The sequence below is a fragment of the Mastigoproctus giganteus genome, chromosome 9 (assembly GCF_048544385.1).
Source record: "Mastigoproctus giganteus isolate SK-2022 chromosome 9, ASM4854438v1, whole genome shotgun sequence".
NCBI lineage: Eukaryota > Metazoa > Arthropoda > Arachnida > Uropygi > Thelyphonidae > Mastigoproctus > Mastigoproctus giganteus.
In genome coordinates this window covers 177137057-177713772 of record NC_143583.1, presented here as the reverse complement: position 1 = coordinate 177713772, position 576716 = coordinate 177137057, and the positions used below count along the sequence as shown (strand labels likewise).

The window sequence follows — 576716 nt, the reverse complement described above, 5'->3', positions numbered from 1 at the left end:
CTCTTCTCAGTGATGAGGGTCTTTCATCTGTAAAAATCAATGCGAAGTACATTTTAATTTTATCAGCAAAATTAGCCAGATTATCTAAGACTTTCGCTCACTCATTACGCGAAGGTCTAATCTGATTCGTTCTCTTCTTTTTATTCACATACGTGAAAAAATTCTTGTCCCCTTTCCTTGCCTCCTTAGCCAACGATTTCTCTTCATCTGTCTTTGCCAACCTGACCTTTTCGATGGTAATATTGCAGATTAGTCTGTAGCTGTTATAGGCTGCAGTACTCTTTTTGCTCTGTAACTTTGCAGCTTTCAGATGAAATGAACGGAAATGCAAGCAAATTAGCAGGTGGATGAGTTCGCGTCGAGGTATATAAATTATTAAAATGTGGGATCGATCGAGCGAAGTTTTGGCTGATATAAAACGAAAGTGGAGATCGTGGAGTTCAAAGCAACAGGAGTGTGACGAACTTAGTAGGCTTTTATCTCGCACGAACCGACCCCGGTGTGCAAGGAGCTTGTAGAGAATGCTGAGACTTCATGTTCGACACCGATATCAGCAACTCAGCGACTGCGACAGAGGGCGGAATATCGGCCAACCAGAAGCTGGATGCTCCCTTTTCTTACTGCGATGTCAGACTCCATTTTTCAGCAGAACAACGCCCGAACACATACTGCAGCAGTTTCTCGGAGTGTCTTCGTGGATGGACATGCTGTCTTGGCTAGCCAGGACAGTATGTCCATCTGATTTCTACCTCCATCTAGCACGTATGAACAATGAATGGATTCCATCTACAGAGCCATTCGCACTCGCAGCCACCAAGTTAACAATAACTTACATTACTTTATATATACTGTACTAACAAACATTTACTAACACAAACGCTATCATTGCATTCTCTCCTGGCGTGCACCACAACTGAAGAATAACAGCTGTGGTGCCCTGAGAGTGCAGTGCAGAAAGTAAGAGTCGAACAAGTGAAATGAAAGTGCAAGTGTGTGAGAAAAGAACACAAACCATAAATGCTACAGTTAAGTACACACTGATCCTAGTTTTAATCTTTTATATTCTTACTTATTTAGTTTAATTACAGTATTTAAATTTACACTACACACCATTGCATCCCCTGGTGTGTGCGGAAAAAGAAAAGAAAATGATGAGTGAGTGAGGGAAAAAAAAATATATATAACCTAACAGAAAAAAATACTATAAAATGTAGGGGGGAAGTATAAAAATAGAATGCGAGTGAGAATGCGAATTAGGAATGAAGTAAATGTCTCTCCCACCTCCCCTACCTTGACATCATTCAGCTCTGCTGCCAGCGGCCATCTGGCGATCTGTATCACGCTCCCTTGCGTGGTACCGTTATTCTCCTTCCCCTAGTGGGGGGAGGATACGAGTTTGTCTCCTCCTCGCCACCCCCTATTTCCCCTGGTGGGGCTTATCCCCACTTATATTTCTTTGGCCGCCTTCCCTATCGTCCCTATACTTCTATCTCTTCCCTTCAGTCTTCTTCCCTACTCTAACTTACCCAACCATCGCGCTTGCTCTTAATATAAATTAAACTTAACTTTGAGTCTAAATTCAACTCTACCCGAACTGTAAACTCCAATTCGGCCTTAACCTAATATACAGCGTTTAATTTTTTTTATATAGGCCCTAGCCACTGAAATCTTAGGAAACTAGGTGGCAGGACCTGGCAGAATATTATTAAAAATGTACTGGGTGCCTGACTTGCCTCTCCGTGACAAAGTGTGGACAACGTTGGGTCCCACTAGGGGCCCAACGGCTAAATGGTCAGAGACACAACAGTACATAGCACTACATAACATTTCACTCCCCATACACCTTTAAATCTCTGGCCTTCACAGAGTTCTGTGTCACAGTGCAAAGAATGCAACACGGAAATGGGGGGGGACCCCTGGTGCCGTCAGACAACTAACACACTTTACTTTACTCGCAGCTAGCACACACTAGAGATGTTCTGCAGAACCAGGTGCAAGAGACTTGGCGGAAAATACCTATTTGACATCTGTACGATTCAATGCCGAGACGCTTAGCTCAAATGTATCCTCAACCGTGATGAATTTTTACATCATATTGACCTGTCCATTGTAATCATCATTTTGTAATTATTGTAATTTTAGTAATTGTTGACGAAACAGCAATTGGTCGATGGCCGAGATGGTTAATTCTGCAAGCTTTTTTAGGAATCAGCGTAATCCTGAAAGTTTTCCACTGTTTTGGACAATCTAATAATAAAACCAGAGATTCCGTCAGGACCTTCACTACTATCAGGGCGTAATTGGTTAACTGCACGCTGAACTGTGTTCTTGTTCACAAGTTGGTTAATTAGCAAGGCTTGACCCGGAGGCACATCATGTTGTCTCCTTGTTCATAAGAATTAAATGCTATAAATCTGTTTTGTATACCTTCAGTGCAAGTGTCAGAATTGTTTGTTTCCGTATTGCATCTTATCCATTCAAACACTAGATCATGCTATAAGGTAGCTGTTGTTTTTGTAGAAAGTGCTCTTTAATTGTGGTTTAGCGTGGACATAACATAATTTTTGTAACCCTGAATTTTCTTGAGTCGAAACAAAGCTCTGCTCTTTTTATATTTGTGTGTGCTGATGAAGTGCCGTATTTCTTCCACTGTCTGTGGTATTTTTGCTTACTTTTAAAGTAAGGTTTCAGGTGGGATTTGAACCAAGGTTTGGAGTGAGAAGACATTCTAACAAGTTTGGATGCCGACTCTATTTTCAGTTGATTTAGCCATTTTATAAGAAGAAAGGTGACGTCCTGTATAGGAATATTTTTGAGAGAGTCCCATGGGTAGTATTTTAAGAGCTGCAAAAACGTTTCTTTCTGAAGGAATTTAATTGATGATATTCTTTTAGTGATTTCCAGAGGGGAGCGAGGAAAGTAGGAAAGCATCCTGTAGAGATTCCTGCATCCACGTTTCAACTAAACATATGATGTCATGAGATTCTTCAACCATTAATGAAATAAGCGTAGACAGTTTATTTTTTATACTTCTTACATTTTGAAGAAAAATGCTGAGATGGACATATGTGTTGGAAGGATGTTTTCAAATTGATGTATTAGGTGGCTGGTTAAATGATGGATTAGGATAATCCATCATTTAACCAGCTCTAATAGTAGCTGGCTGGTCCATCTGCTGGGAGGTAGTATTGGGGTCCAGCCTGCTAACAAAAATGTTACTACTTCTAAGCGTCGAATTATTTCTGTTTCTAATTTTAATACAAGATTGCATATTTCTTGTTCCTGTTATGCTTGCATATCTGTTGTTTCTGCGGGGAAACTTAAAACCTGGGGAGTTTGTAGGCAAGCCATTATGGGAAGGCACTTCAGGATAATGTTCAGAGCGATCATTTTGATAAGTGCACATACAGATTGCTCGGTTTCTGTTGATTGCTAATAGTGGTGAGTATCAGTTGTCTGCCTGTGTTAACACGTTGCGAGGAAGCACGATTGTGTTCTCGGAGAGAAAGAGAGATAGAGCTCGATTTTTGGGATGGCGCAGCTGTTTTTTTGAAACAAATTCTTCAGAACCTGGACTGAGGTCTGGAACTGCAGAAGCCTGACGAACAGAAGAGCGAGGCATCGGAGGACTTTCGACCATAGCCTTTAGTTCGAGAAGCAAGTGATATAATTTACATTGCTGATCTTCTATTCGAAAAAGATGCTGTTTAATATCTTCATTTTCTCTAAATTGCTTCCTCAGCATTTGTTTCAGGGAAACAAATGAGCAATCATTGTTTGGGGCCAACGAAAGCAGACTCCATCCTTCACCAGTTACAAGCTCATCTTGTGAAGCTCAAAAGCAAAAGAAGGCAAGTAAATTTCTGTTGGGTCCCAGGACATGCAGGCATTGATAGCAATGAAAGCGCTGATCGAGCAGCAAAAAATCCTAAAAATATAAATCTAAGGCTTTACGAAGTTCCACATTCCGATTACAGACCTATCATCAGACAACACTCAGTTGTCACAAATCTAGCAAAATCAAACAATAAACCTTTTCAAATAAAACATGAACTTCAGACGTCGAATTCAGGTCTCTGTAAGAATCGGCACGAAGAAGTTGTTCTAACAAGACTAGACATACACATCTCGCACACTTACACTTACGAAAGCTAATCCTCCAGAATGTCCCACTGTTCTTGTCAACTCACTGAGAAACATTTCCTTGTAGAATGTCCACAATACCACATGGCGCAATAAACAGCCTTCCATTTCCCTTTCGAATAATACTCCGGTGAGGTTTGCTGAGCATTACTCGAATCTTTCAACTATATCTTCGAAGGTCTTAACCAGCAATCGAGTTTATGATATTAAATAGAATTTAATGATGTCAATTAAGTCATTTTCTCAAAACGTTTGAGAAAATGACTTAACTGACATCATAAGGTTGTATGCTTCTATTTTTCCAAGAGGCAAATAAAAATGTTAGAGATTCGGATTTTTCATCCTTCTAAACAGCAAAACTGACCACCGAAAACAAGCAGTTCCAAGGTTCGATGTACTGACGCCTCATGATCCTTTGTTGCATTTCTAAAACAGCTGAGTTTAACTTTAATAGCATTTGAAGTGCTGAATTTAATAACCACTCATTTTGGTTAATACATTTCGTAATAATAATAAAAGAAGAAGGTCTCCTGGCCTTTAGCAGAATTCGGTCCTGCTTCTTTTTTATTGAGTAAATACATTGCTCCAGCAGAACTGATATTACGCAGCAACTGCAGGGCACAGAAATTGCTCAGATGAAAAACTGTGTCCGACGTTCATTGGATTATCCGACATTACGTTCCACCCAGAAAATAATATTCCACGTTGAACGTCAAATTTTCTAAGTGGTTTACTCATAATGGATCACATGGAAGGTATTATTATGAATATTGTGTCAGAGCTCCAGAAATTCAACGCCAAATAGCTCTCTCTCTCTCTCTCTCTCTCTCTCTCTCTCTCTCTCTCTCTCTCTCTCTCTCTCTCTCTCTCTCTCTCTTGCACAGACGGTTCTCTTCCAGAGAGCATTCAATAACATTTATTGATATGATGTCTGCTCTGTTATAACCATTTTGTTTTGGCCCGTTTCCTTTTATTAATTCCTCTCTTGTTTCAAAAGGTCGCATTAATCTCAACACAAATTATATTACATTTTTGGACTGTTCATCTTGAAAGAAAAGTGGAATCCACTCATCTTAGACTATTCGTTTTGGGAAATTTAATAACGTCCGAGATCTTGGCTGTTGATACGCGAGGTCAGAAAAGAGACAGAGGCATTTTATAAAGGGGAGAGTTATTCACTATAAAAAAATAAGGAAGTCTGTGTGTGCATTCGAAATATTTCTCTTGGGATGGATTCCGTCTTTTGGGTAATTTGCTTGCGAGCAAATTCTAAGGAGCGTTATGAATTTTATGCTAGAGAACGAAGAAACGTAAAAGAGAGTGGATTTAATTCCGCAGCGTCTCTTGGACATTTCCACTGAAGTGCGCACTTCGCCATCGCGTTCCTGATTTCGCGTGGACACCGGAGGAAAGCGTCGATTTCCTTCCGGTCTTTAAGTCTTAGTAACAATCCTTCTGGAACTGTGTTTAACTTTCTCTCTATCTGAGATTCTCGTGTTAAGTGTGCTGCTGTTTACAATGTATCCTCATAAAACCCATCTGCATGGACGTAAAATGGTTCCAGCAGCGTTAAGGCGCACATCGATATCCGAGGAAGGCATCTTTTATGGGTTTCCGATGCTGACTTCCGTTTATGTCCTTCAGGTCTTGTATTCGTTTTATTTTCGCCAATAGTGAGGATTTTTTGTTTCCTCCTTTTTTTTTACGAGGGAAATATTGATTTCATGCCCCTGTCAAATGCACAGAGTGCGTTTTTAGTGGTGAATTTATCGATTTACAGTCTTCTGTTGATGTCAAAGTTTCCTGTGACATTTCTGAATGTTGATCGGACGAAAGTTTTTGCGTTGTTTATTTTGACAGTACAATAACTGGGTTTATCTTTTTTTGCTGTTTTAACGGTCAGCCTTCATCACACACGTTTAAGCTCCGCGGCTCACGTTTTTAAAAGTTTGATAAATCAAAAAAAGAAAACCGCCCATTCCTATACTTTAAATTTTTCTCACTAAAGCAAGAGGGACAGGAGAATGATCACACGACAGCGCAGTTTTTTGTTACCCAATGGCTGACTTATGAAGAGTTGGACGTATGAGGAAATGCAGTTTGTTTTTCATGCAAAAGGAACTGTACTGCCTGAAATTCACTGGTAAAGTTTGAGGTTTATGGAGAAGCTGCGATCCAGCAATGATATGAAAATTGATGTGTGGTCCGTCATTTAAATTTAATATTGAAATCTCTTGGGTATGACAGAAATTTTAACATTGGACTTATTAAAAGATTTTCCAGATGATAAAATTTATCGTTAAGGAGAACGATAATGGATCATAAATCTTATTGATGAAAAGAAACATGGATTGCCAGAGTTACTCTCAACTCCAAGAGAAACCCAACGATATCAACTCAGGAATGATTCATAAATATTAAAAAAAAAAAAAAAACTATTGGTAGCACTATGGCAGACAGAAAGGATTCTGCTGCCATGGTGATAGACATCATGGCAAACTGCAAAAGTGTGAATGCTGATTGCTGTTTGATTTCTCCTCGACGTTGGTACCTGATTAGCATCACTGGGATTCAACGCCCACAGTCTTAGTCCCAAGCTAACATCGTAGGAATCTGACGTGCGCTACGATCCCTGGAAATTCATAAAGGGAAATTCTGGTGGTTGAGGGGGCCCAGCTTCAACACACCAATTTGGCCTCTGCTTCGACAAGACGCGTGGTCCTAGATGGCTTGGCCAGGATCAATCGACTAGTGGGTTCATCTGCAATGGTCAACCGTATCAGTGCCATTCCCTTACCTTCATGGTGCGGGTAAGGTGTTTGGGTAGCTCTGGCATCCCATTCCCAAGCGCACTTAATGCTTGCCGGGTAGTGGATGTCCCATTTAGACTCCGGTGGTGGGTGCGGAGCCCGGAAAGTGTCGATTTCCTTCCAGTCTTTTTAAGTCTTACTAACAATCCTTCTGGAACTGCGTTTAACGTTCTCTCTATCTGAAATTCTTGTATTAAGTGTGCTGCTGTTTACAATGTATCCTCATAAAACCCATCTGCATGGACATGCTTAATCATGTATTCAAAAACTAAGAAACCTATTGGGAAAATATCCCATTTTTCATACAGAAGGGTTGAGAAGGTCCCCGAAATTAGTTAAGAGGCTTCGTTCTGAGGACTTCTTAATCAAAACCAGAAACGCCAGTCACTCTGAGCAGTTACTCCGAGCAATATCAATCGGAGGAATACCGATTACTGTGACACTACACAGAACGTTAAATTCATCGCGAGGTGTCATCTCTGAGTGGGACATCCTCCACAGTCAACTAAAGTCACAGGGAATGATAAAAGGAGGCGAGAAAAGAATTTCCGTACGCAGGGATGGGAAGTTAGTTCCATTTAGAAACATCATCCTTACGTTTAATACTCCAATATCTAATTCAATAACAGCCGGGTGCATAAAGTGCACTGTAAGGCCATACAGATCAAACCTACTGGGATGTTTCAAATGCGAGAAATATGGACATTTGCAGATGGCCTGCGCTCGGTGCGGTGCAATAGACTACGAAAGTAATTCATGTACTTCCACCAAACCCACTTATGTCAATTGTGAAGGCGAGCACCCTGCTACTCATGGGCATGCCAGGAATGGAAACAAGAAAAGCAAATACAGCTACAGAAAGAGCTGAATATCCCATATCAGGAGGCCAAAAAATTGGTAATGCCAATAAGTAGCAATAAGCCCATATATTCTCAGAAGAAACAGATATGACAGTCTTACCAAGAGAATATTTTATTCCCATTTCATGATGCTACTTAGGGAATACTCAAAACACTCAATCAGCTGCCGCTCCCATATCGATACCACTTACTGCTCGGCCTAGAAATAAACAAAATAACATGGAGGAGAAAACTAAAAAAATCCTGAATCACTGTCCACAACAAATGAAAACATGCAAATAGAGGAAAAGGAAACAAATGAAGACACGCTCTTGGAACTTTTATGTGAGCGAAGATACGGGCACTGGACAAATTCATACTTCCCTAAAAAGGATAAATCTAAGATTGAGAAAGCCAAGCCCTCAGCACTTCGGAAGCCTTCTGACGGACCCACAAAGCCCAAATAATGGCCAAATTCGTACAATGGAATTGCCATGGATTCCGACGGAACGTTTATGACATCAAGGTCCTCCTTTATAGGCATAAACCAGTGTGTCTCTGTTTGCAGGAGACATATCTAAAGGCAAATGAAGACCCTACCTCACCTAATGGCAGCATAATACGTAGAGTCGAAGTAGTTGACTGTATTGGATCACTGGTGATCTGGGAAATCCGTCGATTGTCCTATCACGGTCCGGTTGAGATTCATCTAGAGAATGGATTGTGCAGAAACACTAAAGTACCGTCCCTGTGACAGAAATTAACTGATCGAAACTTGGAAGGAATTCAAAAAAGACCCGTTAAAGAAGACAGCGTATGTCCTTCCATTAAATTCAGCCCTGGCACCCACTTTTGAGAAATAAACGCGCTAGAAGTATTGTATATTATATTATAAAAATGCTCTGTATTATTTTTAATTACCTGGACAAGGTTTATTATCAAAGAGAAGTGATGCATGTCTGTGTTTAAAAATTTTCCACATTCTCTGCGCTTTCTTTCCTTCATATTTCTCTTTCTCCGATAAAGTCTCGTTTCCTTCTTTGAACCACCGTGCCTTTTGTGTTATATCGCATGTTGACCTAGCCTACTTTCCGCCGTACATTGTTCAATGTGTTCCGCCTCTCCAGTAGACAGATAGCAATCGCCTTTAGAAATGTCACCATTGAATGAAAGTGTCTGACGATGTCAGATAAATCTAGTTTACGCTCCCAGTACAGAATCTTTCAGGATGTCTATAGTGGGGCGATTTGTTCAGCCTCACATCCTGAAAATGATCGGAGATATCTTTCCAAAGAGCAACTAAGAATGCAAATATCATGACGCAATGCAGATATTACCCTTTGGAAGCTGCTCTTAAATATTCCCCTCCCCCTAGATGCCAATGAACGAAACATACATTTTAAAATGAATTCTTTTAAAATCTTTGGAATGTTTTGATTTCAATTTGATGCAAAATATACGAATATCATTTCAATTTAGGCGGTGTGTTTTCAATCGAGGAGCTTCGGAGTGAGAGGGAGGCATTAATTATTGGAAGTTTCCTCAAGCATTCTGCAAAGCTACCAAGCACACGCAACACAGTAATTAGTCAGTTAGGTGGAAGTATCAGAAGGCTCCGTCAACAGAAATCACAAGAGGGAGTCAGATTTGCTGGTACGCTCCTGTAAGATAGACGAGCAATAAACTGAGAAGTAATGACATCCCACAATCCCTAGAGCTGGACTGCGAGGATTGAGCGCCAACTATAATATCGCGGCCACCAGTTTGGTAATCAGAGCGGTAGACGTCAACGGTAATCTATGTGATGACATCGGAACGGATGATGGACAACAGTGACAAGTCGTTTATTACTAAAGCCAAAGTGGACGAAGAACCTGAAGGAGACAAACGAGACATTGCAGTGTGGGTAAACAAATGACAACAACAAAATCACTCGAAAAATGTTTCATAAAACCAAAACGAGCATTTGAATTAACTGAGTTCAATTCAAATTCAGTCGTTTGGTAATTATGTTTGGTAATTATCTAGTTTACTCGTAGGGCACGCCACCTGGAGACGATGACAAGAGACAACCACCCACCGACTGGAAACCAGGCGTTCCTTAATTGCCGCTAACAAATATTGACTTCATTATTTTTGCAACTTAACACGCAGTCGCCACCTGGTAAGCAGCAAGCGAACTACAGGGCAATGTAAAATGAACAAACACTGTTATACTGCGATGTTAGAGTTAATAAGATCGCCATCATTTCTACTAATAATTGCCATGGCGATCTTATTAACGCTAATAACATCGCCTCTGTAATTATTATAGCGATGACCTCGCGAGAGGGCTATGTACGTGCATGGCTACCTTGTTATTCATCACGCGTATTGTAGGAAACTCCGAAGCGAGTGGTGGCTTGTGCTAAATTAGATTTTGGTGGGGAGTTCACTTTGACAAGTATCCCTTTCGTATACTTATCAAATTCCAATTAAACTTAGCCCCCGAATATAAAGTTTAGATTGCTTCCATAACTACATTTTGCCGGCTGATGCAGTCAGTGGCTTGTCACGACACGTACCGGGTTTTATATTGCATATGCGCAAGGATGCGCGCGATCATTTATTATCTACTGACCTCGTGACAAAGAATTGATCAATCGTTTGGATTTCGCTGTAATGTTTGTTGAATTATCTGGATGAAAAGCGCAGCAGTTATGTGGAATCATATTGGTATTTATTTGTGTGATTCTTTCTTAATTCATGGGTAGAATTTTGGGAGTTTGTGTCTTTATCCTTTCATTTGATAAAGAAAGGTCATAAACAAAACTTAATTTTCTTTCGCGCGCACTTATTCCACATCCAACGATGAGGGGAGGGGGAGAGGCAATGAATAGCGAGTGCACTACATTTATGTGAGGGGTATGAAAATGAGTCTGAGTAGAGAAGGGAAGAAAGGTTAAGAGTTAGTGACAGAGCATTTTAATTTCATCAATGATTCATTTGCAACCCCGGCGCATACCAAATCAGGCGTGCTATCTTTTGTTTCACTTTACTAGACGGTTGAATTAAAACATTCATAATTAGCTTTCTTGAAGGAACTCGTTTACCAAAGGAAAGAGGTTTTTACAGACGCGCGTGCAACTGACATGTTTATTAGTTTACTTTTTTTTTTAAGTTAGTATTTTTTTACTTCCTGTTGGACACGAAATTAAAAATCTAGCGTGTTGGGGAGGAAGGTAGAAACACCAGTCTCGGGTGGTTGATGGAAGGGGAAGCAGCCTCGCGTTGTATCCTCTGAATTCATCTTCGCATTACTAATTTATACTCGGTTCAATCTAATGCTCTGCGCGCCAGCGGGCTTGAAGTTCATTCGAATGTCAGAAAGTCTCCGATCAAAGTCGCAACGATCTCTTTTAGCGTCACCTATGCTATCTGATACTTTGCCCTCCTATGCGCAAAGTTCCAAGGTTGTTCCCGATATAGTATCACCCTCTTCCCACCCCCCCCGTACTACTTATGCTCTTTTGCTCCTCGCACTCTGAACGGAAGCTGTTTCCCTGACAACAAAGCTACGTCATGAACCCTTGAGGAAGACTTGCCGGAGGTCAGGATATCAATCTGTCATTCCGCTGGCCGCAAGTAGAATCCTGTCATCTTTGGTTGAGGAGCATCCCACAGAGACTGAGAAGTCATTTCCTTGTGTGCCTCCATCTTGTCGCCTAGAGATCTTAGGAAATGTGTGGCGTTTCTTTCCTGACCTCGAGATACGACCGACGGAGGGCGATCAGTTTCCCTTTCTCTTCCGTAGGAAATATTATTCCGATATTGGCATCTCTTGGCAAAAGAGCAACTCGCGGGCATTACTTCACCAGAGTGAAAGGTTTGCTTAAGTGTCTGTTATGCTAATTCCGCCTGTCTGGAGTCAGAAGAATGAATTTCCATTGTAAAAAGTTTTTCGTTCTCAAAGATGGGATGCCGAGGAGAGGAAAGGAAATGCATCAAAAGTAGTACACTATACAAAGATGGCATAAAAAATAAACTTCAGATATTAGAAAAGGTAGTGGTAGTTAGAATATGCAGGAGATATGTAAAGGCAAAATTCTTCTTGCGTTGAAAATGGACTTCATATATATCTTTCTGTGCAAATAAAAAAGACGGTTATCCTAAAAATCATTTTATTCTAGACTTGTCAAAGGCCACTACATAATCAAAGTGCTTAACTTCAGCTGGCTGCAGATGGAAAACTTAATGGTATATTGATGAAATTTGTAATGGACACCGTGTGACATATGCGTAAATCAAAAGGGCAAATATATATTAATTTCAAAAATTGAAAGTAATATATAGGGGAAGGAATTAACGCTTTGTCCCCCAGAATCACAGCCGCCGGCGCTTGTGAGATTTACAAACAGGGATGGGGAATGCAGTCAACGCATCTTGAAATCGGATCATTTCACTCGGATCATTCACCAATTACTTTTGACATCACAGTGACTTCTCATAACTTCAAATGCAGCTCCCGTACTCCTCGATTCAATTTCAGAAAGGCTGACTGGCCTCTGCTCAACCTAGCTCTAAGAAATGTAGACAAGCAGCTCACTGACGCTATGGATGACATCGATGTGCTCACCAACAACCTGATTAACTGTGTCCATTCAATTATATCTGACATTGTTCCTCAATCCCATCTTACCGCACGCTCTACCTACCCGCATTGATATAACAGTGAACTAATACGTAAAATTAAATCCAAAGAATTCTACAGAAACAAATATAAGCAAACAGGTGACAGTCAATACTATGAAATATTCAGCCAACTCCGCAAAGAAGTGAAAACTCTCATATTAAACTCCTACAACATGTATACAGAGTCAGTTCAGGATAGTCTGCTTACTCACAGAGATATCAAACCATTCTGGAATTTCATGAAGCATAAGAACATAACCAGTAGAAAGTTACAACTCCGTAACGCAGATGGAATTCTCTTATCTGACGAATTCAGTATTGCTCAAGAGTTTGCCAAACACTTTTCCAGAATTCAAACAAATGATACATTGAGACCTGCCTCATTTCCTGACTTCACACCTGTTAAAGATGATATCCTCATTAATCTCTTTATCACTGATGAAGATTTAAATTCGGCATTAAAAAGCATGAGAAATGACTATACTAGAGGCCCAGATGACATTCCAGGCTTATTTTGGAAAAGGACTGTCACTACATTGAAACCCCTCATACTGCGGATCTTCAACCTGTCTCTCAGGCTGGGGAAGTATCCTAAGCACTTTAAGCAGGTCAATATAGTTCCTATTTTCAAAAAAGGTGATAAAAATGACGTATGCGATTACAGACCCATAACCTTGCAAAACAGCCTGGCTAAACTCTTCGACACAGCAGTGCACAAACATCTCTTCGAATTCTTCAAGCCTTTTATTGATCAGAATCAACATGGTTTCTGCAGTGGCAAGTCAGTAGTCACAAATTTACTTCCTTTCTGGCAATACACCTCGGAAGCTCTTGATAACCACCTACAAGTTGATGCAGTCTACACAGACATATCCAAGGCATTTGATAAAGTCCCGCACGAACAACTTCTGGAAAAACTTAAGCTATATGGTATCCGTGACCCTTTGCTCTCATGGCTACGCAGCTATATTACGCATCGTTCCTTGAGCGTTATCATAGATCAAGTGAACTCAGACTGTTTTATACCACTAAGCGGAGTACCACAAGGCTCTCCATTAGGTCTTCTTCTCTTCATTGTTTTCGTAAATGATCTTCCTTCTTTCATGTACACCTCCAATGTTCAAGTTGCTCTCTATGCAGATGATCTTAAGATCTACTCAGCAGTGAAGGAGACTACCGATTCTCAACAGCTTCAATGTGCTCTCAATAAATTCTCTCTGTGGCTATCTCTGAATGGCTTGTCTGCTAACCCCTCGAAGTGCAAAGTAATCTCTTTCTCATCTTGCAGATCTCCACAACTAATGAATACGGAGTACACTGTTAACTCTGTGATCATCGAAAGGTGTGACCAAGTTAACGACTTAGGGATTCTCTTTTCCAGCAGTGCTAAATTCGATGCCATGTCCTTAAAATCACCAGCAAAGCATTCAAAACACTGGGATTCATCAAACGGAACACATACAAGTTCAAAAGCTACAGATATGCGGTTATCCTCTATAAAACTATTGTTCTGCCAATCCTTGAATTCAGTTCACCCATCTGGAATCCTCACACAAAGACTTTAACTAACAAAATTGAAGCAGTCCAAAAAAACTTTATCCGTTACCTTACGTACCGCAATCCTCTATTCTATCACTCAGTGTATTATGAATCGTTGTGTGATTACTTTCATCTGAGGCCTCTGTGCACTAGAAGAGTTACTGCTGACATCGCCCTTCTAGCCAAAGTAATCACTGGAATTTACGAAGCATCTGATATCCTGAGTAAAATAAACTTCAATGCTCCTTGTAGACAAGTCAGGAACCTTACACCGTTTCGCCTTGACTCTGCCAACACGGACTTAATGAAGTTCAGTCCACTGAACAGAATCAGCAAATCAGCAAATGACTCTCGCATTGACTTCTTTGACAACTCCCAATCACTGATGAACTCCATCCACAAGTTTGCCTCTTCACTTAAACTGCAAAGTGACTAGCTCACACCTAATTATTGTAGCTTTTTATTTGTTATATTATTTTTCTATTCTCTAACGGATTAATTATTACTTGTTTTACCGGTAACTTAACTTAATACAATCCTCTTTTGTACATATGCTTTTATTGTTTGAATCTATATCAATGTTTATCGTCCTGTTGGATTTCATATCATTGTTATTATGTTTATTGATCTGATCTCAGATACACTGTTAATGGTTACCTGTTGTGTATCTTGTTATTAATAAAATAAAATAAAATAAAATAAAAATGGTACTCCAAATGAAGAATTGTGTTTTGTTAGTAAAGTTGTTTTACCAGAAGAACAGGGACCTCATTTCCGCGTTTAGGGAATACCGATTTGAAAGGGTTAAGAAGAGGAGCCACTCTATTTATTTATTTATTTACTTACAGCTCATAGCAGAGAACGCACCCTATTCACGGCAGCTGTTGTCGAAAAGATTTCTGGCAAAATCAGTGTTGTGCAACGCGAGATGAACCGCATCAATATACGACTTTGTTATGGTTTATGGGTGGAGGACGTTAACATGTGGCCAGGGAACATTTTGTGGACCGAAGAAGTTCATTTCGAGTTAAGTGGAATGTAAACACTCGTGCATTTCAGAAGTATGGATCGTTACCAAGGCTTGGTGTGGGTTTACAGCAAATTTCAGAAATAGGCAATTTTTCTTCGAGAAAGTTGGAGTTCATGAAGAAAGACGCGTACTGAGATATTCTCTGCATCGTGTGAAGAACATGTCAATACGTTTGTTTATGAACATCGTCTTTCCTGCTCTTCAGGAGAAACGACGGTTCGGAAACTGCTTTTTATGCAGGATGGCGCTCCTCCGCACATTGATAGGCTAATAACTCAGAACATTGTAACACATTCCATGATGACCACATCATTTACCTTCACTTTAGGAATGTTTGGCCACCTCGATCTGTGGACTTCAGTCGTATTTTATATTCTCTCTTATGTATGGTTTGTTTGTTTGTTTATTTGGTTTTTAGGAGCATTAGCAACTAAGGCCATATTGCTCCGGGGATATGCGGTGGTCATTCCCTGACCTTTCCGCATCCTCCGTATTTGGTGGTCACGGGCTCGAACCCCGGTCTAATTAAGAAGCGTGTGCTACGCACTCTTATGTATGGTATATTGATGAAATTAGTAGTCACTCGGGTTTGAACCATTGTCCACTCAAAGTGCTTCTGCACTCTCACAGTGACCGCTCGGCTAACCCGAGTTTATTTGCCTAATAACCCGATTAACGAGCGTCATCTGGTAACAACAAAATATTAGTTTATGAACAATTTAGATCAGAACGACCACAAATGTGTGCGATATTATGTTTGTGCAGTGTTTATGTTGTTGTTAATATTTTGTTGTTTAGTTGTTCCTGACCCATTTGCCACCAGGGAGGCGATCGTCTGGAAAGGGTGCTCAGTGCCCACCTACACCACGAGGAAATGGGCCATAAATGAGTATGAATCGAGGCGGGCTTCGACATCTCGTGTTGAATAATCCCAAAATAATCTTGGATCATTAAAAAGAAAGCAATTAACCTCACATCCGCTGGTGGAGTGAAATACCAGTGGGTTCCAACAATCTCGTACCCAGGGATCCAACAATCTCGTACCTAGGGCGCCAGCAAAATCCAGACTCTATCACAAATCTAGAGGCTAGCAAAAAAGGGGGTAGGAAAGGGAAAGGAGAAAAGAGCATAGCAATAGTATGTACCGAATACTGGTCCCGGTCAGCGTGGTCCAAAGAAATACCTATCACTGAAATCTGAGACCGACAAGTTCAGGAAGTCACATCTAGCACTAATGTGTTATTGTTAATGGCGGCTCCTAGAACGTCAGTTCAAATCCGCCATACATCAAGCACTTATGTGCAGTGCAATCTCTAATTGATTTGAAGAAAAGTCGCAAAGTATGCCAATAAACATTTCCGGTGATTTGCTTCGGGCAACAGCTCACCACGTCATATTGCGCTTCCAGCATAGAGTGGACAAGTGGCCACTACATTGAACATCTCGATTTGCATCACTAGCAGATCATCCGAATAATATTTAACCAGTTACATACAGCGCATAATTGTCCACTGCTAGAGGATTTTGGAGCTATTTTATTTATTTATTTTTTGCATTTTTAATTTCCGCATTCATTGGATAACGTACATTTTAAATTTAATCCTCCTACCATTAACAGTTTTCCACCTACAGTCAGCTAAAGTGACAAACTTCGTTATAACCATCCTGTATAATAACTTAGAATAATCTTACATTGACAATGCCACAGACTTCCTTATAAAATCCATGTTTTATGCTTTTTTCTGCAAGCCCAAATCAACATTATCAACTCGGTATATGGAGATTAGCTTAAAATATCTAGAATTAATTTAGAAAAAATCGTATAACGAATACGTTTCCTTCCAATCTATTATACATTATCATAACCGTTCTTGAATATAAGTTTGTTCACGATATTGACCTCTAGTTTTATGTCTATAACGATAATAGTTGAAACAGTAGTATCATGGATAAAAGTTCAAGAGTGTGTTTTTATTACTTCGTGAACTACCAGATTTTGAGTCAGCCGGGAAACCCGAATATTGTAATCGGAATTGTAGAGATAACAGAAAGACTCTGCCAAGGCAAAGGTTAAAGTTCCCATGGTTAATACCATACGAAATTTTTATCAGAATGTGAAGATGCACCCTCGGAATATTACTCATCCTTCAAAATGTTAGGAGCATCGCAAAGAAAAGCTTAGATCAACGCCTGTTCTCATAAGTTTTTAATTTGAATTGGTTAATTTAGATATGGCTCAATGAATCATGTAAACTTCGTCTATGGTGTAGCGGCTGGCGATTATATTGTTCTGAACACCCGAGACGATAGAAGAGTGAAGTGTCGGACACAGGTCTACAAATCCTTGCACAGATGGTGGCCATAAATATTTCACTTGTCATTAATATCAAGTAGAATCTTCAAAACTTCCACTGGATGTAGCAGTCATTTATGCATCTCCAAGCTCCGACCTGTTATTATTTACTTACCAACCGGCTTATTCAAGAGCTCATCTTTCTGCTGATCATATTTTCTTATTTTCAAACTAGAGGTAAGTCGGATTCTCAGAAGAAGATAATTGTTTAACAACCTTCTTTTGGGACTTCGAATCGCCTCTGGCTCTCCGATAAGAGGAAATAATTACCTTAAATCTGATAACATGTCATGTGAGCAGATTTTGACAATGTGATTCGTGCCTTTCTTCAGCCCAATCAAGGAAATTATAACATCACGGCCAATTTTAAAATTTTTAATATCTCAACTTGATATCTATACGAAAACTGTCCTGAAATAGTGCTAAGGATTAATGCTGGAGTATCATGAGGGGTCGTCCTTTTTGGTGCCCTTTTCACAGTCATTATAACCACCCTGCAAACAATAGAACTGATATTATCTAATATGTCGATGACTTAAAGTTGCGAAATAAGATTTAATCGACTGGAACCCTCAGAAAATAACGAATATCCAGCAAAATATGAAAATTCTGGCCTTTTCAATCTAACAATATTTCAACCTGTGCTTGATAGAGTTCCTATCTCTAGTAAGCAAAGTAAACCTTGGGGTTATCTTTTATATCACACCTCAGTTCCATTATCATCTTGAGGAGTTGAACTTAAACTCAGTTGGAAGCGATGGATTCAAAAGTAGCACTTACTGTACATCTGGATTGAAAATACCACGGAAATAAGTATCCTGTCGATGATCGTTTAAAGATATTCTGTACAGTATTGAACTCTGGGGTTTCACAAGCCAGAACACTGAATTGGATTTTCCTTTCAAGCAATACTTGGACACCATTAACCTCTCATCTATTTCTGTGTACCAACAAATTATAGTACAAGTACTTATTCTTTGGACTACAACAAAATTTAATATACCACATTTTAAGTATAAGGAGGAACCTTATTCGAAACAAATTTTATTCTCCAAGCATTCTCCCAGACGGACATAAGCAATTGTCTTTAATTCTTAATACATTAAAATATTGTTATTAAATATTAGCCTTAGTTAAAATGAAGATAAATAAATAATCTTTGCGAAAGGATGGAAATAAATTGTTTCTGAAAGGTGTCCCTGCTTTATTAGTTAATAATAAGCGTAATCGAGTTTTATTTTTAAGTGGTCATTGAATAATAAAATACTTTTTTTTTACATCAGAGACTGGATCGCGAATCTCCTCATTACTGTAAATAATGGTAATTGCGTTTGTTTCTTCTCACAGATAATTTTATTCATCTTACTTCTTTGTTCTTCTTAGTAAAGCAATGATAAAGAAAGTTGACAGTTAATTTCCTGAATACATTCGCAGTAACAAAATTTTTACTTGGAGAATGTAAACTAGAAATTTCCAAAAGGAATCTCATTTATAGATGATTCATTCGATTAGTTACAGCCACAGAATCGCATGACTTGGGAAGCTTACAAGGAGAAAATTTTATTATAATCATTTCTAAGGAAAACCTTCACGAAATGCTGGAGACAATGAAGTATCGCTCGCATAGCACGCAAGGGTGCTTAGGTGCACGTAAATACTAGATGGTGGAACGAACAAAGCGAATAGAGGATCATGAAATGAAGTAGTGCATTCCAATAAAATCTAATCTTCGATAGAAATCGACTGTTTGTTTAATTTTGTTGTCGCAAACTTTCTGTATTCTGTATATCGCTAAATAAATAAGGTAATCGTGCACAACGTGGCCCAAAGTGTCTTAAGACTACATTCACTGCGAATATGTATTCATTTGGGAGAATTTCAATGAATTCTGGAGACCGAACCATTGTACTAAGCCAGGTCATGATCATCGTTGTTAATCTTGTTATCTACTACAGTAAGGCAATGTCCACACATGGTGGCACTGGGGTTCATTTTGGACAGAAGATATCGCTAGTTTAGGTTTAATGAATTTTGAGTTTTTCAATTCATTTAGTTATTCAAATTGCAGATTGAAGTATGCACCACTTTCCTGGTAAACGATGCTCACTTCAATCGAAGTCTGAACTCGCAGTTTGCATTTGCTGTTTCGTTTTCTCTACCTCGGAGGAGCCACTGTCCTTCCTTCCTTAACTTTGAAGCTTTTATATATCTGGAATCAAATTGTTGCCGTTTTTCTATAATGGCGTGTTAAACGGAGAAGCGATTTTCTTTTGAATGCTAAAAGAGGCTGTTCAAATGAACAGCACTGTGCGCGTGTTAAACTCTAACATTCAGTGTCATGATATTAATCCATCATTTAATACTTTGCTGGATTCTTTCCCAGGCACGTTTTCAAGAGAGCTATCTTAGGAGTCATTTCTTTAATGTGAACTTTTAAGAGATTCTTTAAGAAAAAAAATTAATTAGTTGCCGGATGTCTTCTGGCATTGTAAAGAATTTTCCATTAATGTAACCGAGTTAATCTTTTCCCCTCCTTCTTCTCCTGGTTGATGCTGGCAGCACTTTTTATGTAAGAAAAGATTAAGATATCACAACCACCGGGCTAATGTGTAAGTGAACCGTTAAAAACGAATATTTTTAATCTGAAAAAGTGCACCGGCGTACACATAGAGAGGGTATTTTAAATAATGATCTTTGCTTAATTTGGTGACCCCCCTTCCCCTCCACGCACACTTTTCTCGCTTTGTACTCTTTTCAAATTCTCTTTCAGCTCATCCGCAAAAAAATGTAATCGTTCTAGGTGATATATTACGTACGCCTGTTGGACAGTTTCGTAATTAATTTTTGCTCCGAGAGAGAGAGAGAGTATTATAAACATCGCGCTTTTCTCCAGAAAATAAAACCTAAATTATTAAAAGACTATTGGTATTTGGCTGTGCATAATGGCGTACAAAAAAGGGATAATCTACGATGCGTGCCTGCTAACTAGTTCCCTACGAAGTCTTACGAAATTCAATATTTATATATGTGATTAAGTACCCGGCCAAGGGAAAACATTTAGCGATGCTGCCTGTGGCAGTTAATGTTGAGAGGCAGTATTTCAATGCGTTATTTTAGAACATCCTTAAAAGAGGAATTTTATAGACATTTCTGGCATGCCACTTTAATTTTAAGGGCTCTTTTAAGTATTTGTGATATTATCTCTGGGACCTCGTCCACTAACAGGATCAATAAGGCTCAGTGGGATGCAGTGTTCCTTGATTTGAAAGCTGCTTGTGACATGGTATCGATATTGGCACCCATTGATATTTTGAGTATCTATTTTAAGGTTAAGAGGAACCACTCTCCATCTTTTTTTTTTAAAGACTGCAATTGGAAATCATGAATGTTAACCAGAGGAGTACTGCAAAACGAGGTTAAACGAGTTAAAGGCAATGCTGCTAAAGCATTGAGGCAAGTAATCTTTAAGATCTCAGAGAGGATAGTGAAGTTTATTCTGGTACTTCCCTTTATTAATTTGTAATAGATGAAATATCTATCCCTTTTTCAACTGTGGTCCCACACGTACTGGATTTCCATTCCAAAATTTTGATAACCTTATATGGTTAAATCCTTTCCAGAAAGGTGTTGTGGCCATCATAATCACCAGACTGCAGTCCTCGAAGTTACATTCTGTAGAGATTTCCCAAGGATTGCTTAAAGTTAACAAAGCAGTCAAAACCAACGTTGGTATTCTTATGTTTATTTTCGAATCGGAAATATGTACACGAGGGAGTCAAACGTCTTGCGGTAATTTCTTACCACTTCTCCAATGACAGTTGTCTTTACAATATCACCGTCAAAAACATCACTTCGGTCATGAGAAGTTGTTTGTGACCGAACAAGAACTGTACCTCTCAAGGAATACCTTATTTCTCAAAGACCCTCACTACAGCAACAAACTATCGACCATTTGAGAGTTAAATTTCGAAAGTGAAGACGCGATGGAAGAAATTAATGAGGATATGTTCACCTTCTTACTGCAAGAGAGTATTTCAGTTGTAATTAAACTCTCTACAGATATTTGTTTGATCTTTTAAGGAGAAATTTAATAATGATTTTGGCGTTTAATTTAGAGTAGATAATTATAATGTAGTTGGTGCATAGCATAAACGAAATTATAATAATTTAAAGCAAACTGAAGTTTGTGAAAAGGCATCGTTATATTGTATCTCTTTTGAATTACTTTACAAAGAGTATTCTGGAGTCTCGTGTCTGTAAAAGCTATTACTAGTGGCTATCATTATTCAAAAAGCGAGATACAGAATTTTGGTTTCTTAGATATGACAAGAAGGCTTATTTAATGTTTTTCTTTAAAGTATTTTTTGCCAACTAACGACTTTTATGATGAGGTTCGTTTTTGAGATTATTTTACTAGGAGGGTATCACCGGGTAATTGTCCTACGTGCATAGCATCGTATCAGACATCAAACAACTTAATCTACTCGAATGTGATCCTCAAATTTCGCCAGTTTCTGCGCAGAATCTTTAAAAGATCTTACACGAAAGCCGAAACGTAATCTTCTTCGATTGTTCATTAGATGACTGCAGCCAACATCAACTGCAACCAATCGCACGTGCCAGCAGACTTCGTACAATTTAAATCTAACACACACAAGACAAGCGGGGGGGAATCTGATTTCGTTATCATTGCCGGCAATGGCTTTTCGTATCCATTCAAACAAATCCGCTGAAGCGCTTCTGTTAACAACGGCATCATTAGCGATGTCGGAGAGTGGGCTCTTTGGACAGCAAATTACACCATACACTCTCCAGTCACGCGGCCCGTTTATGAAAAGGATTACATTAGTAACTCGGTGCAGTGGCAGAGAGAGAGAGAGAGAGAGAGAGAGAGAGAGAGAGAGAGAGAGAGAGAGAGAGAGAGAGAGAGAGAGAGAGAGAGAACATGCATAGAAAACCCTTAGAAATAGAACCGAATGGAAATAGCAACTGTCTCCAGCATTAACCTGTATTTGGGTGTTGTCCGATTGGCAAGTTGATGAGAAACACCGCCGCTGTATTTATACAGGTTGGTTGAAGAAATGGGAATAAATATTTAGACGATAACTACTGTACATCTTCAATCGTTTCCTCCATTCTAAGATGTTTTCTACATAATCGATTGGAACTCGAAAAGTCTTTTGATTTTGGAGTAAAACCCAACTTCAAGAGACGCGTTTACGTGTGGCTATTTTTCATTTCGGAAATCGATGATTCAGTGACTTTTAACCTCATCCTTCGTGCTTCTTAGCGCAGTGATGACTTGTCAGAAATTTTGAATTATTCAAATTACAAATGACGTTTGAATCGGAGATATAAGAAAATGAAACCTCTCAAAATAATTACTGAAATGATAAGAACACTTCCATAAATTTGGTTTTTATCTGCAGATTTATCGCAGAAAGCGAATTTTTAAAAGTTTAAATAAGTGCAACTATAGTACACTTAGTGATGTTGAATATTCCTAATCTAGTCCAGATACTTCTTGGATTTAAATGATGGACAACGATGATTAATGGTGACATTGTGCTAGCGTCTACTTAGCCTTTTTTCTTTCTTTCCCAAATTCATACTCAGTTGACATCAGAGCTAAAATTAAATGTAAAACAACTGCCATAGGAATTACAAAGGAACACACCTCCCTACATCATCTGAGATATCTAAGGAAAGAAAGAATATTTGTCATCAGAATCAGATTTAGTAAACACCTTCGGTCAGTTCAGGATAGTCTCGCCTCCAACTGAAACATAATGGTTTCCTCTCTTTGCATACGGATAGATATATCCGAATAATTTCAAAATGGTCAAAATTTCCTGACATCAAAGGAGGGCTTGCAGAATTACAGACCAATTTGATTTCCGAACTCAGTAGCCCAAAATATTCGCCACTATTGTGCAAAGGTTCTTTTCTGACTACTTTCAGCCGTTCATAATGCAATACAAACGTGGTTTCTCAAAGGCAAGATCCATCATAACCCAAACCTGTAATTCTATGGAGTTTTTTCATTAATGTCGTCGACACAAGGGTGCCCTGGTGATATGATATACACATACTTGGCTCATATATTCGACAGTGTCACAACCTTATTAACAAAGTCTCACAATGGTTCCTCGATCTGTTACAGTTCTGAAGCATCAGCTACACTGGTGGGCAAAACTTAAGGACCAGTAAGGTTTTCACCTGTAGCTTCTCATAGAAGTGGCATGGATATGGGAAAAGCATACCAAAAGCATAAAAAGTGCTATGGAGTGTGGCGTTATCATTTATAACATGGGAAAGGATTACCTCAGTACAGTACCGTGCACCGATTACAGAACTGCCTTCCAATATCTGGAGTTGTGTACGTCCATCCAAGATAACGCCTGCCCAGACGAGAACACCTCGACCGCCAATTCGATACCTTTCAGTGATGTTTGCGGAGTGATACCGTGTGCCAACCTCTCGCCAGATTAGCTGACGTCCAGGATCGCTGCTGAGACTGAATCTACTCTCATCATTAAAGAGTAGCTTATCCCATTGCGCTGCTGTCCAGTCCTTGTGTTCGATGCACCACTGTAAACGGTGTCTCTGAAGAGCAGGTGTTAAGGGTACACAGCGTACTGGCCGTCGGGCAAACAGTCCACCTTTTTGGAGTTGCCTGGCCACAGTTAACCGCTATATCCTGTGCAGCTGGTTTGCAATGGATCCCGCTGTCTGGTGTCTGTCCCTCTTCGCCTGTAGGAGTATATAGCGGTCATCATTGGGCATTGTTTTTCGTGGACGACCACCACTGGTCCTTCGAACTGCTGTACCTGTCGTTCTGAAGGCCGACCACGCACGTGAGACGATGCTATGGGTGATACCGAACTCTGCAGCCACACTCCTCGCACTTCGACCTTCCCAATTATTCGACCCCTGGTAAAGTCATCCAGATGTTGTCTACCGGCCATTTCGTTGTCTGTAGCACTGTATGAAACCAATCGAACGTCTGTAACAATCGTGCTCACCATTCGGTAATTTGAACATAACTGCAGAACTGCTGCTTTTATCTGTTGATGTGAGCCCTCTCATCACGATTCAAATTTTTGCATGTTCACCAGTTTTCTACTGAACGGCCACAGTTATGCAAATCGCCACAGGCTGTTTCGTTTGATTTTGTGGTTGTAACCTTTAGAAATAGCGTTGGCCCTTAAGTTTTGCACACCAGTGTATATCAGCAATCATGTATATATATACGAGTAGTTGTTATTCAAGGTGTTACACGAATTCTATCCTGAGGGGGGGGGGTGTACCAAAGGACTCCTCCTTTGTTTCCTCAGCCTTCATGAGTGATCTTGGTCTCATCGATGTCGACTCGTCTGTTTACATCCTCATGTTTTCTGATGATTAGTTTCTTTTTCTCATCTATTGAGTCCATGAAGATATGAATCTCCTTAAGCAAGCAACAGACATATTACTACAATGGAGATTACTGTTTTGTTATTAATCTATCCGAACGTTCATCTACACAGAAAGGACAGAATTCATGGGACACCTGGTATCGGGGCAGTGCGACACTGTCACCCCTCTCGCTAGTAGACGAACCAACCTCTTGGCTTGGCAGGTATATAGCTACACTGCATGCGCATAGACGGTAATTCGATGTCAGTATGGATAAACGACGTGAGTTAACCAACTTTGAATGAGGGAAGATAGTGGGTGTCCGACGCATGGGTCACTATCGCGGAGGTGATACACAAATTGTACTATCCCCGTTCGACTTGTATCGGGAATACACCATTTCCGGAATAACATCTCATCGTGGACAGCACTGTGGGAGAAGAAAGGTGGTGGATGAACGTGGCCGGCGACGTCTGTCTCGCATTGTTTCTGCAGGACAGTGGCACAAATCATTGCTGACTTCAATGAGTGAGGTGCCAGAAATGTCTCCACCAAGACCATCAGGCGATCATTAGCCGCAATAGGTTATGGGAGCCGTCGACCAACCAGAGTCCCATTACTGACACCACGACACAAGACTCTACCTCTCAACTGGCCGAAAGAACATCGGCACTGGACCTTGGATGACTGGAGACTGTTCTCCTGGTCCGATGGGTCCCGTTTCCAGTTATTTCAAGAGGACGGAAGAGTGCGTATCTGGCTGAAACTGCACGAATCTATGCACCCGTCATGTTAACAAAGAACTGTTCAGGAAGATGGACGGTCGGTAATGGTCTAGGGCGTGTTCAACTGGCACATGTTGGGACCTCTGGTACGGCTAGACGTATCTCTGAACGGTGCAGGTTAAGTGTTCATCCTTGCAGCTCATCTGCATCCCTTCATTGTCATCGTGCACCCACAGGGCAATGGACTCTTCCAGCAGGACAATGCGCCTCTCCACAGAGCCGTGTTGACTAGAACGTGGTTCAAAGAGCATTCCGCAGATTTTACCACCATGGAATAGCCTCGCCGTTCACCGGACATGAACTCTGTGGAGCATATTTGGGATGCTGTGGAAAAAAGTCTGTTCGAGCTTTGATTCCTCCACCCAGGAATGCGACGAAATTATGGACAGCAAGCGTGGATGGAAATACCTGTGGAACGCTTTCGTGAGCTAGTGGACTGCCCTCGCAGTATGACTACCGTTATCCGGGCGTAAGATGGGCCTACCCGTTACTAGGTAGGTTTCCCACGATTTCTGTCCACTCAGTGTATTTCATTTATCGAAGCGAAGAGAGGAAAAAAATTCTTACTAAATCAACCATGAATTAACATTCTATCCAGATTATAGACTACATTAATGCTGACTAGGCGAAGGACAAACATTTCGCTGACATTCAGAAATTCATTTCAGTTCACTGATCAATGTCCTATCACATTAAACAGAACATTGGGCAACTGGTGAGTACTACTCTGAACTTTGCCAATATTTCAAAATTAAGCTGCTATAAATGAGATGAACTCTTGATATAACGTTCCTCTCGAAAATTATCTCTGAGAAATCAGAGTGCTTCTTGAAAATTATTAATTTCCACATGCTGCTGTGGCGCCACTTCTGTGACAAGAGATACTCTCCCAACAAGACAGCAACAGATCACCACAACAGGAGATGTCACCAGAAAGACCTTTATAAAAAAAAACTATCTGCACTGCCAATGGACTGAGGATTGATTTATTCGTGCGATGGGTTGTCCTCTTAAGTTGTCTAGAAGAGTTCGATACTGGTAACTAAGAAGCCAACAATTAATCCATAAGACTTGAGTGTCTTGGGCTTTACCGTGTAAATTGTACTCAATGTTTCTCTGCTTGGTTTCTCAGATGGCCGCCTCCCCCCCACTCATGAGATATGCTTTCAAAGCTTATAGACCGAACTTGAAATTTTTGTGGTGTGACATTCGTCCAAAGGTTTTTAATACATAAATGTTTAACAAGTGTTCAACTAACTCTTACATTATAAATGGACATCCCTGTATTTTTTCCGCTGGTATAAATAAATCCATAAATCCCCGAAGATATGTTATGAATAAATACTATAATACTATATTAATTAAAGATGTTTATATCATTTTCCAGAAGACATTGGGCAACATTACTGCTTGGTCAGCTGGCAGTTATATTATAAACGTCTCAGGTCGTCCATTGCTTTTATTTCTGCCACACGCCTACTAAGTATCCACTGTCTTTATACATAAGACGCTCGATCAAATGAAACAGGCTTTTGTTTCATTTGAAGAACCACCTGTGGAATTGAGAATCGATCTCATTGTGGTAACAAAGATGCAGAACAACAGATTAGGGCTTTAGTGTTGCAGCACTTCCTGCCTACCTGTATTGCTGCAGTTGAGTCCGGATGTCAAGTTTTATGTTGAGAATGAAATTTTGTTGTCTGAGAACAACGCTGTTCCATGTATTAATTTTACTGGTCACTTGGCCATCATGGCTGCGCTAACTACTTCACTGTTCGTAGCAGCAATGGGCATTGATTGTGGCATATGGGATAGCCAGGATATCAATAGTGGGACGAATCCATAAAAAAAATTAACATCACCTTCTCTGCTTTGACAGAGAGCGAATTTTTGTTTGGTGTGGGAAGGAAGATAGAATTTCTTGCGCTTCTGTTCTTCACCAATGGATTTGGTAGAGGGGGCCCAGACATCATATGACTCGGACCCAGTCGTAGGTCCACGTTACACTACAATCCTCTGTGAACTTTTTCACATTGATGGGCAGAAAGGACCTCGATATTTTTTATCAGATTTACACGCATTTATTAAGATAAACAAACCGGATCCTTGCAAATTACTTTGTATAATAAAGGGATTTTCTGAAATCCTTAAATCTGATAAGGTAATCATTCTTTTGTATAAATATTTGATTTTATACACAGTCGTACACGATGGTAGAGTGTGGTGGTCTCATCAATATTTGCTGATCGAAGTCTTGGAGATATAGATGGGTTCAATAAAAAATAAATACCATCCAGGTTCCACCATCGCGTTTTGTTATTCTTGAAAAGGATTATTTTACCTTTGGTAGTTCGTATATTTCGTTATGGCATAAATTTATAAACGTACGCTGCTATAGACTCATCTTTTTTTGAAAATAATTAGATCTTTAAGTCTAGAAGAAGTTTACGTAACTCCCATTTCGAAAAATCGAAACGAATGCAACAAACCCTAACAATTATGAGCCCACTTATCGACCGTTACCCTTGGAAACAAACACCGTTGCTAGGGGCAACAGCAGGGAGACGCTTTTGGAACTTTCGAGTTGAATAATTTCGAAGTCAATAATAAGCTAAAGATTACGTTAAACTTGAGAACTGTTATCAAACTGACTCTGTTCACGCTCAGCGAATGAGTGAAGATTTAAGTAACGGCAGCCATACATCATGTTTAGGTGTCATGTTTAGAAAGGAAAACTGGATATTATCTACCATTTGTATTCGCCACTACTATGGCAAGAGATATCATTTGTCAGCTGGGAGATAGTTCATTAGCAACACTGGTGAGTTCATGGTTGCTCGAGGTTCACCGACATCCCTCTAACAACAACATCATTAGCTAGTCCGACAGAGCTGTTTAGAATTGTAATTACACCAAGTGGTTCCATCATATACGCACCTGACGACGGACCAATAATTCTATTCGCCGTTTGTTTATTCCTCTTTCGGATAACGAGATGCACGCGTCTCAGAACAGCGCGTGTGTTCCAATGAACCCATTCAAACGTACGCGCAGATTTTCTAACAAAAGGACCGTAATCTCATACAATTTAGGCTTACATTCAAATCGGATATTACGCGTAAGATGTTTTTTGTTTGATTTCGGTCGGCTTTTCTATTGAACAAAATGTTGCAGCAATGACAACGCTGCAAATAGCTCAGGAGAGAAGCTGTTTGGAAGAAGAAGTTAATTCTGCAATCAATTTGAGTTAAATTTAAACTCTGGTCTTTCCCCCATCCCACCTCTCTCTGAGAGAAAGATTATTTTTTGCTACAGTAAAACGCTATATCATCATCATTTCATTAAATACAGCGTAATACTATGGTGACTGGTTGCCGCGGCAACCAGTCACCAAGGAAACAACTTAACAGTATTCAAACGGTAATATCCATCACATTGCAATTTCCTGTCCTTAGAACCAACCGCTGGATGTGATCATTATTTAAGCCGTTTGCATCTATAGGTAGGTTACAGAATCCTAATAGTTTGCCTCTGGTTATTGTCAATAAATGAGTCCAACAGTAAAACTTGTCCAATAATAGTAGATGAAGTACAGGGTTGTTAAAATTAAAGTATCCCTATGTAGAGGGCTCTGGAGCGAGTTCTAAGACTCGTCTTGAAGAGAAATTTGGACAACAGGTACAATAAAGAATGCGCTCGCCATTTATTGAAAAAAAAATTAGTAAAAAAATTTGTCACTGTATGGCGCGCAACTATCTTAGTTACGATTATGCAAATATCTTTTACGTTATTTGCATATTTTTTTTTTACGGACGAATGGGTCATCAGCTGTTGTTTCCAGACATCTTGGCCACCCCGATCACCGGACCTTACCTCATGTGACTTCTGGTTATGGGGTTTTTTGAAGAACAAGGTGTGTCGGGAAGGATGTCAAACTCTGGCAGATCTGAAGGACAACGTTAGACGTCATGTGCTGGCTATTCCAGTTGACATGTTATGTTCTGCTGTAGAAAATGCTGTTCTTCGAATGTAATCTGTTGTTGACCAAAATAGAGAACACCATTGAATAATTTTAGCGCTGTTCAAGTGATTTGTATTGCCACAGGGCTATATAGTGAAAAATTTTGTAACTAATTTTTTTCCCAATAAATGGCGAGCGCATTCTTTATTGTACCTGTTGTCCAAATATCTCTTCAGTTAGAACTCGCTCCAGAGCCCTCTACATAGGGATAATTTAATTTTAACAACCCTGTACTTGGCTTTTCTTCTGAGTTTCCCAATTTCTTTTTACTTGCTTGGCTGACTACTTTGATAACTGAAGGGGTCTTGTCAATGATATATAGGAATTTTGCTAGCAGGGATAAGGAGGTGATTATCCCATTGAATAAGACAATGGTCACGCCACACCTTGAGTATTTCCTACAGGCCTGGAGGCCTCATTTTAGGAAGGATGTAGGGCTCATGGAACGGGTACAGAGGAGGGCGAGGGCAAGACTGGTGAAGGAACAAAAGGGTGGTCTTACCAAGAAAGGCTTCAGTTTTGCAAATTGCAGCGTCTGGAGACTAGGCGCGTCCGAGATCATCTGATTGAGGCGTATAAGGTTTTAAATGGATTGAAAAAGCTCACTCCTGATGGAATTCTACCTTTTGCTCAGACTACACACATGAGGGGGCATAAATTCAAGTTGAGGAAGGATGGTTGCAGAATAGAATCATTTTCTAATAGTAGTAGAGAGTCCTGAATCAAGTTGTACCATCTGGGAGAAGCACCGAAATTAATTTTACATAGCATCATCCTCCTTGTTATGAAGACTTGAGCTGCTTAAACATTAACTTATTCCCTTCAATTTAAACATTTATTTTTTTCATCACCAGTTATTCATCTTTCCTTTTTCTAGTTGGTCTTAAATGAAACTATTTCTTCCTAAAATTTCCCACAAAAAATGATAGATACTTGTGATCTTACTTCTGTTAATCCTATTAGGGATTTGTTTTATATAACGGAAAGCTCTCTTTAAGATTATTTTAACAAATATTCTTACACAGAGAGAAAGATTCTGAAAGACCTCTTCAATCGGAACTCTAGTTAGTCGATCTCAGGTGGAAGGAATTGTGGTTCTGCCTGAATTATTGGTTTTCCAGACTGCACAACGTTTAAATTCTACCTTGAACACATACACACAGTTGAATATAATACACGGGCTGTAGTCTTAGATGCTAATGCGTTATACTCGTATAAAACAGCAGAGAGAACTTTGTTACAGAAAAATGAAAGTATTCTGTAAAGTCTTGCATCCTATTTTGGGCTGGCTCATATTTGTTATATTTATTAAATATGATATATTAGATTGATTGATGCTTTTTCTCTTATGCCTAGAGCTAATGCCATACAATGGTGCAAGTCCTAATGGATTCCTAACTTTGTTAGAAGAAAGCAAAGTTGCGTTGAACAGAAGAAAAAGAAAGAAGAGAGAGAACTAGGATGCGTTTACTCAGACCACTGCTTGTTACCGATACTTAGAAAAGGACTAATTGGCCTGTTGAGAGCCCTATATCTCTGCAGGAACGATTGTGTTGGATATGCGCCAGCTAAAAGACGAACGGCAAATAATATTCGTTATCAGAAAGATATCATCCCACATCTGTGACCTCGGACATAGAAAATGTCGTGTAGCTCCAACGACGAAAGTGAAGAGAGAATAAAAGAATTCGTTGTTAATAGTCTGGGGACCAGGAATCAATGGATTTATTCAGTTAGAAGACTTCGTCAGCAGATTTTTAACCCAAAAGATATTCAGATTAAGGCTGCTGCAACTTTCGTGAAGTTCATCTCTGGGTGCTCCGGTTATTTGAGCGAAACAGATAGAGAATTAGACCATTAGAACCTTCAGACAGTTTACAGAATGTCATCTTAGTGCGTTTCTTTTAGTTATGACTGCAGAATAATGGCTCTGGAACCTACCACCTGCTGAAAAAAGTTTCTAGGAATTCAAATGTAGTCGGTGATGTAAAGAACAAAAGTATTTTTGTGGTGGGACCAGACTATAGGACCTGAAGCAAAGGAGATATTTCACCCCCAGGGAGGTTTTTCCGTTTCTCCAACTCTTAGACAGATTGGTCTCAGAACACAGCAATTTTCGTACACTACACCCTTAGCTTTGGCTCTAATCTAAAATAATAAACTGTAGCCTGGTTCTGATGTCCATTTAAATAATTGAATAAATAAATTTCCTGTTTATACCCTGAAATTCGTATACCCCTGGACGACCACATATATTCAGAATAGTCCGCAAAACAGAGAGAATACATGAACTTGAACTAGGGTCAACTAATATGCGTGTACAGTTGTATTTGATGACTCGGCTACGGCAGTTCAACACCACGTCCTTGTTTCAACGAAGTGGTAGAACAATGTTTTATGTTTAAAATCCGTTTCACTTAACGTACTTAGCAAAAGAGCTTGGCTAAGTCCATCACCCCGTTTCGCAGCGTGAAGTTCTTTTTCTGAGTTCCTGAATTGAAAGAGTTTTTTTTTTCTTTTTTTTTCAAGTAGCTTGAAATATTTGGCTGAATAGAGTTGTGTGTGAAGGGTTCTTTATAAATTCCATACAATTGAAGTGGAAGAAATCATTCAAGAGGGTGAATAATATTTGTGTCAAAAAGAGCCAACGCTCTCTTTGGCGAAATGGGAACAATTTAGCGAGCACTTCGCTTGATCCCCGTTCTACCTCGACTACAAAAGATCGATGGACTTGATGTCCTTGAATCTATGGGGAAATAATGTGTGCTATTGAGTTATCGTTACCAATAAAGAATCCACTATAAAACCACGGTGTCGAGCGTTTTTGAAACCACGCGCGTAAAATTATCCTAATTTATTGCAGGTCTGGGAAAACACCGGAACCATTTTAGCAATCGGGGTGGGTATAGAACCGTTGCCACGAGAAACATCATGAAAATAAACTAGAAGCGTTGGCCGCGAAGTCAGATGACAACCAGCACCTCCAAATATATCATTTATCGTAATTTTCTCTCCTTCAGCGACATCTGTTAGTGTTATGAATCCAGTTATACACAGCTCAAGGTTTTAATAGAAGCACACGATGATTATTGTACACGCAGACTCATACTCGAGTCAAATAGAGAGTACCTGCTTCTGTGGTCCTGCATTGAAAGTCAAAATTTCTGTTTCCCCTTTCTGTCAAAAGATGGCGCCACAAAGATTATAGGAACAAAAAAAATTACTGCATCTTTGGAATGGATTGTTAGATTTTAATTCTACATAGTCCCAAAAGATGGCGCCATACTTCAAGTCAAGAATTTTTGACATTTAAGTGTTTAAAATGATCTATAAAGTAGAAGACAAAACTTTGAGACAGAACTGTTGCGGCTATTGGGAATTCACCTTAATTATGTGGGCGGAAAGTGTAACTGGAAGATGCTGGAGCAATCTATCGGCAATGGAAGTGGAGAAAAGAAAAGCTGTCTCTTAAAGAAAGAGCAAAGTGGATTCTAACGCTGTGCGGCTTATAATTCTCTTCTCTGACAATAACGAGCATTGGAACTCAAAAGGATTCTCCGATGGTAAAACAAAAACTTCATGGGGAAGCTTGTCAATTTATTACGCTTCGGCTATGTGAATTCGGGCAGCCAGCGTTCTGTCTTAACTGTCAGGATGTCAATTAAAGTAGCAAACACACAGGCAGACCACAGTACACACTTGTCAAGTTAGCGCTGCCAATGTCACATTTGCCATCTCCCGTATTTTACCGCACCGTCAACAAGGAGGACCAGCGAACTCTTTTTTCCAATCTTCTGTGGACATTATCGTCCACTTAAAAGGATGTTTCTGTGGACATAAAAACAAATACAAAGTCACCATTTTTTACAAATACCTCCAAGGACGTAAAAATTTGTTATTTCTCTTTCGAATAGAAAAAATCCACTTGTAATGTTCCAGGCAAATAACAAATTACATATTTGACTTCACTCGGATTTGATGGAACGATTTTACAGTTGATTGATCCCTTAAATGAATCACGCCATGAGCACAATGAGGAAAATGGTAACTAATCTGAAATACATGCTATTTCGTTAGAATCATTCACCCACCTTTTGTTCCAGTGGTGAACTAAAATAGACAATAATTCAGAGATAGAGATCCCCTGGTGCCAAGCGATTTACAGTAATCTTATGGATCGTTCCATTGAATATATATATATACAGTTTATTTAGTTTGACGTCCATCTACTGTTTTTTGCTTTCTGCTCAAAGCTTTACTTTACAAGTAACAAGTGAGGGCGCAAAAGGAAATCTGCCTTTCTATTTTACTAACTTTATTAACCTCAGTAATGTAATAGCCTTTTGGTCTCTTGTGTCTTCCTTGAGAATACAGTGGTTTCTCAGACACTTGTCATTCGTTTGGACACGTGCAATTTCTGAAGGCTTATTTAATGCCCTCGTTGGTAGAATCTCCGTCCTCCCCACAAGGGATGGAAAAGACCTGAGTTCCAGTCTCGTCAATGACGTGAGGAATTTTAATGGATCTTTTTCACAACATGGCTGAGTTAGTTGGTAGCATGGTTTTTCTCCCGGAAACTGGAGTTTATCGTCAAGCAAAACAGAAAATCGACCATAGAACACACGAAATTTACAAACAGTACACGCGAAGCAATATGGCTTTAGTCGCTGATACTCCTAAGACCACACAACAACAACGACAACAAGCCTGTGTAATTGAGACTGTAGTTAGCTGATCTCAGGTGGAGGGAGTACAGTTTTCCCAATGACTTATTCCAGATTTTTCACTCTGTACATCATGTAAATCAAACCACGAACACGAACCCGTACAAACAAAATACACAATGGGGAAATGTGATCTAAGTGACAACTAGGGACACAACAAGTGCAGGTTCCTTGGTGACAATATTTTGATCACTGGGGAGGACACTGCTTCAGCCTTCACATAGCAGGGCCGGAAGCCAGGCAGAAAAGTGCTCTCACCAAGGGTCAAAATGAGCAAATACAGACTATATACAAAAATTATCTTTTGAGTCATCATCTCACGTGATCAGACAGTTAAAGAAACCGAGCGAGTTCAACCCTCCTACCCTCTCAAACTCTAACTACAAAATTTTCGTCAATCAGGCGTACTAAACTCAACTGGCTCAAAACGCCTTAAATAAAATCCGGGATGAAAACCTGGGTATTTACGGGTCAGAAAAAAAAACAAAAACAAAACACTTCCCTATTTTTTCAAGAGCAGTGTAGATTTCCCCGAAACCATCTTAAGCCTGTAAAGTTTCAAGCTGATTCAACCACCCCGTGCTCCTATAATCAAAAACTTCCAACTAAAAGCTTTTATAATCATATTAAATATTCAGCATTCGTTCTGTTTATGTTATAATAACAAACCGGAACTTCCTTATATTTTGCATGGCTTCCTTAAAATCCTCTTTGGCTGCTTCTACAAAAGAGAGAGAGAGAGAGAGAGCACTTCTTTTATCAGATAGCTACGGAGTATTTCCCCATTTTCCTCTTTCAAATCTTCCTCTCTGCCTTAATAATAATATTACATCATGGATGGAGCAAATCTGTCAAAAGAGATAATTTCCCCCGAGGAACTGGGGTTATTCTGGAACTGCTTAGTTCTTATCATCTGCCGTTCCTTATTTCGGTATCGAAGAATAACACGAGCCAAAACAAAGCAAATAACACGGAGGGGGAGGGAAAAAAAAAGGTACAGTAAAAACAAGAAACGCGGCGAAGCAAATTCGGAACAAAGTTTATGCAACAAATAGTGGATCCATAAAAAGACAATTCTTTCGGTGGAGAGTTCGTTGTCGGAACTGGCGTAAAGTGGAATGACCGATAAAAATATATATTAAGTCGGAAAATCAATAAGGAACAAAACGCCACCTATCTTGGCCTCATTTGCGCTCACCCATCTAAGGATGCATCGAGGAACATTAGACAGACGACGGAAGGTTTTTGCAACAATTATCTGGCAACAATATACACTGCCTTACTGGAATATTAGAAGCGGGCTTCGTTTCTTTTGAAAGATTGTCTTCAGACCTTCTCTTTGATGGGTTCCTTGATGGGTTTGTTAAGAATGAATTCCTCTGGCTCTTTTTTAATTCACTGCGACGCCCTCTAGTGTTGGATTTATATAGAACGTGCTCTTATTATGTGAGACAAATGGCGACTTTAATAGTATTAAGTATGTAACATGGATAATTTTTGTAGTCTTCCAAACACACTTTTTTGTCTCTAATTACAGTTGTCAGAGAGAAGCTTCTCCAAGTCACTTTGATTGATAGTGTTTATGCTTGTCGCTGCCTTTCTTTCTTTGCGTGCACGCCTCTCTTTTGTATCAGCGTGCTCACGATGCTCTCACATTAACTTCTTGAAAACAGATGCAGTGCCTTCCTTTACTACGCTGACAACCTTTCGATTATTCTTAATTGTAAAACGTTCCGGGGATTGTGTAATGTGCCTAGTGCAAGTTGAGGATTTACTTCTTACTAAATATGCGCGCTGTTGCTTTAACACTAAGGAGACTACGGTACTGAGGACAAAATCTTGAAGTATGGCGATCTTGTGTGTTTTTATTTTGATAATTTGCAGTCGAGTGAAGTTTAATGCGTTAAATTATCGGTTTAATACATTTTATTTTATTATTTAAGATAAAATTAAGGTAGACGAATAAAAATATAAAGATAGAGATTAATAAGGTGGAGATTAAAAGTTTATTTTTAAATTATTATCAATTTTATTTATAAAAATTTCAAAGTGTTTTAGTTAGAATCAAATTATAAAATCTTAAAATATAACTATCTCGCTTTAGGTTTCGTTAGCAAATCTCAAGTTTGTCTTCTTCGCATCTTTTAAGTCAACTCCATTTTTTTGTAAACACTTCTGATAACGTGGACGAAAGCAATATATAAAATCGAATATTTCTTCTCTTTGGCATTTGCAGCTAGTACAATGAGTTAAAAGGAAATCTGTCATTGGACCACCCGAGAGCGATCTCATCTGCCATTCTAATATGTCGATAAATTGCGCGTGTGTCTTCTGGTATATTTATCTGGTTTTCTGGACTTAAAACCTGAGTTTCAGGGGGGGGGGGGAGTAATCCTTGCTATTGACGCCTGAGACCAACTAACTCAATCACGGAGTGAAAAAAAGCCCATACAAGTTCCTCGCGTCATCCACAGTCTTTTTTACCTGGTGCGGAGGACGGTGATTATAACCACTGTACTACATGCGCTGACGCTCAGAGAGCATAATGTTGATTATCAAGCGTACCAGGAGTCCCCCCCCCCATTTTCCAAACTTCTCGTTTGTATAATCTGTGCTGCAGTACAAAACTCTTCAAAGGCCAGAGATAGTATGAGTTTTAGCGTTGGTCTGCGTGAGTAGTGTTGGGTTGTTGTTCTGTTGTTCCTCCAGCCATTTAGCCGCAGGATTACTAATGGGACCCCAGTATAGCACAGGAGACACTTATGCACCCAAAAGCATACACACTCGTGCTCACCCTGATTTGTCCACTTATATTTATAATTTTTATACTCAGAATAATAAAAGTAGACAGATAACTTATATATTTTTATTGTTAAACGTATAAAATAATTATAGACACATATAAATTATATATTTATATCTGGAAAAGCGTTATAAAAGAAAAATGTTATAAACCATATCAATGCGAGCTCACAATCACGTCCGACAACCCGGACGCGATTGAGAGCTGAAAATCAGCGTAGACTACCATTCATAGAATGGCAGTCAACTCTGATTTTCAATAACATGGACGTGACAGAGAACTGCAATATAGCATAGGCTGCCATGCACAGTATCACTCAATGATCTTAGATACCCCAAGAATGAAACACTCAGGCAAGAAGAGCTCTTCATCATAACCGTACGCGATAGAGCGCTTTAAAAGATTGTCATACACCCAACTATCATTCATACAACCATTCACAGAATATATACGCTCATGAAAAAAAAAACAAAAAAAAAACATGCATTTTAATACAGATAAATATGGATATTTCTTTTAACAAGTGTCAATATCTAACTTATACATTCTCACTGGGTAGGAAAACCCCTTTTAACAGGTCACTTTCACTTGGTTTAGGCTCTATCAGTACGATAAAGATTTATTTACATGTCACAATCAGGTAAGCATACTAATCTAAGTAGAGGGTGTGTCACAGTTTCGGTAGTCATAGCATTCTTGCTTCTCCCGGTCTCAAAAACTTTTTCAGCAAACTCAGAGAAGGCCTGCAATGTGTTTCATCAGAGATGAGTAGTTGCTCGTCTCCACGGTTTATAGGTAAAATTTTGGACATGAGTTTGCATCTGTGTGAACGTTAATTGGGACAGTCATAATGGACATGGGGCCAATCTACATCAGCTCCACAGGTACATTTAGGATCCGGTGTTGAGACCCAGCTGGCACAACTTTGTCTTCAGAGAACCAAAGTTGCGCAGACAGTACAGTGAGTTATAATCGCTATCCCTTTCCACCATAAAGAAAAGCCTAAAATTCCATCTTGAACTGGAGGAATATTTATTGGACCATATTCGTGCAAATCTCGGATAAGAGTCGCATGGTTTTTCATCCCACAAAACCCGCAAACCTGCCTTAAAACACATGAAATTTACAGAGCGTACAAACTGATACCTCATAATGCTATCAAAGCACTCTGTAAACCCCTCTTTCTTTGAAACTGTTTTGAAATTTCTTAGATTTGCCTTCTTTCATTGCTGAATTTCAAATTCCCAAAATATATTTCCTTCATCCTCATTCATTCTTTAACTGTACATTCGCTCTCTGGAACAACCCTCTTTTACACGAATCCCCTCAAAAATTAGTCTTCATAAATTCAAATCTAATTTTAATAAGTTCTTCCCAACCGTCTGACCATTCATAGCAGCGAGAACTCCACAGGTTCATTAAGCTTTCTTGTTTTTGATTACCATAACGAATAGCTTTCCGATGGTGGCCTAATTGTGAGTTACAAGAATGTAACGATCTTGCAATTCAACTTTCATAGCTTGCCATCTATCATTCCACTTTCAGTCACACGTTCCTTTGACGTTTACTCTACTCGCTCTTTATTGCACACGCTAGAAATAAATTTACGATGTTTATAAAAACGTAAAAAGCAAAACATGATTTTGAGTACAATTAACTGTCCCATTCGCTCTTTTTCTTTCCTCGCGTTTGTATGTTTATGACGTCCATTACTCCCTCTATAAAATATAACCGCTGTTCAATCTATAGTTGCGTGAAGTTGAATGGTAGCTCCAAGAATAAATGTAGCAGTTTGTCTTTTAAAGGGCCTCCAGGTGATGGCTTAATGAAACAGACGAAAGACAGTCGTGTAGGAACAAGGGGAGTCAGAGTGTCTGGAGCCAAAAATAGATCAATAGAACCTATTGTATAATCTCTTCAGACCGAAGAGATGGTGTTAGTATGGACACACACATCGTGGGAAATGTACCTGATGACAGAGACTTACCTCGGGCGAATGAATTCACTTTTGAAGTGTTGAAGGCTGCAGTAATGCAATGTCGGGTATCTCAGGACTGCTTCATTTATTAACGCAAGCCCGTCTGTGAGTTGGCGTCTACTGAGAACTCCCGAGAAACAAAATGCAATAAATTATGACTGCGAGCGAGACGTGGAAAAATACAGAGGAACCAACTACAGTACTTGGGGAAATAAAATCGATTGTTAATTCGTTTCTCCTTTTGCAGAAAGGTTTCTAATACGCATTAAAGCCTGCAATTTTATGAGCAGGTACAAATGACTGCGCATTATGTTTACACGAAAACTTTTGCCACCAGTTAATTAAAAATTAATAATTATTTACTTTAAACATTGCGTAGTCAGAGTTAGAGAATCTCAGATGGACTAACTATCATAGAAATCTGCGAGATGTACGATGAGACGACAGTGAAATAGGATCGTTGGAAGCAATTTGCATCCAGGGAATAAAACGCCGGCAAGGTGAAGCCAGTCAATGTCAATGCGTGAGTATTTGTACAGCTGGCAGGTTGCGTCGGACATGGACAGTATTGAAAGAAGTCGCTATATGACGGACTTTCAACGAGCATGGTCATTACCATAAAGTGGGGAGTTCGTCTATCTCTGAGATACGTATAGTGGCTCAACCAACTTGCACAAACTTGTGATGCGAATTCGATGGTTGATGAATTGATGAAAGGACATATCAGGATTCAACGGACCAACAGAAGCGTAAAGATGAAGCAATTTACAGTAGGGTAGTGTGACAGGACAATTCATAGCACTCTGAAGCAGGACTATTCGACGTATTATCCATCGGATGGGGCAAAAGAGCAAACCATCCCCTCCTAGCTGGACCACACACACACACACACACACACACACACACACACACACACACACACACACACACACACACACACACTTCTGCGTCTGAATTTTGTTCGCACTTTGAACAGCGAATGGCTAGAAGGTATTGATGGTCGAACAAACGAATCTGGCTTCCTTTTATATCATGCTATACGTGTGGCGATGGATTGCGCATGCGGACAATGCAGGCTGGTAAGGCAATGTTCTGCTCTGGGGATTGTTTAAATGGAGAACACTGCATTCTCTGTTATTAATTCCCAAACCTGGTACTCCTATTTCTGCTAAGGCCTATCGTCCTATTGCGTTATTGTCCAACTTGGGTGAAATTCTTGAGCGACTTATTGCTGCCCGTCTAGATTGTCTATATACTGAACGCTCATTAAAGTCCTCTGACCACTTTGGCTTTCGTCCAGGCCGTGGAACTGAGGAGGCCTTGGTTGAACTTCTCTCCAATATAAACAACTGCACTTTTAAATATGCTATGGCAATTTTCGTAAATTTCTCTGCAGTCTTTGACTCCCTTTGGTGGGATAGCTTCTTTGCTCGCCGCTCGCCTCAGGACTGCTCAATGCTCCTCGCAACTCTACAACTTAACCTGCAACTACTTTCTCCACCGTTCTGTACAAGTCATTTCTGGAACTCAGCAACTTAGTCGTTCTGTCTCTCGAGGATGTCCACAAGGTTCAGTGCTTGATCCACTCGTTTGGGATTTGGTTCTAGATAGGTGGCTTCTCCATTCAACTCCCAATGTTTCTAAAATAGCATATGCCGATGATCCAACCCTTCTTGTTCTTGGTAATTCTCGTGCTTCTTTGGAAAGTACTGGGAGTAGCATTATGAATGATCTGTGCTTTTTGTCCGTTATTAATAAACTTACCGTTTCTCCTAACAAGATTATGCTTCATTATCTTATGGGCAACCTTAAAATTTTCAGGCCTCCGACTATTAAGCTTTTTGGTCGTTTCTCTCTCTCTCTCTCTCTCTCTCTCTCTCTCTCCATGGTTGACTCACATAAATTTTGGGTGTTAGTCTAGATCGTAAGTTAAACTTACAGAAATATATCTTGCACCTTCATGATAAAATAGCCAAGTATACATCTATGCTTGTCCGTCTTTCGCATCAATCGTGGGGTATTAACCATCATACCCTTCGTCTTTTGTACAAAGTGGTGTTTGTTCCGATTTGTACCTATGGCGCTGGAGCCTAGTTTTGGTATACTAAGAAGATTGCCATCCAAGAAAAACTCTCCTCTACCCAAAGACGTATACTCTTAATGATGAGTCGTACCTGTCGCACTGTTTCGACAGCTGCGCTCCAGGTTTTAAACGGTTGCCTATCGCTGGATCTCCAAATCGCTTATCGAGGTTTTTGCCTTAGACATGCCATTTCAGTTGACGCTTTAGATTTCACTGTTAATATCCACTGCGATCCTAAAACCGAAAAAAACTCGTTGCTGGAACTACCTGGTTCAACTCTGAAAAGATCGGTGGTCTTCTTCAAAAAGTATGGTCACAAGAAAGTTTATTCCATCTGTGCCCTTTGCCTTAAAAAAGTATATTCTAAAATGGTTCAATCTGAGTCTCCACACTCTTTTTCCTCCAACCGGCCATGGTTCCCTTCATGCTAAATTTGCTATGTTTAATCTGTCTGACTCTCCCCTCTCTAACTGTGGCAGCCCAGAAGACTAGCAGCATGTTATTTTCACCTGTCCATATTACTTGGATCTTCGTTAGCCTCTGGTGTCAACTATTCTTCCCAGGCAATGAGTCGTCTCTCTTGGACTCCAAAGAAAAATTTCATCTTCTGCAAGATTTTGCACATAAAGCCTTTGTCAGACAAATCATCAGTAGTGCCCCAATTTCAGGAACTACTCCTATTTCAGCTCTACCTCCAGTCCAAACCAGCATTTCTACCATCACTATCTCGTAATACTACCACCATTTTTTAGCTCAATACCATATTCACCACCATCTTCGACTTGGACAGTTGGTTAACAAACTTGCATGACGCCGAGTGACATCACTGTCTTCTTGATTTCTATTTCCTGCTAACCTCAGGCTGGTCCTGAGGCGGGGCCATCTGCTGTCACCACCTTGCACTGTTGTGGGATGATATGATTTTTTCTATTATTTTGCTTTATTTATATATATATATATTTTTTTTTTCCCCATTTTATTAACTTATTTTTATCTTTATTTTTTCTGAATTTTATTTTATTTACTTATTTTTATCTTTAATTTTTCTGATTTTTATTAATTTACTGTTACATTTAATTTATTTGCTCATATTTTGAATGATTTCGACTTTCAGTACGTGACACTCGAGGTTTGTGGTGGTTCGCGCTCAGTTGTGGCCCGCCTCCTCGCGGCGTAGACGGGTATCAGGACGTACCACCCTGGTGCTTGTTGCTTCCTGATAGCAAAGCGGCCAGAAGCAACTAAACAACATAACAAACACACACACGGCACAAACATAGCATTACACACATTTCTGGCCTTTCTGCAGAGTTTTTGTAACATCACACTGTACCACGGTGGAGTTGAACTAGCATTTGGGAGCCGTCTTACATAAGATACTATACATGTCTACATGTTACGTGTGCTACGAAGTTCGACAGTGGAGACCTATCGCACCATCATTTCCCACCAAGTATACACTTCGATTTTGTTACCATTCCCCAGCGATGATGGTGTCTTAATTCAGGATGATTCACTGTGCCAACGAGACTAATGTGTGTCCAGGAATGATTTGTTGAACACTCTGTAGACTTTACTCTCTTCCAGTGGCCCTATTTTCTTTCCCCTGAATTGAGACCCCATCGAGCTTCTGTAAAATAAAATCCAAACGGGTTGTTAGACGTGTGTGCTCCTTCCACCCTAAAATGTTGGATAATTATTGGACGCTGTACAGATAGCATAACAACAGATAAGTCTAGATGCGTTAAAGCACTTCATAACCTCCATGCTACAATTTATGCAAGTCCTTCTACTAGCCTATGGAGACCCAGTTCGATATTAAGTAGGTTGTCGTATTTCAATATCCTTTCGGTGTATTTTATCACAGTACAATATGATGCGCCTAAAACCGTATAAGAACTAGTATTTTATTAATAATCATTTGTGAATATTGGAAGACCAAAGTATCTTCACCAGTTACTACTTCTCAAACATGTTGGAGTCCTTTAAAATCTACTTTGAAATTTCTGAAAACATTTATTTTCCTTTCAGGTTTTTCTCTGGTTGCCAAGAATTTTCTATATCTCCCTGGCATAGACTTTCTTAATTTTCAGATCTTTGTTGAAAAATAAATCTGTTTCTTTATTCATGTTCAATTCTACCAATTCCTGAAATGGCAATCAACGATAATTCTGAGTCACTTTTGGCACATTTTAACTAGATTTTGAAAATGTGTGGCCTTCCAATAATCTGCCATAACCGACTCTGAAATGTCTCAAGAAATTCTTGTAGCAGTTTTGTAAATATCAGTGGTATTTTCCTCTAATTCCATTAAAAAAATTCTTCGTTCTAACATTTCATCACCTTTTTGATATGAAACAAAGAGTTGCGTTGATCAAACACTTTGCTGCTTCCACAAAACACAGAGTACAAAGGATTCGTATTACATCATTCTGCTGACTCATATAGTACGTAATCCACTGGGCCCCAAGTGCCAAGCGAGTGTTGGCAGCGATTTCTATAGTGATACCTAAAGCATCCCTTCTCATAAATCCGTTAATTACAGAGAGTATTAAATTCCTCTAAGTTACGCAGTTATTTAATTTATCTTCAAAATAAAGAAGGAAGCCTATTAAAAGAAAGAAAAACATCTTGCGTATTGTATGCATACTTAACTTTATTAACAATGACTACTAATCCCCTGTTATTGCCTGAGGGGTAGCACAGTGGCTGCAATTACCATCTTCTCCACACAGTGTGGAAATGGCAATCGCGTGAGTTCGAATTCCGCCAGTGGCGCGAGGAATTTTATGACCGTTTTATCACAATGCGGCTCAATTAGTCGGTTTCATGCGACCTTTCTGTTTCATGGTTTGGGTTTTTCGTTCGGAAAACAAGAAAATCGACCACAGATACACTCTATTTACAGACACAATATACTGACGCCTCATAGCCTTAGCTTCTTTGGCGTTTAACACATATACGCATCACATCATCTTCATATTGCTTGGAAACTGTGGCACCGCTCCTACCTCCACGAGGCGGGGCCAACAACCTGGATTTAAAGTTTTCTTCCAACATTAAAAGGAATAAAGACCGATTAAGTCTTTATTCGGTTTTATTTGAAAGAAACAGACGATCATTCAACTCAAACAAAAAAAAGACCACGACAGATATACATCAACAGGAACAGCTAACATTCCTTATTTAACACTCTCTTTCACTGAAATCTGTGAGCACTGTTTTCTGCCTTTTTCAGATATTGAATTGTAATTCAAAAATATATAGAAAATGTAATGCAACGTTTTACTTTAACTGAGATATTGCTCAAACTGCACGATATCTTTCAGATGCAGTTTGGAGTTTCGATATTTTACCCAATTTTGCCACACTCTGATGATTAATGTAAAGTCTCAGCAGAAGTTTGGCGCTTACGAAATTATTTCTAAAACATGACGAAGAAAAACTTGTCGTACGAAGGTCTTTCAAGGAGTTGCCGGTCGAAACGAAGTGATTACTCGAAGAATAAGACAACGGGAGGAAGTTTTCATATAATTTCGGAAAAGGAGTTAGAGCAAAGAAAAGAAAAAAAGAACCAACAACACGACAATCAAACTCAAGTATTATGTCACGTGCACTCCGAGATCCCAATGGTATAATTATCCTGATTACATCCGGAGACAGTTTTCGCCTGGAGATAACGGATGACACAGTTTTCTCTTGAAGGAACACCTTTCGTAATTACAGGTTAAGGGGAGTGTGACGGACGCACAAAAACACTTGTTTAGAAAGAGAAAATATCTCGGCCTCAATAAGCTGATGGAAAAAATTTAATTGCAGAGAAGTACAAACGCTTATGCCCAGAGTCCGATATGAAGGGGAGGGTTGTGCATGCGCACAATTCGATTAAAGCTCTGCGCGTACAACCACTTGAGTTACAGCGCACAAAAGAGAGGGAGAGAAAAAAGACTTTGCGCTCGTATAAAAGGAAATAACGTTGGAGAGGGTTTGGCGGATACAAAAGAGTCATCTGATCTGGTTATCTCCTGTTTCTTTTACCTCTGATCTCGTTTTGCTGACGGTGGATTATCTGATCCACACGCTAACAACTGCCGATGATATCTGTTTACGCCCGACACCAACATTCGCACACTGGCACGCGGGCAAAGGATACCTAGAGAGAGACAGAGAGAGAGAGCAAAATTTAGCAAGAAATGTAAATAGTGCTACTGATGAAAGCAATTAATAAATGATAGATTAAGTTCATATTATGTAATGGAGATATAAACAATATTGGCAACATTAATTACAATTTTTTCATCAGTGAAATATAATCACTGAATGGGGAGTTTTAATCGTTAGGCCCCAAAAATTCTTCTCCATATCGTTGGGATTCAAACTAGAGTCCTTCCCACCTGGTGTGGAGAAAACAGCAATTACATCCACAAACCGCATGCGAGGACCGCGAATCAGGATCATCCCATAATGCTGATTTACATTAACACAACAAGGGATTGATATAAGACATCAGTGTCCCAATTCACACGGCGCGAATTGCGCAGGAATGGTATGCAAAGAACCTCAGTGACATGCGACATATGTTATGTCAGCATTCACTGAAAATGAATCGCATGAAGATTATGGTGGATCTGGAAGAGCACATCTGAGATGGGTCTTTCCAGATGATCCTCCAGATTCGTTGGTTGGTCTCGAAACCAACGAATCTGGAGGATCTAAAGGCTCTAAACAAGAATGGGGATACATCTTCTGACATTTTGTCAGTGCTGAGTACAAGAGATCCAACAGCTGCGAATGAACAAAAGGCCTCATAACTGAGGAGATAAGAAATTGGAGTTGATGGGAGATAAGAAATCATTATCGAGTATTGGCGATTATAATTCTCTACTTGGTTGAGAAAAAGCCATAAGGAAACACAGCTGACTCACAAAATTAAATCGATATTTATAATAAACTCAGACGAGTCTGATCTAGTGCCAATTTATTATTCCCATTTTGCCAGTTATTTTTATCTTTCGATAGAATAAATCAAAAGCAATAGTTGGAGATCATCTTGAAAAAGAACTTAATTGCATCTAATATTTGTGCCAATAAATGTCACGCCCGAACTTGTTTTAATCTAGGAAAATGCAATTCGTCGAGGGAAATGTTACTTATATAAGTTTATACATTTTTCAAATTAAGTTTAATATTTAAAAACGAGGTGTTTTGATTAGCTCATTTTGATTGCTATGTTAACAAAGGACAGCAAGTGTATAGCAACATTCTCAACTGTCCAGCCTTTATTTATATGAAGTAATCGATAAAGCAGAGTTTTCCCCTTAGCATTCAGGAAACAGCTCACTTTATATAATAGCTGGACTGCCGGTTGTCGTTGAGGTCATAAATCACTTACCTTGTTCCCACGGCATTTCCGTTGTCTGTCTTCCACCGACTTCTACACATCATAAAACCAGGATTCGCTGAAATAATAGAAAGTCTCTCATAACGGTAAACAACGAAAAGGCAGGAAAATTTGTCTTCATACAGCCAAAGAGGGCACGACGGAGTTAGCCCCTGTGAAATGTGGCGGAGAAATTGGGACTGACAGCATGCGATGAAAAGGCGGGGGAGGACAAGGAGACAGAGAGAGAGAGAGAGAGAGAGAGAGAGAGAGACTACAATACACATTACCTAGCGAGGTGGGCTCCAAGGACGATGGAAGGAGATTTGAATGAATTGATATCTCTTTCTCTATCTACGTGTGCAGCTTGGCAGCTCGTACAGTAATCAATCACTGTCCAGAAGAACGTCCATATAACAGAATATGCGGATGATGGAGAACCGACTGCATGCAGAACTTCGTCCACCCATATTCACAATACTCTCCAGAAAGAAATACTCTCTGCATGGCTCGTTATAAAATGGATCAGTAGTTCTCCTACAATAAGCCCTCGCGAGTAACACAGTGGTTATAATCCCCGTCCTCTTACTACCAGGTGGATAAGACCCGGGTTCAAATTCCGTCAATGATGCGGGGAATTTTAAGTTTTTTTCACAATGTGGCCGAGTTAGTCGGTTTCAGGGAAGGGTTGCATAGATTTTCGTACAATAGACTTCAACACACTATAATTTAATGGGGCGAACAGCGTATTTTGTGACAGTGGTTAAGTTAAATGTATAGGAACTCCTTGGATTAGGTTATATGGAAAAAGGTTGTATTGATTAGATTGTTTGAGAGAGAGAGCTGGGCGGCAGAGAAGATGTTTCACAACCTCCTAACGAAATCGAAATCTATTAATTATCAAATTGGTAACGCAAATCTTGAATTAGAAATTTACGGTATTTACAATAGGTACTCTGACTGTAATGCTGTGGTAATGCATCATCAAGTTCTTGACATGCGCCTGCTGTTTCATTTAGTTTTTATAATGGAGGATTCTCTTTTGTGGCATGCAATCGTAGTGGTAGATTCAGACATAGGCATTTTACCAGGGTACGCATTGCAAGTGCATGTGTATAGTCCAGCTATAATTGGTTTGCGAGCTTGCTCCAAGTCGAGAAGTTCTCTGGTTCAAGCTGATCTTCTCATTCCATCCTGATGATCGACCATTTCGACTCAGCGATACTACTGCCAACGGATATAGCCACACTGTGAACAGTCATCTTTTAAGCGCTCTGTGCAAGGCTTAATTACTATTATCCCTTATGATCCCATCTTTATGAAAACGAAATGATTCTTATTTGTATTTAATGATGCAGGTCTTTTATTTTCTTAGAGTTCATTTTATTAAGGAAGAAAACGCTTTATGTATGAAGGAACTTTTCCTTTTCTGGTACAGTAGTTGTTTCGATGTATTTTTATTTTTGTCTCGTGCCCTCAGTGCTTTTGCAGTAATTGGCCGTGATGCTCGAGTTTCATCTGCATGGTCATCTGTTTCTTCACGTTCATACGTTCTTCTTATTATTGATCTCAAGCCTATAGCATTTGTTATTAAGAATTAATGACATCGAGGATGATCCAAAAAGTAAAGTAACAAAAGAACAACAAAAAAATATAATATAGGAGTGATCGTTCTAATGAAAGACACGTTCTTCAGAGAGAAAAGACCAATGCGAATTGAACCACGAGTCAATTCAGATCAAAATAAGTAATTTTTTTTAAAATATTTCAAACATGTTTGGACTCGCAAACACATGCAAAATAAGAATTGCATCTCACTATATAAGATTTCTTAGCTCATTTCATACATTTTATTAATATCTTCATTATTTATTAGAAAATTTAATTAAAAGTTGTTTGTCAGTTAATTTTATATTTCATGAGTGAAAGGAAATTATTTTTAAAATGTTTAAAAGGGGAGATTCGGATTATATCAAATATAATTTTGACCGTTCAAGTGTTTTGGTTATTGTATTCATTTATTGACTTGAATTCTGATTAGGTGTAGGTACAAGATACATTTGTCTATATTGGAACGGTTTTCCAAATCCATGAATGCCAATCTATGGCGATTTATGGGCGATATGTTTCTATTTTTCGTGGTCTGATCTAAGACCTTGTTGTTTGCGCCGGCAACCATGAATCCCGACGCTTATGTTAACATTTTAGATAATTCCATTCTCCTTACGATATGACAGGTGTTTGGTACACCTCATTATTGTTTCAACAAGATAATGGCTCATGCCATACTGCCAGTGCTCTTCGCGAATGGTTCATGGACATGAATGCATAGAACGGCCGGCGCACTGTCTTGATATGAACTATATGGAATACCTATGGGTTGAAACGGAACAGTGAGTGGTGAGGGCGACACCAACAACACCAACAAACAAAGACATTCCATATCAGTATCTCAACCGACCACTCTTCCTCAGGAAGAACAGAGGAATATACCTGTTATAGTTTATCGTTCGTGGGTCGAAAGCCTACCCAGGAAGGTGGAATTTATCACAGCAACCAAAGGAAGGCATACTATTGGAGCGAAAGGAAGTGACGTCAATGTGAAACCGACGTGTGTCTGCATGCTTATTGGAGGGTAGCGTATTCATTTTTAGTTCTTTTCTTTAAGGATACATTTTTGGTGTAATATTCTACAAAAATATTCACATATTACCTTCTTAAAGAAATATTCTCAAGCTACCATCTCATATCTTTTATGGTAAATTCACCACATTAAATAATTATTTAATGTGTAAAAATATTATTTTAAAGATGCTACCTTGGGAGTTCAAATCTGCCCAGACCGTTCATATTGGAAAAGTTATTTCTCCAAAAAACCATCGAAACTTCGGTGTCATTTATATTTTGAAAGGTTCTTTATAGCGAGTGACGTACAAGAGGCGCGATGAGAATTTATTCCAACATTCGCCATCTGAGCTGCATTTGTGCCAGTATTATAACTGTGGAACAGAAAACTGACATCCAGTGAAGGCAACGCGAAAGAAGTTGGTTTTTGGAATGAAATTAACTTCTACCTCTTTTGTACCTGCAGTACGGCTTAAAACCGCATGGTTCTAAGAGAAATTAGCTGTAAGTCTTCCTCTCCCAAACATAATGAGATTAATTAACTCCAGACACAAATTAGCTCGCATAAGAACGTGTGTCATATTTGCCACGATTGTGGCATTCGCGCTTTTCCAAGCGAGCTTTATTTATCGATTCGAAACACAAATTATCTGGACATCAAAAGGAAGCAAATTGTAATTTAAAGTAAGGTGAAGCTGGAGTCTGAAGAAATTAAATTATTGGAGGACGGAGTTTGACGACAGAATCGCTTATGAAGACATCGTTCTAGATTTCGGACGATTTCATAACATTTATTATACTAGTTATGCCGATAAGTGGTTTTATGGATAAGGTCCTATGCGTCCTGTTTTACTTTCAACTGGAGTTGCAGATGGTACTGAATCGCCCATCTTCGGAAAATTGGGTGCGCTGTCAATAGTCTTGAGTGGTATAAAATTTTAAATGAATCATAACACGGCAACGTAAAGGGAAAATCTTGCTTGATCAATATGATAAACTATTGAGATGTGGTCGGCAGGGGTTGAATTTAAGAAATAATTTTTAAACAACCACATGAGAAGGAACCGTACAACTGGAGTGTATTGGGACTGTTGGAAAGATGCTCAAGTGGACTGAGGGACGATTAAAAGACAGGAGAAAGAAGGCTGTCATAAATGACCACTCTTCGGTGTTGATCATGTCTATAAGTGGGATTCCTCAAGGTATGCTGGACTACTCTTATTTTTTATTTTCTTAAATGATATTGATGAGGGAACAAAGAAGAGTACGTTGAAATTTGAGAATTGATATAAAGGTTGGGAGAGTGGTTAAAGATGCAAGTCGGACGGAGATCTTGAAAGATGGGAGTTTCATTTTAATGCCGCCACATGTAAGGTTCTTCATTTGGAAAATAATAGCCTGAAAATATTTATACACTTGATACAGTTGGAGGTTGCAAATAAAAGCAGATTTTGGTGGTTTGATACAATTGGATAGGTTTACACTGAATCAAGCAAGATTCAGTGTAAGCAGGCGACCAGGAAGAGACACAGCATCTTATCAATAATTTACCATACATTTTTCATCTAGGGAGAAGAAGGGTATGGTTTCGTTACAGAAGTGGCGAGACTACATTTGGATTAATGTGTTCAGATGTGAAGGCTGCGTATAAGGAGAGAAAGACACCAAGCTTCTTGAAAGGTACAAAGACGAAAGACTTGTCTGATGATAATAGCAAAGTGATGTCCATACAGCAGACTACGAATGTGTGGATTACAAAGCTTGGAAACTAGAAATCCGAAAAGGGGAGGGGAATCAGATTCAGTTATATAAAGTGACAACCGAATAACGGTGGAATTTTTAGAGTGAAATGGACATAAAATCCAGGGTGCTCAAATACCAACTATTTGAGAAAATAGATCCGGTTTCGAGAGGTTCGCCAGCTTGGAAGGTATTCGTTTGATTAGCGTGTTGTCGACCACTGCAATAAATTGCCTCTCTCTGTGGTGGTTGGCTATTAGTGTGGCGAAATTTAAGAAACAGGATCTTTACCTTCTGAATCGTTGGGAGAGTATAATAGGAGTGAATAGAGATTACATAAGGGAAGTCTTGTTTTTTGGTTGATGCAGTCAAAGCCTAGCTTCCCTGCATCTTTTGCCTTTAATTCTACTATTACTGATACTCTAAATGTGTACATTACCAGTGTATCATCGACATCGAGATGTTCTATAAATGAATTTATTCGACAGGAAAATTAATAGTTGTAGTTCAAATTTTAGGCTTCGGTTAAAACAATTAAAAGAACGTTATATTACACGCATATCATATCATTTGCTATGAAGAAGGATGGAAGCTTCAAAACCAAAACGTCAGTGTTATAAGCTATTTCAAAGCTCGACGCTCGTAATATTTAGTTTTGCATCAACCGTGGCATTTCTCTTGTGGCCTTCTCATGAATTCCACATTCTGGTGATCTACAAATGAATTCCACATTCTCTCTTGTCGCTAGAAATTTCTATTCCTTTTTTCTTTTCGATAGCTCTTGGAATTGCCCTACTTTTGTGATCGACGGTTAAATCGCCCATTTACCGTTCCACATCATGACACAGACTCCAACTTAGGTCAGTTTGCTTGCCAGACGTGCTGAAAACCCTTCCTGAGGACAAAGGATTAATTGCGAATGACAGGTTAAGTATTTGGAGGTTTCTTAATAAGCGTGGAGTTACGAAACTGCTTCGAATCTGCATATAAAAACTAAACATGGCACTGTACGTTGAGCGAAGACTAATGTATTTTTAGGCCAAGATGAAGCACATATTAAAACGCCATGTTTTTTTTTTTATGTAAACCCCAAACACGAAAGGTATTAGAACCTATAGTACTTAGTACCGTGCTTGGGTTGGAGGTTGACAGGACGAAAGAAGATATTTGTTGACATTAGACTTGAACTTCTGTAGACTTAATTTTCAGAAAATACGTACGAAAAAAGGTTGTTCCAGAAAACAGCAGTTGAATGAATAAACGAGGAAGATGAAAAGTTGGTTCTGTGAGTTTGAAGTTGGACAGTAAATGGACGTTGGCTGGTGGGGGCACGTGTTCGTCCTGTTTTGAAAGAAAGGAAGGGGGGGAACTATAGAAGCCAATTCGGAAGAACAGTGCCCATGGAGTATCTGTAGAAAAGGCATGCAGCACAAACAGAACGTCTATGAGACAGAGAGTGGAGAGACGAGACTCTGTTAGAGATGGGTCATTAATTAACCTAACTGCCCTCTTCTGAATGGAATCAAGAAGCCTGAGAGAGGTTTTGGGGGCACCACCCCAGATGTGGGAACAGTATTCCATGGCAGGGCGGATTTGCAATTTATACAGAGTGAGCAGCTGTTTGGAAGAAAAGTAAGGCGAGAGCGAAAGAGAAAACCAAGTTTTTTAGATGCAGAGGAAGCAATATTTGTTATGTGCTTGTGCCAAGAGAGATTAGAAGTCAGGGAAATCCCCAAAACAGATATATCATTTTGCCTAGAAATCGGAATATCACCAAGCGATAAGAATAGAAGCAGAAGAATCCTTTTTGCGAGATATAAGACAAGACTGAGTTTAGAAGGATTGAAATCAACTAAGTTGTCTTTGCCCCACTAGAGAAGTACCTGGAGATCGGCATTTAAGGAATTGGTAGCGGATATTCGAGAAGTTGAAGCTGATTGAACAGGGCAAAGTTGTTCAAAGTGGAATGCAATATGCTATCATCGGCAAAACTGTGGATAGGATTTCCAGTCAATGATAGGATTTCCAGTCAATGGAAATCCTATCCACAATTAGAAGATATTCGGGAAGTTGAAGCTGATTGAGCAGGGCAAAGTTGTTCAAAGTGGAATGCAATGTGCTATCATCGGCAAAACTGTGGATAGGATTTCCAGTCAATGGAACAAGGTAATTAATATACAAGAAGAGAAGAGTGGGGGAAAGAACTGAACCTTGGGGGACACCAGTATTAGTGGAGAAGTTAGAAGACAGACAGTTAGAAGACAAGGGTCATTACTAACAGATTAGAAAGAATACTTGATGAGAATCAACCGAAAGAGCAAGCTGGCTTTAGGACAGGATTCTCAGCTATGGATCATCTTCACGTAATATCACAGCTAATGGAGAAAGCAAATGAATATAAAACACCATTATGCCTGGCATTTGTGGATTATGAAAAGGCGTTTGACTCCATACAGCATAAGGCAATGTTTCGGGCAATGGAAAGACAAGGCATAGATACTCCATATATTATGATTTTGAAGAAAATATATGAGAGTGCTACATCCTTTATTAGACTAGACAAAGACAGTAGCAAATTTAAAATCGAGAAAGGAGTTCGACAAGGAGACACAATATCTCCGAAGCTGTTTACTGCTGCCCTTGAGGAAGCTTTCAGAAGATTAGACTGGTCGCAGAAAGGAGTCAATGTGAACGGAGAGTACCTAAACCATTTACGATTTGCAGATGACATTGTGGTCATAAGCCACGATCCCAAAGAATTAGAGGAAAATCTTAATCAGTTATGCACAGTTAGTAAGGATTGTTTTGGACTAAAGATGAATATGGCTAAAACAAAAGTAATGATGAACAAGTATGCCACGGAAAGGGAAATAATGATTGAAGGAGCAGTAATTGAAAAGGTGGAGTCATATACTTATCTGGGACAAGTTATTAGCTGTAATAATGATAAATGGCTGGAAGTCAAGAGAAGAATAAATTTTGGATGGATAGCATTCAGGAAATATAGTCACATACTGAAGAGCAATATCCCAGTTTGTCTGAAACGTAAAATAATGAATCAATGTATACTCCCCACCATGACTTATGGAAGTGAAACTTGGGCACTCACCAAAAGAATGGAAGAGAAGCTAAGAACTACACAGCGAAGAATGGAACGAATTATATTGGGAATCAGACTGTTAGATAAGAAGAGAAACACATGGATTAGGCAGCAAACTCAAGTAAAGGACATTCTTATCAAAACTAAAGAACTAAAATGGTCTTGGGCAGGACACATAGCTCGACGACATGATGACAGATGGACTAAGAAAATAACAGAATGGTACCCAAGAGGAGCTAGAAGAAAACCTGGAAGACAAAGGCGGAGATGTATAGATGAAATTCATGAGTTTTTGAGTAGTAAATGGATGGCCAGTGCTCAAAACAGAAGGAACTGGAAAGTTGCTGGAGAGGCCTTCATCCTGCAGTGGATTGAAAATGGCTGATGATGATGATGATGATGATAGAAGACAGACAGCCATCTACCATCACCCTCAGTGAGCGATCAGAGAGAAAACTGGATAACCAATTACAAAAAACCGTTGGCAAACCATAAGATGGAAATTTATTTAGAAGACCTTCATACCAAACACGATCAAAAGCCTTTGAGATGTCAAGAGCAACTCCTTGTGTTTCACCGAAACTTTCCATTGAATTAGTCCATAAATGGGTAACATAAGCCAGAATATCACCAGTGGATCGACACTGGCGGAATCCATACTGGCGGTCGTTGATCAGACGGAAGGTTTCTAGGTAGTTTAAGAGTTGGCGGTTAATTGATTTCTCCATTACTTTAGAAAGAGTAGAAGTAATTGCAATGGGACGATAATTGGATGGGAGGGATTTGTCACCCTTTTTAGGAACTGCCTGGATATGAGCAAATTTCCAAGCAGAAGGAAAATCACCTTTGGAATAAGAAAGTGAAAAAAGGCGGCAAAGAATAGGAGTAAGTTCAGGAGCACAGGTTTTGAGAACAAGTGGAGAAATACCATCGGGACCTGGAGCTTTCTTAGCATCAAGGTTCATCAAAATCCTTCTATATCCTTTTGACGGAAAGCCACAGGAGGCATTGAATGGAGGGTTTTGGGAATGTTGGGAGGTGTTTTATCGAGATCATTAATACATGAGCTGGAAGAAAAATGGGATGCTAGCGGGTCAGCTTTATCCTTGGCTGAAGTGACAACAGAACCATCTGGTTTGGAGAGAGGTGGGAGCAGAGATGGGCAAAAGTTGCGGCCAATAGCTTTGGCAAGAGACCAGAATGCTCGTCTACCATTAGGGCAAGAAGCAAGTTTTCTACTCTTAGCCTGTTCAAACTCTAGTTTGGACTGATTAATAACTGCTTTACAATTGTTGCGAACTTTGGTGTAGGCAGAAAATGAAACTGAAGAATTAGAAACAAGTCAATTACGAGATGTAACGTTCTTCTCTTGAACAGCCTTAGCACATTTATTGGAAAACCAAGGTTTAGATAAAGGACGAGATTTTAAAGTGGAGTGTGGGATATAGGATTCCATTCCTGCAAGAACAATTTCACTGATACCATCTGAGCAAACGGTGTCATCGGAAGTTTTGAAACAGTAATCTGACCAAGGAAAAGAAGAAAAGAAATCTCTCAGGTCATCCCATTTTGCATTCGTAATGCCAAACAATTCGAATTTGGGTATAGTCATGAGATAAAGGCTCCATTGGAGAAGAGACGATCACCAAGTTGTGAACTGAAGTGCCTAAAGGACCTTTCACTTCAACCGTGTACTTAGAAGGGTTGTTTGTGAGAAACAGATCAAGCGTGTTGGCTGTATGATTAGGATTGTTCGGTATTCTTGTAGGTAAATGAACAATTTGTTCTAGGTCATTAGTAAATGCAAAAGCCTCAGCATCTCGACCAGCTGGGGTCGGTGTGACTAGAAAATGGAAGCCAGCTGGAGTCGTGAACATTAAAAAATCACCAAGGAAAATTACCTTACTGTTAGGAAAGTTGGACAGGAGAAAGTCAAGTTGCAAAGAGAGAGAATGTTAAAGAGCTCCAAGTGATTAGTGGAGTTGGGAGAACGGTAGAGACACCAGATGAATTTGACACAATGAGATAGAGAGATTTTAAACTAGAGGAGATCGAAAAGAGGAAATTCCAAATTACCAAGTCTCTGACAGGGAATATCAGAACAGACATATGCACAAGTACCACCTTTGAGGCGAAATGGTCAGATGTTACCCCCATCTGACCAAAAGTAAGAGAATTAGTGTCTGCGTCCTTTTGGAATATATAAATTGTACTTCTTCTTTTTTGCAGTGATATCGATGCCTTGCTCTTGATGCTTACAACGCAGTGTATACTTAACATCCCCGTCATTTTACAATTACTTATAATCCTTTTAAAAATGTGCAATACTGTTGGGATTAACAATACACTGCCATTCCTTGCACTTGTTTTTTCCAAAGTGCATTTACATCACTTAAAAAACGAGAAAACAGTCAACAGCTTTGATCTTTTATTTCTTTTGATCTTTACTAGATACGATTACTGAAATAATACATTTAGCTGTAGTAGTGTAACAACACGAAAAGAAAGAAGGACATAGAGAAGAGAACAAACATCTTTTAATTCAGATGACTGAGATAAAAATAGACTTGGAGAAAAGACCAAAGTAAGCGGAGGAAAGAGAATTAGCTGATATAGCTGTAGAATGAGATGATAGATAAAAAGTTGCGATGTATACAGTAGATTGATAGATAAAAGAATTTATGCTTGTTCGAAAAAGGATTCAGCAATTCGAAATTTCGAAAAGTAAAATATCAAAATCGCTGTGCCTAAGGAATTCAGCGAATGTCCTACGCATTCCTTAAAGGTAAAATGATCTGAAGCACGTGAGTACTTTAAATACATGGTTTGAAATTGCGTGTGTTCTGTGACCGGTTTGCCTGTTTCTATGGATGAAAAATTCAACTTTCGGGGGAGGACCCTTCTTATCGTCGTCTGAGACCAACTAACTTAGCCAAGCAGTGAAAAATCCACAAAAGGTCCTTGCGCTATTCACGGGATTCGAACCCGGACCTTTTACACCCGCTGTGGAAAGTACGATGATTATAACCACTGTAGTACCGCGAAGACTGACAGTGCGATTAGCGAAAAGCAATTCGGCGGTTTAGTGAAGCCATGATAGCGATTAGGAAACGTTTTAAGGGATTTCTCAAAGCACGAGCAACAATTGTGGATAAAAATTGAAAACCAATATGTCAGTGTATTGCTAAATAGGACTGTTGCTCGATTATCGTATGCCTTTGTTCTATCACCTGTAACAGTCAAGTACAAAGTGAAGCCATTGTCGCCACTACTTTTTTCACAGCCCTCTCGATAATGATGCCAGAAGCTGCAAACAATCTAAGAACCCACACCGGAAAGGCTAATTAAATACACTTTTATTATTTTCCCCCGTCTACAAAGGAGATCACAACAGTTTATGACACAATCAATAAGAAAGATGTCTGTATGTCATCTCCACTGTAGTGGACGCTACAAGTTTGTAGATATCGTTTTGTGAACCAGGATTTAAATATATTGGGTTTCCTTAAAAAGAGGAGGAAGGTGAAATATATTTGATCTTGTTTATTCAGTTCCGCTTCTTGGTCTTGTGGACTTAGTGCGTCGAAGATGTCTTTGAATATAGCGTCGCATCTATATTCGTCCTATCAGAGATCAAGAAAGATAAATATGATTTGTTAAGGATGTGATAGGGAACACGGGCTTCTTCAAGGGATGAAGGAAGGCGTAGTATTGAGCGATCAACTTAGCGGGGGAATATACTCGGCGGAGTAATTTAATAAAGAAAAATGCGTTCGAATATTTAAGAAGGAATGCGTGGAATGATGAAAATTGATCAAATTTTCGAGAGAAATTGGGATGGTATTGGATAGAGATAACAAAGCACGGAAGGCAGATATCGAGAAGAAGGTGGGGAGGAAAGAGAGAAGTGATGAGGTGGGGCAATTGTAATGATAGTTCTGTTACAAAAGATGCTAAAGAACCGTAAAGATGTAGAAAGAGTATTCCATAGGAATACAGGTTGTCATAACAACTGAGAACAAGGGAATCGTTTTCAGTTTCAGTTCTTATGTCTTTCAACCGGTGCCCGCGTAGCAACAATATTAAAAATTCCACTGGTCAATTCAATTTACCATATTAAAACTCATTCGTGGTGACTGTCGCACGTGCGATCATTGAGGAGCATGATGTATGCCCAGCGGACGGTGTGACACATTCCAGATGCACATTAATTCGGTTTTATTAGAGACAAATCGCGCAAAGGGAAAAATCTACCATCCAATAAGACACCACAGATTATGACAAGACAAGATATTGCTCTTATGGTCCGACTACTAACTCAATAAACCGATAACTCATTGGAAATGAAAAAGGAGATGTTGAAAGGCCTCGGATGTTTCCTGTCACAATAAATGGAAGGCGGATGACGAACAGCGTCCTAATGGACCGTTTCAATTCTGTGTCTATTTCAGGCTAGATGTCATTTTATTTGTAGAACTCCTATAGTGCTCTCTCCCCACACTCATCAAATAGCGCACTGTTATTATCTATCATAATGAAACTCATAATGAATTGGAATATCATCGGTTTAGCTGAAACAATAAGAAGAAATGAATCACTTATAAGTTTATCAAGTGGAAATCTGCTGTCCACCAATGGAAACAGTGAAAAGAGTGAAGGTGGAGTTGGGATTCTGGTCCATAAGGATTTAAAAAACAACATTTTGGAATTCAAAAGTACATCACGAAGGGTGTCAAGACTAATACTCAAGATTTCTAAGAAGTACAAGCTAAAGGTTATAATGATTTATGCACCAACATCGAGCCATGATGATGAAGAGGTTGAAGAAATGTACACCGAAATTGAGAGTCTTCTAGATGAGCAGAAAACCCACTACACTATTATTATGGGGGACTTCAATGCTAAAGCTGGAAAAAGACAAAACAGCGCAGAGAGGGGAACTATAGGAAATTTTGGAATTGGTGAAAGACTTGTGGAATTTGTAGAATCTCAAGGATTGTCAGTAATCAACACTTTTTTCAAGGAAAGGGTGAACAGAAAGTGGACATGGAAGAGTCCAAATGGATTAACAACTAATGAAATCGACTTCATCCTCACTAACAGAAGATATATCGTGAATAATGTTACCGTCCCGAATAAGGTAAATGTTGGAAGTGATCACAGAATGGTAAGATGCACACTTGATATAGATGCAAGAAAAGAAAGGAAAAAACTGACTCCAGTAAATAATACAAAGGTCTTTGAGATAACAGAAGAGGAGAAAAAGCAGTATGTACTGTAACTTAAGAACAAGTTTGAGCTTCTGCAGACTGCTCAGGACCAAGATATCGACGAGGAATATTACAACTTTCTGAAAATGATAATATGGAAAATGAATATAGGGAAACAGAAATCCAAAGAAGAAAAAAATTAGTCAAGAAACACTTATCATGATGAACCGAAGGCGAAAAATGAAATGAAGAGTAAAATAGACACTGACAAGGAAAAAATTGAGGATACTGAGTTATGCAAAGCCATTAGGAAGAGACTCAGAGAGGACACAAGAAGATTTAACACAAGAAAAGTAGAACAAGCATTAAGGGAAAACAAAGGATTTAAATCCTTTCTGTTCCTTCAAAACAGAAGGAACAGAAAGAAAAATGATACTGAAACTGAAGAATAGCAATGGTGCACTTGTAAACAGCAGAGAAGGCATAATTCAAATAGCAGAAAACTACTAGAGAGAATTATACAAGGAGCGAGGATGGACTGCTAAGGCATCACACCTTTTCTAATGCTCTTCACAAAGTGCATTAGAAAAGGTGTAATGCCTAAGCAGTGGAATAATGCAATAATAGTTTTGCTGCATAAGAAAGGAGATAAATCAGAAATTGGAAATTATAGACCAATTAGCTTGTTATCCCACATCTACAAGTTGTTCACAAGGGTCATTACTAACAGATTAGAAAGAATACTTGATGAGAATCAACCGAAAGAGCAAGCTGGCTTTAGGACAGAATTCTCAACTATGGATCACCTTCACTTAATATCACAGCTAATGGAGAAAGCAAATGAATATAAAACACCATTATGCCTGGCATTTGTGGATTATGAAAAGGCGTTTGACTCCATACAGCATAAGGCAATGTTTCGGGCACTGGAAAGACAAGGTATAGATACACCATATATTATGATTTTGAAGAAAATATATGAGAGTGCTACCTCCTTTATTAGACTAGACAAAGACAGTAGGAAATTTAAAATCGAGAAAGGAGTTCGACAAGGAGACACAATATCTTCGAAGCTGTTTACTGCTGCCCTTGAGGAAGCTTTCAGAAGATTAGACTGGTCGCAGAAAGGAGTCAATGTGAACGGAGAGTACCTAAACCATTTACGATTTGCAGATGACATTGTGGTCATAAGCCACGATCCCAAAGAATTAGAGGAAAATCTTAATCAGTTATGCACAGTAGTAAGGATTTTGGACTAAAGATGAATATGGCTAAAACAAAAGTAATGATGAACAAGTGAAATAATGAAAAGGGAAATAATGATTGAAGGAGCAGTAATTGAAAAGGTGGAGTCATATACTTATCTGGGACAAGTTATTAGCTGTAATAATGATAAATGGCTGGAAGTCAAGAGAAGAATAAATTTTGGATGGATAGCATTCAGGAAATATAGTCACATACTGAAGAGCAATATCCCAGTTTGTCTGAAACGTAAAATAATGAACCAATGTATACTCCCCACCATGACTTATGGAAGTGAAACTTGGGCACTCACCAAAAGAATGGAAGAGAAGCTGAGAACTACACAGCGAAGAATGGAACGAATTATATTGGGAATCAGACTGTTAGATAAGAAGAGAAACACATGGATTAGGCAGCAAACTCAAGTAAAGGACATTCTTATCAAAACTAAAGAACTAAAACGGTCTTGGGCAGGACATATAGCTCGAAGGCATGATGACAGATGGATTAAGAAAATAACAGAATGGTACCCAAGAGGAGCTAGAAAAAAACCTGGAAGACAAAGGCAGAGATGGATAGATGAAATTCATGAGTTTGTGGGTAGTAAATGGATGGCCAGTGTTGAAAATAGAAGGAACTGGAAAGTTGCTGGAGAGGCCTTCATCCTGCAGTGGATTAAAAATGGCTAATGAAACTCTGCAGTGTTCATGGTTTAGAGCGAATCATGTAAATTGTGTGTATTCTAAGGCCGATTTGCCGAACGAAAAACTCTGCTTTCTGGGAAAAAAATTAAACAACCTTCGCATGAGACCCACTAACTGAAAGGCCGAGAAAAATTCCTGACGCCATTGAAGGGGTTCTAACCCAGGTTTATTCCACCCGGAGTGGGGAGGATAGTGGTTATATCAGCTGTGTTACTCGAGAGGGAATTTATCTATTAATCTATAGATAAATTAGTGAATAATCAAAATCGCAAATGAGTGGACAAGGGGCAGTTCCTGAAAACGTCAGTTCAGTCTGCGCCGTGGTGTTTCTGTGATGATACATTAACACAGAAACACCACGGTTGATCATAGCTCTTTAGATAATGCTCAAAACCTTCCAACGAAATCATAATGAAACATCCCTGCATATCTGGAATATTATTTTCAGTAGGGGATCTCCTCTCTCGCTTTGCCGAACTTACAATAGCAACAATCAGAATGGGACTCTTTCGGAAATTTTTGATAGACTCTACAAAGAAAAACCATTTGACCATTCTTCTCCAGTTATCGAGAGAGAGAAAGAAATAGATTGCCATAATTTTCAAAACTGTTATCGTCATTAGAGAGGAAGCATTTTTCCTTTTACCTCAAGCTGTTGTAAAGAAGCTAATTGAATTGGTTGCAAATCGAAAGTTCACAGCTCAGATTACCTGTTCGATAAATAATTCTAAAACAACTCGAAGTAAATAAAATTAGAATAAAACACATGGTCGGTCTACCCATAATTACCTCGCATGTTTATTACACGTTATGATTTAATATCAATTTCCTAACACACTTTGCTTTGCTCAACCCAATTCATTCGTTGGGCTCATCTGTAGCGACGTGCGTTTATCGTTTTTCTATTACAAGCGACTCCACTTCTTGTAAGGAAATGAGAAGTAAGCCAAAAAGCTAAATCAATAATCAAGAGAGCTATCGGGGAGCCTCTGGCGATGACTGTTCATTATCTCAGCAAGCGAACAAAATGATATCTCTTCTTTTGCGAATGCTGTTATGCAAATGAGCCAGACTACAGGTTAGGAATGAAAGAAAGACAAAGTCGATTTGCCATTAAGAAATAAACGTGAGTACACGCTCGAAATTACTGAATACTGCAAGCAAAGATCAAAAGGAACTGAGATGACATTTTCAAGTGAAATTTTTTTAGCAAAACGGTTGTAAGCAAATGAAGTGGTAGAAAATAAGAAACAAGTGAAAATTTCAGTGTTCCGGAAATAAGATGGTGCTTATTGGGTTCGGGGATGTTTATTCTGGGCTGAATGGAATCCACGTAATTCTCTGAGGAAATTGCGCTAGCGAATTGCAAGGGAGAATGGTAGAGAATAATTTAATACAGAATCGTGATCTGTGTGAACATGTGAAGGGGATATTTTGGGTGGGATATTGTGAGAGCTTTTTATAGACTGCCTCAGAAGAAAAAGGTTGATATTTTCCAGGTTTAAATGACGCAGAATGACATAAAGCTCCAACAGATATTGCATCTCGCATATACCTGTATTTTATATATAGAAACGGGGCAATTCTGGAAGGAAGCCAAATTACCAAGTTCGTAGAAAGGCCACTTAGTCAAACGTCTCATTGGATGTCGTCATCAACCATCTCTGGTATCTGAAACCATTCTATTGATGGTGGGTCATTAGGTGAACCGATAAAGGCTACTATCACTTAAGCCTGTCCACCGCTAAATGGGGTGAGCATGTGGATGACACGAGACAAAATGGAAAAACTTTAACCCATTGATTTTTATTACATTATAAATCATTTTTACTCTTCTCCCATTTCGTACGCAGATGGCCCGAATTACAGGCACACAACCCCAAATCCTCTTACTCACGTACACTTCGACAGATGGAAGTGTATCACTAATGGCCCATACGGAATAAGTGTTTCCCATTTAGTTTTCCATCTTACTAACAATGACTATTGCATTCTGCCGAACTGCGAGTACCTTCGACATCTGATGCACTAATAAATGAATTATCGTATTCCTCCTTAGAATCCATTACTTAAATTTCCTGCCTTTAGAGAAGAGATTCAGAGGAAATCTTCATCACTGGAGATGGAGATTGTTGTAGGAGGTAATGTTTATTTTGCACTCGTCAAGATTTAAGGTTAGCGACTCTTATGTGTCATCTGTTCCTCATCCTCTTCATGTAATCAGCGGAGGAGATTGTACTGAGAAACTTAAGATTTAGGCATAATTGATCAATTGAAATCGTTTATTTTATTTCTTCCCCGTGAACTTTGTCGGTATGGGTATCTCGGACATTGCAATCTTGCTTGGGTTTTCACTTACGATTGTGTCTCGGGTGTATCCAGATAACGTAATCTAATAATCAAATATTATCTAGCCAACGGCGACTGGCATTCGGAAACAGCCTCTGTTGGCCAGAGGCCAACGGAGGATAACAAAACTTAGGGTAACAGAAAGGCTCAAATCATTTTCGGATGGAGCATCACAACCGAATCCGAACCGACTTTACACCTGTCCGCGAAAAAAGGAAGGTGCGGTTGCAGTGGGAACACCAACAGTGGATAGTGGACGATTAAGAAAACTATTGCCCGGTCTGATGAATCTCCGTTACAGCTGTTTCACGTTGATAGAAGGACCAGAATGTGGCGGAAACAGCATGAGTCCATGGTGTCAGTATTCCATGCTGCTGCTGGTGGAGGTGTAATAGTGCTTTGGTGTTATACATCGGGCACTTCCAGGTTATCTGGAAACTGTTTCCAACCAGATGCATTCCTTCCTGGCTGTTGTGTATCCATCTGTGAATAGCTTCTTAAAACAGGATAATGCGCGATATCACACGGTCAGAATTATACGAAACTGGTACCAGCAACGTGAGGTTGAATTCAGCTCGTTTCGATGGCCTATCCACTCGCTTAATTTTAATCCAGTGAATACAATGAGGTGCTCAAATGAACTGAGATGGGATAGATCGAGCTGTTATGCGTAGACATCCGTAATCATCCAATTTCACCGAAAAAAGTAGAGCATTGAATAATCGAAGTATAGCTTCGATTATTCAATGTAACACCGTGTTTTTAGAAGGAAGCCCACAGGCATTTAATTTTTTTTTTTTTTTCATATCATTAATTGCAGGTATGGTGATTAAGAGCAGGAAGAAGTCTATAAGGAGGATTCTATTCAAGAGTGATGCATCTGTTCGACCTACTGATATGACAGTCCTGAAAACATTCTCATGTGTTCCTTGAAGTGAAGGTGGTAGGTAGTCTTCTTCAGCACTTCAAAAGACTTATGGACCATATAACTGCTCTTGCAGATGAAGTAAATATGTGGGCTGTGTTAGAGTAGCTAAGAATAGAAACAGGTGCATTCATGTATACTTGCGTGTACACCAATGCTAGGAGTTTAGTAAATAAATTTGATGAATTTGAGATGTTGATCAAAACATCAAAGGCGGATATTGTTGGGATATCAGAAACGTGGTGTCACACAGATATAAGGAATGCAGAACTGGAATTTGGGGAGTACAATGTGTACATGGAGGATAGACATAATAGGAAGGCAGGAGGGGTTATGTTGTTAATTACGAAACATAAAATCTAAGGAAGTGCACCCGGTTGATATAGATGGACAGTGCAATATTGAGTCAGTTTGGTGTGACCTAAGCATTGGGAGATCAAAATTGAGAGTAGGAGTGTGCTATAGGCCTAATGACTCTGATGAGTATAATAAGGAACTGTACAGGGAAATAGAGTGGGCCAGTAAATCAGAGAGTCTTATAATGGGAGATTTTAATTTCCCAGATATTGACTGGAATTTGGGGGCTGGTTACTCACACACTAGCAGGGCTTTTGTGGATTTATTGGATGATTGTTTTCTACATCAGCATGTTCGGGAGGCAACTAGAGGGAGTAATACTCTTGATTTGATTATCAGCAGTGATTCTTCATGCATTAAGAATCTGCAGATAAATGAACCACTAGGTGGCAGTGATCACAGTGTGCTGAAGTGCGATTTACTCAAAGAGGTAACTACCATTAGGGGTAAAGGGAAGGGTTTTTGCTTTCGTACAGGCGACTACGATGGACTGAGACAGTATTTAAATTCTATACAGTGGGACCAACTGATGATGTTACCAACAGCAAATTCAAAATGGGAAGCATTCAAAGAACTTATCTTGGAGGCTACTAGGCTTTACATACTAACTAAGAAATATTGTTCAAGGTTAAGGCCTAAATGGATGTCAGATGAACTAATGAGACATATGGCAGAGAAGAAAAATGCATGGGATACATATAAATTAACGCATGAAACAGAAGCCTATGATAGATATAACCAAGTCACAAAAAGGATGTTAGGCAGGCAAAGGCAGATTACGAGAAATCTTTGGCAAAGGATGCAAAGAAAAACAGCAAAGAGTTCTTTACTTATGTAAACTCTAGAAGGAAGGGGGTGAATCAGATTGGTCCACTTGATATAGATGGGTCAACTGTTGATGATCCTGCTCAGGTAGCTAACAAACTAAATGAGTATTTTACCTCTATATTCCCATATAGGAGTTATGCGTGGAGAGGAATGCCAGAGGTGTATTCAACTCTAGCAGTAAGCTACAGAATCTTGAAATAACTGGGAGTAAAGTGGAGGAGAAACTGTTGAAGATAAACACAAGAAAGGCACCTGGGGTGGATGGGATCTATCCAGTTATATAAAAGGAGGCAGCAAAGGAAGTAAGCAAACCCTTAGCCATAATTATGAGAGTTCCCTTGGACTCAGGGGAGGTACACATGGACTGCAGATGTGCAAATGTGATCACAAAGGAGGATCAAAGTGCGACACAAGTAATTTTGACCTGTCAGTTTAACTTCTGTTCCAGGGAAATTAATGGAGGCACTGGTTAAAGAAGCTGTTGTTGTTGTTTTGGTTTTTAGGAGCATTAGCAACTAAGGCCATATTGCTCCGGGTTAAAGAAGCACTGCAGGATCATCTAGACAAGACTTCAGTTACAGTTCGGACACAGCATGGGTTTGTTAAGGGAAAGTCTTGTCTAACCAATTTGATTGGATACGTTGATGTGGTCACAAAGGAACTGGATGCAGGGAATAACTTTGACATTATATATTTGAATGTTAGAAAGGCTTTTGATACTGTTTGCACATGGAAGACTGCTGCACAGATTGGAGCAGTGTTACATTGGAGTCAAATTGCTACAATGGATAAAAGGATGGTTGAGTTTCATTACACGTAGGGCCCTGCTCAGTGTGGTAGGAAACCGTCTCAACTAGGATGCCGGCAATTCGGATATTTATGTTGTTGTTCTTTTTTTCTTTTAGTCACTACTAGTTGGACTGATTTGGCTGGGTTGAGCTCGAGACCAATTGAGATTAAGTAATTTTGAAGAATCTATATTTGGTGATTTGCCCTTTCTTTACAGGACTAATGTTATTAGGGGAGTACCCCAGGGTTCAGTGTTGGGTCGATTGTTGTTTTCTGTATTTATAAATGATACTGATGATGGTATATCAGGCTTAATGTCCAAGTTTGCAGACGATATGAAGGTCGGCAGGGTTGTTAATGGGAGTAATGACAGTACGCTGCTGCAACAGGATCTAGAAAAGTTGAGCAGATGGGCTGAGAGGTGGCAACTGAAGTTTAACACTGACAAATGTAAAGTACTGCATATGAGAAGCAGTAACCGCAGAGTAACGTATAAACTGTGTGGTACTATACTGACAGTGGTGGAGAATGAAAAAGACCTGGGGATAATTGTGCAGGCAGATATGAAGTTCTCTGAGCAGTGCAGACGGGCTGCAAGATGGTGTCTTGTAGCTCATGGTGTCTTGTCAATGATATACAGGATTTTTTCTAGCAGGGATAAGGAGGTGATTATTGCATTGTATAAGACAATGGTCAGGCCACACCTTGAGTATTTATACAGGTCTGGAGGCCTCATTTTAGGAAGGATGTAGAGCTGTTGGAATGAGTACAGAGAAGGGCAACAAGATTAGTGAATGGAACAAAGGGGTGTTCTTACGAAGAAAGGATGAAGTTTTGAAAATTACAGTGTCTGAAGACTAGGCACCTGCGAGGTGATCTGATTGAGGTGTATAAAGCCTTGAATGGTTTGAGCATGCTCAATGCTGATGGGATTCTCCCTCTTGCTCAGAATAATCACCTGAGAGGGAATAAATTCAATTTGAGGAAAGTCAGTTGTAGGACAGATTTGCGGAAGTTTGCCTTTAGTCAGCGGGTGGTTGATTGCTGGAACAAACTTCCATCTGTCGTTGTGAAAGTTGATAGCTTAAATAGATTCAAAGCAGATCTTGACAAACATTTGTAGCGAGTGGATGGGTGAAATGGGAAGGCGTTTTTTTTAGCTGATGCTATATAAGTTCGCTTTCTTGCATCATTTGTCTTTACTAATGGTAATGTTAATAACATTGGAGTTCCAGCGCAGAACTGGGATTCAAGTCACTTGATCATTGTGGATTGCAATGAACATTAGGGCAAAGCTAAGTCGTTGATTTTTGTCAGCGAACTCAGGAATGGTTTAAACGGATAACGGATCAATATAATACCATCAGCTCATTTTCAGAAATTAGTGAAAAACATTTATGTTGTCCGCTATCCGTATAAACAAAAATTGACAGAAATTGCTCTTACAGCGTTTGCACTCCTGATTATAAGCAACTGATTAGTGTTCAAACCTCGACATGAAAACTAATTAACAATGTCTGTATCACGTGAACTAGAAAAAAAAACAAAAGAAAAATGGTGGTGTGAATTATATTAGACGTAGCTTAGAAACCAGAGCTGCAAACAGTAGCAAAGGAAATAGATTCATAATCGCTGTGTCCATGTTTATATTTATTATCACGCTGTAAGAGTCCAGTTACAATTCTTCGTTGACTAAACTGAAAGCAAACCACTTCCCAGTCATTTGCGCATCACTATAAGTAATGACCGTCATCATTTGGACAGTATTCTTTGAACGGAAAGACCTCACCCATAAAGGAAGTCAGGTACTGCTAATTGTATTATGAATTTGTCCAGGACAGTTTGCTAATTTGCTGTAAATGGCAATAATGTGTTTCGCTCTAGCGATAATAAAGATTTATAGCTAATGACCTCGGCTAAGATCGCCTTTCAACGCAGATAATTCCACACAAATACCAATTAGCTTTCGTTTAATCCCACAAATTGTTCAGCTGGCAGAGAAATCCTGTGCGTATGGAGGAAGCGAAGGATTCCCTAATGAATCGATTCGGATAACTACATTTCCAGATAGAAACACCCCTGGCCCATCCTACCAGTAAATCCTCTGATCAAAGATAATAACTTTAGCGTCTATAAAAAACTGTAAATCGATTTCGGCAAATGACTTCAACCAATACAGAGGTGCTCTTGACTGAAACCGGGTTATAAAATCGTCTTATGGGTGGGCATCGCGGGAAGTAGTCTCAGGAGGATCGGATTGTCCCGTTATCCTTTAAGAAAATAGTTTTACATCCGATACAAGCCTAATTTTGAATCTTACACACTTTCCGGCCATCATGGCAAACGAAATCTGTGTTGTAAACACATCAAGAACTGTAGAAGATGGTGAATACAGTAATTTTTCTTCACATACCAAAAAAAAACGTAATTCCCATTACAACATAACGGAATAAGTTTTAGAAAGCACCCTCCTCTTCTTTCGTTATGGGAATCATTGTAGCTTATCCCTGTATTGATGCATCGTCATTCACCTCAAAGAAAATCCGGCAACCTTTATAAAAGGTGCCAGGATTTTCGCTTTATTCTCTCCATCGTAAAAGTCCTCGCCTCAGAAAAACCCAACCACAACTCGGTAAAGTGATATTTGTTTACTTCGTTTGGACCCTGGAGGTTGCGCAATACATAAAACTTCAAATTACGTGGCTGCTGTTCGTTTTGATTTCGAGTAGCAACAGCAGATCTCGCACGAGGGAGTAATTCAGGTGTGCGTTTGCTGTTTCGTCTCTTTCGTGATACAAACGAGACGTTTTATACGCATTCAAAGCGCATGCCCAAATATGGAACTGCACGTGGTAGTCTAAAATGAAAGCGACACATCTGCGTATACTTCAAGAAATACCTCTCGGATAAATAATTTTATTATTATTTTTTTAAATATTCACCGCGTTTGTTTGTGTATGTCTTCTTCCGCCAGGTGGCCTAGGTGTTAGACGTGTGTGATTCAGCTCCTTCTTTATAGTGATTTTAAGTAGTTTTTAAATGGCATCTTTATAAAATCTGTGTATTGACATGTTCCATAGATGACTCTCAAGCAACTTAGATGGTTTTTATGAAGTCCTCATCAAGATAAGTACTATTTATTTAAGCTTGAACTTTTAGTGTGCAACGTTGCTATCTGAGCCTTTGTTTAGCATAGCTACAAACAGCAACGTTATTGACTTTTGACCTGAAATTCCTACCTTGACACAAAGCTGTTGGTGACCTTGGCAGTGTTCCTGCTTAAAGTCCTGCAGCCCTCTAGCAATTTTGCAGTCAGCCACTCCCACGTCCGAACTGTTTTGTTATTTCTTCAGGCTTAATACTCTTCTCTTCGATTCCCTGCTGTGTCAATAACGGCGCACCTGCTTATTTGTTACATTCTTTTTGCTGATATTTAAAGCCATTCTCAACTCTTCAACATGCCACCTAAAGAAGCTCTTTCATGCAATGTCTGTCAAAAAACAGTACGGAATTGGGTTATCTGCAAGGGAATTTGCAGTATGGTTTTTTGTGATGCATGTTCATTAATAAAGAACTTTTCTAAATCCAGTAATTTAAAAAACAATTTCAGATGCCCTTCATGCAAAAGTACTAACAAGGGGAGTGCAAACTTACAGTCTCCTAATCAGCATAAGCTGAATTCCCAAGATACCCCAACAGATGCTGATCTCCTTAGCAACGTTGACCATCCCTCGTTTTCCCCCGTCAAAATAGTACAATCTCCTAAGCCCTCAGACCATACAAGGAAGTCAACTAAAGATGCCTCCGCCCAAACGGATGACGCTTCCTCTTTGTCCCCCCTGCCTTCAACAGCCCCAAACAATGATCGCTCATCTGCCTCTCTGGAACAAATGCTGAGGAAACAATTTAGAGAAAATGAAGATATTAAACAACATCTTTTTCGTATTGAAGATCAGCAATGTAAATTCTACCACTTGCTTCTCGAACTAAAGGCTATGGTCGAAAGCCATCCGGTGCCTCACCCTTCTTTTCATCAGGCCTCTGCAGTTCCAGCCCTCAGCCCAGAAGCTGAAGAATTCGTTCCAGAAAAAACAGCTGCGCGATACCAAAAATCAAGCTGTAGCTCTCTTTCTGTCCGAGAACACAATCGTGCTTCCTCGCAACGTGTTGACACAGGCAGACAACCTATATCCACCTCTATTAGTAATCAACAAAAACCAAGCAATTTGTACGTGCACTGTCAAAATGATCGCACTGAGCATTATCCTGAAGTGCCTTCCCATAATGGCTTGCCTACAAACTCCCCAAGTTTTAAGTTTCCTCGCAAAAACAACAGAAATGCAAGCATAATAGGAACAAGAAATATGCAGTCTTGTGTTAAAATTAGAAACAGAAATAGTTCGACGCTTAGAAATAGTAACATTTTTGTTAGCAGGCTAGACCCGAATACTACTTCCCAGCAGATGGACCAACTACTATTAGAGTTAGAAATTCCAGGTAGAGCGTTCAAAATAAGAACGAAACATCCCACATATTCATCATTTAGAATTGAGCTAAAGGATTGTGACATACAACAATATCTAAATCCTGATATCTGGCCAAATGGTCTACTCGTCATGCCATTTTATGGAGCCATTGGAGGATCGCTCAACAACTCTAGTGAAAAGTTACCATCTAATTCCCAATCTGCGCAATTCTCTGCATAGCTAGAGAATAATATTCCTAATTCTCATCCTAATCCATCATTTAATTTGCCATCTAATACATCTGTTTGCAAACATCCTTCTAACACAAATGTCCATCTCAGCATTTTTCTTCAAAATGTAAGAAGCATAAAAAATAAACTGTCTACGCTTATTTCATTAATGGTTGAAGAATCGCATGACATCATATGTTTAGTTGAAACGTGGATGCAGGAATCTTTACAAGATGTTTTCCTACTGCCGAAGAATCTCAGCTACACGCCATTCATGACATCAAGAATTAATCGTAGAGGTGGTGGGACAGCAATAATTTTAAAATCCAAATTTAAAGTTTTGAACACATACAACTCTAATACTTTCAACTTTGAAGGAATTTCCCTACTAATTCAAGTTAAGGAATCTCTGCTTCAAATTTATAATATTTATATTCCGCCTGGACCTACTGATGACATCATTAATGAAGTAATAACCTGGATCACTACTGTTCTTAAGCCTCAAACTAACATCATTATAATGGGCGACTTTAACCTTCCCCTGCCCAAATATAATCTACAAATGAAGCTGCTGTCTGACTCATTTTTAGTTCTAGGAGCAAACAAAATCAATGTCCCTGTTACAAGAGGTAATCAAGCGCTTGATCTTGTATACTCTAACTTTCCACTGCATGAAAAATCTAGTACGAACATTACATTTAAATCTGACCACAAAAGTATAGAACTGCAAGCAACAATTTGCTGCGGGAATCCTCGCCCCCCTCTGGAAATCACTAAAAGAATATCATCAATTAAATTCCTTCAGAAAGAAAAGTTTTTGCAGCTCTTAAAATACTACCCATGGGATTCTCTCAAAAATATTCCTATACAGGACGCCACCTTTCTTCTTATAAAATGGCTGAATCAACTGAAAACAGAGTCGGCATCCAAACTTGTTAGAATATCCTCTCACTCCAAACCTTGGTTCAAATCCCACCTGAAACCATACTTTAAAAGTAAGCAAAAATACCACAGACAGTGGAAGAAATACGGCACTTCATCAGCACACATAAAATATAAAAAGAGCAGAGCTTTGTTTCAACTCAAAAAAATTCAGTCATACAAAAATTATGTTATGTCCACGCTAAAGCACAATAAAAGAGCACTATCTACAAAAACAACAGCTACCTTACAGCATGATCTAGTTGTTGAATGGATAAGATGCAATATGAAAACAAGCAGATCTGACATTTTCACTGAAGGTATACAAAACAGATTTATAGCATTTAATTCCTATGAACAAGCAGACAAAGTGCAACATGATGTGTCTCCGAATCAAGCCCTGCTAATTAACCAACTTGTGAACAAAAATACAGTTCAGCGTGCAGTTAACCAAATACGCCCAGATAGTAGTGAAGGCCCTGACGGCATCCCTGGTTTTATTATTAGATTGTCCAGCGTATACATCATTGATTCGTTAGTGCATATCATTTCCAGGTGCATCTGCCAGCCATTCCTTCCAAGACAGTGGAAAACTTTCAGGATTACGCTGATTCCTAAAAAAGCTTGCAGAAATAACCATCCCGGCCATCGACCAATTGCTATTTCGTCAATAATCACTAAAATTATTGAAAAAATTATGCTCCCATATCTTCAACATGCAATCTTCGCCAAGGCACCTGTCAATATGCATTTTGGTCCCAGAGGGCGCTCCACAACAACAAGCTTAGCTGACACCATTGTACGCATCCAAACTGCATTTCAAGACAAGGCACAATGCGACGTATTTTATTTTGACATCAAAGGTGCTTTCGACAACATAGATCTCAAAAAAGCTTTTCAAATACTAAAAAAATCACTTTCTCGTTGACACAATGATTATTTCCTATCTTCAATACAGCCTAAATCGCAGACTTCTCCTCTTCCCCACTAATACTGACGATATTCTCGTCACAACCTCAACAGGCATTCCCCAAGGAGCCGTTCTCTCCAGTACGATATTTTCAGCATCTCTTCAACCACTTCTACAAGAAAATCCAAATCTACTGGCATATGCTGATGATTTAAAGTTATTTATAACCTCCAAAGCCAGTGATGATATTCGCAAAGTTATCAATGATGCGAACTCACAGATTTGTGAAATCATCAAGTACCTGAAAGATCTCAATCTGAATATAAATGCAAGCAAATCTGCTCAAATTACTTATTCCCTTCAGAAACAACCCAACCACATAGAAATCAAAATTGCAGATGTCCCAATCCCAAATGTTTACGCTCACAAAGACCTTGGAGTTGTTTTTGATAAAAATCTCTCCTTTAATGCCCACTATTTATATGTTGCTCAAAAAATTCAAAAAGCAAAATGGTTAATGAAACAAGAAACAGCAGCGATTCAAGACAGAAAAACAGTCATTAAGCATGTTCAAAGATGCATCTTTCCCATTCTGTCCTATGCTTCCGAAATCTGGTCTGGTGCTCCTCAAGTAACCGTCAAGAAATTCCTTGCCCTAGAATATTGGGTTCTTAGATGGCTCAATAGGAAGCTTCGCTTTCCACATACAATATCCAGGCAACAGCTTTATAAAAACCTAAAAACAAAGCCTCTGCAACAGATGATCAACGAGTCTGGAGTCATGCTTCTTGCAAAGATAATCACCTCTGCATGCGATTCACCAAATTTAGGCAATATAATAGCTGCCCCCAACAGGGAAAATACAAGAAACCAGCGATTCAAATCCAACCTCTCCAGGCTCAAACAAATGGACAGAATGTTCCCCAATGCATCTCTTCACTTCATAAATCATCACAACATTGATTGCAACAGGTTAATCAACTCTGAAGCCTACAGGAGTCAGATCTCCGATGAAATGAAGAAAAATAATCCAACCCAGTAATGGCAGCTGAAAACTAAATGCCCTGTTCTACAATTTTTTAAATTTCATAACTAAAATTCCTAGCCATTGTTAATATCTATATAAAATTTGCTATGTACATATACTTTATATCATTTCCTCTGTATTCTTATCTGCCCCTAGCCATGTGCTGTGATGGGCTTGCTGTATTTGCAATAAATGAATATTTATTTATTTATTTATTTATTCTTCCGGATTGTTGTAGAAACCGGAAATAGCCGGTCTCGATTGTTGGACGAAACCGGAAAGCGTTTGAAAGTGAAAGTCGTCTGCGTTTATTTTTGAATCCTGTTCTCTTATGTCTGGCGCAAAATTATATACTGCGCAGTATCTGGATTACACATCTTTTTTTTTTTTTTATGAAGTTGATTGATCAGAGCAGACTATTTAATTTTGTGCGTTTATCTGTAAGTGCGAAATAACACTTTCAACAATAGAATAGCGATGAAACTAACAGCCAGTCAGCCATTTGAAGCACGCGCATGAAATACCAGGCATTTCAAATGACGTGACAGCTGACGAAACAGTGGTTACATGCATTTCATTGTTGCGTAGCTTAATGCCTAGCGACGCTAAATCTTATAACGATGTCGTACCGAGTTGCCGCTATTAAAACTTCATTCTTTCGTAATAACTTTCTGGCTTCTGAAGGACGCCTGAAAGGTAAACGAAAAATAAGAAATTAAATTCCAAACTTTTGAGATGTGGTTGCAAAATATTTTCAATTGAGTTAACTAAAAAATGTTTGAAATTTAGTGAAAAAATGGCTTACTCATCAGATTCGTTAACGTCACAGTGACGTCAGAGATCATTTTCAGCTCTTCGGAAATGCACAGAGAAGTACCTGCTCGGTGTAGCATTTTGTGATGTTTGTTTAGTTTCAATTTAAATTGTCAGATTTGGCATCGGACAGCGACAAAAAACAAACGCTTCGTTTCATCAGCGAGTTAAGCTCACTAATCCCACGGATTAACGGGTTTCGGCTCATTGTGGCTGTCTAAGCTGCCGGCTTAGTTACTCTAATGTCCGTTTCGAGCAGATACGCCCAGGGGGGCGAAAAGAAAAAGAAAGTATATCCCAGTGGAAGCTAACGAACACGCCTATAAAAGTTAAGACAAAAGTCTAATAAAGTATTACCGAGTTTTGTTCTCGATGACACAAAATTATGTTTAGTGTTCGCTCTGCTTTGTCTTAGATTAAAAAAATGTGGAAATCTGGTGGCATCTTATTTATACCTTAGGTAAATAAATAAATAAATAATCTTTATTGTGTACAAAGGATGTATACAATTTTACCCTTCACGGCAGGAATGCCAGGGGCTTCACATTGGCTGGTGTACAAAGGCCTTGAGGACGGTGCCCACATCGAAGTTCGGGTTCATCCCCCAGGGCCAACAATTTAATACGTTTCAGTTAATTTATTCACAATATTCATAAAAATGTTATACAGTATTTTTGACATTATGTACAATATTATACAGACATCATTTTTACATTTATTATAGTGCCACATTTACTGTGCAGTTTGCCTGGTTGGGTGTAGGTCATCAAGGATCTCCCTCCGGTATTTGCGGTCCTTGACAAATTTGTAGAGGTCGCCTTTGATTGCTTGTACTGTGATAAGCATCTGCTTGGGGAGGAAGCGGTCGCTGAGGGCTAGTCTGTTATGGTTGGCTATAAGGGTCGGAGCTGATCTCAGTCCGGGCTGAGGGATCCTCCAGCTGCACAGTTCCCATATGTTTGGCTCCGAGATTATTCCAGTGGTCATTTTGACAGTTAGGGCGAGGCGTCTTTCCATTATAAGATTTGGCAGTCGGGCAAAATTCAGTGCGGTTGCCATCGCAGTTGTTCTTTGCTGGGGTGGACGATGATGTTTATGTGTGACCCAACGAAGGAGCCAGTATTCGGAGGAGTACACACGCTTGATATTCGTGGGGGCTGCAGATGCCCATATTTCTGAGGCGTATAACACGACTGAGTATACAGAGGTGTATATGTACCGCCGAGTCACATCCAGATCCTTAACGTGAAGTAGTTGTTGTTTGGTAGTCCACCGCATTTTGCAGAATTTTGTTATGAGCTTGTCGATGTGGGGCTTGAAGGTCAGTTTGCAATCGAAAACTACTCCCAAGTCTGTTTGTGTATTTACCACTGGAAGGAGAATGCCATTTAGAGAAACTTGGACGTCAGTGGGTTGGTGCTTCAACGAAAAGACAATTTGGGCTGATTTTGCCGGATTAATAAGTAGTCCAAATTGATGGAGATAGGATTCTAAGTCGTGTAGCTTTCGATTGATCTTTTCATTAATTTTTGAGATATGTTCCTCCGGGTTGATCTGGGTGTGTAGCTTAATATCGTCAGCATAGCAGATTATGTCTTCTCTCTTTTGAACAAACGGAATAATGACTGCAGTAAATAATGCTCCGGAGAGGACTCCGCCTTGGGGAACTCCTGCAGTGATTTTTCTTGAGATTATATTTTGATCCGCTGTAAGGACAATGATTCTGTCTGATAGCAGGGTTGTGATAAACCACAACAAGTCGCCTGTTATATGGAAGTAATTTTTTAGGAGGTGAACGAGTGAGGGAATGCTGATTGAGTCAAAGGCAGCTTCCAGGTCGACATACGTAACGGCAAGTTCTGCTTTAGCTTCTAGTGCACTGAGAATGGTGCTGGTTATAGAAGTTAAATTGGTGACTGTGGATCTTCCGGGAATGGCATAGTGAATTTGTGGGGGTTTGTGAGGCATGATTTGATTGGTGAGAGAACAAAAGGTATTCGGGTAATCATTTTTGCTAGTCAAATTAGTTATGCAGATCGGCCGAATTGCAAAGATTGGAAATCTTTGACCAGTTTTTCTTTGACCAGTTCAGAAACATTCTTAAATTGACCAGGTATTTCTTTAAACCAAATACAATTTACTTTGACTGACTTCTGTCGATGGCTCATCCAATAGAAGTAATTTTAGGGCTGTTAAACCCTTTCTTATTCGCCAGGCATTTTTGTCAATATTTGTCACCTTGAAAAGTGAAGAACTCTTGAGAGGCCCTTGTGGGTAGGATCGCCGGCTGCCCCACACCGAGTGGGAAACACCTGAGTTCTAGTATATTGGATGACGTGAGGAATTTTTATGGGCCTTTTTCATAATGTGGCTTGAGTTAGTAGGTCTCAGGCGTGGTTGGCATGGTTTTTTCTCCCGGAAACTTGGGTTTTTTCTCCAGAAAACAGAAAATCGACCATAGAATACACGCAATTTACAGACAACATACAAAGAAATATGGCCCTTTCGCTGATGCTTCTACAACCCTACCACACTAACAATAACTCTTGAGGGGCGGAACAAAATTCTTCCATTTGTAACTGGCATTAAGCTATCGTTAGTCAATGCATGCTATCAGTTAGATAAAGATATAAGAGGGCTGATAAATAAATATACATTTAAGGCTTCTTAAAAATGAATATTCTCCAGTTTTTTCTCCAGAAAACAGAAAATCGACCATAGAATACACGCAATTTACAGACAACATACAAAGAAATATGGCCCTTTCGCTGATGCTTCTACAACCCTACCACACTAACAATAACTCTTGAGGGGCGGAACAAAATTCTTCCATTTGTAACTGGCATTAAGCTATCGTTAGTCAATGCATGCTATCAGTTAGATAAAGATATAAGAGGGCTGATAAATAAATATACATTTAAGGCTTCTTAAAAATGAATATTCTGAAAAAAATTAAAGAAAAAGTTACGTTTAGCATTTACGCATGCGTCCCATTTCTTCGGAAATCTTTATTTCCAGCTCAAAAAACTCTCTCGGCTTTTGACGAATCTGTTCTTTATTAGTTGCTTTGACTTCAGCGTTCCAATTGAAACGATGTACTTTTAAAGCTTTTTTTTTGATAAAATCAAAAATAAGAACGTCACATGACAAATCTGGACTGTGCACAAGGTATTTGAGTGCTTCTTAGCGCATGTCTCGAATCCATATTTGAATTGGATTGGCAACGTGTGGGCGCGAGTTAATTATCGCGAAGCAATGTCGTTCCACATGACAGTAGTGTCGCTCGCTTGTGTTGATGCGGAGGCGTAGGCGGTTCTATGTTTTATCACGCTGTTTGTACTTAATGATGGCATTCTCTTTTTTTTTTTTAACTTCTAAGAGCAAGCATTGCTATGCTATGTCAGAAGATGAAAAGGGTCTGTTTCTGGAGAAATTGATCCTTGCTCGCCGTTTGAAAGTGCCTAATACGTATGGACATATTCTAATATGCGTTACTCCTCGAGGTTCTTCCCAAATTGATGTGTCCTTGGCTACCTCCTCTTTTGCTTCTGATATTATTGACTGGTTGATTCCTCTAGCTGGTCAACGAGTGACCATAACTTAATTACATTCACCTTTTGTAGTTACATTCTTCGTTCAAGATCTGACTACCTTGACTTTGCCAGATTCCAGACTAGACACCCAAATTGGAGTTCATTTGAGTAGTCACTGAAGCAATCTCTTTCCTCGTTTAATCTTGCTGGCTTGGACTCCCTTGGAGTTGAAGATCAAGTCAAATTTATCCAAGGCAATACACTTCAGACCTCCGACGACCACAATTATTTCTGGAGAAGGAAATCCTACCATGTCCCTTGGTGGCCCACGGACTTGTCTTGTCTGAAGTCATCTACTTGTTTGGCCCACCGTGAACATCAAAAGGCTAAGCGAGATAGAAATCGCAATCCTCTGGATGTCATTGTCTTACAGAACCGATATAAAAATGCTCGAAGAGTCTATCATCAAGAGATTTACAAGAGTAAGAAAGCATCGTGGGAGAATCTCGTTAATAATCAGGGAAATAATAACCCCCTGGGGCTTGATATACAAGTTAATTTAACAACAAGCTTTCTCCAGGTGAAGTTTTTACTTCTATTAAACTGGATAATGGGTTTGGAAACACTTTCCTGGTCTTCTCTAAATAAAACCGTGGATGTTATCCTTCATCAGGATGATGGTTCCATCGAATGTGAAAATCAAGCTGCTATTGTTGAAAGCAATTGTTCTTATGCTGGCTGTCCCATTGAACCTCCTTTCTCTAGAGAAGAGGTTGATTTAGCTATTTCCTCAATGAAATCTGGGAATTTCCCAGGCATCGATGGGCTGGAGATTGATGTCTTAAAGTGTGCCTGGCGAATCGTTCCTGATGCCATACTTATGTAGTGTGCCAACACACTACATACAAATGGCCGGTTTTGGCGTAAGCTTCAACACAAGAGGTACAATAGCTGCTAATGGGGGAAACCCTCGGGTACACCACAACAACACATGAATATCCCTGAATATCCCCTCTCATAAGGTGCCATGAAATTTTTGACATAAATGGAGATCAATATCTTTTTGCTCTTGGAGATTGGAAACACTTCTGTTACATGCTCTTGGAAGATTTACGTTAAATTATGGCACCCACACTCATCTCTGACACAAATGTTATTCAAGATTTCACAGCCCTTTTTATGACAAATCTCAAATGTTCAAAATGATCTCATTCGCAAGTTCTTGTGTTCGTCTCTCAATAACCTGAGTTATGACTTTCTAACCCCAAGTACGAAAGGAATTAGCAGCCATAATACTTAGTACCCTGTATGGGTTGTAGGTTGAGATGAGAGAAGATACCTTTTTAGAAGTATAAAAGAAAGAAGGAAAGTTATTCCAGAAAACAGAAGTTGAAGGGATAAATGAAGAAGAGATAAAGTTCGTCCTGTGAGTGTGAAGTTGAACAATCAATAGATGGTGATTAAATAAGTGACGTTGTGACACGTGTTCGCACTGGTTTGGAAGAGAGTAGGGGACGAAGCAAATGGTCACCAATTTATAAGAACAGTGCCTAATGAATTATCTATAGAAAAGGCATACATCAGAAAAAAGCTCATATGGGACAGAGACTGAAGAGGCTTTGTAAGATATGGTCATCAATTAATCTAACCCTGTTCTTCTGAATGGAGTCTAGAGGCCTGAGAGAGGTCTTGTTCTCACCCCAGAGTGAGTTTTTGTTCTCACTACAGAGTAAGTAGCTGTTTAGAAGAAAAGTAACGCCGAGAGCGAAAGAGAAACCCCAATTTTTTTAGATGCAGAGGAAGCAATATTCGTGATATGCTTCTGCCCAGACAGGTTACATAAATTAAGACCATCTGGGGATGTGATGCAGTAAGTTCTATGTGTTGTGGGGACTCTGAAACTATAGATTGTCTCGGCAGTATTAATGTTATACTTGATCACCTTATCAATGGATCTCTTCATCATATGGATGAGGTGAAGCATTCTGACAGTATTGATCGATTAGATTGTGGTTGTGTTAGTGAGTTTCAAGAGGAACCATTTTTAATGGAAGATCTTAATTCAGCTGTAAACAAAATTCGTAATAACATGTGTCCTGGTATGGACCTCATTGAAGGGGAAGTTATTAAACGTTTCTTTAAACTGTTTTCTGAGCATCTTGTTTTCAATAAATGCCAGTGTAAAGGAATTCTTCCCTCTCCTTGGAAGGATGCTCTACTTTTGAAGTCAGCTTGAAAAACCTAAAACTGAGCCCTATTACTATCGTCCAATTGCGCTTCTTCCAGGTTTGGGCAAGGTCTATAAACGCATGCTTTCACAGCGAATATTGCAATATACGCAAAAATATTTAGGATTCTCAAATAAGGAATATGGTTTTACCTCTGGTCGTGGTACAGAGGATACTTTAAAATCTTTGGTTAGGATTCAAATTCAAAATATGTTCTTGGCATTTTCGTTGATTTTTAAGGAGCTTTTTCTGATCTCTTGGGACAGTGTGTTATTGATGCTTCACCTCGCAAAATGGTCCCATCAGCTTTATAGCGTCATAGTGAATTATTTTCAGGAAAGATCTTTTACAGTTAAGTCTAGTTGGAATTCAGTAAAACTAGATCTGCTATTTAAGGATGTCCGCAGGGATCTGTTTTTGGGCCACTAATGTGGAAATTGGTATTAGGGGATTGATTACAAAAGGAATATAGTCATGTTCATATGAATGCAGATGACCTGGTAACATTAATTGAAGCTCTTCACGGCTGCAAATTGAACAACGATCTAATGAAATAATAAAAGATCTGAATGCTTGGTGTGACTTTCATAAATTAGCAATATCCAGGTTAAAAATAATATTTCTGAAGGGGGAACCGAAGTTTTTGGGAACCTATGTGTTCGTAAAGAACAGGTGTTGATTGGTTGTGAAAGTATAAAGCCCGTTAAGAAAATTAAATATCTTGGAGTCTTCATTGACAGAGGTCTTAGATTTGACACCCATATCAATTTTCTACCTGAAAAGGTTGCAAAATTTGTTAACATGATAGCAAGAATTACTAGGAAGGATTGGGGTATTAGAGGTAGGCCACTTCTGTTCTTTTTGACTGCGTTTTCCTTCCTATTGTTTCGTACGGTATCTCAGTTTGGATAGATGGTGTTAATTTAAAAAAAAAATATATATATATATATATAAAGACTGTATTCCATTCAGAGGATGATGCTTCTGACGATGGCTCTAGTTTGTATAACTGTCTTCACTGATGTGCTACAGATTGTCACAAGGAAAATGCCAATTGACCTCTTTCTGATTTACAGAATAATGTCTTTCAATATTCGGCGTGGAACTCCTTTTATTATTCGTGATCTTGAGTTGGATTTGGCTAATGATCCTAAGAATGAGGCCAAGCGAATCTTAGCTATCTTAATGCCTCTTTTGGAATCATAGATGATCCAACTCAAATAAAGGTGAAATAACTCGTAGGTTCTTTCCCTCTGCTGTTGATGTTCCGTCAGAAAAATGGTTTATGCCTAATCTACAAACTATGTTTTTTAATTTTAGCAAAGCTGAATCAGCTGTGTGTTTCAGAAAGGTCGCAGTGTCACTGCACGGCTCTAGAGACATGGAGCCATGTTTTCTATTATTGTCATGAGTATGTGGATTTCAGAAATGAGTTTTTATTTGCTAGACAAATCTTGCTCACCTGACTAAGGGCAATGAGGCTCAATTAATTAAAACTGAGGAAGATTTTCAGGTTTTCCAAACTTTTTCAAGAAATTGTTCCAGAGAATATTAGTGTTGCTTGAACTTGAGGAAAGAAGAGTAGAAGGCTTTTACACTATCATCTCATGTTGACTTCGTAAGATCAGTGCTCCTTGCGCCACTTTTGTCTTATTAATTTCATATGGCTCATTGTGCCATGTGCTTGTCCTGCAGTTCCTTTTGCCTCAATTTATATTTCTGATTTATATTTCTGTATAGTTAGAAGTTAGAACACAGACAGCCGGATAATCAATTGCAAAAACACTCGGAAATCCATAAGATGGGAGTTTGCTTAGAAGACTCTTATGCCAAACACGATTAAAAGCATTGGAAATGTTCCAAGAGAAACTGCTTGAGTTTCACCAGATTTTTCTTTTGAAGGACAACATAAGCCAGTATATCACCAGTGGATTCACTGCCTAAATCCATATTGATGATGATTGATTAGATGGAAGATTTCGATATAGAGTTAGAGCCGCCGGCTGATGAAATTTGCCGTTACTTTGGTAAGGGTAAACATAGGTGCAATAGAGGGATAATTGGATTTTGGGAACTAACTGAATGTGAGCAAATTTCCCATTCTTGTAAATTTAAACGACATGAGGTTTAGAACAGCCACGAGAGAGAGAGAGAGACCTCCATTGATGAAGAGGTCATTAACAGAGCATTGTACCTAGAGAGTCACAAATATTGACAGTGTACTTTGAAAGGGTTGTTTATGAGAAAAAGATCAAGAGTTGGTTGTTTGTGTAGTTAGGACTGTTGGCATTCGTCTGAGTAAATTAATAATGAGTCCGTGTAATTAGAAAACTAAAATCAACTGGAATTGTGAGCATTGAAATCACCAAGGAAAATTACCTCGCTATTAGAAAAGCTAGACGGAGAAAGTCGAGTTTCAAAGAAAGAAAGTCAAATAGTTTGAAATGATTAGTGGAGTTGGAAGATCGATAGAGACGACAGATGAATTTGACAGAATTGTGCAGAGATATTTTAAGCCAGAGAAGATCGAAAACAGAAGATTCTAAATTAATAAGTCTCTGACAGAGAACATCAAAGCGGATATAAGCGCAAATACTGCCTTTGAAGCGAAAGGAATCGCATAGTGAATAATTAGGACAACTGATATCAGTAGTGGTTGAGGCAATCGATAATTGCGATTCTGTCAGTAAAAGTAAGTTAGGGTTTGGTAGATTACAGGTGAAAATCGACATTATTGAGATTGGCTCGAAGACCGCGTATATATCTTTGAAATGAATGAGGAAGTTTTTGGGAAGTGTAGATATTTTTGGAAATAAATTTGTTCAGTTAGCTTGATTATTCATGATGCATTCAGCTGATCAAGTGAAATTAGGCCGTGTTGTATAAAATAATGAAATTTTTGGATGTGATATACGCGCAGCAAGAATATACCTAGCTCTTTGACATACATGGCCTTGACATAGTGTGCATAGTGTTAGGGTCTGGTGCCACCTGTGGTTTCCAACATCTGCGCCATATGTACACTGTGAAGAAATACAATACTACTGTAGATGCCAGAAAAGTGTTGTGTGTGTAGTATTGTGTTCGATTCTGTTGTGTGTCCTGGCATTTGGCCACAGGGCCCCTGGTGAAACCCCACGTTGCCCGCACACATCGCTAGGAGGTAGCCAGGCTTCTCATAATTCTCTGGCTAGTCTCCGCCAGAGTCACTGTGGACTTTCATCCAGACTAGACAGTCACGCCCGTGACTGTCTAGTCTGGATGAAAGTCCATCATGGTCTCAAACCGTCTGTTGTCTTCCTTGGAACCATTGTGGTACCGGTACAGGAACTGTAGGTAAGAATTTCCTTCGGCTGAGAGCTCTTGTGCGAAACGCGTAAAAGCTGTATATTCCTCTCTACTATCAAGCAGGTGTGTTTCTTGGTCTTTGGGTATGTCTTGGTCTATAGGTCAAGGAAGTGATGAAGGCGCAGCGGAGATCCTCATACAGGGGGCAGTCGTATATAAGGTGCGAACACCTCTCAGTCCCACCACAGGTGCAAGTGGGATCATCGATGATTTCCAAGGCTGTCAGTTTGCCTTTTAATGATCCATGGCCAGTTAACAGGTATGTTAACATAAAGGCCAGGTGAAAACCATGGGGGGAAGCCTGGGGAACACCCTGTTAATGTAAGGGAAAAACTTTCTAGTGATTTCGCCTTTGTTGGAAGTAGTCCATCTCTCTTGCCACGCCTGCTGCAGATGCGTGAGGAGACGCTTTTTTTCTGCTGTTCTGTCGTTTGCGGGGTCTGTTGTGAAGTCGAGGATGGTCTTGGAATTTACTTTGGAGAGGTGGAAGAGTAGACCACAGCGGAACACCTCCAGGTCCAGTGGCATGGCGCCTGCCAGGGTTTGCAGAGCATGGGTACTGACAGTGCAGCAGGCACAGGTAGTAGCGAGCAGGATGTTCCTTTGCAGAGAGTTGAGGATTCTTCTACCACTAACAGTGATGGCTTTCGGGTACCAGATGCCTGCTGCGTACGTTATTATCGGGGTAAATACCGCTTTATAGAATAAGGACAGAGTGTGCCTATTGAGTCCCCAGTCCCGTCTGGAGATCCTGGTGACAAGAGCGGTGTAATTGCGTATTTTTCTTCTTAGGTATTTAAGATGTGGCTGGAAATTTAGTTTACTGTCAAGGAGAATAACTCCTAGATATTTAAGTTGAGTGGAGAATTTTATGGTCTTGTTGTCGATTTTTATCTGTGGTGGTCTGGCTTCATTGAGACTTCCTTTGAGAAGAATAGAATCTGTTTTAGTGGCAGAGATGGTGAAGTTGTGGTGTTTAGCCCAGTTCTGTAGTGGATTATTCGCCAAAGTCTCCAGTCGTGCCCTAGAATCGCCGGTAACGGTGATAATAAGATCATCTGGATAGGCCTGAGAGGTGGCCTCTCCCAGGTCCACGCCAAGGAATTCATCATCGACAAGACCTGTCTGGTGATTTTCATATATGGAGCATTGACAGTGATTAATCTGTTGGAAAGGTAGCTTTTGATTGAGTTATATAGGTTTACTGGAAGCTTTGATTGGCGCAGTCTGCCTAGGACGCTCGGCCACCAAAGTGAGTCGAACACCCCAGCAAAGTCGACAGCGATTACCAGAAAGTATTTATTTTGGGTAATTCCTACTGCTTCAAGGAGATTGTGGAGTACATCCACAGTGGAGTGCCCCGTTTTGAATCCAAATTGTCTGTGAGAAGCCATGTTTGCATTGTTGTAGTGTTTGAGAAGTCTGTAGTAGAGACTGTAGAGTAGCCTTTCATAGAGTTTACTAAGTACCGACAGGAGAGCGATGGAACGGTGGGAGTTCAGGTGTTTTCGTCGGGTTCTCCAGGATTAATTTTACGTTGGCCGACTTCCAATCTGTTGGTAGTGACCGTCATGTAGACAGGTATTAAATAGATGAAGTATTAACTCGGGGGCACACTCCATTGTTTTCTTTATAATCTTCGGCTCCAGCAGGTCCAGTCTGGGCATTTCCTATCTTTGATTAGGGCCGCAGCAGTTTATAGTTCTCCTAAGTCAAAGGGAGATTCCTGCTGTTCAGTGTGGTAAGTCTCATTCTCTGCACAGAGGGATTTTTGTTCCTGAGTGATTCGGTTTGTTGCTGGTTGTAGGATGACGTCCAAAATGTGTGTTATGGATTGCTGCCAGGTGTTTGCTTCCGTACCTTGTAATGACTTTATTGCAGTGGTGACCTCTCCCCTAGGTAGTTTGTTTGTGGTGATCTTGTGCACCACTCCCCAGGGGTCGGTATTGCCAGTGGTGGTGACCAGGTGTTGCCAGGATTCTTGTTTTCGTTTGCGGATCAGGGCCGTGTACTGATTTCGCACTTCCCTGTAGTTCTGTCTGAGCGCCTCCACTTCACGTGCCGGCCAGGTCCACATGGCCTTGACAATGCCATCCGCATACACTCTACTTGAGCTCCCTTTAGTACAAGAAATGTGTATGCGAGAGTTCTGTCCAGTGGACTGTCTGGCAGCCAACCTGAAAAAACCGTTTTAGAGTTGTATCATCGAAAAGTAAGGAAGATTGGACCACTTACACTATATGATAGTGTGAGTAGTCCAATCATGAGATTGGATTGATGGAGATTTGCTCTAGCGGTTTGGCTTTCAGCATTTCAAGCCTCTAACATGCAGAGTGACGACACTGCACCGGATGGTGAGAGTTATCTACTTACTGGTATTGAGTACTAACAGATGAATAGTACTCAATACCAGTACTAGGTAGATGCCACACTTCCACTATAGGTTCAGATTTTCAGATCTTGCACATGCGAGATGTGTACTTGCGGTTACTAACACTCGTGCCATCTTGAAGGTGTATGGGTTATTGCAGAGAAACCGGACTTTGCCGATATTTGGCCTACTTCCTTCACAAGTAGGCCATTTTGCCTATTTGTGAATGAATATCAATCCACTAAAGCTTTTGACTCCCGAAAAGCGGAACTCTCTGCCATACCCTGACAAGCTTCAGTGACGAAGATTTCTATTAACCAAAATGGAGTTGACACTTTGTGCAGCTCCATTTTGATTACTGATTACTCAAGGAAATTTCCACAAGTTCCAACCTTGGCCGAGTGTTTTGAAAACTATATATTACGTGCTCTTCCTCTTCCTTCTCAAAACTTTCTTCGTCAGTCTACAGCAGTGGTTTTGATACCACTCGTCACCATAAACAGCGACCGTTCTGTTATGAATTTCTTGTGGTTTCGCCACAAAAACATTCATACGTAACAGAACCTTCCCAACGTAATTAATAATGAAAACTGAGTCATCACATTTTTGGACGTGCCGTCTATTTGAAACCATATGAAAAACTACACACATAACTGTAATAAAGAGCAAACGAAGCGAGACAGGTCTTGTTATGCTGTGTTGGTTTAAGCTTGTATATATCCGTTTTCCCCTTTCTCTCCCGAAAACTGTTAAATATCAAAAATTACTATTTAAGATCTTCGTATAATGTCACGCCAATTACAAAAAGTTCTGAAGAAAAGTTTTGTTTATTGTTCTGCGTATTGGCCAAACAACTTATGAAAAGTTGGATAGGCAAAAGATTGAGCACACTCCAAAAGATTGACACAATCTTTTGGACTCGATTGGCACAATCCTAACTCGCAATGGTGTTTGAGCAATATCAATGTATTCAAAGCCACCTTTGTAAGGCGCTCCTCCTCGCTTTTCAAAGATGGTTTTGAACACAGATGATTCTATTATAGTTATTAACTTCGTGCGAACTAAAGATCCGTTTGTTTATTGTGGAAGGAAAACCACATACTGTGATGAGATTTGAACCCTTTCCGTACGGTTCTTCATTTGGTCCATTCTTCGTATTCACATTAGCCGATCACGTGATGAGGCTCTAGCCAATCGGGTGTTACAGCGCGTGACTTTTCTTTTAACGCCCACTACCTTCCCACCGATTTTACAAACGCCTCCGGTTCTCAGTTTGATTGGTTTTAACATCAAAAAGATCGCCAAAATGGGAACCTAATCTTCTATTTGTAAAGGAGAGTCTGCAAGATAAATCTGGCCGGTGTGTTTTGAAGAACCAAGGGAATGCAACAGTAATTCTCTTTAAAAAGAGAGCGTGGTTCTTACGCTCTGCTAAAAGCCACTCTCTGCCATACACATCTTAAGTGCCTATTCTGGTAAACAACACACTGGTACCATTAGTGACGACTTTCCCTAATGGATTAAATGGTCGCTTGCTTCGCACGTGCGCCTGGAGCACTATAGCGTTGCGTCCACCTTATGGCCATAGATTTGGAGCGCACATATGATCGCGAATTATGAAACGATTTTAGAAACAGAAGCTTTTCTTCTAAGGATGCTCACAAATAAATCAATAATTGGTCGTAAAATGCCAATTGCCATTTCAGATAATGTCGGTGCTTTGCAGGTAATATTATTCTGATATTCTTTCTGTACGATATTTATCACCAACAAAAGGGATAGTTAGCATCACAGTTAGGATAGTGGAAAGGATAGTTAGCAAGGCAATTGATGGGATGGCGTTAGTGGAAGAGGAACTCTATTCTTGTTAAAAATCTATCGCTTTTTACAATAAATATTCTCCCAGAAATTTGGGTTTTTCTTCTTGCAGAACAGGAAAATTTATCATGGCATACACGCAGCTTGTGGACACGATACACAAACACCTCGTGATTTTAGCTGTCTCGGTGAGAAATCTAAAGAAAGCCCTTAACAATATCCATCCTCCCCCTTTTCTCTGCCTTATATTCATGGTTTGTTCCAATGTTTTACAGCATCAAGAAATCAGTGGGGCCAACGGTTCCACGTTAACGACATCGATAATGGTGGGTTTTCAATGTTGAACACTTACAAAATGAGTAGATCTACTGGTTTAATGGGTTGATAGAAGCTTCACCAAAAAATGTTTACTTTCAATTCATTTCTTCAATCTGTCTGCCACAACTTGAAGTCATAATGCTTCATAATTGTTGCTTCAGGTAAGCTGTTCGTATTACCCGATGTCTTTCATTTAATGAACTTTTTGATCTCTTTCTTTTAACCCACCTTAATAAAAGAAGAGTCCTCTCTAATATCAGCAAACAGTTTTAGTAATTTTCGTAGCTATTCCGTTGTTTTATTTCAAGTAGGCTAACGGGAAGCTTATCTTGCATTAGTGCAGAAAGACTTTGTGTGGGGGTGGACTGCTTAGAAAACACGAGGCCATTGTTAAACGCAGACGATAACGCGGACACTGTTCACATTGTATTTTGCGGACAATTAGCGAGAAGCCAACAATATGCGTCAGCTGAAGGCTATCACTTCTGTATAACACGATGTCTTCCTTCACACATTGCTTAACAAAGACAAGAGGGAAAGACCGCCCGGGACTCTTAACATGAAAACACAAGCCGTCGGAGAACTATTTATCACGGTGAATTATGAGCATTTTCTCCAAGATCATGTTTATCTCAGCGAGGCAGATAACAGAGACATGCGAAGGATCGACAGGTTTCCACTTCGAAGCCATGAATATTAATTCGCTTCCTATGTTTTCTTACCAACGATGGATCACCTTCTTACTTTACCCTTTTTTCTATGGCGCATCGACTTGATTATAATTCCGGCAAATAAGATGTTTCTCTTTGATATTTTAGAACTCCAGAAAGCATCAAAATTAATTCTATTAAGTAAAATATAAGATTTATGGTCTTAAGATCCTTTTCTAAGACATTGACAAGGATTAAAAGATTACATCTAATCCATATTTCACTTAGGCCGGCTTTCTTTTAAGTCGCCGCCTCTGGAAGTGAATACCAACGGGTTTGCAAAGAAATAATATCGTCGGATAGCAACACTATGGGCTTAAGAGGCACTAACCTAGAGAATTGTAGTCCCCCTCCCCAAAACAGCGAGTCAAATCCGTCCGCACATGCGCACTGTGTATGGTTCACAGCGATCAAGTTCCCTGCAAATGTCCAAGTGGAACCATACAGTTGAATATTTATTGTCATATTAAAAGTTTCTGTTATAAGATGCTACACGACCCCCTAAAGAAATCAGTTTGAGCTGGGGTATTTCTGCCATTTCCTTAAATGGTTTTTGTTTCTTTGCAAACCCAAGGAATATCTATATCTCTTCAACCCCCCTTTAATTACTGGTATTCTCTTTCCATGTCTCATTTTGTGATATCTTTTGGTTTGTGTCTTTGGACGTCTTGGATGCAGCGCCACAGGACCCGAATAAGATGTAATTGTCCGACAGATCACATCCTTAAAGAAGAAATACTGAAGAAGTTCACGGTTTTATATTTGAACTATCCATAATCAGAAATTATTTTAAAATATTGAATTCGCTTTGTTCAAAACGCTTTTGGCATTTTAATTTAAAAACGCATTAAATATTTTAAATACTAATTACAGTAATTAAATTTTTAATAGTTAAAATTGAAACTTATCTGAAACTATATACAAATAAACAAATACGTAATTAAATACAATTTTAGAGATGAATTCCCCATTTGAAGATGTTATCAATTTCAATACATAAACTGTTTTAAATATATAAGTGCTCGTGAAGTTAAGTTATCGGAATAAACTTATAAAAATAATTTTTAATAAGTAAATCTATGAATAAACTCTATTTGTATTTTTCCTGTCCAGACTTTTATTTTATTTTTCTGCCCTGATTAATCACCAAAAGTAATTACAATTTCCCTTAACTTGTTAACTAACGTATGCGAAGCTACAAAAAATAGTGCCAAGTTCAAAACCCTTTACTGCATTCCACCTGCAATCGATTCCGCTGCACTCACATTCTACGATGGTGCTACAGTTTCGAAGCCTCTGTTGCTACATCCCGAAACCAACCCTTGTATTCTTGCAATCCTCCCCTCTGATCTTCTTAAGTCATTTAATCCCAGTCTAAGAAAACTTTTTCTGTTCAGCAAATCGATACTTCGGCCTCTTTTGTCCCACGTCTAGCTGATATCAGTCCACGAACTGAGCAGAAAGACGTGCTCTCTAAGTTAGACAATTTTTTCTCCAACTGCTTTGTTAATTATCCTTTGTCCAAATATTTAAAAAGGCGCTTTCTTGCAATCAAGGCCAATTTTTATTACCCTACGTAATTCTACAGACTTTAAAAATTGTGTTAAAGTAAGAAAATTTAATTTTCTTGCCTGCCAGAAAGGATATTTAAAAATGCGAGGCAATCCTGTTTCTTTATCGGTAGGTTACAAATTAAAATAGTTTTGGTTAATAATCTTTTTTTATTGCCAGTTTCTTTCAACAATTTGTCTCGTGATTTTAACGATTGTTAGACCTTAAAACTTCTGGCTCATTTTGTTAGCACAAATGATTGTTGAAATATGATATTCAACAATGGGTTTTGGATAGTAAACGTTGAGCACGCGCTGCATTGTTAACATATTGGTGACGCGATATTGTTATTACGAGTTGAGGGAGTTACTTATAGTTTCCAATCTTGAACAGGCTTCGCTAAGTGTGATATGCACCGGAGTGCGCACACATGAAAGAATTTCAAAATGCATTCTCATTATCGTTAAATTTCCAGCCGGCAGAAGGAATGTTGCAGCTGCTACTGAGCAACACATGGCGTTATGTAATGAATCTCGCCATTTTCATCAAACGCTGGGTTTGATCTTCCCAGTGACACGTAAATATTTCTATCTGTTCGCTTATCTTTGTCTTTCTGTATAATTAAGTCCATTATCAACCGATCTTTATCATTTCAGTAAACTATTCTATCAAAACATTCATTCATCTTATTGCAGTGACTCTAAATTCTAATTAACATTTCTTAATTCGCTGTTAAGCATTTTTTTTTTATATCAGCCGCGATCTGTTCCATTGGAAAAGGATAACAAAATACTTCATTCATTCTTAGTCGTTTTTTTTGTCTTTTGGCAATCATGGAAAACAAAATAATTCATCCTAATTCGGTTCTTTTGGCACTCATAGTGCATTGATGAAGACAACGATTACAATATTGTTGCCTGATACAAACCGCTCTGGATTGAACGCAAACAGAAGACAAAAAAATTATTCTTCTGCGTGATTTTAAATAGTGTTAATACGTACTACTATTGCATTTTAAGTTATATCTTACCAGCGTAGCTGGTTTTGATTTTATTTTTGTTTTGGAAGAATGGATTCTTTCTAAGCGTTTAATGAGGACAGAAACGTCCCTAATTATAATCCAATCAACAGATAAAGTGTAGAAAGGGATTACGAAGATAATCATAAAGAGAGAAATGTCTCCCGAGAGTTGTAAACATCTACAGTGATCAGACAGGTGAATGTCACGTTGGAAGACGTTAACAATTAGAATACCTCAACCATTTAAATGTATCACCGTTCCAGAATGTAGTCATCGATAATATAGTCGCTCAACCGGTTGACAAGAGGGAAAATCGACCAATTATAAGGAGATAAACAATACTACCTTGGTATTTTAATAATTATGGTAAATTGCCTTGTTTATTGCTGTGCGCGCAGTAATAACTTCCCCGAAGACTCGGCACTATTTGGGAAAGACTTCATACAGATAATGATTTAATTCTCTCAGGAAAGAAATTAATGTCTGTGGTTTACGATGAGGGATCTGGGACAGACGCTTTAGATGCACGATGCACTCGCCTGGGAAAGTTTTCATTGCTTTGGTACAAAGGAGGTAATGTGCCACTACGATGTGCTCTGGACGTGCATTTCGTTGTCTTATTTATCTTTATTAATATCGTGAAATCATAGAATTTATTTTACTAAACAGTGAAACAAAATTCACTCCATCTGGGAAAGGAGGAAAACAAGGTAGAAGAGAAATTCCCCAGAGAACAGTTTAACCAGAGCCAATAACACCACAGTTCAGGGGGAGAATCTCAATGTACACAAGATCGCAAAACGTGGAGTAATTCAAAAAATATCCACGACAGAATAATCAAAAACACGAACAGTCACGTGCCATATAAGCCTGCACTTAACAGAGCTCAACTCCTGGATCCGGATGAGTGGATGCAATTAATCAATCACATGGTTCTAATCGGATAATTTGTTTTAACGCATCCATTACAACACTCAACTGGACTTTCCCGATAACACCAAAATTTCCACAATCCATTGTGAGATCCATCAATATGTATTCATTTCCATATGCTTAGTATTAAGATTAACCTAGCTCAAGGAAGCCAGTCTCGTTTCTGTACTAGCCAAAAGTATCCTGTCCGGGTGAGTCTTTCAACCTTAACGGAATACCTACTAGGTACTCTGTCCCAAAATCCACAGAAGCAAATACGCTGTTCCCACCACAGATCACATTGTGCCTCTCAAAAGGCGTTGAGAAATGTCTGCTTACCATAGAAATTCCCACAGGATAAACTCTAGATCGGGTATTAAACATAGATCGACAAATCTTATCACAAGTGCGATTCTGGAAAAAATCAAAACAAGGAAGAGTTCGTTGTGAGGACTCCGGTTGCTAGCAACCCAAAGGCAACCTCATAGCCTCCTTAAGGCCCATTCTCTCTAGACTTATACTTCTCTTGGCCTCTTTATGTTGGTGTCTCAGTCCGGTCTTTTGTTTACACGAACCCTCCAACTTTTCATCCGCCCGCAGTACAACTTTATCCATAAACGGCTAAAACCTGTTGACCTCCGTCAACTGAACACTTAGCCGCGCGCATACTACATTTCATAAATGAAGACCTTCAAAATTTGGCAGGAGGATACTTGTCATCCTTCTTGCCAAAATAAACCGAGAAAATCTTCCTTCATAATATTCTCTCTAAATAAATGTCCTGTAACATTTCAACCAACCATCCATCCAAGGAACACAGTCACCTGAACTAACTGCCCTCGTGCTAAGCATAGTTGGTAGAATAGTCCTCTCCACGCCGTGTAGATTGCATCTGAGTTCGAATCCCATCGATGAGGTGAGGAATTTTTTTGGACCTTTTTCACAACTGGCTGAGTTAGTCGGCCTCAGAACTGCAGAACACGCAATTTACAGACAATATACACGGAACAATATGGCCATAGTTGCTGATGCTCCTAAAACCCTACAACAGCAACCTGAACTAACTATTCACAAAGATTTAGACGTCCTCTCTGACCGAGAATTAACTTTACATCCTTAACTCGATTCTCTGAATCACAACGGATTGTAGGATGGTACTCAATAAGATTCACACGCACGTGAATCTTATTGTGACGTACAATTTAATCTCACGTGTATGTGAATCTTATTGTGACGTCAACACGACAGAAGCCTTTCTGCTTTATTGTTGAAATACCATACGATTTAGATCACAAAATAAAACGAAGGAACTGTCTCGGAGAACCGATATGTACTTAATATGAAATGCAACAAATTATTTTACTATCCTGCGTAGGGCGCCAATGGCGGCGCTAAATTAGAGCGGCCCTCAGAACAGCTGATGCACAGACGTCACAAGCTGGTCTCGCGACAGAGGCTAAAGAATGGAAAATTAATTTCGTTCAGTCGCTTGTCCATGACGGGGAGGATGATCGGTTTAATATAGCGTTATGCAGATAAAGCAAACATTTAATATCGCCCGTTTCCTTTACTTATTTGCCTTACAATAATTTCTTAAACTGCGGTATGTTCGAATATTTGGAGCAGGAAAATAATCGGGAGTGACAGAGCCGTGAAAACATTTGCATTTTATTGGAAACTGTAGGACACCGGATAAGCATTCTTCGTTGCCAGTTGAGGAGAGAGAGATTCGGTCTTTAAACACGGGTACAGGTACTTGTCAAAAGAATGGGTAACACGCGAGTAGTATCAGGAATATTTAAACGTTTGAAGAATGGGCAAATGGGAGCGCGTACTTATTATGTACGAGATGTTTACAGTCTGTTGGGAAGGAGGGGGAGTTGGGGGGGGTTAATGGTTCTTGTATAAACTCGAGGCATTGAATTAAGAAATGTTTCGAATACGTTAGCATTAAGACAAACGCGAAAAATTAGTCGAGGAAACGCATTCTGAAATTCAATTAAGCTCGTTCGTGCGGGAGCTTCCAGAGTAATGCTGATTGCAGTCTCTGGAGGGAGAAAGGTTCTCAATAAATTTAAGCGGATAAGAGAAAAATGCTTATGTTTGTTGATTCTCGTTCTGAATTATGCATGAAGCAAGTTTACCTGGACAGAGGAGCGTTTGCCCTGCAAAATATGTACCCCATTTATCCTCGAAAGAATAATGGCGAGACTACCGGATAGCCGTGCCTTCCAACGTCCCTCCCGTCTTTATTTTTCATTATTTTTATTGCTTCTGTGTTCCTCTGTCTCGTCTGATATTGGAGTCCGGCCCATCTAACGTTAAAATTCATTTCCGACTACCTTTTAACCCATTTATTAAATAACAATGGGAGAAGAGGGAAACTTTTTAATGTTGATCGCGACGTTGATAGGAATCGCGAAGTGCTCGATGACGATGTTGCATTTTGTAATGAAACTGATACGTACTGATAGTTTAAACACTACAACTCGCTCATACCTCGTTTAAAACACTTAAATCTTCATTTTTTCCCCCTTTATTTTGTAATAAGAAGTTGATTTTAGCAGTGTATATATTCGCATTGTTGATAATACCGCTCTTCAATTTGCGTACAGTATTTTAGCGACCACCCATGGTTTAAAAGGCCTTTCAGTCCAGATTCCTATTTCCACAGTCTAAATATAGCCGGACCACTTACTCCACTTCGAAGTTCGACTTCGATTCAAGATGTAAACAGTGTACATTAAACATTTTAGATTAATTGAAAACTGAGTACCCTCCCTCATTCTGAATCTCCCATCTGGAAAGAATGAAGGATAATTACAAATCAATAGTTCCCTGCTCGTGGAAGAGCTAGACGGAAGTATAGTGGGTATATTTCTAAATTATCCTTCCAGTCCAATGAACCATTCGCTGGAGTGGAAAAGATTTTGTTCCACTCGTTGTGAACACCCAGCGGTCCTGCATTACGATGGAAGTGACGCTGATGATTTATGACAAGCTGAGTAACACATGTTGCCGGAGATTATGTAAAATGAGTTGCACGCAATGGAGATTGAGACATATTGATCAGAGAGAGAGAGTGATGATGTATGTTTGTCTTCCCTTTGAAAACAGTGTCATCTCGCTCATTTTTAGCGAAGGCAATGCACCAAAATATGATGATAGAAAATTAAGGTCTTCTTTTCGTGTTCTGTTTGTTGATAAAGAGAAAAATCGGCATTCATTCTTGTTTGTTCGTACTATCTCAATTTAGAAAAAGAAAAATCGTGTTTCACCATCTTTTTCATTTGCACCAAATCATAAAAAAAAATCTTTCTAGAAGATTTAAGAGTTTTTGAACAGTCTTAAAGGCATCTGACTTTCTTTTATATTTGGTAGATGCAGCCAAGCTGAAAAGAAAAAACAAATTAGTTAATGTACGCAGTGAGTTACATTTCGGACGCGTTAGTGAACAGTAATAATTTATGATATATAACCGAAAATAACGAGTTTTATGAGTAAATCGAGAACATTTCGTTTCTGCTTATGTACCATATTGCCTCTTCATTCCTTCAACCAACACGTGGCAACAAACGCAATATCCAGTGCTTCATCTACAATTTACAATGAGTAGATAGCTTATGAGATACGTATGAAAAAGGAGAAATAATAATTTCCGGGTTTCTATTGGTCCGATTTTAAAGACTTTTTGGGACGGCTGAAAAATATTTTTAAATTTCACGAATACCCATTCGATGGGAATCGAGTACTGCGTACAGGTCTGGAGGCCTCATTTTAGGAAGGATCGGGCGTGTACAGAGAAGGGCAACAAGATTGGTGAGGGGAATGAAGGGATCCTCTTACAAAGAAAGGCTTAAGTCCTGAAAATTGCAGTGGCTGGAGACTAGGCACCTATGCGGTGATGTGATCGAGGTGTATAAGGCATTGAACTGGTTGATCACGCTGAATTCTGATGGGATCCTTCCACTTGTTCAGATTACGAACCTAAGAGGGGCATAAATTCAATTTGAGGAAAAACAGTTGTATAATAGATGTGAGGAAATTTGCCTTTAGCCAGCGGGTGGTTAATTGCTGGAACAAACTTCCATCTGTCGTTGTGGAAGTTGACAGGTTAAATAAATTCAGGGAGGAACTGGACAAACAATTTAGCGAGAATGGTTGTGTGAAATTTTTTTTTTTTTTTTTTTTTGGCTGATGCTACATAAGCTTGCTTTCTTGCATCACATTCCTTTATTACTATATATCCAATCATTCTCATCTATTACTATTTTTTATCGCATACATCAGTAATACCTATTACAACTCTTATTATCTTGTTAAATATGTTAGCTTTTAGCACATGAAATATATTACAACTGGTGTCCTCTTAAGTCAGCAATATTCACTACAGATCACCCATTCTACCTTAGTTACTCCCTTTATTCAAGAGGTTTCTCATTAAATGGAATTTTATCTAAAACCCTTATCTCTCAAGTTATCATTTGTTGACACCTTGTCTAAATTAATGAAAGATGTTAACATATCCTCGACTTATTCCCCCTATGAGTATATTTTCTTTATTAATTCCTTTATACTATTTCTCTCTTTTTATTACCCCTGTACCACCCTTACATTATTTCATAATCATTAACATTCATAACAGTTTACCTCAACCTTAGTAACCAACTTGCCTATTTCAAATTGAATTTTCTTTAGAAAAAACTATCAATAAATTTCTTACAGAGTTTAGATTATGAGTCTATGAGTTCTGGGTTCAATAAAAAAAAACAGGAACAGATTTACGTTTCGAAATAGCCGCTACTTCGAATTCCCTTGTGCTCAGGCTTCCTTCGTGACACACAAGCTTAAGTTCATTTCTTGGGGACTCGGGTTTTTTTTTTTTTTTTTTTTTTTTCTTTCCGTGGCTTACTGGCATTCTTTCTTTTCTTGGCTCACATATCTGCCCAACTGGCCATTTCTCAACGAGCCGGACCCTAGACACAAGCGTAGGCTCTTACACGACAAAACTTCGGAGGTACAGCTTGCGATTACGTTGCCAGGAACGCCGATCACCCTATCACTGCCTTCCGATGCTGGACAAAGCTTTCTTTCTCTTCTTGGCTCACTTATCTGCACAACTTTCAACGCGCATTTCCCACTCTTCCATACTTCCAAAAAAACACAATCAGTTTCAGTCTGCAGGTACGCCCTTCCTCTTCGCCCCACTACCCCCCCCCTCTCTCATCCATTTTTTCTTCTTCACCTTGCTACTACGATTTGTGAACTCCCATCACCAAAAAAAAAAAAAAAAAAAAATCTTTTTCCACTTCAACCCGCAACTCACGGCGTTCTCCCCGTAATCCAAAGAGAAGTCAGATACCGAGTGGACACTTGCTCAATTACTTCCCCCCAACTTTTATTTTTTTCCCCAAGTTTGGAACGTCTCCCCCAAGGACTCGCAACTAATCCCCATACTGTGTTTAATTTTTCATTCCTTCCTATATGCTGAAACATCTCACCACAGCCATCTCCCTAGTGCACAAACCAACTCTTCTCTAGAAATTTTCTTATTTTTTTTTCACACAGCAGTATGACCTTTTCATGTTTTCCGGTCACCTCCAAAACACTTAGTTTCGTGTTCACACCATCTCTGCTAAATATATAGAAATTACCCAAATATCAGTCACCCTGACGCCGTTTTCTTTTCACGCCAACACTGGACGTTCACTAATTTCCTGTTTACTTCCTAACGGTGGCTTAGATCAAAAGAGACTATTCATAATCCAGTTTCACGGTCCTATTGGTCTTGCCCTCAGCAACCCTTTCCTCGCCTATTCGCAAATGGCACCCCTTTCCTAGTGCTGAACCCTGTCCCTGTTTGCTCTCTTATATTACTCGAAATTACTTGTTTCCATTTAGCCGCTATTTAACATATACATCTATAACTTTCCCATCCCCAAATCCAGTGTTTCTTCAAACTTTAACCTTATTTACATTAAAACTAAATATCCAATCTTAATACTTACTATTTTTAAACTTAATACTCACATTCCTTCGCCCTTCCTGGATTTATCTTAGCAAAACAAATATTTTTATTATATTTTTAAAATCTAATTCTTACAAGGTGTTACATGCGGACAGGAAATAATAATTTCCCAATTTATATTCGTCCGATTTTTATAAAATTTGGGATGGCTCGATGAATCATTCTAAATGAGTAAATATAAACTTTTTCTGAAAATCCATCTACTGTTGGTTAACGTGGATGGACATATCTGAAGACAATAGACGCTTAATGCATATGCTAAAGACCTAAAAGCGTAAAAATAAATGAAATATTATAATTACTTCCCCTGTAACATTATCAAAATGAAGTCGTAGACTCCTTCCGGCTTTCTCTGAAATTCAGTCACCAATTTGTCTTTATATGCCTTCAGGAGTAGTGCAGTGGATAGCGTCTGTCTCTCTCTCTCTCGCGCATAATATCTTCTTTGATAACATAGTGGATTCTTCCTTTTCCACTCGTTCTGGAGAGATCTTAGTCTTATAGTCCCTCCAGAGACTGGCGAAATTCTTTGAGTCTCTTTAATTAGGGCTGTAGCTAACCAGTCGATCTCCTGAACACGCTTTTAAAACATGAGGTACACTATAAAGACCATTGGAACTGTGACATACCATATGATATAGCGTACCATGACCAAAATAGTCGATGCGGAAAGCCCCATAAAACAACGAGCTTGCCAGTTTCTTATATCGCTTGGAAAAGGCCTTGGCTAATTCCACCTTCGAGTTGGGATATACTTACTGTCCAGGGAGGGGGGGTTATGTTTTTTATGGAAGAAGGTTTCATGGCTTTGCCCCCGAAACTCTGATGGTTCATCCTGAAGTCCAGGGGGAAAGGACCAAAGAATACACATAATTATAAACACTATATACTAGCGCCTCACGGCTTTATTTGCCTCATCTCATTTAAAATAAACCAAAAAGCAAAGAATGCAGATTTTGTTGTAAGAAAAGTTGGTCTTCCTAATTGGAAATGGAAGCTTTTTTTCTATAAAAGTCTAAGGCAGCCGAGTTAAGCTCAGAAGTGAGTAGAAGAAAGGTTCTAGAGCATTCAGGGTTATTTACAGAGATAGGAGATGGCATTTTTTTGTTATTATCAGGTAGATGCTTACTATATGCCTCAATTAAAGGTTCCCTCATGGATCAGAGATGTGTGGGGGAGTTCTGAAGTACCATCTTGTTGCTTCTTTATTTACCCCACCGTATTTATCTAAATTATTATCATAGTTCTCACTTTTTCTCAAAAATTTACTTTTATCAAACATTATTGATTTTTCTAAATGACATCTTTTGGGAAAATATAGACAAAAGTTTGTAAGAAGTGAATATTAGGAGTCTCTTTATTTGAATACTCTTCGCGATGCTACAAATCATTATATCATTACAGCTTAGGAGAGTTGTAGTCATCATCATATTTCACGGACAGGTGAGTGGCCATTAGATAATGGATTTTAATGATAGCGCTCAACCACGTGCAGCATCCCTCTCTCTTCCTCCATCCCTCTCTCGTTTTCTTAATGACGTGGCTGGTCGATTTAGCATTTTTCTTGCAAGTATCGTCACCACTTGTGTCGCGGTGTTCCACCAAGTTGATGATCTCACTTAAAGTAACTGCGGGCCCCGAAACTCGCATTATTAAGTTACAACCCATTTTTCACAGATATCCGCGGCCACTAATGTGCAGAAATCTTAGAAGACTTCGGAACTAAGAAGAAAATTTAATTAAATTGAGTAATATAATCAAAATAAGATGTTTCGTAGCTCACAGTCTTTCGTGGAAATTTAAAATTGCGTTGTCAGATCGCTTCGTATCTTATCGTTCATTAAAGTCTTTGTTTTCCTTCTTGATTCAATTACACATCGATCTCGAGTGTTTTGTTCCGAATATACACAGAAACAGCACTCAGAGTTTGCGAAATATGGCTGGCGCAATCCCTATGTCTAAAAGAAGTGACAGCCCTACCTTAAAAACTGCTTTATGTTTCCTTTTAGTGTGCAAAACGAAACCGCATCAGGAACCAACCCAACAGGATTTCGTGTCATAATAAAATTAATTGTGATTTCAAATACAAAAATTATTGCCAAAGAAATTACTTTTTCCTCACGAAAGAGTAGCTTTTGGCAACACCTGTTTTAATTGGATCAATTAGTGCAAGGATGCATAAATGAAAGAGCAAAACGAGGCGAGGGAAGTGAACTGCTTCAGCTGCACATAACAACTGAATCTTAGAAGAGTCAGTAACCCAGGTAACAAAATAATGTCAATTTAAGACACTTTTTCTCCGGGGGCAGTTCATCACTCTGTCCAAGGTTACGTAGCCCACGAGGTAATATTGTTCATAGTCATATTTGTAACGATGTACTGATTCAATTTAAAAGATGTAATAGATCGTTTTAGGACTAACAGTTCCTTATTAGATTGCAGGATTCTAGTGATAACACGCAGTCAAAGTGGTTGCAGTATACGCGAGGCCCTGCAAATGGAGCTTGCGTTGGATGCGACGCCCAAACCCCGACATAGAAGGGAACAGTTTTTTAAATGGTTATAATGTAGTTATAACAAAAGAAAGAGGTCCCAAAACCAAAACGCACCCGGGCATCTAAGTGGATGAAATCAGTTTTTAATGTTGTGATATACATAAAGCTGTATGTTGAAAATAGTTCAATACCAGTCCAACTGATCATAAATGCAAGTTTATTTTGCTGTGAGAAGTAAGGCCATGTGCTTTCGATTCTGCTGGATGCAAAAGCTGATGACAGGACAGAATAGTCATTAGAAATGTTTACAGATGTAAATAAGTTCGGTTGTTCGTGCTAAATATTTATTGAAATATGTCCCTTTAGCCCCACACTGGGTGGAAATGTTGTGTGTTCGAATACCGTCGATGGAGTTTTTATGGGCCTTTTCCATAAAGTGGTTGAGTTAGTCAGTCTCAGGGGAGTGTAGCATGGATGGATTTTTCTCCCGGAACTTGAGTTTTTCGTCCAACAGACGGTAAATAGATCACAGAAATTTATAGACATATTACATAAGGCGCAATATTGTCCATGTCGCTGATGCTCTAAAACCCCACGACAACAACTAATTTTGCTTGGAAGAGTCCGTCGAACAAACCTAATGCCGACAAGAGGATCGTTGGTCCAGGTGATGAAGCAACTGACATTTGAAAGGATCTGGGCGAAACAGTAGCTAATGGTCTTGATTTTATCATTGAGTATGGCGCAAGTGTACTTCTTACAGGAAGCACCACTCTTTATTTTGTCTTCAAGCTCCATTAATTTGGCTCTCCTTTGAATGGAGCAAGCGAACGCCTTCTCTTTCGCCTCCTCGATTGCGTGACTTCTAGATGTCTTCCTTTGGGGCGGTGTTAAACCGCATGCGTTTGTAATGGAAGCTGTGTTACTGGATACCTTTTTAAAGACAGCATTGCTCGTGCCTTCGAGAAATCTCGACAACACTGGCGTCCATCAAAAATGAAATGACGATTACTTGGTGCGTTGCATTGTCGGTGAGGATAATCATTTCGAACTAATTCAGAAAATAATTTCTGCTCTTTTCATTTTTAAGTGACTTCTGTTTTATATTCATATTAGTTAATTCAGATAAATTCCAGCAGAAGTCCATCAAGTTTAGATTCAGCTAAGCTATCTTTTAGCATCACGCGATATATACAGAATCTTTTACCCTTAATAGCATTTCATAACCCAGATACGTTTCAGTACTAATTAGTGCCTCAAGGAACGGCTAACCCAACATGTTTGGCTCTTTAATTAGTCTGTTCTCTGGACTGAGATTGCATGTTTCGGTACTTTAGCCCTGGAAGAATAGTTGAGTGGAGTTGTTTATGGTAAATCGGTCTTCATTTAAGGTAATCACGGGCAAGAGAATCTGTAAATTTCAGTATTCTGAAATATGCGAATGCGTAAGGAAAATTCCAATGCATTCGTCTCAGACCAACTAATTACATCCTCAGTTTTGAGAGTGGAGGAAATGTATAGAGATTTCTTTAGTTCTTTGATAGGAATTGAATGATTTCCACATTTATGGTAAAGTGGCGTATCCACTGCCTTATTATAAAAGTCCCTTAGGAAAATCCGGGAAACAGAAGTCAACTCTTTTGGATATTTGTTTCCATGATTTTTTAATTTTTTAAATGCTTAGACCAATGTCCTGGAATGGATTTAGGGTTAAAAAAAGAACTTGATGAATTTGGATTGAATTTCTGCCAACAACACCTGTAGAATGACAATAGTCATTCAACTCCAAAGAAGAGTTGAAGATCAAATAGATGCTGATAGTTAAGGGGCGAATCAGTCCCTTGAAATATCTGTACAAAAATACCTTCAGCAGAATGAGGTGGAGAATTTGCGAGATAATGATTACTGACCTCTTTTTGAGTTGAGTCTGGGAGCTTGAGAGAGAGAGAAGTTTGAGGACACTGTCCGAGTTGCTAGACAGTATTCCATGGTAGGCAGGACTTGAGATTTGTATGGAGTCCGTAGTTGCTTAAAAGAAAAGTAATGTGAAGAGCGAAAGGGCATTTTGTGGTGGAGTGGGATTCTTTATTTTTTTTTTGTTGTTGTTGTTGTTGGAATAAAACGTGATTGGATCAATCTGACATGTACTTAATCATATCAGGTAAGATTTGGTAACTAAAAATCAATATGATGGATGTACGCAAATAAATATTATATTTTTCAGAGTTTATATAACGTGTGTCAAATAAAATTAACGTCATCCGCGAAAACTAGTCAGTAAATGCAAGGGTGGAATCATTTTTAACTCTCTGCATAAATTAGTCGAGTAATGGTGTTTTCTTTCCACACAGACGAGATGAGCAGTCTTAGAAAACTATATGAGTGCACATTAGACAGACCAAATTAATTAATTATCGCAGGGTGTATGTGGAAACTGACTCTCTCATCATTTAATAGCATTTCTCAAGTGAATAAATCCGGAAGAAAAAAAAAAAATCGAGTGCTACACTGGAGTTCTACCACATCAGCCATTATCCGAGAACGCTATTTTTAAAGGAGTTTTCTGCTAATTATCCGCGAGAGCCCCCAACCCTGATCATTAAATACCACACGTCAGCGAGTAATTAGGAAGTTGCAGATTCACTCCGGGTGTATTACAGAAGTTTCGTTGGCAAGACGGGTTGGTGCTCAAGTTCTCAGAGAGAGAGAGAACAAAAAAAAATTAATTAGAAAGGGATACAGAGATTCTTTTATAGCGATACCAGTCTCGGATATTTCGCAGTGGATGTCTGGGGAAATAAGGGGGCGAGTCGTTAGGAAATAATCTCGCGTCTTCTCCCTAAAAATTACTTAAGGTAATGCTCGGCTTAATCAGATTAAAACTGGGCATTCGACGGAATCACATTCATTACAAGCTGTTGCGATACGGAAGCAATATCAGTGACATCGTGTTGATGCAAGACTCGCACTGCCACAGTGTGACGTCAGCAGCATACATCCCCCCCCTCCCCATTGGCGCACTTTTTTTCTGCAAGACTCGCGCTCATACAATTCGCTGTTCGTAGATGTATTTCCCAACTTTCTCTTTCGCTGCATCTGTGTATTCATTTCAGATAAGCTAAGATGTTTCATTACCTCCTCCTTGTTGCCATGGTAATGGAAGTATAAAGTAATTTTGCCGCGCGAATGAAAAGAAGGAACCTCGTTTAGTTATTAGACTAGATGGTAGAGGCACACGAGGGTTTAAACGAACAGTAGGTTTGATGGAATGTGGGGTACTGCTCCTGTATTCAATGGAACTTCCACAGAATTCAATATGTACTTTGGTAGCTCTTTGGAGTATCCCAAAGGATTAATATAGCTTTGATTTGAATAAGCACCTTCGAATAACTACAGTTATTTTGGAGTTGGAAAACGTAATACCGATGAAGTGTTTTTAATATTTTTGACATTATTTCAAATGAAAACGTGATCAAGGAATTTCTACATTAGCCAAGAACATGAAAACATGTTCTTGAGTTTCTTCTGATGGAGGCCAGTTGATGAAAATACCTGCATATTATTCTTATTATATAGTGCGGAGCAGTTAAGCGATAGTTCACTGATGCTGGTTGCGTCTCAAGAGGAGGATTGTGTGGTCAAGATGGTACTTCATTTAGGAGATGAATCCACTCGAAAAACAGCTGCCGATAATTTCTGCATATTGCTATCTGTCATAATTGTTGGAGAGGCTAGATGATTGGGAGTTCCTGGGCAGGGAACAGTTGTTCTCAGACTCTTGAGAACAACTTAAACAACTTATGGACTTAAAGTTCAAAAGAATTTAAATTTGGTACAGTGGGTTAGTTTTTTATTCTGATTGCAATGTGGCTAATGTTTATTTTAATATTTGATCTTTTTTGTACTTTTGAAAGATGTAATAATAAATTATGCGAGAGATATAGAGGGGGTGGACAATATAATGGAACACCTGATATGAAAGTAGTAGTTTTCTGAAGCCTTGTGTCATCTGTATGAGCTTCCCCTAAGCGCGACCCTGGCTACTATTTAGATATCATTGTATCGTTCCATAATACGTTTAATGGTGTTTTAATTAAATCATTCGTTGGAGAGAATAGGCGGTCTGGTTGCTCAGCTGTATGGATTATTAGTGGCATAAGATCATCTTTAGAAGGCGAAAGTTCATGAGGGAATACCGCCAGATCGGAGCCCATAACAGCATTTGTCATGGTAATCCTTCATCTTGTCACTTGTATTTACTGGAAACAGGCCACGCATCCCCCTGCTTTATCGCAGTCAGCTAAACATCCCATCTAATGAACGAGCGCTAATTGCAGTCCTCCTAGCATGTTCTTGAACCCCATTTGCCTTTGATTTATCGTACTTTGGTCTTCATGTATAGTTTAAATGTGCTCGCTGTGCTTCCCATTGCTCAGTGACACATCTGTCACATTGAGGATGCAACAGGAGGTTCAACATCGATTGTCGACAGTGATTTACATAATCAGGGCCTGGAATTGTGCAATTATTGTTCGCATAAATATAGATTCAAGCACTTCCACCTACAGAGGATACGTGGGGACTCCTGGCATGAGTGCTAGTCGGCAGTCTAATGTCACGATTTCCGTAGTATTCGGTCCACGTTGCCTGACACTAAACCTTTGACAGGATTATAACGTTGTGTGTGGATGGCGCCTGTCTGATTAGCGCAATCGGTTTGTGATTAAAGAACCACCAAAACGGGCCTTATGCGGTGTTATGGTTGTTCTGGTGGATTTCCTCTGGTGGTTTGTTTATGCATGTGTCTTTGGCGTGATAATGCAACTTACTTGAAACGCCACACGGTTTTTGGAGTTAGAGACCTCAAAATTAGCTAACGAGTTTCTATAGAGGAAGATTTTCTTTTTTCTTAAAAGTATATCCACATTTAAAGGATTTCAGGTAAGCAATAAATAAGAATACGAAAGTCTGACAATCGACTAACCACACTAATTTTGTAAAATAAAAAAAAAATAAGAATGATTTTATAGTTAGTGGGTTGTTGTGGACTTCAGATCAATCTCCATCTGATTTAATACACACGCCCCAATGCATTCAGCATATATACATACACTGCTCAAAAAAATTAACAGAACACGTAAAAACGTGGTGTTACTCGTGCAGCTTACAATGAAGCGGGACAAAATTAGGTATGGTGGAGTACCATAGAATAACGATGAAACGAAAAGACAGCGAGACATTTCCGACGGGTACAAGGGACATTTATTATAGGGGTTGCATAAGAATTACCGAAAAGGACCTTTTCGGTAATTCTGATGAATATCTGGAACGGGATATGATACAGGTAAGAGGGTTGTCTTTGTGTATGGGGCTCGATGAAAAAAGTGCGAGGATATGAGACTTCAGCTCAGCGTTCTGATGGTTGTATCTAAGAGCTTGTAGAATAGAGTAGATGCCCTTGAAGAAAATTATTAAATTGGGGGTCTCAGCAAGCTGTCACTTGCCCCTCAATGCCAGAGCTTGCACTTGAGCATCAAACAACACAGCGGCAACCCCAAAGGCAGAATGCGCTGATCCCACAGGAGATAGTTATTGTCAATGACTCTGTTGTCTGGGAAATGAGAAATAGATTGTGCAAAAAGGATAGGTGGAACTGGACCAGGGGACAAAAATTGAGAAGTTGTAGAGCAGATATTAACTTTGCTACTAATGATCTTAAAGGAAGTGCAGGGCAGTGGTGAGAAGTGCAAGTTAGGGTTAAAATTAAGTGTTTGCAATTCTACCCAGACATGAGAGGTCGGAGTATACGATGAGAGCCTTGTCGATCAGTTCGACCCTGGAGACATATTGCGAGACAACTGGGGTGGAATTTTTCTCAGCGTGGTCTGTGCTTGTTAACAGGAGAGAAAGATTCTACAGGGGTGGGATACACATATAAATAGAAAGGGTGCAAGAATATTTTCTGAAGCAGTGCTAAGTGGTCCGAAAACTGCTAGCTTGGGGGATAAACAGAGTAATAGATCAACAATAATCACAGTTAGAGGTGAAAGTGATTCTTTACTTCTTCTATCGGAACGTGTAGCGGACCGGGAAGCAAGGTACCTGAGATTTCAAGGCCTACTGTGGGTCACCATGTAATAAAGAAATACTTTAATTATGTTCTGGTGAGTAAGATTAAGTGTATGTATACTTGCATGTACACCAATGCTATGGGCACAGTAAATAAATTTGACGAATTTGAAGTACTGATCAAGTCATTAATGCAAATATTGTGAGGATATATGAGAGACGTGGTCTCACTCAGATATGAGGAATTTGAATATGGGGGAGTACAATGTGTACAGATAGGACAGGAGAGGGGAAGGAGTTAAGCTTTTATTTAAGAAGCACATAAAATCTAAGACAGTGCATCCAATTAATGTTGGTGGACAATGCAATGTTGAGTCCGTTTGGTGTGACATAAGCATTGGGAAAACAAAAATGAGAGTAGGAGTGTGTTATAGACCTAATGACTGTCAAGAGCAGAACGAACAAATGTACAGAGAAATAGAGTGAGCCAGTAAATCAGAATGTCCAATAAAGGAGGATTTTAACTTCCAGATATCGACTGGAACTTGTGGTTGGTCACTCGCACACTAGCAGGACTTTTGTGGATTTATTGGATGACTGTTTTCTGCAGTATTAGCATGTTAGAGAGCTCTTGATGATTATTAGCAGTGATTCTTTTGGCATTAAAAATCCGCGGATAAAAAATCGCATAGTCGCAGTGATCACAGTGTACTGATGTGGGATTTACTTAAAGGTGTAACTACCATCAACAATAATGGGATTGTTGCCGTGATTTTGCTTTAGTAAAGGAGACTACAGTGGGCTCAGACAGTGGGACAAACTAACGTTGTTGCGAACAGAAAATTCTAAATGGGAAACATTGAGGAAAATAATCTGCTGCTAGGCTTTTCGTACCAGCTAAGAATATTGTTCAATATTGTTTAGGCCTAAATGGATGTCCGTTGAACTATTGAGACAAGTAACACAGAAGAAAAGTGAATGGGATGCATATAAATTATTAGGTGATGCAGAAGCATATGGATATGGTAGATATAAATTTGTCTTTTATCAAGTAAAAAGGAGGTTAGTCAAGCCATGGAAGATCATGAAAAATCTTTGGCAAAGGATGCAAAGAAAAACAGCAAAGATCTCTTTACCAATGAAACACTAAAAGGAAGGGGATGAATAACGTTGGTCTATTAGATATCGAGTTTAACTATTGATGATCTTTCTCAGGTTGGTGATCATGCATTTTGCACGTATATTCGCATATGAGGAATTCTTTATGAAGTGGGTGCCAGAAGTTTATCAAACTCTAAGAGGAAGCTAAATAATTTCATTAACTTTGAGGAAAGTGAAAGAGAAGTTGTTGACGTTAAACATGAAAATGGCACCTGGACTGATTGTGATCTATCCAATTAAATTAATGGAGGCAGCAAAGAAGGTAAGAAAACTCTTAGCCATAAGTATGAGAGTATCTTTGGATTCAGGGGAGGGCCCTGTGAACTGGAGATGTGCGAATGTATCCCCAATTCACAAAGAAGGATCAAAGAGTAACATTAATAATTACAGCCTTGTCAGCTGATCTTCTGTTTCAGGGAAAATAATGGAGTCGCTGGTTAAAGAAGCAATGCAAGATTATCTAGACAAGACTGCAGTTATATTTCAGACAGAGCATGGGTTTGTTAAGGGGAAGTCTTGATTGATCAAGTTGATTGGATACTATGATGTGGTCGCAAAGGAACTGGATGCAAAAAATAATTTTGATATCATATACTTGGATTTCAGGAAAGCTTTTGATACTGTTGCACGTAAAAGACTGCTGTTTAAACTGGAGCAAAGTAGTATTAAAGGCAAGTTATTTCTATGGACATAGAGATGGTTAAGTGGGCGTAGATAGATAGTGGTTACCGATAGATACTGCCCTTTGTGGACTGTTATTAGTAAAGTTCCACAGAGTTTAGTGCTTGGCCCTTTGTTGTTTTCTGTATTTATTGATGACAATGATGAAGGTATTGGCAAGCTGGTTTATGATAGTAGTGAAGATTTACTGCTACGATAAGATCTAAAACCATTAGCAGTAATCCGAGAGTAACGTATCAACTGTGTGTGTGTGTGTGGAAGTTTGCCTTCATCCATTGGATAGTTGATTGCTGGAACAAGCTTCCATCCTTTGTTGCGGAAGTGGATAGTTTGAATTGAATAAATATCTATTAGAGTGGATGGATAGGTGCACAACTTAAAGGATATCCAGAAAATGATTTCCAGCAATGTTTTTTTTTCTTTTTTTTTTTTTATGAAAGTCACAAACACGAGAGGTATTAGAACCTATAGTACTAGTGCCGTGCTTGGGTTGGAGGTTGAGAAGACGAAAGAAGATATTTGTTGACATTAGACTTGAACTTCTGTAGATTGTAATTTTCAGGAAATACGTATGAAGGAAGGTTGTTCCAGAAAATGGCAGTTGAATGAATAAACGAGGAAGATGAAAAGTTGGTTTTGTGAGTTTGAAGTTGAACAATAAATGGATGTTGGGTGGTGGGGGCACGTGTTCGGACTGTTTTGAAAGAAAGGGGGGGACTATAGAAGCCAATTCAGAAGAACAGTGCCCATGGAAGTATCTGTAGAAAAGGCATGCAACAGAAACAAAGTCTATGAGACAGCAAGTGGAAAGATTCTTTTAGAGATGAGTCATCAATTAACCTAATTTCCCTCTTCTAAATGGAATCTAGAAGCTTGAGAGAGGTTTTGGGGGGCACCATCCTAGATGTGGGAACAATATTCCGTAGTAGGGCGGATTTGCGATTTGTACAGAGTGAACAGCTGTTTGGAAGAAAAGTAACGCCGAGAGCGAAAGGGAAAACCAAGTTTTTTAGATGCAGAGGAAGCAATATTGTTAATGTGCTTGGGCCAAGAGAGATTAGAAGTCAGAGTAATCCCCAAAAGAGATATATCATCTTGCCTAGAAATCGGAGTGTCACCATGCGATAAGAATAGGAGCAGAAGAATCCTTTTTGCGAGATATAAGACAAGACTGAGTTTTAGAAGGATTGAAATCAACTAAGTTGTCTTTGCCCCACTGGAGAAACACCTGGAGATCGGCATTTAAGGAATTGGTAGCGGATATTCGAGAAGTTGAAGCTGATTGAGCAGAACAAGGTTTTTCAAAATGGAAAGTGGAATGTAATGTGCTATCATCGGCAAAACTATGGACAGGATTTCCAGTCAATGGAAGAAGGTCATTAATATACAAGAAGAGAAGAGAAGAGTGGGGGGAAAGAACTGAATCTTGGGAGACACCAGCATTAGTAGAGAAGTTAGAAGACAGAGAACCATCTACGATCATCCTCAGTGAGCGATCAGAGAGAAAACTGGATAGCCAATTACAAAAAACTGTTGGCAAACCATTAGATGGTAGATTGTTTAGAAGACCTTTATGCCAAACACTATCGAATGTCTTTGAGATGTCAAGAGCAATTTCTGGTTTCACCGAATTTCTCCATTGACTCTGTCCATAATTGGGTAAAATAAGTCAGAATATCACGAGTGGATCGACACATACCGAATCCATACTGGTGATCGTTGATCAGACGGAAGGTTTCTAGGTAGTGTAAGAGTTGGCGGTTAATTGATTTCTCCATTACCTTAGAAAGTGTAGAAGTAATTGAAATAGGACGATAATTGGATGGGAGGGATTTGTCACCCTTTTTAGGAACTGGCTGGATATTAGCAAATTTCCAAGCACCTTTTGGAATAAGAAAGTGAAAAAAGGCGTTAAAGAACAGAATTAAATTCAGGAGCACTGGTTTTGAGAACAAGTGGAGAAATACGATCAGGATCTGAGGCTTTCTTAGCATCAAGATTCGTCAAAAACCTTCTGATATCCCTTTGACGGAAGACCACAGGAGGAATGGAATGGATCGTGTTGGGAATGGTTGGAGTTGTTTTACCAAGATTCTTAATACATGCGTTGGAAGTTGGAAGCAAAATGGGATGCTAGCAGGTCAGCTTTATCCTTGGCTGAAGTGACAATAGAACCATCTTGCTTTGACAGAGGGGGGAGCAGAGATGGGCAAAAGTTGCGGCCAATAGCTTTGGCAAGAGACCAGAATGCTCGGCTACCATTAGGGCAAGAAGCAAGTTTTTTACTCTTAGCCTGTTCAAACTCTAGTTTGTATTGATTAATAACTGCTTTACAATTGTTGCGAGCTTTGGTGTAGGCAGAAAACGAAACTGAAGAATTGTAAACAAGCCAATTACGATATACAACATTGCAGATATGTCAGAAATGTTGGGACATTGGTATCGATTTAGAGTCCATCTAGACAGAAGGAGTTTTTTATAGATTTTTTGACACCATGGACAAGTTAGTCGATCTCGGGAGATTGCTGAATGTTCTCCCGATTACTCTGGGTTTTTATCCCACTAAAGAAGCAAAGCAACCATTGAATACACGCAATTTTACAGACGCAGTATTTTGATGCCTCTTGGCATTAATTACCTTTCTGCAAAATGAAAACAACCAACCAGTCCAAAATTTAAAGAAATGTATTGAGCTTTTTTCCCCGCCGAGTTTTTCAAAGTACACAACCTTAAATACATTATGGAAAACGAATGTAATTAAATCATGTAGAGAGAAAGAGAAACAAAAAAGAAAATTGAGACATATATATATATAACTTTTCATCATTTGGGCAAACGTGCATACATCAATGTAGACAAAGACAGATAGAAAGAAACTGCATTTGAAGATGAATGAGCAGGGGGGGGATGAAGAAGCAAAGGACAGAGAAAATGGCAGAAAGATGGAACAAAACTTTAAAAAGAATGAATGATCGATGTATCGGTAGTTAAGAAGAAGTAGAATATTCTCCGATGCGCGAATTAATCATAAGTTGCACGTACAGCGATGCCGATTTCCAGGATAGTTATGCATTTCAAAGCATAACAAAAGACTCTGATTAGAAATTGTAAACACGATAAAATAACTTTTCATTCTTACGATGGTTTCCTAATGAATAATCTAGCGCAGTTTATTCACCAGATCTTCCGAAAATCCCAAGAATGCGTTTTAAATTGTCCAGCTTTATTTATCAGTTGCTAATAGCAATCATCTCTTCTCTCTTTCGATCTATTCCACATCGGGAATAGATCAGCGAGTGCTGTAATATACACTCGTACGTCAGCTGGGAAGAGACTTCTCGATTTTTGAAAGAAATAAAATGCGAAAGATTAAAAGAAAGGTATAAAATCTCTGCCAACTGCTGACTTTGAAGAGAAGTGAATAACCTGGTGGATAATTAAGGAAGAAGAAGAGTGACAGATGCGATTGATGCTTATGATTGATGACACCAGTACTTCAAGAAGTTTTCACTTCATATAAAAACCATGTGCAGTGATGTGAATCTCATGTCAGGGAAGAAAATTGATGTCCATAATATAACACAGACGGAACAAGAATTATTCTTTCAATGCGACTTTCTCACTAACGGAAGTAAATCTTTCATTCTCCACTAGATCTCCAGCTCGTGCTAGACAAAGTTGATAGTTATAATTTTAATCGACGACTTCACTTTCCAGCGTATGAACACACAAACACCAATAACGAAATGGGCGGTGTACTTTTACTTATACTTAAGAGTGTGTTCTACAGTTTTCTTTGAGAAGATAAACACAATAAATTCTAACTGGACTGTCTGTCTCAGACAAAAAGAGTACCTTGGTTTTTTATCCCTGAAACTCGTGTTTTTTGTACATGAACCAGTGAATCGACCACAGAACATCAATTTACAGATATATTATACACGGCGCAATATGGATTAAGTTGCTGATGCTCCTAAAACCCAATAACAACCAAACCAACAACTAAATCGACTCTTCGCCCTTGGTTTGGAACCAGCTTCAACGTGTTGATATTCCTTCATTTTCTTTTTTCTATAACGGTAACGTGAAATGTTTCAAACTTGAAAAATTTCTCAGTAATTTTGAAGTTTGGAATTTACCTCTGAAAATTATGAAATTAAATGATTTATATGGAGTCATTCACTAAAAATGGACTTTATCATACTAGCGACGATCTGGCATGTAAAGTATTACCAGGTTGGTTTTTAAAAAGCAGCCATGGTATTTATTCTGAACTATTATGGCCTTAATCAATTATCGTGTCTGTAAATTAAGTTTATTTTAGGTAGATTTTTACGCTGGAGGTAAAGCATTCATTCCTTGTGCGAATCTGATTACCTCTGCCAAGTTCCAAAAAACAAACCAAATGAACGGATCCTTCCTTAGTGGAATTGAACCTAAGATTTTCCAAAAGGTGTGGAAAAATAGGGGAGGTAGCAGCTGTGTTAGAGGGAGAGCGATGCCCCCAAGGTAAATTTCCATAGTTGATCGATATTCAGATAAGAGACGAAAATCTAAAACAGTCCTCCAGAAATGATTCTTATTTCTTTCACTCCAATAATTATTACTATTAAGGGTTTTTTTTGCTGCATATTTTTGTAATTTTGGCCTTCATTAAAATGTAACCGAATAAGGACTTTGAACGCGATGAATATGCCTTTTATATGAGGATGTACGTCATTGAATAGAATTTCTCCATCACTGATTGATGATTCTAAACTTGAAATACAATTCTGCTTCAAATTAAGGGCTTTCAGGAGATAGTGCATTCGGGTTCATTTTAATAGGCAAAGTTTTCTAAAATCAAGACCCTTAGCTTTGTCTTTAAGCACCACGTACAGTGAAGACTTTAAGTTTGAAAAAGTTTCCTGTTACACTTTATGGATAATGTAATACGCTCCTAAATTTATTAAAATGTTCTATAAATTATTCTCTCCAGTGCTTTTAGGAACAGGTTCAGAAATCAGATGCACGCCACCCATCTGATTTCCGAAGTTGAATCTTCCGCATCAACATCTTCCTCGTCCAGCTGTATGCTTTTTGATTTCATCGCCCTCATGAGCAATAATCGAAAAAGTTTGATGGTCTTTGTTGATTAGACATATTCGACCCAGCTTTCGTTTCTCAGATCAGCATCCAGGTTTGTATTTGATTGGCATTTTTCAATAACAGTAGGATTTGCCATCTATTCGAAATAATGAAGTCAAAAATGTAAATTATGTTTATTTTTATCCCCACAATTTTTAAATTAAAATAAATTATTTATATATATATATTCCAGTATTATTCTTCGAGATCAAAGAAGAATAACAATTCTTTCTCATGTTTTGTCTAAAGAACTCAACTTTACTTCCAAATATTTGCCTTTATACGTGTCATGTGATCTCCTTTTGCTTCGGTCAGGTGCATTCCTTTGACTGTCAGCTTAACCCAAGTAGTCCAGAAACTCCTACGACTCCTACGATATAGGTTTAAGGACAACTCTCAGGCACGGAGTCCTTGACACGACCGTGTGACTGAGGTCCGATAGCTTTACGAGATAAAACTGCACATCGATAACAAATCAATATCACAACCAACTATAGCAGAGAAGTAACCAAATCTACGTTTCTCTATCATCAGGAAGATTTTGCTTCTTCGTGCGTATAGTTGTATTTTCAATGATGATATCTTTGGCCTTTTTTCTTCACCCAAAGAGAAGTCCATTCTCTTGCCCGTGTTGAATCAAGTGATGGATCAATCACAAGGCCAGAAATGTATTCAAAAAATGATTATAAGGCTTGAAATAAAATCCACTGACAGATGTAAGACATTAATTTCAGTAGTCGTAAGTTTCCGTGCTTACGTGTAGCACAGCTGGTGGAATCGCCGTCCTCCCCAAGTCAGTTGGAAAAAAAACTGAGTTCAAATCCTGTCGATGATGGGACTAATTTTTATGGGCCTTTTTCAACCTGGGAGAGTACGCTGGTCTCAGGCATGGCTTTTTCTCCCGAGAACTCGGGTTAATCGACCACAGAACACACAATTCAAAGACATTATATATATAATATTTTTAACGAAAACCCCAAACACAAAAGATGATAGAACCAATAGTAATTAGTACCGTGCATGGGTTGAAGGTTGAGAAGATGAAAGTAGGCACTTGTTGGCATTATACTTGAATTTCTGTAGATTGTAATTTTCAGAAAATTGTTGTTCCACAAAACGAAAGTTGAAGGGATAAATGAGGAAGAAGAAAAGTTGGTTCTGTGATTCTAGAACTGAACCATAAAAGGATGCTGACTGGTTGCGGCACGTGTTCGGACTAGTTTGGAAGACAGAATGGGAACTATACAAGCCAATTCAGAAGAACAGTGCCTATGGAAGTATCTATGAAAATGGCATGCAGCAGAAACAGAAAGTTTGTGAGACAGGGAGTGGAACGGTTTGTAAGAGAGCGTCATTAATTAACTTAACCGTCTCTTTTAAATGGAATCTAGAAGCCCGAGATTATTAGGGCACTGCCTAAGATATGGGAACAATATTCCTCGGTAGGGCGAATATGAGACTTGTATAAAGTGAATAGCCGTTTAGAATAAAAGTAACGCCAAGAGCGAAACAGAAAACCTACTTTTTTTAGATGCAGAGGAAGAAATATTTGTGATGTGCTTATTCAAAGCGAGATTAAAAGTCAGGGTAATCCCTAATAGAGGTATGTGATGTTGTCTAGAATTCTGAGTATCGTCAAAGGTGAGCATGAGAATCCTTTTTGACAGATATATCAGACAGGACTGATTTTTAGAAGGATTGAAATCAGTTAAGTTATCTTGGCCCACGCTGAGATCAGAATTTAAAGAATTGATAGTGGATATTCAAGAAGTTCCACTATCAATTTGTGTACAGCAAGGTTTCTCAAACTGGAAAGGTGGAATGTAATGTGCTGTCATCAACAAAACTATGGATAGGATTTCCAATCAATATAAAAAGGTCATCAACCTACAAGAGGAAAAAAGTGAGATAAAGAGTCGAACCTTGGCGAACACCAGCATTAGTGGAGAAGTTAGATGACCGGACAGAAAGCTGTCTATCATAACCACAGTGAGCGGTCAGAGAGAAAACTGGATGCCCAAACAGTTGGAAAACCATAAGATCGAAGTTTATTTTATCGATCGAAATCTTTTGAAATATCAAGAGAAACTGCATGAGTTTCACCAAACTTTTCCATTGAATTTGTCTATAAATGGGCTACATAAGCTAGTATATCGGTGAATCGAAACTGACGAAATCCATAATGCTGATCATTCATCTGGTGGAAGGTTGTAGATAGTTTAGGAGTTGGCGGTTAATGGATTTCTCTATTACTTTAGAAAGAGTAGAAGTAAGTGCAATTGGACGATAATTCAGTGGGAACAATTTGTCATTCTTTTTTAGGAACTGGCTGAATATGGGCAAATTTTCAAGTAGAAGAAAAAACACCAGTGGAACAAGAAAGTGTAAAAAAAGTCGACACAGAACGGGAATTAGTTCAGGAGAACAGGTTTCGAAAACAAGTTTGGTCCTTGAGGCTGTCACAGACATTCTCTCAGATATGCCAGACAAGCTGTTCTTGCTACCTGTGAGTCTAAAACGCTGATGGAACTGATATTCGGGTGACACTCAAGTCAAAGTGGACCCAATTTCGGCGAAGTCCGGACGGTCTATGACAGCCAAATCCTCTGCTTGCACCTTCACGATGGTGGGACTGTTAGTAATCCTGGGTATAACCTCCATGCACAAGTACATGGTGGGTGACCACCCAGGTGTGAACCAACATAAGCAGGGGTCGAGGTGTGGCGCCCACACCACATGGAGGAACGCCGCCCCTCTATGTTACCAGGCAGTACTAGGTGGTAGATGACTCTCATCAACCGGTGAAAAACCACCACTTTGCTTATTGGAGGCTTGAAGTGGTGGAACCCATGTTTAGTCTCTAGAGCTAAGTTCCGGCCAACCCTTCCCTATCTCTTCCATCATGCAGTATGATTGATGATTTTTGAGGTTATGATGAATGTCGTGGCGAGATCCAATATTCCTTACATTTCGAGGGTACAGCTCTAAAACGGTGTTCGCAGGCCGGCCGCTAGTTAGTACACCGGACTGAACCTATTGGTAACTCTCTAGGAAGCTTCCGGATCAGCTAGTGTATAATCTTGCTACCTCTACTCTGCCAGATAGTGACTGGAGGGAGTCCGAGTAGTGTGTATGCGGGGAGCATTGTCGAGGCCACGTTATGTCAAGGATCTGGGTATATTCTTACCACATGTACGCCATATCCAAAAATTTCATTACATCATACAGCATGTCCCACCCACTTTTTCTTACTATTGAATACACCATGAATTGTCAAAATAATAGAGCAAGCTTATCTGCGAAAAGATCTAAACCTCCCAAGGACTTCCTAATTCATTTCACAAATATACGTGGTCTCAATTCTAATCTCAACGATGTCCATTTCCACTTGCAGTCTTCCAAACCCCATGTACTTTTTCTGACTGAATCTCAGTTATCAGTTGATTCAACTACTGCTCATCTCAGATGTCCAAATTATTTGCTGTATGATTCCTTTCGCCTCAAAGGTGGTACTTGTGCATATGTCCGTTCTGATATTCCCTGTCAGAGACTTGGCAATTTGGAATCTCCTCTCTTTGATCTTCTCTGGCTTAAAATCTCTCTGCCTCATTGTGTAAAATTCATCTGTTGTCTCTACCGTTCTCCCAACTCCACTAATCACTTGGAGCTCTTTGACTTCCTCTCTTTGCAACTTGACTTTCTCCAGTCCAACTTTCCTAACAGTGAGGTAATTTTCCTTGGTGATTTTAACGTTCACAACTCCAGCTGGCTTCCGTTTTCTAGTCACACCGACCCAGCAGGTCGAGATGCTGAGGCTTTTGCAATTACTAATGACCTAGCACAGATTGTTCATTTACCTACAAGAATACCGGACAATCCTAATCATACAGCCAATACGCTTGATCTTTTTCTCACAAACAACCCTTCTAAGTACAAGGTTGAAGTGAGAGGTCCTTTAGGCACTTCAGATCACAACTTGGTGATTGCCTCTTCTCCAATGGAACCTTTATCTCATGGCTATTCCCAACCTCGTATTGTTTGGCATTACAAGAATGCAAAATGGGATGACCTGCGAGACTTCTTTTCTTCTTTTCCTTGGTCTGATTACTGTTTCCAAACTTCTGATGTCAACGTTTGCTCAGATCGTGTCAGTGAAATTATTCTTGCAGGAATGGAATCCTTTATCCCACACTCCACTTTAAAATCTCGTCCTTTATCTAAACCTTGGTTTTCCAATAAATGTGCTAAGGCTGTCCAAGAGAAGAACGTTGCATATCGTAATTGGCTTGTTTCTAATTCTTCAGTTTCATTTTCTGCCTACACCAAAGCTCGCAACAATTGTAAAGCAGTTATTAATCAATCCAAACTAGAGTTTGAACAGGCTAAGAGTAGAAAACTTGCTTCTTGCCCTAATGGCAGCCGAGCATTCTGGTCTCTTGCCAAAGCTATTGGCCGCAACTTTTGCCCATCTCTGCTCCCACCTCTGTCCAAACCAGATGGTTCAGTTGTCACTTCAGCCAAGGATAAAGCTGACCTGCTAGCATCCCATTTTTCTTTGAGCTCATGTATTAATGATCTTGGTAAAACACCTCCCACCATTCCTAACACGCTCCATTCAATGCCTCCTGTGGTCTTCCGTCAAAAGGATATCAGAAGGATTTTGATGAATCTTGATGCTAAGAAAGCTCCAGGTCCTGATGGTATTTCTCCACTTGTTCTCAAAACCTGTGCTCCTGAACTTACTCCTATTCTTTGCCGTCTTTTTTCACTTTCTTATTCCAAAGGTGTTTTTCCTTCTGCTTGGAAATTTGCTCATATCCAGCCAGTTCCTAAAAAGGGTGACAAATCCCTCCCATCCAATTATCGTCCCATTGCAATTACTTCTACTCTTTCTAAAGTAATGGAGAAATCAATTAACCGCCAACTCTTAAACTACCTAGAAACCTTCCGTCTGATCAACGATCGCCAGTATGGATTCCGTCAGTGTCGATCCACTGGTGATATTCTGGCTTATGTTACCCATTTATGGACTAATTCAATGGAAAGGTTCTGTGAAACACAAGTAGTTGCTCTTGACATCTCAAAGGCTTTTGATCGTGTTTGGCATAAAGGTCTTCTAAACAAGCTTCCATCTTATGGTTTGCCAACTGTTTTTAGTAATTGGTTATCCAGTTTTCTCTCTGATCGCTCACTGAGGGTGATGGTAGATGGCTCTCTGTCTTCTAACTTCTCCACTAATGCCGGTGTCCCCCAAGGTTCAGTTCTTTCCCCCACTCTTTTCCTCTTGTATATCAATGACCTTCTTCCATTGACTGGAAATCCTATCCATAGTTTTGCCGATGATAGCACATTGCATTCAACTTTCCATTTTGAGAAACCTTGTCCAGCTCAATTAGCTTCAAGTTTTCGAAAATCTGCTGCCAATTCCTTAAATGCCGATCTTCAGGTAATTCTCCAGTGGGGCAAAGACAACTTAGTTGTTTTCAACCCTTCTAAAACTCAATCTTGTCTTATATCTCGCAAAAAGGATTCTTCTGCTCCTATGCTTATCTTTAGTGACACTCCAATTTCTAGGCAAAATGATATATCTCTTTTGGGGGTTACCCTGACTTCTAATCTCTCTTGGCACAAGCACATTACAAATATTGCTTCCTCTGCATCTAAAAAACTTGGTTTTCTCTTTCGCTCTCGGCGTTACTTTTCTTCCAAACAGCTGCTCACTCTGTATAAATCGCAAATCCGCCCTGCCATGGAATATTGTTCCCACATCTGGGGTGGTGCCCCCAAAACCTCTCTCAGACTTCTTGATTCCATTCAGAAGAGGGCAGTTATTTTAATTAATGATTCATCTCTAACAGAGTCTCTCCACTCGCTGTCTCATAGACGCACTGTTTCTGCTGCATGCCTCTTCTACAGATACTTCCATGGGCACTGTTCTTCTGAATTGGCTTCTATAATTCCCGCTCTCTCTTTCAAAACAGTCCGAACACGTGCCGCCACCAGCCAACATCCATTTACTGTCCAACTTCAAACCCACAGAACCAACTTTTCATCTTCCTCATTTATTCATTCAACTGCCGTTTTCTGGAACAACCTTCCTTCATACGTATTTCCTGAAAATTACAATCTACAGAAGTTCAAGTCCAATGTCAACAAATACCTTCTTTCATCTTCTCAACCTCCAACCCAAGCACGGTACTAAGTACTATAGGTTATAATACCTCTCGTGTTTGGGGTTCTCATAAAAAAAAAAAAAAAAAAACGGCGCTTTCTTGGCATCAAGGTGTTCAAAATTCTTTAATATCCTTTTAACGAAAGACAACAGGTGGTATTAAGTGGAACGTACGACGTACTGGAAATGATGGAGATGGTTTACCAAGCTCATCAATATAAGAGTTAGAAGAAAAGTAGAATGCTAGTAGGTCGGCTTTATAGCTGATGTGATAATAGAACCAGCGGGTTTTAACAGAGGTGGGCCGTTTTAGGCTGCATAGTTGATAGAATCGCCGTTCTCCTCATAACGGGTGGAAAAGACCGAGTTTGAGTCTTGTCAATGACGTGAGGAATTTTTATGGGCTTTTTTTTTAACTACAATTTTTCTTCCAGCAAACAGACAACCGCGCAGAACATAGGAAATTTATAGACAGTGTATACAGAGCAAGATGGCCTTAGTGCTGATGCTCCTAAAACCTAAACAACAACAATAACAACAACAGAGGTGGAAGTAGATATGGACAAAAGTAGCAACCAACAGCTTTTGGAAGAGACAAGAATGCTTGACTACGATTCGGACAAGAAGCAATTTTCTGCTCTTAGCTTGTTCAAAATTTAGTTGGCCCGATTGATAACTGCTTTACAATATTGCTGCTAGCTTTAATGTATGTAGAGAACGAACTTTTACTTTTGATGAAAGCCAATTGAGGTATGCAACAGCCTTATCTTGAACAGCCTTAGCACATTTATTGAAAAACTAAGGTTTTAGATAAAGTAGGAGAATTTAATTATGCAAGCAAGAATAATTTCACGGACATCTGAGCAAACATTGACATAAAGAGATTTTAAAAAGTAATCCAGCCAAAAGAATAATAGAAATCATGTATATCATCTCATTTTGCATTCTTGTGATGCCAAACAACACGGAGATGAGATTGGCTCCATTGGAAAAGAGATCATCACCAAGTTGTGATCTGAGGTGCCACTTACCTCGAACGTGTAGTTGGAAGGGTTGTTTGTGAAAAAAAAAAACATCAAGAATGTTGGTTCTGTGGTTAGAATTGCCTGGTATACTGGTAGATACATACATGATCAATCTGTGCTAGGCCATTAGTAATTGCAGAACCCTCAGCTTCTCAACTAACGTGGTCCGTGTAACTAGAAAAAGGATGCCAGCTGGAGTTATGAATATTAAAATCACCAAAGAAAATTAGCTCACTGTTAGGAAAGTTGGACTGAAGAAAGTCGAGCTTCAAAGAAAGGAAGTTCGAGTTCCAAGTGATTAGTGGACCTTGGAAAACGATAGAAAAGGAATCGATGCATTGGATAGAATGGAGTAGAGAAATTTTAACCCGGAGAAGATCGAAAAGAGAAGATTCCAAGTTACTAAATCTCTGAGAGGCAATATCAGAGCGGACATACATGCACACGTGAACCACCTTTGAAGCGAAAGGAATCATACAGCGAATAATTCGGACAGCTGAGATGAGCAGTGATTGAATCAACCGATAACAGAGATTTTGTAAGGAAAATATAAGTGGGGCTTCGTAGAATGTAAGTGGAAATGGACACCATTGAGATTGGAACTGAGACAACACATATTTGTGAAATGAATGAGGAAATGTTTGCGAGGTTTCGAATTTTTTGTAGATACGTTTGTTCTATTAGTTTGGCCATTCATGATGTATTCAGTAGTAATAAAGGGTGGGAGAACATGTTGTATGAGGTAATGAAATTTTTGGATATGTCGTACACAGCAAGAAACCTCGAAACGTAAGGACGATTGGATTTCGCAATGATGCTCATCATAACCTCAGAAGACAGTCATCATGCATGATGGAAGAGATGGGGTGGGTTTCCGGACACTAAACGTGGGCTTTACAACTTCAAGTCGCTAGTAAGAAAAGTGATGGTATTGTACCCGTTTTATTGCCTGGTAGCACAGAAGGGTGGCATTTCACACGTGGTGTGGACGCCGCAACTGGACCCCTGGTTCAGACCTGCGTTGTCACTTCCAATATCCTTGATACCTTATTTCAGAACTTCCACACGGAGTATGGAAGTTTCAAATCCATAAAGGAGATTAGGCAGGCAAATGCAGATTATGAGAAATCCTTGGCAAAGGATGCAAAGAAAAACAACAAAGAGTTCTTTACTTATCTAAACTCTAGGAGGAAAGGGATGAATCAGATTGGTCCACTGGATATTGATGGTTCAACTGTTGATGATCCTGCTCAGGTGGCTAACAAACTACACGAGTATTTTGCATTTACATTCACATATGAGGAGTTATTCAGGAAGGGGAATAGCGATAAATCGATAGGAAAAAAGTTGGAATAAAAAGTCTGAAAAATTTTTAAGAGTTAAAAGGAAGGAGGGATATAGATTAAGAGAGAGAAAGAACCAGAAAAGAGAAAGAGACTATATATATATAGAGAGAGAGAAAGAAGAAGAAAAGACAGATGAAGATGAGGAAGGAGAATGGAAAGACTAAGGTAGAAATAAGGAAAGAGAATAGAAAGATAAGTAGAAATAAGGAAAGAAAAAAACAGAGGTTGAGACACAGAGAGAGAGAGAGAGAGAGAGAGAGAGAGAGAGAGAGAGAGAGAGAGAGAGAGAGAGAAGAAGAAGAGGGAAATAGAGAGGAGGGGAAAAACGACCAGTCTCCTGGAGTTAAAATCGGCACTAGACGAAGAAAGCGTGCAGCAATTGGAGACTGCCTGGCTCCATCTTCATTAAATACCAGTAATTTGAGACTTAGTTTGGTTTCTGCACTCTCGCCTATGAATGCTTCATAAATAAAGTGGTGGGCCTGCGAACTGTCTCTGTACGCATTTCCCCGACAGAAGCGCAGTAATTAAAGCAAAACGCAAAACACCACCGAGTGGAGCAAGAGGCGTTCCACTGGATGTGGTATCTCTCATAACCAACAAGCGAGCTATTAGTATAGCAGTTATCCTTAATTTGTGTCTTTGCGAGCGCAAAACTGCTGAGGGCTCTTTATGCTGCCCGCGCAACGAAGAACAGCATTGGGAATAAAGGCAAGCTAACAATCGCATCTCCAGCTTAAATTTAATTTGACCGCATGCTTAATTTGGGTAAGCGTCTCTCAGATTAAATATGCGCTGTCGTTATGTAATTAAAACTGCTTCCACTGTTTTTGCCTTCTTCAGTAGGTTTATATTCGGAGGGGTAATGACAATTCTGGCATTCTCCCGGACTAAATGACTGCAGAAGGTCCACTCCAACACGGCAGTGGAATCTTAACGGGAATGAATATGTGGTGCGGAGGAAAGAAGAGACGGGATTTTTATGTAAGAACTTATACAGTAAACACACGACGAAAGAAAGAAGCAGAAAGACAAAGGGAATGTGAAAGAAGAAATGAAAACCAGCGCAGAAAGCGAGAATAATGAGATCGAATGTAAAAAAGTCAAAGAGAGAACCATAAGAAAAGAAATAAGATAATAACTGAGAGGAACAGAAATAAAGACAGAAACAGACATCGAAAAATAAAAGGAGAGAGAGAGAGAGAGAGAGAGAGAGAGAGAGAGAGAGAGAGAGAGTCTTATTAGTGCCAAACTATTCCCCTATAAATGCAGCCATTACGTGTATCTGCACTTGTGTCCATGCTGGAACCGCAGTTTCCAAGGCAACCACCATTACTGGTGACAGAAATGGGTTCAATTTGCCATCCCATGTGTTCCACGATAACGCTGTACTAATCCGGGCCAAAAAAAAATGTCTCACGAGGAGATAGTGAGACAAAATAGTGCTTCTCTGTGTGTGCGGAGCTGTCGCTGAGGTCACCAACCGTATAAGGATTGATTTCTTTTTAATTTTTCTCCGGGTTTCTTTTCTTGGAAAGTTTCCGTGTATTGCAATCAGCGCACGCACCTTTTGGTGACACAGAGCGCAGCACATTCAAAATAGTGGCTATCTCGTGTTGGTTCTTTCACGAATATTTCAAATAGCTCCCGTATCTATTTCAACCTGCACGCTTCTATTTGAACTTAATATCGAGTTCTGTCGTAAGTCTTCCTTAATACTTCAATATTTCACTCAAAGCTACGTAAAAAAAGGCGCGTGTTTTACATCTCCATCAGTTCAGCCCGAGGTTGCCTAGAGAACATTTTGCATCTACGCTAACAAGAAACGAATTGGTTTTCCACTGCATAAAATCTGAACCGGGCTCGATTTTTCATTACTGAAAACTTGCTCTTCAGTACCGGTAAAATGTGAACGCTGTATGCAAAAAGCTTTCTTATTAGGACAAAATTGAAATGAATGTGAACATCGCGTAGTACTTAAGTTCAAATAAACTTCTCCTTTCGAAAGTCGTATCAAAAAAATAAAATCTGACTGTTCTTGCAACTGTCAAGACTATTTGGTAAAAATGAACAAACAGCGAATGAATCAAAGCATTTTTCAGTCAAAGCTAGTTGTATTTCCAACTGAAACTAATCGCAATTTTATACCATATATTGCAGACATACAGGAGAAATATTTAAAGAAATAGAAATCCTTGGGAAATTGTCGTTTTTTGTAGGAATAAAAAAATAAGCAGAGTACAATTTTCTGAAGGTAAAATCGCCACTAGATGGAAGGATACATGTTGCAGAATGCCTAGCTCCAACCTCATTACATCCCCAGTAATTTAAGACTGTTTGGTTTCTGGATTTGGAGGTCCATCCACTGTTCTTTAAATGGTCACTGTTCTGCAAATACACTGTCATGTTATCACACTTAGTTTTTGTTTTCTTCGTCTAAATTCCATTTTATGAATCTCTCCGAACCTCAAGAATTGGGTGGAGGGCAGCCCAGAAAACCATCAATTAATTATTTTAAGAAATCAACTTAATTGTAACTCGCTTTTAACCACTACGCAGTCTTCGTGTTCTGTTCTATACAATATCCTTAATCATAAATTTTCTTAAGAAAACGGAACTCCTTTAAGTTTATTTTGGGTCAAATTCGCGAATATTAATCGCAGATATTCTTTCTGCACCTAAGTTGGAGAAACAGATTCGCAGGAAGTCTCTTCAATCTAGCATTTCTGTCCATTCTTTCAGCATCTACCAGGAGGAAAGAGTTTGGCCATTTCATATAATTACCACAATTACTGCTTCTGTATCAGCGTGCTAGATTAAAAGGACACTTAATACAAATCGGTGTCTTTAGAAATAAAGAGAAAGGAGTTCACCCCGATAAGATATAATGCTTGCTAATGGTAAGATCAATATTTGTCGTTAGTGGAATTTTCTGGTTTTAGTTCAAAACAGAAGTGCTGAAAGAATTCTTAGATTGGAAATTGATTACTTTATGAGAAAATGCAAGCCAGCTCGGATGAAATATGTGAGCTTTGCTTCTGAGATCATTGAATTGCTAAAAGGGACTGTAAAAGGTAAGCCTAATTGAATGAGAAAGATTACTCAATTATTTACTGTTATTTTTGCTTTAATCAGATTAGCTGCTGATATGAATAGGTTCATATGAATAATACGCCAACATTGCATTTCGATGTAGCCAAGGAAACGTCTTATAGTTATTAAGAAAAGCTTTTTGATGGGGATATCCACGTAAATATTGCTCTCCGATGATCATATCCAATTAAATTTATTCATAATTGAAGAATACTTTTTTTTTTGTATTGGATAAACTGAACCTGGCTGAAAGTTGAAGTTTTGGAGCGATGTCTATTTGTTCAATCGCATTCAGTGATAGAGAAGTGATCAGGAAAATGGTTTCTTCAACAAATCCTGTCCTGTGGAGAGGATTTGTTGAAGAAATTTTACGATTATTGCAGCGTACTCATTTCACAATAAACTAATCTAAAAATGAAGTAAACAGGACCAACAGCAAAGTGTGGCCAGGTGCTCATAATCAGCGAATCCTTCGATTCAAATTGAAGCCCATATTTTCTCTTCGGTCTGCAAGGAATCTGGTAAAAGGAATTAACCTTTGCAAATTATAGTACGAAATTACTGTGCATTACTTATTGGGTTTGCAGATTTAATAATTTCAGATTGTTTTCAGCTGTAGACTCTGGAACTAAAATGCCCTACAGAAAGTTGAAAAAGAAAACAAACCAAATAAGAGAAGTTGGAATATCGTCACTAGCGAGACTGCCGGTTTTTGCGACATAGCAAGATAATTGCCGAATTTAATGGTAGTCTCACGTAAGAAGAATGATATAGTGGCACGGTTATGTGTTTGAACCACCTGTATACATTAACTATTGCCTTGTTCCTCTCAAGCTTGAACATCGTAATACTGGGTAGAGGCAGGATGGGTTTGTAATTCCCCAAATTGCAGTGGTATCTTTGTTAACTAAGTTGTGCTGTCCAAAAAGCGAACTGTAACAGGAACCCCCTGATTGTCCAGCTTAAGTGGGTGGACATTGTACGTTTTCTTAGGGCTACCATTGACTGAAATGGTTACATTAAAAGAAAGACACGAATTCTAATAAAATTTAAAAAAGTTCTGTAGCTTACAGTAATTTGTATGATCCATCTGTCACTCAGTTTTAGGTAATTGTAAACACATTGTATTCCTTATAGTCAGTTCTTGATTAAGAACATCTGTATTTGAATCAGCGATGGATGAAGCCACAGCGAGTTCATTTGACTTCGTAATCCTTCGAAGTCCTTCAAAGGAATGAGATGTTTTTTTAGTTTTACTTGGACAACAAAAGATTCAGCAATACCCAACTTACTTGTTAGAGAAAAAAGAAAGTGTTCCTAAGACACCATCGCGAAACAATCGATGATGTGTTGGACACAAAAGTTTTTATCCGAAAACGTGCCACGCTTTTTGAGGACTTCGACAAAGATGAAATCGAAATTGCCTAGTTCATCAAGTTGATAGGAAGAAAGTGAAGTCGGGCTGTGTTCATCATAACGAGCAGCTCAGTGAACAGACTAAAGTGTCGTACGCTGAAAGAGAGCGAAAAAGAAACTAAACTAGCAGAAGGATTATCAACAAATAACGGAAGTAAAAGACGCAAACAGAGAGGGACCGAGAACTGAGTCGGAAGCGGCAAATCGAACATAACAGCTTTACTAGAAACTCTGTAGGAGACCAACGAAGGCATAAGCTCGTAAGAATGAGCAGCAGATCCAGTTAGCCGTATAAGGGGACGAAGAGAAGAGAAGTAGCTCGGGAAAGGTAGCCAAATTAACTTTTACGCTGAGCTTTCTGCTGTCTGGCGTTTTATGAACAATTATTTATAACAGGAATGAAAAAAAAATGTTGTTTGGATTCCTTCAATGTAATCGTTGTTCCAGGCAGGAAATATTTAATGTGAAAAATGGAAACATTCGCTAAAGTGAACAATTCATCCTCTCGTGTGCAGGTTGTTAATTGCTTTTACAGCTGCATTGCGTATTCACAAAAGAGTAGACGCGTGAATCCCTCTAGAGTCTGCAGAAGGATCCGACCATTCTCATCAAATAAAATAAAATAAAAAAAAAAAAAAACATGCCAAGAAAAGAGGATGGTTTAGCAAGGACAACACTTGTTTATACTCCAGCAAGACCACCAGGTTAGCAGAGTTCACAATAAATCATCAATGCAACCGCTAATCGTATTTAATAGTCACGGGCCCGGTCCATTCAAAGAGCACGTGCTACTGCACTCACCTGACCACTCGGCTACGTAAGACCTGCTTCTAATAGTTGACATGAATTGATACACGTCTTATAGAACTAATAATTTATTGCATTTGGAAAGGAAATAAAAAGTTTTATGAGAGATAGAAATTGCAAGAGTAGTGACGAGCAATAAGAAATGTAGATCTAAATAATCTTCTACCTGGTAGAAAGTCAAAAGCAATGGCAATACTGATGATTTGAGTTATATGCATCAACGATAACAAACTTCCTGGAAAATGCTGAAACCTTTTGCAACCACTTCTCATCGAGTGTGTGTGGTAACTATTTTCAAGACTGGCAAATCTCTCACGAACATTATTGCCATCTCTCCAGCCCCTCCCCCTCGCAATCAGAGATTCGTTTTTCCTTGCTCCAGTCACCGACAAAGAGATACTAACTGCTAGAAAACTGAAAGAAATAGACACAACTGGTTTTGAAGGAGTTGCCTCTATTGTTTTCTTAAGAATATTCTTATATTAGTTCTTAAACCATTAAAAGATGTTTTAACGTTTCCTTTCAGTACGAAAAATTTCGGTATCAATTCAAGAAAACCATCATAATTCTTGTTCCGAAGGCTGCCAATTTTTACTTATTCAAATTGCTGTATTAAAAACTTCCGTCCAATTGCCTTGATTTCAGCCTTTGCAAAATTACTTGGAAAAATTCTTCACAATAGTATAATGTTATTTTTAACAGAGAAAACAAGTCAGCCATCCACAACAACTTGTCTACAACCCAAAGAAACCCATTTAATTAATAATTGCTCATTTGCTTCAGGATCACTGACAACTAGAAGCTGGTTACTATACGATGGCCTTATTCCTTGATTTTTTAAAAGCAGTTGACTCCATAAATCATGAATTGTCTTCTTCAGGTTTAAGAGGAAATATCGCTGACTTTTGAGCGATTACAGGAGGCCTCTCTCCCAGGAATGGCATTTTCTTAAGCATTCAGCATTTATTTATATATATTTATTTATTTATTAAGAATTTATTTTAATAGGTCGTATCTCAGCGTATCGTGTCTGAACTTCCATTTATTCTCTGATCAGTTTCCTGCTTTCATGAAGAAATGACTGAGTATAAGAGAGAGAAGAAAGCAATGTCCTTCTCGTTGAGTAATTGCCCTTGGGAAAACTCAGGTTCGTGGAGCCTCGATGAAGATTTAACTTAGCCCGTTTCTACGCTGTGTGAAAGACCAGCTTAGTGTAACCATTGGCCTACTCACAAAAGTTAAGCAGGATGAAAAACTGACATGAAAAACTTTTCCATCTGCACTGGAAGTTACTTAGCCATCGGCGGAAATCGAACTCGACCCATTACACTCATCAGGTATATCCAAAGATCTTCAAAGTCAAAACTACATTTATTATTGATCTTTATCACCACTGTGCATTGAGTTCAACAATTGTATTTGCTGGAGTTCGTACATCCACTCCGACCTGACACGTTTTTTAACTCTTCCTGAATCCAAAAATCTTATAAAGCAGGATATAAACGTTTTCACTTATTTCTCTTTTTCATATGTATATTCCTATTCTATTAATCCTCTTGTCCCAGGGAAAGATTCCCAGTGGTTTACGGTACTGTGCCAAGATCCTCACACTTTTATAAATAAATATCATTTATTGCATTTTTACATGAAACAGTATACAGCACAGGCTTGAGGTAGATGCGGTAGTAGAAGTCTCATGAAATGAGTGTTATGGAGTAATAAAAAAAAAATTCATAGCATCCATCCAAGTTTAGAGGGATTAGTGCGAACAGTTGCTGGTTCGGTGAATTTTTCTCTACTGAGACCAATATTTTTATTATGCTATTCACTGGATGAATTCCATACAGAAGTGTAATCCGCTTGGCAAGGAGGATGGCTCCAGAATCGTTGATAATTCGTTGAAAAGGCTTCGTTTTCAAGTTACAAAATTGTTGCTTAGATTTGTATGAGAGAAAGACAGCTTATGTTCAGTCGTCTCAGTACCCAAAACACCAGACAAGAAATTTCTTGATGGCTACCTGTCCGGCAAAAGTTTTTCCAATGGCTTCTCTGCCACTGGAAAACTTGTTTTCACTGATTATAATGCTCTTCCACACAGAACTCGTGTATTTAAATAATACGAGGAAGTAATCCTCTGGCATAGATTGACTAGCACGATCGCCAGACTTGAATCCATTACATTTACTATAATGGAAATGGTTTTCAGGATATAGGAGTCAAGCATTAGCTTTACCTCCTAACGTGATAAATCCACTTCTTGGAAACGATGCTGTGTGTCTTACACAAAGACCGACCACACAACATATTTAAATACATTTATTATATTTCATACCTTCACCTAAAGATGTTAAAGGTAAAGATCCACTAAAGTTAAACATTCAGTGGTTTGAGAAAGGTAAACGTTATCAATCCAATGCGGAATGGAGCCTCTTCAATGATTCATGTTGAGGGAAATGGACCATAATCTGCGATGCTGATTCAGTGTTGATTGGCAGATCGACCATATTTAGCAGTTAGGGTCTTGAACTTTGGTCTACTCAACGATTATTGCACTTCCGCCCTTGACCACTCGGCTACAGAGGCCGCTTTTTATCTTCGCCTAAAGTCTATTTTTATTTTTCTTATGTACCCTAAGTCTTTTAAGTATTTCATCAAGATATTTGGCGTGAAATGTTGCGTTATAAAATTAAATGAAAAATTTCATAAATTCGATAGAAATATGCACAGACCATATTGACTCTCATATTGTTAATATAATTTCTCGGTTCCTTGTCAGAGTGCCGCACTATTGCCACAGATACCCATGCGCCTAATAAATCTCCAAACAAACAATCTTGTTAGAGGGTAGCGCCAGCGATGTAAGACCCCTAGTCTTGCGTGACTATTAAGATTGTATGAGTAGTAAAAAAATAAAAAAATATGATATTTCATTTTCATTTCAAATTTCCTAATGGATCGGCAACTAACAGAGCGTAATACATATCATTTTCGATTTAAAAAAAAAAAGGTTCCAAGTGATCGTTTATAAGTAGTAAATATTTGTTACAGAATGAATGCTTGAAATATAGCAGCACCGCTTGCTGAATGTATCTGAAAATCCCCAAAAATCCTGGTGGGTTAAAATACAGACGCTTCCATAGCCTTAGTTTGCTTTGTTTACCTAACATGACTTTAACCTGAAAGCCAAATGACCTTGATAACAACAAATATAATTCATTTTCATTTTGGCATAAATTGGAGTAGCCAAAAAATCAATTCTAATTCATTTTAATATGGGAAGATGCGCTGCCGAATAGTATATTTATTTGGAAGAAAATGCACACTGAGCGCACACTTCGAATACATGCTTTGCATCCATGGGACTTTGGACTTTTTGGTCTTGGCGCATTATAGCCTAAGTTGCTAATGCGCCAATAAAATCCAAATCAAACTCAAACTCAAACTCCATGGGACTTTCATTCCTGGCCCCATATCCCTGAAGAAACAACTTTCAACTCGCTCTGATATCCGCAATGTTTGCTAGTAAACACAGTTGCCACAAGCCACGCTAGAAAACTAAAGGAAGAAACGAATGAATAATTTATCATCCTCAAGGCTTACTTCTTAACTGTATTTCCTACTTCTTGAAACTTCCAAGAATCCGATACGAAGCGCACGACCAAAGATTATTTTATTTCTTGAGCCGTTTAATGCGAACTCGCTAGCAAATGCTACTCCTGGTTTCCGGTTCTGCAGTGAGCCACAAGAAGTGATTAAGTTTAACAGGATGAGCGCCGTAATTAATTAAGGTCTGTTGGAGACATTGATTAATTTTCTTGTGTTTGGGATGGTGTCTGAAACAACCACAGAATAGACCGATATCTCTGGAGAAAAGGTATGTTTGATGGAGATCAGAAGAATTGCCCAAGGAGATTAAAGAGTGAAAATGGATAACCGAAGACTACGAGTCTTCGGTTATCCAAAGAAACGAATATGATGGTAAATAATGGATTTTAAACATCATATCAGATAGGTTGATACAGAAATAGTTTGCATTATGTTGACGAAAATTCATTATGGAAAGAGTTATATCCATTTAAGTATACGTTGTCTTAAAGTCGCCATGCAAATTTTCTCTTAGATTACATACTACAGTTTTTGAATCAACCAGAAAATGTGTCAATACTAAACCTTGTATATTTGTTCTTATTGATGTGATGGTGGCTTAAAAATGGCAAAGTCTACCAAAATTGACTTCTCACTTTTTAGAGCTTTTTTCAATAACACAAAACCCGTTTTCACTCATTTTGGTAAATTAGCGAATCGCTACCAGTTATTGTACTGATGTTACCACGGCCATCAAAGGTTAATAGGGGGGGGGAGGCACTGGTAATAGATGTTTCCAGATAAAAATAATGGCGAACGACTATCTTGTTGCGATGTCTAGAAAGAAAGAAAGGCATTTCAAAGGGGAAAAAATGGTAAGGAACAACTGTACTTTGTCTTAATGGCATATTATGCAGATCTGTGTAATAAAACATAATTAACTTAATAGGTTCCCCTTTGGGCCTTACACTACGTGGTCAAACGATCAATTTGTATAATAAGGTTGTTAGGTGGGATGAAAAAAAATGAAGTTTGGTGCGCTAAATTCATAAGAAGGCCGCAGCTTAGGATATTAGCTTCATTAACCATTACTTTTATGAGGTAAACACTTTGGGGTTGGCTAACTTTCGTTGCCAGCACATTTTGCTAACAATGAAAAGCTGGCTAACAAACAAATAGCGTAATGTATGAAGTTCATTAAATAAGAATGGAATGGGCCCCTCCAGAGAGAAACTGCGCATTAATTGTTGCGACTATACAGGAATCCAGGCATAATGTTTGACAGTCTACTCACGCTGACCATTTAGCTGGCACGCGCGCAAGTACCTTCTGTCACGCCAAAAGGGAAAAGAGAGATAGAGAAAGTACAAATTAAACGTGGCAGGAGGGAAAGGGAATTAAGAAGCGACTCCATATAAATTTCCGATATAAATTTCGCACGGAAATATCCAGAAAGCAGAAGTCTTTAAAATGGTAATATTCTTTGAAGAATTGAGTCCAGCAGGATGGACGGTGTACGCTGATATGGAGCGAACGTCAGTTGCAGGGAAGAAGTTTCTCACGTCAGGAAATGCTACAGTTTTCTGAATTAACTTCCATCTATTCTTCTAACTCCATATCGATTCCATTTAAAAGATAAATAACGCCAAGACTGGCTAGACGAAATAAAATTCGTTCATTGCATTTACATCGAGGTTTCTTGGCTCATATTAAATGGCATACTTTTAATTTCTGTCTATATTTTATTATTACGAGGAAAATGAACTTGTTGAGCAGGTAGAGTTTCATTGAGCAGATATTTTTTCAATAGATTCTTCTAAATGAATTACTGACTCGAGTCACTGAGCAAACCAAGAGCTACTTAACCGCCTTTGCTCAATATCGACAGCTGATATACCAATGCTCTAGTTACAAAAAATGACCAGATCCAACCAAGTATATCATCATAGGAATTTAATTCTACTATGGCGTATATCATTTTCAAATAAAAATCGTAGAATATCCAGCATGTTTCAAATAGGACTGCATTTGAAATGCCAATCGATCTGACAGCACACAAAAAAATCCATTTAATTGAGGGAAGGAAAAATGTAATTAATCCCCAGGCTTCTCGAATTGGTTGAAAGCAACACTTGTCCATAGTTCGCAACTTGAATTTCAAATGAAAGAATTTTCTCGAAAGAGACACAGCCCATCAACAAAATGCATAGCTGGTGTTTCTAAACTCGTGTTTCTTAATCAGTGGAGCGTTTAGATCAACAGTTTGAGAGGAGATCTCCCCTCTCTAGTTCCACTGAAGCCTACACGTCTTTATTGTGGTTTTGGATGGTATTATATTGCTCAAAACGATATGTTAATTCCAGGAGCTTGCATTGGAATAGTAGTATTACTGCGTAGAGACGAATCAGCAAAGTATGCTTAGTAAAGAACTCTATCTGTGGAAATTTCAGAGGAACATATTTTGCCGCACGAATTGAATCCAATAGAGAGAATAACGCGAATGTAATGATGAAAAACATTCAAAATATATGTGGAAGGGAAGATATAATTGCGAATAAGAGCAATGATTGGTTTCAGAAGTTCACGTAGTCTATGCTGGGTTTAGTCTAAGGCTATTTTTAAGTGAAGAATCCGAATAAACTCAGTAGACGCTGCACTGCAATAAAAACTCCTTTCTTTGGTGGACTCATATCGTGAATCTATACAACGCGCGCTATATCCGAAATCGAAGGGCTCGGCTGAGAAAAAATTCCACCACCGCCGTCTTCCTGAGGCCTTGCACCATCGGACTATACATCGTCATCTGCCACTTTTGGAGAAGTCTGGATTCAATTCTCATCGATGACTGGAGGATTTTCTAAAGTGCTTTTCAATTGTGGCTGTAGTTAGCCAATCTCGGGTTTAGAAGCAGTCAAAACCAAACTCTCTGAAACTAAAGGAATTTTAGATCTGGTGTTATGCGGACTGTTCTGTCTTCTTATGTTTTTTTTTTCTTTTTAGACGCAGGATTTAATCTTATTAATTCGTTCAACCTTTATGCTGACAACAGAACAGGTTCACCTTCAAAAGAGTTTCCGTGGTATTGTAAAAATTGCTATGCTGAGCATTAGGACCATTGTATTTACTACTTAGGTGTTAGCTGATTTGTACACACTTAACCTAAACGCTATTAACGTCATTAAAATTCCTCGTGTCATTGACGGAATTCTAACCCAGGCATTTTCCACAAGTTGTGGGAGAACAATAATCATAACCACTCTGCCTAATGAAAGGGAATGGCATTAATTAAGCAGCTTAAATCCTGCTGGCCACAAAAAACATGGGAGATTTGTCCAGGGGACTTCGAGAATCGGACGGACCTGTCTTTCCGGAGGGCATCTGAACTACCAGTATGAGCCTACTTGGCAACGTTCGAGCCCTTAAAAGCAGACTTACTTCCCTTCCCCCCTCAATGCTATTATTATTATTCCTCGTATTAGTGGAATATGATACAAAAAAGCCAAAAAAAAAGCCTCCTGCGTCACCTGTCCATTTCCTCACCTGCAATAATTTGTTTCTTTCTTGAATTTATTCAAAGTTATTCAAATCAACTTCCACAACAATAGATGCACGTTTGTTCCAAAAATCAACCATCCGCTGACTGAAGGCAAACCTCTGCATCTATCCTGCAACCATCCTTTTTATAATTTGAATTTATGCCCCTCATGTGTGCAATCTGAGCAAGAGGAAGAATGCCATGAGTATTGAGCTTGCTCAGTCCATTCATAGCTTTAAACATCTCACTCAGATCACCTGGCCGTTGCCTATTCTCCAGACGCTTCAATTTGCAGAACTGAAATCTGTCTTGTTAAGACCATCCTTTCATTTCCTGGATAACTCCATAGAAAAGAATTTTGCAAATGAAAAATTGAAAATCATGTTAGTAAAAGGAAACATATAACAAATTAAAATTTGTTTTGATAGAATTCAGAGAGTATATAAACCTTCCATGAAATCCTAGTTTATGTAGCTGCCAATATAATTATGTCCTTGTGTTGGTTCAAGATTCAAGTTTACATCCAGGTCTACCACTCGGAGAGCAAATCTTCCTACAAACCATACTGACTGAGTACATTGAGACAAATGTCTTTTATAGGTACTCCATACTGAGCAATATCCCAGATCGGGGTTCATTGAATTATATATTGGGAATGCCGGTTGGGAATTTGCAGCACTGGACTGCTCTGGAAAATAACATTTTGGAAGAGCACTAATATCCTTCAGAAGAACTTCAGTTGCTCCTTCTTATAGGTCAGTTAAGTAATTATTTTAAGGTAACTTTTTTATATTAAAACGTTCTTTCTGCAGGTGGCGGATGCAGGTTAACTAGAAACATTTGCCAATCTTAACGAATAATGAAAGTTTAAGGGAAGTCCTCACTGGATTTTTTTGCTTTAGCACCAACGTGAAACGGTTTTTTTTTTCTTATCTTTTTCAGTGCAATCTTTTCAAGTTTTTATTTTTATTTTTTACCCCTTTTCTTCTTTCTTTTCCAAGAACCTTTAGCGAATATCCTATAGCTGTGAAATTATCTTCAGAAATTAAAAGCAAAGCGAAAATAAAGAAAAGAAATTGCTGATTAAAAAGAAGCAAAAAAAAACGCTAATTGACAATTTTGTAAATGTGCTCGAAAGCTGTTTCAGCTCAAAATAATTAAAAATGGGACTGTTAATTAAAGTTTGTTAACATGAGCGACACAAGCTGCCTTTTGTAGCGGATGCCGAGTAAAAATTATCTATCGTGTTTCGGAGCATACAATAATTAAGAAAATTGTCTTAGGTGGAAAAACAATCGCTTGTACAGGAAATGGCACGCCCAATTAGGGATATTAGATAAAAAGGATATTAGATAAAAGAATTACATAAAGGGAAACGTTGTTCGTTTCAGGCTTGGTGGTAGTAGAGCTTCTTCAACGACACAATTGGTGCGGCTAATTCCCTTTGAATGTTTTGCACGAATAAGTCGAAGAAAGTACAATTAAGGAAAAGAGACATCAGTGGAAGGTCTTTTCACTCGTTAAAAGAGGTTATTAAACTCAATGGCTTCTTTCAGCTGGCCACTTCTTAATCTTAATCTATCATTTTAGATTTCACGGCCACGCGATGCTCATTCCTGTGCAAAGAATCTAACGTGAGAAATACATAAGAACTACAGTATAATCGGATTAAAAGATATACTCTAAATGTAACTGAAATACCGTGGAAATATCCAAATGTATTTTAAAAATGAAATTTCCTGCCAGAAAAGGGACTTTTTATGCTCCTAATTTAACAAGTTTCAGACTGTCTCACTGTTTAAGTCACTGACCCTTATCACTGCTCCCTCTCCTGCGCTACGAAAGGTACTCCATACTGAGCATTTAACCCTCGCATCGAGAGAACCCTCACTTCTTATATTGCCTTAAGTATCAGAAATATCCATAAAAGCCTCAGGACCTCCGTTAAACGTTTTGATGACCGGAAAACACATTTGTTCGACTATGTATAGAACTTTCAGATATGTCTAACACGTTTTCTACATCCAAGAATCTTCTGAATTGGGGCCCACTAATCCAATGGTTTATGCCAAGTGGATGTTCTGTAATGTCTTTTATAGTGGTCCATATGCAGTTACATGTTTTTCTTGCTATAGATGGTCTTCTATTTACCAACTTAAGAATAGATAAATCTTCCCCTTTTCTGTTTTTTACAGTGCGTTTAGAAGAGAGAGTGGCTCCATCAACTTTTTCTCTTACGGACCGATTTTATTTTCTTAATTTTAAGTACTGTATAAAGCAAATCATTCCGACATTTTACTTTATTCCCTATTTAGCTTTGTGGTAATATAAGGGTATCTTCTCTTTATATAAATGAAGTACCCCCATTCTTAGTAAAATTTCCATTTAACATTGAAAATATCAAAACTATATACATTAATTGGCCATTTTATTATGTATCCTAACAATCAGTAGGATGAATTCATTCTGGTGTTCCTGGAACCAATTTTATGCAATTCTTGTCTCGTAACAGTGCAGCATCTTCATCTTGGAATTTTGGCGTCCAAATGTTGCTCCACTATTAAGGAGGCCCACGGTGCACTACGACAACCCCCCCATACCATTACACCACCACCACCAGTCGTCATTGCTGATCCAGCAGAAAGGTCCATGGACTCATGCTGCTTCACCATTTTGTGGTCTTGCTATTAGCTTTAAACAGCAGGAACTGGGATCCGTCAGAACAAGCAACGTTTTTCCAATCCTCCCCTGTCCAGTGTTGTTGTTCCTAAGCCCACTATAACCATATATATATTTTTTTTTTCTGACAGGACTTTAACCTGGCTCGACAGCTCATTGCGTTACACCATCCGTGACGAAGTAAACCGAGTTGCATTTTGAAATGCTTTTTTGGTTACTACTGTTGTACTGGGTTGTTATTTGACTCGTTGTAGCCTCTCTGTTGCCTGGCATAAGTCTTGTAACCTTCCGTTGGCCTCTCTTATCAAATATTAAGAGAGGCCAATCTCTTATCCTTTGTTTCCTATCAAAGGATCGCTGTTGGGTGAATGTTATTTGTTTAGTGGACTAAGCGTGAGTATCTCGGAAATTGCATTCCTGCACCGACTACCAATAACACATTCAAAGTCACTTAAACCTTTTGTCTCTCTTCATTCTCTCAAGAATTGTAAGCGCAGGGAATCTCTACGTATGTGCCTGCTTTATATCGCATTACACGAACATTCTGTTACTGATGGAGTGCTTCATTTCGTGTAAAGGGGAGGTGTACCAAATAAATTGGACACACACTGCATACCCAGGTACAGATATGTGGCACGTTTATGATGGAACCTGCGGTTATTTAGATGATGGGTGGATATATCTATATATAAAATACGGTAAGTGTATCCTCATAGTCATTCATGAGAAAAATTTCGCAAAATGGCTATAAAATGAATTCATATTTCTAAAGCATCGTTCATCAATGCTTTACAATGTTTTAGATGCGAAGTTACCTACATTTTGTGAATAACATGATCATGATTCCTTTAGCTGCGTGAGCCTAATTAATTTTTGTGGAATAAATATATAGCTCTAAAAATAAAATGTACAAATGAGTATGGTCTCCATATCTGTCTCAGGTGCGCAGGTGTCCAAAACATCTCACACGTCTCAGCTTCTGTGAAATGGTGTAGAAAAATCAAATCTACAATTCTAAAAACTAAAATTACTGAGGATTTCACACCCATCAGGCACTCAAAATACAAGACGGGTCAGCTACAATATAAATAAGACACCAGTAAAACTACAATGCAGTCCTCCTGCCCTACTCCCCAATTGTATACAGATTCAAGCGCTTAGACTGTTGATGTTTTGACAGGTACTTGCACTGCTAAAGGGTCCTAAGTACAATAGCACCCCTGCACCATACACCACTGGCAGACATGACACAAAATTAAATTTTTACTTTCCGAATCAGAAACCGAATGAGTATTTATCTATTAAAAGGAAATTGATGGTGCTCGTGGCCAATCCGGGATAAGAATTTACACGCAGATCGTATGTGGTATATTTGTAATAAGGATTATTATTTACAAAGCTGTCTGTTACCAAGCAACAGACTCTTCAACGGATAAATCTCTGTCCGGTTTTGATATCGTTGTAGAGCAGATTTGTTGGTGTTAAACGGTTGTCGATAGCAGATAATTTTACTTTTTAAATATTTTTTAAAGCGGTATAATTTTGAAAGAAGATTGATGACGGAGTAATATTCTTTGGTAGAACTATGATTCAAGTCGTTAATCTTGACTGCATTCTGACATTATCTCTGGGTTACTGCAATAACTGGCTGGGTAATAGCCAAAGAAGAAAACCAGTAAGTGGCTCTTGAAACCCCTTGAGATTATCGCTGAAATATGATGAATTGTCTTCAGCGTGCGATATAATGATTAATTGTCCCGTCTTCGTTCTGTTCGGTGGGGAAATAAAAACAGGGGATTCAAACATTCGAAACTTATCGAGTGATAGTAAGACGTGAAAGTTTCAAGCTTCTCATTATGAAATAAGTCAGGAAACCTTTCGTAACTAGCAGTATTGTGCTCGGCGAACTGTGTATCCATACATCTGTTTTCCCATCACAAGATGATTGGTTACCTCGCGGAGTAATAGAGTACATAAATCTTCTCCCCCATCCTTTTTAATGATTTGTAGCTAAGAAAAGGGGAATTTTGTTTTTAGAAATTTTCGGAAGTGCTCCTGGACAATTTTAGCAGATATCCAAAGGGTAAACCTAAGAGCGTGATACTGAACTGTAACGTGCATCGTAGAGTTGCTTTTTCGCTTTTAAATTTTTGAAAATGTCGCGTGTATTTAGGAATCATTCCTCCAGTTTGTGTTGTAAAATATCATTCCATTTAGGGGGGTAATTATCGCGAAAATGCAGTTTAAAACTCGGCCATACCACGGCTATGTTGAAAATGGCTCACCAGAAAGCTCTTCGAATCATTAGCTTGGTAGTTCCATTTATTGGTGGTATTCTACACGATTTAGAATTATAATGCTAAGTGTTTTATTATTGTTTTTCACTTTTGATGAGCCTTCCAGGACAAAATATTGCGCTCATTTTAGGAATGTTGGCTATCCAAGTAAATTCTCACTTACCATAGTAATGTAATTAACTTAGAAACTCGAAATATGCAAAGTGAGCTGGAATTATTTAAAAAAGTTGAGTTTAACGACTCTATTTCTGAAGCTCTGTCAGATAAAAGAGTCATTACATTACAATTTTGTTTTCTTAGAGTATACTCAGTAGATTGCGTTTTCTTTTTCAAAATTAATTAAGCCTCTAACCGTGAACTTTTGCAAGATTATGCTAATTTTTGATTTTTGCAATTCCGTTCTTGTTTCCCACCAGACCAGGTGGAAAAATCGAACCCAAGGACGACTTATAGAAATAGGTACGTTGAAACCATTACGAGTATGCTCTGCTAGTGGGAGATTTCGATGAACTGCAAACGTTGAAGAGCAAACCGTCGTGTCGTACAAGTATCTCCTACGACAAGTACCAGAGGATTGTCAGCTTGCGTTAATATTCCTTCTGAAAGCATGATGGAGGATTTTACACAGCAATTGTATCCATTTCACTGAACGCATTCACAAGAATTGTAACCACAAGATATGAATGAAGCAGAAACCTTTTTTAGTAGCTCTTTTTTTAGTTATTTTAGTTTGCTGATATGCCTAAAATCCAACAACAGTTTGTTCAAACTTTCAAACTTTTCCGTCTGTCGTTACTTGTGAAAAAGCCGTTGGCAGTATGTCCAGTCAGAAATCGGAATCGAACCCATATCCTTCTGGAGTACTGAAAACAGCCTCCTTTTTTCCAACGGGGTCAGTAAAGCAACTGAAATTATGTAATTGAATCCGGAAGAGGTAAATTAATGTCAAAACCTGTAATGTCAGCGTATCAAACTGTATCTAAGATTGGCAAAACTTTAGGAATGCTTGTTGATATCTGTAAAATTCGATGACTGCATACGTTTGCAGATTCATCTTTAATTATTAATGTTTAAGAAAGAAGAGAAGCACGAATGGATGATGTGAGGATTATTTTATTTCATGTTCGGACCATTTTTATCGGCTTCATTCCTTCCACTAACTTTGGTACTTTTATCTTGTGCTTTTTCTTATGTATATGACATTAAGCAGTTGCCTCTCTCCCTCTTTCTCTTCCCTCCTCGCTCCCCCATTCCTCCTCAGTCTGTGGTAACAACGAATACCCACTAGCGAAGTCTCTTGAGTGCAAAGAGCTTTTTTTTTTTTTACTTTTTCTTGGCAACTACAAAAGATGAAAGCAAGTGTTAGTGAAAAAGAGGGTCTCTCTCTCTCTCCATTTTAGAAAGCGGGTAAAAAATCCGAAAGAAAACCAACCTCATCTGAGTAGTCACATTAACGTGATGGAATTTCCATTTAGGCTTAACGAGTAACGTGCCCGCATTTAAAATCGATACTCTATCTGCATCCTTAATAATTTCCATCAAACTCACTTGAATTATGGGTTCGAGGATCCTTTCGTAAAACCTAAGTAATTTTGAACTGAGTAGCATCGAGCAGAACGTAACCCCCCCCCCCCGTGTAATGAAAGACCAAAAGTAATTTATAACACACGAACGTTTCTTGATGGCGAAATAAGACGAAACGGGGCTCAGCGCGAGCGCCTGCCATTATATTTTTCCACCACCACTCGGTGGTCAGTACTTATTATTCCCATAACGCGAAGTTTTCACAATAGCTGTTACCATCCACTCTCTCGAAAACAACCACTGTTTTGCTTCTGATCCTTTCCTCATACTCACCCATTCTGGTGCGCTGATCATCTCATCTCGAGGTCTTCGCCAGAGCTTCCAGCAGGCACCAAAGAATCGTTCATTTTCATCTTAAATTCCCTCTCGGGTAAATAACCATCGAGATATTCCCCGCAGAATAATCAGGACGATGTATGATTGATTTCTTTAAGCCTTTTCAGCTATTATTTGGTACCACATTGTCAAACAACTCGAAAGAAATTCAAACTCTTATCCTTGCTTAGGCGAATAGCTTCACTCTAGTGCATTGTGTGTCGATATCGACACTTAAATTTATCATGTAACATGACGTACATTATCTTCCCTGTGTGTCGCTATCTTTCTCCTGGGGGGCTATAAAAACATCGCTTGTACTTAACCTGCTAAGAGATGATTAATTAGGAACAAGTATATTTTGGTACACTAATGATTAATTATCCGTGCGCAAGAATCTCTCCGATAGGAAATCTATAACGCGCATCAAAGAGGAAAACCTCAGTGTTTATTATCAGGCAGACAGTTTGTTTGCAAGAAGAGAGAGGCTCTGCGCGACCCATTTTATCTTAGCTGGCATCCCTGCGAACCGTTCTTAAGAAACGTGAAGTCTTTCTCTGTCTCCTGCACGCACTTGTTTGTGTAGAAGAAGTTTAATGTAAACCATTAGGGACCTGCTGGGATCCAAAGTCAAGGCAACTCAATACAAATCCGTTTATTATAACAGAGACACCCGAGAGGTGTAATAAGTTTATAGTAGGATTAAAATGTTATTTTTAACTGTAAAAAACATCAAGGCATAGCAGATGAAGTGTTATTATATGCCCCGGGCTGTTCCTAAAGTGAAGATGAGTCCATTAGCTTCAATCACATCCATCCAATTATACTCACAAATGGCTCAATAAAAGAAAGTTTAGCCGAATCTGATGAATTAATCATGTCATTAGACTCACAGAACAGATACTTTGGTTGTCTACTACGCATTTTACTTACAAAATAGACTGCCAACAAGGCTCCTCTGTTCTTTACACTGTTCGAATAATCTTACTTTCAAACGCGAACTGCTTACAGTCGGTCCACTGTTTTCATGGATGCAGAGTGATGTCAAGAAACACCAGCTGCGCATTAAGTTACTAACGTGGCCACAGAAAAGTTGTATAACTCTTACAGGGTTCTTTATAACTTTGTGGTGTCTTACCAATACTTCGTTCTGTGGCAGTGAGTACCCCTGTTTAGAATATTCTTTCGACAGTTTTATAAAAGTAATACTGGAAGGAACAAATCAGATCGCTTGTGCAGGTTTACAGAAACTCCGGGAGACATTTAAATTTACTCCAAACAGGGAAGAAGACATAGACTAACCTTAAAATCCTCACCAATAAAATAAATGAGCCAAAACTACATTCTACAGTAAGTATACGCGAACCATCAGTAATACACAAAGGGATGCAATGTAATACCAATGCAATTGATCTGATTTCAGGGACATTCCTTATTTTTCATCCCGGAATATTCCACCTCTTAACGCCACTTCTGTTATCATTCCTATGTGTGCGTTAAGCTCCAAAGCAACTAAGGATATGAGGCATTATATATTGTTTCTGTAAATTTCGTGCATTTTGCGATCAGTATCCTGTTTGCTGGACAAAAAACCCTCAGCAACGTTGTCAATAAAGTCCATAATATTGTTCAATTTTAATGGGATTCGAACTCTGCCTTTTCCATCCAGTGTGGGGGCCTTCGCTCGTAATATAGTTGATATAATGATTGTCTTTCCCTTAAACCAGGTGGAAAAAGTCTGGGTTCGATTTCCGTCAATGATGCGAGGAATTTTTATGAGCTTTTTTTCACGATGTGGCTGAGTTAGTCGGTCTTAGGCAGGGGTTGCATGCCTTTTTCTTTATTCCAGAGACGCTGGTGTTTCACCTAGCAAATGATGCAATCTAATTACAGGCGCAATATACGAATTTGTTGCACTTTCTAACTAAAGACAATGAAAATCAAAGTGCTGCCTTTACTAGTGTGGTTCTTCCTAATTTTGAAGTTTTTTGAACCTTGTATTGCGTCACTATGCGATGAAAATCTGAAACTTTCTTAATCGTTCTTGTCCATATGACTAGTCTGGTGCTACTGGTTGTAAAAACCAGATTTAATCGTCGATGCATTTCCAAAAGAACCATTCATTCACATGTTGTTATTGTTTTGGTGTTTATCCTTTGTAAATTTACATTTGATATCCGATTCTTCTGGATCCCAAGCCGCATTGGGATCAGAGGAAGGAAATGATCTGGCAGAGTCTGCAGCTAGATCAGTAAAATCCTACACCAATCGCAGCCTGCTAGTTCCCTATACAGACTACAGGCAATTGATAAAAATGTATTATACTCCCTGTGGCAAGAATAATGGCACTGACAGTCCACAAAGAAGTTGTATCAAATTTAGCCTGTAATCTAAACATGGCAGTCTAGTCTGTTCAGGGGGCCGCAGAGAGGTTATTTGCACGCCTCCGCATAGGGATTTTTTTTTATTTTATGAAAACACCAGAACGAGAGGTATTAGAATCTATAGTACGGTGCAGGGGTTGGATATTGAGAAGACGAGAGAAGGTATTTGTTGACATTGGACTTGAACTTCTGTAGATTGTAATTTTCAGGAAATACGTACGAAGGAAGGTTGTTCCAGAAAATGGCAGCTGAATGAATAAATGAGGAAGATGAAAAGTTGGTTCTGTGGGTTTGAAGTTGGACAGTAAATGGATGTTCGCTGGTGGCTGCATGTGTTTGGACTGTTTTGAAAGAGAGAGCGGGAATTATAGAAGCCAATTCAGAAGAACAGTGCCCATGGAAGTATCTGTAGGAGACGCATGCAGCAGAAACAGTACGTCTATGAGACAGTGAGTGGAGAGACTTTGTTAAAGATGAATCATTAATTAACCTAACTGCCCTCTTCCAAATGGAATCAAGAAGCTTGAGAGAGGTTTTGGGGGCACTGCCCCAGATGTAGGAACAATATTCCATGGCAGAGCGGATTTGCGATTTATGCAGAGTGAGCAGCTGTTTGGAAGAAAAGTAACACCGAGAGCAAAAGAGAAAACCAAGTTTTTTAGATGCAGAGGAAGCAATATTTGTAATGTGCTAGTGCTAAGAGAGATTAGAAGTGAAGGTAATCCCCAAAAGAGAAATATCATTTTGCCTAGAAATTGGAGTGTCACTAAAGATAAGCATAAGAGCAGAAGAATCCTTTTTGCGAGATATAAGACAAGACTGAGTTTTAGAAGGGTTGAAATCAACTAAGTTGTCTTTGCCCCACTGGAGAATTATCTGAAGATCGGCATTTAAGGAATTGGTAGCAGAATTTTTAGAAGTTGAATCTGATTGAGCAGGGCAAGGTTTCTCAAAATGGAAAGTGGAATGCAATGTGCTATCACCGGCAGCACTACGAATAGGATTTCCAGTCAATAGAAAAAGGTTAATATACAAGAGGAAAAGAGAAGGGGAAAGAACTGAACCTTGGAGGACACCAGCATTATTGGAGAAGTTAGAAGACAGAGTCATCTACCATTACCCTCAGTGAGCGATCAGAGAGAAAACTGGATAACCAATTGCAAAAAACAGTTGGAAAACCATAAGATGGAAGCTTGTTTAGAAGACCTTTGTGCCAAACACGATCGAAATCCTTTGAGTTGTCAAGAGCAACTGCTTGTGTCTCACCGAACTTTTCCATTTAATTTGTCCATAAATGGGTAACACATGCCAGAATATCACCAGTTGATCGACACTGACGGAATCCATACTGGCGATGGTTTATTAGACGGAAGGTTTCTAGGTAGTTTAAGAGTTGGCGGTTAATTGATTTCTCCATTATTTTAGAAAGAGTAGAAGTAATTTCAATGGGACGATAATTGGATGGGAGGGATTTGTCACCCTTTTTAGGAACTGGCTGGTTATGAGCAAATTTTCAAGCAGAAGGAAAAAGACCTTTGTAATAAGAAAGTGAAAAAAGGCGGCAAAGAATAGGAGTAAGTTCAGTAGCACAGGGTTTGTGAACAAGTGGAGAAATTCCATCGGGACCTGGAGCTTTCTTAGCATCAAGATTCATCAAAATCCTTCTGAAATCCTTTTGACGGAAGACCGCAGGAGGCCTTGAATGGAGTGTGTTGGGAATGGTGGGATATGTTTTACCAAGATCAGTAATACATGAGTTGGAAGAAAAATGGGATGCTAGCAGATCAGCTTCATCCTTGGCTGAAGTGACAACAGAACCATCTGGGTTTGACAGCGGTGGGAGCAGAGATGAGCAAAAGATGCGGCCAATAACTTTGGCAAGAGACCAGAATGCTCGGCTACCATTAGGGTAAGAAGCAAGTTTTCTACTCTTAGTCTGTTCAAAATCTAGTTTTAACTAATTAATAACTGCTTTACAATTGTTCGGAGCTTTTATGTAGGCAGAAAATGAAACTGAAGAATTGGAAACAAGCCAATTAGGATATGCAACGTTCTTCTCTTGAACAGCCTTAGCACATTTATTGGAAAATCATGGTTTAGATAAAGGACAAGATTTTAACGTGGAGTGTGGAATAAAGGAGAGGCCTTCTTCCTGCAGTGGTTTGAAAATGGCTGATGATGATGTGGAATAAAGGATTCCATTCCTACAAGAATAATTTCACTGATACGATAACGTGGAGTGTGGAATAAAGGAGAGGCCTTCTTCCTGCAGTGGTTTGAAAATGGCTGATGATGATGTGGAATAAAGGATTCCATTCCTACAAGAATAATTTCACTGATACGATTGAGCAAACGTTGATATCAGAAGTTTTGAAACAGTAATCCGACCAAGGAAACGAAGAAAAGAAATCTTATTTTCTTCTTTTCTTTTAGGTCATCCCATTTTGCATTCTTGTAATGCCAAAAAACACGAGGTTTTTAATAGCCATGAGATAAAGGCTCCATTGGAGAAGAGACAATCACCAAGTTGTGAGCTGTAGTGCCTAAATGACCTCTAACTTCGACCGTGTACTTAGTAGGGTTGTTTGTGAGAAAAAAGATCAAGAGCGTTGGCTGTATGTTAGGATTGTCCGGTATTCTTGGAGGTAAATGAAGCATCTGTACAAGGTCATTAGCAATCGCAAAAGCCTGAGTATCTCGACCATCTGGGTCGGTGACTAGAAAATGGAAGCCAGCCGGAGTTGTGAACATTAAAATCACCAAGAAAAATGACCTCACTGTTAGGAAAGTTGGACTGGAGAAAGTCAATTTGCAAAGAGAGGAAGTCAAAGAGCTCCATACGCATTCTTTTCTGCTGATGGCTACAGTGTATATTGATTGCGACACCATTTTAACCATTAGACATATTTTAAATGAATTTCCACGTTTTAGATATGAACGCCGTATATCTTTTGCCGCTTTTAACCATCTGTCCCTATACACTCTGTCAGATACTCTGACAAACACCACCTCTCAGCTGTTTTATCTATTTAAAATTGATATCTGTTTAAAACAGTAAACTTATACCTATTTAAAAGAGTATATTTTAAACAGACTTACATGTGTTTAAAATATACACTTTGTTACATGTATTTTTATAACTTTTTATTAATAAAAAAAATAAACGTACAAGGCGTAATACGTATTACTATAAATACACTATAAAGAAAGCAGTGAAATAACGCCATATGTTTATCCATAATAGAAGAAACTACAAAAGTATTATAAATGGCATCGATTTAATTGTGTCGCATTTTGTGACTATCTTCATAACGAGTTACCATGTATCAAGAGATGCCGCCACGCAGATGACACCGTTTCAAGGCTTGTTGTCCTATCATTGGTGGGCGGGTAGGTACCACTTGTTGCAATAATGACAACCCAGTTGTGAAATATAATTGCAGAATATTCCGAAAGCACATATCACCATAGATAGACTGCACTCTGCGGTAGATGTTCTCGTGGCCATTTTTTTCAGGTGCTAAAATTTGCATAATGGCTTGTACTCCATCTTGGTGCATACCGCAGTACGAACGGCCATCTTGAAATTGAGATAATAATTAGCGCACGCACTTTTAAAGTATTATTTGTGGTAGTGGTACTTGAATGCAATACGTACACCGAGTGAAGGATAACAAGAAGATAAAAGCAGCACGCGAAATAAGGCTCTCTGTTCTTCATTGCATCACTGGCATTGGAAATAAAAGCTTCTACTCCGAGGACGAGGTCATCTAGAAACAATATCCGTTCATTGTTCAATCCGTCTTCAGAAACAGAATCTTTTCTTTCTATAGAAATACTTTTTTTTTTTTCTTTCATTTGCTTTTAAGAAGAAATTTCGAAGCTAAAGAAATATAAATTGCCTCTTCAGCCCTTTTTGCTATAGAATTAGTTTTGGATATGAAGAATATCGAAGGGGAAGTTTTTATGAGAGGAGATATGGAAAGAATGCACGAACTCCTTGAAGAATCTGTACAAATGCATTACAAAGAAATGGAGAGTTACTCTTTTATGCTTCTTGTGAACAGATTTCAATGGATACAAAGAGAAAATAACTCGAGATGGTGAGTACACGCGACAATGAGTTCAAATGCTGCGGTGGTTTTTGAATCGCGTGATAGGTCGTGTATCTATCTGTCTACTGGAAACGTTTGCTGAAAACAAACAAAAAAAAGGCGTTACATGAGAATGGAACACGGTTCATAATTGCAGTCCAATAAATAAAACTAAATAAAATGAACCTATTTCTGTTTTTAGAGGAGATATTTGCCCTGCCATAACATATGCACTGTATTTCCAAAAGTATCGGGACACTCTTGGGATTTGGAAAAATGAACCATATCGCAAAGCGTACGAAATGCAGTAGATGGGTTGAACTTATCATCTTCTAACCAGGGGTCATCATAGGATGCTGTATTAACAATCAATATATTTTGCAATCACCAAATGGAAGCATTATGGGCCTCCTACAGCCGGAAAACGTTTGGATAGATCTTAGAGGTTGACTGAAAGAAACCGAAGGGTGAGAAGAAGAGTGATAAGGTTTGTTCGAAACTTGCAGGTGCCCAGTTACATTTGAAAATTCAGTGTGTATGTGCACTGAGTAATCAATGAATTGTGACCACCTACTTCATATCATGTTGAGCCACCGTTCACATGGATAACAGCAGCTATTCGCCTAGGCATTGACTCCAATAGATGTCTGAAGACAGTTGTGGCCATGCTGTTTTCGAGGCTCTCCACAATGACAGACCAGATTACAGCTGCTGGTTGAGTGTCCATACACCTACCTTCCGGTTTCACAACATCCCACAGCTGTTCAATTGGATTCAGTTCGGGCGATTTTAGAGGCCAATCAAGATGGGTACCTCGAACCACTCGTGCACATTGCGGGCTCCATTCAAAATGGATTATAGTTTCACTGTGTTCCTCAAACCATTCGTGTACAGTGCGGGCCCAATGACACCGCACATTGTCGTCTTGGAAGATCCCATTTCTGTCCGGAAAAAAAGGCACATGGCCGGGTGCACGTGGTCTCCTAGTAGATGGCAGTACACCGCACCAGAGGTCGTAATTCTTGTCAGCAAAACAAGCCCCATATTAAGCAACCACCGCCTACCTCGATAGTGGTCCATGGACAAGTGTTGCTTACACCACACAAAGGTGTCCATCGGCTGTTTCACCAGATATTTTTACTCATCCAACCAGCATACTCGTTTCCAGTCCTTCAGTGTCCAACCAACGTGTGTCTACTCGCCGTCGACGATAATCAGCGGTGAGAAGAGGGTGTCTCTTTGGGTCGTCTGTAGTGGAACTCCATACGTCTGGGTATGGGCGCATCGTCATTTGGGATATTGTTCGTGTGTTCTCCATATTGTAGCGCAATATCAACTGTAGCACACTGATCTGCAGCTGAGTCCGTACAACAGGCTGCACCCTTTGCGTAGTCCTTTATAGTTCTGTCAGCGGGAGGGGGTGTGACCCGTTTGTCACCATTCTTTGTACACCTTAACTACAGTCGGCCATGAGCAACTGACAGGACGTGCTGTTTTCGATGTGAAAGCACCCGATGTACGAGTTCCCACAATCATACCATCTTGAAACTCCGTGATACCTTTACTACGTTCCACAACTGCCACTTTATCACTTTGAATTGCACGATCAGATACAAATTGCACTCTTCTAGTGTACGAAGCTGTTCTCTTTTATAGTGCAGGCTATGCGGCATAGTCCATTATGTGTGGGGTGGTCATAATTCGGTGATAACTGAATGTATATAGCGTATACTGGGGTGGACTGGAAAGGAAAAGATTCCTCAAGAAAATAAAAATATTAATATACCGATATCTGACGAAGCCTAAGCCCAATCCCATTGAACGACTAACTTTTTTTGTTGTTGTTGTTGTTTATAAGGATGGAGCGTGAAGTTTGTAATTAAACAGTCATATAATGTACTGGAAAGTTATCTTGTAGTTGCCTCAGGTGGCTTTATATAAGCTTCTAGTCAACGTATTTATTACTATTTTTAAAGATTTCCCTTTGGTTCAGTTCAGTCTAAGACTTTCGTGTATACTTTATTTTTTTTCAAGGAATTATTAAAACTGGAATTACAAAAAAACAGAAAGTGCGAATATTAGCGAATCAAGTGTCTCGTTGGTACATTTAAATATTTTGTTCAATGATAATCTTATAATTGTATTAAAATTTAATACAATAAAACATTGACTTTTCCTAAAACCTTATAAGCAATACATAAAAATATTTGGGGATGGAAATCCAATGTATCTATGGTTATGTTGCACATTTTTACAGTCCTATGCTTGACATTCCAATGAATTGCCTTTTAAGGAGTTACGGCTTTTCTTTTCCTTAATTTGAACAGTTTTTAAAAGATCTTTAAGTCTCTTGATAAGGTGAACATGCTGCTTATGCATAGTTATTCTAAAATAGGATAAACCATGATTTCATATTGTTTACGTACAAGGATTTATCCTACAAAGTGATTATTTTAAATGAAAACCATGAAAATGCGAATAACTTCGAGTAAAAGAGTGCTATAGGTAGTGGCGAAACTACTATACGAGGTATTAGGAGGCCCCTGACGGCTGATTGATTGTTAAATATCACGAGGGGCAAATCTAGTGTTTGTTGGGGGTCCAGAATTTATAGTTTCGCCATTGAGAAATTCATAAGTGACACTGTTTCAATGTACCGCTGACCAAGTACATGAATACATGGGGTACCTCATTAAAGATGAGTTTTAATGCGTAGTGCGCATCATTTAGGAAAACTTGCAAATGATACTATGCGTTGCTGCATGCACCAGGAACAACAAACAAGCCATTTTAATCTTAAGTTAACGATATAGAAACAGAAGTTTCTCCATTCTCATTATTAGCATATTTTGACCAAAAAGAAACACTGCTTTCCCAACCCCCGGAAAGGACCTGTGAGTAATTGTACAGAAACCCCAGAGGAGGACCTTTTTTCTCTGTCCAGCCCAACCTGGTATTTCATCGAGTCCGGCTGGACAGACATACTTGTGCAGATCAACAGACTTCAGATGGCTTTACAACAACAGATGTAAGGCCCTCTTACAATTTCAAATGGCCTTACAATGAAGCGATTATGATTATTCTTGGTTCCTGAGAATAATCATAATTGCTTCATTTGATTTAGGAATTTAGATTTTCAAACAATGCTCCTTCCATCTCTCTCTTTTATCATTTTGACGTAACAGAAATGTTCCTCCTCTTCTACGTATTTCCATAGTTTCTTGATCCGTGGGCGTTCTCCTTCTTTTATACTTTTATTTGATCATTCATACTTTATTTCGTCTTAATTTCATGAAATCTTTGTCACTACAACTAAGACTTTACTAAATTACAGTATTTTTATGTCCTCGCTGCCATTAATATTATCGTAATTCTAATGACGCAGTTCAAACGTTAAAAGTCTTTTGAAGAAGAAGACACACCCATTTCTGGAAGCATTCTTTGTGAGCTCATTGCTGTAATTTTCGAATAAACATTATCCGAAACGGCTTTTTGGATAATGTCAGTTTTTTTTCCCCTTCCTAAAGTGTTATTTACGTATAATGATTTAAGTGTAATTTATTTCTGGTGCTTATTTTATTATTCAAGCATTCTGCATTCTTCTGTATTCAATAGTTTAATTATATGTGCAGGATGTTATCGTCAGATAAATGGCCAAACAAATAAACGGTTTTCCTCCCATGAAAGAGCGAACTTAGATAAAACAGGTCACGTGACTAGACGTAATAATGGCCGTTCTTTAAGCCAGTTTTTTTTATTGGTTATGATTATCTGCTTGATAGTTATTCTTTTAATTAACATAAATGCAATTTTTACAAGCAGATTACAAACAGTTTGGTTGACCTTTTTAATGAAGAAAGCCGATCACTGATATTGCAGTTGAATAATTTATAATTACAGTCTGCCCCTGTGTTTATACATAAACTGAACAGGGTTGTTAGGACAGTAGTTTAAGGAGGGATCATCTTCCTACCAATGTCTCTTAATGGTTGGGTTTACGTTAATTTACCACTAACCAATTTTGCTCCATTGGATGCTATCTATGAAACTCTTGTTTCCTATCGCTTCCACTGTTTATTCCAGTATTACAATAACCTCTCGTTCATCGGGGGGTTATCGACGTGTAACGTATCTGACCCGAACGGTATTTTTGGCAAAGTGTTCCGCCCAAGTATCGAACTGATTAAACTTCAGCCCAAAATGTTTAGCTAATTTATCACAATTAATCTACACCATCATCAATCTTATGCTTCCAGTTTTCCAAACACTATATTTGACACGGACATGTTAATTATAGTCATCCGTTACAGTGTGGGAGCCCCTGATTACGCAGGGTTACATATCCAGTACAGACGTCTGTGTTATTACTGGAAAAAAATAGGACCGCTGAGAGACACAAAACACACTTATGATTTTAAAGTACAGAAAAAACGAATGCATAATTTACTTCGTAGACTTTCGAATTATTTACGAATAAATGAGTAATTATGAACTAAGCAGCCACGTATTTGCAGAAGTTAAAATTTCATAAATTGCCACCAGTGAAATCTTAAAACATTTGAAATTCTAATTCTACTTTTCTTATTAAAATATTGTAAGAAATAGATAATGTTTTATCGGAATATAATAATTTATTGAGGGCAGCAGCGCTACTTTATACTTTTTCTGAGAGTTCTTTTACAAAGACGTAAACAAAAATCTGTTTATACTCGACCACACAAAGTCAGATGAGTTTTGCAAGATAGAAAGAGTACAAGGACAGTTATTTTATCAGTAACGTGCGCTAGAACCACAGTCAGCTGGAAAGCCTGATTGTACTCTCGCGTTGAAGTGGTAATGGGCATAATCAAATGATTAATAATCGATTATTTCAATAATCGAAATGAGTCCAATTCTTCCTCGAATTTATTCAAACTTCCTCTTCCATAATAACCATTCATTGCCTGAAAGTAAACTTCCGCACGTCTATCCTGCAACCATCCTTTCTGAATTTGAATTTATGCTTCCCCGTGTGTATAGGCTGATCAAGAGGAAGGATCCCATCAGCAAAGCCTTAAATACCTCAATTAGATCACCTCATAGATGCCTAGTCTCCAGACTGCAATTCGCAGAAATGAAGATTTTCTTGGTAAGACCATCCGCTTCTTCCCCTGACCAATGTCCTTACTCTTCTTTGAATCCGCTCCGGAAGATATAAATCCATCCGTACTCAAGGTGTAGCCTGAACCTTTGCCTTATACAAAGAGATAATCACATCCTTATCCCTGCTGCTAGCAAAATTCCTCTATATCATTAACAAAACCCCATGAGCTCTCCTGGAAGCCTGTCTGTGCCGCCTAGATAACCTCATATCTAATTCACAATTACTCCAGATCACATCCATTTTTCAATATCCTGAGTGTATTAATCTGGTATTACTGCTAACCATATGTTGGTATTAATCTGGGATTACTGCTAACCATATGTAGTATTTGCATTTGTCAATATTAAATTTCTGCTGCCATTTCTCCGCCCATCTGTCTAATTTTTCTACATCTTGCTGCAAAGCTTACCTTGATTACTGTCATTAAGTGCAATACCAAAATTTGTATCATCTGCAAATTTTGACATTAAGCTTATAGACCGATGATATACACCGATGAGCCAAAACATCATGACCAGCGAGTCGTTATGCAAATCGAAACTGCAGGTGCATTACGGCGCGTGCCTGGACACGATATAAACAACACCTGATACTGAGCTCCGTTAATCAGTGTTATTCTTGTTCTTCAGATGCGAAAGGCAACGGACTTAAGCGAGTTTGAGAAAGGCCAAATTGTAATGGCCAGACTGGGTCAGAGCATATCCGAAACGGCACGGCTCGCGGGCTGCTCACAGTCAGCCGTGGTTAGTACCTACCGAAAGTGGGCCGAAGAAGGAAACCCCACGAACCGCCGGAAGAGTGTTGGACGACCACGACTCATCGATGCTCGGGGTGGACCAAGGCTCTCCCGGATGGTACATGGCAATAGAGGGGCGACTGTGGCGCAACTCGCCGGTAATTGGAATGCTGGTGACGGGAGTAATGTGTCACAACACACAGTACATCGAACCCTGCTGAAATTGAGTGAGGCTGCATAGCTGCACGCCGCTCCGAGTGCCCATGCTAACCACGGTTCACCAGCGACAGCGCCTACAATGGACACGCGAACATCGAAACTGGACCTTGAGTGATTGGGAGAAGTCGTCTGGTCCGATGAATCACGTTTCCTGTTGTACCATGTGGACGGCCGTGTACGTGTGTGTCGATACCTGGGGAAGTGATGGCGCCTGGATGCACTGTGGGACAAAACAAGCCGGTGGTGGCGGTGTCATGCTTAGGGCGATGTTCTGCTGGGATACCGTGGGTCCAGTCATCCATGTGCTGGTTACTCTAACGTCTACCACCAACAACCTAAACATCATTGCTGACCAAGTACACCCTTTCATGGCAACGGTCTTCCCCTCTGGCGGTGCCGTCTTTCAGCAGGATAATGCGCCATGCCACACTGCCCGGATTGTTCGAGACTGGTTCACGGAACATGAGGAAGACTTCCAGGTATTGCGCTGGCCTACAAATTCCCCAGATATCAATCCCATCGAGCATCTGTGGTTTGTGTTGGAACAGCAACTCCGATATGCATCGTCTCAACTACCGACATTACAGGAGTTAAAGGATCCGCTGGTTACGTGTTGGTACCAGATACCACAAGACACATTTAGAAATCTTGTAGCGTCCATGCCTCGCAGAGTACGAGCTGGTTTGGCTGCACGTGGAGGACCAACATCATATTAGGTAGGTGTTCATAATGTTTTGGCTGATCAGTGTACTTCATTGATATCGTTAATAAATATAGAAAACAATGGGTCCAGCATCGAACCCTGGTGGATTCCATTAGTCCTCGAAGAGCAGTGCCTATTGACAACCACTTTCTGTCTTCTACCTCTCGCCCATCTCTTATCCATAGCAGTAACTTGCCCTTAATGCCACATTGCTCCAATTATTTTTTGCATCCAGTAATTTTGGTACTACGTCATAGCTTCCAATGAAATTGGTCAGACAATACCGGCCGTTAATAAACCCCATACTGTGACTGAAATACAATTGCACTCCTGTGTAGATGGTACTGCATTACTTTTTAAACCAGTGACTCCATTATTTTCTCCTGGAACAAAGTCAAGCTAACGGGTCTGTAATTTCTCATAACTTGCTTTGATTTCCTTTGTGAATTGTACATACATTTATACATCTGCAGTCCAGAGACCTTCCCTGAAACTATAGATACTGTCATAATTATGACAAAGAGTTTTTCTCATCTCCTTTGTTGTCTCCATTAATATAGTTGGATAATCCCATAAATAGTTGGATAAAACTAAATATCCAATCTTAATACTTACATCTTTAACTTAATATTCGGCCATTAATGCTGATTCTCACTTTCCATCGCCCTTCCTGGATTTAATTTAGGAAAACAGATATTTCTATTTTAATTTGTAAGAGCTGCATCTTACATTGTAAATTTCTTGGTATTGTATCATATGATACATAATATTTCTTGGTATTGTATCATATGATAATTTGCCACAAATTTATCAGTTCATTTGACATCCATTTAGGTTTAAGTCTCATCTGACATCCATTTAGGTTTAAGTCTCATCTGACATCCATTTAGGTTTAAGTCTCATCTGACATCCATTTAGGTTTAAGTCTCATCTGACATCCACTTAGGTCTAAATTTCATCATCTTTGCCATAAATCTCATCAGTTCATCTGACATCCGTTTAAGTCTAAGACGTGAACAGTATTTCTTGGTATTGAAAAGCGTAGTAGCTTCTACTATTAGTTCTCTGAACTCTTCCCATTTAGAACTTGTTGTTGGTAACATCATCAGTTAGTCCCCTCCGCACAGAAGTTAAAAACTGTCTGAGACCACTGTAGTCGCCCTTACGAAAGCAAAAGCCCTTCCCTTTACCCTTGACAGTAGTTATGTCTTTAAGTATATTCCACATCAGTACACTGTGATCATTCTGAAGGTCTTTTACTTGCAAATTTTAATGCATGAAGAATCACTGCTAAAGAATAATGCTTCCTCTTGTTGCCTCTTATAACATGCTGCTGTTGTAGAAAACAGTCATCCGATAAATCCACAGTCTTACCAATGTGAGAGGACCAACCCACAAGTTCCAGTCAATATCTGGAAAGTTGTTCCCCAATATAAGGCATTCTGATAACTTGGCCCACTCTATTTCTCTGTGTATGGCTGTTCGTTGTAATCATCAGGGTTATTAGGCCTACAAGTATAACACGCTCTTACTTCAAATTTTTGTTGTCCCAGTTCTTATGTCACACCAAACTGCCTCAACATTGCATCGGTGTCCATGTCAACTGGATGCACTGCCTTAAATTTAATATGCTTCTTAACTAAGAGCATAACCCCTCCTCTTCCTACCCTCGTGGGTAGCCCAGTTGATAGGATCGCTGTCCTCCCCCACACCAGGTGGAAAAGACCTGAGTTCGAGTCCCGTTTATGGTGAGAGGGATTTTTATGTGCTTTTTTCACAACGTGGCTGAGTTAGTTGGACTTAGGCAATGGTGGCTTGGTTTTTCTCCCGGAAATTCAGATTTTTCGTCCAGCGACAGAAAATCGACCACAGAAAATACGTAATTTGTAGACAGTATGCAAGGAGTGATATGGCCTTAGTTGTTGAAGCTCCTAAACCTTACAACGACAACTGTCTTTTCAATATAAGTACTCATCACTGAGTCTGGTTCCGAAAATACCTTTCTGCTTACTTTGACATTTTCCTTATACCGCATCTTTAAATATAAAGACCAGTTTGAATCCGGTGACGATTTCCCCCTTTATCTGTTCCGATGACTGTTCTGTTTTTGTTTTACCGAGCAATTACAAATCAAACTTCTGCAACTTTGCAAATTTTTCATAATTTTATCAAAATTTTAACCTGAAGATTTACAAACTCCATCTAAAGTTGGAGCTATAAATCCAAAGAGTTGGCGACCCTAATCTTGGTTGAACCGGCAACAGCTCTTGTAATTAGGGAAACACAGACGTAAGTAATGTAGATAACATAATTGATTATGATATGTTTTAAAGCTGTCTTTGCTCTAATTTTATAACTCATTTAACCTGTTTGATATTCCCCTTTCCTCCACATTATTCGGACACGTGTTACCATAATTAAATAGCGAGCTAAGGAAATTTTTGGTTGATCATTTCGTTCCTTTTCCTTCTCTCTTTAATGGTTTAATAATTTATAATCTTACTAAGGTATTGAAAGTCCCGGGTTCACGGTGTATTCTTAATGGTAAAATGTGAACTTTCGGAATTCCATTTTAATAAGTTGCTAGTGGCTGCAGATAATTTGCTTACGATATTAAAATCAGGAGTTTCACTAATCAAGTGGCTAGAAAAAACATAAATAACTGAATCTTCCATGATATGATAAACAGAAAAAAATATATGTCAGTTCAGAAGTTTGCATTTAGCTTGTAATTTTCTTTTTCTCCATTAGCGTCTTGAAACAGAATTCAGCATCGTAGAGTATGGCAGTAGCTCCTCATATTCCCCTCCCCCTTCATTTTCAATAGAAATTTCGCAAACAGTAAGTCCATCTGCTACTTGCGGCCTCACATTTCAATGGGAACAGTGTCATACACCATGAATTTTGGACTTGGGAAGTATTGGAGATTGTTGATGACATTGCAGGTGTTCGGCCACTTGCAACTTGTTTGGAAAGCTCTGGGTTTGAGTCCGATCTTAGTAGATGGAAGAATTGCTAAAGGTGTCTTCAGCGATGGGGGGAGGGTTTAAGGCTTACTCACTAAGCTTTAAATTAGCCGATTGAAGGCTTAGTGAGTAAAGTTCCTTATGAGGTATATGTGTTTGTCCAGGTCGGGCAAGTGGGGAACAGAATTTACATATAATAGAGTTAAATCCTTTTGGAAGATCAAGTACGCTGCTGACCTCTACTGGAAGCGTGTGACGACGGTTTAAATGCAAAAAAAAAATGGTAAAGCAATCAAAAATATTATTTTAACATCTCACATATATGTATATCTAATTGTGATCTGCTCTTTTTGTTTTATAATAGTTATAAAACAAGTTTGGATCCTTTAAGATCCAATCATTTTAAATTTCATATTTAATAAAGGGATTTATGAAAATAGGACACATTTTAGTTTCTTCTGAGGTAAAACTACGAGTAGTGTAGTTAATGGATTCAAAAGTATCTACTTTTAATTAATTTTTCCAACGCTAAAATTTGTTTAAAATAATATTTAATTTACTTTTTTTTTAGGACAGTTTAGCAAACCATTTGATAAATATTTTGACTTCAGCGCAGTGTCATCCAAAACGCTTTACTTTATGAAGTAGTCAGACTCCATTGGGAAACGCATCTTGGAAATGGAAAAAAAAAGTGGATGTGCAGGAAAAACAAACAAAACTCAAAAAAAGTGCATTTGAAAATCGATAAAGGACCATAGAGTTAGGGAAAATTCAAAAAAAGTAAAATACAAAAACGTGACAGAAAAAGTAATTTGGGAAAAAAAGAAGAACTACACGTGATTTCATTTTCCGTGTTTATAAAAACGAATTGCCTTATAAATATCATTATATTATCATTTTAGTTTATAGCTAATGATATAAATATTTTTGTACAGCGAATTCTTGTACTGGACTTTTAGGAATAAGATTCCAAGGAGCTTATCCTAAAAGGATAAGGAAAAATTCTACCTTAGAGGATGTTAGTTGCTTTGATAACAAATCAATCAATTACAATATTTATGGGCAAGGTACCTGTGTATTTAGATAATTTACAAAATCGAGCACCAAATAACCTCGTCTTCCATTAGAAACTTCTTTTAATTAACCCCTTTGAGCGTGCTCGACCTTGAACTTTCAACCTTGAACCTTCCTTCTGCGTGAAATTTAACAAATCCAATAAAACTTTAGTGCATGGCCGATAGTAAAAGCTAGATTTATAGAAGCGAACAAGAGAACAGAAAAGAAAATCTCTTTACTACGAAAGCTATTTGGATCTTCGGAAAAGGCGAAGTAGCTCTCAGGAAGATATTAAAATACAGATGCGCCAGGTAAAGTAATCTATACAAACACACAGTCTGAAGAACATTCGGCATGAGACATTACTCTACCCCGGTAGTAAGTAACGAAAAACAAATAGTAGCGACAGAACATTTGCATCGAATCCGGAGAAGAAAAGGATGGTTTGCTTTCTAAGGCAAAGAAAAAAGAAAGAAAGAATGAAAAAAAAGCGGCTCCAAGTAATCGAATTTAAAGTGTATCCGTGTTCCTTACGGCCGCTGCGCTTTCTTAGAGTGTTTTTGGTATTTTGAGTTTTTCTAGAGGGGTTTGTATTGGCTTCTGTTGATAGACTTCCTGGGAGGTTTCCGATCTTCACATTTGCATGGAAGTTTTGGTCTTGGATAAGCTTCGACTGTCTTAACGAGTTCCCTATTAAGATTTGAGAATCCATCGATTTTTAACATCGTGTGGTGGAATTACAGTTCACAAGGGAGTGGAGTAATTCATCCCGAACCATTTGATTTATTAAATTTAGCAATGAGAATGGGACCAGGAACAAGCGATTCAACTACTGGACAATGAAAAACTAACGGCCCATGAGGTCATCTATTAGAAATGAATACAAAATACGCCCGAGAGAAAACCCTCCTTCGTAACTCGGTCCATTAGACTTACAAATAAAGAGTGATCCATTAGTGATACAGCGTGCCTTAAGGAGCGTTTTACTCGCGTTCACTGAATGCTGAATAATTCACAAGAATGACTGGGTTTTATTATATTAGAGACATTTTTGAATAATTCAAGGGCATTTGCGTACGGTGTAATGCACGCATTAAACCAAATGTTTACATAAACGGGAACGTTCTACTCTATATTATTATTATTCGAAGAAAACGTCTTTGCACTGGCCTTCTCTTTCTATAGAAATACAACATGAAAGCAGGCATTGTGGTTAGTCTGATTAAAATAACGATGGATTTCGTAATATGGATGCTCGATGAAAATCTAAATCCTCTGTGTTTAGATATTACTGTAGTTAATTATGCAACTTAGAAGATTGAGGGGTAAACGTCAAAGATATCATTGTCCCAGACAATGCAATCGTTGAAAGGGAAATTTCTACATTTTACTTTACTCCAAAGATGCCTGAACACAGAACTATAGTGGGTCAATATATTCATTTCTATTTTAAAGATGGTCTGTGTGGACATTATCTAACGGAATTGTTTTGCTTTTTTTAGAATATTTTGGTCCATTGAGTATTTTGTTTAATGCACGACTATTAATGAGATATATATAGTTCAATAGAGAGAGAGTGTGTCAACTGATTTAGATAAGAGAGACGTGGAACAATTTACAAACAGGATGTATAAATTGGTCACATATATATGCTAATATCGGTTTTATTAAATTTATTGTCTTAATATGATGTGGTTGATCTCTCAATGTTCTGCTAACTATCCCTTTCATCCACGCACCCTGGGATGAAAGCCTGGAGTTCTGAGACCAGCAGTCAGAGCTGTGTTTTGTGTCCACCCGTTGCGTCACTGGGATGGAAGCCGGTTTCACAGAAGGAAAATATAAATATTGACATTACCTTGACGTAAGCTTATTAATACAAAACTAAAGGGCGATCACAAGGTCTTTTATGAAGTCCTCCAGTCTCCGAGGGGATTTGAACTCAGACCTCTTCAAACGAGTGACAAGCGACGAATCCACTGTACAGTCATGGAGAAATAGTAATGCGGATTCTTCACTTTCTGATCGTTTGAAGTTTGGAATTGAATTGGAAATTGGAATCGAATTTTGTTTGAAAATTGGAATCTAAAATTATTCTCCATGGGCTTATTTAAATAAAGTAATCAATTTAACTTAAGAAAAAAAACGCAAACATTGACTGTACTCCTGAAACCTAGATATCTCTTCTGGTAAAACCACTGTACCCCAAGATTAGAACGATGGAATCTTTCCACATATTTTATAAGCAAGTAGAAAAGAAAACCTTCATTCCCATTTGAATATTCTAAATATTGGAATAGTAAACAAATTACGAAAAGACGAGTAACAGTTTTTCTCGAACAGTAAGGGTTCTTGAACAACTAGGGCCTACCGCCTGTTTCTTTCTCTTTTTTTTAGATAACATAGATGTAGCTTCATTACTACATCTTCTTAACTTCTCTAATGTTAGAGCAATATCGAGTCAAAGTAAGAAAGGTAAAAAGAAGGCCGGTCTAATAAAAAATAAAATTTGAGAGCAGTTTTGTCATTGTAAACTGCGCCACTTCACCTGTTACCTAATGGAGATCTATGATCTTGTATAGAAATCTGAGTGTCATCGAAGATAAGCATAGGAGAATAAGAATTTTTTTGCGAGATATAAGACAGTACTAAGTTTTAGAAGAATTGAAATCAACTAAGTTATCTTTGTTGCCCCACTGGAGAATTACCTGGAGCTCAGCATTTAAGGAATTGAGAGTGCATCGATATGTTGAAGCTGTTTATGCAGGACAAGGTTTGTCAAACTGGAACGTTGGATGTAATGGGCTATCATCAGAAAAACTATGGATAGGATTTCTGGGCAATGGAAGAAGGTCAAGAGGAAATACAAGAGGAAAAGAGTGGGAGAAACAACGGATCCTTTTTAAACAACAGCATTAGAGGAGAAGTTAGAAGACAGAGAGCCATCTACCATCACGAGCACTGATGGTAGATGTGAGCGGTCAGAGGGAAAACTGGATAACAAATTACAAAAAAATAGTTGGAAAACCATAAGATGGAAGCTTATTTATAAGGCCTTTATGCCAAACACGATCGAAAGCCGTTGAATTGTCAAGAGTAATTGCTTGAGTTTCACCAAAAGTTTTCGTTGAATTTGTAAAATAAACCAGAATATCACCAGTGGATCGACATTGACGGAATCCATACTGGCGATCGTTGATCAGATGGATGGTTTGTATTTAGTTTAAGAGTTGGTGGTTAATTTATTTCTCCATTACTTTAGAAAGAGCAGAAGTAATTTTAACGGAATGATATTTGGATGGGAGGGATTTGTCACCCTTTTTAGGAACTGGCTCGGATATGAGGAAATTTTCAAGCAGAAGGAAAAACACCTGTGGAACATGAAAGTGAAAAAAGGCAACACAGAACAGGATTAAGATCAGGAACACAGATTTTGAGAACTACCATCAGGATCTGGTGCTTTATTGGCATCAACACTGTTCAAAATTATTCTGACATCTTTTAGACGGCAGATCACAGAAGGCATTGAATGGAGTGCAGCGGGAATGGTCGAATGTGGTTTACCAAGGTCATCAATACACGAGTTGGAAGAAAAGAAAGATGCTAGCAGGTCAGCTTTACATTTGGCTGAGGTGGTATAGAACCATTTGATTTTGACAGAGGATATAGAACCATTTGATTTCGAGCATTCTGACTTTGGCAAGAACAGAATGCTCGACTACCATTTGGACAAGAAGCAAGTTTTATACTCTTTGCCTGTTCGAAATCTAGTTTGGACTAATTAATAACTGCTTTATAATTGTTGCTAGCTTTAGTTTGGGCAGAAAATGAATCTGAAGATGTGGATACAAGCCAATTGCGATAAGCAAACTTCTTATCTTGAACAGCCTATGCGCATTTATTGTGGAACAGCCTTAGCGCATTTATTAATTTATTGTGAAGGTTTCACAATAAATTAATAAATTACATAAAGGACGAGATTTTAAGGTGGAGTTTGGAATAAAGGATTTCACTCTACAAGAATAATTTACTGACCGATCTTAGCAAATGTTGACACCAGAAGATTTGAAACAGTAATCTTGCCAAGGAAAAGAAGAAAAGAAATCTCTCAGATCATCTCATTTTGCATTCTTGCCAAACAACACGAGACTGGCTCACCTCGACCGTGTACTTAGAAGGGTTGTTTGTGAGAAAAAAGAATAAGCGTGCTGGTTACATGTTTATGATTGTCTGGTATTCTGGTAGGTAAATGAACAATCCGTGAGAGATCATTAGTAATTATAAAAGCCTCAGAATCTCGACAAGCTTGGTCCGTGTGTCTAGAAAACGGAAGCCAGCTGGAGTTGTGAACATTAAAATCGCCAAAGAAAATTGGATTGGAGAAAGTCAATTTTCAAAGAGAGGAAGTCATAATTAAAGAGTCCCAAGTGGAGTTGAAAGAACGATAGAGGAAACAGATGGATTTGACAGAATGTGTTAGAAAGATTTTAAGCCAGAAAAGATAAGATTCCAAATTACTAAGTCTCTGACAAAGAATATCAGACAGAATCATATGCCCAAGTAACACCTTTGACGCGAAAGGAATCATACAGCTAATAATTCGGACAACTGAGATGAACAGTGATTAAATCAACCGATAACTAGAAAGAGTAGCATCAAAAATTAGAATAAACCGATAACTGGGATCAAAAATAGTTGGGCAGATGAGCTGAAGGGTGGCAACTGAAGTTTAACATTGAAAAATGCAAAACGTACTGCATATGGGTAGCAGTAACCTCAGAGAAATGTACCAACTATGTGGTGTTACACTCAGGGTAGTGGAGAATGAAAGAGACCTGGGGCAATTGTGCAGTCAGATATGAAGTTTTCTGAGCAGTGCAGATAGGCTGCCAGAGAAGGCCATGGGACCTTGTCGCTGATATACAGGAATTTTGCTAGCAGGGATAAAGAGGTGATTATCCCCTCGTATAAAGCAATGGTCAGGCCACACCTTGAGTACTGCGTACAGGTCTGAAAGCCTAATTTTTGGAAGGATGTGGAGTTACTAGAACGAGTACAGAGAAGGGTAACAAGACTGTTGAGGAGAATAAAGGGGTGTTCTTACTAAGAAAGACTTAATTGCAGCATCTGGAGACTAGGGCATAAATTTAACTCTAGGAAAGACAGTTTTAGAATAGATGTGAGGATTTGCCTTTAGCCAGCGGGTAGTTGATTGCTGGAACAAACTTCCATCAGTCGTTGTGAAAGTTTATAACTTAAATAAATTGAAGGAAGAAGTGGACAAACTTCTGGAGCGAATGGATGGGTGAAATGGGTAGTTTCTTTCTCTTTTTTTTTGGCTGATGTTGTATACGCTTGCTTTCTTGCATCATATGCCCCTGCTAATGGCCGCCGTAGCCGAGTGGTCAGGTGCGCGGGTGCATAAGTACACGTGCCTTGAGTGAGCCGGGTTCAAGCCCGTGACTGCTGAATACGATGCTGTTTCTTGTATTCTCTCTCTACCTTGTGAACTTCTCTGACCGTGTGCTCGTTGCGGAGTATAAACAGAAAATTTATTTATTTATTTATTTAATGCTAAACTGGGATTCGGTCAGAAAAAAGTACACGGGGTTCGACAGACTGTAAGTGGAAATGAACATCATTGAGATTGGAGCTGAGACCACGTATGTTTGTAAAATAACCGATAAAATGAACGAGGGAGGTTTAAATCTTTACGCAGATAAGTTTTATATTAGTTTGGTAATTCATGATATTCGGTCGTAAGGAAAGGTAGGGATGACATGCTATATAAAGTAATGAAATTTTTGGATATATCGTACACGTGGCAACAATATACCCAGCTCCTTGACATAATGTGGCCTTGACATTGTCCTCTCCCCCCGCATACACACTACTCGGACTTCCTCTCTCCATTATCCGACAGAGTAGTGGCCGCGAGATTATACACTAGCTGATCTGGAAGCCTCCTAGAGAGTTATCAATAGGTTCGTTCCAGTAGAGAATCCAGCGGCCGTCCTGGGAACACCGTTTTAAAGCTGTATCCTCGAAATGTAAGAAGACTGGATCTCGACATGATATCCATCATAACCTCAAAAGACATCAATCATATTGCATGATAGAAGAGATGGGGGAAGGGTTGCCGGAGCTTTGCTCTGTAGACTAAACATGGGTTTCACCACTTCAAGTTCCTCCCTAGGCGCCTCCGTAGCCAGGTGGGAAGGAGCAGCAGTGCGTAGCACACTCTTCTTGATTAGACCGGGGTTCAAGCCCGTCACCACCAAATACGGAGGATGTGGAAAGGTCAGGGAATGACCACCGCATATTCCCCGAGCAATGTGGCCTTAGTTGCTAATGCTCCTAAAAACCAAATTACAACAACAACTAAGCAATTGTGTGGTATTACACTCAGGTTAGTGGAGAATGAAAAATTCCTGGAGGTAATTGTACAGTTACCAAGTTTTCTGAACAGTGCAGACAGGCTGCCAGAGCAGGTTATGGGGCCGTGTCAATGTCCCTGCTAGCAGGGACAAAGAGGTGATTATCCCCCTCGTATAAGACAATGGTCAGGCCACACCTTGAGTACTGCGTACAAGTCGAGGCCTCATTTTAGGAAGGATGTAGAGTTGCTAGAGGAAGTACAGGGAAGGGCAACGAGATTGATGAGGGGAACGAAGGGGTCCTCTTACCAAGAAAGGCTTAAGTTCTGCAAATTGCAGCATATCAAGACTAGGCACCTGTGAGGCGATCTGTTTGAGGTGTATACGACCTTGAATGGATTGAGCAGGCTCAATGCTGATGGGATACTTCCTCTTGCTTAGATTACAAAGTTGGAGGGCACAGATTCATACTGTGGAAAGACAATTGTAGAATAGATGTGCTGAAATTTGCCTTTAGCCAGCGATAGTTGATTTCTGGAACAAACTTCCATCTGTCGTTGTGGAAGTTGATAGTTCAAGGCAGAACTAGACAAACAATTTGGACCGAGTGGATGGGTGAACTGGGAAGAGTTTTTTTTTTTTTTGGCTGATGCTGTGTAAGCTTGGTTTCTTGCATTGTATGCCTCTACTTATGTAATGCTAGCATCACTCGAGTTTTTAATAGAATCGAAATTGATTCCTGGGAGGGGGAATATATAGCAGTTCCCTGTGTTTTCTAAATATCGTATATTTACTTCGATTCAGTCCCTTCTGTCTACTTCATCAAATTTGAGCATGTGCGAGCACACACTGGCGCATGCGTAATTTCTAAGAGTTAATGGGCAATGGATGTTTCAAATCCTCTGAAATGGAAGTCTCGAAATTGAGGTCTCAAGGTTTTGGCAAAATATCTCGTCGCTGTTTTGCGACGAAATCATAATTTCTACGTTGGAATCCCACCGGATCATAGAAACTGTTAAGGAGGAAATGAAGAGGAAAACAGGACGGCTCCGAAACCATTTATATTTCTGTCGACATTTCACCAACCATATCGAAGTCTGTAAAAGTAGACACACACAACCAACCATGAGACCGTTCATTATTTTTTCGCTTCTTTTTGTCCATCTCAGCATCGTACTAGTCGGCTTTCACGTCTGGCGTCATTCCAGGAGAAAAATTGAGTCGCTTGGCGTCTCTGAGACTTCTTGATCCCTCTTGGCAGTCTATGATAGTTCTGTGAACAATGTAATGATTTTTCTCTGTGCCAAAAGGTCTCTATGTTTGTCTACTTTCGAATATCAGTCCGCGTTTCAAATGTGTCTACCTTCGAAGGTTCCTTAACATGACAATAGAGTTGGTATCTATCTTTGAAGAAGCTATCTGTATTTATGAATTTATTCACTCCTTATGGACGTGTGTTTTTTTATACGCATTATCTTACTATCGAGTATTCGTTATGAATTTCCTACTTCAGAATTTAACTACCCCACCGGCTCTCTTTGCAAACATCTCAAAGAAGTTCACGTGCGATTGATGCAAAAGAAACGTACTCTTGTCTAGAGGAAATATAGACAAAATTCTTAAAAAAAAAAAAGGTCTTACAGCTTTTATTTTTGTACTACATTTTGGATACAGATTTCTGAGGGAAGTTCGAAATTTAAATCACACACACTGAATATTCCGAAGATCTCTTTCTAAGAGTCCAAAGCAGAATATTTTTCCCTCTAAAATTTACCACTCGCAGAAGCCACGCTGAGCACATGATACATAAATAAAGAAGCAAAGCGATAAAGGCCAAAGAAACTCGGAATTTTTATATCTAAGCGCGTATTTTTAATTTGTTTTTCTATCCCAACCAGCAATATCAATAAATAACGAAAATATAAAATCCGCTATACAAATTTTCTTTTTTAAACAAAAAAAGATTGCGAGGCACTTCACTTATATGTAGTGAACTCAGTTGATTGTCAAGACTCGGTTCTTTGTAACAGTGGGAGGTATTCTATTATTCTTTGTACCCTTTGGCTGTCTTCCCTTTGTCTATGGCTTGTTAGATGTTCTTGAAATGCGGTTATGAACCAGATAATCATAATCTTAATCGCCTTCTTCTCTTGTTCAGTGAAGTCAGTCAATCCCCTCCCTCCTTATGTCTAAGCTATGGCCAGTCTCTCGATGGCTCACTTCGGGTGATGTTAGCGATTCTGGTCATCATTAACCTCGTCGATCTCATGATCTCTTCCAGATTGGTGTTGGTCCAATCTATGATCGCGAGTACGTTAGTACAGGGACTGCGTAAGTGTTTATGGCTGTGACCATGTTCCGCCATTAAACTTAGATTTTAGCAGGCTTTTCAGTCTCTGATGGTATTTCTCAGTCAGGTGGGCTTTGATCTCCTTGGGTTTTAATTGGTGAGATTGCATCACCCCCAGATATTTGTAGGCCTCTCCCTCTCTCATGGTTTATGTTTCTTCACCATTCTTCAGCTGTTAGTTTCGTAGTTGGATGTCCTTGATGCAATCTATGGTTCTCACATTTGTGTAGGCCAAATGGGTCAAATTGGATCCTGATGTTAGTGCTGAACTCTTCGGTGATCCAGAGTAGCTGTTGGAGTTGATTCTCGGGGACGGCATAGAGTTCGATGTCATCCATGTTTATCAGATGAGAGAGAGTGTACAAGTTCTTCTTCCCATCTTTTAGCGTATATCCGTACTTGCTGTTATTGAGTGGTTGGACAGTGGGTTGAGCGCTAGACAGAACCATAGTGTATAGTGTGTTTAGGGTCTAACGGCACCAAGGGTTTCCCCCATCTCCGCATAGTATAAATTGTGGGATGATACAGAACACTGTAGAGGCCAGAGGTTTAAAAGTGTATGGATATTATGGTGTGTAATTGTACCATTGTTCATCTGGTCCTTTAGCCGTTGGGTCTCAAATGAGACCCACCGTTGCCCACACTAAAAAGATCCTGCGCAGTTTGCGCAGGATCTTTTTACTAGAATGGTATTTCTAACTTTTCGCTGTGTCCGTCTTGTTATCCGCACAATATAACTGTAACCGTTTGTTTTAACTAATATAACTAAAAATTACATGAATATAATTTCAGTTTAACTTAGTTTAGTTATACACCGATGAGTCAAAACATTGACCACCTACCTAATATGATGTTGGTCCTCCATGTGCAGCCAAAACAGCTCGTACCCGGCGAGGCATGAACGCTACACGATTTCTAAATGTGTTTTGTGTTATCTGGTACCAACACGTAACCAGCAGATCCTTTAACTCCTGTGAGGTTCGTGGTTGAAACGCCACAGATCGGAGTTACTGTTCCAACACAAACCACAGATGCTCGGTAGGGTTGATGTCTGGGGAATTTGGAGGCCAGGGCAATACCTGGATTTGTTGTTGTTATGGGAGTTTAATGGCGCATAAGCTACTATGGCTATAATGCGCCTGCAATACTTGGAAGTCTTCCTCATGTTCCGGGAACCAGTCTCGAACTATCCGGGCGGTGTGGCATGGCGCATTATTCTGCTGAAAGATGGCACTGCCAGAGGGGAAGACCATTGCCATGAAAGGATGGTCAGTAATGATGTTTATATGTGGACATGTGGACATGTGTTTATGTAAGGGGCGGCTCCTAGAACGTCAGTTCAACTCCGCCTCGTATCTCTGTGAAGAACAGTATCACTACAAATGGGCCAGATGTGTGTGACGTCGGTTTGTGTGTATTATGTGTGTATTCTGTTGTTATGTTCTGACCGCTTGGCTACCCAGAAGCATCAGTCACCTGGACAGATGATTCTGGGTACTCGTCCACACCACGGGAAGGTGGGCCAGTTCCAGTAGATGGGACACCTATGGTCTCAGAGTATGAGACAAAAAAAATAAAAATAAAAAAAAAATAAAAATAAAATAAAATAAATAAATAAATAAAAATAAATAAATAAATAAAATAAAAAATAATTTTTTTTTTTTCCTTCTCTGGGGCCCACTCCAGAGGGAAAAAATAAAATTAAATTAAAAAAAAAAAAAAAAACCCGAAAGAAAGAGAAAGAAATGAATAAAAATAATTAACCAGGATAACAAAATAATAATAATAATAAAAAAAAAAAGGAAATAAATAAATAGAAAAAAAAAATATATATATATATACTAAGTATATATATATTGGTTTTTAGCATACATACGCAACATGCATACGTACATATATCAAAAAGTGATGTTTATATGGGTGGCAGACGTCAGAATGCCCGGCACATGGATGACTAGACCCGGGGCATCCCAGCAGAACATCGCCCAAATCATGATAGCACCGCCACCGGCTTGTTTTCGTACTACGGTACATCCAGACACCATCACTTCCCCAGGTAAACGACGCACACGTACCCGGTCCTCCACACAGTGCAACAGGAAACATGATTCATCGGACCAAACGACCTTCTTCCAATCACTCAAAGTCCAGTTTCGATGCCCGCGTGCCCATTGTAGGCGCTGTCGCTGGTGAACCGTGGTTAGCATGGGCACTCAGAGCGGCCTGTGGCTATGGAGCCCCATTTTCAGCAGGGTTCGATGTACTGTGTGTTATGACATATTACTCCCGTCACTAGCATTCCAATTACCAGCTAGTTGCGCCACAGTTGCCCTTCTGTTGCCACGTACCATCCGGGAGAGCCTTCGTTCACCTCGAGCATCGATGAGCCGTTGTTGTCCAACAGCTAGTTGGCGGTTCATGGATTTTCTCTCCTCGGACCACTTTAGGTAGGTACTAACCACGGATAATCGTGAGCAGCCCACTAGCCGTGCCGTTTCGGATATGCTCTGACCCAGTCGTCTGGCCATTACTACTTGGCCTTTGTCAAACTCGCTTAGGTCTGCTGCCTTTCCCATCTGAAGCACAAAATAACACTGATTAACAGAGCTCAGTATCAGGTGTTTTTTATACTGTGTCTCGACCCGCGCACGCGCTGTAATTATTATTATTAGCCAAACGATGCAAGGAAGCCTAAGGCTTATGATGCACTAGCCAAAAGAAATTCCCGAGTTACCCAGAGAGAGAGAGAGAAAAGGATGATGATATCCAGCTCAGGACCTTGGGTTTGCCAACCCCATACTCACTATATTTGAGCCCCTGGGGTGAAATTTTCATCTGCAGTTGCTTCGATTTGCATAATCGAAAATGCTTAAAATTTCATCGAGAAATGTTGGCTTCTTGGGTGGGTTTCAGTTAGTGGCTGAATTATTCTGTCTTGTTAGAGGAGTCCATTTTTTTCCCTTCAAGAAACTGTGATTTTCATCCAGCGAAACAGGATTGTCGATCATAGAAAATGATTCAATTTAGAGATGCAATACACGACACCCCATAGTCGAATTCTCTTCCGCACAAAACACTTTCTTCTTCTTCTGGCGTTATAACCGAGGGTGGGTTATAACGCCTTCTCAACGATGTTTCACCAGTAAGCCCTCGCAGAAGTCAAACTTCTCCAACTTCCTATTCTCATGATCTTTAAGTCCTCTTCTACGTCATCCATCCATGTTTTCCGCGGTCTTCCTCTTGCCCTCCTACCGGTAGGTTTCCATTTCATTATCCTCTTAGTTGTTCTGCTGTCATCCATTCTCATAACATGTCCCAACCACGCAAGTCTCTGGCTCTTCACAAATCTGACGATGTCTGCACCCTGAATAAGATTGTCAAGCATAAACCCAAATTGAGGGAAACATTTTTTTTTCTTTTTGGCCCAGCAAAGAGGAAGACAACCCACAGAAAACGCAATTTCCATACACAAAATACTAAAACCTCATGGTCTCAGTGCATGCCGATCATAAAAATACTTTCAATTTACAAACAAAATACGCTGACTATTCATAAACTAAGTTGTTTTGGTGAATCAAAACAATAAGCCGAAGCTGTATCGGCTCTAATACTACACAACCCCATTCACTCTGTTTTTCCTGAGTAACGATAAGTTATCCAGCGGAATACGAAAGGAATGAATGCGCTCTCAACCCAAAATATTCGCTCTAATAGCAGTTCCATTAAAATTAAGCAAAGATGTGGTAGAAGTATTTGCTTGTTTTTAGGGACATTCCACACTGATTTACGTCGCGAATTTAGGAGGAGGGATTTAGTGGGCTCACCGTGATAAATGAGACCAAAAAGTATTTCGTGGTAACGCAAACTCTCCCCACCCTTGGGGCATCGTGTTAAGAGGGAAAAAAGGAGAACGTACTCCGCAACTGCAGTGCTGTTGCGCGCGACACGACTTGTGGCATTGGTTATTATACGACTAACGCCATGTCATCAACGAAACCTTATGTTCCTGACAACGCGCACGGATCGTTTATCCCGTAGTAATACTTGTACGTCAAGTGTGACATTCTCCGTTCATCCATAAGGGCAGGCAGTGCACTGTTAGGCCACGTGGCACTGATATTTGCTCGTGCATGATAGAAATATGAGTAGCGTTCTGTCCTCAGCCATTCAGCGCTGATGTTTTCAGCCCCTGTTCTTTCTCCGCTTCACTTCCATAATTGGAATATTCAAGTAAGTCTCCACGTAAATCGTGGAGACTGTCTGGGTGGATTTCTGTCGTAAGTATCATCCTGGTAAGCTTCACTCAGAACGCGATCCGTTTTTTTGCAGCCACACTCTGTCATCGTGGAACGCGTCTTCCACTTTGCCACTCGTAGAGGATCTTATTCACGTGATTTGAATTTTGTTTCTTTGCAGTTTAGCTTTAGAGAACGGTACGGAAACCGATAAAGCTGTTTTGTTTTAATTTTCCAACCTATTTTTATAGTTAATACAAGTGGGACCTGTATCTTTCCAATTTCAATTGAATCCAAGTTAAATTTTCAATTAAGACCTAGTTTTATTTCGATAATCCGTCTCCTAATAGGTTTCTAATATAGAGGATTTCTGGCCCCGGGTGCCAAGCGTTATAGTGATCAAGCGAATTTCAGAGTGATTCATAAAGCGTTTACTCAGAGCCAAAGTTCTTATTTAGTTTAAAAAGTTTTTTACATTGTCTTTAATTAATAACTTAGTCTTACAAATTGTAAGCAAGTTTTAAGAAAGGAAATCCACCTTTCTTTTTTCTTTTTAAACTAACGTACTAACCCTTATACCGCTTGGTCACTCTAGCGGCACTGCTCCTGCCTCCCCGTGGCGGGGCCGGTAACCTGGGAGAAGAAATCCACTCTCCCAGGGCTGAAAGGAGCAACGATGGAAAACAGTTCATTTCCACCTTTAGAGCCATCGAGCTCAAGACTAGCAAATAAAAGTGACAATGAAAATGACTATTCTCAAGCAAAGAGGTTGAAAACAACACCTAAAGAGGAGATACCAGCCTTCCTCATCTTGCACTCTCTATCAGATCAGCCCCTGAGCAAATTATCACCTTTTCTAGTGCAGAAATGCATTGAGTCTGCTGCTGGTTCACCTAAATCAGTACGGCGACTTCAATCAGGTGATCTTCTAATAGAAACATCTCAACCTCAACATTCTGTAAAGCTATTAAAGCTCACAACTTTTGGAGGACACCAAATAAAAGTTACTCCCCATGCCACCTTAAACTCCTCAAAGGGAGTAATAACAGAATGGGACTTATTACTTGTACCAGAGGAGGAAATTGTCCAAGAATTACACGATCAAAAAGTCATCCAAGCAAGGAGAATAATGACCCGAAAAGACGGTACACTCGTTCCAACAAGAAGCATAATTCTTACCTTTAGCACTCCTAATTTGCCAACATCTGTGAAAGCAGGCTACCTGCATTGCCGTGTCCGACCATACATTCCGAATCCCATCAGGTGCTACAAATGCCAAAAATATGGACACTCCCAGACTGCATGTCGAGGTGAGGCAGTATGTCCCATCTGCGGGTCAAAAGACCATAACCAATCTGATTGTGCCACTACCAATCCGCATTGTCCAAATTGTAAGGGTAACCACCCAGCTTTCTCAAAAACATGTGAATTATGGAAGCAAGGAAAAAAAATTCAAAAATATAAAGTAGAGAACAAAGTGACATACTCAGAGGCAAGAAGACAGATAATCAAAACAGAGACAAAGCAAACATATGCCGCAGCAACTCAATCTTCACAGTCTGTAGGGATCCAAACTGAAGTATCGATTCCTCCAAATATATCAATTGCGAACTGGGCACGTTCGTTGCTTTCTGTTTCAAAACAATGTCCTACACAAAAAACAAGTGAACAGTCCAATAATACCCCAATCACCATACCAACGGAGGCCTCCTCAACAATAAAACCAAAAGTAATAGAAACCAAAAAACCGCAAACATCCACCACCGGAATGGACATTGATGAACATCACGAAGCAGAAGATACATTTTTAGAACTACATGCAAGTGAAGAGATGGATGTGACCCGACCCGTTTTTCCCAGGAAAGATAAAGCAAAAATTGATCGATACAAGCAAGCTGCAGCTAAAAAACAGCCAGAATCGAAAACAACACAAAAAACCACATAATGGAAAAAATCCTTCAGTGGAATTGCAGAGGATTTCGAAATTCAAAAGATGATTTGCAGGATCTAATCGATCGGTATGAACCAGCTGGCATAGCCTTACAGGAAACCCTTCTAAATTCACGAGTGTGCCCTTCCGTCAAAAATTATACCATTTTTAGACGAGATAGGAGCATTGACACGCCAGCTCATGGAGGGGTGGCTATCATTGTCAGAAATAACATTCCATCCAAGCATGTATCCCTCCAGACTCATTTTGAAGTAGTGGCAGTGCGCATTGAAATTGGTATCACCATTACAATAGTCTCTATATATCTCCCTCCTAATTTTGCTTTCTCCTCAGATGATTTAGAAAAGCTAGTAGATCAGCTGCCATCCCCTTTCTGCTTACTGGGTGACTTTAATGCTCATCATCCTCTATGGGGATCGCCAAAAATTGACAAAAGGGGTAAAATAATAGAATTGCTGCTTGATACTCAAAACCTTACTCTGTTAAACACTGGTGAACCCACATATATCCATTTTACTACAGGATCCATGACTGCAATAGACCTTTCAATATGCTCTCCCTCCATTTATGCCAATATGGGGTGGTCAGTTCTCGATAACCCGCTAAACAGTGATCACTTACCGATTCTTTGCAGTATTCAAACAAAAGTAAACTTATCTCCATTGCAGCGATCCACGTGGAAATTCTATAGGGCAAACTGGCATAAATTTTCCTCCCTAATCCAGTTTGATGATGAGATAGTCCAGTCTCAGCCCATAGATAGTGTCAACGATCATATAACAAATCAAATATTACAAGCTGCGAATTCTGCAATACCAAAATCTTTACCTGGGAAACGCAGACAGAGACATTACTGGTGGAATCAGGAATGCACAAATGCTAAACAGACAAAAAATCGAGCTTGGAATCTCTTTAGAAAATTTCCTACAACTGCTAATTTTATTAACTTTAAAAAACTCAAGGCCAATTTCCGCCAAAAGAGAAGAAAAGCAAAGAAAGATGCCTGGATAGATTTTGCTTCCACCATAAACAAGGATACGGACAGCAGACTTGTCTGGAAGAAAATTCAAGCACTAAACGGTAAATTTGTGCAGTCTCCAGCCTCAATCCTGAACTGGAAAGGGCAAGAATTGTCTGATCCAAAAGAAATAGCAAACGCATTAGCTGAGTCTTTCGCCAGTATATCAGCAGTGTCCACATACAGTCAAACCTTCCAAAAAATTAAGGCATCTGCAGAACAACATAAAATAAATTTTTATACTAAGGCATCTCAGCCGTACAATCAGCCATTCACGTTAAAGGAACTTTTTGAGTCTCTAAACAAAACATCAAGTACTGCTGCCGGCCCGGACGGAGTATGCTATATAATGTTAAAAAAGTTAAATAATAAAGCAATAAGTTCCCTATTGAAATTCTACAATCGAATTTATTTAGAAAATACTTATCCACACTCATGGCATCACTCAATAGTACTAGCCTTTCCTAAGCCAGGTAAGGATCATACCATACCGAATAATTACAGGCCGATATCGCTGACTAGCTGTTTAGGCAAAGTCTTAGAAAAAATGGTGCACAGGCGGTTAACGTGGCTTCTAGAAACAAACAATCTGCTAAACCGAAATCAGTATGGTTTTCGGAAAAATCACTCAACCTTAGATGTGATGATTAAAGCAGAAACAAATATCCGCAATGCTTTCATCAAGAGACAACACCTGGTTATGGTCAATCTCGATATTGAGAAAGCGTTTGATACCACTTGGCGATATGGTATCCTTCAGGATCTTCGATCATTCGGTCTGAGGGGGCAGTTACCACAATTTATACAAAATTTCCTACACTACAGATCTTTTCAGGTCAGATATAGGAACGCTATATCCAAATCATTTGAACAAGAGGAGGGTGTACCGCAGGGTTCCATCCTGAGTGCAACACTATTCACAATAAGAATTACAAATATAACACAAGACATACCAAAAACAGTTGAATCATACATGTTTGCCGATGACCTGATTATCTCTTGCCAGTCACAAACCATGATTTCCATTGAAAGGCAACTTCAAATGTCCATAGCCAGAATAGAATTGTGGGCGCAACGAAATGGCTATTCATTAGCAGAAAATAAATCGACTGCAATTCATTTCTGTAAAATACGAAAATTACATCCAGATCCTGAAATATATTTAAAAAACAATCGGATTCCTCTTACCAACAATTTTCGTTTATTGGGTTTATATCTAGACAGTAAACTTAATTTTTCTAATCACGTAGCCTACCTTAGAACGGCCTGTCAAAAGAAATTAAACATCTTAAGAGCTGTGTCATCTAACTCCTGGGGTGCTGATAGACACTCCCTCACACATCTTTATAAAAGTTTTATCCGGTCCCGCTTAGATTACGGGTCACCTGTCTATGACTCTGCAAGAAACAATTCCTTGCTACGTCTAAATACTGTTCAACATAGTGCCCTAAGGATAGCCACAGGTGCCTTCAGGACATCTCCAGTCCATAGTCTGTATATTGACGCAAATGAACCGCCATTACACCTTAGACGAAAATCCTTACTATGTAGCTATGCTGCAAAAATAAAAAGTATTCCATCTCATCCTTGCTGGGAATACCTGTTTAACCCTCAGTATGAAATGCTATATCGTAATAAACCTAATGAAAACCGCCCTGCGGGTATTAGATTGCAAGAACTGATGCTCAGTTGGAATATTAACTTCCAGCATATCCTTGAAGACGTAGCTCCTCCTGAACAACCCTGGTCTCATTACTCACCGCTCTGTGATAATTACTTTCTGAGATGGAGAAAAGGCTCCTTGCCAAACAACAACTTCCAGCAGCTGCATAAAGCCCACGCCTTAGAGAACGCAGAGAAATTTCACATATATACAGACGGCTCCAAAACAGATGAAGCTGTAGGTGCTGCAGCAATCTCTTCTGCTTTTTCAATAGCTGTGTCTCTTCCTATAGAATGCAGTATCTATACCGCAGAACTGTATGCAATAAAACTAGCTCTAGATAATATAACCAAACAGCAAATCAAAAAAGCTCTTATATACACCGACTCCTTAAGTGCCGTCACTGCCATTCAATCTACTACTTCTTCCCAACATCCCATTCTGAAACAGATACGGTCTCAATTATACCAATATCAAACATCCAAACAGTTGGTTACCTTCTGCTGGATACCTGGGCATGTCGGCATCCCAGGTAATGAAAGTGCAGATCATGCAGCTAAACATCCTACAAATAGATCACTCTATCATCTGAAAGTCCCACACATTGATTATAAATCCACTATTAAAACAGCATGTAGGCTTCAATGGACTAATCTGTGGCAAACACAAGTAAATAATAAACTGTTTCAGATTAAAAAAGAACCTCAGTTGTGGAGTTCTAGTTTCAGGAAAAGCAGACGTGAAGAAGTGATTTTGGCAAGACTCCGTATTGGACACTCATATACAACTCATTTGTTCTTGCTTATGGGAGAAAACCCACCTCAATGTTCATTCTGTCAGACTCAGCTAACAATCAAACATATTCTAATAGAATGCCCTAATTATTCAAGTAACCGGAAATCCACTTTTTATTCTGCATCCAAGCTGCTGGAACCTTTAAATTTACTACACATACTGGGAAATAATGCAAATTTTGAAGCACTGTTTAGATACTTGAAGAGCATAAATGTATATAATGGCCTCTGACAACAATTATATTAATAACTCAGTCATAAGTTAATAAAGAAAAGGCACAATATGGCCCAGGAGGCCCTTGTGCCAAAAAACCCAAAACAACAACAACAACAATAGAGGATTTCTGTAAGAATTTATACAAACAAAATAATGATAACGTTAGTTTATGAATATGTAAAATTACAGGAATTATAGTTTGGCAAATATTGACTTTTCTTATTTGTTACCTTATCAAATTTGTTTAAGCAACATGAAATGGGTATTTTTCTTTTCCGAAGAATATCCACTTTTAGAAATTTCTCTTGACGAAGGCATCGTCAGATTCATGGGTTAATTAAGCTACGTTAGAATGAATAAAAACCACCAGATTTATGGCAGTAAACCAAATGGAGTTTATCAGCTTTCAATTCATGGGATCAGAAGTAACTCCCGGACCAGTTTGAAAGAATGTTGAGTTCACTGTGTGATTTCCTAATTAACTACCATTACATGTGTACAGGTGAGCTAATCGAGCACTCATAAATGTTTATTCTCTGAGGATTAAAACCGGTGGAGTAACTGAAGGCTAAAATAAAAATTACAGAAGACTTACTGATTCTGAGTTGCAGAAACATGTTAAGGAATACGTTTACCATAAAATTCACTTGTGGACAAAAGTTAAGGCCTAAATGACAAAAGAAGAGGTTTGAAAAATATTTCGTGCACGCCAGAGTCCTCACGGCTAACACAGTGGTTACGATAACTGTTCTACCACGCTGTGTAAAAAAAAACACCTGGGATCAAGTCCTTCCTGGATAGGAAGAATTTTATAGCCTTTCTTTTCGTTCTGTCATCGAACTAGCTGGTTTTCGTGTTGGATTGTTTTTCTTTCGAGTATCTCGGGATTTTTATCTCGAAAAACGGGCAAAGTCATCGTACGCTATTTATAGACAAAGTGAAGCCTCGTGGCCTTAGTTGTCTTGGAACGAAATCTAAACAAAAATTCAATGAAATTTAGTATGTTATGGCGCAGTAGTATCGGGTGTAAATTTATGGCAAGGAATTTAATTTCTGAAATATGTCAATGTCTGTCTCGTACCTGAAAATGATAGTTGGTAGAACGGAAGACAGAATGAGAAAATGTTAGAGACGTGCCATCCTCCGTTACGTTATAGTAGATTTGCCACTTGGTTGCTTCAATCTGTTTATAACTGAGCTTCACAGCAACACCAATGTTACTACATTCATGTTGCCGTGACGTTCATTGTTACCACATGACGTTCATGTTGCGTGACGTTCATTGTTACTACGTGACGTTTGTTGTTACTACATGAAGTTCATGTTGCTGTGAATGAAATAGTGAACAAAACATTTTAGGAAACTTTTACCGATTTCTCACTGTTTAAGAGAAAAAAAATGCACTCAGATCGAGCATCTCTTGATCAGATGTCTTACGCTGGATTTTGTAAGGAGTTTTAGTCTGATTAAAACAAAAAAAGAAGACGCTTATATGTTTCCAATACATTTAAATTTCTTTTTCAATAATTTCCATCATTAGATTCAAATTATTACTAGTTTAAATACTAAAAAGCTAACTAGCGCAAAGCTTAATCTAAAAATAAGTTTGATATTACTTCTTGAAGAAATAAATAACACTTATGAAGGGAAGTTTTTCGGGGCCCGGTAGCCGTGTTAGCAGAAGTGCTAGGCTGTGCTGAGTGGAACGTCGTGGGTTCGAATCCAGCCGTTGGTAGCTGGAAATTATTCGCGCGCGTACGGGTTACCCACTCAGTATCTGAGTTAGTCTGTCTCAGGCCGTGGTCGTGAGGTTTTCTCCGGGCACTCCGGTTTTCCCCTCACCAACCCAAACCGACCATTGGACACTCGCTACACGCACCCATACATTTTCTCTTCAAAATCCAACATGCGGGGTTTTTTCCCCGTGTGTGGGATATTGAAGAGGAGGAGGGGGGACGCGTTATTCCCGGCTTGCATGCACCCTATAGAACGAAGGAGTAACGCCCATTTGAGGTATATTCTCTGATTAACACTGTTTAGTATAAAACTATTTTGCAGCCATAAATAACTCAAGTAAGAATCGATAGAGGGCGCTGAAGAATCCACTTGTGTTTGTTAGTTAAACTGAACTGAAAAGCTGTTTAGTACAAGCATATTTTTTAGTCGTTTGATTAATATTTCGGAGAGTTCGAAATGCTCTTGTGACTTCAACTTTGCATATCGAAGATTCGCTGGAAGGTCTCCTCACCACTGATAATCATTACTGCCGGTTGCAGATCCAAGTAAGTGTTAAATCTAAGTCTTAGTGTAGTGATAATACAAGTATTAAGACCAGTAATCGCTAACTAACTGACCATTTCCAACTGTGCTTTTAGAGAGTTATCTCGTTGCTTCTCTCATGGTTGCATTTGACATTTGCGCACCACTCTTCTGTGTGTTTCTTTTACTACCAAGACCAACTATGATAGCTCGAATTTTAAACTTATTTGTGACTTGGCATTCTCTATTCCTCCCCGTTTGAAAACGTGTCACATTCCATTTCAAGTGGGGGGGGGGTGTTAGAAATATCGTGCGAGATTTAATAAGGACGGGTGGATAACATTGTGACTCCCGCACATCTCTTTTCATTTGCTTCATTGCAAGTTATCGGCCCCAAATTGAAAATGTTAAAGAAAGAATATTTATACTTTAGCTGCTAATAATCGTGAATCGGACAGCTCTTGAGAGCGCTTTTACTGATTTCGTTGTTGTAAGACCAAACTTATACTGTTCGCGATGGAATGTAGGGCTGGTTGAATCTAATTTTCGAAGGTAATTATTTATTTTATTTTTTAAGAGAACTGATAACATTCTTTTAATCTGCTCGATCCGTTTATGGCTTAAAGCGCCTAATGAATTGTTAATTATCGGCTGGTGTCTTAACTCTAGAAGTAAGGTGCCTTCCATGAACGAGAAAATGTTTAACGTTTCTCCTCAGCCATTAACTCTGCACGTCATAATAATAAATAAGATTCCCACATGCAGTGTCTAGACATCTCGAAACTCCTGAATGAATCAATAAAATTTGTTTCCACACATAGAAATGCCCCAGGCCCCTGTCTACTTCAATTCTTTCTGTATTATCAGAAGAAGAGTGCTAAACTACCCCTTTAAAGATTGTAGACACGCTTTATGGTCTAATTTTTTTTCCGAAACTTAGAGGGATATTCAACGAACTGATCCCTCCTCTACAAGTTTATCGTGCACTGAACTAAAGGAATTTTTACGAGTTAAATCATGAATTTACTTAACACATAAGCATTCAAAAATTCTGTTTTTTAAATGTTTATGACAGATAATGACTGCAAGGTCGATCGTGCATAAATGTGAGCTGAAATCATTCTATTTAATGACTGACTAATAATAAGTTAATAAGCAAATCAGGGGCAGCTAGTACACACGTGAATAATCCAAAGTTGGCCGTAATAGTCTTACATTTCAGTGGATTAATTTACACCAGAGAGAATAGGAAAATCTGATCTTCTACAGAGGGGCTACCTCAGAATGAGTAATAAAGCGGTGAGGCTGTATTCCTCACACGAGTACTTTGCCAGCCACTCCTGCTCTGACTACGAATGTCAAGTTACAGATGAGCAGCTGTTACTTGAGGAGATTCCTCTCTTTTCTGACTTTCAATTCCGAATTTCTTATAATACGTATGCACCCTTCTTAAATTTTCTCCTCATCTCGCCACATTTCTCGCTTTATTCTGCCATCTCCGCCGCTATGGAATTCCTTATCTCCCTTCCACTTTCGATATCAAAGACACCATCAAAAGCGTACCTTGTTCGACTGTGAGAAGGGATATATTTCTCACGCCAGCACAAAGAACACTTTCAGATTTCATCCGTTATAAAACTTCTTTTTTTGCCGCGTCCTGCTGACAGACAACATTTTTCCTTCACTCGGCAATAATCCTGGCTATAACGCAACTCCTGCAGATCCTTTGAGTAATTTATCAACTTTCCAACCATACAATCCTTTTCGCAACGCGCAGCAACAAGAGGGTGCAGCCACGCTATCCTATTATGATTTCATTGATTTATTTAGTCCCTGTTCCAGCTAAACAGAACCGAATATTCGTGTCGTTGATAAAGATGCATAGTAAGGACCGCATTGCATTTTTTTACCCTTCACATTAATCACACAATATGGATTGCTTAAAAAAGCGTATTTATACTCTCAGCCCGAATTTATATTGAGTAGTAGTCAACAATACCGTATTTACTAGCACATTTTCCCATCTTATAATTTGAGGAGAAATATCTTTATGTGGCTTTCTCTCTATATTGTTAAAATTGTTCCACAAAGTCCTAGATATTATTATCATTAACATTCCCATCCACTCTCTCGAAGCGCCCTTTACTATTGCATATTTTTGATAAAAATAAACTTCCAGATGGCATTTATTTCAATGTCATCTCCATCTTCAATTTAGAAATATAAAGCAATACACATTCCTCTCTTTGAAATATGAAGTCTTAAATTTATGAGGCCAGAAAGAAATTCCCGCATGTTACTGAATACTTCTGTGGTATTTAAAATCCAAAATTCAATTATTGAGAGAAGAAGCCTCTATCAGATGGATTTTCACAACGTCCGGCCTTGCAACTGTATAAGATTATTGGCATAACCGCTCAATAAATCTCAATTTTCTATGCGTCTGTTTCTTTCCTTCATTTAACATTAACATTCCAGCTCTATATTTCCATACTTTAATCATTAAATCTTGCTTCTGGTCTTTAAAAGAAATTGTAGTGAGGAATTCCACTCCAAGAATTTTGGTCCGCTGTCAAACACACTTTTTTTAACCGATTATAAATACAACAGCAACTTCTGTAATTAAGCTGAACCTTTTCTTTTTATAAGACATTTCCATAGAAACGAGCTGATGTGATTTTATAAGAATATAAATTTCACCGAAGGTTTTGGAAATCTTTAAAATTAAACTGAGTCCGAGGGCGGATGAATTCTGTTGATCGTTTAATACAAAATATACCCCCAACCTTTTTTCTTGACAGATGATACATTTCTTTCATCCAAAACTAATCCCGGATAGAATAAACGTTGCAAGGTGGAGGATTTCATTTATCTTGCAACATCCAACAGTGATGGTTACCGTTGGGAGTAGATCTGTAGAAACACAGGGAATCACTTTAGAAATCTGTCTTCGCGTAATAGATGGGCAAAACTTCCCAACTGTCTGCAGCGTCAAGAATGATGAATAAAATATTGTAACCTACAATAAATAAGCAGAGACAGAATGAGGGTGGAAGAGGGAGAAAGAGAGAAGTAAGCGAGCGTAAAAGGGTAAATAAAGAAGAGAAAGAAAGTTCAGCAATTTAAATAACATGGCAAGTTCCAAGGCCAGTTAGTCTATATTTAAAATGTTCCAATAACCAACCCAATCGTCATATCAAAGTTTTGTGTGCACAGTTACACTTCAGTGGAAAGTGAAATTGTACAAAGAAGTATCCAGGGGACTGTGGGGAACCCCACAATTCCCTGGGTACGATGAGAAACAGTTAAGAATTTCAGCTTAAATAATTAAAGTTTCCCCAACCCACTTTAGCAATGGTAAAGGAATTTCCTGTGGGTTTTACTACAGTGCATTTTGATTGGAAACATAAATCTAGGATGGAAATCGCATATCCTCCAACCACTCTACTGCACCGCTTAATTAAATCTATGCTATTAATTATTAACATTGCCCAAGGCTTGCCTTTATCTATTTTAATAAGAGAAACTATGTACACAAACTCCTCTCTGTCTTAGTCAAGATCTGCTCTGCATTGAGGATACTGAATAACGCAACTCAATGTTGATCCATGGCGTGCTATTAGAACTAATAAGGATATTTCAATCTAATAATTGAAGTAATGTCTTACAAAGTTTGTGCAGAAAGAAAGTTAGTACTACATACGTTGAAATCTAAACCAAACAAATTTTATAAAGGTAGACTAACGTTTTAGAATTTTTTGGTACCTACTCTAAATAAGCAATTGATATTTCTAACCCATTGTTTTGAATTCTGTTTTCTTTTTCAAGACTGTGAAATCTTTATAAATTACATAACAGTGTTTGTATATCGAGGCAACATTCATCTGGACGTAATGTGTACTTCTACCATTCATAAAACCTCTTCAATTTAAAGTCTTCGATTTATTTTAATGATTGGACAAAGTACTTCCTGAGAAAGGTTAAGTTTACCCGGAAACTGTGCTCATTTTGGACTTTACGATGTCTGAATGTTCATTTGTAATGAGCAAATACTATTAGACATGTAATTGACTGAACAAACAATATAACTTTAGCAAAATTTTTCAGGCGCACAAACTATATCTGGCAGCCAAGTGTAGTTCATTAACTGCGCACAGTTCTGGCAAAAATGAAGCATGAAAGCAGAACAGTACTAATGAATCGTCAGACGCAATTTACTTATCAAGACTTCATAAGAAATTAAATGTGGGGCGTTAATCTTCGAGACTGGCTAGTGCAGTCCACCAGATGCAATTTGATTTTGAATAATTCGTGATGAAACATCTCTTTGGCGAAAAAATTAACAATCTGTCGTTATATTTATAATCTTAACACTCGGATTTTTAATTTTATTTATTTAAACACTGTGGATTTGGAATCCTTAATTAACATAAGAGGAAATCGTACCAAAGTAACAAACTGGTGCGCTATTTAAAAAACACGCGCATGGTTTTATGTGTTTGTCAATGTCCGGTTGGCGATGCTTCGTTCCATTCACGGATGGCCTCACCAGGAATAAATATAAGACAGCGTACTAACGCCTGGACTGTTTCTGGAAGGTTAATAATGATTCAAGCGGATTTAATCGGTCAACAAACTAAATACAATCAAGTATTTATGAAAAATTATAGATTTCGCCTTCGGAAGAAGGACATTCTCTAAAGAACCCAGTCGCCATAATTGACGGACGAGACAGCGAAAAATAAGTTTAGCAAGCTGGGCGCTTTTCATCGAAGTAATCCCATTAAAAAGAAATTAAGGTACTGTCTCTACTTTTTTACTCTGCGATTTAGCACGGTAATGAAGTTAAAACTTCCTCAACTTTTCTAATCTTTCCGCAAATAAGGTGATAGGCTTCTTTTTTTGTTGTTTCTCTCTAATGAACACATTTCACCAATCGATGCGCAGAAAGATTTAATGAGGGATACTCCAAAGGAGGGGCGAGCTTTACTTGTTTGTGCTGGACAGCATCCTATTATAGTATGGAAAGTAAACAGCCAGGTCATAGGCCCTCTGAAGCTTTGGGCCTTTCTCCTAACTGGAGACCTATTCAATAGTGTGGGATCGAAAGTGCGAACCCTAAATTAATAGCCAGGCTAAGGTTGAAGTGGCTTTTGTTCTCTGAGTCTTATCAGTACACCTTGTGTGGGACACTGGTGACAGCGTTTCCATTAGTCTACCAACGAGCAGACACTGCTGTATTAAGGGTACGAGTGAAGAATAAACACTGCTTGGATATGCTCGGAGCATTAATTAATTCATTTTTTTACACTTTCTATTCACACCTTTTAGTATCTATGATCTTATTAGCCATTACCATCACTGGATTGTTAGGTGTTCCACTGATGAAGCGCCAACAAAGGGGGAAACGTCCATTGGGGGGTGACTTTACTAATAAGTACTTATATACTTTCCTTTTTATAGTGTAGCAGAGGACAAATCGTAGTGGTAAATGTTTGAGGGATCGATGCCTTTCACGAGAGCGCTTATTTTTTCAACGTTAGTGAATGTAAATGGCACCATAGCTAGACAGAGTACACTGACATACTCAAGATGTTCTTCTTTTCTACCTACGAAAACGGAAAAACCCCTGGATCCCAATTCCATTTGAACATATCCGGGGTGAACTGGAAAGGTGCGTTCGTTAGCAGATTCATCAGCCAATATCACTCCAAGAATTTTTGACAGATTTGTTAAATGAATGGTCGAACATTCCTCGTGCCCTTGTTGACTCCCCGCAACGTCGTGCTCGAACAGCGATTTGGGCCAACAGCTCAGTACAACAAAATGTTAGCTAAATGTCCTAATAAAGTGGATAGGCAGTGTATATCCAGACTGTTGCAGTAGTAAACATTAATAAAATTCTTTTTTTTTATCATCATGTTTGATTTAGATCGCCCACCGTATTTTTCTCATGTGGGTGCTCATTTACCGGGCACCCACATGAGAAAGGAGTGGCAGGATGTGTGGGCTACAGAGATTGATAGCTAGTATCTTATAGGGTGGACTCAATTGAGGTTAAATGTTATTGGAACTGGGGGAAAATAATTATAGACTGGACTGTAGGAAGCATTCCTTGACAAGAGTGAACTTCATGACTCTTTTAACGCTAATGAAAACTTTTTGTAGCTTTCGTATGATAGGTTTCATATGACGCTCACTATATGATGTTCGTCTCTTAATGGTTTCTACTAATTATGACTGAGATGATGATCAAACAATCTGCCATTACAGGCAGTTTTTGCAAATAAAACGTTACCCAATAAACTTCCAAGTTATTTTTAAAACAAGGTTTTAAATAACCCGACCTTACTTAATAACATTGTTTTCTAAATGTTTAAATTAATTACCACTAATCCCACTTTAGGTAACCTAACCTGAATTAATAAAGTTAAGGTATATTTAATAGTTCTTAACTTCCATATTGCATTCATTTTATATCGTAGCGATGTGCATGCAACATTACGTTTTCTAAATGCTGATTATCGCATTTTAGGTAACCTAACCTTATTTAATTAGGTTAGGTCACCTGAAATGAGATAATTGGTGGCTATTTTTTTTAAATCAAGCATTTAGAAAATGCGATGTTATTGAATAAAGGAAATAAAGTTGACTGTTGCCAGCGATATGTTAATCATTTGAATTACGTTGGGGATTGTTGAATCAGCATTTGCGGGATTAGGGGGAAATACTAGAGTAGTGCAGCAAATGTCTGTCTTTTTGCACTGTATGGTAATACTAAGCCATGAAATACTTAAAAATAATCAATCAAATATAGTGGATGGAATATCGGTCTAACAAAACTATCCTTTCCGATGAAATCTTGGACCATTAATCGCATAAATCAAAGATGCGTATCGATAATACGTTTATAAAATCACGTGCGATTTTATTCTGTTGAAAACTAAGGCAAGAAAGTTTAGGAAGGTTGAATTCACTCAGGAATCTGCTGAAAAAAATTACTTAAAGTCGATATAATTAATTACAGCAAGCAGCCAGATTTCCGAAATGCAAATTATTTGATAATTTTGATTCTCGCATTTGGTGAGATTGAGCAAAAGTAATAAATTGCAAGGTTGAAAGCTTCAAAAAGTAAGAGTTTATTTCTAAGAAGCATCAACTTCCTGAAATACTCGACGCGCGCTTTGATTGACATAAAGTGTCAGTATTTATCTGATGGCAATAAAGACGGATTAAGATTTAATTTTTTTCCAATTTCTCCTTCAGTGTAGATGCTGAGTAGCGAATTTTAACTCTGGAGTTTGAATTAGTGTATTTCCACACACTTATATTCGAGGCTTTCAGCAAATAACCTCGATGTTTTCCACCGAAACTGTGGTTCTGACTGCGAAATAATTTTAAACACAACCTTAACGTTTTCTAATAGTTTATCGCTTCACAGGACAGTAGAGTGCAGATGTGCTCGTGAACTGCCGCGATTATTCTGCACTAAGTATGACTTTTGGGTTAGTTTCGGCGACAGGTTGATCGATAATGTTAACCAGAATTTATGTCCCTTCCTCTCCCTTATTGCTGATATCAGATTTACACGATATTAACCCGATGAGTTGGAGGGAGTTGTGTTTAAATTCAGTTTAATTGTAATATAATCTTCCTTGACAGTTTGGTTTGCTGCAGTACGTTTAGCTAGTTGATTAGCATCCAGAAGCTAGCTTTAGCTAGCTGAAACCGTTTGCTGTGCGTATTCGGGTTGGCATTTACATTCATTTTACGCATATTTATATACAAGAGGGATGGACACTGCTTAGTAAACTTGTTTCTGTTAAAGGCCTTACTTGCGCTAACTTTAAAAATAAATTCGTAGAACCTGAAGAAGGTTTGAGAGAAGGGCGACCAGATTGGAGATGTACACACGAAGAACGGCTTAGAAAGTGTGGACTGTAAAGTTTTACTCAAGATATCCAAGGGGAGATCTAGTCCACGCGGGCAGATTCTAACGTTTTCCCCCTCTTGTATAAATCATGTTTTAGAGCTCTTATTGCAAAGTACTAATAGATAAATTTAAAGTAGTTGCTAGATCTAAATAAATGTAATGTAAATCCGCGCTGGGCATCACAATGGTTATATTCATTATCCTCTTCACACCGGATGAAAAAGGCCCGGGTTGGAATCCGTCAATAACGCCGTGGCTGAGTTATTCGGTCAGGTGTAGACAGTAGCCTCCCCCCCCCCCCGTGGAAACTCGGGGGAATCGCGATAAACAGGCAAATCAACCAGAGAACACACCCAATTTATGGACATAAATTGGGTGTGTTCTCAAATATACCAGGTTTTTTTTTAAGGGGGGGGGGTCTCACTGAGGGGTTAAGCACTGAAAGGATTGACTAAAATAAGAGTCTGTTCTTAATCGCGGATGAGACATATACCGGGGTAGCATAAATCTTGGATCTCGTGGGATAACAGAAGACTGGATCCCAAAGTTCACCTATGTAGCGGGTTGCTGAACATTGGAATGAATTGACTTCCAGTGTGGTGGAAGCAGTGAGTCTATCAAAGTTTAAAGCAGTTTTTGAATGATTCCTTTGGAATGAGAATAGTATGAATATTCTGTTTTGTTTGATTTTTTTTCCTGATGTGGAAGAGAAGTCCTGTTTGATTTTTTTTTCCTGATGTGGAAGAAGTCCTTTTCCTGACCTTATTGGGCCTCATTAATTGCCTGTGTTTTTTCTACTAAACCATTTTTTAAATATTTATTTACCATTGATTTTATTTTCTTAAAGTTCTGACTGTTGCGCGTGTTTGTATGCAGATTACATTTGGAATGTATCTGAAACGTAATTGGCTGTTCTGACTGTTTGCATTGATGACTCGTTGCTCGAGTGACAAACAAAGACGCTACAAGTTTCATTCAAAACGTCGTTAGTTGCCCCCCCCCCCCCCCCAGTATCAGCAAAATGATCGTAATTGTGATTTAAGCTTAAAGCAGTTTTAACTGTGTATTTTTGTTCCCTGGTATTGTGGACATCAGTCAAAATACTGAAGTAATTTACAGTTTTACCCGAAAGTTATTTTTGCGAAAGTGCTTATGTCTAAGAGATTCATTCGCGATCATGAGGAGTTAAGTTCCGATTTAAGTGCGCTGTTACTGAAAGAGGATTTAAAGTGTTTAACAGCAAAGAAGATACTGAACAGGATATTCATTCTTTCTTTCTGCTGAACTGTTTCGTTTAAAGGTGGAATAGGTAGCTCGTTCGATGCATATTCCTGCCACCCCAAATATACAACCCGATGTACTGGCGTGTTACTTCACAGCGTGGGATATAACAAGTAAGGTGTTGTTATATTAATTAATATGAACTCTTGTTTGAACGTTATACAGGAGGGGCAGATTCTAATGTATTCCCTTCCTGTATAACTCAAGCTTTGGAGCTCTTAGTGCACTAATGGATAAATTTAAGGTAGCTGCCAGAAGGAAGTAATTTTTCGTATTTGAATATTTCAACTCACTCAAGTGGACCAGTCTTTGAGGATATTTAAGTTACAATTAAGAGGTTATTGCACGATGTAAACTGAGTTGCAGGAAATGTAATGTTCAGGATAAAACAAGTTTAATTCTTAAGGGGTTCAGTTCTTGAAGGAATTTCTATCGATTAGTAGATGTACGAAGTCTCGAAGAAATTGAAACTTTGCGTTTAACCTCCATTCTCATGGTTCGACCAGGGGTTGTTCGCGCTTATGGGGGAGGGATTAAACATTGACTGGTCAGTTTAAAGAAATGGAAAAGTCATTGTTGGAGCAATTGCAAAAATTGAGCGTGATGTGCAAGTTTTTTTTATAACAAACAGATTTAATTTTCATCTTGCTTATTCTGGTCTGTTCTCTTCCGAATAATGACGTTTCCTTTATGATCAAAAGGCAATCGGAATGGAAAATTCTACGTTAGCCAAAGGGTTGTTAACTCCTCAAATAATAAAAAAAAGTGTTCAATTTATAGTGTAGTAGGTCAGAGTAGTTTAAAACGGAATTATTTAGCAAACACCGTGGTCACATGAGCTCGAACCATGGTCATTTCATATGCGTGCGATGCTACCTCATATACTCCCGTTTTGAATCAAACCCAGCTAATCTTGTAGAACTGGAGGGGTTTAAGTAAATTTAAAGAACAGTTGGAGATATGGAGCTTTCTAACATTTTAAGCTGATTCTGAATAAATCGGGTTCCATATCGATGTCTCCAGTATTAACGTTGAATTCCATGCGAGGCATTTTCGTACGGTCTGGAAGAACGATGGCCATAGCCATATGCTCGTGCAGAATGTTGAAGCATTCCTTATGTGGAATTGAATTTTAGGTTCAGGTGGACTGAAGAGAAATCAGTGCATCTTCTCTGTTTATATAATAATCATACTTCCTGATAATTTTGTTTTTAACATATAATAGTAAAACGAATCCCAGTGAGCGTAATTAGCGTAATTCATCAGTTCCACAACTTATGCTGCTGTTGTACCCATTCAATGGAAGCATTTTGCTGTTATCTTTTAATATAATTTAATTTTTAATTATTCAGATGAAGAGATTACAATTTTTAAGATCTACATCGGAATGAGCATGCTTAAGGTAACTTCACATTTCTTGGCGTTCAACAGTTTGAACACTGCTAATTCATGTTCCAAACTAGAGTGTAGAGGTTGATGTCAGCTCTGACATCGTACCAGAAATGAATCATGAAAAGTCCCACAATGACTGAAACAGTATCTTTAGGCTTCTTCCCCAAAAGAAATACCTAGTTAAAACGCTGATATAATAAATGACTCTACGGTTACCTATTCAGTTGAACTACGAGTAAGTCAAAATACACGGTCAGGTCATCCGTAGGGTCATAAGGTTAGAAAGGTTAAGCTGATCGCGTAGCTGCATTTCTTTCACTGTGTATCATCAGTCATACTATAAAATTGCAGCCATAACTAACCAATGTAAGGCCAAAATTCATTTTCGACTTCCATATTTGTAAAACATTTCATAATGGTGCTAATACACTAGTGTGCAAAACTTAAGGTTACAACCACAAAATGAAGGAAACAACACGGACACAAAACGGTACAGAGGGACTTTATTCAAAAATGACAACATAGCACTGGCTGCCATGATTCAGATGCATCACTGCCCAAGATGGAACAAAGGTAAGAGGTGGTCCTCATTTCTAAAGGTTACAACCACAAAATCTTTACTTAAGATACTCTTTACTGATGAGAGTACATTCAGTCTCAGCAGCGATTCTGGACGTCTGCTAATCTGGCGAGAGGTTGGCACACAGTTTCACCCCGCAAACATCACTGAAAGGGATCGATATGGCGCTTGAGGTGTTCTTGTCTGGGGGAAACGTTATCTTGAATAGACGTACACAACTCCAGATACTGGACGGTGGTATTGTAACCGGTGCACGCTACTGTACTGAGGTAATCCTTCCCCATGTGCGTCTGTTCGAGGTGCCATTGGTTCCGAATTCGTGTTTATCGATGATAACGCCACACCCCATCGCAATGCAGCTGTTGATATGCTTTTGGAAAGTGAGGACATTGTTAGTATGGATTGGCCTGCCCGTTTTAACTGATCTAAATCCCATCGAACACATATAGAACGCTCTGGGGGAGATGCCTAGCGGCACGTCCACACCCACCAGAAAATGTTCACCAGCTGAAGATGGCGTTGACAGAGGAAGGACGATGTTACCGCAAGAACTTATCAACAACATTGTTCTAAGTATGGAACAGGCGGTGTAAAGCCTGTATCGACATTAGGGGGTGGCCATATCTCCTACTGAGGACCACCTCTTACCTTTGTTCCATCTTTGGCAGTGATGCATCTGAATCATGGCAACCAGTGCCACGTTGTCATTTTTGAATAAAGTCTCTCCGTACCGTTTTGTGTCCGTGTTGTTTCCTTCATCATTTCTGTACCTCACGAGGTTCCTTTGGTATGTTTTTCCCATATCCAGGCCACTCCTATGAGACGCTACAGGTGAAAACCTGACTGGTCCTTAAATTTGCACACCAGTGTACTTCTACCGATAAATTAAATGGATCATCACTTGATAATGAATTCTTTATCAGAGGTAAATAAGCCCTCTACAAGGATATTCCCGTCTGTTGTATGACACGCTGTTAATATCAGCACAGATGGAAGACGTCTGAATGTAATCATGGGGTAGGATGTTTGCAGCAAACATGGGCGTTAAGTACACAAAGGATGCAATGCATAGAAGCAAGGGAAGTGTGCTGCTGATGAGACACAATTCATACTGTGACCGGTCCTTATGCCGTGATGTCAAACAAGGGTTAAGTAGAGGTGTAAATGAAATGAGGTGTAAACAACAAAGCCAGCTGGTAGTGACAAGAACAACGACGTCCTCTTCTCACCACACTGTGACAGCGATAAGAACACTCAGTGGAATAATTGGTTTAGCCCAACACTCGTGTGTAGCCGGAGATGTGCCTCTTCTTCTCCCTGAGCTCTCTGCAACTGCTATTCTTCTCACATGTATCTCTCACTCGCGTTCACCCGTCTTTTCATTTTATTCCACGACTTTTTAATTTTGTATTTTTCGCTTCCTTTCATCTATTTATCCGTTAACTTCCCATTTCGGTAACTCCATCAGTCTCTCTGCCTTCTAACTACATAATCTTCTCATTCTTTATTTTCTCGACTGCTTCTTTCGCTGAAAAATTGGTCTTCACTCTTCTCTTTATCCACATGCCAACTATATTTCTATCCCACTGTTTCTTTACCAATTTCTTGTCTCTATCCCATACTCCTTTCTTGTATAAACAGAAACGTTTCAAACTCACTCCACTGTTTCTCCGACTCCGTTCTTCCTAAACATAACGGATGTGGCTTTGACGCAGAACCTACATCGGTGACACTGAGTGGTGTGACATTTAGCCCTGCCGTGGCGACCATCTGTCTCTCCTGTAGGGTGCAACATTTTCGAAGGGCTGGTCAACCGTACCATCCTTCTGAAAGTAGACGATATTTTTATTTTCCTCTAAAGTCCTCGGGTCCATTGGTTCGGTCGGATGTAAAGAGTGTCAATAGTAGAGTGACCGTAAATCACTCAGAGAAACCCAGCAGCTTTAACGTCGCCTGGAGGGTACTTTCTGCAAAGTAAAAACTTTCAAAAAACCGGCTGGAAAATGGGCCGAGAATCAGCGAGAAGGAAACGCTTGGATTTTTCCAGATCGTTGGAATGAAAGTCAAAAGAGAAGTGTTATCTGTAAGGCTAAGAAAATATCCCTCGCTAATAAAATAACTTCCACGAACAACTTCGATATCGGTAAACTTCGAAATTCGCTCTGTAGTAAGTTGCGAAGCCACCATTTTAATAATTTCGTACGCTTCACTTCTCAAGACTCATTTCATATATGAAATAAGGAAAATAGAACTCCCAGCCGCTCCCTTTTCTTTGTATATTTCAGTTTTCAATGTAGCCTAATTTATTACTTAAAACAGGTAACTCTTTCATGAAATTCGATTGAATGAATCTTCTTCACGAAGACGAAGGTTGGGGGAACCTTTAAAGATCTTCTCCAACAAGTATCAGAACTTTTCTGATGCGATCTTTTCTCTGAATATTTTAGTCATCGCATCTTTGTGCTGGCCACGAGACATTCATAGAGAACTGGATCCAATGAATTTTACGCTTTTTTTTGTGTAGCGTGTTTTATATTGAGAAAGACTGCCCTTTAGTTGGAAGGTAGTTCAGACATGGCATGAAATACGATTTCGTGTTCAACCTCCATTTACTATGAATCCTTGGCATGTTCGCTAAACTGATGGCAATTTCTAGTTTCCGTGGAACATACACAAGATAAGGTACTTATCGTTGCTATAGTGACACCGCAATGTTGCCCTTTTAAACTCTTCGTGTATCGTTCAAGCACGCGCAAAATGACAGTTCCTCATTGTTTTGAAACTGTAATTTAAGAACTGTATTGCGACAGCAGCACTTGCATGGCTGTGATGAATGGCCATTCTTAAAGGAAAACACCGTTAATTATAAACGCCCTTTTTATGAACTTTGAGTTAAAAGGAAAGGTGGAGCAACAGCCCCTGGCCAAATGTTCATGATGGCTCCGACTGAGGTAAAATTGCTGAAATGTATCAATCATTTTATTTAAATTCTACGGAAGATCGCGTTCGAGTCTTGCCATCCTCATCCCCTCCCTTCCATTGGACTACATTTTACACCGGCATTGCTTTGTCTTTTCCTGCAGTTGGATAAGCAAACCGTGCTCACTGGCCATAGAGTGCCAAAGGCATGTGTTCAGTATGCAGCAATCTCCGATTAGAATGGCTTGCATTTTGTTGTTTCTATGGCGCATCAGCATCACGATGGTCATTGCACCAGGATATTGTCTTTGCATGTTATACGGTTGGAAGGGAGAAAATATAACGTAATATGTTATATATAATGCTTTTCTTTGATTCATTTGGGTTACCGTAATCATTCGAACATAATGTCAGTAGAGTAAAATGTAGACATCAACTGTCTAATGGCCAAATTTTGTTCAATTTGAATTCATTGGACATTACAGCGGATCATATTAGTAAGTTCTATACTGCAATGATAACATTTCAAAATACCGATTCCTATGAGTTTTATTCCATTATCTTCGTGAGCATAGTACGTAATTTTTAGATGAAATTACTCACTTGGCATTTGAGTGTTTGCATTGAAAGACAGGTTGGATCCCAAACTTCACTTAGCATTAAAGTGATAGTTTTAAGCAATTAATCATACAGAATGAAGGTTTGTACCTTCATTCCCTTCTGTTGTAATCCTTTTCGTCTGGGTTTCCTATCTTGACACTGATACACGAAATGGTCACAGGTGATCAGTTCGTGTATCAGAGTGTCAAGGTTATAGAATCTATCTGCGATTTAGTCCTCTCTATTAGAATGGGATGTTGACTAAATCAACTTGTTAGAGCGTCGCTTTTGATAATTTCAAAGCATGAATCCCATCATAAACTAATTTTCTTGCTGAGTTAAATATGTTCAGTGTTGTGGTCAGGCCTTTTAATGTGATTATATTCTTTAGGATCGTCATGTAGAAGTCCCCAGAGGACGAGTCTCGGAGTTGTACGGGTGAATTTGGTCGCAATCCATGTCAGCAATTCCAGTCCTGCTTCATCAGTATGAATCGGAGAATCTAAACTAGAACAAGATCCGGTTTCATGTTTACAAAGATTTTAATGGAAACTACGAACATTTTGTTTTAAAAAAAGAAATCTGATATCTGAAAGCTCCATGGGCAGAAATTACTTCTCTCTCTCTCTCTCTCTCTCTCTCTCCGGCTTTCCCGGTATACATTGGCCAGGGAACCAATTTTTTTTCTTTTTCTTGGTGTTATACTCTCATGTGATGAGAGGCACAGGTCTTTACTATTCTCGGCTCCACATTTTTTATGACCACCCAGCAAAGAGGGCTTCATATCACTAGTTTCCTTTTGTCTATTGCCACAATCTATTCTCAGACTTTCGGCTATTTCTAAGGCCCGAATTCTCCGCCATTTACTCTGAAAACTGACACCTGTTGAATGTTCCCTCCCTATTTATAGGCTACTTTAAAATAATGCAATTGCATCATTTAGGTGTCAGAGAACACAAAACGAATTCAGACAGGCTACTCCAGTGATTGTTCTTCAACGAGGCCTTGAATAAATTTCAAGTCTTTTGCATTGTTAATGGCGTATTCAGTTAAGGTTCTCGAAGCCACCATTTTATAATACGTATTGCCGGGTAGTTCTAAGTCGACATTTCCGTGCGTCCTTCTTTCTCCCTTAATTGGCGTGATTTAGCGGTCTGTTACACAAAACCTGCGTTAACGTCCGTGTCCGCTTGTCGTGTTTCCAAAGTTATGCATTTACCAGAGTCACGCAGCAATTCGGATGACGTCTCTACCAAGGCCTTTATTGGAAAGACATTTCGCTCATTCTTAATAGAAAAACCGAGAAGAACTCCTTTGTTCGCGTTCTTATTTAATTCTTTCGGCTGTTACCTGCGCCTTTTATAAACGCGTGAGTTGACATTGTAAAGATAATCTTAAAATCTGCAAGGAAACTTTCTATGGGCGTTTGCAACTACGTAAAAAGCAATTACCGGTGTTAATATCACGTGAGGGGAAAGCGCATCTGCTCTACAGCACAGCGGTAATCACTTAAAGAAGTCAACAACTGGAATCTGATAAGATGTTTTGTGCTTGTAGTTGGAAAAAACCCTGCAATCTCTAATGAATAGGCTTCATTCAGAACATACTATTGGTCTTTTTGTTTCTATTGCAGCTTTCCTACAAATTGATGCCCTGCAGTCCAGTGGCTCCTCCCAAGTGAATAACAAGACTATGAAGTTTCACAAGCGTCTTGTCTTACCATAATATCGACTCTTCTTTTTTCTTCATACCTATTCCCTACGTTTAATTTCAAATCGAAGACTTATCCACGCGATCATTTCGGACAAAATTCGTCCAGTGAAATTCTTGCCTTCGCTTAGGTGTTCAGAATTTAAAATACTAATTTTTAATTATCCTTTGGTTAACGAAGTTTCTCAATATGTACGTAGATATCGCGTGAGTAGAAGATAGATATCGACACAGTTATAATCAGAAAAATTGAGTCTTTCTTCTATACGGAGATCAATATTACAAGTTGCCGTTGGACATCAAGAGGTCTTGATTATCAATGTCCTGATAATTCTCTACTCGCAAGTCCCTGCAGTAGTTTTATTGTAGGTCCCTCTAATGTCGCTAAATGACATAATCACCCGATGAAGACTTAAACATGCAAAGCGTACTAATTCTGCCTTTATAATCATATAGAAGTCATGTATCACACAGTGGCCATGGTTTAATTTCTCTGTGACCTCTGACGATATATGGAATGGAAATTAAATCATTCAAATTAGGAGTCCTTCTTGAAGGATTTGGAAACAGTTTACTGGAAAATGTGCCACGTCTCGGAGGGTCTAGTTATTCGAGCATACTAGTCGTGGTGTTCACCACACCACGTGTTTCTGGTGGTGGTTTTACGATGCATCAGCATCTTTGGCCAGATTTCAGTAATGTGTTATATCTGCAGAAGTGTTTTCTAGGGTTGAAAGACCAGAGTAACGCACGAAGGAGGGGGAGGGGAACGTACTACTCCGCCTGAGAATAGCTAACTACAGTCTCGATTGAAGAAACTTGTAGACCTTAAATCCAACAATTCAAATCAAGTGGTGAATCCATTATACTGTGTGGAGGGCATCGCATACTCTATGAGGTTGGTATTTAAGTCTGTGAATGCCAGCACGGTAGATCCATTCCTTAAAATAATCCCGCAATCAAAACTAACAGGGACTGAAATCGGTGAAAGGAGCTGGCCAATTAAGACCCCGCTGCAGGGTTCCTATCTGCTTCATCATTTAAATTACCTCCTTTACGCCTTTGGGTTTCAATTAGTGTTTAGTGAAATCCTGGAAGCTATAATCCTTTTCGTTTTAATTTGTACATGTGTGTGTGTGTAATTATGTTTTTGAGGATATTGGGCTTTCGCGGTTGAAAACGTGATTTATAAATACTTCTTTCAACCGCGAAAGCCCAAGGTCCTTAAAATAGTAATGTATTTTATTTGCAATTGTATACAACTCCATCCCACTACTTGAAAGAAGCATCAGCAGATTTAATTCCGCGGCTTAAAAGGGTAGTGGAAGCTCCATTTTATTCCTGTACAGAGAATGCAGCTCCCGAACATTCCTGAGGTCTAGTGATAAACCGTCTCCTTGTGGCCCCTCTAACAGGAGACCCTGGAGTCAAAGTTATTTGGTATTGGGGAGGACCGGCGAGGTTTTTCTCCGAAACCGAAGGCATTATGAATGTATTTCTTATACACTACCAAAAATCCTTAATTTATGGTTGCCATCAGTAGAAAGCCTGATCTTTCTGCTGACTGCTCATCATGGCGAACTGCTGCATATGGCAGACCTAAATCAAGTTAATTGTTGGTATAGATTTATTTCTGGGTGTCTCTTTGGCTAAGGAGCGGCGTATATTGTTGTTATTAAGGTCCCTCTGATGTGATATCAGTCCTTTCCTCCATCTATGCTGTTTGTGAAGAATCCTACTTTTCTCGCAGAAAATTTTCACAAGCATGGTCTTTGAGCTTAATCAAAGCTATCATTTAACATTTTCCACATGCGCAGTGAAATTTTTCATTGGCGTAAATCTACACAAAATTGTTCCTCTCGCAGTGAGTGTCAATAAGTTATCACATTGAATCCCTTCGCGTCCTTTAAAACACGTAATTGCAATTTTAACTGTAATCCGTTCGTTTCTTTGGTCAACAGAGACCTTGAATTATGGAATTTTAATAATGACAGTCTGTATAAGCATGTAATTATTGTTCTGTAAACGAATGTCACTCTAAATTGCAAAGGTTTTATTATGATTGTGCAAGAGACAGGGTCAATCCCCAGATGGACAAAACGGGGATGTGAATCTCAGCAGAACATGCGTTTAAACTCTTATCTGGTTCCCAAAGGCTGCTATGTTAAAATATGCATTATTGGCTTCTTGTAATTCACACTTCATCTCTCCATGCTGAAATTCTCGTAACTTTTGACGAGATGAACTACGAGATGTGCTTCCCAGCGTCTCTCTCTCTCTCTCTCTCTCTGAAATGAGTCCAAGTAGAATATCCGATATTGGTAAAAGGTAATTTAATTCTTATATAACCGTGTTATACGAGTAGGAAATATCAGTTTAACTGGAAGATGAAGCACCACCATGGGAATCATCGCAATATCTAGGACGATCCTTCATGAATAAATCATTAGACGCTAGAAGTCTGCTTACTTTTAATGAACCCCAAACTAGAGGGTTCCATTGATAGACGGGCATAAAGAGGAAGGAAACATTTAGGAAAATCCTGTATCAGAAACTGATCTCATTAATATCCCTGTATACTAACGGGCATAGCTCGATATACGTACATCTATTAACAACATCACTCTGGATTCTAACGACAGCTATCAAAGAGATTTGTTTCTTTTGACCCGCTTAGCCATTAGGATTCCTTAAAAGCAATAAAGTTCTTTCACTTTCCTTAATGTGACGCTTTCGTCTGTACCGCATAATTTATTAATATCAAGGGAAGAAGAAACTATTTATTAACCGACCAGGCACTCTCTCTCAAAGATCAACACCAACTATAAACATTACTACTCTCGATTGCCAATTTCATTATCTTCGATATTAGGAGCTCTCCTGCCCTGCAAGGAGAACTCGGATAATTAGTTAAAGTATAAAACTTCATCTTCGCTTCTTACCTTGGGGGAAATCTCTACGAACCATCTCCATGGACCGTTAGCAGCTTCCTTGAAGTAGATAGTCATTTATCATCCAACCAGAAGCTAATCAATACAGTTTCCTCAAAGTCGTTGTTTGGGTAACGAAGAACTCGAGAATAACTCGGAGAATTTAATACTTAACAATAAATGAAAAACCAAAAAGTGTCCCTAACCCATTTCATTAATTTGAAGTACAGTAGAGAAACTTTATTCAACTTTCCGGATGTTTTCTGACACTTTTTATGACACGTTTAAATCCCACTTTTTTGGAGATACATAAATAGATATTTATAGCAGAAGGGACCAGAACTTATTTGATAGTTTAAATTTAAAAAAAAATCGTGTCAAAAACAAACTTCAAAGAAGAAAAGTCGTTGAAAATTGCTTAGGCCATAATCGCTTATCAGCCATTATAAATTTTCGAAATAATGGCGATGTTTTCATTAGAATTTCAGTTTTAAGGGATGTCGAGCCAAATTTCCTTTCCAATGAAATTATACTCTTGCCACCTGACTCGAATAACTGCTGCAGTAACAATTATCACGCGCTTTGTGGAGAGTGGAAATTGAAAAACAGAATTGCAAGGTTTTTTTTTCCCTTTTGGATTCGGCCGCAGTTCCACCTTAATGAAATTTCATATTTTTTAATTATTCATTCCTCTAGCACTTCATATGTTCATATTTTATGTTTCTTAAGTGCTTTCCATCTTCTCGTTGTGTGACTGTTTTTATTTGGCAGCGCAGTATGAAAGCTTTTTTTCCTCCTTTCTTTAAATTAAAGACCTCAAGAAATATTCTCTTTCTGCCATCAAACTTTTCCATTCAATTTGTTTTCCTTTGTCTTCCTTAACTGCTATGAACTTCAAAGACTGTATTGCGTTCTAAATTTGATCTCTCACAAACAATTTAATGAATACTGCTTGTGACAGTGAAAAATGTAGCCAATTTTCCATTCGACTTCGTTTTTTTTTTTCTTTTGCTTTTTTTTTTTGTTGCTGCTAAGAACCTGTTCACAAGTTCCAATTATTCTTTCCAAACAGCTGAGCATGCGTACTGATATTTATGATTTTTTTTTATCTGCTCAAGATGTATTAACTGTGTGGAAGCCCTCTATAAGGCTATAATTGGCTCATATCTGTGATGAATGGTTCATATACACACATTGATTCTCTTAAAATTATTTGGAAATTTAATTATATATTTTAGTAATGATAATTGTGAGAAATGCGTAGTTGAACTTAATTTTGGTACTATTCCAAGATGAATTCAGGATTATTGAGCATCTTTTAGGCTTAAAGAAGAACCTGTTAGTAGGTTCTGTTAATCAGCATTTCGCTGTTTCTCTTTAGAAAATAAACCCCATTAAAACTCTGATGCAGTGTATCAAATACATCCTGGCATTTGATATGATAACAAAGAACACAAGTTATTCTAGTATATCTCAGTAAGGAGAAGATTGAAAAGCGTTAATCTTTATCACAATAAGCGTTCAGCAACCGGCCACGTGATCTTAGCGATTACTATTGTTTACTACCACGTTTCGCGTTAAGCAGTTGTGTAGCAGAGAAATGCTTCACTACCTCGTGGTACTTGAGATTACTGAAGATTATCAGGCAAATAAAGATCACGAAAGCTCATTATGAGCTAGTGATTCCCCTGTGGGAGTATTCTGTAACAATCCAGCGTAACAAGACACTTGACAAAATAAGGCAACCTGATAACAACGTTGATGAACCTTTTTTCCTGCTTTATTCTCAAAGAAACCACTTTCTTTCAGCAATGTCTTATCAAGGATAAAAGCCTATTGTGGCTGCAGATATACGTTGAAACATCTTACCTTTTTGTTTATTAGAATTCGAACTATTCTTTCTCGATTCACAAGAATAATTTAATTAAATGACCCCGAGCATGCACATTTAGACCAAGCGTAAATAGCGGAATTATTCATCTCACGAAGGTTTGTAATTGAAAGTTTACCAAACGACTATTATTTGTCGTTTGGTAACTTCCATTGTTAAGTTCATAGCCAAATTATCTATTCGGTAAGATTAACAATGGAAAATTAATTGCGAGCCAGATTTGGTAAGTTAATGTTCTCATTGTTAATAGCCACAATGAAAGATATTTATTTATTTCAGGGACATTAATTTCGCGGTAAATTTTAGCTTTCCACTGTTTTATGTTTGTTGGATACTGCATTACAAGTTCCAGCTGCAATGAAAACACCACACGTCCCTTTTACTGATCTCTTAACTTTTGCTCGTGGTGAATTATGGCATTCTTTGGGATAATGCTCTGTAATGCGCAGTTTAGAGCAGACCAACTTCATAAACCATTGTTATAGCGGCGGAATTTCACTCTAAGGTAACCCGATACTAAAACCAATGAGATTATCTCTTTCTCTCGGAACTATTCCACTTCCTCAAATACATCTCTATCGACTTCAAAGAACTTCTTGTCGAATAAAGAAAGCAGTTTCTTAGGAGTGGGCGGGTCTGTTAGCACTCAGATGACATCTATGATTTATAGCCTTCACCGTCTCCAGTCATTTCGACCCTTCGTGTGTTCTAGATAGTAGGTAGGTTTCCCATGGTTCTATCGATCAGTGGGATGTCACTTTTACAAAGACACCATTTCTGTTCGTGCCATTTTTTTGGCTATAAATGGTCAATGGTCAACTAAAAGTTGCCATTTTCCTACACGTTGATACCCGATCTGTACCTCCAGTTGGATGGCTGGTTAAGTGGAGTCGAATTCGACTCTGATTGTAATATTCCTCCCCCTCTTTCGTTAAAACAAGAACTTGTTTGACTGCATATTCTATTTTTAGGAAATAAGAACAGTTTTAGTTCTGTTGAGTTAATAACAAAGCATGGTGGGCATTAAGAGTAATTCAACGCAGATTGATGTATTTAGAAATCAAATCTCCTGTTTGAACCTCTTGTTATAAGGTTATTGTAAACAAAGCGATTTGGCACTTTGCCAAAAAATGGCGTCACCCTATTTAATTTTTCATTATTGCTAGAGGTCAGTCAGAGGTTACCCACTTAACATTTATCTTGTGTTCAATGCGAGACACTGAAGTGACTTTCTTACAAATAGATTCACCTTTTCTCTCTCTCTTTTTTTTGCTCCTTTTTATTCTCATTCATTTTACTACCATTTCAAACTTTGAAGATTCTATCGTCCGTCATTTCTAAGTAGGGCAATCAATTTTCCGTCACACTTTCTAAGTGTTCTTCAATTGTGGAATACTCTTCCGGTCTTCGTAAAGAACTTCCTGTATGACAAAGAACATAACCGGGCTAGGAGATGGGTGGAAACACTCCCCAGGGATTGTTGTCAGTGATTTATGGCTTCCAAAGTCCGGGGATCATGCTGGGCTTTATAGTACAGAAGCAAAACAACCTTCTATCGATCAGGAACTAAAGAAGGTAAAACTCTCGCAATGTACCTTAGTCCGCCAGGCGCCACATATTGTTGGCTGTCATTCTTACAGAGAGCTATTTTCGAGTTTTTATTCTTTGGCCTTTTTTTCTGGAGCATTTCTTGGCGCCATTTTTTGCGCAAAGGATAAAACATATCCCCCCCCCCCTTATTTCATGAATAAATTATTCATGGTTTGGTACTTTTTCCCCCCTTGTGAATCTCATAATGAAATTACTGCTTGTTCAAATATTCCGTTACTTGACATTTACCATTTTGTTCTCATTTCAGCACGTTTCTTCTACATTGAAGAACCATGCTGAAGTTAAGCTCTTAGTAAGTGCACACCATTGCTCTTTTCTAAAAGACTGTTGGGTATTTTTACTAGCTTAGAGGGATAAAGGCTGATGTTAATTAGGAATGTAATTAGTTTGAGCTTTGGGATCAAATTCAGCATTTGTGCTTCAACGCTAGTCAACTGTTGAGTTCATTTCGCAAGGAATTTAATGAGAAAGCAGAATCCTTGGATTTATATAGTCATAATCTCCCGCACTACATCTGCTATTGGAGTTATTTGTACAATAACACAAGCCATTCAAGTATGGATGGGATTTACCAACAATCTTATTTAAATTGAACAACTAATGAATCTTTTAAAGCTACTGAAATACGATACGTTCATAATTACGAAATCGAGGATTATGGAGGTTAAGTTGAAGCAACTACAAAGTCTGAAACATGATTGCCATTGGGTTTCCTGTTACAAGCTTCACGTTTGAGTCTTGTTACTGGACTTGGGTTCTGTTTTCTTAGATGAAAATACCTTTTAGCCAGCAAAGCTTCTGAGTTTCTTACAATCGAAGGATATTGAGACAGAAATTAAAGAAAATATGAGCAGCTTCTCGGGTGTAAACCTCCGAAGTTTGTTTTCATAAAAAAATTCATACCAAAGAGTATTTTACTGGATTACAGCCGAATATGGAAACAGAATTCCCTTTTACTGAAAGAAAACTCATCTACGTAAATAATTGCTTGGAGATTGCATTCCTATGACGTCAAAAGCATGCAGATAAATTCCCGATTTTAATAACCTATCAGAAATAATTGCAGGGAAATTGAACTCCGATGCAATTTACCGGAAAAATTTAATATTTTTGTATTTAATGAATTCTATTCTGATCCCTTGGATCGATCCACTATCAGACATCTAAAAAGGAAATTAGAATTATACCGTTGCTTTTGACGCTTTCTTCTTTTAAAGAACATGTTTGCCGTTATTTAAACTGCCTCTGAAGATAGTTAATATTATAAGAAAGGCATGTTAACGGGCCGGATCCATCTAAAGGCGCACACAGCACCAACGTACAAAAATAACAATGAGAGCCAAAAACCAAAATTTCGTTAGGCTTAGACCATTGTGAATTTTCTTAACAATACAAGTTTGACTTTTTTAGACCCAGTGACAACAATGGAAAAGTTATCACGCGAGTTAACAATGGAAGGCGTCATCAGCTCGTTCGAGGTGTAAACAAATAATGGCCAGAAACATCTATCAAGCTAAGCAAGGCAGACATGTCACGGTCATGCTTGATAATATTGCTTTTAAGGACAAATGGTGTCGGAGCACAACCCCCCCTCCCATCCCCTCCACCATCGAAGCTGCCCTCATAAATATTAATGCGACTATATCACTCGTAATGAGGTAAAGATTGTAGAACACCATTTTTTCCCTCCCACTTAATGGCTTCGTCCTAAAAACCCCCATCGCTCACAAGTGACGTACGGTGAATAAACTTTATCCTTATGTAGTAGTTGGCAAAGATTTTTTCTTTCTTTCTCGAAGCCACGAGTAATTCATTTTCTTCGTACAATTTCCACCTTCGCTAGTTGACATTACGCCTTTAGATCTGCTGAATAAGATATCAGTAGCTGGAAGAGAGTAGTCATCCTTAGCGCTCTTACCAGTTTGAAGATTCGATGGAATGTTTGGCTTTGTGACCTCCAGGCACAAACATTGATACCTCCGTCGATAATTCCATGCATATCCATGCCAAGTACTTGATTCTTCAAGATTCGTGCTCTCCCGGGTTGCACCATACATATGAACACGTCCTTCTCAAACCGGATGGGAAGGCCTGAGTTCGAATCCAGTCATTAGCCAAAGGATTTTCATGGGCTGTTTTCATAAAGCCGTTGAGTTAGTCTGTGTCAATCGAGGGTTGCGTGGTTTTTCTCTGCTAACTGGAGTTTTTCATCCAGCCAACTTCGGGACTTCGTGATACATTAAGGTTTTTTATATTATTGTCAGGTGATTAAGACTAGATCAGCTATTCCTCTTGAAGATTATCGATCGTTTAGAATAATTTTAAATCCGACTTATGAGTACAGTTCCATGTCAATCATCCCCATTTTTTCCGCAATTGTATTATTTTAAACTAGTCTTTGCTTGTTTTGTACTTGTTCAATGTTGGTTGGCTGCTCTAGTCTGCACACTCTCCGACCATATTTGGCTCATTGTATAATTCCGGATACGTGCCACATTGATCCACTTGTCTGCTGCCGGTCGAAAAAAAAAATATGGCAGTGAGAGGCTTATCAAAAGATTCCTAGCTCCGGATCGAATAATTCGGCCACGGAGTGCAAATAACCAGAAGGGTTCCTGCTGTCTAGGAGAGGAAGTATCAGTCACCTTCGGCTACTGATGGGAGTCAATTTCGGGCCATCCTCAGTTCGTTACGGATCGCCGATGTTATCTACTGCGTTACCCGCGAGGTCACTTGTTCTTTAGAATTTTTGGTTCTTAGATGACTGTTTATATTCTGGTTGTTCTGTATAAGTGTGTTTGCAGACTGATTTGCGGCCGAAAAATCTCGAATAGTTCTGGAGGAGGCATCTCTTCGAATGAATTTGACTCACTAAAGCCGCCCTTTTACCTAAAGGTCTTTAAGAAGAATTACTTTAGTCGGGAATTTAATTCTGACATGACTGAAGAATAGCGAATCCACTACACTTTCGCAAAAGACAAGAAGTAATTTTTTGTACATAGTCCAACTTAAAATATCTGGATCTTTCTAAGGGAGATTTGTTTTCGAAGTGATGCTTCAATTCAAAGACCACCTAGAGCAGAGTCGGCAATTTTCTCGAAGTGATGTGCCAAATTAACCGCGTTATGTTGGATCTGACGTGAGTCTTCTCGCCATGGGGTTTTGATAGTAGTGGTGAATCTTTAGAATTGAGATGTCATGTGTGCAAAAATGGGTCTTTTAAATGCAGTGGTCATCAAAAGTTAGCGAACAAACAAAAACGGAAATACATTTTAAATAAAACCATAAGTCTTCATTTAGGACCCAACCTTATCAACTGTCTTGTCCTTAAAACAAATCATCTCCTTAAACAAAGCTGTGTTCAACCTGTTACAATACGCAGGTCAGGAAACCAGATGAAACGTCTTGTTCTCAGAAACTTTCAATTTTTTTGTTCAAGGAAACATGAAGACACTGCGTGGATGATTCCGAAGAGCAACAGGGAAGGAGGAAGAGGCAGAATAAGCTCAAGCCGACATGTCCAGGTGGCTATATATGACTCGAAGCTAGGTCCAAAACAAGAGAACTGTCTCTGACCTGTCTGAGGCCATCCTCATGTGACATCTACTCAATATAGCCATTACCTAGTCTTAATTGGAAGTTTTTAGAGGTTTTGTAGGCGGCAATTTGCTTCAGAGTTTTGTGAATCTGCAGCAACCCAACTAAGATTGAGCCAGTATGATGCAAACATCTTGCTAGGCCGCTAAGAAGAGAACCCGTCAAGCTAGCGAAGATAGGAGTGTCGAGTGAGTGCAGATCTTCTCTGGAAATTGTCGCTTGCTTTGCTATTGATTAAGAGAAGGCAGCGATAAAAGCGCCACCAATTACCACTCTGTAAATCGCTTCGCCAGCAAGAAAGATCCATTACCATGCGTTGCGGTCAGAGGAAAAACCCCCTTTGATTTTTATCTGCACCATCTTAAAACTGATCTTGTTGCAACAGAGCGTCATAGTGTGATACTGGACCGTGGATATAAAACCACAGTTTTTAAAGTATTTCAAGTGATTAAGCCTTACGTAATGAAGCATTAGACGCTAAGAGTTTGTTGAAATGAATATAGAAAATAGCGGGAACTGATGGCATATGTGCATCAGTTAGAGTATCGAAGAGTTTTTCTGTGTATTGGAGAAAGATGATGAAAAGGAAAAGTGACTTGTAGGCACTGATAGACTAATAATTGGCAGAATTTGCAATTCATGTTTGCCTTTTTGCGTGCTGTTTGGCTTTTAGGTTTTAATGTCCCGCTTATTTTTTTTTTAAACTATCTTCATATGTTTCATAGGAATAGTTAGAACCGACGGTTCAACCTCTTATTACTTCACCTCGAGCAACACACACATATATATATATATATATTATTCACAGCACATACTACAGCCACCGTTCCCGCCTCACATTGAGACCGATAGCATCTTCTGTTGATGCAATTATTCGTTCCCCGCATAACTAGACAGTTTATTCCAAAAATCTGTTCATTTGATCGATCCATATTGGTCGATATTTGGTACGTACTGCGACAAGGCCTGAATTTAGGATAAGGTTCATTTCGTAGGGTTTCCATATTCTCGGTAAGTTTGGGCACGTATTAAAATAATGTGCATTAATGGTGATAAGAAGTAGACGTATGTGGCTTTCATCTTGAGAAGTATTTTGTTGGGACACGTGATATTAGATAATTGAAGGAAGTTTTTCATCTCCTGGATAATTTTATGATTAAGTAGTTTAATTAGTGATTGGTCTTTGGATTCGTGTGCATATTTGTTAAAATATAGTTAGGCGTTGAGTGTCTCGTCAAAGACCTTTTTTATCTATTTAAGAACAACATTTAAGCTCCAGAAAGGTTCTGGATTTAGGAGGAAATAGTCATCTGTTAGAGGAAATATTTGAATGAGGAAATAATGAAATCTATACGGAAGGTATAGCGCTGATGACAGTAGCGAAAATCCCATAATGGATGTTTGTAACACTCTGATAAGTGCATGAGCCATTCGTGGTTTGAATTGAGTTGGATGCTTTATCGGGATTCAAGAGAATGGCCCGCTAGGTGCGTACCATTCTCTTGAATCCAGATAAGTGGCTCCAAAAGTTGACTTATTTGCGATCTGGGGGCAAGCTCATTATTTGGGTGGGTTGAGTTCTTTTAGAATTCTTGCCAAGGCAACGAAGGAGGTGTCAATATATCGTGTATATTAACTGAATGTATTCAATGGGTTGTTTGTCTCTATTTTTCGGAATGAAGAATCGGAGTTTCCTGGGTTCTTATAAGTTCCAACGAGATTCGAACCAAGACTTTTTAAAAGCGGTGTGGAAATGTGTGCCAGTACAGGGTTGTTAAAATTAAAGTATCCCTATGTAGAGGGCTCTGGAGCGAGTTCTAAGGCTCGCACTGAAGAGCAATTCAGATAACAGGTACAATAAAGAATGCGCTCGCCATTTATTGGAAAAAAAATAGTTACAAAATGTGTCGCTGTATGGCGCGTAACTATTTTAGTTACGACTATGCAAATAACTTACGTTATTTGCATAATCCTAAGTTATGGCCACAGCGCCACTATTCAGCTCTACTGTGCTGTATAAAAGCAAAGCAGCTCTTCAAATTCATACAGTAGACATTGCCTGCACTACAGCAGCAATGCCAACAACATTGCAGGAAAAGGTGCAATTAGTGAAGCTGCACTATCAGATCAGCAACGATGCTGCTGCGGCTATCAGAAAATTCCGGTGCATAAGGCCCACGTGGACCTATCACTGTTTGTGCTGTCCGCAAAATGATTGTGAAATTTGAAGCGACAGGATATCTTGGTGTTCAACCAGGTAGAGGTCGAAAACGAGTGGACTCCTCTCGTGTTGAAGATGTGGTCATGGTTGTTGTGGATTTATCAAGTTAATCTCCATGTGGTAGTGCAAGTGTGCCAGCTGTTTCTCGTGAAATAGACATTCCATTGTAAGGCTAGTAATGCGTCAGGTGTTGCGGTACTATCCTTACGGGATGCACATGCTACATCAACTAAAGCATGGTGATGCAGATATTCGTTTCACACACGCACTTCAGTTTCTGGGCGAATGACAGTGGATACCACTTGGCCACGGAACATCCTTTGGAGTGATGAAGCCCACTTCTGCTTAAATGGACAAGTGAATACGCACAACTGTCGCATTTAGGAAACAGAAAACCCTTGAGTTATCCAAGAGGTCCTGTTGCATTCTTCAAAAGTGACAGTGTGGTATGGATTTACGGTCCCATTAATGATTGGCACATTTTTTTGAACAGGTAACACCGACTGGACCCCGCACCTGTTCCGTCACTGGACAGCGATAATACGAAATGTTGAATGTTGGCGAATTTCGCAATACCAGAGCTGCGATAACGTGGGTGCCTTCAGGATACCATATTTATTCAAGATGGTGCGTCACCCCACATCCACTGTTGTGTCCAAAAATTGCTAAGACAACACTTTACAGACGAACGGGTCATCAGCCGTTGTTTCCAGACACCTTGGCCATCCCGATCATCGGACCTCAACCCCATGCGACTTCTGGTTGTGGGGTTTTTTGAAGAGCCAGGTGTATCGGGAAGGATGTCAAACTCTGGCAGATCTGAAGGACAGCATTAGACGTCATGTGCTGGCTGTTCCAGTTGACACGTTACGTTCTGCTGTAGAAAATACTGTTCTTCGAATGGAAACTGTTGCTGACCAAAATGGAGGACACATTGAACAATTGTAGCGCTCTTCAAATGATTTGTATTGCCACAACGCCATATAGTCAAACTTTGTAATTTATTTTTTTTCCAATAAGTGGCGAGCGCATTCTTTATTGTACCTGTTCTAAAAATTTCTCTTCAGCCTTAGAACTCGCTTCAGAGCCCTTTACATAGGGATACTTTAATTTTAACAACCCTGTATATTGCTTTCCGCGAGGAGACCCTATTTGTTTTATTGAATATAAATGTGAAAATAAAGTAAAGCCATCCCTGACTTCCTCTATTTAGAATTGAGTCCCTAAACTCAACTCTATACAGAGGGGAGTCAGGGATTTTACTTTATTTTCATATTTATATTCCAAAACAAAAAGGAGTAAATTTTAAATGTAGCGGTTGCTAGAAAGTAATACAATATTGGGGAAAGAATTTGACTGTCGTTATTTTAAGTAATAACCACTGCCTTGCTATAGAACAGCGTAAAAAGAGAAGATTGAAACTTCGTGGTACTTCGGGTTATTTAACGTCGAACTATCCATGAAAGCCTCTAACCAAGAAAGACAAGAAAACTGAATAACAAATGAACATTTTTCTTCGCTTTTAATCTTAGTTGGTCACCGACTGAAGCTTCTGTTATTGTAGTGGTTGAGGCCATTTAAAATAAGAGACTATTAACACTATGTGCTCTTCTTCCGTTTGTGGAATAGCTGACAGCATTCGTACGCTTTTTAGGTACCAATTAACTCTACTCCTTTGCGTGTCTTCGTCTTCCCAGCAAACAAAGACTACAGCTTCTAATTGGTTAAAGACTTCTGGCATGTCCTCGGTTGTTATTAATTTTGGAACTGCAGCGTTACCATTTCTTCAACGTCGTTTTGTATTCTTTTTGGTTTTCGAATTCAAGGTGTTATTCGGTTGTCAGTTTTTCACATTATTCGAGTAAAACGATCACGTTAGCTTATCCAAGCCAGCCCTTTCTGTACATCACGTGATTGCTTTCCAAATCCTGGCAGTTTTGAATAAAACGAGACCGTTTTCCCGGATTACCAAGCCTATTTGATATCTTAACATTCATGTTGCTTCGTCCTTTCTTCTAGAGTACCTTTCACTTTCCAAATGGCTTGGGATCAGCGTGTTCAGTGGCGCGCTTCTTAATATTTCTAGGAATTATTCTTAAGGTATTCTAATCTTTTGAGGTACGTTGCACCGAATATTGATGGTAATTTCAAATTGTCTTCATAATGAAATCTTAAGCGAGGTATACGTGGAGTGATTCACTCTTCGTTTTGTAATTCAGAAATAAATTTTTTATTTTCACTCTGCAAAAATAAAACTTTTCATTTGAATTAGTTTCCTTTCCCATCTACAGTCATAGTTTTAACAAAAGTGCGCTGGATTTATTTTATTCGTTTTTGAGTGTTGCCAGATAACTTATAGAACATTATAGATTTTGTGATCTCGTAACTTTTAGTGTAACTTTAAACGACGTTAGAAGGTTGCAAATAACATAATTCTTATCAACTTCTATGTAACTGGATAAATGACTCGAACCACACAACTCAAACTACTGCTGCACCCATTGTTCTGATCACTGGACCACGTCCCAAAAGCATGGAAAATTGCAAAAATTAAAATAGTAATCAAAATAACATGCTGGAGAGGGCTTTATTCGAATTTAAATGGTTGAGACAAGAACCGGGTTTGGATAGCTATGCTTCGGAGTAGTTACTGACGTCCTGCAATTCGAGATGCAAAAAGCCCAGTTCCTGAAAGGAGAACCCTTCGCATTTGTTTTTACAAAAAAAAAAAGAAGACTAATGTGCCATCAAGCTGTCATTTACTCCTTGATGATCAGGATGCCTTTGAATTACGTGTAATAACTCCATGCTGAACAGGCGAAGTAGCCATCCTTCTAGGAATGGAGACTCAATGATGTCACTTACAAAGCTCTTTATGCTGTACTAGCGAAACTCCAACTCCATTATGTTATTTTGATGGGACGATGTAGCATTGTCCTTGGAGCTTCAGTGCATTAAGTTTTGTTCCCAAGGTACCATAGATTGCATTAATTTAATGAATGAAATGATCAACTATCCATGAACACAGTTTTTCAGCTAAGACTGGTCTAATTATCCTTTCCAAGTTTTCCTGTACAGAATAACATGGAAGGGATGTTTGTGTGTTACCTTTTGTAGTTCCAGAACTTATCAAATAGCAAATGAAGTTAGTTGTGTTGCCTGTTAGGTGCCATCGATGTTCAGATCCCTTTTCTCGTATTTTAACTTAATGCTAAATTAAGGAATTTTTAGTATTAGGAAGACTACAAAGAAAATTTATATAATTACTAAATAGTAGTATCTTATTTAGTTGAGGAAGAAGTGCAAAGATTGCTGCGATCCCAATTTACATTTCAAATTCCACCACCGAAATAAAATTTAATTCGGAGAACAGAAAGAAGCTTATGTTAAACCTTAATACCAACGTCAAACTGGTGTTATTTTCAATCAATGAAAACACGATTGCTTATAGCAAACCGATGTTATTTGCATAACAGCAAACTGACCATAGAAAAGAACAACATGGCAGACACTATATATACTGTTGTTTCATAGTCTTATTTGCTCGAAGTGAAACCTAAAACAACTAACTAACTAACCAACCAATCAACCTCTATATCGATTATTATTTTCCTGCTCCCTGGAGATTTCTGCATGGCATGGATGGTTCTTTGCAAGATAAGTGATGCTTTGCCATTCACTTTTTCCACCTGAAACGAGTGTGGCGGTTTATCATTCTTGAACGTCATATTAAGACTTGAATTCCGGAGGGAGAAGAAAAACTTCTTTCATCCAGGCTTGGAAGTTTTCAGTTTTTGTTTTTATATTTTAATTACGCACTTTTTTAAAGTTTAAAAATAATGATCATTTTCTGGGTAATTCTGTGGAACCAGATGGAAAAAAAAGCGCAGAATTAATTAGTCTAATCTAAATATTCATGATGCAATTTTAATATTAAATCAGTCCTGGTAGCCATTATTTAATTTGCTGACATAATGGTGTAGCCAAGATCAAAAAGGACCTGTAGGGTTTTGTTGCTCTTTTGAAAACTAATTAATATGATAATTAGGGAAGATCTTCTCGGCCAACAAGCAGCCTTTTAGAAACGGTAAATAAATTGCAGGAGTTCGGAGGTACCGCGTGAAGAAGAAATTTCCATAGGCTACGTGCCTTATATCCAGATGTAACATTTAAAAATAACTCTCAACTAGGCGGCACTTCTAAGTGACCCGGGCTGTCGGAATAAAAAGCTTGACTCAATTATGTAGCACAATTTCAGAATATTTTAGCATATGAGGAACTGATTCGCTTAGCTTCCTCCCAGTCCAACCTCATTCTACTGATGAGTATATTAATAACGAAATAAAAAATAATTATCTTCTTTTCTTCTATGGATTGTACAAAGTTCTATTTTATATAAAGAGCATGATGGGAATCTTATCGTTTCTTGGTTTTCTGGTCGAATGGATGGGTTCGCATATTGAGGTGCGGCTGAATTAAAGAAAGGAATACTAGTCTGAGAAGGGGAGACATCCAGGCAGAGGCCCTGGAGAGTATTCCCGCTAGTGACGAAGTTTTCTTTCGTAGGGTGATCATTTGTTTTGCCCAACTTAACTTATCATATAGCCAGATTCTGAAAAACTTGGTTTCATTCATCCTTTCCAGTTTTTTCTCTTTGTATGTTACGTCTTAATCAATATATAGTGGTTTGTTTTTCGTTCTAAACACCATGTATTTTGATTTTTCTGGATTCAGTATAAGCTGATTCTTTCGAAGCCAACTATGCATCACAAAGAGCAAGGCAGAGATTTTGAGTTTAAGCTGATTAGGGTCTATGATCAGAATGGAAATATCATCGGCATAACCTGCTAGGTGAGAAGATGGAAGAAGAGAGAGAAATTCATCGATGTAAAGAACAAATAGGATAGGTCCAAGAAGTGAGCCTTGAGGTACTCCCCTGGAGAAATAAGATGTCGGAGTATAATTGATTTTTTCTTGTGAAAAACGGCCGATCAGTAAAGTAGTCTTCAAGGAGAAGGTTAATTTTCCCTCTCAAGCCAATATTATGGTTTATGTAATCAAAAAGCTTTAGATATGTCAAGAAACAGTGCTATAGCATAGTGACCCTTTTCAAGGCTCTCAATGATTCTTGAGCAGAAGTCAACAATTGCAAGTTCAGTGGATCTTTTAGAGTGATAAGCATACTGTTGTTGATGGATGAGCTGGCTTTCTTCAAGAAAACCCATGAGTCTGCTATGAAGAATTTTTTTGAATAATTTTGCAAAAACTGAGAGTAGAGCTATTTGGGCGAAAGTTGTTGAGAGAGTTCCAACGGTTTCCCTTTGGAACAGGGATGATTATTATTTTTTTGAATTGAGAAGGGAATTTACCAGATTGAAAGGAGAGATTAAATATATACTTCAGTGGCATAAGAATTGAGCTCAGGACCTTTTTCAGCAGAGAAAGAGATATTTCATCAAAGCCAGGGGCTCCCTTTTCTTTCAATTGATTCCCTGCCTCTAAAATCAGGCGCCTCCGTAGCCAGGTGGGAAGGAGCAGCAGTGAGTAGCACACGCTTTTTGATTAGACCGGGGTTCGAGCCCGTCACCACCAAATACGGAGGATGCGGAAAGGTCAAGGGAATGACCACAGCATACCCCGGAGCAATATGGCCTTAGTTGCTAATGCTCCTAAAAACCAAATAACAAGCCTCTAAAATCTCTTGATCGGAGAGGGGAGCGAGAAAAAGTTTCTGATTGAGTACTTTGCAGATTATCTCATTTCATTGTCTCTGAAATCAAGTTCGTCTTGAAAGAGGTTATTTCCACTTGATATAAAGTGATTACAGAAGGCAGTAGCTTTTAGCTCGTCATCTGAAATAAGTACCTCGTTTTCAACTACATTTACAATGTAGCTCTGTGATTTCAGTTTCTTTCCCGGTAATAGTTGGTTCAAAACTGTCCATTTTTTTCTTGCTTGTTATAAAACCTGTAAGTTGAGAACTATACTATTTTCTTCTCTCTGATCGAATGCAGTCAGTGACTTTGTTTCTGTACGTTGTGTATTTAATTTTATCTGCCTCGATACCACCTCGATTGGTGGTAGACTTCCCGATACATTCTTTCTATGTATTCACAAGCCCTGAATGCAGCAGCATAAAACCAATATGCAACAAGAATTTTCAATAGCTTAATCCCATCTATTTGTGGTCAGCGTTTTGGAGTTTAGTCTTTCTGTACCATTCCTTTTTATTCTGGGGCAAGTCTGCATCCTTCCATTTCCCGTCCTCGATATTTGACGAGACCAACCCTAGATAACATCTCGTCAATATTTGACGAGTGGTATCTAGGGCTGGTCTTCAGAGAGAGAGAGAGAGAGAGAGAGAGTGAGGCAATCCCCGGATGAAAAAGCCCTAAATACAATAAAGCTCCCCACCCCTTCAATCCAGCAAGGAAAACTCCTCCTTATTGTCCTTTATAACATTACTTCTCATATTTGAATTCTAAGACCGGTCCTGATGACATTGAAATAGACTTCAGTTCGTAATGTTATGGAACCTATAAAACAACCCTCCCCCCCCGAATGATTTTAATTCATTTTTATTTATTTATTTTTTAAATTTATACCTATACTGGTGTTCAAAAGAACGAAAAAACGTGAATCGAAAACGTTTTGCCTTATGACAAAACATTAGAGTGATATTTAATTTTAAGCTCGTAAGTTCACACAGATGGAAAAATTTCGAAATTTCATTTATATTTATGCAAATATGCTAATAATTGGTTAAAATGGAGCACCAGTAATCAATAAGAAATATTTAATGCGCGTGGTCTTCGTGGACAACGATATAGATGTCATCGATTCCTCATGCTGAAGATGAGACTTCATTATTTGCTGGAAGTATCAATTCTCGTTTCGTGCATATGGGCTGGTGCAAAGTTAAGAAAGTTTCTGGGATAGGACATCCCTCCTAGCCTTCCAGGTATATTGTTTTTCAACCTTACCTTAGCAAATCAAAAGCTTCTGTAAAACTTTTTTTTTTAAACTAATTTTTCAAAGAAATCGTAATTTTTAAAAAGTAATCATTAACTAGCGTATAGGTCAGTGCAATTGCATCAGTTTAATTCGTAGCCATCTACCAAACTAGTTAACTTGGCTTTGTTATCCAGCTGACCTTTGAATTTATTCAAACTGTCTGCCTCAACTGCCAGCGAGGACAAACTTGTTTCAGCTACCAACGACTCGCTGGCTAAACGAAAACTTCCTACAATATAATCTAAACCTAAAGCCCTATAATTCGAATTTGTCCCCAGTACTGGAACTATTTATAATAGTGAGAATTGCACCTTCATTCATTTCATTGATTCCTCCCAGAGCCTTGCAAACCTCAATCAGGTCCCCCTCTAAGATGCCTGGTTGGCAAGGTCTGTAGCCTACATATTCGGAATCTTTCCTCGTAATGTCGTCCTTTCGCCAATCTCACCATGCGAATTGCCAGTCTTTGGACCCTCTCAAGAAACTCTTTTTTCCAGCTGAAGTCTCTATGCTTGAACAGTGTTCCAAATGTGGTCTTACAATTGTCTTATACAGTGCGATTATGACCTCCCAATCTCTATAAGCAAATGTATGATAAATTATTAACAGGGCGCTTTTTTTTTTCTTTATCTTGAATCGCTGTTGTTTCTTTTTTGACTGGCCGTTTTGCTCTTTGAATGTTTTGAGCAATGTGTAAATAGTGGAGTTAAAGTAGATTTTTTGTCAAAAACTACTCCTAGGTCTTTGTGGGCATAGACATTTGGAATTGAGATCTGCAATTTTAATTTATCTGTAGTTGTTTGATGGTTTCTGTTAGGAACACGTTATCTGAGCAGACTTGTTTGCGTTAATGAGATTGAGTTCTTTCAGATACTCTATTCTTGTTCACAAGTTGGTTGACTAGCAGGTCTCGACTAGGAGGCATTTCATGTTGCACGCGATCTGCTTGATTGTAAGAACTGAATTCTTAAAATCTGTGCTGCATATCTTCAGCAAATGTGGTAGACTCGCTTGTTTCCATATTGTACTTTATTCATTCTACAAATTGATCGCGCTGTAATGTAGCTCTTGTTTTTGTGTTTTAGTCTGAACATAATTTTTGGAGTTGAAATAATGCTCTATTTTTTATGGTGTGTGTGTGTGGGGGAGGGAGGAGAAATAAAGTGCCATATTTTGTCTATGGTATTTTTGGTTACTTTTAAAGTATATTTTTTTTGATGGGATTTGAGCCAAGGTTTGTTATGGGATTGATAATCTTACAAGTTTGGAATGCAGACTCTGTTTTTAGTAGATTTAGTCATTTTATTTGAAGAACGGTGGCGTCCTGTATAGGTATATTTCTGAGAGAATCCCATGGGTAATATCCCATTTTAAGGGCTGAAATAACTTTTCTTTCTGAAGGAATTTTATAGATGGTATTCTTTTGGAGATTTCGGAAGTTTGTGCGAGATTCTGTGCAGTAAATTGCTGCTTAGCTCTATACTTTTGTGTGTCAGATTTAAATGTAATGTTGCTTCTCAGTTTTTCTGAGCTCTTCGAACTAATAAGAATTCGGAAAGCAACTTCATTTGTAAATTCTCTTTGCGTAGAGGTTAATTAAAGTCGTCCATTATAATTATGTTAGTTAGAGGCTTATGAACAGTAGTGATCCATGTTATTAATTCATTAATGATACCATCTGTAGGTCCAGGCGGAATATAAATATTATAAATGTGTAGCAGTGGATCTTTAAATTGGATTAGCAGAGAAATTCCTTCAAGGCTGTAGGTACTACTAAAGTTAATGTTCAACAAGAAGATTTTGAAATAACTGCTGCCCCTCTTTGATTAATCTTTGATGTTATATGGTGTGCAGTTGAATTTTTGGTTCAACTGCACACCATAAGACATGGATGTTGGAACCTACTATAGAGGTTCCTACATCCACGTTTCAACTAAACATATGATGCCATAAGTCTATTATTAATATCACAATAAGCGTGTCAGAAAAATATTTGCAAACAGTTGTATTAAATGATAGGTTGAATGATGGACTACGATGCGAACAAAGCGAGTTGTTCTCTAGCTATGCAAATAGTAAAACAGATTTAGAATAAATGATAGTTTTTCAATAAAGCTAGTGACAGTTCCTCCAGTATTTCATAATATGACATGACGAGTAGGCCAGATGATTTAGATATTTTTGTATGTTATAAATATTTAGCTCAATTATGAAGGATGCTCAGAGTAGCGTTGAACACTATAAAATTTAAAAGTAAGTAAGTAAATGATACTTATCTTTACGAAGACTTGATCAAATTAATCAGTTGCCTGAAAATCATATAAGTAACCTGGTAGTGCATAAATTTCATAAAAATGCAATTAAAAGCCTATAAATTACTATAAAGCAGGAGAAAAATCATAGGCATTTTAAGCAACTTTGGAGCTGCATTTTCCCTTCGGATCTTTCCACTGGAGATATTACTTCCTTCCTGTTCCACACTCCCTAGACAGTTTGACACGCTGGCTGCCCATAATCGCTGTTTCTACGATGACAACCAAGGAATGTCGATTGGACACTTCTCCAAACCTAGTGAAATGACAGCCTCTCCATTCTCCTCAAACAGGCTGTCTTCAAGTTGAAGAAAAAATATCCGTCTGGGGCATTTTTTATTTCTTCAGATATGCAAGATCACGATTTACAAATTCCAAGAAGGTTGCAACCTAAAACTCCATTATTATCAGTGTTCTTAAAGGAAAATAATAAAATAATTCTGTGAAGATTTTGCCTGTTTGTTCCCTCGCTGGTACCAGACCATGTGGAAAAGCCTAGGTTCGAATTTCCTCAAGAGTGGGGGATTTTATAGACTTTCCACACAGTGGCAGAGGTAGCTGTTCTAGGGCGAGGATTGTGTAGTTTCTTCCCTTGAAGCTCCGGGTTTTCATTTCATATATCAAATCAGTAAAGCGATTATTAGAATGCAAAAATTATAGACATAATGCATGGATACCCATTAGCCTTAATTTCTTTGGCGCAAAAGCAAATAACCTTTCTTTTGATATACATACTCTTAGGCCATTTCGTAGTTTTGCCTAATAACCTTAAAATATCAGCAGTACTTTTCTTTATTCATGTGGTCCTGATCAATTTTTTAGTTCAGTATCTGAGCCACTAATTGCCAAATACTTGACGCTCTAGATTAGTTAAACAAATTCTGCTCTAGATATATTCCTCCAGAATGGGCAGTCCTTCGTGTCATTCCAAAGTACAAACACGCTGCTGCACTCAAACATTTTTATTAATATTTCCATCAGAACTTAAATGCTTAAAATTCTCAAAATCGCAAAACAATTGTCTTTCAGATCATGGTCCTCATCTCCACCTTTATTCCCTATAGTATTAGTGCTCGATCCACTTTCATTCTCTGTAATATGTAGCATATTAGAGTTTGATATAATCTCCCGTCCCCAACACCGGGTAGAAAAGACCTAGGTTCGTACCCATCAACGCGAGGAATTTTTATGGGCCTTTTTCGGGCATTTTTTTCCCTAAAAAAACAACAAAATAAAATCGTTTACTTGCACATCACACATTGTGTCGCAATACGAGACAGTTAAGAGGTGCCCAAAGTCCAAACTGGATCGAACTCGTAACTGAACGAGAACAGATTGCGAAATATCCGCACATTTCATTCATTTTTGTAGAGATTTCTTCCGCTTACTAAATATACGCATAGATTACATTTAAATACTTAAAATTATTAAATATTTTGGCGAAATAAATAATCCAAACTTAGAATTAATTTTTGATTTGGAAAACTAATATACTTTTTTTATAATAGATGTCGTATCCAACGATGCATCATTTTCCGTGTTCTCTTACCCAACAGGTGCAGTTTCGAAGAGAGAAACAACTGTTTTTAGTACACTTCACTCCATTATTAGCCCTAGCGGATGCTGTTCCCATAGCAACCGCGATGTCGTGTAGTATAATGAATGTGCTCCGCTAAAACTGACGAATATACGCAGTGCAGAACCTTCCAAAGTTCAATTACCTTTGTTCGCGACATTATTTTAGCTTTCGGCTATTAGTTTTATATTCTCTTCGATCTCTTTCATTTATGAAAGATTAGCTATTATGTTTATAATTTGTTTTTTGACCGCTTGGAATTCATTTCAATTTGTACGTTGAACTGCTTAGTTAAAAAATATCATTTTAGAGAGCAATTAATATTAGCCATAGAGTACAAGATAGCCACGGGCCAAAAGAGATGGTAAAAAATACAGATTACGTAGATAACTATCCAGTTGAGCTTTGAATTTCTTCAAACTGTCAGCCTCAACTACCTGTGGAGGCAACTTGTTCCGGTAGTCAACAACGTGTTGTCTTAAATAAAATAAAATCAAGTTAGTTCTTCCCCTGTAGTTTGAATTTATGGCTTCTGGTTCTGGCATTCTTTAACAGTGAAATTTCGCTTTCATTCATTTTACTAATCCCTCTCAGAACCATATAAACTTCAGTCAAGCCCCCTCTAAAGTGCCTGGTTGGGAAACTATGTAGCCTACATAATCCGCCTTTCGCCGATCACTATTCGAGTTGCCCGTCTTTGAACACCTTGGGTTTTCTTGGTTACCTGTTTACACTGCTCAGAAAACTTCATATCTGTCAATATCCCTTTTGTTCCTCTACTATTTTAAATTGAACCTCGCCAAGTATATAATTTATTTTTCGGTTGCTTTCCCGAGACCTTGCATTTTGCTGCATCAAAACATAGCTGCCACTTTTCTGCCCATTCTTGAAGGCTGTTCAGGTCCACCTGAAGGAGCGCTGCTTGGCACTGATCATTAACGATCTCCCAGTCGTAACGTTGTCTGGAAATTTTGACATCACGCTCTAAATTCCTTCATCAGTGTTGTTTATAAAAATCAGCAAGAGCAGTGGACCAAAAACCGGTCCACTGCTGTTGGGAGGCCCACTCTGACGTTAATCACAACCTTCTGCCTTTCCCCTCCCTGCAATCCATCCTAGAATCTTTACAGTAATCCCAACATGTTTCAGCTTATAGAGTAACCTCTCATGAGGGACCGAGTCAAATGCCTTGCTAAAATCCAAATAAACTATATCGAACTTGTTCCCTGTAACTGTCATGAATAACTGTATCAAAAGAGCATACTACGCTTGTTAAACATGGCTTTCCTTAACAAAATCATGATATATTTTCCACATGAAAACTTCTTTTCCCCATTCTCCGATCTCTTAGGCAGTGTTTTCTCATATTCAGCCTCTGCCTTCCTGACGTTATCTGTACTACTATAACAGATAAACTTATAGCTGTTGTAGGCTTCAGTACTTTTCATCGCTCTAACTTTCCCATGCTTTTTTTTTCTTTTCTATTAGACTGGCCAGCTTCATATTCATCCATCTCGGCATCCTCTGTGTGTGTGTGTGTGTGTGTGTGTGTGTGTGTGTGTGTGTGTATATATATATATATACACACACACTTTTTATGGCTTCTGTTATTATTACTTTATAGGTATTCGCTGATTCTAATGAATTCAACCATATATATATATATATAAATATATATATATATATATATATGGTTGAATCCGCCCAATCAGATAAACGCGGATTTATGTTACACTTCTACCCAAACTGTCTGTTTCCCTGAAGCCTCAATGTATCCTCAATGATACTGGCAAAAACCCTTTCACCACCTTTGTTCAAATTAATAACTTGTCTACAAAATAAATTCGTCTGCCTACGGACCACGGAATACCCCCTAAGCGTTACAGATTCCCTCACGCCTTGAGTAATCCATAAGACTTTCAGCATATAATCTCTCCTATCATGTCTGCGCAGAATCGTAGACACACACACACTCTATGTTATATTATCCGTTTCTCTGCCAATACATTCTCCCAATAAAACTAACTGTTCTTCAATCAGTTCAGTATGCATTTAACTATTCTGTTCTGGGACTCGAATTGGTGGATCACAAGATACTCGAGTTCCTGACTATCTCCTTGTTACATTTGTTTCTAGGTCAAGTACCAGCTTCTTCAATGACTCAAATCCTTCTAGCAATGTACCACGCTTTAATTTGAGATCAGTACACTCTTTATATCGGATGCGAGAAAAGAATTGTCAGTTGAGCGTGGTTTATGTTCATATATTATAAGAAGCTATTATTATACTACAAAACTAGGCTATTTAAAAAGTATTTAAGCAGTAGGAATTCCCTCCAAATATAAGGGAATATTCAAACACAGTTATCGACCAATAGTGTTTATGTAAATTACTGTCTTTGGGGCAAGCAGAATCTTGTTTTAATTAGAGCGCATTTGTCTGATAATCTGTCACTCGCCGCAGCTTATATATTTAAGTAACGCTGAAAAGAAAGTCTTTGTAGTGCTCTTCTTATCAGTTTCTGTAGATCCCAAAACGATTCCCCCTCCTCCGAGAGCAATAGAGCTAACACTTCATCAAAAGGCAACAGCATCTCGTCGCTTCTCGCAATACTATCGTTCGTAGACAGTGGAATGCAAGAAATCGATCCTGCAGCAGCTACGTGAAATTGCAGATAAACAGGATGTGACTTCCAAAACTGTCTCAGAGTGCGCGAAGAATGGATCTTCCTCTTCAAAGAACAGTCATGCAAATCATTCCCTGGGAAATGTTAAGAATGAAGGGGTATATTCGGGTGCTTCTTTGAAAAGTAATTACCACCATAGAAAATATCGTCTTCGAAGTAAGAAAGAGATCGACATTTTTCAGGACCTTTTGTATGGATTGAAGGCTGAAGGAACAAATGCAGAGGCAGCTTCGGTGTAAAAAAAATAAAATGCCAATGCACTTCGGTCACTGCCATTGTGTGGCGAGGTGAAAGGGCTACGCTAGGTTGATATATTCGCGTGATATGATAAGATTGAACCTTATTAGAATGCTTTTTTACTCTTGCCAGTGAAATCCAGTAACTGCATTAGAATAAGAGTCCATCGCCTGTCCCATTACCATCACGAAAATATTTTAGCTCTTAACTATGGAAGAAATAATCCGTATGTTAAATACTGGAGACTTTTTAAATAAAAAGGAACTCGCTTTCTCAAAGAATAATGCACGCACTTTTTATATAAGGTTTATAAATGACATCGTTTGGGTGCACATGTAAACGTAAAAAGAAATGCAGTTCATTGCACAATATCAGGATGGCTTTTACAGCCTCTTTTCGTAAGCGAATAATTTATTGCGAATAAAACATTGTATCAAAAAACCCACTTACGATGGTGGTTAAGAATCCTGTTTTTTTTTTTTTAATAAAATGGATTTCTGAAATAGTTTTTTAATTCTACCTTTTCTTTTAATGCGATCTTTTATCTGTAACACTATTTCATAATATTCTAAAAATAAGCATTAAAAACATTAGGAAAAATTAAGTGCTTGAAAAATACATTTATTAAAAGAAGAAAATTTATTTTTTATCCCTTCAGTAGTCGCGTGGATGAAAATAGAATTTTTAAATTGGTGCCAATAAAAGATGCTGTGCAGTTCTCAATACGTTTCTCTCGCTCTCTTGAGTAGCACAGTTGGTAGAATCGCAGTTCTCCCCACACCGGGTGGAAAATACCTGGGTTCGCGTCCCGTCGATGACGAGAGGAATTTTTATGGACCTTTTTCGCAACATGGCTGAGTTAGTCGGTTTTGAGCGAGGGTAGCATGGTATTTTCCTCCTGGAAACTCGAGTTTTTCATCCAACAAACAGAAAATGGTCACAGAACACAATTTACAGACATTATAAACGGAGCAATATGGCCATACTAGCCAATGTTCCTAAAACTCAATAACGACGCAAGCGAAGTAATAATAAATATTCTATTAGCAATGAACAACACATTATTTGATGATGAACCTACTAAAAAAACTTATTCATTACTGATGCTGGATACAAATGTTCTGTGAACATTGAACACTAGATTATTATTTATCGCCTTCAGAAACTTAAAGCCAGTTTATAATGTCAGTGAACAAACCAATAAGAACACCTATTATGAAATTATAAAGCAACAAAAATCCACAGGCATTAAAAATGAATTTTAAACTGGAGGACAATAGTCATTCACGCGACAAAGTGTCAGGGAAGGTAATGCTACTATTGAAGGGTTAATATCAGTAGAAAATTTCTCCTAGAATATCTTTCAGTTTAAAGACAAAAAGAGTGGTGCCTTCTGATTTCAGTTACTTTAGCTGAACCCAAGTCAGAATTCGTTACATTATCTGATTACATAATGTGTTTTACAAGTCTGTGCTTTGACTGACTTATTTGTTCTGCCTCATGCTAGCTTCTGTCGCAAGGTACATCCGATCTAATCTCTTTCACTCACTTAAGAGAAACCATTTGACAGTACGCAAAACGCTACCACTCTTATGAGGAAAATTATATATGCAAAGCTTCTCCATTTACGTTATTTAAAACATTGATCCTATAACACTAATCTCTCTAATTGCTAATTGAACATTTAACATTCTATAAACATCAAAGTAGTTTGCAATTTCATTAGTCTTTCTTCAACGTGGAATTTCCAAACAAAATTTAACGAGCTTAAACAAAATGCATGCTCCAGACAGTCCATGTGCTCTTTAGCGAACAATAATTGAAATGTCTTTATTAACAGACCGAAGGGATGCGAGTGTTCCTCAATGTTTAAAATCTTTCCGTTCATTGGGGACTTGGCGCTCTTACCTTTTTTATCTGTAGATAACTCTTTCGATCCGCTCCCCCAGATTGAAGGAGGACTAATAAAACTAGCGAGATCTTCAGTGAGGCAGCTTTAATCTGCTGCAACATCTTCAGTGGCTACAAGGGATGTCGCAGTAGATTAAGTTTCCCCCCGCAGAAGATCTCGGTAGTTGCTGGCCACCAACTCCCATTGAGAGTGAAAATTTTACTGTGGTTGAGATTGCATTAAATATTATTAAAAGAGTGGAAAATTGTAAACTTTCTCGTTGGACTGTAGATAAAACATCTACTACACTTTGGAAAAAGGTTTTATTCTCTTCATGCACCAGAAAAATCCTTTTATGTAAAGACTTGTTTATTGGCTCCTTTGGTTTCCAATCCTACAGAACCGGTATAGCCAATTATCTACTGCCTTCTCTTTCATTCGAAGAAAGATTAAGGACTGTACTGGGAATCTTAATTTCACTGTGCAGTTAAGTTGTGCAACTGCTAGGCTAATAACAAATAAGCAATTTTCAGTTAGTAGCAAGCTTTATATCAAGCTGAACTGTGCTGTTGCCATTGTTCAACCAGTTTACTAAAACAAGAGGATGACAGCAATCTCTTTAAACAGATTGGCTTTGATACATGTTGCGGTTGTAGTCCGCTCTTCTCTACCATGTGCATTCTAAACCCGCCTACAGCGCTGAAATCAGAGTCAGCTTGGATTTGTGGTTAATCTCTAAGGTAAATAACTTCTACCAGTTCCAAGCTTTCAATTCCGTATTTTCAAATGTTCAGTAAAGATAAACATATGCCAATTGCTGACACAAGCAGATGTAGAGTAACAGGTGGCATCTGTTTGCATGAGTTGGGAATTTATTGAGCAGACTTGAAAAAATATCACAAAATCAACGGTGTCAACGAGAAAATCCTATGTTTGCCCTACTTACAGTATGGATTAAAGTAAAGATGAAGTGAATAAAAAAAAAGAAGCTAATCACTAAAAATTAATAGGAAGACAGCGGACCTGCGTGACTCATTGGGAACAGAAAGGTTAATCGATTCAGTTGTCTTTTATTATCTCAAACCTTAGTAATGCTAATAATTTAGAATCAATTGATAACAGTTCAGAAAATTTCACAAAATGCCAACAATGGAGTTCATCTGTCCAAAAAAAAGTTTGAAATTGACAACAAGCAAACAGATTGAACGTGCAACTGAATTAAATCCACCAACCAAATGTCTTGACATAATTATGGCAAGAACTTAGACGATAATTTCATGTCTACACGGCTAATGATAGCTGCAAAGCATTCTTCATATCCAGAAGAAGTTGATTGGTTACACTCATAACAGAGAGCTATCCCACTCTGATTGGTGATATCTAGAACCACGAAATTGTGCAAAACAATAATCGTTAAAACGAAAGACAATGCTTCCCCAATCGATGTAAGAAGAGTCCATCCGTACTTCAAGTTGCAGACACAATAAGCCACGCTTCTAGTTGGATAACCTACATGCTTCATGCCTCAGTAATTCATCTAATATGCGGGGTCTCTAATCGCCTTCCAGCATTTAAAAGAAAACTTGCACGAGGGTTAGTAATAAACCGTACTTCCAGCTGACTAAAGGTTGTTAATGATGGGCTAATGAGAGGAAAGAATCGATTGAATTTAAGTTTTCTTTCAGGAACTTGCAGTCAGGATTCCATACTAGAAATATACTTTGCATCAGACCACAACCTCGATTGTATTGCTACTAAATTTTCCATCTCTAACTGGATTGAGAAAGTGGTAATGGTATCTCTCTTTCTTAATTTGGATGAATATGTTTACGTAGCCACGCGCATACTATGGAAAATACTAGAATCCTGCTACCTAGAATGAGCAGTTTTTGTTTTAAAGGAACAGGTAAACTCTGTTGCAGTATAATACTACATTCAAGGGTTTCAGTGTCAGCACATAAACTTTATTAATGAGGTTAGGGACAAAGTTCCAAACCACCACCAGAAATCGACTTTGTATCTCTATAATATTACTATCGCTTAAGTAAACCTGCTAGCTCGGAAAGCCCCTTTCCGGCATGCCTTTCCTGCCACAGGGAGATGGGCTTATCCATAAATAAAAGAACTTTGTTAGGACCAAAGTATCCCAAAAAAATTCCACTTTGATCGGAGAAAAGAAAGAATGCCCCTACCATCAGGAAAATTAAGCCCCTCTGCAAAATATATGCACAAAAATCGAAAAGTCTGATCAGGTCATGCCTGAAAGAAGTCATATCCAATAGTGTGTACAACAAAAGTTAGCTTCGTAGAATTTTCATTCAGTCCTTGAAGACTTAAGTATAACATTCATTGAGATACTCATGTATCTCCCTGTTTTCGATAAGAAAAGCCCTCTTCCACGATTAAATAGTCGTACAACATAGATAACTGTTTGCGATATACCGATCAATAAATCGTTCTGTGGCAATACAACACATGCTGCCATTCAATATGTGCACAGCGGCAAAGATATGTTGTAGAGCTCTTCTTCTGGTCTGCAATAAAATGCAAGCAACATCTATGTCTAAAGGATCTTAAAATCAAAACATATCTATGAACTGTTATCTACCCAACAGTTTGTTACACGCAGAAATCGTGGTCTCCTCAACTCCAATCCAGAAGAAACTAATTTATGCCACGAAATATTAGTTCTAAAATGGGTGAATAATAAGAACCACCTACACAAAATGGCATAACAGAAGGCCTCTTTGCTTCTACTAAATCGAGCTCATAGTTTTGCAACATCCCCCCCCCCCAAAATCAACCTAAAATCTGTTCTATTTTTTGTACTAGTTTTGGGCTAGTTATTTTGGCAGTATATCAATATAAATCTTGCGCGTATTCCTGTGTACGTTAGAATCCAGCATAGTCGTAAATCGGAATCGCGACTCTCAACACTGGATGTCCCATCAGTAACCATTATGTGAGCGCAACTACGAATCGTCTGAACATCCCAAACTCCACTGTGATGGATATTATTCAAAGATGGAAGACCGTAGGTGATACCTTAATGGAGGAAAAAGGTCTGGATCCCTCAAAAATTCACTGCACGTATCCGACGAACCATACAGATGGTAGTTCGTTCCAGGGTATGTTGTCTAAGGAAAAAATACGGAGTAGGTAGACGCAGCTGCAGGAACATCAGTACATCAACCACCATCAGTAGGGAAGTGCATAGCAAAGGCATCTGAATAAGTCCGTTATTACATTGATCAATGCAAAATGGCGTTTCGAGTGATGTCATTCCGGCAGGTATGAACTCCATAACAGTGACAGAAAGTGCTATTGGGTAGAAGGAATCGCTACACAATGTTTCTTTCATATGAACGTGTGTGTGGCGATTTCTTAGAGCGCTTTCTGTAGAGTTATCTCGTCCATGAACTTTAAAATGATGAGATCATATGGGGTTTTATACCTGGTTCCCACTTGTCCGTTGATGGCAATGTCTGAAACCATGACGTTTTAGACAATTATGCATTGTGATAGCCCTATGCTGACAGCTATATCAATATAAGTGCATGCCCTTCTTGCAACTACAAATAGAAAATCATCGCATTTTTTCCTGCAACGATTAACAGTATTGGGAAACTTCTCTCTTAATATGATAGATTACATTTCCAGCGTAATTTCAAACAGACACCACACCAGGCTTATCTACATCAGCAAGTGCTTACTCCGCTCTCCATCAAAAACTTCCATACTACTCCTTTTAAGTTTCCTTAATCAATCAAGCGAATTTCTGGATTCTAATTAACTAGCTTGATTGTTTTTCTTCCTTCTAGATATTTATTAACTACTTCACGCCAGTTCTCAGCTTGAATTTTCGATCGCAATTTTACTTTGATATTTTTTTCTACTCTTCTGTCGGCAGCCGCTTTCAGTTGATGATAGAGAAGCAAACATTTTCGCGCAAGTTGATCTTTGACAGGCAGATATTCAGTAGGGTCTTCACGCCGTTTTAATGCGCAATGTTTATTCATCGGTTATCAAAAGTCCTCTACGTCATAGGTGTTATGATTAAAACCTAAGATGGTTGCGTCATCGCTGTTTCAACAGCAAATGTTCTGCCACAGTATTCAGTATGACTTTCAAAACATTTATTTATAAAGAAAAAAAGAAACGTGTTCATTTCTTACTGTAGAAAGGCAGTCTCTCAAGAAAATAATGCAATGTACCTTCATAATGGGTGGTCTGGTTGTTCCAATCTTTCAGCATCACCTGGACAAACATTCACGAGGCGCGCGCGTTAGCTTTAGAATTTCTCGGAGTGTGCCTTGATATTGACTACCTGTGGAAAATACCTGCTAAAATTAATATCCCCCAGTTTGTATTGCCGCATCTAACCTTTAAAAACGGAAACGTTTTTATTGATCCATCAGCAGATTTGTATATTGGAAGAGAAGTGATGTGTTTGAAGAAAAATTGCTTAAAGATTAGCTTTAATTATCTAAAGAATTACCATCTGAGATTTAATCATTACGGTAATTAATATTTCAAGACATCTTAAAAACGAGGCATTAATGGGGCACAATCGTCTGAATGAACCGGTATTAGAAGTTCAACGCGATTAATTTAAGTATGATAATTATTCTGTCAATTAACAAGCAGCATGAGGTGTAATACACTGATTGTAATTTTCACACTGTTCCATGACGATTGCAAATAAGAAACTGTTGGGTAATTTGCTGTTTCTCTTATCTCTTTTCCTTCTGAAGGATCCGTAAACGAGGTGGGAAGAGGAAGAGAGTTTTCAGCAGAGTAACTAGAGCAATGAAAGGCAAAGTAACCCCATATCAGTGGAAGGTGCATAAGACACTTGCGAACGACCAATTATCTTAGGGGAAAAGAAATATATTTATCATCTAGATACTGTATCTAAGAACAGTTTTATTGCAGTATCCTACTGCAACATGAAAAACAACTTGATTCTAATTTATCTGGAGCAACTGTTGTATCTTGTCCGTTTAATATTATTGCATTTAAGTATTCATGCTTTATGGAAAGGTCCTCTTCCATTTGGCTACTCTATAATTTGTGCCCTGTCCCATAAAGTCTACTCCTCATGAAAGTTTTTTCCTCCTTCCCCCCTTTTTTGATATTCACTTAGAGGCACATTTGCAGTCACTAACCTTCTAGAAACATTTGTTATATTGACTTATCGTAAAAGACTGAAGACAACTCGATAAAGAGTGGGAAAATTACTCGGACTAATGTGCGAAACAAGTCTTTTGGCTGACCAGAGTTATTGAGTCACTTTGAAGTAATTTATTGTATAGTAGCGGTGGCTAGTGATGAGCAATTTAAATTAATTATCGATTCAAGTTGTCGAATGTTGAACAAATTCCATCCCCAAATTGTCCGAGCGAAATGAGAAGTAATTTTATGTACGTGAGTGATTCTATACAAAGAACTTATGCAAGTGAAATTATTGGAGAAAAAATTCGTAGTATGTGTTGACCTAGGAAGTAGCTAAATAATACGAGGTGGAATCAAAATTTCGTACTCTGATCTAGATAAGTTATCAGTAGGAAGATGCAGTTTTTAATATAAGTTGTCTACGTGTGAAATTTCATTCCCCTAGGTGAAAAGGACAATATGGTTGACAAAGAGGAGTATTGAGCAGTGAACAAGTTCCTGCATTTTCAGGGCAAGAAAGCTGAAGAAATTGACGAAAAAATGAAAGCTGTGTATGGGCAGAATTATCCATCCTATGGCGCTGTAAAAATGTGGGAACTGGAGTTCCAGTGCGGCCGTACAAATGCCTTTGACGAGCCAAGAGAAGGAAGGCCATAAACATCCACAGACAGTGAAGTGAAGACGGTTGTAAAGTTTGAACAGCTGATGTTGAGTGACAGACGTGTGACAATTAATTTCATCACAAATGCAGTGGGAATTAGTTATGGGTCTGCCCATAGCATTTTACATGACCATCTGACACCTTTTTGCAGAAGCAATTTCGAATGCAATGTTCTCTCCAACTGTTGGATTTCTGTAATGCGGATGTTGAGAACTTTTTTAATCGGTTGGTGACAAATGACGAATGCTGGGTGTACCAGTATGATCTGGAGATTAAAGACATATCAAAGCAGTGGAAGCACGCCGCTTTGATTCGTTACAGGAAGTCATCAATGAAGTGGAATCTTTGTTTCAGGCAAAAAGTGCGGACTTCTATGATCAGGACATTAAACAACTGATCCATAGATGGGAGAAATGTCTTACTATATACATGGAGAGTACACAGAAAAGGATCAAAGTTCCTGTGAAGTTTGATCTTTCTAGGACTATTTTTCTAGATAAGGGTACGAACTTTTTTGATAGTCCCCTTCGTCTGACTAAGTTCAAACCGAATTAGATGGTTACCTTTTTGAGAATAGGAATAGTATGGATATTCGATTTAATTGTTTTTTAAATTATTATTCGGATAAATAAAAATTTATTGCATTTCATTTCAATTTTTATCTTATGTAAAGAACAGCTTACGTGCATTATTTAGCCTTACTAAGATTAAACCAATGGGATGAATATGGGCAGAGAGAACCTTAACCACAGGGTAGTTGAAAGACCACTAGTAATCAGCGTAATGCAGTTAGATATTAAAGGTTAGCTTGACTGAAGCTTGTAGAAAAGATGGACAATAAAATATTGGGCCTTCATAACTTTCTGTTAAAAATCAAAAGAAAAAGAAACACCGGACTTCCTTTATTTAATATTTATATTCCTGAATGAAATAGTAGCCCTTTTATCACCTCCCACTACCCGCTTTCGACAAAAAAAAAAAAAAAAAAAAAAAATCGTGTCCAACCAAAATGTCCGGCCGAAAATTGGATGTTTGGCAATGCAATGCTAATAGAATTTGTTCGTGTTGTTGAATGCTTGATATAGTATTGGACCTGATCCTTTTGTTGTAATTCTATCACTGGTACAACTGCCGTCTCTAATTACGCAACTCTAGCCATTAAACAACTGACGATTATTCAAGTCACTCATTCAGCTTGTAAGAGTATACGCTTACTAAAAAAAAATTAATTAATTAAAATAAATAATAAATATATATTTATTATTATTTGCAATACTACTAACCGATTGGTGAAGCACCCTGTAAAGTGTGCTTCACCAATCGGTTAATAGTATTGCAATGAATATCATTCAGCTGCATGTCAATTATCCCCTCCCTGTAAAGGTCGCTTCACCACATCACCTAACTGTATTGCGAAGAATCTATCCGGTGTCTTGTTTATTTCCCTGCAAAGGTCGCTTTCCCTCATTGTAATTGTGCATTACAAAGAAAAAGCCTTTCACCAAATTAACCTCTCTGATCGTAATTGTGTACGTATATGCTTCAGGCATACCTCGTAGCACCCGTACAATAATTCGCCTCATTGTGTGTTTAACTTGCTTTCTTCATAAATGGGATCGTAGTTACTGTATGTGGTGAAGGCGCAACCGCTAGATGTTCGGTAGAAATGAAAAGCAATTGGTGCAAATAAGGTTGTTCATTGCAGAAGGAATAGCTACCCGACATTTAGGCGCTTCTCACCATCAAACTGATATTTATAACGTTACAATTGCAATTTTTTTTTTTTGTTGACTAATATAGATATACAGGCATACCTCGAATAACGAATAGGATGCGTTCCACGAAATTACTTCGTTAAGCGAAACTTCGTTTTCAGAGGTAAAAATACTATGGCCAGAATAGGGATACGTTCCTACGTAAAGAAAATGAAAAGCTTTTTTTTCGAACAAAGAAAGGTTTTATTAAATAAACATTCAACTTACATACAAAGTGAAATCACATTTTAAAATATGAGTCTAAAGTTGATTGCTTATGCTTTTTTTCTCTTTCATTTAACAATTGCCTATACGGAGTTATTGCATTTAACACTGATCGCTTAACAATAAAACTTCTTCCTAAATCAGGATCATTTTCACTAAAAAAATTTAAACGTTTTCAATGTCATTTAAGCAGCTTTTTAAATCTTTGTTTGTTAACACTTTTTCGGCAGGAACTTCTTTAACTTCGTCTTCATTATCTTTGTCTTCGTTGCTAACAAGGTTTTCTAAATCTTCCACTGAAAAACCATCATCTTCTGCATTCAATAAATTTCTAACATCCTCTTCATCGACATTTTCGAAACCTATTGATTGAGCCATCTGGATAACTTCATTTCTAATTTCTTGGATGCTATTTTCTTCTTCTAGTACAACTTCTGACCATATTTTGCGCCAAACTCCATTTAAGCATTTCTTAGTGACTTCTTTCCAAGAACTATCAATGTTTTCAATTGCCTTTTTAATGGTGTAGTTTTTCCAAAAAGTTTTAACTGTCATTTCCTCTTTATCCTCTAGTTCAGTTAAATTGTTTAATGTTCGACGCAGATAATAAGCTTTAAATGATGCTATCACTCCCTGATCCAATGGTTGAATCAGAGAAGTTGTGTTTGCTGGAAGAAACACAACTTTGACAGGAATGCATGTGTCCAACGTGTTAAGATCAGTAGGATGTCCCGGAGCATTGGCTAACAACAAAAGAGCTTTTTCTTCAAAGTTGTTTTTTTGACAATACCGTTTTACTTCAGGACAAAAGTGGTTAACAAACCAATCAGTAAATAACTCCTTGGTAACCCACACTTTTCTATTTGCTTTCCATATTACAGGTAAATTGATTTTTATGTTACCTTTTAACGCCCTCGGATTTTCTGAATGGTAAACTAATAACAATTTTAATTTATAATCGCCAGAGGCATTTGATCGAAAGAGTAACATTAAACGGTCTTTAGCTGCTTTGAACCCAGCAGCTGGGTTTTCTTCAATAGAAATGAAGCTTTTTGTTGGTAGCCGTTTCCAGAACAAACCGCTTTCGTCAACACTGAACACCAAATTTGGTGGAAAATTTTCACGTTCAATTATTTCCTTTAGTTTTTCTGAAAACTTATTTGCGGCTTCTCCTGTTAATTTTACACTATGAACCCTGGCCCGTTTTTTAAATTTCTCGAACCAACCACGAGAAGCCCAAAAGGTTTCCGTAATTTCGTCAGTTTGTTTAGATTTCAGGTGATTAAACTGGAATATTTTTTTTTAATGTTAAATGGGGCTTGAAATTGCGGACTTCGTTATATCGAAGCTTCGTTATCAGAGGTAACGTTAACCGAGGTATGCCTGTAACTAGTTTTACTTGATTTTATTGATAGCTATGCAGATAAACGGCTCTGTAAACTGCATCACTTTTTCTTTCTTAATTCTGCCAAGGCACGAACTTGATTTAGACTTGATTTGTTTTATTGCATATGAATTCATAACCAGCAACTTCCTTTTACATCTCAAGGATTTATATTCAAGGTAGAGTTGAAATATTAGAAGAAATGGTACAGGGCAATGCCTTATTATATAAAAATTCTGTATTGCTTATTGATGGAATATATTTGGAAATTAAAAATGCCCTACCTACTGTCACACTTCTTACATCTATGTGTAAGAAAACTATGGGACATCTTTTTACGAAAAATACCTATTTGTTGTATATCTGTAGAAAGGGAAAAGTTAAAATTGACATTCACTGGAATGTAGAACTGTGCAAATGCATTCCACATATTACGGATCCTTTAGAAATATTCATTACTCTTTATAAAATCGAAATTAATGTTCTCCAAAAGAGCAAAATAATAGCAATAAAAAAAAAATAATATAGAATAGTTTTCTTTGCTAAATGGTGTTTGAAGTCTCATCTGGTTGCATATACTAAGAAAAGATAAGATTTATTACTTAAAATAGTCGAATTTATCCACATAGGTTAGAATGGCATGAATCAACAATTTCGTTGTGGTATTGCGTTCTGGGTATAAGAATATATCTACATTGAGATGCTGAGTCGATTTGAGTGGTATATAAACAAATGATAAAAGATTCCATTAGAGAGGAATTAATGAAGGCTTCTGCCTAGTCTTCTGAGAGAATGTACCAGCCAACCTAATCCCAAATATAAGAGGAATGGCAAGAATTCGAGACGCGTTTGGACACGTCATGGAATCATTTTATCTGAAGAAACTTCTTGAGTGGGGCACACTTTAAATTTTCGGTCGTTGCCGTGCGAGAGATGTTCTTGGCGAGTTTTAGGTTTTCCCATGTTAGTAGTCGATATTCTGCAGAGAGAAGAATTTAGGGTGGAGCACCTGATCAGAGGCAAAGAGACAACTGCATATAGTATGGAAGAAAGAAGATATTTTTATACTGTGGTGTGCATGATAACCGATTTGGACACACGAAGAAGCTGTTATCTTAGTGTTCACATCTTATGGGAGAGATATTCTTAACACAAAGCATTTTCTGAAGATTAAACTCTTGATTGCATTTCCAGTTTGATAGAAAGACAAACACTAACATCAGTTTTTTGCTGTTATTATTTATATAGCAGATTAGCAAATAAGGCCATATTGTACTGTGTGTTCACTGAGCGATTTGCATGTTGTGCGCGCTAAAAAAACTCGAAATAAATCTCGAGGAAACTCTACTCCTTCCGCTTGAGATCAGTATTGCTGTTTTGTACCAAATTTAATCTATTTGAGTAAATAAGATTTTTATTTAAGAGATTTTTAATCATTTGCACAAATGTCTCTCGGTAGTACGTCCACACTACCGGTTAATTAAGCAGTTAATTCGGTGGAAGGTTGCATATTGCTGCTCTCTTTCAATATGTTAAAATGATCTGGATTCAATCTCACTCGCCAGCCGAAGTTCAGAAATACCACTCGTTGGGGGTGACCGCTTATGAACTTCTTATACTCTGATTTAATCTGTCTCCGGAAAGGATTGCATTGTTTTCAACTCTCAAAACAGATAAGCTCCGCATAATTCTTTACACTTCCGGAATCTGGCACTTCACTACCGCAAGGTGCCTAACCAGTTAGTGCTTATTTTGGCCACAGAAAACTAAGAGCATGAAGTGGCAGTACATTGTCCCCGAAAAGCGGGAATTGGCTGGTCGGTTTGTCTATTTTTCCGAATTAAAACTCAAGTTTTGGTGAGGGTAAAAACATTCAGCCCGAGAATAATCAGAAATAGTGTGATAAAAGCATATCACCCTGTCTCCGGGGAATTTCAACTCTGGCCCTTTTCAAAAGAAGATGTTGTTATTTGGTTTTTGGGAGCATTAGCAACTAAGGCCATATTGCTCCGGGGATATGCTCTGGTCATTCCCTGACCTTTCCGCATCCTCCGTATTTGGTGGTCACGGGCTCGAACCCCGGTCTAATCCAAAAGAAGAGCGAAAACAATTAATGTATTAATTTTGAGGACCACAAAATAACTCTTACCTGAAGTTTAGTAGGGATAAATGCGTTCAGAGGCATACTTTGGTTTCTTTTGTTCAGTCATATAGCAAGCACGATGTTCATTGGGGTTGTTCTTCAAACTACGGATGAGACAATTATTTGTAAAGGGTGTACATTAATTCAAACATCGTGCGCTATTTCATTCACACTAATCGAGGAAAAAATTACTAGCTGCAGAAGAAATCTACTTCCTGGAGAGTTGGTAATAATCTAACTAAACAGGCATAAATTAATGCAGCAAAACTCAAGGTCGCGCAATTAAGGGACAGCAACCGCAGAATGATTTGTTGTAAACTTGGAGGGGTTTAAAGTAAAAAAAAAATAGAAGAAATAATAGAGGAAGAAAGGAAATTGGAAGTTATGCGACGAACTTCTGTCGTTCTCTGGGCAATGTAGACAGGCAGCAAGGAAACTCCAAGGTGTCCTATCGAAGAACACGTATCTGTAGAGCTATGGACGCCATATTTCACTGTATAAGGCTATTGTAATACTTCAGTTTGAATACTGTGTTCAAGTATGAGAACCGCGCCTACAAATAAAAAGAAAAACATCAAGCTTCTTAAAAGGATGCAAAGACAGGCAATCTGCTTGGTGAGGCCTGCAAAAGGGCATCCGTACGAAGAAGGACTTCGAATATGTGGTCTAAGGAGCTTTGAGATCAGCGCCTTGAAGTGGGGGGATACCTCATAATGTGTCTGAGGCTTTTAGAAGGGGAAAAATTCAAATTATCTGAAAAGAGATTTAGATTGGATTATGTGATGTTTTTTTTTTCTTTTAGCATGCGTTAAAACTTCCCCGAACTGCTTTAAAACTTTTTCCTCATTTACCCTCTCTAAAGTACCCCCCCCCAAGGTGTATTATGCTCGTCCATTACTTCAGTGTTTATATACAATTTCTACCTTCATGGTTCACCCTTTCTTTCCCCAAGTGAATTAGATCGCAAATCTCAAACTCTGCATCAGTCTCTGCTTATACCCTTCTACGAGTGCTCCATACTTTCTTTTCTTTTTTTAATTTTACATAAAAGTAAAAAGCGCTCTTACAGTGTTAGAACAAACTCTCAGAAGTGACTATTTCGTGACAGCGAGATGGTTGAAGCAAGATTTATTCATTTTATATTTTTATTATTGCTCCAGTTGTTGTTTACGTTTCGTAGAAATCATTGGGTTTTTTATTTAAGAAACAAAAGAATTCGCAGATAAGTTTATCGAGACAGTTTAGCTGATTTGTTTTGATTGCAGTTAAAGCTCTCATATACAATAACTCCAATTTCTACTTTCAGTGCGCCCGCTGAGCCGCAAAATATCCTTGGAGAAACATTGCTTGACATTTGTCCCCCTCTGTATTAATCATTAGTGTCTCAGAATGAACAGTTCATTTAACGCGTTAAGTGCACGCTCACAGCGTTTGCATGTAACTTGTTTGATACAACGTACGGTGCTTTAGAATTGACTACTACTTTATTAGGCTCAACACCCTAAATTGCTTAGAGTATACACATTTGGAGCTTTCTACATTATTCGTCTCTGTTTCTAGTTAAGGATAACGCGCATGAGTATAAATTTACTATAAACAGTATTTGTGGCTTAATTTATACTACTAAATGTGTTTCTGGACTGACAACCAATTCGAGAATCTAATTAGAGCTCTAAACAGAATGCAACGACAAGGTTGATTGGGTTTAAAGCCCCGGCATGTTATCTTTGCGTGCCATTAGTGGGCGAAATACGAGGGACCTTACCATATCAGAGCTCGTTTATTTTTTTTTCTTTTATTGGATATTAACGATGGAAAGAAAGCGTGTTTTAGGATGGAGTGAAAAAAACGTAGACTGGTTATAAATGGTATTTAGAAACCTCTGGCTGATCAATCATTATCAAGGTAAATATTTTTCCCTAATTTCGATCAACAATATGCAATCCGAGGAGGTATTTTGGGAAGGTCTATTGTTTTACGTCCTCATTATTCAAACATCCATCATTGGTGATCCGTGCAACTAAAGACTGCGGGCCATTTTGTGGCTTGCACCTTTTTTTGTACAGGTTCTCAACTTTCTGCGTAAAGTTCAAAAGAGGCTAATTTATCGTGGAAGATTCTATTTTATCTCTTACTCGGGTTTCTTGTTACCATTATGTATGGGAAATCGTTCGTTAATTCAATCGACTTTAGCAGCCATTAGGGATAATTAATTATTGTAATTCAAAGAGCTTTAATTAAACGCGTCTGCCGGAATATAACCAACCGACAACGAAGCGAAGCGTAAAAATCAGTTGCCATCACGTAACGTTGCTAGGAGACGGCTTGTTGGTGATACATAGACACGAAGTCTACCTAATTCTCCGCTCACCTGGACACGTACATGAACAAAACACCGAAGTACACGGGTTAGCTAATACGGTTTAAATGAAGTACGTATATCGTTGTTTTCATGCTGGAGTTTGCTGCTCAAGGACTCTTAACAACTGCATTAAGAGGTTAGATGGAAGCCATTTTCAGCCTGGAGCCCCTGTGAGCCTCCTTCGTGACCCTCTATGAAACTTTATAAGTTAGCGAGGGACAGACGCAAGATAATCTACTTTCCGCATCTCCATCAGCTCTCCCTTTTCGAAAACCCGAATCCCGTTTTGTTCGCCAACCGTGCAGCGTCTGTCCCTTTCTCTACCCCCCCCTTTCCCGCCACTTTAATAAAGAACGACGATGGTGCGCGAGCTAAGCGTCGCTTCAATTTCCGCCTCGCTCGAGAAATTTTATTTGCACACATTTAAATAACACGTAGAAAAGGGCTTCTACGGACAAATAAAAATTAGCTACCGCACTTAAGTAGCGAGAGGTGAAAGGGGGAAGGAGAGGGGGAAGGGCACGCAGTGGCAAAGGCTCAGCTAAACAAAATTAAATTTCGAGTTTAAAGCTGAAGAAAATTCTGCCATGCAACCAGCACGTTATTATTGTTGAAGCGAAGAAAACGCAAGAAATGATTTTGTTTCATTTTCTCAATTCCGTTGGGAATCCTCACAAATAAGACTGTAATCTTACGAAAAAGTGGTGCGTACAAATGCCAGTGTTCCTCTTTGGGAAAAGAAGACTCGAAGAAGGAAAAATAATCGGACAAAAACTTTAATAATGAAGACTGTATTATACAGTGTCGTGTTGATTTAATGCAAGTTTTAAAATGTGCTTACTGGAGCAACGTTGGTTCTGTAGGAACTCCGATTGCAGAACGAATCGACTCAATTATGCTAAAGTCGCAACTTAGAACAATTGCGCGAATTTCCTTCGAGAGGAAATAATTTGCTGGATCTCGTAATTTCGACAGCACCGAATAAGCAGTTATGGTGTTAAGTACGCGTTTAATAATGCAAGAGGAAGTAATTACTGCCACCAGTTCCTTGAAAGAATGAGTTCTTGGGCATTGATGGTGTCCCAGTAATTATGATCAGAAAGACAACAGGGGATCGTGGAATGTCTCCTAATATTTCACAAGAAATCTTCACATAAAATTACGTTCAAAAGAGTGTGAGTTAATCAGACCCATAAAATGAACAAATGGACAAAACTCTTTGCAACAACAGAAGCAACTTTATGATAATAAACGTTGTTGGTTCTGTGAAAGTTTCTAATTAAATATTCTTGTATATCGATTTATAAATAAAAACTTCTCCATTGCCCTACTTATCTTTAGTTTCGAAAAGCTTGATTCAATAGACTATTTTATAATCTCATCTACTTGATCTGCATTGGAAGGAAAGTCAATTACAGCCTCTCATTGTATTTGGGATTAAAATTAAGAATGTTAACCTACGTCTCGTCTTTACAATTAATTTAAAGAATCTCAAACTTTTTTTAAAATAAATTATTGGTATAAAAAGGTGGCAACGGTGTCTTTTTAATAAAACGAACTTAAGTAGTTTGTATTGAAGAAATAATCTGCTGATTTCCTTATAAATGAACATTGCGAGAAGAGTATCTCGTCTTAGTTATCAGATTACAAGGAAAGGCGGGCAGTGTCTTTCTAAAGACAGCTTTTTAATTATCGAGAATAGATGCAATGAATCTTTGTGCTTACAACTGTTTCCCAAAATGAGACCGATTAGAGTCTGTCTAAATAAAGGCTTAAGCGTGTCTATTTTATTTTATACATCGTGTACACTATAGGTGCACCCATTTACAATATGATAAAGACAAGCTAGATTTTAATATATGGCAATATCAATAGAGAATTAATGATGATGATTTAAAGTTCAAATTAGAAAAAAAATCCTAAGCACAGCTTGATGAATTCGGTGACATTATCTGCTATGACGTCCTGAAGAAGACGTCATAACAGATCATGAATCAAGGTTGAATCTATTGAATTGCGTATTATAGAAACAGAAAGGGCATGAAAGAGTTGAACCGGACAGCTTTATATGTTCTCTCTCCGAGAACTATGAAGCAGTCTAACTTGCATATTTATAGTAAATATAAATAACAATGATGATCTCATCTTACAGATATACACATTGCAAGGAGGATTGGCCCATTCTCAATACTTTTCGGATTTACTTTTCTTCCAAACAGCTGTTCACTCTGTACAAATCGCAAATCCGCCCTACCATGGAATATTATTCCCACATCTGGGGTGGTGCCCCCCAAAACCTTTTTCAGATTTCTAGGTTCTATTCAAAAGAGGGCAGTTAGGTTAATTAATGACTCATCTCTAGTGAAGTCTCTCCACTCTGTCTCACAGACGTTCTGTTGCTGCTTCCATGGGCACCGTTCTTCTGAATTATCTTCTATAATTCCCGCTCTCTTCCAAAGCAGCTCGAACACCCTGCCACAACCAATCGGCATCCTTTTACTGTCCAACTTCAAACTCCCAGAACCAACTTTTCTTCTTCTTTCTCATTTATTCATTCATATTTCCTGAAAATTACAGTCTACAGAAATTAAAGTCTAAATGTCAACACGTATCTTGTTTCATCCTTCAACCCACGCACAGAACTGAATACCATGGGTTCTCATACCTGTCGTGCTTGGGTTTTTTATATAAAAAAAAAAAAAAAGACATTTATGCTAGCTCCATCAGAAAAAGAGAGAAAAGACCAGACAGAAGCGTGATTTCCTTCGTGTGCATGCGAGCTAACCGCAGCAGTAATAATTAATAATGCATCGCTGAGAGATCTATTTCAGTTGCCTAATACAGCTTAGACTGTTGGATGTTTTTACATGAACTCCCTGTAGCTGACATTTCGGTGCTGAAGAAGGACGCAATAAATTATTCATGGATGCGAAAACTGCTCTTAAAATATTAAAAGAAGATATTGCGCATCTTTCCAAAATGAGATTCTCTTGCATGCCGTGATAAATTGTGTGTCGTTGCTCACGTATTCGTTTGCGTTTCGCATTGGGACCAACCTAACAAACCACATTGTCCATTTTGTTAATTTCATTCCGACCTGGCTGTGTCGATGACAGCTCGGGAAATATGACTAACTGGCAGAGGCGGAAGCGAACGGGATATTTGATAAACAAAGTTTAAATTGGTAACGATATTGAGAGCTGAGCAAACATCTCTCTTCTGGCACTGCTTGGGTCTGTCTGCCGCGATTCAATCAACACGCCGAATTTTTTTCTCTTTAGTTGGCAGGAACATCTAATTTAACTTACCAAATGCGTTGAAAGACTTGTTTCTCCAATCTATTTTGCTATGAATAAAAGGGAAGGTTGATCTTATATTTTAAAGGAATGTCGAAAGGTGTAAGTCAATTATAACTGAAACGGAGAGAATTGCCTGGTAGGAAGAGAGAGATCAATAGATACACAGAGTGAGTTCAGCTTGCTGGTGTAATATTGTTGATTTTGTTAACACACTGGCACTAGAGCTTCTGCTGTTGGCTGCAGCTGAGAGACAACTTTAAACTTAATAAATTTTAAATTCAAATCTACGCTGATAGAGGAAAAACACAAACGAATCATCTGCCTACCAGAGCTAAGAGCGAGTGTGGCACCCTTCTAATGCGATCTACTTTGGGATTTTTTAAAATCCCATGCTAAAAGCTCAGATTTTTTTCCCCCTCCCTTTACGCTAAATTTTTTAAACTCCTTAGTTTGGTTAGTAACCATAGGAACAAAAATATATCTCTGGATTTTATTGGGTTTCTCTCTTACGGAAACTTCGTAATATTTCTTCAATATCAGATATCGTTTGAAATCCCTTTTGGTCTTGATAAGAGAGTAGATTAGATCTAGGAAGCGCACAGCCACTGGAAAGCATTGTGGTACATGGAGTCAGGATCACCTATTCGAGGACCCGTGAAGTGTTTAATAGGCAGACCTAGCACGACATAAACGCCTAGCTGAATTCTACAATGCGTGCTGGGAAGGCAGCACCCTATTCAACAAAACACAAATCCTAAAAAAGACTGTACGCCTCCCGCGACTGGATCAACCACATTACGTTTTTAAACCAACCAAGTAATCCCAATAGCCTTTTTCTACCGAGTTCAAATCTACTAAATCTCTCACTCTCTCTCTCTCTCTCTCTCTCTCTCTCTCTCTCTCTCTCTCTCTCTCTCTCTCTCTCTCTCTCTCTTGCAGTTCAACAGCTCGTTGCAGACTTAAATACTCTCCCAGTTAATGTTGTTGCAAGTGCTGATAATACAGTGCATAGGAAGGCGCCACCAGTGGTTTCCCGCATCTGCACTAAATGTCTGGTTCAATATTATGTTCTGTTGTCGCTACTTGGGTGCAAAGCCCAAAGTGGGACCATACGTTGCCTGCCACCATCGCTGTGAGGTAATCCGGGCTACCACTCATAATCTGGATGGCCTCCGCCAGGGTTTCCCGAGCTTCTTGACGGAGACAAAATAGTTCGAAAGGAGTGAATAACGAAATGGTGAAGAAAGGCTGTTCAGAATGTAGTGGCTGATAACATACGAAAATTTATCATTAAATGATGTAGTAACATACGTGGAAATCCAGACAGTCTTTAACGAAGCTAATATCACCATGTCGATTCGCCGCTGTGAAGAATACTTTCATATGAAATGATGTATTCTCTGTTTCTTCACCGCTCTCCAAACAAAGCGCTCTGAATCTAGATGGTCCACACCTGCGGGATTCTCTCCAGAATACTCCTCACAGCAGTACTACTCGCTTTCTAAAGAGATGACATCAAACTTATGGTTAGCATTAATAGATCTGACTAGTTCCAACTTATGACAAAGGGATAAATCCTAACCAATTTGTCCAATTCGACCTTGAAAGCTCTAGTAATATATTCATTGAAGAACCATCCCACACATGTCATTCTTGCAATATAGGGAACTCTAAACCCTATCTCGAGGTGCAGCTTTCACACATGTAAGGGCTGCACCTGAAGCTTTATCAACTAAGGTAGTAGATGAAACAATACGCGTTACATGTGCGGGAACTGACAGACACCAGGAAATGCATTCTAATCTGGACATACATTATAGCAGAGATGGGGGAGATCAGCAGTAGCCATTAACCTGAGGCACCTGATACCAGAAATTACTGGTTCTGAGGTTGACAGTCCACAAGCATTAATGCCAAACATGCCACAGCACTTTAGGACTAGCAGGAATCCTAGAAATGTCCAGATTTCCAGAAAAGATGGAAAATATCTGAAAGTTATTACAGTTAAATGATAACAAGGCTCATCTCAGTTCAATATCTCACTAGTGATGAAACGAATATCACCTACCCCTTTCAAGATTGGTCTATCACCCGCTCTAGACAGACTTTTTCCATACCAGCTCCTTCAAAGAATTCGGGATATTGATACTGATTAAGTTCGCTGCAGTAAGTCGTTCACGCGAATATTTCTCAACTAGAGATCCTCTTCATTCTCTATCACGGAAAAAGAAGTTTTAAAATAAAACTTAAGTCTGTGCTGACTCTCCAGCAAAAATCTGATTTACAATGCCAATTAGCTCTTTTGCGCGTATCTCCTCTGTAATGCAGGGAATGGCTAGATCAGTGAGTAAAACTACCACCTGTGTACAATAAGAACACAGTACTCTAAGGTATTATACACAACTCCACAAAATTAACAGAACAAAATGTTTTTCATTATTATTTTATTATGAACAGTGTCACCGAAGGCGAATATTGGATATAATAGGCATCCTGGCATACAAATTATGAATATCCAATACAAATCGATCTACCACCTTACAGAGCCGCACATTATGCAAATTATTCATGCTTATAAAAACACGGGTTGCGATCAGATCACTTCATTCCTGTTTTTTGGTTTCCTCACTGGGATAGCTACATCTCCAATACTCAGGATGGCAAGTCAAAGTCGTTTACATGATTCTTTGAGATGGATGGCAGGCGGAGGTGAAACTTTGGCTAAATGTGTCACGCAGTGTCGTGTCGGCACTATGGAAGCGGTTTCAGGAGACATGAACCATTACAAGAAGAGCTGGCCAAAGTCGTCCGAGAGGTACGTCAACCAGAACAGACCTCTATCTGGCTCTAATAGCAAGACGGGCCCCTACCATGTCCTATATCAACTGTCTCTTGAGGTTGCTGCAGCCACAGGCGAAAGCATTTCCAATGGGGACTATGTTAAGAAGGCGTGATTCAAATGGACGACACGCAAGGAAGCCAGTGGTTTGTATCCCAGAAACCACCGCAGAGTTCGTCGAAACTGGTGCCACGAACATGTGACTTGGAACCCTGACAAATGGGGTGCAGTTCTGTTCTCTGAGTCCTGTTTTAAACTACAAACAAAATCTAGTCTATTTCATCTGGAGACAACGAGGAATGCAGTATCATCCCTTCAACGTCAGAGAAAGAGACAATTACTGTGGAGGCAGTGTTCTCGTGTGGGGCGGAATAATGATCAACGGCCACATCCCTCCATGTTTTTCATAGGGATATCGTAACTGCGCAGAGGTACGGAGAACATACCTTCGAACCCTCTGCGACTTTTAGGTGTGCGGTTGGACCAGATTTTTCTTTTCATGCACGATAGCACCACTGCACGTAGAGTTCAAGAGGTGAAGGAATATTTTGAAGCTGAAGATATCCAAAGACAGCCGTGGCCAGCACAATCATCAGACTCAAATCGGATCGAATATGTGTAAGGCTCCCTTGTCCGTCGCATTGCACTCCGACAGCCAACTTCTTAGTCATTTGGTGAGGTAAGATCTGGGCTGGTAGAAGAAGGGATTTGCTATCATAGAATCTTATAAACACCCTTATATCGAGCATCATTTACCACTCTGTCCTGTTTAGCCATTAGAGGAGATTTTGTGTCATACTGATATCATGTGACCATATTTTTGAGAATCTTGTATCGGCTTCTGTAATGTGACCTTTTCGGTAATTCTTATACAATCCCTATAAATGTTCCTTATACCTGTCTGAAGTTTCTCGCTCTCTCCTAATTTCATCGTTACTCTATTGTACACTACCATACCAAATTTTGACCCGCTTCATCGCGAGTTGCACTACATTTTCTACGTCTTCTGTTAATTTTGTTGAGCAGTGTATAACTGTTAAGTGCAATTGTTATATGCAAATATCTCCAAGCCTTGCGCGAGAGTGAGCTGGACCTCACGTCCTTCCCTCCACGCAGCGGACTATAATTATTGTAAACCCCTAGCATTGTTTTTCTGTTATGGGTATTGCTGGATGACGATTTTCAAAAAAAAATTAAACAATTATTCATTAAATTAAGTTAGGTGTGTTTAGAGCATTTATTTTATTTTTTCTGTAATTTCGTGTATTATTCGGTTGGCTTAGACGAAAAACCCAAGTTATCGGGAGAGCAAAAACACACAGCCCTCTCCTGAGACCAACAAACTCAACCATCTTAAAAAAGCCCATAAAAATTCATTGGTTGAATTCGAACTGAGCCTTTCCCACCATTGTGGAAGGACGATGATTATAACGACTTTATTTTATATTGATTCGAGTACTTTGCATTATACTTTGGTATTTTATACTCTAATAACAGCCGACTTTAATTTTCTAAGCCCTTCGCCTTTTTAAGAAAACCAACAGAGCACCCTCCTTGGAATAAAGCCAGATTGCAGCAGATTAACTTCTTAATGAAATTATTTGAACTGCATAAGTCGTTAATTCCACTGACTCGCCACGAGAGAAACTTGAACGACCACTAAACCGGTTTTATAATACATCCAACACCCTAAAAGTATTGGACAGTGTTAATGGACGAATTATCGGCGAGGATCGAAATTAAATTATCTTTATTGACATAAAACCGGCCAATGGTAATAAAGTTAACAGCTTCTTGTCCAATTTCTGGTTGATATATCTGCATAGCTTAGCATCAGACTCCACCACCAAGGCTTAGTGTAAGGAACAGTTCAAAAAATCCATAATCTTTATCTGAACTCGTTGGGAGTCTTGAACTGATTCATTGAATCAGTTCAGGACTCCCAACGTTGGTTTTCTTTTTCACGTACAAGTTTTATTCAGTGGAAGCCATCTGCAATTCGAAATAATGAAAATATATATAACGTAGCGTGTTTCCCTTATTTTTCCCCTGAAAATTTTGAGTAATACAATCGTTTTCTTCAGTATAATTTAAGTGTATTCTTTGATATACATCTTCTGAATTTTTGGTCATTACTTGTCGTGCGTTCAAAGTTCAGAAAGTCGGAGTTAAGATTTGTTGCCCAAATGAATAGAAAAATAATATAGGGTTGCATATTCGCTATGTTTCGATTAAAAGGCTAATTGTGACTTTAAGTGTAACATTAATGAGAAGTTACTTTTAATGAACCATTTTGGGGTGTTATATGGAAAATTAATGCTGTATTGGAGCCCAGAATTCTATAACAAGCTGTCGAAAGGGTCTAATTTATTAACGTAATTAAGCTATAATTAGTAAACTTGTTTCTAATTCATCAGAAAGTCACTGGATCAAATTCCTTACTCGGGCTGCTCCATCATGTGTGATTATACGAAACATTAAACTTTAATAAATCTGCCCAGAAAGGATAATGAGGAGAAACAGAAGTAAAGATGGCATACTTGATACTTTCCTTAAAATGGGACAATCGGTACTCGTATTTAGATACTTTTAAAACTGCAATGAAATCGTGGCAGAACGCAGCCCAATCAAATATCTCGTTTTATCTTTCATAAAGATGGGAATGTTTTCGTTATATTTTGTTCATTTTGCAGAACACACTGCAGGAGACAGGGTTCGTCCTATAACTATATTGGAAGTACTGTTCAATAAGCTTGGTCCAAATTCTGCCAATATTTCGACTGTGCGCTAAATATACTATGGTAATTGATGTTTATATTTTGTAACATGCACCAGATGTCGCTTCGAAATAGGCTCCTTAAAGGTTAAGTGGTTAAGCGATAGTAGCGGAAATGAGGCGAGACGAAACACAGAACCAAATGCACTTACGGTCTACCTCTTGGAACGGTAATGTTTGGGCTGATTGCAAAACAAAACGATAAACGGACTAAGGCTTCCCCCCTTCCCCAACTAGATCAATCATGCAGCTACTTCCCTGGCTTTGGCATCGCTTCTGTTGGTGAAAGTTTCGTTGAAAGTTCCAAACGCAATATTTGTTATTGGCGATGGTCCCGCGAACCTGTGAGAAGTGGAGGCTGGTGGAAGAGGCACAATGCAAATAAGCGAGAAGAGTGAGCTCGTTTTTACCGAATAATGCATGCAACTGTTCGTGTGTAGTGGTAGACGCGCATCTCTTTGATTGTTTTTCTACTTTGATCTGGAAACTTCTGGAACGAGTTCTACAGAAGAAATGGCTTCTAAAACTGCTACTTGCCAAAAGTTCTTTTAGCGTATTTCAGCCGTTTTTTTTTTTCTCTTTGACTAGGGTGCATCGAGCAAATATTCGCTGTTCTCACAGGCAAAATATGATCCATCTCTTTATCGGATGAATGGTTTGAATTCACTGCATTCTAAACTGGAATGCTAACTTAATGGAGAAATCACTTTTAATCTGAAACCATTTGAAAAGAAATAAATAATACGCTATCTTTTTTGTAATCATCATAAAACTACTCAATTTTGAAACAAAAATATTGTCACCAACCAGAGAATGTTGCAGTTCTCTTTTAGGTTCAAGATAATAGCCTCCAAGCAGTTTTTTTCAGATCTTTTGAATTTAATTTCAAATAGAACCTAAATCAATCAAACAAACAGTAGTTTGTTTGATTTAGGTTGGATTCTAGCTGAAACTTTAAAAATTGTTTAACAATTTTAGTTGAAAGTTTTGGAGTTTAACGTGTCACCGGAGATGTTAAATTTTCACCTAGAATCCGACCTAAATTAAAACCTTCAAATTCCAACCATAAAAGATGAAAGTTCAACATCCCCGTTCAGTAGACGTTAAGATTTCATCTTTTATGTTTAATCGCTTAATAGATCTTATCAAAATTAAAGTAAATTTTAATATTCAGTTTGCAAGACATCGAAGTGTCATTCTTTCAAGTATTTGGGACAATTAAATCCCTTAATTTATACACTTTAATGGTTATATAAAAGTATAGTAAAGATAAAAAAAGTTGGTGGCTCAAGGCCGTTCCGCAGAGTGAATATGGTGTGAGTATGCCTATAGAATGACCTAGAACCTCCTATTGTTATTCTGATGACTATAACAATAACGCAAATGATAATGCAGCCCAGGAATTAGGCTTGCATTGGATTTAAATCAACCAGAGCAGAAGATCCATCAGTCAAAACAAAGAAAAAGTGCCATATTATTCTTAAAAGAGAATTTTTAAAATTTAACACCTTCTCCTGTCTGTTTCCAGTTGGTGTTCAAGTGTAGGCGAAATCGTAATGCATATTTCGAGATTGTGGATTATTTATTTCCCAAAATTAAGATTATCAATCAATCACCTGCCTAGATTGAGTAATAAATCAAGTGTTCTTAAAAATGTATGAAAAAAGAAATAGAACTTTTAATTGCTGATTAAAGTGTGGTTCCGAGCACATGTAAGTGTGTCAAAACCTGATGGAGACCTTGTCCAAATCTGCTGCTTAACCTTAGACCACTAGAGAGGAATGACATCAGGGCAGTTTTATGGTGGGATCATTTAAAGATAGTGGACATAGTGTTTTTTGTTATGCGGTTCCCGTGGTTTCCCACAAATCCGCGTTAAATACTCTGTTAACATAGCAAAGCCAGTCAGTGTGGGTTATGTGTGAGTAGTGTGTTGTTTGACTGGCCTCTTCGTTACTGGGAGGCGCGATCACCAGGAAGGAGCCTCCCAGCATCCGTCCACTGGCACGAGGAGCCGGACCAGGGAGTAAAAGACATCTGACGGGCCGTCCACACTCTTGCAGGAGTGAGAGTGGGGAGGGACAAGGAAAGAGCAGAGAAGAGACAGGAAAGTGGAAGACAGACAAGATAGCGAGGATGACAGAGCGTAGGCATCCTCCCAGGTGCAGTTGTGGGAGTCCTGGAGAAAGACTGTGGGTAGGAAGAAGAGAATAGGTAAAGTTCAAATTAAAGAGTCCAGGATCGTCACAATGGAGAATCACGGAGCGGCATCGACAGGGCTGTCCGCCATTTGCCGTTTCATGTCTGGAAGTTTCCGGTGCTGGGTATCAGTTGCTGTCTAGAGGAGGTTATCCAGGAGTAGTGTTCGGGAGTTGCAGGTGATGCCAGCGACGACGAAAGACCTCGTTGGCATAACTGGTCAGTGCACGGAAGGCATCATTAGATTCCAATAACTTGGTTTCTGGCCGAAGTGATGTAGTGTGGAGGTCTAGGACTAGTTAGTTTCTTAGATCTAAGTATACGTTGCATGAGTGCATCACGTGATCCCAGTCTTCAGGTTCTCCGCAGGTACAGAGGGCATCCTCGACTAGGCCGAACTCTAGAAGGCGTCTCTTGAAGGACCCGTGGCCAGTTAATAGGAAGGAAGCATAGACGTTAGGGAAGAACCAAGTGGAACGTTGCTTGTTGATGTAGGTTACCACAGGAAGGAAAAGTTTAGTAGTTGCACCAGTTGTGGAGTTATTCCAGTGGGTTTGCCATAAGTTTATGAATTGTAGCCACACACGTTTATGTTCCTGTTTGATGTCGGTATCGGTACGGGTTTGAATAGTGAGGAATTCAGCTTCCTTATTCTTCTTGATGGCATGAGAGAGTCCGATAAAAGCGACGTGGAGGTCCAAAGGGAGGCGGCCTGTTAATAGCTGTAAGGCGGCAGTTGATGTCATTCTACATGCGCGGGTCATTTGTAGTAGCATAAGTCGTTGAATTTGCTGAATTTTACGCATGCACTAAAGTCATTCGGTGGTACCATACTTCAGCTCCATATGTGACAATTGGTATAAATACTGCTGAGTATAAAAGGCGTTGAGTTGGTCCTTTATGACCCCAGTCCTTGCGGGTAAAGCGTGCTAACATAGTGATGTAATTTTTTATCTTTTCTTTGATAGCTTGGATATGAGGAATGAAAGTTCTCCTGTCGTCCAAAATTACTCCTAGGTACTTCACCGATCGGTAGTTTTTCAGTGGGCGGCCATTAAAACGTATGGTAGGAGGTCTGGATAAATCCAGTTTGCCTTTTAATAGGAGGGTTTTGCTCTTCTCAGGGGAGACTGAGAGTTTATTTTCCGTGGCCCATACGGACAGAGCAGCGAGAACAACCGTAGCCTGGGTTTCTATGGTGGCGCGGGTGGGGCCCTCAATGATAATAACCATGTCGTCGGCATAAGAAAGCTGAGTAGTGTGTGGGTAGTCCCTCAGGAGCCAGTCGTCGAGTATCATATTCCAGACAGCTGGCCCCAGGATGGAGCCTTGGGGACAGCCTCGGGTTAGACGTCGGGTGATGCAGTGATATTTTGTTTTGATGCTGACCTTGCGGTTAGAGAAGTAGCTTTTTGAGGCAGTGGTAGAAATTCCAAGTACAGTTAGAGACTCTGGCCCTCTGAAGACCGCCCGGCCACCACACTGTGTCAAAAGCTCCTTTGAAGTCAATGAAGATTGCCAGTACATAAGTTGCATCCGACTGTTCTGCAACTTTGAGGGTTTTAGATAGAGCATCAATTGTGGAGCACCCTTGTCTGAATCCAAATTGAAGCGAGGATGCCAAACCACTGACTTCATATTGGGGTTTGAAGCGGGAGAGCAGCAGTCTCTCAAAAACCTTGCCGAGAATGGGAAGCAGCGCAATCGGGCGATATGCCTTGGAGGTACCTGTGGGATCCTTAGGTAAGAGCCTCAGGTTAGCATGCTTCCAACGTGACGGAAAGTTACCCTCATTCAGACAGGTGTTGAAGAACTGAAGAAGTATCATTGGAGCTATGGCACAGAGACGTTGCACAGTCTCGCCTTCAATAAAATCCAGACCAGGAGCTTTACCTTTTTTGATTTTTTTTTTAATTGCTCCATCGATTTCTTCCTCTGAATGGTTCCTCCATATTGTCTGGCTGGAAGCTGGAATTTTGTACTGCTATCTTCCTGTGGATGTCAGTGTCAGAGTTGGTGTTGTCCTGATATATTAGTTCATCCAGAATCCGGTTGATTGTATCTTCCCAGTGTGTAGTCTCAGACGAGTCATCAGAGTGGACAGAGTGTATGACATCCGTGGATCCCAGCTTATTCCTCACGAGTTTGTGGACTATACCCCACGGATTCCGGTTCCCCTCAGTCTCGACAAGGGAACGCCTGGAGCTTTGCTTGGCATGGTAAATTTTGTTAGTATATTCACGGCGGACTGCTTTGAATCGGTCTCTATACTGTTCTACAATGTGAGCAGGTTCAGTCATTCTCTTGCGTTGGTATTCTTTCCGAGCGCGCTTCAGAGAATTGCGCAGGTTAGTGAGTTCCTGCGACCACCATGGAACTGATCTTGGTTTCCTGGAACATTTTTTTCATGGAAGTCTCTGAAGCTTTGAGGAGCAGACTCTGCACAAAGTCTGTTTTCTGCGCACTGTTCATTGATTGGTAGAAGTTGCTAGCTGGGTCATGAAGAGCATCTTGAATTACATTGTCAAACTGGTCCCAGTTCGCTGTTTTAGTAGAGAATCTTACAATATCCTGGATAGGCACTTGACGAGGGAGGGCAGAATCGGTGACACTGTAAGTGATGAGGCGATGGTCGCTAGTAGTGGCTGTGTCATGCACCTGCCAATGGAGGAGTCTATTGCGAAGAGAAGTAGTTAGTGTGATGTCCAGGTTAGACTCTCCAGTTCCCGAAGAGTAGGTGGTTCGTTGTCCTGGTCTGTTGATGATTTAAAGGCTGCGTGAGGCAATGAATTCATCTAACATATCTCCTCTTGCATCGGTAGAGGTGTTGAACCATTGTGTTGACCGAGCATTCGAATCTGTGGCTATGATGACATCAGTGTTCTCCAAGAGGTCAAGAGCTTGTTCTAGTCGAGCTATGTGCGGGAGGATATCTGTACCAAATTGGAAGTATGCTGTTAGGACCGCAATACGGCCGAAGCTGCCTTCTATTGTAGCCCCCGCTAGGGGGGGGAGTGCAGAGTGATTCTATCTGTGTTACTACTAAGTCTGGATTGCGGACGATGATAGCAGCGAGGCAAAATTGGTTTGTCGTCTGGATTTTCCTGAAAGCCAGGGGGTAATCAGAGACCCTTCCACGGACGCAGTACGGTTCCTGAAGGAGAAGAATGTCTAGATTCAACTCGTCCATTAGGGGATGAAGCTGTGTTGCCACTGAGGTGGATTTTTGGCCATTGATTTGAGCTATACGAAGTCTGGGAGAGGGGGGGAGGTTGAGCATCCTATTTTCCATAGTTAGTCTTATTGCGTACTATATCTGCTGCTCTTCTATATACAAGGCACGCTCCATCCCGCACAGAGTGATCGCAGGGTTTGTTAATTGCTTTGCAATTTGAGCATTTAGGAGGTGAGGCTTTGTTGGGACAGTCCTTGTAGAGATGCCCTACCTCAGCACAATGCCCACATATTGGTTGTTTTTTAAGACACTTAGCAGAAGTGTGCCCATAACCAAGACATTTGTACCATTTCAGGACTGGTACAAAATTTCTGAATCTGTGGGATGACCAGCCCAGAAAAATTCTATCCTGGCTGTGTAGGAATCTCCTTATCCTGGGGGGCACTTCTATAACCCAATTAAGTCGACCGCGAGTCCGTGCATTGGTGGAAAATTGAATTTTCATCTCCTTAATGGCTTCTTCTTTGCTCATGGATTCAAAGAGATTTCTGTTACATACTTCCTCCAGTAGGTCAACTTTCTGGATTGAACCATCTACATCAAACACAATTAAACTTGGTCCCCTGAATTTAGGGGTTTCAAAGGTAAGAGTTAGATCTTCAGCTGTGCCGCAAGACTTGATCTGTTCTAGATCTGACTTAGTGGCTGCTTCCAATATTATCCCTTTGTCGCGAATTTTGCGAATGTTTTTGATTTGGAGATTGTCTAATTTTGGTTTTATCTTCTTTAGGACGGTGTCCTTTACTCCATCGCTATCTGGGATGTCGCACCCTTCTCTAGCTTTTATAATCAGCATATGCTTGTTCTGTGTGGTGGGGATCTGAGGTAGTTTGATCGTGGCAGCATAAGACAACTGGTGCCGAGTATCTTCATCAGAAGCTTGGTTGGAAGGTAGCCCGGTATTCAGAGCTGCTATAGTTGGATTTTTAGTTACTTTAGATAGTTTTATTAAAAGATAGTCAATTCTCATTAGATACTGCAATTAGACTTAGAAGTGAATGAAATTGGGTGATGCCATCCGCAGAAGCGAGCTGTGTCAGCGCCTTTAAAATATATCGATAAGTTTGATTGCGTGATTATTCACGAGTTGTCTTATAACTGATACCATGGACAGAATGAGTAATCAAGAAAAACAAATTAGTTAATGTACGTTACATTTCTGGCGTGTTGGATTTTTTTCTCGAATTAAATGATTTTTTTTTCTTTTTCATTTGCTGTGATTAATAGAAATGAAAAGTAAACGTAGTTATCTCCTTATAAATTAATTACTAAGATTATAACTTTATAGAACACTTAACTGTACAGGTTTGAATTCTCCAAATTAACCATTTCATTTAAATACAACAAAATTTTATATTCATATTTGCCTGTTTTACGAGTACCCATAATGGGTGACCAAGATCGCAAAATATTTCTTTCCTACACCGTGTGGAAAAAAGCCTGGTTCAGATCCTACCTCGATGGGAGGGACTACAAATTTCATCTTCCCTCTTTTCCAAATGAGATATTTCAGCCAACAGCTCGAACCTACCTTGTCCCTGAAAAGCTGTCCTCCACTTCCATTATTTGATGTCCAAATATTCAACAGCTACTTATTGAAAGAAGGCTCGCATCGTTGAGAACCCATCATAACGCCTAAAAAGCTTTCAAATGTTTCTGAAACCGTGGTGTGGATTCTGCTCTCTGGAGCATCTAGCATTGTTCTAGATGATTTCACATTCCACATGATCACGTAAGAAACCTTCCCCACCAGGTGGAAGAACCAAGTCTGGTTCCTCCACCTGCTGGGGAAGGTTTCTTCAAATCTTTGGTTTCAGCAGACAGTCTAAATATCCACATGGTCCTGGTTACTTTACTAAACTGATGCACAACTATTAATCTTGAATGCTATCTTTTCAAATTACGTGTAAAGGAAAATTTTCTTTTATTTTGCAATAAGACACAAACATTCGGTATCGGCTAATGCTTCTTCCAACAGCTTAATCTATCTTTTGATGGTAGACGAGGGTCATTTTTTCCTGGAAGTGTACCCTTTCGGCAGCCGTTCTCTAATACAAATCCCGTCCTCCTCTCTTTGACAGATAATATTTTTCTTCCAGGGCGCAATAATCCCGAAAAAAAAAAGTCTTATCTTATATAGCAGTCTTATTCGTGTGCCAGATAACTGCGTTTACTCATATATCCGAAACAGACGTCCTGCACTTCAGAACCCCGCGTTATTTTGTTAAGAATAAATTAATAAGACAGTTTCTTTCGTTCCCGCTGACAAAAAAGACAAATCGCTGCCCGCCTGCAACTACCTTCTGTTGTTGTTGTTGCTGCAGCTATCGGCAAATTGACACAATCATAAATCGAACCATTTTTATGGTACCCAGAAAGAAGATGAAAGCTGCGTCTATATTTATGACAAAATATTGAGTTGCGTGTCAAACTCCTGCAGAACGCTCGCGCACACATACACACGGTAGCATTTCATTTCGGCACACTTTAAAAATACATTGATTCGCCGCTAGAGAAACACTTGGCGCTCTGCCAGCCTTATAATCGAACACCCTGTTAACCGCAATGGCCAGCTAGCCCGGCCCTTCTCGTCACAACACTGAAAGATTCGGGTCAACACAGAAATCTAGATTTCGAGGCTACAGAACGAAAAGTCGGCGGTAGATGGCTCTCCTGACACTATGTTTAAGTCATTTGGGAAACGGTGAACTTTTGTGGGAAGAGTACATTGCACGAGTTCGAGGACGAATTGCAAAGGAGATTTCGAAGCGAGTCACAAGCGGAGTAACTTCGAGTATTATTTTATTTTTTCAAACACTTACTTGAGGTGCCACCACCGGCTCTTGAGTTGGTGGAAGCACCTTTGGAACTGAATGAAATCTGTGCGATTCTTCATGGTGCATTCTGTGGGAATGCCGCTTGGGAACAGGTTGTGCAAAACATCTGGTACACAGTCAAGCTTTTTCAAGGTATGAGACAGAACCTGGAACGTCTGTTCAACTCCGCTTCGTATCGCTGAACAGAGGATAGAGGACAGAGATGGTGGGCCAGGATCCCCTGAGGGCTCATTCTAGAGGGAAGAAGAAAAAAAAAACATCCGTGGTGCCGGTTAGAGAGAAAAAATAATTAATTAGGCTGCACTAGAGTGGGGAAACTCCAGGCAGAGGGCGATAAAAAAAGGAGCTGGGGACTGCGAATTATGGGTCCATTAAGTCACTGGACAGGAATTGTTAGGTGCAGTTACGATAAGTAGCTCCGCTTCTTGAGCTTAAAAACTTGGGTAGCATAAGATTGAAATGTCTTTAGATTGTTAGGCGTTTGGAATAAAGGCTCTGGTCGATGCTCCGAGATATCTGGCACAGCCTGCAGCAGGGTCCTTAAGTCGTCCTACATTCGAGGAGAATGCTTCCAGTTTTCTGGGCTGCTGCAGTAGCAGCGATCTGTTGGTAGCAGACCCAGTAGATGTAACTTTGAGGGATCAGTGTCCAGTAACCAACAGCTTAATCTATTTAGTAGGAGGATTCGAGGGTGAGAGAAAGCCACGAGTGTACCGTTTTCGAAGATCTGAAAGTGATATCTGGGAAGAATTTTCTGGTAATGGTGCCAGTTTCTGAGGTAACCCATCTAGATTGCCAAATATTGACAAGTTCATTATAACTGCGGGCTCTTTCTGCTTTGGGGTCGGCATTGAGATTTAGTTCTATGCCATGTATTTTCGTTGGTATTTTCTTTTTAATTCTGAAGTTAAGTCCTCTGAAAATTACAAATGGATCGAGCGGCAAAGTTCCAGCTCTTACCTGGATGGTAGCTGTAGACACTGTCGGCATAATCTCTGTGTGCCCAGGTGCATAGCACGTTAAATTCATCTTGTCTTTCATCTTTACTCGCTGTACCCGGTGAAACCACGCGCCCGCTGCGTAGGTCAGAATGGGAATGAAGACAGCTTTATAGTACACATTATTATGCTTTTAATAATAATTGAAATAAAATTGAAAATAGAGTACGGGTGTCTTTTTGAATCACTCTGTATAAGGCTCCCAGATAACCTTGGAGCCGACTGGGCTAGCCGAGTGGGTAAAGTACCTGCCCGGCAACCCAAAGGTCGCGGGTTCGATTCTCGCCTCGGGCTTGGATCAAAGTACTGCAAAAACCTTGGGAGGTGCAATATGGCCACAGAAGCCGATGCGCCAACAACTACCAAATCAAAAAAAAAAAACCTTGGAATTATGATTCAACTAAATCAGTTTAGTTTTTAGAAATCGCATATTTCTTTAACCATTCGAAAATGTAACTCGGGGGAGGGGGGAGAGAGAGCTCGAAGAAATTTTGAACAGCATTATAACAGTTCTGAGATATCGGTACTTACATTAATGCAACCTGATTCTAAAATCTTAATACGATGTGTAACACATTAAAAACTTAACTTGAAGTAGTTTATTTTTATCACCACATTGTCTTCAGCAACTAGTTAGTCCATCTGTATGTCCCAGTCTATTTTGATTTATTGCTACTTGTTCTCCTTCCACCATTTACGCATCGAGAGCATTCCTTTATCGTATGTTTCCATTTGTTTTCTTTCAATTTATATTTGCTTGCAGTCTGCTTTGATGAACACGATGGATTATTCTCTGAAAGGCAAATACGCATCAAAGGAAAATGAAACATCTGCATCACATGTGCTCAAGACGTAGAATATGCGAATGGAATGAAAAGCACACAGATGGAGAAGGTAAACTTGCCTGGAAGACACACAGCGAACACACATTGATTTATCTGAAGGCTCCCTCGGTCGCACAGTATCTGAATGTGTAAACCAAGCAACTTCTATACCTCTTTGAGTTGAATAATTTCGAAGTAATGCTTTTCAGGGAATATTCCTCGGAAAGCATTACTTATAAATTACTATTTTATTGGAACGGAAGATGTGTGCTGAGTCACGTATTGAGAACATATATCTTTAAATAAGAACCAATGTTTTATTTGAAACACGGTGCTCAAGAGATATAGAAAGGGTTGCTGGATTTTAATAGTTTTTTTTTTTTTTTTTCCTTCCGTACCTCAGATGCATTCAATATTATCTATTTATTAAACGAGGTACTTGTTCGAATAAGGTCAAAATATTTTCTACGATGGTATGGTTAAATCTTCATTTTATGGTAGAGTTAATTCCAATTATGTGTTATTGGAAGTTCTCAAGAATGAACTTTGTTAACAATAATGTAGATTTCTAACGTCATCTGTACACAAATAACAATCATTTAACAATTAACTGCTGGGCTGCAAATTCACTGTTATAAATTTCTAACAATCATGCAACAGTTAATTGTTCCATTGTTATAAACATATAATAAATTGTCTTCTTTAAGCTTGAACTTCTAATTATTATTTTAAGGAATCAGATTTCTGTATCTTAAATTACACTATTTTTGTCAAGTTTATGTGATATGCAAATAAAATAATTCTTCCATTTTGAACCAATTTTTTTCCGTAATATTTTGTCACCTGCTGTAATCTCAGAAAAAAAACTACTGTTAGTAAGTTTAATTTGTTTATTTCACAAGTCAGTTTAAGCTAATTAGACTTGGGATAAACTTGGCTACGTGTGCATTGCACAGCACTTTCTTCCTGATTGCTATTTTTCGACTTTCTTCTCTTTAGATAAGATCATTAAGCTGGTAGCTCGATATAAAATAGCACTTAGCAAAAACAGCATGTTACTCCCACTTTCTCTCTATCTTCTCGTGCTTTCTGTCTTTCAACAGAGATTAATAGTTAGTTAAGACCTGATGCAGCAACACCAGCGAAGCACTTTTTGATTGCATGTCGCTATTGTTCTCTGACATCTGCTTGAGCTTCCCTAGCGAAACGTATTATCCTTCGCTCTGCAAGATGTAGGAAATGAGCTAATAAGCTGACAGCTGCAAGAATGGAGAGAGAGCATGTGTTAGCTGATTTCGATTAGCTTATTCTCTCAGTGAAATTTTTTCCCTGTTACTTTTGACTTTAGTTTTTGGATTAAATCGAAACCTGGAAAGATCCTTTTAATCAGTTGCAATTAGAACATTTTCACCTTCCAGCTTCACCGCCAATGCTGATTCATAATATATTCATATTTAATGGATAGCGTGTTCATAAGCTATTAATGTTTTTATTTTCATTGAGCGTCGATGATTCCCTCATCTCATCTTGTTGGATGTTTAGTAGGGTTTATTCACGAGGCTATAAAAGTGTTATCTTCTTCGTAATGGTTTGAACATGATGTATAAATATACGCGGGACTGGGTTAACGTCAGGTAAACGTTACCAGGTGAACGCCAACTAGCTCATTACCTTACTTCTCCTTCTTAGCTAGCCATTAAGAAAACTGTGAAAGGAAGGACAGAGGGAGAATGGCAGCTATTTACTAAAATGAGGCTACTCACCTTTGTTGCCAAGGGAAAAAAGGCGTCGATAGATAGACCAGAGAAATCTCAGTTGTGTTCTTTGGCAAGGATCCAACGCCCAAGATCAACACCGAACACAAAGGTAGAATGGAGCACGGAGACAGTGCCCTTTAGCATCGTCGCAGTGTGGAGGCAAGCACTTATTGCGTCATTTCAGTGATGAAATTTTCCCCAACGTACTTTATATACCTTGCATTGTATTTTGTGGGAAATTAGATTAACCAGAAGATGTAAATAACTAAATTTCCAGAAACAACACGTGTCATTCCCACACATGCTTAAAAAAAGTGTGGCACTCACAGATAGCCGTATGACGTTGCATATTTGTGGTTTAAGAAACTTTAATTTGGTTGAAGAGAGTCAATTCCAGTAACTTGTCCTTTCTTTTCGAAGCTTACTTTTTGGATAAAAACAAAATATCCTTAAACTGAGGAAATCCTTCTCCATTATCTGAATCTTATTCACCGAAATTTTCCAGGAAAAAGAGGAGAAGTAAAAATAAATTTAATTATTCAAGCCTATTCGAAAATTAATTTCTTAATTAAAATTTATTTCTGCGAGATTTATACTTTCAGTTTTTTCATGTTTGTACTTCCACGTTCATTTTTTTGGTTGTCTAAAAGGGAACATTCTCCAATTTTCTGGCAACTAAGATTTCTTTTGTTTTTCTTTTCTTTTTCTTTTCTCTTTCTTTCCTTTGTTGAAAGCACTTAAGATATATATTTTCAAAGATAATCCTGCCTCGCACCGTCATTCTTAAATTCATTTTTGTACATCTCCACGTGGTGTGGAACGATCCTCCCCCCCCCAAAAAAGTAAAAAAATTCAAATATCTAAATATAGCTGCGCAAAACATTATTGCAACTCGGTTCAGTTTTATACTGAACAAGTGGTTGTGCAACAGATCGTTAGCATGAACATTTAGTGACAGGAGTCTGATATTTATCGGAATTTCAGGGACATTTTTGGGACTGTTTCTTATTTATATACTTTGTTAATTGGATCACATTAATCACGAATTAATTGGATTGAAGCAATCAACCCAATTAATATGTGAATTTATAGCGCATCATTTATAAATGTTTAATAAGGGAAAAGAGAGAAGAAAGAATAGACTTTTTGATCCGAAATTCACGAAGGCATATTTATTGTAATGACGTCAAACGCTTTGAGATCTCTCCTTGGGATGCCTTCAGAAGTTAATTGCTACAAGAAACACATGTAAGCGAAGTCGGCACTTTCCACTTATGCTATTTTGACGATTCAAGACAGCTTACACTAATTTGTTTAATGACTTGAAACGCCTAGTTAACGTTACTAATGGCAACCCTTCTAAAATCCCAGCAATCCATTAAGAAATGTCAGCCGATGCGATTACATAAGCACGATATCTCGACAACGGCCACAAATGGGAGATACTGACATTGAGATGACATTAGCATTAACCAAATTTCCTTACGACTTTTTTTTCCTTTTCTTCTGCACGGTTCGTCGACGTCCTGAGACTCTGACAGACCGAGCAGACATGTGAAAGAACAACAGCAAATAGCAATGCGTGATGCAACGATCAATGTTTGCAGAAATAGATAAAAAAGCAGCTCTTCTTCTACTTAGATCTTGCTGGATTATTCCAATGAATTTTTAATTCAAGCAGCAGACTGGATACGAATAGCAACTCTCCTTTTCTTAAAGAAATTATCTCCACATCTTCCACTGCCGCGATAACTGCCAAACAGCCTGCTTTTTGAGAAGTTATATTTAGATCTGTAAAAATATCCTAAATGATGCTTTATAAGATGACAGATTCATGTTCGATCCGGTAGATGGCAACACTCTACCGCCTAAATATACTGTATAATCTTAAGATTATTTTTCAAAGTCCGCTGAACAAGTATTATTTGTTTATGTTGACTACACATTGCGCAGAACTTAAGGGTTATCCATTTTGGCATTTTCCACAGTGCGCTGGAATAGATGTCGTACCATGATATGTTAAATGGCACGAAGAGTGAAGATATATTATCAAATGTACTTAATTTAGGAGTGTTTTCAATTCTGCAATAGTTAAGAATTGAGCGAGTTATGCCAATAAGTTTCTTAATCTGAAAAAACTGCACGAATTCAAGTTTTTTGACACATGTCTTGGAATCAACGAGGCATCTTGGAATTTGTCACGTTTAATATAAAGATACCGATAATTTTGATTAATTTATAAAATACACTCTCTGGAGATTGGGGGGTGTCAGAGTGAACATCTTATTTACAGTGGAGGAATGCTGAGTTGATGACTACGATTAATTCATTAATATTGTGTTTTTATTTGAAGTTATAAAATTGCAAAGACATACTGTAATTACAATTTAATTAGCAAAGACATTGGAAGGAAAAAACATCCTCTCACTGATGTTTTAATATTCCTATTTATACAAGTCTTCTCTGTCACACTAGCGCATAAATTGGACATTCATTGAGCAATCTGGCTCTATTCTTTAGAGAGATGAAACCCCAACTTTCATTTCATCCACATCTTACATTCATGCTTTACAGAATCTCAACGAAGTGCTCACGAACCTCGCGATTCTTATAACGCCAAAAAATTGCAGTTGAGAGGTCACCTCGGTACAATCATAACACACACACGTAAGACATCCATAAGAACACCAGAACACGAAGATGCCTTTCTTGAGATCACCGTAAACAGCCCCCGTTATTAAAACGGCCTGCATGTACCACGAGAATCATATTCATGCATTCCATTTATCCATTTTCTTTGTGTTCCCCCCTCCCCATTTCCCATTCATCTTTCTCGGAGGAGCAAAAGGAAAAAAAAGGAAGAAAGAAGGAAAGACGCTAGCTGTAGAATTTTACTGTCCTAATAACTCCCGTCAACGAGCGAAAAGCGCTCGCCTTACGTTGTCCGTAAGAGAACGTGCGAATGCAGCCACCTTCAATAACTCTGCACACGCACTGTTCGTTTTAGAGCGGTAATTCTCAATTCTGCGCGTGCGCCTTAAGAATCATAAGAAATTTTCATTGTAGCATTTCGGGGCACCGAAGAAATGAGAATCTCCTCCTCCTCCTCCTTCAAGGAGGCGCTGTGAAAGGCATCGAAATGGATGCTGCACAGATTGCGAATACCCAACGTACGTGGGGGAGGACGCTAATGGAAAATAATACGTTTTAACACGTGTATCACGTAGCGTATAATTTTCATGTATAACAGACAGAGCCAAGTTATTCAACTCTTCAGGAAGATCTGCTTATAACGAGAGTTAACCAGAACGAATTTCCAAATATTCAAACAGATCTTCATCCGTAGGAGCAAAGACGGATTTAGCGTTGGAAGAGGCAAACAGATCTTCATCCGTAGGATCAAGACGGATTTAGCGGTGGAATGAGGCAGATCAGACCTGCGATGATAAGGCAGAAATATTTGTGCAACGCTGCGCATCTTACTCCACGCAATGTTTATTATTTATTTTATTCAACGTTGTTGTTGTTGCAACACGCAAGAGAACTCTTTTTTAAACTAAAAGTGTTTCGAAATTTCTTTTTTGTTTTGTACCTGCTGGAGAGAAGGTAAGTGTGGGTGCATCGAAGTGGTGATTATATTAAGTTCGCGTTTATGGTCGGCCTTGTTTAAGGAGCGAAAGAGCTCGGTGGCAATGCGAAGAAGAATAATGGGCTCATTTTCAGAACAATGCGCAGATGTGATGTAATAAATGGATCACGTGACGCCAATCCCACCACCGCGTGCATGTTGTACACGAAGATTGAGTTATCTGGATGGAGTTACTATTTTTCGATTCTTATTGGGGCTATCACTTCCAACAGAGTTGCGTGCGATCAACTCAACCATCTGTAATTAGATTTACTTGTACCGGAGAGCACGGTTATTTGTCTTCAAGTAGATAGCATTAGAGGGAGGAAAATTGACACGTAATTTCCTAAGGGAACGCTGCTCACGTGGAAATAATCAGTCCCCCGGCTTAACTAGAACAGGAAAAGAGCTGCTACGATTAATTGTACCAGGTAAGGTATACATCGCACAGAGAGCCACGAGCTCAGGTAAAGTTTAACAAATTTGACAGCTTTCGGAATTCTCCAGCAGGTGGCGGTGTTGTCATAAACGTCACGTATCATCTTCTGCTTTATCATATCTGATGACCTTTTCTTTTAATGTCGGCCATTACGTTTGATTTCTACTGACTTTTTTTTCTTTTAGAAAACATCATTTTCAAAAAATTCTCATCCATTCAGTCAATATTCTTACATACGTACATTTATATATATTTTTAAAGTCGATTTACTTCATCAGCTTTCCATAATTGTTGATGCAGTGGTAGTAGGCACCAGCTGTTGCTGCCCCTCCTGAACGCATCCCCTTAAAAATCGGCGGCCGGCTGAAATGGAAGAAAAAAAGATTTCTCGAAGTAGCATCTTGAGTTGCGGATGCAGTGAGGTGCTGAATTGCATCATGACTGCATAAAAGTTATGCTTCTTGCAAAGGTGATTCAAAAAGTAACGGAAAACTATTATAGTTAAAATGTATGACCATTTCATAAATTTATTTCCTTTCATTTTAAAAATTAAACGTCCTACAGCGATGTTTTATAGCTGCCACTTTCAAGAAACATTTTCTGATATGATGTAATCTTTTGTTTATGGTGAATTACCGTTACTTAACCCATGTTCTTCTTTGACATTGTGGGGGGGGGGATCTCTCCTCATGTTCTAAACTAACATCTCCAAGATTTGTTTAAAAAATCCAACTGAGATTGCAAGTCATGGATCTTGATTGATACTCTGCAACACATTTTTCCGTAATATACAATTATTTATTAAATAAGTAGTCTTTGTAATTTTATCTCCTAATGTTTTCCAAAGGAAGTTTCACTAAACTGCTAATCGACTCTCGGGCATTTCGCTCAGCATCAGTCATTTTGTCTTTCAGTTCTTGTGAAGTCAAGATTTGCTTTACTTATGGACTAATAAATAAGCCACCTTTCACTTTTGCATTAGACAATTTTGAAAGTAGATTGTATAAGCTTGAAGGTAATGTCATTAAGGTCCAATGTTTTAAGAAGTTGTTTGACGAATCCTGGCCTTGATATGGAGATGTGTGGAACTCTTTCTTGGTACCAAGGATTGTTTTCTACATTGTGTGCGCCAAGGTGCAACTCAATTCCGGCAGACAGACAGTTCTTTTTTCATGAGCCCTGCTGAGAGAGAGAGAGAGAGAGATTAATAAATCCACAATGAACGTCAGCATCTTAATCCTCACAAACATCTCATTTCTTTGGCCATACTTGAGATTTTCTGTTTCACATTTCCATATTCTTCTTCTTTAATACACTGGTGTGCAAAATTTAAGGACCAACCCTATTTCTAAAGGTTACAACCACAAAATCAAACGAAACAGCCTGCGGCGATTTGCATAACTGTGGCCGTTCAGTAGAAAGCTAGCGCACATATAAAAATTTGAATCGTGATGAGAGGACTCGCATAAACAGATAAAAGAAGCAGTTCTGCAAATTACCGAATGGTGAGCAAGATTGTTACAGACATTCGATTGTTTCATACAGTTCTACAGACAACGAAATGGCCAATAGACAACATGTGGATGACTTTACCCTGGGTCGAACAATGAGGAAGGTCGAAGTGGAAAGGAGTGTGGCTGCGGAGTTTGGTATCGCCTATAGCATCGTTTCACGTGTGCGTGGTCGGACTTCAGAACGACAGGTACAACTATTCGAAGGACCAGTGGTGGTCGTCCATGAAAAACAACGCCCAATGATGACCGCTATATACTCCTACAGGCCAAGAGGGACAGATACCAGACAGCGGGATCCATTGCAAACCAGCTGCACAGGACGCAGGATATCGCGGTTTACTATGGCCAAGCGACTCCACAAAGGTGCACTGTTTGCCCGACGGCGAGTACTCGTGTCCCTTTAACATCTGCCCATCGGAGACACCGTTTATAGTGGTGCATCGAACACAAGGACTGGACAGCGGCGCAATGGGGTAAGGTACTCTTTACTGATGAGAGTAGATTCAGTCTCAGCAGCAATTCTGGACGTCAGCTAACTTGGCGAGAGGTTGGCACACGGTGTCACCCCGCAAACATCACTGAAAGGGATCGATATGGCGGTCGAGGTGTTCTCGTCTGGGGATGCGTTATCTTCGATGAATGAACACAACTCCAGATACTGGAAGGCGGTACTGTAACCAGTGCATCTACTGTACTGAGGTAATCCTTCCACATGTGCGTCCTGTTTCGAGGTGCCATTGGCCCCGATTTCGTGTTTATGGATGATAACGCCACACTCCATCGCACTGCAGCTGTTGGTATACTTTTGGAAAGTGAGGACATTGTTTGTATGGATTTGCCTGCCGTCTTCTGATGCAAATCCCATCGAACACATATGGGACGCTCTAGGGAGAGAATCCTAATGGCATGTCCACACCCAACAAAAAATGTTCAGCAGCTGAAGAAGGCGCTGAGAGAGGAATTACGATGTTACCGCAAAAACTTATAAACAACATTGTTTTAAGTATGTAGAGGCGGTGCAAAGCCTGCATCAACATTAGGGGTGGCCATATCTCTTACTCAAGACCACATCTTCCCTTTGTTCCATCTTTGGCAGCGATGCATCTCTAAAATGGCAGCCAGTGCTTTGTTGCCATTTTTGAATAAAGTCTTTCTCTGTACCGTTTTGTTTCCGTTGTTGTGTCGGTATTGTTTCCTTTATCAATTCCGTAACTCACGAGGTTCTTTTGGTATATTTTTCCCATATCCAAGTCGCGCGTATGAGAAGCTACAGGTGAAAACCTGACTGCTCCTTAAGTTTTGCACACGTGTGAGAACAGTGAGCAAAATGATTCATTGGGTGTATATTCCCATAATTTTCCTGATTAGCCATATATTTCCCTGATTAGGGAAATATATGGCTCTTTAATTGAACATGCTTCTGAAGTGTAGCCGATTATTCCGTTCACTAGATTCATCATCAAATTCTGAAGCTTCTTTTCTGGAAGTTGGAATGAGAATTAGGATCCCCCACAGTTATATTTTAAAGATTCTTTTTAAACATTAATAGTTCCACTATAGAAAATTATTGGTCATCAGCTTTTGTGGAATCTCTCCGTATTCCAGGTATAGCAAAAGATACGCCTATTCCGTATTAATTGCACCTTTCTGCTGCAATTAACACAGAAGAAAGGTGCTCAACTTATCTTGGTCACGCTTAGGATGACTCTGAAAACAGGCCACATATGCACTGTAAAATTTTTGCCATCAACGGACCTATATAATATTCACAAACGTTACAAAATAAGTCTGGAGATAGTAAACTGCAAAGAATATACGAATAATGCAGGGCTCTTATCTCTCAGATATACCAGACAACTTGCTACCTGGGAGTCTAAAACGCTGATGGAACTGATATTCGGGTGACACTCAAGTCAAGTGGACCCAATTTCGGCGAAGTCCGGACGGTCTGTGACAGCCAACTCTTCTGCTTGCACACTCACGATGGTGGGACTGTTAGTAATCCTGGGTATAACCACAATGCACAAACACACGGTGAGTGACCTCCCAGGTGTGAGCCAACGTAGGCAGGGGTCGAGGTATGGCGCCCACTCCACACGGAGTATTACCAGGCAGTAATAGGTAGTAGATGACTCATCAAACGGTGCAATACCACCACTTTGCTTATTGGATGCTTGGAAGTGGTGGAACCCATGTTTAGTCTCCAGAGCTAAGTTCCAGTCAACCCTTCCCCATCTCTTTCATCATGCAGTATGATTGATGACTTTTGAGGTTATGATGAACATCGTGGCGAGATCCAATCTTCTTTACATTTCGAGGGTTCAGCTCTAAAACGGTGTTCGCAGGCCGGCCGCTAATTAGTACACCGGACAGAACCTATTGGTAACTCTCTAGGAGGCTTCCGGATCAGCTAGTGTATAATCTTGCTACCACTACTCTGCCAAATAGTTACTGGATAAAGTCAGAGTAGTGTGTATGCGGGGGGCATTGTCGAGGCCACGTTATGTCGAGGATCTGGGTATATTCTTACCATGTGTACGCCATATCAAAAAAAAAAATCCTTACTTCATACAGCATGTCCCACTCTCTTTTTCTTTCTATTAAATACACCATGAATTGTCAAACTAATAGAGCAAGCTTATCTGCGAGAAGATCTAAACCTCCCTAACACTTCCTAATTCTTTTCACAAATATACGTGGTCTCAATTCTAATCTCAACGATGTCCATTTCCACTTGCAGTCTGCCAAACCCCATGTACTTTTTCTGACAGAACCTCAGTTATCGGTTGATTCAACTACTGCTCATTTCAGCCCAAATTATTCGCTGTATGATTCCTTTCGCTTCAAAGGTGTGCATATGTCCGTTCCGACATTCTCTGTCAGAGACTTGGTAATTTGGAATCTCCTCTTTTCGATCTTCTCTCGCTTAAAATCTCTCTACCTCATTGTGTCAAATTCATCTGTTGTCTCTACCGTTCTCCCAACTCCACTAATCACTTGGAGCCCTTTGACTTCCTCTCTTTGCAACGTGACTTTCTCCAGTCCAACTTTCCCAACAGTGAAGTAATTTTCCTTGGTGATTTTAATATTCACAACTCCAGCTGGCTTCCGTTTAATAATAATACCGACGCAGCTGGTCGAGATGCTGAGGCTTTTGCCATTACTAATTACCTTGCACAGATTGTTCATTTACCTACAAGAATACACCGGACAATCCTAACCATTCAGCCAACACGCTTGATCTTTTTCTCACAAACAACCCTTCTAAGTACACGGTCGAAGTGAGAAGTCCTTTAAGCACTTCAGATCACAACTTGATGATTGTCTCTTCTCCAATGGAACCTTTATCTCATGGCTATTCCCAACCTCGTATTGTTTGGTATTATAAGAATGCAAAATGGGATGACCTGCGAGATTTCTTTTCTTTGGTCGGATTACTGTTTCAAAACTTCTGATGTCAACGTTTGCTCAAATAGTGTCAGCGAAATTATTCTTGCAGGAATGGAATCCTTTATCCCACCCTCCACTTTAAAATCTCGTCATTTATCTAAACCTTGGTTTTCAAATAAATGTGCTAAGGCTGTTCAAGAGAAGAATGTTGCATATCGTAATTGGCTTGTTTCTAATTCTTCAGTTTCATTTTCTGCCTACACCAAAGCTCGCAACAATTGGAAAGCAGTTATTAATCAGTCCAAACTAGAGTTTGAACAGGCTAAGAATAGAAAACTTGCTTCTTGCCCTAATGGTAGCCAAGCATTCTGGTCTCTTGCCAAAGCTATTGGCCGCAACTTTTGCCCATATCTGCTCCCACCTGTGTCCAAACCAGACTGTTCTGTTGTCACTTTTCCCAAGGATAAAACTGACCTGCTAGCATCCCATTTTTCTTCCAACTCGTGTATTAATGATCTTGGTAAAACACCTCCCACCATTCCCAACAGAACACACTCCATTTAATGCCTCCTGTGGTCTTCCTTCAAAAGGACGTCAGAACGATTTTTATGAATCTGGATGCTAAGAAAACTTCAGGTCCCGATGGTATTTCTCCACTTGTTCTCGAAACCTGTGCTCCTGGACTTACTGCTTTTCTTTGCCGCCTTTTTTCACTTTCTTATTCCAAAGGTGTTTTTCCTTCTGCTTGGAAATTTGCTCATATCCAGCCAGTTCCTAAAAAGGGTGGCAAATCCCTCCCAGCGAATTATCGTCCCATTGCTATAACTTCTACTCGTTCTAAATTAATGGAGAAATAAATTAACCGCCAACTCTTAAACTACCTAGAAACCTTCCTTCGGATCAACGATCGCCAGTATGGATTCCGTCAATGTCGATCCACTGGTGATATTCTAGCTTATGTTACCTATCTATGGACTACTTCAATGGGAAAGTTCGGTGAAACACAAGGAGTTGCTCTTGACATCTCAAAGGCTTTCGATCGTGTTTGGGATAAAGGTCTTCTAAACAAGCTTCCATCTTATGGTTTGCCAACTGTTTTTTGTAATTGGTTATCCAGTTTTCTCTCTAATCGCTCACTGAGGGTTATGGTAAGATGGCTCTGTCTTCTAACTTCTCCACTAATACCGGTGTCCACCAAGGTTCAGTTCTTTCCCCCACTCTTTTCCTCTTGTATATTAATGACCTTCTTCCATTGACTGGAAATCCTATCCATAGTTTTGCCGATGATAGCACATTGCATTCAACTTTCCATTTTGAGAAACCTTGTCCTGCTCAATCAGCTTCAACTTCTCGTAAATCTGCTACCAATTCCTTAAATGCCGATCTCCAGGTGATTCTTCAGTGGGGAAAAGACAACTTAGTTGATTTCAAACTTTCTAAAACTCAGTCTTGTCTTATATCTCACAAAAAGGATGCTCCTATGCTTATCTTTGGTGACACTCCGATTTCTAGGCAAAATGATATATCTCTTTTGGGAATTACCCTGACTTCTAATCTCTCGTGGCACAAGCACATTATGAATATTGCTTCCTCTGCATCTAAAAAACTTGGTTTTCTCTTTCGTTCTCGGCGTTACTTTTCTTCCAAACAGCTGTTCGCTCTGTACAAACATCGAAAATCCTCCATACTATGGAATATTGTTCCCACATCTGGGGTGGTGCCCCCAAAACCTCTCTCAGGCTTCTTGATTCCATTCAGAAGAGGGCAGTTAGGTTAATTAATGATTCATCTCTAACAGAGTCTCTCCACTCGCTGTCTCATATACGTACTGTCTCTGCTGCATGCCTCTTCTACAGATACTTCCATGGGCACTGTTCTTCTGAATTGGCTTCTATAATTCCCGCTGTCTCTTCCAAAACAGCCCGAACTCGTGCTGCCAACATCCATATACTGTCCAACTTCAAACCCACAGAACCAACTTTTCATCTTCCTCATTTATTCATTCAACTGCCGTTTTATGGAACAACCTTCCTTCATACGTATTTCCTGAAAATTACAATCTACAGAAGTAACACTTTCTTTCGACTTCTGAACTTCCAATCCAAGCACGGTACCAAGTACTATAGGTTTTAATACCTCTCGTGTTTAGGGTTTACATAAAAATAAAATAACAATATTTTTAAGCGAATTTGAAATGAATGTAAATGTCGCAAAAAACGTAAATCCTTAAATTACCATCGAAATATTGACAGTATAGATATAACTATGGCACCATTGGATTTAGCACAAAATACATATAAGAAACAGTTTTAAGAAATATTTTGTTATAGTGTACAGTAATTGTTCAGATGTTGCCATTTTTCGCACATGACTGGACATGCTAAAGTGTAAGGCAAAAAAACCCTCAGATGTTGATTACCGTCCATGTACGACGGCAGTGGTTCTCTGTAGAGCATATTATACATATTATACAGCACTGATAATATTTAGTGAATTTGTTGTCTGGTGCGGACCTTCTGCCTACAGATAAAAACAAACATAATTAAATAAGAATAATGAAGAAGTCTGATATGACTGTATACTCACATTAAAATTGTCATCAGCAAAGGTAAAATACTAAACATTTAGTATCAATACTTTTGAATAAGTACCACAAATTATATTTATGTAGATAGTGACCCAAATGGTGCTCCGAGAAGAGTTCCGAGGTACTGCAGAATTGAAAATAAAAATGAACCAGTCCCATTGAGCAAAACCCTGTACAATCAGAATGTACTGAGAGTGTTAACTAAGGAACCTTGGAATTCATAGGCTTGTTATTTCAGATAAAAAAAAAACTTTAGTCGAGGTATCCACTAGAGTTCGACTTATCTTGAACTTCAACTACAGACTGGATGGTCAGTTAATCCGTGGAAACGAAATAGAAATAATATCCGAGAAATTCTTATCCTCCTACCTTTCAGATAAAAGAATGAAGTTAAAAATAAGTCCTCTTTGCTTTTATGTTAATGAAAATCAGTACTAGAAGTTTTGATATGGAAAAGGTATATTCCTAACGAACCGTGTCTTCCCGTTTGTAGTAATTAGCGTGCATTTTCGGTTTGCTCTGCACGATGATGGTATCGGGTTGATATTACTCAGGAAAATGCGGTAGAAAATGAAATCGGATGCTTGCGCCTATGGACAGACTGGGAGCTGTTCATTTTCTCAGTTTTTCATCTTTAAAAAAATAAAAAATAGCCGCCTGCGAGGGTTGTTTCTTCAGGATAACCTCTCTGCCGAACAAGTAAGGTGTTCATTTTCTATCTGGCATAATACTAACAGGGTTACGTTAATTTGACACCGCTGTACATGTAGAATAAAGTCTCTGGAAAACGTCTAAAAGCTAAAACATTGATATTCCCTATACAGAGTAAACACTTCGAGTTCAAAATTGCCTGTACTAGATTGTAGATCAGAAAAAAGATAGCGAAAATCGAATCTCTCTCTTTCTCTTACTAAACATTAAGAAGAAAACATAAATATATAAAAGCCTACATAAAATACAGAAGAAAGGAATAGCGGTTGTAAATATAAAATAGTAATAAACTACAGCGTATATATAAAAGAGGGAACAGAAAGAATAATGAAGAGAGCGAGCGAAAGAATTAAAGTTTCCGCATGAAAAAGTTAGGTACTAAATAAATACAAACAGATCTGACTACTCTCGGATGTGAGAAAAGAATAAATAAGTTATTACAACGGATATTACAGCAACATGCGTTGACCTTGCTGGCATTCATCTCTCTTCTTCGTCTCTTGAATTCTTACAAAATCATTCCTTTATAGCTGTGGCACGAAGACATTTATTGAAGCTGTTCTATCCCGAGAATTCTCATCTTCCACACGCGCGTGGAACGAGCGAAGTTAGCCCTTCCATGTGATTACACAAACTTTATTTTTCTAGCCAATTTACTCGGTTTTATTTATCCCCTTTTTCTTTCTGGCTATGCTCGTGCTTCTCTTAACATAGACCCGAAAGCAACCCTCTTTTGCATAAATGATTTCTCAATGAGCAGCTGCACGACCATATGAAGAGAAGTGTACACAAGCACAATGTGTTTTTCGCACGCATTTCGGTTAAAAGAGAAGGAACCAGTGCAATGGATAGTGTTAAAGATCACATTTGGCTTTGTAAAATTACTGCAGTAACTTTTAATCTTAGCTTGAGAAGAGTTGTCCTAATCCTAGTTAGTGAGGCGGTCTTGTTGACGTGTCGATCTGTTACACTGTTAGCAGCTGTCCTGTCCTTACCGTTATTTAGAAAAGAGTAGTTAGCGCGTGATAGGTGGTGTTGAAGCTCGTGTAGGACATAGCTTTGTATATGCCTGCGAAGGCTTTATTTCGCTACATCCTGGGTGGTTACTGTGATGGATGAGTGGTGGCTTCAAGTTGTTGAAAAGACACTCGCTTCAAGTTGTTTAAAAGATTAACTCTTTTTTGGAAAGTTTGAAATTCCACGTGAAATTAGTTGTCTGGAAAGATGGCTGCATCAGCCTTCACCTGAAGCCATTCTAAATAAGCCTGCTTGAACCAATTTTCGTGAAAATTGCAGTATTCTTATACTAAATGGGATGACGAGTTGAGCTCCACTTTTGCAATGATATGATGATTAGTAAGGATTCTTATAAACCGACATTGGGAGGATATATCACGGAACTGTTTCTTTTCTGCATGAATAGGAAAGAGGTACATTGAATACCAGCAATTTACAAAGAGAGAGAGAGAGAGAGAGAGAGAGAGAGAGAGAGAGAGAGAGAGAGAGAGAGAGAGAGAGAGAGTACATTGACATCTCATAGCCTTTCGTTTACTTTGGCCCTTAACACATTCATCCTTGTATGCTTATATTTATAAATTGCCCAATTTATAAAGTGCTGTTTTATTTATGCGAAATTGCGTAGTTCTAAAAAACAGAAGGCGATATTTTCGTTTCTGAATTGGATGAGGATTTTCGTTTATATTGGGCGAGTACCAAACACTTTCTCGTTTGTCATCCATAAAGGGGAGGGGACTAGAATCTTGTCAAGAATCATGGTGATCTAGAGTCTGCAGTACAGAGGCTTAATCCAATGGAGAAGACGGATGACTTCAGATCAATTTCGTCGTTATTTTATGATGTAATGCCGATACATTTATCGTCCTTAAAAATGTTTTGTATAAAGGAGGAGATATTTAGTATTCTTGCATTAGAAAGTTTAAAGGATGCAAGGAGGCGGACAGACAGGCTTCCCATAGTTTTTATTTATGGAACATTTGCTAATAAGAAGTTCGTCATTATCTCACTATTCAAGACGTTTAGACTGTTTATTGTATTCAAAGCTGGACTCAAAGCAGTGCCTCGAAACGGATACATAACTACTTAAGAAGTTTTGGAGAAGAGCAACCAGATTGAGTGCAAAATTGAAGAACATGAACTGCTTAGAAGATGTAGAGTGGAAAATTTAATAACTAAACAACTAAAGGGATATCTGGTTAAGGTGTGTTAAATGAATGAGAAAGGTCTGTTTTCCCTTGTTAGTGAAGCAAGAACCAGAGCGACACTAATATGAGATTTCAGAGAATAACGAAATATTAGATCTAATTAAGTTCATTTATGGACAGTGTATTGTCGAACACTGGAACAAGCTGCCTTCCAATTGGAAGAAGCAGTCTGGATGCTTTCAAAGTCGAATTGCATGATCCCTCTGGGAACGAGAAAAATGTTCTTTTTTATTTTATTAATAGTAGTAATTGTAGTTCTTGCACACGATGCAAGAAAGCCACTCACAGGGTCTTTTACTTGAAGATTCCTAATGCATGAAGAATCGTTGATGATAAAACGGATCAAGAGTACCGCTTCCTCTTTTGCCTCTCTAACATGCTGCTGTAGAAAACTGTCATCCAATAAATCCACAAAAGTCTTCCTAATGAGCGAGTGACAGTCACAAGTTACACTCAACATCTGGAAGCTTAAAATCCCCCATTATAAGACATTTTTCTTTACTGGCCACTATTCCTCTGTATAGTTTTTCTTATTAGACCAATGACACGCTCCCACTCATTTTTGCTTTCTGACTGAACGTTGAACTGGCCACTAATATCAAATGGATGCACTGCCTTAGATTTAATAATGCTTCTTAACTAAGAGCGCATAACCTCTCCTGTCTCGTCTGTCTTCCTTCGTGCCCAGGTGTATTCCCCATATTCAAATTCTGCATCCCTTGTGTCTAAGCGACATCATGTCTCTGATGTCCCCACAATATCTGAATTTGATGACTTAATGAGAACAAATTCATTTACTATTATTCTCCTAGAATTAGTGCACATGCAAGTATAAATGCACCTCTTCTTACTCTTAGCTACACTGAAACAGCCCATGTATTTACACTGAAAGGACAGAATTCATGGAGTTCCTGGGAAAAGCGACGCTGTCACCTCTCCCGCTAGTGGACGAACCCACCACTTGGCAGGTATACAGGTACACTGCATTCACGTAGACGGTAATTCGATGTCAGTATGGATAAATGTCGTCAGTTAACCGACTTTGAAAGAAGGATGACAGTGGGTGCCCGACGCATGGGTCACTCTATCGCGAAGGTGGTGCAGAAATTTTACTATACCAGTTCGACGGTATCAAGAGTGTATCGGGAATACGCCATTTGAGCAAACATCTCATCGTGGACAGCGCTGTGGATGAACGTGGAAGTCGACATCTGTCTCGCATTGTTTCAGTCAACCAGAGAACAGTGGCACAAATCAACACCACTTCAACGAGGGAGGTGCCAGAAACGTATCCGCAAAGAACTCCAGGCGATCATTAGCTGCAATGGGTTATGGGAGCTGCCGACCCACCAGAGTCCCATTGCTAACGCCACGCAGGACTCTACGCCTCAACTTGATTTGAGACTGATCTCCTGGTCCGATGAGTCCCGTTTCCAGTTATTTCGAGCGGACGGAAGGGTGCGTATCTGGCGGAAAATGCACGAAGTTATGCACCTGTCATGGTAACAAGGACCTCTTCAGGCAGGTGGACGGTCAGTAATGGTCTGAAGCGTGTTCAATTGGCACATGATGGGACCTCTGGTACGTCTAGACATAGACACATCTCTGAACGGTCCAGGTTACGTGTCCATCTGCATCCCTTCATGGTCATCGTGCACCCACAGGGCAATGGACTCTTGGACTCTTCTAGCAGGACAATGTGCTTCCCCACAGAGCCGTGGTGACTAGAACATGGTTCGAAGAGCATTCCGCAGATTTTACCCTCACGGAATGGCTTCCCCGTTCACCGGACATGAACTCTGTAGAGCATTTTTGGGATGCTGTGGAAAGGTCCGTTCGAGCTTTGGATCTTCCACTCAGCAATGGGACTGAATTATGGACAGCTAGCATAAATGGAAATACCCGTGGAACGCTTTTGTGAACTAGTGTGACTGCCCTTATCCGGGCGAAAGGTGGGCCTACCCGTTGCTAGGTAGGTATCCCATGATTTCTGTCCACTCAGGGTACTTGTTCCATGATGACTTCCAGCAGTTCCTGAAATTCCCAGCAACTTGCTTTCCAGGCTACTGCTCATTCCTATAGAAATAGTGCAAGAATCATTTTCACCTCTGCCTGTGGCTCTAGTTAATCTATTAGTCTGTGTATCTCTCCCCCCAAGATAGCATTTTTTTCTGACTCACCTAACAGTGCCTCGATAGCATCAACAAATATTCTTGCGCGATTTATATTTAAGTATATTCCTGTAAAATCATTCTCTCCTCTTAACAAGCACAGATGACGCTGGGAAAAATTTTACAAGAGACTTTCACAGTCTATCCATGGCAGAATTGACTGAAAGGGCTCTCAACATTTACTCCCTATCGGCTCTGGGCAGAATTGCAGACACTTTGAAACGTAATCATAACTCGGACTTTTTCCCAACATTGCCCTGTATTTGTTAAGTCCTGAGATTTCCTACTCTTAATATCATTAGTGCCCAGGTGTACAACAATATAACCCTTTCTGTCCGATGCAGGAAAAGTCCATCTGCTGTCTTCCTTGCATCATTTGACCTTGTTAGTATTATTTCTAAACTACCATAATAAAAGTAAAAGAAGTTTTATTTTTTTAAGCGTCTCGATTATTTTCTAGTGCTTTGTTTATCCCTTTAAAAGGGGCTACCCTTGTTTATTAAAATGGCTGGACGAAAAGTGTACATGTAGGCTCTCCCAGACTGTTCTGCTTCATCGTTTATTTGCCAGACACATCAGGGAGGGAAAAAGTGTGGCCAACAAAGCAGATAGATGACACACTTGTCTAGACAGACTACGATCATTTACCAGAGATGTCTCTTTCATAGATCGATACTTAGCGAAAAGTCACTGCAATGCAAGCAGGTGGGTTGCGTAACAAAGCAACATAAATGCCCATTTATTAATATTAAAAAGTTTTTAAATTTTTCAGAGCGAACAAAGAAAATTACCAAGCAGAAGAGCATATCGGAACGCTCATTTTAAGACTGTCACTACATTCTTGCGTTTTATAAATTCCAAGTTATACTGTTACTCCAAACTGTGCTGTGTAATAATCAGCACTTTCTCTCAATAAAACCCTATTAAAATTTAGACCTTTTATTTAACTTTAAAGGCCATGCAGTGCCACTATGAATCTCTCTCTCAAAGACCTCTCTTGATCCAAATATTCTACATCAGCCTATGCCATGTTCTCAATGGTAATTTGTTTCTATAGAATGAAAACATCGTTCGTAAATTGCAATTATGTACGTAAAATGCAATTATTGTTTAGCTACTTTCTCTGATGGAAAATGCACAGTCCAGTGAACTGTCAGCATTGGTCACCATCTCGTGATACGCCGATTTCCTGAATGAATGACGCGTATTATAATTATTTTTCAATGAATACATTCTGTCATCGGTAAGCATAATTGACCCTTAATGTACAGTAGCTCACTAATAAAAGTTTTCGGTAGATTGACATTGTAGATGAGAACGTACATCTGATCAGTGGCCTCAAATAATAACAACATAAACAATTCAGAGTTAAAACCTTTTTTTTTTTAAATAACTGACTTCTCCTTACAATATAGACGAATGCTACTGATTTGTTTCCACATCGTACCATTGAAGAAGCGCTGGAGCCTTCAAGGTCTTGCGGAGATGGGTCCACAATCTCCATTTTTCCAACGGCTCTCCATCGCTGGAATTTATGCAGATTATCTCTCCCTTACATAGGTGTATGAATCTTTCAGGATTTTTAACTAGGATTACATGATTATACAACATTTAGAAGTCTATCAGATTCGTTCTCGGTAATAGCAAGAATAAGGGCGAAAGGTACGATTGAAGCCCATTCCCACTTTTGCCTTCCATTGCATCGGATGCAGGCCAAATTCAAATGTATAATTATAAACTCCTTCCTCCTAAACGGGCCGTTTCAATAAAATGTGTTCTCATTACTTCACCCTTTTCGTTGTGTAGGATGAGATCGAAGTCTTCTAAAGCATCCAGTTTAGGAGCAGCTTGTAATCGTACTTCGGAAATTCTTAATTTGACAAACTAGGATTAAAACAGTATTAAAAATAATCCAATCTCACTAACGTTTTGTATTATGTCATGTTTAACTTTTATTTGTGCATTAATGATAAATACTTCATTGTGTTTAATTTTTCCGATCTGGTTATAAACTTTTCTTTATCGTCATTTCTTCACACAGTTTGCATTTTATGTTTAAATATTTTCTTTAACACTTAGAATTCAGACAGAGATCCAGGTTTAAAACTGAGTGTAGGCGAAGCCATCTAATGAATAGAATTTTGCTAAACATATTTCGATGCTGAAAGGTAAATAAATATATTCATTGTAACTCCCTTCTCCTGGGAGGGAGAGGAGGTTCTTTGGAACTCTTAAATTCAATACATTTGAAAACCTGTACATTTCTTCAAGAAACTGTGTATATATCGGTAACTGTTTTATAAGGTCAATTTATCCGTTTGTGAGAGAAATCTCATATACATAGCCGAAGACTGACTAACACCTCACTTAGTCGAAGAAGGAAGGAAAATCATACAAACTCCTTTCTTTTTTTAAACCAAATTATAAAAGAAAAAGCGTGCTTTTCCACTCTGCAGAATGGCATGCTATGGCACTGTGTAACACGTGAAGCCCTAATATTGCAGCCTATTTCGAGCCTTAAATCAAGCTCAGCGTCATCAATGATCCATCTGAAGATGTGGAGCTTATCAATTAAACATCGTGGGAAAGAGAGGTCTGACTGAGGCTTTGGGGGGGTAGCAAAACGAATGAAGGACCAATATTCACACACTGATGAGACGTCAAGGGGCACAAATATAAAGTCTTAGGGGGAGTTCTAGTAGACTAGACCATTGGAAGTTTATCTTCGGGCAGTGTGTGGCAGAAGATTAGAATAAGTTGCCTACTGAGAGGTGGAGAATTTGGAAAAAATAAAGGAAATATTGGATAGACATATTTTGAAGATGGGAACAATAGAGGGAGTTCTTTTCCCAGCAGATGCAGAATAAATTTGCTCCCTTGCATCATTATGCCATCTTACTGAAGTAAGAATGAAGTATTCATTTTTCTGGTGGTTTTTGATTGTACAATCCGTTTTATCTTTTTAAATTAATGTAAGGGGTTTTATTGTAGGTGGCGATAAGGAATACACCACCCTCTACTCGGAAGTGGAAAAAAAAAAAAAAACAACAACAAAACAATCAAGGAAAGAAGAGACAGTGTCAGAAGGGCATGCGTGATTACTGACACTGATTTCCGAACTAATGCCTGCTGACATCAGTTCGGAATGAAGGAACGCCATACTTTTCCAGCTGAATCGACTAGAACGTGAAGTTGACATGGCCGAGTACAAAAGCAGAACTGAATGATGGGAATTTCTTTCGAATGGCGATTATTTTTCGTATTGACCTTTCATGTAAATTTAATTTTGCTGAACAGTACACGGATTCTGTGGAGTTTACCAGCGTATGCTTTGTACTAGGGATTTAGTCCGGCGTTAAAGATTATCAGTATGGCTTTTTCCTCTTTCTTTTCGCTCTTGTTTTCTTTCTTTTCCTTCCATTATCCTTCATTCATCCGATCTCTCTGCTTGCATTCTACGACAGGCCCAACTATTTCCTCTTTTCTTTCAAGCAAGAAGCCGCGTACACATTAATTTTCATCCGTTGCTATGGTAACATATTGTTCGACTGTTTTCTTAAGGTAACACACCTTTGCTTAAAAAAAAATGTAATTAAAGAAGTTGCGCTTATTCTTTGTGTGGGAAGTTTTATTAAAGTTCGAATACGTCTTGTCACAACGTGTTCGTATAAGGGATCTTAAGATTCATGTAAGTTGCTTGTTGTTGAATCAAAGGTCTTTCATACCTAATTGCTGCGACTTTTGTAGTTTTAATCCTTTAATAAATTAAAGCCTAAGTAAGGGGATTAGTAAATCGCTTAATCCGCATGAAAAACAAGCTATCCGATGCGTGATTTGTAAATTATCAAGAGACTTTTGTTATTTGATCTGTTGATTATGTACACCCCCCCCTCTAGTCAACGCTATACAGGTGGTAAACCAATACCGTAATAAAGCAGATTTTAATGATGATGATAATAGTTGAAAGTTATTTATAATTAAATGTCAGGATTATTTTCTTAAGAGAAACAAGTCAACAGGAATATTCTGAAAATCACTAAGAAACATTTGCTTCGTTTGAGTGCGTTATAAGATTTAATTTTATTCACCCATGCACAGGTTGGATGTGAGCCTTTTCTTGAACAGGGCTTATAATTCGTTGTTAGCCGGTACCGAAAAAAGAAGCAGAAAAATAATTACCTTAAACTCATTTAGAAAGGCAAAAACCGAAGGTATTCTCGACGTATAAAAATTACTTTTACAATTACTATTCAGAAAATAGCTGTTAAGTATAAAAATGTAATTAAGAGTCATCTTAAATTCATATTGAGAAAGAAGCACTGGCTTAATAAGAAAAAACAGAAGCATAACAGTTTTGCTGACTCTAAGAAGCCGCGATCGTAACCGAGTAAAAAAAGAGAAGGAAAAAAATATTAATTATAAAAAGTTAACGGAGGGACCCGATAATTAAATTTTATTTACGAAAGAACTGTGGTGTTAATCCTGAGAAAATTGTAACACACGCAAATCGTGATGGCACTAATTAAAGAAATATTAAATGAATACAAAACTTTTCGGAAAAGGTGTTTTTAATGAAGAAATGTAAAACATTTCATCCAATTCTGAAGTAAGGTTCATTAGAAAATGCAACGGTGAATATTGTCACGAGTTTTAAGATAAAAATCCTAACATTTGGTAGTTTAAGACTGGCCAATTTCCGTGATGCTGAAGAATGAAAATTGAATTGTAGTTCCAAAACGACGTTATTTGCCAAATCTGAAATTACTAGTGCCGAAATTTAAAACGATTTTAATGCCGGTTTAAATTTCGCTTTATCAGCAAATTTAATGAGTTTTAATGTCAGCTAAAGGTTAATTGTTTTCAATGTCATTTAAAATTCATCCGAAAGAGTTTTTTTTTTTTTAAATGTCAGTTCAAGGTCAAAGTCATCCAAAGGGTTTTTTTAAAATGTCAGTTCAAGGTCAAAGTCATCCAAAGGAGTTTTTTAAATGTCAGTTCAAGGTCAACTATTTTCCAATGTCATTTAAAAGTTATCGAATAAAAAGTTGGTTCAATTTACTTTAACCAACAGTTATACTAAAATTTGAACTAGTTTCGTTTTAATATGAAATAAATTAATGAATGATCATTTTCAACGTAATGCCATGTTTGTGTTTATACTCGCTCCAGAAGAAAATGACAATCCACCAAAGCAGTGTCCTAGACCAAGGTAATATTCGCTGGTTACAATCTCCTGAATACGTACACTGCCAGAAACAACGTAATGGCTTCCCACAATTCCCAAGAAATGAATCTCTCGCGAGAAAATTACTGCCTAATAACGAATGCCACTCTTTCAGCAGCGAGCGGAATCTACGCAAGCATATCTGTCATTGCATCAAGACGCTTGTGGGAGCAGGCTAAGTCCACATGACACTACTGTTGCTAGGTATTTATCGTTGCCCAACTCGTAATAAATCAGATCCAAAAGAACATCTAATAATTTCCCTGTTCGTGGAAGAAAAAAAAAGTAGGGGAATAAAATAAATTTAAAAAAAACGTTCTCATTCGTTATTATGTGTACAGGACTTCCAAAAAATATTAGGCTACAACATTTTAACTTCCTTCAATTCAACGGGGAAAAAAACAGAAAAGAAAAACTGTGTACATCACTTTCAAAAATATTAAACTTCCCCATTTTAATTTCTTTCAGTCCAATGGCAGTTCCGACGGAGTTGGAAAAAAAAACAAATTTTCAAAATTAACTCTTGTTACATTTCTGCTAACAAGAAGTGCACGACATTATATGGAAGGTATTGTAAATAACTCGATGAATGTGTAATTTAAAATAGCTAAATTATTTACAGTTTGAGGCAAACGGGTCCAAATCTTTCGAAAATAAAAAGAAGGCAAGATTTCGTAGTACGGCCGAATTAGAAGATAAAAAGCCGAATCATTAACCAAAATTATAAATAGTAATGACAGTTGCGAGGATGAGTCCAAAATCCTTTAGAAAATAAAGACAGATGGGAGAGAGCGTAGGTAATGGAGAAAAAACAAAAATAGTATCAGACTTCAAAAAGATAATGGGAAAAAAAACAAAGATAAACATTTGGACTGGAAGTCTCTTCCAATCCATATTGGTGCCAATCGTGCCGCAAAACTTTGCAATGTAGGGCGAGGGATTTGTTCAAATGGGCCAAAAATATTCAATTTAAAACACTTAACGAAGAGCTGTTTTCAATACTCCCAGGAAATCGAAGTTTCGTCTCGAGAAGGTTATAAAGAAACGTGTTAGTAAGTACCGCTAAAATTGATCAAAATTGAATTAGTTAAATTAGATATTTGGATTTGAAATTTCTTCTCTAATCCAAAATGGATGTTCCCTTCCCTTCCCTTTCATCCACTGCCCTATTATTGTGTCTCTGACAGCTGTAGATTTATTTGTGTATTAATTTGATTCATTTCGTGATTGTCGCAATGGAGCTATTCAAGTTCTTTTAATGAATTCTTTTGTCGGTTACTTCAAAGGAAAGCGGTTTCTTTCTGAATATGCTTCGCACGAACGGCACATCTGAAGACAGTCAATTACATCGATAATGAGAAATTATTCATTCTTGATAACTTCAATGTGCAGGTAAATATCCCGAAACTTGTTTTCCAATAAAGAGTGGAGACTGTTCCTTGTGAAGAGTGTCTCGAGGATGCAATATAAGGAATGTGATAAAATTTATACCGATACCTAGGAGAAGAAAGACGAAGGTAATGGGTTAACGGTCATCCTGCTAAATAGGATCGACATACAATCAAGATGAACAGTTTTCTTCCTGCTATTTGTGATGGTCACTTCCTGGGGTGGAGTTCAGTGCACCACAGATGATTGACTTCGTACCAAATCTCTTATTTTATTAAATATACACAGTCTGTTTATCTTTTGAGTTTTGTAAACTCATTGTAAATTATAACTGATTTGTAACTGACCTCAACTCCACTGGGACCATGCTGTCCAGGAATGAGACGATAATCCCAGATTTATTAAATAAATAAAAGTAATTTCACCAAGAGAATGTTATTCTGGTTGAGATGAATTCTTTTTCAGTGTGATCTCACAAAGTAAGCCCAAATGATGTTGCCAGCGAAAGAGTAAGTTGATTGAAAGAGGATATTTTGGAAATGGCGTCTCTGTAGACTTAAAACGCTTGTTCAGAAAGAAATTCTGGCTTATTTATTAAACTCGTCGCGGATGAAGATGAGAGTCTGTAAGGCATAACTCGAAGTATTAGAAATACGTTAGTATTCCCTGTTGGCATTCAGTTGACTGCTGTACATGAAAAGCTTGGTCAACAGATGGGGATGCGATTAAATGCGTGTATTTCATTATTAAACATCGCCTTGCCTTGTGCCAACAACGCGATGCGTTACCCATTACAGCGTGCAATATGTTCAGCAATGGAGTGCTTTTGCAAGAATGAGTTAAAACAATGTTAGATAAAGTGAATGTTGCTGGGGCAGTCGACGTTCGAATACTTTAAGCCTCGCAAATTCAAATTTACATATGAAGGGTAAATAGTGTGCGAGAAGCTGTTGCAACTCCTCAACACCTGCGTTAGTTTAAATATTCAAATCCTTTGTCTATAAATGTATTGTTTGCGAATCGCTGTGTGCTCAGTCTGCTACGTTTGTGTTTTACTCGACTTTATTATGTCGAAAATATTAAGCCCTTCTTCTTGTTCCGTGTTCGAGCTACTATGCAGTCCATTGTGAGTAAAGAACTCTCGGTATTCCCGCTTTGATTAACATTTCGAGTTGGAAATTCCAACCGTAACGAAACACTTAGCTTTGTGAATATTAAATTGCCCAATGGCAGAAGACAAAAGCAGTCCCCGTTCTGTCGTCTCTATTGATTGTTGTCATTACCATGGGAACGTAATTTTACGCGCTGAATATGATTGTTTACATGAAACAAAAGTTCCACCTCATTGTTGAACTGTGTCTATGGAAACGGCTTATAGTTAGGTGTACGTGTTAAATGCCAAAGCAATTAAGGCTATGAGGTGCTTGTCTGAGATAGACTAACTCAGCTATTTTGAATAAAGTCTTCGAGTTCATATCTCGTCATTGATGGGAATCGAACTCGAGCCTTAGCACTCGGTGTGGAAAGACTGATTTTTAAACCACTGTGCTATATGCGAGGTTCGGCTCATCAAATGGAAACGAAGGCAACTTTCGGTTGCTGGGATTTCATAAAAACACCATAATGATCGATATACTAGCGTTCCCATAGAAACACAGGCGTTTATGCGGTATGAAGGGTTTAAAAATAAAGGTAGCTGCAAATTTATCTCATTTTCGAAGTCTGTATACTCAGCTGTGTTGTAATATATTTGGAGAAACACTCGTTTGACTCGCATTTATTGCTTTTGATGAAAATAATACTTTTCTGATAATTCCTATTGCTAATAATTTTGCTGCATTATTAAAGATTTCTCTCTGACTATGTTTTGGATTAAATATCGCAAAATATTCAAAACAAGGAGATAAATTCGAAAATATACGCAGTGCGTTAGAGTTCAGGCGTGCTAAATTTTTATATCTTAAATTAATTGGATTTTTTTTTCTGCGATTTAGAGTGACAAGGAAATAACTATCTCGTTACTAATTAATCTACTAATTGATTAATAAATAATATATGAAATAATCACTCGTTTCATTTCACACGCTTTCCAACATAATATTCATTCTACGTTTTGCAATACTGTATAATCAGCAGAGGGATGAGAATGGGAAATATCTGTACACTAATGTTCAAAAGTAGTGTGGGAAAGTTAAAAGTCTCGCCATTTGATTTGCTTTAATCGAATGGAGTAGAGCGAGGTGAACTTAGTGTCGTTACTCTTGGGGCGTTGAATTTGAATTCAGCAGAGACGAGAAGACGAAATATCCACTGACTAATCGTGTCACAACGGGAGCTGCGATGTAGACGCCGCCAGGACATAATGGCATCCTTTCCTTTCATTAATCTACGTGACGTTACCTTACAGTCTACCTGCAGATGTCCACTGAAATTGCGACAAGCTACACGTTACAAGGTCGGCAATTAGAGCTGCAAGGAAATCTCTTCTATCGTATTAATTAAAGAGTTCCTTTCTGCCAGTGGTTTGCGCAGAAACTCCCCTCGAAACAGAATGTCAAACGGATAATTGACTTCTCCGAAGACCAACTCAATTAATTGTGACATCTTTTAAAGGCATTCGACACCGTTTGCCACACTCGAATACTGTCAATGGTGTATTTTTGAGCCTTCCCATCTATAAATGCATTTGTGCCTCCGTTATTTACTAGTTGTAATATAAACTAACAAACGTTGCATAAAACATTTATGAAAACCACCTGTCACTGGAGGTTTTTTTTCTGAATAACTCCAGCGTGACTCTAACCGCAATGTCTCATACTTCATGACAATAACCCTCTTTTTTTTTTTTTTGGTTAACTCTAATTGCAATGGAGACCACTCTTTTCAGAGTGGCTACAATTTAATTCAAAGGTGTAACAAGAATATGTTTTGAAGAACTAATCCAATTAAATATTGTATTTATTTATTTTTTCTTAAATTTTCACATCTACTTAATAGGTGTTTCGGAAAAGAAAAAAAGACTGCAAATCTAAGTTAATTACAGCACTTTTTACAATGGAACATTTTAATTGATATCAGTATCTGTGGTCAAGTTATGACCTTGTCCTTTCTGCAGCGACGTTTGCAATTAGTCTTGTGCTACTCTCATCTTGGACTATGTGGATGGCAATATTATATTAGGTTCAAGAGAATCAGGACATATCCTGTAATTAAAGATGAAGAAACGCAACAGATAACGAGCTTGGAAATATACCTTAAATAAATTGGTTTTGAAATAAACTGCAAATTAAAATAAAGCGGGTGACTTCTGAAGGGTCAATGGAGTGACCGAGGTTTCTTCCAGAGTTGAGTTGGGTCAGAAGAATCAACTCATGAAATGTAGGTTTAATATGGGATTAGAAATTCGCATTCCAGAATTGTGTTACTGCTACATAGGTAAATGATTATGGAGGAGGGGGAGGGGAGTCTCAAATGCTAATCTCACACTAAGTGTGCTTCAATTTTTACCAATGGTTGTAAGAACCTCTTTTCTGCTGAAAGAAGTTCCGTGGCCTTGGATATGACTGAATAGGGCCCCACAGGGGCTTCTTGCTGCAATTAAAGCCTTTTCATCATGAGGTTATGGAGATCAACCCTAGGCTGAAGATACCATCTTGGAGACAACTAGTAGTAAGAAATTTGGGTACTTTGAACCGTTTCTTGGGCTCAGCGAATACGACTAACTAGGAATTGTTTTTTTTTTTTTTTTAATTATACCAAATGAAAATATATTTTCGGAATTCAATCAGTACAACTGTTTCTGGAAATAAAATAAAGCAACCTCCAACAGAAACAGACTAATTGATTCTTCATGGGGCGAAAAATGCTCAACGGAATTCCTTCCATTCAACATAACTGAGAAGCAAACCTCCAATACAACATCTCCAAGAAGATCGATTGACTTCAATTGCTTAAAGTTAGAATATGAAATGTTTATTTCATATGCACGTGCTGAGTGAATATACTACCCTTATCTGATTGAAATCAAATTTGTTTGTAAGTGTCCTGTTAGCCAATATAACTTCGCTTCGAATGAATAAATAATAATAATGTAAATGTTCACTCCATAGTTGGTGTGCTTTTGGAGAAATCCAATATTAAATGATCACAACTTTGTTCGCAAGAGCAGTTTTTCTTAAGTCAACTGATTATTCTAAAAGTATGGCTGCTGCTTTTTCCCTTCTGGTGAGTTCACAAAACCCGTATTTCGTATTGTAGAAGTTCCTTTTCTCTTCGTAGTTGTATTTTATCAGTTTATGTTCAATCTTTTCCAGTATTCCAACCAATATTGATAGCGCAGCTACGGGTCCATGGCCGTGTGCATCGATTAGCTTTTCTTTTATACAAACTGGAATTATAACATCCATTTCAGCGAGGGATTTTTTTTTTTTTTTTAAATTTTGCATCCCCAAATCGAGTTAGTATCCGAAATAAGTTTTTTTTAGGTTCGTCGACCTTACCATAATAAAGTTTTGTTTGTTTTGTTTTCCTCTGTTTCGGCTTCTAGTATTGGTCGATCTTTAAATTAGTTCGTGGTCCCACTTGAAAGTGTTATTACTCATACAAGTACGTGATAATCTGTTTTGACTTGTGTCTCATAAGCAGAGAAACAATTCATTAATAGTGCTTCCTGAAGTATTTCAGTTTTTTATTTAAGAAATTTTCTCTTACCTCCTTAAGAATTCTCACGAGTATGACTTGACAGAATAAACTGTCAAAAGGTTTCTGGAAAATAGGTGGTTATATCTGTTGAGACAACAGTTGCGTAGCTAGGAGGGAAACTTAGGTTGAGCAGTAACCTCATAGCTAGCACTCTAACGAACAACAGGTGGAGTTTCCACTGCAATTCTTCGCTGTCATTGAAAGGAAGCCAATTTATTGTGGTTTTAAAAATGTTTATCCGAACGAGGAATGTTACAAAAATTTTAGATAATACGTTAGAACTGAGATTCTTTAAATTGCGAATTTCCGTCCAGCATACACGAACGAAGTTTTTCAAGTGAAAAAAGTAGGTACACTAAATTAATAAAAGATGAACTTAGAATGAATGGTTGTGGATTGAGGTACATATTGCTGGTTTTAAAGAAACGGTGGAATGACAGCTGTTAATTCAGAAGAATGGAGCTTCCATAGAATGATTTTGAAATATCAGTGGATGGATGTTGCCTTAGTCTATACGTAACAAAACATTGACAGATTTAAATCTGCCGTACTAAATTAAGAATAGTGTGAGACCAAAATACTGGAACAAATTATCATAAGCTTCAAATGTAGATAAAATCTGAGAAGGTTAATTAAAATAGAACTTAGTTATATTACTATAAACGTAGATCTGTTTGTTCTCCCATACGCAGTATAATGCGAGGCATATTTCGACTAAATTTCTCCCATTAACAATCGAGGATATCTGTGGGGAAGACTGCAGCACCAATAGAACGCGCTCTCCCCTTGTCAAAATAAGTCCTGATCAATTCAAAGTGTCACTTAGTATGCAGACTACTGGGCACAAACACTGCTAGTATTCGCGAACTGGAGTGTTGTCATTTTCAAAGATATATTTGTAGGTTAAAAAGAACAGCCAAAAAAATTTCTTTATCGGTTTATCAATTTCGTTTGCTTCTGCTTCTAGTCATAAGCCCCGATGGGCTTTCCTGTATTCTTCTTGATAAGAGCGGTAAAATTAAGTTCCACGTGGCTGGGGATAGAAAGACTCCCTCCCAGGGTTAAAACAACAAGATGAGCAATCCAAATCTTCCTCTTCAAAGTCTTAACCTAATCGCCGAACTCGGCTCAGAATAAAAAAAAATCAAGAACATAAATATCCACAAGTAATACCATTCTTCCTAACAGTCCATTCAGCAGACGATTGCCGCCTTTCTTCATACAGAAAGGATCGGAGAGATTAGCAAGATCCCGAAAGAGAATAAACAGATTAGTATACCACTTACAACGGCACCGCACCACACTCATTTAGTCCTCCTGCTTATCATGCCACGTTGCTAAACTGCACAGAGAGTACCTTTATTGAGATCTACTGCCGAAATTGTGGGCTCTTGAATTCCCCAGCATGGCAATAAAAGGATTATTCAGTTAAGTAGTTTGATTGAATCCTCGTGAAGACCTTTTGAAAATATGTGATATGTCTTTGCACTCGAAGTTGCAAAAATCAAAGCAAGATCGCGAACAAATATCAGAAACGGTTTTGATAATATAATGGATGGAGGACGTATACCACACAGCTGCAAGAAAATACAAATAATAATCATCAGTTAGGAACTGTTGGATGGTGCTTTTATTTTGAACTTGTGGTGGCCATTAAATTCTACACACGATTCTTTACTTTTAGTTATGAAACAAAATTTCTAATAGATGCGAGGGGTTAGGATGTATTGACAACAATATTTTTATTTCGGTTGCCATCTTGAAATGAATGAACTTAAATTCGCTTCCCAACTCGGCATGTTGGAAGAATAGCAGGCTCCATTAGTTCTGTTTAGAATGTATTTAATCGATACTTGCTTTTAGATCTACAAAACAAATCTTAGCAATGGTTGGAGGTTCTTATAATCGCTATTGTTCCTGAATTTTGTATCCAGTATATTCAGAAGTTCTGTTATTTCTCCATCTCACACGAAATATTTTTTTCTATCACGCGCAGTACCGTGAAAATTCCTAGTTAGGTCGAATTGAATAGCTGGAGGTGTTTTCGTGCATTTTTGTGATGGTTCCACTTATCGAACCCGCCATGTAAATATAATGTGAGGAGAAGAGAAAATTGCGTCTCCCACTAATAGACAAGTTTATCGCCTGCAGCTAATGTTCTTCGTAGAGCCCCAAGAGGAAAGAAAAGAGTCCTCAGATTTTACATTGACGATTATTATGTACAAAGAAGAAAAAACCAAAAACAGAAAAGCTTTTATTTCTAGCCAGCATCTTTTCTCTCTGCACTCTCCACTGTTAAAAATGACGGTGACACGAAGAAATCCATTATTCACCGTGATAGATAGCCACCTAACTATTTATCACCTTCATTGTATGCTAGGTTGACGTCTCTCATTGTCATCTTTCTTAATGATGTCTCTTATTGTTCCAGACACATAAAAACGCGTATCGATAATCTTATCTATCCCTTTTAGTTCCACAAGGAAGCGCGCGCAGGGGAGACGGCCATATTTCCACACTTTTTGAGAGTTCATTTTAGAGAACACGCCTGTTTAAGAGAGAACTGATTCGCATCATCTATAAAAGGCCGAAGACAAATGAACAATGGGGGATGATCGAATTGTTCTTTTCTTTGCTGTGTATGCGAGTCTCGAAGATTAGAGAGTAGCAACAGTATAAGAAGGGGAGCAGAGAACGAGTCAATATCTAATAAAAACACAAACAATTCATTCCTTAGGAAATATTCCAGAAGAAATCAATAGCCGCTTGGGAATGCTTCTTGCGAGGAACTATTAAGAATTTCAATGGAAGCGTCTCCATGGTAGCGAAGAAGTGATAAAATAGGAAAATATAATTTAGTATAGAAGATATATCAATGCAACTTTTCGGAGGCCTTTAGCATCTCCATGAGCTCGCCGAAGCCCCGTGTTTACAAGAAAAATATTGGTAGATAACAAGCGTCCTAATTTAAAAACATCCTTCTCTTCTGAAATGTGTTTCTGTTGTATATTGCGTGAGGAGGAATTTAAATGTAACAAGAAAGACCGTAGTGGATAACAAAATAGATTTTCAACACGCACAAAGGATTTTAAAGGAATATCGAATATTTAGTGATATGCATCCCGATGTTTTGAAGAAGAAAAAATATCCTAATGATAAGCCCTATAACAAACACTAACTTGTGTGAAAGGTAAATGATGAAGGAATGGGCCACTTCGTTTGAAAGAATTACAATACACCCTACTAAGGGTAGGATAGGGTGTGTCGTAATTCTTCCAGTTAAAATAAAGTGGTAAAAATGAAATTGAGACGCTAAAACTCTATTTGAAGCACGAAGAAGGTCGTGATCCCTTCTGTACCTCGATGATGAACTGTGTGTTCTTTGGCAGGAGGACCCAGAAGGAAATGGCGGCGAACTTTCTGACACTTTCCGGTGTAAGCTTGTATGCCTTATCGTGTAAAAAATAAGAGTAAAGCAAGCACGCACGTGAGCGTGGATCTTGTGCAGCAACAGAAAGCGAATTTGTATTAGTCGTGGGGAGTTTTGCAGCTCGTTCTCTAAATCCCTCGGGTCTCAAGTCCAAGAGTTGTTCGCAGAGATGCGTGACCGACGCAATTTATCAGGAATCTCTTGAGGATCAACGACAACTAGCGGGGAAGACTACGCAAGTTGGTGATAATCCCACAGGCTCCAGAAGAGCGTAGGTGCACCGCGATGACCCCCATAATGTTTCCTCCTGAACTTCACATTTAAACGAAGTGACGGACTAAACCGCACCAGCATTTAGAGGACACTTAAGGTGAATCAGTAGAGGCGATCAATACCGAGTTGTGGTATGCAATTTTAATCAGCCAGCCATCACAATGGACGTCTAGGGGAGAGGAACTAATTAAAACCATCGCTAACACTCCCTTTAGTGGAATTTTATAAGATGCTGCAGGGATCACTCCTGGTACGAACCAAGGCGACGGCATCTATAACTGAAGTCAACTGCGTAGACGCGCACAATCCTCTTCACTCTTTGGTATGGAGTAAAGAAATTAACATAATCAAATAGATGCATTTGTTGCCCTTTTGCCTACTGATGTTCCGACTATTTCACTTGTACACCTCTTTCGAATTCTGGACTAGAAAGCTGCATTCGTTTTGAACCGTATTCGCGAGATTTGCTGGAATTAATTTTAGACAGACAGAGAAAAAAAACATTTCAGTTTGGGGATCGAATATTGTAGACAAAGACAGATAAAAAGAAAGAAAGGGTTGTATTTGAATAGGATTCGCCCCTTCAAGAAACTCAAGATGTAGAACGTGTAAATTGCGTGTTCCGAGGCTGATTTGTCTTTTAGGAGGACTTGCAGAACTCAAAGAAAGCTGTATGTCTACTGAGACCGCTAACAGGAGCCCTTCGAAGTGGGTGTTAAATGCTACAACTGCTGTAGAATAATCTTGAAAAAGTATCACGTCGTATAGAATCTTCGTCTGTGTGACTAGAGTCTAAAAGCAGAAAGAACTGGTTGTTTTGCTTCATCTCAGCTGACCATCATCTAAAGAATGGCCTAACTAAACGAAGATTTTCCTGGGACAGTAGCAGTTCGTTCATTTCCAGCTTCTTCGCTATGCGCTGTTATCTTGTTCTTTGAAAGTGGATGCAAATCAGGCTGAGTTGTCGCATCCAGGACGCGCTTTTTTATGTTTATTTGTTCCTCCTCCTCCTCTGATATTCGATTCAATTCCCAAAGTCATTTGTCGCCGGGCAAATCGAAATGCATTCTCTGTCTAATGTTCTCGCAAATCGAAATCAGATACGACTTTTCTCTTTTCACTTTCGTCTTCCTATATTTGTTCATCCGCGCTTTCGAGCCTTAGAAACAACAACAAATAAATAAAAATCGGGGATTTACATTCTGGTGTATCTGTTTTTGCCTTGTTGAGACAAACAAATGTAATTTCTCAAGACGTGTCGAAGAAATACTATTACTTTTTTCCTGGGATTTCTTTCTGTCGCATCACGTCTCTTTGCGGCATTCTTTCCGAATATCTCTGTGACGCCGAGGATAACCCTCGAGATTTCCAACAGCATCTCTCTAATAATTTAGCAGAGTGAAATCGTAACTGGGATGGCTGTTTCAACCTAAACTCAAATCCAGGGTATTTACAGAAGCCCTAATACAGCAAAAAGCACAACGAGGCAGGTGAGGTTTTGTTATAATGTATCGCTCTCATTTCAAATGCTCTCAGAACACACCTATTACCTGTCGTATAGAGGAACTTGTTTACAGAATCCGTCTGTGATAACTGGATGGAGTCTGTAAATAGAAAGCATTGTTTGCTTTCTTTTAAATAAGCTGAGAATCTTTCAATTACCTCCTAAAGAATTCTGAACTAAGATCTTTGTGCGTTCCCTGGAATAGTAAAAATTGGTCTATTTTCAACCATTCTGTGAATGGACTATTAGTAAGCTACAGTGATCTGCAAATATCGTAATAAGTAATTAATTTTAGCGCTTGCTATTCCAGAAAGTTATTAAAGCAGGCCTGTTGGGATATGGGATAGCATCCAACCAAAATCCCAATTTTTTTCATAATCGATAATATGAATCAGAGCTGTATTACTCAATATGTTCTACGTTGGTAATAATATTAGTAAATTGATAAGAGGAGTTTACCTCAATATAGTACGTGGAACACTTCCGTATGATACCCTCCAGAAATTAAAACGAAAAAATCGACAACTTACCGGTACATTAAAGTAAAATATAAATAATTAAAGTGAAATATAAATAATTAAATAATCAATTTAACACAATTCAAAATCAATTCAAAACAATTAAAATTCAAATTAACGCAATTAAAAGAATCTAACGAAAATCTTCAAAACGATTTTCCTTCCTGAAGCTGACAATGCTTTTCGACCGACTGTCGTGTTCACAGGAATGAAAATTATCGAATCAGGCTAAACCTGCAACTTAAATAGTGATTATGTGTCTTCGCGCATGCGCGTAAAGGTCCACGCATCGGAGATCAAATATGGCCGCCGAACATTAACAGAATTCTCGTGTAATTTAATTTCAACGGTTTCTGCAATTAATAGTCGCGTATAATTACGTTGAACGTTAAGTATTTTGGCCTCGTTAAATAAAAAAGTATGTTTTTCGTTAATGGCATGAAAGGCTAATTCTGACGCTGCTGAACGAGAAGCACGAACAGAGGCTTCGTGTTGATTTACACGGATATTAAGAGAAAACCGCGTGGAACCCTGATAAGACGAGTCGCAATCACCGCAAGAAATGTTGTATACTAGATCATTAATTTGTGTTGCGAACGCCGAAAGAACCGAGCGATTGTTCAGTATAGTGTGTAACTTCCGTATAGGCCTAGCTATAATTTTAAATTCGGTATCTTTAAAGAATCTGTTAAGCTGTTTGTGCCACTGTTCAACATATGGGACAGAAATAAAGTATTTTTTGATATTACTATTGTTGATTGGTGCAGTATTTTGTATCCTATCCTTAGCTTGTACCCTAATTCGATTTATTGTGTTAATGGGATAACCCCTGTTCAAGAATCTGCTAGTTAATATTTGTATTTCTGAGTCTAAAGCAGAATCCGTCGTTGAATATTTATAGGCATTTAGAAATTGATTAAAGATAATCGATCTTTTGTAGGTGAACGGGTGGTAGCTATTATAATGTAGAAGCATACCGGTGTTTGTGGGTTTTCGATAGATGCTAAATTGTATTTTGTTCGAGTCCCGGGTAAGCGTGAAATTTAGAAAGTTTAATGACTTTGTATCCGTATCTTCCCTTTCCAATGTAAGACTCAAATTTACATTGGAAAGGGAAGATACGGATACAAAGTCATTAAATTTTCTAAATTTCACGCTTACTCGGGACTCGAATAAAATCCAATTTAACATCTATCGAAAACCTACAAACACCGGTATACTTCTACATTATAATAGCTACCACCCGTTCACCTACAAAAGATCGATTATCTTTAATCAATTTCTAAATGCCTATAAATATTCAACGACGGATTCTGCTTTAGACTCAGAAATACAAATATTAACTAGCAGATTCTTGAACAGGGGTTATCCCATTAACACAATAAATCGAATTAGGGTACAAGCTAAGGATAGGATACAAAATACTGCACCAATCAACAATAGTAATATCAAAAAATACTTTATTTCTGTCCCATATGTTGAACAGTGGCACAAACAGCTTAACAGATTCTTTAAAGATACCGAATTTAAAATTATAGCTAGGCCTATACGGAAGTTACACACTATACTGAACAATCGCTCGGTTCTTTCGGCGTTCGCAACACAAATTAATGATCTAGTATACAACATTTCTTGCGGTGATTGCGACTCGTCTTATCAGGGTTCCACGCGGTTTTCTCTTAATATCCGTGTAAATCAACACGAAGCCTCTGTTCGTGCTTCTCGTTCAGCAGCGTCAGAATTAGCCTTTCATGCCATTAACGAAAAACATACTTTTTTATTTAACGAGGCCAAAATACTTAACGTTCAACGTAATTATACGCGACTATTAATTGCAGAAACCGTTGAAATTAAATTACACGAGAATTCTGTTAATGTTCGGCGGCCATATTTGATCTCCGATGCGTGGACCTTTACGCGCATGCGCGAAGACACATAATCACTATTTAAGTTGCAGGTTTAGCCTGATTCGATAATTTTCATTCCTGTGATCACGACAGTCGGTCGAAAAGCATTGTCAGCTTCAGGAAGGAAAATCGTTTTGAATATTTTCGTTAGATTCTTTTAATTGCGTTAATTTGAAATTTAATTGTTTTGAATTGATTTTGAATTGTGTTAAATTGATTATTTAATAATTTACTTTAATTATTTATATTTTACTTTAATGTACCGGTAAGTTGTCGATTTTTTCGTTTTAATTTCTGGAGGGTATCATACGGAAGTGTTCCACGTACTATATTGAGGTAAACTCCTCTTATCAATTTACTAATAATCGATAATATAAATAAAAGGCTTGATTTGAATTGCAATTATAAACCTCTCAAAATTAAATTGAAAAAGTTTATTTTAATAAAAAGTACAGAATAAAGCCAATTGCATTTGCAACTTGTCTTAATACAGAGAAAAGAAAACAACAGCATAAGGACTTCGGAAATATTTTGATTTTCTTTTATATAAATGTATACTTTTTCCCCCGAAGACCTCACTAAATCTTGAGATTAAAAGCAAGCACACTCGCGTACAATATACAGTTGTTTGCAACGATTCAAATGAATTTTCTCTAAGCACTCGAAAGAAAGATACTTCTTTCTTGAAATATCCTTGTTTAATGAGTAGTTTCAGTACGAATTTGGACAATGCGAGAGGCCAACAGGGACTGACAAGACTTGTGCAGGGACAGAAAGGCTACAGTCAATCAAATAACAATTCAGTACAAGAGTGGTTACCAAAGAGGCATTTCAAAAAGCAATGCTCTTCGTACCATGTTAAAAATGTGGAAATGCAGTCAACGTCAAAACCGAGTTCCATTCCTTCCAGAAAAAAAAAATAATAAAAATAACAAAATGTCGTTACAGCGGACTCAGGAACCACCATTACTGGACAGTAAAGGATTGTAAACACGTTGCCTAGTATGAGGAATCCCGGTTCCTGCTCTTTCGCCCTGATGGGAGATGAAACAACATAAGTGTATGCTGTGGTAGCAGAATAATGGTGCGGGAGTATTTTCATGCCCATCTTGGTAAATAGTTGTTTATCATCACCCCCATAACGCCTGGTAGAAAAAGCCTAGCTTCCAATCCATCAATGGCGTGAGGAATTTTTATGGGCTTGTTTTTTTACAAAACGTGCTTCAGGTATTCATTCTCAAGAGATGGTTGTGCAGTTTTTTTTTAAGCCGGAAACTTGGATTTTTCTTCAAGAATGTTTTCTTGAAAAATGGACCTAAGAATATACGCTATTACGGACACAATATTGACGCCTCCTAGCTTTAGTTGCATCGGTGCTTAACGTGAACAAACCTGTAGCATCCCTCTAAATGGCTTTAGTATATCCGTTTACGTAAGAGCTCTTCCAACAGAATAATACGCCCTGTCACAAGAACAGCACTGCAGAGAAGTGGTTCCAGGAAGGATCACGACAGTAAATTCAATCTACTATCACCCGATTTCGGTCCAGTTGAGCACCTGAAGGATGAGGTGGAACGAGCTCTTCCGACTAGACATCCAAAACTATCTAATTTGCAGCAAATGTGGAAAGAAGTTAAGTCAAATAGAACAGCATCCCTGTGGCACGCTTTTGACACTAGTTGAGTCCATGCTACGATCAATCCAGGCTGTTCTGCGGACTAAGGAAGTGACTACTCACTGTTAGAAATGGTGGTTCATCTACTATTGTTAAATTCTGCTCTGGGCTGCTCTCCTAAATCCTTCGGTTTAGGGAAAAGCGTTGAAACAAGTAAAAGAATTCTAAGGGTAATATTATTTTACCTCATTTTCTTGATGCAACTGGAAAACTTAGTTTTAATTCGAATATTTTTGATCACGACATACAATGATACAGCTAAGGTTATGACACTGTTCCTATTCATAAAAGAATTCCCAAGACTTCATTAAGAAAAGCGAAACCGTCAGCATATTAACGTGACAGTTATGGATGTTTCCATGGCTCGGTTGATCAATCATATTTTAACGCTCGTGATTGGTAGGTGCTTTATTTAACCCGAACATATAATTTCCCCGTTTTTCTCGTACAATTGAAATATTTCCACAGGCAACTGTGAACAATTAATCCTCCCAATAATTAACTTAAACAGAGAACGCAGGCCATGAATAACTCATCTGTCAGAAAGAGAGATGATATTAAATTTATTGCAAAACTGACTGCAGCCATCATCCTGAAAAATTCGGGTTTTTTTCCGAGCGCAGGCATTTCATTACATTCTTCTGAACATATTTGATTGTTCAACGTCGACCAGGATGGAAAAAACATAATGATTCTATTATCTCGCCTTCAAAGCTTTTCGAGAATTAGTTAGAGTCCAACCACAAGAAATACTTATTCGCAGTACTGTTAATGATTGAATAGAAGAGACAGTCGGACTTGTTATGGTAATACTGTGTGATGAGATATTAAATCGTGCAAGGCTAAAATGCTTTTTGTGATAAACATTAAGTTAATTTTAATATTTAAGCGGAATTGTGACTAGTGGCCTACTTCCTTATGTCTAATGTACATTCACTGGTCACTGAGCTTCAATACTATGTCCATCGTTTCCGTTGCTTATTTTTTTTTGAGTGCGTGGATGGATAATGCCAGATTAGGAATTCAGCAGTTGAGGCACATGACCGCCGATGGCTCCACCTTCGTGTAGTCCGTACGACCTCATCCCATCGATGCCCGATGGGTTGGCAGTTCATAGGAGAAGGATGATATCTTTCTAATGTTCAGCAATCTTCGTCTGCAGAAGTATAACCCGATCGCATGGTGAATTTTTTCTAAAAGGTGTTCCAGATATGCTTGATATACAATAACTCTCTGACAGAGCAGTGTGTGTGTGAGATGGGGATCAGGAGTTCCTAGGAATTCTTCACACTGCAGCCACTAGTCTCTACTTGTCGGAATGAATATATACTCGTATGTACTTTCAGATTGGTGACTTGTGCATTTATTAATTTTCTATCTAGCCTTCTCAAGAGGTGATGTACTCTTTCAGTAACAACAACATGTCTTTTTTTTACCACGCGATATACAGTGAGTGGGCAGATAAAAGTGTAAAGTGTATTTAGTGTCTAACGGCACCAGGGGTTTCTCCCATCTCCGCGTTGCTTTCATTGTGGGTGTACCAGTTCACTGGGAAGGCCAGAGATTTAAAAGTGTATGGATATTGTACATGTGTAGTGTTGTGTTCTGTTGTTCATCTGGCCGTTTAGCCGCTGGATCCCTACTGAGGCCCAACGTTGCCCACACTTAGCCCCGTGGAGGCAGACCAGGTACACCAGTATTTTTAGATAAGTACTCTGGCAGGTCCTGCCACCTAATTTCCTGAGATTTCAGTGGCTAGGACCTATATAAAAAAAGGGGGGGGGATAAACGCTTGAATTTAATTAGGCCGAAAGAGGTTGCAAGTGTGTCGAATTTGGCATTTAAAATTTTTACGTTCTGTGGGGCATTCGCTTTTCGCTGAGAATATAGGTAGAGTAGGGGGAGAGACGGAAGGCTGGGGGGAAAAGACAGAAGTATGGGTCAATAGGGAAGGCGACCCCAGGTATATCAGTGGGGCATGCCCTTGCCCCACCAGAGGGAAATGAGGGGGTGGGGAGGGGGCAGGAAGTCCTTCCCCTGACCCCACCAGGGATAGGGAGAGAAAGTGGGCTGGGCAAGGGAGCCCTGCCCAGTTCGCCATAGCGGCAATTTGCAGTGCCCTCCAGCAAGTGCAGTTTGTTGATGACTCGTTGGTGGGGCTTGGTCCTTTTCTAGGTGTGTGGTTTCATCCTGGGAGCAACGACATCCTGGCTGGAGCCACTCCCATTGGTTCCTAGGTCGATGCTGTTTCATTTATTCTGCTGCATATTACGCCGTTTGTCCTTAGTATTTTGCTATCCTTTCCTCTGTGTTGATGTTTTATCAGTTTGCCTTTATTTATTATTTGTGGTCATCTATTCGTTGTGGATGGCTATTTCTGTTCGTCGTCTATTGAAGACGTCAAGTGCAAATCGGCTGAGGGCTTTGTATTCATCTTCTGTATCCAGTAGATGGTACTCTTGATTTTTCGGCAAGTATTGAATCTCAGTTATAAGTCTACTTCTGTGTTCTTCGTAGCATTCACCGTCTTGCATAATATGCTGTCAGGTTTCAGGTTCTCCACAGGTGCATGTGGACTCTTCTATTATTCCGAGTGCGTTCAGTTTTGCTTTAAATGGGCCGTGGCCCGTCAGGAGGAAGGTTGTATTTAGCCCAGGATAGAACCACGAGGGGGCTTTTGGGTTCATTTTTGCGACTATCGGTATGAAGCTTCTTGTAACTTGACCCTTTGGCGACATCTCCCATCTGTGCTGCCAAATCTTCAACATGTGAGCCACTATTCGTTGTTTCTCTGCCGTCCGGCTGTTGGTTGGATCCAAGGTAAAGTCATAGATGGAGGCAGGTATATCCTTGGACAGTAAATACATGAGTCCACATCTAGTCATCTCGAGGTCCAGTGGAAGAGCTCCTGCCAGGACCTGCAGAGCGTGGATGCTAACCGTTTTGCATGCCCTAGTTATAGTTAGAAGTATGTTTCTTTGGATAGTGTCCAGCAGTCATCTGTTCACCGCGGTTCTGACCTTCCTGAACCAGATTGATGATCCGTAGGTGATCGCTGGGATGAATATTGTTTTATAATACAGGGACAGGGTCTGCCTGTTGAGTCCCCAGTCCCTGCGAGATACTCTTGCTACAAGTGCTGCATAGTTCCTTAGTTTCTCTCTCAAGTAGGTGAGATGAGGTGTAAAGGACGGGTTTCCATCCAGGATAATACCTAGATACTTTATTTGGTTTGCTAGTTTAATGGTGGATCCCGCTATCTTTATTTGCGGTGGTCGTCTGATGTTTAGAGAGCCTTTTAGTAATACTGAGTTTGTCTTGGTTGGTGAAATCATTAACGTATGTGTTTTTGCCCAATTCTGTAAGGTTTGTAGTGCTTTGTTTGCCTGTGTTTCAAGTCCCGTTCTGGAGTCCGCTTCCACCATTAAAATGAGATCATCAGCAAAGGCCTGACTGGCCACATTTCCGAGGTCCAGAGTCAAGAAGTCATCAAAAACCATGTTCCACATTAGTGGCCCCAGGACAGATCCCTGTGGGCAGCCCCTTCGGACGCTTTTAACAACTCTTCGGAAAGTTGTGACGACCTCAATTTTCCTATCCGACAGATATGCCCGGACACTGTTATACAAGTTTTCTGGGATTGCTGCTTTCCGGAGTCTGCCAAGGACACTGGGCCACCAGTGTCGAAGGCCCCAGCAAAATCCACTGCTATTACCAGAAAATACTTCTTGTTACTTTGGGTTGCCTTGGTTATGAGGTTTTTGACTGCTGCAATGGTCGAGAAGCCCGGTTTGAATCCATATTGCCTGGGTGATTCCAGGTTGGCGGTTTTGTAATGGTTCATGATCCTTTTGTGGAGCAGCCTTTCATAGAGTTTGCTTAGGGTAGAGAGTAGGGCTATGGGGCGATATGAGGCTGGTTGGTCCAGAGGTTTTGTTGGGTTTTTGAAGATAAGTTTTAGGTGTGCAGTCTTCCAACTTGTCTGGAAGTTCCCAGTTTCCAGGCATCGGTTGAGGAGATTAAGTATCAGGTTCGGTATATATTCCACGGCTTTTTTGACCATCTCTGGTTCTATGAGATCCGGGCCGGGACATTTCCTGTTGCGCATTTGCAAGGCCGCACCCTGTAATTCATCGACTGTGAAGGGCGGTTCTATACGTTTGGTTTGCCTGGCATATTACCTTTTGTTGTTCATGGATGATAGCACTAAGGATATTGGTAATCGATTCCTCCCACGTTTTGGTCAGGCTTCCATTGGGCATCCTCGTTACAGTGGATGCTTCTCCCCTGGAGAGCTTGTTTGTGGTGATTTTATACACTACGCCCCAGGGGTTCTCGTTCCCTGTCTTGGAGACCAGGTTTTCCTAAGAGGCTCGCTTGTTCTTTTTAATTTTTTCTGTATAGGTGTTTCGCACCTCTTTGTATTGTTGCCTTAGTACTGCTACCTCGAGTGGGCAGATACGTAGCATGCCCACAATTCAGTGAGAAAATAGCAAGAAAAAAGATTTAACTGACTTTGAACGGAGCACGGTATTCGGTGCCAGGCCCTGATAGAAACCTACACTATCAGCCCGAGTACTATTTCTACAAGAAAGTGTTAATCGGAGTGGGGGGGGGGGGAATGGAGGTGAATCTTTTAATATTAAATTCCGATTTTCTTCCTAGACTTTAACATTTAGTGAATATGGTCCCAGCTCTGCTTTTACTAAGATGGCTTGTTCTCCCAAAATATCCCGGAAGTGTTGGATTCTGATCTGCGCCCAAGGCTGGATATTACAGATTCATTCCATTATTCTCGTCAAACAACTATTGCGTTGACTGTACATGATGTAAATAAGGACTTTCGCGGAAGAAATACTGTGATGTGTAGGTAATGCAGAATTGTTTAAAATGCCCTTTAATAACCCATTGTGTGAAGTAGTTTTCTTATGGTTGTTGGTCGTACACTTATTTTAGTTCTATCAGCTGTCTCGAGAAGCGCAGTTGATATAATCTCCGTCTTTCCCACACCGGGTGGAAAAGACCTGAGTTCGAATCTTGTCAATGACGAGAGAAATGTTTATGGGTCTTTTTCACGTAGCTAAGTTAGTTTATGTCAGGAGAGGGTGGAATGGTGTTTTCTCACATTATATACGGTGCGATATCGCTTTAAACCGCACAGCAACATTTTGAATCAGTTCAGTTGTTTCCCTTCACCATTCGTTTCAGCTGTCTGCATAATCTGAGAGTCATTAATGCCTGCGTATCTCGAGGTGAATTGCCGCTTTCATTGGTGTGCAACAGTTGATTTTGGGTGTTCACTCTTTCTGCTGTCTGGGTCCTGCTCTCGTGCCATTCTGTTCCATCTACATCATTTTTATATCATACTTCTAATGGTTGTAGGATTGTGTGTGTGTGACAAATATTTATGCAAATCCCAGAGGAATTTTTTTTTCAAGAAATGGGTCTGGAAACCGCCTCATAAACTAAAACTTCGATTTTATTATTATTATATCGTTTGTAATGGCTTTCGGTTAGTTCCTCTAGAGCTTCATGACAACAGCCTACTAGGGCGTGTTTTTGTTTTTTTCTTTTGAAAAGAGATTACTCTCTTGGCGCTAACAATCATCTATCTTTAAAACTCCGAGCAAATTCTTCATAACGCAGTATCGAAAAGCGAGTAAATTAGCCTGTGTTGCAGAACATAACGAGCATGGTGGTAATGCTAACTTATTTAACTACTAATTTAAATATTGGTAGTTAAATTCTTTTCCATTTACTAATTAAAGTTGCAAAATGTAGACTTAAATCCTTTGGTAAATCTGGAAGCAATTTCGGATAGATTTAAGACGCGATCAGTAATCCTTTTGACTCACTATATGGTGCCCATTCGTATATTTCTAATAAATGTTGTTTATCTTGGCTCCTCCCCTCCTCCTACACAAATTTCGAGAATAGGGATCAACTGTACTTCTAGTTAACTTATTTCGCCATAATAATTATTGTATTGCTTTATACTTTGATGTAGTGATTAGATGGTAACAATAACTGGTATTTCTGATATCTTTATCACCTCAGGTCCGTTTATCCTTCTTATCGTTTAATTCAGCTCCATCTATTTGCCTTTGTGCCACTATAAGAGAATTGGTTAATACATAGGACACAATAACAGATGGCTTTGTGTAGTGTTTCAGCGATAAACATCTTGGCCTATCCATCTACATCCGGGAAATTAGTTCTCATTATACCACACATGCTTCTATATTTATTTTGTTGTCCCTTTTGCAAATTGATAATGTCCTATCTTCCGGCCGTTCTTCCTCAATAAATTCTATATCTTCCTGTAAATAAGCTACGCCCTTGCCTATGTCTACAAGTTTGATATCTGCGTGATAAGGTACATCTCTGCTTTTATGCCCTCTTTTCTAGTCGTAATGGGCTAATCTTTTACTTCACCGTATCTATTGTACAATGACGTTCAAAAATAGATTTATTTTATCACACTTTGATTGCTAAAATTAATGATCCAAACAAAAGTTTGAATATTTAATTGAACTTTGTTTCTGCCATGTAAGTTTTCATATAAGATGAAATTATGAATGGGCACCTTTAATTCGTCTGGCTACTTCAGAAATCCAAATGTGTCAATTTGTTTTAGCCCTCGAGATTACTATATCTTTATTTACCATCCATGTTTCTGGAAAATCTGTTGTTTCCTCTGCGTTAATAACAGCACAAAAATGGGATGAGTTCTTTCTCTACAGGGGCAAAGGCGTGAATAAAAATTGCTTCGGTGTATTTGCTTTTAATATTTCAAATATCTGATAGTGAAGATCTCTCGAAGCTACCAGCTAGTTTTACCAGTAAAATCAATCGCAAAATACGAAATTCGCTTCCATCCAGGGAAAAGCCATGTATTGATTTTTAAAGGAAATAACATGGAAATTTATAATGGATGGGAGAGAGAAAAACGATACATATCCGCATTTGTTTCCAATCTACTCTTGCCCAGTTAGAAGATTATGGAGGTCATCCGTATTTTAATAGAACTCATGATCCCATGAACAACAGGTTTTCGACAAGTGCCTACCATTTCATTTCTCTCGACAATAATGAAGAATCAATGAAACCCTTAAAGAAACTTCGAGTTTCAAGTAATTTGGCCAATTCGAATGTGCATAACTTATGAATTCCATTGATCTATGACACTTTCCTTCATACTATATAGATAAAACCTGGTTTCGATTTCTGTCTAGTTGGGTGAAAGCTTTTTTGCACACCGTGACGAAGTTGTTTGATTCCCTTCTAGTTTGGATATCATACGGTCAGGTTTTTCATCCCACTAAAAGATAAACTTGGATATTTTGATTTGTACCCAGAAAACCTGTCGCTTCGTGGCCTTAGTTGCCTCAACCGTTATTCTAAACAACTGAAATCTTCATCCCCTCAGTTCCCTTCCTCTCTCCATCTTTTATTCTCTTCGTTCACATGTTTCGTTGCGAGCCTCGTTCCCCAAAGTTGCCGGTGAGCTACTTTTAGAGAATCTCTCCGAGTTCTCGAGCTAAAAGAACGTACTCGTGGGACTGCACGCTCAGTTGAATTCATTGATCCTAAGCAAGTCCCGGATCCTGTTCGTTCGGCGTGCTGTTACACAATTGTCGCATGTGTGTGCTACGCGACATTCCTTGTAAGATCGAACTCTAACCTTTTCGCAGATGAAAAGAATGCTTTCGCCACCCTCATTCACAATATTTCTTCTATGAACGTGTGAATCGAAAATGCGTAAGCAGCAAATAAATATTCCATCGAAACGTGAATTTTCCGACTTTAAAGTAGTACAGCAGAAACGTTTGAAATCATAGACTAATGGAGGCGTATCTAATGTTTAACACACGCAGGGATTTCTAGACTGAAATCGTGACCCCTTATGATAGCACGTTTTAGGACTTTCAAGCAAGTTGGTGGGCAAAGACTTTTTTTAATGGCGATACAAACCGACATTTGAGTTAATGTATAACATAATCAGTTGAAAATGCGTTTTGTTTTTAGTATTATTGCGCTACAGAAAACGTGATGTAGTTCTGTTATCTTAGTCCCGTTTTAGAATACAAACAGATCCTAGAAGTTATTCTATCTGCAGCAATGAGGAATGTAGTACCATCCCTCTAACATCAGAGAAAGGGATAATTACGGTGGAGGCTGCGTTCTCTTCTTGGGCGTAATAATGATTAAAGGCCGCACCCCTCTTCTGTTTTTGATAGGAGTACCATAACTGCGCAGAGGTACCTAGAACAGATCTTCGAACCCTATGTGTGACTTTTTAGGGGTGCGGTTGGCCCAGATTTTCTTTTCATGCACAGCAACGCCACTGCACTCAAGTTGTGGCGAAATATCTTAAAACGGAAGTGGCCAACACGATCAGCAGACTTAAATTCGATGGAACATGTGTGGGATGTCCTTGGGAGTCGCACTGCACGCCGACAGCCAACTTCTCGGTCATTTGGTGAGCAAAGGTCTGCGCTGGTGGAAGAATGGTATTTTTTTTTTTACCACAGAATCTTATAGACACCTTTTTATATCGAGCATGGTTCACCGTTGTCAGTCCTGTTTAGCCATTAGAGGGGACCATATGCCGTGCTGTCATGTGACCTTTTTGGTAATTCTTATACCTGTCTTGCTGTCTCTTCATTTCATCATTATTCGGTGGGACTCCGTCATACCAAATTTTGTCCTGCTTCATCGCAAGTTACACTACGTTTCCTACCTGTTCTGTTAATTTTGTGGAAAGTTAGCCATGGAACAAAATTTTTAAGGGGAGCTAATGCCCCTAACTATAATTTCTTGAGGGCGAAAAGTGGCGTTGTTCTTTCATCCATCCTCGTTTATCGATTAGAGTTGTATTGTAAAATCAGTAGTCGCGTGGGAAATATGCTCTCTCAAACGCACATATTTCGGTACCACGCTTGACAACTTGGTTAACTGAAACTGTTTTCCAAGAAATATATATCGCAAAATTTACCCTATGTACACGATATTAAAAAGAAAACACATACATTTGTCAACTGATAATGGCACCTTTCCTTTACAACATTGACATTAATTCAATATATAATAGTGGTTTCTTTGGCGCTGAAGAACATATCTAGCCTGTCCAAGAGCAATAAGTACAAATTATAAAGAGGACCTTTATTTCCTGACATTTTTCAGTGATACGCTTTTGGAAGATAACTGAAGATTTAATGAAAAATAAATCTTTGATAAATATCTCAAATTTTTACAAAGGTGGATATGGATCATGGACTAGGAATTGTTGATGAAACCGTAATAGCGCTCTATCTGCAGAATTCCTTTCTCGAAAAGGACATTAAAGAGAACTTTACGCGGCTGTTTAGATTAGGAATTACAGAGTTTAGAAAATAATGTATCCGTAAAGCTTCTCTGCAACTTCAAATACTGTATAAATCACATTTTAGAGAAAAGACTTGCAGCTAAAGAGTTTATTGCTTCATAAAGTCCAACTCTTAAAAGTTTTTATTGCATGCATCTTTCTATTTATTTCCTGTTTATATGAGAAATAAAATAACCCCTTCAAAAAGGTCAGCGAGTTCCCAATTGGATAAAAGGAGATTGGATACACAAATAAAACCGAACGAACGGAACTATAATGAGGAACCAAGCTTTGGAAATGGGGCAGGAATTTTTTGGAGAACATTGGCATGTTTTTACTGAAGCGCCCAAGTATATTTGTCACCAATGAGGATGTAGACCATGGGAATCTTCCTTACACAGTCCGACAAAGTTCTTATGAAAAATTAGGCCAACAGTAATGTTTCATACAAAACAAAATTTACTTAGAGGGAACTTAATCATGGCGTCGCAAGACAAACAAAGAATTTCCAACACTTGAATTAAGATGAACGATTTCTTACGTTGAGTTATATTTTCTGATGAGACAGGTTTCCTGTAAAGAACCTGCACAATATTGAAATTCGTAATGATATACAAAATTTAAAACACTATGAGACTAGGTATAGACTATTATTTGATTACATGTTGAATTCTCAATTTGTTGGAATTTATATCCACGGAGAATTCGTCATGCTGAAGTGAACAGTAAAGTTAACTTATATCACTCAATGCACCATTCTTTTCTTAAACTAGCTGAAAACGTTTTATTCATAATCTCTCTATTTGCAAGCTGGGTTTTCAAAAAACAAAATTTTCAGCAGGAGTTAAATTTCTTTCCTGCACTTTACTAAGATCGTTCGATCATTACATAACCCTTCTGTGTGTTTTGACTGCCGGTACCAAGACCTTAGACAAGTTCATTCCCTTTGCTAAATACGAACCAAGCATTTTAAAATATCTCCAGATGATAATGGCTATCCATGCTGCAGCGTGTAGCGTCGTGGATATCTTCCTCTTGAATGAATATTCCCAGAATTCTGTTTGTGTCCACCATTGTGGTCGTATACAGTATATCATTAAGGAATTACACTTACATATATGCCCATCAGTGGATAATAAACCGTTTCAGTGAAATAAAAGACGAGCTGAGTCATTGCTGGATTATTCACATGTGTTCCTCACTTAATGGAAATAAGACAAAAGCGATTATTCTTTGTAAAGAAAAAAAAACGCCATGATTTCACACGTTTTCTACAAATGTTGGTAATTTCGTTTCTCTTTTAAGAATTACTTAAATTGTATACCCGGAATACTCTTCGTGAATATCTAGAATTATTAAATTGAGTTTCAATAACCTTTGGTAAAAATATTAGTGGACAAAACTTCGCAAAAAAAAAACAAACTGTAAATGAAAGTAGTGCTAACACTGAAGTCAACGTTCTGGACATGAATGGCGTTACTTTGAAAAGGAACCAACACAGTTGTGCTGGAATGAAGAAATTCTTCACAATGAAGAATCGTAGGTGCTGTGAGCATGTTTACAAAGCGATATTACTTTTAATACCCTCCCATCTTGCTGGGTCTCGTATTTCATTATTAATGAAGAGAAGTGAAATTGTTAAAGACAACAGAATTCAGACAACTACTGAACATTAACGTTCAGCAGTTGTCTGAATTACCTTATTGGCATAATTTCTAAATTAACTCAGTAATCAGTATCACTTGCAGGTGATGCATGCTGATTACTGTGTGATATTCCAAAGAAATTTACAGTATCACTAGTAGATGACAAAAATTGTTGACCCTAAACCTCGGATAGTGAGTGCTTGCGACTTGATTTTTTTTTTCCAAGACGGAAACAGAGGCCAAGGTTTTCGGACAGTACAGGTCATATGCCAGTCTTCAACAAAAACAGGTGGCTGCTGATGGTATCAAACACCACTCGCATATTTGAGACAAATTTGTACCGAAGATTGCTTTGGCCTCGGTACAAATGGGAATATGACTGTTAGATATTTATGTGTTGTTTTTTCTAAAACAGCCGAGTTTGCCACCACTTTTGAAAATCCTCATAAATCACGAAAATATTTCCGATGTATCCTACAAAACATACATTTAGCATAATGTAACAGGAGCATTCCAGTATTTGTAATTTAAGTTAAGATTCTGCTATCGATGGATAAATCAATAAATCTTAAATCAATGTCACGTTAGAAATAAATAGAAGCGATTTCTCCTTTCAAGGAGCATTAATCTCAGTCATTCGCTTTCTGTAAATACAATTTTATCAGTCCAAAATCCGTTTCGTGGCAACGCTGGTGGCTCCTATGCATTTGCTTATCTCCACCTTGTTTTTATGTGTAGTGGTGCAGAGCAGGCCTGAAAAAGTGTTGGCACTTGGGTGCCAGCCTAATGTTCTTGTGTTGCGCCATTCGTCAACAATTGAGCACCTGCTACCCAGAGCCTGGCCTGGGTCCACTATCACCTGAAGTGCTGAAACGCTAAGACCAAGAATGATCTTTGTCGAGCCTGAAATTTTCGTGTATTCTATGATAGATTTTTCTGTTTGTCGGATGATAAACCATACAGCCCTCGCCAGAGGCAGTCAAAACTATGAAAAGAGTCTATAAAGATTCCTGCCGTCTCGACGGGATTCGAACCCTAGCTTTTTCTACATTCTGCTAGCTGGTTAGGGCTTTTTCAAGAACCTTATGGAACCATTGTATCTACTGATGACGTAATCTTCGCCTTTAGATGAGAGCCTATTATTGTTAACACTAAGCGTGGAATATCCGAGAAGATTGCCACAGACAAAAAGCTGAATACGGATCAATTTCGCTATTGTTCAGAAGTTACGAGGTTTAACCAGTGAATTAATTAGTGTAAATAAACGGATTGGCCTTAAGTCTCTTTCTAAAGAGCGAGTATGGATTATTTCACTTAATTACCAGAAGAACTATTGCTGACATTACCCTTCTTGCCAAAATAATCACTGGAATCTACGAAGCAAAATCATTTTCCATGCTCCTCCTAGACAAATCAGGATTCTCACGCTGCTTCGCTTTAACTCCATAATGCAGTGTTTATGAAGTTCAGTCCACTAAACTATTACCAGATCAGCAAGTGACTCTTTGAACCTTTATTTTCTCTCAGCTACACTTTTAATAGTTACTGTTGTGTATCCTGCTATTAATAAAATAAAGTATTGCATGTTTCAATCAGTATTTAGATTATAAAGCAATCCTAGCGATATTGTAAGGCTTTTTAAAGTTAAGTGTTTAAAATCTTCCTTACCACATTTGAATTTACAAATTCAAGAAGTATTACAAAAATGTAATTGGATAGAAGTTGTGCAAATTGGTTCTGTAAGTTAACGCTTGGGACGCACTAATCGCAATTATGTCTTACGCAGAATCCAGCTATTTATCTAACAAATGGATTAGCTGTCAAATTTATAAACGAAATCTGAAAATAGATCTTGTTTTGGTAACGTCATCTATGTTACAAAACAAGGTAAGTGAACTTATCCATGGATATCTTCGTGAGATGTTCTTATGAAATGAAAATTGAGATCTGATAGGAATCAACTTATCTTTCCAAATGTTAATTTGTTAAAATATATATCTCATTCAATCGATTTTAAGTACATTTTTAGCCTTTGTACTTCACTTTGTAAGGAATAAATAGCTATTATTATAGATTACCCGCTCGTTGGAAATCTATCTGTGCTAGATTTCATCTCGTGCAGTTCTGGAGCTAGCTCTCCAAGTTGTTATCGAGCTGTGTGGTCACATGACTGCTCGCTTCCACCAAAGTTAAGTGGGTTTGTTTCCTACTTCATCGTTACTGCCTTTTACAGCGCTAACACAAAAATATTTTGGGTCGTAGAGGCAGAGGATGAACTTGATCCTTAGAGAATCAGTCTTTCTTTCTGCTGATGAGGAAAATAATAAAGGGACAAGCTCGTTGATGGTGGTTAAAATGCGTGTTCTTATTTCACCATGCTTGTTGTGCATGAAGAGAGAGACTTCCCTAAAAGAGCTTCTTCCTTTTTCATCCATTTGTTTGTTCAAAATAGAAGAGAACCGAAAAGTGAAGACCATTTCAAGAATGATGGAGAGAAATAGTGAGTGAGCTCGGTTCTTTTTATTTTGAGATGAAAGGATTGTTTAGGATTCCAGGAGAAAATATTGCATTTACCAAGGGGTTTTTTAAGTATTATACTCCGGTTGGTATTAATATATGACGATCATTTCCCAAGTTGTTTTTCATCATCATCTCTGAAAAAGTTGATTTGGCCTTTACAAATCACCATAGCGTAATTCTGTTGACGGAAAACCCTACCTTGATTACGAGGTTACAATCTCGTAATCAAGTTCAACTTCTCCGTTCTAATATATTATTTGCATTGTAAAAAGAACATTCATGGCCTGTTTCAGTTCGAATAAATGCCTTACAGCTGTGAATTCCAAGCGAGAATGCATGAAGAAAGATGTTGGTTGGTGGTGAAGAGTGTCAAGCGCCAAAGAAACCTAAGGGCATGAGATGTCTGTAATTGCGTGTATACTTTGGTCAGTTTGGCTTCTTCCGCTAGAAGAAACTCTACTTCCCGGCAGAAAGGGAAAAAAAAAATCGCCTGAAAGCGAGTAACTCGGCCACGTTGCGAAAAACACTCATAAAAATTCAAACTTCGAATCCAGTAGCTCATGCTACTGGATTTGAACTCTGGCCTTTTTCACACAGTATGCAATCTGCGATGGCGATACATAATCTGTACCACCAGTAATGGTTATTCCAACCCAGTACACCCCACCTACAAACACCTCTTTCCACCACGTTGGCGGGTTGGAATCCATCCAGTTTTCCTTTCTCTCCAGAAGAAAGTGCGTCCGTCGAGATTCCGATTGAACAAGTATCTCGACTAATCAGTGAAGAGCTCCATTGTTCATTGCTTCTGGGCCCAGCCAACATGCTGCCGGCATCGATTCAAATGGGCTGTTTTGTTTGTAGGGTTTTTATAGACAAAATTGTATGCATCGATAGAAGCCGTATTGTAGTTCCAGCTGTGTTAGAAAGCCTCCCCAATGCTAAAATAACAATCTTGCTGGAGGTAAGACGTAGCCATGATCAGGTCTTGAAATGGTTCTACAGCCTTCTTATACGCAGCAATCTGGCCACTTCGGCCCTATTGCTTTCCACTTAAATGATCGAAGCGGTTGTCTTTGTCATATTTTCACAATAAGCTGTCTTCCCGGAAACAGTCTGTTTTTGTCTGTCTGGTTTCAAGAAAGTTGCCCATAACTGGTGAACATTCAGTTCGAACTCACGTGGCGAAGAAATTTCTGTTTTGTTTGTCTAAAGCAACGAATACGTTAATGTTTGTTTGTTTGTTTGTTTTATGGCGCATTAGCATCCAAGGCTATAATGCGCTACGTTAATGTATTCTGTGGTCTGTTTATTGAGTGAAAAAATTCAAATTTTGGCAACATCAAATTTCTCCAAGAGAACAGACAACAAACGATCTACTGCTCCTTGGAACCTTCCTAAAATTACTTCTCAAAGGGCGCGAACCCAACCATAGAACTGGCTAGGAGGCGGACAGGTGCGCATTTTTAATAATTGTAAAGTAATTTGGCCCTTTGTAAATGTCCATCTGTTTATTTTAGCATTAATGGTTTTTGTAACGCTGTTCGAAGTATGCGGGGAGAGAAACATTACACATTAATTTGAAGTCAGAAAAATAAATCTTTCGTTGAATATTTGCATATCAAAAGGAGGGAAAAAAAGCTCATTTCTGTAATGTAATCATAAAAATAATATTAATGGCAACTTCTACTTAATGTGATAAGAAATAGCAGGCTTTTATTGCTTTGTGCGTTTAGTGGTTACACAATAAATTCGCCACTCTGGAGTAATGAATCAGCAACGACAAATTCTGGAAGGAATGCGATTTTTAGTCGACGTTATATTAATAGCTCTTCTCTCCGCATCTCGAGGGAAATTTATGTCTCTTTAACATTGTAAAACGAGATGTATATTTGACTTTCATCTATTCCAATAAAATGAACTCCCTTCGCGTGATTTCTTTACGATAATATTGATCGAGCTGTGGAGGACACGAAAATGACATCCTTATGGTATTAGCTGACCTATAAACATTCAGATTGCTTCGTCATATTAATTTCCAGTTACATCTGCATAGATTCTTGGCCTCTCTCTCTTTACTAACTGGATTATTAAAATTAGATTTTGTAGCATAATTATACGTGCTTTGAAGTAGACCAACTGGAGTTAATATAAGTCGTGTTTATTCTTCAAACATTAGAGAGAGGTACAAGAAAGAAATTCAGCAATTACTAAAGGGACGCATTTCTCTTAACTTAACCACAATTAACATTCAAACATATATAACGACTTCTGATGAGATCATTGAAATCTTGTTGCAAGGATCTTCCAGAAGACGAGTAACATCGTCCTTACTCCCGATGTTACCTTGGTTGTTGTTAATTTCCTGAGAGAGGTCGCATAAGGTAAGGAAACGAATTAAAACCTGAAGATGCTAAATAAAGGATTGCTGTAACCTACTTAGAGTCCTCAAATCAATAGGGTAGGAATTAGAAAGATATGTAAGACCTTGTCTTCGTAGCTTTATTGGATTCCAGACATATAGGACTGATTCCACCAACATCCTGGCTTTGGCGAATGCGTAATACTGTTCTAGTATGTTTCTGTATCCCTCCAAGTGGCTTCATCTTGTAAAATGAAGATCGACGTTGTACCCTTGCTGGAATACAACCAACTCAAAAGCCTGTTCATATACATCAATGAGTAATTGGTTTTGTATTCTTTCTTGACCATTTCTAAACAACTTTATTCACGTGGTCACAGTATGAGAGGTCCAATATGATTCTTGCGAACCACGCAAATATTTCGTGGCGTGTCATTCTCGCGCGCCGATGTTACTGTGCAATCGTAGCTCAGAGAGATTAGACTCGTGCACTTAAGAAAGCTTCGACTATCCTCTCTGATTTTATAAGTAGTCCGCTCCGTGCCATTCCTCATGAGCCCGATTATACGCCCTTTTGCCACTACTTCCTGAACAGCCCTACTATTTGTCGTTACACTGTCTGCGATAACCTCGCAATGTGCCAGGATGCTATTATAAGTAGTCTTTTTCAACCGAAAACCTTAGGTTAGCAATAGTCTATTTATTAAGTAGAAGGAGGAAACTCCTGTTATTTTTATTATCTTACATATACACGGAACTTTCGTAACTCCTCTCATTCAGGAAACAGTGGCAAGTGTGATGTTTCGCAATTTTGCACGCAATATGCATCCTGTGCCATTCTCCTAGCTCGTGAACAGCAGATCCATCATGAAAAGGCAGGCTTGCCAAGAGCCTCTGTTGTTTACAAAAACATCCTGCGCTGTTAAAGAAGTGCCCAGAAATGTAACGAGCACTGCGCAGTTTCTGCTTCCAACTGGTCTGAGGAACTATTTTTTTTTAATAGTTGTGAGGAAGTAATTCTCTTGTTTGCTAAGAACTGAGAAAAAGACTTCTGCAGGATGTGTTGTGCGGATGTTTACAGCATCCACAAGGCTTTCTGGTGGCATTTTGTGTTGTTACACGGGCCCGTGTAAGTAGGATAACATAAATCAATGACAGCTAATCGATGAGGCGAAAAATAGAGCGGAAACTGCGACAAATTCCTCAGAGATTTCCGGCTGCAGAAAGAAACTGTGATTAAGTAACACTGCTTTGTTGTACAAGATTGTCAGAGCGCTGAATTGCACAGATGTGGTTTATGTGATGATGCCACTACGCGCTACTATTTCATTACTCACAGTCATGTCGCTGACGTCATCCTGCAGAAGAACAGATAGGTGTACGGTAATGGTGCAATTCACTCTCTCAATAAAGTGCTGGAATCGAGTTTTAGGTCCTTATTTCATTGCGCTCCTCACAATACATAGTTAGCGTTATGGGGATGTTCGTGGAGCTGGATCCGTGAGAGAGATCAATAAAATTCCACTCTCCTTCTTCACGAGAGTATAAAGAACTACTATAATTAGATAACTCTACAACTGCACCTTCATTTTAACTTTCATTGGGTGAAAACAACACCACCAAACCATCGCTTATAACAACATGATCCTGAGCTCGATGCATGTCAGCGCATTCGAATCCTACTGCACCTGATCATTATCGAACAGTCTAAATCTTCGCCCTCCACACATGGTGATTACAAATCGACACAGAAGGGTATGGAATCGTCATTCTATGGACATGATCGTTCGACTGTCTTAAGGGTGTTCATAAAAGTAACGGACTCTTTCTTTACTTTGCCATAAATGACCCCATATTGCTCTTCATGTTGCTTGCTTTAACTCTGGTTTTATTTATTTTTTTAACCCGAGGGAAGGGGAGAATCCTTCGAAACGTACTCCGTAATAAACCTTGTCCCTGGTGTATCGTAAAGAATAGTGTCATAGTACGTTGCAATAGATTGTTTCCAGAGAAAACTGGATAATGAAATTTTTACATGTTGTTCCTTCAGACAAAAACGTCTTGAATAGCCTGTGGATACTTATGAATTGGAACCTCTCAGATATGAAAGTTCATCAGGTAACATTCTGATAAAGACTTCGAAAAGGAGCTTTTTATTTTAATAATCCATTACTATACCAACTGCAAAAGATATTTATCACCTTGCGATTTATAGCAAGATAACTGTATATTAAAGTTGTATTCGTTCTATCTGTTGCCAGAGTATTTTCCAATTCATACGCTCATTCTGGGGAAAAAAGGATGAAATGTCTTGCCCATCATTGCTGCAGCTATCAGGTGATAACTTCGTGGTGTCGCTTACACCACATCTACGATCCATCTGTCTATTATGTCCCGAAGTGAGCCCGTGCTGAGAAAGGTCCCTAGAGGAGGGAGGAAGGAAAAATACTGAAACATACTGTTATCCTCTATTTATGAGGGCCATAAAACATCAATATTTTGCTGACAGAAAAACTCGGTGGGTCTCAAATTGGTACTTGTGATGCTGCTGCTTTACATAATAGAGGTGTTTAGGGAAAATCGATACCAACGTTCGTGCCGAATCATAAATATTCAAAGCTTGAGTGTTGTCATGGAGCTACTTAGAGTTGTCTTACTGATTTATAGCAGTTCCTCCTCTTTTCCCTCCACAGGTAATGCAAAACTATTCGCTTTAATTAATGTTCGAGTGGATTAGAAGGAAGAATGGCACTTCTTTCCCCGAAAAAGTTTAATTCCGTCTCTTATTTATGAAACGTTTTTATTGAGTAGTTTTCTTCGTCCTTTATTTTGACTTCTCATTTTTTTTCCTTTTCCGCGCAGTTCTGTTTGCAGAACCTTCGTGTTTATGATGCTCTTATTTTTTTCCCATGCAATTCTAATTGTCTCTGTCTAACACACACAGTAGCCTCGGGAGTACTTGGACTCCCGTACTGTTCAAGGAAATGAATTTCTCTTCAGGAAATTAATAACATGCGGGACCCACCTTTGGTCCAGATGACAGCTGTGATCCTTCTGGGAATACTCTCCACCAGTTTATGGCAGTAGGCAGCTATTTTGTTTCCCTCTTTCTTGAATGCCTTTGCCAGCTGCAGGGCCTAAGAGGGACATACGGGCTGATCCCGAATATATTATACGTCATTTAAGTAGACTGTGTTAGTCAATTTTGCAACCTCTTTCTTATTTAAAAACTTCCATCTCGTAGTACAGTATAATCTGTTTCATGATTGATTTTCTTTTAGTGGAAAAAAAAGATTAAATCGATTTTGTCAACCTTAGTATTCTCTTAAACCGTAAGTTTTGATTTTTTAGGCATTGAGGAGTTTTAAATTAAATTTATATCCACGTGGTTGTTTATTATTGATATTTAAAAGGAATACTTCTCTCCAGGCATACTATGCAACCAGTACATTACAAATAATTATGTTCATGAAACGTGACCGAAGAAATATCAAAAATCTTGAAAGAGATGATCATTTCAGCACGTATTCCTAGAGGAACTTTGTTTCTGGTTTTAACTTTGCCCAATAGATTGACAATTTTCGAAAATAAAACGATCATTTAAAAGCTTTAGTTTATAGCGTTGAACATTTAAACAGATCATGTAGCACTTCGTCTTTCCTTAAAAAAGAAAATGCAGTTTATTTATTCTGAACTGTTTTAGTGGAATATCTATTTGAAGAGCACTTAAGATTTACGCTAAGAAATTACTTTTTCTGCTTGAATTGATCTTTATAATCACTTCACATATTCAACACCATAGATTCAATCGAAATGCGCTTCTAATCAATTCGTAGTCCGAGTTGATAATTGAAAAAAAATAAATCGCGTGGTTTTTATCTCGATATCATATTCATCTTGTGAACGAAACTTCACAGACACTGCAGATGTAATAACATTGAAAGTTTATTTTCATTCCAGACTTGTTAAAATGACATTATATACTTTACTTCACAGATGGACTTAGAAAATATTCAATATAATGTAATATGCGACCATTTCAATAGATCAACATCCTTTGAATTAGGTTACATCAACTTACATCGATCTAACCTAAACAATGGAAGTGTTCGAAATGTGTGAGCAGAATGGTATTAATGTTCAGATGTTGTTTCTACTTTTAACAACAATATCTCTCTGAACTGAACTTTGGCATTTATTAGAGTTCTGTTTAAAGTTCGCGTTGTTACTTTAATTGAAAGAACACATTCTATGGTTATAAAATGCACTCGCTACAAAACTATGTACATTTTTGTTTTCCTCTTGTCACTCATCTCGTTACCTAGGAAACGCATACAGGAATCGTTAAATAAAATTCGACTTTGGCCATCAGTAACAAAATCGCTCTTTTTCCCCATAATATCTAAATGTTTACAATTGCAATACAGTTATCGATAGCGTACTTGTTCTTCAACACGTAGGCGCACCTGCATCGTAGAAAGTTACTTTTTACCCGTCTTAGAAAAGAAAGGGAAAAAAATCTGTACAAAGCATATCTGGAGACAACACTGTGCAGCTTATGTGGAGCTAAAGGCTTCGTGCGTGTATTGGTTTTTTTATGCGCGGGTATTAAAATCTCCAGAAGACTTCTTCACCACATAGACAAGACTCACACACATACAGAAGAACCACAATTAGATTCCTACCACAGACTTCGCGTTTCTGTGATAGGCTTGAGCAACTCTGATAGTTGATGAAGCCACTTCTAGGAGAAACACCAGATGGCGCTTATTCCGATTAGCAGACGACTTACTTCAGGACTTGCAGGAAACTCGGCAAACAATCTCTCCGTGGCCTTTTGGTTCTGAAAAAGAACGCAGAGAAGGAACAGTTACATTACAACAAAAGACGCATTTAAGAAATTTTAGTTAGTATTGAAACGAGAACGCAATAGAACCTGTCAAAATGAATCGAGATCGTGTACTGCAACACTCATAAAATTTGAACTGTTGTGGGCTACCGTATTAACGCTGAATTATGAAATTTGAAAAGCCAGTTTTGTTTTCTGATATTTTTCGAAGACTGCTCTAGGCTCCTTGATAAGAAGAGAAACACTAGAAGGGTCTTAAACTGGCGCCAAGCATTGCATATGAAAATCTATCGATTACGAGAAAGAATTTTATTTGGATAAACATACCCACAAAGATAGAAATGGCAATTTAAAAGTGAAAACCGATTTTTGTTATAGTCAGGTTCTACTGCATTGCAATGTTCTGACTAATTTAAGAGCTGAGAATATGATTTCAACCTGTGCACAAAAAATGCTTTCCGTCTAACGTTTTTGTATAATTTTTATAAATCTTGGCTATACAAGGCGATTATTGAAAAAAATTATGAATTGGAGATAGTGAAGCTGCTAAATGACTATCTTTTTTTAAACAGATGTTATTCTCGTTTCTGTTATCAGATTGATAAAAAAGTTTATTTTGTTCAAGTATGATTTTCAGAGCTCTATACTCAGAACTCTGAAATCATACTTGAATGATTTCCTGTATGATAGACATGCATGATAGAATATGCTCTTCTACTTTGTTTTTAGCGGACGATCCTAAAATATGACATAGCCCTAACTGGTTTGTCAGTGAATTGTTGCTTTAATTTAAAAATTAATTGTAATCGTGATTTAATATAATCAGCACCTTAGAGACTTGACCGAATTGGATACAACTTTCATTTGTGGGCATAATGGATCAAAGAATTTAATCTCAATAACTATGAAAATTTTGTTTCACTTATTTTCATTGAATACCACTTACCTGGATGGATAGGTAACTCAGAATTTCATCGGATTTCAGGTTCCATTTCCTAGAAATAAGCGTACATCTGATTAACGAAAGGGTACATAAAAGATTAGACTTGTAATAACTGTTTCAAAGCCGAAATAATCAAAATTCGTTTTATATCATTATTTTAGCAACAAATTCCTGTTAAGAGGTTGGATTACCCTATCTACCACTGTCCAATCTTTTTTTGTTAGTTATTGGCGCATCAGCTTCTGTGGCCATAATGCACCTCCCAAAGTTTTTACTGTGATTCAAGCCCGAGGCGGGATTCGAAACCGCGACCTTTGGGTTGCCAGGCAGGCACTACTGTCCAATCCACCATTTTTCCTAAATGGCCATTTCAGGACATTCAAAGTAACAAAATAAATTTATGAGAATATTCTATCACGAATATATTGTCAAAACAAACGTAACTTTTCTAGAGTTGTGGTGTTAAAAATCGTCTAGTGCGATGACTGGACTTTCACAAATAAGTATAGGATCCGATTCCTACCTCAAAATAAAACTCTCTCTTTAGCAGGATATGTAAAAGTGTTGCTATCAATTGTCTAATGATTTATACCCAGTTAACACATTTCAAGAAATCTTTTTACTCAAAGAGAACAAAAATATGATGGTTCAAGTCTTAGTCCATCGAGTGCTAAAAATTCTCATTGCTTTCGAAGATGACTAGAAACATGGTAGTTTCTTTAGGTGGAGCTCATCTCCAGTATGTGAAAAGGATAAAATACTTAGGGATCCTATTTGATAGGCAACTACTCTTCTTTTCCCATATTACATGCATAGCCGATAAGATCGGGAAATTTGTTGGAATGATTGCACGGATAACGAGGAAGAACATCCGAATTTGTTCTATGGATGGTTAGACGTGGGTTACAAAAAGCGAACTGTTTCCAATACAGCGTGTAAAATACCATACGGGCATCTGTCAATTGAAATTAATTGCATTGGTGCATACAAAGAAGAGAAGAATCGTATTGGGTCTCTCTTGGTTGATCAATGGCATGATAGTACTAAAGGTAGTATTAGAAAAAAATCTTCCGCGTGTAAATATTAATGGTAACTCTGTTAACTCCAAATTTACACTACCTTCTTATTGAGAGGACACGGATCAGACCGTTCTGCGTGTTTCTGTGGTAAAGATGAAACTTGGGGACTGTTATGAGTATTCCATCTTAGGGAGGAATTAATAGCATATCGGATTTCGAAAACGGTTAATCTTGTTACACGAAGCGACAATATTCTCAGTATAATATAAAAAAGAACCATCAGTTGCAGCTTTGCTTCTTCCTCTTTTTAGTACTCGATAAAAATCTCTTTATGAGCTAATCATAAAACTCATTTCACATTCGAACAAATAATTTTATTACTGTACTTGGAAGTTGTTTAAAATTTGTAAATTCGCAGTCTTCGACACTATTTTCTAAATGATTCATGACGTTTGAAAGAATAATATGATCGGAGGATTCCCACCCAATTTCTTAAAAGTTCCTTTCAATAATGTGTTAAACCGTTGCGCGCAATTTCTTTTAGAAGCCGTCTAAAAACTTTTTCTTTAAAAACTACAATGCGTTTTGTGAAATGGGCACCTCTTTCCTTAACACATTTCACTGTATCCGTCTTATTCGCAAGAGGATTTCTTACATGGTCTGTAGAATTGCACCTAAGGGAAATCCAGCTGATTGTTCTCTACAGAATGCTTATAATGGCGGCCCTTATCACCTTTGTCCGATGAGGAATGATTTTATGAGTACCGCTGTTCTTTCTGGTAATGGCTAAAATAAAAACTAACTCGCTGTTTGGATCTTACAAAATTCTGGCCATTTTTTAAGAAAATGTTGCGTTAGTTTAATGATAATTCCCTGTTGGAGTTTAGAATTGTGGATATCATTTAAATTGACGCTGTTTATTTCCTTTTTAAAGATGAAGAGTCCAGTAATTTTTTCATTGAAGATCGTATCCTTTAATTCAACTTGGTCTATTAGCAGCATCTACAGGCGAAAAAATATAAGTTATAAGATCGGACGTGGAGATACGTTTTAGAAACGAATCTGGAATGTTTTTTAAACGCTCAAATCATAACCTGCAGTCCATCCACCACTTTTGAGAATCATCGTTGAAGTCAACACAGCTTAGCTTCATTTGATTTTATTAATGTGAAATGGAATGGCTAAATCAGATGCTCCTGAAATACAGCGTATAGTTAGCATTGAATGGTACTGTTAAAGTGTGCTAGTTGTCTGACGGCACCGGGGCTTTCCCCCATCTCCGAGTTGTATTCTTTGTAAGTGACACAGAACTCTGTGGAGGCCAGAGATTTAAAAAGTGCGTAGTGTTATGTTCTGTTATTTTTCTGACCATTTAGCCGTTGCCCACACTTTGCCACGAGGAGGAAGATCAGGCACCCAGTGTTTCCGAGGATTTCAGTGGCAAGGCCTAAAGAAAAAAATAAGGGGGGTAAACACTAGAATTTGGAAAGGTCGAAAGCGGTTGAATTTGGCGGCGTACTCAGTCGGTTTAGTTAGAAGGGGGGGAACAGGTATGAGGATGTAGTTTTCATTGGGGTGTACCAGTTCGCTGGAAATGCCAGAAATTTAAAAGTGTATGGATATTGTATATGTGTAGTGTCGTGTACTGTTGTTCATCTGGTCGTTTAGCCGCTTAACCCCCACCTTCGCCCCGTGGAGGCAGACTAGAACACCAGTAGACTTAAGTTACTCTGGCAGGTCCTGCCACCTAATTTCCTGAGATTTCAGTGGCTAGGACCTAAAATAAAATTCTTATATTGCACATATATATGTGCAATATAAAAATTTTATATTGCACATATATATGTGCAATATAAAAATTTTATAATATGTATATAATGTATATAATAATATGTGTGTATATAAATACATACCAGCGTCAATCGTGGGGTTGATGTCGCTTGAGTTGATAGGCCGGGACGCGGGCGAAGATATTTTGGATGTATTTACATTTAGGTGTGTGGGTTTCGCTAGCGTGAAGATGAAAGGGGGGAAGAAAGAGGGGCCCTTCACCTTTAAACCCTACTCCCCAGGGAGTAGGGTTTAAAGGTGAAGGAAGCTAGGGTGCCCTCTTCAGGTTGCCGGAAGGCTTTGGGAGCTAGGCTGCAGTTTGTCTCTATTCTTGTCCACTTGATTCAGGTTGGGACACTCATGGGGCAATCCCCTTCTTTTACAAGAGTTGTCTCTGTCTTATGCGATTTGTTTATGATACTGTACTATCAGTCTCGATGTATGACAAGTAACACCCTTCTCCTTGTGAAGAGGTCCTATGCGTACTGGGAAAGCGTTCGGTACTCCTCTTCTTACGTGTCAATGAAGTGATGTTCAAATCCTTTTGGGGAGGTAATGGATTTTAGTGATTTTGTATTGTGGGCAGTCGTAAAGCAGGTAGTCCCAGCTTTCGACCTCTCCGCATGTGCAATTTGGGTCATCGGCGATGCCGAACAGTTTCTGGTTGAAGGGTCCATGTCCTGTGAGTAACGAGGTCAGGTGCAAGCCGGGGAAGAACCAGCCGGGTTGCCTTGGGTATATTTTGTTCGGTTCTGGAAAGAATTTACGAGTGATCTCGCCCTTTGCTGCCACTCCTGAAGGAGGTAGGTCTGTAGTCGTGCTCTTTCCGTTTTTTGACTTCTTGCTGGGTTGATTGTGGAGTCCTGATGATTTGCGGTCAATCCCTTTGAGTGCAGGTAGAGCAGCCCTGTTTTCACAGCTTCTAAATCCAGGGGGAGAGCTCCAGCAAGCACCTGCAGTGCAGTTGTTGTCAATAGGATGGTCCTATGTGTCATGTCCAGGATTTTCTTGTTGGTTACCAGTGATGTTTTGGTGTGCCATACTGAAGCTACGTAGATTGACTAATAATATAGCATTAGGGTTCGTTTTTTCAGTCTCCAGTCCTTCCTCGTCTAGCCACTAGGGTTGAGTATCTTCTTATTTTCATTCTTATGTGTTTTAGGTGGGGTATGAAGGATAGGTTATTGTCTAAGATAACTCCTAAGTACTTCATTTGCTTGGTGAGTTTGATGGTGAGGCCATTTATTTTTATTTGGAGCGGAATAAAATACCTGAAGAGTTCCTTTCAGCAAGATGGATATGGTTTTCGTCGGCCCAGTATTGTAATTTCTGCATTTCCTGATTACCGATGTTTTCCAGTTGGACTCTGGAATCTGTTTCAATGAGATCGCCCGCAAAGGCCTGGGCCTCAGCCAGCCCCAAGTCCTTGCACAGGGAATCGTCCAAGACAGACCCTATATACGTATCTTGTAATTTTTTTTGTATTTATTTCCACTCTTCTGTCTGAAAGGTAGTCTTCCATTGCTTTGTATAAATTGATGGGTACTGCAGCTTCTCTCAGTCTGCTAAGGACCTCGACCACCAAAGTGAGTCGAACGCCCCGGCAAAATCGACTGAAATGACTAATAAATATTTTTTCCTGCACTCTTGTGCTTTCCTAAGCAGATCTCCAAGGGTATCCTGGCTTAAAGCCAAAATGATTTTTAGCTGCTAGGTCTTTCGGTGGTTCTGTATCAGCATGTGGAGCAGCCTCTCAGTATAATTTACTGACCACTGAGAGCAGCGCGTTGGGTCTGTATGATGATGGACATTCTGGGTTCTTAATAGGATTTTTTAGAATTAGCTTGGTGTTTGCAGTTTTCCACGCCGCAGGGAATTTCCCTGTTTCCAAACATCTGTTTTAGAGCGTGAGTAGGATTTGCGGGGAAATTTCTACTTTTTTTTTTTTTTTAGTATCTCCGGTTCGATCATATCAAATCCCGGGCATTTGCGCTTTTCTGATCCTGGTAGCAGCCGCGCAGAGTTCCTCATGGATGACGGGGCAAGAGCCCAGGGGTGATACATTTTTCATTTTCTTCGCAGAATTAGGGTCGCGAGTTCCTCGAAAATTCTGTCGAGTATATTACCCATCGATTGCTCCCAAGTGGTTGTATAGTCTCCTTGCCAGGTCCTGATCACATCCCCCCCCCGGGCAGTTTGTTTGTAAACTAAATTGTAAACTACAATGTAGCTTGTAAACTACACCCCTACGTTGCCCGCCACAACTACTGGGAGGTGAGCCAGGCTGCCCGAGCTTCCTGACAGAGGCCATAAATAAAAAGATAACGGTTTTTTTTTCTTTTCAGAAGAGATCATATGGGGAGTAAGAGAAGAAGAGGTCAAAATGTGGGGAACAGTAGTTGGAGTGGACCAATAGGAAAGGCAGTCCACTCTAAGGAAGAGGATGGAGAATGGAGTTGAAAAGCACAGGAGCACGTGCTCCTGTGTGTATCCTACCCCAGTCGGGGATCGCAGGGGTGGCACGTTATTCTGTTCTGCCCTGAGTTCCACGTCTAGCCCGTCTAGAATTGAAAACAGCCTGGGCGTAGCGTGTTAAGGCTAGGTATTTGGCCTCTTCTTGAAGTAAAGTTGACTCCTGATTGCGGGGGGGGGGTTCATTGACTCTCTGTGAGGAATTGAAATCTAGCGTTGTCGTAAGTGAGACACTCGTACATAAGGTGTTCCCAGGACTCTTCTTCACTGCAGTGGCAATATGGGTTATTTTCTATTCCTATGGCTGTTAATTTTGCTGGAACGGTCCGTGGCTCGTAAGCAGAAAGGAAACTTTGGGGAAGTCCGACTTATTGAGGGAATAAACCTTTTGCTGATTGCTCTGATTGCTCTTTTCGGCGTTGTGTCCCATGTTTCTTGCCAAGGTTTTGTAGGTGGTCTGCAATTTTTCTTCTTTCCTTCTTAGGGTCATTTGCATGGTTCAACTGCAGATTTAACAATTGCGTTGGGATTCCCTTCTTCAGGCGCTGGAAGAGACCCCTCTTGACAACTTCCAGATAGAGAGGTAAGTAACCTGCAATGACTTGTAATGCAGGGGTGCTGACAGTACAGCAGCACGTCTTGGTAACCGATAGTAACATAAATATTTGAATGGAATCAGGATTGCCTTTTCACACCAGATGGGGCTCCATAACACGCAATCGGGACATAGACTGTCATATATTAATGATAGAGCTTTATTCTTTAGGCCCCAATTCGCCTTATCATTGCAGTGTATTTTAAGTAGGGGTGGAAGGATAAGTTGGCGTCTAGATACAGGCTCAGATACTTGATTTCTGTGTAGAGACGGATCGGCGTGTTGTTAATTTTCATCAGTGGTGGCCGTCGGATTTGGAGCTTTCCTTTTAGAAGGATTGACATTGTTATTATTATCATCAGTTTATTTCTCTTAGGAGAACACCCGGTTACAACTGCTGGCTAGAGGGTGAAAATACATATACAACTATGTTACAATTATAAAATACATGAAATACATAATATCTGATTTATAACTACATTTTATCTGGAAAATACACTATTTGAGTTATTAATTATTCGCAAATACTTTTACTACTGTAAACTGGTAAGAACATACCGTGACAATTGAAGCAAACCTTCTGCTTAAACACACACAAGTGGGAGTTTTACCATATTTACATAAACACAAATATTTACAGCAGCCAAAACAACGTACAGCATATGAAACAACACGAATGACCGTGATACGGCAAAATAAAAATTTTAAAGTTCAATTTTCCAGCAGTCTTCTTCTTCTGTGGGGATTAGAGTTGTGTAGGTAGGTCAATCCTTACACATTGATGAGGTCGGGTTTCCTAAAGCCCAGTGGCTTGTGCCTGGCCGAACAAGGTGCTGAAACTGTATCCTTACATCTGTATTTGCAAGTAAGAGTTTCTGAGAACTTCCTTTCTGTATGATTTGCAATTGCAGAGCTTTTCAGGATTGATGTTGAGGTTGTTAAATAGCTGGATTGTGTTTGCTGGAAAGAATCTTCCGAGGCTATCCAACTGCGTAAATGCCGCTTTCAGTTGTGGTTCTTTATCTGCAACTCGTCTTGATTTTTCGCCGGGTATTTCTATCCACTCTCGGGCTTTCGGTGCATCCAGTCGTCCTGTTAAAAGCTGAGCGAGGGTCATTATGTTCCTTGACGTGATTATTTGTCTCCAGGGTGTGACCTCTAAATTGGAGTATAGTATAGCTCTTGAGATGGTAAAAGGTTTAGCTGAAATTCTGTTCAGCCATCTCAAGAGCCAGTATTCGAGTCCTAGAAAGGCTTTGATACTGCTTTCGGGAGCTGAAGACCAGATTTGTGCCGCGTATAGGGGAATAGGAGTAACACATCTGTTGATGTATTGCTTCATCAGACCGGGGTCTCTAATACCGGTGAGCTCTTGCCTGGTTGCCCAAAGCGCCGCGTATGTTTTGTTGCGGATGTATGTGAAGTGCGGGCGAAAGGTTAGGCCTTCATCCCACTTGAGACCAAGATCAACGTGTGTCTGTGCCTTTTGGACGAGGATGCCGTTCACAAATATTTCCATTTTGTTTGGCTTTATTTTATTTGTGAAAGTCATATGTGCCGTCTTTTTTTCCATTCAACTGCAGCCCGATACAATCTAGGTACTCTTGAAGTTCTTTTATTTTAGTATTAGCCACTTGGTTGTGGTAGTCAGCTGATTTCTGATCTCCTGAGGTAATAAAAAATTTTATATTATCGGCGTATGTGATGAAGTGCTTCTTGTTCTGGGCTAAGAAGGGTTCAAGGGCTATGGCAAAAAGTGTGGCAGACAAAACTCTGCCTTGCGGGACCCCTTTATCCACCTCATACATTGCGCACATGTTTTCGTTTGTCACCGCAATTTGTCTTCGCCGAAGAGTGCTCTTTAATAAATGGAGGACATTTCCTGCAATGTGAAAGTAGTCCCGCAGAATGACTATGAGAGCTGGGATGGATATGTTATCATAGGCGGATGCCACATCTAAAAAGACTACGTCCACCTGCTTCTTGCTGTTTAGTGCTTGTTGGATCCTTAGCAGTGTCCCCATGAGGTTGGTGATGGTCGATCTCTGCGGAAGTACTGAGTGCAGGTATTCTGGCCTGTGCTTGAAGCAATGCTCGATAATGGTGTGCAGGATTGTTTTTTCAAAGATTTTTTGCAGAGAGCATCCGATAGCGATTGGTCTGAAGTCTTTTACAGATTTTGGGGATAGGTTTTACAAAGTAGCTTTTCCACAGCGTCGGGAAGCTCTCCTCCATCAAAATCCTCTGGAAAATGTGTAGTAGTACATCGATGATGTAACAGCTACAGATTTTGATCATAAATAGTGGGAAATTATTTGGCCCAATCGTTGCTTTATTTGGGAGGCTGTTGATTGCACTTTTTAGGTTGTCTCTGCTAATACTGATTTCCTTTAGATGTTCATTGTTAGTGACAATCCGATTACTATTGATAGATTCCTTAAACCCCTTGATTACATCTTGTATCCTGTTACTGTTTGCTTCGCTGTCAATTTGGTTTTCCTTGAGGGGTGTTCCGAAAGTGGCTTCGGTCCATTCCTTAAAGGATGTCTCAGTCATGTTATGCGCGAGGCTTTTTTTGCTGACAATTCTTTTACCTTTTTTTAGTTTTGCTTTAGCCATGTCTATGTGTGCCCGTTTCTTCTCCTTCATGAAGCGTGCTCTTTCATGTTTGTACAGGGTGTGGTCCTCTGGATGCCCAGTTCTTTTCCATTTCCTGAACAATGTTTGCTTATTTTTGAAAATTACTTTCAACTGTGAGTTGAACCAGGGCTTTGCCCTGTCTGATACTTTTATTTCCTTCGATGCTCCTTCTTCAGCTATATGCATGAGTGATTGTGAGAGCGCTGATAAGGCGTCATCAGTGCCCAAACGGTATAGGTTTTGCCAATTATATGCCATCAGATGTTTCAGCATGACGTCACTTTTAATATATTTTGATGAGAAAATCATCTTTGTTTCCCTTTTTGGATGCCGACCAGTTTGAGGGATGTCCCGGATTCTTCTTAAAGTGGCTTCACACATGACTGGTTGATGATCCGAAGAGAATTTCATGTAGCTATTCCTCAACTTTATATCTGGGGTATTGTAGTATATGAGATCTAGGCATTGAGTTCCTCTTGTTGCTGGTGTTTTCAATTGGATCATGTTTAAAGCTTTCATTGTATCGTCCAACTCGCTTTTTGCCTCCCGATGTTTTGGTAGTGGCATATTTAGGTCTCCCATTATGACTGTGTCTGTGTTCGTGCTCAGATTTGAGGTGAGCCACGTAATAAGCTCGGCTCTGTTTTCTTTAGTGTGTTCCGGTGGTAGGTATATTACGCCTAATTGCAATCTCCTCGTTTCTGTACCAAGAGTGGCAATGATAGCCTCGAAATTTTCAGATTGCGCCTCGAGTTCTTTGACTACTGAGAATCCTTTCTTCAAAAGAATCATTACACCGCCTCCTCTTTTACCCTCTCTTCCATTTGCGATGCAGTTGTAACCGCAGGAGTGTGCAAGGGCGTCCAGGTGTCTGTTATTATGGAGCCATGTTTCAACTAAGCATACGCAATCATTATCCGAGTTCAGTAGTAAGGTTTGTAGTGCGTGAAGCTTATTTGATATGCTTCTTACGTTTTGCAAGAAGATAATAATCTGGTTCGATTCTTTTGCGAGAGAAAAATTGACTGTTGATTGCTATAGGGCTCTTCTTAGGTTTGCGGTGCTGTTCCTAATTGTGGGCCTCGCAGCCCTTTCTCTGTATGTCTAGCGTTCCTACTGGCCAGATGTTTCTGTCCAAGAGCCGTCCTTCACTATTTAGTGGGCAGGAGAGTATGAAAGAGGAATATGCAGGATGTCTTGTGCGTATTTGCTTGACCTCTACGTCAATCCCTAATCCTCTGTCGCACATTTCTTTAATAAGATTTGGACTTGTCTGCGGGTTGAGTCTTGAGATAAATATCTTTCCTCTGGTTTGTACAGAGGATATGTTAAAACTATCGGCAAGCCTCTGACTGTTACCCGCGACACATTTCATTGTGGTCTCGGTTCTATTGTGCTCATCATTGATTTGATTTGTTTTTTGAACCCTATAGCCCGCGAGATTGTTCTCAAACATGGATTGCTTTGTGCGGGAGGGTATCGATGGGGCAGGTTTACTCGCCTTATTTTGCTGCGGTGTCTTCGCTCTAATGGCCGGAATCTGTGCAAAGGTAGGTTGTCTAATAAACCCAGTATTTATTTCAGTCTTCAATGTGCTCTCGGGGTTGTCATGGGTTGATAGGGAGAAGGGACTAGCTTTGGCGGGGTCTATTCTTGTTTCAGGCCTAGTCATGTAATTTTTCTCAGTGGAGATTTCAGATCCTGACACCCTTAGCTGCAGTTGTGACTCGCATCCCTCATTTTTAAAGATATTATTCTTAGCATTCCTTGCTTTTCCCTTCGTATCCCTCTGTAAGTTGGATGTCTGCGTATGCTGATCCGTTCGTGCCTTGTCCGCATCCTTGTATTGGGCCCTATTTTCTTGTTTTTTAATAGCCATTACAGCAGTGTCAATTTTTCTATCTGTAAGTTGGAACTGCGCTAATAGTGCGTTCAATTTTTCTTCTAATAACTTTTGACTTCTGCTGATTTTAATGTTTTGCTCCCTTAGCTCATTGTTCTCCTCTTGGATCTCCCGTAGGGCCCTGTACACCACAATGTACAGGGCCCTACGGGAAAAACCAACACCGAGCCGTAATGAGGGTTTTCTGCAACACGCTGTACAACGAGGTTTGAAATTTTTTCAGTGTCTTGGGTTCCGCTGAGAAGTCTCCGATGTTCGCAGTCATCTGGACATGCGTCGCACCCTCGTATTTCCGTTATCGAGTCACCTATGACATTAATTGGTTCTTCGGCTATCCTAGAGCAGATATCTTGAGAGGAGTCCGTAGGCTCGCGTTCGCTGCCGGCGTCATCGCCCGACTCGCCTTCGCTAGACTCTTCTTTAAATGGCTTATTTACCTGTTCACCCCCACCGTTCTCTTTCTTGGATTTACAAGTAAGACAAAGAAATTTCTTCTTTCTAGTTCTATTAAGTCGAGTTATGTCCACCGAGGAGCAACATCTTCCAATAACCGCCTTGCATCCACTGCATTTAATAGCGCATTTGCTCACTTTTTGGCATATATTACATATTTGATCGGTTGCTTCTGATCCCTGTTTATCCATATTTTGTAATCCAGACATGTGTTTTCCGTTAGTTTTTAAGGTCGCTCTTTCCCCGAGGCAAAAGAAGTATAGTGAGCTACTGTAACTTTACTAAGGCCTTTCTGCCCACCTATTAAGGGGAAGTACAGCAGGAGGTACGACCGTGTAGTGATTTCGAAAGGCTCTACCCTCGGTAAGCGTACACGTTGCGAATTTAGAACTAGAAAATGTCCTATCAGGTATTCGCAGTTTTAATCTATAGAAATAATAGTTACCTGTATGTTTCAGTCTTCTGTTGGTACCTGTTTCAGAAGCTGGAGAAGAGAGCTACCCACTGATACCAAAACTTTATGTACTGTACGTATCGTATTCCCAGCAATATCCACTAGGCCTAACTGCCAACAATGCGTGTTTGACTACAGCAAAGCGTTAGCAGAATGCTAAGCCTAAAGGGATTTGGTCTATGACGAGAGAGTACAGACCAGATAACCCTCGTAATAACAAAATTTTTTTACCCACTTAATCCACTTGCGAAGTTCTTTTAGCTGGCACACTTTTCCAGTGGAAGAAAATACTTTAAACACATTACTATAACTCAACATTCAGGAGCTCCAGAACACGTGGCTACACTGAATGACTGCCATAATAACCATCTAATTTGTTAATTTGTGCAAAGTTGGCTTGAACTTCCAATGTGGTTCTTGTACCAGAATGAACAACCAGCAAAGGGCAGGGGCTTGACATCGCCGAGATCCATCCCCAGAAACTCGTCCAAGACAATGGCCCAAGAACAGAGCCATGAGAACAGCCTCGCAGTATATTCCTCGTGATTGTGTGGTATTTGTTGGTTACCTGCACTGTTCTATTGCTGAGGCAGGACTTTATACTGTTTACATCCATGTCTCGCGTAGACCGTAGTGGCATGGGGGGGGTGTCACTCAATCCGAATCCATGGAGTTTCTCTAATGGCCGGTCAACAGGTAGATGGCGAGGAGACGCTTGCGTTCCAATTTGTGGTCAGTTTCAGGGTCCATGGTGAAGTTCAGGTGGTTAGCCTCCCGTCCCTTGGAGAGTTGATAGGTTAGGCTGAGGAAAACTATTTCCAGGTCTAGGGGAAGAGGACCGGGAGAGAGTGTGCTTACAGTATTGTAATACCGCTGCGTGCTGTCCAGTTTTCTTCTGTTGACGGCCGTGGTGGCCTTCGAGTACCACACGCCAGCGGCATACGGTTTTATAGAATAGCTTGGGGGCTCTCCTGGCGGGAGACCCTCATGAACAGAGTAGAGTATCTTCTGATCTTTTTCTGTATGTAGGTCAGATGAGGGGTTATTATCTGGGACAACCCCAAGGTGTTTTAGTGCCTTGGATGCGGGGTGGTCTCCTAATGTCCATGGTACCTTTTAGCAGTACTGAGTTGGTTGAGGATATGCGGAGATTGTTTTCATCGGTCCACGTCTGTCAGGTGTCAATGGCGCGAGTAGCAGAAGTTTCTAGCCTGGCTCTGCTGTCCTCTCGCAGTACCAGGGCCAGGTCGTCCGCGTATGCTTGAGTTGCCACACGACCTAGGTCTAGGAAACCGTCGAGAACCATGTTCCAGAAGAGCGGACCCAAGACTGAGCCCTGTGGGCAGCCTCTGACGATCTGTCTGGAAATGGAACGATATCGAGTTTCTGCGACAACCATTCTGTTGCCAAAATGTTTTGACGCATTGGTATAGGTTGGCCACCACAGGGTGTCAAATGCCCTGGCAAAATCTATTGCGATTACAAGTAGATATTTAGGGTTTGTTGTTTCAGCAGCTGTGTTAATGTTTTCCAGGGTATCCAGAGTGAGCAGCCCCTCCTAAAGCCGAATTGATTTTGTAATTGTAGGCCTGCAGCAGGTTTTGATTCTATCTTTGAGGAGGTGGTCAAAGAATTTACTTAGCACGGAGAGAAGGGCTATCGGTCGTATGATTCTGGAAGGTTCTGTTGCTTGTTTGGACTTTTCAGGATTAAGCGCAATTTGGCAGTCCTGCAAGGTTGTAGAAAGCATCCCTCATTAAGGCCGTGATTAAAGAGGGTGAGTATTACCTCTGGCATTGTCTCGACGATTTCAGGCTCCAGTAGGTCGATACCCGGTGATGGTTAGTGGTGGTAGTATAGGTATCATTGTTGCTGTTCTCGTGTAGTGGGAGTAATATGTCCAAGATGTTGTTGATGGTGATTTTACTTATGGCGCCATGGCCGACCAACAGAATTCTGCTTTCTGGCAACGATATTATCCTGCCAGTTCTTGGTAAAATGTGTTTAGGGTAAAACGGCACCAGGGTTTCCAAGTAAACACTCAATTTGGCTTTACAAAAGGCTGTTCAACTGTTGATGCTATAAAGTTTGTAATGGATTCGGTCTCGAATGCGGATTCCAAGTATGTCCTCGGCCTTTTTGTGGACTTCAAAGGGGCCTTTGACACCTTATGGTGGCAAAGTGTCCTGGCGAGGTTCCGGGAGGCCGAGGTGTCTGCTCCCCTTTATCGACTAGTTTCTGATTATTTCCATGGTCGTAGCCTAGTGGTGTATTCTGGTGTCTGTTCGCTTACTCGTGCTGTTACTCGGGGTTGACCTCAGGGATCAGTCCTAGGACCTATCTGCTGGAATGTGGTTCTTGATGGGTGGCTTGGGGTACAGCGCGACAAAATTTTGAAGGCAGCATATGCAGATGACTTGACCATTTTGGTTTTTGGAGAGTCTCGTAGGGAACTTGAAGAACGTGCGAACGAAATCTTGGAAGACCTTGATGGTTGGTGTAGTATGCACAAACTACAGATTTCTATTGACAAAACTAAACAAATGCTTTTGAAAGGTTATTTGAACCTGAATAGGCCCCCCAGTATAAAAATTAATAATCAATCCATTAAAATTGTAAGAACGTATAAATATCTTGGAATGACGATAGATTTAGTTTCGTAGCCCACGCAAAAAATATGCTGAACAAAATAAAAGTCTTAACTAGTAAAATCATTAGAATAAATAAAAATGTCTGGGGAATTAAACCCGCAACTTTAAAGTTATACTACGAGTGTATTTTTATACCAATAATTTGTTATGCTGCAGGTGCATGGGGTTATCGTGTTAATAACTGTTTAGTCTCGAAGTATTTGACTCAAGCACAACGTTTCTTTCTTCTTGCAATCACAAGAAATTGCAGAACAGTGTCAACAATGGCACTCCAAGTACTGAGTGGAAAACTTCCCATTCAATATGAAGTTATTTATCACTACTTACAATATTATCGTCGGAAAGCTCTGCCTGCAAGGGTGAGCAACTATTCAATTAATCTAGACATACCAACTAAGGATGATAATTGTAGAATTAGAAGAGAGTTTGTTAATAGTTGGCAATTAACTTGGTCCAATGCAGAAGTTGGTAGAGTTACTTTTAGATACTTTCCCAACATATTAGAATTTACCAAGCAACGGTTGGCCTGGTTCTGCCCAGGTCTGAATGTATCTTTTCTTCTAACAGGGCATGGCAGCTTGAACTCCAAATTGTTCTCTCTGGGGTTGGTTGCCTCTCCATTGTGTAAGTGTGGTGCTCCTGAAACCATGGAGCATTTAATATTTAACTGCTATCTCTATACAGACTTAAGAAATAATCTACAGCTTCTTACAGAAGTGTACAATGAAGATGACCTACCATGTTTTGTCAATGATAAAGAAAATTTCCTAGCTTTTTGTAATTTTGCAGATAAATTGTTTGCACGTAGGAAGAGACTAATTGGAGTCGATCTGTAAACAGTGATGCCAAGTAATCCAGAGTCTGTATTCAAGGACAAGAACTTTTTTTTTTTTCCTTAAAATATGTTTTCTGTAAACAAGTCCTTAGTTCTCTTTTCTTAAGTAATTATGTTGATTCCACGATGGTAATAATGTTGTGTTTTGCAGATTATTTGCCATAAATATAAAATTAGATTTAACAGAGGTTGTCTTGTTGGTTGTGTTAGTGATCTTGAGCAGTGTGGTTTCTGTCAAACTGTGACTTGTAAAGACTACCACGATATTAATAGCGATTTTGTGTACAGTGGAAAAACTGGCTGTGCATGTTGTAAATATATGATATTGAATTGTAAAACGCTGACAGGGTGCTACTTATGTATGTCCATGGATAGCGCCTCGCTATTTGCCTTCTGAGTTTAACGGTGAAATCTGGTAGTGTCGGATCAGATAATCATAGCACCAGCCAGAAAAAAAAAAAAAAAAGTTGAGGTAAAGTGGTTGAGTCCTGTAAAACGACTGAACAAGTGTGTCTGGTTGCTGTGGCCTAATACTTTTCAAATGGTGTTAATTAATGTAATGAAGTGTTATTCATAGTTTTGGTTGTCTGATTAAGTCCCCCAGGAGTGGTGATCGTACTCACTTAGCTAATAGTAAACATTGTATATAGTTTTTTTTTTTTTTTATTATTATTATTTACTTTATTTATATATATATTTTTTTTTTTTAACTCTATCCACTATTGTAAACTTCTCTCTTCTATTTCATGTGAGGTCTATCTCTCCCTTATCTTCTATGCAACCTCCCCATACCTCAATTGTTACCCCCACTTCCTTTCCCTTGGGGCTCCCAGGCTTGCCTGATAGCCCCAGTAAGAGTCTCAACTAGAAAGTGAAACTGGCGCGCCTCCTCGTGGCCAAGGTTGGGAGTCAGAGGGCAGGGGACCAGGTGTCCCCTGCCTCCTGGCTGCAAAGTCGCCAGTGCCGGCACTCAACACTCATCATAACTACACACCTACATACATACATACACTTGCCGGCCTTCACCTTTTCAGATGCTACAGCGGCATATAGGGGAAACCCTGGAGACCGCAAATGAAACAAACACACCTTGACCTTGACCAGGGTTTCCCCCCATCTCCGCGTAGTTTACATTGTGGGTGACTCTATTGACTAGAAAAGCCAGAGATTTAAAAGTGTATGGACTTTGTATATGTGTGATGCCTTGTACCGTTGTTCATCTGGTCATTTAGCCGCTGAGGCCCAACGTTGCCCTACTTACGCCCCGTGGAGGCAGACCAGGAATCCAGTTTCACTCTGGCAGATTCTGCCGCTTAATTTCCTGAGATTTCGGCGGCTAGGACATAAAAAAAAAAATGAGAAGAAAGAAACGCGTCGACTTAGGGGTAGAATCGCTTTGTTTTGCTAGGCCAAGTTATGGGCGTAAGGTAATTTAGACATGTTAAATTTTTGGTGTGTAGGGCTTTCGCTAGAGGGGGGGGGGGGAAAGAAGGCAGACAGAAATATGAGGCTAATAGATTAGGGTGAGGAGGACGAAAACGTCCCCCCCCCCAAGGAAGTAGGTGTGAAGGGGGCTAGAGTACCCTCTTGAGATGGCTATTGGCAGCTACTCTTGCATTTCTGTTTTCAAGTTTCTTCACTCATGGGGCAAGCTCCGTCCTTGTGCCCCTTACATTGTCCTGGCTGGTGTCTCAATGGTGGTACTTGATGTCAGTCATTGTAGATGGTGATTAATGTCCTGCGCCTGACGAAGAGGTCTTATGCGAACTGGGATAATGCTCTATATTCATCCTGAGTATCTATGAAATGGGATTCCGATCCTTTTGGTATAAGTACCCTCCGAGGTCTTCATATTGTAGACACTCATACACTATGTGATTCCAGCTTTCTGTCTCCCCGCCCGTGCCCTGTTATTAGAGATGTCAAATAGTACCCTAGGAAGTACCAGGTCGGCTGTTTTGGGTAGATTTTCTGGATATCTCGCCCTTGGTGGTCTCCGTCCATCTTCTCTGCCATAATTTTAGCAGGTGGGTCTGTTGTATAGTCCAGATGTGTGGCCGCCGCTCCCCTGGATAGCAAGTAAAGCAGACCTGTGCGAATGACTTCCAGGTCCAAAGGAAGCGCTCCAGCGAGTACCTGCAGTGCTGGGGTACTCACTGTACTACACGCACGCGTCGTAGTTAAGAGCATGGTCCTTTGAATCATGTCCAGAATTCTTCTATTCACTGCCAATGCAGTCTTGTAATATAGCGTCAGGGTTCTTTTTTTGGGTCCCCCAATCTTTCCTAGTAACTCTGACTACCAGTGCAGAATAGCTCCTGATTTTTTTTTCCTTATGTACTTTAGGTCTTGGTATACGTCAATAGTGCAGTTCAACCGTGGTAGCAACATGTTTGCGCCACACTCTCCATTCTAGAACAATGCCGCCAGATACGATACTTCATTCATAATCCGCATTCTATTTTTATACTTTTCGCCCCTCATTCATCTTGTTCACACACCAGGGAGATGCAATGGTGCTTAATAGAATATAAAAAAGATTAAAACTAGGGTTAGTGTTCTTTTTCTCACACACTTTCATTTCTGCACTCTGGGCAGCTCAACTTACTATTATTCTTCATTTGTGGTGCAGTCATAGTGTTCAAAGAAAGTGCATCACCTAGGAATTTCGCAGTTCTAAACTTTTTTTCGCGATGGTATATTATATTAATGACTAGCACCATAAATAGAAATATAAACAAAAGATATTTATTAATAGTTAAGGAATATTTGACAGGTGCTCTCCAAATATTCCAAAATGAGCATTTGCAACCTTTTATACAACAGTTTTGGCTGAAATGTTATCAGAAGCCCTTGATTTTCTTCAGTTTATCATTTTAAATGGAAAAGTTCACCAAGTGCAAACTAATATTTAGTTGAACCTCCTCTGGCCCTGATGACAGCAGCAATTTCTGAAGATAATCAACTGATAGTTTGCGGTTCCAAACACGAATTAGTTAGTTCACGAAGGGTTTTGGTATCTTTCTGCCAACTAACAGTTGTAATAGACCGCCGTTCTTCCTACTTACACTTTTCGCCCGAGGACAAGGAGCAGAGTCGTCATGAAAGATGCAGTTACTTGGCTGGTATTCTTCACCACATCTGCAGCGAATCGTTTGTCTCTCATTCGAGAAAATAAATTACTTCCACTGCTCGGGGAAGGGGGGTCCATTTGACATGCTCCTTACACCAAATTAATTGGGCATTTTGTGTGAGAAGGGCTTGAAAGGTTCTATGGGATTATCCTCAATAATTTGCTATCTAGGAGAATGCTTCACTTCACAGGCAATGGCATTAGTCTCTAAAGCGTCGAAGTAGGGATCCCACAAGGCGGCTCACAAGAAAGACAAACCTCCTCTGAATCTGTATACAGGCCAAAATATTTGGCCTGTCAGTCAATCCAGAGAAGTTAAACTATATCATCTTTACGCCAAGTCGGATGACTTCTTCTCTACGTCCGGAATTCGCAGGACAGTGTGGAATCCTTGATGCCAAGTTGAGTATTCAAAAGCGTTCTGGGGAATGAAAATTGATCTGTGCAAAACGCACAATAAGAAAGAAATACCTAGCAACTTACTTCTGTGTTGTGCTCTCCTATGCCGTGGAAGTTTAGTCGGCAGCACCAGCCTCAGGAAACTATAGCACTCGAATTCTGGGTGCTGGAGTGGGTCAACTTGTGGTGGCACCAGATCTACACGACACGCCCTAAAAATAAAGGCATTCCTTCATCTGTGCTCAGCTAAGCAGGATCACGGTAGTACCCCTCCTTAAGCTGAAGGCTTCAGCTGTTACAAAATTTCAAGGGACACCGACCAGTGGACTATACACAAGGCATCTTGCTGTTGTAAAGGACATTTACGTAAGTGCCGATGTCATTTCATGTTCTGCTCAACTTGTAATTACTACTTCATTTTGATGATTATTATTAAATTTATGTTAATAAAGAATCTTATTATATACGCTCATTAGTATCCTGTTTTGCGGAGGTGTAAGCATGGCTCCATATGTTCATTTGACACCAAGAGAAAGTGTAGCTGTTGTGCTATCGATGATAAAATAGGCTGTGAACACTATCCCGGGTTCCTAAATTAAAGCGTGATATGAAGAGAAGACCTGGATCAGGCCGCAAGAGTGACTATGCTAGTGCTCATCTAAAACTAGCCTTTGGTATTGAAACAAGTGCACGAACTATCCAAAGACGGCTTTAAGAATGTTGTCTGCATGCCTATCGCCCAACACGCAATGGGACATAGTCATCTTTTCTGACGAATCGAAATTCCACGTGCATAACACCAAATGTGTTGATTGACTGTCAAATGGCCTGGGTGCAAATGCACTGAAACCCGTTATTAAGGATCACCACATAGCAAAATTGTTAAATTTTATGATCAGTTTGTCTTCTTGTCTCACGAGGCTTAACATACAATGTTTTTTCTCCCTTAAGGTGCAGTCATACCTCAGAAATGCTGGCAGTACAGTGCAGATTTGAACCCTACAAGTAATATTGAGCTGCAGGAGCGCATTCTAAGGGTTTGGCAACTAGAAGTTGATTAAGTCTATGCCAGGTAAGTGCAACTCGAGGAGGAACAACAAAATATTGGGGACTTATTTTGCTGATTTACAGTACATAATACTATTACCTTAACTTGTCATTTCAGTTTGTACACGTAAATGCAATAAAATGTATGTTTGGTTGGCATTTGCATGATTTTTTATATTTCTATTAATTACGCTTTTGGAAGATATTTATGGCAATTAGGGTATATCAGGTGGAGTTTTTTTATTTATTGAATTTCATTCACTGAGATATATATCCCATCTAATAAATGCAGCGCAAAACATATACGTGTAGATAGAAAACCTGGTAAGCTCAACAAATCTATGAGAAAGGAACAGTTCTACGTGTGTCATTAACAGGATTCAAACCGACGTACTGCAATTGTAATCTTTGTGATAGCCGCCGGGACTTTTAGAACGAAATTGGCTTAAACCATAACAGCACTAGTGCTGTTATGGTTTAAGCCATGATGAATAACAGTACTCTATTGTGCATTCCAATAATGTAGTTCCTGATCGAGCTGGTGTGAGTACCCTTAATGATATAGAAAGGGAGTTCGGGAAATATAACGCTGTGAGATCTGTCCAATTCCATTTTAAACTTCACTCAATAGCACAGCTGACCTTGTGTTGATGAATCCTTGGCCAAGAAGCTTGGAGTCAACATTGATAGAGAGAGACTAATTAGTATATGGAAGTATGCACAGTTTGACTTGCAGGTACCAACCCCAGCTGTATTCTGGAAAAATGTTTGCTATAAAAGTGATTTTAGAATTAACGTACTTAAACTGTGCTGCATTTGCTCTCTCAAAACATTAGGCGAGAACGAAGCTGGTAATAGTTCTTCGTTTAATCTTCTCACCTGTCTCTTCTAAGTCTGAACGTATTATTATGCTTCATATGAAATACCTATGCAAATATTAATGTATAGACGCAGTCAGTTATCTTTGTAATTCAGTATATGTATGTAAATATATTTTTATATACTGTAGGTGACATTCATTTAACTATGATAATTTATTGTTTGTTACGCTTTTATAATAAACTAACAGAAAATCAATTTACCCTTTTCAGCTCCGACACGGATTTTGTCTTCCAAACAAACTCCACAATGACAAGCACGCATGCCACCCCTAGTCCTGCCAGAAGTACCACGAACACTCCGCCCACCTTGGTCAGATTCAGTTCGTTAGCTGAACCAGCAAGTTTCTTACTATCTTGAGCACATTTACTGCCTCCCTTCTGGCGCCACCACCGTTCTTTTAGTACCTGAAGAACCCCTTCCTCTTGGAGCTTAAGTATCGCCGTAGACAGGGGCATCATGTAAGGGGAGCCTGTGGAAAAATACTATGTGAGTAAGAAAAAGATGATCACATATACATACAGAACTATATTCACGAGCTTATTTGCATATTCTGAATACCTAATTTCGAAGAAAATTACAGCATCAAATACAGACCTCTCCAAAACGAGTGGAAAATTGCGATATCTTGCCCACGATTTAAATGTCCTATTGCATTTATAAGCTGCAGGCTACATTAACACCACATGTCTGTATATATTTGCTTCTTTCCTTTGTTAACTGTATAACCTAACGATTAATTTGGAACCTGCTGATGGCTTAAAGAAAATCTGCTCTATAATGTACCAATACCGCGATACGAGGCAATTAATAGTTGGATTGTAAGAAAATTGCTTCCTAAAAGCAATAATTAATTTTAATGACCCCGCACAATGAAAGACAGCGCGTTTAAGAAACAAAAAGTAAATCTAGATTCTCAATATATCTTCACAAAAAGAAATGACTATTGTTTAAGAAGATTAGTGAGAAGTGGACGTAAACGGCTTTCTTTATTATGAACAACCGCCGACAGAAAAAAGTAAATCCGTGCTTGAAATGAGAGTTAGAGAAAGAACGCATGGAGCAACTACGTGGTGAAGGAGAAAAAAAAAGAATTTCGAAATTTGAGAACCTTGAGGATTGGTGTCATTGAACTCCAACGCCCTATTTCAGATTAATTTGATATTTGTAACAGAAGTGGGGAACGTTGAAATGGCCATAGATTCATTAATTGGCAGTGTCAAATAAAATCCATAACTTTATTCCGAGATGCTCGTGAAACAATAGGGCAATTGCATTGGTTAAAACATATTCCGGGGTTAGGTCTCAGCTACCAATAATGAATATAAATCGGATTACTGAAAATTAAATAAAACGTGACTTCAGAGAAATTAAGAACTTTGCAGGATGTGTTTCTGTGATTAGCGAAATTAAAACCTCTCAGTTAAATATAATGGTGTTAACGCTTGAAGCAGAACAAACTACTTTCGCTATCTGTGTGAAAGAAAGAGGAAAGTTTGTTCTGCTGGCTACAAATTAATAAAAAAAAACCACAGGATCTGAACGTCAAACCAGAGTCTTATGAAACATAAAATCTAGGGTGCTGAGAAACCCTCTACTCCTTATGATTATTATAATTTCATGTCTTAATGTAAAAATCCTGACTCTGTAGCCGTGATGATTATAATCTGTCCCATTACACCGCTCCAAACAGTACTATTGAAACGAAGAGGGGCCACTTTCGTAGACTAGGCTAAAAAAATCACTACCAAGGAAGCAGCCTCACTCGAGAGAAATTATTCTAAACTGGTAACCTATGACAAGTTTAAATATCTTAAATTATTTTGAAACCGAGTTTGTGTTTTTCACTCTGCCAAACTCCACAAATATGTAGAATACAATCAGAGCTTCCTTGACATCATTTCAGGAGCCCAAAAGATTCTTTTGATGATCATAATGCGACCAGCGCGCCTATATAATAATCCCTTTGCAGCAGCTCAGTAATAAAAAAAAAAAGACCTGTAGCTGACAGCTTCTCACTGTTTATGGTTAAAGTACGTTCAGTGGATCTCCTCGTTGACATCGTCCCTTACTTGAACTCTGGAAATTGTATTAAGTCAAACCAATCCATAAAACAATTATCAATGCCGTTTGGCTCACCCATCCGCCTTCTTCACAACACGAAAAGCCCTAAATGACAGGGACCAATTGGCCATCTTTATCGATAGTTTCTTAATTTCTACTCCTAGACATCAAATCGAATAATCATCATCTGTTTGGATCTTTCCTACACCGTTAACACTATTCAATGTATGCTATCAGAAACCATCGTTTTTGCGGTTATTGTTTCAAAATAGCTTAAACAGATTCAATCAGTTAATGGTGAAACCTGTACACAGATCAAAGAACACTTCGTGAGGACGACTTAAAAGCCTTACGATCGGCCAATACATGGGATATTAACAAGAAACAAAGACGGTTAACAAATGCCAAATTCTAGCTCAAATCAGAATAATCATAAAAGCCAGAGTTTAACTTGTATTCATAATTCTTAGCTATGTAAATTATTTCTTTGAATCATAAGAATATGATGCATGTATTTTAAATATTTTGAGAATTTATATAAAAGCACGATGCCCGGTGAAATATACTGACGTATTTTATCATGATTCAAGGTAATTATAATCCATTAAATTGGTTAGAAAATATTGATGGTTAAAGGGTAGAGGAGTGAGTTCTGTCTTTCGTCCGCATATTTAGAATTAAAGATTTGTATTCGTTCAAGACAGGTGGAAGCATGATCAAATGCATTAATCTAGGATTGTTAAAAAAAGGGCATTCCCTGAAGTTACAGAATTAGAGCCTAAAATGTAATAAGCTCTTAATGAAAGCTTAAAGAGTGTGGTAAACATGAATCAAGAGAGAGAGAGAATATATTGCAGCTTAGGTGCATCAGTACGTTACGGATGTGTTCCGTGCCCGTTTACTGGATTTAAATTCCCAGTTCCAAGGGGTAAAAAAAAAAAAAAAAAAAAAAACTCTGCTGCGGCCGCAGAGCAACTAACATTAGCAAAGGCACGTAAGAAAGCAAGCTTCTATAGCATCAGTCAAAAAAAAATTTATCCATTCACTCGCTCCAAATGTTTGTCAAGTTCTGCCTTTAATCTATTTAAGCTGTCAACTTCTACGACAGATGGAAGTTTGCTTCACCAACCAACTACCCGCTGGCTAAAGGCAAATTTCCGTACATCTATCTTAATGCCTTCTCAGGCGATTGTTCTGAGCAAGTGGAAGAATCCCATCAGCATTGAGCATGCTCAATCCATTCAAGGCTTTATACACATCCAGACACTAATTCTGGATAGGAGTACTGTTAACGCATTGACTATTAAAGGCCTATGGGTCCTGCGATAAAGAAGTGACAGAAAGGTTTGTAGTCATGTTAATATTTATTCATTTCAAGATAAGATTTTGCCCCACCGTATTTGTACGAAGCTAGATGTGATGCAATGACCATTTAAGTTGCTTTTTGATATTGGCATACTCTAACACGGACGAGGTGTATCGTACGCACTTTGTTTTATAATAAGTATGACTCGCACATCGCTTTTAGGAATAACGATCAGTGAACTATAATAATTTTATAAAGGCAAGGTGCGACTCAGTTATTCTAGCTCACAATTAAAATCGAAAATATAAGGAAGATAAATTTACTACTAAAATCGTGTGTTACGCGTCCAAATCAAAGAGATATTTAATAACAAATATCGATAAGAATGAAGCAATATATTGAGAATGGCAGTGAGCCATTGATGAACATAAAGTTGCACGCTAAAAGAGCTTCATAAGTGTGGTTGAATTGTCATTGCTCGTAGTAGACATGAGAAATCGAGGTGGACAATGCCAATACACTCCTTAACCGTTTTCATTAAATAATTCTTTACAACATTCTTTTGGTGGATTTTCATAAAACTTCTAGATGGATCCAGAATTATTTAGAAATTCAAATTAGCAGTTCTCAACTTTATTTTTTGGTTGTAAAGGACAAAATATTGTCCTAAATTTTAAATAAAAAGCCGTGTGGGAGGATGTTCTTTCGCTTAATTTGACGAATTAAACTCTGGCGGGGGGGGGGTGACTAGTTGAAGATTTAAGGGGTACAAACTTCAGAATTCCAACTCTATGGTGGTAATGTTCTGTACGCTTTCTAGGTAATCACCAGTAGTTAAGAGATCGTGAATATGCAGCCACTTTGCATCAAGAAGGAATTTGATTAAAGCCTGCTAGTTGGAGCATCTACAGTTAGGCGTATTGTTGGTGAGGACTGGCAGATAGTTTTAAGGAGGTCTAAAATTATGTGAAGGTGATCAGTGAGGAAGAATATTGAATAAAGTCGGCTCCGTAATAAACATTACATCTAAGCGGGCGGAAAAACCAACAAATTTATTTTAAAGTTTATTTACCAGATTCTCGTAAGAATTGAATAGAAGATTAACAGATTTAGTCAGACCATAAACCTTAAGGATATCAAAATTCCCTCTGAAGGTTTAGATGTGATGGTGGACTCTGCTGATTCATCAAGCACTTCTGAGGCGTGGAAATCGAAAGGCTAAGTCTTAACCTTGTCTAATAATGAGATTTCTTAGTCAAATTACGCTTAATTTTCAACCTGAAACTACGTGGTAGTGTTTTAGAATACAGCATATTTTTTATTAAATGAAAATCGGAAATTGTTTCTGGTGCAGCAGACATTGTTTTAGTAGAAGAGCAAGGAACCTGTCCAATAACTCTAGTGGAAATTTTTTGTGTACGTTACGGTCGCTGTATGAAGTGACCTTTGTTCAGTCAGATTGGTTGAGAGATCTGGTAGAACGAATGCCTACTAAAATTTCTGATAAAGCACTTGATAATTTTTCACCTAAATAAATAAAGGGATTCTGCTAAGAGTTCTTAAACAGAAGGATGCTAATAATCATATCAGATTTAAAAATAAAAAAAATTTCAGTTTATACTCCGGGACGACCAAACGGTCAGAGGAGTTCACAAGATAGACAGAATGCATGAAACAGCACCGTATTCAGCAGTCACGGGCTTGAACCCCGGTCACTCAAAGCACGTGTACTTATGCACCCGTGCGCCTGACCACTAGGCTACAGCAGCCTCTTCGTAGTAGCTGAATTAAATCTTTTTTTTTTGGTTGTCTTGCCGCTTAAACATTTATGGGGTGGGTCTATATAGTTTGTAAAATCTTACAAGTATATTATTTTATAGAAAAGTGAGATTAATTTAAAGTAAAACTTATAATATAGCAATATGGGGCAGCAAAACCCTACAAGTCAAAAATATTACTAAGGTCACTCGCAAGGGATTAAATTAGACAACGTTTATAGAAATGGAGCGGTAAGCTGAGGGACAATAGGGGTGTACTTCGGTTCCCAGCACACAAGTACAAACAAAACAATGAAAACGAGTACCAACTACTGTTGGTAATAAATGTTAACTCTGGAGAAGAGACAGGAAGTAAATGCGGGACAAATGCTGGAATTAGAGTTAAGACTGGCTGTCGGTGATGGCAAGTTTTGTAGATCGTGTGAAGTAAGTCTGCTAAAGTATAACTATAAGCGGCTGACTTCAAAAGGTACAGACAGCCTGAGAAATTTGTAAAATTTCTTAAAATAAGAAGTTAGATCGAGCAATAAGGGGACAGCTTGGGAAAAGATAACATGAGAAAATAGAGAAAGTTGACAAAATGAGAAAGATTGGTTAAGACTCAGAACCCCGAGTTCAGTTTATGTGGGTGTTTATGAAAATGAGTTAGTAACATGGACAGTTGAGTTTTTTGTCGTGTTAGAAATTATGGAGTGTAAGCCTATCCGTCATTGGAAGGCAAGAGCAGTGGCCGTATGCTATAGTCTAATCCACATCGGAAGAAAGGCAAGGGTAGTGACCCGAATGCAACGAGCGCTGTGAAATATTTCTTAATAGATGGACGGAGAAGCGAGGGTGGCACCCTATGAGCTGTAAAAAGTGGAGTAGAGAATGGATGGTAGCCCGAATAAGGTGGAGAAAGGACGCCAGTCCCATGCAGCCAAGAGTGCCTGAAAATTCTGTAGCAGATCCTCAGAGAGCCAAAAATGGAAGGTTGAAACCTCCCCAGAAAGGAAAGAAATATAGTAAGTACTGTAAGTGAAACAGTATAGTAATTAATTAATTAAAAAAAAAGGGGTAGCACTAGAAGTAAAATGATAGATAAATTATCTCTGAAGTAGATATACTAACAGAGTTATTAAGTTAAAAAAAGGTTATTGTAAAATGCAAGGGAAACGAAGGATGAGTAATAGATTAAATTGTTGTTCAAATGATTATAATGTGTTAGAAGGGTAGTAAGGTTTATATGAGAAGTTTTGATTATGTTTTAAGGACAGATAATTGAATTATATAAGAAACTTTGAATATGTTTTAAGGATAGGTAATTGAATATAGTGTTTGTATTGATGAAGAATTGTTGGTTCATCTGAAAGACTAATAACAAATAGACTTAGGAAAGTTAAGATTGGTCTTCAGTGTATTGTAACAGAATCAATATGCTATTTTCATCATTACACAGAGTATAATGATGAAAATAGCATATTGATTGTTAATATAAGAAACAGAATTGTATCCAGGGGTAGGTGAATGTGTATAAGTGTTAGGAGTTAGTTAGTTAGGGCAAGAAGAATGAATCGGTGTTTTCATATAATGGTCAACTCAGATTAGCTAGTGAAGGGAAATAGGAATAAAAATAATTTATGCAAGGTATCATTGATTTAACTTTGTATGCATATTACATGTTCTTTAATTCAATTGTATATATATATATATGTAAATAAACTTTGTTTATTAATTTGTGGGTTTGTTATTCCTGAACACTCAGCCTTTCCGAAGGGAATTATACATAATTGAGAAGTTCCCATGAATCTGGAATTCTCCTGTGAAGCAAAGTCAGATGTGTACGTGGGGGTGTAAGAAATAGAGGTCTATAGTTATAAGGGAACAGAACAAATAAGGAATATTTAATAAAGCATAATTATTATTATACATATTCAAAATAAAATTTAAAGAAGAATAAAGACATATTTATTAAGGACCATCATTTCCCCCCCCACAAGTTCCCTATTTATGAAAAATAAACTGCATTTTATGTCCATATTAAATAACTTCTCAATAAAATCTCAAACGCTGCACTTTGAGAATTGCAAAAACACCAAAGTGCGCAATTTTGTGTTATGGCTTTAGCATGCGTCTATTCACCTGCTGATTTTCATATTGCCTTGGCTGAAAAAAAAAAAATAGAATAGTTTAGATGAAAACCCTAATCCCTTCGCATGAAATCAGTAGTAACATAGGACACACTCAATAAGTTGAAGCGCAAAATGCATAACACTATAAAATAAATCACCCTAAAGCATGTGGAAGAGCAACCAATATGCATATCGAAAGAGCTAAAAAAATGAGTTAAATTAAGCTCAATCGTGTGACTACAATCGGACAATCTCAGTAACCGAACAAGTTAAAAGGCGAGCATTGAAACGAAATATTAGCAAAGAACAAATTAGCTGTAACACAAAAGGTAAGAAAGAAAGAGATTAGTAATACCAAATGTTGATAGGAAGCCGACCTTTTCTGCATTAGCCAAAAAAACATTGTTGAGTTGACTTTGTGCAATGGTGGCCCTTGTCGCTAATACAATGTGTCAAGTGAGCGGTCATAATATCGAATATCTTTTACCAGTAGTTCGGGTGAGATGCAGCCATGGCTAATAGACACCAGAGTTGTCTGGCTACATGGACATTATGAAGGGGTGTACTTGGTTGGAAACAGGGAACATGTCATGAAAATAGTCTCCAAACAATAACACTACCAGTGAATCCCATAGCCTCATCAGCATGACAGAGTTGGAAAAGGGATTCATCAGACCAGGAGACAGATTTCCCTATTTCGCTGGTCCAGTGTTGATGCTGACATGCTCAATGTAAGGCGTAGTGACGGTTGCCGAACTGCCGTAGCCTATACGAGCTAATGTCCGTGTTTATTAGTCTTGCTATCCTACGTTGTACTGGGTGACAAGCTGGACCACTGTGCTGCGTCGCTGCCTACATAAGTACTTTTGGCTGGTTGTTCAACTGCTGTTAAACCAATCTGAGCAGTAGACTCGTGACACTATGGAACGATTGCATTTTAACCATGTTCGAAGTCGGACAGATCTCGATGCCGACGCTCAAAACCTGATCGCCACTTCTCCCAACTACAATCTTTACCAGTGTAAATAAAACAAAATATTCGTACTGTTTCCATTCCCACAAGGTACCCAGCTTCACTGTCACGTATCACTTTGGGAAGCATGACTTCAAATCTTAAGGAAGATTTTATATTTTGTCCACTTGTTCGTATCTCACCCACGAAAGAGAAGAGCCATCTCTCATGCATTTTACTCAACTCCCTTTGGCATCTAGTTTTCAAACTTTGTAGCGACACCTTCTAAGCAGTCCTCATACTCATGTGTTCATTAATTTGCAGATTAAGTCTCCTTTCTCTGAACTCTTTAGGTGCGTTCTCCAGAGTTGAATATTAAATCAGCTAAAATCATGAAAAAAAAAAAAAAATCTAAAAATCGCACTGAATAAAGTCCGGCATTAAACTGAAAGGCTAAACATTGTTTGATTGCATCTCGTACTAAGGTTAGATAAAACTGAAATCAATGATTGTAACATCGATAACTGCCTTAATTTAACAGCAGTTAGGTTTGCAGAAAGTAAATTCTCTGCTAAAGAACTGCGCATCTCTCATAACTGCAGCCGTGTCTACTTCCGATCCAGTTTTTTTAAATCTAAGAACGCTATCACTACTTCTTACTGATTTTTTGTTTAAGTAGAAGTATTGAAAAGCAATAGTCCATTCCAGTTTCGTACAAAAGGCGTTCTTTAAGTATCAAATGCAATACATTTAACATTTGTGATGAACCATTCTAAATTCCTCTACATAAACGAAAAGAAATTTTTAATTTCTCCTTATCTGCGGAAATGATGGTACGTTTATAATGTATTCAGTTTCTATGCTTAAAATCGAGATGAGCTCTAAATAACTCCCAAACTGGGAATACTTGAAACGAGCCAGAAATATTATTATGAAAGAAAAATACATCAGAAGAACCGAAATGACACACGAAAAACATCCATCTGAACGAAAAGGCTGTTACAGTAATATAAAAGAGACCCCTCCTCCAATTGATTGATCAAATTAACAACCGCCCATGACCGAAATAAAACACACAATCTCACATTCTTCGTGGCAAAATTTTACTCAAAGTAACAAATTATCCTTTATCTTTCGTGTTTCCAAAGAATTATGCAGACAATGAATGATGAACAAACGGAAAGCTAACGTGGTTTTCAACTCCATAATCCTACAAATAATACTTCCGATTCCAATATGCGTCCGTCCAGTAAATACTGCAACGTAATCGTAGAGAGGAGCGATCGTGTGCCACCCATAGTCGAGTGGAATCGATTACTGAGCTCGTGAGGAAATGTAGCCTTCGCGGCCAACTGAAGTCGCTGAGCGAGAGATGTTCGTAAGGTGACACCAAAGCCGATTCGGCAGAGTAATTGAGCAAACGCAGTCCATTTTAATGAAATTTACCTTTTCTCGCATACCCAATTTGGCACGTTAACCCGAGGTTTTCGCTCCAGTTTTACACATTAGTGAGCTGGTCCAATTACGTGGCAGAAAGAGAACGAGTAAGGGTCACTAAGGTTGAGCAGGATGCTTTGAACGAAAGCCAATAGGATATTATCGGTTAAGAGTTAGTGAAGTGCACGTGTTAGAAATTTCATCATTTTACAAATAGAGCTAAATAAAATTTATAATTCCACTAAAGAAGCTTTATTTTACGGGATTTGTGCTAAGATGATGGGGCATGCAAAGTCGTAAAATGAATGATATTTTTAGTGGTAGAAGAGAGAAGAACGGTGGCGGGGACAAATATAGAATTTCGAGGAGTGGCAGAAGGATGAATCTCGTGAAGTTTCCTTCAGGCAGCATTAGAGTGAATTGCCAGGAACAGTGGTCAGTCTGATAAACTTCAAAGCAGAATTGGACATGCACCTCATGGCCACAGGAAAAACATAATATAAGGTGATTTTTTTGGTAAATGTGGGAAAAAAAGCCTGCTTCGACAAGTGTTATCAAGAAAAACGTTTTCTAAACAGGTTGAAATGCAATGTTCTAACTAGGGAACGTTGTTGTTGTTGCTAATATCGCATATTGATAAAATTTATGAAGTAACAAGTTACGTTTCTCTGCAGATTTTTTCTTTCACTTTGGTGTCATTTCGTGTCTCTTCTCACGCAATCATCCACTGTAAATCTAATTCCAGGGCTGCTCTTACCAAGAAAGGCTTAAGTTCTGCAAATTGCAGCGTCCTCAGACTAGGCACCTACGAGGTCTATAACGCTTTGAGCAAGCTCAGTGCTGATGGGATTCCTCCTCTTGCTCAGATTATGGACCTGAGGAAGGGCGGTTGATTAATTGCTGGAACAAACTTCCACTTGGCATTGTGCAAGTTTATAGCTTAAGTAAGTTCACGGAAGAACTGGACAAACGTTTGGTGCGAATGGATGTGTGAAATGGGAAGTTTTTATAGCTGATGCTGTATAAGCTTACTTTTATGAATCATATGTCTCTGCTAATTATTGCCAAGGGATTAGATCTATTTAAGAACTTATTGCAATGCGCTACTTCAGTGACACTAGATAGAGAATGCCAATTAGCACACAAGTTCTAAATTTAACTGTAATATACTAATAAATATTAATTATTGATCTAACGTGTTTTTAAACGTGACGTAACTCAGCTTGGCCAGACAAAGGAATGTAAACAATCCGCCTAAAGTGTCAATAACTTTTCGGGTGCCAGTATAAAGAAGTTAGAAACACAGTAGTAAAAATGTTATTGTGACTATAAATAATAATACAAATTCTCCCTAAATTATCACTTCATTTTTATAGTTAAAGCAGTACTTGCCACTAGGCGTCGCTATTCCGTATCCTTTAGAATCTAATAGTCCCCCTATCTGCGTAAGATCACAATTCCTTTCTGTGACATACTCAATGGTGGTAGATTCCATCAAGAAAGCGTAGTCTCCTTGTTTCACCTTATCCACTCCTTCAGTGTTCGTTTGGGTAAAGACGGTGGGTCGAGTGGCTTCCATTACAGCCCACATTCGTCGATATGTTGGTATTTTGGATTCCTGGAATAGATTATTGACATCAATAAATAATGGTACATCTACAAAATTTGTAAAGTTATTTGTTATACAACTTGCTTGCACTACCCTAAAATATCGACAGTTATACAGGGTTATGCATTCATCGCACAGCCCATTGATCAACGGTGTTAAACAGAGTACCACAGTTACAATATTTTTGCAATGCCAAGAGAGATTCAGTAACAGACATCCAAATAGGACAATCATTCCACGTTCTTAGTAGAGTTGCATCAAACTCACTACAACGAGTGCATGTTTATACCATCAAATGGATACTTCCAGCACATTCTTTGATAAAAATTTGTTGTAGGTACAAATGGGTTGCATTTTAATTGTATAACCCTGTATTCCTGATTTGGATTGTACTAGATGTAGCATTTATTTATGTATTTGGTAAGAAAACGAAAGAAATCAAGATATGTGGGGAAAAAAAAAAGAGTTTTACCTTGAAAAACGCCCGCGTTGATCCCGATGCCACACAACCATATCGGATCGTTGACTGTTTGGTGAGATCATCAGCGCCTTCTATGGGAGATTTCATTCTCTCTACTGTGAGAAAAGCGGCAAGATTGGCAGTGTAAGATGATATCATTATTAGAGTGAAGAATCCCCAAACACCTGCAAGTACACGAGTGGAGAGGGCCCTTGAGGAAAAAAAAAGAAAAAAATGATTTAAATTGCTGAGATTAATATGGCATTAGAAAATAAAAATTAAAAACAATATATAAATTCATTTTTCAGCTAAATAAAAAGTTCCTCCAACTGCCATTTAGCAAAGTGGACAGCTATCAAGTGGGCTACATGTGATGACAAACATGACAGGACTCAACCTCCCACTTCACATCACACAAATATAATCGTGCCCGAAGAGTAATCTGTAAATATAATGCTACATAATCCGTGAAAGCGAGAATATATTGGATCCCAGTAAGAAAGATGATACATAGATAAGCTGGAATTAAACATTTCAGAATGATTACGGTAGCAAACTTTTTTTGTTAATCCCTTGCACAAATATTTATCGAATAAGCGATTTTTTGATGTCAAATGTTTAATATTTTTCAAATAGGATACTGTTCAGCGGATCCTATATTCTCATAACAGAGAATAATTCTGCGCCATCTTCTTGCCTGATATCACTTTTCATGCTACGTTATTTCTTTTTCCTCCAGCTATGGCACGAACATATTTTGCAGCATGCCCCGATAAGGCTGCTGTTTAATTGCAGTATCAAAGTCGTTTAATGTCTCTCTCTCTCTCACACGCAATATCACGACACATGGTTTCGTGAACAACAGCTTCAGTACAGCGCACATTCATAATTAAGATGACTTTAGTAAGCTGTGGCACTGTGTCAAATATTCCACTCATTCTTGCACAAATTTAGGTCAACTTTTGTTTTTTTTTTCATTCATTGTATGTACTAAACAGTCCCGGAAAAACCTTGGCATATATTTACTTCTTAACAAAACAGTCACAATCAAGTGCCAGATTCTCTAAAGCACAGGAGCAGGTCTTTCTTGAAGTATCAAATCCATACAGAGACACCACACATAGCAACAACATGAATTAGCATGATATGAAGAAATGCACCAGATTACATTCAAGGCTCACAAAGAATTGCAATCTAGTCCACAATCCATTGTCTCAGAATTCTTGGATCTTCTTTCGACCAAAAAACAAGTTGAGACAGTAACATCAGATGACTTGGCACCATAAGTAAAGTTAGCGCAGAGACTTCATGTCGAACGAGGTCCAACTCCGCAGATCGTTTACGGGTCGGGTCGATTTCTGCGGTGAGTGACAGAACCTTTGGCGAATTCGTAGTGCTGAACTCTGGTTGACGGCATTCGACTTCTTAGCTTATCTGTCTCAAAGGGCGTTTCCGTTTGGAGTTGCTTCTTGATCCAGACATTGCTGAAAATTTCACCTTTTCCAAATACCGACAACAATCCTTCGTTTCATGGTGCAATTTCTTCCATCATCTATGTTGAAAAGACAAAGAATTTAGACCATGTGCATATACATGTATTTCAATTAATTAAACGTGGGACAACCGCATAATATCGGTCACAAGGCTTGTGATACATCTAGAGTATGCAGTTGTATAGCAACCATTTTCCCAAGGATCAGACTAGGAAAACATTGTGTCCCGGTTTGTAATTTAGAATTTTTTGTGTGCCGAGCAGCAGGCACGCATTGCTAATACCAACTAATAATATTTAAAATAAGTGTTTCACATCACAGCAAATATTTACTTATTTCTTCTTGGATTCTTAATAAAAATGTCAGGGTAACAACGTTTTTAACGGATCTAATAAATTATCTTTATTATAGATTTTCTCACCACGGCAGAAAAGGCAAGAAGCATTACATGTAAGATTGTACAGAGGAAAGTGCAGGTAACCTTAAAAAAAGGACACATTAGTTAGCTGATCAAGATAAGTCATTCATTGAAGTGATGTGTTTGTACCATCTGCAGCATGTCAATTCGGACGAGAAATATAACACTATTCGACGTGACTGATGTAGAGAATCAGTTTAAGGACTTAAACCCTTGAGATCCAGAAAGTTGTCGCAAGTGATCAAAGCGCTGAGACCGTGCAGATATCATCGGAGATGAAACCAAATCAACAATCTGCAGTTTCATGAATGGACATACTAGCTAACTTTAAATGCAGAACACTTAGTGGTCTCGGATTTGATAATTATATTAAAAACCGAAAGACAAATTACCTATCGAACCCGAAGCCTCGAAGAATTGCCTCCCTGCCATTCAAGATCATATCCTGGGACACAGTACACAAGTCGTTTTGGCTCTGCTACCATTTCTACATTAATGAAAAGGCAATTTCACACAGATTTTTTTCCCCCATTTCTACTGAGATGCTGGCAGAGCCAAATCAAAAAAAAGGGAAAACATTTTGCCTGTGGGGAGGGAAGTGAAGTATTACTATCTCCTTTTTTCGCTGAGCCTAATTACACTTTCAAACTTCAGTTTTTTTAAGACCGAGAAAACGAATACATGAAAACTTTTCTTTTAGTACCTCGCTAGACAAGTTTCTGTTCCTTTGATTGACAAATCATTAAAGCAATTAATTAAATAATTACCAAGGCGCTAATTATATTTTCTTAAGCTGTTAACAAGAAGAAAAGCCCAGACATTAAAAAAGTCCACAGTCTGTCATTCACTCGGAAAGGAAAGAAGAATTCTCTTTGTAATCAAGAAACACTTAATTTGATTTTACAGAAAAATCTTACTTCATTTCTTATCAAGGTAAATGTGAAGAAGAATTAAGATGCTAAGTAGCTTAAAAGTGGTGTAGTATTTTCTCAAATATCATTAAAAGCTGAAGGTATACACAGTATTAAACAATAAATGCTCTTTTATTGAGCTTCAAAGTAAAATTCGTGGATATCACATTATGATAAAAGATTTATGTCAATTAATTATTAATGCTGAATTGCAGATCTTGAAAACATAAGATAAAATTTATAAGATCAGCCTCTGAAAATGCTCATTGACTATTGTAGAGTTTTCGTTGCATCCGCAACTGATACCATTGCGCGAGTTTTGTGGTCGAAAAAACCATGCTATGCTGGCCTAAGACTGGCTAACTCAACAACGTTGTGAAAAAGGCCCATAGAAATTCCTCGCGTTATTGACGAACTCATGTCTCTTCCACCCGGTGTGGGGAGGACGGCGATTCTATCAACTTTGCTACCCACAAGGACTCAAGAACATTCAAAATTAGACAAGAAAACCAAAGCACCTTGCAATACTCACAGCATTAATACAGGTAATAATTTTTACCATAATAGAAGGAATGTCTAGTCATTCACTCTCTTCTCATTTCATCAGTTGTGTCCAGAAACGAGTTTCTAACGTATGCAATCGACACTACGGATTATGAGAAGAGGACAACTGTGTTCCTCTAACTATAGAATTTCTCTGGACTACGATGATTAAACAAATATATTTAACCCATACATTTAAAGGAAACAGTATTAGCGTCTGTGATTAATAAAATATTTTTTATTTTCGGCCAACGTAGTTACCTTAAATCCACACCTACCTTGGGGTAATATCCGACCCTTGTTGCATCAACGAGCCCGTTGCAAACCACAAACTGTTCAAGATGCCAAAATGGTTTTCCAATATGTCTGGAGATGGATTACAGGGGTGTGGACTGATCCACTCGTACGGGGTGAAACGCGCTAATACGAAGAGTAACAAACTAACTCCAAGGTAGGCCGTGGCCACGTAAATCCACACTTCCGGTGATAAAGGAGCCAGAAAGGAAAACAGTTTGGGCACTTTTTTGGTTGGCTTCTTGAAAAGAATACTGATGCCGAGATTCATGAAAGGCATGGTGAAGTCTACTGCCTCCTCCCTCTGGTAGGTGATCGTTAGGTCAGCAACTGCCAGGTCTGCCTCCTAGAAGGAAGAAAACGTGTTATTTATAAAACGGCCAGAATTCTGTGTTAGTGATTTCAGACGAAAATAAAATATCTCATTTCATGCTAACTCGATGCAAGGTTGTTATCCCTTTTCTTTTATAAAAGAAAAGGGATAAAGTTGAGAGGAATTCGAAAATTGCGTGAAACTCCAAACACGTAGCATTATTAATAGAGCGGATTTAATTTTAAATAACTGAACGTTGCTTTACAAGGATTATTACTATTAGATTAATTTTGAAACGAACCACTCTTACCACAGACGCTTTTGACCAAATTTCTGAAGGCTCCCATCAGACTAAACAGAGCTGTTACCATCTCTTCGCACCTTTATGTAAAGTGGTTCATTTCAAAATTTATTCATGGATAATCACCACGTAGAAATGACAATCCATGAATTGTCATTTCCAGATGATAAGGTTACTATTCATAAAGATGCGAGACATGCATTTATTATACCAGTTTTGAATAGAAATATTGAGTACACTTATAAACATTACAAAACTGTGCAATACATTATTAAATAAAGCCATTTAAAAAAAAATAACGAAATGAAGTAGTAATCTGTATTCATAGCCATTCATCCGATATATCTCGTAGTTTATGAAATTTCAATTGAAATAAAATGCGCAATATAGCACATAGCTCTTTCAGGCTGACATTGCAGATTAATTTTACTATTTAACTGCTATCGTGCATTGATAAAACAGTTTTGTGTACGATTTTGTTTTACACTGTCCTGCCAAAATATTTAGAAACTTAGTATGACCTGGGAAAGGAGCTCCTAGTTTACGTGTACTCAGAAAGACACATGGAATCCTTCGCACTTCAACTCCTGTAGCCTGTATAGAAGAACGTAAATTAGAACTCAGACCACAATAGCCGTTTCCAGTAGCTCAATAGCATCTATTCAGACCCACTAGTGCTTTTGTTTCTAAACTTTTGCCAACAGCAGATGCGGGTTGGCTCAACCTAAACGCAACGTATTTTGGAATTGGCTCAAATTAGATCGGCAATTCCACCTCAGAGTCATACTTTTATTTTTACGTTTCTGCTACTGCAATGTATAAATTCTAGATGTTGTACTCTTGGATACCCCTACTGTAACTCCAATAGCAGCAAGTCATCCTCCAACATGAGACACAAAGTAGGATAAAGTGTGTTCTTGGAGCTCTTCGAGATTTCAATATCTTGGCCTTTAATACTATTGAAAAATTTGCATATTTTTTCCTGTATTATATAAAATAAATAATAAACTTTGTGAAAACACTAAGTTGCCTTTAATAAGAATAGTAATTAGCAATTGAAATAACGAGTTCTCTTCAAAGAAGAATTATATGCTTAGGAGTATAATCTTTATTACAGGAAAATTTGTTTCATGAGATAAATGTAATTTAAATAATCTAATTCAAAGTAAGGAATATGATCTACATCAAATAAACTTTTCAATATAAAAGTGAAGAGTCATTGTGCATGGGCGAAACATGCATACCCATTGCACTGTAGCACATCAAAAAAAATAAAGAAATAACGTACTCTATCAATGAGTTCTCTGATCATTCCATTCCACTCTCCTCTCGAGTTCATGCTGCCGTAGGAACTGTCTCTGACCAACCGAATTTCGTACTTGAAGCCAAAGAGTTTGGATATTTCGTGGATTAAGTCAACACAGAACCCTTCGTATCTGTCGTTGCCAGTCAGCTTGTCCTCGTTAGCCTTCAGCATCGTATACGGAGGATTCTGCAACATCGACAGGAATTTAAATTCTTAAGATCGTCGATACTCATTAAATTAAGCCTAATTAAAACAGAATATTAAACGACTCATTTGCATCTTACCATAGTTCGGATAACACAAATTAAGATGATTTACTCACCAATATTGTAGTCACCCTTAATGTTCTATTCTTCAGGGATTCTAAAACTTCGTGGTAGATGGTGCTATAGTTGCGGGTAAACAAAACGCCAGTGTCCCTGTTCCACATTCCCACCTAAAAAGTAAATAAGATACATTTATGAAAAATCAGAAAAAAAAATTTAACCATTCTCGATTACATAAAAAATTAAATTCTTAAATAATAGAACTAATCAGCCTTTCTTTTACACATTTCCTGGAAACTCAATGCCAGATTTTCAGATTACTTCTGTAAAGCTTTTAACCCAATACTGTGCTAGTCCACTAACATATATGTACCATCTAAGCCGGCTTCAAGAACAGACAAAGAGAATATAATCTCCCTGCACATATTTTATGTACACCTCAAAAACGAATGGCTAGAACCCTGAAACCTAACCTTACCGCTGTAGTACTATGATGATTTAAAATATAAGAAGAAACTTATTGGCATTGGATTTAACGGTATAACATCCCGAAGTGGATTCTTCTAGAGAAGAGGAAAAGTTAATTCGGCCACATTATAATCGATCGGAATGGATACACCTGTTCCATTCAGTTTAGAAGAATACGGCAGAATTCTTTTATTCATTCTTACAAACGGAAACCCATGTAAAAGAACAACTTAAGTTTCTCTATACTACTTCATGGAATTTATACAAAGATGAGTGACGTAAGCCAGAAGCCCCTCTGTGAATTGACATTAACAGAGACTCTACTGGGGAAAATAAAGTCGAAAAGTTAAGTTATTTGTATAGGCGGGAGATAGAATAAATCTCACAGTACAGTAAAAAAAAAAAAAAAAGTAAAAAAAAAAAAAAAAAAAAGTTTTTAGCCAAACGAGACCAGATTACAGTTTAGAAAAACTCCGGTAAGGAATATCAGAGTGAATTCATCCACAAGAACCGCCATTGAAATGGAATGCATCGTCGATATAAATGAACAAACGAGACCAGTTATTTATAGAGTTAAGAAGATTCTTGAGCTTCTTTCATTGTTTTGTCCACCTATAAAGGATGTTCAAATTCATGAAAAAAAGCATGGCCTTATCAGTGCTCACCCCCACATACCGCTATTCGAAATGACTCCAGTCACCTGCAGCAATTATTTCGTAGCTAAAGTAGAAGCTATTTAAGCGCTACTATTAGGTTAAACATGACATAAGGGACGCTTTAAAGAAAAGGAAAAGTAGGAGCTCTATTCGAGTTCGAACATGGATTTGACTTCTTGGAATTCCTTACAGAAAAAGCCAGAAGACTATTCTGGGCGGCGAAAAACAGCCAAAATATCTCTGTAGCAACTTGAATATAATATACAGTTTAGTTTCGAGAAAATTAGTAGTTCCAATGCAGCAATAGTCCCTACCGCCTTCATCTATATGGATTTTAGAGCGAGTTTTTACCCATAGCTTCTATTGACGCCTTGATAAACTTGTAGTGCGCGCGACACACTAAGATGGATTACAAGTCGACACCTCAAATACGTACTCCTCACTGTACTCTAATCGCACAAGAGGTCACTTATCCAAGATTCCTTTCCCATCAGGATAAAATCATGGCAGTACATTACACATCACTACAATTGTCTGCCATCCTCTGCTCTATGATGCTGAAATTTGGGCATCAACCGCTCATATAACGATAAAGCCTATTCTTCTAAAATGAGAAAACTGAAAGTACAACCTTCCAGCTGACCGTTCATGCCAATGTCATCAGGATGATACAGATGCGCTCTGAACTGATTAAAAAGACCAAACCATCATTGTCACAGTCATACTCCTGAGAGGAAAAGAATTAGTTCTCCTCACTGTAGTTGAATCGCAGACTCCTTTCCCCATAAAACGTTACTATGTGTCCAAGCCTGAACACGGTCTCAACTGACCCCGCCTAAGGCACCAAGACCGAATTCGAAATGATGATTTGGTCTGATATTTCGACGTGCGCGGGCCTCGCTGGTCATCAATTCTGAAATTATGTTCCCAATCTTGTTTAAGGGCCCAACTAACTTAAATTTTATCGACGTTTTTCTGGTCATTTATGACATACAAAAAAGTTAATATCGGAAATGTTTCGCTACCGATACACAGTATTGAAAATCTTCTGTTAGAAGGTGTGGAAAACTTCCAATAGAACATTTTTCAGATTTTAGCATCAAGCCTCGGAAGTTTCCAATAGAAATTATTAAATCCCATCATGGTTTACGAGGTACTAAATCCCGATTTCAATGTCTCATAGCATCTTCCAATTAATGCATACTGCAACTTTAATCATCAACCATCCCACTGAAACTGTCTCCACTCGAACCCAAACACCACAAGCTCATTTTTCGAAAAATGAATTAATGTCGCTTCTCCCCCTTACATAAATTCTCCGATCTATCTCAGAACTCATTTCTTAAAACAAAAACAAACTGCTGCCCGACCATAAAACTAGCTGCTACAGCAAGCATGCGAGGAGACAGTAATTATTGAGAAACAAATGACATAACTTTCCATCAGCAAAAATTTCGGCTGAATAAAGCTATCGTTAATCAACCAAGAGAACGTATTAAACCATCTAATAAGGTAACGGAAAGAATTTAATCAAATATGGGAGCGCCAGTGATGTAAAAGCCATCAGCAGACAGAGTGAGAGAGAGACAGTCAATGTATTTCCTCCGCAATATTTATCAAACTTAATCAGATAGGACTTGCATTAACCAGACCAATTCGCAGAAAATATATTAATGGATAAATAATTTATTAATCTTTCCATTAGGTGCGATAAGTGGGTTGAAATTCTGCCAAATATATAATTATTAAGGCCATTAATCGGAACTCAAATTGTGAATCACAACACCCGTGAAAGTGAAGAAATCCTAGTATGAGTAGTGTGGCTGAAGCATGAGCCCAAACGAGTATGCACGTATTTTTACCCAGCGTGCCTCTTAAAAACAAGCAAAAAATAAAGCTGTAAAAGAGTTTTGCTTCATTCATATTGTATTACTTTATTTCAGTCATTTATTTGGCAATAAAGGAATTTGTAGAAGGGAAGGTTGCGTGGATAGAACCACTTGAATTCCAAGATCAGTAATTTTTAGCAACCATGAATAATGATTAAACGTAAATAAAACCATTAATGAAGAATAAATTGTGAAAGTGTGATAGAAAGATGCAATTAATTCAGACACTATTCAGCGCAATGTGGAAGTAGGCGTCAAGATCATACCAACAGATTTGTTTGATTGGATCACCACTATTACTGCCAGTCGTGTGAAGTGTTACTCATACTTTAAGTTTATTTTACTTCTAGAAATATCACGTTAACATTACAAACAACAATAAAATGGCTGGTTCCGATATGATTCCATTAATTTATTTTGAAATTGTACCAAAAGAAAACAGTAATTTTTTCCTTTTTTATTCCTGCATATTCTTCAAGAATCCATATGAGGATAGACATCTCATTCAGCGAATGTCCTAACTGAATGTCTCTAAAAAATAATCTGTTTTCTTCCTCGTTTGTTTTAGTGAACAGCCGTTTAGGATTGAGGTTTAGCTTAATTTGAAACGCTGGTCTGTCTGTATGGATTTTCTAAATTGGATCACGGTTCACTGGAGAAATGCAAAATTTTCATATTAGCATTAATAGTGCAAGAAAGCAAGCTTATACAGCATTATCCAAGCAAGCTTATACAGCATTATATATATATATATATATATATATATTTATTTATTTATTTCTTCTTTGAATTTATTCAAACTATCCACTTCCACAACAACGGATGTAAGCTTGTTCCAGCAATCAACCACCCGTTTGGTTGAAGCGAAACTCGTACATTTATTCTGCAAAAGTACTCGGTATAAGTGTGAATTTTATCAACTATCAGTACAATCTAGGAAACCAAAACTTGTTCATTATAGGCAATTCATGACCAATTTATTATTACAAATTTTAGATATTATATCACAACGTTATATGAAAAATAATGACATGAAATAAACAATTACTGACCCATGCTAGCAAAACCTTGCTCTTCCAATTTTGTTAAGCAGTTCTCAAGACATTAAAAACATAATAATAACCAGAAACATAGCAGCCCTCTACCAAGTGGAATTGCCCACTTAACCTAAGCGAGTGGTTCCCTCCCACCCTGACGGCACAAACGAAGCTACAAAGAAGATACTACAATAACCTCCATCAAGCTCACATAGATAAAATTTAATGCATGGCTCATGATTGGGACGCTCTTCCCCGAGACTTAAGGATTCATGCTCACCAAGGAACCTGTAGTGTCAGATTACACATGTTGACAATGCCACCTGGCCTCAAAAACGATCCAATACATTATCGCGAGATGCAAGGTGATTACCCAGACTGAGTACACTCGACCAGGTAGCCAGTATAATACATCAGCAGCTAGCAAAGAAATGCCAGTTGATCAAAAAAAAAAAAAAAGTGTACCGTACTACAAGACGAACCCCAGGCAGTACTAGAGACCCCCCAATCCACAGGCTGTATTGGAACCACGCCATAATAACGGATAAGTCAATCCCGCACAACAGACCAGACATAACCCTTGTGGACAAGAAGGAAAAGGCTACCTATCTGATTGACATAGCGGTACCCAACACTGGCAACCTGCAGAAAACCCATATGGGTGAAAAAAATCAGGAAAAACACGAACCTAAGACAGGAGATTAAAGAGACGGGGCATACGCAACAAGTAACGATTATATCATCGTGTCAACCACAGGTATGGTGCCAAAGACCCTACATAACAGCCTATCAGCAATAGATCTCCCAGCGAACACCTACAAGGAACTCCAGAAAGTCTCAATGCTGAGCACCTGTAGGATTGTCAGAGAGTTCCTCGACCAACAGTAACCCCAGACATAAGAACCACCCTGTGTACTTGGTAGCAATACCCAAGGGGTGGAAACCCCCAATCAGGGAGAAATAATAACATTAAAATTATGTAAAATCTATTCCAAACATACTTTTCGGTAATAAAACTTTCTTCTTCTTCACTAAAACACAACCAAGAAGGAGAACTATGGTGGTCAAAAGCACTCCGCTGTCGTCACTGCATAGTTACTGAATTTCTTGGTGGTCCAGTCTAGGTGCTCGCCCTCGAGAAATATTTACTACATAAAGTTGAATGTCAAAGTTACCTACTGCGTATTTTGATAGAAAGCGGCATAAGATTTGCCAAACAAAAAAAAAAATCTTCACTACACGAACAGCAGAATTCCGCAGTTTGGTACAATTATGATTACCTTAAGAAGGGAATTGCATCGGGATGATTTCCGACGGTTACAATAGTGCCGTACTCGCAGAAATTGGACATTGGAAGATGCGTTCTCTGCAATCATGATTCATAGCATATGTTTTCCCCATCTAATGGAAGAATCCGGATAGGACCAGTGGAGGAAGGGTGGAAACGCTTTTCATGGTATGGCGTTGGGTGCTGATTTTTTTTTTAGTTGTATCGAACGAACTGTCCTACACTCGTAACAGTACGATGCTCCCTGGCAGAGAAAGCGCAATCCATGATGACATGATTTACAAATTATTCAGGAACAGCCGGCTCAGAACTGTAATCTTAAAACCGTTGTACATCTTTTTGATTGCCAGAATATGTTTATTGGCTTCTACATTGATATGATCTGATGGACAGGCGTCCAGACCATCAGATTTGAGAGCTTATGGACTGCATAATTTCTTGGACAGAGTACAATCAAGAAATGCATTATTTAATGCTAAGTTTTCATAAAGTATTAATACCATTTACGCTCTGTAAATGGCAATAACATTTCTCAATGCGTGCACTGTATTTATATCAGAGATATAGCGAGATAACTCTTGAAGGTGTCACACGTATGAAAGATTAATGATATTACCAGAAACAACTATGTTTAAAAAAAAAATCGTTTTTTTTTAGAACGAAAAAAGACGTATGTCCTGTCATGAATAATTTGGTTACGAATGCTCCAGGTTAGATGAGTTACATCATTTTTCTTTTCACCTTATGAAATCGATTCAGAAAATGCAGCAATCGCAACCATGATGCCAGGGAAATCAAGATTTAACCGGCATGGATCATGAAACACAAGGGAATTAAGACTACAAGATGAAAGTTTTTGGAACAGCCAGATGGCACACTTCAGAGGGGGAACTCCAATCTTGGCAGTGACAGCGGGGGAACACTGATGAGAAAGAAGAGAAGTGGTACTTAGTTGTACTGTGGTCAGCCTGGAACGTAAAGTTTTATTAAACCCTTTTAACAACGATATCAAAAATTCCTGGCAGACCTTGTAATATGGCAGTTTCGTCACTACCACGATACAGGTTCCCTTAGATTATTTTTCTGTAAGCATTAATTCATTTAGTTTGTGACGGTCTATTTGAAGTTCATTGAAGTATTTTATAGTATTGGCTGGAAAATGCTGCTGAAACAAGAGATATTGTTGAATGTCATCCTTAAGAGAAGTAGACAGGTCTATGCACCCCGTGACAATATAATTTATGTTAAGAATATCTATCCTTTTGGTCAGCACCTTTGTCACACTGGCGATATTTTTTCCCAGAACGAGAAGCTTCCAAGAAGTCATATGTACGAGTATGTTGGCATGCAACATCGATCTAGAGATGGTGAATGGATTCCTCTCAGTCGGTTTACCACCAATATTCAATGCCAAAAATTGTTTCTTGGCGGAATGCGCGTGTTGACAACCAGATCTCTGGAACGCATATGTTGGATGGTGTGAAGCGTCTTATTCTTTACTGACACATTTATAAGTTATGGAAACCTGATAATTCCTGCCAGATTTCAAAAACTTCTGCGCTTACGACGGACATAGTCCTGAAAAGTGAGGTGCTCATCCTAGGTTAGGCTAAGGTCTGTTTGGGATTTGACCTTTTCTAAAACATAAGATGATTACTGACTTTATTATTTTTAGACAGAACACATGAATTCCGGTTTTATATATTTCAATAACGCTAAATAAACTGTTAATCTATTGGAATATAGACTTGTAAATTTATGCAGTACGCATAAATTTCTTATACGAACATTATCACGAAAGGACGTTTTAATAAACAATAAATATATTTATAATCCATGCCATAATTTTACCTTTGAGAATCCCTCTCTCTTCACTTCGACTACGTCAAGGATAAACTCCGTCCGATCACCCCAAGGATCAATTTTAACATTACCTGTCACTCCTCGAATGTGGATCTGTAAGCAATATATAAAAAAAAGTCATTGAATGTAGCTTATTAGGTTCAGTTTCGGTAATATTGTGATTAAAGCAAAGCTCATACGAAATAGGAGGTATGTTTAGTTTATTTGGATAAAATATACCATTTACTTTTATTTCTACTATAAACAGCAAGGAATTTAATATGATTGAATAAAGACATAACGGATTCGATTATCATCAGATGTCGCTTTAAGATAATACCAAGTTTCTTCTTACAAAGTGAACATTTGTGTAATTTACTGCGTTTATCTTTAATCTTTCACAGACAGCACTCAACTCTAAATAATCTTGATGTTTATTAATAAACAGTTGAAGTAAAGAAGAAAAAGCTACATACCGTTTTCAAATAGTTGACTATGGAATGGCCAAAGGAGGAGTGCCTGGGGAGGTTACATGATGTTTTAGACATTTCCGTGTGGGTGTCGACCAGGTTGTGAAGTGCGTGGGCAAGGAGGTGGATGGCATCGCGGACCAGGGCAGTCTGGGTCTAAAAAATATAGCAATCGCTATCATTCGAATAAAAAAAAAAAACATGCATTTTAAAGTAATCTTACAGATTCACTAGCCTGGAGATTAAATTCTTTAAAAATTGATAAGAAAAAAACTCATTCTCACTTATGAGCTAGCAAGAACGGACAAAGGGAACGGCATTTTTCCATCGTCCCTCTTATACATCAATAGGGTGAGCAAAATATCTAGATAACGTTATTTGGCCTTTTTTCTACACTTTTATAAGTTTTTCATCCACAAGCACTGCGTTTACTTCAGAGCATTTGGTTGAGTTAGATTCTGAGGACTTGTTTATCGTAATGGAGAAGAGCTACCTGTCTGCCATAAAAAGTTCTAGCAACAGACGCAACGTTTTACCCAATTAATCCCTTTGTCAGTTGGCAAGCCTCCTGCCTGTGCAATATCTGTGCCGCTTAATAACATTACCAACGAAGATCTGCTACAAATGCTGGGAGTTATCTTTATGGGAAGCAGTCAGTTCTATTGATCAGTGTCTCTATAATTTGCTCGTAATACGCATAGAAAACGTGCTAGTTGTCTAATTCCAGCCGCAGATGAGTTAATGAAAAATACTTCATTGGCTTTACTAAATTAGGTTATGGAAAAACTTTCAATTGCATTCCATTAGATGGCGACTGGGCTTGCTTCCATCGTCTTCAATGGCAGTCAGAGAGCACTCGATGACTTACCGGAAAACGCAACAACATTAATAATCCCTCCGCTTAGGTTGCTAATAGCAACCACAGCAGCGCGCTGGAGACACCTGGAAATGGCCACTAATCTCAGAAGCACAGGGCACAATTCAGTTACTTCTACTGTATAATGAATAGGGGGCAGTCATAAGTTCGGATTTTCTGCCCAAAGGAAACGAATCCAAGAGGCAGTGAGGCGGAATTTCCTGTTTAATTAAAAGGCTGAAATCACCCACTAGTGCATTACTAAGTTTTTAAGAGAATCGAGTAGCTGTTCACTGTCCCCGAGGCCTTTGAATATGAATTCGTTACCAAGGAGATATAGTTATATAATGAATCAGTAAGCGGACTATGAAGGGCCGAGGATAAAAGGATTAACGGACTCCTCTTCAGACACGTGTTCGTTAATTAAAATTTCTGGACACTCGCGTAGCTATATAGCATGCTAAATTTAGTCACCGGATGTATTGCCTTTCAAATCCCTGTTTGGTAAGATCGTGTCTTTTCAAACGCCTTTTCTCAAAGTGCCATACTACATTAGTGCGACACAACCGCTGCCATGGCGACAGTCCTGTAACTGTTCCACAGAAATGCCCGTGGAAGTTACTTTAAGAAAAGCTATTGTCAGAGATGGCCAGGTTTCTAATTACTCTGGGAGGAGCATTATTTTTAGTATGCGTGAAAAAGCCTACGGCAAACAAATTACACACGACATCCCAGTAGAATTACAAGCAAAAAAAAAAATAAACTTTTCTTCTTTAATTAGAAATGTTTTAACATACATATTAAAGATTTCGTTCCATTTCAGCAAAAGAGAACACGTAGACATTTTCCCTTCCCAAGATGAATATTTCTTGTTCTAAGAAGATGGATAGAAAACCCGTATGCAAGCAATGGAGTTTTTAACCAACAGGCTTAATCGAATCATCTAAACTCTTCGGAAACGTGTATATGACAATGTCAATGGAGTACGACTTCTTATTAACTTACATCGTTTAATTTTAAATAAGGACCACACTAAAAGCCATAAAATCACTATTGTGAAGATAAAGATAGTAAGGGATAACTTTATTCCAGGTTGTTTATGATAATGAGCTTTGAAGAAATTACGAAGCTCTGGTTCTTGTACATGGTGTCTTGTTTTCGTGTTGTAATGTCATCTACAATTTCAATGATGGACAGTAAACAATAAAAACAAGCTATAAAATCTCTGTTCTTATTTGCTGTCCATTTTCCTTCCGAATCCGCGCTACATACGGTTTCGGAAAGAAAAGGAACAGTTGATAACCCGTGCCTGAAGTATTGGTACCAGTCTTAAAGAAGCAATGATTACCACAGTATGACAGATGGATTTAGATTTGTTTTTCTTTTACATCGAATCAATTACTAGATTCGTTTAATTTTAGTGCAGTTCTGGTAGTTTAGTTGGAACCATTCGTGGCAATAATAGCATCATAAGTGACACATAGTTAACAGAATGATTGAAAAGTAATATGAACCATGCTCACTTTTTTTGTAAGAACTTGGCTGCTGACAGTAATTCCGTTTTCCCCAACTCCATGAGTCGAATTGAACTCTTCAGTATCTATCTTGAAATGAAGAAAGATACGGAGTTAAATCCGACCTGCTTTATCAAGAAATTCATATTCTGTTTCACTGAGGGGTGGGTTCTATGGAATAAATTCTCCCCGATTGTGGAAAATATTTTAGTAATGTATAATCGATATCATTTTAAGAATTACTTAACAATACTCTTACTTAAAATATACAGTATGTTCCTTATTTTCAAATTTAATTATAACAAGTACACGGATTACAGTCGAGAAAGTGTCAAGCCTCAACTACTTGGGATGAATTCAGAACGACTGAATAATATCGCAGAAAAAGTGAATTATAGGATTCAGAGTGGAAATATATGCTTTTGTGCGGTTCAAAATTCCTATCTCCAAACCAAGTATCTAGGAACTTGAAAATAAAAATGTACAGAACGATTATACTACCTACTGAAACCTTACCACTCCAAAAACAATCAAGAAAGATTACAATCATTCGAAAATAGAATTCTAAGAACGATATTCGGCCCAAAACAAGATGAAATCACTGGAGGAGAAATACAGAAGTATAATTCCAGTCATTAAAGTTAGAAAATTGAGATGGGCTGGACATGCTATTTGTACCGATAACGGAAGACATATCCATCAAATCCTCACAGGAATCCAAACTGGGAAAAAGAAAGCTGGCAAACTTACCCTGAGATGGAAGGATGATATAAAGAAAGATATCAGTGTAATTTTCGCAGGAGAGGTGAACCGTAGAGAGTTTGCACATAAGACAGTTCTGGAGTTTAACTGTCAAGGACTCTCGCAGCCCAAATCCCGTGGAGTGAGTAAGTAAATTAGTAGTATACGGATTTCTTAACGAGCTCTGTAAACAGAGAGTAAACGCCAGAACCAAGAAAATATACAATACTCTTCTCAACGCATTTGGACCAAAGTACATTTGACGAGGCACAAGTTTTTCATGGGAAAATATTGAATTAATTTTCGGCTGCCTGCTACAGGCAGCCGAAACAGATAATGGGAAGTTTTTGTAACAGATAATGGGAAGTTTTTTCTATTCTTCCTTTAGTGCAGTTTACAGTTCAGCTCTTGAAGAGGGGGTGCATTGGCCTTGCCTTGATCCGACGTTTAATTTCAACCTAAAATATTCGACTGGATTGAAATCTGGTGTTTTTCACTCATTTTTTCAAGGATCGTAACTCCTTCCGTTGGAAGGAGTCGTAATCCTTGAAAAAATGAGTGAAAATAATTGGAAGCTGATCCAAAAATTAAGTAGCGTACTAGAGTTACATCAGCTTTTACTTATTTATAGTACCGAAATATTTTATTCATTTATTGCTGTACTCCTTGGATAATCAACAAACATACATGATTCGGACAGCTGATTCGTTGCGGTCCACGCACCATGGAGAGTGCACTCTTTTCACTACGTTTTAAAATATGCAATGAGATGAGATGTCTTGAATTACGTTTCAACACGCCCATTAATATTTTATGCCAACAAATAATTAAACTACTCTTCTATGTATATAAAGTTAGAGAACCGTTCCGAAAACAGAATGTTATGTTTGTTTAATACGCGCTTCTCTAGCAGAGGTAGAAATTGCTTCTGCGATTTACTCCCCCTTAATTTGAAATCTTTTGAAAACCATTAATGTTATACAAATAAACTACAGGCTTCGTTACATTAACTTTTACATTTCTACTGAATTTCACATAAGAAATAACCAGGTTACGAGTGCTGCTATGAAGAGTAAAATAATGATGAAATTCTAAACTGACTCAAAATGTATTTTACACGAATTTAATTTGGGCGAATCTGTCCAAGTAATAACGAATTAAAAATTGTTATTTTGCTTTATAGGAGGAAAATAAAATACTTATAAAATACCACCTATCTTTTAATAGTTATGTTAAAATGTTTATATAGTAAATTAAACATTAAGATGGTTAAACTTTTACATTCAAAATTTTAAAAAAAGTTAAATACAATATCGAAATCAGTAACGATTAATAAAATGAATTTAATTAAGGTGTCATTTATGTCTCGTTAGAAAATCTAGTTATGTAAACGATCCACTCTCAGAGAATTAATTTGTTTCCTCCTTTTCGTTGTACTAAACCCATTTATGCTTAAATCTACACGTCAAGCATAAATTGCTGGAAATTTTATATCCAGAGTTATTGTACTTAAATGCAGATTCTAGAGAGCTTTATTCCTCACTAATGTTTAATGGTCTATTGTGCTTTTAAAGGCATTAAAAAGTTATGCGCTCGCAGTACCTAAAGCTAATATAAACGCGAAGTTCCGTTTATGAGTCTCTTCCTTTTGTTTGTCCTAAAAATAAAAACGCCCTTGCCATTGACTATATCACGCTTATCTAATTAATTAACAGAGTCATTAAGTTGTTCTGTCTGGCATGGTACTAATTTAAGCCGAAAATATTTCAATGACTTCGTGGTTAACTCAAACTCCAGTTCTGTTTTATTGTAACTCACGATTTGATTTGCTTAAAACTGGTAAGATATTTCACCAAATGATTTAAAGTTCAATTCTTCGATAACTTTGAGCAACACATTAATTTTCTGTTGTTAATAGGCACATCTGAAGTAACTTTATGGCAGCTGACAGTTTTGGGACAGTAGAAAAATTGCTTCTTGAATTGAACCGACGCGCCTTTATTAAAACATAAATCCTGGAATTTTAGATAGAAAACTTCGGCGTCTCGTGAATTAGGACACTCAGAGATAAGAATGGTTGAGGTACTATTCTGTAGACGAATTACTTTTGCTGGAGCACAGCATTTACAAAAGAAAAGTTCATTCGCAGATAGTTCACATTATTATATGAAAATAAAACGAAATCCTTATTTTCTTGCAAAATTCGGAAGAATTTCAAATTGGTGTGAGATTTTAAATTAAAATATTTTTAATAATAAAAAAAAAACACCTTAATTTAATAAATGGACAAAAATATTAAACCAAAGTCATCAAACCTTTAGAATTCCATGTTTGAGATTTGTACGTTTGTAATGGGGGAATCTTTCTTCCACAAAGTCGGCCATGGGATACCGAGATGGATCCACCAACCTGAAACCGGAAATGTTGGTCCGCCCGTAGTAAAAATAACCCAGGTTTACACTATGCAAATCCTGAAATCACAATAATAAAAAAGCTTTTACTTATCCATTTTCATTTCGAAATATTTTAAAGAACTGCTGGTCCAAGTTGCATGGAATGTTTAGAGAAATTCAGTGCGCATCGAGGTACTTACCAGATTAGAAATTATGTAGCTATGGTACTCAGTCATCATTCCTACGTCTTGAGCCTGCAGAAAAGGAAACAAGAGCACGTGAGTCGTTCTTTTAGCTCCAGTTACTCATCAAATAAATAAGAGGGATTTCAATTGCTATAAGTCTCTCTCTGTTTCTGGTAATATTTCAGGAAATATCTATACTTCCGCCATTACCTTACAAGGTAATGGCGGATGTGCATCTAGGTCTATATGTAAAGCACAGTCATCTTAATATTATCGAAAATAATGAAGTAGAAATGTAGAATAATATAATATTAAACTTTGTTTGAATTCATCTGCTCTGCATTCAAAATTGCCCTCCTACTACAGTGGCGGACAAAAAATTCCATCACCTTAAAAAAAAAGTAACATTGGTATAGTGAAACGTGAAAGATATTGTTTGATTATAATCATTTTGTTTGTCGCAAAGCAAAAAAGGTAGTAGTAGTGGCATGTGATGCAAGAAAGCAAATGTATGAGCTTATGCAGCATCAGCCAAAAAAAAAAAAAAAAAAAACACACCATTCCCTCCAAATGCCTGTCCAGTTCCTCCTTAAATTTATTTAACCTATCAACTTCCACACGACAGATGGAAGTTTGTTCTAGCAATTAACCACCCGCTGGCTAAAGGCAAATTTCCGCACATCCAATCTACATCTGTCTTTTCTTAATTTGAATTTATGCCCCCTTAAGTTCGTAATCTGAACAAGTGGAAGAATCCCATCAGAATTCAGCGTGCTCAACCCATTCAAGGCCTTATATACCTCAATCAGATCACCGCGCAGGTGCCTAGTCTCCAGCCACTGCAATTTGCAGAACTTAAGCCTCTCTTGGTAAGAGGATCCCTTCATTCCCCTCACCAATCTTGTTGCCATTCTCTGTACACGCTCAAGTAAATCTACATCCTTCCTAAAATGAGGCCTCCAGACCTGTACGCAGTACTCAAGGCGTGGCCTGACCATTGCCTTATACAGAGGGACAATCACCTCCTTTTCCCTGCTAGCAAAATTCCTATATATCATTGACAAAACCCCATGACCTGCCCTGGCAGCCTGTCTGCATTGCTCGGAAAACTTCATATCTGCCTGCACAATTACTCCCAGGTCTTTTTCATTTTCTACCACCTTAAGTGTAGTACCACACAGTTGGTACGTTTCTCTGGGGTTACTTCTACCCATATGCAGTACTTTGCATTTGTTAAGGTTAAACTTCAGTTGCCACTTCTTAGCCCATCTGCCCAAATTATCCAGATCCTGTTGCAGTAGCACACTGCCATTAACAACCGTGCCAACCTTTGTATCATCTGTAAACTTCGACACTGAGCCTGATATACCTTCATCAATATCATTGATAAATATACAAAACAACAGTGGACCCAACACCGAACCCTGTGGGACTCCACTAATAACATTAGTCCACGAAGAGCAGCACCCATTGATTACCACCCGCTGTCTTCTCCCACTTAACCATCCTTTTATCCATTGTAGCAACTTACCCTTAATACCATTCTGCTCCAATTTGTACAACAGTCTTCCATGCGCAACAGTGTCAAAAGCTTTCCTGAAATCCAAATATATGATATCAAAATTATTTTTTGCATCCAGTTCCTTTGTAACCACATCATAATATCCTATCAAATTTGTCAGACAAGACTTTCCCTTAACAAACCCATGCTGTGTCTGAATTATTGCTGCAGTCTTGTCTAGATGATCCTGCAATGCATCTTTAACCAGCGACTCCATTATTTTACTCGGAACAGAAGTTAAACTAACTGGTCTGTAATACCTCGTGTCACTATTCGATCCCCCTTTGTGAATTGAGGATACATTTGCACATCTCCAGTCCGTGGGAACCTCCCCTGAGTCCAAGGATGCTCTCATAATTATGGCTAAGTGTTTGCTTAGTTGCTTTGCTGCCTCCTTTAATATAACTGGATAGATCCCATCCACCCCCAGGTGCTTTTCTTAAGTTTAACTTCAACAATTTCTCTTCTACTTTGCTCTCAGTTATTACAAAATCATTAAGCACCCTGCTACAATTTGATAACCTTCTGCCATTTTCAAACCTTAATAATTTCTCACGTGTGAATGAAATGCAAAATACTCATTCAGTTTGTTTGCTATCTGAGCAGGATCATCAACAGTCGAACCATCGTTGTCAAGTGGACCAACCAGATTCATCCCTTTCCTTTTAGAGTTTATATAAGTAAAGAAATCCTTGCTGTTTTTCTTAACATCTTTTGCCAAGGATTTCTCGTAATCTGCCTTCGCCTGCCTAACCTCCTTTGTAACTTGGTTACAGATCAACTTGTAGCTATCATAGGCTTCTGTGTCAATATTGCGTTAGATAACGCGTCTATAAGAATGGCGTTGGAAGGGTATACACGCTCATTAGTATCCTGTTTTGTGGACGTGTAAGCATGGCTCCATGTGTTCAGTTGACACCAAGAAAAAAAAAAAGTGTAGATGTTGCTCTGTCCCAGAAAGGGCTTTCTACGCGTGCTATCGCTGATAAAATAGGCTGCCACCAGTCAACAGTATCCCGGGTGCTGAAATTAAAGCTTGCAACCGGTGATGCGAAGAGAAGACCTGGATCGAGCCGTAGGAGAGTGAGTACGCCTTCCCAAGATCGACATTTGAAAGGACTATGCTTTCGTAATCGCCATGCTAGTGCTCCTGATCTAAAACTGGACTTTGAGATGGCCTCTGGTGTTGAAACAAATGCGCCAACTATCCAAAGACGGCTTTCGGAATGTGGTCTGCATGCCTATCAGCCCATGAAGAAGAAGTCTTTGTTGACGCAACAAATGAGGAAGAAGCGACTTGCTTGGTCTAAAACGCTTGTTTCATGGACAAAAGAGCAATGAGAGCGTCATCTTTTCTGACGAATCGAAATTCAACCTGCATGGTTCGTATGGGAAGCGATATGTCAGAAGACGAAAGTTGGAGGCATACCATCCTGACTGCATAACACCAACTGTAAAGTTTCCCGCTGGTCAGATGGTCTGGGGATGCTTAACAAGCAAAGGGGTGGGGCGAATTAAGTTTATTAACGGAACGGTGAATGCAGAAACCTACACTGCTATCTTGGAGGAGTGCCTGAAACCCGTTTATTAGGGATCACCACCCAGACGTCCAAAACTGCATTTTTCAAGAGGACTCAGAACCTTTACCACACAGCAAAATTAGTAAGTTCTATGCTATTTAGATTTAATGATGAGTTTGTCCTCTTGTCTCACAAGGCTTAAAACATACTTACAGTGTTTTCCCTCGTTTTTCTCCCTTAAGGTGCAGTCCTACCTCAGAAATACTGACATTTCTGAGTTGACTGGCCCGGCAACAGTCCAGATTTGAACCCTATTGAAAATTGCTGGTACATAATGTCGTCTAAAATTGCTCAGAAGAAGCGAAAAAGTAAGATTCAGCTGCATGAGAGCATTGTAAGGGTGTGGTACCACGAAATTGGGCAACCGTATATCCAGAAGATGATTAACTCTATGTCAGATCGTTTCAAGGCTGTAATTGCAGCTCGAGGAGGAACAACAAAATATTGAGGACTTATTTTGATGATTTACAGTACATAATACTATTACGTTAACTTGTTATTTCACTTTTTACACGTACATGCAATAAAATGTATGTTTGGTTGTCATGATTTCTCATATTTCCATTAATAATGCATTTTACCCTTTTGGAAGATATTTATGGCAATTAGGTATATCAGGTGGAGTATTTTTGTTGGATTTCATTCACAGAGATATATATCCCGTCTAACAAATGCATTTCGAACATTTCTGCAACCCGCAATGCAGCGCAAAACATTATTTGCAAAATTCACAAGTGATGCGGTTTTTTTGTCCGCCATTTCATGCGTTTCACGTATTATAATACTTACATATTTTTCAGTTATCTGGAACTAGAAGTCTGTCAAGTTTTTCACTCCCTTTGTGAGCATTATAATTTAAAAAAAAAAAAGATTTTAGCTTGGATTAGTTTGTATTGAGAAGCAGTTTTAGAGTTATCCTTATCGGTTACATTAAGGGTCGTGGATAATACTGACACTAGATCAGCACACAGCACTCTAGTATCAAAAAAGGCCAGCTAATAAATAAAAGGAACACGTAAAGTATTCCTTCAAAGAGACTTGAAAAACGTTTTTCGGCGTTGTGTCCACACTTGGAAAAAAATATATAATTTTTATTGCTGCAGTAAAATATCCCTCAAGGTTAAAAACGCGACAAAAATATTTAAATAAAAGCTTTTATATACAACGTTCAATGTATCCCTCCATCACTCAGGCTTCCACAAATTAAATGGAATAAATACTTAGTAATTAGAAAAAAAATAACTATTTTTATTTTCACATAATTTTTGTGAGAGAGATGGGGGGGATAACCCTACGAATAAACAATCCTTACTCATGCCGATCTCTACCGTACTTAATTTTTAACTCACATCTTTGAGGACACTTTGCAGCTTATCCATGGGGATGTCCATGAGAATGTGGGTTTCTCCTTTCGCACCAATGTCCTTCAGCACCTTCCTGTAAGACTGCCCTGGGCGGAGCTGGCGGAGTGTGACTTTAACCCCTTCGTTGGCAGAACTCTTCAGAAGGTCCTGATGGTGGAGCAAATCTAGAAATCCCAAATTAAAAACACGCCAATGAAATACTGCATTGTCAAAAAAAATATTCCCTAGCATTAGCAAAGAATGCGCTTACATCTATAACAATTTATTCTTACTTTCATTGTCTTCGTAGACGAGGGTGAAGGACTTCCAGTTGAGCGAAGCAACGAGGTCCACGTAGGCTTTGCTCAGGGTGTCTGGTTGAGGGAACACGCTGATGGAATAGTTATGCCTGGAAGACCAGATGTCCCAAGTTGTTTGGATGTGAGGAAAATGGAGGGAATCACTCGCCGAGCGGACAACGGCTGCAGCGGACGGGGATGAAGGACCGAGTATAGTTACGACTCCTTCCTCCAGCAGGGTACACACTGCGGAACACAAAAACAGACTTAAATTAGCCGCTGAGGGGATATAACTGTGCATTAAGTCACAACGGGTGTTGATTTTGTCTGTTCCCCCTCCCCTCTCTACGGTCGCAGGTGCTGAACGAAACCTTTCCGTTTCTCCATCGGAAAAAAAATCACCCGGAAAATAAATATGAGACGGAGTTCTTTGGATTAGTTGACAGCATGCTTAGCGATGCAAGTGCTCCCATCTGGTTGCTATGATACTAGTAATCGTATAACGATGCATGGGGAATTCACCACCCTCTTAACATACGCGAAGCGACGTGAAATCCCATTCAAACCAAAGTTTAGCCTGCATTGTTTCACTGCTTCGATCGTGGCTCCCACAGACCTTCCCCTATTTTCATGTAAATTTAAGAAATCCAATAGCTTCCGCTTTATCTACTGAATAGTCTTAAGTGCCTTTCAGTTGTGTGTTGAATCGGAACCTAAATCTAGCTTTCCTTCCAGCCTTTCTAAATCTTGTTTATGTCTCAGAGAGGAAATCACCTTTCCATGCGCTTTAACAAAATGCTGTAGCAACTTGAAAGTAAGCAAAGGCATGCAAGGTAGATTAGTTGCTCTTTCGCACAAGGAACATCATAATAATATTTCAAAAAGGGACGCAAAATGATGTATAAATACATAATCCTCCCTTCTCTCCTTTTCAATCCATGGAGTTTGCTATTATGTAAAGAATTTGGTAATAACTAAGAAAGTATACAGGTAGAAAAAGGTTATTTCTCCCCTCCCTCCCACTCCACACAGCTTTTTTTCGCAGTAAAATATCAATCTAAGAAAAAATTGCTCATTGTTTGGTTACGGTATTAAAATTTACAGCATAAAACATCAGTCTCTTGTTTTAAAAACATGTGGTTTAACATCAAGAAGGCTATAGTAATCTAAGCCCCCTCTAAGAGTTAATACCATCAAAGCTTTATGGAGAGTGCCGTGGTATATTCTTCTTGGATAATGATCTGCGATGGATTCATTTAATTTCTGGCAGCTTTTGCTCTCCATCGACCCCTTTCTCTCGCTGCATGAAGATGACCTTAAGATGTTTATTCCCTAAAGTGATAATCCAAATGCCCGAATCAACTCTAAGATCTATCCACTTGTCTGAACAACAATAGTCACCTTTTACTGGAACAGGGCACGAAGAAACGTAAAACTGACATCGTCAGCCTAAGCGAATGCCATTGAGAAAATTCAACAACACGTGTACCTTGACATGGTGCGCGATGACCAATAACTTTTACTCCTTACCTCACGAATATAATACAGAAAAAATTGGCAGCAAGAGCTCAACGAATACATTCCTATTTGGCAGAGATATATGTCGCCAATTACCCTATATGCATGCACAGTTGGGGCCTCCGCTCCGGCCGTTAACCTCGGGATATTTCCAGATGTAAGATACCTATTATGCTGGGTCCGAACCGTTGGTTACCTTGGAAAAAAATCTTTCACCGTGCGAAGAATTATTTTTCTTGCCAACCGTAATTGAATTCTTTCCCTTGGCAACTTTCCATAATCAAACGTAACGTCTCCATCCTTGCAAAGTTCGTCAAAAAGAATGAAGTCCAAGCCTCGCAGAGAGATTGTCCACATAACCATCGCGAAATATATTGGATGCAAGAAAGGTGCTAATATTAAAATAACTTTCTTTCCATTATTATACAGAACGTGTTGTAATTTAGCTAATGTAATATTTTATCTTCCCACATCTCATTTAAACATTTATATTTTTAATAAAATTACGATATCGTTTCTTTCAAATTTCAGTTTTCTATTGAACTTCTTAATTAAAAGTTACATACGTTATTTTTGTGGAAATAGTTGCATTTATATTGTTCACACGTTATTATGAGTAGATCAGTAGGCCCTATTAGGAATCATGAAATTAGAAGGTCGTATTGGGAATACATCGTATAGGTTAATTCCAATAACAACCTTTAGCACCTGTAGTTTAATTCTCACAGAGAATTAATACTCGTAGCTTAGTCCCAATTGGTATTAAATAAAATTTCGAATACTTAAATAACATCTAATAGTAAAGATCCATCTTAGACGCAATCATATGTCTAAGATGAGTCATTTACTCAATGATCGTGATCTCTCTCTCTCTCTCTCTCTCTCTCTCTCTCTCTCTCTCTCTCTCTCTCTCTCTGCATAACACATCCAAATTATTCCCATCAGAACACCAGTTCGTGACATTCCAAAATGGATGCATACACATTCCATTAAAAATATTATCAACAAGAACGAATGCGAATCCGTTGTCAACAACTGCAAAACTCTCGTAGAGCTTTTTTTCGCTAATTAAAGTCCACTTTCGTAGTTAGAAAACATCTCCAGTGTGCTCAGGAAGGCATTGGATCGCAAAACAAACATTTCATTATATAATTAGCGAAATCTAAAACGGTTACGCATTGCCTCGATTCATAGTTTCTAAAAATAGGAATTCCGTAAGAGTATTCGCTTCCATCGCTCTCTAAAAATAGTGAATTCCATGTTTCAAGTGTGCATTAAGCAGCCCCAACTTCATATTAAAGTTCTTTAAATTTCTCTCCTGTCACACGCACGCACATGCACGAAGAATCACCAAGTGTGCAATTTATTCTGCTAAATCTTTCACGTTCAGAATTGAGAAACTGGAACAGGGGCCACGTGACGTGTGAAGCTGAAGAAGAGATACGTGCATCTCACCGCTTCATTTTAAGAGGGAGGAGGGGGGGTCTGTAGGGTATTGTAGGTGTTGCTGTCGTAATTTCTGGATGGGATGAGAACGAGGAAGTAATTATCAGGATTGATGGAGACGTAGAAGAAAAGAAAGAATAACAAAACAGTGGTAATTACTTTATGTTAATTTATCGCATTTTGATGCTTTCATTAATAGCGAAGCAAAATTTGGGTGCTTTGAAATGGACTCTTAAACACGTTCGGGGGGGGGGTGAAAAAGGATTTCAGAAATTATCAGCTGCTCCTTAAAAGGAAGCGCATTTCAGTTATTTTCTTATAACAAAGAACCCTTCACAAAGTAGCTTCAGCAGCGTTGTCAAAAACAAGGAGCACATGGTCTTTGAGAGAAGATCTGTCTCTGCCTCCCCTTTTTTTTAATTTCTTTCCCTTCTTTCTCCTTATCTGTCTTTCACCCTTGTTTTATTATCTCTCTCTCTCTCTCTCTCTCTCTCTCTCTCTCTCTCTCTCTCTCTCTCTCTCTCTCTCTGGTTCATTATTTTTCTTTTTTAATCCGCTTGTGTCCCCATGTAACAATTAAGACCTGGACAAAGTTCTAGGAGAAGAAAATATTGAAAGAAACGCACCATCGGTGAGGTGCCTAAGAGCGAAAGGCAGTACAGCAGAGTGCGTGCATTAGGTTTAAAAGCTGGGAATGTTCAATGTTCCGATAGGGTGTTTTGCTTCATTTCTTTCTTAATAAGATCTGTCGAGGCCATAAAAAGGACTTTCTTGAGCGCGTTGTCAATATCCGAGTGCGGTGTATAAATTATTCGCCCTCTCTTTCGTTACTGATCGCAGAGAGTTGGCTGAAATCCATCAGGCATGACTCTCTTAGAGAATTTCTTCATAATGGGATGGTTACTGCCATCAGCGTGGCCGTTATGAAGTAGAACGCTATGGTTTGTTATTGAGTTCGTGGAACTGTAACCGCTACAAATAGCGTACAGAGAAATGACACTTGCGAGAGCTCGCAAAAGGCTCATGCAGCATTTTAATAGGCTCGTGAAGGGTAACTGTTAAGAAATGTTCTTTCTATTCTCCCTGCGTCTGTGCATGCAAAGTCATAATCAATAAAGAAGTGAAATAACAAATCTGAACTATTCGTTTGGGTTCCAAGACTCACTTCCATCACCCACTTTCTTTATTTTATCTCACCGCGGATACTTACTATTGGCTGTTATTGCTAATACATTTATACGATGTCATATATGCGCTATTGCCAAGGAAACCGTGTGGATAGAGGATGGAGAGCTTTTATGTTGGCGATTCTTGATAGAGCATATCTTTGTTAGCTTTTTTTATAATTCTCGAACTGCTCGTGATTTCTTTCGGTGCTCTTCCTGCCCATCGCTTATGCTTGTAGACGGTCCTGTATGCCAGCGTTATTGATCTTTATTTTCAGAATCTCTCTCTCAGTGCACACACAAACAATGCATCTTATTGAAGTACTTTCGATTTCAGTTAAAATTGAGCAAGGAACCAATGTTCTTTAGTGTATGATATTTTTCGAATCGCAGGCCAACTAACTTTGAGGGATGATAACATGAAAAGATCCTCATAAACTAGAACGCTCGGAATCCTTACAACGAGTAAGTTTTAAAGCTTTTGTCTTCTTATACCTGTTCATCTTTTTTTTTCTTGAATACGTAAAAGTTTTTTGAAAAGCCTTTAATTTTCCATACGAATACTGTGGATTACTATTATAATGTATTTGCTGCACACAACCTGTCCTGCAAACATTCACTGTCTTAACTTGACATCATCCGAGATATACGGTCGTGTTGCCACTACTTTTTCTTCAATCCTTGTGTAGGCTAGATCCCTCCCAAATATCCTCCCTTTAAAAGGAAATTCTACAACAACAACAACAAAAAAACGCTCACATCCGCAGGGTTTAACTTTCTCATTGAAACTTTCCTGCAGATAGTAAGAGAGCAATTAGTCGTAAGAATATTTATCGAGACAGCAGAACCATTGTAATGACATCATTCCGCATGATCGAACAAAAAACAGAGAAATATCGATAACAACCAATTCGACCACAAAACCAGGCCGATCCGCTTCCACGTGACATACTTTCCCTACAAGTCCGAATAGAAGTAATCCTAAGCCTGCTGGGATGTGCTAGCCAATGCCTTAAACCTGGGTTCCTACTCCTTCCGACTACGGCATTTTTTGAGCCCTGAAAGATGCCGTCCACTGCTGAAATTTAGGAATGGTGGAAAAGGTGGAATGGAAAATTAGGTTGGAGAAATGCAGGATAGGAATTTCACCGACGGAATTCACCAGCTCTTATTTTCCGATTGGTAAAGACATCTACATTGAACAAATTTGGACCTGAAGGGGAAAGGGTTACATTTTAAGAAACCCATTATTACACTCATGACACAAAAAAATTTATCACCTCTGTGTCCAAGAATCCCACATCATCCGGAAGTGACACACCGTACATAGAGATGGTAGGGGAAATCCTGTCAATTTGTGAGTACGAAGCCGTGTAATGGAGAAAGGAAAGTGACCTCACGGAGTTTGATTTGCGCAGCTGACGGGGATTTGCGTCGCTAAAAAGGCGGAGGGCACCATCTCAGCAACCGCAGCCATTTCGGCTGTTCGAGGGAAGACGTAGTGAAGGTGTGGTGGGTATAATCCGAAGAGAGGAAACAACCACCTAACGTGCCGTAACGATGAGACCACCACCGGTTGATAGTCGAGGTGAACTGTGGTTGGCATGTGCTGCCCGGGATAACTGACAGTTCATGATTCCTCACTTAACGGCAGACTACAACTTGGGCGCACAGAGATACGTTTGCGGAGAGGTCTATGGAGTAGGCGGCCTGTTCATGTATCCTTGTGTTTTATGTTCATGCATCGACACCTCCGTATGCAATAGGCACGTGAGCAGAGCACGACTAGAAAAGAGTTACCTGGTTTGATGAATCAAAGTGTTTTAGCCTCATTATGTCGATGTGAGTGGGATACCACCAGTGAAAAGCTAGCTGGCATTGGTGGCATCATGGTGCGGAGAATGTTTTCAAGGGTTCCCTCATCGCCACTGAGCACATCCTCACCGACAGTTCTTATCTCGGCATTGTTTCGAACAAAGTTTTGTTCTACACGGTAACCGGGTATCCAGATGGCACTGGATCCTTTCAAAAAGACAATGCGACAAGACCGCATTGTGCAAAAATAGTTCGAGGAACATGTCCAAGCATTTATTTTGTGTGATATCTTGGATGCCAAAAATTTCCCGACATCAATCCCATCGAATATTTGTGGGATGGAACGTAGCATTCACCAGTCCGCATCAATGCCTCGCTCCGAGACATCCTTTTGACCAGCTGGCCCTAGATACCGGAGGACACCTTTCGCGGTCTCGTGGAATTTATGCCAAGGTGGGTGTAAACAGCTTTCACGGGAAAAAGATGACCCGATACGCTGTTAGATAAGGTTGTCATAATGTGACCACCTTGGCTTATGAGTGTAATTTCTAGTGTTTTGTAACTCTGACTAGTCCCGTACATTCGCTGTCAACGAATTTTCACTGCAGTCTATTCGGGAAAAAAAAAATCTGTATATATTCAAAATAAAGTAGTTTTTCATAATTTCTAAGGTATTTTTATTCATCATTCATGAAACAATCATAGAATTTTGTTTAAGTTTGAATTCATCTTATGACTCGGATTTCATTCTTTTAAAAATGTCTGTAAATACTTTGGCAGCATCATTATTTAAAGGCATCCTATTTCAATAGGTTTAAAGTAAGAACTGAAAATGTTTAATAAAGATTTTACTTTTTTTCAAAGTACTTGCCAGCCATATTATTTTCGTATGCACGTGGAAAGCTACTGGAGGCGAGGGCCACAAATTTCGTTATACTCAGTCAAAGACTATCGGCAACTTAATTTTCAAAATAAACGATGTAACAAATAATATTACGTTGCAACCAAATTTACATATTTTGTTAGCAGTGCTTGCTCGCAAATACATATTTACTAGCAATGCGAAGGAGCTAATTAATTTAATACGAAATAAAATTTCATTTATACCCCTGTAGACCCCGCTTCTCTGCAACGCATTACTGAATTGCGTGGGTGCAAATTTTGAAGGACAACTATGTTCCAAACTCTGTTTTCATTAATGTAAAGTAAATTTTCTCTATTAGGTTCTATTGCTTGTTCAGCAAGGACTCTGTCTATTAGTATACTAAGCCGGTCCTCACAAATGACACTCGACTTACGGTTGACATGTTCCAAATATCTGATTAATGTGCATTGATTTTCTATTCTCCAACAATCGTCTTTATGCTTTGTTTCCAAAGTTTCGCTTTGCCAACAGCCCACTGTTTGACTTACGAATATTGAAACTATTCTACAGTTTCGTTCTTCTATCTCCACTTCATATTCTCGAATAAAATCGATACGATGCATTGTTCTATTGCCCGACGGTATGAATTTCTGATATACACATGATATGCCAGGGCTGACTGAAGCTCTTTGTGCGGAATTACCATAAATATCCTTTCAGTTATTCTGTTAGATGTTATACTCTCCACATTCAGCGGGTCCTCCAGCTGTGAGGAATGTGCATCTTCTGTTAAGTAATTCATTTTTATCGAAGTTGACTGGAAAGACGAAAGTAGTGAATTGAAAGGAAATACGAATCGGTGGAAGGGGAACGTCTGACTGCTTGATGGAAGCCATTAACAGTCGCATCACGAACTAATAATTCTGCCCGTTCCATTTTGAAAAGCCACCCACGTAAAGACGCAAATATACACTATAATACATACGTGAGAAGACTAGAACTACTTACTGTTGCTTTCTCGCTTCAACACGAAACCCTTTCAAATGGAATGAGCGAAGTGCTTGCATATCGATGTGAAAAGGTCAACGGAGTGTTTCGAATCGAATTCTATTTTGCCAGATGCAACAACAATCTTTTCCCCCCCTTTTTATTATTTGAAATATAATCCGTTTTTTCCCCTACGCTGTCTACCATTGGTGTACGTCTACCGTAGATTAAATATCCTCCGAACGAGGATCGTTGAAGAGTTTTGGATTTCATTTTTCATTCATGTAAAATCTACCATCGATTTCTTTGAGATAATTTTAAATTTTATGGAAAATGAACTATTAGGTAGAGTAAAAATGTTTCCAGTAACAGTATACAGAACGAAATATCGACACATGTCAGCTCACTGAGTCATTGCACAAGAGAAAATACCTCGGCCCATGCTGTGATTCTGCAAAACATTTCACCTGCATCGCTCGGCGATAGCACGCGACAAAGAAGCTAAAAGCTTTCTTATTTCTTCACTAAATTCCATTATGATGTCACGCTACCGAAATAACATACCTTCGGCTTCTCCTTCCTTTGAGATACTTTTAAATAGTTTTGATCGCAGGACTGATACAACTATGCGTTTTAGAAATGGAGAATAAAAACTCGCAGAACATATTTGACTACTATGTGTTACCAATACGATATTCACAATGCATTTATTTAAATATTTGAAAAATCAGAAATACGGAATACTGAGGAATCGAATATTGCTTTTGACAAAATTAAAGAATCCAGCAGGATTCTTAATACTGTTTAAAATCAACTCCTTTAAAAACCATTTATTTCGATGGATAATGTTTCAATCATTCTATAATTATTGCAAACTTCAAAAATAATTGTTTCATTACATTTTATGAGTATAACTCCACCATGAAATACGTTCTGTAGAACGAACACTGCCACATGGGAAGCTGCTGACAACGGCCAAACAAATTACTATAATGTTCCGAAAGCCTTCGATCAATCTTCAATACCAAATATCAGAACTTTCTGCATTACTTCAATTTTCTTTTCGTTCCCCGATTTATTCCTTTTCTGCTTTAATGGTAAAAGAGAATTCTAACAAAGAACAAATCGATTTCAATCCTCTAACCAATAACATAGTTTCCTGGATCCACATTTCCGTTACGTTCTGGAAATTGTAGAAAGAAGGCTGTTGGTGCTCTATTAACCGAGATCTCTTGGGTACTTAGTTGTGCTCCTCCACTCTTTCCGCCATAGATCACCGCAACTCGATTCATTTCTTAGCAGCATCTTCCTTCCGTCTTCGCAAGTCTTATAAATGGAACCACATCATATGGTCTTTGAGCGGAGAAATGTCCAAGAGGCGTCGGAGGTAAAGCATTTTATATCAGCATGTTTAGAGGCTGATATCAAAATATTCAATACTCCAACAGGAATAAAGATCAAAGTGCACTACTCCACAAAGTAATAGAAGTTCAGTTAACTAAATAACCATTAAACGCAAAAAGAAATTGAAAATAGTTGTTTGAATCGTCTTTCTTGCCCAATTAAAATTAATACCGCAACTTGAATGCGCATATTAATAATATAATGGTCCTTTAGCCTCCCTCTTCGTATTTCGAATATTGTTTAAATGTTTTTAAACAACATAAAGCACCGAGAATAATTAATTTATTAAAATTTTTCATAATCTTCCACATAATATATTTATTACTAAATATTACGTAGAAGAATTTAGAAGAATCCCTATGTCTTCCTCAATTTTTGTCAACAAAAAGTAAATAATTCATGATTTATGACAAAATAAGTCGACATCAAAATCTGTTAAAGATTCCCAAAATATCGCTATAGGGGGGGGAACTGGGGAAGGAATGCTACGCAATCAGAATTGAGCTTGAAACCATCCTAGAGCCAAAAGAATATATGTTGAAATTTTGGGAATAATTCGCGTTTTTCTTGTCGATTAATGCGAAAGCATAAATTTCATTTAAGTCTATTTTTGTAAGGGGGGGACGAGGCTGTAAACCTTTAAACGGACCTGCAACTTTCCCCAAGGACCAACAGAGTATAGGTTAAAAACTTTGCCTCGATCCGACTTTTCGTTCTAAAGTAATACGCGAAATATTCTTTTATTTATAAGAATAGATATTTGTGGTCGGTCGGAAGGTGGAGTGAAAAGGATGCTATGTCCGATCTTGAAAGAAGCTTTCCATAGATAAACGATATCGAGCGAACTTTTTTTCTTATTAATTAATGTCTAACCATCCGATAGAGTTAGGTTACTCAGGCCAGCCCAGTTCAGGAGTGCTCCAAACCGAACCTTATATTAATGAAACTAACACTGGGGAAATAGAAAATGAAAATAATCGAGCGGAAAAGCCATTCCCAGAAATCCTGAGAAGTAGTCTCCCATCAGACGGCAGAACGATGGAGATTAACCTTAACGGGCACTTTGTGGCCCATAAAGGATAATTATAAAATAAAGTCGTACTGGGAAAAAGATTCTGAAACATTTATTTAGTATTATAATAATCGCTAAATGATTTTAGAAAGGGAACTTTTCTCTGCATCTGCCAGAAGGGAAAAATATAGTTCTATCACATATACCTTCCCCGTCGCCAAATAATAGCTATTTAATTCCATTTGGAACTTCATCAAATTCTTCATTTCGACTACTGTGGCAGGAAATTCAAGTCATCAAAAACACGCTGCTTGAAAGGAAAATTTAGGAGATCCAGCCCTGTATTATTCTACAAAATTTTGCATCTGCGCCCACTGCTTCTTTTCGCTTATACTAGTGAAAATATGCCTCAATCTTTCATTTTACTGATTCTCTTAAGTGACTTGTATACCTCTACCAAAGACCTCCGCGGAGATGGAGGAAACCCCTGGTGCCGTTTGACACTAAACATTCTACACTACCAATCACCTCCCCAAAGATTCCTAGTTTCCATGCTTTGCAGTTCGCACCTTTTATGTCGCTCTTTGCATGGACACCAATTAGTAGCCCTCATCAACCTGATTGTCCTTCTCTGAACCTATTTATTCTTTCTTAAAGTGTAGCCAGCAAACTTGATCACAATATTCTAAATGCGGATATCAACTGTTTTAGTTATATTAAAAGTTGAATAGCTTCATTATAAGTAAAATGGCAAAATGTATAGTGCTAAGACTGGAGGATGGATGGATGGACACTAATGATTAACCTTAATAATTTTGTAAGAGATGAGAAAAAAAATATAATGGAGAAAAAAAAAGAATATAATGGAGAAACTTTCTAAAACATAACCCTCCCTATCACAGCCGTATGATAAATCTCAAACTGCTGACTAGTATATGCACGAGTGTATTTGTGTTTGTAGGTGCTTATTAAGCCGATCTATTGGTGTGTAATTTTGGATGGGCATTGCTGCAGCTAGGAATATGTTTGAATTTCTAGTTATAAAATTGCCTCCAATTTGATCTGAGATAAACAGGCCACCAGGAATATTAATACAACTACCCAAGTGTATTATGTTCGTGAATTCCTGTGTTCTCTTGTCGATTTCCCTGTTTTTCTAGAAGAAAAAGCCAAGTTCCGGGAGAAGGAGAGGCCTTGTTATCCTGAGACCGATCCAAAATGACTTATTTAATCAATTATCAACTAATATTACAGCGATTCGGTTAACAGCGCTATTTCTACTTATTTTGAATTAAGTTTTGTTCGGTCGGTCCATGACGTTTCTTGGGTTCCCTTGTTTTCTTACTGGAGGAAAATTTTTGCATCTCTTAATGTGATGTTGTTTTTTGGTTTTTAGGAGCATTAGCAACTAAGGCCATATTGCTCCGGTGCGGTGGTCATTCCCTGACCTTTCCGCATACTCTGTATTTGGTGGTGACGGGCTCGAACCCCGGTCTAATCAAGAAGCGTGTGCTACGCACTGCTGCTCCTTCCCACCTGGCTACGGAGGCGCCACTCTCTCTTAATGTGAACAGCTGGTTCAGTCCCGTTTAAAAAAGTTAGAAAATTCACGCCATCAACTGGATTCATGACTAACAACTACTTTGGAGAGCAGTTGTTAGTTGCACAACTACCTGTTCCTCCAGGAAGACCGTTTATCTACGATAAAGATTGTTGGGCACGTAGATTACATTAAAGTTTCTTCCAGTAACCAAAAAGCTGTTTGTTTGTTTATTTTCTTCTGAGCATATAATTAATTCCCTATAAATCTGAAATTCCAGGTAGATCCAAAAAAGATGTAGTTAAATTAGTGGACAATCTCTTTGTTCCAAAACTTCTATTCACGGTGAAGTTTATTTTCTGATGATGCGTGTGCTGCAGATTTTTCCCATAGCCACGTTATTATAAATCAGCATCAATAATTCTCCGACATTGTTTTAACAGTCCGAGAAGCTGCAGATAATCAGCACTCAAGCTGCTTTGCACCTTACAATAAAGATTTATTTATGGTTGAAACGACAGCCTAGCTCAAGTTGTCCTCTTAACGCATCTTCTGACTCCTCAACCACCAATACACGCTATTAAAATGCTATATTATTACTATTCTCTTTCAATAACCTTTCGCGTTTGAGATGCTCATAAAGCAACAATGGCGTCGATGTCCTCACGGTCGAATTTCAGTTAAAGTAACAGTTTGGAGCTAATTAATGAGCCTTCAGATGGGGTATCCAGAATAAAACGTAGCTCTTATATAAACAGCTAATGTAACACAGCCTTAAGTGCAATATTAACTCAAAATAATCATACAGTGTCTATGCAACTTGCAAATTTATAATTCCAGTTAGCATCTTTGAAACGTTTGCGGGAAGGGGATATTATGAAAACCACTGTTGCGTAAAACCCAGGAGATAAGGTTCTCTCTCCGATGCCTACTCCATTCTAGTAGTTTAATGATGGTCTAAAGGCTCCCACAACGAGGTAATACAGTCTTTTTATATACAATGCATTCTGTGTATGTTTTTTCTAAACATTTTTGCTTTCGCTCTGGGACTCCTGCTTTAAGGTTTTCTTTTTATTTTTAAGAAATGCAAAATAAAACAAAAAAGTTCGATAAGGGTTCTCTGGCGATAATGATCGAACTTCTCTGCCCTGTTAGAAAACCGATACTATTTCTCTTTCGAAACACCGAGTTTCTCAGAGCGTTGTTTTTCGTTTTTTCCTACTCTTCGATTATTTTAACAAATTCAAGTGCTTACCAAGCAATGCTAAAGCTGCAGCACCAGCAGCGTCAGCCGACTCGTTGTTCCGCTTCCAGCATCGCATTTATGCGTTAAAATTACAGCACGCACTTTCACACAGCGAGCAACCAACGGCAAAAACTCATCACTGTCAGCGATCCATTTTAGAAAACGCAAATCAGCAGGCGGCCATAGCGGTGCACGCGCTAACAACAATGATGTGGTTGCCTAGCAATGCATCCTAGCTGTAGTCAAGAAAATAATGACGTCACTGGCCGAACCGACAATTTGTCACGACAATTGTCGGAAAGAAAAAGAAAGGTTAGATTACTGGCCAAACGTGCCACAGTTTGGATAAGAAATAGCAATGCACCATCCAGCTAATGCAACAATCATGTACTTAGGGAGTAAAATCTTTATCTTCTCCAACGCGTGCGCAGGGCACTAGCCTCCTTGGGATCTCTTCTTCCATGTGGAGCTAAATAATCATTTAAGTCATCGGGTACATATTTTACCATACTAATCTCCCTTTTCCTGGAAAGGTAATTATCTAAAGCCTTAATTGTATAACCGTAATGTACAGGCAGTTCAAAATATCTGTGTCACTATAAAGGTAATGGAACTTGTTGAACAACAATATTCGCGGAAAATTAATTCTGGTTCTAGTAGGGTTTCTGGCTTTCTAGAGTTTTTTTTTTTTTTTGTACACGAGGAAGACCGAATGCTGGTAAATTGGTTTGTTGGAAAGGCTTCTACGATGGCCAGACCGCATGTGAGTAGCGTATATCCAATTGCATGGGCTTGAACGTATTGCATGGTCGGGTGCCATGGGCCTGAAATGGTCCATTCAGAAAATGGATGATGTTGACCATCGGATAGCAAAACACATTTACAGCAATCGTACGAGTTCTGGAGAATCCAGAAAACACTGATGGACCGACAATTCCTTTCTGAGAAGTATTAGATTTGATATTAATTCATCTGATACTAAATCAATTTCCCGACATTTAACTTGGTCTCAGCATCAGCCAAATCATTTCGGACACTATAATAAACAAAGGCAATTCATAATATTTATCGAAGAATAAAACAAAGTGGATTGGTTGGTATCCTTAATGGATTACGTGGTGTAAGATGTAAAATTTTACAAGTATATTATTTTATAGAAAAGTGAGATTAATTTAAAGTAAAACTTATAATAAAGCAATATGGGGGAGTGAAACCTTACAAGTCAAGAATATTACTAAGGTCACTCGCAAGGGATTAAATTAGACAACGTTTATAGAAGGGAAGCGGTAAGCTGAAAGGCTATTAGCAACCTGGGTACACTTCGACTCCCAGCACACAGAAACAATGGAAACGAGTAGCAACTGCTGTTGGTAATAGGTGTTAACTCTGGAAAACAATGGTGCGGTGGACAATGATACTGTCGGGACATTTTCTTTGATCGGTGACACCTGGAGAAGAGACAGGAAGTAAATACGGGACAAATGCTGGAATTAGAGTTAAGACTGGCGTCTGGCTGTCGGTGATGGCAAGTTTTGTAGATCGTGTGAAATAAGTCTGCTAAAGTATAACTATAAGCGGCTGACTTCAAAAAGGTACAGACAGCCTGAGAAACTTTACAAATTTCTTAAAATAAGAAATTGGATAGAGCACTAAATAGACAGCGTGAGAAAGATAAAATGGACAAATAAGAACAGAGTGAAAGTTTATAAAATGAGAAAGATTGGTTAAGACTCAGAACAAAAGCAGCCTGACACAAATGGGCGGTATGCAGTTCAGATGAAAAAAAGGTGAGTGAAAGGGGGGAGAGGAATAACAAAGTTGAGATTCTTGTCGGTGTTTCTGAAAATGGGATAGTCAAGAACACAGTTGAGTTTTGTCAGCGTTTGTCGAAATGGGTTAAAAAAAGTGACTGAGTAGGAAACACACAGAACCCCCGAGTTGAGTTATGTGGGTGTTTATGGAAATGAGTTAGGGAGAGACAAAGTTGAGATTCTTGTCGGAGTTTGTAAAAATGAGTTAGGACAAACAGTTGAGTGTTTGGTCGTGGTAGAAAATATGAGTTGGTCACAGTTGAGTTTTTTGTCGTGTTAGAAATTATGGAGTGTAAGGAGAATAAGCCTGTCCGTCATTGGAAGGCAAGAGCAGTGGCCGTATGCTATAGTCTAATCCACATCGGAAGAAAGGCAAGGGTAGTGACCCGAATGCACCGAGCGCTGTGAAATATTTCTTAATTTAATAAGAAGTTCTTAATAGGTGGAGCGGAGAATCGAGGGTGGCACCCTATGAGCTATCTCCTTGTGGATGAGCTGTAAAAAGTGGAGTAGAGAAGGAGTTAGTGTGAGATGCCCTGTGAGTTTTCGTTTTGTGAATAAGTTTTAATAAGGTGGAGAGAGAAGGAGCGAAATCCGCAAAATTAGTAGCTCGAGAGAATTAAGGAAGCAGCGAATGGAAGGTAGCCCGAATAAGGTGGAGAAAGGACGCCAGTCCCTGATAATTATCTGTAGCAGATTCAGGTGAAGCTGATCCTCAGAGAGCCAAAAATGGAAGGTTGAAACCTCCCCAGAAAGGAAAGAAAAAAAGATAGAAGTAGATAAGAAATATAGTAAGTACTGTAAGCTAACAAGGACTGTTAGTGAAACAGTATAGTAATTAATAAAAAAGGAGGTAGTACTAGAAGTAAAATGATAGATAAATTATATCTGAAGTAAATTATATATACTAACAGAGTTTAATTAATTAAAAAAGGTTATTGTAAAATGCAAGGGAAACGAAGGATGAGTAATATATTAAATTGTTGTTCAAATGATTATAATGTGTTAGAAGGGTAGTAAGGTTTATATGAGAAGTTTTGATTATGTTTTAAGGACAGATAATTGAATTATGAGAATCTTTGAATGTTCTAAGGATAGATAATTGAATATAGTGTTTGTATTGATGAAGAATTGTTGGTTCACCTGAAAGACTAATAACAAATAGAGACTTTAGGAAAATTAAGATTGGTCTTCAGTTATTGTAACAGAATGGGTTCGTGAAAGGACGTCTTTGTCTGACCAATCTATTTAATTCTCACAACAAAGGCATGAGACAGTTGGATGCAATAAACAATTATTTACCCTAACTTCAGTAAAGCTTTTGATACGGTTCCCCATGAAAACTGAAGCAAATGGAGGATTAATGGCAAGAATCTTGGTTGGATCAAGATCCTTACCATTAATCGATATAAGTTATTTTGAAATAACTTAGATCAGTTGACAAATGGGCTGAAAATATAGCAACTGGAGTTTAATGCTTCTTAATGTAAGGCACATGAGGGAACAGAAATCCAGGAATTACTTACAAGCTAGTGGGAGTGGAGAAGTTTTTCCAGGAAGAAAAATTATGGGTTTACGATTCAGCGAGACAAGAAGTTTTCCAGCAGTGTAAATATGAGGCTAGGAATGCACACGGTGCCCTGTCTGCGATAAGGAGGACCTTTCAAGTAGGGAGAATGGTATCATTGTCTCTTGTATAAGACGATGGAGCCTCATTTAGAATAGTATTCAGGTCTGGAGTCCACAGTTGAACGCAGACAGAATTTCTATAAAATATTCAGAGAAGGGCATCATTGCAACGAATTTCCTGTATCAGTGGTAAACAGTCTGATAAAGTTCAAAGCGGAATTGGACTGGCACTTTCTGGTAACGGGAAAGGTATGGATAATGTATTTGTTTTCCTTCTGGCAGATGCAGAAAAAAAAAAGCTCGCTTCCTTCCATTATAATACTATCAGACTTGCAGAACATTTTCTGTACGAGATAAATGCTTTACTCAAAAACTTTTTTTGTGGATTTCCTCATTACATTAGAGGAGGACAACTTTGGGCGATAATTACGGTACATAGCAAAGATGTTTCTTTCGTTTTAGGCACAGACTCCAATTTCGAAACCTATATATAAAATCTAGCGCGATTTTAAAATAACAAGAAAAACGTCAGTGGGATAAGGGACGCAAATGAAATCTATTAAATTTAAACTGTATTAAATCCTATTTTTCATGAGGTAGTTCATCTAAGCAAGCTATTGGCATCTTTGCATCAGGTTTTTCGAGGTTCTTTGTAGCATTGCGTAAATTCTATTAATCCGACTTTTTGATATACTGATTAAATTAGATAAATCAAACTATTTAAATCTTACCTCCCCCTCTAAATCTGTTCATTTGAATGTGCACCTTTCATCCCCCCTGCTTGCTTTTACGACTTCCGTTTCTACGTTTTATTTATTCATTATCTTTTATTTGGCATTCCCTTTTACGTCTTGTCCATCCTCTCTCTGCTCTTATTCTCTTACACGTGTACCCCAGAGAGGGTTTAAAGTAAAAGGCGCAGCGAGACCAGCTTCGCGAGCACGTGGATGCTAAACTTAAGGCACGCTGTTAAAAGATTTAGATGCAAGCTCAGGAGGATATCTCAAAGTGACGACATTTAAATCTCCTACGCAATTATTCAATCTCCTGGAAAAAAAGACTGCGATGCTCAAATCCTATTTGGAGACGATCGGTGGCTCCACCTACTCGAGAAGTGTAGTACAAACTCTCAACTTTCCCCTTGCGTACTCCGTAGCACTTCTACGAATATTAGCCTCATAAAACACGGCTTAAATATCCTATAAAAACAATAATGACCGCTCGGTACAGGAGATAAAACATTGCTACGTCACACGCTGGGTGCTCGCTAACGCGCAGCTAATAGAAAAGCGAAGGGTAAAATCCGATCTATATAGAGTGGCCTAATAAAGTTATCTGATGTTTTGCAAGCAAGTGATAGTGTACCAATAAATATGGAAGTCCCATAACCAGATTCTCGATAATAAAATTGGTCTGATCTGTGAAAACTGCTCTCTGCTGCTATTCAGAACCTATAAAACATTCTTAAAATGATACCGAGGAATAGGATTATTAAGCGTAGTCTGTAGAGCTGCGCAGAGACTGGATCCACAAAAATCCTCTCGTGTCATTTGGTCTACACAGTCAACAGACTGTGCATGGAGATTTGTTCAAAGCAGGAAATGGACTGATTCTTCCTTCGTTCATTGCCCTTCACGATAATATAAAAGGATCCTGTTTTAAAGAACCTTTTGGAAAGGGGGCTTGGTGAAAAAAAGTAGTATGCAAGCACGTGTTCTGATTGAGCTTATGGAGCTCTTCTGCGACCTCCACTGAGAGAAGAAACCAGCGAGAAAAACTGCGATAGGGAAATCATAAAGGCGATTTTCCAGTTCTATTCTGTATTTTGACAAAAAGCAACAGTCACAACTGAGAAAATACCAAGCGTTGTAACAGCCCATGAAGAAACAATTTAAGGAGTTAAGCTTTAGAAACACAAACATATATTAGGCATCAAAATCCAAGGTACGAAGTATTCCAATATGGTTTAAATCATGTTCGTACAACCTGGGCGGTAGACTACCTCATAACAGCAAGAGATCCTCTGAATCTCCCTTCTGTGAGCGACGCATCAAAACCTTGTTTGTATTTTTATCAAAAATATTATTGGATGACACTAACAGTAGCTGTGAACGCACAGTAATTGTAGCTCTGATCCCAACCAGTGTGTCATCACTTAAGAAACAATTCAAGAAAAAGCAATAAACTGCCGTGTACAATGATCCTCAGCTCTTTCACTTCCTAAAAGATAACACCTTCAGAATCATTATATTAATATTAGATTACGCGCTCGACTTGGCAGTAATACCTCAACATTTCAGTTATTCATTTCCTGATAATAATTCTTTATCATTAGGTTTGTTTCATTACTTATAATGGTTATTTTCTTTGAATTAATCACAAGAAAATTGCTATCGGAAAGACAATGAATGAAGTTTAAGCCTCGTGTATTATCATATCTACTAGAATCAATGATTTCTTAATGAGATAATTAAACATTTTAAAATTAAAAACGAAACGCCAGTTACCGCTTGCAAAAGTAATATTTTTAACAGGGGCCTTCGAGATACTTTTAATTAAACAGTCAAAACTTTAATATCTTAAGAAATCTCATTTTATGTTAACCTTATATCACTCGGTGAGAAAAAACATAAAACGTGCAAAAACCTTAATTGAAATTCTCCATAATAAAAAAAGAACAAAAGTTTTGAAAAAGCTTCTTTTTATTTTTAAAATATTAAGTATGCAAACTGAGGATCGGTGTCAGCAGCCATTTTGCAGTATTGTTTATTATGTCTAGAAGTGTTCAGGCAAATTTGCCTGTTGTGTGGGCTGAAAAATCAAAAAAACTCACTAGAAAACTATTCCCTCCACCTGAGGGTGGAATAGGGTTCCCTGTGAGTTATTCCGGGTCCCCCAAATCTTTTTTGTAGCGCTGAGAGTTCTTGGAAGGAAGATTTTTCGAATATAAAGTTCGTTAAAATTACTTCCGTTCCATGATGACACAAGATTTGTTGGATGGGTCAGCAGCTTTATCAGTTGAAACATGCCATTGCTAAGGATTTGGATGAAATTATATGAAGGGGATGGGGAGGGCACCAGTGCCAAAGCAAAGTTGGCTCAGGGCGTCACAATCCTCTGAGAAATTAAAGCTTGGTTAGAAGGTATTTATACAAAAACCACAATCAAATATCTTAGAAGCGTTAAGAATAACAGGTTGAGTTTTCCTGAACTAGTCCAGGATATTGTAAGCGTTGGTGGCTGAATGCTATTTCCACGCAGAAGGAATAAAGTGTAGAAAAGGCAACAAAACAGGGAGTAACTCTGGAGTACAGGTTTCAAGAAAAAAAAATGGAGAAACGCCATCAGGACCTTGGGACTTTTTGGCAACAAGATTGTTTGGCGATCGTAACGTCTTTGTATCGGAAAACCAAAGGAGAACATTTATTGAAATGTGGTAAGAAAAAAAAAAGTTTAGACACCTCTACAGAAAACGTTAGTTTATTAGCTAACTAATAAGCTAGATGTTTCTTTATATGAGGTTGAAACAACCATCAAGATACGTACATTTTTGTAGTAGAAGTGGAAGTCAGAGGCTAAAAGTTGCGTTCAATAATCTTGACAAAAGACCTGAAGGCTTGACTACCATTTTAGAAAATAATCGCGTTTCCAACTCTTAGCCTTTTCAAAATCGAGTTTGGATTTATTACTCTGGGGGAAACTCACCGATAATAAATCCAAACTTTCTAGTTCAACTATTGTAGGCAAAAAATGAAGTTGGGAGTTTCAGTGCGTAAGATCTGAAAATCTTACAAAAATAAAATATTTTTTTTAGACTTCGGAAGTTAGTTTTCCTTTTTGGATTCTTGCCGTTGGTAGAATAAAATGGTAATAGCGTCAGTTTCAATAAACAAGAATTATCCAGTAAGGATTGTAAAATTAAAAGGTAGGAGGAACGAAAACAGAAAATTAGCTTTACATCCGTTAAAACAGAGAACTGACGGAAAATACTATAGCAAGCCCAGCAGGAGGTTCGGCGCAACAAACAACTTAAAGTTTATGAGGGGTCACACACCGGAAACGCATTCGGCAAAACGCACACACAAGCCTCTAAAAATAGACGCGATGGTCTCCAGTGACACATTTGTGGTTTTTCTGAAGTGCTATAGAGACAAGCTGTGATGACACAGGAGGAGTTGTTTTGATACATTCGGCCTACATGAAAGAGCTCAACGGATGTCAACAGGTGGGAAATAAAAAAAAAAGGAGAGCGGTATTGTGAATCACGTGCTACAGGGCTGGCTGACCTACCAACGAATTAAAGAAGAAAAATGGAAAAAAGATAGAGGGGATTGGTAGAAACCACTGTGGGAAGGCGTGACAAACTCGAAAGAAAAATTGTGGATGGAGACAGACAGAGAGTGAGGTAGTGGGAGTAAGTGGTGGTGTTGGAGAAAAAAATTAGTGTTGGGAAGAAGAGAAGGGAACAAGTTACGATGTAGGAGTTAGTAAATCTGCCAGCCAGTAGCCGACACAGTTTTGGTTTCAGTAAGGAGAGTTCAGAGTTTTCAGAGTTTCTTTTTTGAGTTCACTAAAGCGCAGTATGCAACTATAATAGTGGAGAAAGCTTAACACTGCTAAGTTAGCTTATTGTAGGATAAACAAGGTGTCGATGCCCGGAGGTAATGGAGCTGAAGCAGATAGAATCCGGAGCCGGACCGAAAGGAGAACAAACGTGCTGTCCAGATGAGTGAATCATTCTTTTAGGAGCAAAGATACGCGAAACCCAAGAAGTAAACCCGAAACCCCTGTCGAACTCTCCAAGGATTGCAAGATGAGTTCCAGATGGAGATGATCTGCTGTTTCCCGTGAGGAAGACGAAAGACATGCCGCAGAGCCTCGAGAAAACTAAGTAAGTGGTTAGTTACATAATCGTTCTCATACACACCACGAACTGTAGGAACCCTGAAATTAAGTAGCAGAACTTTAGAAAGATACTGTGCATAAGAATTACTCAGTAGCTAGGATAAGTTAAATTTAGGAAATGTGCTGAAGGAACATTAGCCAGGACAAGCTAATAGAAAAATATAAATAAATTTTTTGGATGGGAAATAGAAGTCAGAGATACCTTTTATAATATTTATGAAAAGTAAATAAATAAGTATGAATTTTGAAAGGAGATAAGGGGAATAGACGGATGTCTGTAACCCTCAAATGTGCAAGTAGTAAATTGTAGAAATTTGATAATGGTATAATCTAGATTAGGGAAGGTAGTAGGCTATAATCTGTTAGAAAACGGAGTAATGATTTATACCGAAATTAAGAATATAGGAGCTGTGTCAATTTGGAGTAAGAATTGTTTTGTAGTGAAGGAAGAATGTTAACAAATTCTTTGAAAGTCAATTGAACTCAGGAGTGAGGAAGTAGAAACATTATTAATTTGTTAGTTTAAAAGAGGGGATATTTGATTATGATTTATGTAAAGGAAATAGCCCTCCTTGAGTTTACTCAATAGGCAAAATACCTTGCTCATATACATTCTGTTATAAGAAGATGAAATTAAATCTATTTGGTCATGAGTTTAATAAATTTCTTTTGTTTGATGTATCTATGTAAAAATGTCCAATAAACTGATTTTTTATACAACATTTGTGTGTCTCTTTGTTGTTCTGAGTAAAAGCCTATCCAAAGGGAATTAAACACATCAAGGAGATTTTCCCCTAGAACTTGGAATTTTCTGTAAAGTAATAGTCAGATTTGCAAGTGGGGATAAATATAAAAAATTTAAAAATAATTTATTTTTAAATTTATTTTTATTTATTTTTTTATTTATTTTTTTTTAATTTAAAAATAAAGGGATATATACGAATATAAATAAAATAAAATACATAAATACAAAAATAAACCCCCCCACAAGTGAAAGCCAATTGTGATATTCTATTAGTATCTCAAACAGTCATAACACATTTTTGGAAAACCATGGTTTAGAAAAATGTGTGGCGTGAAATGGAGAATAAAGACGTTAACCCCCTATAAAAGCAATTTTGTTGATCCAACCCAGTCAAATATTAGAATCATAAAATTTAAAATAGCAACCAGGAAAAAAAAGAAGCAGAATATCTCATTTTGTGTTCTTGTAATTCCTTACTAGATGAAGCTGAAAATGGCTTCGAGACAGAAGTTCCAGTGGAGGAAAAATCATCATCACCAAGTACCGTAGAAGACGACTAATATTAACTATCTGTTTTGAAGGTTTGTTGGCGAAGAAGAGGTCAACAGTATAGTACGTGCGATTAGGATTATGTGGTATTCTAGTAGCTAAATGAACAAATTGTACGAATTCAGAAAAAAACATTAGCCCCCCCCCACCCTCTCAGTTGGATCCGTACAGCTAGAAAACTAAAATCACAGTTGTGAACATTAAAAGTACTTCACTATTAAGAAAGGTAGAAGCAATAAATGAATCTGATAGAAAGAGCTAAGATTTAAGCTCACAGAAGAAGAGATTCCAGATTAGGATTTCTCTGATAAGAAATGTCACCACGAACATATTCACAAGTACTACTTAAAGCGGAAAAAGTGAATAATTAGGACAAATGACATCAACGATTGAACCAATTGATTATTAAGTTTCTGTAAGAAAGGGCGAGTGGATTAATGGAAACTGTAGACATAACTGCGATTGGAATGAACTAAGAGTTTTTGGGAAGTTTAATTGTGGTGGTAGATAATATTTGGGCTATTCAAGATGCATTGATGTAGATCACTTAGAAGTTCGTAGAGATTGGGCATATTGTTTGAATTGATGAAATACTTGTCCGTGCATAATATAGTATAGTATACCCAGTTGCTTAACTAATGTGGCCTTGGCAATACTCCTGCCCCACATGCGCACTACTCCAGTAACAGCTAACTCAGTAGAGGCAGCAAAATTATACACAAGCTGATCCAGTTGCCTCCTAGAGCGTTACCAATAGATTCGGGCTATCTGACAGCTTACACAAAACCAGGTTCTGACACTGTGCAGCCAAAATGTAAGAAATATTGGATTCGCCGTGATGTCCATTATAACCGAAATAGACATGACTTGCACTGCATGATAGAGATGAGCTGGAGCTTTATATTTTTTTGTCATTCTATTAAGAAAAAAAAGATAACTTCGCAAGGGACATGACGAATCATCTAGAATTGTCTAGTGTTACTGAAGGTCAACGATTCCTCTGTAATCTTTACAAGTAGCGTCTTGGTTCGTACCCCTGGTTAGTGTTCGAGGGTAATATTTTTTAGACCCGAGGTATATATATGCAGGGTTAATTACGCCCCGCCAGCCTGAAGGTGTGCAAGCGGAGAATTTAGCAAAGTTTGGCGCATCTGAATCATCTTCCAACTAGTATCCTAAGTTATGATCATTAGCAAAAGAAACAAGAGTTTAGGCAAACTTTTGCGAACCAATACCTGGAAATTAAAAGATATTTATTTTTGTTTCATGCAGAAACAAAAGTGATAGTTTAATATATTTTTTAATACAGGCTTCATTTGACCAAATGTTTTTGTAGGTGCTTTTCAGGAGGCATCGTTCCACCAGCTTATCCGTTCCAAACAATTAGCCATCACTTCAAGCTCTAGCGGGACACGTCAGTCTTATTTAGTGACACCGGAAATCTAAAAATCCTTTTCACCTTGTGCAGCATCACATCCCAGAAGGCAGCACTGCAAAGTACATTTGCGGCTTGTCTAAAACCCATAAGACCTATTTTTTCTTTCTTTTTTAAAGTGTCGGAAGAAATGAAGCCAACTCGCACCAGTAGGATTGGACAGAACACCTATTAACTACCCCCACTGCCCGCAGCTAGTTGAAGGGAGTCGGTCTAATCACAGTTGTGATGGCTTGGGAAGGGCGGAAGGTGATTTTTTGTCCGTTAGACGCTCGCTCTGATCTGATAGCGCATTGCCACCATTACCCGAGAAAATTGAGCGACTGGACATCCGTTTGTCTTGCCTATCAGTGATCATTGTCTCTGGCCAGTTCTTCGCAATTGAGAAACCGCCCTGTTCCTCCCTACCTGTCTTGACCCCTCCCATCATCTCTTTCTCTTTTAATACCTCGAGGAGTTCGTTCTTGTAAGAATTCACCGATAATGGTTCTCTGGAGTGAAAGCCAGTCCTGTTTCTTTCTCTGGAAAATAGTTCTCGGAGCCAATAACAGAATATTGCCTCTTTCTTTCGGCCATTCTTCTAAATAGCGCCATCTTTTTTGTTCGTTGAGGACAACGGAACCTAACTACCAAACCAAGTGGTTATCTAAATTAACTTTTAGGCCTCAGTGCACAAAGGATTAAGCTAGCGTTTCGATTTCTTCCAAACAGACAATTTTAGGCTTAGAAATGCCACGCGCTTGGAATTAATCTGCAGAAGACTTATCGCTTAAATGAGAATCAAAGAATTTGTCAAAAATATACTGCCCCGCCCTCTTCCATAAAGGTTTACTCACTGAACGAATTTAGGCCCTTTTTATAAGTATAAATCATTTGCCGTTTTCAACTGACTAACGCATGCGCCTTTTCATTAGTCACGATGCTATTTATGCGCTATATTTAAATAATGTAATGACGTGTACTAGAAATGTTCAGGGCCCTCTTAGCTTTGCCTTCCCATTTACGCCAGTTGTCATGGATAGGCTGAAAAGTAATTTATCTTAAAATATGCACACTTAGTCCAAATCTATTTTACCAATTTCCCGAAATCAGCTTGTACATGACTTTCCATAGCTAATAAAAAAGAAAACTAAACTTTTATCAAAGAGAGAGATACAAAATTCTTTTTGCTATTTAAATTTCGCTCGTTCAATTTATCTCTGACATGTTGCCTGAGCCGCGTTCAGTGGCAGCTGCTGTTGGGTGGATAATCCATCAGGCAAGAGTGTTGGATACAATTCTTTATCTTCTCTCTCTCTCTCTCTCTCTCTCTCTCTCTCTCTCTCTCTGTGATTCTTTTATTTGGAAAACCTTCAACAGCATTGAAAAAGTTCACAGGTTTTTATATTCGTTAAATTATGTATGACTGAGTCGTCTCGTGCGACTTCTCACGCAGACAGTCTTGAATTCTAAAAGAAACATCAGAAAAGTATTCTGTAATATGACAATGTGACGAAACCGAGTTCGCTCTCCCCTCACCAATCTGCTGTTCTGCATCATACTGTTTTTAATGGCCGATTCATAGTGCATCACTTTGCTTTCCATAGACACAATACGTCTGTCTGAATCTAGATATCGAAGAGGCCAAATCCACAGAAACAGATCGTTCACCTATTGATAAAGATCTGCTCATCCATGGCTTGCTTTAACAATGTTTATGCGTAGCGCACTTTAGAATGATAGTCTACGGACTAGAATCTTGTTTCAGATATCTAAAAGGATTATGTAGTATCCACCAAAATTTCTACGTTGGTAATACAGCTCCAAACAATCCAATTTGCAAAACATGTTTTGTTTTTAAAGCACTTCGGTGTGCACTACTGAAAGATCGAGAATAATGTAGAGCAAAAGATGAGCTCTCGCTTAATGTTGAATATATTCCAAAGGAGTATCATGTTTTCGCATATATTTGCAAAGCTATTGAATACTTTCAAAGAATCCGAGGATACATGTTTTGTATTTATGAAGTTCGAAAAACTTCATTATCAACATAAATATACAGTGACGTGAAGGATGTTGAAGAATCATATTGTGGGGAAATAATCTCGACACTTGAAGCGTTAATTGACAGGACACGCCAATAATCCAGAAGGATTAGGCAACGAAAGGAGTTTCCCCATTAAGGAATGACTGTCGCTAACCAAAAACATCAGCTCAAGTTGTTCTCCAAGTCGTGCTGACAATTATCTCACTTCATGCAAAGAAAAACTTTTGCGCGTTCACAATACTTTTGTTTCCCAACACCTTAAGAATTTTTCTTTAAGTCCCTGAAGCTTGAAAAATCACACTTGTGTGCGCGGCCTTCCAAAAGAGCAATTTGTGCCAATTTCTTCCTTTCTCTTCATGCTCTTTCTGTAACAGATAACTGGGATAACAAACGCAATCGTGGTAGCGCGAAAGAAAGGTGGGGGAGGGGGTTGAGAATTCACCCACATCTACTAACTGATTCTTCGGTAATCTTAAACAGTGTAGTGTGATGTTAGCATTGAACTGTGAAATCCGGAAAAATTACTTATCGGGTTTGCAGAAAGTATGCTTCATTCTCACGAGCTAATTATCCAAGGAGTTGCTCGAGGGATGCGAGGCAGAAGTCAAAGAGCAAGCGATTTTTTTACTCCTCTTCTTTTTTTATGCCTTCATACATTTACTGCTCGCGGGGTCACCGACGGTCGATCGTTAATTTGCAGACGCGGCTGCTCATCGACACTTAAGAGAGCTGAGTGTGCAGGTTGGTTCGAAGCATTCAACTTAACTGACTGCGCTAGTTTTATGTACATCGGGTTTCAATATATCGGATTTCAAAGAAGGTGTGATCGTTGGTCTTAACTCGAACGGGGGAAAAATAAATTCCAATTAGAAACCTCGGTGTAAATTATACTCATTCGAGAGAAAATAAATGCAGACTAAAAAATACCTGACTTTCTTGCACGGAAGCTGTCGTGAGGGGGTATCCTGTGAACTGATGGCACGAGACGAACACGAGGGAGAACGCTGTTATCCCTGTTGATGTTCTCAATTGTAGAACGCAAGGCCTCTTCCAATTCGTTGTGGTCGCTATCGAAGAGAGAACCTGCAAATGAAAATTAATAGTAAATATAACTGTTGCGGTTGATGAGAAAATGAGTTTCCTCTTTTGTATGTTTTTCCTCTTTTAATATCGGACATTAAAAGGTGACATGAGGGCGTTTACAAATTCCAGTTGTTAAAATTGTATCAAAATAGGTGCAGATTATGTAATAAACTCAAATAACAAAAAGGTCGAATGAACAAAAGTTTACTGTATCTATAATTTCTGCTTATTTTCATAAAATACGTAAAATGTTTTTTTTAAGAAAGGTATCATCCTAATTAAATTCACACGCACTAACTTTACGTTGCCAGACAAAAGTGTTTTTTTAATCAACAGATTTTTATGTAAGTTTAATTAGCTTTCTGCCTGCACAGCATTTTCGAATATTGCATTAGAATTCCTCTGTCCAAATTAAGTCGCAAATATTTTCCAGTAAAATGAATTGGAAGAGGCCATATGAACACACAAAGCGGGTCCTCTCACGACTTTTTGGATGGTAACAGAATTTCAGAATCATTTATTAACAGAAACAAAAAATTACGATTAAAAGCAATCAATTTTTCATGCATAAGGATACGTTTCCATTTAACTATTTCTCTTTTAACTTTTAACAGAGAAAAATCATTATCCTTCTATACGAGACGACTGCAGTTGGAATATTGCATTCAGGTTTGGAGACTGCTGTTAAAAAGGATAGAATTTCTGGAGAGGGTTCCAAGCCCAGATTGGTGATGAGTAAAAATCAGTAAACATGAAAAACGGCTTAGAAGGTGTGGGCTGCAAAGTTTGACAGTCAGACATTAAGGGGAAATCCGATTGGGGTGCATAGAGTGCTGAAAGGGTTGGGTAAAATGAATGAGGAAGGTCTAGTCTCATTCGTAGGAGAAACAAGGACCAAGCGAGCACAAACGTCAGATCCGAAGACTGAATCTAATGAAATTCACCTATCGGCAGCGAGCTGCCTACCAAACGAATCTGACTAAATTCAAAGCTGAATTATTCACCTTGTGGAAATTGAATTAGTACGAATATTGTTTTATTTAATTTTGTCTGATGCAGAAAACAAATCTGCTACCTTGCACCATTACTAATAACTAAAGTTAGAGTTGGCGAATTCTTTTATTAATATTATATTAACCTAAAGTATATGCCTTACATTTTTATTGTAATTTATATATTTTTAAACAGAAGCATGGTATGCTTTAATGATCTTTCCCTAGCAAGGGGGAGGGGACGGCCTGCTGTCTCCTCCCCCCTCCTGCCACCCCTCTGGTGAGGCATGGGCATGCCCCACTATTTCAACAGGGGTCATCTTCCCTATAGACCCCTTACTTCCAATTTCCAACCCCCCAGTCTTCCACCTCCCCTCCCATCTCTTTCTCTTTACAACAGCGCTTGCCCCACACGTACAAATTTAAAACGCCAAAATTCATGCTCGACCCATTAGGAAATATTATTACCTCCAGCGCTTATCCCGTATAGCCCCTCTAAGTTGCGTATACCATCTGTGCCCAAAAGAAAAGAAGAATTATTATTTTAATGATTTTGTCCTTAGCCACTGAAATCTCAGGAAAATAGGTGGTAGGACCTGCCAGAGCAAACTATAAGGGAACACCTGGCTGGCCTCCACGTGGCGGAGTACGTAAACGACAGGTCCCATCTGGGGCTGGCGGCTAACAAGCCAGAGGAACAAGGGGCACAACATATTACACAATACATGATCCACACACTCTTAAACCTCTGGCCTTGACAGCGTACTGTCCTCGATACAAAGAACAATACGCGGAGATGGGGTAAATCCCTGGTGCCGTTAGACCCAAAAAATACTCTGTACTCTCTGTACTCTTTAATGACTTTTACGATGCACAAATGAACCTGGAGTAATAAATATTAATAATCGCGAATCCAGCTTGTTAGCTGTGGACAATAGGTTTAGAAGACTGCATCCCCCCCCACCTCCACAATGGCACTCGTGAGTTGATATCATGTAGAGCGTTTAAAAGTGAAGGACAACAGTTCCAAAAATTAACACTAGACGATTCCTATTGAAGTCAGAGCCGACCTCAAAAAATGCTTTGAGTCCGAATTTTCGGATGCAAAGAGAATGATATTTTTGCAGAAACTTGCTGGCTTTTCTCTCAGGTACCTACCTTCTCAGTAACTATTACTGCTTTCTTGTCGCGTACAATCTTGATTGTTGATGATGGTAAGGTTCGGACCTAGCTGAGCTGAACATTCCACTAACGATTGTGCTTTCAATTCTTGCTTTTCGCTCAAATGTGTCGATATAGACAGAAACACTTTAATCCGTTGCACAAATACCAAGTGTTTTGTGGACAGTGGTCAAGTTCCTACAGACCATATATTAAAAGGTGGAGACCTATCTAAGTTAAACTTTTATTTTTCAATCGAATCTAATAATGAAGATTGCGCCAATCTACAAAGTCAATCTTTCAAAATGGTGAAGTTGAGCATTAACTGATTGTGATCGGTTAATCCTCAACTTAAATCTTTCGCGAACAGACATAAAAAGCCCATAAATATGAGAATAAGCTTGAAAACTTAATTTTCCGTACTTACATTGGCAAGGATTTTGGAGTGTAATGGGTCAACTGCAGAAACATGTCGGCAGCATTATCACTCAACACACAGAATGGCAGAACTTATAAGACTGGAAAACTACGTGCTACACAGGCAAACGAACCACAACCAGCCGTAAGCATATTCTAAAATAACCGTGTGGGGGGAGGGGGAGAAGATGAAAATACTCGCGATCCGAAATTAAAATTTAAACGAATGAAACGTCAAAATCAATATATTAACAGATATTTTCCCCCGATATTTCCTCACTTCAAACCCTAATTTAAAATCTTGTGTATCAAGTTAAGTTCTCTGGTATATAATTTAAAAAAAAAAAAAAAAAAAAAAAAAAAAAAAAATGTCTTTCACTAACAATTTGTAACTAGTGCGAAAAAATTCATCATATTTCCTTGCCTTTTGCTAAAACTGACAAAAGCAGGTATTTGGCCAGATTCAGAAGAAAAGTAAATATAAAAATGAGAACATTCCGTTTCACCGAATAATAAAATATATTCAAATATTAAAGCTGGTTTCCTATCTGACGTTTACAAATTCTTTGATTACAGGTAAACATTGAGCGAAGGGGTAGAAAGTAGAGATAAGATTCCTACCAATAATCTTCAATTCACTAACCACTCTAAATCAAAATTTAAAAAAAAAGTTTATCAGTTTTAACTACCGAAAATAAACAACCTCGAGTGGTCATTCGTACAGGAAAAACTAATTGGAAATTAGGTAATCTCATTAACACACCAGCCTTACATTTAATGCGAGCTCTTTCTTAAGAGATAGCTTAAGATCAAAGAGCACTTTACGACAAAGGAATAAGCAAACACACTAACCGCTGCCAGGTGCTACTTCACAATCATCGTGCATTGATTGACAGTTTCAGTAGATTAATCACTCCACATAAATCTCCGTATAACATTCATTTCGCAGAATTTGCATGTTTACTGTAGAAACTCAGACAGACATCGTCGAAATTATATCTAAAGGATTCTTTGAAAATTGTATGCCATGTATTTTTAGACCTCCACTGTTTTAGAATCATAAAATTCTAAAACAGAATATCAGAGCCGATCCTCACTTTATCTATAATCGTTGGATTACAATATCAGATTAGAATATACATCAGCTGCTGTTTTGCGATCGGTTTAGAACTACGAAGCCGAATTTCCTTTTTTGTACACATTCCAGACACTCGCAATTGAATCCAAACAATTTAGAAGCCAGGATACAGGTTAAATCTTGGAAATATTCCTCGGAACTATTCAGATACAATTTTTGCACTGTGGATAATTGCGTTGTCTTGAGAATCCATCACAATCCGTGTAAAAATGAAGCATTGCGGAATGAAGTTAATCCGATCGACAGAAAGTATTCAATGGAAGTGATTTGACCTTCTAATGGTATGACTAGACCAAGTTCTTACTAACAGACACGAGACAGTCTGGATGCATGGCTTCATGAGGTTCCGCCACACTTTCTCCCTACTATTGGTGCAAAAAAAAAAGTGTAAATCGGGACTCGTCAGACCAGATCTTTTTCCACAGTCTAGTCTTGGGTTTAGAGGCACAACCCCATTAGAATTTTTTACAAGCACAACTATCAAATCCCAAAGATTCAACTCCTGCCGCATTTTTGTGTTAAAAATGGGTCTTTCTTTAACTAAATTGAATTTTTCAGTCACTTTCTGAACACGGGATCTTCTTTTCTGACACATTTCTTCCTTTTAGAGTTAAATTATCGTTTCGAATTCTACTCGTATATTTTTGAGATGGTTGATTTCAATGTATTCTAACTGTGGCTCCAACAACACCACCTTCTCTAAAATCAACGAGTTCACATGTCTTCCCCATTAAGAAATTGAGAAAGACTCCCCACTACAGCGTACACTCTCTGGTTCCAAAGAACGTGTGATCAAACCATGTGACAATGCGCTTTTGCATACCGTACATTTAATTATCTGTTGACGCAATTGCAATCCGTGTCATCTGAAATAACTCATTCCACTGCAAAAATAATTTTTTACGATACAATAAACGAAGAGCTAACTGAAATAACAACTCAGGAAAACTATATTACGTTTGCAATTGAAATAAGAAATCTCTCAAGAGTTCTTATGAGTATATTGCTTTACATCTTAGAGTGTTTGGAGATTACTAATTAAATTTATGGTTAGGAAAAAAATCTAAAGACGTAGTTCACTAAATTTAATGAATTTGAACTTTTTAACCTGAATTCTAAAAATAATAATGACGATGCGATTATATTTAAACACAAATTCATAAAGCATTTGAGACAATTATTTTAAGTCGTCTCAGATTCGGGGTCACTAAGGAATTCAAAAGAAATGGAATGTAAAATGAAAGGTCAAGGGGGAAATCTAACAGGACAATAAATATAGTGTCAATAATAGCATTGATACGCTGAAATAAATTCCAGATAAATGGATAAAATCTATTAAAAATAATTAAAAATTACTATACTTTGGAGTTAGTTTTGTTTTTTGTAAGAGGACTGATTTAGAAACATCACTGAAGAAAGCGCCTTAACAATTGCTGCAAAATAAACTAGAAAATTGCTAAAAATAAACCAGAAAAACAACTTGGTCGAAAAATTGATAGAACGCTAACGCAGGAGGATTCAAGTCGAAACAAGCTGATCATTAGAGTTCAGCTACAGAAACGGAAGCTGCGAAATAACATCAAATAAAAGCGGGGGGGAGGGTTTAAATCGGGGAAAAAACTACAACGAAGTGAGAGTCGTACAAAAAACTGAATTCGCCAGGAAAACTGTCCAATGTCAGGAATGGAAAAAGATGACAGAAACGCGCTTTATATTTATTTAAAAAAAAAAAGAAACACGCGTTTCCCTGGAACACGATAAAAGTGAAAAATTCTGTACCTCTTCTTAGCGAACACAGATCGTAAATCCCTAAATAAATTAAGAGAATTATTTAAACCAAACTCGCCCCATTTTTACATAACTACTGCTGAGTTAGTTACATAAAAAAAAAAAAAAAAAAAAAAAAAAACTTAAGTTAAAACTATAATGGGGAAATATTGAATATATTTCCAACCGTATAATATTCGACAACAGAGTTGTCGAATATTATACGGTTGGAAATTAAGCTTTGTTGCAAAACAAATTTGAATTAAAAAACTAACAATAACTGCTCATTAAAGACGAGTCTTTTCTGCACAGAAAAGACAAAATCTATATATTTGGTGTCGCGAATTCGATACACAATATGCAGCTTCCCCTTTCATTCAGTGTGCACGTTAAGTGAGTATCTTGTCAAGTTCGTGGCTGGCTACTTTATTTTGGTTTGAATCCTCAAAGCTGGACTTCTCTGAGGAGGATTCGAAAGCACCCTTTCTGTGTCTGCATTCCCAGCCATTTCTTTAGCTAGAGCCGATTATATATCAACAGGCTAATTATTTAATTAGAGGAGGACTTAAAAGTAACGCACCTTCTAATGATTTTCTCGATGTCCTCAGCCAGACAACTGTTAACCAAAGAGCGAAATCCCCCACCACGAAAACATTTACGACAACTCTATCGAGAGATAGAGCAGGAAATGTATTAATAATAAATGAAATCTACCGCAATTTCATTTAAAACTTATTCATGATAAGAGTGGACGCTGTTGCTCTGAAGTTAAAATTACTCATCTTGAAATTTTAGAGCTATGATAAGAGTTATAATCAGTCAAAGGCGTTTAAAGTGAAGACACACATGCATCTCTGCAGTTATCTACATACGTAAAGTAAGTGACGCGAACACAGCAGTGATGCAAATTGAATATCAGATGAATTTAAACCCGGATGCAGTCGCGGTTCAGACTATACACAAGTTCATGTAGCATCGGTGTAACCGCTGGAGATTCGTGTAATACTGGAGATCAGTGAGGCTGCAATAGAAAGACTTCGATAGCAACGACTAGCAGACTGGAAACAAGGGTCCCAAGCGTCTTTGACAATTTGCTCAATATGAACAGTGCCACGTTATCGCCGGTATAGAATCGATTCATAAGACGGAACAATGATCAGAGTTCCTGGAGGCCACAACAGCTCATGCCGACCGATATTTGACATTATATACGACACGTGACAACGCCACAAGCTTCGAGTGTTGCCTTAGGATCTCGGATGGAGCTTGAAGGAGACTTTCTCTCATTGCCGCGCGCTAACAGATGCATGAGCACAGACGGTATTCAAAGAAACCTTAAATACCTGACAAAAGAACAACAGGTTGCCTCTTTCATTATTCATAGAAGAATCCAGGTTACGCCTAAAACCCGACTCTAGGGACATTTCTAGGACACGGTATCTGCCTGATAACATTACTAGCGATCAGATCAGAGAGAGGTTAAGCACTCAAGGGATATATGCAGATACCGTTCGCCATTTTTATGTTTATTTTCAGGATTTTTTTGTACTTTCGCTCCTACTACTATGAATTTTTGCCTTTGGTGTTGATGCAACTAACTAAATAAATGTGCTGCACCAAATTCACAAGTATTGTTGACGAAGATCAACTTCAATCCCTTGCAACCAGTTTTAATCAAACTTGTATATCATCTGCCTAGAGGAGGTGTCTAACAAATTCGACTTCATCCTTCTATCGGATCAACAGACTATTACTAGCCGGACATACACAGGACAACTAAATCTTGTGGCTAAAATGGTAGCATTAGAACTTTCAAAAAGACTTCCGTGGAATTAATTATTCCATTTGTTTTTTTCTTGTGATTTTTGACGCTACTTTGTCCATAGTACGTATGTACGGTACTTTATTTGTTCTTCAAACGGTATGGGGCGCAAGTAAAATTGAATTTATATTTATAATTAAAAGCACTCCTCCTTACACAAGTTAAAATCTGCTCTTATTTCTCAAAAAAGAGTTGATCAGATCGGTGGATTCATAAACTCCTTGATACAAGAAGATTTGTCAAAAGGAAGTTCCATGGTGGTAAAAAAAAATCACAAAACCTGTTGACACACCAATCTGTTGACCTTAAGAAATAAAGGCAGCTTTTAATTCACGCAAAGATTCAGATTCTTTCGGTTCTGTCTCGCATTATGTCCGTGCATGTTGTGGGCACTAGAAACAGCCTGGATATTTCCCATTGGAAAACTCCACCGGCTAATTGCAATTGATAAGTCATTGAAAACATGGCAAGAAATAAGGAACTGAGTGTTGAAGAAAGAAGTGCAGTATAAAGAGTTATTTCATGAGTAGTTGTTGCAAAAAACTAGGCGTTTCATTTAAAGGAGTACGAAAACCACCATTCTCTGATTCAAGGACAAACCACAATCAGGACGAGCGAAACCACAATGACCACATAAGATGATTTCTAAACACAGACGACTTACTAACCCCGAAATCAGAGCCGAGTTCAATTGGAATAGAGAAACTCCATGGTCGTGTAGCGATCCGAAAAGCCTTATTAGTGTTTAATAGGTGCCTATATCGTGGAGAATATTTTGATGAAAAAAAATCAGTATAGTTTTTGATATTAATTATTTCAATATTTTTGCTGTAAATTTTTCAATGCTTAATAAAAAAAATACTTTGTAGTGTGTTGCTTTTTATATTAAACCTTGCATTGTCATAGCTAATTTCTAAAAATTAAAATAATTAACGCAAACCGTTGTCATACGCTGTGATTCCAAGCTTTTAATCCGTAGTGTATATAGTAATTGGTTATGAACTCATTGTGAACAGGTTCGTCCTCAAACGAATTCCAACTCAAGCAGAAAAGGCATCCCTCAAGGAAATATTCACCCGGCAACGCTTCTTCAGACACGTTGGACCCTAGCAACACACATTCAGAAAATTGACCTTCAATTTTGTCTTGGGACATTTTAAAACTAATGTATTTCAATGTTCGATACGTGTTAATTACCTTCCGCCAGTAGTTATGGCCTTACCCTCTAGCGATTTGTATTGCTCGATGAAAATTACCAATTACCCAGTGTTTTTCAACACTCTACCCAAAAGGTTAAAGTCATGAAATCCAACTTTTTGCTACTCCCTAAGATTTTAGGTTTGTGTTCTTGTGTCTCCTAGCAGTTAGAACATAGCCTACTTCATCCATTTTACTCATCATCCTTTTATAGTTTTAATTTTGACAGATCTCCTATCGAGGTTCGATTAAAACGGTCTTTAAGAATTCCTCTGGTGTCCGAGTGGATTTTAACCGGACCTTTCCAAACGAGCGACAAGTGGGCGAAACCACTCTACCACTCACGCTGGTAATAATGTAAATTATGAATTGACACTATTCGTTTGAAGTCTTTCAATTCACACAATACTCTAAAGAATTGCATCATTATTCGATACTCCGTATTAAAAAATGAGACCACTTCTAACTGTTATTGATCCACTCTTGTCTTTCACCCCCCGAATACTTTATTATTAGCTTTCTCTTTAAGGGGGAAGGTATTTTTCCTAGCAAGATGCTTCATTCCCCTTTCCCTATAATGTAAGAGTAAGCAAATTTGGAGGATTATGAAAATCTTTTCGTTGTCTTACAGTCACACTAACAAAGAATGAAATTGCAGCTGTTTTACCAATGACACTGCGGATTTCTTACAATGCGTGAATAACCCCCATCAATTGAAGTTTCCACCAAGTCCTAGAAAAATATGACAACGCACACAACTTAGGAGATTAACTGTATCCTTCACAACAACGAAACTGAAATGGGTAGGGAAGGTATGTATAATTCCCAAGGATATGCAGCAAAGAGAATAAATCCTTTTTCATGTTCTCCTGGAAAAATACTGTTTTAATGAAAGTTGGACTTGTGTATTTTACGTTAACAACCACAGATCAAAATAAAACTGAATAGCAGTTGAGGTTTTCAACTGCGATTCGAAATTATCTGATCCACGTTAAATTCAAGTCTAAACTCTTAAAAATAGGGAGATTAAAATCAAAGTTAAATAATGGTTAACCAAGCTAATAACAGAGAAAATAAACTCACCTTTGGTATCCATTAGCAGGAAGAATGAAACAGCAACTACCCAATAATTAATAGCACGCTTTTATCCAAAGGTAAGTTGAATAGCATTCTGATATAAGGGAACCATAAAAAAATGAAGAACGTAGACAACGAAATTCTTAGCAAGTTCACTAAGCCAATGCGTCAAATGAAACGAACGACAGGAAGTCTATCAGAGTCGCAATATTATTTCACAGAGTTCGTAACTTCCGCTGGAAAAACAGTACGCTTTTAAAATAACATGCAATGAGCTTTCTCACCTCCCCTCTTGGCATGTCTGATACAATCAAGAAGTTTGGGACTTTGGATTTTCAAGTAATTTTAGCAGGCAAATCTAAAACAGAACATCAGAACCGAGCACGGTCTTGAATTTCAAAAATCATACAAATTAAATAAAAAATGTGTCCTATCGACAGCGAATACGGAATACAAAGCTGCATTCATTTCTTAATTAACTGCGGTAGTATAAAGTTAGAGCTCATAAATAGCAGTGAAAGACTTGAATGTTGTTCTATTTTGGAGGAGGCAGAACTAAAGCCCTACCACTTTAATATTGACCACTGTTTGAAATACTATCTGTACGGGGGGGGGGTAAGATGCTACTGTCCATCTTAGGCCATACTGTGAAAGTTTATTATGTCTGAACAAGTGTGCGTATATTCACAGGCGATTTGCATGTTGAACAACTCTACTCCCAATACCTTTAGGAATTCCTCCAATCTCCTGAAACTTCAGAACAAAATCATCGTCTTCTCTAACTTAGAACATTAATTAGAAATGTCGCGGTCACTCTAATTATAGTAACTGTGACTTCTATAAAATTTCTAACGTAATAAGCACTTACCAGTTGAGGTCGCAAGATGTTTTTAAGTACAACAATATCGATCGTTAAATATTCACCAATAAAATAACTAACTCAATTAGAATATGCTTCTAAGTATCTTTGTTCAGTGACAAGCTCCTTTTGCTGTTCTGATGAGTTGTCTAAGGCTCGGCTTACTTAACACTGAACCAGAGACTATACTCGTACAGTATAGTATCACGCGAGAGTAACGCGCGCCCTCCTCCCCCGCGTCTCTTCAATATCCCACACACGGGGAAAAAACCCCGCATGTTGGATTTTGAAGAGAAAATGTGTATGGGTGCGTGTAGCGGGTGTCCTCTGGTCGGTTTGGGTTGGTGAGGGGGAAACCGGAGTGCCCGGAGAAAACCTCACGACCACGGCCTGAGACCGACTAACTCAGATACTGAGTGGGTAACCCGCACGCGCGCGAATAGTTCCAAGCTACCAACGGCTGGAATCGAACCCCCGACGCTCTACTCAGTACAGCCTAGCACTTCTGCTAACACGGCTACCGGGCCCCGATGAACTTCGCTTCAAAAGTCTGCTTTATTTCTTCAAGATGGAAATGACAACAGAATGTCTTATGGGCTAGCTTCGCCCTTGAGGATCCACGATGAACGTGTTTTCAAATAAGACTAATTACGAAATTATTATTGTTCGAAACATTTAAATGTACTAGAGACACGTTGCTACTATTGGCAAGTTTCAATCTCCGGGAAAAAGAAAGAATAATAAAAGCTCGAAAAATCAATGTAACCATGTGAGATAAATAAATACTAAATCGCAATAATTCATCAATAGATGGCGCCACTGCTTGTTTAGGACCCCCCTCCCCCGGACAACCTATTATCTAGAACAGCGGTTATCAAACTTTTTGGTCTCAGGGTCCCTTTACATTCTTAAAAATTATTGTCTCCAAAGTCTTAGTATCATCATGAAAATAGTTTTGACCTCCTGATAGGGTCCTCAAAATGGGGTCCGCGGACCACACTTTGAGAACCGCTGATCTAGAAGATGTGCATAAAGGCAGAAAAGAGTTTAAGTAGAAGAATTAATGGGATATTTAGCGCACCTTGAGCTTATCTGAATGCTTTGGTTTTGATCTTGTGAAATCTCCATTGATCACAAGTTCGTTGCACTTTTGAGATGGCGCATTATAGCCAAAGCAGTTTATGCGTCATAAAACCCCAACAACAACCTTTGAGATTCCCTAAGAACTGGCCTTGGAACTTCACGAGCCACGAAGTGTTTACAACTGCACAAAACAGATATTTCGTGCTCAATGGTCCGGTCACGTTCTTCGATGTATCCAGCCAGACGACGCATTTTGGCACGAGTGGGCTGATGAATGACTCCCACTTTCCGGTTCGATCAGAAAAGGTCATCTTAACGAAAGGGTCGTTGTATAGTGCGTCTGATACTCCTTGGTTGAAACACGCGCATGAACCTGGCTAAGAGGAGAAGTCCTTTGTGTGAGGGAGGCAGACTTCGTGGCTTTTGATCCACTTTACACACTCCTGTATCGCTGACTGAATTATGAACCCATAAACAAGCATTATAATGGTTAATTGCTCACTCGTCGAAGTATAATTAATCTCGCGTTCTGTGAGATATGGCGAATAAACAAACTATTTTCACCGCATTCAGGTAATACTGTACACACGCGCACTAGCGAGGGGATTGAGAGTATCGCAATGTACCCAGTACGAGAAGCTAAGAAAAATTAAATTTATAAAGGCTTTTAAACTTGCATAACGCGCTGTATCATCACCAGGGAGTGCCCCGACATCTTCATATAATTTATTTTGACGCGTATTACGTTACAAATGCCGATAAATAAATCAGCATTGCGAGGACCTGTCAAACAGAGACATCTTTTGTGTTTCTTTCGAATAATTAAACGCTCGGGAAATGCTGGGTGAAGCTAAAAAGCCGAGCGAAGAGGGTTGTTTATGAGCTGAAACTGCGAGAAAGGCAGTCAATACACGGCAACCCTAAAATAGAGAGGAAGTTCTTTTGAAGACTACCGAGACTTGTTCCCTTGGCAACTGTGACACTGTTATTGGCAAAGATGGTGAGAAATACGACAACTTCTACTTACGGCTTGCATTGTTCTCGGCCAGAAAACCTGCCCGTCTCTAATACCACCCTGCATCCGTGGCGTCAGTGTGAACTGAACTGCGGCATTACGGCAAAATGTCGGAAGCCAGACGAGGGGCAATAATTCTCGGGATATTCCGTTGACGTTGAAACGACCCCAATAAAGCCAGTCCGATGTCAGCGCGAGAAATTAAAGTCTTCTTTGGAATGCTACAGTTGATTTGCTTACGGACGTTACGCACCCCCCCCCCGAAGCCCGGTTATGGGTATTATGGCTTGCAGGTCGGGTTTAACGTTTCTGACTCTTCTCTTAAGAATAAAACAGATGCGGGATGGGGATGGAAGAGTACAAATAAGAAAAGAATCTAGAAACAAAAAGACACTCGGGGAAATCGTTTGCACACCACGCATTAATCAAAAGAATGGGCCCTTCGCGCGCGCATGTTGTCACCATCGTGACGTCAGAACGTGCAGCGTTAAAAGAGGTTAAGATAACATCGTGTTTGTCGGTGGACGAAGAGAAATGACAACGCTGATGGGTGAGATTTCCATCATTTCAGAGCCTTGCTACAACGCAGTCTGTGGCGTTAATTTTCAACAAGAGTTAACAGCGATCCCTTCTCTCCACCCTCCTCCCCCCCCCCAGTTCTGAAGATTTAATTTTCTTAAATGGTGTCTCATTTATCTTTCTGCAAACAAGCAGTGCTGACTCGCAAAATATTTCTCATTATTGAAGCGGGTTTCATCAAAATTCAGCTCGTCTGGTTTGTCTAAGAATAACTTCATACACGCTGCTACCATCTCAGTGGTACACTCGTAATTAAGGATTGTGGCACGCATTACAGCGCCCTCTACTTAATCACATTACTCTTTCTGCGTTCATACATCGTTATTCCATAATCAACTGTTCGATTTAACCAAACAACCGTATGAAACAAGTTGACCTAACCGGATTTGTGCTATCGGTAAGATTTTAAGAACTGCCTGATACGTTGATGTTTGTACAACTCCACTTTCATCAGAATGTGATGCTAAGAAAACAAGATATCCTAACCGATTCCCTGACAACTTTTGAGGCACTGGAATTTAATATGTTGTGGTGAAAAGAGTGACACGTGAAAATGTAGCATTGATCAAATATATAAGTAAATCCATGTAAATGTACACGAATATATAAATTAATTATGTTAATCCTCCGCATTAATGCTATCCTGCTTCCCCGCCTCCAAGAGTATGAAGAATCGATGTCCCGCTTGTATTGCTACCACAGAGGTCACACACCTTATCAGGGAATGTTTCACTCTTGTAATGTAGCATCATCCATTAAACGGCAGACTGAACCAACTGGAATTGCAAATAGATGACCATATTTCAAATATCTTAGAGCTACGAAGGCATCTCAGGAACGTGCAGGGTTCAGTACGGCTACTGACAGCAATTGCTGTTTACACCGTTAAAACCACCATCTCCAAACATGTCTCTTTCCGCGGTGTTAGTGGAGTGGACTCTGGTTCCTTGTTCCCTCCATTTGATCAAAAATCCAAAGTCAATCGCAGCGGATAAAGAGAAAAGGTGGAATAATAAGGATATTCACAAATGGACAGGAAGGGAAAATAAAAGTGAATGATAGAAATCGCTGTCTAAAGTGAAATTTAACTGAAAGAACTAATTGGAAAATGTTACGTTGGGACTCTAGATGTCCACAGGGGTGTTCGTAGATATTACACGACAGTTTTTATAGTTGTGGTGTCTACAGTAAGGAGAAAAATAGAAAGCGTTTGTTTTTTCACCTTACTTATTCCATAGTGTGGGGAAAGCCTTAGGTATGACCTTTTGCCGCCTATTGGGTTTTGCCCATTGCTTTTGAACCATGAATCAAACCCTAAGAAGCAACGAATCGCGTTACAGTCTTCAGATCAGCGCATTCGAAGTAAATAACAAGACGGTCTAATGTGGGGAGTACTCAGCAACCTCAGGATATCCGGTCCACGAAGAAATTCGGAGGAATTTCTTCGTGGTCATGGGGTAGGGTTATGTCTTCTGATTCATACTGTTGATTAAAATGCCCAAAAGCACTAATGAGCACTTGAACACTTCCCACACTTTGAAAATTCAATGGGCCCTCGGCTCAGCCCTTAATGTATCTTTAAAAAAAGTAGTTGTCGGACTCTGTTTGAAACAAGTCCACCTATTACACGGAACCGGTCGAAAGTACTCAATGACTGATCAACGCTGTTGTCCAAAGAGTGCGATACCTTATTAATTTGTTCATTAAAACTCATAATTTTCAAAATGCTTTTTGGCATAGACGTAATGAAGGCAAGCATTGCATGCTGTGATAATTCTGCTATTTTGAATAGAGGACTTTCTCACTTTTCTTATGAGAAAAGCGACAAAAATATCAAATTAGAACTCTCTACTGCTCGTTATTTTAGCTTTCGCCAAAACTTTATTGGTTCTTTGGACTGGGTGTGTGTGTTCAACAGTGTATTCGAAGTACATGACACCGTGAAGAGAAATCGTTTGACTTGGGAAATTGAACTCCGTACCCATCTGCTTCTTAATAAGCACTCGTTTCTAAACATTCCCTTATAGGCAGCTAGCGTAGTTCGCACTGGTGGTAGATGTCTGTTCGCGTGACTACACCAAAGAGGAGAAACCCAAACATAATCAGCTGTCTGTCTGAAAAATTTGTTCACCTACGAAATGCATTAAAGATGGCATAAAAGTAAGATAATATATGAAAAATCAAACACGGAATAATGATATTCTCATCAAGTTTTCTCTGATTTGTACAACAGGAAAGTTCTATGATTTTTATTTTGGTCACGAAAAGGCAGAATTTGTCCGTTCGCTTCCACTGATACTCCAAAATTAAATGTTGAAAACGCCAAATGAATTAGCATTCACTTCTAATCGCTTGATGAAGAAAGAAAGGCCTAGAATTATTAAGATATAAACGAAAAGATAAAATCTTAATAATTCTAGGCCTTTCTTTCTTCATCAAGTGAGTGCGCGCGCACCATCCCTTTCTTTATTCTCCACCACGGCATTGTGGACAAGTTGAAGCCTTGTGATAAGCACTAGTTACATTTCAACATATAACAAGTCCTCGAATATTATATGGTCTCGAACCCGGAGTTGCGGGTTTGAAATTATCATAAATATGCAATTTACCTTCGTACCTTTGAAAGAGCGACTGCATTAGCAATTTTAATGAATTCTTCGTACAGTATATATAATCTCAGTTGCTATGGAAACAAGAGACGAGTGGGGGATAGCGATGATGCAGTGTAGATAGAGACGAACGGTGCGGTATTCATATATCATTAGGTGATCCGTAGTTCCTTCTGTCACTGTAGACAAGCCAGGGGGATTCATTGGCACGTGGAGCAGCGTTATTTTGTGAAGTCACCCGAAGCAGAGATTGTAAACAACCTCGCATCCCTCTTGAATTGACAATTCATCCCTCGGAGTCGGCTCTCGTTATTTTAATATTGTTTTCTTTTCCCAAGAGGAAAGTCGGCTTTACTTTCTCTCCAACGCTGGTGCAATTACAACTCTTAATGTGGACACATTTCGAAGAGTGGGAGAGGAACTTGCATTCACCGACTGGAGCATATTCCATCAATCTGTCCTCTGTTCGGAATGTAATTCCACTTTAAATCTTCATAAAGTTATCTGTGTTACGTAAATTGCTTTACATAAACCATCCAAACCTTCCAGTAATAGAAGATAGCATTTTCAACTGCATGGTCAAAACCGAATATCTTGTGTTCTATTCTCCTGTTCCTACCCACCATTTTTATTCGGAAAAAAAAATATTAATGAGATATTCCCCGTGGTCCAAGTGGCAAGAACTACAGAGAGACTATTAAGAGTTATCACACTGGAGATATCCCTTGGGTGACTGCAGTCCGCTTCCATCGTAATTAAGAAAGCGAAAGTCATGTACGAAGAAACATTTCGCGGGGCAAAAATGTCTCAAAGGAACCCTGGTACTGAAGAGATGGGATCTTCTCTTTCCCAAAAGCAAAGCTCAGAAAACGTGATGTGTATCGCAGTTCCAGTCTACATTATTCGTCTTTAGTGTGTAGGTTATTAACATCAAAAGAATAAGCCTGTCACGTGCCATTTTTTTGTAATAATAAGCCTATGGGGTCATCAGACACAGAAGCGTCCTCTAAAGGCAAATTTTTCGGTTAAAAAATAATTAGCTAAAATTGTTTTTCTTTTTCGAAGCACTTTCGAACCATTCTCAGGATTTATTGCCAACCTGTCTTGGCTACTGACTAGACTTGGTTACCGAGCTTCCCATCTAAGACACTCGCATCTTGTTTTCTTAAGAAAGAATATAAACATCGATAAATGAGTGTGCCATACTCGGTGCAATGTACCTTAGCGCTAACACTGTAGCTAATTTATTAGGCGATAGTAAACATCTGGTTAGCATTAATGGCGACAGCAGCCGTGAATTACATACGGTTCGCTAACAAATGAGCGCTCGGCTAATTTAATCTCATCCCACACCGACAAATTAAACGCTGTGAGGATTTAAAATTAACAAAAGCATTTTCCTTACCTTGTATTTTCTTGTAATCTAAACAAAGTTACCACGATGGCCCTACTATCCCGCTAATTGGATTCGACTGCAGTGGCATCCATTTCTGGGTCACGCTATCCATAAGCGGTGGAAGATCTACCGATGGCCTACAGGTATGTTGGTTGGTTGGAGCGATGTTAGTGGAACAATGTGGTCTGTACCCGGATTTCGAATTACCTGGCCCACCATCTAGACTACGCGCAAAATATCTGAAATACAATTTGTTCGAGTCACGATGTATACGTTATTTTAGGATAACATCAATTATATTAGGGCGGCTACTCCCCAGAGAAGTCGGTTTTACGAATCTGATAAAAATAATGGAGGCTCCTGGAAAATCAATTGGCTCCGCAATACAAAATATACGAGCCAATGGCTGCTTTCTGACGAAGAAGGAACTTAGCGGTTGTTTGCTTCAAACAAATCTATCCTAACAGCTTTTTTGGCGACTGAAGAACAAACAAATGGAAGAAAACAAAGCCCTGCTATATTGGACCATGTGGCATGTAACTGATATTATGAAAATTAAAACAAAATTTTAAAGATGGATTGTTGTTTGATGGGAAGATAGTATTGACAATATGAATCTTTAATCAATTTAAAAGATCCACGGGAATTTAACTCATCTTAAAATAACTTCGTTCTATTTCAAGAATAAATAACTGCATCTTTCTTGTCCCCTCCCGTATTTCTCATAGATGAACTACTTTTGGATCACATCGATTTTCGGAAAACAGTGGTTCATTTTAGAAGTCATAAAGTCTTAAGTATATATGGATATCAAAATAGATGGGATCGCTTCAAGTCAGCTGTTGATAACATGGTACGCAGTGGAAGACAAAGAATATTATTTTATTCACCTAAAGCCGGTACACGACCAGTGATCAACTTTCAGAGCTTGTTTGCAGTGATGCTAATTCTCTGGCCTTTCCTGTACTAGTATAACAATTTCCTGCAGAAATTTCGTGAAGTACGCTAGCTGGATTGCTGAGACCATTAAAGCTTATGGTGGCTAACCAGATACCAAGATCTCTTCGATGTGCAATCTTAAATACTGACGGTATCCCACACTCAGTTCTAAAAATCCTTTTCAAAAGCACTGCCAAATATCAACTTTTTGATTCTGCCGATGATTAACCCTATTCAATCCATCAGTATATGCAGGGGAGGGGAGACTGATGTGTACGGAGTCCTCCAATATTTCGGTTCAACTAAGTCAACGCCCTCGCGGGTAGCGCTTGGTTATAATCATTCTCCCACACCCACTAGAAAAGGCCTGGGTTCGAGTCCTGTCAACGAAGAAATTTTTATGGCGTTTTTCACAAAGTGGTTAAGGTTAAGATCCTTAGGAGACGCTTACATGATTTTTCCTCCCAAAAACACAGATTTTTCTGTCCAGCAAGATAAGAAAACTGACCATGAAATTAGCATAATTTATAGGCACGATACTCGGTGCCTGGTATCCCTAGTTTCTGATTCTGTTCCTTTCTTTTTCTGAACTCTTATTTTTTTCTCTCGCTTCTCTTCCTACTTACAGAATTGTATATTGCCTAGTTAGTGGTTCATTAGCTTAAAATATCTACACGAATTCATAACAGATAAACCTACCCTCCAGACTCTGATTTGCATTAAACAGGCATACCACCAAAATCTGACGTAAAATTCCTAGGATTACTGTTTGACAAAAAAAAAAAGAATTGAATTTGTAAATCGTATAAGATGGAACCAAACTTTTAATATACACTGCTCAACAAAATTAATAGAACAAAATATTTTTCACGAATATTTTACCGTGAACATTGTCGCCGAGGGCGAATATTTGATGCAATAGGCATCCTGACATGCAATTCCGAGTATCCAAAAGAAATCCATCTGCCACACAGAATTGCACATTATGCGAATTATTCATACCTATAAAAACACAGGTTACGACGAGTGCATCACGTCATTCCAGTTTTTTGGCTTTCTCAATGGGACTATATCACTTCATTGATGATTCTTTGAGATGGTGGGCCGTTGAACGACTTGAAGCCGGCCAGTCGCAGGCGGAGGCCGCACGTTGGCTTAATGTGTCACGCAGTATCGTCTCGGCACTATAGAAGCAGTTTCAGGAGAGGGAGAGTGAGAGGAACCATTACAAGGAGAGCTGGCCAAGGTCACCCGAGGGCCACATTGACCAAAACAGACCGCCGCTATCTGGCTCTAACAACAAGATGAAACCCTACAATGTCCTGCTATCAAAACATTACCAACCGGACGGTGTTACAAATCAAGTGGACTCTGCTAAAGGAAGCCAGTGGTTTGTATCTCATTGACCCCAAACCATCTTAGAGCTCGTCGAAACTGATACATTGAACGTGTGACTTCGAGCCCTGACAAATGGGGTACACTTCAGTACTCTGATGAGTCCCGTTTTAGCCTCCAAATGAAATAACGTCTAGAACAAATTCTAGACGTAGAATTCTAGAACAAATTCTAAGGTATGAGCTGGTGCAAGAATGAGATTTATTGCCACAGAATCTTATAGACACCCTTATATCGAACATGGTTCACTGCTTATCAGGCCTGTTTAGCCATTGGAGGAAATCATACGATGTACTGATGTCATGTGATCATTTTTTAGAGCATCTTGTATCTACTTCTGTAATATTAAAATGAAACTAAATGCTACTAGGCATAATATGGCACACGAAAAAAATAATCATTTTTCTTCACGTGCCATTTTGTGTTTGAAAAAACAATGTATCCCGTAATGATAGGAAGATACGCCATAATGGATTTGTGTATGGAGAGGGGAAGACGTAATAGTTCTATGGAGTACTGTGGCAGATGCAGTAATCCAAGTCGAGATTATGACGGGTTTTACATCCACAGCTGGTGAAGCTAGATGAAAAGAGGCAAATATTGAACGGCTCGCTCGGTCCACACAGTTATGATGACAAGTCAGCAGGGGAGCTTGCCGTGAGAAGTACATGTCCACCACCTGGGAAGATCTATTCTTCCAAGAAGTGAAAACATCTATAGGAATAGACTCCGTGTTAATCAACCTCTCGGTACTCTGTAAGAATTGCTATCGGAAAGGGAGTCTTACTATAATTAATTCAACTCTTCCAAGAGTTGAATGGTGTATTTCCTTTCACCATGAGATACTCCAAACGCATCTTGTGATTTGTCTTGTCAAAACTGGATAAAAACAACTCTTTTTAATCATAACTATAAACAATTACGTGTAGCTCACCGTTACTGTTTCTCAGACTACACGTACAAGTGCGTCGAAATCAGAAACTACGTTGAGAGCAGCAGCTCAATTCCCAGAATTTAAAATGTCGCATCTCCTACCAACAGTAAATTTCGTTGTACATATCATACACTGTGCTGCCACTTTATTAGGTACACCCCTGCTCTTCACACAAATGGCTTATACCACAACGTTGCAAATCAATGGGGAAAAGGAGTGATCTAACGGACTTCGAACGTGGCATGGTAGTAGTTGCAAGACGTACTGGACAAAGCATCTCTGAAACAGCAGTTTTTCTGAACTTTTCATGCACCACAGTTTCAAGGGTGTATCTAGAATGGTGCAAAAAACAGAAAACATCCTCTCAACGGTACTCCTGTGGAGGAAAATCGCTTGTTATTGAGAGAGGTCAGATGAGGATGGCTAGAATTGTGCAAGCAAACAGACGGGCCACAATGTCACACATCACATCAGAATACAACTTTTGTGCGCAGAACACAATATCGCAACGGACCACTAGTCGCACTTTGTTGCGAATGGACTATAACAGCCGACTGCCACATCACGTACCTTTGTTATAAATGAAGAACAAGACAGCACGCCTCCTTGGGTACAGTAACACCAGCACTGGACTATCGAGGATTGGAAAACAGTTGCTTGGTCTGACGAGTCGAAATTCCTGGTGCACCATGTTGATGGAAGGCTCAGAATTTGGCGAAAACAACATGAATCCATGGACCCGTCATGTGTGACGACTACTGTGCAAGGTGGTGGGGGCAGTGTTATGGTGTGGGGAATGTTTTCTTGGCACACATTGGGTCCATTGTTACCCATAGATTCACGTCTGAATGCCACATCGTACCTAAATATCGTTGCTGACCAAGTGCATCCGCTCACGTTGACAGTTTATCCTCAGTCAGATGTTTACTTCCAGCAGGATAATGCGCCGGTGCACAAAGCCCGAATCGCTATGGAATATTTCCAGGAACATGACAATGACTATTCTATGTTGCAGTGGCCCGCTCAGTCCGCGGATCTCAATCCTATTGAACATCTTTGGGATGAGCTGGAAAGGGCTGTTCGCTGCAGGCCTACACCTCCGTCGAGTCTCAAGGAATTGCATGACACACTCATGTCTGCCTGGTACTTCATTCCTACACAACGTTTTCAGCATCTTGTTCAATCCATGCCTAGACGAATTCAGGCTGTTTTGAAGGCTAAAGGAGGCTCAACACGCTACTAGCTAGGTGTACCTAGGTAGGTGTAGAGCCCATGTCCAAATTCTTGGACATGGGCTCTTGGACAGGTGGAGATATCTGGGAATGAGTTAGAAGATCAGGCTGCAAAGAGCGTACTACAAATTCCCAGTCATTCATTCGAGATCCCATATGCATCATAAGTTCTCTGATAAATTGTATGGATTAAAATAGATCCCAGAAGGATCAAACAACTACCTAAATTAAGCCAAAATTAGAATCTGAAACATAAGCATGAGGAAACCAGAAGAAAATGAGTGGTGCTATCCAGGATTCTAAGTTTCATAGCGATGTAACACTATTTATTTTCCGACAGGCGAAAACCTCGCCCATTACTAGAGGTCAGAAGTGTAATATCATTGAAACTTTGAAGCACGAATTTGCAAGACAATACTTACATAATTCAGCGTCGATCGCCTTCAAGACATCTTTGACATAGCGAAGAGCGAATGAAATACGGGTTAATGTTCGAGAGGACACTTAACGACGAGTGGATTACACGTTAGTAGACCCTTCACTCCAATAAAGAAATTTTTCGTTTCAAGATTTTTTAGGAGAAACGGACGCCAGAGTCAGCTCGTTGGTAAACATTAGGAGTGCTGTTCTTAATTCTAGTCACGTAAATCCCATGAAGGAAATAGAGAAAGATGAAATTTGATCATGTCCAAGCTGCCGTATTGTAGTCCCAATATTCTGTCTTATCCTATAGGAAAAAGAGAGAGCACTGAGCGAACGAAAGAAGAGGATCGGATAACGAGCAGATGATATACCATTCTTGGGTTGGTTAGCAACGCGACATGGCAAATCCGTGAAACCCAACGGCCATCCACAGTTGTTTTGACAACAGTATCATTAAAATATCTGTAAGGTTACCTGTCGTCTTATCGTTAGAACGAATAAGGAACAAGGCAACGTCGTGCACGCATAAACACTCAACTACTGTAACTACAGGTGCGACAGCCTACTTTTCCTCCCAAAGTATTTTTTTTTTACACCAGGGGGTTTCATCTTCCGAAAAAAGCAACCGAATAAACACACGAACGTCAGGGTTGCTTCTCAAATCCTCCAATAACCTCTCTACTTTGCTTCAAGCAGCGAAAGAGGATTACATAAAAGTCCTGACAACAAAATATGTTCAAATCTCTGTCGAATGGAGCGAGGAATTTATTGGATGGTTCTCTATTGGCTGCAGGCTGTGCCCGGGTACAAGGTGAGTGTCACGGACAATAAGAGAGAAATATGGGATTTTCCTCCCTTGTGTTGTCACTTTCGAATTCAATAAGTCTGCCACTCTGTTAAATAGCACAGCATATAGCGGCGTGTCTCATAAAAGACATTTTCAATACGGTTTCTGCTACGTTATTGGTTGATATTTGATGGCCGATCTACATTTGATGGACTGAAAATCCATGAATAAAATACACGCAGTCAATAGTAATATTACACAAAGGCCATATGTGAAGTTTTTGTTGTATTTGAGGTTTTTGGCACAAGGGCCTCTTGGGCTACATTGTGCCTATTCTTTATTTAGGTATCACCGATTTCACATTATTATAATTAGATACTATTATACAAATTTATGCCTTTTAAATACTTAAACAGTTCCTCTAAATTTGCTTCATTACCAAGAATATGTGATAAGGTTAAGGGTTCCTGCAAGTTGGAGAGGGAGCTAAAGCTGGATTTTCGGACAGATGAAAGTTGGGGACATTCAATGAGACTATGTTTTATTGTTAGGTGGAACTGGCAAAAGAAACACTGAGGAGGAGTCTCTCCAAAAAGCAAATGCAGATGAGTTGGATATGAATGATCGATTCTGGGCTTATGTGAAGTACACAGTTGTGTTTCTCAAAATGCAATTCTCCTTGCTCATGGACCTCGCCTTGAACTTAATAACTTCAACCGCGATTCTTCTGTACTACATAAAATGGACAGGGTTCGAGTACCCTCTGGACAAGAGCTCTATTCTTTACGTACTTCTGGAATAAGGATCAATCCATGGTATTCAAACATAAGAGTGCTGCTTCCAAACAGCATACGAAGATAATTCTTACATGTTGTAAGATTATTTGAATTGTCATTTTATAGAGGAATTCATAATGAAACCTATAACTAAAGATCTACATCGAATAATGTGGTTACGATTGTTATAAACTATTAGCTATCGCTGCACATTTCTTAAATGCGTATAGACATAGTTCTACATCAACTATTTTATCTGGAGACTTCGGATAACCAGAGGTACACCCACTATACTCCATTACGAGCTATTCGAAAACTTCAGATCCATTTCAAACAAAAATTAGCCTTCTAAAAATGCTGCACTACAGAATTCTACTGCTTCTGAATGCAGAAGTAGTTTCAAAAACGTGATGTCAATTATCGCGGGCAGTTGATTCTCATAAATCAGTTCTGGACGATATTACCAAGGATTTGTAACTAAGGATTAGTACAATACAATGTTGGTCACTCATAAAACGTAATGCACTGAAGTATATCAATAATCATAATAAAAATGCCGTCATCAGAATAACCGAATGGATTTAGATTCATATACTATGGCCGGTTTCGTTAATCCATCATAAAATTGAGACAGTGACCTGGAACCTTATGAAATGGAGACTGAAGAAACTAGGGCAGACATACAGTTGATCATTTAAATCGTTAACAACTAAAGTATGGACAAACTCATTCTTCTGTCACTAAGAATCTGAAAAAAGTTCGCTCAAATAACTAGAAATAATGCAGAAGACAAGATTAATGGCATTAAAAAATATGGTAAAAGAGAAAGAAAGTAATAAAGTTTACGTAAAGCTTTAAGGGCATTATAAAAATTGAGAAAATAAATGATGGTCCACCACACCTCAGACATCGGTCGGAGAGAGAGAATCCGTAGCCGAGTGGTCAAACGCGAGGGCACAATAGTACACACCTTTTTAACAGCTAAATATGGTACTGTTCTTGTATTTCCCTACCATGTAAACTCCTCTGACCCTATGTGGCAACCCGGAGTATATATTCACAGATTAGATGCCTATAGTAAGAAAATTTGTGAAGCTAACGATTTATAAATGAAACGTTTTCTCCCTAAAATCGAACTCTATGATTAGGATATTACATTGCAAGTCTCAATCACAATGCCCACTAAATGGCCGATGTGCACCTCGCCATAGTTGCATCACCAGAATCATGGTCATTGCTTTCGGGTTAATCCCAAATATAAATTTCCTTTTTTTAATAGGAGATAAGTAAATTTTAAAGTATCCTTCATCGACTGACAATGACAAATTGACTCCCTCCCCCCCTAAAGAATGCCTTTGTGGGGGGTCAATGGAGGTGACTGTTGTTCCTGGCGGTTTTATAATTGGAATAGTATTTTAATCTATGTTACCAATTCTTATATCTGCCCAGAAATGTGTTCTACACTGATTTACATGTTGTACCAGTTAAAAAGAAAAAAAAACTTACTCTGCTACTTGAGGTCGGAAGGAATTCAGTTTCAACTACACTCCCGCCTGAAGCCCAATGATGCTGCCATCATAATTACTTATGCTGCTAGGGTTCGGAAGTTATCTTAACTTTGTGCTGGACAAGCGAAATAGCCATGTTTCTTCTAGAGAAAGGACATGGATGCCATCTACAAAACACTCCATAGCAGATGAACTAGCTCCATTCGGCCATTCTGATGATGGGAATTTGTATTAATTCTTAGTTCCCACATATTTAAATCACATCAACAATAGAGTTCGCATTACTGTTGATTCCAATATGATGTACACAGGCTTCAATCATCTCTGCGAAAACAACGAGCATTTGCAGCCCACCATATTTCAATGCCTAACCAGTCTGGGTATTCTTTTACCATAACGTCGGGAAATAGAATTATTCCATAAAATTTTGCTTTAACCAAAGAGGCGTTTTTCAGGTATAAAACTTTACATTAACACCGCAAACTTAATGTGATTCTACTTAGAGAACTTGTAGATATTTCAAGAGTTACAAAAATGATTGATTGTAGAATGGGATGGATGACGATAAGTGTCTTTGTGGCGTCTGTACTATGATTGGACAGCTATGTCTGGAAGCTTTATTTTGAGTTTATAAGGTTAAGTGGGTGAAACAAGAAAGCATGGTGTCGGCTTAGGATGAAGGGGTCCTCTTTTTATTTCGTGCTGCCGATTAGGTAATTCTGATGATGATGTGGAATTGCCAAACATCACAAATGAAATAATCTCATCTGTGATTATTCATTTCAACATGTCGTGACGTAACAAGGAATTCATAAGATAGCCACCATAAAGACGAGTCATTTTTCGCATTCTTTCCTATAATTTTATAATTTCGGGTCTATTGAAGAAGAGGAAAATAAAGTTTGAAATATATACAAGCTATTTCTCTTGAGAGAATGAAATGTTATACGTAAAATACCTCCTTAATTTTGAAAATACAAAGATAGTGAACATCCATTTATCCTGATTCTTTAGAGACAGATCTTTCTGTTCTACACTTCGACAAGAATTGCGGGATCTGAATCACCTAAGCTAATGCGCACCGACTGATGATCAACTAAGTTTTAATTGATAAATGGGACAGTTAACGTCACCATCATTAACCTGAGGTAGTCAATATGTCCATTTCGTATTCATGTAAAGTCGCTTTTTCAGCGCTTCTGCTGTGAATTCATATTTGCCTCAACCACCATCACTTTTTTTGTATCCTGAAATTGTCACCAACTCTTCCGGGGACTGGACAGATATTCTCCTTACTTAAGCGTCAAGGGCATTTCAGCTGTGTCCCTGTTGGACATTCCTGCTGACGGTTGTTTCTCTTAACAGCAAATATCTTTGATGCTTTAGGGCGCATCAAACCAATGCTGGAATCGATTCCTTTTACTGTTCACTTTTGAAACACTATACTTTTATTTTTTTTCCTCAAACAATTCGATTCCATCTCATCAACTACGTTATTTTTAAGAGCAAATATTACTACCACTTTCATTTCATCTGCTTCAAGTTTTTCTTGACTTCATTTCTTCATTTTTTTTTCCTTTTATTTTCCTCTGTGCCAAACTCTTTGCCAAAGTTTATGCCGAAGACAATCACTCTTCTGCCTGCATCCTTTGAATATATTTTTCTTTCGTGAAATTAATAAAAAAATAGAATTCGTTCTTTATTTTCTTTGGGATTATACGGTGAATGACCTTGCCCATAACAAATTTTTAAGCGTTCACAGAGCTACCTTTTGTTTTAAATATTCCCTTTAAATCAGATTATTTAAAAGTGGATATTAAAGCACCTGCAGATGGGTTACCGTGGATCATCACTGGAGCAAATAATTCCAGAAATATACCATTTTATTTTAGGTTTAATAAATCTGTGTTCAAAGAGATATCTACTTCATTGGTGCCTTTGTTAATTCCAACTGGCTTTCCATTACACCATCTGTTGATTTTTACTAGGAAACATCGATAAATTTCGCACATGAATCGTCATAATTTTTCCGATGCATGCTAATTAGCACGATATTGCAAAATCGATTAATAATTCATCCTAGCATTTCTTGACAACAGCGGTGATCACGTTGAAAATTTCAGTTCATCTTGCGAGTGAGGATCCACAATACACATAACCATTTCTTTATATTAGTCTCGGTGGCTCCATCTAGTACGCAAAAGGACAGCAGAAAGAATGATACCAGTTGAAATGAAGGATCACACCTTATGGTCGTGTCATTGCAGCCTTGAGGAAACCGGCAACTGCGACAAATCGATTGTGTCGTACTCTATTAACATTTGAGGATTTATCTGTTTTGTTGCGAATGTTCTTTGAGCTCATGGTTTTTTGAGAAATTTCAATTTAACGTCGTGTTCCAGCACGAGTTTCCGCATTTCTTTCTTTAAGAAAAGATAATCCAAAATGTCTATCTTTGCACTTAGAGATTAAGTATATACGTGCTCGTTATTTCGAGTACAATTATCCACAACCTTCAGCTAAAATACAACTGCGAAACCTGTCGACAAAGGTATGAATTCACTGGGTAAGAAATGCTTCATTTTCAATCTAAAGTATCCAAGGAACCTATTCCCAAATTCTCATAATTAATCGCCTAAAGCTAATGAACATCTGTCTCTTCCCAGAACTAGATACTTAATTTCTAATGCAGAAAATTTTCAGTTTATGTTTGATTAGTTTCCAGCAATAGCTTATTTATTTAAGAATTTATTTTATTTATAATTAAGGTAACTCTTGTTTATTTTACGATGCTTATTTTCATACAGAAAAATTCTTTTTTAAGAGCAACAAGAGAGAGTATCATAGAAGTACTATTACAATGAAAGGATGGAATTAAATTTTCCAGCAATTAAAGTTTCCAGTCTTCATCCAGAATATCTATTGCAAAGATAAGGTGATGTTCCTTATGCTTCTCGAGAGAAATCTTAGAAGGATTATTCCAACTCGTTATATACTAAAATAAATCGCGATACACTAAAGGAAGTATTAGAGCCATAATTAGATATTTCTCAGTTGCTCTGACTTCGATTCAAGGATTTGTTTTGGTGGCTGTTAAAGGATTAAGAACCCTCGTGTTTGTGTGATGAGTAGGAACCCACATTTCCAGGAATTTAAGCAATATACGAGACGTAATCTGCCTGTGAAATATGCAATTAAATCTTAGTAATAGAGAAGTACATTTGACGAACATCAATTATGCAAATTATATTCATACATGACAAAAAAGGATATTAAGAAACCACTGACCATGTAAACTGGTGCTTCCACTATTGGAAATCAACTGAATTAAACTAATAAAAGTTTGCATTTAATGTAATAGCCACCCTGTACAGCATCCTCATGATGGAGAGGAATATTTCGAGTAGATTTTCATGTCTCGTTTGTTTAATCCTCGCTCTAGAAACGCTACGAAACAATTAGGCCATTTTTACACCCAAAGTACATCATTTTCTGTCGGATCTCGTTCGTGGGATGTTTCCAGCTTTCCGATAGAGCCGGCGTTCACTAAAGGAGCATCGCCGACTAACGATGAACGAACTAGAAGACGCAGTTGCCAAATCAATACGAAAGGAGGAAGAAAAAAAAAAAAGGAAGACAAAAAGAGAGGAGAGAAAGAGGGGAGTTCAAGTGGCATTTATGAAAACGGAAATGCAGTCATTATAAACAAAACGGGGACGGCAAAAACAAGATAGAAAATCGGCCCCTCCTTAAAAAGAAATTCGAAGTAATAACTCAATTGGGTAGCACCTTCTGAAACACAACTCACCAATTTTAATGACGTCAGGTAACTGGCTTCCGTCTGCCGACAGGGGGCAGCACCACACAGCACCCACGAAGATGCTTATCCAGGAACTGTGGTAGTTGCCTTTCATATTGTCGCCACAAGCACAATCCTGTCATCCCCGTCCGAAGCCTCACTTAGAGGAATATTTAAGGCCTCTCGCAGCACACCCCGTCCATCATTCGTCACCCCGCTTCCCGCACCAGAACAGCGGAAGTCTTGAACGCTTGTTGCTTCCACCACCTCACCGATGGCACTTCCGAAATCAATGTCGCAAACAGTGACACTCCTACGGGCGAATACACCGCGAACTGAGAGCTGCTTCCTACGGCTCCGCCAGGATAGTACAGCCTCTTCCGGTTGCAGTACCAAACAGGGCGATGGCGTGCGCACGCGCGCCCATCCGTAGTGACGTTGGCCGGAGAGAGAGAGAGAGAGAGAGAGGCGGTTGAACGTGTAAGAAGCTGTGACGTGTTGTTATAAGGAGATATCGCTCGTAAACACCTGGAGGTTTCTGGGTCAAAGGTTAGTCCACGAAGTGAGTCACCGTCAGAGGAAATCCATCTTAATATTTTGAAAGCTTGACAATCGGTAATGGAAATGCAGTGTGTGTGGCCTCGAAGATCGCGAGCTGGAGTTGGCTGTAAAGTTGACAGGATGAGTGGAGTTTGGCGAAAGGGACGAGATGGTGCGCGTGGAATAATAGATGGGGTTTAGTGGAAGTGGTAAGAAGCAGATTCACTCGTGTTAACTTGTTTACCTCGCTGCTACAGAAAGTTGAGATTGTGTTTAGAGCAATGAACAGATTCCTCACAGGATGGAGGAGAATCGAGCAGAAAAGATGACGCTTTTAAAGACCAGCTATCTCTACTAACCTCAATGAGTGAATCAGGATGGAAAAATAAAAGATTACCAAGACAGATTCAGCATCACGCTACTGGAAAATGTAAACGTTCCAAGAGTATTGCCGAATGGAAACTTTTAGTTCGTACCTACATTTATGAGATGGAGGATGAGAGCTGTTCCGTTTTTCATAAACAGAAAATGCAACTTTGAATCAATAAAATGAATGGAACGAGCGAATCCTTTTTCGTATCCATTTCATCCAAATTCTATCAAGTTACTCACCGTAATGGCCATCTCAAGCCTTATTAAGCTATCTACCGCGTTAATAACGGCTTTACCAAATAGAAATCTCTGGGCGCGTAAAGTTTACTGCATAGAAACCCGGATGTTAATGATGTCTAGCCAAATTCCAATCTGCGAAATGTACTGAAACCGAGATGTACATCTGTAATTCGAGCGAGTCAATTGCGTATTAACAGTGGTGGCAATTTTCATTATGTCGCAATTAAGAGAGAAAGAGAATGGGGGGAAGAGGACAGGGTGAGAGGGGGGGGATGAAATATTTGCACGCTCTGCAGGAGTGCAAATGACTTCGTAAGTTGAAATAATTAATAAAATTCTCTCTCGTTATTCTAGACGTCAGGAGGGATTTGGTGATGGTGTTTTGCAGCAGGAAAGGCAGTGGCTGATGTGTCTTCGTGATCCCTTTTTATTACTACTCGGGGACTTTCCACGTAGTGTCCACATTACGTTACGCTCCAAACTAATGCGGTAGTCGGGTCTTTAATGCTCGCGATGGGCTTCTAGAATATCTAATTTACCACTAAATGAAGGTGGCTGGAAATGCTATATTTTCCTTTCAAAAGTTAATATATCTCTAAGGAATTGCGTCTGAAGATTTAGAGAAGCAACTGCGTGCCAAGATCCTCATCGTGACCAGCACGAAGTGTATAAGTAACCATCCCGAACATTTCGGTGAGCGTCTGAGATAATTGTAAGCGCATTACATCCTCAGACGTAATGTAAATAACTCGTATGGGTGTCCCTTTTTGCTTATTTAATTATCATAAATAAATTCTAAGAGGCACTAAGAGAATGAATAAGCTCAAATCTGAAAGCAAAACTGTTTATTTGAACGTGCGGTACAAAAGAGTTGAGAAATGAAAGAACGCATAACTCGTGGATTATTTTTGAATTCAGCATTGAATCGATAATTATCTGCAGACGGAACCGAGGGCCAAGATGCGCACATTTATGTATATTGTCTGTTCATCACAGATAAGGCAGCTCACATCGCCAAATACTTAGTTCTTGATATTAAAACAAAAGACCCTTCCAGCGTCTCGCTTTAATTTCAGAAAATGTACCAAAAATCACAATTAAATTGACAAGCGCTTTCGAGTAACATCTGGAGTGTAAATAACAAACATCTGTATCACGTGGCACGTTCATTATAAAAATGTCTTAATTATTTCTCCTGGACCAACTTGTAGAAATCTTAAAGAATAGTTTAAAAGAGCTCCATTGCACGTTAATCTTAAAACCATTTTTTTACAAAATAGTGATAATGGAAATCATTGGCAACGTGGTAGGATTTTGTTCATGAAGTTGGTATCCACGAATTAAACCACACTGTATTCTGTAGTGGCGTGGCCGATGCATACACATGAAATCAACTCACTGCCTTCTCGAAAACAGATAATCACCTGATCCATGCGTGTGTATCGTGTGTGAGTGAAGTTTTTGAATTATTCAAAACAATCTTCAGATGTCAAGGCTCGTGATCACAGGAGCAATACTTTCAAGGTAGACTGTACAAAAGGTTTTGGGGAAATGGGAGGAGAGTGGGTCTGAATTGATACAGACAAAGTGGCCTCTGCTAATTGCAGTGACCAAACGTTTTCTTTTGGGATGAGCCGAGATTCAGCCATGAGAGTTGCAGAGTGAATATACTCACTCCATGCTAAAATTAGGGAAATGGGCCATTGCTGGCAGGAGTCTGAGTTGGATGAATGGTCGTGCATTTACTGTTCAAAGTAAACAAATGACATTTTTATGTGGCGCCTGCATTAAATTTGATGTTCATAATATGCATTTTCAAACAGAGTTCAGCTGGTTGAAAATTTCTTTCGAAGTGAAGACATTCTCAGACAGAGGGGTCAGCCAGGCGTCAGGACCTCATGTTGGATGCGCGTGTGTGGGTTCCTTTAGGGAGACGAATTAAAGCACATTGACCCTCCACCAGAACCTTCCATGCTCTGCTTTTGTAAAGGACGGATTTATTACCAGAATGCCTTAATTTTTTAAAACAGCATGAAAGCTCGTTGTGAGAGTTGTTAGCAGAGATCATGTTCCTGTTAAAGGCTTATCCCCTCAGGTTTGGGCTATCATGATCTCATGATTACGATTCATGAAAACAGTCTCATCTCCAGTTTAGTCTTAGAACAACTCATCCGAAAAAAACATTTAATAAAATTCCATCAACTGTACATTTTTCTTTTTTATTTAGATTTTATGGTTTAACTTAACTTTTGCACAAAACTAATTGCTTTTGAAAAAATTTTAACCTTTAATGTACCGCTATTATATTCTTTTATAATGTTTAATATTTAATATATGTTTAATTATTCGAGTTTATATCGTGATATTAATTAAGCCTGCATTCGTTGAAAGCAGATAATGAGCTGATTCATGCATATGTCTCGTTTAAGTGAAGTTTTGCATTATTCAAAGCAATCATCCTTTGATATTTCCTCTCCGCTATAAACTGAACTGCCACCACTGCACATTTTCAAAGATGCACAACAAGAAAATGTTTCTAGCGATCACTGTCTTCCACACTGTACGTTGGGCGAAGGCATTTCGGACGGAAGTAGACATAGAGGCCACTGACGTTGAAATTTACTGAAATCTTCGATTCAGCAGGGTATGTGGGGAATTGTAATAGCGAAGATGTTGGCGAATTGGAAATGAAAACTTTCTCTTCGACAGCTGGCAAGAAAGAAATTCGGCACCCACTCAATCGCTCTTTCGCTATCCTTCACTACAAGCTATGCACGTGACCACACAGTTGCTAAGTAATGCACTAACAACGCCGGTTTTAAGGCTGGCCTTCATGGAACTGAATCGTGGGTCCCAAGAGTATTCACACTGAAAGTGGACGATTTCATCGGGAAGAAATTGTCCCTCAGGGAACTACTGAGGTAGTTTGGAGTCGGCCTCGTAGATCCTCTGCATGTGAGAATGTCTCTTAACTCGAACAGTAACTGCAGGATCATCGTTCTCTGTAAACACAAAAATATACATGTTAAGGAATTGTCCAAGATGGTGCAGCATTTAAAATAACCCAAAACTCTACATTCTAAAAAAAAATAATATGCATTTGGCCTACCGTTTTTTTTATTAATTTTTAAGAAAAGCTTCCATTTATTGGATATTTCTAATCCATTATCTAGAAGAGAATCCTACCAGACGTGTTCATGGTATGAGCTGGGGTACTCCTAATAGGGTCCTTCTCCACGTGTATGTGTTGTTTGTGCGCTTTGTGGCTAATAAAGAATAGTTTTGGCTATATATGTGGACTTTCTTCATTGAAGACAGATACACTTCTGACCTATCAGATTGACCGTGTTTTTTTGTTTTTTTTCACATATTACTGAATCCCTACCACTGAAGCCTAGTTCCAGCAAGGTGGACATAATGCCTCAACATTTTGTTATCATTTTAGCATTATTTCAGACAAATGATGCAAGGAAGCAAGCTTAAGCAGCATCACTCAAAAAATCATTATCCACCTCATCTGCCCATTCACTCTAATTTATCTAATTCTTCCTTAAATACATGGCGCCTCCGTAGCCAGGTGGGAAGGAGCAGCAGTGCGTAGCACACGTTTCTTGATTAGACCGGAATTCGAGCCCGTCACCACCAAATACGGAGGATGCGGAAAGGTCAGGGAATGACCACCGCATATCCCGGAGCAATATGGCCTTAGTTGCTAATGCTCCTAAAAACCAAATAACAACAACAACAACAACAACCTTAAATTCATTCAAACTACCTACTTCAGCAACACGAGATGTAATTTTTTGCAACGATCAATTACTCTCTGCCTGAAAGCAAATTTTGCTTTCAGCCTGAATCTGTAGTCACCCCTTTTCAATTTAAGTCCCATTATGTGTGTTGTCTGAGAAAAAGTAAGGATACCATCAGCATTAAGTTCACTCTATCAGGTCTCCTCGTAGGTGCCTAGTTTCCAAGTGTGCATTTGTAGAACTGAAATTTTTCGTGATAAGAGTATCCTTTTGTGTCCTTGGCTAATTTTGTTTCTCTTCTCTGAAACCAATCCAACATACCCACACTCTTCTAAAATGAAGCTTCCAGAACCGTATGCCGTACTCCAGATATGGCATAATCATTGATTTATACAATGGGTTAACGACCTCCTTGTCCATGCTGGAAAAATTCTGTTTGGACATTTTCAATGAAATATTTAGGAACAGATTTACTATGTTCGTGGCTGAAGTTTCGCTTGGCCAACTTTGTAACCTAACTTAAATCCATGTGACTATTTTCTCTGTGGATATCCCAAAGAAAACAGTGCTCAACGCCTGATGGTTTAAAAGAGGAGAAATCAAACAGCATACTGTCAGAACAATAGTCATTGTAAACGATTTGGATTTCTATTTGAATTTTGGTTCCTTCCTATGAAACAAGATTCAAATAATCATCATATTATTACAAAAAGAGAGGAAAATGATACTACATATCTTTAGAACCTTGGAAACATACTACAGTCATTTTCTCTGATCGGAAAGACACAACATATGGCAAGGCTGCCCAAATATTAACCCCATATTCATTTTAAATAATACCAAGTGTTCAAAGTCGCGTTACCGTAAAGTAGAGGGAAAAGCCTTTGATCAAATTAACCACTTTGAAAGTAGGGAGAAGTAGGTTAATGAATTGAGACGAGCTTAAATCGAAATGCAACGTGATTCCCCACCAAATCATTATAACAGTTGTAACACGCAATAGCAACATTACCAATCATGTAGTAAGTACAACAAATCTATTAAAACAATTTGGACGTTCCATTACTCCGTATTTAAACATAAATTACCACTTAAAAGTCAAAGGTATGTGACGCCAAGACCGTATTTGAAAGGGCCGATAATCAAAGAAGAAACTATAGTAAATATAAATTTTAAGATGGCCTGCACAGAAATTCAGAGTGCGCCCGTACATTTTTCTGAGAGAAATTAAACCTCCTAAGGCCAGAACTTCAAGACAATTCAAGACGATTATTACGATTCCATTTATGAAAATTATGGCACATGTAATCCAAACTTTTTTCTAACAAATTGTTTCCTCCCATCCCCCAAAAATGGATAGAAAATTTACATTATTATAATGAAAATTCTTAAGAGAGCAATGAAAATTCTTGATATAACATCATGTTGTTAATAGATGCAGTAAAAAATCAACTCAGTTTACAGCGTTATGCATGTTACGATTTTAAATAGATCTCCTCTGTTCATTATTAGCTATTCTTTATATTTTTTAATCAAGGGCACCTAAAGTTCATTTTTTCTTTAAAGTTTCTTAAAAGTAGCTAATTTTCTGAAGTAAAAAGAAATTCCTAACACGCGTAGCACTTGCCTGAGTAAGTTCACCCGAGTTTGTAGTCACAATCTCATGCAGCGTTATTAGCTAAACGAAGAATAATGGGAGATGTTGTTTATTACATACCGAGACTGGGCAGATCGATTTAACTCCAGCATTCGTGGATGGAACATTGATGGAGTGTCCTAAATTTTTATATCCCCTGGCATTTTATCTTCAGAAATATTATCTTTTACCAACAGTCATAACTGGCTTAACACCTGTACGGTTGCATTTAAATTCAAGGTTATAAGATATTGCGGGTTTTATTTCAAAATTGCCTCAAGGTTCTCATCCTTAAATTTTACCTAATAAACTTCTTTCTCATAAACTTCCAGAGTAAATTCTTTATTGAGGTTTCTGAAACCTAAACATCAAAGGAAATTCTGAGCAGTTATAAAATCTTCCATGAAATTTTTTCAAAGGCAGGAGCGTGAATTGAGCCACTAGAACTACGCTTGAGAGAGAATATTAAGTCCGAGCACCACCCTATATCCTGCAGAAAAATTTACAACTAATGAAAATGTTTGCATATGATGATGCCAAATTTGCTTTTCTGAAGATGACATTAAAATATCGTATTTCTGTACACAAATGCCAGTTGGAGCACCTGATATTTATAGCAAATCTATGTGTTTTCAACAGAAGATCCATATGGCGGTCTTAAATGAATTATACCATATCTCCTTATTCGGTATTAAGAAAATGCAACTTGATCATCAGTCTAAAGAAATATCCTCATGGAACCAGCCAAAAAAAACTATGATAGTTATGATTAACGAACTAATTATGAGTGATAAAAAAAAGGTAAACTGCAGCCATTATCAACAACCCACTGCAGGATGGAAGCCTCCTCAACAATTCATGTTGAGGGAAATGGACCATAATCTGCCACGCTGGTCCAGTGCGTGGTTGACAGATCGACCGTATTTAGCAGTCAGGGGCTTGAACCCCGATCTACTCAAGGAGCGTGTGCTACTGCACTCCTGACCACTTGACTACAGTCCCATAATTCGCATGATGGGAACTCCTAGCACCTTCGAAGATGACGCCTCCTTCAAAAGAGCCTTTAAGTTCAATTACATGTAAGATAAATTCAAAATCTACAACAGGAATTTAGCATTCACGCTGTAAAATCATCAATCCCGGATTTTAATTTAAAATAAAAAAGTATGAATAAGTTGATAGAGTGATAGACTTTGGTAATGAGAATGATTATGCCTTAATCATATGACCAATCCATGTCCCTTTAGCGTTTTAAATTTCAATATTATTTTTGTACAGTATTTATACTATATTTTATATAATCGTGATAGTGAAATTAAAAAGAAAAACTTTCTGGTTACATAAGGGAACAGAACCCAAACTTCCACACAGCACGTGATTATACTAATGAACAAAAATAAAGTTCTTCTTAACGTAAGAACCGGTGAACTGTCTTTAATTGACATCTCTTATTAAAGAGATGTCAATTAAAGACAGTTCACGTTGCTTAAATCGTGATTTTCGCACAGCCCAGATGGTTCCCAATTGCTAGACAAAATTAAGTAACACGTCTTACCTAATCCATCTCATCAACCTCTTTGATAGTAATCTAAGCAGTTGAAGAGCAAATAAGATCACCTTGAAATCTAACCGTCGTGAATCAGTTTTACATTTGTGTGATTTATTAGTCACTTGGCTTTACAAGATGCGAGGAGTAATTAGGAGCTCTCTGTGACAAGGAAGCAGAGAATGAAAAACAAATCCGATCTTAGAGAATTTCGCTTCATTCTTTGCGTGCGCACCAATTTATATAAATTGTAAGACATTCCTATTAATCATTTTTAGAAAACCATTTTTTAATTATCCAATGATTACCGGATGAAAAATTTGAAAATGGTGGGGGGGGTATAGGAACAAATCTTGGGTTAGATTTGCTTACACACAAAACAAAATGGTCATCGTAGCAATCATTTATACAAATTATTTTATTGTGGTTTCTTGAGTAAGATAGCGACGAGGAAAACTCAGCTTGTGGTCGTCTCTTCATTCATAAAATGCGCAGATTTGTAATAAAATTCCAGCTACACTAGGTAGACGCATAATTTTAATTGTGTAATACGTCCCGAAGGGGATGTTAAAACAAGCTGAAAGTGAATACTGCTGTCCACTGAGGCCTTCTGTCCATTGGGACTAGCAACCTCATACCTACGCTCTTGTGGAGAGCCAGAGACTGGCCTTCACATCATGCTTGACTGTCACAATTATACAGACCTCCGAGCGAGGCAGCCAGGGACGCTCGCTCTAACTCAGACCGCTTTGGGGTGAGTTATGTTTGAGACGCGATTATTTTATTTAATTAACAGAGTTTGTTAAAGATGCCTTTAGACGTCGATAAGATTCTGCTGGATAGGGTGACCTACCTCCTAGTGGTGGGGATGGAGACGCTGTCCCCATAGTGAGGATAAAGGTCGTTCCTATCTCTATTGTCATGTTTTGTTGAGCTGTGATGCTGATTTGCACAATTTGCACACTTTATTGCAGGCGATGAATGGTTACATAATTTCCTGATGCAATAATATCCACAACAATAACTAATTCAGGAAAAATTACATAAAACATATATTAGAACATAAAACGTATAATTACATATTTTACCTTTAAAATTGATATTAACATGTGAAATGAAAACACATGAAAAGCGATGAAAAGACGATGGCAGTCACTCGGTTGAAGACAAAAGATGTTCCCTGATGACGCGTCTTCTGTACGATTTGTTCTTTATGAACTTTCTGTAGTCCACGTCCATCTCCTGGACGTTGTGGAGCATCTCCATGGGCAGGAATATATCACCTATCCTGAGCCTCCACGCCACAGACTGCAGAGAGAGGGGAGGGCTCTTAAGGGTTGCTGTGGATCCTCCAATTGCACATCTGCCAAAAACTTGGCATATTGACTTCACCCGCTATCATTTTAATTGACACGAGGAAGCTGAGGGTGAATATCCGTTTGGAGACTTTTCTGTAATTTAGAAGTTGGGTGATATCTGAAGTATGTGTGAGTGGTGGCAGATTATGCTTGAAGAGGACCCACCGAAGAATCCAGCACTCAGCGGTTGCAATGGTTTTTAGCCTCGTTTTCGTTGCCCACGCCCAGATTTCTGAACCGTAGGTGATGACTGGCTGCAGAAACCGGTATATGTATTTGAGCGTGTACTCAGGCTCTGTGACATGAAGAAGCTGTTGTTTGGCAAGCCATCTTGATCTGCAGACCTTGTTGTGAATGTCTTCAACATGGTGTTTGAAACTGAGTTTAGGGTCGAATATAAAGCCGAGACCTTTGTGCTTGGTGACTGGGGTGATGGGGGTTTCCGTGGATTTCCAGGTTTAGTTGCGTTGGGTTTGATTTGAGTGAAAATACCATTTCTGCAGATTTGTTAAGGTTTGATTTGAGTGAAAATACCATTTCTGCAGATTTTTTAGGGTTTGATTTGAGTGAAAATACCATTTCTGCAGATTTGTTTGGATTTATCTTAAGAGAAAACGTTTCCAAGTATGTAATCAGATTCTTAAGGCTGTTAATAACAGAATCAGGTCAGGCGATCCCGGTTATCCGATAGAGGAGCTTCAAGTCGTCTGCATAACTGATAAATTCTGTTTGCCTGCACAGGAATGGGTGGATGGCAGCCGTAAAGAGGAGCCCTGAAAGAACTCCGCCCTGGGGAATACCTACACAAACTTTCCTTGTGAAAGATTTTTTACTCACAGTCAAGTGAAGGACCGTGGTTGTGAGTAGTGACTTCAAGAATTCCAGTATATTGCCTATTATCTGGTATCCGTCTTCACAAAATTGCAGGAGGCGCTGTATGTCTATGCTGTCGAATGCAGATTGGATATCCAGATAAACAATTTCCATCACAGCCCTATCTTGTAGAGCCCCCAGAATGGTGTTGGTGGTTTGCAGTAGGTGGTAATGGTGGACCTGCGTTTCAAGGCATAGTGAATGAATGGTGATTCACATGGCAGAACCTGGTTGGTTAGGACAAGAAAAAGGCACTTCTCCATGACTTTGAGGAGATATGAGGCTTTCAATATTGGCCTGAATTGTGAAATTGATGTTGCTTTTTTGTGATTGGTTGGACAATATATTGATTCCAAGCTGTTGGGAAACTTTGCGTTGTGAGGATTCCATTAAAGATACCTAGGAGTGCATCAATGATCAAAACACTAACGCTCTTAAGAATAAATTGTGGGACCCCATCATATCCAGTGCAAGACGTTGGTGGGATATCATTGACTAATAATAACCTTGAATAGATTAAACATGGCGTCACAGCTAAGAACTAAATGCATATGGATGAAAGTCCAGGTGGCAGCTAGGATAGGCGATAACACAAATAACAAATGTCCATTGAGGTATTCTGAACAGTTCTGCCATGCCCACACTGGAAGAAATTCTTTTTTGAGGTGGGCCGTATTTGAACAAAGCAGCGCCAAGCATCACAAAGCAAGGTCAGTACAGCAGAGCTTTGAAGAGAATAATGTGCAGATCCTGTCATTTCCAGCACAGAGTTTAGATTTGGATTCAACTGAATACCTTTTGATTGTTTATAGCAGCAGTGTAGACTATGAATACCAATTATGGGCAGAGTGAAACATGATTCCGATCTTCGCATACCAAAAACTTCTCCAGGGACTGATATTATTAAAAATAAATGGGAGGAATATTTTGATAATAAAAATTCTTTTTTTTTTACCAGACGTTTTTATTTAGTGTCCGAATAGATGTGTGGGATAATATGTGTGTACACACACTAAACATTTTTAAAAAATGTAAAATTGCATTTAAGAAAGTTAGGAAGAACCGCTTGGCCAAGATGAAAGTTGGGCATCTGGCCCTGTCTGAGAATTCCTTCATATTTTTTTTATGATATTTTAACAAAAGCTTTTTCTTGAAGAGTTAATCTTTCTGATGTGATGGTTAACAGATAAAAAAATTTAAATATTAAGCTATGATAAATGTATTTTAGCACGGCTGAAATTAAACCCATCAGAGTGGAATGAAGAAAACTGAATATGAAAATTTCGTAATTTTTCGGTTTCCTCCCTTGAATAATTAATGACGCTTTAAAAAATAAATGTGATTAATTATAACCGAGCACCAAGAGGTAGATAAATGCATATTTCTGAAATAAGGATTCCGGTGTCTGGATTAATTCTTTTATCCTGACTTTAACAAGAAGAAAACAACGCTACGAGTTCACCATAGTTCTTATCGCCTATCTTATCTTATCATCCCAGGCATCTCAACCCCTTTATAATCTTTTGCGCGCCCTTCTGCTTTATTATTTGAATTACGCCGCTTCAAATATAATCTAATTATTTGTGTATCCTACTATTCAAAAGATTAGAAAAATGTTCCTTTAATGAATTTCAGTACTTATAATTTCTTTGTGTTATTTTAAGTCACTGAATTAAGTTTACGTTGGATAACTTTACTGTAATATAACCTTTCTTCATTTATCGATTTAGGAATTCTGTTTTATAATCCTTTTTTTTTTAATTTTGATGTATTTTTCTTCTCTTGATGTTGCCTTCTTTCCAAATATGTCCGCATTTCGAAGTACGTTTCGTGTCATATACCAAAACTTTGCTTGTCTTATCGCTTTAAAGTGACATCCTGGTTAATGGACGGTCTCGTTAATGGATTCTTTTATCGCGTGACCTTCTTTTAGTCGAGTAAAGATCACACATCTCGTATCTCAATGGATGTCTGCAGTTTCATAATCATGCGCCAGTCTGCAGTTTTTACCAAGTGAAAAAACCAGGAGGGAAAATAAAGTCGTGTCTATAATTGTAAATGAATTTACTTATCTACAATATTAATGGCAAATTCAGGTGGTGGACTTCGTGAACTTTAAACACAATAATGTTCAAAATTAAGTTTTCCACTGTCGCAAGCGGAACTGAAGGATGCTTCTCTTAGATGAATATTGCTATGCACGTTCCTAGACAGCGGAAACAAGATCCAAGCGTCACATACCACAGTAATGTCCACTGTTCTAGTTTCAATTCACAAGTTCCGCATATTGTGGTAATGTACAATAAACAGGTCACGCTTGCCGGATGTTATCCGCCATGAATATCTAAATGTGTCTTACATAAATGGCTCTTGGTACCAAGAACCATTTATGCCAATCGTTGATGTTATCGTTTTTACGTTTTTACTGGCGTTATTCCAAAAATTTTGTAACGAAAAACCGTCATGCGAAAAGCGTTACGGAAGTGACGTCATCTTTAACTTCCGCCAGAAACGATTTATTGTAACTTGTATTGTTGCAATCATACTTGTATGATGGCAACAATAATTTATCTTCTACTGGACCAAATTCAATGAAATTTTGCACGGAGCTTCATCTTAGCTCTGTACTAGAGAGAAAACTTTCAAACCTCTGAAAATTGCAGTAGTTTTACCAGGATAATGGAAAATATGAACATGTGATCAAATAAAATTTCTTGATCACATTAAAACGTTTTAGACGATGACTTTTAAACGTCAAGTACGTTAAATATGGTGGTAGCAGCAGGACACATTATGTATCTGATACAGAATTTTTTGAAATACTTTAATATAATTGTGAAAATGGATTACTGCAATTTTACACGCAAATTTTTTCACACATTAAATATAAATGCGTTACAACATAAAATATTAGTGAAGGCTATAAAAAACGGCTACAGTTTCTGCATAAGTTCAAGAATATCACTTTGTATGCATGCCACTACACAAATGGCAGGACTGGAAGATTCTTTAGAATTGATTTCTGCACTGCGTCGTAGGCTGAGGTAACAAGGTTCTTTCTAGACATATTGAAAGCAATTTAAGGGTTGGAAAGCATATTCAAGGGATAACAATTAAATTACGTCACGTCGGCATTCTAAAGGATTATTTCAAGAACAGTAATGTGGCGGCTTAACAAGGCTGAATGCTGTGAGGGAGAAGCCAATGGCGTGTCTTGCTTATCTTCATTCACCGGAGAGCCTATCTCTGTTGCTTCCACCAACGTGTCACTGGAGACATATTGGTAGTCGTCGAGTAATCTTCTTTGATGAATCCTATTTCAACCTGCAGCCAAATATCGTTTCATCTGGAGACAAATAAGAACCCAATATCAGGAAAAAGGTATCGGTGGCTGTAGTAGATGATTTCGGCACACCACCATCAACAGTCACGCAACTTTTCACAAATTCGACGAAGGCGTTCTTGACTGCTCGAAGTACAAAAGATTTTACTGAATTTAAAATTTTTAAATGTTATTTTATTTTAATTAGAATTGCTTTTGGCTGAAATACGTCGGTCTCTGGATACGTTATTTTCTATTGAATCGTTTTCATACTGCAAATAGAGCATCCGACATAGAACATATTTATTCGTAATAAGTTTAAGATAACTTTTGTCGAGGCATTTAAGGCCACGAGACCTTACTAGAGTGTCCAAGTTGTGTTATTCTAGTCATGCTTGATGCGTGATGAGAAATCTCAGTTTCCATGAAAGTTTGATTTCTCTTTTTTTTATTGGGTGGGATTACGATGTTAAAAAGAGAAACTCCCTCCCCTAGAGGATTTTTGTTTACTTATGAATTTATGAGTCAACTGAACACGAGAAGAAGCATCGATTGTTAAAGTTGAAATATCACCTTATTTAGCTCCAACTAATCAGAGGCCCTCGCTACTCGCGAGGATCTCTTTTAAGGTTCATTTATTAGCATATATTTCTATTCTCTCGTACTGTGTATAAGAGGTCTGGTTCGAACATAAAATATATTTTTTATATCAAATAAATTCAATATTGTGAATAAAGGAATACCTTGTCATATACTAGTTTAAGTTTTTATAAAATCGTATTTTATACAGCCATGTCGCTGAAAAATAGAACTTTCAGCATAATATAAGATAAATCAATATCGTATTAACAGTGCTCGTGAACAAAGAGATTTCACATGGAATTTAAAATAGGAACTGTAAGTTCGTCATTGCCATCCATATACAGTGGACAGAAATCATGGGATACCTACCTAGTAAGGGATAGCCCCACCTTTCGCCAGGATAAGGGCAGTCACACGGAGAGGCATTGAGTCCATTAGTTCACGAAAACGTTCCATAGGTATTTCCATCTATGCTTGTTACACCGCTGTCCATAATTCCATTGCATTCCTGGGTGGAGGATCCAAAGCTCGAACGGACCTTTCCACAGCATCCCAAAGATGCTCCACACGGTTCATGTCCGGTGAACATGGAGGCCATTCCATGGTGGGAAAAATCTATGGAATTCTCTTCGAACCATGTTCTAGTCACTACGGCTCTGTGGGGAGGCGCATCGTCCTGCTGGAAGAGTCCATTGCCCTGTGGGTGCACGATGACCATGAAGGGATGCAAATTGTCTGCAAGGATGGACACATAACCTGGGGCGTACAGAGATGCGTCTAGACCTACAAGAGATCCCAACGTGTGCCAGTTTAACACGCCCCAGACCATTACCAACAGTTCACCAGCCTGAACAATTCCTTGTTGACATTGCATAGCTTCGTGCGTTTTCCGCCAGATATGCACCCTCCCGTCCGCTCGAAATAACTGGATACGGGACTCATAGGACCAAGAGACCCGTTTCCAATCATCCAAGGTCCAGTGCCGATGTTTTTTCGCCTACTTTAGGCGTAGAGTCCTGTTTCGTGGTGTTCGGAGGCTCCTATAACCTATTGCAGCTAATTGTCGCCTGATGGTCTTGGTGGAGACATTTCTGGCACCTCCCTCGTTGGGGCGCCTCAGTAGCCAGGTGGGAAGGAGCAGCAGTGCGTAGCACACGCTTCTTGATTAGACCGGGGTTCGAACCCGTCACCACCAAATAAGGTCAGGAATGACCACCGCATGTCTCCGGAGCAATATGGCCTTAGTTGCTAATGCTCCTAAAAACCAAATAAGAAACAAACAAACCTCCCTCGTTGATCGGCGGTGATTTCAGCCACTATCGCTCTCCGGTTGGCTGAAATAATGCGAGACAGACGTTGACGGCCACGTTCATCCACCAACTTTCACCGCCCACAGCGCTGTCCACGATGAGATTATTCCGGAAATGGCGTATTCCCGATACACTCTTGATAGAGTCGAACGGAGGATAGCGCAATTTCTGTACCACCTCCTCGATAGAGTGACCCATGCGTCGGGCACCTACTATCATCCCTCTTTCAAAGTCGATTAACTCACGACGTTTATCCATACTGACATCGAATTACCGTCTACGTGAAGGCAGTGTACCTATATACCAGCCAAGCGGTGGGTTCGTACACTAGCGAGAGGGGTGACAGAGTCGCGTTGCCAAGGAACTAGGTATCCCAGGAATTTTGTCCTTTCTATGTATATGCCATCTTACTACAGACGTTTCATTTTATCTGTGTGCGTTCTGGCGAGTCTTATCTACAAAGAAATTCCGGATGAGGAAACACCACTGGAATAAAAAAAAGATTTTATTAACTAGAAGTACGAAATGGCGAAGAAAAACGTTTAATGAACCCATATTATAAAAGTGTTTTCAGATTACCTTTTATGCATAAATAGGCCTCTCTATATCCTTAATCTCTGTAATAATATTTGTAGTTGCGGAATTTAATTATAGAACTTGTGAATTCTTTTGCGTTAATTTTTATATTACACTTATCGATTAGTATTTCGGAAATTTTAATAGCCCAAAACTCTTTAATTTGTGTTGAGAGACTGGCAGTTATCTCGTCTTACAAGAAGCCAAGAATATTATAACAGTAGCCTTATGCACTCCTTTTAGATACGGAATGAAAGTCAGGTAATTAGTACAAGCGTTTAAAAGAATGGGCCTAAAGAGGAACCTTGTGGTACGCTTATATTAAAGGATATTTTGCGAGAATTGAAATATTAGTTTCAGATAAGTGTGATTGAATATTTAATCAAGTGATCACTCATAAAAAGGTGAAATAATACCATAATTGTTCTTGAGGAACGATGTAAGTTACTAATGGTAAAATTTGTATATTCCTCTCGTGATGAATTATTTGAGAATAGAAAATAGCAATTTTTTTTTGTATATCTTACGAAACTCACCTCGTTAATCCTCGCGGTTGATGAACTTCAAATTTTAGAAGAACTGATAGTTAAAATGGAAAAATGTTAAGCTTTCCTTTGAGTTGGTATAAATGATAACTTGATGAGTGATCAATCAGACTTTTGGAGTCAGAATGACTGACTTTTGTTGCCACCTTTAGTTGGTATAAGAGTCTGAATGAGAAGCAGTTGGTTATTTGAAGGAGAAAAGTTGATGGCCTATAATGCTTTGGTGCAAATTTTGAAAGAAAATGAGATTCAGAGCCAAATTCGTGAAGTCTGCAGGTAAACGAGTAAAATAAAATTTTCTCAAACTACGTACATCATGGGTCTTCAACTTTACTCCTTGAAATACTCGACCACTTCTCATTAAGACTCTTGGACGACCAACAACGAAAGTTATTCATTCTGATTCTTGCTTTTTAACTCCTTCAATTATAATTTCGCCAATACCGAAGAACTAATTAAAAAGTGTGCGCACATTCCCAGAGGGGATCTTAATACTTTTCAGTTTTAACTATCATATCTGTTAAAAGTTAATCAAACTGTGAGGATTAGTGAGTCGAGTGGTCGTAAAATATAAAAATCATTTTCTCCGTTGTGTCAAGAACCCTCCCTGCTATCAAGTACTTTAATTATGTGAATCTCACTACTCTGATAATAGCCGAGGACTGTAATTTATTTTAATTAATTAAAATGTAATTAGCTTTTAATTGCCTTAATAAAGGTCGAGCTTTGAGTGATACAGACTTTTCTATGTCAAGCAAGGGGTGGCTTGGTAACAGCATGACGGCCAACTTTAACGAGTATGGGACTCAATAAGACGCGTGCGTGTACACAGTTATTCCTATATCTACCCTCCCTCTCCAATTCGTTGTGTGATGGATATAAAGCAGAATAACCAGGTGTCATTCTGGAACCAAATAAGATTCTCGTAAACAAGATGTAATGAAGAGCATGAATTCAGAATCTGGTCATTGCTGCTGTTGATACTCAAGGTTTCAACAGCAGCAATACTGAGTCATACTTCTGTAAGTGTGCAGCAGTATGGCTACATACACCGGCTAATTAAATACTACTAAAACAACACTTTTCGAACAAGTGAAGTCCAGCTACTGGAAAACTAGCTGAAAGTAGTACCACTGAAATTTCAGGCAAGGCTATCGCACAGCACATGATGAATGAACCACTTCTCATTCCTGTCGAAGCAGCAAACATCAAAACTAAAATGAAACTTTGTTTCATTTGGGGTTGATGCTTGCTGAATTGTTCCTGATGATGAATTGCTTGCTGTTGCTTTTGAGATGATAAACAAAAATGACAAAGCACTCGTACAAATGTTATCCACGTGTTCACTAATACTCCTTTGCTCTGGTTCAATGTAAAATAAAAATAACTTCAGAGTGGAAAGTTATTAGTGTTGGAAAAATGACGCAAGGAAACAAGCGTGCGTAGAACCATTCAAAAACAAAATAAAATAATACAAATTAGATAACTTTTAACACATTTTTCCATTGTGAACGTATTTCTGAATCTATAGCTAGTATTTCTGTTTTCCAAGAAACCACTGATGCCTGTATGCAAACAAATCTAAAAATAAATAAAGGAGTTAACAGCCAAAATTAATGAGGCAAAAATTTAAAGAATAGAAAAACAAGAATTCCATCCTCTTCTGAGTGCTTAGCAGACCTCTACGTAATGAGGGAACTTCTTCCTGCAATCCAAGCAGAAAACCACAGAAGGACGTCCCATCGACGAATGTAAATACCTAAAAATTAATAGCTATAAGTAAAAAGGAAGAATAAAGGATAAAAGGTATAGGACCAACACCTCTAAATCCTCAGAAGGTCGTATTTCCATTGTGAATCTCTAAAGAACAACCAAGCGTCCACTGATACCTCTATGCAACCTGCGACAGAAAAGACCGAAGAAAGTATTATTTTCTTCAATACTCGTTTCCAAATAGGTACATATCTTTCCTATAACGTGACCTCGAAGAACTTGACCACTCCTTTATATAATGGAATAACAGCTTCTTTTTCTCTTTTGGCATAATTCCTAAATGTGGACAAAACCCCCATGTGCTGTCCTAGAACCTGTTTAAAATCTTCTTATAAGTTTGTACAGTTATTCCCAAGTCCTTTTTATTATCTATGAGATCTTAATTTGGTAGCCAAGTGATACGTTGTTCTAGAATTACTGCTACCCAGATGCAAGGCCTTGCATTTGCCTATTAAATCTCAGCTGCCATTGTTTATATAATCGGAAAACTTAGACATTAAACCTGAAATTCCTACATCAATATTATTAATGAATATTATATCAGAAACAGTAAAGGACTAAGAACTGAATCACTTGATATCTCATTCATAACTTTTGTCCATTAAGATTAGTGGCTATTTATGACTAAACCCTGTATCCTACCACTCAACCATCTGTTTATCCATAATAATAAGCTGTTACACTGATGAGAGAAAGCTCTTAATGCCACATTGCTTCAATTTATACAATAATCGTTCATGTGGGATTGATTCAAAAGTTTTTAAAATGATTTTAAAGTTATTCCTCCAATCAAATTCTATACTGACAACCTAATTTTAGCTAATTAGATTAGTCAGACATGATTTTTTGCCATTAACAAAGCTATGTTGTGATTCCCTTACAATTCCATGCCTGTTGATATGATTTTATACGTATTGCATTCTTAACTGAGGACCCCTAATCTATATAAGCCAAACTGACGGCTCTGTAGTTATTCATTTCACCCTTTTTGGTTACCTTTTTGATTAGGAGAGACATTTCCAGTCTATAGGGACATCCCCCGAATCCAAGGATGCTCTCATCATTGCTTACATATTTTGCTTCTTCATTGAATATAACTGAATACATTTGTTCAGCTCCTGGTGTCCTGTTCACTTTAACTGTAATAATCTCGTTTCTATTCATCATAAATTGTCATCAAAGAATCATTCTACTCCCAATTAAAACTAACTGGACCACCAGTATGCTCAATTTCAAATGAAATTTTCCCTCACATGTGGATGCAAAATATGTATTCAGTATATCAGCAACCACTCAGGATCATCGAAATCTGAATAAACATTTTTTTATGTAGATCAATATGATTGATTCCTTTTCTTTTACGGTTAACATATACGAAAAATCCTTTCTGCTGTTCTTTGAATTCTTAGCTAAGGACCTCTTGTAATCTGTCTTACATTCCTAAAACTGAATAACTTTTTACAACCTAATTTATATCTATTATAGGATTTTGGATCCATTGATAATTTATAATCATCCCTTGCATCTTTCCTCTCTGCCACTAAGATCATTAATTGAACAATACCTTTGTGTTAGTATAAAAAGGTTAGTAGCTTCCATCATAACTTCCTTAAATTTGTTAAAGTTACCATTTAATTCCGCTGAAAAGAACCAATATGATATCTAAGACCATTGTAATTCCATTTCAATTTTATTTTAATTTTCCTTCTGAAAACCTTTTCGCTCTCTATTAGCTACTTCCTTAAATAGATCTCGCTTCAACTATGATCACTGCTCACCAGTGGTTTCTTTTTAAGATTCTTAATGATGAATTGGTACTTGTCGAGTAATTGATCTCTTCAGTAATCAATAGTAATCAGTCTCTTCTAAGAAATCATGAATAAAGCATCAGTCCTGAATGATAAATCAAAAACATTTTCCAATCAATAGCACATTCTTCTGTAATTTATAAATTTTTACGTCAACAATAACCACAAACACCTATTCATGTTAAGGGTCTCTACAGCAATCCATCCTCTGAAATTGGTTCAAATACTTGAAAGGATTTCTGAAGATTCCACAAACGATTAATCACACCCCAGAAACACAAAATATCACCATGGCAACGCATCGTTCATCTTTAATCGATTCTCAAAAGACTTTCGATTCTGGTGACTAACTGAGATTCATTTCGCTTTAAACAAACCCTGCACAGACTGTCTACCAATTCATGAAGAGTCTAGTTAGTTCTAGAGGATACAATTAGAGAGAGAGAAATTGTACACTTTAACTGAAAACATACACAGCAACTAATACTTACCCTTTCTTCTCGTGGTATTTTCTTCGTCTTCCAGATGAATTCTATAATGGCGATTACGACTGCAAAACCCATTCCAGCTAACAGCACGACGAAGACACCACCAACATTAGCCAATCCAAGTTCGCTCGCAACATTAGATTTCTTCTTGTCGTCATCGCTGCATAGTCCTCCACCCTTTTCTTTCCACCATCTGTCTTTTAACACGTGCAGTTTACCAAGTTCTTGGAGTTCTAAAATAGCGCTGGTAATGGCATTCCGGTAAGGAGACCCTTGTAAGTAAATCAAAAAGTGACATTACAGAAAATAGGATACGGTATGCAAAATTAATTAATCAAAATAAATAAATATCGGATTAAATGTGTAAAATAAGTAGTCTTGGGACACGACTAGTTGGCGTACGAATTACCATCTCCAAATTCAGTCTGCGTTTGATTTAAAGGTATTTCTGGACACGTGGTCTATTAAAGGTAGCTGGAAATGTGATCCTTTGGCTTTGTCATAGGGGTTTCGATATTTCACAAGCCCCTTCTTTAAAAGAATCTTTTTTCCTAGGTGAGGACCTTCTGCTCACAGACTGCGACTTCACAGTGGGCCTTGAGAATCTTGGCAAAGTCACCTCAAAAATGTTCCTGGTGATGAAATAAAATATCGATGTGTGTGCGCGCGTGTGGTTGAAAGTGCTGTCTGAAGGCACGAGGCAGCACGCCAGAATACAAACCCAGCTGACTTCGATCGTGGGTTGTCATGCATGTGGCAGGTCACAGCAAGAGACCCCGTACATTCTCCGCATTCTCTATCTGCCGTCGACGGAAATAGCGAACTGATGGAGCCACAGGTGTGATTCGGAGAGTAGACGAAGGCCAGATAGACAAATTTGTTTCAACGACCGCGGTCAGAGTATATACACACACAGACTCTAGGCATTTATCACCACATCACGCCCAACAGCTTGTGGCTGTGTAACACACCGCAAGAAAAAGACAAAAGGAGACGCGAACGAAAGCTTTTTTTATTATTCTGACAGATACGTGACCATTAACGATAAAATCGGTATTTATCATCAGTCCTGAATTTAGAGAATATTTATGTTCTACCACTTCATTTAAAAAAAAGCAAACTTGATTAATAAATAATAAACGGGTGCACTACTGTACACTCTCGCCTGAATGGTCAGGCGAGAGGATACAGTAGTACACCCGTTTTTGTTTATAGTGGTCCTAGCTCAATGACTGCTAGATGGTGACGTTCTTGTGTTTTCTTTCTTTCTTTGAACTCCTCTGATCCCATGCAGCCGTCTCTGAGTATAAACAGAATTTTCGTTTTTTAAATCAGTCCTGGAAGAGCCTTTATGGTTAGGATGGCTTACAGTTATGTAAGCTGACCTAACCATTATACAACCCAACAATCTCGCTATCTCTGGCCTTAACAGTTTGAATTAAGACACAGAGTATACTACGCAGAGTTGGGGGGAGGGGACCTCGTGCAGCTCGACAAGAAATATTAAACGTTATACTGTGTCCTAACCATTGGAGTTATTCCATGATGATTTAAAAAAAGACAAATGTCTTTATAACTAAACTTAAAACCAAAGCTTCGTTGTAACTCGAATTCAAGTGATTGCATCCATGTTCGAGCATCTGCTAAAGTACAGTATCCACAATTCTGAGAGTTTTATTTTTTATCACTGTCTTTGGTTCAGTTGAGGAAAGACACCAGTTGGGCATACAGGAGATGAAAACTGATGATAAAAAAAAAGATTCTTTGATGTGATGGAGCTTACACTTTAGGACATTACCAGGGTCTTGGATCAAGTTACGAATATCATTTCTCGCAGTTAGGCAACCGCGCCAATATGAAACCAGTCAAAATATTTGTTCGAATATTATCTTTGTAGTCCTCTTTATGTTTGGACAGATCATCATGGGTCCACCTGAACAGCATTTCGCGTGTGAATCTTATTGAGGGATGAGCTTCTTTATTGAGGGATCTGGAGAACTGTCTTTCTGCATGCCATCAGATTTACTGGAACCTCAAGGTCGCGATGAGTGGCTAGAGTAATGTTGATAAATTGACTTTTTTTTCTTAATATTGCCCACTAATTATAACAAGATAACGTCATTCACTAGATGATAATCGTAGAATTCTACTAACTAAAAAAAATGGCTACCATCGAACTGTTGTAATGGGATAGGCAGCTTTACAGCTATGCTGCCTTTGCTGATACACTTTGTTCCTTAAGTAACGTGACACACCGTGTCGAAATTCTTCCTCTAAGAACCCGCCTCCTTATTTAAAGTGTCCAAGAAACTATTTTAATTGGGTTCAACACTCCGTTAAAACTATTCTAACTTATGGAAACGACTTCAAAGTTTCCTTTCATTCCACGCAACCCAAGAACATCGTTCTCTTTCAAGTAGCGTGGCTACCAAAGGTAATGTTTTTGGACATAAAGTATCGACTTCAACCCGCAAGAATTCCGGAAAAAAAGAGCGAAAAGAACGCGAAAGAATAGCAATTTCATCGCCTTCGATCGCAGGTTTGTCATGCATGTGACAAGTCACAGGCAGAGATACCGCTTATCGTCGGCGTCTTAAGTCGGGAGGATGGCGGAAATGGCGTACAGATGGAGTCATGGGGGAAGGGTGGGGGGGGCGAAGATATTTCGCGGACTGCATCACGGGGGGGGCGAAGAAATAGACAAACGAGAGACGGGCCACGTGGTCAGACCAAATCGCACACAGATCCAGTCACGAATTAATCATGGCGCGCGCACGTCAAATGACGCATGCAATCACGAGCACCCTATCGATTTAGCAGATGTGACGTACAGTGAAGTGCGTGTGTTCGTTTCTTACGGAGCGTTCGTCGAAGAGGAAACTGCGGAGTGTGGACGTCTAAGAAAACGGTTAAGGGGGAAGGTACGCCCCTTCCCTTCTTCATCAACCCCATCCCATCAAGGATTTACAGCGAGGAATAATTTAACAGGCGCTATTTCGAGAATTTTAGAAGGCTGATTGTTGCGTTTGAACCATCTAGAAATTCTTGAATCCTACAATGGCTTCAATAGGAAATACCATCGAGTCACGCGCATTAACGATAACATTTTATATTCATTAAAGCCGAAATTTATAAAAATCGCACGATAGTGGTACACGTGTGATTTTTTATAAAAAAAACAAGTGTTTTAGAAATTAATAACATTTAATTCAAATTAAGCAATTTAGATTTCCGGGATGGAGCCCTTTGCGATGGAAATATTATCCGTAATGATGCCAGGTCTACCAGCACGATGTAAACTTCCTCCTGTTTAAATTTTTCAGCAATATGTGCATCACCATACTAGCGCTAGAAGATTCTCTTAGCGGCGAGGCAAACTTGTTTTATTTAGCAGCGAGATTGTAAAGATAATCTGCGTTCACCTTAGATGTTAAAGAGAAGTTTCTGATAAGTTTCATTATTGCATCTACCCACACACAGCTGCGTCCCTGTTTGTAGAACGACGATTCATATTTAAAATTCGGATGTAAAAGGTAATGAGGCCCATAAACAAGAGATCCTTTCTTAAAGTGCTAAGTTTAAAGTTCTCCAAATCATTCGCTATCTGATGGTTTATTTTCAGCTTTTTCACGCAGGCCCACTGAGTGCTGAATGTGTCATGGCGTGTGTGTGTGTGCTGTAACGGTGAACCATGGTGGGGGCAGATGTCTTAAACTTTCTGTAGGGTTATTATGCACGACCAGGTCTCGTATTTATTACATTATCATTGCTGGAAACATTCGCCTGCAAGATTTGTGTATTTTTCTCATTAAATAAACTTAGCAACTCCAAATTTTTATCGCATTAAAAATTCCTCAATTCAAATTAAAAATTCGTGAATAATTGAAATTAAAAATTCATAAATTTATCGAGATGAATGTGTCTATATTACTTTTTTTTAACATTATAGGAAATGGCATTTATCGGCGTTTAATTAGCTCCAAGGCGTCTCAATTTACAGAACACATTTTACAGAAGCCAGTCAGTTTACAGAAGACATTACAGAACCAGCCTCGAAACACTGCATGTGTTTCGAGGCTGGTTTGTGTATTCATGGGATGAAAATTCCTCAGGGAAAATATCGATGCATCCTTTGCGCTTTTATTTTCTTCAAATGCATAAAAAGTTCACTTCTTCATCCATTAGATACCATAATACTAATATTTCAACAATAATACCGGTCTCTTTTCCCCCACTCCAGTTTGCGCTAAATATTCAATCAGATAGTCGCTTATCTCTCAGCCTTATTGTAGTCAACCACTGATCAGAGAGAGAGAAAGAAAAAAACTTTCTTCGCAGTTTCTTTTTTGTCCATCCACGTCTTACTTCGTTTCAAATCAGCCCCTTGCGTTTTGGATCCGAGATGGGTATTATCGTCTGGCGAGGGGGCTTTAGCGGTCGTCACTCACGCGCAGTTCTTCAGCGTGCGTTGACAGCTCCACGGCATGCTACTGCCATTAGACAAGTTCGCGAACGCAACTGGGATGCTGAAATCTCAGTCAGAAGAGCCGGTTTCTGACACGTTCCTCAAAGGGCTTCACGTCTAAACTTTGTATTGTGGTCCTCGCTATAGGAAAGTTCTCTTTGTCGTTGGGCAACGTGCCGTTCGTGAGGCTCCTCGTTCTTCTGCCCAGAGTACGAGTACCGCAATGAACTTTGAAAGATATACACTCCCTCTTGACTTTGTGCATCATGGTCTTAGTTGCCAATGCGCCATTAAACAACAGCCAACCAGCCTCTCTCTCTATCTCTGTATATATATGAACTGGTTTTTGTGTTCATGGGATGAAATAGCCTGCGAAAAATCTCAGAAAATCCAAATTTCCACACTACTTATAAAGAAGGGAGTTGGGGGAGTAAAGATGTAGTTTCTTAATGAGATTCGAAATCGAAACTTTCAAAGTGGATGGCACTCAACACCCACTAGTTCATTGTAATAGAGTTTAAGGCGCGTCAGCAACTTAGGTTATATTACGCCTATATAGCGTGTCTGTAAATTATGTGTTGTGCGGTCGATTTGCAATTTGTTGGATGAAAAACCTGAGATTTTGCCAAACCATGCTATCCTCCTTAGACCGACTAACTCAACCAAGTTGTTAATAAAAGCCCGTAAAATATAAAAAAATAAGAAAAATTGAATGAAAATATCCATAAAAATTCCTCGTTTCATTAAAGGGATTCGAACCCAGTTTTTTTCCAGCCGGTGTGGGTAGGATGATGAATCTAACAAGGGCCGTTTATGCTGCTACAGATTAAACCACGTTCGTTTACAGATAACGTTTTATTCTGCGATTAATGTTAAATTCTAAGATTTTATTTATCTATTTGCTTCCTTACGACATATTTTTCCTTACTTTCTGCAGAGCACTGCCATGTGAAAGCCGCGCATATAAGAACATTCCGTTTATATTCCGCATTCGTCTAAACGAAAGTTCCACGATTCTTTATCTGCCAGCGAAGAGAACATTTTGTTGACTCCAGACTGCAATGATCATCACGACATGTTGTCATTTCCGTTGCAACCCCATAAATTTATTTATGTGCTCCGTGTTGGCCAGGGCAGTCTGGATCTACCACAATTCGTTGCAGATAACAGAGTACGATAATGCGAAACATGGAAAGTCGACATTTTCAGGATTTCCTGACTTTATTATGGTCTGAGAGGAATATCAAATTCACCAAAGGACACTTTAATTATTATGGGGCGTTCATAAACTGCAGGAAGTAAACGAGTTCCTTTATTTACTGAGACCTTACGGCAAAAGCAACACGAAGACCGGTCGTATTGGTTGAAGAGTTATCATTCTTCATCGTCCAGCATGAATTTCAATGGTAGCCCATACAGTCACATTTTCCCGATATACTTTCCGAATGTAAATTATTCTAACCATTTTTACCATAAATAATAGGTAAGGTTACTCGGAAATAAGTATAATTTGAAGGCGAAAGAAACGGTAAAAGTTATTTTGTCTGTCCATCGTTTAAATGGCATTGGTAATTCTTCACTTAGTCATCAAGTAAATCTAATGAAATAATATTTTCAATTGTGAATTCTCCTGTTTTAGGTTATAGGTAACATTGAATCTCGACACCATAGAGACTGATTAGAATAAAGTGATCACATACTCAAATCCACAAAAAGCTTATATCAATCTGAATAATTATTCGTGGAGGGAAGTCAATAATTTGGGTGTACCGGTCAGCGGAAGAGTTCTCCGAAAAGAACATTTTAACTCCAATTCCATGTCGAAAAAAATCGTTCATGTACGCGACTTTATACACCAATTTAGTTTAAAAATTGGATCATATTTCATAATAAAGGCGTGACTCAACTTTCCAACAGAATTCTCAGGTTCAAAAATATCTAACACCTGGCTCAGCTGCAGGTTTGAACTTTTTGGCATGAAACAAAGTACTGGGCTGTACGAGTTGTCAAAAAGCCAAAACGAAGAACTTATGGAGATTTAAGATTCCCATTTTCACAGCATTTCTCTCTCTTTCCTAAATAAATCAGCCTCGATGCTGAAAATTCTGCACTCAATGAATATCGGCCAAGTATTGCATGTAGTGGTTATTGGTCTGAAGTCTGCGTTAGTGGGTCCAACCTTCCAATATTTCTTGAAAATTACTTTGGTCTCCCAGGTAAATGTATGTAATATATATCTTTTAAAACGGGGTTTACGAAGAGACTTCTATACCTTTGGGTCTGTAAGTCCATCGAGATGGGTATTTCGCAAGCAGTTCCTTTTCATCTTTGCTATTTTCTGAGATCATCGTGCCTCTCTTGTATTCCCCACTGGGATTTATTTAATGTGCCGATGCCAGTGCAGAGTAATTTCAAAGCAATAAGACAAACCGATATATTGACACTGAATAGCAATTTTAGGCCTCTTTGTGAACATATTCCAGATGAATCCAGATAAGTCAAACTAATTGCATATTATATTTCTTTTCAGCCAAGTAGAACTACAGTACTGGATTGTTCCCATTCACTACGCCTAGGCCTAGTAGAGTACAATAGCTACAACCAGCTAGGCAAATAAAATTCATGGATGTGATTTTAGACATCACTTTATTCTTTAAAGATAATATGGAACGCACACCCGAAACACTAAGGGCGTTCTGGGAAATGTTACTAGACCTGTGTAAAATACAGAGAAGAGACGCTATCTGGAAATGCATTCCCCTCTTTCTTTCAATGCTCTTGTATGTAGCGCAATAGAAATATGGTCCGCTGCTATACAGGACACACCAAGGAAAATTGAGAGGCTGCATTTATGGGTCTTCACATGGGCAAATAGATGGTTCCACCTCTATGTCAACAGTATGCTCGAGCTTTAAGTGTAGTCTCACTGCACAGAGCTAACGTCATGAAACCAGAAAAACGTTTCTTAATCTATGTACAGCGAGACATGATCACTTGAACATCCAGAGCAACTCGATGGAAAATCTCAGCTAAAGACCAATCTCAAGTTCCTCGGCACTGTGTTCTCATCTGACGAGACTGATCAACTTCAATAGACACTTCAAAATGCAATACTTGATAGCGTAAACACATTTCAGATTGATTTGCAAGAACTTCGACTCTTAACTATAGAACACCCTTCAAATTCTAGAGGGATGGTTGCTGTTAAAGGTCCAATTGCGTGTGACGGTATCAGGATCCTCAAAAGATAAACCATAGACCACCGCAAATAATTTTTAATAATTCATTCCAACTGGTGTTACCTTGTTATGATGTTGTTTTGTAAGGTTGATTCCTCCAGATATGAGATATAGGAATCATTGCAACACTCACTACAGTTACTAAAGAATTTTATTATGATTACCACCTCTTGCGACGCCAAAACGGACCACAGCACTTGTTCTAACTTTGTTTATCAGCCAGCTACTGTAAACACGATATAAACAAGTCTTGGCAATACAAGTTGAGAACTTATCCATTGTCCATGTACTTCGTAAAGTACAAAAGTTTCAAGTAAAAAAGAAAAGAACAGACAGAGATAAGAGAACATTGCACGATAATTACTACACACCTACAATGGGATTTTTATTGAGAGTAGGTTAACCGATTGGAAGTAAATAATATTCTACCAGTGCTAAAGCTGATCGTGAGCTGAATAGGAGACTTTGTATATGTTCTCTCTTTCTCTCCATCATTCGTACTTTGTTTCTTCCATTTCAACAACAGCATTCCGCACGCCCTGAAATTCCTTGAGGTTGTTAAGGTCTACATTTTCGCGCAGCTACGAGAACGGAGACATTTTAACAAGCTTAGTACCTGTTCTGCTGAAGCTGTACTTTTTTGGTGCTTACGTAATTGCTATGGTCTTAATGGAAAGGAATCCGGCCAGATAATGAGATTGTACTGCACGCAATTTTCGTGGCAGGCCACATAAAACTCCCTAGTGAGCCATATATGGTTACGACTCGGAGGAAATCCTTGCTTTAAAGAAGCTATACGATCTGTCCATAAAGGACGAGCCCACTGGTTGTTCGCATCCATTGAGGTAAAGAACCGCATCAACTAACTTACTTGAAGTGTCTATAAAGAAAGAAGCAAATCCTAACGATGAGATGATAATTTTCAGCGCAGTATTACAGCGGCAGATTTTGATTTGAAATAATTAGAAAAATTCTGCACTTAGGTGGCTTGACTAAGGCGACTAAAGAGCTTTCGCATATTGCGAAGTTGAAATTAAATCAGTGTCGTGTGTCTAACTTGATCCCCCTGTTGTTTATTTTCTCGTGCGCTTCTAAACTAGAAATATTTTGGTCAGAAAATCGACTTCGATTAGCAAAATTTTTACAGCACAACCAAAGATATATGTACTTAAATTAATCTTTACTGAATGTCTGCTTTTTTTTTATGAAAGTAGACATTATAGTTCGACTTACCATCTGGCATGGCTATTCCATATCCTTTGGAATCGAGCAGGCCTCCTATTTGCGTGAGATCGCAGTTTCTTTCTGTGATATATTCGATGGAGACAGATTCCATAAGAAAAGCGTAGCTGCCCTTTTTTGCCCGTTCTACCCCTTGCTGCGAATTCTTTGTGAAAACTGATGGCTTCGTTGACTCCATGGTGTGCCACATCCGTTTATAAGGTTGGATATTTGATTTCTATGAAAAAAAATGAAACATTTAAAGAGATATCTAAAAATAAAAAAATTAAACTTTAAATGATAAAAATCGAATTCAAATTATTTAAAAATTGTTAAGAATATGAGATCCAGACCGTTCAAAATAGAAACTTGTTGGATAAGGGAAAAACGTGAAGGTGGATACGTCAAATTCTTAAAATTTGTTTTTCCAAGTCGACCTTTGAAGGTCTTTTCTTACTTCATTGTGATGACTCCAGCATAACTCTGTCAGTAACAGACATGCGGATCGACAGCTTCGCAAATGGAGAAAAAGATTCTCACTCTAAAATCTCCACGAAATACGAAATATTTACATCGCTATACTTCATCTGATTTTCCTTCATTCTATAGGGTAAAGAAGATTACTCCTGTAAGACCGACGTCTTGCGAAATGTTTATCCTTTCTTGGCACATCCTCTTTCAGTATTACCACAACAATGAAACTCTATTTTCGATAAATAAGTAAAAAGCCCACAGATTGAGAAATGCTTCTAAGTTATGAAAATACTTCAACGACTACGTACCCCCACCACAAATGGCACATGACAGCGCAGTTTTACATCAGGTAATACATTTCATACACCGTGTGGCTTAGCAAGGAGAATATCCAGAAAAGGATCCATGTGTAGTTGAATTCTCTCTCTCTATATATATATATATTCTAAAAGTATTGATAAAAATGAGTTAGCTTCCTGAGTAGCATTAGTAGACATTTATGTAACACGATGGACAACGCGATACAGTTCACCCACTACAAAGATACTCATCTCAAATTTAAAAAAAATTTAACGAGTCGGGCAAGAATATAATGATTATTCTTGTTCGCTTATTAAATATACTATTGAAATAAAATGAACACGAATCTCTGATGAAGGTTAAAGAGCCAAATAGCTGTAAAATAAGTTTAAAAAATCTCCTGGTGTTAAAGGAGGACAGAGCTTCAGCGTATAGAATACATTCAATTGTAATTCAAAAAGCTGCCTGTGAGTGTATCAGACCGTTAGGAATGTTAATGAGAGCGTCTTTGGACTTTAAGAAGATCCCATTGGATTGAAGAAGTGTTGATGTCTCCTCCAATACACAAAGATGTTGCCAAAGGGGCGCTGGGTATAACTATAGGCCATGAGCCTGACTTTTGTAGTAGGGAAGATCATGGAGTCTGTGGTTAAGAATGCGATTCAGGACCATTTCGACACGAATGGTAACTTGAATAAATATCAGTATAGGTTCATTAAGGGGAGGTGATTTGGATAACAATTTTTACATTATATACAGGGTGGTCCAGAAACCTCTTTACAAAATTAAAACCTTATTGTGTGAATAGGATAGGGTACATAATTGCATTTGAAGTGGATTTATGGTCGATAATTGCATTTTATTTTATTTTTTATTTTATTTTATTTTATTAATAGCAAGATACCATTAACAGCAGGTAACCATTAACAGTGTATCTGAGATCAGATCAATAAACATAATATCAATAATATGAAATCCAACAGGACGATAAACATTGATATAGATTCAAACAATAAAAGCACATGTACAAAAGAGGATTGTATTAAGTTAAGTTACCGGTAAAACAAGTAATAATTAATCCGTTAGAGAATAGAAAAATAATATAACAAATAAAAAGCTACAATAATTAGATGTGAGCTAGTCACTTTGCAGTTTAAGTGAAGAGGCAATCTTGTGGATGGAGTTCATCAGTGATTGGGAGTTGTCAAAGAAGTCAATGCGAGAGTCATTTGCTGATTTGCTGATTCTGTTCAGTGGACTGAACTTCATTAAGTCCGTGTTGGCAGAGTCACAGCGAAACGGTGTAAGGTTCCTGACTTGTCTACAAGGAGCATTGAAGTTTATTTTACTCAGGATATCAGATGCTTCGTAAATTCCAGTGATTACTTTGGCTAGAAGGGCGATGTCAGCAGTAACTCTTCTAGTGCACAGAGGCCTCAGATGAAAGTAATCACACAGCGATTCATAATACACTGAGTGATAGAATAGAGGATTGCGGTACGTAAGGTAACGGACAAAGTTTTTTTTTGGACTGCTTCAATTGTGTTAGTTAAAGTCTTTGTGTGAGGATTCCAGATGGGTGAACTGAATTCAAGGATTGGCAGAACAATAGTTTTATAGAGGATAACTGCATATCTGTAGCTTTTGAACTTGTATGTGTTCCGTTTGATGAATCCCAGTGTTTTGAATGCTTTGCTGGTGATTTTAAGGACATGGCATCGAATTTAGCACTGCTGGAAAAGAGAATCCCTAAGTCGTTAACTTGGTCACACCTTTCGATGATCACAGAATTAACAGTGTACTCCGTATTCATTAGTTGTGGAGATCTGCAAGATGAGAAAGAGATTACTTTGCACTTCGAGGGGTTAGCAGACAAGCCATTCAGAGATAGCCACAGAGAGAATTTATTGAGAGCACATTGAAGCTGTTGAGAATCGGTAGTCTCCTTCACTGCTGAGTAGATCTTAAGATCATCTGCAATAGAGAGCAACTTGAACATTGGAGGTGTACATGAAAGAAGGAAGATCATTTACGAAAACAATGAAGAGAAGAGGACCTAATGGAGAGCCTTGTGGTACTCCGCTTAGTGGTATAAAACAGTCTGAGTTCACTTGATCTATGATAACGCTCAAGGAACGATGCGTAATATAGCTGCGTAGCCATGAGAGCAAAGGGTCACGGATACCATATAGCTTAAGTTTTTCCAGAAGTTGTTCGTGCGGGACTTTATCAAATGCCTTGGATATGTCTGTGTAGACTGCATCAACTTGTAGGTGGTTATCAAGAGCTTCCGAGGTGTATTGCCAGAAAGGAAGTAAATTTGTGACTACTGACTTGCCACTGCAGAAACCATGTTGATTCTGATCAATAAAAGGCTTGAAGAATTCGAAGAGATGTTTGTGCACTGCTGTGTCGAAGAGTTTAGCCAGGCTGTTTTGCAAGGTTATGGGTCTGTAATCGCATACGTCATTTTTATCACCTTTTTTGAAAATAGGAACTATATTGACCTGCTTAAAGTGCTTAGGATACTTCCCCAGCCTGAGAGACAGGTTGAAGATCCGCAGTATGAGGGGTTTCAATGTAGTGACAGTCCTTTTCCAAAATAAGCCTGGAATGTCAGTTTGGAGTGGATCTTCTCAGATACTGATGATATAGGGCCGTACCGTAGAATAATGGGGGTATAGCATAATGGACCGATTGAGCCAATTTGGACATCACTTGGAGTCAGTTTTAGTTTTAATGACAGTTACAGGAATGGTGACTGCACGTGAATACGGATTTTCTCTTTTTTTTTCATTTAGACCGAAACACTGGACCACAGATCAAAATAAATTTCGGCGGAACTCAGTTCCCCCTTGAGGCTGTTGGTAAAGTGCCGCTTGAAGATCGCGAGTTTCTGCTGGTTTGAGCAGAGTACTGGAGGGCTTCTGACAGCTCTACCCGGGATTTTCCAGCCCACGAATTCCCAGATGTTGACGAAGTCGTGAACTGCGGAGCAAGATTGAGTGTCATTGTGAGCTTCCTAGCATATGCCAAGTTCTGGGCTTGGGTGTAGCTTATATTTTTCTGTGATCTTGAATATCGAATACGTCTAATTTAAACTTGGATATATACTCTAACTATTGAAGGTGGTTTGTATCATGTACCCTATTCACACGATAAGTTTATGTAATGGTTGTTTGTAGATACTCTACAAACTGCCTTTACAAAACTTCTACTATCATCCGATATGGTAGGACACTATATAAACTGGAAGCAATTGGAGTAACTGATAAACTACTACCCCGGATCGCAAGCTCCGGGAAACAGACGGGAAACAGATGGATATCATAAATCTCCAGGGCGGATCATTGTAATAAGTGATGGTCCCTCAGGGCTTTGTGTTTGGTCCCTCTTCTATAATGTTCTTGTCTCTACTGACAAGAGTATCCAAAGGAAGCTGTCGAAGTTTGTTGATGATTTGAAGATAGGAAGGGTGGTTAACAATTCGAACCAGGCCACACTGTTTCAACAAGACTTGTAGCAGTTGCATTTGTATGGTCCGAAAAACTGTAAAAGTCTGTTCTGAAAATGCGAACACCACTTACTGTACAGTACTACAAAACTTTTTTTCAATGTCAAAATTAATATTTAATAATATATAATAATATATAAAATATAATATTTTCTAATATTAAAAAGTAAATAAAAACACGTCACATTTTGGGTTTTATTTGATATCGCCGAGCTGAATGCAACGAAATCCAACTTTCCATTAGCTATAAGTTAAATTAGTTTAATCGAGATATTTTAATTGATGTGAAAATAAACTAGCTTACGCACACAGAACGCACGGATCTTTGCTGAATGCGTATCAGATCCTTGTTTGGTTCGGATAATTGACTTTTTCACCGTGTATAAAATGTTAACTGGGTTTTATTTAACGGAATATTCTCCTAATTTATATTTCTATAAACAAACGCTAGAAATGTGTATAAATACTTCTGTTAAGTATTAATTGTTCGCGTATCAAGTTTTATTCAAATTAGCCCACTAAATACATTCACAGAATCATCAATCTCACCTTAAAGAAAGATTTCGTTGAGCCTGACTCTACGCATCCATATTGAATAACTGATTGTTGGGCCAAATCCTTGGCGCTCTCTATGGGTGACTTCATTCTTTCCACAGTAAGGAAAGCAGCTAATTTGGCTGTGTAGGAGGAGATCATAATTAGCGTGAAAAACCACCACAGCGCTGCAATTACTCGAGTAGACATTGCCCTGAAAGATAAAAACACTCTTTTAAAATTCTGCTAGTCATAAATTCACGTCACAAAGTTTAAAAGTCTCCACTTATGACAATCTTACTGGACTCTTGTTATCTCTAATAAAACCCACAAAGGCATTTTAAAGACATTCAAAAATATGTCGCTATCATTACGCTGTAAACTTTTACTGTCCTAAAACGCATAAAACACATTGACTGCTCTAAAAATAAAGCAGCCAGTTTTTACCAAAATACCTAACACATTGGCATTTAAAAATATCTTAAGACGCCTAATTTAGTGGCCTAAAATACAAATATGCTGGGCTAAAACCTAGAAAAGAATCCGGAAAAGATTAATATTAACATTATGTTAATTCATGTTGATTAATATTAAGGTTAACATTATGTTAATGGCATAAAATGATGCAAGGAAGAGAACTCTTTTCTACATCGGCCAAAAAATAAATAAATAAACAAAAATATTCAATGCTCTTCAATAAAAAATCCCATATCTCAAGGGGGGGGGACCCTGCTCGCTCGCTCTCTCCCCTCTTAGATCAGCAATAGCCTCGACTGAAGCGGCCTTTAAGTATTCCTCCAATCGCCGACGGGATTTGAACCCAAACCTTTCTAAATGAGTGTCAAGCGACAAACCCATTATGCGTTCATCGAGTGAAGCAGAAGCACGTGACATTTTCAATTGTAACGTCTTTCTTACGTAAGTTTTAAACTAGGTTTCTCTTTTTCAACAGCAGAGTTCTTCATCTTGCGCGCCACATGCAATAAATAAAAGTTTGGACTTTCATATATTTGGATTAGCTTTCAATTTTTCTGGAATGTGTCTGTTGAGACGGATTCAAATGTTTTTCACTTCGTTTTCTTCCAAACTATGCGCTTTGGAAATTCTTCTTCTTAATTAAAGGAATTTACTTATGCATGAGTAGTACATTCAAAATGTATCTCTAATAAAAGCCCACAAAGGCTTCAGTACGCGAAGAAATGCAAATAATACAGAAGAAATCTTTTCTCTTCTCAGGTACATTCCTGAGCACAGCACAAAAGTATTCAGGAAAGTACACCAGAAGATTAGGAGAAGTATCTGGTTCAGAGCCAAACATTAAGAATATAAAGTATGTATATAAGGTCTCTTTTGTTGTCCAGAAAGGTGGAGCCTTTGTGGGCTTTTATTAGAGATAAAAGTTGGGAACAAGCAGCACAGTGGCTACTTGTTGCCAACAGGAGTAAGACCATTGTTCGCACACACGATATAGCAAAGGCCTTCGTTTTTGATTCCTTTGATGACTGGAGGAATTTTACCACAGAAACTGATTTTTTTGATTCCCAAAAGAGACACGTTGACCATAGAATAAACTACAATGGCTTTAGTTTCTGTGGGGTCTATTCTAAACAACACCTGTGCAAACAACCACACTAAACTGTGCTCAAAAACTGTAAATTTTAATTGAATGAAGCCTAAACTTCGCAACTTGGTATAAGGCCAACTGAGAATGATAGTATTGTAATTGAACAGCAGTTCCTATTAGCGTATAATAAGAAAGAAAGGGACCCTGACAGCTACAAAACAAAGGTCACTTTTCGCATCCAATTCATACTTTTTTTTGATATTTCAGTAACCAGAAAAGAACAAACTGAACAAAGATAAAATCTTTCTGTATCTTTCGGGGTGATCCGGAGAACGTAATAAAACATTTTTCCTTACAGAACCCAACAAACAGCAGCCTGTGTTTGAATACTGCCTGCCTGTTCCAATGAACATATCATTTTCAAGCATTTATTCGCCTACGTAAATTACGCATAATCGTTATCCTAATCTCAGAAATGTAATAAATTTAACTGTTTCACTGTATTACGAGCATATAGTAGATAAAATTTCCTGGTATTCTTTGGATCGGTCTACAAATTCTGTAAATATCACATTCCTCCCGTTCAGAAAGGTTGCTTTAAGAAATACTTTTGAACTTAGTTCAATTCCAGTCGCGAGACCGATGTGATTTATTCCCAAAATGATGGAAAGAACTGCTAATGGAATTTCAAAGAGTAGACGAGTTAGTTGGCACTGGACGAGGGTATAATTATTTTCTCATGGCAACTGGTTTTTCATCCTGCAAACAAACCGCCCTTGCGATAAACCTATTAACAGATATATCAACATTTCCCAAAATAACCCAAATCACAGAGGCGATTGTATTTAAGTACGGCTGTGTCAATTCCCTAGAAGTGCCCCAATTCCCGCAAATCTGCTTGCTACTCCTAGGTACACTTCAGACAATCCATTTATAATTCCTTCTTTGATAGAGAAAGTAAAAAATGATGGACCTCGATTATAAACTGGCGGCTGTGACGTCTCTGAGAATTAACCAACAAAAGGTGGAACTCGTTTACTTGGCTTTTGTAATAAAAATAATCCAATGAAATCTATTTATTGATCTTGTAGGTGAACCTGGGATTCTTTGAGCAAGTAGTCTTGGTACAGAGCAGGTGTACTTACAGATGGCCACTTTTAGGGCCTTACAACCTACTTATCTCTAGACAGAAATCAAGATTGATGGCGGGCTTATAGGAGTAGCTATGGGTAAGGAAAGCGTCACCAGAACCCCGTCTAAATCAGCCTCTCTCTCTCTCTCTCTCTCTCTATCTCTCTCTCTCTCTCTCTCTCTCTCTCATGCACTGCAGCATGACTTTTCGCCCTCAACTAACCTTCCCCACCCACCCTCTCAGAAGTATGCAATAGCTAAACACACCGTGCAAGCGACGGGTCTGTCCAAGGTTCATAAAGCTAAAGAGATGATGGACACCTTAGAAAAACAAACGGGAGATGCTGCCTTGTAACAGCCTCCCCACCTGTCACTTTCGAGGTGAAATTGCTTAAGGCATTAAATATTCTCGCTTCTTTGTACAAGAATTATTAACCTCCCTTCATTCAGCGCACGGTTGGTTCCACATCTTCGTTCCTCAAAGAGCACCCGTGGCGAATTAAGCAATCTCTCAGTTAAGTAATCAGAAACTTAATACTTGGTTAGCTTTAGCTGGACTAACTAAAATGGTAGCAGCAAAGCAAACTCTGACACCTCGATAAGAAATGAGTGTAGTGAGGGTAAATTCGGCGAACTGAACAGGTGTTTACACATTACCCGAGATAGAAAGGCTGTCATAATAAAAGATGTTCGCCTGAATTCCTGTTTCGTCGAAGAGAGTGTTAAAGCAAAACGAAGAAAATTAAACAGCGGCTGATTTAATCCGGTATTGGTTATGGACGTTTTCAGGAACAATCTCCAAACTGTGAGCGGCATTAGAGATTTTGTTAAGGCTTCAAAAGAGAGAAAAATGGCGCATGCAGGCCCATGCAGCTTATAACTCCGGTTACAAAAGCAAATTGCCTTTATTGAAAAATACAAAGGGCTTTATATAGCATCTTTTCAGAAGAATTGTACGAAATAACGTGTAAAGTTTGCTGTAATAATTAAAAAAAACACAACTGGAAAGTACTGTATATCACAGTTTTTTTTAAATGTCGGCTACCCATTTTACACGCATTCACCTGTCAAACCAGTGAGATCCCCAAATCAGCTGACAAGTTACTTGCTGATCCAAAATACAGCAACCGTATTTGCCGTCTACGAATTCGCACAGGATGGCATTTAGGGATTGAACTGGTTGGAGCGATCCGATAAACGCAGCCTACAAGTAAAAAAAAAACGCGCTTTGAATTAGAGAGGAGTGCTAGTTGGCGGATCCTCCAGCACAGAGTGCCAAAGGTTGCACATTAAAAGAGTCACAGATTACCATCGAAAAGGCCCTCATCGAGAATGAGAGGTACTGCAAATTTCTGAAGAACAGTTTGAAGCCATCAAAAGCAAACGGCATCAACAATAAAATAATTGCGCAGAGATGCCTTTCCTTATATTTGAACTGGGCCATTGTAAATCTGGCTGCAGTAGGTCTGAACCTCTAGAATTTTTCCGCTACCAGTCAGGGGAAATAACATAGATTAAGTCTACCAGGTACTAACCTGTTAGACCTAATTTATGCAACAGACACCCTCACCGTCGACAGCCAGCATAAAACAGCCTTCATGTCAGACCATCTACCAGTAGCTCTCATTCTTCCAATCACTTCCAGGACATCCTGGCAACATCAGGCACCAGTTAAGAAGACAATGATCAGCCCTTCACTCCTCAATCCAGAGAAATGCTGCTTTGCAGAATCCATTTTTCCTTGGGAAGCCCTAAACCAATGTCACCCACAATTCGGGCTGCACTTTCTTTATCTGCCGGCTGCAGTCTATTGCTCGAACTGCAGCTTCAAAATGGCGCCTCAGTAGCCAGTTGGGCAGGAACAGCAGTGCGTAGCACACGCTTCTTGATTAGACCGGGGTTCGAGCCCGTGACCACCAAATACGGACAAATGCGGAAGGTCAAGAAATGACCACCGCATACCCCCGGATCAATATGGCCTTAGTTGCTAATGCTCCTAAAAAAAACAAACAACAACAGCTTCAAAAACAATTTCAATCTCTTGTAGTAGCAGAGCATGGTGGACCCAACAGCTCAGCTAAAATTTCAGAATAAACAAAGGCTACATGCAAAATGGAAAGCAACATCAGACCCACTAGACAGGATTATACACTTAACAGCCCGTGCCCAGTTCAATAGAGGCAAATCTAAAGCCATGAAAGCCTACATCGACAAAACAATCAAGATCAGGAAGGAACCGTTTAAGGCAAGGCATGATGAATTTCCTGAATAACTTAATCCGATCGAATGGCTAGACTACATCACAAGATTTAAGCCAAAGTCAGCATCAGACCTTAAGACCATTCACAACAGTTGTCAGCGAGATATTCTCGCTTCCATCTTCATTAAAAAAAGAGAGCTTATCCAGGCCATCGATGATATCCCATCAACGTCTTGCACCGGATATGATGGGGTCCCAAAATTCATCCTTTAAAGCGTTAGTGTTTACATCATTGATGCACTCCTGGGAATCTTTAATGGAATCCTCACAACACAAAGTTTCCCAACAGCCTGGAACCAATATATTGTCCGACCAATCCCCAAAACACAAGGAACGATCTCAGTTTTACAATTCAGGCCAATAATGAAAGCCTCATGTCTCCTCAAAGTCGTGGAGAAGTGTCTTCTTCCCATCCTAACCAACAAGGTTCTGCCATGTGATCCACCATTACCAACTTGCTTTAAACCACCAACATTCTGGGGGCTCTACAAGATAGGCCTGAGATGGCAATTGTTTATCTGGATATCCAGTCTGCATTCGACAGCATACACATCCAGCCCCTCCTGCAACTTTGTGATCAGCCCTTCACTGCGATACCAAACGGGATACCAAATCAAAGGTACTATACTGGAATTCTTGAAGTCGCTACTTACGACCAGGGTCCTTCACTTGACTGTGAATAAAAAATCTTTCACAAGGAAAGGTTGTGTAGGTGTTCCCCAGGGCGGATTTCTTTCAGGGCTCCTCTTTACGGGTGCCATCCACCCATTCCTGTGCCAGCAAACCGAATTTATCAGTTATGCAGACGACTTGAAGCTCCTCTATCGGATCCACGGGACAGCTCGACCTGATTCTGTTTCTGAAACTATTATTAACAGCCTTAAGAATCTGACATACTTGGCACTGTTTTGTTTTGTCTTAAGATAAATCCAAAGAAACTGCAGAAATGGTATTTTCACTCAAATCAAACCCAACGCAATTAAACCTGGAAATCCAAGGAACCTACATCACCCCAGTAACCAAGCACAGAAATATCTACGTTATCTTCGACCCTAAACTCAGTTTCAAACACCGTGTTGCAGACATTCACAACAAGGTCTGCAGATCCAAATGGCTTGCCAAACAACACCTCCTTCAACATCAGAGAGCCCGAGTACACGCTCCAATACATAATGCGGTTTCTGCAGCCAGTCATCATCTACGGTTCACAAATCTGGGCGTCGGCAACGAAAACGACGCTAAAAACCATTGCAACCGATGAGTACTGGCTTCTTTGGTGGGTCCTCTTCAAACATAAACTGCCACCCCACATAGCTGATCTAGAGGAGCGCGCAAATTGCGCACTAACTAAGCTCCAGGATTGGGCAGCCATTCACTGACTAAAGATCTCGGGAGAGAAAACAAAATCTATATTGGAGGGAACGCTCCAACTACGAAGAACACCGGTTATAAAAATTGACAACACCTCCATAAGATTATACCCAGAAATCAAGTATTTAGAAACCGTCTTAGATATGAAGCTAAATTTCCATCCTCACTTGAAATATATGTCACAGAAAATACAAAAAATACTCGGCCATGATAATCCGTATAAGCCGTGTAGACTGGGGCCTTAAGTGCCGGGCTCTAGCCCTCATCTATAATGCCATATTTGTCCCAATAGCTTGCTATGGAGACTCAGTATGGTGTACTAGGGCCTCCCTCGACCGAAATCGCCGTAAACTAGACTCCATACAGCGTGCTCCTTGTCGTAACAAAGGCGTGCCGTACAGTAAGCGCACCAGCTCTACTGGTCCTAGCTGGATGTATACCCCTATACCTAGAGGTAATAAGAAGAGGATTGTATCAACGGTTGAAGAAGAGTATTCCTACCGAAACAGCAGACATCACTCTTAACCTTGATAATAACCCCAAACAGGAAAGGAAGAGAATCTGTGAAATTATGTGAGGACCTGGCAAGAGACATGGGACACCACCAACAAAGGATTAATAACCAAAAAGTTCATTCCCTCTGTGAACCTCATAAGTCCTCCTCCCTGGTACTCACCAGGTCTCCATACTACATTTCTATTGATAGGCCACGGACCCTTTAAAGCGAAACTAACATCCCCAGGCATTGAAGATGATCCACTGTGTCACTGCGGGGCTGAAGAAACGTGGGATCACGTCATATTCATTGCGATGAATATGACGCGTTCCGGCTAAGGTTTTCCACTAAAATCCAAGATAATCCCCGGCATAGTGAGCACCTGATTATAACGGACGAGCAGCGCTACGCCGCATTTACTGAGTTTGCGCAATGTCTTCACTGCTAGACGGGTTAGGCACCCAACCACCACCCATTGAAGATCAAAGTAAGAAACTTCCTGGATATGACAGATCTCTCAGGAGAAAAAAAAACATCCTTGCTTCCTTCGTCCCAGGAGTGACAGAAACCACCAGCTCAGCTCAACTGCTGCCATTAGGCCTCCTTAGCCACGCTCCCTTGCGTGGTCCTTTGCCTCCACTCCCCGGCGGGAGGGGGAGATTACCCCTGGTATCCTTCCCCCCTCGTCACCCCTCTTTTTCACTCTGGTGGGGCATGGGCCTGCTCCACTTACTTGGGGTCATCTTCCCTATGGACCCCATATCTCTATCTTTCCCCCCCAGTCTTCAGTCTTCCTCCCCTTCTCTAACTTACAACTAGCGTCCGAATCAACTCCAAATTGCTTGAGCCCTACACCCAAAAATTTAACAACATCAAATCGCCCAACTAGTACTCCCTTTGTTTTGGCTGACCCCTATCTATAGCGGTTTTTTTTTTTTTTTTTAAGGTCCTTGCCACTGAAATCTCGGGAAATTAGGTGGCAGGACTTGCCAGGGTAAATAACTATAATAGTGGTGTACCTGGTCTGCCTCCACGAGGCTGTGTGGGGGAACGTTGGGTCCCATTAGGGGCTCAGCGGCTAAATGACCAGATGAACAACGGTACACGACACTACACAAATACAAAATCCAGATACTTTTAAACCTCTGGCATTTACAGTGTTCTGTTTCACACCCACAATGTATAGCACGCGGAGATGGGGGAAACCCCTGGTGCCGTTTGTCACTAAACACACTCTACCACCTCTCACACATTCTTCAGATATTACCCAATTTCTAAAATACAAAAAGGTCTCCAAACGGTTATTCACCCTCCGCTTGCTCGGGTCAATTAAAATGATAGCGGGTGAAATCAATACGCCAAGTTTTTGGTAAATGTGCAATTGGAGGATCCCCCTCCGAAATCCTTAAGAGCTCTCCCCTCTCTGCAGTCTGTGGCGTGGAGGCTGAGGATAGGCGACAGATTTCTGCCCATGAAGATGCTCCACAACGTCCAGGAGATGGATGTGGACTACAAAAAGTTCATAGAGGACAAATCCTGCAGAAGACGCATCATGAGAGAACAGCTTTCGTGTTAAGCCGAGTGACTGCCAGCATTTATTCATTGCGCAGTGTGTAGCATGAGAAAAAAAAATGTTCTTTCATTTCCCATGTTAATATATAATTTTTATATGTAATTATACGTTTTATGTTTTATGTAATTTTTCCAGTATCGGTTAATTTTATGTTAAACCCCTATCATTGTCGTTGTTATGGGTATCATTGCATCAGGCATCCATGTAACTATCCACTGCCTGCAATAAAGATATAAATAGCAATCAGGATGTTCCGGTGAATTCGTTTTCAAGGTTCGTTTCATTGAGACTAGACTTCATTTAATGATGATTTAAAACGTTTTACAGTAAATTTCGTGGCTTTTCTTCTGTAACGAGGAAAGAATGCCTTCAGTAGTTAGAAAAGTTCAATAGTCGAACTCAATGATTCGACCATCGAATCATTGAGTAAGATCAATGAAGAATATAACGCAGACTGTCCGCTGTATTGGAGGTGGTGGTAAAATTAAAATTTTACCTAGACTATCAATTAATTCTGTAGATATTTCTGATGATCGGACTTCAGCCATTTAACCCACTGAAGGATGCACTGCTGTATGGCACAACGTGCACTCAAGCTGCTTAGTGGTGCACGTACTCAAAATCTGAACCACTAAAAGAGCATCGCATTAGGAAAGGAAATAAATGCCCAGCTGTCATCCTTGTTTTCTTAGAATAAACTCTTGGTGAACTCATGCTCATAAGTGGCTTTACTAGCACTAAAAATACGAATCTTTTTCATTAAGTCAAACTAGATTAAACTATATTTATATATTTGGTACATCTAGTTTGGCTACCAATATACAAGTTATTCAGAAACTAATTTGGAAGAGGCAAAATCTACTTTAAGTAAGATACATTCTAATCGATTGCTTTGTTTTTCAGTTATTAAGTAAACTCTATTTGTCTCTTTCCCCAAACCAAAATACATCGTATTTTCAATATAATTCTAATTATTTTCTTATATTTTGCTGAATGAATGCCATTTATATTCTTTACGTACCTTCTGAGGCTTTTTATTAAGATGAATACTTTCTGATCAGCTGCAGTTCTGTTTCACAATTCCAAAAGAGAGAGAGACACACACACACACATTGGTGACCCTTCTTTATTCCCCCACTTATTCTCTGCAAACGCAGCACTTCATGCATGTTCTGTTGTCTGCACGGATTCTTTCCTTACGTCCCCATTACCGCACTCTGTAGTATAACCGCTTTCCAGCCGTGAATCTTAATCCGAAACAGTTTTATGGAGACTAGATTAAACAGCACTGCATAATGCTGGCAATTTGAACTAAAGCTGCTACCTTTATGTGGGTTGTAAAAGTTCAAACGGTTTTCTCCGGAGATCCACGAACAGCACGAGCCCTCGGCATCAGCCAACGTAAATGGACTTTTCCAGGCCACGAGAAGAAAGCCATTAAGAGTTAGATCTTTATCTTTATAGCTTGTCTTTAGCATTCATACGTTACTCCTTATAGCCATTGCCGTTTGAAATAAAAATTTTAAGACACCATCTATAAAGCGAAGCAAAAAGAATTCAACATGACGAATTATGAAAATCTTACGTACCGGAAGAGAAATTTTCTTGTTTTCATCTTTCTGGACAGAGAGGATAGCTGAATACAAGAAATGGAAGAGATCTCATTTGATTTTTACTGAGAATAATAACATCAACGCTTTTAAAAAATGTTTTCTTGGGAAATTTAAATCATTAATGGATAGGAAATCTAAAAAAATCTTTAAAAAAACTCGAGTTCGCTTATGAGACATTGGAAAATTGTTATGTCCTTTTAATCCCTTAAATTGGTGGTGCGGTCCTTCAAGCTTCAGTTTCTTTATTTGGGAAAATGTAAATGTTTTGTTACGATGTTAAGAATGTTAAGTTATTTTCTTGCTGTTGATTTTCTTATTTTTAAATTAAGATTTCGCAGTTTCAGAGTCCAAAAATCTAATACTAACTTTAGGACATTGCGGATTCCCCAGAGAATTTCAACACCTCCTCACCATGAAATGCAGATCCCAGTTTCAGAAACACTGAAATTGCTTATCATACTCGAAGTAAATGATTTCAGGGTAGAGAGAGAAGAAAGCCTAGGGTTAATTGTACTTCGACATGAAGTTCTTTGGGAAGTGCAGACAGGCTGAAGGACAGATCATGGGATTCTGTCAATGATATACAGCAATTTCGCCAACAAGGACAGGGATAATTATTCAGTTGCATAAAGCATTGCGTAAGCCTCATGCCCATTGCATCCAGGTGTAGAAGCCTAATTTTAGGAAGGGTGTCGATCTTGGAACGGGTATAGAGAAGAGTAGAAGTATTAGTCAAGAACAAAAAGACACTCTTACCATGAAGACTTCAGTTCTGCATATTGCAGCACTTGGAAAACAGGCATCTGCGAGGAGATCCGATTGGAGTATTTAAGGCTGTAAATGGATTGAGTACGCTAAATGCTGATGGCAACACTTCTCTTTCTCAGATGACACACACATAAAGGGACATAAATTTAAGTTTACAAAAAGAGGGTTGCCGCATATAAGAGCGCGAAAACATTCTTTCAGCGACAGATGCCTGTTGGAAGAAACTTCCATCTGGTGTTATGGAACTGCGTATTTTGAATAAGTTTGAGAATGGATCGCACAAATTATTAGAGGGGATGAAGAGATGAGGTGGAGTGCTTTTTTTTTTCGGCTGATGCTATTTAATTTTAGAATTATTATGCTAGATAACTAAAATTTTAATAATACACCAATCTCTTTTTATTATTATTTTTTTCAGATTAAACTTAAGACATCAAAACTAACTACCCAAAATAACATCATCTATGGTTAAAATAACTTATATTTCCAATGCAGAAGATACTAATACTCAAAACGGTAAATAAGTAACACCGGAGCATCCCCTGTTCTTTATAAAGTACTGTTTATTGAGAAGAGAATATTCTTACTGTAGATCACTTACCTGGGTGCCAGGTCAGAACCTTGCTGCATCAGAGATCCGATGGTAAACCAGAAGCTGTTGAAGATGTTAAACTTGTTCTCTACATACCTCGGATTAGGATTACAAGGATGAGGATTCACCCATTCGTAAGGGGTGAAACGGGCGGTTATGAATAAGAGTACACTAATTCCCAAATAAGCAGTTGCCATGTAGATCCACACCTCCATCTTAAATGGCTTCATGAAGGAAAAAAGACGTGGAATCTTCTTAGTTGGTTTCTTATAAAGTATACTAATTCCCAGATTCATGAAGGGCATACTAAAATCCACGACCTCTTCACGCTCGTAGGTAATTGTCAAGTCAGCAATTACAAGATCAGTTTCCTATTTAAAAGAAAAAAATGTTTAGGAAAGATTAGGAGAATACGTTTCCTTGGACAATATTATTGAAATGGATAATTCATGTAATCAGAAAAGTGATGCGAGTTTTTATCAGCACGAGTTATAGCTTTAAATTTATTTTCGTATCCAGAATTCTTCTCGTTATCGCATTAGAAGCTTAGAGTAATATCAACTGAGCGAGGACTTTTTTTTAAAAAAGAAGTTCCTCAAGAAAAATGGGAAGTTCTACTCTATAAAACAGAATTGGGGGGCACGGCCCTTGGTGTCAATACCCAACGACGCTCCATTTACCATGTATCTTGACTTGAGTATTCTGCGCTTTAGGTTAAAAGTTGAGAATGGTTCGTACCCGGCGAATCGTTGTGGGTACATTTCCAAGGCAACAGTACAGTAATTTTTTCCCCCGAAGACTATTTGGAACACTAAGAAAGTGCATTACCCTTCATTACTGTCATATTAAGCTGCCCAAAATAATAAATAAAGGCAAAATATAAATGCTAGTAATCGCTTTGAATTCTAAATAACAGCGCTGTAGATAAATTATGGTCTACGTTATTCTTTTCTGCAATACGTTATAGCTGAACATTGCTATTTTCTGAATATGCTTTAAAACAAATCAGTAATCGCGCAGGATTTAAAATCCGCTGGATGATTGCAACAAATTCTAAGAACAAGAATCTCGTTATTGAAACAGGCGAGCAGGAATCTTCTCAGAGCTAAGATTTCTAGTTTTAAATTGTTCTGAAATATAAAGAATGAAAACTATTTAAGATTTAAGTTAATACCTCAAAAATTCCTCCTTCCTGGTTATATATTGAATACTACGTATTACTTTCTTTGTACCTCATAACCCTTTTTGGACTTTGAAGTATATATTAATGTTCATGTATTAAATTGATCAAAAATTAAATAAGAAGGTTCTGTTTAAAATATCCTTTAGTACTCACCCTGTTGATCAGCTCTCGAATCACTCCATTCCATTCTCCATTTTCTTTAGTACCATAGTTGCCATCGTATACCTCGTGAATATCATATTTACATCCCTTCATCTGGCATATTTCTTGGATTAAATCTACACAGAATCCTTCGTACCTGCCTTCCTGATCTGAAAGGGGTTTTCTTTCCATTGCATACGGAGGGTTCTGTAACAAAAAACTCTACTTGTGTAATTCGTATATATTCGATATGAATTACAATCGATAAGTTAGGCTTAACCAATCAAGAAGCACAGAAAAACAAACGAAATGGAATTCATGCTTATATAGCCTATAGCGTATTAGATGAAGATATGTACATGGTTGTGGTCTGTTTACAGTCAAAGATCACTAGATGGCAGCACTCACCAATATCGTAGTCACCCGAAGAGTGACATTGTCCAACGAAGTCGAAGATTCCAAGTACTCGCGAGAATAGTTTCTGGCAAATGTGATATTCCTTTCAGGATCCCAAGTTCCCACCTAGAACACAAAGGAAAGCTATATGATATCAATAGTGCGTGGCATATTCGGATTTATAAGTGCATAACATTTATACCAGAACAGTTAGGATTAAGAAATGAAATACTGCACCAAGAAGCTGAGACATCCTCTGAAAGAATATGAGCCGGTGTGTTAAATTCAGTTGGAACCGTTCAGCATAGCATTCTAAAAAAACAGAGCAGGGGCAAAATTTACCCAATAATGTCAGGAATCTTGGACAAGGAGGGTAAGCCCTGTGAATCCAAACGGTTTCAATAAAACAAGGAATTCATCAATGGAGAACATAATTAATTAAACTCAACCATTTTTCACGTGGCATTAAAAAGCAGTGTTAATAATCGCTGCATAAGAGCAAGATCTGTTTTGTTTGCGTACAGAACTTTAAGATTACTGCTTAGGACAATGAAGTTCCATTATGTTGCCTCTGTCTACTAGGACTAGATTTAATCTTTTCCCTCTTCCAAATTTTATATCCATATTAAGGTCAAGTAGCTTTTTTCATTGTTTTTAAAATAGTAATTACAAAGTATTGCTCTGCTGAAACTCTTATAGTATTTTAGTATTGTGAATGGGTTGAGGGAGCGGACTATAAGAATAAACTTATTAAATTATTTATGTGCAAAAAATAATCACGTTTAAGCACGTATATGTCGATGTTAATCCAGGTCCATAATTGAGCATTCTGGAGTAAAATTTACATAAAATGTACAATGCCAAGCACCACACGCGTTAGTGTGGATGATAATTGACTCGAATAGCAATGAAATAACTTTTCACTTCATTGAACTCTATAAAATCTTCAGGGACACTATATTCTGACCACGACTCAGGAACAACTGATCGATCACAAGTCCTCACATCATTCCTTTGGATGCTCTCAGTGTTGATATGCTTCAGTCCTGAAGTTCGCTATGTAACGTTAGAAAAGCACAGTTCACTTTCACGCTCAATGTCTATGCAACTTAGGATGACAAGTGTTCGGAACAGAAGAATTCTGCAAAAACATCCGTCCTCAACGCTGACATATCTAAATTACAATCTAAAATCTAAATTTTCAGGCTATTTATGATTTCAAAATGGCGTATGCGTTAACAGGTACACACTGTTCTTTGCAGACCACACACTGCCACGAAAGTTTCACTGCCCATTAAATGAATGCCATTATGCGGCTACAGCAGAAACAAAGAATATTGAACATCTCTTATAACTGTCTGGCTCTCCAGAAGCACGAGAAAAAAAAGAACTTCTTCGTTAAGACTTCGGCTTCGATTGTGATTCTCCTCAGTTTCATATTCGCTTAGCACAGGTCAACGAGACAGCCTTTATTCAGGGAATTGTCTGCTACCGATATGGTCATCAAACCTTTTAAGGAAATTTCTCAGCAATAAGTGCATTATTACTGAGCAGATCGCTCTCGGCAGCATCTCTTCAAGACAATTTTAACTTTCCCCTTTTTATATCTAGTCAGCAACGAATGATCGTTGATGAATATAACCAATTCCAAATCCAGCAACGAATGATCAAAATTCTCCACCAATGTCATTACATACTCCAGTACCAGCAATGCCCAAAACATTATCAGCTTCATAACTTGCTTTACGCCATCGCACAAACTAAAATTTGATACTCCAAGTCGATCAATGCGGTGTCTTTCATCTTGGGGAGAAAAAGAAAAATTCCTTTTGTTGTTGCAGGAGGACTTCCCTCGCTTATAATACTGTTAATGCACGGCATCCCTTTGTCGATATGGAAGTACCACTCAAAATGGGTTTCATATTTGTAAACAACGTTTAATAACATGCACGCACTAATTATTTTTATAGGCTTATATTTCGTGTTCATTAGGATTAACAGTGCCACGTTTCCTCATTATTTTCCACCAGTATTAACAACAACGCAATACAACATTTGAGTTCAGTTGTCTCCTAGCAACAGTGATCAATAAGTTTCCTTCTAGAATCGTGAACTGGTGTTGAAAAATGTGGCTGTCTCTTAGCAACACGAAAAAAAACGAAAAGAAAAATAAAAGCTACCAAAGTACGCACAATAGAGAAGCCATAATTCTCGTACCTTTACAAATCCCTTAGACTTCAGTTCGGCAACTTCCAACGTAAAGTTAGATCTCCTTCCATCCGAATCCAACTGTACAATTCCTGTCAGACCCTGGAATTTCATCTGTAAAGATACCAATGTTAGAATGTCATTAAATTTCATTATTACTGATGTTTTGATTGAAGTACTGCCGTGTACATAAAAAGATCTCTTTTATGAACTTCAAATGTTCTGTTCCCCGTTATGATGACACAGTGACAAAGACAGTTTCTTACTAACATGTACTGTTCTCGTGAGGGATCCTTTTCAACACGCATTACTCCCTCGTGTGCCAGCGAAATGTGACGGCTAATAAAATTGCTATTAACCGCGAGAGCAAAAGTAATTAACTCTTTTTCTTCTCTCTCTCTCTCTTTCTCTGTTCGATGGTACCTTTTGGTGAAAGAAAAAAATAAATGAAATTTTCTATGAACTGACGCTTCTTAAAATGTTGGCTTAAGGTACACGGTGTTTATTGTTTGATTATGTCCTCAAAGCGCTGACTTTTCTCATACTTCAATGTGTAAGAACTGACGAAAGAAAGAATAAACGAAAAAAACCACGAAAGATGTTCCACAACACAAAAAAATGTTCCAGTTTTTGTGTTGCTCGATTCAACTTAGCTTGTTTGCATTCTGTCAACGTACCAACCTAAAAGAATTAAGTAGTAATCATACCTATCACGTATTACTAACTCAATGAACTAGAATATGGAAGCGCACAAACCATCATGGTGACTCCTACTTTTGTGTGTTGAATATATCAAAGTTTAAATATAGCGCGGATAGAAAAGTTGTGCTCTACCTCAACATAATATTCTATTTATTGTTCTGGTGCCACACAGCAAAGACCTGCTAATTCCAAATCCACCATCCAGAGAATATTCCAATTCTAAATCCGCCATCCAGGGAAGATTCAAATTCTAACTCCACCATCCAGAGTCTAGTCTTCAGGAATGGTGATGAACCTGGCTAAAAGGATAATTGGGATTACACATTAGAAACTAATCAGCAACAATTGTATGATCTTGTGAGAGACGAATCAGACCACATCTAGGGCAAAGCATCTGACATCTTATTTAAAAGAAATGAATCTGCTGGATTACGATTACAAGATTTCCACATTCAGAAAACTACATCAGTTAAGCAGGTTTTTACACTGCCGCAAAAAACCTATGCATTTATTTTGATTTTATTGGTCTTTATGAAGAGATGGGCATTACTCACAATCCAGAAGGGTGTGTTTTCATAGACAATTCAAGTAAAAGTTTAAAAGCTATTGGTTCACAATGGGAATATGCAACCATTGATTCCCGTTGTTTTGTATTAATAAAATTCCTTATTCACAAAACAAAAACAAAAAAAAAATTGTAGACACCACGATTCTCATTACAGACAACCGGAGGAATCAACAATCTAACTTTTCATATTAAAGGAGACTACGGGAATGCGAAGCATGTATAGTATAGTATAGTATAAGAATTTTACATATAGTGCAAAAAAGCCACAAGTTTTAGTTTTGCTTCCCAGCAGAAAAAAACAGAGTAGATAAGAAAATACAAATTATGATATTCTGTCCTCACGTAGGTTACTATCCATTGACCTTTGAATTTCTTCAGATTGTCAGGTTCAACTACCTGTGAAGGCAACTTTTTGCAGTAATCAACGACTTCCTGGCTAAAAGAAAAGAAACCACAGCTACCACTTTTCTGACCATTCTTGAAACCTGTTCAAATCATTCTGAAGAAGTGTTTGTTACTGATACTGAACAAACACTTCTTGATGTCAACGATCTCTAACCCTTCTTCATATTGTTCACGAAAATCGGAAACAATGGTGGTCCAAGAGCCAATCCTTGGAGGACCCCACTTCTAATGTTACACCAATTTGAAGAATATCCATTAATCACAACTTCTACCATGCAGCTACTCTGCGGTCTATATTATAATCTTTCCAGCAATTCCAGCATGTTCCAGCTTATACAGTAACCTCTCACGAAGAACTGAGTCAAAGTCCATGTAAACTATATCAAAATTGTTCCTTACATCTAGTTTATGAGTAACTGTGTCAAATTAACTCACCAGATTACTTAAACATTATTTTTATTTCTATATAAATATCCCTGGATTGCACCCTTGATCATTGCCTCCACTAAGATTTTCCTTACCATTAAAGTTAAACTAATCGGTCGGTAGTTACTGAATTCTCTCTCAGAACTGCTTTTATGTATTGGCGATACGTTGCCAGTTCTTAGATCCAAAGGAATCTCTCCCAAGTGCAATGGTGTCCTCACAATTAACCTCAATGTTTCAATACACTCCCTGGCCACCTCCCTCAAAACTACAGGGTATATGTCATCAATTCCAGGAACCTTAGTTTCTTTTAGGCTCGAAAGTCTTTCTAATAAACAGTCATCTGTAATTTCGAAATCACTAATTTCATATGTGTCAGCCTTACTCGCACAGTCTTTCCTCGGTATAAAAGTTCTTTCATCAGTAAAGACCAACTGGAAGTGCCTATTCAATTTATCAGCACCATCAGCTGGGTTATCTAAGACCTTTCCACACCCAGTACACAAAAAATGCGTTTTTCTTTTTCTTTGTATTCACATACACGAAAACCTCCTTGTCCCCATTCTTTGCTCTCTTAACCAGCACTTTCTCATACACCACCTTGGCCTCCCTAACCTTATCTATGGTACTATTACAGATCAACTTATAGCTGTTGTAGGCTGCAATACTTTTCATCGCTCTGTAACTTTCCCAACTGCTATATTTTCTTAATGCATAGGCTTAAAGTATTCTATGATTCTAATGTATCCCCCCTCTGTAATTAGTCGAATTAGCAGATGCTATGAAGCGCCTTAAACTGTCATGTTATATGTACCATGTCTTTAACTACCGTAATATTCTTCATCTTCAAACTGACGACTGCGGGATCACTACCTGCCAATGGTTCCTGTCCGGTAAGCCCTATCTGAGTCGTGAGTAATAATGAAGTCTAGAATACCTTACCTAGTATTTTCTCCAATATGCTGGTACAAATAATAATCGTCTAAGATATTTAAAATTTTGTAACCCATGGTGAGTTTCCTTCTCATTTGTACCAATTATTTAGGGGGAAGATTGAAGTTGCCCATAATAAGACATTCACACTTACTTGTCCATTCCATTTCATCTACATGTAGAGGCTGTGTCGTTATGCTCTTCACAATCGTCTGGTCCGTAGATTACTTCAATCTCATTAGACCTTTGCTTCAAAGGTCTAATGAGATTGGGAAGTCTAACTCACACCGCATAGATTCTATGCTGGAAGGGGTGCATTCTGACTCAAAAAAACAACAACTCTTTTGTCGCTCAGGCTGTTCATAAGAAGCATGAACCCCCACCATCCTTCTATCTTTCCTAAATATATTATATCGTTATCCCCACTTGTCGGGTGGTACCACATTTCTGTTAGCCCTATTATGTCAGCATCAGTTGTCCTAAAGAGGAGTTTGTATTCATCCATTTTATTGACAACACTCGTGAGATTACTGCAGTCAGAATTAAAGACTAAGTATTCGTCTACAGTTTAGTACTCTGACACACACACCCCTTGAAGTTATGTGGGCTCGTTTCCCTGGCTTTATCTTACTGCTCATTTGAAACATTGCTGTCCTTAGAAAATCTTTGCGACAACAGACAAGAATTCTTGCAAACATTTCTTTGACCCATATCACCAGATAAATGTGTGGCTATATTACCTATCTCCACCCTAACTAGCAGTTCCCTGAACACTTAAGGTGTCCTCAACGATACGGAAAAAAATATTTGTACCATCTTTGTTCAAATGAATACCGTCTCTCCAAAATAGATGCCTCCTATCTATAAGTAGAGACTACGCTAATAAAAAAAATTTCCCCCACCCCTAGAGTTTTACCCAGTCTCTCAAGTCTTGAGTTAATCCAGAGACTTTCAGCATATAATCCCTCCGGTGTTAGAGAACATCAAATATGACCGGTTCAAAATACTTAGGGTCCCATTTAAGTCTTCAAGGAAATTTCATAAGTTTCATAATTTTGCCAAGGGTGAAAATATTTCGTAGTAAGCAACTCCCACCTTGTTCTACGAAACAGTCTTTCTCCCACCACTCCATATTAAATTGGACTGGTCAAACAACTTGTTAAGGCATTCGATCCTCAAGGTGACACCTCCAGGATTACACAATCTGCTTTCAAATTGTTAGTTGCAAAAGTGAAAGGCGACATATTCATTGGTCCACAAGTTAAGTCCACAAGAACTGGAAGACAAAATGACCGATTCTGAGTGAAATTAATAACTTTTTAATGAGATATTAAATATCAAGTAAGCATATCCTCGTAGTAGCCAGCTCTGATACCATGTACATGTATTACACGCACACGGGGTTATTAAATTGTAGCTTTAAAACTTCAAATATTTGCCATGAGTATTTTTGCACGAAAGGAAAACAAATGGTATGACAATGACGGAAAATTTATCAAGTTTACGGATGCTTTCTATGGAAACCGGAGGTAGTGGGGCAGACAGCCCCCAAAAATTCAATTTCCTCCCACATTTTATGAAGCATATCAAGGAAGATCCTGTCTTTCATCTACGAATTGTGGTAATGACGGGTGATAAACTACGTGTTTGATGAAACCCCACAGGAAGAAATCGAGTAAACGAGAAGGCTGCTGAAATGAGGTTCCACGACCGTGCCAGGGAATCGCTGATTTTGACACTCTCTCACCTGCATCAGGTAATGCACCATCTTGCTGAAAAATGATTCTTCCTTTTGGGAAGACCCAGAAGGAAGAATTATTTTTCAGCAAGGTAGCGCTCCTGATGATTTGTGGTAGGAAACTTCTCGAATATAACAAAAACACACGACAACGGGAATTGTCTTTCACTAAAAAAGAAAGGATATAGACTTTTCATGGATCAGCGCACTTAAAAAGATAACTTCAGGGTTGTCGCGGAAACGTGCGCACCTGTGTTCCCCGTATTCTGAAGTGGAGCCAATACGTCAGTGTGGATTGTCTTTCCTTGTAACATCTATGATTTTCAAGGTTTTTGTAGCAGAAGAGGGCGTAATCTTGATGGTACGTGGATTCCTTCAGACTTTGAAGATATTCCTGCTTCACTCGTTTTTCCACAGTACTCTAGATTTGTCGTTCTTTCCATGAATTAAATTATACAAGGGGTTCCCCCATGAATAGAGCTGATGATTTCATTTGGATTAAAGCAGGGCAAGAAATAAATATTCCACTTACTTTTAATAATTGAATTCTAATCTACATATCGAATAACGCAATGGTATAACCTTAAAAATTTATAAAAGGAAATCTATTCTTTGGAAATGAACAAAAAAAAAGTCAAATTTAGTACTTTAGGTAACAAATTTGATTTGATAATGTGCACGATCCTTCGTTGGTCATATTTTATTACTGACTTTATACAAAGTATGCAGCGTTCTTCTATACAAAACAACGCAATCTGATAGTTTAAAAATCTGTTCCATGTGCTTCAGTTGATATTATTTGGTCATCCAAATTTAATCATCCAATGGATAAAAAAAAATCAATCGTAGACTGCCCTGTTTATATTTCTAAGCAGCCGTTCTGTCTTCCCACGAGAATAACAGAAAAATGTGAAGACATTACTAGTTTGAAAGCAGAACTATTCAAAGGACAAAGTCAACGGATGTCAGAAACTACAGCGGTGGATAAACAGGATCAATTTTCTTTGAATCAGAAGGGACGAGTGCCGTATTTCTGAAAATAAACATGCATTTCTGTATGTATTGAACATCGTTTTAATAATAGCTGGTCTTTATATAAAAAAAAACACTTTTCGGATGGAATTTCTTCGTCAAATAACTGGCAGCAGAAAAAGTATGTGCAGCGCGTTGAATTCTTCAGCATTTTATGCGAAGCCTGGAATGGAAAAAAAATTTAAAAAAAGGCTGAAAATATTGGATCTGAAACTAAATCAAGAATGGAGAATAGACAGTGAGAAAGTGGAAGCACATGTAGAAAGATGGAAGTGCGTGGAAACAAGAGAAATAAAGGAATGGGAAGAAGAAGAAGAGGAAAAGAGGGGAACGAATGAAGAATTAAAAGGAGGGAAAATTAAAGAAATTTTCCGTCCATCTGAAGTTGCTGCAGACTTAGGGGGGTTGTACAGAACGAGCTGGAGGATGGTGCAGTTTGTGTCGTTTTGTAAGGAGCCTCCCAAACTGAATATTACTGACCGGGTAAGAAAGACGAGAAAGTAAGAAAGAAGAAGAAAATAGATTCCAGGCGCCTGCTCACATTTCGCGAATCGCAACCGACGAGAAAGGGAAATCGTCAGCATATTGAAACCGAACGATCTCCACGAAGCAGCGTGTTTGCTGCCAAATCGACGTCTCGGTCGTTGGTGCCGATGCATTTTACGAATGACAAAGTGATCCCCGTATCTTCTTGAAGTCGGCGTTTGCCAGTCCAGACACGTCAGCCAATACGTGTAAAACTCCGGGAAAGTGAAACGCTGCACGCAGTTCTAAACAGTACCGGGGTGTTCGCAACACAACTGTACCGCGTGGTGTACACTAGGGAGGGTGTTTCGATCGGGGAGAGCTTGTCGCTCCCTCGCGTACTTGCTGATTCCTGTCCACACAACGTTCGGTATCCATCAAGTGGCAAAATGCCATCGGTGGCAGGTCTGGGTGGATTCATAAAACATCCCTCCGATCATCGCGGGGTTACACGGAGGTATTGGGAGGCCACCTCGCTCACTTCGATTTCAATTCCTTTGTGAGATTGTGCAATTACTTTCGTTAAGTACAGGAGTGCATTTTTGACCTCTCTGCGACCCCTTTTCGCGGCTAGAAATGTTTCGCTTCTCATTCACCCCGCACTATTCAGAATCAAGATAACTGTCGCTTAATAAATTGTTGCTCCGTTACTCGGGTTCAAGTTTATTCAGAGCGTAATTCGAAGCGTACTGATTTAGCATTCAGAATTGTCCTTATAGTACTACAGTAACCCATTGGAGAGGGAGAATGCTGGCTTCGCTAGGAAACCCCCCTTTTCATCCATCGATAAATTTATGGAAAAAGTAAAATCAGTCTAACTAACTGAAACCCATGAAATCTTCAAAGAGAAGTTGTTCGTATCCAATTATAATCTTTATATTCGAAAGTATTTCTCTAAACTTCTGTTATATTTTTAAAGAGGAGAAGAAAGGAAAATATCAACACGAATAGTTCAGACATCCCACCCCACTGTGTTACCATGTCCTAGGCTTTATTATCTAATGAAAACCCTTATTTATTCTTCGTACCTTGGAAATTTCTTTCTTTTTACTACACCTTCCATCTTATTAAAAACTGCAATATATTTTTTCCACCGAGTAAATGATCAAAAACCCCTCATATTATAATTTTTAAAAAAATGTCATTATCTAATATTGCATTGCAGATGGTTGGAAACAGCTTCTAATTTTTATCAGACGAATCCCGATTTACTGTATGCTCTTTTATGGAAACGATGCTGCCAAGATATGGGGGCAACTGCGTGAGGCGATGGTGAGGCTAGCAAGAAAGCCCAGGATAACAATGATACCCACTAGTGCAATATATTTCCCCATCATTTAAGCATGCTGTATAGAAATGAAGTCGTAAGAGTTCGATAGTGATGGAATCTGTGAAATTCCATATTTCTGTTTCCATCAGATGAATGTACGTCTAGAAATCACTCTGAAAATCAAATCTGGACTCATTATTCTTATTAATCTGTTATCTTTGGAATCTTCTCCAAGGTCTTCGGACAACCACATGTTTAGTAGCATTGAGACATTTGTCAAACCAACTTTCCTCATCCTTCCAAAGGCTCTCTCCAATTCAGCAAAGTGGTTTCTAAAACAGTGGCAGCCATCAGGTGATTAGAGGTACTTCGCCACGATTTGCCTTGGTATTGCACACTCCAAATAAAAAAGCTCTTCTTCAATGCAGAAGGACACCGCTGTTTATGTACAGTGTAGTTTTTTAAAATAGCAATATAATTCTTCATCGAAGTAGTGCCTTTTATTTAAAGTAATGCAATACCAAACAACTCGTAGTTTCGATACGCTTAAGTAGCAAATCCAGTTTGCTCACTGCTATATACACAAATAGGCTGTCCCCAACTGTACATTTGCTAATTAATAATAATCTCTTCTTTAAAAATTCCCTTTTACTTTGTAACAGCCAGATCTATCTTATTTCTGTATCTACTGTATACAGAACGCCAACAATCATCTTTGTGAGTTGCAAGTTCCAAAGCTAATATGCAATCCTAAAGACAGATGGTCATCGCGCGATATTTGGCTATTCCTAGGTACGCGACCGCACGCATGCATATATGCGAAGGGGATTGCAGAAGGGGAGGGGAAGAGAGAGAGAGAATTATGTCTCAAATCCAGTTGGAATAATTTTATACTGGCAGTTAGCATGCGAGGGCAAATACCCACAGCTAACATCGGAACTCCTGAAATTGGAATCACAATCAACGGTTTAGCTACATGTATGGAATGGCAAAGTGACGCGTGCTATGTAACCATAGTCCGACAGTGTACACATTATATGTGTACTGCTATTCATTATGCTGAGCACCAGTAATTATAACTCGGACTAGAGCAATCAGGCGAATATTTAAGTTCTGGAGAGAGAGAGAGAGAGAGAGAGAGACATGCCAAACATACTGTAGAGAAAGGCATTCTAAGTTTCCTTCGCACTCACAGAATACTTACTGATTTCATTTTCTTAAGGAGACCTTCTCCGTATGGCCACGCTACTTTACTGCTGCAACTCATCTTCCGCACGTTGGAGCGGGTTTCTTTAAACTCGTGAAGGGCTTTAGCCAGCAAGAGGACAGCGTCGATGGTCAGGGCGGTTTCTGTCTGCAAAGAGAAAGTTTGGAAATGACTTTGAATGTTTTATCTAGTTGGAATTGGGAAGCTGCAGCGGCAATCAGTGGAGAGAGAGAGAAAGATGAAAGCGTGTTCCCCAGAAATTAAATGCAAGTAAATTTAGGAATTTAATTCATGGTAGTTATGTATGCGTCGTGTAGCTGTTTTTTGGCTATCCGGTACAATAATAAGAGCGAGACTTTGGGAGTACGCCTTAAGGTGGATGAAAAGAATAAACATATGCGCATAAATATTAAAATTTTAAACTTTTAATATCGTTCGCGTGCAAATCTTCTCATTACTTTGCATAACCTAGATTCCAGCTGCTGCTTTGAATGTTTTCTTCTTTACCTTGTCCTTCTTAGCAGCGAAATACGGGAGAAATTGATCGCTTCTCTTCTCCACAACATTCTAATAAGTAGCCACAGATCTCCATCGTAAGGAGGCTCTAAATTAGAGGCAAATCTAATTTGCCACTCTTCACTTCTTACGATGCTTTTAAAGTCTAAATCCAATGATTAGTCTGCGAGAATCTGAGTAAGGTGGAGAAAGTTAAGGAAAATTAAAAGTGCATCCCCTAACGATGAAAAAAATTTTAAAAATATATACGCATTTAATTTTAAAAAATACTTTTATTCCTTAAAATCTACTAGAAAATAAACCGGAAGCGGTATCAGGCGATTTATAAAAAGTTATCCAAATTGTACATTAAGAAATTAGAAATTTGAATTATGGAATTCCTCTTTTTTTTTTTCTTTCTTTCTTCAAACTATTCCTTCTGCTTCTACCCCCGGGCTAATGGCTGTAAGGAGTTTGTACAATAGTAGTGTTCAATTTTCTTGTTATACAATAAAGAGTATTCATAAAATTAATTTTGAAAAAGCAGACCACAAAAAGGATGACCAAATATTTATGTTCCAACACGACCAATTTAAAGATGAACTCAAATTTGTTATTGCCTACTTATATCATGATCACATTAGTCAGTAATAGAAACATGGCAGATAAGGAAGGCCAGGTGGCACTGACATACCTTGATTAGTTGATCCTTTTGCGGAAGACGTGCGTGGGGACTGTTTCCAAATATCCAGTTACGTCCAGCATCTTCTATAAAGTGCTGCGATAGATCCACCAACCGTAAACTTGATATGTTTGTTTTCGCACGAGTAAATTCTGTGAGATCGAGGGTATGTGCATCCTGAAAAATATTCGTCATTTGAATAACATTTATATCAGCCACTCTGCGAAAAATTAAGTTTAAAAAACACTTTAAAAATGCCCTATGAAAAAGAGTAGATTCAAAGTGTAAAAGAAAAAAATGGAAATCTTCAAAACATGATGCAGACTGTGATAATCACAGATTTCCTTTTAAGACAGAGCAAAAGAAAACGCGAAAAATAACCAGCTAATGAGCACACAGTCATTCCAACGAATATTTCTATAACTGTTGTTGGGTTTCAGGCGCATCAACGACTTATGCCATAATGCGCCATTGTGCATCTGTAGTCTCTGCACTTAGTGAATACTTTGTAAAGTAGGTAAGAAACATTGGCCGGAATTAAATTAAATCTCTTTATTTATTAAGTTTACGTAAGATCAAAGAGGAAATTTAAAAATTAATAGAAATAATAAAGAGCGAAAGAGAAATTTACCCACCAGATCGGTCAACAGGTATCTGTGGTACTCTGTCATCATCCCTATAGTTTGAGCCTGTAAAGAAGAAATGTAATTTCAGTAAAACTTTACCATAAAAACTTACTATTATAAGGTTTACTATATATTTTTAAAATCTTCTTTGCTCTTTGTTTGAATGTATGGTGTACTTGCGAATATTTAAGTGTTATGGATTCCTAGTGACCTAAAACGCATCGTGTTACAGTGTTTTAAGTTTTGTTTTAAGTTATTTCTGGTGCGTTATTTAATAAATAATAAATAAATAAATATTCATTTATTGAAAATACAGCAGCAAGCCCATCACAGCACATGGTTAGGGGCAGGTAAAAATACAAAGGGAATGACATAAAATAATCGAGTATATGTACAGAGCAGATTTCATATAGATATTAACAATGGCTAGGAATTTTAGTTATGAATTTAAAAAAATTGCAGAACAGGACATTTGGCTTTCAGTTGCAATTACTGGGTTGGATTATTTTTCTTCATTTTATCGGAGATCTGACTCCTGTAGGCTTCAGAGTTGATTAACCTGTTGCAATCAATGTTGTGATGATTTATGAGGTGAAGGGATGCATTGGGGAACATTCTGTCCATTTGTTTGAGCCTGGAGAGGTTGGATTTGAATCGCTGGTTTCTTTAATTTTCCCTGTTGGGGGCAGCTATTATATTGGCTAAGTTTGGTGAATCGCATGCAGAGGTGATTAACTTTGCAAGAAGCATGACTCCAGACTCGTTGATCATCTGTTGCAGAGACTTTGTTTTTAGGTTTTTATAAAGCTGTTGCCTGGATATTGTATGAGGAAAACGAAGCTTACTATTGAGCCATCTAAGAACCCAATATTTTAGGGCAAAGAATTTCTTGACGGTTACTTCAGGAGCACCAGACCAGATTTCGGAAGCATAGGACAGAATGGGAAAGATGTATCTTTGAACATGCTTAATGACTGTTTTTCTGTCTTGACTCGCTGCTGTTTCTTGTTTGATTAACCATTTTGCTTTTTGAATTTTTTGAACAACATATAAATCATCATCATCATCATCAGCCATTTTCAATTCACTTCAGGATGAAGGCCTCTCCAGTAACTTTCCAGTTCCTTCTGTTTTGAGCACTGGCCATCCATTTACTACCCACAAACTCATGAATTTCATCTATCCATCTAAGCCTTTGTTTTCCAGGTTTTCTTCTAGCTCCTCTTGGGTACCATTCTGTTATTTTCTTAGTCCATCTGTCATCATGTCTTCGAGCTATGTGTCCTGCCCAAGACTATTTTAGTTCTTTAGTTTTGATAAGAATGTCCTTTACTTGAGTGTGCTGCCTAATCCATGTGTTTCTCTTCTTATCTAACAGTCTGATTCCCAATATAATTCGTTCCATTCTTCGCTGTGTAGTTCTCAGCTTCTCTTCCATTCTTTTGGTGAGTGCCCAAGTTTCACTTCCATAAGTCATAAACTTTTAAATATTGCATAGTCTTGGCGCATTATGGCCACAGCTGCCAATGCGCCAATAAAAAACCAAAAACAAACAAACAAACAAACCATAAGTCATGGTGGGGAGTATACATTGGTTCATTATTTTACGTTTCAGACAAACTGGGATATTTCTCTTCAGTATGTGACTATATTTCCTGAATGCTATCCATCCAAAATTTATTCTTCTCTTGACTTCCAGCCATTTATCATTATTACAGCTAATAACTTGTCCCAGATAAGTACATGACTCCACCTTTTCAATTACTGCTCCTTCAATCATTATTTTCCTTTCTGTGGCATACTTGTTCATCATTACATTTGTTTTAGCCATATTCATCTTTAGTCCAAAATCCTTACTAATTGTGCATAACTGATTAAAATTTTCCTTTAATTCTTTGGGATCGTGGCTTATGACCACAATGTCATCTGCAAATCGTAAATGGTTTAGGTACTCTCCATTCACATTGACTCCTTTCTGCGACCAGTCCAATCTTCTGTAAGCTTCCTCAAGGGCAGCAGTAAACAGCTTCGGAGATATTGTGTGGCCTTGTCGAACTCCTTTCTCGATTTTAAATTTCCTACTGTCTTTGTCTAGTCTAATAAAGGAGGTAGCGTTCTCATATATTTTCTTCAAAATCATAATATATGGGGTATCCATGCCTTGTCTTTCCAGTGCCTGACACATTGCCTTATGCTGTATGGAGTCAAATGCTTTTTCATAATCCACAAATACCAGGCATAATGGTGTTTTTTATTCATTTGTTTTCTCCATTAACTGTGATATTACGTGAAGGTGATCCATAGTTGAGAATCCTGTCCTAAAGCCAGCTTGCTCTTTCGGTTGATTCTCATCAAGTATTCTTTCTAATCTGTTAGTAATGACCCTTGTGAACAACTTGTAGATGTGGGATAACAAGCTAATTGGTCTATAATTTCCGATTTCTGATTTATCTCCTTTCTTATGCAGCAAAATGATGACTGCATTATTTCACTGCTTAGGCGTCACACTTTTTCTAATGCACTTTGTGAAGAGCCTTGCCAGTTTTTGGGTTATGTCTCTTCCTCCCAATTTTAACAATATACAGTAACTTCATCTTCCCCCTGGGCTTTCTGATTCTTCATTTTCTTCAATGTATGTTCTACTTCATCAGGAAGAACATCGGGTATGTCGTATGTGTTGCTACTTTGCAATCCATCTTCCCCACTGCTGGCATCATTCCCTCGCTCCTTTTATAATTCTCTATAGTAGTCTTCTGCTATTTGAATTATGCCTTCTCTGCTGTTTATAAGTACACTATCGCTATTCTTCAGTTTCAGTATCATTTGTCTTTCTGTATTACTGCTGGTGGCTGCTGATTTAAATCCTTTGTTTTCCCTTAATGCTTGTTCTACTTTTCTTGTGTTAAATCTTCTTATGTCCTCTCTGAGTCTCTTTCTAATGGCTTTGCATAACTCAGTGTACTCAATTTTCTCCCTGTCAGTGTTTTTCTTGCTTTTCATTTGTCGTCTTCGGTTCATCACGACAAGTGTTTCTTGACTACTTTTTTCTTCTTTGGATTTATTTTTCCCTATAGGTTTCTTGGGCTTTATCACTTTCAGAAAGTTGTAATATTCCTCGTCGATATCTTGGTCCTGAGCAGTCTGCAGAAGCTCAAACTTGTTCTTAAGTTCCAGTACATACTGCTTTTTCTCCTCCTCTGTTATCTCAAAGACCTTTGTATTATTTACTCGAGTCAGTTTTTTCCTTTCCTTTCCTACATCTATATCAAGTGATCACAGAATGGTACATCTTACCATTCTGTGATCACTTCCAACATTTACCTTATTCAGGACAGTAACATCATTCACAATATATCTTCTGTTAGTAAGGATGAAGTCAATTTCATTAGTTGTTAATCCATTTGGACTCTTCCATGTCCACTTTCTGTTCACCCTTTTCTTGAAAAAAGTGTTCATTACTGACAGTCCTTGAGATTCTGCAAATTCCACAAGTCTTTCTTTTCTTATATTTCTTTCACCAATTCCAAAATTTCCTATAGTTCCTCTTTCTGCACTGTTTTGCCTTTTTCCAACCTTAGCATTGAAGTCCCCCATAATAATAGTGTATTAGCATTAGCATTAGTAGAGGCATATGATGCAAGAAAACAAGCTTATTCAGCATCAGCCAAAAAAAAAAAAAACACACCACTAGTCCCATTTCACCCCTCCGTTCGCTCGAAATACCTGTCCAGTTGAGCCTTAAATTTGTTTAGGCTATCAACTTCAACAACAAGTGATGGAAGTCGGTTCCACCAACCAACCACCCGCTGGCCAAAGGCAAATTTCCGCACATCTATCCGACATCCGTCTTTCCTCAATTTGAATTTATGCCCTCTGAGCTGATTATTCTGAGCAAGATGAAGAATCCCATTGGCATTGAGCATGTTCAAACCATTCAAAGCCTTATACACCTCTATCAGATCACCTCGCCGGTGCCTAGTCTCCAGACTCTGTAATTTGCAAAACTTAAGCCTTTCTTCGTAAGAGCAACCCTTTGTTCCATTCACTAATCTTGTTGCCCTTCTCTGTACCCGTTCCAGCAGCTCTACATCCTTCTTGAAATGAGGCCTCCAGACCTGTATACAGTACTCAAGATGTGGCCTAACCATTGCCTTATACAAGGGGATAATCACCTCCTTATCCCTGCTAGAAAAATTCCTGTATATCATTGACAAGACACCATGAGCTACTCTTGCAGCTCGTCTGCACTGCTCAGAGAACTTCATATCTGCCTGCACAATTACCCCCAGGTCCTTTTCATTCTCCACCACTGTCAGTGTAGTACCGCAGAGTTGATACGTTGCTCTGGGGTTACTGTTTCCCATATGTAGTACTTTACATTTGTCAATGTTAAACTTCATTTGCCACCTCTCAGCCCATCTGTTCAACCTTTCCAGATCCTGTTGCAGGAGCATAGCGTCAGTGGTGTCCTTAACAACCGAGCCAACCTTTGTATCATCTGCAAACTTGGACATTAAACTTGATATCCCATCATCAATATCATTCATAAACACCGAAAACAACAACGGACCCAACACTGAACCCTGAGGAACTCCACTAATAACATTAGTCCACGTTGAGCAGTGTCCATTGATTACCACTCTCTGCCTTCTGCCACTCAACCATCCCCTTATCCATAGCAGCAATTTGCCTCCAATGCAACACTGCTCCAATTTGTGCAGCAGTCTTCCATGTGCAACAGTATCAAAAGCCTTTCTAAGGTCCAAATATATAATATCAAAGTTATTCCCTGCATCTAGTTCTTTTGTGACTACATCATAGTATCCAATCAAATTGGTCAGGCAAGACCTGCCCTTAACAAAACCATGCTGCGTCTGAGCTATAACTGAATTCTTGTCTAGATGATCCTGCAGTGCTTCTTTAACCAGTGCCTCCATTAATTTACCTGGAACAGAAGTTAAACTAACAGGTCTATAATTACTTGTGTCAGCCTTTGATCCTCCTTTGTGAATTGGGGTTACATTTGCACATCTCCAGTCTATGGGTACCTCCCGTGAGTCCAAAGAAGCTCTCATAATTATGGCTAGGGGTTTGCTTACTTCCTCTGCTGCCTCCTTTAATATAACTGGATAGATCCCATCCACCCCAGGTGCCTTTTTTATGTTTATCCTCAACAATCTCTCCTCCACTTTCCTCTCAGTTATTACAAAATCATCCAGCTCACTGCCAATGTTTACTTTACCTACATCATTCTCCTTCCTGAATAACTCATCATGCGTGAATGTAGATGCAAAATACTCGTTTAGATTGTTAGCCACCTGAGCAGGATCCTCAACTGTTGAACCATCAATATCCAGCGGACCAATCTGATTCATCCCTTTCCTTCTTGAGTTTAAATATGTAAAGAACTCTTTTCTGTTTTTCTTTGCATCCTTTGCCAAGGATCTTTCGTTTAGATTGTTAGCCACCTGAGCAGGATCCTCAACTGTTGAACCATCAATATCCAGTGGACCAATCTGATTCATCCCTTTCTTTCTTGAGTTTAAATATGTAAAGAACTCTTTTTTGTTTTTCTTTGCATCCTTTGCCAAGGATCTTTCGTAGTCTGCCTTTGCCTGCCTAATCTCCTTTGTGACTTGGTTACAGACCAACTTATATCTATCATAGGTTTCCATGTCACCCATTAATTTGTATGTATCCCATGCATTTTTCTTCTCTGCCATATGCCTCATTAGTTCATCTGACATCCATTTTGGCCTAAACCTTGAACAATATTTCTTAGTTGGTATGTAAAGCCTGGTAGCCTCCAAGATTAGTTCCTTGAATGCTTCCCATTTTGAGTTTGCTGTTGGTAACATCATCAGTTGGTCCCACTGTATAGAATTTAAATACTGTCTCAGTCCATCGTAGTCGCCTTTACGAAAACAAAAACCCTTCCCTTTACCTCTGATGGTAGTTACCTCTTTGAGTAAATCCCACTTCAGCACACTGTGATCAATGCCACCTAGTGGTTCATTTATCTGCAGATTCTTTATGCATGAAGAATCACTACTGATAATCAGATCAAGAGTATTGCTCCCTCTTGTTGCCTCACGAACATGCTGATGTAGAAAACAATCATCCAGTAAATCCACAAAAGCCTTGCTAGTGTGTGAGTGACCAACCCACAAATTCCAGTTAATATCTAGGAAATTAAAATCCCCCATTATAAGATTCTCTGATGTACTGGCCCACTCTATTTCCCTGTACAGTTTCACATTATACTCATCAGAGTCATTAGGCCTATAGCACACTCCTACTCTCAATTTTGATTTCCCTATGCTTATGTCACACCAAACTGACTCGACACTGCCCTGTCCATCGATGTCGACTGGCTTCACTTCCTTGGACTTTATGTGTTTCTCAACTAATAGCATAACCCCTCCTCCCCTCCTGTCCTGTCTATCCTTTCTATACACATTGTATTCCCCAAATTCCAGTTCCGCATTCCTTATATTTGTGTGACACCACGTCTCTGATATTCCAACAAGATCTGCCTTTAATGTTTTGAGTAATACCTCAAATTCATCAAATTTATTTACCAAACTCCTAGCATTGGTGTACACGCAGGTATACATGCACCTGTTTCTATTCTTGGCTACCCTAACACAACCCATGTGTTTACTTGTACCGCAATGACTCCCAGCAGTCTCTAAAATATCCTGCATCTTGTTTTTCAGGTTTTTGCTCTTTTCAATAGAAGCAGTGCAGTGTAGTGGGTTTTCTGCTCATCTAGAACACTCTCAATTTCGGTGTACATTTCTTCAACCTCTTCAACATCATGGCTCGATGTTGGTGCATAAATCATTATAACCTTTAGCTTGTACCTCTTAGAAATCTTGAGTATTAGTCTTGACACCCTTGATGATGTACATCGAGGGTGTCACAACATATAAATAGTGGGCATTAAAGGATATAGTATAGGACTTGAGAATTATTCCTTATGAAGCACATCGTGCAGTTCAAAATCTCTTTCGGATATTTCGTCCAAGTCTCAGGAGTTCTACGCGCACTCTTGAATGGGGCAGGGAGTGGATTTCGATCTATCCGAACGAATTTCCAACAGGTGTTTCTGTCTTTCTAACACTATATTAGAATGTTCTATTATTTTTGTACCTCGTATAGACAAGCGAAATGAGATTTTGCTTACTGTCCAGTGAGAAGCTTCAACAGCAGTCAAACGATTGATATGGAGACCTCGTTATGACGAAATTCAATTCAATGTGAAGACCATAAAGAAATAATAACTTTGTGTTGCCATAGAAACTCTTTGAAAGGAGTAGAACAGTCCTTTCATGCCCGATAAAAGTGGCCTTTAAGGTTGTTATACGCGCAATAAGAGATACGACTCGTCTCGAGAACATAAGGAGGCTGGCTAGTTGTTGCGATAAAGATACCAGACCTAATAGATGGTCCAAACGTTGCATGGGGGATCGGGGGAAGATAAGTGGGCGGAAAATGAGCTATCTGAGCAACGCATTAAATCTGGAATTTACTCCGGTTGGAGATTCTATCATTTTATCTAATCTTCCCCGCTGCTGAGTGTCGCTATGACAGCGGGAATTCCACTTAAATAATCTTACCTCTTTTAGTACTGTGCGTATTTTGTCGACTGGGACTTCCAGAACGATGTTTGTGTGTCCTCCTTTATTGACGTCTTTCAGCAACTTCTTATAGGTCTGCCTCGAGGAAAGTTTGTACAGGGATATTCTACGCAGTCCTTTGTTTGGAAGCATCAGCAAGGCCTGCAGTTTAATGAGAGCTGCAAAAGAATAAGAGCTCATTATGTCATCATAACTGATGGTTCTGCGGATTCGAAGGTAGAATTATTGCTAAATAACAGTCGCAGAGAATGAGCTATTGAAGAGCGAGATAAATTTTAACAATATGATTATTAAATATAAATTACAGTCGAATTTGAGTTATACAAACTTACTTTGCGAATTACTCGTTAATACATATAAAGAAAATTTAAAGGAAAAGTAAACTATGACAGAACAAAAAACGAAATTAACGTGAACTCATCGAGGCAAGCAAATATGCATTACTGATCAAAAAACGTGTGAAATAAATTTTCTCGACCAAATTATCGTCAGTATTAAATGCGCGCACTCCCGTTGACTTCCCCATTTGGACATTGTCCAGTGCGTCCTTGCAATCCAATATTCAGAGTGTTTTCAGCACTCGTTACTTGTTTGGAGAGGTCTGATTTAAAATCCTATTGGTTACTATAGAAATAGGCCTCTTCTATCAGGGCTGCAGCTAGTAGGTCTCAGATGGATGAGTGGGGCTTTCCCCGCGAATCATTTCGGATTTTTCAGTCCGCTCCATGCTGATCATATCTAGACACATGCCTGTCAGACTGAGCGTGTCCCTTAGAGAGAACTTGATTATAAAATCGAATGCCGATTGTACGATAACAGTCTATAATATATTATACAGTGTACTCTCAAAAGTATTCTGGCTCTTCTGGGATTTTTGGCAAAATGAGGATGATTCGCTGTAGATCAACAAAATACAATAGATTGGTCGAAGCGTTGAGCTTAGCGATATCAATGTATTAGTGCCACTGCGCAAACTGAAACAACCTAGATCAACGGCGGCTGATGTAACCACCAAATGGAAAACGTTGTCGCACCTTTAACGGAGACTTGATCACCTGCAAAGTGATGGATGTCGCTAGTGTCGTTGTTAGTACGGTTGACGTTTTAGTATGCTGCATTTCATTTAATATCCTAATGTATTCATTGTGTTTTATTTAATTCAGTTGTTGTGCAGAAATTGTCAGTAAGTTTTTCCCTAATTGGATATAAATTTTAATAGATTTTGTAAACTGTTAATATTAGTTTATTACCTTTGTAATATTGTTAGGCCTAACTCAGGAATCGCTGACTGCCTCGTTTAACCCTAGTTAGTTGTTGGCGCATCGGCTTCTGTGGCTATAATACACCTCCCAAGGTTTTTGCAGTACTCTGATCCAAGCCCGAGGAGGGATTTGAGCCGCGACCTTTGGGTTGCCAGGCAGGCACTTTACTCACCTAGCCCAGTTGGCTATTTAAATTAGGGCGCTGATACTGGATGTGAACGGCTGATTTTGGCAATTTCGGCAGAAATTATAATTGTGCCACTTGATATAAATAATATTGCAAGCACTGGTGTAACTTAATACCATTATAATGACCATATGGATGTCATCCCAGGGCAAATAGCACGTGACTTAACAGCACGTAAATCCTATTGGTGGTAACTGTTCTTGTATAGCACTTCTTAAGTTGATTCACCTACTAACTTGCAGTGGGTATCATCTGCACTCATTTTCTGAGCTCCTTCTGTGAGACTGTCTCGCCACTCGCTCATCCGGAGTGAACTCGCCAATTCGTATCTGCTCAAAATGGAGGGTAAATCGAGGAAATCGGCTGTAAACACAACCCTGCCAGTGACCGACAACCCTAAAATAGCAGAGCAACACGAAGAACATGAGGGATCTCAAACTGAACCTCCCATTAAGAACAAAAAATCAATCTGTACCAAATTTGATCGAAAAACCAGGTCAAAATCTCAAAACAAAGGGACCATGGAACCCCCCCTCTCCCAAACCGAGTACACAGATATGAGACAACCTGACCTCCCCCTTGACCCCAGCATGCCTGAGGGGACAGTTATCCAACAATCGCTACAACTCAAAGTAGCACTGGAGAACGTGCTCAAAGAGCCAACTAACAGAATTACAACACTTCTTAGGGCAGAAATCGTCACCCTATGGAATAAGCTAGAATCGCTGCTTATCCAGACTCACCTGGAAAGCGAAAAGGCAACTGCAAAATTGGAAGCCTACACTGACTGTGGAGTAAAACAAATGCGACAGCGCGACTCCACATATGCCCAGACGCTGAGGAAGTCACCACCGGACTTTATTCCCGAATCTCAGGAACTGAGCTACGAGACAAACAATTCAGGTACCAACCTACGGACTACACTGAAGAAAACGCTATCACCCAGACCTAACTTTGTGGTACTTAAACCCCTTACCAATGAAGGTCGTATGTCCAGTGAGGAGGTCAAGAAGACCATCATGGATTCCTTGACAGATGACTTAAAGAACACTAAAATCAAGTCAATTCGCAAAACGCGAAATACAGGAGTAATTATAGAAACAGCCACAAAAGAGGATGCTGAACTGATTGTTAAGAATCCTAAATTACCATCTCTGGGACTCCTGGCCGAGCCCCCTAGACAAAAGGGCCCTTGCATACTGGTACTAGATGTGGACAAGGATCTCCTTCCAGAGGAATTGCAAAGCGAAATTTTCCACAGAAACTTGAAACAGGAACTCCCAGATGAAGAACCAACTTCTCACATAATCCCTAAATTCCAAACAAAACCCAAGCTGGGCACACCATTAACTGGGTCTTTGAGCTATCACCCAAGGCCTGGAAGATCCTCTCCCAACAAACAAGAATTTACATCAACTGGGGCAGCCACCGCTTTAGGGAGCATGTAGCCGTCCCCAAATGTTTCAGGTGCTGCCGTTTCGGCCACACCACGCACACGTGCAGGCAAAATCTTCCCACCTGTGGCCACTGTGCCGAAATGGGGCATGAATACGCTACATGTCCCAAAAAGTCTCAACCTCCCACATGTGCCAATTGCAAGGCCCTAAAAGTGCCAGCCAACCATTCGCTCCGTGACAGCAGTTGCCCAGTTTATCTCAAAGCCAGAAGTGCTCAACAATCAAGAATAGAATATGGGGAGTAACAGACCAAACCTAAATACCCACACTGTGAAAATAGCACAACATAACGCTCAGAGGGCCAAGGCTGTTGCTGCACAACTGGTCAAAAAGGCAGATGAAGAGAACTTAGATGTGCTGCTGCTTCAGGAGCCATACACTCATAACAAGGAGGTAAAAGGCTACCCCTTAAGATTTAAAGTGGTCCAGGTTGATGGTGACACACCCTGGGCCGTGATCGTCGTTCGCAATCCCGAACTGACTGTCACCAAAATCACTGATCTGTGTACTAGCTGGGCTGTGTGTGCCCATGTAATTTCACCACTGGGGCAATTCTACTTAGTTTCGATATACTGTCGACCGGGGGAAGATATTCTTCCTGCCACTCGATATCTACAGACCATCCAGCTACAAATGCCAAATGCTAAACTCATTATAGGGGCTGATGCTAACTGCAGGTCCCCAGCCTGGCACAGCCGAACTCAAAATCACAGAGGAAATAGAAATGGCCAACGTCTTGAGGACTACTTGTCTAACAGCAACCTGGTCATTCTAAACAAACCTAACTGCCTGCCAACTTTCTCCAGTACCCTGTGGGAAGCTACAATAGATATCACCTTAGCCTCAAGCTCCATTGCTCAGCACCTTGCTTCCTGGACAGTCCGTGAGGACTGGACCACCTCTGACCACAGGGTACTAACCTTCCAACTACACCGTTCACTAGTCACACAACCAACCAACCGAACTCAACAAAGAAGATATGCCCTGAATAAGGCTGACTGGAACCTTTTTAAGGAGGAATTGACCAGTGCAGCCAGCCGCTTCAATCCTAGCGGCCTCAGCCCAGACCAGCATCAATGTGCAATTACACAGCTCGTCAGTAATGCTGCAAACAAGGCTATCAAAAAGAAGAGATTCACACCTGGTGCTGTCCCCCTGGTGGTCACCTGAACTCCAGGCTCTTAGACGCGAAGTCATTTACCGACGAAAACGCTATCAACGTGCAAGAAGAACATGGCCTCCAGAAGAAACAGAGGCTTTACTGCAGCAATATCGAGTGACCAGGAACCAGTATACCACAACAATAAAACAGCGCAAAAGGCGCTCATGGGAAGCCCTGGTAAGCACTGAAGGGAACGCCGATCCCTGGGGGATTGTGTACAAAGTGACCACTAACAAGCTTCCCAGAGGCGAGGTCGTATCAACCACAAAATTACCGAACGGACTGTATACCAGATCGTGGCAAGATACTATCAATAATATTTTAGACGCTACATTTCAGCAGCCTGCTGACCCACACACACCGGAACAGCTACAGCTCTGCATGGAAAATGAAACATATCACACAACTGCAATTGAAGAACCCTTCACCACAACCGAGCTCAACTTAGCTGCATCTAGAATCAGAAACAAGAAGGCTCCGGGCAGAGACATGCTCGATCCAGAAATCGTCCAGAAGGCCATTGAACTTATTCCCACTACAATACTCAACCTGTTAAACCACTGTCTCCACCAAGGATTCTTCCCCACACAATGGAGGACTGCAATCCTTAGACTTATATTGAAGAATGCAACCAAACCACATGATCTGCCACAATCTTACCGGCCCATTGCACTGCTGCCAGTCTTCAGCAAACTTCTCGAAAGGATGATCTCCCATAGAATAGAAGCCCACTACAATGACGCTGGTCTCTCCTCACCTAAGCAGTACGGTTTCCGGAAAGGACGCTCCACGATTGATGCACTGGAAACAATCATTGAAGTTGCTACCAACTGCAACTCCAAATACTTTCTACTAATCTCCTTTGACTTTGCTGGTGCCTTCGATTCCCTCTGGTGGCCCAGCGTCCTGGGCAGACTCCGAAGAGCGCATGTCCCAGAAAACTTATATAGATGCATCAAGACCTATCTCCAGGACCGGCGAGTTGTCGTGTCTGCTCCCCACTGCAGTGTCTCCAGACCAGTCTTCAGGGGATGCCCTCAGGGATCTGTCCTGGGGCCTCTCCTCTGGAATCTGGTGCTGGATGATTTCCTGAACACCAAACTCAACAATGTACAAACCCAGGCCTATGCAGATGACCTGGTCATGCTCTTTTCTGCCAATAACAGAACCCAACTAGAAGCAACTGCCAATCAGGCCATCTCCACCCTTCAAGCTTGGGCAGAGCATAACAACCTAAAGATCTCCCCAGAGAAAACCAATTCGATCCTACTAAAAGGCACCCTTGATTTGAGAAGACCACCCCAAATCAAGGTCAATGGTGTTACAGTAAAACTAAAAACAGAGCTTAAATATCTAGGTTTGATCTTAGATAAAAACCTTTCCTTCACTCCTCATCTAGACCAACTCAGGATTAAGATCAGGAAGTATGCTGCCCAAGTCTCAAGAGTTGCCCGGAAGGACTGGGGCTTAAAGAAGAGAACGCTGTCACTCTTCTATAAGGCAGTTTTCATCCCGGTTATCACCTATGCTTCTGGAGTCTGGTACAAGAAGGCCAATACCGTAGTAAACAGATCGCGCCTAGGAACTATCCAGCGCTCTCTTCTCCTTCTGTCCTCGCGTGCTTGTCGCACTGTCAGCACCCATGCGCTACAGGTCCTCACTGGATCTCTTCCACTGGACCTGGAGATTGTTCGTCATGGGTTGCTCTACCAAATAGCCAAAGGAAGAGCAGTTACTTGTGCAGGTTTCACCACTGACCCAGCAAATAATAGAAACGCTGAAAAGATGAGACTTAATGAACATCTAACAGACACCTGGCAAGAAAGATGGCAGACATCAATTAAAGGCGCTGTCACCAAAAGATTCCTCCCTGATGTCAGGGCCTTCTACCCCCTCACACCTGTCTGGTTTTCACCAGGACTCTATGCTACCTACCTCCTCACTGGACATGGCTCCTTCCAGAAAAAACTACATGACTTCAGAATTTCAGACTCACCCCGCTGCCACTGTGGAGAGGATCAGACGTGGGAGCACCTTGCCCACAGCTGTGAAATCTACGAGGACTTCAGGAGGATCCTAATAACAAAACTACGCTTCAACTACCAAAATCAAGAACACCTCACCCTACAGAATGAAGAAACTTACCGAGCTCTGACTCAATTTGCAATGGACTTATTTACCAGGCAGAAAGCACTACCACCACCTTAGTATCCGAATCAATAGGTCATAACAACTATGACTGCCAATTGTTGCTATTCATCATTGAGCCATGAATGCTAATGCCTTGGACCAACTTGCACAAGACTTGACCAGCAGTGCAATCAAAGACAGGGTCCACACATACTTTGACAAATTCCTCATCATTGATTCCTGGACAAACTTTTCTCGACCAGACGTGACACATCTCATCAAGAAGAGGCCTAGCATCGATCCCTGGACTTGACCATTAATCTTGGACTCCCGGTTTTGACCACCCCCACTGTTCGTTCTGATGGACTACTGGACCAGCCTTCAGTCTGGATGCGACAAAGACTCACCAAATGGAGTCCCAATGACGGCACCTGAACTAGACCTTACTGAACATGACCGATCCACCATAGCAGCACTCACACTGCTGGATTTCCAGCAAGTTGTCGGCTCCAACTGACTGGCCGTGCTAGCTGTACCTACCCTGAACTTGCGGGGTATATCTCTCTCTCATTTTTTTTTTTTTTTTTTCTCCGGCTTTCTTCTGTTTCCTGCCATCCGTTCTTTACTCCCCCCCCCCCTATTTTTCTCTTACAGAATGATTTTTTTTTTTTTTTTTTTATTTATTATTATTATTTTTTATTTTTATTTATTTTTTTTTGTGGGGAGGTGGTTTTCGTCCACCCGCCACCCCACTCTTCTCTCTGGTGAGGCGTTGGGCATGCCACACTGTCATCAGGGGCCATCTTCCCTATTGGCCCCTTTCTTCTGTTTCCTACCCTCCAGTCTTTTTGCCTTCCTCCCTTACTTTTCTCTTGCACAACGTTTTTTTTTTTTTTTTTTTTTTTAGTTTATATATATATATATATATATATATTTGTGTGTGGGTGTGTGTGTATATATATTTTTATATACACACACACTCATGCCCCCACAGGTCTAAATCTAAAAACATCAAAATTACTGCCCGACCTATTTGGCCCTAGAACAAGTTATCAGCGAACAACCCTACGCTCTGTTAAAATTACAACCGTTGCTCAAGAAACAGCGATCATCTCATTCTTAAATCTGGTCCTAGCCACTGAAATCCCAGGAAAGTAGGTGGCAGGACCCGCCAGAGTACTCTAGCTACAGTGGTACACCCGGTCAGCCTCCCCGTGGCATGGTGTGGTAACGTCGGGTCCCACTAGGGGCTCGGCGGCTAATAGACCGGAGGAACAAAGGGCACAACACAATATACAGCACATGACCCCCACACACTTCAAATCTCTGGCCCCGATACAATGTACACCCGCGGAGATGGGAGAAATCCCAGGAGCCGTTAGACACTAACATACCTTATACCTTATACCTGCAAAGTGATCGAGGTTCCTTCAAAGGACCATGACTCCCACAAAAAAGCAAGTCGCTCAAAGTCTTGATTATAGCATAACTGCATATACTCATTGGATCGCCTAGTCAGAGACAGATGTCAGCCTAATCATGTCAGAAGAGATGACCAAATAATTGCACATGTCATCCTCAGAGAATTAATGATAATGGCAAAATTAATTACCATAAGAAATTGATGTAGCGGTTCTAAACGGACAACCCTCATTTTCAGAAATGCAGTAGAGCAAGAGCGAAGATGGCCAAAACAGACAAGCTACAATTTGAAAACTAAAAGATCGCATATTCCATGAAAACAAATAAACTTAGCCAATCAGTTGCAATCGATCACTGCGATGATGGAACAAATGCTGCCTTTTTCTTATCAAAAGTTGATTAGGAGTCTACACTGTTAATGTTTGAGCGTGTGGAAACCGCTGAAGTGAAATTCAATGATTAGTTGAGATACAATCCCTTCGACCTTCATAACTTTCCCAGGTCCCGTCTCAGAGAGGCTTTGCAGAAGATGTTTAATAACGTAGTGTCAAATTCACTTCCTTTACCTAAAGAAGTTTCCTGTGACGACTGCAGAATAAGAATTTGCACCGCTGGATGTGGTGTAACATCCAGTCTCCGCCCTTCTACCACTTGTCTAGGCTTTCTCCGCGAATGAGTGGCCACTTCATTAGTACATTTATCCTTTTCATGAAACGGCGAACTTCTTCAGTAATAGCGTGATATTCGTACCATGGGATAAAAATACAAGGGCGGATAAGTAGGGATGCGATATGTTTGACGCAATTCTTGTAAGAGAATAAGTAAGACGAAAGATTTAAGTGACTTTGAAGTGGCATGGTATTCAACGCGAGAGGGGTCGGTATGAGTATTTCGGACACTGCAACCCTGTTGGAGTTTTCACATACGACTATGGTGTGGGGAATGCTTTCTTGGTGTACATTGGGCCTGATACCAGTGGAGCAACATTTGGATGGCACTGGTTTTCTGGAAATTATTTCCGTCACCGCACACTTCATGGCTGCAGTGGCTCCATCTACAAATGAGTTTTATCAATAAGTTATGTACCACACCACAGAATTAGAATTAAACAGAACTAGTTCCAGGATCATAAAGAGAGAGTTCAACCTACTGCTACGCCTCTCCTGTTATCAGATCTAAATCCAACTGAACACCTTTTTGATGAGGTAGAACGAGCGTATTGAACGAAGGAAATGAGATTTGCAATTATCGAATTTGCAATCCTGGGACACAAATTAGTCAACATGGATCAGCAACGCTGTGATACGCCCTCCACTTCACTGGGCCTTGCCATCACGAATTCAGGCTGTTCTGAAGGCTAAAGAAGGATCAACTTGCCATTAGGTAGATTCACCTAATAAAGTGGACACTGTGGGACACCTAATTAGAGACTCGCGCTGATTGTTGATCAATAATTTATTTCACAGTGCACTTAACCTTCGTAAAGAAAACATTAACCACCATAGACCTCGCATTTGATGAAATTTACCTTGTTACTTTCCATTGACAACTATCTTACTTAGTTTTTAATAAGCAGGGTCATCCATCTACGATAACTTCAATAAATAAGGATCGCCTAAAAGGAGATCCTCAACACAAGCAGAACTCTGTGACATTTTTCGGTAATAGCAACGAACTTGTCACTGTGGAGGATCCTTCCTGATATTCATACGTGTTTGTCATCCACGATGGGAATTTTTATGACATTTAAACCTTGGAAGATTTTTTGCTGCCATCTTGAGGGGAAATAAATCTAAAAAGCTTAAGATTCATATATGCATACACTGTATACTTGAACAACTTTTCTTTCTTTATTCTGTTTTCTTTATAAGCGTTAATTTTATTTAGTAATTGGAATCAGATTGCGGGGAAGAATTTCTGTAGGCCACTTCTAGCCCTCGCGGATAGCAAGTGGTTATAATCAGTGTCATCTCACACCATGCGAAAAAGGCCTAGTTCGAATCGTATCGATGAAACGAAGAATTCACATGCTTTTTTTCACAGCGTAACTGAGTTTGTCGGCCTCAGGTTGCGAGGTTTTATCTTTCCAGAAAATATTCAGGTTTCTTCTTCAAACAAAAGAGTAAACTCTCCAGAGAATTCACACGATAAATAATCAGCAACATAATCTGTTTTCTTTTCTCGGACAAGTTGAAATAAAAAATATTTGCTTTGTTGTACCACAAGGAACACTACCAAGAAAACAAAGTATGTCTACCCGAATATTATTTGAAGACGTTAGATAGAACAATATCATATAACCAATTTTGAAATGCGAATTGATCAAATCACAAGAAAAAAACGGACCTTCTAACCTCATGGACGATAAGTAGAGTCAGAATCGATTTCTCTTTATTTGCAAACTGCTACTTTCCTTTCAGTTGTGTTCTCCATTATCTTTAAGCTACTTTCACAATTCCAGATTGCTGTCAACGATGACCCAGTTATACTGTTGAACAGACTCGCAGAACATTAAAAAAACAAAGCAAAATATCATTGTATGCCTTTGAGAAGTATTTATCCTCTCATTCAGTTTTTAAAACAAACCTAGTACTGCAATTCTGGTTGATCTGATGGTATAAGGATAGTTTTATCTGATAGTAGTTTTTTTTGAAACAGTCACTTTGATATCATCCACTGTACCCACAATTCCCATGAAGCATGACTGAATTTCTAAGCAATCCAAATTTACGTTATTGTTATTGGGTTTTAATGAGCATCGGCAACTAAGACCATGTTGCCCCTTTTGTATTGTCTGTAAATTGCATATGTTCTGAGGTCGGTTTTCTGTTTTGCTGGACGAAAAACCCCATTTTCCGGGGGGAAAAAACACTCTACCCTCGCCTGAAACCGAATAACTCAGCCGTTATGAAAAAGATCCATAAAATCCAAAAAGACCCATAAAAATCGTCATTGACAAGATTTAGACTCAGGTCTTTACCACCCGGTGTGATGAGGATGACGATTCTACCAACGAGGGCTATAAAATTACGTGATGAATCATCAGCATACTAACTACTGCTTTTGTGACATTATGATATACCTAAAACAGTACCTATTGGACTGGACTGTGAGGAATCTTTGGTATCCAATTATGCTTCAGCAAACATATATATCTAATAATGAGTAGCTGAGCTGTCTTACTTCTAAAGCGAATAATCATCATCTAGAGAGATCCAAAATATTGCTGTATGAAAGCTTTTGCAGCTGCCTTCGAAAATCTTCCTCCTTTGGACAACTTTATCTTCAATATTCTTGCATTAATAGCTTCTTTCCCATTTTCTTATCATTCTCAAAACAATACAAAATGTAACGAAATAACCGTGACTAACGTTCTGGAGGAGAGCCTTTGCTAATTAGTGAGGATTACTTAAATTCCGTTTTATGCAGGGGCAAATATTTATAAAGTTATTGAATAACTTCATTATGCGTCGTTTCAAGATACGAGACGGATCTCTCACCTTTAGACATCTTTAACGTTTACCTGAAAACTGAAATAAAGATTCTTTTAAGCCAACAAACAAGGTATGGTGAGGAGCAGTAATTGGTCACAATTACATGCTAAGCAGGTGAGGAAACAGTAAAAGATGCTCTACTTTCACAGATACGGCTTCAGCTAATACTGCCCTCGGCCATTCCATTATGAACTCTTTGAAAAGAAGGAGCTTTCCTCCTTTGCAACCAAAGCCCTTTCTGTGTACACATTTTTTCTTTCTCGTTAAGTAAATATTATTCAATGAGCCAAGTGAATGAATTTAATCAGCAAACAAAAGTGATACAAAAGCTGTTTTTGTATCATACACCAAACCTGTTTCCCTTTGTTCACTGAGCAAGTTTATTTAGTGCAACGTCTCCCAATTCTTTTTGATATAATTTTAAAGATTACTCGACAAAGCTGACAATGTATAATAAGATAAATCTACTGAGGCTATGTAAGCATTATATTTTTAGCGTCTTTCCAAATCAACACGGGACTAATTAGTTTATTTTTTCAGAGAATATCCGTAACTGTATTTTTTTAACTTACTTTTTTTTGCGTTGTGTAAATAAAATGAGAGTGGGAAGTACGCGAGCCTCTTCCTGGATATTTAGCGCGGGTGTAGAAAATCAAAACACGTTAAATTTATTATACTACGAATTAAATAATAATATAGATTAATTCTCTATCACTATTGCAACTTATTAAAAATTGTTCAACCGATTCTGTTAGTTAGCATTGGAAATGAAATATCTTCAACAGAACTTTTCATGGGCCAATGTCCATTAGTCAATGTTTGTCTTAATATTGGTAAAGAAAACATAAAATTACATATTAAGATATATATCACTAACTGATAATGAAATTTGGGATGAAATCAGAAGAAAGAGCCGATATGACAGATTGTACAGCAGAGCCAACACCACGGGTGACGTATTGATCCAGGACTATCCCAAGGATGGTAATTAACCATACACAATACCACCACCACCACCACAAAAATGCAATTTCATTGAGTCCGCTCAGTGAAATGACGTGCACAGCGCAAGTATAATTAACTCTTCTGGAAAACAAAAAAAAAAAAAATAATAAATCGGGGCGCGTATGTGAGTATGAATCGCCCGCGCTCGCGAGCGAGAGAAAGAGAGAGAAGGAACAACTTTAACAATAACCAGATCGTAATGAGTTTGCTAAATGACGCTTACCAAAAATAACGCAATTTTCTGGATCCTGCAGAGATCTTCGTGACATTAATCCGTCGCCTTCTGACAAAAGACAGGATAATGGAGGATAGAAAGTTGCGATGGTGATAAAGAAGACGCTAAGTTTCGGGGTGATGTGCATCATCATCGTGTCTAAAAGAAGAACAACTCACCCGAAAGAGCAGAGAAGTCGCTCTTTAATTATGGTCCAATCATACCTCGCGTAACTTTCAAGAAAAAAATGAATTTTGTCTCTTCCACTTCCTCATTATCTCGCTCTCTTTTTCGTGTACTCTTTTTACCGTCATCTCTCTCTCTCTCTCTCTCTCTCTCTCTCTCTCTCTCTCTCTCTCTCTCTCTCTTTTCCAAAATCATGCAGAGTTTTTCTTAAGCACAGAAACTGCCCGTTACTCACCCTCTTCATCCTCATACACGATGGCAACAGTCTTCCAGTTCCTGGAGAGAATCAAGTCCGCATACGCCTTGCTGAGTGCCCTCACGTCGGGATAAAGGTTCACAGAAAATTGGCCAACGAGTTCCCTGAAGTCCCACTGGATTTTTAAGTAAGGAAACTGTAAGGCATGAGATGTAGATTCCACTAAGGCACTGGTGACTAACGACGTGGGTCCAAACATTGCCATTACTTCGTCATCTAGCATGATGCACACTGAAAAAGATAACAGAACTCCTCTTAGAAAAATATAAAGTTCACCATCAATTTTTCTACAAGAATACATAGAATCTGCCATCTCCCATGCCATTTTGCTATAGAAGGCAAGAAAACTAAATTCATCTACAGAACTAATTTCAATGTTTATATGATTGACAGTAATTGAAAATCAGGCTCCAATTTAGTTTGAATTTGTGTCATGGAGTATACTCACGTGAATAAATGCCATACTGTTATTTAATATCATAACGGGTCGGATCTAAGAGGGGGTGGATACAGCGATCACACCTGCTAGATCCGCCATTGTGAGAGATAGAATTAAAAAAGGTTGTCACCGAAAAGGAAGTTTATTGATCCACTTGGATAATTTTAAAGGATATCCGGCGGTATACTGGCTTGGATCAACTTGCCTTGTACATTTGCTTTCTTAATCAGTAATGACTCGATAAAGATATTCAAGTCGCCTACGAAAAACAGAAAATATAAACTGAAAATCACAACGAAGGTGCGGTAACTTGACCATAATTTTCCACAGCTAACTTAAAATCGCAAATTAAAATTAAGAAAGTCAAGCAACAACAGAAACTCCAAGTGGGATATATAGTACGGTTATTAGACGTCCCTCCTGCTTTTAATTTAAAAAAGAAAGAAAGAAAGAAACATCCAGGCAAACACTGTTCAAATTAGCATCCATCATTCACACAACATACTGAAAAGAGGGTGGACACGAGCCCAACCTACAAGTCATTTACTACAGGCAGCTGGTCTCAGTGAGCACGTTGTGAATACAGTGTATGATTTTGTTTTAATTGACTTTAAGAACATTTAATTACGTATTAATTTTCAAGTCTGTCTTATAAGATATTGTTTAATTATTAAGAAAATGAATACGTGAATTAAAATTGCGCATTAATTTCATACATCATTATTCACGCTGATCTTAGGCATTCTCTTAAGCATTTTCGTATGATTTCTGTGCATTTTTTTTATTTTATTTTTAACGCGGGATACATATAACCACTAATGACAAAGTAATATCAGAAATGAGCACGCGCACATAATAAATATCTAATTTTATCAAAGTTATTCATTCAACCTTTCTATATTTGGGATCATTCTGTTTTCAAAAAACTCACCATAATTTTTATTACCTTCGTTGATTCCATTTTAACCATTCAATCTTTGGAGAAACTGGGCACACTAACTATTGCCAAAACAACTGAATGATACAGTCGCACGTGCAATAGAGATGTGACCCGTAAAGTTAGACGAACAGACAGCGACTATTGTGGAAAGCGTCCGAATAAACAAAATTACAAACACGCTTTGTGTTTGTCTCAACGGTATTGACAAGATCCGCTAATTGAGTTGACAGACTGGAAAATTAGATTCATCAGAGAATTCGGGCTGTAAGTGAAGGGGCCGTGACAACTATTATTCTCACATGGTCCGGGAAGGCATTCAAAGAATGGCCAATAATGGCTATTTTGTTTGGACCAGCGATGTTAATAGATTTCGTTAAGAGTGGGTGAAAGAAAAGATGGGAAACAGAGACAGGCGAAATCAGCCTATCGAATTAACGACGTGTTCTCTTTGTACGAGAATGTTATACATTGCAGATCGTGGACACGAGAATCTTTCTTGAAAAATTCGCTGTCCGTGTGTTCAATTACATCCAAATAGCAGGAATGACAGACATCAAAGATAGTGACATCTAAGGAAAGTGTCCAGTGACCTTCTCAAGAAAATGTCTCTCTTTTTTTTTTTTTTTAATCAAACCGAACGTTTTCACTCGTCTCAAATGCTCCCTCTGCCAACACGATACATAAAGAAGCGCAAAGATAGGCCAGAAGCCCCCACGTGCCGAGACAGTGGGCACCAGATGGCAGAGACACGCTAAAGGATCTCTCTCTAGTGGCAAAGCGGTTGGTGTCTACATTATGGTGTGCGCGAATGCTTCGACGAAAACTCGCTCGCCAGACGCTAAACTGATATCACCCCCGTAACTGTATCGTGTGTAAGTGAGAGCCTGGGAAGAGTGAAATTGGTTGCTTGTGTCAGCTGGCACTTACTTGACTTTCTTTTCTCCGGTAGGAAATCCACTGTCTAGGTTGACACGCACGTACGTGTAATTGTCTCGGATCCGCTGGAAAAGAGCATTGGCAAGAAGACAACGCGAACAGTGAATATTAAATCTAGAACGTTGTGGTGCACGCGCATCCCGCTAGTACCATAAAAATATATAATGAAAACAAAAACAAAAAAAAAACCCCGACTGTTCGAAATATTCAGTTTGACACGATTCACAATTGACACGATGGTTGATGCTTATTAATGGTTGACCATACGTATCACTATTTCCTGTGAGCCAATTGCACGTGTACCAAGGCATATTTTTCGTAATTAGAGTTATTTGTCCTTATTCTGGAAAAACACCCAAGTTTCGCAACAACAGTTTTGATTCGTCCCGCCTTTCTTCTTCATATTATTCTTGAAACGTGTGCAAGAATCCCAAGTAGAAGTGTAACAGGATTTGGGCGAGGCATCTTCTGAATCTATATTAAGAGCGCCGCATTTATTTTCGAAGCTTCAGCGAAAGAAATGTTTAGCTGCCTTGTATATGTAAAGAAGCGAAAGGAATCCTCAAGAGGCATCGCAAACTCAAACAAAATAAAGCCGTGTTTATTACTTTATACCACCAACACCTCGGGCGAAACAGTATCTTCACCGGCTTCTCTTTAAGGAAAACATGTTTTCCCTTTTATCGCTGTTCCAACAGATGCAATTCAGTTTGTTGCTGTAGACAGAAGACCGATATGGCTTCAAACATGCGAATCTCTGTCTCTAAGCAACAGCCAATAACTGTAAATGTAAGCTCGCCACAGAATGGTAGTGTCCTTCTAGATCGTAGTATCTCCAAATATCTCCTCTTCGTCAATAACAGCCTGAGGAGAAATCAGATTGCCTGGAACGTATGCAACACTGCGCTGTTTGTTCCATCTATTTAAATTGAGAGAGACAGGCAGATAGATGAAGAGAGAGAAAGTTCAATATTTTGTTGGTAAATAGCTATGCTGGACTTCTTGCCTACCATGAAACGAAGTACGCAGTCAACAGGAGTTCACAGAAGAAAAATTCTATCTACAATTTTGCTGGAAGTTGAAAAGAGGGACGGAGAATGAGCTCCAGCTCATTGATGAAACGCCACAGGACATTGATTCGTTTGCGACGTTCTCAGTGGAGTTCCATGACCATCTTCAGACTGCCGAATATCATTACATAAATAAAAAGTCTACGGAATTAATATTTATTTCTACCGATCCCAAAATCGCCATATTTTATTAATGTGGCTTTCGACATTCTTTGACGACCACCCTCTATATTTGCGAATTTCTCCGTTATCTAAAACTACTGTTTCATCCATCAAAGTTGTGAATGTCCTTCCAGTTAAGTGGAGAACTACGTCAACGCTTTACGTCAGAGCACGTTTTCTTCTACGTCAGAAACTCCATTAGAAAAGTGCAGTTGTTATAGGAACCGAGGAAAGACTAAATAGTTTATAGAATTTCAAACTCTCTTCATCCAATGATGCCATACCATCACTTTACCTTTTATTATTTTTTTAAAGACACGCTCTTTACGTAAGGGAAAAGGGCACGGCCGTTATTCTGGGCGAAGAGAAAACGCTCACCCTTCCATAGATTTCCGATATGTCCCAGAACGCCAGCGGAGCGTTGCAAAAGAAAACATAAGTTGCGTGTCTCGAAGGAGAGCTGAAGAAAGTTTTCTCGATGGATTGCCCATCAATCTGTCTGTCAGCAAAGCTATGAGACTAGAAAGAGGGGTCGAAGAGGGGCTGGTAATGTGCACCAGCATGGTGAACACAATCGAGCCTTCTAGTAGCCTGACAGGTATAAATACGAGGGGTGATGCACAATGAGTCATGCAGGTAAACGGAGAGATAAACCTCTCCAGGGTTTGGAGAGTGGTGTGGGGAGGGGAAGCTTCCTTGCTGTGAGAAAGTTCTTTGGAGCGAAGTTTTGATAGAACAGTTTTATGGGTTTCGCCTCGCGTCACCACCCTGGGTGTCGATTAATGGCAAATCAATACAGAAGGGAGGATTAGATTTATTCGAAGACAAGCTTCGGAATTCCTGGAGAAACTGTGTTTGGTGGGAAGTGAAAATGAAGAATGAAGCAGTGGTTAGAAAAAGTCATTTGTCAAATGTCTTTCACGAGACGATATGCATTACCACTTATAAGTATAAGAAACTGCTGTAGTTTTATATGGAGGACTGAAATTTCCAGGTGGAATATCGTGTATTCCACACTTCCTCTTCTGAATCCTGCATCCGAGGACCCTCATGCTAAAACTACGAAGAAACTTCAATTTTCGGTATCGAACCCTGGAAACAACTATTCGTCCGTTATTTCCGATAGTTGTCGATCGGGAAGTTAATTTCAAATTAATATGAGCTTTGGGTGCCTTATTTCTTAATCCTGCCTCGCGCAAATATTTTCATCTTCCAACTTTCTTACCAAGTCCGCAGTTTTCATTCATCCAAGTGTTTTCGGCGTACAGTTGACGTCACCGACGGATGACCATAAAACCTCTTTATGAGCAATATTCTCATCCTCGCTCATGAATTTACAGAATAAAAGAAAATGATGATAAGCTAACGTAATGCAACCTCTGGGAATTCCCATTCTTCCAATAAGTCATTGGAAAGGATTACTGTTAGATTTAGACGGCACGATAAGGAAACAAATGCAGCACTGCTATAATAACAATAAAGTGCAGTTGCAGTCGCTTTGAATTCAACTGTTTTCCCTGTAAGTGGAGTTCTAAACATGTGGACTCAACAAAAGCAAACACATTTTATTTATGTGAGGAATTCTGTTCCTCGCTCTCACAGCTTTGGTCAGTTTCGCCAACCACCTCCCCCCTTTGTGGAGTTCGGGCCAGGGCACTACTCCGACTGCCTAGCTCTAGTTCCACCGCTGAGCTGAATTATATTGAAAAATAAAAGTATTTCATGCAATACTCAGGAAACCCAAGACTTTCTTAATTTACACTACATAAATGAGTGGGGGAAAACAATCACCCAACCAATGCGATCTTCTGATGGCAAGAATTGAAAGAGTGAGTGACACATCAACGCATTTCAAGATAATTAACACCGTGAGAATATACGCTGTCTATTAAACATTTGCCCGCCTACGGCCAGGTATGGACTCTATAAGGCTTCTGAAAGTTGCAGGAGGGCGTGTTATGGCATATCCCAGGTTTGAGTCACGTAGATCTGCGATAGACTGTTGCGGAGGATCCAAACTGCGGATCTGTTGATCCACGAAATTCCAGAGATGTTCTATGGGATTCATATCCCGGGATATGAATCCCATAGAACAACCCAGGTTCTGCCACATCATTCTGCTGGAACACACCGGTGTCATCTGGAAAAACAGTAATCATGAAGGGGTGTATCTGATCAACAACAATAGTTTTTAGCATTCAGAGCACAGTCTAGGAATATGAGGGCTCCAAGAAATTTCCAGAAAAACATCCCCATATCAAAACATTGCCTGTTTCTTCTGAATCAGTCCATTGAAGTGATTCATCTCCACCGTTTGTCGCTTTACCCTCCATCTACCATCCACACAGTAACAGGAGGCGTGATTAATCTGAAAAGGCGACTTTTATCTAGGGGTGTAGGGTACGTCAATGGTCCAATGAGTCCGTTCAGATGGAAACTTTAGGCGTTTTTGGAGATGGGTGGCCACAAGCATTGGTACCTTGATCGGGCGTCTACTCCAGAAGTCCATACCGAGGAGGGAAATCCTGAGATATGGATTGGACGAAATGCTTCTGCTACGATTGGCAGTCATGGCAAAATTCGAGCGAATAGTACGGCTAGAAATTACTGCGTATTCTGAACCTCTTTAGAACGAATGAAATTCTAAACAATATGGAACAAAACGCTTCTTAACGAATTTGGAATAAAGAATAGTATGCAGTAGGCAGATAAGAGTGGTTCAATAAAATATATGAATAAAACAAAACTAATTCTCTGCATTGGAGTGCGTAGGAACTGGGGAAATAAATGGGGAAACTGCAGAAACCATAAAAGTGGGAGAGAAGATAGAAAGATAAAGTGAGGAAAGGCATGTGATAAACTATACAATGAGTTTATGGAAATTTGTGTAGTTTTCTGTAAAATTTTTCACTCTTATAATTGCTTTCATTTATAATAGTTGTAATTACAATAACTATGAATATTTTCGTTATTTATTCCCTCCTTTTACACGTAGAGCACAAAGAATACAAAACAGAATTAATTTTTGAATGATGCATCAACTGTAAGCTCTTCAATTTGATTCTTTAAATTGGAATTCGAAAACTAACAAAATGCACATTGGGTGAATTTACTTTTAGTGTCTTTTGTTCATAATTCATCTTTTCTTAGTTCTGTCTTTATTTGAAGTAATTCTTTCCAATAGTTGGCAGGCTATTGCCATCATCATCATCGTATAATTTCTGGCTGTTTCTTTGACGCAGTTATGCCTTTTTATCTTCGCATTCACTCAATTTTATTTGCATGTTTCGTCCATTAAAATTTTACGTTCATTTTTTGTGTGTCCGAAATGTCTGCCGATCACATCCCAGTCATTTACGACATGCCAGAAGGCAACTACGCCGAGTTCATCTCTGTTCAGCTTGTGAGGAGGAAAATTTCCAATATTTCCGAAATTAACTGCTCGTTCTGTGTTGATGACAAGCGATCATTGCCATCGGATTACCAACAGACTCCAAATTGAACGAATTTATCTTGGAATTTGATACGCCGCTATTATAGACGTCAGAACTGGAAATGCACCTTCGATACTAATGTGAAGATTTAGGATACAACCCTTGTTACGAGGAGTGCCAGAAAATAAAGAGAAAGTGTGAAGTTACAAGATATAGATAGAGCTAAATTACACGAGCAAGAAACGGATACAGATCTTAATGGACTCCATCAAGAAAACTTTCTGTACGAAGAATACATTGTGAAAGATTTTCAGAACTGGCAAAAAGACCAACTGGAATCGCTTTAAAATTCGGACCATTTGTAGAATTCTAACGAGGACCAGTTGCTGTATTTTCTTAGCCAACTGCGGTCCTCGTGAATGTCAGGCAATTTTTGCATTTTTCAATGCAACATGATTTCAAGTGACCAGTTTATTAGGTGCATACATAGTCAGGTAGTGAGGGAATGTGAAAATAAGCGAGAGAACAGCTGACAGCGCTACCTAAGTTACTTTGAATGTAGTATGACAGTCAGCGTCAGATGCACCAGTACAAGTACCACAGATTCTGCAGCCCTACTGTTCTCCTTCAACTTACTTGAATATACTCCATCAAAATTTTCTAAACTGCCTTTTATTGCTGTTAATCTACCCAACTAATGCATACATTTGTGTACGTCTATACCACCACTTTACATCTGGTGGAAAGTTTTGGAGTATCTCACCCTCCCCGTTCAAAGAGTCTCTGAAGAGTCTACTACGAATTGAGGACGGTTACACCAGACAGAAGTCAATTTTCTTTCTCTTCAAAGAGAGAATATAAAAATTTTCTCCCGATAATTCTGACATAATAATTATAAGTGTAAACGAACTGAACACTATTTGTTAAATTTGCTTATTCCAGCAAAGAATTATCACGCAAACATCCATGATGAAAGCATAAGATTCCATTATCAAAGATGTGCAATAAATGGGAATTAGAATCCATTTCGCAGAATCTGTTTCTACACCATTTCTGAATGCAAATCGATCTTTTATGTACACAGACACAAAAAACAACAACAACAACAACCCAGATATCATTTTTATTACTGTTGAAGAACAGTCGTTAGCCAAACGATTCCCTATTTTCGTCTGCTTTATTAATGCGCTACGTAAAGTAGGGAAATGCAAGATCTCGTGGTATGTGTGTGTGTACAAAATCCATTTGGTGCGTTTGGCCGCCCAGACGACAGAATAGTGTTACCTTGTAAGAGCAGCGAGATCCATAAATATCCAACAGAAATGAATAAATTATTTCGTTGAAATATTAAATGAAAGTTTTGTTCCTCGTCGTCTGCACTTTGAATTTTAATGAAACATAAAAGTTAAAAATTCAGAAACAGCTGATGCACTAAAGTAACAAACTAACAAGGTAGCACTCACTCTACGTTAAATCTTAACTATTTTATTCTCGAACATACGCAAACGTTTCAAGACGTTTGCAGCAGCCTTTCGTTAGAGAGATTAGCAATGCAAACGGAACCCGAATATGAGGAGACCGAGACCACCAGTTCATTAGTCTTGGATTAACGCCATTAATACCCAGACTCTCATTTACCGGTTGGGATGAACCACAACCTTCTATGAAAGTTTGTTAATTTGCCCCAAACGTTCTCTTTGAAAATATTCAGCCATGATTTGCTAATTGGAATGCCTTTTCGAATGATTGATTCACCTTAGGTTAACTTCAAACTATTATAACCAAAATATTGATTAACCCGATATAGTTTAATATTAATTTGTGCGCTCATCCAAAATGCATAAAGTTTTCTTCAGCGCCGCCTGTCGGAGAAATAAAACATCATTATTTGAGAGAGTGTGCATTACTACCCAAGAAACAACAGTCTGGAGGGGGGGGGGCAACGTCATGTACAAGCTAAAACGCTGGGGGAGGGAGAGCTGTAACCTCCTATTCTGATGATTCTTTTGTTTGTTTTTTTTCGGTCGCCCATACACGAACATTAGTTGAATGGTTGGATTGTAGACACGTGCGAGAATCTCCCCACAAATCTATCCATCTCTGTCGAAAATACTCGTGCCGCTGTCAGAAACGAAATCTATACAGCCGAGAAAGCTGGGGGGGGGGCGCAGAGATAAGTTCGTTTGTTTGTTAAACTCTAAACAAAAAAAGTGAATTGGCGCATGTGCCAAAAGCGGATGCTTTAAACTCCAATAAGGTCAGTGGCATAGAAAGTACACCATTGATGGAATGCCATTGTTCGTAGAAATGCAGTTGAAGAGTTCAGTTCTATTGATGGTATTAGTTGTCCAAGTAATTATCAGATAATGTTTTGAAAATATCAAATAAAATCATTCTACCAGTTTTCATTAGGACATAACAAAAGAGCATTTCATTTAACTTTAAGAAACCTGTGGACTTTTAACAAGTAAGTTTGGAACCCAAATCGTGGGTTCCAAATGTACCTGTTAAAAGTGCTCTATAGATAGATTACTGTTGAAGAACAGTCGTTAGCCAAACTTCTGCTATTCACTATTTTCGTCTGCTTTATTAATGCGCTACGTAAAGTAGAGAAATGCAAGATCTCGTGGTATGTCTTCAAACGTCCGTCTTCAAACATCGATCCAATTACTGTTTATGGTCCTCGGCTATATTTGAAGTTGAAAGTGGGATTAGGTTAATTGGTAAACTTTATTGACTTGAGTCATTCGCTGGACAATTTCCTTGAAATTGTCCAGCGAATGAATAACCCGGAACTATAAACGCTTACCAGTTTTAGCTTTAATACACAATTAACACGACAATGAAAGTTCTCGCGATATATTCGGTGTTTATAAGTTAAAAAAAAAAGATCCGACTTCGATTCTCGTAGACGACTGAAGTTAAGAAATGTCTGTCATCCGGACGAAAGGAATTTATGGGCTTTTACACTTTGGTATTAGTCATGTAGTGGAGAGAAGCCGCAGCCAAGAAATAAAAATAAATAATAAAATTAAAAATATATAAAATAAACAACCTCTGTGTTTCCCTCTCATCACGTGCATATCTGTCCAGCTGAGCTTCGAATTTCCCAAAGTTCTCAACCTCCCACGTGGGTAACTTATTCTAGTAATTAAGAACTTTCTGAGGAAAAAAAGTCTTTGTCTTCATACAGTGCCTAGATTCCAAACTCTGCAGCCGACATATTCGAAGTTTTTCCCCGTACGGTGCCGTTCTGCAGATTTCAACCAAGAGGATTGCTGTCTTTGGACCCATTCAAGAATTTTGATGTCTTTCTTTAGGTGAGATCTTCATACTTGGAGACAATATTTCAAGTATGGTCTGACAGTTGCCTCCCTATCTATACAAGCAAATGTACGATAAAACACCGATACAACACCACGGGTCTTCCTTGCTGCCCACCTACACTCTTCGGAGAACCTGATGTCCACTCGTAATTACCAAATTCTTTTTTTCCTCTATTGTTTTTAATTCAATCCCACCAAGTTTATAATTTATTTTGGGGCTGCCGTTCCCCAAGTTTAAGATCCTGCACGTTGCTGCATTAAAACATAGCACTTCTCTAACCATTCTTGCAGCATGTTCAAGTCATCCTGAAGGAGCACTGCTTCGATGTCTTTTATGAAATCAGAAAGAACAGTGGTCCCAGAAGCGATCCTTGGAGAAATTCACTTCTTACGTCAACTCAATCTGAAGAATAATCATTAATTCCAACCCTTTGCCTCCTACTCTGCGACCATCTTAGAATTATCCGTGATCTCAACGTATTACATCTTATACAACAAACTGAGTCAAATGCTTCGCTAAAATCCAAGTAAACAATGTCTAAATCATTTCTTTCATCCAGCTCACGAGTAATCAGGTTAGAAAAATTGATTTTCCTTTAACAACAACATGTTATGTATCCTTGAATTGATTTCTATCTAAATGTCCTTGGATTGCATCCTTGATCATTTTCACTACCACATTATCAGAGTTAATCACTCTAGGGCGAGGACCGCAAGGTTTTTTCTCCCAGATATGACAGTTTTTCATCCCTCTTATTTATCTTATATTCTAAAGCAGCCATAAACATCATTATAAGCTTATAATTTACGAATACACCTATAATCCCTTAGTATCCGGTTGAATTGCAAATGACAGATGGAAACTTATGTCACTCACAAGTTCTTGTGTGAAGGTGGCCTAATACATTCATTAATATTTATTATTAGGAAATGTTTACCGGTTCCAATGATTATAAATAGCAAACAGCGCAACACTTTAAAATGGAAACTGCCTTTACTTAAAAATCTACATCGCTAATTAAAAATGCATTCTATCTGATGAAGATCATAAATATTTTACTTGTTGAGACATCTCTGATGCTAGAATGAGTATCATTTACGTTTTAGTAGAAGGCGAATTTAAATTGCTGATCTAATTTAATATTTATTATTGTCGAAAACCTTTAAGCTTAACAAAAGTACTCGGTGTTCTCCCTCGTTGAATATCCTCCTCCTGCTCTCTGCTATACGACACAAACTGCCTTTGAACTTATAGTGCCACGACTCCACAGTTGGCATCTTCGTTAGATTTTTCTTACTCTGTTTCTATTCTATCTCTATCATCTACAAATCCTAACAGAGAAAAGAACACGCTGCTTTCAACACGAATTCTGCTACAAAAATTACTTTCTAGATGCGTTTAGAGTTCTATGACAGTCCATAAGGTTTCAGCAATTAGAATCACCACGTAATCCTTGAGTTAAACCACATGCTGCGATTCAAGTCTTGAAAGAATAAAAACTCGTCTGGCTCCTTTCTTTAAAAAGAAAGGAGTCAGACGAGAGATAAGCAACTCTGCGAATGCGTTACAAGTACCACATGTGGTAGCAATACTACTACAAGCATTTTAGACCAGGAAAAGAAAAAAACATTGTGATCGGATTTCGTATTATACATCTCTGAAACTATCAAGACCAAAATAGCCTTTTGTAAACTTAATTTTCCTGAAGCATTCTGCGTGGAAGCATCCATCTTTTCTCAAATTATAAAACGCCATTTTTAAAGTGTGCGTGAAGCAAGATGCCCCATCTCTCTTCTACTATTATATATGATTTATTTAAAATTTTAAAAATGTATTTTAGAATGGTTCGTATAATTCAAAATCTATTTAAAAGTTGTTGCTTTTTTTATTATCATCTTAAAAGAACTTCTCAGAGTTCTACTACATTTCATTGTAGTAGAACTCTTGAGAAATGTTTGTTACTCTTGCAGAAAAAGATTTCTGCATGTACGAGGGCTGCGACAAAAGCAGCTGAAATACAGTTGTGTATGAATAGAAAGGCAAATCTTAGACCGTGCGTGCCTTGGTCGGATGCAAGCAACACCGATGCATTTCTTCTATTAGTGGAAAGCGTTAAAGCAGTTTAGTGAAGTCATGACGTTGTTAGAAATCTTTCTATGGAATGTTTACAAAACATAAGAGATCGTGGCTCAAAATCAGGCAAGAGGAAGCAATGCTGCGAAGGGATGGAAAACGTAATCTGCGTGAAACATGCGTACTCCAATGGCTGGAAAAGTGACCCAACGGATGCTTAATGATTGAGGACATGGCTCTCACCCTGATGGTAAAAATGGCATGTAGTGGCCAGCTTAAATAACTTGCATTCCTTTTCATTGAAAACGTGCAGAAGTAACATCTTTGCGATCTTGCAAAGGTACACATGAAGCTGTACCAGAAACAATGGACTGAATATTTAAATCTGATTGTTCTACTGGAATGGTGGAATTAAGATACCCTCCAGCACTCACCATATCTCCTCCGACTCACGTGAGTCTGTGGTTTTTGATCGAAACGAAATAATTCCTTTGGAATAGATTCTTTTCTGGCAAAAGTCATCCTACGAGCTGCAGGAAGTTCACATAGGACATCTGGAAATATCACATTTCAGATTACTGAGCTTACATCGAAGGAATATGATCATGAAAGGCAATGTACAAACCAAATAAATAATTTCTTCCTATAACTACTGTATGTTGCGCTTCACTTTCCAAGATTCTCATTAACTCAAGACTTGAAGGACTCTGCAAGGCTTTAGGGGGGGAAATTTCTATCAGCATGGCCAACACTTGTAGGTAGAAGGAATTTGTTTTGTAGAGACGGGATACGCTTAAACAAATGTGGTGCAAAAGTTTATGCCAGTATTATTGAGGATACTTTAAAGGTTCAGGGAAACTGCTAGTTAGGGGGGGATGTGGATAATACTGACACGCGTTTATCTGATAATATTGGTCAAAGTAACTCTTGCACATACCTCAAAAGTTCTTATCTGTTACCCCAACTGGACATATTATCTAGATGTTCTGGGGGCAGAAACGTTTCAAGTGGGCGGGTAGCTAATGCCAGGGAAGCGAGCCTAAAAAACTTCAAGGGTTGTGTTAGGGTTGTTAAATATACAAGAACAGTAAATCTTAATTGTTTATACAGTAACGTTAGAAGTGTCGTCAATAAAATGAGCGAATTCGAACTGCTGGTTAAAACAAGTAACGCGGACATAATAGGGCTTACAGAGACGTGGTGCCACCCGGAAATTGGGGATTATGAGTTTCAGTACGCCTGGTAAAATGTATTTAGTAAGGATAGGGCATATAGAAGGGGTGGTGGGGTAATCCTTCTCATTAGAAGCAGCCTGAGTGCAACGATAGCTTTCCTGGATTCAGACATTTCACATGCTAGTATAGAATCTGTATGGTGTGAGATAGTTGGAAACAAAGGTACAATGCGAGTAGGAGTAATCTACAGACCAGGCGATTGTGAAGATTATGACGAAAGCCTCTACATGCAAATGAAATGGGCAAGTAAGCGTCAATGTCTTATTATGGGTGATTTCAATTTGCCTCTAATTGATTGGAGTAAATGGGAAGGAAACTCGACCTGCGAAACAAAATTTTTAAATCAACTAGATGACTTATTTGTATCAACATGTCAGGGAAAGTACTAGAGAAAAGAATATCCTAGACCTCATCATCACACATGAATCAGATGACATAACAGGGCTGACAGTAGAGGAACCAGTAGCAGGAAGTGATCACGAAGTTCTACGGTGGATGTTGACGAGAGAGGTAGCAGAAGTAAAAGGCAAAGGAATGGGTTTTAATTTCAGAAAAGGAAATTACGATGCCTTAAGGTACTACATGGCCTCTATTAACTGGGTAGATATCGCGCAGAGAATGAATACAATTGAACTGTGGTACGCTTTTAAAACATTAATCACAGATGCTTGAATGCGTATATACCATTAAAAAAATACTCCACGAGAAGGGTTCCAAGTTGGATGAATAGTGAAGTTGCCACATTACTTGAGCAGAAAAAGGTGGCATGGAAAGGTTACAGAGCAATAAAAAGTACTGAAGCCTATAACAGCTACAAGGTGATGTGTAACAGAGCCACAGAAAAGGTTCGACAGGCAAAGGCAGTTTATGAGAAATCACTAGCAAACAGAGCAAAGAGGGGGGGGGGGCGATACGAAATTCTTCACATATATAAATGCTCAGAAGAGCAGGACAAACCAGATCGGACCTTTACGTAAAGGAAAGGAGATAGTATTAAATACACCAGCTGCCATTGCACATGAACTCAACAGTTATTTTGCATCGATATGTACAGATGAAATACCTTTTGTGGCAATGGGAAATTGTGGGAGCGAAGTTGAAAATATGTAATTAATTATGTTGAAATTTCGCGAGATTATTTAATGAAAAAACTTTCGAGCCTACAGGCCAGTAAGGCTCCTGGAGTTGATGGAATATACGCTATAATCTTAAGGGAGGAGGCAAGTGAGTGCATTGAACCATTGAGGCTAATTATGCGAGCATCGCTAGACACTGGGGAGATCCCGTTGGATTGAAAAAGTGTCAATGTATCACCCATACATAAAGGTGGTTCTAAGAGTGAAGTGCGAAATTATCGACCTGTCAGTCTGACATCAGTGGTAGGAACATCAGGGAGGCAATGACCAAGGGTGGAATTCAGGATCATTTGGATAGAATTGAAATTCTCAAGGATACTCAGCATGGTTTTGTAAAGGAAAAATCATGTTTAACAAATCTGGTTCGCTATTTTGAAAGGGTCACTCACGAGCTGGATTTGGAGAATAATTTCGACATTGTTTATTTAGATTTCAGCAAAGCTTTTGACTCAGTCCCACATAAGCGGGACAGTCCCACAAATTCTCAAGGATACTCAGCATGGTTTTGTAAAGGAAAAATCATGTTTAACAAATCTGGTTCGCTATTTTGAAAGGGTCACTCACGAGCTGGATTTGGAGAATAATTTCGACATTGTTTATTTAGATTTCAGCAAAGCTTTTGACTCAGTCCCACATAAGCGGTTGCTTTATAAGCTGGAACAGGTTGGAATCACTGGGAAAATCCATAGATGGATAGATAGCAGGATGGCTTCAGGGCAGGAGGCAGAGGGTTGTGATAAATGGCTATTCTTCAGATTGGGTTTATGTAAGGAGTGGGGTTCCCCAAGGATCAGTTTTAGGACCACTGTTGTTTTTAATTTTCATAAACAACATTGATGAAGGGATAAAGGGCGTGATGTCTAAATTTGCAGATTATGTTAAAATTGGTAGAGTAGTTAATGATCACTGTCAAGCTGAGCTTCTTCAGAGAGACCTAGATAGACTTCTGGAGTGGTCAGAAAAATGGCAGCTGTGCTTTAATCCAACAAAGTGTAAGGTATTACACCTGGGAAACAGTAATCCCAAAAAAACTTATTCACTTGGTGGAGTTCAACTAAACCAAGTACTGGAGGAAAGGGACTTTGGTGTTACGATACGGTCAGACATGAAATTCTCTGAGCATTGTAAACAGGTTGCAAGGAAGGCCCATGGTGTCCTATCGATGATCTATCGAACTTTTGCAAGTAGAGATAGGGACGTGATAATCCCATTATATAAGGCTTATGTTAGACCACACTTGGAATACTGTGTGCAAGTATGGAGACCGCACCTGAAGAAAGACATCGAGCTTCTTGAAAGGGTGCAAAGAAGGGTAACTCGCCTGGTGAGATCGGCAAAAGGGCGTCCTTATGAAGAAAGACTTCTAATAGTGGGTTGCAGAGTTTCGGAAACTAGAGACCTTAGAGGAGATTTGATTAAGGTGCTTAAGGCTGTGAGAGGCATCAGTAAAATGAATGAGGACGAAATTTTCAAGATTATAAATGATGCTAGAACTAGGGGACATAAATTCAAGTTACGGGGGGAAATGTTTAGATTGGACTGCAGGAAGTTTTATTTTAGCCAGCGAGTTATAAATTACTGGAATAAGTTGCCTTCATGGGTGGTAGAGGCTGACAGTTTGGGGAAATTCAAAGGTCATCTGGATAGTACCTTCGGTTGAGGGAAGCGCATAGGATGATAGGTTTAATTTCCTTTTATTTTATTAATTATTAGTTTTTTGTTTTGTTTTTGTTTTTTTTTTTTTTTTTTTTTTTGCTGGTGCAGCATAAGCCATAGGCTTTCTTGCATCATGCGGCCATTACTAATATTAATACTAAATACTTCCCAATAAGGCCCTTTATAAGGATCTTACTTGGCTCCTTTTATTGAATAAAATGGTCATGTGGCTTGAGAAGATATCTACGTATTAGTAAGAAGGAAAGCAGCCCCAATTTAGTTGAACTAAATGATAACCAAACTCTAAATTGATGAAACAGAAAAAATAAATAAGAAACAGATGAAGAAGAGCGATGGTAGGAGCTGAATTATAAAAGTTATGGTGAGAGCAATATATTAATTCAAATAAAAATATAGAAAAATAAAACTTTGGGGAGGAGAGCCAGTGGTGGAAAAGCATTTCCTTTCTTATATCCCTCTATTACACTAAATAATAAATAAGGTGAAATGCGTTTTCTCATTTAGAACCATTCGTCTGATCTGCAGCGAAATAAGCTAATGAAAAAAGGAAGAAAAAAAGCAAACAAAATGAAGCACCAACCAGCAGGATACGTGGGTGCCACAGAAATCAGTGATGGAAGCGGCCGAATGGAGGTACCACAGCGGCTATTTATCTCAAGTCTCGTGATAAACGGCATCATTATTTAAAATTGTTATACAAAGGAAGGTTATTTCGCAGGGGTGGAAGTAGCAGAGACGTCAGATTCAAGACATTTCGGCTAGAAAGATGGCCTCCTGATTGATTGGGGAAGTGCTTCTGAGATGCAGTTTTCAGATAATGATGCTCCCTTGATCTACTCCACCAAAATGGTTCCATTTGCGGTATGAAATATGTCGAATCGTTCCTTCGAGATGGACGGCCAGAAAGCTGCTCCGATTCAAAGCAATTGTCTATAAGCAGAAGATGCGGAGAGCGGATTTATAGAAAATTGGTTAAAACCAAGAGGGAGTTTCTTTTCTTTTATCTTCTTAACAATTAGCCACTGTTGTCAATGTTTGTAGTGATAACAAGAAATATAGACACTGGAGTTTCAAAGGAAAGATTCTACATGCTTTTACAAAGGTGGAAACTTTTAAAAATAATTATAAAAGTAAATATATTATAAGGTATAAGTCAAAGGTTAAAATATTTGGAAAGAAAAAAGATGATGCGAGGAGAAATTTTTCTAAGGACCAAAACATGCTGTGTAAGATTCAAATATGCATTTTGCATTAGTTTTGAAAGAAATTTCGTGCCAAGTAAATGGTAATATTTATTTTTGATTAGAGTTTTAAATGTCTTCGTTTTGGAAGTCGCCTCTCACATATATTATCTTGTTGACAATAAAATTGCTATTACGGAAAAAGATAAGACAAAGTCATTAATATGAATTGACAATGGAATTTTTATTGATTTTCTTAATTCCATTGGCTATTCATTGAACTTCTGTGAAGAAAGGATTCCTCATAGGTTTCAAAAGAGAATTTACCGTCTCTGCATGACGAAAATATCGTCTGAATTCATTCTGAAGACAAACTAATTGGGATTTTATTTTTTCTTGGAAATCATTTTCAAGAACTTTGTCTTTGAGAGTTTCAAGTCGAGAAAACTAAGTGACACTTTTAGCACCAACAACACCACGAATCTATAATTGAATTTTGTATAAATGCCTTCAATACATCAAAATGATGGTGGTGGTATTTTTCCCTTCAGTTTCAAATTTAATATGTTCAAAGCTTCAAATAAGTCTGCCAAATATTCCAAGCTCAGCTGAAAGCTTTCATATTTGAATCTTGAGGTAGTTGGTCTTTGCCTCGATATTCCAATTGACTATAAGCAGAAGATGCGGAGAGCGGATTTACAGGGTGATTGCTTCCTTCAACTCATAAAGCAGACCAAGCATATTTCCCTTCGATAACCAACGAATCTCGGTGTAGAACATATAGCGTGGGCAGAGTTTCAGGAGCTAGCGCATGACGCTGAATGACACAGTGCATCCTGAAAACAGATGAGGTTTTATCTCTCTTTTTTTTGCCATAAACCGCGATCGTGAGCCTAGCTTTGCTAGTGCACCATTAGTGCACTCAAATCAATTCGTCCCAGGTTATTCGCTTTGAAGAGTTTGAAATAACTTCAAAGCAATCATCAGCTTTTTAATTGTGGGTTCCAAGGCCCAAGAACACGACATTTCTTTTCACACAGTATTGTGAACTACATATCGTGCATAAACAAGTAGGTGTGCACAACTTCCAACATCGATAGATTCATCACAACTAATAGCAGAAAAGGGTAATGATTTAATCTCTTGTGGAATTTATTTATTTATTTAGCAAAAACACATTGCAGGCAGAAAAGCCACTTACAATGTGTGCATTGTTTTGTAGTATATTTTAAGATTTTGTACAATAAATTTGTACCAATTTGATGTACATGCACCTAAGTATTAGCGCATCATTGACTCAAATACAACTCGTTTCGCTGCTAATTGTAATTTATATAAGATATGAACGGTCTAATTCGTAATGATCTAGGAGACAGAGAAGGACGTTAATCGGACTGAATTTTCCACTATCTGTTCTAAATTTCAATAGAGAAGTTTTATGAGAACGTGGTTTTTTTTAGGAATGTGAAAGTTTATTCCTGACAAGAGGGTACACTTTTTAAACATTTACTACGAATTACTTTATAAATAAACCTCATCCTTGACTATGTCTTCTAAACGCTAATGGTTTCATTTTATATTTAGCCAGATAACAGTGATATTTATGATTATAATAATTAATAACGCCATCTTGCCTCAGCATATATTTTATAACACGTATTTGAATTTTTTCAAATTTATTTAAAAGAATTAGGAGACCAAATTGGGCAGTCATATTCTGGAATGCTAAAGAGGAATATAGTTTTTGCGTTAATTTAGAATTTTTAATGGATAAACCTAATAGGTTTATCCATAAATAAAACCGAATTTGCGAAAAGCTGATGATAAACTGTTATTTATGAGAATGGTGAATAAACAATTCTATTTAAAGGTAACTCCCTTGTTCTTGTATTTTCAAATTGATCTTGTATTTCTTCGATGTCTATGGTATATGGAAATTGAAATATATATATATATATATATATTGTTGTTTTGTTTTGATTATGGTAGGAAATACTTTCACATTTGTATATACACTGGTGTGCAATGGATGATGGATGATGAGAGGAATGGATGATGTTACCGCAAGAACTTATCAATAACATTGTTCTATGTATGGACAAGCATTGCAAAGCCTGCATCGACATTAGGAGTGGACTGTTTGCCATATCTCCTACTGAGAACCACATCTTCTCTTTGTTCCATCTTTGGTAGTAATGCATCTGTATCATGGCAGATAGTGCTATGTTACCATTTTTGAATAAAGTCCCTCTGAATCGTTTTGTTTCCGTTATTGTTTCCTTCATCATTTCTGTACCTTTACAAGGTTCCTTTGGTATGGTTTTCCCATTTCCAGGCCACTCCTATCAGACGCTACAGGTTAAAACCTGACTGCTCCTTAAGTTTTGCACGCCAGTGTAGTTATGGTGAAGTTATTACACTGAGAGGACAGATTCATGGGATTAGCATTAGCATTAGCATTAGCAGAGGCATATGATGCAAGAAAGCAAGCTTATTCAGCATCAGCCAAAAAAAAAAAAAAACAACCACTAGTCCCATTTCACCCCTCCGTTCGTTCGAAATACCTGTCCAGCTGAGCCTTAAATTTATTTAGGCTATCAACTTCAACAACAAGCGATGGGAGTCTATTCCACAAACCCACTGCCCGCTGGCTAAAGGCAAATTTCCGCACATCTATCCGACATCCGTCTTTCCTCAATTTGAATTTATGCCCTCTCAGGTGATTATTCTGAGCAAGAGGAAGAATCCCATCGGCATTGAGCATGCTCAAGCCATTCAAAGCCTTATACACCTCTATCAGATCACCTCGCCGATGCCTAGTCTCCAGGCTCTGTAATTTGCAAAACTTAAGCCTTTCTTCGTAAGAGCAACCCTTTGTTCCATTCACTAATCTTGTTGCCCTTCTCTGTACTCGTTCCAGCAGCTCTACATCCTTCTTGAAATGAGGCCTCCAGACCTGTATACAGTACTCAAGGTGTGGCCTGACCAATGCCTTATACAAGGGAATAATCACATCCTTATCCCTGCTAGAAAAATTCCTGTATATCATTGACAAAACACCATGAGCTACTCTTGCAGCTCGTCTGCACTGCTCAGAGAACTTCATATCTTCCTGCACAATTACCCCCAGGTCCTTTTCATTCTCTACCACTGTCAGCGTAGTACCACAGAGTTGATACGTTGATCTGGGGTTACTGTTTCCCATATGTAGTACTTTACATTTGTCAATGTTAAACTTCATTTGCCAACTATCAGCCCATCTGCTCAACCTTTCCAGATCCTGTTGCAGCAGCATAGTATCAGTAGTGTCCTTAATAACCCTGCCAACCTTTGTATCATCTGCAAACTTGGACATTAAGCCTGATACACCATCATCAATATCATTTATAAATACAGAAAACAACAATGGACCCAACACTGAACCCTGAGGAACTCCACTAATAACATTAGTCCACGTTGAGCAGTGTCCATTGATTACCACTCTCTGTCTTCTGCCACTCAACCATCCCTTTAACCATAGCAGCAATTTGCCTCCAATGCCACACTTCTCCAATTTGTGCAGCAGTCTTCCATGCGCAACAGTATCAAAAGCCTTTCTAAGATCCAAATATATAATATCAAAGTTATTCCCTGCATCCAGTTCTTTTGTGACTACATCATAGTATCCAATCAAATTGGTCAGACAAGACCTGCCCTTAACAAAACCATGCTGTGTCTGAGCTATAACTGAATTCTTGTCCAGATGATCCTGCAGTGCTTCTTTAACCAGTGCCTCCATTAATTTTCCTGGAACCGAAGTTAAACTAACAGGTCTATAATTACTTGTGTCAGCCTTTGATCCTCCTTTGTGAATTGGGGTTACATTTGCACATCTCCAGTCCATGGGTACCTCCCCTGAGTCCAAAGAAGCTCTCATAATTATGGCTAGGGGTTTGCTTACTTCCTTTGCTGCCTCCTTTAATATAACTGGATAGATCCCATCCACCCCTGGTGCCTTTTTTATGTTTATCCTCAGCAATTTCTCCTCCACTTTCCTCTCAGTTATTAGAAAATAATCTAGCTCACTGCCAATGTTTACTTCACCTACGACATTCCCCTTCCTGAATAACTCCTCTTGTGTGAATGTAGATGCAAAATACTCATTTAGATTGTTAGCCACCTGAGCAGGATCCTCAACTGTTGAACCATCAACATCCAGTGGACCAATCTGATTCATCCCTTTCCTTCTTGAGTTTAAATAGGTAAAGAACTCTTTTCTGTTTTTCTTTGCGTCCTTTGCCAAGGATTTCTCATAATCTGCCTTTGCCTGCCCAATCTCCTTTGTGACTTGGTTACAGACCAACTTATATCTATCATAGGCTTCCATGTCACCCATTAATTTGTATGTATCCCATGCATTTTTCATCTCTGCCATATGTCTCATTAGTTCATCTGACAACCATTTAGGCCTCAACCTTGAACAATATTTCTTGGTTGGTATGTAAAGCCTGGTAGCTTCCAAGATTAGTTCCTTGAATGTTTCCCATTTTGAATTTGCTGGGTAACATCATCAGTTGGTCCCACTGTATAGAATTTAAATACTGTCTCAGACCATCATAGTCGCCTTTACGAAAGCAAAAACCCTTCCCTTTGCCTCTGATGGTAGTTACCTCCTTGAGTAAATCCCATTTCAGCACACTGTGATCACTGCCACCCAATGGTTCCTTTATCTGCAGATTCCTAATGCATGAAGAATCACTACTGATAATCAGATCAAGAGTATTACTCCCTCTAGTTGCCTCCCGAACATGCTGGTGTAGAAAACAATCATCCAATAAATCCACAAAAGCCCTGCTAGTGTGTGAGTGACCAACCCACAAATTCCAGTCAATATCTGGGAAATTAAAATCCCCCATTATAAAACTCTCTGATTTACTGGCCCATTCTATTTCCCTGTACAGTATCTTATTATACTCATCAGAGTCATTAGGCCTATAGCACCTGGGATACCTGGTTCTTGGGCAACGCGACGCTGTCGCCCCTCTCGCTAGTGGACGAACCTACCGATTGGGTTTGAAATGGGATGACAGTCTAACCTTCAAAGACAACCTCAATATGGCCATGCAGAAAACGCTCGCGACTCTCTGGGCAATCCGACAGGAGCTGGTTATTCTTAGGCCTAGAGGGTTCCTCTTGGATTACGTCCAAAGAAGTTGATCCCCGTACCAATCTGTGCATCTGTGCTTTGGTCAGGGGCCTCCTCTGCTCAACTCAAGCGATTTCTTGGAACAGTGTATTGGCTCCTGAGATGGATAAACAGGGCGATGGGCCTCCTGTTTACCATCTCTCGGAGCGTGCTCTACGCAAACCTCGGTATGAAACCATGGTAAACCATCATCAAGGAGAGAAATTTACACACCTTGGCACAACTGCTCTGTGGCCGAATGGATTCGCCCGACATTTGGGAAGTACGGTTTTTTTTTATGTGCATTAGCAACTAAGGCTATATTGCTCCTGGAATATGAGGTGGTCATTCCCTGACCTTTCCGCATCCTCCATATTTGGTGGTCACGGGCTCGAACCCCGGTCGAATCAAGAAGCGTGTGCTACGCACTGCTGCTCCTTCCTACCTGGCTACGGAGGCGCCTTTGGAAAGTAACGACAAACCCTCGGACCACCGAACGAACCGAAGGCAGTGCAACACCTTGTCTTATATCTTTACTACAAAACCTGCAATATCTAGGATCAGTGTTTCCGGCGAATACGTTCGAACCCGATAGCTCCCTGGGAATTGATGCCTCAGCTTTCTGCAGCTCGAAGCGCTACATACAGAACACCCTGAAAGAAGCGTATAAACTACAACTATTGACTCGACCACCTTCACAGTTTTGAAACTTCAGTGTCTAGCTTACTTGTAAATATAATGTGTTTTTCTTTCTTTTAATTCAATCAATGCCTTGAATATTTGTAATGTATACCCCTCTAGCCAAACCAGGCTGTTCCGGGGGTTCCCAGTGATGTAGAAATAAAAAAATTTGTTAATAATAATAATTATATATAGCTACACTACATCGCTACATTTACGTAGACGGTAAGTAATTCGATGTCAGTATGGATAAACGTCTTGAGCTAACAGATTTTGAAAGAGGGATGATAGTGGGTGCCCGACGCTTGGGTCACTTTATCGCGGAGGTGGTCCAGGAGTTGCACTATCCCCGTTCGACATTATCAAGAGTGCATCGGGAATACGCCATTTCCGCAATAACATCTCATCGTGGACAGCTCTGTGGGCGGAGAAAGGTAGTGGATGAAAGTAGCCGTCGACGTCTGTCTCGCATTGTTTCAGCCAATCGGAGAGCGACGGTGGCACATATCACCGCCGACTTCAACGAGGGAGGTTCCAGAAACGTCTCCACAAAGACTATTAGGCGATCATTAGCTGCAATAGGTTATGGGAGCCACCGACCCACCAGAGTCCCATTGCTAACACCAGGACACAGGACTCTACGCCTCAACTGGGCGAAAGAACATCGGCACTGGACCTTGAATGATTGGAGACGGCTCTCCTGGTCCGAAGGAACTATTCAGGCAGGTGGACGGTCGGTAATTGTCTAGGGCTTGTTCAACTGGCACACATTGGGGCCTCTGGTACGTCTAGACGCATCTCTGGACGTGTAGATCTTTGCAGACCATCTGCATCCCTTCATGGTCATCGTGCACCCACAGGGTAATGGACTCTTCCAGCAGGAAAATGTGCCTCCCCACAGAGCCGTAGTGACTGGAACATGGTTTGAAGAGCATTCTGTAGATTTTACCACCATGGAATGGCCTTCTCGTTCAACAGACATGAGCCCTGCGGAAAGGTCCGTTCGAGCTTTGGATCCTCCGCCCAGGAATGCGACGGAATAACGGACAGCAGTGCAGCAAGCATGGATGGAAATGCCTGTGGAACGCTTTCATGAACTAGTGGACTCAATGCCTCGCCGTGTGACTGCCCTAATCCGAGCGAAAGGTGGACCTACCCGTTACTTCCCGTTAAATAGTAAGAGCAGATTGCAATTGATTATTATGATTTGGTATTTCAGAAGTGGGAAATTTCAACATTGAAGTGTGATATCCTCAGATAATTCATTAATTCGGCGCATCACTATAGAATCGGTAGGGAAATATTCTGTAATTTTTTCTCAATTTCCCTCCAATTAAAATTTTGACAGCAGTCAGAATGCAAAACATTCTGACGCGAATGGTTTAAGGTTTCTTTTGCTTCGTGATTAAAAAAACTATTTCATACGAAGCTTTCACAGCCTTCAGAGATTCCTGAAAGAAAGAATGTTCCATTACTGTCCAATCTCATATGCTGCAGGAATCTCGCTTGGCAGGAGAAAATTCCTTTTAGCTAGATTTGGGTGGTTTTGGTTCAAAGTTCGTTCCAATCGGGAAAGTCACACGATATCACTGCTCACCATTTTATTCTTGCAAATATCAGAATGCAACTTCTACTGTACCTGGCATTCTTGGATGTCGTAGTCACTATACACAATTGCAGTTTTAACATTTAAAACGTGATTCATTCTCCATAGCTGTAATATTTTATCCTCCCTTATGAACAGGAATATAATAAATAGAAACTTGTAAATTCACAACTTTAAAATCAAATGCAGATTTGGGTTATTTCTAATAACCGCTTAGAGAGTTAAATCCGTGCGACTTAATTAATTTGTCTGTAAACTGTGTGTACAAAGTGTATAATAATATTCCTTGAGATGGCGCATATTTTCACCCAGTAATACGTCTTCATTAGATCCCTGAAAACAGACTCAATCTCTTTCGTGATGGACAACAGTAGGATAACTTCGAACTGCACACACCAGCCAGCTCGTAATCTCACAGCGTTTGCAATTATTTCTGATCCCGGAAGAAGACATTAAGGAGCATCCCCCCCCCCCCCCACCACCACCCACTTCGAAGATTGTGCAACCGGCCATTCTTAGTTCTTGTTACTTCAGTCATATATAAGTTCCACTAAAAACAATTGTCAGAGTATTCCAGTAAAAACATGATTGGAATTTTGTGCGTAACCTTTAGCAAATTCGTATCGAATTTTATATTTAGTAAATTCCGTGTATTCTCTAATCTGCTTTTCTGTTTTCTGGGATGAAAGACCAGAAGGAACAAATATGCAACCTCCAGAGATGGACTAACTCGTCGTGCAAATCCCATTAAATTATTTTCTTCGTGTGCTGGCCAAGAGGTTTCTAAATAAAGGAACTTAGGATTAAAAATTAAAAATTCTCTTTTTGGCTTCAGTTTAAATTAAGAAATATTTTATAAACTTGGAAAGAAACATTCCAAGTTATCTTCTTTCCAAGTTATCTAAAATCAAAGAGGATCATTTCCGTAATATAAAAATTAAACTTTTTAATTTAGTAATTAGTTTTACTCAGTTTATCAACCAAATAGTTTTAAACTGTGATAAATACGATGCGCATAACTGAACCGAATCAACCATTTTGAATAATCCATCTGATAGTTCTCGCTACCTAAGACTTCGTAAAATAGACTGCAATAAACTGTGTCCACGTGCCACTACTAAATAAACGTAATGAGGAAAAACTTCGTAAATCAATACGTGAAGGTTCTTTAACTGATTCTTGGAGAGATTCTTCTATTACATATTTTAAAATACGTAATAAATGAATTAGTGTTTTCTTCCTTGCTATGCCATGTGCTTCTGTTTAAAGTATGTCTATTGTTATTGTGTTTTAGGAACATCAGCGACTAAGGACCTATTGCTCCGTGTATATTGTCTGTAAAATGCGTGTGTGTGTTCTGAGGTCGATTTTCTGTTTGCTGGATGAAAAACCCACGCTACCCCTCCTCTGAGACCGACTAATTCAGCCACGTTGTGAAAAAGGCCCATAAAAGTTCCTGACGCCATCGATGGCATTCGAACTCAGGTCTTTTCGACCTGGTGTGGGGAGGACTGCGATCCCACCAACTGTTAAAGTATGCCTATACTGTTCATTATGTCAAATGTGACTGATATATCTAAATATAACTGCGACTCTCATATTCAGAAACACGTTATAAGAAGAAAATTCAGATAAAAATTGTTTCTCTTTCGTGTTTTAAATACCAATTTCCAACTCCAATTTGAATTCAGTCTTTTATGACCAGACTTGTTTTAATACGTGACGAATTTGAAAGTTCTTCCAAAAGAACTTTCAGAATATCATTCCTAAAAAGCAATTTATTGACCATATCTAGCATAAACAATATTCTAATAAACTGGACTGAATAAAAAGAACAAAATCAGAGGCAAACTCTCCAGTTGAATAAGAGACACCAGTAGTCTAAAAGTTGTTTGTCTCTCAAACAAGCTAGCTGCTCCACCAGAACATCAAATTACCCTTTTGCAACGCTCGAACTACTAACCCTGTCACTCCACCAACTTCGAGTCGCATAATCAAAAACACACAAGAAGAAGAAATTGTATCCTGGGTTAGCTTATTTGCTTTCTCCTATCAACTGCTGCACCAGGGCGAGAAATTTCTCACCCTGTCCTTAACATTTTCTTTCCCTTCATTTACCAATACTTCATTGTCTTCTTTCTTTCTTTCCCACATCCCGGACACTCACAGTTTTTTCCCCGCATGTTTATTTGTGTGATGGATGGGACACGAATGGAAAATACTGATAGCGAGCAACACGCGTAGAGACCCGTTCCAGGGATTACCTGAACGAGCAACGGTTGGTTAGGACTTGTTAAGACAGACACTTGAGAACTATTCATCTTCATATCAATTCTTGGTGCGTGTGACGGGCGTGAATAATAACGCTAATAACGTCGATGCAAACAGAAGAGACATATTACCATGGCCACGTTAGCAAACATCAAACTTTCTTCGGTAAGGGGATATCACGAGGCTTACGACGTAAAAAGAATCCGTCTTGTTTGAGAAAGCAAACTTTGCTAGCGTTGCTGGAAAACAGGTGGTTGGATGACCGAAAAACAAATAATAGTAAACGCGTGGCAGGGTAAACAGATGTCGCCACGGGCAATGAGAACTAATGACACTCCAGTGACAGCAGTAAAGCGGGTGGATGAAAAGGATTAATGACATTTCTATGGCAACTTCTTACTTGTTTGTGATGCGTTGAAACTGCTGTGAGGCTTGATTCTTTCCGCTTGCACTTTCAGCCGAGATTTCGGAAGCAGCGTCTGGTCTGAATTCACGCGATCGACTGCATATCGCAACGCCACCTCTTGATCGTTATTATAACCATCCAGCAGGAAACCTAAGATAAAAAATAAGACTCGTTTTGAAGATGCCAATATTTTATATAAACATTACAGTTAAATATAAATTATTCAGCTTTTCTGCACGCACCTCTTAACCAGTGTAATTTAATAAAAACAAATATTCGAATCTACCTCATTAGTTTAAGCACTAAGCGTATGTTTAACTGTATACTCACGCAGTTATAGAATAATTATAATTAAATGGGATCTAAAGATACCCAATCCGTCGAGTCTATGAAGTAAGCTCCTAGATTGAACCAGTGGGTTTCTTGGATTGGACTTGTACTGAATTCTTCTTCTTAATAATCGATATTTGCGAAAATAAATGACAGTGAATAATCTTTTACTTATAGAAGAATTTAAGTTATAACAGTTTTATGCTCTTTTAGTAATATTACGTTAGAATTTTAAAAATATATATATATTGTGTAGTATTTTAACTCCAAACCTGAGTGGACAACAGCGCAAATTAAAACTGTTCTTAAATGAATTTATTAAAAAGATAAACAGTTATAAGTTGAAGTTGTTCTTAATTATTATTAAGAAAAATTTCTTTGGCCAAATCCAAGGAAGCAATATTTTTTGTGTGGGAGGACTCCGTCCAGTATAATAACGGTTTTAGATTATTACTATACTAAAACCACTCTTAACACCACGTGAAAATTAATAATATAGTTTATTAGGCTAGTCGCCTACATTACTATACATTAGGGTGACGTTTCGGGTATCTTACCGATACCCATCATCAGACCAAGCTACTGGGGGAACAGAAAATGGAAAGAGGTATCGGTAAGATACCCGAAACGTCACCCTAATGTACAGTAATGTAGGCGAACAGCCTAATAAATTATATCATTAATTTTCACGTGATATAAGAGTGGTTTTAATATAATAATAACCTTAATGGAAAACAACCGCGTAGCGTCCTTCCCAAACTATAACAGCTTTAGAATTATGCTTTTAGTAATGACCACTCTTATACTACGTGAATATTAAGATAGTTCATTGAGTTAATAACTAAATTAATAACGAAATAAAATTCTGAAAAATATCTTTCGTGTGTATACAAATTTTAATGTTATTTACAAAATAAAATGGATCACCGTCGTAGTACAAAAAGCATCCGTAAGAGGGCAACATAATAATCTAGACGGATGTAGGTATTAGAAACAAACGAGTTCCCTTTTTCAAGTATAAAAATAACTCCGACCCCTTCCTCCAACTCAAAGAACAGCATACAGGGCTTGCAGAAGGTTGAATATATATATATTTCTTTTTTTTTTTTTTCATAGCAGAACGTTGACCTCTTTGCTGGGTCACAACTTCTTGCTGCTATGTTTTAAACTTCCGATTATGACACGCGCGGCCATATCTTCCCTCTTGTCTCCCGTGTCTCTAGCAGGTCATGGAGAGTACACATTTCTACGTTTTATCTCTCTCATTCTCCATCCTTCCCTGCATGAGGCCTCACTGGAATGTCTGTTTAGACGGACGCAAGCGATCTCTGACCCGGAGCAAGATTAAAATAGAACAACAGTTTCTCAAGAAAAATAAAACACTCTTCCTTAACGTCTGCCTCAGAAAGTACTCAAAGCACTGAAAAAGTCTGATGACTATCTCCTTGTAAACCCATAATTCCAGAGAACAGAAATTTGGTACTCTGATCCATCTCTCTCTCTCTATTTTAAACTTTTTCATCTCGCTGTGCTTAGATGGAATTTTATATATGCTAAACTCCATAATTTTTACGAAGTTATTGATGGACATTGATTTCTTGTTTAATCTCTGGACACCAGTATGGTAACAATGATCAACTTCAACAAGACGATATTTCATCTTCAGAAATATCCACTTAAATGATTATCTTTCTTAACTGAGCGTTAAAAATAAGAGTAGTTCACCATGACGTTCAGAAACATTGCATTTTAACAGCCCAACGTTTATTTGGAGAGAGTAAGGCACTCCCATCTGGTATTGGTCACTGTGAAAGCGCACTTGAAAGATTCCATTCGTATTAACAATCAATAGTTGAGAGAGAGAGAGAAATACCAGAACCAGATAAATTGTTCCAGGGACGGAAATGAAAACCCAACACATTTCCATATATTACAAGGTTTCCAAGAGTGGATAAATGCTGAAGCTAATGACATCCTTCGCATTCCTACCGAGATAACTATTAACAGCCAAGCGTTCTCCAGGACGATACGACTACGACAAAATCCCGAACATTATGCCTCGCTCGTAAATCTTCATTGGACGTTTAATCATACGAGATTCCATTCCAACACTTTCGCATTTAAGCTTTGTTTGAGTTTCGGAATAAATTAAAATGCATTTCCATCAAGCATTCCCGTATTGCGAAAAAAAGGAGACATAATAACTTCGCTGGCTTAATGTCCTAATAAAAAGCGCTCTGTAAACACCGTTGCAATCCGTAATCGGAAGACCACCTCGGGTCATTTTCTCAATAGGAGCCTGTTAGAAAGAAATGACACGCAGCCTCGGTGTTTCAATGTCATCTCTTTTACTGCGACTGCGGCCATTGCAGGATTTCCTGCACTCCCTTAGATCCATTTGGGGTTTTTGTTGCGTCGGGTAATCAGTTTTTTTTCTTTCCTTCTCCTGCATCCAATCATCAGCGTGCGGATCCATCTCGCCTAACTGAATAAGCAAATAACTTATATGCTAAACTCAAAAGTAGGACATTAAGCATTCTAATTACACTTGTTAGCTATTCGGTTTCGTGCTATGATCGCCATTCAATCTCCTTTCTTTTTCTCAAAGATAAAGGCCGCATTTCATTCAGACAAATAAACCGACCTTTAAAACACAACCTTTGTTTGTAAGCTCAGTATACTAACGCATTATTTAAGTATAAAGGCTTTACGGTACTCTAAATTATCCAATCATGAGATGTCGTGAAATAGCATTCCGTTGAAAGGAACAACCGAAAGAATTTCATTTTCAGAATTTCCAAGTTCTCTTTTTACCCATCATTATCCTTTTCTCTTCATCAAAGATTCTAAGAGGTTTTCTTTACTCTGTCTATGTAGAGGCGACGAATAATAATGCGTCATCATTTTTTTCGTGCGATAAGATGAAAAATACATTAGCGATAATGATATCATAAATACACTGATGTTCATAAGTTAGATCATCACTATAAAATTTGTGATAAAAGAATACCTACTTTATGGAATCCTATCCAATCTTTAGTGGATGTTGATGCTGTATAGCGTTTTAGGAGCAGCAGCGACTAAGGCCATATTGCTCCGTATATACTCTCTGTAAATTGCATGTGTTCTGTGGTCAAATTTCTGTTTGCTGGACGAAAAACTGGAGTTTTTCGTCCAGCAAACCATGCTACCCTTTCCTGAGACCCACTAACCCAGCTACCATGTGAAAAAAGGCTCATAAAAATTCCTCACCTCATCGACAGGATTCAAACTCACCTCTTTTCCACCCGGTATGGAGAGGACGGCGTTCTACCAACTGTACTACCCATGAGGTCCTTTAGTGGATGAGTTATTTCAAGGCTCAATTGTACTGAAGAAAAATGCATCGTGAGATCATAACCATCCAAAACTGAGGGTCCAGTTCTTCACAGTTCAGTCGTTCAGTGGGGATTATATTAACTCCTGACAACACAAGAAAACTTTCATGGTGTTTAAGCAGGAAAGTTTTCCACTCCTCACCTCAGAAACAAATCTTAGCGCATGGAGCGTTCAGGTCGAAGTTAGACTTTCTCAAGTTCTTCGCCTGAAAGAATCCCGGGTATGCTCAATACAGTTCAGCTCCAGCTATTTGGATTGACACTATCCGAAGAATATCCTCTTTTTTTTTTGAAGAATCTGTCGAATATCTAGGCCCTGCTTTGACAAGGGTTATCATCCATGAAAACGAACCTCTGCAAAGGACTCGATGGTCTCAGTCGTATGCATTTGAGCAGTCAAGGTGTATCTTTCAAAGATGGAGAGATCGATGCAGCCGTTCATCATTATTACTAACCGGACCGTCAGATCACCACGAAGCTAATGGTCCCTTTCCCTGACAGCAGAGAGTCGGTAACGTGTTCGACGTATTCTCCAGATGAGAATAGCCGAGAATCTGTTTCATGCTGACTAATATTTACAGCATTTGCTAGCATGACTGTATAAAATTTAAAAAAACAGGATGAAAATATGACCAAAATTACAAATGCTACATACGCTTTCTCAAAATGAAATTTAATTACACAAGAATCGACATTGTGATTCCATAGAGAAGAGTGGACACTTGCAGCCAAATCTGCAGGCGGGCATTCTGAAATATTTGAGTATCGATCGTACTTTCAAAATTACAACAGATGCTTGTCGGTTTAAAGATGGTTCATTTTAAGTCGTCCGTGAGGTAGTACTGAGAAACCTTTCTCTTTTACTTATGCTCAAGTTCACTGCAGATGGATGCAAATCTTGGAAAAAGAAATAAAACCTATTACCTCAATTGAGAAAAGCTATTCTTTAACAGAAGTTTCTACTAAGTACTAGTGCGTTGAAATCTATTATGTCAAGAGCTGTGGAAGAATAAGCCCTCAGTAAAAAAAACACTTTAGACATCAAAAACAAATGCAATTGTAAAAATATTATGTACTAAAAAAAACACAGACAGATTTATCTCTTCAGTTGAACTTTGTAAATAATGGCTAGCATTATCAGACACCAAAGCCTGTGCTCCAGCAGTACAAAAACAATTGATTGGAATGATGTCTCTTGACAGAATCTATTTAGTGACGAGCCCTAAATTAAGTTGGATGTGCAGATGGCAGTTTCCGAGTTCATCACTCTGCTGGTGAATCAGAGTGCCCATTTAGCAGTGTTTCTGGCGAATATAATGCTATGATACAGCATCAGCAACCCCCACAGCAATTCTCACTGAAAAAATTTTCGTATTGTTGTATCCTCGTTGTTAGAGGAACAATTCATTGGAAAAATACACAAATCCTAGGAATAAAACCATGATTCTTTTCTCTAGAGATCATTTTCCAGACGGCGCATTCACTTTTCAATACAACAACGTTCTTTATTGTATGAATAAAGTTGTTAAACCCTGGCTGGAAAGCAGAGACGTCAATACTCAGGCTTTGCCAGTTCACTTGCCTTGACCCGGTCGAAAATTGCTGGACTGAGCTGAAAATGCTAGTAGCTGCAAAGAAATTCTACACATCTTCTTGGTATCCTGTCACCTCTGCAACACAGGTGTCAGGATGTTATTGTAATCAAAGGATACCCGCAAAGCACTAAATTTTGCAAGAGTGGTAAAAATCTCTTATATATAAATTTCCTAATTTCTGAATACGTGAAGAATTGTATTTATAAAACAATTTAGTGTATTCTTAATATAATGATATATAATAATGTACAGATACAATGATCCAGTCATTCTTTGCGCAACATTAATGCAGAGAATTCAAACTAAGGATGCGCTGCACAAAACTCAAGTTCTGACGTAAAAAACATAGGCACCATGAAATGCACGCTAGTCAAGATCTGCTGATTAATCAACTTGTAAAGAGAAGTACAGAACTGTAGATACCGGCGAGAGCGATGAATGCCCTGATGGCATTCTTGGTTCTATAAATAAATTTCAGATATATACATCTTTGATTTTTTAGTGCTAATCTTCATCAGTTGTATTTCCAAACAGTAGGAAATTTGACGATATAGCGGTAATAAATTGACAAATACAAGCGATTGACCAATTGATCCATAGCTTGTATCTGTAATATTGCTACTATCGATCAATAACTATTCTTCAGCAATTAGAAAACTTAAAAAACCATTCTGCCATACGTTAAATTTACAAATTTGTTAACACATCTGTCAACATCTATTTTGGTCCTAAAAGGCAGCCCTCGACAAGTCTAGACAATACCATTTTGATCCCAATCTATACCATAAGAAACACGTCTAAATACCAATTAATTACTTTCGCACTGATACTGTAGAAATCATAGAGATGTCTTCTTTCCAGAAAACAGCAACGATATTTTCATCTTTGCGGTTATATGATGCAACGCAATGCAATGTACCAAAATGCAGTTCTTTGATTGTGAAATAAGTGAAACAAACTATCATTATTCCTCGCTAAAAATATACCACGAGGAAAGTAGAAACTTGTACCCGTTATTCAAGTGCTTGCCAAAACCACGTGATGGGTAGTTGTGGCTTGTACAGTCAGTGATTTTACAAACATCTAGAAAGGAATCAATGATAAATTGGAAAACATGAAAAGAAACTTAAATCATCTCTAAAAGTAAAACATCTAAAGCAGCATTCAGTCCAACGAAACCACTGGATTTCCCAGGTTTGCCTTACACTTCCAGAACTATCCTTTAATGGTTTAAGCACCATCCAAAATGCGATTTCTCAATTCTTCTGGCATGGTAATACGCGTAGAAGAAACTATGGATTCATACAACTCCATACAAAATAATCTAAAGGTGTGAGGTAGAGTGACCATAGTAGTCATTGTACAGATCCATGTTATTGTATTTGGTATTTAAAAAGTCAGAAACAACTCGTGAAAAGTGGACTGGTGCACGATCTTGCATAAACCACATCCTCTGCCAATTTCAGTGTATACGTGTTCCATTTCTGAGAGCCTTGCTAGTAAGAATTAAGGCCCAATAAGATGTCCCTAAAAATACTACACAAACAGTTAAGGAACGTTAATCAAGTAACAGACACTACTAGTATGTACTATGCCACGCTGTTATTCACCTAATAACTGGTAAGAAAATATGAAAAGGATCAATGAAACTTTGAAACGTAACCAACAAGTAGCGAAAGGAGTCTTGAAGCCCATATTTCCTACAGACTCTTGGAGAATCTTATCAGAATATACCTGTAATTCTATCAGAGCCTCAGTGGCAATGGTTGGAGAACACTCGGCCGTTGAGGTAAATTTATTCAGCAATTTTATTTATAAGCTTTCACTTTGCAACCAGAAACGTGAATTGTGCAGACACAGGCCAAACACTCGCCAGTATTATATTAATCAGAAAGCAGTCCCAGCAGCACTTTACAATTAATGTTGGGATTGAAGGTCTCCAAATAGCTCACTGTAGATTACACGCGTGCTTATTCACATAAGCGATTTGTTCAGTATAAATGAGTAATTGCATTATCAGAGATAAATTGTGAGCATCGGGGCAAGTAATTAATGGAAGTATATAAACTTAGAAGCAATCTGAATGATTATCGTTGTGCGCTCGGATTATAAGAAACATCCGGCCATGGGTCTCTGCATTGCTCGTGTAAATACATCCTTGAATGCGCAACACTGAATATCAATGATTTCCCAAAACTAACCAGTCTAAATTCATTGATGCACAACGTATGCATATCGTGGATTATTGCGTGCCTACGGATAGGTTATTATTTAATTTAGGTGACATTAGCATATTCAGGATGCGTAGAATGATTATATTCCAAATTTGTCCATCAGTTATTGGATTATTGTGCTAGGACTGCTATTGTATGATATTTTACAAACAGAGATCCGTAACGAAATTATCAGTTGAAATTTTATGACGTCTGGAGTGACTGAACTAATTTGTCCACCTTAGTCTTCAAAATCTGTGCTTCACAATGACACGAAGTCGATTCTTAGCCGCATTATCTCTACTGAGATGGATAATCTTCTGACAGAACGAGTGGCATCGGATGATGACAGCCTACAAACGCGGGGACATCATAAAGGGAAGATAATATGCAAATGTTAATTAAGATTAAATAAGGTATTAGCGAGTAAATTTAAACAATTAATTAAGGAGGAACAGTAAAGAGTAATGCGCTCTCTCTCTCTCTCTCCAGGGGTGGTTGAAACTTCTAACTGAACTTTCTCTACCTTTTCAATTGCACTGCTCCAAGAAAGTCCATATGCTTCAAGTTCTGTATTACAGAATTAGGTAAGCAAGAAAGAGGAGCATTCGTGAACATCAATTGTTTTCTAACCAAAGAATCAGACAGGGAAAATATCTTCAGGATCTGCAGTGTCCCACTGATCGATAACTTTTATAGAATCAAACTTTTTGCCATAAAACATTGTCACGTAACCATGTTTCCCACCTTGCCAAAATAGGCTCTGGTGGAAGAGGAAGGCCAAGTTGCAAAAAATGCAGACGTTTTTCCGCATCGGGTTGATTCTCTGTCTGGTCATAATAACTACAAAGAATCATTCACAAATTGCAGATGGAGAGTAATTCTTGTTTTTGAGAACTTTAAAAGCAAGTTAACAAATGCGGACGGGAAGGCTATTTTCTCAACATACCAATAGGGCAACAAACATCTGCCATGGTGGACATCAAGATACAATTTTTTCCAATATCTTGACGAAACGCTAATAATATCATCATAAATAATATTAAGATGATTCTTTCTCAGGATTCGTCTGGAATGTTTTGATCTATACAATATCTTTTGAAAGCTGTATTGGTTAACTTATAGAAATAGATACTGCTGCTTTCAAAGGCGAGGCAGAGATCCTTTAAAAAGTCACTTTTCTCTTCCCTTGAGGTATGGCTTGGTTGAAAGCAACTGATCTGCAATTTTTCTTTGCCTTTTCTGGCCACAGTGTGTGGTGTTGTTTTCGCATGTTGGTCGATCTCTATTTTCTGTATGGAACATGCAGGAAGTTTACAGGATAACTTAGCTAAAAAAGTAGCACTTTTCTCATCACATAACCATCGGCTCTTATAATTTATCTAATTTTTTTGTATACTTAATTCAAACTATCCATTCCACAACACCAGATTGAAAGTTTGTTCCAACAATCAACTACCCTCTGACTGAAGGCAAATTTATTTCCGAACTTCTATCATGCAACTAACCTTCCTCAGTGAATTAATGTCCCCTCATGTATGTAGTTTGATCGAGAGGAAGAATCCCATCAGTATTGAACTTACGCAATCCGTTCAAGGCCTTAAATGCATCAATCAGATCAACTCGAAGCGCCTAGTCTCTAGATGCTGCAATTTGCAGAACCATTCCTGGTTACAGCATCCTTTTGTTTCCCCTGGCCAATCTTGCTGCCTTTCTCTGCATCCATTCCAATAGATCCACATCCTTCTTAAAATGAGGACTCCAAATGCTCACCTCCTAGTATTGTTCCCTCCATATCCTGCTGTCAAAATTCCAGCATGTCACTGACAAGACCTCATGATTTGTCCTAGCAGCCCATCTGCCTTGTACATATGACTGCTTTATATTTGACTGCACAATTACCTTCTACGTCTTTTTCGTACAGGAGTGTAGTGCTACACCAGTTAGCATATGTTATTCTGAGATTACTGGTTAGGTTACTTCAGAGATTACTTCAGAGATTACTTCAGAGATTTACTACTGAGATTACTTCAGAGAATATACTCTCATCCAAAGTTGACATGTTTTCAATGATGAAGTCAAATTTCTGAGTTTAATACCTGAAAACTAATTAAATTATATCTTCACCATATGTAATTTAGATACGAATAGGTGAATATTTTCAAAATTGACATCGAGATAAACTATAAGCATTTGTCACCACTTCTGTTATTTATGACTGAAAAATTCATCGACTCCTTGGGTTGCCGCCTAAAGGTCCGACTTTGCAGGAGCACTCAAACTAGGGTACAATATATCTAAGGTGTTTCTAACAGAATCCATACTAAAAGAAGCGCTCTTAGGAAGTGCTCAAAGTGTTCCAAACAGCGTCCTTGCTGCAACAACCTCATCAAAATATTCCGTATCAAGACCTTTGAAACGCGTGACATGAATGTATCTTACTGCGGGTTCTGAACCGATTATAAATATCCTAATTATGGGTTGTACTGATAGATTTGATGAGTTCAGAAGAATATATGTCACCAGAGAAAATGGAATCAAGATGACATTCTTGAAGACATTTAGCGATGCAGGCAACAGTAACGCTAAAATTAATAATGATGGAAAACTTCGGAAGTGGGTCACAGAGAGAGGCTTTTATGATGGCCAAATTCCTTACATCAATCTTCTCAAAGAGAATGCGCAGTCATCGTTTAGCCGAACTGGAAATGTAGTTTATGTAGCAAAGAGACAAACGAATGGAATATTTGGTACTTCCACGTGCAGATGAGGAAATTGCTATAATGAATGACCTTCTCATCCAATTGGGTTCTTAATGGGAATGTCTTCGGTAATGAAGTTCCAAACAGTCTTAAAATGGGAAACGATTAAAATCATTAATCATCTTTATTGGAGTTATTGACAGGTATGGGTGGCCTGAATATTCTCAGAGCACATTAAAGGTTGCGAACGATGGATGCAAGTCAAACGGACACCGCAATGGCGCTGCTGTCTGGATATTAAGCGAACCATAAACTCAGAAGAATTCCGAACTCACCTCGCATTGGAATAACCTCACTTTTATTTGAAATTTAAAAACGCTTTATTTTTAGCATTAGTTCCTTATTTATAATTAACCTGATAATCTCATTTTAAACAGTCCTAATCATACACCCGCCATTTTTATAATTAAATATGTGTTGTAACCTAATCACTCTGTATAAAGAATGCTGGTGTATACACTGTAGTACCAAAGTTAGGGAACAACTGCATAAATTAGTAAAACATTCTTAGAAAAAGCTAAATGAATTAATTTGTTCTTCGAATAAAAACATTAACAACTTCGCTAAAGATAATGCAGATAACGTAAGAATGTTTTCAAAGATAAAGATCATCAGAACTTGCTATAACACGTCCATACTATTTCTGCGAGATTCTCTCTATCTTCAGAAACAAATCGTTCTTCGTTTCATCGAGACAACCTCAAGAGAAACAGAAGTTGAGTGAAGGAGAAAACAGTTGTCAGACAGCAGGCAACTTGCACAATGCATCAGACTTACTTGTTTATTTGAGTGTTAAGAAATGAGTAACCAAACATGTTTTTTCTATCCGTGCATGCGGGCTGGCATTCGAAGAATGTGCGCTACCTTGGACGAACACCGGGAACCAAACTGCAAGAGCGGACTGACTAATCATTTGGGCGAGATTCCTTCTCGTGTAATATCGCAAAAGCTCTCGGAGGTTTTCACCACCCACCAATCCAAACAGGCAGCCCGTAGCAAAAGAATCCGCGATATTTATTCTCTCATTTGTTTCAACATCAACCATTTTTGTTTGTACGGAAAAGAACCATTCTTGTTAAAAGAGACCCCACATTAATGAAATTCTGACTGTTTAGAGAGCGTTAGCCGAAATCTATTGGCGAATTTAACCTCAGTTCGTTGCGCTTTTAGACAAACAGAACGAATAATATTTTATAACACTAAAAACCAAATATGGCAGAAACTAATCTTAAATTAGAGCAGTATACTGCTTTGGCTGCAGTTATATGGAACCGAGCCAGCATTCATCTCTCATCTGAATATCTTGTGGAGTTCTTTATGAAATACATTGGAAGCTATCAAAATTTAATTTTGAGGTTTGTTTCCACGGGCCATCGAATACAGCCCGTAAGAATAATTGTACGAGGGCCTCCCTAAGTTTAAAATCGTCCAGATGGAAAAGGAGCGTAACAATTTCTAGTCTCCAACTGGACTTGAACCTGGACCTCTCCAAACGAGTGATTAATTCTGAGCTAAAGTAGTTAGTTGGGCTCGTGGATTAGATAATTCACGGACGTATACCAGAGCTAATATTGTATATAGGTAGATAATAATCCAGTGGTTGGCTAATTAGAAGAATAAATTATGGAAATGAAAAGAAAGTTAATCCAGTGCATACCTTACTGATTGAACAGAACTTGGTGTTGGAAGAAATTTCCTTCTATTACCATCTATTCTTCCCACGCCAGTCTGTAGGGGTTTCCCACATATCTTGACTACGACGGGTATCCCCAAGCTTCGCGCAGTTAAGAACATCTGACAGTGACGTAGTGAGGGGACGCGGCTATGCTGTCGGTATGATTTAGCGGTAATTAATGAACACCTAAAGCAACGGCCCTGCCCCGAGATTGGTTGTGAGGGAACCCTACAAATGGCACCAACGGCTTACATGTTCGCGCCGAAACGATGATCTTCTTTCGTCTGTCTTCCAAATCACTCCCTCTCCCAAAAAACATCGGCAAATTATCTGGCCATAGACTAAAAAAGGCCCCTAACGTAGCTATTTAAAGCACGCGTTTTCAATTACAGCCTTTCAAAATTTTCTGACAGAGAACACCCGATCCCATTAATCACCCGTATCGGGGCAATTGACAAGCACACTCTGGTGGCGACGGTGGAGGAATAACTTCGGGCAATAACGTATTAAAGTCAGCGAGAACACCCGCTATCGGAGAAAATCAAACTTGAAAAGCTTTTAAATATTTTTTGTTGTTTTGTTTATTTTTTTTTTACTGCTGTTCATAATGTAGATGGGAAAAGCAGTTAAACCGATTAGCTTCAGTTTTTAAGAAATTTTATTTATTAGGAATGTAATATACGCAACAAAGTAGTTCATTAAGAATATAATTCTTCATTAAACAGGTCCTTTTTTAATAATCTACCACATAAAATCGTTAAAAACTAATTTAGTAGGCTATTTTGACACTGGGCGATTTTAAGGTTCGATCCGGACCTTAACTCCCAGATCCATTTCCTCCTCTACTGTTTTTAATTCAATCCTACCAAGTGTATAATTTATTTGTGGGTTGCAATTCCCCAAGTGTGTTTAGCAGCAATTAACCACTTCTCTGACCATCTTCGAAGTCTGTTGAAGTCATCCTGAAGGAGCTCTGATTGGCACTGGTAATTCTGCCATTTCTGCCAATCTTTACGTCGTCTGAAAATTTTGAAATCACGCCTTCTATCGGTTCATCGATGTCATTTATGAAAATGAGAAGCAACAGTGGTCCAAGAAACGATCCTTGAGAGGCCCACTCCTGACGTTATACCAATCTGAAGAATATCCAATAATCACAAGCCTCTGCCGTCTGCCCTGCGACCACCCAGAAATCCATCTTAGAATCTTACCAGTAATCCCAACCTGCTCAAGCTTATACAGCAACCTGTCATGAGCAACTGAGTCAAATGCTTTGCAAAATGCAAATAATCTATGTCGAAATTGTTCCCTACATCCAGCTCGTGGGTAACTCTGTCAAAATAGCCTCCTAAGTTAGTGAAGCACGATTTTCCCTTAACAAAGCCATGTTTAGGGAAAATAATGCTTAACTAACTTAGTGCCTTCGTGGGTAGCACAGTTAGTAGGCTCACCGTCCCTCCCACGCCGGGTGGAATACACCTGATTTCGAGCCTCGTCGATGACGTGAGGAATTTTTATGGGTCTTTGTCAAAACATTGCTCAGTTAGTGGGTCTCAAGCGAAGGTGGCATGGTTTTTTCTCCCGGAACTCAGGTTTTTCATCCAGCAAACAGAAAATCGACCTAAAACCCTACTACAACAACTAACTTAGTAGACTATTTGGACACGGTTGCTCATCTTAAACGCTTTGTCTCCCGAGTGTAATCGCAAATCCAAGTTTTCAATTTAATCATAAGAATTTAAAACTAAATAAACTTTACAATCTTATTTGAAAGTTTATCGCAGACTTTCATTTATTATTCCGTACAGTTTGCGAAACAACATTTCAGTGGAACCCCACAGACAACCCCTGTTACAATATTAATCACAGTTACACTAAGAAACCGTTTTCCATTTTTTTTCCCCCTCCTTTCTGTCACTCACATTTGAAAATGGCGTGTAGCTGCAAAAGTACGCATTTCAGATTCCTCTTCCCGGCATTATTTCTATTCCAATCCTCTCAGTTTATTGCACAAAAATTCCACGAACGAAATTTGTGTCTGATTCTTTGCGTGCGCATGCGTATACACAAAACTGTTTCTTTGTCCACTGAAAAAAAAATAAATAAATAAAAACGGGTTCCAGCAGCAAACTTTGCGATAGTAACTCGTCGACGTTTTTCGGAACGAAAATCGAATCCTGGAGGACGAAGGCCAACGGCCCAAACCCGCAACCACCCGATCTTCACTCGAATTCATTATTGCGCATAATCTTCTGTTTATCTGAGAAAAGGCAGCCGACTATTGAAGATACTGAAGGCAAACCTGAGCACTTCACGATAGCAATACCAGCTGTCGCCGCGATGTGTTCCGCTTCTCAAGTGACACTGCGGACAGCCCCGATAGTATTATCAACGATTTCCATGACCGTACAATTGGGCAAATACCGCTGTAAAGCAAAGCTCGCAAACGCAGCGCCATTTTTACAAAATTGTGGAGTTTCCGAACGATCGGAACAACTGGAGAACACTGCAGTCACGTGGCACGAAGGAGATTCTGTAGTGGTCGCCACACTTTTCAATTTCTTACCAAGAGTTCCTAGAAACGCTTCTGGATAGATCCTATCAAATATACTGAGCTCGAATCTTAACTAATAATCGTGTACATGTTAAGAGAAACTGGAGAAACGTACTCCAGCCGCCATTTTGAATTTCCCCCCCCCCCCCGAATCAACATTAGCGCCATCATTGGCCGCAATAATTCCACATCTGCGAGTGTGTCAGAAGTTCCGGCCCCAGAAAACAGTAGTGGATATAAAGGTGAGGGGGTAGGTGGTTGGGAAAGGGGGCTTCATCAATGAGGTGTGGTTTATTTGAGCCTGCCAACCGGTCGATGGGAGTTTAAACTCTCATCAATCATGCAATATTCGGGCTTCGTGCAGCTAATGGTGTTTTAATTTCCTTTCTTCCACTCCGTAAATAGATGGAGTCGGGCCAGAAACTAACTGAACTCTACGATGAGGTGTTACGGAGGGAAACTTTAACACTTAATGTCATCTAGAGGAAATTAAAGTCGGTCCCAAATCTCTAATGACCAGTTCGGTAACCCTTTGCTCCACTAGACTAGAAGATTAGCTGCCGACAGTGTTGCACTCTCCACATCTTAACCGCTGTCTACCCACCCCACCCCTACTCTCCCCCACAATCGAAATCTAAGGAGTTCGCAACAGAATGGAAAAAAGTGAGCAAACCTAACATTTAATAGCACGTGTTGACTTGTGAGGGGCATTCAGGACTCGATGAACGAAAATGCGCAGTTGTTCAGTCGCTCAGCCGATCGCATTTTAAGAAATATCCCCGATAGACGCCACGGCGAAATGGGCACGTGCCAGCAAGCGGCGAGTTTTGAGTTAATGGTCAGTGTAATACGACATAAATTAGTAGGGAATCGTACGTATACTAAGCCACATTTACGGCGGGCCCCCCTCTCCTGGCTCCTTTAGTGTGACAAGAGGGCCTCCGTACATTTTAAGAAACAGCGGAGTGTTTATGAAAATGCGACATCACAATTCAAATCGGGAAATTCAAAATATTCTCGATTTTGGAAAAATTTTGGCTAATCGTAGAGGGCTGTTAGTGGCACGGAGTTTCCTACAGCATCTTTTTCTTCCCAACCCCTCCCCCCATAGTGCTCGTTAATATTTTTGGTTATTTTATTTTTAAATTAGTTCTAGTAACCTTATCTTACTTTATCTATGCTCCTGGTACACGTTGCGCAGCACACACACACACACGCACCCAAAGTGGGTCAATCGCACGCAACAGCAACTTCGTTTTTCAATTAAAATTTTCAATGAGGTGTCATATTTACTCGCAAAAATTCGAGCAGGATTAATCTGCCCAATAAAGAGTACGATTTCGAACAGGAGGATAAAGATCCTGAGTTAACGCAATACGGATGCTCCCCCTAAGATTTAAAACGTCCAATATTAAGTAATATGCATAATATAAATATGAAAGTCAAAATATAAAGAGAAGCAGACGAAGTACGAAGGAATGCGAACTATTTCATTGAGCGTGGCCTTAGAACACCCTGCCAGTTCCTTATTATTAAACATTAATGGTCTATTTTTATCGTTGCCATTTCAGCAGAAAATTTGTTCAAGCACGTGACCAAGTACCTGTCAAGCAACGCACGTATTTTTATCTTATTCCTAAATTACGATACGAAGGAACAGGAGTGCGAAGTAGTATTTTAAGTGTCCATAATAAAAAGGCGCCACATTACGTATAATAATAATTCAAAAAACAAACAATCCCTGGCTTCTAGCAGACTACACTTACATTATTCAACACACGAGACCACAACAATAACTGCGCGCGAAGTGCCTTTATTACGCGATAGTTTTAATCGTACATAAACGAACAAACAATAAAAAACAACAATCGAGCCAAATGATTGTTTCTGTTAACGTCCAGTTTTAATAACCGAAGCAACAATTAAGTGAGACAACAATTAAAACAGACGACAATAAATTAAAGACCGCAGCGAATTCGAGGTGACAACAGTTTCCTGAAAGAGACAATTACAGAAACAGACCAACAATTAAAGGCTGCACCAATTGTTTCCCTTAGTACTGCGTCTGCTGCAATTAACATTAATAAGGCTTCTGTAATGGAGCAATAATTCGTACTGTCCGACAGACAATTCTCACCGCGGATTGCCACAAACGGCTGTTATTCGCCTTCAAATTACGAGCGTGTAACGAACATCAAATCAGCCTTTGAACATCCACCAAAACTTCTTTTGATTAAATTTTCTCGTTGTAACTTCTGCCACTCGAAGTGAACGAATATGAGGGAGGCGCGATGACTAAAAGAACGGCTTACCCATAAGTGCATCGCCATTGTTTCAGAGAGTCTCATTAATCCAGGTACAACGCAAAATGTACTGGCGCATGCGCACAAACGTAACGTAATAAATATTTAAAGCGTCAAAATACGCCACGCGCCTACGAAAATACATAGCTTTTCGAAGATGAAAGAGAGAGCCGGTTAGATGCAAGAAAATTCCGTTATCTTCAATAAGCTCGCGATGTTATAATTTAATCATATGCTGACGTCACACTCGCCATGTTAGTGGTAAACATTGTTAAGGCAAGCCTTCGGCAGTGTTATTAAGTGCGCGAGTCGGTCCAGCAGCTGCTCACAATGGGAACGGGGAGGGGATACACCACAAATACGAAATCCACAACGAACAGCGCCGGGGAGAATAATTGCGTATATATTATTCAACGAAATTCCGGCGTCAGAAGAACGGCGAGACAGCTGAGGTGATAAACACCCACGAAAGCGTGTTTTCTACTAAAACAAGGTAACTTCGACCCTTCTTGGAAGGATCTGTTTTGGCATAATTTTCTTTTGAAAGCGCAAAATCGAAAAAAGAAATTTTTCTTAAGCCGGCGCTGTCTTAGAAACGCCGTACGAGTGACTGAAGTCATCTTATAATGCCGCAGCAGACACGTCGCTCTTCGTTCTAGACGTCATTTGCCTCGAATAAGTCAAAATCCTTCGCGAAAATCCTACTGTTTAGCGGAATCTGTCGGTTTAATGCTGCGGCGTCATTCACAGGGCCACTGACCTTTCGTAACCTGCCACTTAAATGTACGGCAAATGCTACTGTGCGGTCGAAGATTCAATATTTACCTAAAGTTCCGATCGCAGCTGGTGAGAACGCTGTATTTCTCGGCACAGACTTAAGTAATTGCCATCAGAAATTGGCGTCTCTTTGTGGTCTAATTATCTCGAGCCGTACTTCGATGTGTTTACGATGCAGTGGCCCACTTGGCCTTTGCGGTCAGCTAACGTACACAACTTGGCTATATTATTTAACCGGCAGGGCGTATCGAGCGAAAGGGACATTCATTTATGAGCGCAAGCAGTGACCTCGCCGAATGCTTAAAGATGTATGGCAACGAACCACCTCCGCATAACCCCGCAATTAATTTTATTACGCCGTTTTAACTCTAAATATGGACCAGAATTAAACGCACCGCGTGTTTATTATTTAGTTTTGCAAATTTATCGGTGCAGGTAGAGAATTCCACAAGCCGCTTATTCGAACCTGCACGAAGTAAGAAAATACGCCCTTAGCTGCGGCGAGTCGCCGTGTCTGGCGTCTGCAAATCACTGAGGAAGTGCTTGAAATGCCTTCCGGTTCTGTATGTTACGATGTATAAACAGAAAATTCAGCAGTTGGATAACTTGTTTTCTTTGGTATGCAAATCCTATTTGAGCTTCATCCAAAGAAGCTCCAAGTTTGGTGAATGTCGAAAGTACGTATCACGTTTACCCAGTTTAACCTTCCATCGCATTCTAATCGACTGTACGAAGTGCAAATCACGGAAATACTGATTTTGGCCCGCTGCCAACTCTCCAAATCAAGGTTATTAAATCTCTGGGATGAGATATGACTAACCCATATTTATAGCGATTTCTAAAAATTCACGTAATGCCATTCTGCATGTTTTATGGAAACCAGCTGTCAGAACGCGCGTGTACAAGGAGCGTCTTTGACTTCTGTGTGGTAGCTCCGAAGCTTCTTTTTTTTCTTTTTTTTTTTCCCCGACAAACAGGCCATCATATGTTGACACACGGCCTCTGTCAATCGTTCCTACAAATGTGGGCATTTCTTTAGAGGGCCTACTCACCATCCCTCTCCATATAGCTCGCTTCACTGCTAAAGATAGCTCTGATGATTAGGGAATTTATAAACAAGTCCGCAATTAGACTTGGAAAAATTTTGTTTCCGCTTAGGGGGGGGAATACCAATGCTCGCAACTTTTAAGGCTTAGAAATTGAATACATTTCAAAAAGTGCACTTGTGGTTATAAACTACGTTTATCTTGTGGTCTGTTTATCTTTTTTGCGGGATGAAAATCCCTAGAGATCGGAGTCCCCTAGACTTCCTGTCTAGTCTGCCGAATATGGAATGAAAACAAAATGTGCGTGTCCTCTTTTTTTTTTTTTTTTTGGAAAAGTAACTTCTCAGTTAAGTAGCTAAAAATAAACATCCATAGCGTCCCCTTTTTGAGCGCCAAGCCGGTCCCCATTTCCTCGATATAAGACCCGGCTGTCAATATCTTCCACCATTACCTGTAAAGCGTGTTATCGCGCATTACTGAGGAGCAATGCGGGAAAGCGACCCAGTGGGAGATAACAAGTTCAAGAATTGATTAACAAGGAGCGAGAAACAGGAACAATAGCAATGCGCATCCATATCGTTTCACCCGAAAACCCCCAATTAATGAAGCACTTAGATGTTACCAATTCGTCTCATAGCGCTGCCAATAATGGCATCGGTGTCGGGATCATTAATCATAGTTGACGGAAAGGGGAAGAGTTGGGCAATGTCCGATGGAAGAAAAGTACAACGCAATCAAATGACACGTGTTCGGCACACGCAATGGAAATGGAGGGCTTCGTTAAACAGAGCAATAAAGGACCACAATTGCCAAGATAAGTGCGCAAAGTTATTCCATTGTATCATCGCCTGGACCTCTTCATCTGTTTGTTTGTGAATTGTGGCTGTATTTAATTTTGGTGGGTATCATATTGTTCATTGTGTCGCCTTGTTTGAAGAGCAATTATATTGCTCTTCAAAGGAGATGATGGAAGTTAATCGATGTGAAGAAATAATAAATATCTGGAATAATTTCGGTTTCCTAGGAGGATTTTGACAGTGAGTTGGCAATGAAGGTTGTCCAACGTTCTTTTGCGAAATGATCATTCTACCAGCATTATCTAATTATTAGTCACGTCATCTGTGTGATTGTAGAGTTTCATCTGCTAGGCAAGAGTGAATGATATGTGTCCTGGTAAGGCGACTAGTGAGCTTGATCTCAAGTTGTTGTTGTCCTGTGTGTCCCAAATCTGTTGCCACCCTTTTAAGCTACTATTTTGGATTAATTTCAATAGATTTCAATATACTCCGCATGGCTATGCGTGAAAGTTATTACAGAATTTCACTGCGTAATCCATTAACTCATTGCCAGCAATCCCAACATGTCCCGGATTGCCACATATCGAGTATCTTTGGCAACTGTAACAAAAGTTATACATAAATAAATAATAGGATTTCCAGTTGGAGTTGGCTTTAGCAATTATAGGGAAGGGCTCCTGAATTCAATGAAACATTTTAATTTTAATATTGATTATACACAGACTCAGAATTATAAATGACACACGATGTGAGGGAAAATATAAATTTTAATATTTCCGTTTTTCGACCAGCCAGAAAACGTAAGGTCGTGTCAATAAACAAAGATTTTAACAACTTTAAACTACAGAAGTAGTGTCGCCAATGATTGGTTCTTGGACAGACAGCTGTTTCTGATTTCCATAAATGACGAAAGGATAGAGGGCATGATGTCAAAATTTGCATATGATGTGAAGATCGCGAGAGTAGTTAATTATCATTTCGAGCATCTCCTTTAGGTTGACTTGGAAGGGCTTCAAAGATGATCAGAGGAGTGGCAACTATTTTTATGCAACAGGATGCTTACACTTGAGAAAGTGTCAAACCCACGATAAGTTACACACTTGTCGCTTAAATGAATTAAAAATAGTAGGGGAAGAAAGAAAGTTGGGCAGGCAGCAAGGAAGGTCCATGGTGTTGTCCTATGGATGATTTATCGTACATTTTCTTGTAAAGACAAGGAGATCATAATCTACTCATAAAGAAATCAAAGAAATTGGAGATAGTGTTCCAAATGCAGTCTCGCAACTGTGGAGACCTCATCTGAAAAAGCCATTCAGCTTTTTAGAAGGGTCCAAAGATAACCTTGGTGACATCGGCAAAGGGGCACTCATATGATGAAAGACTGCGATTATCGGGCAACAGAGCCTGGCAATGAAGCGCCCTAGGGCACAACTCACTGAGGTGAATAAGGCTCTGAAGGGGGTCAGTAAAATGAATAAATCGAAATTTTTATTCTTACGATTTCAGAACATGGGGCCATAAATTAAAATTATGGCGAAAGAGATTCAGACTGGATTGCAGAAAGTTTTCTTTTAGTCATCGAGTTGTTAATCACGAGATAAGTTAACTTCGCCAGTAGTTGAGGCCGACAATTTTGAGAAATTCAAAGTCCCGCTCAATAGTTGCCTACGTTAGGAGGGAAACGCATGGGCTCTTTATTTTGGGTGTTTTTTTTTTTTTTTTTTCGCTAGTGCAAGTAAAGCCCACGGTTTCCTTGCACTATTTTGCTAATACATTGCTCGGAAAAATTGAGAGAACAAAATGTTTTTCATGAATTTCATATTTTCTTGTGAACAGTGTCGCCGAATAAGAATATTTGATATGATAGGCATCCTGGTATGTATATTCCCAGTATCCAACAGAAATCGATCTACCGAATTACAGAGTCTCACATTATGGAAATTATTCATGCCTATAAAAACAGGGGTTGCGACCACATCACTTCATTCCCGTTTTTTTGGCATGCTCCGTGGTATAGCCACATCTCCCAGTACTGAGTATGGCAAGTCGTCGTCGTTTAGATGATTCCTTGAGATGGCGGGCCTTTGGAAGACTTGAAGCTGTCAGTCGCAGGCGACAAGTTTGCCTACTGTGTCACGCAGTGTCCTCTCGACAATTTCAGAAGACAGAACCCTATTACAAGAAGAGCTGACCAAGGTCGGCCGAGCACTACGTCAACCAGAAAAGACAGCTATCAGGCTCCAAAAGCAAGACGGACCCCTACGGTTTTCTGTTATGAACTGTCTCTTGAGGTTGCTGCGGTCACAGGTGAAAACATTTCCAACCGGACTGTGTTAAGAAAGCTCAATTCAATGGACACTACTCAAGGAAGCCAGTCGTTTATATCCCATTAATCCCAAACCACGCAAATCTCGTCGAAACTCTCCATGATCATGTGACGTGGAACCCTAACAAATTGGGTCAGTTCTGTTTTCTGATGAGTCCCGTCTTAGCTTACAAAGAGATTCTAGATACTATTTCATCTGGAGACAATGAAAAATGCGGTACCATCCCTCCAACATCATAAAAAAGAACACTCACGGTGGAGGCGGTGTTCTCGTGTGGGGAGGAATAATGATCAATGGCCGTACCATACGTGTTTTTGACAGGGTACCCTAACTGCACACAGGTTCCGAGAACAGATCCTCGAACCCTAAGTGCGACATTTTAGGATTCTATGTGCGGTTGGCCTAGATTTTCCACAATTTGAGTTCAAGTGATGGAGGAACATATTAAAACTGAAGATCTGCAACGATGCCGTAGCCATCATAATCAGCAGACTTAAATTCAACAAGCATGTGTGGGACGCCCTTTGGAGTCGCATTGCACGCCGACAGCCAACAGTTCGGTCAATTGGTGAACTAAGGTCTGTGCTGGTGGAAGAATGGGATTTGTAGCCGCAGATTCTTATAGACACCCTTATATCAAGCATGTTTATGCAACCTGTTTAGCCGTTGAAGGGATCATACGCTGTACTGATGTCATGTGACCATATTTTCGAACATCTTTATTAGACTTATCTTTATTAACAAAACAACAAGCGGCCCCTAACCAGAAACTGGAAAATCCGCTATGTACATACATAGATATATATACAATGACATATATATGACACAATATATAATGATACATACAATGATATATACATATAATCGTGTAATTACAATGTTATAAGTGTAATGAACATGTAACATGTTCACACAGCAAGTCACATCACGCAACTAATCAGAAGTATTAATTGTGGTACAGGAACCGGAACACAGCAGTCTTTTTCTGTCCTAGGAAGAACGAAAACCGCACCCACTGGAAGAAGTGCTATACCAATGGGTGTTAGCTAATCCTGTATCCACAGCTGCCCAAACTGGGGTACAAGCTTAAATAAAAAGTAGATGGCAGGCGCTATTAGTTTTAAGAAATATCGATAGACATTGCAGATGTTGGGTTGCTTCCTTGTTGTTGATATGTTGATAAACTTGAGAAGAGTTGCTTTCTTTTGGTGAAAACAGCAGAGCAGAACTGTTGTAGAGCTGAGAACGATTGAGAATTTTCAGTCAGCGCCACTTCATTTCCTTCAGAGAAGTTGCTGACAGCAGCTTGTAATGTAGATCTGACGTGGTGGTACAAGTTGCAGCGATACAGAATGTGCGTCCAGGTTTCCTCAACACCACACAAGCAGAGATTGGTGTCAGAGAAGCCAAATTGAAATAGTTTGGAGTTGATGGAGCCGTTCCCAGTAAGTATATACGATGCTGTTAGGCTGGGAGAAAACCATTGGCGGACGTTCTTGTTGAGAGGGAAGGTAACTGCAGGAACAAAAGAGCGGGTGACGTGACCAGTAGTACTGGAATCCCATCGTGATTGCCACACACTGATAAGTTCATTCCAGATTCTCCGTTTCTCGTCTTTGATGTTAGCAGTTAAGTTGCATGAGATGCCGAGAATCTCGCCAGGAACTCTGTTCTTTAGACGATAGCATAGTCCTTTGAAGATGACATGCAGGTCTAGTGGTAAGCAAGGACCTGCAGAGCAGCAGAGGACACTGTTCTGCAGGCCCGGAGCATGGCAAGCAGCATAACCCGTTGAATGGAGATGAGCTTGGAACGGAGTTTAACATTGACGGCTCTATGAAACCAGACTCCCGAAGCATATGTTGTTATTGGTACGAATACTGCTGTATAATATAGTAAGAAAGTCTTCCTATTTAGTCCCCAGTCCGATTTGAAAATTCGGATAACTGCTGCAGTGAACTTCTTAATCTTCGAGACGAGGTGATTAATATGAGAGGCGAAGGTTAACCTGTCATCTAAAATTACGCCGAGATGTTTTAATTCAGGAACAAAAGGGATTTGCTTTCCGTCTATCTTTATATTTGGAGGTTTTCTGTATTCTAACTTGCCCTTAAAAACCATCAGTTTTGTTTTTGTGGCAGATATGCGCAGTTTATATATACTTGACCACTTGATTAGCTCAGAAAGAGTTATATTGGCTGATTGTTCTAGTTGAAGACGCGATCGCCCTGGAATTAGAAGAACCAAATCATCGGCAGAGATATTGTCAGGTTTTTGCGCGTGAGCCAGCTGTCCAAAACTATGTTCCAGAAGAGGGGTCCCAGAATTGATTCCTGGGGGCATCCTCTTGAGATGGTCCTTGAGAGAGACTGCTGTTTAGAGATTACTTGGATGAGTCTATTTTGGAAGTAGCTTCTAATAACTTGGAACAGTTGCTGAGAGCACTTGGCTTTGGTAAGACGATTGAGAGCGCTCTCCCACCAGAGGGAATCGAAAGCTCCCTCGAAGTCAATGAATATGGCCATTTCATATTTAGCCCTCAAGCTGATATGTGGTTAACTAAAGAGACCAAGGCGTCTTCACAGGATTTCCCCTTCTTGAAGCCAAATTGGGATGGAGACATTAAGTTTTGACCTTCAATTAAATCTGATACTCTGGGTGCTAACAATCTTTCAAATAGTTTGCCAAGGTTTGCCAAAAGAGAGATGGGTCTGTATGCTTTGGGATTTGATTTATTTTTGTCCTGCTTGTGAATAATTTTGATCAGAGCTACCTTCCAGAGATTAGGAAATATCCCCTCAGTAAGACATTTGTTGTACATAGAAGTATTTCTGGAAATATTTCGGCAAATTTGATAATTACAGCATTTTCCACAAGATCTAAACCCGGACATTTATGGATATTTATTTTGCTTAGGGCCAGCTTTAGTTCAGGAAGAGTGAAGAGATCCGTTTCATATGAGGAGTGGTAGGTTGAGTTGCTATTCCTGATAGATATTTGTTCTGGAGTTTCTGTGGTGAAATCGTCCAGGGGAAGCAAGCGATCCAGGATGGCGTTAACTGAGTCATTTCAGTTAGTGGTTTCTGTGTTTTTGTTCACTACAGTGCTGTACACTTCATGTGAGTGATACTTGTTTTTGCTAATTTTATATAATAGACCCCAGGGATCAGAATTTCCTATGGAGTGAATTAAGTGTTGCCAGGAGGCAAGTTTTTGTTTTGCAATTGTATTTATGTATTCGATCTGCTGGCCTTTATAGATATTTTTTAGTCTGGTGACTTCTGGTTCAGGCCAGGACCTTCTCCGTTGAAAGTCCCTGCGTGCTTTGTGTACTTTTTTTGCGCAGAGTGGAAAGTTCAGGTGTCCACCATGGAACTGTAGTATGCTTGCTAATTTTCTTCTTAGCGGAGCGTTCTGTAGCACGAAGTAAGGCAGCCTGTCCATAGAATGCATATTCTGAGGCATTGAACTGGTTCAAAGACCGGCGAGTGTCAACATTAAAATCCTGGTGAATTGAAGACATAAATAAAGGCCATTTGATGGTTTTGATAGAAAATCTTCTAAGATCTTTTGGAGGAGGAGAAGAAGGGGGACCTGTAGTATTAGAAAGGAGAGATACCTTAAAAGTGATTGCTCGGTGGTCACTGTTTGTGTAGTCGGTATGTATGGTCCAATCAGATAACATCTTGTTCGCGACTTCTGTAACGTGATCTTTTTTGATAATTCTTATACAACTCCTATAAATGTCCCTTATACCTGTCCGAAATTTTTCGCTGTCTCGTCATTTCATCAGTATTCTACGGTACACCACCACACCAAAATCTGTCCCGCTTCATCTCAAGCTGCACGCATTACACCACGTTTTCTACGCATTCGGTTAATTATGTCGAGCAGCCGTGCTTCTGCAGTTACCATTCATGAATTATACCGCATATTTTATTCTTTCATTTTTCTTCAACCCGTTGCTGTTTAAGCATTTCATTCTGTTACCGAGTTTGAATGAATCAAGATCGAAGAAAACTAATTTTGCGTCAGTTCCCAATTTCAATTTCTCTAACAATCACCAATTTACTCAGTCCGGGATTTCAAATCAAACTCAGACAAGGGTGGGGGGCGTTTACTAGAGCATCAGAGCACTGGAGTGACTGTACGCGTACTTCTACTAGTGTTCTTCAAGTAGAAATCGATTTATTCGGTCATCTGCTGCAAATGTATAATGATTTTTCATCCAGGAAGAACTTGGGCTTTCCTTGAAAAACAAGGAAACCGACTATAGCGCGCACCCGCCATAACACAGTTTCTATACACGATATATGAATACCACGTGACCTAATTGCCTCTGCGCTCGCTTAAAATAACTCAAACCAGCACAAAGTACGGTTGATGAATGTTGCGCTTTAATGAAACAGAATGTGACAGTCATTCTTCCTGAAGAATCTCAGTTTAATCTTTCGGCGTTATAAGTGCAAATTTACGCAATATGGAAACGTTTTATTTAAACCCAACTACTGTTACAAGCACTTAATAAATAAGAAACACTTGCCCTTTGGCAAGTGCGTTTAAATTCCGTGTTTTAAACTGATCCAGGGAAGTTTTCAAGATCGCCCTAATTGTGCATTTTTGGTGTTTCTGCACAGTGCTCATCAAACACCTACAATCTGAAAAGTTAGTTTCACGTTTTGGCACTGTAACACTAGTGCCTAAAAGTGACCTTACAATCGTAAAATATGAGATAACAGGAAAATATGGAATATTTTTCTTAATTATACTTAATGCTCAATCATACTGAGTTTGAAAACAAACTTTCGGCCATTTTCAAGAATCATAACTACAAGTTCAAAATGAGTGGGTAGTCCTGCACTAGTCACCAATTTCATAAGGATTTCTGGCAACCAAAGTTCTCATATTTTTTTACAAAGCTAATGATAAAGCCAATGGCAAATATCACTCTTCTACTTAGAGCATGGACAGTTCTAAGAGGACGTCAACATATTTCAGGCTCGTCTCCCTAAATCATCCTAGTCATGTTCAATCGGATTTGTGTCCGAAGATTTTGCTTGCCACTTCAACTCAATATCCTCACTTTGAAAAAAAAATTAAAACAAATCGAAACGTAGTCCTACATTAATGAGAGCATTTTTCGAACAAAACAACCGTTGTTTGTCTGTCATGTTTGTGTAAAAGCAAATTAAGCTATGAAGGGACTCGATGCATTCTGTTAGCAAATTGAGTGCATTTTATGTGCATTCAGCCTGCCCTGCTTTACTGGATTAAAAACCTAAGTTTCAGTAGTAAAACCGTGCAGTTCTCTCCCAAGAATCACTACCTCGGCTACAGCTAAGTAAACTCTTAAAAACATCAACCGTCTCAACAGAACTCGACCCAAGGCCTTTTCTCACAGCGATCATAACCACTGTTCCCTCAAGTATACCAGCACCACTGTAAAGCCTACGTAGGTCTCACGGATTTCATTCCGATGCCTTTAAGCAATCAAGGCGACCTCACCCCTTCAATGATTTGCAGATCGTGGATCTTTCGTCATTATGTCTCAGCCAAACCACCATCATAATGAAAACAGACAATGTCTCTGGTGTCAGAGAAGTGTGAACATGTTTCACGCTCTCTCTAAATCGAAACATGTGTGGACTACAAAGAGAACATTTGTCCAATGATCTTGTTATCTGAGATGGTGCTGCGGTTTTTGGCATGTTTAAGTCTCTGGAAACCTCAGATTTCGATTACTCTACCATTATTCAATCGTTAACTATCCTCGTGTAATATACTTACATATCGATGGCTAATATAATGTAATAAGTACAATTTTATACGAAACTTTTAGATTCAACAGAAAGAGTCGAAAAGAGAACGCACTAGATTAGAAATCAGTGACGATGTGTAGTGCACTCTTTTATAGTTCGCTTTATTTTAATTTTGGTGAAAATTTAAAATTATATCTCGACATCCTATTCCAGTTTGCCATTTTAAATTATAAAGACTGTACGCCAGCATATCAAATTTCATGAAAAAACATAGGTCGTTTAAAAAATCTGGGTTTTTATCTTAATTATTTGAACACTAGTGTAGTTATTTGTCATCTATTCCCTCGAAGTTTAACATGCTTGTCATTTTCTACACGGTATATGGAAAGGGGTTGAGTTCGAGTTCCGTCTTGACCGAAGAACATCAAATATCTGAAGTGGACGAATTAATCGATCTTTTCCAAAAAATTGATTTTTTCTAGTCTGAAACTCGCAATTTTTTCGTCCAGCAAACTAAACAAACTTACCATGGAACACCGGCATTAAGTCCGTGGAATTTCTATCTCTGTGCTTATTCTAAACAACCCACTGTTATTGCAGTTTCAAATTCATTCATTTAGTGATAACTTCATTTAGCTCCTATATTTCTAAAGTGCTCGGTTTTCATATTGTATTAAGTCACGCTGGAGGATTTCGCGACTTTCTACACCATAAAACTAACATAATTCTAATGGTGTTTCCTGAAGAAAAATACTCACCAATCTTAAAAACTTCTGATAGGCACGTTGTAAATCCAAAGGATCCCAGAAACATCAAAAAGCACAACGTAGATGTGTTCATCTCATACATAGGCTTCACTTTATCTTATAAGCAGGAGTTCTTGGCATCACCTTCATGAAGATCCTGCCAGTCCTTCTAGAGAAACAAGAAAAAGAAACATCATACCGCTCATGCCAAAGAAATAATTAATACTGAGTTACTTTCACTTAAAACAAATTAAAAAAAAAAACTGGTGAACACAAAAGGGCACACATCTTCTTCTTCCCTACTTTGATTTAATTGATTAAGAAGGAATTATTTTCTCGTTTTTCTTGCTCATGAAACTCTTAGATGCTATTCTTTTAAAATAGCAAAACACCAGAGGATACTGTTTGTGTGCGCGTGTGTGTGTCAACCAATCTCAGATTTCCCGTAAAGAACGATGATGGAGAAGCGACTAACCGTCTCTGGATTAATGTCGCTTTGTAAACATCTCGTGTCGTAAGCCTGGAGGAATTACCCTGTGCACAGGATATTACAGACTGTACCAGTTCGATAAATAAATCCGCAGACCAGATGAGGTTTCTTCCATAATCTGCACTGTCTCGTAACCTGCCCTGCAATCGATGTGTGTTCTGGTAAGTACACGCACTCCTTCTTCACTTCATCTCGCGTACCGAGATCAAGGGTTCTTAATTACATTTACTTAATGCGGACAACGCCAGTGTTGGACAAAGGCTTTCTCTTTGTCCTCCTGAAAGTTAGCTGTCTCTTGGAAATATTATTTCCGAATTTTTAAAACGTCTACCATTCTTCGTTTTGATGTCAGGGTTTACACTTTCTTTATATCTTTCGTATTCAAATAACTCTAGATGAAAACATTCTCAGCTTATCCTGAAATATTAGGAACTGTACTTCTAATCTCAATTAATTACAATTTTACCACCAGATAAAGTGGAAAGATAGCGACACACTTGTTGCAGTATTGAACTGCAAGGTCCGGGATATTTCTTGATGTTACAAAGAAATGTGGATCAAAACAAAGTAGATTATTTTTGATACTCGATAAATCTTGGACTACATTCCACGCTGCGATCCAATAAACTTTAAATATAAAAGTGATATTATTTATCATCACCTTGCGTTGGTATTAGATAAATCCGAGAAACCTTATTAAACTTGTAAGAGTACGTGAATTCTATATCATAAATTAGAATATTGTGAACTCCACACAGAATTCAATATTTAAATGAACCCTTATCTTTGAATATGAGGATTCAATTAAATATTGAGACATAATAGTTTCAGTAGGGATTCTTCGGGGGTGGAAACCTATCTGTTCTGTTTGTTTTGGCTGTTTTTCTCTATCTTTCAGGATGATATCCCGATAATTTAAAGATCTAGACTACCTTAGGTTCAACATTTGAAGCTGTGATTAATAATACTCAAATAAAGGATGCCCTCAACAAAACTTGCGCATACTTTAATTCAAAATCAAAATTAAAAAAAAAATAAATTAAATAAATACGAGTAGAATCCAAAATTCCATTTTAATTATAAATTAATTCAAAAAAACATTATCGCATACATTTGATCATCCCTGAAATCTGTCCCATTTGGTATTCTACTGATTGGATGCCAACTGGTAGAACACCTAATTGGGGGACATTATGGGATAATGCAAATTTAGGACAAAAGCCTCATGCTAAGATAGCGATAGGAATTGTAGAGATTAAGAGCAATAGCCTCAGTTATAAATGCAGATGTGGGCAACTAGGTTTAGATTGATCCTTCTTCCTATATTTGTTAATGAACCTTATTAATAACTTACCACGGTGTAGCAGTCAAATGTGAGGATACAGTAGTACACGCGACAAAGCCACAGACATTCATTCGGTTTCGCAAGCTACAAAATCTCGCTGCCACGTCCATTATTGAGATCCTTAGAATCTATTAAATCAATGGATAAACCTCACTAAACTAACATTTATGAATGATATACGACTATCGTTTGTTCGTATGCCAGTATGCATCCTCCTTTATGTAATCCGAACCCTTTCATGCGACCCAGTTGGTCTGTAGTCTCATCCAGGGTAGTATTGTATCTCAAATACTGACCGATAAATAGATTTTTAAAATGTAATCGCTTATATTTCTAATGCTCTCGTTCCTGTAATCATATAAAAAAGTCCCTTTTTATTTATTTTATTAAAATGTAATAGTTTATAATTTATAATTTAAAAATTTAATTTTTTTAGCAATGTCCGTCTGTGCGTCCTCATGTGATAAGCCCGCTATAACAATTTTCGTAACGGCAGTAATGTAACGTTTTTGTTTTCAACTAAAAATAAAATAACGCTGAATAAGAGCACACATTAAACCCCAGTGTCATTAAAATCTTTTCTCTTACAGTGTATAATGGAGTAATATTCTCTTAACCAGTTGTCGCTTGCCTATGTCACCATTCAGAAGTTATTTCAGAGGATTTCGCTATACGAAATGATGTGGCTCAAACGGATCTTCTTTTCTTTCTTTCTTTTATCCCTGGTTAGACAGATTTATGTTTGCGTACGGCATATATGGATATGCCCTCTTCCTGCTCGCTAACCCCGCCATTTCTATTGTCGCTCTACCTTCGTTGCTCACTATCGCTAGACTGTACCTCGCGAGACATTCAGTTGCGAGTACGTTATTTATGCTTGTTTAGTCACGTTTATTGTGTGTGGCGGGTGAAAATGTCTGAGTGGAAGAAAAGAAAGTAGTAGCTTTACTTTTAATAAAAAGTTATAGAGGTTGAAAAGGCCAGGAAAAGAAGAGTCTGCGACAACTTTCCTTTTTCCTCGTTTAAAAGAGACAACTGTGGACTGGAAGGCGCAAATTGTTCAAATAAAACTTTTTCTCTCTCTCTCTCTTCTAAGAGAATTTGTGTACAATCATTAGACATTCAACGCAGAATTAAGGTTCCATTTCTAATAAATTGAAGCACCTGCGGGTTACAGCAGTGTTTTTTGGCCCTCGTGGTAACTAAAAGATCATAGTACAGCGAAAAACCCGAGTTTCCGGGAGAAAAAAACCATGCTATGGTCTGCTGAGACCGACTAACTCAGCCACGTTGTGCAAAAGACCCATAAAAAATTCCTTCCATCGTCGACGGGATTCGAACTCAAGTCTTTTCCAACCACTGCGGGGTTGGCCAGCGATCCTACCCACGAGGCACACTTTATGCAAAGGAAAGAACTCTTGGGGAGAATGGTTATTTCCTTTCCTTAGACTGGAGCTTTTCATCCCACAAAGATAAAACCACAGAACACAATATACTGACTCCTCGTGCCTTAGCGATCTGACATTTCTAAACAGTCCATTAATTTTAATGTCCCAGCACGAGTAACAAAAGTTAATACGCAAATAAAAAAAGTTTAGAAGCGAAAATGTATTAAAAAACTAATGCTAGAAATTGTATAAAATGTTATTTTACCACCGTAAAATAACCCTTTAATCACAGTTATAAAAACTACGCAAAAACTAGATTTGAAACCATACGAATTTATTTGGATCAAAGAACTTTTTTAACTTTGTGCTCAATTCCTTTTTGCATGAAAATACGTTCCGAGAACCACTCTCCTTTCTTAAATCTACTCACACCATTAGCCATCTTGCGGGTAATCGCTGCTTCCAAATCATTGATTTTATCAACGTGGAAATTTCTCGGGGAATACTGTCTGATTTATTTTGTTTACCAGTTTCCGGTTCTACATAAATTAACCGTAAATCTTGGTGTCGCTGTTGTCTGCGTATTTATTTCTGCTCGGCAATTTTCTCCACTGACCGGTCAGCCAACTGGTAATTCTAAATTTAAAGCTTTGCGCCCGGAGAGTCGGTTTTAAGCAGTTTTCCTCCTCCCACTCCTAAAATGCGGTGACATGTGTCTTCCTTCCCAGAATACCACGTCTGTGCGCTGTTCAGAATTAGTCTCGGGCGGACAGCGCTGGTGCCACTACTCGAACGAGAAAGTCGATTAAAATTGACGCCCCCAGACGTTAACCTTAACATTTGGTGACCCAGAAAAATTCAGGTAGACCCCCAGCTGCCTTAAAGAATTTAAACTGTAAGAAATAATCATTCTCAGCAAAATATAACTCAAAAAGTATTACTTCGGCTGCTATTGCCCGAGGGCTGAACCCCCACATGTGTGGAGTTGTTGGCACGCAGTCAACAACAACCTCGCAATCAATAATTCAAAACTGATTCGGATTCGTCTTTGGAAATAACCGTAAGAAGGAGAGTAAGACAAAATTGAGAGTAAGAATGTTCGCGTCGAGAGACTGGAGGAAGTTTAAAAGCGAGTATATAATGGCATTGGTTGCATACTCTGCAACATAGCTAAGATGAAACAGAGCATTCGCGTTCAGTGAGTCAATTACTGAAGAACGTGTGGGACGGAAACGATGCTTTTCCCACATTCTGCACATTCACACCACGCGGGAATTCCGACGAAAAGGAGCTGCGGTGGAAACGCAAAATAAACTCAACGAATCGGTGAAATGCACACTAACCCAACATTCCACCATGATCAAAAAGTGATGACCAATATTCATAAACCACTGCCTCACAAGCGAAGTATCTGATTAAATCTTTCATTCGTTTGAACTACTTGAGATGGCAAAGAAAAGTTGCATCAATTATATCGCAAAAACTCCCAATGATTACACCATCATTTTTCTTTCCCAACAAGGAAGCTGCTTCTGACCTAATATCTCTCGACATATTCAGGAACCAAAAATCAAAAAAAAAAGGTTTAAAAATGGCAGTTTGTCCCCTAACAGTCACTGGCAGGGCAGAATGGGTGGGTCAGAGGCTGTTGAACACTGGAATTAGAGCAGCTGGCAATCATTTTACGAAGGAATAGTCAAAAACATCTTCCGAGCTTCTAAGACTGCTAATGTTTATTTTTTATCGCCACAAAATGATATTGGCAGGACGGCCATGTCATATTCAGACGGTGACGACAGCTCCCATCGAAACTGAAGCAGCAGGTTCTAGAAAATATGTCCCTCCCTTGTGCAGACACAAAAAAGTCTAAAGAAAATTAAACCTCCTCTCTTGGTATTTTTGTACTCCACACTTCTAGATAATTACCCAATTTATGAAAATTGTACAGTTTCGTAGTATTAAAATTACATCCCGAAGGATCCATCCTTAAAAATATTAACATCCACAGCACCAAACTACCAACATGGATTCCAACGATTTTTCATTACTTATTACCAAAGTTAAATAGATTTTTACGCAGTTTTATTCATCAGTGCCGAAATCGCCATTCAAACAGAACTTTAAAAAAAAAAATTAATCCAATTACCGCCTATAGCAGACGCTTTTTTTGGCAAGCAGACGATTTTTTGCAACAATAAAAAATAATCTCGCTAAGAATCTGTAACATAATGAACGCACGAGCCCAACAATAATTTCGAGGAAATTATTACTCGGCCAGTTTGTTATTCGCCGAATAAAATATAGCACGTGTCTCGGTAGCATGGGAACGTGCCACGCGTGACAGGCGAATAGATAAATAAGAAACTACTAATAATTTAGCCGAGAAACGTGCGTTGCCACACAGATGGGAACAACAATGAGCCGAAGGTACGTAACAATGAGTGGCACGCTCGCGTAAACAAATACGAAAAAAGTAGTTTTAGTGGCACCATAAACGTCCGAAAGAATAAAACGCAACGGATAAAAATGATCCGACTAAATTGGATCACACAACGGAAACTGAACCCCCGCGTTTTATCATTTCGGAACATCATTCTTCAGAAGGAGAAATTTGAAAACACACGATTCAAAACAGACCAACTCGTAAACTAAAAGTACAGCAAGATGAATTACGTACATGAATCGTCAGTTAAAATATCCGAACGGGCCGGCTGACAGTTTAAAGACGCACACAATTCCTGACGCAGCCACGATGTCACTGTAAAGTTCCAGAAAGGCAAACTAAGGAAAGACGTATATCGCTAAGCAGGTAACGGCTCTTAGGAAACTCGGAGAGCACGTGCACAAATCTCAGCAGGAGGCGGATGTGCCGTGGTGGGATCGTTGGCGCGTTGCCAAATCCGGAAGGCGGGCTTTACGGTCCAAAGATGTAATAGAACATCCGATTGCCCGAAATATTTCCCCTGGAAACTGGGTCCGCAACGCCTGCTTTGTGAGGACGGTGATCGGCGTTATATCTCGGCGAAAGCAGGGGCCGCTACGTGATGCGGGTAAGCGGCAACCCCCCTCTCCGCTCGCATTGAGGTCATTTTTTTTTTGGACTTCTTTGAGTGGTGGTACGCCGCTGTCCGTGGACTCAAGAAACAGTAATTTTCTTGGGAAAATAATGTTGAAAACAACGCGCGAAGAGCCGTCTCGTTATTTTAAATTCTTAAAAAGAACCGTCGCCTCCAGTACACGAAAACACTTCCTGCTAACCTTGAAGACTACCAAAAATAGGTTTTCCAACACCAAAATAATGGAATAACTCCATTTTAGCCGCGAATATGACACCGGCGTGGAAATGAAAATATAACTGTCACAGGTCAATGTGCAACTGTTTTTATTTTGAGCTAGTGTACGCGAATGGAGGGGGCACTCTCAACTTAATGTAAATATTGTTTGGATCTTACTCTAACTACAAATAGCCCGCGCTTATAATTTTATTATTGGTCGTATTATTGCAATACGATGAAGATCGCTTTATACTCATCTGAACTATGGTCCTCGGCCCCATCGAGTATTGCAAAGAAATTCCTGGCAATTGAATATGGTTCTGAGGTGGTTGAATAGGATCCATGGTAACCCATTCACTGTCTCTAAATCTATACTACATGCAAACATAAATATGACACCGTGGAAAATCAAAATTCTGGAAAAGAACTTCATCACTCTTTCCAAACTACCGATTAATAGGATAGATTCCCCCAACGTGCAAGAAATCGTCTCAGCATCAAGTATCCTATCCATCCTAGAGAGCGATATAATCGACGTTATAGGTCGACTTTTACCAACCTCGTCTGCCTTAGAGACATGTTCCCAGCAAATATTATTGAACATTTCAACCAGCTGCAAATTGATCCCCCCCAATAAACTATTTGAGACAAGAAATACAGGAAGAATATCCTGGAAGACTTGCATCAAAGCCTCTGCCTACAGTGAATCCTGACAAGGTCGTGTCACTCCATCTATGGACGCCGTGCCATCCATCCAGGAACTTCTGTACTTGAAGACTTTGGCTGTCTTTTTAATAGTGTAACTGAATTCATATTGCAAACTTAATTTCCTGTGTATACATGTTCAAACCTAAGTTATCTCCCTCGTGTTAATGTATATGTTCTTAAACTATACCAACTGAATTGTCAAACACTGTCAATCGTCCTTTTAATGTACATGTTTTTATAAAACTAAATATGTTTTTATAATTGTCTGTACACCCTTGTAGCCTAACAACTATACAGTGGTGAAATCAAACTTAATAAACTGAATAATAAAAAGAGTTTATTTTCATGGCGGCCATCTTGTTTCAAAACGAAGGATCCAGATGAAAGTATCGTGGCCAGAGTATCTCTAATACCACATACCCTCAATGTGCGCTACAAATTTTGGACTGTTTGGATTTCGGACTATAAATACGAAGGCCATTTGGAGGAGGGTGGAAGAATAAAATACAGACATGGCGATCCCATAATTCCGCTTCTATCTTTTTAAGGCTAAATTGAACAAAATAATCAGTTCGTTGAAACCCCAACACCCACCCCCTTACACGCACAATATCGCAGTTTATAAATGTCGTCACTCGTGTTCAGGTATTTGAGGAACTGATTATAGGAAGCCGTTGCCATGCCAACAACGTAGAGTATTAACAAACTCGCTCTCTGGACGGTAGCTTTGATAATGGAAGGGTTATTAAACGTATTGGGGGTGAGGCATTTCAAGATATTAGCGACTGTTCGTTTGCAGACGATGACGGGGAAGTAATTTTGTCTTCTGAAGGCCGTCGGGGCTTAAAATGAAATACGGAAAAATGCGACAACAGACGCATGTAAATATCGCGGATGCGATATTAAACATCACTCGGCGCTACACCCACACACACAGACTGCCTTCACTAGCCCCGTTTCTATCTTTGGCGATCCTTAATGTCCGCCTTCTACAACACTCAGGGGGCGGCCACTCCCCCGTGTTTCTTTTAAGCAGTTTCCGCGCATTCTTTATTTTCATAATAAAGGCAACAAACGGGTTTCGCTGAACGCTTTTAAATAATTCTATTCCGAGAAGAAAAGCAGATGGCATCGTCTGTTAACTCCCAATGTCGTCTGACAACAGACACTGGCGCCACCTATTGCCAAACTGAACTCGCGTATCATCTTAACGTTTGTACATAGAAAACGAACCCAACGTCTCGAGCGAGGTTACCATTTAGATCCATAGAGATATGACGGACAGCAGCGCCACCTACAGGATTTGGCGTAAGAGAATATTGAGAACATTTCCGCTTAACGCACGTGTTTTACACTCCGAATCGTATAATCTTAACGCAGCCACGTTCCACTCTTTAGCAGAGCGTGGCACGATCAGAATGCGGATATCGATCCCCCCATCCACCCACCCCAACTGTTCTGCATGTTCAATCTTCTTATTATCTTCGACCATAAAAGTCGTCGAGTAGCGGTGGCTTTCACAGGCGGGTGTGTTCGCGTGCAGCGATGGGATGCCTTTAGCCCGCTTTCCTCCTCCGTGTTCGCTGGATGCTGCAATCGGCACGCCAGGAATTCACGTGATCCGTGGCATCGCCGGAAGTGGTGACAAGAATGGCAACTGCAGGATGGGGGGGATGTCGCACGGAGAGAATTCGGAGTTGCGGAATACGATAAACAGCGTCCTTTTAAGGGAAGGAGCGAAGCACAGCCATCCTCGCTGGCTGGAGACGTTCGTCCTACACCGTCTGTCTGTCTGTCACCCCCGGGCATGGCCTCGTTATGCACCCACGCGTCTGTAAACAAACAAACAACAACGCTTCATCTGCGCCTCACCGGCTCCCGTCTTTCCTTATCTTAGAACGCACGTGGGATATTCCTTCGTAACTGTTTGACGTTTGCGAACCGTCCTCGTGTCGCGCTGATTGCCTTCTCTCGCATCGTTTTCGTCCGAGAGAAGCTAAATGGAAAGCCACCAAAATGTTCGAAACAAACAAAAGCAAAATTGGTTTTTCGGATGATTAAAACTTACTGCGGTTTCTTAAGAAGCCAAACGCTGTATATTTCATCAAAACAAACATGAATACTTTATAATGATCTTCTTTCCCCGAGGAAGAGGACTGTCGTGCTGCGAAGAAAGGTCTTCATTTCCTTTCGTCGTGACTTATAAAACTAGCGATGACCTTACTGGGTAAATAAGGGGAAAAATTCACTTCGAACAATAGTTCAAAACAAGCTGATTGTCAACGTAATAATAACGAATTTATTTATTTTCTTCTTTGGTATTCGCAAGGAAATAAAATGAGATCTAGATCGAGTAATTGTGGGGTGAAAACAGAGAAAGATTCTGTTAAGAATATTAAAATCTTTTAAAAAGTTCCCTGCATTTCTTTCTTTTAGATTTCACGAAACTAATTTTAGAAAACAAAGGAAAGAGCCCATTCCATTTATAACTTCTCACAAAATGCGTAATTTTCCTCAAATTCTAAAACCAAATGAATGATACGCATCGGGGACGATCACACTTCATTGCACAACGAAGACAGAAACTTTCTTTCCAGATGCACACTACTTAAAGGGGTTTTTACTGTAAACGATGCATAC

The 576716-nt window shown here is 38.8% G+C and overlaps 1 protein-coding gene across 1 annotated transcript; it reads right to left on the bottom strand.

Moving 5' to 3' along the window:
• Positions 1–316248: 316248 nt before the first annotated feature.
• On the bottom strand, positions 316249–572859 carry LOC150080904 (uncharacterized). Its single transcript, XM_090380849.1, has 32 exons — positions 572771–572859; positions 566883–567039; positions 538604–538759; positions 510851–511102; positions 498076–498254; positions 490463–490516; positions 489840–490004; positions 488648–488797; positions 479854–479958; positions 477649–477762; positions 477253–477447; positions 475926–476287; positions 464564–464762; positions 459739–459964; positions 450805–451073; positions 434070–434237; positions 430093–430219; positions 401023–401178; positions 373991–374242; positions 373704–373882; positions 369229–369282; positions 368951–369106; positions 363531–363680; positions 363064–363168; positions 355931–356044; positions 355591–355794; positions 353673–354034; positions 350042–350240; positions 349353–349578; positions 338516–338784; positions 318006–318054; positions 316249–317053 (listed from the first exon to the last, which is right to left on the bottom strand). The coding sequence occupies exons 2-31, from the start codon at positions 566971–566973 to the stop codon at positions 318031–318033; spliced, it is 5262 nt and encodes a 1753-aa protein (XP_090236975.1). The 5' UTR covers positions 566974–567039; positions 572771–572859; the 3' UTR covers positions 316249–317053; positions 318006–318030.
• Between the last annotated feature and the right edge of the window lie 3857 nt (positions 572860–576716).

What these genes read in the sequence shown, in the direction of transcription:
- LOC150080904 (XM_090380849.1), bottom strand. Translation starts at nt 566,973, where the DNA reads ATGTATGAGATGAACACATCTACGTTGTGCTTTTTGATGTTTCTGGGA. An exon ending in TTTCAACGCATCACAAACAA is followed by an intron (nt 511,103 to 538,603) that starts GTAAGAAGTTGC and finishes TATCTTTTTCAG; the next exon opens with TGTGCATCATGCTAGATGAC. An exon ending in CGTCTACGAAGACAATGAAA is followed by an intron (nt 373,883 to 373,990) that starts GTAAGAATAAAT and finishes TGGGATTTCTAG; the next exon opens with ATTTGCTCCACCATCAGGAC.